A 576,716-nucleotide genomic window follows, 5' to 3' on the forward strand; every position below is an offset into this window, starting at 1 on the left:
TATCCTGAAGTCTTTACTGATGGAGATGAATTTCCGGGATCGTTCTTCTTCGTTCCACTTGGCGTGATGTTTACAATGACGTGCCTGAACCACTGCGCCGTCTTCTGGAAGGGAAACTTAACTAACGTTTGTATCACTAAAAATGTTTATGCTTCATCAAAATAATGTGACATGTCCTATTTGTTACAGACTGAAAGAAAGACTTTATATTGAATTGTTCGACAGAACATGTGATTTAATCATATTTACAGATTCGTGGCTTCATTTGAACTTCATTTATATTAAGAGCTACACTGAGGACCAAAGCCCTCGTTTTCAGGTGACATAATCAAACAGGTAAGCTTTTCGTTTTCGTACTCCTCACTGATTGCAAATAAGTAGTTACTCTTGTTTGATAATACTAACTGTTCCTGATTTGACTTCCTCAGTAATGTTTTTTGGGACATGCTAGCATGCTAGGTGGCTCAGAAAACCAGGTGGTCATCCAAGGTGCTACCACAAGGTTGTAACACTGTTACAGTATGTGGTCCCATGTGTAACGGCACTTATTATAGGACAAAAATGTACCACCTGTGAAACTGATTAGAACATAAAGTCACAAAACTACAGAACTGCCATTAAAACATTTGACAACTTTTAAGGGTATAAATTGTGTCAGTAGCCTATATGTGACCATACAGGTCATACAGGTAAATTTTTCATTGCTTTCCATTGATGTATTGGTTGGTTAGGATATGACAATATTTGGCCGAGATAAAACTGTTTGAAAATCTGGAATCTGAGGTTGCAAAAAAAAAAAAAAAAAAAAAAAAAAAAACTGAGAAAATCTCCTTTAAAGTTGTCCAAATAAAGTTCTTAGAAATGCATATTTCTAATCAAAAAATAATTTTTCCTATATTTATGGTAGGATATCTTCATGGAACATGATCTTTACTTAATGAACTAGTGAATTTTGGCGTAAAAGAAAAAAAAATAATGTTGACCCATACAGTGTATTGTTAGCTATTGCTACAAATATACCTGTGCTACTTATGACTGGTTTATTGTTCCAGGGTCACATATTTTACTTAAATGTAAGCCTAATGTTTAATTTAGCGTGTAAAAATTAGTGATTTTAAAACTGTACATGGCATGCTTTTTCAAACATATTGAAAAATGCAATTATATATGTACGTTTTGATTGTTTTAATTTATTTTAACAGCAGTTTGTATACAGCATTACACAATTAAAAAAAAAAAAATCCATATCAGTGTTTTTTTATTTATTTATTTATTTATTTTTTCAAAAGTAAAAATAACAAAAACAAAACATTTTTTTCATAGCCTATTTCTAAAACTATTCAGGTCATTAGAACATGTGATTTGCTTGCAGAAGACACCACATCATTTATATGGGCCCCATGCATAATCTTCATTTTGACTTTGAATGGGACACTTTGGTTTAAATTTTAAGTTATCTCATGCAATTAGATTTCTACAACAGTAGAGGGAGCCACACTGTTACAAAAACGTTCCTATTCCTATCAATATTGTAGACCATGTTATTCAAGAGCATCCACTGAATTCATTCAGGTGTTTTTTTTCTGGAAACAGATCTTTACAATACATTAGTATTTTGTAGAAGTGCCATATAGTCAGCAATATCAAGGATAAAACATCTCCATTTTTAAGTAGAGTAGTTTTTATTCATTCTGAAAGATGAACACATGCTGCTGGTAATATTTTATTTAAGAATGAAACTCTTCTATTTGATAAGCTGATAAGGCATCTAAGAAAACCATTCAACCACATTTAGCATATAGTGATTGTATTTTAAAAGTATTTAACAATTGTAGAATGTCCTCTTTCAAAATAATAATAAAAAATACATATAAAATATATGCTTTTACAGTGCATTCTAGATTTGGCTAGTAAATACTGTATTAACTATAAAGTTTTAAACAATAATTACAAAGCAAGGTCATCACAAACACATTGAAAAATAAATAAAATAGGAGTGATATTGTTTTTTGTTTCCAGTCTATAACACTACTTTTGTCTAGTGACTGTGTCTAGCGTGCAGTTTGCTTTCACTGGACCTTCTAACATTTTCTGTTTCTGAAAATCTGGCCCTGTGCTCTGGTTCAAGGCGGGACTGATTTTATACAGTCTTCTGTTTCTCGACCTCTGGGTCGACTCCTTAGAACATCCACAGGTGATTGTTTAGTCCTCATCTTTTGTTGAAACTGGGACTCTGGATCACAATTTGAGAGATCTTTCCAAAAGGGTCCATGCTGTCTATTTCAAGGCCCAACTGTTGGTCCTTTTCAGGGTCAACCGGAGAGCTTTGCTGCCCTGAAAGGTGGTTGGTAGGTTCCTGAGAAAGTGTGTTGACCATGGGCAGAAACTGGGATGCAGCCGTCCCGTCATTACTGTGCAACTTGCTTTTTCCACCACCTAAATTCACAAGTGCTCCATGTTTGCTTGAGATGTAGATGTTGTAGCCATCTGGCAAGATGCGTTCCAAAAAAGAGCAGTCCTCCTTAGTGTAAGAGAGCTGCAAAACAAAAGAAACGGCATGAAAACACACAAATTTATGTAAAGAATCACAATATGGATGTCTCACTGACGTGCCTGCTCTGCATGTGTTTTAAGTTTTTCAATAGCTGTTTGCACCTCACATGGAGAGGCCAAGGTTGTTATTGCTGTTTCTTTTCAATGAGGTTTTAGCTATGCAAACATACCCCGCCATGGGCAAAGGTTGCTGCCGTGACACCACTCAAATCAGCGTATTTGGACATTTTTGTGGAAATCATTTTTCTATGTTGTTATGGTCAATCAAGTAAATTGAGTAGTCATGCACTCTCAAGTCATATTTGCACTGCTCATAATTTGTGATCGCTTGTTTTAATTGGCTTGGCAGCTATTCAATTTTAATTCAGTATGTTATAGGGAAGTACAGTTTACTCAAAGGACATTTACTCAAACTTTTATTAATTTTTAGAGTTATATGTATTATGGCTGTTGTTCATCCTGTGCTAAAATAATGTTCTTGGTTATAACGTCAGATGGGAGTAATGAACCCATGACCAGAACATAATGTCAATAAAGCTAGATGTCTGTGGCGAAATCGGCTTGTCTACACTTCCACAGTCATTAAGGACATTGTGAGGTGACCTTAGCAAAACAAGGTTATCTCTGACCTCTGTGTGTAGTTTTATTATGATTGGTGGCTGAGTGCCAAAGTTCCACTCTCTAAGAATAAAATTATTGTGATACGTATGTGGTTCTAAAAAGAGTTTTAGAAAATGTTGTAGTCTACAATAACCTTGTAGTCTTAGTTGACCTCTGTCAGTAGCCTAAGACAATATAGGGTACCTGAACTCTAGTGTTAATTTACATTATCCTGTGGTCAGGAATCTAAATCGTGCACTCTGGAGCATATCAGATCATATGAATCAGTATCTTTTAGGTTCCAAGAACGTTCTGAAAGCGCGTCTTCAAATAACCTTAAACCCTCAACACAAATGTTTCAGCAAATAGGGTTCGTATGGATGCTTCTCAGTAACTATGCAGAGTATTTGATAACAGTGCACATTTTATTACATCTACCTTCCTACCTACCTATTACATTTACCTGAAAATTGAGTGTTTACTGTTGCCTTTTGCATTGTTGATGTACTATTTCCTATTTAATACTGTAGAGCCGCCTTGTCACAATTCTGTATTGTTAAAGGCGGTATATAAATAAAGGTGATTTGATTTGATTTGATTTGACATCTGATTGTCAAACCTACCGATCCATACAGTTTTCCCATTCTATCCATGCAGAGAAATCGGGAGCTTGCAACCCCTTTGATAGCGACACAGCCCGTATCCACCGGTCGTATCTCAATCAGACCTTTAGAAAAAAAAAAAAAAAAAAAAAAAAAAAAAAAACATTTTTTATAGAATACAATAAAGATAAATTAAGAAAATGCTGATTTAAAAGCTCTAAAATATGCATTTGGTCGGAAAATGGCTCATAATATAATAGAAATAAAATAATATGAATCGAAGATGCTCGTCAGCTTCATTTAACTTACAGTCGCAATTTGCATCAAATTGCGGAGTACCGAAAATGCATAGTGCATGTTGCAGAATAACATAATGATGCATGACATCCAGCAATAATGTAGTGGGTCAAATAATAACAATAATAATAATAATAATAATAATAAGAATAGTAGTAGTAGTAGTAGTAGTAGTAGTAATGCAATTCATAGAAAAGAAATGATTTGACACCCTTTCTATGACTAAAACTTATTTCAAGTCAAACATGTCTAGGTGGTGTAACTGTGCAGATTGTAATAAAGAAAAAGAAGTCTAGTTGAAAAGCTTAAAATCAGTTTAAAAACATAGTTTTTATTAATCATGTTTTATTATATCTTTAAAAAATTCAACATTATTAATATTTTTTAAACGTAAAACATAAATCACAGTGGTTACACCACTTGACATTTTTGTGGTATGGCCTATGTTAAAAAAAAATGAAATCAACATAAATAAAAAATACACTTATAAGAAATCTACACGTGTGTTTTAAATTGTATTTTAAAAGATTTCCTCTCTTTATCATCTCGGACATCCTTATTTCTCATTGACCCATATACGCGAAGCGCTCGCTAATGTAAGCGTAGTAACTACACGACAGTGATTTGAGCTGCTGTCACTTACTGTCAGAACTTTGCATGTACGATCCACTTATTTTCCCGTCTGTGTGTATTTGCAGATGTAAACCGTGTCTGGCTGCATACAGATGTCGGAGCCGGACGGCTTCTCCCCAGTCATTTGCCAAATGTGGACCCGAGTCGGGCAACGGGAGGCTCTCTACGCCGATGCTACTTCCACAAACAGTGACAAACAGTAAGAAGAGCATTATTAAATTCTATCTGTAATAATTATAGGCTATGTTGTTCTGATATGAAACCTGCACACTCTAACGCCTTTGTATTGCTCTGTTTTGGCGCAAGCACTGCAACTGGCCTTTAAATTGTCCTCTTATCAGATCAATCGATAAGCATTTCCCTTCTTTGGCAATTCTGAGAACAGAGTAACACACCCCGCTGGACATCCAACAGACGACAGAATAAATGATCGAACTTTATTCTGTTATTATTTTATTATAACGCATATCTCATGCATATACTCGATTACACTCACCAGCTGTATATCAAAATAATCTTGCTTATATTTCAGACAGACATTATTTCAGACAGGAGCGTCAGTCGAAGTGCATTTCAAACTACGTTTGATGGAAAGAAAAAAATAATACTTTTATATTAGCGTGCTAAATTATTCCATGTTCATGTAAGAAAGTTCAGAACATTTGAGAAGTGTCAAAATACAATTTAATTTACTGTTATTTTAAAAGCGGTAAAAATTGATAATGAACTGGATCAAATATTAAAGGGTATATTGAAATAAAATTGATTCACTGCTTATTTTTAAGACAAGCCTGTTACAAAACAGCATGCCAAATTACTTATGCTAGCCAGCGTTTTTGTTTTTGTTTTTGTTTTGTTTTGTTTTTCACTCACCAGAATTCAATTTAATAATTTAGTAAGCGTTTTTTTATATATATATAATCATTGGACAATTGCAAAGCATTTTTGACATTAAGCCCGGGATGGGGAAAATTAATATTTTTTGCATTTTCAACTTATTCTTGAATAATTATAAATATAAAAAAAGACTTACTATAACACATTTGCTCTGTATTTTGTGAATGACTGAGCCCGCTGAATTTACAGAGAAGTTAAAGAGTAATTTTGAGTAAATATTCCCATTCATGAAAATGCTGAAAATGACCTGTGTGCTTTTTTTATTGTAGGCAAGCTGTTGATCTCGCAGAAAGTATGTGAATTAGTTATTTTTTTTTTTTTTTTTTATCAACGGTCTTAGCCTATGAGTCTTTAGAGATATGTTGTAATACCCCTCTAAAAGGTGTTATAAAATTCCCCAGACATCCGTGGCGGAGTTCTTGCAATTCCACTTCGTTGCAGTGATCGCTAGATGGCGCTGTGTAATCGCTTCACTTTGCCAATTTTGTTGCTCCATAAGATTTTTGGACTTGAATGACTCAGGAGAGTCAAATAATGGACATACTGAATGAATAGGCATTCTTAATAATAATTAAAAAAAATGTACTTTTAATTCAAACTTTTACTTCATTTTACTTCATAGCTTAGGAAATGACATGATGCATTTGTCCTGCTGAGTCACAAAGTTACCCTTGGAATTTCCGTCATTATCTCATAATTTGTGAGACATTTATGTATTCATTATCATAAGTATCCAGTGATGTCACATCATTCTGAAAGCTTGGCTTTGTGCTGTGTGTTAGAACTGTGCAGAGGAAGTGATGTAAGTCTGAATGCTGACCTATGCTGTCATTCCACTTGCTCCAGAAAATTCTGGTGTCTCTGCACCCCAAACAAAAACACCATAGTGATTACAGAAGAAATCTGTAATTCACACACCAGGTCATTCATTGGTCAGTCTTTATTGTCTAAAAATCACATTTATTCATGAAAGATGCCAGTTCGAACCAAACCCACTAGGCTGTGCAAGAAAATGATGTAGAATTGATTATGTAATGCAGACCCAGTTGATCAAAGGTCCTTGTCTGGATGTATTTTGTAATACTTCCACATTGCCTCTTAATCAACTCTATTCTGAACAAGCAAACAAGGGATGTTAAATCGTGACTGAAGTATTGTATAGAATATGATTACCCTTAAAGAGAGGCTGTGAATGTGTTATTTTTGTGCCGAGTTGTGCATTGGAGTATTTTGAGCTACGTGGGGAGATCCCCTGTTAAGTAAACAAGGATAATCACATGGAGTGTTTACTTTTGGGTCGATGCAGCTTTATGACGCACATAAGAGTAAAATACATATTGCCGGTGATTTGCACAGTTTGACCTCCTTTATTTCAGATGCTCTATTTATTGAAGTGAAGGCTCACCTAGAATGTGATAGTTTTAACAACTATGTCATAAACTCCCACAATATATACTGATTGTGTAATCTGGATTACATAAACAGAATCTTATTTCTTATTCGATTATATTAATACTCTTAATAATTTTAATTATATAATTACTTAATATTCACAAAATAGCTGTTAATTATTCATAATTAATTATTTTCTTGTTTGAGAAGTTCAGTTCAGATGCTATATTGAAAACTGAAGTCAAACTGCATAAACAAATAAAATATTAAATCTTGTTTTTTATTTTATTTTATTTTTATATTCAGATTTATTTATTCTTTCACAAACCCCAGCTTGATAAACCCTGCCGTAATGTAATGTTTAATGCACTTCATATTGTTTTTTTTTCTGTCTTTATATTTTTATATCATTATGGTTCAAGATTGCCTTAAATCAAAGTGATAAAAGAGTCAGTTCAAAAATAATCTAAAAGTAATCAAAAAATAGTCTGATAATGTTATAATGTAATTTGAATCAGTATTAAACTACAATTTGTAAGTAATCTAACACTGTAGTAACTAATGAATATACACTACAAGTCAAATGTTTTTAAACAGTAAGATTTTTAATGTTTTTTTGTTAAGTCTCTTGAAGTCTCTTTGATTTTGGATCAAATAAATGCAGGTTTGGTGAGTTTAAATGTCTTTAACACTACTACAATACAGACTATGTAGTTGTAAAATTGTGGTAAAGTGCTCTTAAACATAAATAAATGCAATATGTTTACTAACTTTGTACACAGGTTGACCTTGTCTAATACTTTTTTTTAAACTAGTGTGAAAAAAGGTATGTTATGTATGACTAGTATGTAACAGTTATAAAGGCAACATTGTGAGATCATCACTATTTATAATCATAATTTTTAATGATCATAGATTAAATTATTTTGTTTTACTTTATAGTATCATAGCAAGTTAAACTCCTTCTAATGATTACAATGTATACGTAAAATACACACAGTTTTACTTTTTTAAGTTGTTCATTTAAATACTTCAAATGTTATGGACTGATGTGATGAATACCCTTGTGTCTAGACAACACAAAAACATGAAGGATTGTGATCTGTCAGTTTTCAGCTCAATAGACTCAACAAATTTCTAAATACCAGGTAAAATTTAGTATCTGAAATGTATTGATATCTGTTAGTTGAACAGTGCATATTTGTTTCATGTACGTCCCATGACAGTCTCAATATTGTAAGAAGCAGCTGTATTTTTGAGGCCACACATTTTCTACTTATGTGTTGCCCTCTTGTGGAAACCGCAACGCTTTGCTTCAAGTACAACATTGCAGAACAGACTTACAAAGTCATATCAACAATACTGGTTCATGCAGCCTTTTATATGTCTATTCTCAGTTTCCTTAATAACCCAAAGGATGTTTAGCAATTAATTCCAGTGTTAGATTACACGCTTGAGCTCTTTATGGCCATAGGGTTGGTTGAGGTGGTTTTGTTTATGTTGGGGGAAACACAGGCTTGATTAAACCTTAGAAGTATTTGTATTTTGGTGCTGCATGCAGGTAGTCACTACTCTCTTTGAAGCCCTCAAAGTATGTTTTGACTAGGTGTCTCTTGTTCCATGTTGTGCCAACATGACCCACTTTGTTGGTGTTACTTTAATTAAAGCCATGTGGAATCCTCCGCTCTTGTTCTGTACAAAGGTCTGGGCCTTTAAAGCTATAAAGATCAGGGTGCTTTACTGTGTGTGTGTGTGTTTTTGTTTTGTTTTTTTTTCTTCAGTTCATCTTTGCTGCAAATAATTGTTCATACACTGCAAAAAAAGTCTTACTGGAGTATGCTTTATAAGAAAATACTATTTTAGTCTTTCTGCTTAATTTTCACATTTGATAATTCATCCAAAAATGAAAATTCTGTCATCATTTACTCTTCTGTAAGTTGTTTGAAACTTGTATTTCTTCTTCTGTAGAACATAAAGGAAGATATTTTGAAGAATGCTGGTAGCCAAACAGTTACTGATCCGCATTGACTTCCATAGTATGAAAAAAATACTATGGGAGTTAATGGGGACCAGAAACTGTTGGTATCTTTAAAATGTCTTCTTGTGTGCTCTACAGTGGAAATAAACTCGTACAGGTTTAGAACAACTTGAGGGTGTGTAAATAATGACAGAATTTTAATTTATGCATGAACTGTCCCTTTAATTCAATGTGTTATTTGCTATTTCTTTGTAATTACCTAGTAATTAACTAGCCGTTTCTGAGTGGCACGGTACATTTATAGCAATAGCCAACAATACATTGTCAAAATCAAAAATTGTACTTAATTTATTAGTATGCAAAAAAAAAAAAAAAAAAAACTATGGGAGTCAGTGGGGACCAGAAACTGTTTGGTTACCTACAATCTTAAAAATATTTTTGTGCTCTACAGAGGAAGTAAACTTGTACACTATAAAAAACAAAAAACACAATTTGTTGAGTCAGGTTAAAATAATTTGTTACCCTGCTGCCTTAAAATTTTACGTTCAGTCAACTCAAATAAGTCTACTCAACTTGAAATGTTAAGTTGTACTAAGTGACAACTTAGATATTTGTGTTTGTTAAACTTAAAAGCAAGATAAATAACCCAGCTGCCTTAAAATTTTAAGTTGAATCAACTCAAGTATCTAAGTTGTCACTTAGTACAACTTAACATTTTAAGCTGAATAAATGTTTTTTGAGCCAGGTAACAAATTATTTTAAGTTGACTCAACAAATTGTTTTTTAAAGTGTACAGGTTTAGAACAACTTTGAGGGAGAGTAAATGATGACAGAATTTTAATTTCTGCATGAACTGTCCCTTTAATTCAATGTGTTATTTGATATTTCTTTGTAATTACCTAGAAATTTTGCTAGCTGTTTCTGACAAAACATATCCAACAAATACTTGAAAAAAACCTACACTGTAAAAAACAATTTGTTGAGTCAACTTAATATAATTTGTTACCTGGCTGCCTTAAAATTTTAAGTTCAGTCAACTCAAATAAGTTTAGTCAACTTGAAATGTTAAGTTGTACTAAGTAACAGCTTAGATATTTGAGTTCATTCAACTTAAAAATTAAAGGCAGCTTGGTAGCAAGCCCAGCTTTTAAGTTTAACAAACCAAGTTTTCACTTAGTACAACTTATCATTTCAAGTTGATTGAACTTATTTGAGTTGACTGAACTTAAAATTTTAAGGCTGCAGGGTAACAAATTATTTTAAGTTGACTCAACAAATTGTGTAACGCACCTAAGGCTTCGATCCAATGAAGAACCTTAATTTCTGAGCTGTCATATGAAGCACTTGTATATTCTCAGACAGGAGCAACTTGTTTCAAGTTCAAGTTCCCTTGGGAAAGGTGAGAAACTTGAGGTTTCATGGAGTTTGAGGGCTTCCCCTCAGTGCTAGAAGATGCGGAATAGAAAGTGACTGGCAGGTTCCCTCCTCCCCCCTCGACATGCTGGCCAGCCGGCCCCATGATTACAGGGTAAGAGTCGGAGTCATTTCCCCTCTGCTAAAGCCCCAGCATACACCTCTAAACATGGTGGAAGTACAAGGGGGTTAGGATGTTGTTCGCAGCTGTTTGAAGTGCCTTGTCTTTATGGGCAAACATCTGGAGTATCCCAAACAGACAACTTACAGCTGGCCCTACAAAGAGGGCACAAGGCACAAACACCCTATCTAAATACAACTCTCAGGCAGACTGCCTCAGGCATCCGAGTCCCTGTACTCTCCCTCTGCAGCAACATGCAAAAACAAACCGCAAGTGCTGATATTTACATGTACAGAAAAATGCACCGATACCGATTACAAATTATTTCTGTTTATAATTAAAAATTGTCAATGGAAAGATATATTTTCTTTTATTAAGTGCTGTATCCCTGTGGGTTCTCTTTTGAAAAGCTTCTGTTTATGTATGTTTGATAGCAGGTGTGTGTTGGTATAACAGTGATTGTGGAGTCTACGGATTCACTGTCAGTGGAGGTTGGAGCAGATGCATTCATGTGGTTGCTTGTGGCTCAGACCAGGTGTGGGAATTTGAATTTGTCTTATTTGCTTCATGACTTATTTGCTTCTCCCAGCCCATCCTCCAGTTGCTTGTTTCACTGTAGCCGTTTTGTATGTGTTGTTTATGCATTTGGCAGATGACCTTATTGAAAGTGACTTTACAGTGCAATGAAATTCATCATTTATCTATCTACCTTTTTGAAGGAAATTAATGCTTTTGTTCAGCAAGAGCACATTAAATTATTAAAAGTGACTGTAAAGACATTTATAATATGTGACCCTGGACCACAAAACCAGTCATAAGTAGCACAGGTATATTTGTAGCAATAGCCAACAATACATTGTCAAAATCAAAATTCTGCATAATTAAAATAAAAGTAAATAAATCAAAATTTAAAAAAAATCAAAATTGTTGATTTTTTTATGCCAAAAATCAATAGGATATTAAGTGAAGATCATGTTCCATGAAGATATTTTGCACATTTCCTACCGTAAATATATCAAAACCTATTTTTTATTTTGTAATATGCATTGCTAAGGACTTCATATGGACAACTTTAAAAGCGATTTTCTCAAAATTTTGATTTTTGTGCACCCTCAGATTCCAGATTTTCCAAATATTGTCCAATCCTATCATTGATGTATGATTATACATCAATGGAAAGCTAATTTATTCAGCTTTCAGATGATCTATAAATCGCTATTTTAAAAAATTGACCTTTATGAGTGGTTTTGTGGTCCATGGTCATATATAACAAAAGATTTCTGTGAATGTTGTTATTTTGAAGTTGTGTTCATCAAATAATCCCAAGGAAATGTGTTGCTAGCAAAATAAGGTGGGAAAATAGAGAAAAATGTATTTGTTATTGATTATCTGCTGTCCGTCTGTTTGTCCATCTGTCCTTCTGTTCTGTCTGTCCATCTGTCCATACCATTCAAAAGTTGGAAGTCAAAGATTTTTTTAAAGAAACTTAATACTTTTTTTCAGCAAGGATCCATTAAATTTATAAAAAAGTAAACATAAGTAAATAAATAAATGGCATAAATAAACAAACAAACAAATATGTCAAACAAAATTAAAAAGACTTTCAGCATTAGGGAAATGTCAACATGTATCTGTCTATCTATCTATCTATCTATCTATCTATCTGTCTGTCTGTCTATCGGTCTGTCTGTGTCTGTCTGTCTGTCTGTCTATCTGATACTTTTAAAAGACACATTAAACTGATCAAAAGTGACAGTAAAGACTTTTATAATATTTCTATTCATCAAATAAGAATTATTATTATTCAGAAAAAGATGCCACAGTTTCCAATAAATATTAAGCAGCACAACTGTTTTCAACATTGATAATAATAAGAAATGTTTCTTGAGCACTAAATCAGTGTGTCAGAATGATAGAAGGATCATGTGAAGTAATGGCTGCTAAAAATGAGGAGTAAATTAGATAAACTGGAATAAACCGTTATTATAAAGTGTAATAATAATAATTCACAATATTACTCTTCTTACTAAATATTTAATCAGAAGCTAAGATCTTATGTTCAATGTATTTTTTTAAAAAGAAACTTCTAAAAAAAGAAAATCTTACCAACCCCAAATTTTGGAATGGGAGTGTATTTGTCTGTGATTGACTGTATTGTTTGACATGTATTGCCTGAGGTCATGTAATGTGTTATTTGTAACATAAGTGGTTTTGACTTGCCCTTGAAGAGCTGTACATGTGTCACAGCCTCTCTGTTCTTACACAAGGATGGGCCATATGCATGACCACAGACAATGGCAAAGTAGCCAAAGCGTCTCGTTCCACCTTCCTCCTCTGCTTCCTTCTCCTCCCTTCAGCTTAAAGCCACCACCTGGCTGCCAGAGCATCAGCAAGTGAATTACTCTCAATATACTTTCTGTTAGCGAACACATTGTTGTGAGCTGTTAGGCCGTTGGCCTGTCTTGTGAAGTCTTTGTGCTCTGGAGAACTTGAAAGGCCTGTTATGAAATAAAGACAGTTTTGGGCCAAACAGCTTAATGGAGAAGAAGCACTTGAGAGGTGGATGGATGTTTATTTGGTTGACAGACAATGAAACTGACGTAGATAGGCGGTGAAGAGAAACTATTTTTAGGAGGGCCTTTACAACCCTCATACATGGCAGACTAAGTTTATTGGAGCAAAAAGTTGTCATTCTTCTGGGCAATGATAGGGCTCCATTTAGCCCCAGCTCATGGCCAGGAATACATGTGTATTAAGTGACCACACCTGTCTCACTTCGCCTGTCCTGCTTTAAAGTGATAGGTTTATTTGAATAGACTGAGTGCAGACTGTGTATTGTAAAGTGAGGATCAATGGCATGACGTCACATTTATTCAAAAGTACATTACAGATGTAATTCATACATACAATGACTTGAATAAACTTCTATGAACTTGCTTTTAGTTAGATTCGTTTTGATTTCTTGGACGGGCGTAAAGTCAAAAAGATGAACTGTTCTTATATCATAATTACGACAAAAAAGCTTCATTAAATAATTGATAATTAATCATTTTGTCCACAAAATCAAAGTCATGTAATGTAGCCAACATTCAGGAAAACATAAGATTGCATTTTAGATAATCTAGCCTTTTTATGACAAGGGAAGTTGATTCAGTCACGTGTCATATGTATTCACATGTATTCAAGGTGTAAGTAAGGTGTGGTTATACCACATGACATTTTTTTATGTCATTTAGGGCTGTCAAACGATTAATCGTGATTAATCACATCCAAAATAAAAGTCTGTGTTTACATAATATATGTGTGAATACTGTGTATATTTATTATGTATATATAAATACACACACTTGCATGTGTACATATTTAAGAAAAATGCTATATTTATAGATAAAATATTGATATGTATATATCATTTAAATTAGACCTAAATATAAAAATATATATACATAAATATTTTTTATAATATATACACATGTATGTGTATGTGTTTATATATACATTATAAATATACACAGTATACAGACTTTTATTTTGGATGCGATTATTTGCGATTAATCGTTTGACAGCCCTAATCTAAACCTGTCTTAAACATGTTATGAATGTTTTTTCAAAACTATAAGAAACCAACAATATATCAAAGTTTATTGCTCAGAATAAAACAAAACTTACTGTTTAAATAAATAAATAGGATAGATCAAAGTTTATTGTTACAGATAAAGACAAGTGAGTGGATGTTGGGGTGGATGCGGATTGTCCTTTGTCATTCAAGTCTCGTTTTGCTATCCTACACTTATGCGCCAGTACAACATGGAAATGCAATAACTCTCTTTGCATAAAATGTCAGTTTGTGGATTGTAAAGAAAGACAATAGCATTGGCCGTTGATCTAGAGTTAAAGCCAATCGTGGCGTCACAAAGGCCAGTCTGACATATCTGCTCATTAGTCAGCACACAGAAAAAGGAAGGGCCAATACCACTTTAAACGGGGTCCCCTTTCATGGAATCGCATGCCTGGAAGGGCTGCGGTGGAGTCCTCCTCTGAACCTTTTGGAAACGTTTAGACAAGTGAAAGAGAGGTTTCCACTCCCAGGAGTGACCGCTTGGCTTTGTGGATGGCAAAACCACCCAATCTGTAAACTAGGCCTTGGCAAGTTAAATAACAGCAGTCGAGTGTCTTGGCAGTGCTGTCCTTGTAGAAATATCAGGCACAGCACTCCAGGCGGGCCCGCATAGTCTAGTGACACAAGTCTGTGAGCGTATTTTTAGCGTCGCCAGGGAAAGGCCCCTTTCTATAGTTATGCTGGGAGATATTCTAGTTTTACGTGTTTTGTGCCATTACAGCTGTCGGTTTCATCGAACCCTCGTGTGCTTTTGTAGGCAGAATTAAAAACACTCAGACCAGTATGATTTACATATTTATTAACTTCCATTTAAGTTAGGGTATCATCATGTGCACAGCACATACATCACAATATTTAACAAGACCTGTATAAAACTACAGACAATATTTGGTAAAACAGGATTCAGAGCGCACTACTACAGGACTCAGACGTCGGCCCATTTACTAGAGCTCTGCCATGGATGCAAACACAACTGGCGGTTCATGGATAAGCCGTATGGGAATTGACAGAGAAATAAGATATAGTTTATTTCAATACACCGCATGTATCCCTGTTCATAAACACATCAAAAAACATTGTATTGGAGTGACGGTTTGTGCGATGTTCAGTTCTCGCTAATCGCAGGCTACTAGGTCATGCCTGCTCATTATGGCATTTTTTTTGGTTAAACAAATCAAGACCAATGCTTTGTGTCAGTTCTACATTGCAATGACGGTCAAAGGAACAATTTGCCTTCAGTGGCCATTCGGTCTATTGTAAACAACATCCACACTGATGCAAATCATGTCCATTTGGAAAGAGGTTTGGCACAGCTGTGTAAAAGAGAAACACGGACAACCCCTCCCTCCTCCAGCATTAGCTCAGGTAGCTCAGAGTCATCGACTGAAACTAATTGATGTGCACATCCAGGCAGGGCTTTGTAAGAAAAAAAATAGAACGAATTTGGACACGTAACAGTTTGAAATACCACGGCTTTGAGATTACACTAAATAAAACAATGCGAATGTGTTCGTGCTTTTGAGGTCAATCGGTCAGTTTAGCTTCAAAATTGTCATTTTTAACCACGTTCTTAAAAGGACTATTCGTCCATTTTCAGTTAAGGTACATTTTTAGTTCCTTTCAGTTAAGTGTACCTGCAGGCCTGCAGCCGTAAGGAATGCTTTTTTAAAGATAATATCTCTCGAATATATGCTTTTGAAGGTCCAAGATGGAAAGCTTGTTTATCCCTGCATGAATGCATCATATCTTAATATTTATTTTACTAACATCATATACCAGGTTTAAAGCAGCTTCTCAGTTTTGCACCATATTACATTTACAAAATATATAAAGAAAAATATAGGGTTACTGCTTGAGCATATAGTATAGTCTAACAGCTGTCTGCAAATATTTCCAACATGATTATCCTTTCTAAAAGTAAATCACAGGGTAAAGATAGCTCAAACGTGACAAGGCGCAACTAGGACGCAATGGCCGCCAGAACTTCACAGAGTAGCAGTAGCCTCAGAAGACTCAGAAGAGCAACTTAGAACTAAACATTCTATGTCAGCTGATTTTCAAAGTAGGAAACTGTCAGTTGGAAACTGCATGAGGTAGAAAACGACAAAAAAAAGTGGGCAATATGCCTCCTCGTAACTCACTGTGGACGTTGTTTTTACATTAACTCTTCGTTCACTTACACACAACACTGTCATTTCTGTTTCTGATCATTTCTTCGAATACTTTAAAGATCTTTAACATGACTGATTTCCCCACAGACGCCCTGCAAAGACTGACTTGAACTTGGCATTGTACAGTATGTCTTTTTAAAGGGGCTCCGGGTACAGTATCTGCATTGCAATGCCTTTGAGTTTTTAAATTCATGTCTGTATGTTAAAGAAGCTATCTCTCCCCTATCCAGAGCCTTAGAGATGTGACAAAGATTGACTGCGGATAAGTTCAAAGTTCAACCCCCCCGGCAGAGCTAAAAACAGATTTGAAGGGGTAGAACTTCAGTAAGCTAGAGTAAGCCGATACTGCTTCAGTTAGATCCGAGCTCCGCACAAAGGAGCTCAGACATTGGACAATTGCTCCAGTGCTAATACTATGGGGGCTGATACACCTTAACGATTGGAGGCTTGATCTAAGACTTTCATATTCTTTCCAACGAAGGACAAATGAACCTTAGTCAGCGTAGACGCCATCTTTAATTTTTCGCGATGGAGAACGAGGCCGCGAGGGATAGGGTTTCCCAGTGTTGATCTTCAGCAGACGCAAAATTGAAATGTATCTTTCCACAAACCGACTGGAAAACATGTGTTTTGAAAATTAGAGACCTTGTTTTCATTCGCGAGAAAATATATATGGCGTCTACACTGACTACCTCTCCAAAACCGTTGCTTTAGAACAACACAAACAGTGCAAAAAAATGTACATTGTAGGAATTTCACTTGTATATGAACACGTGGTAGCAGCAATGAGGATAAATTAACAAATAACAAATAAATTAATTGTTGTCTTCCACCTCGGAAAGAGGACGTTGTGATGAATATAAAATCAACAGATATAAATAGACTAATATATACATACATGACACGATACACTTAACCTCACATGTAACTTCTTGTAGAAAGTGCATCGTCGTTCCTCCCCTTCAGATGAGCTCAAATTCTAGGCAAGAAATGTGTCACCGTCATGGAGGTCGATACTCGATTTCCTTTTTTTGTTTTGCCAGTCTTACTTAGTCCGATGTACATCCCGGGATGTGCCAGCGATTCGTACGCGTTGTAATTATTTGCAAGGAGCTTTTCTTTGAATTTGCATTCATCTGTGAACTGCACCTGCAATGAAAATGAAATAACAATTGTTATTTTCAATAACGTTTCAATAGGCCGTGTCATAACATATATCATCAGCGACGTTCTTTAACGGTGCAACACCTGGACAGGTATTTTATGGAACAAACAGGCCAAACTTTTTTTTTTTTTTTTTTTCATACTCTTCTTAGCCTTGGTCTGTCTTCTAAATGTTTTGAGAGGGACAACCGAGTTAATTTGTCCATGGCCCTGACTATGTTAAAATGACATCCACAGTCAAACGCGATTTCTGGGTCATAGAGAAGTTAAGGTGAGGTGTTTTTTGAGGGTCTTGATGATCTGTGCGTCAAGAAGAAATCGGAGAGGGTAGCAGTATGGTGTTTGGGTGGTCCTCTTTGGCCAGTTCATCTTTACTCTTGGAAGGACAGTAGGTGCATGTGTTGGCTGGCAATGCTAAGAATGGAATGCGTAGTCCGAATGATCTACTGCGCTACCGTTCCTGGGTTTGTCCGTCCTACAATGAAAACACCACTAGGCACTGGAAGCACGCCACAACCGAGTTCAACAATGTAACGCTGTCGGAGACTGTGGGACGGGGAGGGGGGAGGTCGGTGGTGAGGGGATACATCTCAAGTACAGGGTGATATGTCATCGAGCTCCGATAAGAACATTCACAGGCGGAAACCCGCTGTAAATCATTTCATACTCACAGATCCGAAAAGCTTCCCTTTGCTGTTCATGGCCACGAATAGCCCGCTCCGGACGCCAAACAGTGTCACAACTCCCCTCTCCACCGGAGATATCTCAAGAAGACCTGAAACACACAACAAAGAAAATAAATGACCTTGTTTGGCTTATATCTTTAGCCCTGTCTGGCAACTCCCAACCATGACTGCCTTTCTAAAAATTGTACGTGTTTACGTTTAAGTTGCCAGAGCATCCTTTTTGAAGGAAATGACACTTTCCGCCTCTTCAAACTTCCCAAATGTAGTATTGCGTCTATTCTTTCTCTGTAAAACCACAAAGATTTATCTGAAATGACTTCTGCTTTATTTTATGCCACGCCTTTCAAAATGATTCACCATAAATATTTTGTTTCACTGAAGCTTTGACCGACAAGTGTCAAAAAAATAAGATTTGTTTTATGATCAGATCATTGACCCCTTTATAAGGGTCTAAGGAAAGCTGAGTAATAAACTTTGTAATAATGCTTCTCATTTAACAGTTAAAGTAACCACCGTTTGTTTAGCCTGTGATGAATGTTGACAAACATAAGGAGTACTTCTTGAGTTTGTTTTTAGAAACATATAAAGTGCGTCAACACAGATGTTTAGAACGCCTGTCATATATTGCACTTGCCTTGTACAGACATTAGTTTGTAATTTGTTAAACCCTTTCTAAATTGCAAAAAATAAAAATAAAAAAATGTATATATGTATTGTATACATGTAGTTCTGTTGTAAAAAATGATAAATGATAACCTTTTAATCTCTAAAGAAGCATACAGCAACTCAAGAACCTATACAGCCAAAATGGTTCTTCGCGATAAGAAGAACCAAAGAATCACTGAAGAACCTTTATTTTTTTTTTAAAGAGTGAAGGGTTAATCTACCGTAAAGGATGAGTTTATCTCGCTCCTAACTTTAGGCTTGGGATTTTGGCCCAGTTCCTGTGCTGCTCTGGTTACAGAGACCTGTTGCGTGCGTAATGCAGGATGCCAGATGCTGGTGCACTACCACACCTGACTTGATTCGCGAAATGAAAGCAACAGGCTTTGTTGATGTTATCAAATATGGCATGATGTAGAATTCGTATAACTTAAAGTTTTATTATAACTATTATTATTATTATTGTTATTATTTATTATTATTTGTTACTAAATAACAGCCACTGCGCGTAGTTTGTGTTCATACAGGGTTTTTTTTAGTCTTTGTAATTCTGATTCTGTCATTCAGATGTTCATTTGGTTGACAATTTTAAAAATCAATCCAACAGCAGATCCAGCATGCATAAGTTCAAATAACAGATGAAACTTACTGTAACGGTTTTCGTTGTGCACGCCGGTAATTCTACCGTCCGGTAATACTTGGAGATGAAACCCAATGCCAACATTGCAGTAGAGACGTCTCAGTCTTTTAATGCCCGTGAGATAATCACTGTCCCGGCTGATATCTCTTTTTTCCCCGGGGATTCGGGCTAGAGAACGCGAGTAGAGGGTCTCCCAGCGTCGCTCCACGGGTCCGTTTTGCCCACCGGGCAGCGGAGTGCAGCGCACTGAGCTTGTCATAAGTCCTAAGACCAATATTGGTAATAGGGCCGAATGGACACTCATCCTTCTGAGCGGTACGTGAGCGTCTGAAAGAGTTGAAGACACCAAACTACTGTCTTTCTCTATTTTTGAGCCAAAAAGACGCACAAAACAGCTTACTCACGGACAGAGCTACGGTCAACCCTAATGAGCGGCATGAAGTCGCGCTCAGTGGGTTTCCTCTCAAGACACTACACTTCAGACTGGTGTTCAAGCTGTTTTGTTTTCACACAAAAAGTTGGAAAAATGTGGACCGTCAATTCCAGCCCCGCTCAGCCATGCTACTTTTCCCTTGTCGACGATATTTATATCTGCAGCGAAATTACATCACACACTACCTAGTGCATGACGGAGCAGCCTTCTGCGCCACTCCGAGCACACTGATTCCTTATAATGTGCGCACGTCCATGCCGTGGGCAGTGAGACTACAGCGCGCGTGTGTGCGCGCGTGCGGGTGAGAGAGGCAAACGTCATAACCGATCCCTTACAATAAAACAACATTCGTTAACTTTGACAGTGTACTGCCGTTGTCTGTGGGAATAATGTCTTTATCACTCTCAAATCTGTGTCCGAATTACTCTCAGGGCAAGTGATTTTTAAAGGCTTTATCTCTTACAATAAATAACTTAATATGTAAGTGTGTTATAAAGTGACAAATAATGGTTCTACATTTTGTGCAGAGGTACCCAGCGATACTGATCCGTTGCTATGGTTACCTTCGGCAACCATATTTCTTTTCGCAACAGTCTTTTTGGCGGCAGGTGGAAAGTGCGACAGCTTTTTGAAAATTAAACTTGTCATATAAAATGCGTGAAATTAAGGTTAGTGTATGCTATTCACTTTGCAAAACCCTTCAACAATTCGCTTTATATATAGTTGTTCTGTCTTTGTGTAGGCTTCCTTTATAATCAGACAGAAATAAAATAATTTATGTAGGGGAGGATGTATCGGAAATCACAACGTTAACACACTGCAGTGTCAGGCAGGAGACAGTTCTGTAACTGAACAATAACAGGAAAAAAACAAGTCGAATTCGAACGAATTGCAAATACGAATTCAAGAAAACGTAGCCCTGTTCTGCGAAAGAACAATGCTGTGCAAAAAGAAAATAGGGAAATTGTATGCGCAATGACACAGAAATTGTTACATGTGCAAACATAATTTAGTCTGTAAAGGAGCTTTTGCACATCCCTCTGACAGCGTAAAGACTGCTAGATAATTCAGCCTGACAATTCTGTAGCTGACCTCTTACGAGTGTCTAGTTGTGAATGTTGTGCGTCATAGCGTTGTGGGGGAGAAAGTGTAAACCGCTGGACACCTCACACTGTGAGTCAAGCTTTCTCCGCGGCCCCGGGTAATGCGCGCTCCCTGCTGCTAGTGTAGAGGATGCGACGTAAAACGGAAAGACCATGGGGGATGGTGAAAACACATCAACATAAAAGTAAGACACCTACTTAAAACCTCAAAAGATTGTAATTTACGTTGCTATTGATAGAGGCTTTCGTAAGGATAGTTCGTGAAAAAAATTATTCCGCCCAGAATGAACTCCTTTTTAACACACCGACTGGTCAGGCACAGTTTAACTGTTGAATGAATACTTGAGGGTGTATTTACTATATTGGAGCAAATTACGCCGAGGGTTTAATTACACATCCGTTTATAGGACAAGGACTCTTTATATTCTGTTGTTTACAAACAAACAAGTTCCTCTTCGAGGAAAGTTTGTCTGTTCACGAGACAGTGGCACACAGAAGTATTTGGACACCTTTACCACACTTGGTAAAAGTGAATGTCTTCGCTTTACATGAAATAGCAAACATTTCGTCCGAAGAAAACACAACCACACTTTTCGAACAAAACAAAAATAAGTTCACAATTCAAATAATGAAACAATAGATTTAATGTTCAAAATTAACACAGGTGTATGTTAATTTGATAAACTACATGTGGTTACTCTGTTAGGACTCCCGTGCATCCCTCAAAAATCCCATTTGAAGGAGCTGTTTCAGAGTATTTCCCCCGCTTTTTTCAATTAAAAATGAAAGTTAATCAGAGAGCAAAGTAAGCTCTAAAATCATTTATTTGCAGATGTTTTGTTAAAGTGTGTCAAAAAAAACTTCTTGATACATTTACTTAATACATTTTTACTTTTAGTTTATTAATTTTTTTTTTTTTTCATTTACATTTATTTCTGCATAACATTAACCATTTTAGGAAAACACCACAATAAAATAGAATTATTTTCATACAAAAAAAAGGATCATTTGTTACAGTGGAGTGGCAAAACGTCTAAAACTACATTAATTAAATAAGCATATTGATGTAAAAGTATTTAGGCTTATTTATAAACTTCTCTGGGACGGATTTGTTTATACAAATCATTATGCCAAACAAACAAAAAGTTCCCTTGCCATAACTCTTGCTTGCCCCGCCTTTGTTTCGCATGACAACGTTTTCTCCAGACAGAACACTCTCATCTCTTAACTTCAAAAAGGAGAGTTGAATACCTTCTAGACACAGAGCCTGTTACCCAAATTGCTTAACATGTAGCTAGGCGATCCCACCCATCCGCGTTCTGACGGTTCACTAAATGTTGCTTGCTCATGGGGGTCTTCTGCACACAGGAATGGGTCGTTTGTCAAGCGGTTCATTTGATCTAAGAATGTGCGGCTAGTTTTATATAGGCTACATGTTGGCGGCACAGACACTGATCAAACAGACTGTTGTTTTTTAACTCATTTGGATACTCAAATCGAAAAGGCGTGTAATGCTTTATAGCCACTGCTGAATTACCATGACAAAAACTCAAACGGTCTTTAAGTTATATTTAGACCCACACACCATGCTTGTCATAATTTAGCCTGCAGTTGACCCATAATGAAAGCTTTATATAAATGAAAGTCATTGTGTTACGTTTTAAACCGAGTGCTTGTTTTACATACTTTTGGAAGATCATAATGCCATGGATATAGAACTAGCTGCAACTAACACATGGTACACATGTTAACAAATCTAGTCTCTAAAAGCTGCATCAACTTTCTGAATACAAGCTGCAGAATGAAGTGAATTTAATAATAACAGGGCGCTCAGCCGCTCTCCATGGTGCTGCAGTCGCGCTCAACCGCCTCAGTTTCGCCTCTCAAATGTGTATGGAAATTAGACGATTTTGTTTAGTTAAACGCTTTGAAAGGTTTGGTGTTAAAACAGAGATCGTTTTTAGATATTTTGTTAAATAACAGTGGTGTGAATATGTAATGACAGGCGTGAGAAACTGACTTAATGCTGTTTGCAATATGTGAGGTGAATTAGTTGCTGTGCTAAAGGATTTGAAAACCAGACACGATTCTTTTAACTCTGAGTTCTCGTAGTAGTACAGTAAGATTATTAAAGTGTGTTGGATTAACTGAGCAAGTGTTTAAAGGGCCCGTAGCTCCTCTGATATCTCTTCACAAGTCAATCACTTATACTGCTCTTTAATTGTTTTAAACCTTTAAAAAAACGCAGTGGCAAGCCTATCAAAGATAGAGGTGACAACCCGCCCTTTTTGAAATTATAGATTTATTGCGAGGACAACACTATTAAACTTGTGATAAGATTCTGTGATTTCACAGCAACTGGACAAAAATCAGTGCTTCCCTCTATAGGACACTTTTGGAAATACAGTGAGAGAAGAATTTCCAAATTCTAACTGAGACTGCTGAGATGCTGGTGTGCATTAACCTTACTGGCATCGTGTTAGTGTGACGAATTCAAACAGGATATTTTTTTTTCCAGACAATGTAAAGTTTACTAATTGCTTTATTGAATAAAGACAGAAAGTTTACTGTGTGCTAGTGGAAATATTTTACTGCTTTTATAAAGCTTGTGCTTGTAAATCAATCATTGCTTTACTCAGAGCATTTTCTTCGTCTTATATGATTGCATTTGTAGCAATATCCCAGAAAATATGAAGCATTTTACAGCTTAACGCTCAGTCGAATCTGTCATTTTATCAGATAAGCTATCAGCATTAATAAATGTATCACTTAAAAAATAGTCAAGCTGGAAGCAATATGGTGTGATGTTAGTGCAGAGGTCAGCAACTCTACAAGGTCCACAAAGATGGCCAGTAGAAGGCCTGTCTGTACGAACAAAGACCCCTCAGGCTCCGCTGGGTCAATACTTGAGGAATTCCTGACGATACCAATTAGATGGGCACGAGGAGCAGCCCTTTGAGGCCCTCGGGCCGGAGAAGAATGAGACTGAATTGCAGTGATTTTAATTGGAGCGGTTTTCACCATAGTGCACGGCTTTAAGCAATTTCTGAGAAAGCACTCGTTGGGTAATTGAATTATCAATAGATTTAAAAACATTATAATTATTTTGGGAAATTTATTTATTTATTTATAAATTATATACGTGAGGTGTAATCTCAAGATGACCCCACAGCCTGATCTTATGGCCTTATGGTTTTTTTGGCAGCAGGGTTAATGAGCGCTTATATGCCCTCGACATGGCGGCAGACGCATCATTGTTGAAGGCAGGTCATCAGAAGTCGCTCGATCGGGACGCTGAACCTTAACCCCTGGGTCTCTGTTTACTTGTTATATATCACTGAACTAATAGGGGCGTCGTGTGCCTGAATAGGTAGTTAGAAGTAGGACCAAAGAGCGTAAAAAAACTTTGCACACGGGTTCAACGAATTTTTGTAATTTCAGTGGCTTCAAATATTTTTTTAAGATTAGAAACTGAAATAATAGAAACTGAAATTCCAAAAAAGAGTGTAGAACAGTGTAAAAAGTTATTAATGGAAAGTTGTTTTATATGACATCAGACTTTATGCAACGCAGCCTTTTTTTTTTTTCAGAAAAATATATTAGAAATCTTCTGTTGAATCATCTGTTGCCCATAATTTTGAGAGCAAAGTTCTTAACTGTATTATTTGTGATACGTATTATAATGCTGGTGGTATCATTTATTTTCATCTCTCAAGTAAGGAAAGAAAGCACTCTTCGGTTTCTGATTAATATTGCGATTATAGAATATAATATTTGACGTCGCGGGAAGCTTTGATCTCGCCTCCGATGTATTTATGTATATAAGAATGGGTATGTGAAAAATAAGCTATCAGGAGGGCAAGACAAAGGTTCATTCAAACAGTTCCATTTATCTAGAGTCCAGCATTCCTGTTAAGTAATATTAGAGTTGGGCATTCATAACAAACTATACAACGCGTTACACTTTCTAAGACATATTTTTTTCATCGGGGATTGCCTTGTTTCTCAGATCACAGGCTCTCGTCGTTTAGAAAAAGGAAGAAGAATGTCTCAAGCGACACGGCTTCCCAGGTTCCCCCAGAGATATGCCATTGTGACCGCCAGGAAGCTCTCGAACCTGCGAAGTATAGAATAACACGTCTTTTTTTCTCCTATAGATTTCAAAAGCACAGATCTCTGTTCTTGCAAGTAGCCGCTCTTCATGCAAAACGTCAACGCACGTTGTTAAAGCAAGTGCGTATTAAAACAATAAAACAAGATTCGTATTTTATATCAGGGTATCTCATAAAGTGGTCGTGTTTTGCTTTTTTCTCTTCCATTTTTTATTTTCTTTTCTTCTAGATGATGTCACTTGAGGCATTTAAGGAGAATGGGGGGATGGTCCCAAGAGGGAGTCTCTTTTTGCTGGACCGCTGAGAGACTTCAATACTTATGCGATCACTATCACAGTGGCGGTGCATATATCTACAGCTATTGCCATTAATTTAGCTGTCAAATTTATGATTAAGCTCCACATAGAAACAAAGAATAGGCTACATAAGGTGGGAGTGAAATAAAATATCCCTCACTTTAGTCTTTGTCCAAAATGCCACTGTATGATGCATGCTGAACAACACACCAAAAAACATATTTTCATATAATTTATTGGTGACATTCCTCCAGATGTTTAGCTTTCAGTGTCAAACAATGCCGTTTTAATGCATTACTCAGCTTACAGTGTTCAATACATATGACATTTATCAAAACTATGCTTCAGAGTTGATGTCATTACATATATTTAGACTCCAATTTGTATTAAGAAATAGAAAACTGAAGAGTCTACTCTTACGGGATTGTTCGATTGTTCAAAGATAACAGTGTTATTCTAACAGCGGTAACTATTAATCTCTTCTGAAGTAAATCTTTGATATTTGGAAGTGTAGAAACTATGTCATCAATAACTTAAAAACATATAAACAAAATAAATATGTATTACATTAGTAATATACAAAGTACTCCTGATTGCAGTTTAAGAACAGTAGCCTATCACATGTAAGTTAAAAAGCATCTGTTTTATGTGTATGGATCTTTGTTTGTCTACTTTATACTTCAATAAGGAAAAAGTGCTTGTCTGTACACCACCTATAAAGCCGTAGTCCAATACATAACACATTGTCGGCATTGTCAAGCACTTGTACAACATCCTAATTTATGATTACAAACATTTACTCTATGTTATCTTTCTCACATAAAAACGTAAATGACTGTACATCTATGTACAATAATTACATGTCTTTAGCAGGAAAGACTTTAGTGTGAACAACAACAAAAAAAAATGCAAAAGAAAACTTTCAGTAGTGTTAAATTTGGTCACATGAACCTATTTGGACTGTCTTCGTGTTTCAGATACTGGGCTTTAAATGGATGTTTTCTCTTCATTCTCTGCCCTTCTTGTCACATAATTCCCCAAAAGGTTTTTTTGAAAATCATCCTCTCCCGAGAAAATTGTTCCATGTGACTCCTTTGGTCTGTTGGACTCTCAGTGGATCTTTTCTCCATCTGTGTCAAGAGAGTGTTAAATGTCAGCCCTTCTGCTGTGGCCCTTGGAGCCCCTGTGTCGTCGTCTTCTGCGTTCTGCTCTACCAACTCTGTGAGAGCCCGCCTGGTGCCGCTGGCTCTCTCTGAGCTTGCGCACCATCTCATGGTCCTTGTTGCCCAGAACACGGGGCAGGAAGAGGGAAGCTTTGTCCGTGCTCCGTGTCTTAAAGCCCCTCCTGGGCCGGCCCTTCCCGTTGATGGACACGTACCACTGCCTTTTAGAACTGGCACGACGCTTGCCGCCCCCTGCCCCGGACCCTGTTGGTGGAGGCTGGGTTGTAGCATGGTGCCTTGATGCGTAGGTGTTGTAGCCTAGCTCATGAATGCGCTCCAGAAACTCACACTCTCGGTTGAAGACTTCCTGAAAGGGTCAAAAAAATGTTACGACTTTATTTTTTATCATTCTGGAACAAGGCGAACAGAAACTTTAGATATGTCTTTAACTAGAAGACTTGGTCCAAAATCTGCACATTTGAATTCTCAGCATCTCAAACACTAACTGTAACCTGGCTAAAGTTTGAACCTTGTATGTGGTCATCACTCTATGCTAAACAGAAATTTCAGTGACAAGGTCCCCAGTGAGGGAAACAAAACTCAGTAATCAAACTCTCAGTAATCTAGCAGCATGTGGGCATACTCGTTCCGCATGAAAAACACCACCATGTGGCGATAGCCTCAAATAGCCTTTCTTGTTATCTGATCCCACAGCTAGCCGAATTTCTGCTACTTGATTTTCCGACGTGACATAACACTTACTGAAGCATACAGACGTCCTTTCTCATTCATAGCCAGGTATCTTCCCGAAAACAGGCCCTTGATCGCCACGACACCGACATCCACAGCTGTGATCTCGAGTATACCTAGAAAAAAAGAGTGGAGCACTAGTTAGTGGGCATGCTAGAAATTGGGAAAGTCATTTACAATTGCTATGTAAATTGCATAAAACGTGTAGTATTCAGTACAAGGTCAGTTGAGTTCATGTCATGATTTAGCTAATGTTTGAAAGCGTGATTTTGATCACTTATATATTTACTTTAATCGATTAGTTGTATTATTAATTAATGATATAAAAAGGACATAACTGCTATACATTCAATAATTACGTTTATTTACAACAATATCGATTAATATAAAATTATTTTCTATAAACAAAATAATCGATTTAAACCAAACCAACTGACATATTAAACCCACGTTTAATATTAAATAATTTGGCATAGGAATATAGGTTTTTCACTAATATTAATTGTAAATATTGTAGCATTTGCTGTTTTAAATTTTATTTTATTTCTACGTAAGTTTTTCGTTGATTAGGTCCCAATGTACACAACATACGCTGTCAGGTTAGATATACAACACTAAACGCCTCTTAAAGAGGATGTTTATTCATCCCCTTTTTCCACTGATTAATGGCTCTCCTCATTCTTCTGTTTCGAATAATCATCCTTTTACGTTGGATAAACACATCCGTTGTCTAAGTCATTATGTTAAACTGTCTGTTGAATCCTGTTTTCTTATGGTAATTGTCCATGGGCACTCGGATTTGACTAATTGGAAAACTAAGACAGATAAACGAATGCTGTAATTTAAAGAACGATAATTTAAAACTGTAATGTAGGCTCTCTGACAGCGAACTGTCTTTACGATGTAAGTTATACAATAAAAGTAATTTGGAATGTCTCTTGTCACAATATAATGGAATACAGATTAATTTTTTTCCTACCTAATTTCTTCATTTTTAAGAACAAATTTTTAGCTTTTAGAAACAAGTTGTTCAGTCCACCAAAGTGCCTCCGTTGTTAGCGTAATCTTCATTTTATAAGAATGCTGATTAAAATGTTTTGTATTCGTCTATTTAATATATAACGGGAAGGATGAAATATTGTTCGATGCTAATTATTTAATGCGCAAGGCGCATTAAATAATGTCTCCCGACTATTGTCAGCGCACCATATTTTCCAGTGTACATTTGCACAGTTACGCAAGTCTTACAAGTTCTGATCATACTGCACAGAAATTGACATTCACAAATACGAAACGCGAGAACGGTTTACTCACTGAAAGGATTGTTTTCATCAAGAGATCCGTCTATTTTTCCGTTCGGGTGAATTTGCAAATGATATTTTGTGGCGCAGTAAAGTTTCCTGCGTCTTGGCGCTCCTCCGAGGTGCTCGTAAACCCCGCCGCGTCCACCAGCATCTCGCCGCTGCCTTGGGTCACACGCCTGGCCCCTGGCACAAGGCGCCCTTGGGGTCCTGGTCAGCCTCGGAGCCAGAGATTCCTGTAAACTCGGATCCAAGGAGCTCAGTAACAACAAGAGCAGAATTATAACCATTGTGGCATGGCGGGATGTCGGCAAAATCTCGCTGGAATAGAAAGAGCTGACACTCGGGGTCCCATCAAAGAAGTATCATTTGTCAGTGATCCAGTCAACTGAGCATTAAAAAAAACTTGCTGTATCCCTCTGTGCTCTCGTTAATATGTCGCGGTCATCTGTTAGAGCCGGCTCAGTGGCAACAACATGGGTTCGCCTCGTTGGTGCTCATGGGTTCCACTCTGCTCTTCAGGCAGACTGTATCTGACCGAGGAGGAGAAAACAGCCAGTCGGTTTCACAGGGAGCCTATCGTGAGATTTCGCTGATCGACAGTGTGCACAGAAATAAAAGAGCCCTCCTGCAACAATAGCCCGAACCCCGACCAATTGATACAAAGGAAAAGGGGAGGCAAGGTATCAGTCTTGTGTGAACCAAGAGGTTGCAGCGTGGATAAAATTACACAGCACTACACACGGTGGCTTACAGCGGAAAACCGCATCACAAAGAGAGAGACATCCAAGGGCAGAGTTTGCTTCTTTTGAAAGATCCGAAAATTATATTTAAGCATGAACACTGGCCTCTGGGAGAGCCGCTATTGATTCTATTTTCATGCCTGTTGGCACATTACGACAGTGATGTTAACATTCATAGACATACGCACGTGGCTTTCAGTGATCCACATTTATGTATGGAATGTTTCTGACTCATAAAACAGTGACTGACAACACAAAACAGTCTCGACAGTCGGCTAGATAAATCAGTAACTTTTTTGCAACGGAAAATGTTCCTGATAAAACATGGGCTATGCATTTATTAGAAAAATATATAGATTCTTACGCGGTTCATTTGCTTATTAGGTGCATGGTAATTAAAAGCGATTTTATGCTTTTAAATATGACCCAAATCATGATGCAGGCACGTCCATACCAGCTTTAATGCGATATTACATTGATGCTTAATGCTTCCTTTTGACACTCCTATTTCGTTCCGAAGTATAATTCAAGCTATTTTACAGGCTATAAAGCACATGTTGTGAGGATGCTCGGAGTAAACGGATCAAAACCTGTTTTCCAATTCATTGCAATCCATAGAAAACATGCAGCTACTTTTCCCTGTCATTTGAGAAGAAGAAATCCAGGTGCCGTCTCCCGAAATTCTTGATTTTAAAATTTAAAAAAAGAAAAAGAAGCATATTCCATTCCCTCTCAAACACATTTAACGGCCATTTCTTTTTCTCTTTATCAATCTATCAGGTCATGGAAACTAAAACTGCGGTAGTTGACATGCATCTTCTCTCAGGAACCAGACTGCAAGTGCGACTCTACAGCCCTACAGCAACTTACACTCAAGCTCCTGGTGTGTGCTGCTAGTGGGTGGAAGAGTAACACGCAAATGACTTCTGCCTAAATTGCTTCCATCTTGGTCGCATTATGGTTACCATTCTCGTAATTAGCACCATCATCTACAAATCTCCCTGCCCTTTGGCGTAACACCAGCGCATGCTATAGAAAACCTCGTGGGAAGGCACCCTTCATTCATCTTCTCTTTCCATACATCACTTGGCGTCCCCGACTGTTTGTCACACTGTTTTAAAACAGGTAGCCGCTCCTAATAACTTATTAGTCGCTGCAGACCCGGTGTGTGTCAAACTAGACGGAGAGTATATGAGCCTACTGATGTACATCACGAGCCGCTCTGGTGACCATCTCTGAGAGAGACGCTCTTGATGTGGTTTGATCCTGACAGAGGGTTGCATTTCTGATGTGGTCGGCTGTTTCTTTCTGGAAGTATTTTAATTACGGCCCACAGCCGCCCACAAAGCCCAGCAGTAATAATCAGTATGAGAGAGAGAGAGAGAGAGCGAGAGAGAGAGAGAAAGAGAGGAGGGGGAGTTCACTCAGGATGTTGCCGATTATTTTGAAGCTGAACGGTTAAATCGTACCATGTTAAAGTCGTTTTCTTTATCACGCCCTCATTTATCACTTTAACTTCTTCGCGACCCTTTGCTTTTTAAATTAAACTAAGGGAAATTGGGGACTGCTGGAAAATTGGATGAGATGTAGCGCCAACAGTTTAACCAATTAGAAACGAGCTACGGGGTGAATTTTGTGGGTATACAAGTAGATGTTAAATGACAAAACTGGCATCATCAGAATAAGTCGTTTCTCTTGTTTGATATGATAACATATAATATTTACACAATCATCTAAATGTTCAAAACACTTATATCTGGCTGAGCAGAAATACCCATAAAGACAGCAATTTAAGACAGTGTCAGTCTATCTTAAAATTATTGTCTGTTTTTTGTTTACCATTTTGAATTCAATTGTTTGAAATGAAATGAGGGTGTGTCATAATAATGGTTTTGAAAAAGTAAATTCTATTACCACAGTGAATTCATGCATAACGTCTGTGTTTTCTATTAGTGTTACAGCCCACCCTGGAAGTGTAGCCGGCACCCTTTGTACTCAACATTAATTTATTGTATAAGTACAATTTATGGCATAAATTTGCTGCAGACAGACATGGGAATATTACATAAACGTGCATGGCACACAACTACACAAGTCACTGCTAAATGGAAATGTATAAGACCCCAGTCTCCTGTATACAATAAAATATGAGAATATACACATTCTGGATATAAAAATCCTTCCCGCTTCAGATTTTTGAAGATGACACGGTAATATGTTGTAATAACTAACCTGTTTTATCTGCAAAAATACTCAGACAAGTGTCGATCTTGACTGTCAGTTGTTTAAATATTTAAAAAGACAAAGCACAGTTCAAATGGATGAAGCAAGTATTTATTCTTAACATTACTCTACTCTACTCTAAATCATATTAAAAATGACATGCAGTGATTTGAATTTGAAAAATAATAATTTGAATTTAATTTGCATGTTATAACTAAAGATTTTTGCAGTGACAAAAATGGCTTTTTTTAAAGAACATAACAGCTATTTGTTTAATCTTAAAAAAAGAACACACTACAGTTTAAAATGTTTTTTGAACAGTTGGCGCGCTGCACAGAATCAGTGAATAACTGATTTATTTTTAGGAGTGTATAAGCTCCCCACCCCCCAGACATTTAGCAAAGCTTAATAGTCACTAGTCTTTTTCTTTCTGGCTCCTTTGCAGAAAAGGAGGTACCACAATCCAAACCAAATCGAGCTGACCTCTGAACCTTTTCTGCTGTACTTTTTCTCATGGCATGCTTTTTTTTTGCGCTAGTGATCTGAGGGCCTGGCTAGAGCCAGACGGGAATGCCTCTCGTCCCCTGACAAATCACTGTTGAGCCCCTTTTGTCCGGGTTTACTTTGATCTCACCTGCTTGTCAGGGGCTCAGAAAGAACTCCCGTACAGTCCCAACGCACTGCAAACAAATTGGCAACCACTTTATTCTCATACCTCATTACCTCAGGTTGGTTTGGAAAAAATGTTAACCCCTTTAAATACCCTATTAATACAAAGCATTTTCACGAGTACGTTAACCGTTTCTGCTCGCCAATGTGAATTTGTCTTCTTCTCTTGCCAGAGATCCCTTAACAGAACCCCACATCACATCCTCGGCCATCGGCTTTTCAGCAGATCGTTGGAAGGGGAGATTTACGAGATGATTTTATAAATGCCGGCCGTACTGCCTCATTGCAGCTTTTCCATTTCATAGCCTGCGAGTTGTCAGATGTGCTGGATTGATTTCTGTGGTCAAGACACGCCCAATTTATCTGTCAGGGTTGAACATGCCAAAGGACACTTTTATTTGCTTTGAACTGATTTTAATGCAACACCCTTAATACTGATTCCAGTTCCCAAGGGACAGATCATCTACCTCGTGACACACACTTTTCATAAATCTCAATGACGGCTCAAAGTGATTTGCCAGCAGCACTTCTCTCTCCTGCTCTCCCTCTCCCTCTCCCTCCGTTTTAATTTCTCTCTCACACTCTCTCTCTCCCACACTTCGTCTTGAAACCAGATAGGTCTTCCTTATACCTCTGCAGCCCTTTGATTCTTAGCTGCAGGTCTCAAATACCTTTTGGGAGGACAGTGGATTTCTCTGCACCTTCCAACAGTAAAATGATTGTGGTGGCCTGTAACTGTATAAGGCATCAATGGTTGTCACACTGAGTGCTCAGGGTGCGAGGGGGAGAGCGCGTTGAGCGATGAAAACAATCGACACATTTTACATTCGCCAAACACATGCGAAGCAAATTTTGTGGTTTACGGCAAAACCGATCGATTTCGTGCACCGCTATTGTCTGAATCCTCTCCGGTACAGTACCGTCCCTTCCTGCTCTTTCTGTTCCGCTCTCCAGTGGAGCAGGAAAACAATGTCACGCCACCGCTGAACAGCACACTGCTCAGACCGACAGTGACGAAGCAGCTGTCGATGACTCATTTGAAACTCAATGTCACCTAATTTCCCTTAAATATAAGGCCATTGACAGAGGGGATGGGGTCCCCAGCAGGGGCCAGTGCATGTGAAAGGGCCATGTTGATTGTGTAAAAGATGGATGGCAGAGGAGTGTTTGCTGCAAACTGCATTGTTCCTATTTCTCCTTTTCAAAACTTCATAGCAACATTTATATGGACCCTCTCTGAGCTTTTACTTTCACACACCTTTTGTTCCTCTCTATACCTCCTTAAATATACTTGCGCGCGCACACACACATACAACTGTTATCACAATATATGTTAAAGGCATAGCTCAACCAAACATGAACATTCGGTCAGCATTTACTCAAACCTGTTCCAAACCTGTATGGCTTTCTTTTTTCTGTGGAACACAAAAAAAGATAGTTTGGAAAATCCATGTGTGGGTTTTTTTGTTCATACAATAGGCGTGTTTACATGCACTCATTTTTGTCTGAATCTCAATGAATCCAGTTTGATTTAAGATTCTGAAATGTTCTGTTTATATGAACTCTCAAATTGGCAATGCAATTCACATTTTTGTTTATATGTGTATTTATGTATTACAAACAAATCGTCAGAACTGAGCAAGGAAAGCTGACAAATATTTTAGAATAGGATTTTGGTAGCAAATATTTAGGTAAAAATTAAGTCTCTTACCAGTTCATAAGACTTAAAGAAATACAGTTGAAGTCAAAAGTTTGCATACAACTTGCAGAGGTGATCTACAAAATATTAATTATTTTACCAAAAAAAGAGGGATCATACAAAATGCATGTTTTTTTTTGTTTTTTTTTTATTTAGTACTGACCTGAATGAGATATTTCACATAAAATATGTTTACATATAATCCACAAGAGAAAACAATAGTTGAATTATTATTATTTTTTTAAATGATCCTGTTTTTTTTGTTTGTTTGTTTGTTTTTTTGTCTAGTGATAGTTGTTCATGAGTTCTTTGTTTGTCCTGAACAGTTAAACTGCCCGTTGTTCTTCAAAAAAATCCTTCAGGTCCCATAAATTCTTTGTTTTTTTTAAGCATTTTTGTGTATTTGAACTCTTTTCAACAATTACTGTATGATTTTGAGGTTCGTCTTTTCACACTAAGGACTGAGGGACTCATATGCAACTATTACAGAAGGTTCAAACACTCACTGATGCTTCAGAAGGAAAAATGATGCATTAAGATAAAAATTTTTTTTTTTTTTTTTTTGCCTATGTATAATAATTTTTTTCATTTAGTACTGCCCTTCAGAATCTACAGAAGATACTTACAAGTTTCCCAAAAGACAAACTTTTTATTTTAAATTTAAAATAAGTTAAACCCCCGACTCTTAATGCGTCATGTTTCCTTTTGAAGCAACAGTAAACGTTTGAACCTTTTGTAATAGTTGCATATGAGTCCCTCACTTGTACTCAGTGTGAAAAGATGGATATCAAAATCATACGATCATTGTTGGAAAGGGTTCAAATACAAAAAAACACAGCTGTGGATCATTCAGGCAACAACACAGTATTAATCAAGTGTATGTAAACTTTTGAACCGGGTCATTTTTATAAATTCAACTTTTATTTTCTATTATGGATGAAATATAAACGTCTTTTATGTGAAATATCTTATTCAGGTCAGTACTAAATAAAAAATAACATGCATTTTGTATGATTCTGTTTATTTTGTCATGTGAAACCCTGATGTGATGAGACCAAAATAAATGAATGTGCTCCAGTCCCTAGACTTACAATTCTACATAAGTGAGCAGTCTCACAAGAGTGATGACGGAACCCACGGTGACCCAAAGAGGGCCACGTGCAGCCACCACACGCCTGTCACCCCCAGGATCAACCCATGTTTTCATAATGGTTGCCAGTCCCATTAGATCATCTAGGGAGTAACAGCCACTAAGTATATTAAATGGATTTCTCTTTACTTAATCTAATTTCTTGTGGTTTTCCAGCTTAATCAGAAAGCTTGAGCGTGCTCCCTGTGCGAAATTGGAGTGCTGACAAAATCCTGTCTTGAAAGCACTTAACACCATGGTATTGTTTGCTGATGTCTTTCAGTGGTCTGAAAGACACCAAGACCCCGTAATGTTTATGCTCCTTGTTAGTTGTGGCTTAACATGCACAACACTTCACAGAGCATTTTTGGCATGCCTGACATTAACGTTCAGTGACACACAGACATGGTAAGATGTTGTTATGGAATCAGAGAACCTCCCCTCAGTGAAGCCCAATCACAAGTGGTCACAGGAGACGCATTTAAGATTCTTGTTAATACCAGGTGTAAATGACAGTCTGTCTTGGCTGACCACTTGTAATTGGATTACCCGAAACAGATGTTAATCTGCTTTTCCCACAGTTATAAATTAAAATGTTCTACTTGAACATACAGATGTATTATTTAATACACGAAAGGGCCAATGATATAACAGTGATGAAGATTTTTTTGTGCCACATTCTTAGAAACATATCATGTTATATGGCTTTCAAAAACTTTTATACCACTTTTCAGAAAGATTTCAATATAATGTAACTCTACATTATGTCATGTGGTGTAACCATATGTCACAAGTAAAAAGTAAAACCACATGTTCCTTACATCTTGTAAGCACATTTTTATCATTATTTTAAAATATATTTAGGTTTGATATAAATTGTTACAACTCATTTTTAGGAGTTGCACCACATGACATTTTATTTACTGACCTTGGAACATTAGATAAATTAAAAAACAAAAAAATCTAAAATAATTTCAAGTTTTCAGGGATTTTTATATGGTGTAATTTCCTTTTTTTCCCCCCATGCATGTCGGTTGCCCTACATGACTTTTGTTTAGCAGAAAGTTTTTTTTGTTGTTGTTGTTTTGTTTTTTTTAAATATTAATGAGCAGTGAAGCCTTTTTTGAAGAAAGTTAGAAGTAATAATAAACTATTATACCACACTACTTAATAAAGTTTACTTTTTTATTTGTTTATGATATCAGGCAGTTCACCCTGACATTTTTTAATTTCTGTCAATTTAATTCAAAAAATAAATACATGTTCTTCACTGAATAGATGTATGCAAGTATAAATGGCTATTTTAAATTAATTAATAATTAATTTATATCAAAAATAAGTGTCAAATCAAGGATCAGTGTCTATGTTTACTTGAAGAGTCACATATTTTTGTAACCTGATGCTATTGTGTTCTGAATTTCCATAGAAAGGTGCTTATGCAATGTAAAGCTGAATACTATATGCCTACAGTGTGTGATGATGTTAAAGGCAAACTTTGGTTCACTCAGAGGGCAAAGTGAATCTGGGCCACTGTAACATGTTGTCAAGGGTCAAATTCAGATGAATGTGTTTGTTGGGGATTGAGGTGGTAAGAATGATTGACTGGTGGTTGAATTTTTCACATCTGTTTCCAGGATCTGTCCACACATGAGTGACAAATCACGGTTTTACACAACCTCTAAACCTCAACAAGAAATGAGACTGTTCACTCTTCCTCCATCCATTGTGGCATCATGAAACACTGCAGTGCAAACCAGACTGAATGTGGCTCTCAGTAATGACCATGAAACTGGATATACTGCTTTACGTTCAGCAGATGTGGGGGGTGTAAACTCTCTCCCCGCCTCTTACTCAATGTACTCCTATTTGCAAATAATAATAATAATATTAAAATCTTTAATTGTGAGTAGTTGTAGAATGTTGTATATTTCAACTCACAGTAAGCTATCTGAGTTAGTTAATTAAAGCTACCTTGTTCTCTAATCATATAGTGTCATTACATGTCTTGACTGGAAGAGTCTGGCAGGTCTGACTGTAGTGGAGCAATGACTTGTGACCTTGCACTGGCCCATTCCTTGGCCTCTTCCGGGCACAGCATTCAAACTCCAGTGTGTGACACTGGTAAATAGTTGTAGCAGCCTTTGATCCATAAGGCCTAAATGCATTTCACAAATAGACTGTGGGAAGCATTGCCAAATCACATGCGACCCAAACATGGGTCTTTTCAGATAAGGTTATGAAGAAATTGTGGATAAACAGTGCTTAATGCAAAACCATGATCATATATAACTAGAGAAGCCAAATAAATAGACTTAGCATGCTAAATAGACCTGCCTCTATGGTATTTTGGCACCCATTCATTCATCAGCATTAGTGTTTCGCATTAGGCCCTCATCCTTGGAAACCAATAACAACCCAGGCTACATTAAATATAGTTTAAGTTTTGGTGCTGTTTGTTTCCAACTTGGCATCCAATGTAGGATTTGGATCCTGAAGAACACCCACTGAGTTAAATAAATACACATTTATTCAAAACTCTTAAAGGTTCCAAAAGAGGGGTTTTGCTGTGATGCCATAAAAGAACCATTTTGAGTTCCCAACTTAAAAAAAAAAAAAAAAATTGAAAAACATTTTTAAGATTTAAAGAACAGTTTTCCATTATAAAGGTCCTTTTGTGTTATGAAAAGATTCCATAGATGATAAAGGTTCTTTAAGGAGCTATAGATGCCAGTATTTCAAGAGTTGGTGTATTTTTCCTAGACAATATCCACTGTGTGCTTAATTAGACAGTACATATTTATATAACTATTGAATTTGATTTGTGAGTTTTTGTTGCATCAGCTATTAAAGGGCACGTATTAGGGCACCCCTTTTTACAACATGTAATATAAGTCTCAGGTGTCCCCAGAATGTGTCTGTGGAGTTTCAGCTCAAAATACCCCACAGATCATTAATTATATAATTGTGAAAATGCCTATTTTGAGTAGAAGCAGAAACTGTTTTTGTGCTTAAATGCAAATTAGCTGCTGCTCCCCGCCCCCTTTTCCAGAACAGGGCTGTGCCTTTACAGCATGTAGCTCAGATACTCTGCCAAAAAAACATCTGTTTGGTTTTAATTATCATGTCTATCATGCTGAAATCATGCATTTTAAGCCATATCAGTTTAAACTTTTGATATACGCTTTTCTGAGCACATGTGTTGGAAGCATGAGCACAGAGAGCGGCTGTCACATGGCATGTAAGTACTAAACTAAGTTCTCTTTCATGTCTTATTGCGCTTAAACTGTCAAATACACACAAGTTTATGTTAAAAACACACAAGTTACAAACACAGTTGATTATGTCTGTGAAGGTAAACAGCTAGGAAAGAAATCACAAAAACAAAATGGCGGCCATGTGGGTGGAGACGTGCAGGTTATAAGATCCCCCTCCTACACTGTAAAAAATAAAAAAACACAATTTGTTGAGTCAGCTTAAAATAATTTGTTACCCTGCTGCCTTAAAATGTGAAGTTTAGTCAACTAAAATAAGTTTAGCCAACTTGAAATGTTAAATTGTACTAAGTAACAACTTAGATATTTGTGTTTGCTAAACTTAACAGATGGGTAAGTAACCCAGCTGCCTTAAAATTTTAAGTTGATTCAACTCAAATATCTAAGTTGTCACTTAGTATAACTGAACATTTCAAGTTGAATAAACTTCTTTTGAGTTGACTGAACTTAAAAATTTAAGGCAGCCAGGTTACAAATTATTTTATGTTGACTCAACAAATAGTTTTTTTACATTGTAGTCACTAGGGAAGCGAAATCTGCAAATTTTTTCACATGTTTGCAGAGAAAGCCAAAACAAAGCTACTAGGTTGTCCTTTTTCACATTGGTAGTTTCTGGTAGATGCACCGGGCACCCCAGAAAAAGTCCGATTTTTATGATATGTCTCCCTTAAAGGAGAACTCCACTTCCAGAACAACAATTCACAAATAATTTACTCACCCCCTGGTCATCCAAGATGTTCATGTCTTTCTGTCTTCAGTCGTGAAGAAATTATGGTTTTTGAGGAAAGCGTTTCAGGAATTTTCTCCATATAATGGATTTCACTGATGCCCCGATTTTGACGCAGTTTACAAACAAAAAGGTACAAGGATGTCCTCCTCTCAAGTTGTAGGAGAAAATAAGATGGAGTTTTCCGCCATGCTCAGTACACAGACGATGAACTTGCACGTGATTCGTAGTAGTGATGGGAAGTTCGGATCATTTTACCAACTCAGACCTTTGAGTCTCGTTCAGCAAACTGAACAAATCTTTTTTCGAGTCATTTCGTTCATTTTAGCAAAATGTAATTAAAATGTTACGTGTTACTTCCCTAACACATCTACTGCTTACACAAATGTTGATCACACTACAAACAAGACAAAACTATAATGCTATAAGAAACAGAAAAGATTAATTCATTGTTTACCTGGGTCTTTAGTCTATGATTAGTTCACCTCACCTCTAATCTTACAAGTTTTCGGGTTTGAATCGTTTGTTCATCATGTGACAGCCCCATAAGATGAACGAACGACTCGAAAAACCCGAAGAGTCGAAACAGGTGAACTAATTCCAGTACAGAACCTAATAGAATGTTGCGTATGCGCGACTGAACGAATTGAAAAATCCTGAAATGCTTTCCACAAAAACCATAATATCTTTACGACTGCAGACAGAAAGACATAAACATCTTGGATAACAAGGGGGTGAGTTAATTATTTGTAAATTGTTGTTCTGGAAGTGGACTTCTCCTGAATCTTAAAGTACAGTATAAGAAAGCGATTTTTACTTCAACTTTCTGCATACATGAATGCATTTTATATAAAACCCCCTAGTCCCTGTGAACCATTAATCACTTGTTGCAATGCTAAATACACTCTGTGCAGACACATAGCAAGGGGCAAGAGGAGAGCAGAGGTTTTGTCTCCGTACGGGCCTGAATGCTGGCTTTGAAGAGGGGGATTAGGATTAACATTGAATTCACTTTTTAACAAAGACTTGACCTAGAACTCTTGTAGGAGACATAGCCACTTGTCAAAACTATAAGAATGGCTAATGCTGCTGCGATCCCTCGCTAATTTATTGGCAAAATAGTATCCTGTGCTTAATTACAGAAAAGAAGTTACTGTATAATGTGATAGTGGCATAATAGTGAAGAAACTATTCAGGTAGGAGGCAGGGACAACCTATGATGTACCCCTTACCCCTCCTGCCCAATCACCATTATGGCCTTGGACACGGCACTTAACCCCTGGTTGCTCCAGGGCATTGTCGTTTCAATAAGTTATTTCAGAAAAAGTGTCTCCTGAAATAGTCTACAGTTTATAAATATTTTTTTTATTTATAGACTACCAGAGTTCCAGTGATCTTGTATGACAGTGTTTTAGTGCCACGTTAAAAAATCTAAAATTGCAAGATTAAAATCTGAATATTTTGAGTATAAAGTCGTAATATTTTGAGAATAAAGTCAAAAAAGTCTAAATAAAGTCAAACTGTTTCTAGAATAAAGTCAGAAATTACAAGAATTAAATTGTAGCAATTAAAGTTATAATATTTTGAGTGTCAAGCCTGTGCATGCAAATGGCTCGGATTGGGAGCACTGCGAGAAGTTGCCAGGCCACCGGAATTTATTTGAATATATGTGTGATTATTAGCAGAAATCATACCGTGTGTTATACTCGGAGGGACAGTATGCTTGGAAATAATATTTCATGTCTTCGATTGCATTTATTAGGCCTAATTATAGTTCGCCAGACACCCAATAATAGCAATATGCTTTGTGCTTTTGGTACTTTTAATATAAACAAAGTCTAAGCTTTCAAAATGTGTCAGTTTTAAAGTGATATACAAACAATGTGTCCTGCAATAATGTGCTTTTCACACTCTTTAATGTGGACAGATCACTGTATTCATGGGAATCAATCGTCTTTTCGATTACAATGAGACATTCGTTTCATTCAGTTATACTGTATTCTTTGTGAAAATTCCACCACCTACTCAACAACAATGCTTGTTAACTGTCTTTTCTGAGGTATATAACTGACTGTTCACAAGCTGTTTTATTCACGGTATAATACAGTAAATGATTGGACATAACATTTAACGTATTCCATTCATTATTTGTAGCGTGCCAGCCACCGTGTAATCACAATAATTTTGCTTTGTTGCTTTTAATATAACACAGCTCAGCTTTCAAATTCTGTCAGTTTTATCACAAAATACAAATTATAAATGTGTTTTTCCTCTTTATTTCAAGTTTATAGCATGATATAAACGTGAAAGAACATCAAAAGAAATAAAAAAAATAATAGTATAACCTAATTTAATGAAACGAATGTCTCATTGTAATCGGAAAGATTAATGATTCACATGCCGCTTACACTGAGGCAAATTTCGCTATAAAACTGACAGATTTTGAAAGCTAAGACTTTGGAATTTCTCCCGGTGCTCCCAATCTGGGGCATTCGCACGAGCAATTGGCTAAAATAGCTTTCAAAATATTATAATTCTCTAAACATTTCGACCTTATTCTCATAATTTTGACTTTATTGATTAAATATTTAGAGTTTATTCTCATAATTTCTTCTGTATTCTCAAAATATGTAGACTTTATTCTCATAATTTTGACTGTATTCTCGAAATATTTTGACTTTATTCTCATAATTTTGACTTTACTGACAAAATATTCTGCTTTATTCTCGGAATTTTGACTTTATTCTCCAAATATTTCAACTTTATTCTCTGAATTTTTCGACTTTATGCCCGTAATTTCAACTGTATTCTCTAAATATTTCAATTTTATTCTCAAAATGTCAACTTTATACTCAAAACATTTAGACTTTATTCTCATAATTTTGATTCTATTGACAAAATATTTCATCTTTATTTTCAGAATTTCAACATTATTCTTGAAATATTATGGCTTTAATCTCATAATCTTAGAATTTTTTTACAAAATTTAACGTGGCACTAAAATGCCATCGTAAATCTTGAGTGAAAGGGTTGAGAAAAATAATATATCTGGCTGACTTTTGATTACACTACATAATTATAAATTGGCAAAATGTGAATGCACAAATGTATCTAAATGTGTGAACCTAAATGTAATTTGTTATAAGTACCTGATACTATTTAGATTCAATATTCTACAACTCTTGCAAAACTACACACGTTAGAGCCAACTAAATAAACAAACAGAGCTGGTAAACTCAGCCGGTTTCACCTCGCTGTGGCCTAAATGGTGCTGAGGGCATGGGAGCTGGCTGTGGCGGGGATGCAGTCAAGCTGTCTTTTTGGGCAGTGAATAATGACACAATTGTTTGTCAGTTGGACTAAGAACAGGTGTTATGGAGCTGCAGACTGTAAAGCTAGAGGCCAGTGGCCTTGCTCTCTGGTTTCGAGGCAAGGAGGGGGGGCTTAAAATCCTCTGATACCTTTGACATGCTGGGTGGTAACCCTAGAGTATGTGTTTGTGTGTGCTAACGTACAATCCACCCATTTGGAATTAGGCTGCAAAAGCTAGTTGTTCTTGAGCTACTTTTATGATTGCAGTTAAATCAGGTTTAAATGACATCATTTAAAATCTCACACGAAGGGCCAAAAACGGCACGCAAAGAGTTAAAGTGATCAGCATTTACGATGGCTTTGGAAATGGTATTGAACTCTGTGCAGTGCTAGCCACAGGAATGCTAATGTTTTCCAACACCAGATCTCATTAATTATTTGTCACCAAACGCTGGGTAATTCCCCCATATGCCTCGTGGAGTGGTGTCTGGATGTTTGAGTAATTAAATGTGACAGTGCAGCCATGGCAGAGTTTGACACAAGAGAGAGAGACATAGAGCCGGACATGTTGGAGGAGGCGTTACTTATTGCTCTTTTCCGCTTTGCGTGACACTAAGACTGAGAGGAGGCAGGGAACCGTTGTCGACATCAGCAAAGGTGAAGGGTTAAGTGTTGTTGGTTCACCCCAAAAATAGAGTCTGGGACGCAGCCTTTGTATGGTATGAGACTGCCTCTTACTTTCAGCACAATGCTCTATTTTTCTTTCTTTGCCACAACCACAACAACTTGTTAGCCTTGTAGCTTATCCTGCTAGCCCTACACAAATGTGTGCTTTTGTATATTCTTCTGGGTATTGCTTTCGGGTACATCTTTGAGTGTGTCCTTTATACAAACAGTGTCAGTTTTCCTCAACCTTAGACATCAAAAGACTCGTCTGTGCCATATTTGTTGAAATGTTTTCACATTCTTTGTCCTCTGTGAGAAAAAAAACACTTGTTTTCCACAAGACATTTTGCATTACAATGGTGTTAGTGTTTAAAGTGCCCCAAAGAAAATCTTGTATTGTATGTAATATTCCCATACATCAACGATGAGACCTTCTGGGCGTCAAAATCACACATTTGCTTTTTGGAAAAAGAATGAATATATAAACTAAAACCAGATTTCCCTCCTATGACTCGACCCCCACCTCACCAAAACAGACCCTCTCTCACACACACACACACACACACATATGTGGAATGCTTTTTTTTTTTTTCACAGACAGAAATGAGTTGAGTTGCTGGGTTGGATGATGCTGGGTGGTGGGGTTAGCTAATGAAAAGCAGAGCTCTTGTTCAATGAGCCATATGCTACTAATCCCTTTTTCAAACTCCCAGTGAGGAAGTGTGATGCTGTAATGCTTAGCATACCCCAATAAAGTCCAGGACATCCTGTTTGAAGACTCTATTCCCATATCAAACTGAGCTTGGAGCAGCGTCTACACCTCCATGAAGGGGTGCATGCCGGCAGGAGCCATCATCTATGTTTGTCTTGTGTTGATTAGTGTCTCTGGGAACTGGTGGCATTTAGCTAGTAACTATTATAATGAGGTTACAATGAGATCAGTAGGAGCTGCAGAAAATCCAGACATAGCCCTTGAAGGTCCAACGTGGCGCACTACGTTTGGTGCAAGAAACAAAATGCCAACTTTGCTAAACAGAGCAGCATAGTAGAATCCAGTGTATGTTTCAGCTAGTATGTCAGTATCCCATAACTACCTCAATCAACCAGCACCTTCTTGAAGACCATGCGGGTCAACCAGCTACCTGTGCACTCCACAAATAAAGTGGTATGGACCAATATGTCATTCTTCAGTGATAATGTTTCATAAACTGTTGGCCATTGGACAAGCTTCCATGTTTATCATATGTGATTTACTGTATGCATGTTTATATGTGAATAAAAGCCTAAATCAACCTCTAGATTCATATGGTTTTGTTTTATGACACATTTATAACCAATTGGATATTTAAGTTTTGGTTTCCTGGACTTGAGGAACAGAAACCTGTCAGGCTTCAGTAAATAATATCTTAATTTGTGTTTAGAAGATTAACCAAAGTCTTATGGGTTTGAAACAACATGAAGACAGAATTATCATTTTGGGGTGAACTACTTAAAGGAGAACTCCACTTCCAGAACAGCAATTTACAAATAATTTACTCACCCCCTTGTCATTCGAGATGTTCATGTCTTTCTGTCTTCAGTCATAAAGAAATTATGCTTTTCTGAGGAAAGCATTTCAGGACTTTTCTCCATATAATGGACTAAATTGGTGCCCCGATTTTGAACTTCCAAAATGCAGTTTAAATGCAGCTTCAAAGGGCTCTAAACAATCCCGGCCGAGGAAGAAGGGTCTTATCTAGCGAAACGATCTGTCATTTTTTTTTTTTTTGAAAAATAAAAATTTGTATACTTTTTAAGCACAAAAGCTTGTGTAGCACCCGCTCTGGGATGCACGTCCACGATGCTACGAATTAGTAATGGGTTGTTCTTGAACGATTCGTTCATTTTGAACAAATCTTTAATATGACTCAGAAACAACAAGTCGTCTTGGGGAGTGATTCGTTCAGTCGCGCATGTGCAACATTCTATTAGGTTCTGTACTGGAATTAGTTCACCTGTTTTAAGTCTTCGGGTTTTTCGAGTTGTTCGTTCATCTTATGGGGCTGTCACGTGTTGAACAAACGACTCAAACCTGAAAACTTGTCGGATAAGAGGTGAGGTGAACTAATAATGGACTAAAGACCCAGGTAAACAATGAATTAACCTTTTCTGTTTCTTATAGCATTATGGTTTTGTCTTGTTTGTAGTGTGATCAACATTTGTGTAAGCAGTAGATGTGTTAGGGAAGAAACACGTGACATTTTAATTATATTTTGCTAAAATGAACAAAATGACTCAAAAAGAATCGTTCATTTTGGTGAACGAGACTCAAAGATCCGAGTCGGTAAAATGATCCGAGCTTCCCATCACTACTACAAATCACGTGTAAGTTCATCGTCTGTGTACTGAGTATGGCGGAAAAACTCCATCTTATTTTCTCCTCCAACTTGAGAGGAGGACATCCTTGTACCTTTTTGTTTGTAAACAGCGTTTACAAACTTACTTGCACTTTCTTAGTCTTTGCGTGTTCACTTTGTAAACACTGGGTCTGTAGTTCTGCCTACGTTCCACGTGACCTTTCGACGTGATTCAGTAGTACATAGCACCGTGCACACGCATCCTAGAGCCTGTGCTACACAAGCTTTTGTGCTTAAAAAGTATAAAGAAATTTATTTCACGGAAAAAATGACTGATCGTTTAGATAAGACCCTTCTTCCTCAGTTGGGATCATTTAGAGCCCTTTGAAGCTGCATTTAAACTACATTTTGGAAGTTCAAAATCGGGGCACCAATGAAGTCCATTATATGGAGAAAAATCCTGAAATGTTTTCCTCAAAAACCATAATTCCTTCACGACTGAAGACAGAAAGACATGAACATCTTGGATGACAAGGGGGTTTTAACAAACTCCAAAACCCTAAAGGTATTTAAAGGGAATATTTCACCAAAAAATGAAAATTCTGTCATTAATTACCCTCGTGTTTTTCCAAACCCACAAGACCTTTGTTCATCTTCAGAACACAAATAAAGATATTTTTGATGAAATCCAAGAACTTTCTGACCCTGCATAGACAGCAACGCAACTACCACATTCAAGACCAAGAAAGGTAGTAAGGACATTGTTAAAATATTCCATGTGACATCAGTGGTTCAACCTTAATTTTTAAGAAGCTACACAACGCACATTCACAAGAGTACCACGACACATGCGTATGGTGCTGCTGTCGCAGGAGCCGACGTTCTGACGTAGAATGTCCGTCTCTCTAAGTTCAAATCATATTTTTTTGCTCACATGTAGCTCAGATTTGTTTTTCTCATGACAAGCAAAACATAAGGGCGCATATCATAAATGTTTTAAAACTCTGCACTCTTCTATCACATTCTTGTCTTTATTTTTTATTGCCTGTGCATAATTTCGCTGCCTTCTGTGGCAGATCACATAATGAATGAACTCATAATCACTTGTAAACCACTTATGTCCTCCGTGTTTACTTCTGTATGACAACACGCTGTGTAAGTTTTACCAAGTCCACAGTTTTTCTGTGGAATTGGGATACTTCTTCATTGTTGAAGCAACCCCACTAACATGATATTTACCCCCTGGAATGACTAGTTTTGAGAAGCAATTGGATGAATTTTGTTGTGAAAACCTGGCAACCCTTTTCATATTGTTCTTTTGCACATACAGGTCAGTTAAGAACCATGATCTGTTCACACTAGAAATCTGATATTGGCCACATTTCAAACAAAAATGTGAACAGCTATACAAAAAATCAGATCTGAGCAAAAATTGGAACTGAGCAGTAAGCCTCGCAGTGTGAACGTAGCCATTGACTATTTTAACAGTGTCCTTAATAGGGCTGCCCCCTAACAGTCATTGTCAAATATGGCTTATCATCTAAAATATGTAAGTAGTAGCAACTTTACATGGTCACTCAATCTAATGTTACCCAAAAAATGTGCACTATTCAAGTGTCTGTGCGTGCTTACTGCATGACAGATGGAGGCGCCAGTGCAGTCACTTGCTCTTAAAATACAGTACATTGGGAAGTACATCAAAACTCTCACCTATCATTCATCGCCCTCAGATATGGCTTTTCGTCTGAAAGATGTTATGTAGTAGCAACTTTACATGGGCGCTCAATCTAATGTTAACCTTGAAAAATGTGCACTATTGAAGTGCTTTTTGTGCAGTGTGGAAGCTAAACAGTAGCACGCTTACCACATGACAGATGGAAATGCTGTTGCGCTCACTTGCTCTTAAAATACTCTGTCATTTTTGCTCATACTGATAAGAGTAATACGTCTTTTGAATCTGTAAAGACTCTACGTCTGTTTGTGTGTACTTACAATAACAACAAAACATTGTGCTTTTGTAAAATAATAAAAGCAAACAGGATGGGCTTTCTGCCATCTTGGTCTCTGTGAACTTGAATGTGAAACTCTGTGTATACTTGCCTTACAGACATGAAAAATATATAGAGAGAGAGCGAAATGTCTACTTTTAAATGAAACCAATTCAAATGAAAAACAAATATTTTCAGACTATGTAATCCGTATGAAACATGCATACAGGCGCATCACTACTGCGGAGATGACAGGTCAGTGTCGCCGACATCATCTCTTAAGCTAAAAACAAAAAAAGCACTAGTTTATCAATAATTTATTATTAGGTTAATTCAACCTCCTTACACATTCATAATCATTGCTTCTGCCAGTGTGCTCTGAAAAGCTTTATGTGCGCGCTTGCGCTTATTAGGATATGTAGGCAATTAAAGGCTCATTATTATGATTTAAATGGTTTATTAATAAACATGCAGGTAGTCAACTAATGCTTAAAATGAATGACTACTAATCGACCAGAAAAATCTTTATTTGAGGGCAGCCCTAGTCCTTACTACCTTTCTAGGGTAATGTGGTAGTTGCATTGCTGTCTATGGGTCAGAAAGCTCTCGGATTTCATCAAAAATATCTTAATTTGTGTTCTGAAGATGAACGAAGGTCTTACGGGTTTGGAACGACATGAAGGTGAGTTATTAATGACATAATTTTCATTTTTGGGTGAACTATCTCTTTAGATTTGGCATGGCAGACAATAAAATGGACAAACAGCAACACCCTTTCAACCACCCAAAATACTTTTATACTTAATGGAGACTTTTAGATGGAGAAAAATCTACAGCTTGTTAAAAAGTTGACCAAAGTTTGTTTGCTTTACATAACTCTGGCAAAATCCAGTTATATCTCCTGAGATATCAGTAATCTCCACTTAGTACAGAATGTAATTTGATAACCTGAATTAAATCAAACCTGTTCCTACAACTGAATACATAAGGGGCACATTTCAAATAAAAGACTGTCATCACTGGAGAGACAACCCATATCGAGAGTATGTCAGGCTCAGAAAAGTACAACACAGTCTGTATTGGTGTAATTCGTTGTCTTGTGGTCCTACGGTAAACGGACCAGAATGTCCAAATGATTGTCATGCAGAGGGCAGTGGCAGAGAGCAGCCAGGCAGGTGGGTCCGCCCCTCGGAAACCGAATAGGACTCGTGGGACAGGGCTTTCCTTTTGGGCCAGCTCTGCTCCAGAGGGCCAGGGCCATTAGCTGCCTTAATATTCTGCATTACCTTTCCAGCCATTTGTTGCCCCTTTGTTGTGATACCTACTTAAAATATCAAAGCCTGTGAGAGCCTCAATGAGACATTTGAAAACTGAGAAATGCGGGTTTTATGTGTCAGCGCTGTGTCCCCTCCCTCTGTCCCTTCTCTTTACACAGCTCCATGCAGGTAGTGCTGGATGAAAAAGGAATCAAAAGGGGAAAGAGAAAAAAAAGTTTGGGTGGGACATCAATGGCTGACATGGTTGAAACAGAACAAAAACTGAAAGCTATGCAGGAGAGAACAGAATGAGACAGAGAAAGAATCAAAGCACACTAACCGAATGGGAGAAGTGAGAATTTGAAAACTCATAACCAAAATGTAAACCATTCTTGGGTGTTCAGCCCAACAACAGCTCCTGTGGTGCCTAAATTGCTTGCAGTTGGTTGACCGGTTGAGGAAAGTGGGTGAGTTTAGCAACCAGTAAATACCTAGTAAATGGCCGTTGGCTAGTTACAATGCCAGCCTGACTCCAGTTTCAAAGTGTGAGTGTTCAGCTAAACGAATTTCCCTCCCCAAAGGCAAGCAGAACTCCTCCAGAAACCACAAGGAGATCCCAGTGTCATCTGCTTCAGTTAATTACTGCATGTGACCATCAGAATATTACACACTGGAGCTCACAGAGTCCAGATAACTCAACAGGTCCAGCACATCAGCATTTGAAGGTGTGTTGTCTAACAGTCCTTTGTAGTGGTGACATGCCGAAATGTGTTGTACATCTGGTCTCACGTCATTTAGTGACAAAGGAGCTGAGTGGTTTCCATAGTATCGCATTCCTGGGAGACTTATGAACTTTGTGTGAGCCGCAAGAGTTTGTCCTATAATCGCTAGTATCTGATCTGCCGCCGGCCTTAATTTTTGTTAGCATTTGACCCACTTCCAATTCAGGAAGAGGTCGAAGTATCTCACCTGCTTTTCCTTCTCAAAATTCTGGATTTTTTTTAACCAGGAAAAATGTTTCAATACCATTTTACCTGGAATCATCTGAAAGATGCATTAACCTTTTTCCCCCCTTTGACATGTGGCTCAAGCTTTTGATTGTTATGTAAAGTGTCTCACCTGTGTCTCTCCGTTTGAGTCTGTAGCGGTTAATCAGCCTCTTGTTGTTTGATGATGTCTGCCTCCATTGTGCGTCTGTTGACTGTTGAAATGAGCTGCGCTTGATGTGGTCAAAACACGGCCGTAGCACGCGTTCCTTATGTCTACAGAACAGAAAACATCATAACGCACCGGCAAGTGCAAGGCTATGACTTCTATCTTTGATTTTGAACATCGACATCTAAGAATGTCTCCATCAAAACATTTTTTGTCACTGCTTTGAGTGAGGCTGCTGTGGCTTTGTGGCTTTCATTGGACAGATCTGTGTGTGTATGTGTGTCTGTGTATCCAAGTGAATAGGTCCCTTTGTTAGCTGTAGCCAGTGAAGGGACATAGCAGAGGGGACAAGGACACTGAAGGCTAAATATACCTCTTGGTATGGTATGGCAGGTAGCTGGCCCTTAACCCCGTGCCCACATGGTTACCTCTATAGTAATCCCATTTACATACTGCAGCTCATATGGAACGCAGAGCGTTCATTGTCAGTCGTTTTTTTTTGTATTTATCAAAAAAATAATGTGACATTTCTAAATGCAGACATACCCAAATTAAAACTTATATGTACTTAAATCATTTAGCAGCTTCATCTGGGTGTCCATGCTCTTAAAAAAGGAAAAATGTACCTAAAACACAAGCATCATAATGTTACGCCATTTTTTTGTCCTAAGTGATAATATTTAAAGGAACGGTTCACTCAAAAATTAAAATTGGGGTTGAAATATTTCATTTTTCTTAGGGCTACCCCCTAATAGTCGACTAACTGTTAGTCAATGAGAAGAGGCTTGGTTGACCAAAATTTTATTAGTCACTTAGTTGAAGAAAAAAAAATTCCACAGGAAGTGGCAAAGTCACACAGTTCATTAACGGCTGGTCTATGTGGTAATATAGTTCATTGGGCAGGACATCAAAACTCTCTCCTATCATTCATCGCCCTCAGATATGGCTTTTCATCTGAAAGATGTATGTAGTAGCAACTTTACATGGCCGCTCAATCTAATGTTAACCTTGAAAAATGTGCACTACTGAAGTGTCTTGTGCGGAGTGTGGAAGCTAAACAGTAGCGCGCTTACCGCATGACAGATGGAGACGCTGGTGTGCTCACTTGCTCTTAAAATACTTAAAATACTTTTTGGCCATACAGATAAGAATAATATATCTCTCGAATCTCTAAAGATTCTATGTTTATTTGTGTGCACTCATAATAACAACAAAACGTTGCACTTTTGTAAAATAATGAAAGCAAACAGGATGTGTTTTCTGTCTACTCAGTCTTTGTGAATTTGAAAGTGAAACTTTAAAACTATGTTTAAATTACCTTACAGACATGAAAAATATATCTATAGAGAGTAAAATGTCTATTTTTAAGTGAACCAACTGACGTAAAACAAATATTCTCAAATTATGTAATCCATATGAAACATACAGGTGCATGACTTCTGCGGAGATGACGAGTCAATGTCGTCGACTTCATCTCTTCAGACGAAAACAAAGAAAGCACTAGTTTATGAATAAATTAATATAACGTTAATGCAGTCTTCTTGCTGTTTTTTATTAGGCTATGTAGGCAGGTCTCATTATTATGATTTATAGGCCTATAGTTTATTAATAAACAAGCGAGTAATAGTGCTCTAATGCTTAAAATGATCGACTACTAGTCGACCTGAAAAACCTTTAGTTATAACTTTTTTTTTTTTTGAAAAACAAAATTAATTTATTTTTCAGACATTATTTTTCTTCTTTATCACTTACTTTTATAAATAGACTGTGTTTTTAATGATTCAGGGTTTAAATTCAAATCTGTTCCTCAAACAAAGATATCATACTATTTTAACCAGACATTAAATATAGTGCACGTTCACTTCTATGATACTTCCATGACATCCCTAGTCCACATTCAGTGTCATTAAATGAAAACAATAGCCAGGATGTTCTTCAAATATTCCATGTTTTCCATGGAATAAAGAAAGTTATACAGGGTCTGTGCAACATGAAAAAATTAAAATAAATCCACATCTTCACTTATGCTTATTCTGCTTGGGTTTATTTGGGTTAACTGAGTTCATCAGTGACCATAAATGTCATTCAGGTGTCCTAATGAGGCCAGTAATCAGACTATTGGAGCCTGTAAATTAATATATTAATTTGGCATTGATATTTGCTGAAATACACTTGTAATCTAAAGAGAGCAGCACCAACATATTCATAAACAGATGTGAAAGTGATCATTGTATCACATTAGCACATTACAAAGAAGAATTTTACATCAGTGAGTCCAATTGAATGCATTTAATAAACACCAATAAATACTATTTCATTAGCAGTGTCATCTTCAGGTTAAATAAGGCTTTGGGGTTCAGTGATAACCTGTCTTTACTTGTAACAGCGCTACATATATAGGCATCAAAAACAGTGTTTTTTTAAGCCGGGTGTGGCGGCATGAGCAGAAACCAGCCGACTGTTTGAAGTCCTGAACTTTTTTCCGGCAGCGTTGTTTCGTCTCTGTGCAGCGGGAGTGGAGAGACAGCCACTGCAAACAGCAGGTGTGGCTTTTGAACGAAGCCATGACATGGCAGGCTCTTTAGTCTCCATTGCATGATTCTTGTTTTCATCAAAAGAAGAAAGGCCCTCCTTGCTGTTGTCTTTCATCTCCAGGAGACGGCCTCTCCTTCATTTTGTCCCTTTTGTTTGTGTGTTGTCCCTGGGCTGCAGCTTTGTGGCTTTCAGCAGGTGTTACTATTTAGAAGTATGGCTGAACAGAAGAGGTGGTTCAGGACTGCCACACGGCTGGGATGAAGCACTTAATATTAAGTACTGAGACCAGGAGTGTTAAAGACATTGATCTCCCTGAGTTCATACTCATGTAGCACCATGGGAAGGGGGCGTTAGAGATGGGCAGACATGGCTATAAAGATATTGCCTATAGGAGACATTAGAGCTCTTTATCCCCTATTGTAAGAGTCTTTTGGAAACCCTAAAGAAGACCAGTTGGCCCTCTAGAGGAAGATTCGGAGATGAAAGAGTATCTGTCATGTTTTAAAGACTGCAAGCAGATTTTATAAATGCTTTACCCAGCAGTGCATCTTAGAGGAGGGCTTTACACAAAACGTTCTCTGGAGCGACAACATGCATGCCTCTGTCGTGACAATACCAGTTCTACCAGTGGTCCTAATACTATGCAAACAAGCTGTTGCGAGAGCTACTGACAGATCTATATGCCTAAACATCAGCTGTACATAGCTTTTGCACGCTTATATTGGTTCCAAATAAAGCAGTTGCAAATGGAAACCAAAACTACGTCAGTTGCATAGTTTTGGTTTCCATATAGCAACCCTATTTGATGCAAACATTTTCATATCCTCTTCTTGATCACAAGAAAGGTATAAAGGATGAAGCCAGCTTCATGAGAAGGCTCTCAACACAATGTTTGCAATCTGTTTAGATACCGTAAGCCTTAGGTCAAGGGTTCAAACATACTGTGCCACCTAGCTTCAGTTCGGTAGACTACTCATAGGTTTTTAGGGGCCAGACTTTGTTCAGTAGCTCAATCAACAAGTCCCCTTTAAGCTTTCTTGCTTAAACAGTTCAGCACAAAAACTTCTCCCGACCACACTCAATAGAAACATTTACCAGTGCTATTTATGCCAAATGGGTGCTTTTACAAGGAAACCACAGTTCACAACAACCCTTTCCAAAACAGAGATACTCTTCAATGTTTGCCTTCATGATGCCGTGGATTCCACAGATGGTTCACACCAGGCACAACTACACGACATGTAGAAAGCTAAAGCAGCGATGCTGCGTGTATTTCCAGTGTGTCAGCAAGACATTCATTTGGGTGACTCTTTATTTTAGTGTCCTTGTTTTAATTTGGTTGTTTTACTGCAGCTTAAACAAGCTATTACTCCAAAGGGCACCCACCGAGAATAAAAGGTGTGTAGAAGCCCTGAATAGCTCAGACATGTAAATGGATGGATACGTCATAGTCTCGCTGGGAATCTTGTGAGTCACTGGCAAAGAGCCTCAATAGATCTGGACCTGCATCTGGATCTCAATGTCCAGTTGTAGATGATAAGTGGTTACCTGTATTTTGGTTACATTATACTTTCCCGACATCTACAACTGGCTTTCCTTTGTGAGCTTTCAGTAGATGAGGTGGGGCTGCCCTGCCTTGCATAGAGGGCTTGTCCTCGATATGTCTCATACCATGTCTAACAACTCTGTAATACAGAAGAAATCAACCCACATCTTCAGACTTGGCCAGCCTATAAGGCTGTTTCTCAGACATTTAAATCACATCCTATTTCCATCCCCCTGCTGGGACTCCAAGTGAGGTAGCTGGGTGGGGATTCCATCGGTTGCACTGTTTGATTCCAGAGACAGTCAACACACTACGGCCCACATTTCTCGAAGGCCCCAGCAGCAATACATTCCTGTCTGGTACCCTCCATCCCACCCACTCTCAGAATCCCATCAGTGTGGTTAGGGTATGCTGTTTACTGTCTGCATACTGTTTCCCTGCTTCTGTGCCATTATTTTCATTCCTCTCAGTTGAAGTAGTGACACAGACATGAGCTGCCTCAGGGGCAAAGGCGTCATGCACCTTTTTTGGTTTGCTAAGGTAAGATAAGACATGACCAAAGAAAAAATAAACACTTTTAGCTACTTAGCAGTTCTCTATACATGTGTAAGATTGGATACACTTTTTGGATTAACATGAAATGGGATTAGGCTTCAAATCCTGACCTTAGAGCATTTTTAATAAACTAAGCAATTACTGAACTTAACAGCCAGTAGGAGGGTTTTTATCCAAAGTTGTGAATTTAACTTGGAATATTACATAAAACATTTGACAATAAGTACCGTTTCCATCCAACAGGTCAACAAGAACAAAATCGTCACTTCCTGACAAATTGGCACTAAATATCACCCAGAAGCCACTGAAGAAGCCACTGAATATAATAATTTTCATATGTAATAAATGACTTGTGCCTCAGAGAGAGCAGACGAAAACACAATAAAAGCAGTCATTGCTTTCGGAGGCGGATGCCAGCTGTTTGGGAATGCAATCATGTAAGACAGTTCTGGAAGGCAATTATACGGAAATATTTTATATTGACTTTGCTCAGGCATTTCAGGCATTTCAGATGCTGTGCAATGAGATCGTTCCACTGTTCTGTGTTCCGGGGGGATAAAATACACGTTTTTTTTTTGTTGTATTTCATGGGCTAAACGTGACGTTACTGGGGTCGCGCAACAGTGTTAAAGTAGCTCAATTCCACAGGAAAACACTTTAGTAGCCCTAATGAAGATTATATTGAAAAGGAGACCATGTTTCTTTACGAGAAGTGGTTTCATTTACTTTTAATATGAAGGCATGTTGCGTGTCACAGCAGTTAAATTAGTGTCTATCATGATAAAACCTTAATATCAAACCTACCCAATGAGTTTGGTAAAACTGAGAAATGCTTAATAAATGCATTATACTATAACTAAACCCATTAGATTTTAGCCGACTAAATCTACTGTAGATTTAGTCGACTAAAATCTTATGATATTTAGTCAACCAAAACTAGACTAAAACAATTCAGATGACTACAGTATGACTAACACTTTTAGTCATTAGAATTTTAGTCAAAAGACTATGACTAAGACCAAATCAAAATTTGCTGTCAAAAGTAACACTGCACCTCAAGTGAGCGTAAAAACTTTTTTAAAAAATTTTTTTGCCGTTTCCATCACTCGTTTCTGATGCGAGGGTGATGATGGAAACATAGCTAGTGATTGCCATGCATTTCTTTTACATGGAAAAGAGTAGCTTTTACATGCTGTTACATGGGTAAAACATCATGTGGGTGGGTAGATGATGACAGACGTTTTAGTTGAAAGTCAGTGATCTATGAAAAGCTCAATTCACTTGGACTAATCAAATTTAGATTTGTGATCTTTTTAACTTTACATCAGTGTTCCCCAATGACTCCCCTTACCAAAAATAAGTATTCTTTAAGTTTATTTTATTAAGTATACTTAAGCAAAGTTTAAGTATACTTTATGTAGTAAGTATACAAATATCAGCGTACTAGTAGTATACTTTTAAGTGTACTATTTTAATACTCCTTGGGACTAAATTGGCCCACTTTCTCGTACATAAAAGTATACTTTTAAGTATACTCTAAGTATAACAGTAGTAAACTTTGAGTACACAACTAGTTTACATCTATGTTTTCAGTTTGTACTGCAAGTATACTAAAAGTGAACTTATAGGTATACTGATTTTACTAAGTATACTAAGTTTACTAATTAAATACTTTTTAAATGCATTTTTAGTACACTTTGAAGTATAGTCTCAGTAAACTACTAGTTTAGTAGTTTTTTTTTTTTTTTTTTTTAAGTGAACTTTAAATCATACTTTAAGTATACTACTGTGTCCCTTTTTAGGTATTAATTTGTATATATTTTGTTATATGAATATCTGAACATACAAAACATTATGAATAATTTAGTCTAATATGTAGACAACGGTGTCTTTGTTTGTAAAGCATTTTACAAGATTAAGATATCCGGGGAATAGATATAAGTGATCGAAAGTATCTAGGCCTCAAAAGTAGATACACAACCCCCAAGAACAGTGACAATCAGCAAATATTAAAAAGATGAGATCTTTACGTTACAGTACAACAAATAACTAACAATAATGACTAAACAACAACAAAAAAGTTTAAATGAAATCAGCAAACAGCAAAACAATAATCTTATAACAGTAACTGGATAATTTATTCCTGGGAACTTACAAAGCCTTACAATTTCAACAGTATGAAATTCTTTGTTCAGACAACTGTGTTTGACTAGTTAGGACAACATTTGCAGTAATTTTGTTGGTCTGACAAGGGTTTTATATAGTTTCAAGAAAATAGCATTTTTTAGTATTTGAGACTCAAAATGTTTCGTAAAATGGAAAATATGTATTTGCATTTTTTTAAGTGTGGAAGCATCTGAAGATGTGTAATAGCATCTCTCATGTATAACAGTGAAAACAGATTCTCAGAGCACAAGTACAGCTCAAATATATTTAGACATTTTCTAAGTATAAGTCAAATATACTTAAATGTCATTTTAAGGATATTTCTGATAAGTATATAAACCACATTTCTGAGAAGTACATAAAAAGTAGACTGAAAGTATACTTTCCTATTTTTAGTTTAAAAGAAGTATACTAATAGCACACTTGAATTAACTTCTTTTTCGTAAGGGTCACTATCCGACCATTGCATAAAAGTTACACTTATTTATTCAATCTTGAGTTAAAATGGTTTTGTTTTGTTTTTTAGAAAATAAACAGAAAATGTCGTGTCGCTGTCAAAATGATATGCTTATAGTTCGTGACCTTTCAGAAAGCTGAGTCACATTTAGCCAAAGTTGGATGTGGGATTATCCCATTTCATATTTTCACCCATCAAACATTCTGTTTTTCAATTCTCAGAAGGTTTTGGATCAAGAAACCAAATTGTTAGCAGCTGTTTTGCAGCTGTGTGATTATCAAATGTGAACATTATTCACCATGTTTCACACACTTGTGTCTGCAAACATTTGCTAAACAGGTTTTACTGTTGGATTCACTGATTCATTTTATTTGCTCAGAAGTAAATGTAAATCAATAACTGTATTGATCAATCTTGGTGCTGGCATTTCCATAGATATACCAGTATTCCAAGTAAGAAGCTGGACATTCCCACTCTCTGAGTTGAACGGATGTTTTCTCTAACTGGACATCACACGTCAAGACGACACAAGGGCATTGTGGGGATGTGTTAGACCATAAAAACAATCTTTCTTGAAACCATTTTGCCTCGGTCGGAAACTCCTCTGAAGGTGCACTTATTTGTTTACCCTGCTAAAATAAAAGACTCACGGGTCTTTAAAAGCTCAGGGGAAGCGGGGGAGGGATCAAGGATCTTTAGAGCATCTATGGATAAATGTCTCAAGATAAGTGGACACAAAGACACAAAAGGACAAAAGCAGCCGAGGTCGGGAACGTTCCATCACCGAGAGGCAGCGTTATCTTAGCCGGTAGAAAGAGGAGAAAGACACCTCTGCGTGTCACGCTCTTAACCCCTCTGTCACTGCTCGCCCCCCTTCTCTTTATTTAGGTGAGGATAAGACCGCCGACAGAAGCCTCTAGATAAGACAGCCATTCCGTCCCTAGTGGAAAGTGTGGCCTGTTAGCAGGTATTCAGATCACTTGACCTCAGTCCACAAGGCTACGGGATCTTTCAGTGGGATAATTCAGACATAAGCCCTTAATAATGTTGTGATTTGTTGAACACATTGTTAATCAGGGTGAAAGAGTTTGGTTTACGGTGTCAGATCTGGGGGCTGCACATCACTCGCTTGATTCAAGGTCTAAGAAATGACATGAGGAGACAAGACAAGCCTCTTGTGTTCTCTAGGGCCCCAGTGGATTGAATGATCCTTTGGTATCCTCTTTCATTCCGTTTTCTTTAAGCTTGAGGTCTGTATTCATAGGTCTTAATGGGTCCCGTCTCTTCACAAGTCTGTAGTTAAACATAGCAGGGCGGCACTGAGCGACACACATGTACAAGACTGGTCACTGGGAAACATGAAGGAAAAAATTACAAACAAATAGCTTTGAAGTCTCTGTTGTTACTCCTAATGAGATGAAATGGAGAGCAAAACTAGGCAGGCAATTACTAAAGTCTCCTTCTTTCCCTCTTCTTCTTCAGGAATTTTAGGAGAAACAAAGTTGGTCAGTTGCTGATAACTCCCTTCAAGTCTCTTGCACTGTACAAGTGTAAAAAGCTTTGAGGAACACATTTTCAGTCTGGGCAACGCAGATTTGTAAAGTATTTTCTGGGCTTATTTCATTCCTTGTCTTGTCATTTTTTGCATTTTCTGTCTCAGAGCTCCGAAAACAATGTATTATGTTGCCAGAGGCAAGTGGATTTAGTGCTGGCTTCTTAGATCTGCGCTACGCCACATTTGAGCTGGGACTCTGCCAAAACCAGAGAAACTACTCGACAATTTGAAAACAGCCAAGTTCTTTTGGCCACTCACCGCAATCTAGAAATGTGCCTGGCAACTTCACATGCAATTAAATCAAGGGGGAAAAGTCCCAAATATAACAGGCGCTTAATGGGAGGACAGTTGCAAGGTTCTCTTACTTGGAGTGCAATTATTGCTTAGTCATTTTTCCCATGTATGCAATGTGTGTTTCTGCAGGCCATAGGTTCACATTCTTGTTGTCAATATGTTCCATCGGAGGGTGTAATTTTGCAGGGAGCTCGACCCATGGTTATCTACAGAAATGCTGCTGGAAATGTTGCACGCAAACAAGTCTGATGGCTAAACCATTGACATCTGTTAGACCAGTGGGCTGGGCTTTGTTTTGGAAAACATGTTTTCTCACAACAGCAGCCAGATAGACTCTCTCACTGCCATGCAAACAGTAAAAAAAGAGACAAATATCATGTTGGGAATAGCATGACCTTACTACTCATACGGGTTTTGGAGTATCTGTGCACAATATGCACATTTTCTGAATTTTATTTTTCAAATAAATACTAGTTTTGCCCAAATTATGTAATATACCAGAGGTCTCCAATGAGGTTCACAGACCTGCATAGTTTAGCTCCAAAATTAATTAAGTACGCGCTCAAGGCCTTCCGGAATACTTGAATTCCAGGCAGGTATGCTGCAGTAGGTTGGAGCCAAATTATTAAGGTCTATGAACCTCCAGGAAAATGGATAAGAGATCCCAGTACTATACACTGTGCACAGAGGCCACATTTACATTACATGGTTCAAGTGACTCAATTCTGATTTTTTCCTCTCATGTGGCAGAGACTGGATATGACCCACAAACGTGTAAGCAGGAAAAAGCATATGGATTTCAGTATTCTCAGATCAGTTTCAGGCTTTATTCATATGTGGAAATAAATCAGATTTGAATCGTATACTTGCATTTGAACCTATCATGTAAGCAGGCAGACTGGATATTCCTCTGTCAGTGCAAGTCGTACAACATTGGAAAAAACAACAGTGTCGACTGACGTTGACTCGGGTGAATGCTTTTCCAGGCAGTGTTGCCAAGTCCACGTTTTTTAATGGAACTGAGCTATTATTACGATATCAATAGATTTTCGTCATAGTTTTTGTCATTTAAAACAAGTGTTTTTTTCGTTATTGTTTAGTTTTCAGCAATGAAAAAATGTTTTTGACGAAAATTATTTGTAAACAAAATTAACATTGTTGAGGTGGTTTTTTGACTGGCGCAAAAAAGGGTGAATGCAAATAATGGGAGATGGAAACGCATTTTGTGAATAAAATCCTCCACGCACACCTAATATCACACTCCCGCAGGTTGTTTTTAGTGCGCAGGTTAAAGCGAAAGAAAGCGCTAATGGGCTAGCTTTGGGCTAGTTTTGTTTTGCAGATCTGGCAACCCTGTTTCCAGCTAAGTACGTCTACCTTGGGTTGTTTCACCCAGTGTAGTGTAAATGCAGATATCGGATATGGATACTTGGTAAAGAAGATGTAAACTGGTCATAAAAAAAATTGGATATATTCAACAAATCGGAATATGGCATCAAGACCAAGAGTGTAAATATGGCTTTATACAATACCTCAGGGGTTCTCAAGGGTTCCTAGAGATGTGCCCAAATAGTACATCTGTATTCGGAAAGGCAAGTAAAACGAATAACACGTTCTACGGAGCCACTAGTCTCAGCCTCAGACATCACGCCGATGGAATGTTAGCCAAACGTCTGATACATAACACTGGAAACACTTCAGGAGTTTTGAAGTCGTCATCGGATTGGTTAGATTATACAGGATTTCTGGAAGACGCGTGTGTCATGTTCTTTAACGTTCCGCCTGGAAATTAAAATGCTGTGGCGCCAAGCCCCATCACGAAAGAACAAAACCATCGTGTTTACAACTGCGACAACGAGCACCTATTAGGATCAACTAAATTCTGGATTTTCAAAAGTATGTGAAAATTTTAAAGTTCGCGGCCTAGAATCTTTAAAATATGTACGAGAGTTTTACACACCGGTCTGTTATTGTGGCAACATTTCCACGCCCCTAAACATGATGCGGCACAAAATGAAACGTGATTGGCTGCTTTACCTGTCAGTCATATATCCTCTTGGGCGGGCCAAATCTGAAGGTCTGGCTACACGAGACAAACGGAGTCACTAAAGGGACATAGTTAGCCGCTTCCTAGCAATAGCCTGTTACATTACAGTGCATAAAATTTAACTTACCACATAACAGAGTAAGAAAAGATGACTGACAGGAAGATGGTGAATGATTTGCAGATCCTGAGCACTGACAGTCAAAATGCAAGCACGCATTCAAAAACAATTTTAGTGCCCCGCAAATCAATAGCGGCTCCCTCATGTCCACAATTTATATACAGTATAATTGCGGGAGGAAACTTTGAAATATTTTTTTTTCCCTTTTATCTTGTATTTATTCTTTTTAGGCATTGTTTATGTCATTTCCTTTCCGAACATGGTATTTGGATTCAGTCACATCCCAACCCTAATTAAACAAACCTGAACAAGCTATTCAAGGTCTTCAAGATTGCTATGTCATTACTAGCTAAATAATGCCACCTTCTGAGGATGCATTCTAAGGTAGGAAGGCATCAAGGCATGTTTAAATCCAATGTTAGCTTCACTTCCTGTCTCCTGAGATGCATCTGAGATGCCTACATTTTTGAAGGCAGCATAGATGTATGCTCTATCTAATCTAGTGTAGATCAGTGGTTCCCAACCACATTCCCAGAGGCCCCCCAACACTGCATGTTTTCCATGTCTCCTTAATCATACACACCTGATTCAGATCATCAGCTCATTAGTACAGACTCCAAGACCTGAAATGGGTGTGTCAGACAAAGGAAAGATACAAAATATGCAATGTTGGGGGGGGGGTTCCAGGATCGTGTTTGGGAACCACTGGTGTAGATAATTAAACCATTGCCTCAGAAAGCTGTCCAAAATCAGCATTGTGACGTACCTTTGTGTACAAACACTGCCTGCAAAGTCACTGCTTGATAAAGCACCTCTTTTTTCAATGTAAACACATTTTTCACATAATTTACCTTTATTCTACACCACTCTGTCACTTCTCTGATAAACCATCTGATGATTTCCAGGTTTTATGAAGCCTCTCCCTCTCCCCCATATGTAATGGGCTCAGATTGGTTAGATGGCCCAGTGTGTTACCACCTATAGCGCGCGTGCAGAAACGCCCCTCACCTCGCTCCAGTGTTGTATTGTAAACAATGGTGTCGTCAGTATTGCTTATCAGTTTGAGCCCGAATGAGACCCAGAGAATATTAGTGAAGAGGATCTAGCAGAACCTGTGCACGGTTCTTACAGGACGTTTCAAAACGGTATGTTTCTTTGATTGTTGTTGTCTCATACTTTTAGACACACTGTTATTTGTAAATGCTACTGCTTATGTTATCTTCTAATATATGTTTTATCCTGATTAAAGCTTTAATATAGGGACATTAAATAGGGCTGTGCAAATAATGGGATGCGATTATCATGCGCATCTCGTCAGTAATGCTGGTTCTGTGATTAGTCGTAAGTCTCCATCACGTGCTGTCAGATGGAGCAGCATTTACTACACAGAGCCCTACTACACTGACAAGCTACACAATATCGTGTTCATCATTGGGTATGTATTGCCTCTGATACTGAATGTGATATTGCATAGCTTATCAGTGAACTACAGCTCTGTGTAGTAAATGCCGCTCCATCTGACAGCGTGTGATGGAGATTTACGACTAATCACAGGTCCAGCATTACTGACGAGATGTGCATGATAATCCCAGCCGATTATTTGCACAACCCTACACTGAACTTTCAGCAATGTAACTTTGCAGACATTGTTTATGCTGAAACAGCAACATTACACACTAAGTTAAAAAAGTGAAATCACAATCAACCACCCCTTTAATACCTCCTTCTTGACTCTTTATCTGACTGAATTTACAAAATGTTTTTTTAAAATGTTGAAAAAAAAAGTTTAAAAATATAACCATATATGTTTCTGTATACCTTGTACACTTTCTGGGTTAAACATGCAACATAAAGTCATGAGAGACCAATGTAGCACAGTATAAGTTTGAAATGCTTACTGTTGCATACTGTTTAACATCTTGTTTAAATAAATAAGAGGCATTACAGTGCGCAGACATGGGATTGGGTCTGCAGCTCTTCTCTCTGCAGCAGCGGGAGGCCATTTGCAGGGCTGCTGCACTATATCGTGTTGCAGCTTGTGTTCGATGTCACACAGTTACAGTTTTAGCCATGAGTGAGTACAAAGCAATGCTAACCAGCTAAACTTAAAACGAAAACTGTGTTCAGAATGGAATAATAGCTTACTACTTGCTTATACTGTACATACTTTTTTAAATAGTGAGTCAAACAGCAGGCTGTATGTAACAAAAAAACATTAGTAGCTGTGCTACATTGTTGTTAAATGACCTCATCATGATTGTTTTGCATTTTCAATGTAATTTTCTTAACCTGTTGCAGCCTGATCGTGTGTTATGTTTAAAATTGTGGCTGTGAATAGGCTACTTGTCGTTCATTCATCACACTGGAAATGGAAAAGTAAGTTTGAGTGCATTGCATTGTGGGATATGGTAGAAGTGCAGAATGATATTGCACCTTTTGTCAAACAAATTACCTGGTCATAGATACATAAAATGAGCGTACTTTGCACACTGTATGTAGTACACACTATATATATACTGGGATATTAGTAAGAGTAGTATGATATTCTAAAAATAGTCTAAATCTGAAGAGAACTCCTAAGTTTAAAAAACCCCAGACATAAAACGAGAGTGGAAAATATGACCCTGTTTCTCTTGATTAAAGCATTTGAAGTTAATATCTGATCACATTAAGAGCAGATGGCATGAGCTCTGCTCCACAGGCTTTAGGAATAATACAGGGAAAGTCATCAGCTTTCCCAGACTCCCTAAAACGCTGGTGGTCTTTTAACTTTATTTAGGTCATCTCATACCTGAATATTGCACACATTCTCTTCCAACCCAGCGGACTTACAATGCCACCAATATCTCTTGCATTCCACTGCGTACAATGCGAGCAACAGCCGCTGCCCCCTCGAGCAGTAATTGCCCATTTTCTTCTGAGTCAAGCTTTATAAAGCAGGAAACCTGCTCTGGTAATTGAGTCCAGCTTTAGATCTGGTGTTCATGATTTGAGAGGGTTGACCTCATGTGGGTGAGGTGTGTGTGCGCATCAGTGTATCTGTGCGAGAGAGAAAGAGAGTGGGTGGCTGGCTGAATGGCCTTTGCCAGCGGAGCCAGTGTGTTCCTCCTCTTGTTCCACTAATCGATCAGCAGATCGCATTAACAAGGGCTCTGAAGTGAATGGACACGGTGCTGCCCCACCTCCCAACCCCTCACCCCTGCCGCCCCTCCCTGTGTCATCAGTCTTGTCCTACAAGATGCCTCACACCCGGCAATGGCATGGGAGAGTGACTGTGTCAGCCCGTGGAAAGAAAGCCCTCGCTCCCTCTCTCATTCCGCCAATGGAAGAGAGAGGAAGACAACAAAGTGGGGGATTCTTCACATAGCTTCCCATTTTCATGCACTGCTGCCAGTGGAGAATCAAGTGTGTCCCCCTCCTCTGGCACCTTGCCAGATATCTCTTGGCTCCCCCAACCTTTTATCTGCATTCAAAGGTAGCCCTATACCTTCCATTCATCAAAGGAGTTCAAATGTGACCACCTTGCAACCCAATGCCATTTTTTTCAACTTTCTCATTGGCTGGGGGCAAAAAGAAAAGACCAACGTGCCCTTTGGAGAGCCGTCAGTCCCAGACGCTCTTTGAAGCGGTGAAAAGGTCTAAAAGCTGCTGAAACAATTGCATATTAAATGAAATTTCGGAAGTTATCTATGCTGAACGCGATTGTGCATGTAAACGTTTGTTCCCAAAATAAAGATCTGTGGATATGAGGCTACATTAAACATGCAAGATTTTACTGAAACTATAAAAATACGAACTTTACTTAATATATAGTAGATTTCCAATGACACTGCATCTTAAGTTTGGATACAAATACCAGTTAGAACACAGATTCATTCTGAGACTAAATTTATTAAGGGTTTATACATTTATTTATTAAGTTATAAAGCCCTGTCAGGGTTTCAAATGGGTTACAACTGATATTTTGAAAGGAGTTTGCTGTCTTCAATATGCACTTTAACAAGACCAAACTGTGACCCTGGACCACAATAGCCAAAAATACATTGTATTGGTCAAAATGATCGATTTTTCTTTTATGCCAAAAATCATTAGGATATTAGGTAATGATCATGTTCCATGAAGATATTTTGTAAATTTCCTACCATTAATTTATCAAAAAGTTAATTTTTAATTAGTGATGTGCATTACTAAGAACTTCATTTGGACAGCTTTAAAGGGGATTTTCTCAATATTTTTATTTTATTTTATTTTTTTTTTGTGCACCCTCAGATTCCAGATTTTGAAATAGTTGTATCTCGGCCAAATATTGTCCTATCATAACAAACCATAAATCAATGGAAAGCTTATTTATGCAGCTTTCAGATGGTGTATAAATCTGAATTCAAAAAACTGACCCTTATGATTGGTTTTGTTGTCCAGGGTCACTATTGTGAAATTGTTCCCAATAGGCTTTTATTCATTGTTGTGAGCACAGATGCTTTACCGACTGTACTGAATGAGTAAAGCATGCCAATATTGTCACCATGGTGGTCCACCAAATTTTATAGTTCAGCTGGTTCATATGTAACCTTAATGTTCTTCTGAGACTGGCTTTACTTTCTGCTTGGGTTTCAGAGACCCCAAGGCTGTATGTGTTAAAATAAAATCAGTTATTAGCTATAATTTTACCACCTTTCTTCTGTTCTAATCAAAACCCAATGGATAAATATTATTTAGGCTTCAACACTCCATTTAGCCTGTTTAAAATAATGTACTTCAACAGTGTGTAGAGTATACCAATCAGAACTTAACAACTACCCTACTAACTGTTAATAAGCAGCAAATTAGGAGTTTATTGAGGCAAAAGCCATAGTTATTGGTTTGTTAATAGAAAGAGCTGGATCCAAAATGTTTTATTTCTAGGTGTTATATATAATGCACATTTGTTTAGAATCAACCTGCTTCTTCCATGTTAAGTATTTCTTTTGAGCTACAAAAAATAGTTTAGGGTCAGACCCCAAAGACAACATGAGGGTTAAGAGGAGTAATGAAGCAAAAGAAAGCGATGGAGGAAGAGAGGAAGAATGAGCGAGTGATGTAGCAGCTGATCAGACAGCTGATAATGTATATTGTGTGCTCTTTGATGGCAGTGGCCACCAGTTCACCCGCTGCACGTGTGAAGTGGGCCGTTTCATTCTGAGTGCACTTGTTCCTCACGGGTGCATCAGTATATTGTTTTAGGAAGTTGACACATAGATCTTTGGTGGTACCCGTTGGATTGAGAGCTTCTTGTTTCCGGAAACTCTTTGAGGGTGCTTTACACACACAATAAGGGGTAATTAATAAAAACCTGATGTTTTCACAACAATTGCATGCTGGTGGTTTGTTCTCCACTCACCCTTTAACCACAGTGATATCAGTGGAGTCTTCTTCCTGTCCTACATGTTAAAGCAGCTAACAAAGAGCAGCTTGACTGATGTGGATGCGTTCATAATTACTACACTCTTTACTAATTACAATAATTACGATGCTGGATTATGCATTATGAGGATTTGACAATTCAAAATTGAAACTTCAAAGCAAAATTCTATTATAAACATGCTAAAAAATAGTAAATCGACAATGAATCAGCAAGGTGTAGTAATTGAAGATTTCGTAGGACAACCTCAATTCCAGAAAAGTTGGGACGTTTCGTGAAATGCCATAAAACCAAGAATATGTTATCTGTTCATTCTCTTTAACCTTTAATTAGCTGACTAAAGTAGAAAGAAGAAAATTCCAATGTTTTCACCAGCCAAATTTTGATTTTCATGGCTGCAATATACTCCAAAAAAGTTGGGACAGAGACATGTTTAACACTGTGCCACATCAACTTTCCTTTTAATTACAATGTTTAATTGTTTGAAAATTGAGTTCAGTCTGCGTCTACGAAACCACACTGTTGTAGCACATGTAGAATGAGACCTGGCATTGTCTTGATCTAATAATCATGGACTTGCCATGAAAGATGTCATCTTGATGGCAGTATAGTATCTGTACAATCCCAATACATGCCTCCATTTCAGTGGTACCTTCGCACATATTCCAGTCACCAATGCTGTTTGCTCTGCTGCAACCCCAGTACAATGACAGTTGTTTGCATCTGTCTCTGATGAAAGTGTAGATGGTCCTTTTGGTCTTTGGTACTGAGAACTCGACGTCCATTTTTCCTAGAAACAAGCTGAAAAGTGGACTCATCTGACCACAACACACATTTCCATCGTCTTTTTGACTATCTGAGATGAGCTCTGGCCCAGAGAACCCCATGGCATCACTGCATAAAATTCATGTATAACTTTATGCTAGAGTAACAGAAATTCAAGTTGCATTTATAAATGCAGCTGCAGAATGTGTTAAGTGACAGTGTTTTTTCTGAAGTACTCCTGAGGCCATGTGGCTGTATTTAACATTGCAGCATGACGGTTTCTTACACAATGCCATCTGAGTGATCAAAGGTCATCCACATTTACCTGAGGTGCCTTGCTTTGCCCTACACAGACATTTCTCTGGATTCCCTGAATCTTTTCGCAATATTATGTGAGGTAGTTGGTGAAAGACAAATTTGTTGTGATTTTCCATTGAGAAATGTGATTTTTGATTTGTTTGACACTTTTGTCATGAAGTTTGCCACAAAGTAATGAGACATCATCCAGCTTCGCTTGCAAAGACTGAAATGCTCCTTTTATACCCAAACATGATATCCTCACCTATTTCCATTTCACCTGCTTACCGTGAGCTGTTTCAAAAGAGTTTCATTTGGATATTCTATAACCTATTCACTTTTACTTTGCCTCTGTCCTAACCTTTTTGGAGTGAGTAGCCATCAAAATCAAAATTTGTTTATATTTACAAAATAAAAAAAAGTTGGCCAGTGAAAACACTGGATTTTTTTCTTTGTACTTTAGTCAATTAAATAAAGATTAAAGAGAATGAACAGATAACATATTCTTGATTTTATGGCATTTAATGAAACATCACAACTTTTCTGGAATTGGTGTTGTAAATCAGTGTGTATGTGGGACAGGTTTTAGCATCTTTTTAGGAACATCCACAAAAGGACAGTAAAACCTGAAATATCCTACACTGGGTGATATCCCACTGGCCCCCAAAATGAAAACATCATTAAACATGTGTGTGTGTTCTTGTTTATGCTACATTGTGGGGACCAAATATCCCCACAAGGATAGTAAAACCTGAAATATTTTGATATTGTGGGGCCCAGTCTGTGGTTCCCATGAGGGAAAAATGATGAAACGTACAAAATGATCTTTATCTGAAGGTGTAGCAATGCAAACAGGTTTTTTTGTAAGGGGTAGGTTTAGGGTTAGGGAATAGAAACTATTGTTTGGTCAGTATAAAAACAATAGAAGTCTATGGAAAGTCCCCACAATTCACAGAAGCCTAACATGTGTGTGTGTGTGTGTGTGTGTGTGTGTGTGTGTGTGTGTGCGCGCAGCTGTGAGGAGTCATACTGTAGTAAATAAGAGCTCCAAGGTGGCACATCAGATGGCCTTTAAAACACCTGCTCTTCAAAGTGAACTTATCTTCTTCACCTCCTTTTAATCTGAACTTGACTGTTGCTGCCAAGTACAAAAGACAGCCACTTGAAATAGTATACACTGTTATGTGCTAGCATATGAATGTATCAGGATGTAAGGATTTGATTTGGTGTGACAAGAAAGAGATCATGTTTGGAGAACAGTCTGTTTGAGAGTTTAAAATATTTTCTTGTATTAAATACTATCTGTATCTTGGCTTATGCATAATTATGCATAGAGTGCATGATTTATGCTTCTTGTAATCTTTGGGGGAAAAAACAGTCACTGTACAATATATGCTTTGGGTTCCAAACTGGTTCATTTTTACAATATACTGCACACTAATTGTACGGGTCATTTTTAAGAAATGCTTCGCTTTGTGCTAGGACTTGGCACAAATGGCACCATCAGGCCCAAAGGACTAGAGTTATAACCACCATAGACATTAAAGTACACTTCACCTAAAATGAATATTTTGTGATCATTTACTTACCCTCACATTGTTCCAAAATATTTAGAAGAATATCGGGTAACCAAACAGTTAATGTAAACTATTGACCATAGTATTTTTTTCCATACTATGGAAGTCAGTGAGACCACAGTCCATGCTTTTTCAATGGCTGATTCTTAACCTGTCTCCATTCTAAATATATGTTTAGAACCTTGCAATTGACCAGTAGTTATATATCATTACTAGCCCTAACACTAAAATTCAAAATAACTTAACCCAATTACAGAACATTTAAATTTTTTTGGGCTCCTATAATTTGAATAGACAACTGAGTAAAGTTTCTTTCAGTGTGTCTTATAATAAAGCACGCTTTATGTTATCAGTAGTAAGCACAGTGCTATAACAAACAAATTGCACAAATTGTACTGTAACTTCTTGTGCTGTAGGCCAAGCTATGGAGCAGCATTTGCCTTAAACTTTCTCATGTCAGTCAAGAGCAGCTTTAAATGTATTTACTGCAGAAACAGCAGGAATAAGCCTGGGTCTTTTGTCATGCACGCTGCGCATCTCCCCCTGCCAGTCACCCAAATGGAGAGACAGAAAGACAGAAAGAGAGAAGATGAGGCAGGCCTGCGGTGCCAGACAGTATACAGGTCCAGCGGTGGCAATGTGGATCCAGCTGGTAATGAGGTGGTAAATTGCTGCGTTAAACCCTGACGAGAGAGAGAGAGACCCTGAAGACTGAAGACTTCAGTCAAGTCAATCAAAGAAAGGAGAAGCCCCTGAGGGCCTGACCTGGGAAGGTTCCCAATACTTCCCCTTCTGTCCAGAGTGGGCAACAATGCTGAACACTTTTTATTGATCACCCTGGAAGACTTTTCACTGACTTGTCATTTCCTTGCAGCATTTGAAGAATTGTTGCCGTCTCTTTATGGGACAGATGTGTGGACAACACGGTCAACTCTACAGAGTAAGCACTAAATTCCTCACCTTGTCTCTACAAAGAGGATTTGAGGTTATTAAATCATTCGCACCCTATTAAAAAGCTGTTGATCTTTTTTATATACTAATATCGAAATGTATTAACTTTCTTGATTAGATAGAGTTGTACATAAAATAGGCTGCACTTTGCTACTTTGCCGTGGACTCAGTTAGAGGAATCCTTCCATTTAAAACAAATTCATTAAAATGTTTTAATATATGTGACCCTGGACCTCGACCAGTCTTAAGGAGCACGGGTATATTTGTAGCACTAGCCAAAAATACATTGTATGGGTCAGAATGATTGATTTTTCTTTTATGCTAAGGATGCATTAGAATATATTAAATAAAGATCATGTTCCATGAAGATATTTTGTAAATTTTTCTACCGTAAATATATCAAAACTTCATTTTTTAATTAGTAATATGCATTGCTAAGAACTCAATCTGGACAACTTTCAAGAAGATTTTCGCAATATTTGGATTTTTTGCACCCTTAGATTCCAAACTTGGCCAAATATTATGATATCCTAACAAACCATACATCAATGGAAAGCTTATTTATTCAGATGATGTATAAATCTCAATATCAAACAATTGGCCCTTATGACTGGTTTTGTGGTCCTGGGTCACACATAAAGAATAGCAATGGGAATAAAGCCAAACATTAGATTTAAGCCGACACAACCTGGCAAACTACTATAAAGTGATGCCTAAGGCATGTAAGAGACCATTCTCAGCCAGCAATTATTTTAGAAGCGTTAACATTTGAATGAAAGCCACAGACGTTTGAGCTAGATCCCGCTTAATCATAAAAATGCTTTATGATGCCCAAACCGTATTATTATCGCATTACTCTCGCCACCCCTCAAATGCTCAATCAACGGCAATTGCATTGTGCATGCACAATAAACAAGTCAGCCTTGCAATTAGCGCAACACAGCGTGGTTAAGGAATACACACATTTAACAGCTAAAACAAAGCCAGAGCTATGTGTTTTGTGTATTGTGAGCTCACCAAAGGCACTTGAATCTTTCATTATGTGATTAAGGGGCCTGCCTTGATCCCTCTCCAATTGAGTTGTCTCTTTCATTCTGGAGGCCTAATTGGAGTCAGAGTGATTTAAGCAGGTTTAACAAGGTCACAATTTAACGTTGTAGATTTGTGTTCATATATATAAGAACATAAGGGCGCAAGCTGTGCTTGTATGAATTTCTGGTAAAGCATTTGCCTCTATATGAGACAAAATAACCCCTCCCCCCCCAATCATTAATCTGGTTTCTTGTAAATGAAATAATGTTGCTTTAACTGCATTTTCCTAATTGTAAGCAGACATTTTATGAGAGCAGTGTCAGACGCAGTGACATGAGTTGCTTTTCAACTATGTGTGTTGCATTGTTGCAGGGAGAACGATGGCGAATCATAATTACGGTTAGAGTACAGTCATCACCACGACAGTGAAATATTTATGGGAACGACTTTGAAACAGAAAGAAACTTTTTACAGTTGCAAAATGGTGTGAAAAATACTTTTTAGTTTCAACACGCTGGAATAAACAAACCCTTAATAGAGGCTTTGCAGACTAATCTAATCCCAGTCGCCCCCTTTATTTGGGGCGAGAGTGACAAATCTGTGTGGGCGTCTGTGGGCTGGAGCAGAGGTGGCCAACTCCTGCCTCTTCTGATTAAAAAATGTTGTCATTAAGAATAAACAGGCCATCTCAGAAAGGACTCTCTAATTGTTATTATCTTTCAATGGGGCCATTAAAGCAGGAGCAATCAAAGGGGTCAGGCGCCAACGGAATGCAAGGTGCTTACATCAATGGGAGCGCGCTCAGCGCCTGTAGAGGTGGGTGCAAAAGGGGCACCCTATGATGTCACTCAGCCCCCAGCGAGCTTTCTCATGGGAAAAGTAACACTTCGCTCGGCTCGCCATAAAAGAGGAGAACGAGCCATAACAGTAACAAGTGCAACCGGTGTGGCCGTTTGATGTGAACATGTTATCTGTCCCCTTGGCTTTTTTGTTTTCTATTCAGAGCATAAACCTGATCATTGAAGTGGTCTGCTCCATCTTCTCCAGGCACAAAAGTCTTTCACTAATTGCTGCCACATCAAATAAGTAGGAACAAGAACGAATGGGAGCCTCGCAACTGGCGGAAAGAAAAAAAAAAGCGGAGTGTTCCTTAAAGCTGGTTGGACTTTTTTGTGTGATCTGCCATCAAAGATTGCGCTGCTGGTTCGAGGAGGTGGTGGAGGGCAGCCGAAGGGTAGGGGGTGGTTATCACACAGGAAAGACCTCTTCACAGATTAGTTCTGCATCGGCAGCCATTTGCTATTCGATTCGGGAGCGACCAATCCAGTGGCTGCCCTCTCATTGTCTTCTTGCGACGAGCAGGAACAGTGGCCTGCGAGCCGGGGAACAAAAGCTAGGACCAATGGAACCCCGTGTGTTTTCAAAGTGTAACTCCTCTCCTTGCCGTCACGGCCCAGTGATATGAGTGTCTTGGGGCCCTGGCCCGCACCACACAGAGCAAGAAAAAGCTGTCAATTCAGGGGCCCTTTCAAAGGCGCATCACTTTTGTGCAAACAGGCCCTGAAAGTCACAGTCCATATACTTCCCAAAGCATGCTCCCAGTTAAAGAGCCATTGACTATCTTTGGATCAAATGTGATTTGTCTCGACCCCCCCTCCCCACCCTCCACCTCCTTCTCCTTCTCTTTTTGACCCTCGGCATTCTTGTTTCCCAATTGTGTCGTCTTTGTTGAGGTTCTGTTGGAAGTGGAGATTGATGGGGGAAGGGTCGCGATCGTCACTCTGGATCTCTCATTGGATCTTGTCATGCGCTGGCGGCCGCCGAGCGAACGGTGCCACCTTTATCCGTGCCGGCGGGTCAGGGAGCCTGTCGCTTTGAAAGCGGGAAGATAACTGTATCTGATGAACGCAATCCAATCCTTCACCACAGCTCAAATTATATCAGAGTGCTGTGCATTGTTGTCACTCACAGATAAGTAAGCTGTTGGGTTGCAGGCACAGAGTTGCATGTGCGTGGAAGGGTGTGCGGAAGTGTGCTCAAATCGTAAATTACTTCTTGGGAACTTTACCCCGTCCGCTTCAGCGCTCAAAACAAGTCACTACTGATAAAAATGGTCTCAAATGTCCACATCAGATCAGCACATGTTCTTAGAAAGATGGAAAGTGCACGTCCACTGGTTGTTACAATGATCAGAGGGCCACCGGCAGCCACTCAGACACGATGATACACTGTTAGCTTGAGCAAGAGCCGGCTGTGCTTTTTTCCCCCTATTGAACTTCAGTCTCTAAATATAAACACTGTGAATATTCCACTGATGTGGCCCAGCGTTGAAATATCTGACTGCTGTAACGACCAACATTTCAATGAGCAAAGGAATATCATATTAGAGCCTGAGTGCTTGTGAAATTCCCTGTGATTTTTTATGCTTCTGATTATTGAACCTTTTACGGTTGGCGGCTTCTACTGTTTCACCTCATCTAGAGACTGTGAAACTTATGCTTGTGTCACTACAGCCTATGTAGCGTCTAGATGGCATATCTGCTGCTTTAAGATTCATCTTAATCTTGCAAATCCATCTGCTGTGCATGAGACCGATCATGAGCATGCAGACAGGCCCCTTACTGCTAAAAATATTTGTCGGAGGCCTCGTAGGTCCTGTCAGAAGGCTGTGGTGTTTGTGCATCGATGATGGCAGGTCTAAAAATACTTATTATACCCCTGGGGATCTTATCCTTAGCTTGCAGTGGCAAGTTCGAAAGGCTGGACTCTTAAGAGGAAATGATCCAGGTGTATACCAAGAAATGTCACTTAACTCTGCTTCTGGCTAGGGCATTGCTACATGGTTGAACCCTGGAGTACACATGCACACTATGACTGATTTGTGATCAGATTTGTGATCACCTGACCTGCTGCTGTTTCCACATTTGTTTCATTTAATTTTCTATCTGCTCCCTAAGTTCTTAGAAGCAGCGGCCCAACTGTACTTTACCACGTAGTGCAAGGGTGTCTAATCCAGCTCCTGGAGGGCCACTGCCCTGGGATGCATTTCCCGTACAACGACATAACTCGCAGATTAACCTGCATAGTACAATGCACTGTTGTGGAAAGAACTAGCTAGTCAGGACTGTTTCCCGAACATGGTTGCATCTCCATTGTTTGAACCACAGTAGTTCAAAATTAGAGGACCATTTTGTTAATGACATCACACGCATGTGGTGGAGTAATAACTATTTAACTGATTAGAGATCTCTAAGATCCTGCTGTATTGAACATGGCACTAATTTATTGAACATGATGACTAATTTACTATTTTTTGTTCCCTGTCATTTTGCTTTATTTGATGTTTGATTCATCCTCTTACATCATATTCCTGGGGTTCCCTTTTCAAAAACAGCGCTTATAGAGGACGTGCAAAAATGTATAGATTAAAATGCATTTATATTTAGATAGAATGGAAGATATAGATTGTACTGCATGTTAGCTTGCTTACTGAGCCCAAGAGCATAATTTATTGAACTCATGTCTTACTAACAAGAAACTATGCTTCTAACCACAGGTCGAGAGCTGTAGTGCCAACCTCGTAAGTTTGCGATGCCATTTGGTTTCGGGAAACACTGAATCATTGAACTAAGCAGTTGGTAACAACAGAACTATGCTTTTGGGAAACGCACCTGCCTGGAAGTTTCTAGTATGCCTAGTAAGACCATGATTAGCTGGTTCAGTCATGATTAATTGGGGTTGGAGCTAAACTCTGGAGGACAGTGACCCTCCAGGAGCAGGATTGGACACCCTGACATAGTGCAAAGGCAAGGGTGTCCAAACTCAGTCCTGGAGGGACAGTGTCCTGCAAAGTTTAGTTCCAGCTAGTACAGGGGTTGGACAATGAAACTGAAACACTGGCCAATATAGTGTTGGAGGTTTCATGGCTATATTTATGCAGCCTGGTGGCCAGTCTTTACTGATCGCACATTCCACCAATAAGAGCAGAGTGTGAAGGTTGACTTTGTGCACCCAATAGCTCAAACATTGTACCCTGAAGGTGGTGCTGTGTATTAGGATGATAATGCACCAATACACACAGCAAGACTGGTGACAAGAGTGATTTGATGAACATGAAAGTAAAGTTAAACATCTCCCATGGCCTGCACAGTCACCAGATCTGAATATTATTGAGCCACTTTGGGGTGTTTTGGAGGAGCGAGTCAGGAAATGTTTTCATACACCAACATCACATAGTGACCTGGCCACTGTTCTGCGAAAGGAATGGCTCAAAATTCTACTGTGCAGGACTTGTATTTGTCATTCCCAAGATGAAATAATGCTGTATTGGCTACAAAAGGAGGCCAAACGGCATACTAATTGTGGTCTAAACCCAGGTGTTTCAGTTTCACTGTCCAACCCCTGTATGCCTAGTAAGACCTTGATTAGCTGGTTCAAGTGTGTCTAATTGGGGTTGGATCTAAACTCTGTAGAACACCAGCCCTCCAGGATTTAGTTTGGGCACCGCTGTGCAAAGGTGTCCAGTCTTGCTCCTGGAGGGCCACTGTCCTGTATAGTTTAGCTGCAACCCCAATTAAACACATCTGAATGAATTAAGGTCTTCAAGATTACTAGAAAATTCCAGGCCGGTGTGTTGGGTTAAGTTGGAGCTAAAATCAGCAGGATGTTGGCCCTCTAATAGCAGGATTGGACATCCCTGACCTAGTGGATTATTTACTATATAGTGCAGTCAATTCCAAATGCATACCCAAACGGAAATTTGGCTATGCACACAGTTTGTGCGTACTCTGCTGAGGACAAAATTGACATACCATGTATTATGCATGAGACAAAGCTACAAACAGACATAAATTTGAACTTTCTACTGATATTCCGGTCACTAGACACGACTCGGGTCCGTACTTCAATGTAAATCTACAGGATTTTTTCCAGTTATGTTGCCTGCCAGGTGAATATAGTAAGTATAATCACCTTTAAAAGTAACAGCACTCAAGTGTGGGCTCAAGTGTGAGTATGAGCAACAGTGATGCTTGCCTTAGAAAAAATAATAACTAATGACTAGATCACAGCTAATATCTTATTTCTGGCTTATTTTATGCTAAAATGAATAAAATGAAACAAGCCAACACCTTCTGGAAACCTCATAATCACCCACCAGAGATTTTAATCTGGACTAGCTGCTTTTGGACCAATTCCTTTAAATTGTCTACTGATCCCCTAAAATCTGTCATTCTTTTGTAGCTCATGAGAACATGGACATGGGCTTCTTTACTGTGTCATGGCCTCAACGAGGCATGGTCTATGTCTGCCGGGTCTGCAGTCGGGATTAGGTGTGTGATAATCTCTTTGTTTAGAACAGGCTTTGTCATTTGATTTGGGATTTTCTGGGACAAAAAGCAACAAGGACGAGGGGATGAGGTGAGTGGCCTTTTGTCAAAATAATGGGAAAATCCAGATTTGCTTAGTGTTGTAAAAATGTTTACTCAGCGGAATTAAGAGTATATCCCTGTGTTTGCGCTTGTCAAGTGAAAAGCATACAGAGATTGTCATTAGAAGGTTGAGACGACAACAAATAGCCTCCAGCTGTGAATTATGAACGGAATCATTATTATTAGTTATTCGCCAGGGTTTACCAGTCTATTTAAGTCTGCCTGTTTGAAGATCTTATTCTTCCCATCTGAAAATATAAGAAACATTGTAGTTCCCCTACAGAGCATAAGCATTGCTTCTATTTGAGAAAGAGGGCCTGAACTCAATTTAAGGACCTTTTGTTGGTATTACCTGAGAAAGCAGTGGAGGGTCTGTTGGGCAAGACCACCATGCAGCATATCGCCTCCCAGCAGTCGGCTGGGGGACTATTGGTGGGAGGCAGGGGGTCATATTCTCTTTTAGTCTGGGAGTTAGCGCTCTGCCACCAGGAGGGAGGCCTGGCCACAGTGGGGAAAAAATATCCCAAATCCCCGAACACTAACTTGCACAGCTGGGTAGAGGCAGAGAGACAGTGGCTGAAAAGCAGATTCAGTCAGCCTACAGCAACTCCCCCAATCACTCAGCCCACCTCCCAAGGCCCATTCAGAGCAGGGAGAGAGAGAGAGAGAGACAGGCAGACAGACATGGAGAGCACAGGATAACGGGTCACACAAGATCATTCACTTTGAATCTAACCACACCAAACATTATCAAACAAAGCATGCACCACATCATTAATGCTGCTGCTATATAATACTCCAAAGCGGAGTTGTCTGTACCTGTTTGCGCTCCAAAATATATGTATAATCTGGTCGGACGTCCCATTGTGGCTGTTTATTGAGGGTGGGACGGGGTGGCGGTGTAGACTCACAAAGGGTTAAAAGTTCCCCTTCAGAGGACATCTGAGTTGAAGGGTTTCTCAGTGTCGATAATTTGTCTAGAATAACTGCTGTGAACCGCTTGCCTTTAAAAAGAGAAAAAGAAAGCAAAAGAAAACCTTTTGCCCAAACCCACATTGCTGTAGGTCTATGCTGAATGAGCACTTCAGAGTTCTTAAAGAGCTCTTGCTGTCAGAATGGAATTTGGAGTGACCACAGAACAGTCGTCCACCCCATGAATGTCTCTCTCATATTCTGTTTCATCTGTTTATACACTTTTTCAGAGAAATTCAAACAGTTGTCAATTAAAATCACATGAATAACTACATGTTAAAAGGCTCCACGGTAATAACGATTTTCAGTTGCTGTAAATACTTATTTATAGAGTTGACCACATGTCAACTCACTTATAAACAGTACATTTACACTTAAATTTTACAATGGTTTAATATAATAATATTTATCTGAAGTAAGTGTATTTTAATTCTTGTCTACTTAGCGTGTGTCACTGACAATGTCCAAGTATGCATCATTAACTGTCAATGAGCCTTGATGTAGACAATAAGCACGCTTTGATGTTAAGATGTATTCTCTATTGGACAGAGGTCCACTATTTTTGGAATAAGTTCTGACATATTGGTGATTAAAGTGTTTGTCCTTAGTAAGTTGTTAAGATGAGTTCATAATGTAATGAATGGTGTAAAACCTCACTCTATGCTTGCACTATGCTATATTTTATGTTTAACTCTTGGTCTGATCTTTAGGAAAGTATTTGATCTCTGAACCTGTGTTTCATCTATAACAGGTTGTCCAGTAATCATTGTGCTGTGAATTTGGCAGATAGTGACATCTAGTGGTTCAAGGCTTTCATTTGGAAGAAATGTGAGTGAACCATTTGATGTAAAGCTTTCTTTTTTTGTACTGATGTGTTGTGTATTGTTTACTTCTTCAAATAAAATAAAATAAAATAAAAAAACTAAATCTAAACAAATGTACACTGCCCTCCAAAAGTTTGGAAACACCCCTGGCAAAGTGTGGTTTTGGACGATATCAGCATAAATCCTTATCATTTTTTGGTGCAAATCCATTAAAGTAACTTGACATTATCATTGAAGACCAGCAATAATAATTTTCATTTTGATTGCATAATAATAGCAATATATACATGTCAAAGTCAGACATGCCCATTTGCCAGCTGTGATGCCTGGTTACTGGTTTAAACTTGGCCCAGGTTTTCAAAAGATTTTTGGGTCAGCACACCTAGAATACAATGAATTTAGGCCCAGATTATGCAGAGCTGTAATAGCTGCTAATGGTGGATATTTTGATGAATCGAAAATTTACGTTTTTTCTATGTATAAACTGTATTTCTGTGCATAAAATATCACAGCCTGAACAGATGTGACAGTTAATTTCAGTTGAGAAATGAAATTGTTTGGAAATGTATTTGTTATTTTTTGATTGGGGACAATATTTTATTGATAGAGCTTATACATTTTTAAAATAGTATGGAAATTTTGATAGATTCAATTCATGATACCAGTCTACCAGCAGTGTAATACCTGGGAGTAGTGGGATTGTTCTAAGAAACCCAGCTCCAGTAAATATAGAAAGTTTTGATTCTATTTTAATTAAATTTTCAGCATCTCTAAATATTAAAAATGAAAGATAGATGGGGTTTTAAAGGCTGCTGATAAAGTTAGACAGATTGTCAGTAAAATATGTGGCCAACAACAGCTAAAAAGTCTTCGGTGAGGCACGAGAAGTTGGATACAATCCATTTTTTAGCTGAAAATGAACTATCAGCAGCATAACATTTTAAACTGTTAAATAGCAACATGTTGTTGTCTTTGTTAAATTGTTTACAATTAAATCTGAATGTGGACTCAGTTTTTCACTTTCAAATTAGTCTACTCTAACTAATTTTACAGTCATTGCTTTAAATCATTTCAGCCTTTTGTATAAACTGATAATAATGTGATTCCAACAAAGCATGTTCATCCAGAAGTATGTGCTACTTGGGTAAATCGCATTATGCTGGCGTAAATCCTACAATAGGCATCTGTCTGCTGTATTGTGGCAAAATGTATCTGGAGGGGTTTTCAGCAGCGCTCGGCTGTCAGCAGTGACGTCACTCCAATTGTTTAAGTGCGTCATGGCTCCTTTAGCGCAACGTATGAACTCAAGTGAATTAAATATAAGAGTCTTATATAAGAGAACGTTTCCCTTTGCCACCCTGTGTGACATTAGATGTTGTTGCCAAAGGGTCGATTCAGTTTTTTTCCTGTTTGTTTTCAGACCGCATGCTGGTTTTTCAGGTCATTCTGATGTCATAAAAACTACAGCGCCCCTTCACTGAAGTTCACACATGACCCTGTGCTGAGGTCAGCACTCGAGGTTTGTACATTGGCCTCTGCCCTGCACTATCTACACCTGTGTGGCTGCAGATCCACATGTGGATGATTCAAAAGTTATGATACGACTTCATATATAATTGCCACAAATATATATTTATGGAGAAAAGCATTTATAGTCATCTTTAAAACACATTTTAAAACCCTAAAGAAATTAATAGTATTTCGACAAATGTTTAAAATGATGTAGACTCACATGAGATGAAGATTCCAGTCATTCTACTCATTTTATCTCAGTAATCTTTCTTTATGCAGGATTGTATTTGGTTGTAACCAAAAAGCATGATGCTGCTTTCAGGCCAATAGGTGTCAGTGTAAAGTCCAAGGCCACTGTTATATCCACCAGTGAAATATACACAAAAAGTTATTATAAAGTCAGTAAAAGTTGTCATAAAACACTTTGAAGTTGCTCTACTCACTAGCACTGACTAATTTGTTTATTGCTGGTTTTGAAATAATCCACAATAGCAGTAAGGTTAACTTAAGCAAAGCTGACCTGTTGCTAAATAAGTGTAAAAGATGATGCACTGCACAGCATGCCATCCGTAGCACTACAAATGAGGTCGGCCCGGCCCCCAACGGCAATGTGTACCTGCGCAGCTCTGTGTGGGTGGCGAGAAAGTCGCACACCGTTCCATTTCCAACAACCGGAGACAAAAGAACCTGCTACGTCCAAGCCATGTTGTTTGTCTAGATGGGTTCCCTGCACTGCGGAGATCCACAGCTGGGGTTCCACACTCTCCCCTTTGCTTTTCTCAGTGGGCTCTCCTTTGCGTCAGAGATGGTGGCATGCTGGTCCATGGGGGTCCAGCTCCATAAGGACAGTGACAACTACAGAGGTCGCTCTCAACGGGGGCCTTACACTGAGTCATTGCTAAGTATAACCTTTGACCAACGACTAGAGTTTCACCCAAACAATAGAAAGGTTACTGCACAAAGTAGTTGCCTCCACTGAGACCTGACCATAACAAATCATGACAGTTTCCTCAAGGAAATAACTCCATTATTAACTCAAATGACTCCAACCCTTAGACTAATGATTATGCTTGAATGTCAAGAGACGCAGGGTCTTATGGTGGCTTATTTATTTCTGATATATAATAAATCTGGCTACAACAATGTTTGTAAAAAGTCGCTCCATAAATGTAAATGTAAATATGAACGTTGATAAGGGATGTACATATATTTGACTCTGACACTGATTCTGTTCAAATACGAGTTTTTACCAAATGGTAGGCTATATGATTTTTGTTTGGTTTCATTATTTTCATATCAATTATTTTGTGTTTATGTCACGTCTGAATTACTATAATTAGAAAATGACAGAGCTCTCAAAGCAAATAAAATGAAAAAAAAAAAAAAACATAGTTTAACCGTGTAGTAAGACTATGGTTATACAAATGGTAATTAATGTGCCAATAAAACATGGTTACTACACTTTTACTATAATAAAATCATAGTTAGTTTTAGTAACCCTGTTGAAAAAACAGCATATTGGGAAGGGGATGACGCAGAGCTCTCAGATTTATTAGGTAGGCTACGAATTTGTGAATGAGAAGGTGAATGCTTTTTACAAGTTAAAAACGTATAATTATGTTAAGTCTATGCAGTGACAATAAGCAGGAAGCAATGTTTGCCGCATGGATGACGGAATGGACAAAAAGTTCTTAGAGTTTACAAGTACCACTTACCATTATTCAATACATTTTCATGGGAATATGACCAAAGGAAATCTACATGGTTTAAAAGTGACTGCGCTATGAGTTTTGCTGGCGCTATTCTTCAACGCGGAAATAAGCCAAGGGGCGAGACTTCCGTTCATTAGTCGCTATAGGAAAATAACTAGAAATATAATCACTGCAAACAGCGATTACCAGGGTTCAAGTGCTTTAAGGCATTTAAGCACATATGAAAAAAGACATTAATTAGCAAGCCTGTAACCACTACAATCAATTATTTAAAAAAGCATTTTTGGCAAATCAAGGTCATTTAGAAATAATGGCTCTTATAACAGCAACTGTTGTCCGATTTCCAAAAAAAAACTTGCATGCTTGTTTAGAATCACCTTTCAGCAGGTTTCGTGAAGTTTTGAGTTTTCCTTTAGGCTTTGTAGGATAAATGGGTTTGGGTAAATTTGGACAGGTCCATTTCCTAAACAACCCCGTTATAGCTTCCCAAATGGTAGATTTCAACATTTTTTTGATAATTATTGACCTAGAGAGTCCTGAGAATTGTACTGCATTGCGAAAAACCCAGGACTAGTTCGCAAAAGTGGGGTTTTGACATCTTCTCAATCATTTAACAAACAATTTGATTGACAGCAGTGGTTCTAGAGGCAAAGTTGTCCGGAATTTTTTGTTCAGAACAACCGAGTTTTGTTCCGATCGGCCTCCATTAACCTTGTCTAATGGGTGCTCAAAATTCATCTGCCAATGGTGGCCATGTTTTTTTATTAAGATATGCAAATGTCCTTATAGACACTTGTGGCACTTTGGACCAAGACTGTGCATGGTGATTTTCATGTTGATAGGACAAATATTGCGTAGGTATAGCCATTTTTATGTTTTCTCCCTCTTATTGCAGCAATAAGTGACGGTGTAGGTGTCATGAACAATTTCGTACTTTTGACCACTGTAGCACCCCCGTCAGGCCAATTGGGGCGGGACTTGGTGACGTGGTTGGCAGTACGAGTACTACCATCCCTCCAAGTTTCAAGTCTCTACAACTTACTGTTTGGTCTGCATGATCAGTTTTACGTGGAGATTTTACGTGATTCTTGGCCATTCTAATAGGGTTTCAGTGCTACATACCTGAACCCCTAAAAATAACAGTGCAGTAAATGGTAAAATCGTTTGCACTACAAACCAGTGTGTTCATAATTAAGATAATACATTAAAATAATATGGTAAAACACACCAATTTGCAATAACAAGCAGCAAAACTAGCTATTTTGTAAAGCTAAAAATAGCTGGACTTGGATGAGACCAGAAGCCAGACCCGTAAATTTTACAAATGGTAGTGCCCACTCTTAAGGGAAAAATAAGGTGGATTGACAATAGACTAGGCTATTGATGAATGATTAAAGACATTAACAGCCATCCTGATTTAAAGATAATTTGCATTTAAAGCAGCAGATTATATAACTGCAGCATGTGGTTAATATAATTACCATTATATTTATCTGTGTATTTATAGTTATTAATATTAACGAGTAGACCAAGTACAGAGATTAGAATATCATAAGGGAGGGACAAGGAGTAAACAACCACCTAGCAACCACACAGTACCATAGATATATATATAGGTAGATGCCACATTGGACCACATGGTGCATCCATCATCATGGAACAGTCTATATGTTGTCACTCACAATTAAATAAATGATTTTGAAGATGGAGCAACATTGTGCAACATCTGGTTGTACAAACAATCTAAATTGAAATTCCTAAACATACTGGATAAACTCTATATGCTTTAACTCAATATTACAGATTTTTAAACTAAAGTACATGCACTGTGTTAGTTCAGAAAAAGCATCTGCTGAAGTCTACTGCAGATATATATTTATGCATGCAACTACAGTTGCAGACACACACTTGCTCTCGAGTGTTCACGGACTGGCTTTGACTATTCCAATATGGCGGCCGGCTTACGTATGGTTTATCAAAAATCACATCTACATAAAGTAATTCTCATAAAGGTCATGATAAACCGGATACGTTCAAGAGGGACACTTTCAGCACGTGCGCTGACACCGGACAAGTAAACCCACACAAGTACATTGCATAATTGGATACACAATATTTCCAGATGTGTGTTGATGCATGATAGGAGCCACCTGTTCATTTATCTGAAGCAAGAGCTCAGGTGCAAGTTTCATTTGTACAGCTGTGTGTGCTGGAGATAGGCCAGTGATCTGAAGCCACATCAATACACACATCGCACGTGAGTCTTACGCTGACCTCTATGGCAGATTATTCAATCGTGACCTGTTATGTCAGCACAGAGATGACACAATATAACATTTTAAATCAGATTTTCTTCAATGATAATTGTAAAAATAACAATGTGTTTTGATTAAACTACAAACTACTTTTCCCCATAAATAATATAATCCTATAATCATTTTAACCTTGAAGTAGGGAAGCTGTTTTTGGTTTATTGTGAGTTTAATAGAAGAAATAAAACCAATTTTAGGTGTAAAGTCACATTTATGAGAAATAAATATCCAGTGTGTTGCAGACATTTCTGTTAACCCTAAAATGCAACAAAAATTTGTTTATATTAATACAGTACATTGTGCCTTTTTTTTTTTTTTTTTTTTTTTTTTTTTTTGTTTACTTTGTTCTAAATAAATGAACATTTAAAAATAAGTAAATAATTAAGTAAATAAGTGCACACTCATGTAAGTAGCATAATAAAAGCTGATGTATTTGATTTGGACCCTAATGGAGTAACCATGCTGTGTTATATCCTGAATTAATAACATCTAATGAAATCTACAGCCAGAATGTGGTCTAATGACATTCCATCAAATTAAAACTATAGTCTATTTACCCAGCGCCACCAAGCTGTTTACTGCGTCTAGCTTCTGAAGCACTCCAGCTGATCATACATGGTTTATAGTAGGCAAAGGTTCATAACGACATGTGAAATCTGAGTTCTGAAAACTTTGGTCATTGTCCTGCTGGAGATCCAGTCTGTAGTCTTCAAACAGCTGAGCTAACACAGACACAGGCCGGCTGCTGCTAGCGCCCTTGAAATGCCTATATAGCGTCAGTGGGTTCAAAGCCACTATAGTGGATTCTAGGAAGTATTGACGTAAATCCTAAAAAGCTATAGGAACATATACTGTATTAGCATGATAATGAGCAATAAGCAGCCAAATAAACAGTATAATAAAGAAAATGATTCTGTATACATATATATTCTGGCACAACTGCCACTATAACATTGACATCAAAGCATAAAGATGAGTTTTGATGATTTTGACTGATGGATTTCCATGAAATGGCACAAAAAATTGGCAATACAGTACTAAATAAAAAGGGATGAAAATAAAAATAAATTTTATGTCAAAACATTTTTTTGTCAAGCATTTTGTTAATGATGATAAATTAGTTATTAAAACTTGAGGACATTTTCTTTTTAACTTTCTGCTTAAAGAGGTTATTATTATTAGGAAAAATAATCATCAAATTAATTATTAATCTGAAAAATTATACATATATATATTATAATTATTATTAAATTAAACTAACAGCAATATAGCCATATTAAAAAAAAATGCAAAAACAACAATAAAATTAAAAATCGAATTCAAAATTATTAACAAAAACTATAATAGTACATCAATAATACTCAAATAGCAGTACTTTAATATAATTCATCCATGTGGCTGTGCAGTGAACAAAATACTGGTTTAACAGTGAGTTTAACATGACATCTTGTGGTAACACATCTAATTTCATCCTTTTAGCATTAAACATAAAAGCTATGATTTAGATGTGTTGAGCAAATATTTCACAAAATACGAGAATCTGAAATGTGCATAATTTGTTTGCAGATGCCACTTGATTTAATATTTTATTTATGCAATGAAATCCACACATTAGTCAGTGTGGTTCAAGTGTCTTTTTTTGGTGGCAGGGAGGGGACGTTGTATATTTACAATATTATTTATGTCACCCGTCAGCATCCCATATGCTTTAGGTTATGAGTAAAACAGCTCTGGTTGGAGGAGAACTAGAGTCTGGAGGAAACCGTAAACTGCTTCCCTCAGTCTGACACATGGATCCGCTTTCTAGTGGTTTGAAAGACAACGGACCTGTGGATCCCATTGCAGAGATGTTTCAGAATGAATATGAATGCTTTCAATTACAATAGGAAGTAATGAAACAATAAGGGCCCTCTACCCATCACCGACTGTTACTCATTCATACACTCTCTTGTTTAGTGAGCTGTCATGTTGAGAACATTGTGACCGGGTCAAGCAAGACATAAAGACCACTGCAAAACTTAAGTGGTCAAGTAAAAATACGGTGGCAGAACTATGATTCAGTATCATGAATCTTGGTACTTGGTATGTTCTTAAAAATAAACATTCAGGAACATACAAATCAAAATATACAACTTATGAATAGAAAGAATATACACAGACATCTCTCAGCAATTCCTTGTCATATTTATTTCAAGGTGTGCAAGAATTATTGTCCACATTCACTATTTCACCAATAACATGCTGACCCTTTCAGTCATTTACACCACTTTAACTGCATTTTAAACTTTTGTTGAGGTTTAACTTTGCTTTAAAAAAAAGGTTTAATATATGTATTTTTATTTTACCTCTTTTCAGCCCTGTCCCTGTGTTCCTAATGTAATAATTTAAAAAACATTTGGTAAACAGTCTGAAAAATTCTGCTGATTCGAGGTAGGGCTGGTGTTATGTGGCACATTAAAAAATGGATACCTGAGCCAGAAAAAAAAAAAAACAGAATAAAAGGCACTGGTGGAGAAAAAGTGCAGCGTCTTAAAATCTTTGAGTATAGCAGTACATCCCTAAAATAAATAAACCAAGGCAAAGATGTTCTTAACTGAAATAGAAACAATGGACAGAAAAACAGCCAAAAGGAAATGTTAAAAAAAATAAACACATTAAAATAAAAGGCTACAGTGTTTTTGGAGTGGCTGTTTCCATTTAAGTCTTTAACCAAAGCAAGGCATGAAGCATGATTGGTCTGTATGACTCATGATTGGTCCACTTGATTGCACCACTTATACACAGTATTGCTTTTGATACAAGTTTCCACATTTTTGAGAATTATGAATCTGGCGTGTCCTTCACTTTTATCTTAACGTGTTCTTCTCCAGTAAACAACAGCTACAATGAATGCCATCGCAGCGATGACAGACACAGTACGCCATCTTGACACGCTGCGGAAAATGCCCTCCTGCAACACAAGGAAGAGAAAGTATTAGATACACTCTGCACATAAACATATTTTTAAGATTTTAAATGACATCCATCCAATAATTTATAATCAATAATCATAATCTGTACGACTTTCTTCTATGGTACTCTCGTGAATGCGCGGCACAAACTGACGCAGAGCAGAAGAAATTGTTGAATAAAGTCTTTTTTTTTGTTTTCTTTGTGCACAAAAAGTATTCTCGCAGCTTCATAACATTACCGTTGAACCAATGACTATTTTATCAATGTCCTTGCTACCTTTCTAGGCCTATGCAGGGTCGGAAAGCTCTCGGATTTCATCAAAAATATGTTAGTTTGTGTTCTGAAGACGAACGAGGGTCTTGCGGGTTTGGAACGACATGAGAGTGAGTAATTAATGACATAATTTTTATTTTTGGGTGAACTATCCCTTTAATATTTGTGCATCAATGCCACAGGTAAATCATGCATATACGGTGCCTTTGCGAAAGTATTCATACCCCTTCACTTTTTTTTAACATTTTATGTTGCTGCCTTATGTTAAACTGTTTTAAATTACTATTTTTTCCCACATCAATTTACACTCCATGCACCATAATAACAAAGCAAAAACAGAACTGTCACAACTTAATCAATTTAAAATATAAAAACTGAAATAAGTACATTGCATAAGTATTCATACCCTTAACTCAGTACTTAGTTGAAGCACTTTTACAGCCTCAAGTCTTTTTGGGTATGATGCGACATGCTTTGCACATCTGCATTTGGCAATTATCTGCCATTCTTCACCTCACCTCTTCACCTCTCAAGCTCTGTCAGCTTTGATGGGGGCTGGCAGACATTTTCAGGTTTCTCCAGAAATATTTGACTGCGTCAAGCCCAAGCTGTGGCTGGGCCACTCAAGAACATTGACAGAGTTGTCTATAAGCCACTGTCCTGATGAGAGTTGAACTTTCTGCCCAGTCTGAGGTTCTGAATGCTCTGGACTAGGTTTTCATTAAGGCTTAGTTAACTGTGTTGAGCTTTCCTTCTACTCTGGCGAGTCCCTCAGTCCCTGCCACTGACAAACAGCCCCACAGCATGAGGCTGCTACCAGCGGAAGGTTCACAGAAGCATGTAGCCTACATTATCCATAATGGAAGATGCTTGGAACAACCAGGACTCTTCCTAGAGCTGGCCACCTGGCCAAACTGAGCAAATGATAGAGAAGAGCCTTGGCTAGACTTGTGACCAAAAGTTGGTGGTCTCTCTAGTTGAGCTCTACCAGCGCACTTTACTGTTTGGATAGTACTCTGCAGGTGATGAGCAGTGATGAACATGATGCTTGAAATTGAGGTTCATCAGAACAGAGAATCTTGTTTCTCACAGTCTGAGGGTCAAATTCCAAGTGGGTATCATGTGTCATCACTGAGGAGAGGATTGAGTTTGGCCACAGTGTTGCAGTGATGTTTGTCAATCTGTAAGTTTCTTCCATCTGCATATTTGATCATGGAGCTCAACTAGAGAGACCACCAACTTTTGGTCACAAGTCTAGCCAAGGCTCTTCTCCATCATTTGCTCAGTTTGGCCAGGTGGCCAGCTCTAGGAAGAGTCCTAGTTGTTCCAAGCATCTACCATTATGGATAATGGAGGCTACATGCTTCTGTGAACCTTCAATGCAGCAGAATTTTTTTCTGAACTCTTTCACCGGATCTGTGCCTTGACACAAGCCTGTTTCTAAGTAACAGGCAGTTATTTTGACCTCAGGGCTTGTTTTTTGCTCTGGTATGCATTTTCAGCTGTTAGACATTTTATTGAGAGCTGTGTGCCTTTCCAAATCATAATCATTCAAATGAATTTACCTCCACTCGAAGTGTAGTAACATCTACAAGTAAAATGAATAATCCTGAGCTTAATTTCAGGTGTCCCAGAACAGGGTATGAATACTTGTGCAATGGAATCATTTCAATTTTTCTTTTTTTTTCTAATAACTTTGCAAAGTTGTTACAAACCTGTTTTGTGCTTTGTCATTATGGTCTATGGAGTGTAGACTGATGTGGAAAAAGAGTAATTGAAAGCAATTTATCATAAGATTGCAACATAAAACTTGAATTGAAAACCTGAATACTTTTGCAAGACACTGTATTTGTTAATATGCATCAATGCCACAGGTAAATCATGCATATAGTTGACAGAGTCACAGCATAAAAATCTAAATAAAATGTCAATAATTAAGTAAATATGGTACTACACTGATTGAACCATAAGAGTGAGACTCAAACCCACGAACTTCGGTCACAAGTCTGACTCTCTAACTATTAGGCCACAACTGCCTAATGGTTATACATGACTGGTGGCACATCCCCTGCAGTACAATACTGTAAACAGCAGGTGCCTGATCTTCCTCAAATCCCCAAAAACACGGGTCACGCATACAAGCGTCCCTTCTCCTCCCTGGATGGGTTTACATTCTTTAGGCTTATCCTGCTTAGCACACTGTAAATATTGTCACATGTTCACTTTATTCCAGTTCTCAGGGCCACAGTATGCTCCATGACGCCTGAGTGTTTGAAGTCTAAACCCAGCACCCCACATTCTGCTTCCTTTATGATCATATGTGTGCTATTAAACTTGAGTGGCCCCAGGAATTGCAGCCAGCCCGGTGGAGGCTCTGCCGCACACATGCAAACCGCATCTTACTGAAGTATGACAACATCAACTCTTACATGAGATGTGAAAAGCATAAATTGGCATTCTTGATAATGCAATTTAAAAAGACAGATCAGATAACTGGTATCAAGCTGCATGCCTTGCTGGGTCAGTGGGTTTGTGTGTCTGGATATTCCTAGACGGGATGTGTCTGGCTTTGTGCTTATGTACTTCCTGGCTCGAGTGGGTGCGTCTCTCTGTGTGTGGTGGCCCGTGTCTGGCTCGACCTGTGTGGCTCCACATGGGTGGCCAGACAGCATACACAAAAACAGCAACTTACCCATCCTCCTTGCTGTCTGATCCAGGCAGAAATGTTTTCCCTGATAAACTGTAAAACCCAGCTAATGATCCTCTTGATAACTTCAAAGTGGTTCTGAGTCAGAGCCTAAAGGAACGAAAGGTAATCATGTTTTAATACATCTACATTATTCATAAGAATTAGCATTGCTTAATAAATTTGATCCTATCAAAATTCAGGAAGACTTTGCATGGATGGAGCTTTTAATTTCATGCAGTACCACGACACTTTGACTGAAGAACAAGTGGTGAGGCAATATGTTCACACTGAATAATGAATACTACAATTCTGTTTTTAATATCAAAATTAGAGTTTCACCTGGTAAATGAGCCTATACGCGAGATGGAACAGAGCCACCACACGTCCCCAGTTAATGCCATCCTCAAAGATGCTCCTGGCCACAGTCATAAAGACATCCTGAGCGCAGTTTGCTTGCACAGTGCTGATGAGACTGTGAGGGAAAAAAAATTGTCTGTTATGGGCTTCCCAAACTCTTTAACCATATAATTTTAAACAAAACACCACCCATATGGACCACTACCTGTTTTTCAATGCACTGCAAATGATCAATTGACAATCATTTGGTTGTGACAAAGGCTGGTTACAGTTTAAGTCAGAAGTTTACATACACCTTGCAGAATCTGCAAAATGTTAATTATTTTACCAAAATAAGAGGGATCATACAAAATGCATGTTGTTTTTATTTAGTACTATATCCATTTACATATAGTCCACAAGAGAAAATAATAGTTGAATTTATAAAAATGACCACGTTCAAAAGTTTACATACACTTGATTCTTAATACTGTGTTGTTAACTGAATGATCCACAGCTGTTTTTTTTGTTTTTTTTGTGATAGTTGTTTAATGATACCCTTGTTTGTCCTGAACAGTTAAACTGACCGCTGTTCTTCAGAAAAATCCTTCAGGTCCCACAAATTTGGTGGTTTTTCAGCATTTTTGTGAATTTGAACCCTTTCCAGTAATGACTGTATGATTTTGAGATCCATCTTTTCACACTGAGGACAACTGAGGGACTCATATGCAACTATTGCAGAAGGTTCAAACGTTCACTGATGTTTCAGAAGGAAACACAATGCACTGAGAGCCAGGGGTGTAAACTTTTGAACAGAATGGCGATGTGTACATTTTTCTTATTTTGCCTGAATAACATATTTTTTTCATTTAGTACTGCCCTTCAAAAGCTACAGAAGATATTTCCCAGAGGACAAAATAAATGAAATTTACCCTGATCTTCAAATTCAAAAGGTTTTCACCCCCTGGTTTTTAATGCATTGTGTTTCCTTCTGGAGCATCAGTGAGCATTTGAAACTTGCATATGAGTCCCTCAGTTGTCCTCACTGTGAAAAGACAGATCTCTAAATAATACAGTCATTGTTGAAAAGGGTTTAAATACACAAAAATGCTGAAAAACTGTTTTCTCTTGTGGATATGTAAATACCTTGTATGTGAAATAATTTATTTAGGTCAGTACTAAATAAAAAAATAAAATGCCTTTTTTATGATCCCTCTTATTTTGGTAACATAATTAACATTTTGCAGAATCTGCAAGTTGTATGTTAATTTTTGACTTCAACTGTATATTGTTTTATATTGAATATTGTTCATACTACATCTTGGTTTAGTAATATACTGGGTACTCAGGTTTTGAGATTTCACACTGTAGCTTTGTAAACCTTATCTTAATGTTCTTATTTGTTCATTTTTGAGGTTTATAACAATTATAGGACAAATACTGTACACAGTGAGCATGAGGCCCTTAAATAACAGCTAACCTTTCTGCACAATACAGCTAAAAAATGTGCTTCTTTTCTGCCCGTCAGTTAACGTGTTTATCGTCACTGTTCAACTTTTACCTCACACTGAAACTAAATCCTTGTAATTTCTACGCACATGCATATTTAATAAGGTAAGGATAGAGGGAGTTTATAATTGGTTGTCTTTTGCTAAATAACCCACAACACAGCACTGTTGTTGCTGATTAAAGAAAAAGAATGCTTCTTTTGAAACATGTTACTCACAAGAGATGGAGACACTTAATAAAAGCTGTTTCCATTTTTTTTAGATCACATGATCAGTCAAATACTACTTCCTTTATCTTGGTAACCTCTTTTTAACAGACACTTTTATTTCTTAGAAAAACTTAATCATGGCTAGCTATAAATAGAGAATTTCTACAATAGCGTCTGTAACTGAAAACCTTTGCTTTTGCATCCATGCCATCAGGTGTCAGCTTAAGTCACAGTAAAATGTACAATATACAAAAATAACTAAATGCATTTTTAAATAAAATCTTATGTAAACTATTGGTTTTGAAAACACTACTAAAAACTCTTTTAGTTTCTATTTCACAAAAAAAATCCTTTGTCAAATTAAAACTGTAGCATTCTCAGATGGATCTATTTCACAAGAAAATGCTGTGTGTGTAAAATTTCTAATTATACTATAGGTAGTCATTATAATCAGACCATATAATCAGACAAATCATATAATCAGACAAATGATTCTCAACCAGAGGGTCAGCACCCACTAGGGGCTCTCAGCAAACCTATAAGGGGAGCCATATAATGAATTAAAATTATCCAAATTATAGTTAAAAGATAAAACAAATTAAATTGTAATTTTCTTTTTAAAATAAAATATTACAAAATGCTAATCAAACACACAAAAAATTTGGTAAATGTGTTAACTAAATATTTTTTAAGAGATATAAGAGATATATTATATATATATATATATATATATATATATATATATATATATATATATATACACTGCCCTCCAAAAGTCTGGAAACGCCCTAGAAAAGTGGGGTTTTGGACAATATTGGCATGAATCCTTTTTAATTTGTGATAATTTTGCACTGATATGGGACAACACAAACTACGAAAACATATTTTATTACATAAACAGTTACATTTTATTACATATACATACAAAAAGCATAACTTTTCGATTAATCAAAATATCTACTATGAGCAGCTATTACAGCTCTGCATAATCTGGGCTTAAATTCATTGTATTCTAAACTTAATTGGCAATCAATTGGTGAAGCTATTAAGGTGTGCTGACCCAAAAATCTTTTAGAAACCTGGGACAAGTTTAAACCAGTAACCAGGCATCACAGCTGGCAAAGGGGCATGTCTGACTTTGACATGTATATATTGCCATTATTATGTAATCAAAATGAAAATTATTATTGCTGGTTTTCAATGATAATGTCAAGTTACTTTAATGGATTTGCATCAAAAAAAAATGATAAGGATTTATGCTGATATCCAACACCACACTTTACCAGGGGTGTTTCCAAACTTTTGGAGAGCAGTGTGTGTATATATATATATATATATATATATATATATATATATATATATATATATATTATATATATATACTTTCTTTTTAATTAACAGAAGCTAATTTTGTATATATATATATATATATATATATATATATATATATATATAGGGGTTGGACAGTGAAACTGAAACACCTGGGTTTAGACCACAATTAGTATGCCGTTTGGCCTCCTTTTGCAGCCAATACAGCATTATTTCATCTTGGGAATGACAAATACAAGTCCTGCACAGTAGCCAGAAGGATTTTGAGCCATTCCTTTCGCAGAACAGTGGCCAGGTCACTATGTGATGTTGGTGTATGAAAACATTTCCTGACTCGCTCCTCCAAAACACCCCCAAGTGGCTCAATAATATTCAGATCTGGTGACTGTGCAGGCCATGGGAGATGTTTAACTTTACTTTCATGTTCATCAAATCACTCTTGTCACCAGTCTTGCTGTGTGTATTGGTGCATTATTATCCTAATACACGGCACCACCTTCAGGGTACAATGTTTGAGCTATTGGGTGCACAAAGTCAACCTTCACACTCTGCTCTTATTGGTGGAATGTGCGATCAGTAAAGACTGGCCACCAGGCTGCATAAATATAGCCATGAAACCTCCAACACTATATTGGCCAGTGTTTCAGTTTCATTGTCCAACCCCTGTATATATATATATGTATATATATACAGTGTATATATATATATATATATATATATATATATATATATCAACAAAATTAGCTTCTGTTAATTAAAAAAAGTTTGAAAATTAACAGCTTTGTCATAATTACAGGAGAACATACTAGAAAAGCAGAATAGCTTATACGAGGGGGTTTTGAATATTTTGTGTAAATGGGAGGCCTTCGTGTCAAAAAAGGTTGAGAATCACTAGATTAGACACTTTAGTTGTGTCCTTTCTCATCACAAAACCTCATATTCATAAAAGACAAGTAAGCTGGAAAAAAAATGAAAAACATACTGTTGAAGTTCAGCATTCTTGTTAAGGTCATCGGCTATCTTCAAAAGCTGATCTACAACCTCTTTGATTTGAGGATCTTCTGCATCCTGAGGTCTTCCTCCGAGATCCTCGTGGCTCACATGCATGGAAGGATCCTCAACAGTAACTCGTTCAATAACATACCTTAATGTGAAACCAAAGCACAGTGGAGAGATGCATTCATTCACACAAATCCATGCTTATAAAATATAACATAGAATTTGAGGAATTTAAATTTTCATGAATTTACCCTCTTAGTAAAACGGCACCCTGTTCGATGATCGCATCATCCATGACATCTGAAAATATGTGAAAAAAATATTGTGAGTTAATGTGATTAATACGCATTACTTTTTACAGGGTCGAAGTGCAGGAAGCAATCTTTGTATTCCTGGGTGTGACAGTGGGGTCACTGGGTATTATACATGTGGTGAACAACTTCCTGTTTTGATACTGGCTGGTTTATAAGTCAGGTCATGACATAGGTTTATGAGAGAGTTTGCGGTGTACCCAGAGTATCCTACTGTTATTGAATTTTTTATTCTCACTTCTGTTTTGCTGTCTTCTTGTCAATACCTTAAATAAAGATTGTTTGATCTTAATTCAGAAAAAAATAGCTTTAAAGTGTATGTTTTCATTTTGAACAAGAGCCTTGTTTTTTGCAGGATGTTTCTAAATACTATAAAAGTGTCTAAATGTGAATATCTTCTAGTGGGTGTTGTGAAGGAATTCGTTTTGAATGAATCTTTTAAGTAAACCAGCGCATATTGTAAATGAGACAATAGGATTCAAGCACGGAATGTGAAGGAGAATTTGATTGGTTGGGCCTCTTCACATTTTTTGACAGATTTGGGTAAAATTCTTATGATGTCTTTTCAATAGCAAGGCAACCACCATTGACACCGAAAGGGGACAAGATCACTTCAAAATTCCTGTTGTTAGGACAACAAAACATTATGAAAATTACATTTTTAGGGTGGTCTGCCTCATTGAGTATGTCAATGTCAAAATTAATGGGACAATCAAATAAAAGTAGGCGGCTGCACTGTTATATATATAAATGTACAATTGCAAATAGTTATTATGATTACAGTGAATGTTGTTTCTTTTACTTTTTTAAATTACCTTTATAATTCTCTTTACTTTCAATCAATTAAAAAGATGAGACAAAACATACTCGCTTTTCGCCATCTACTGGCAGAATTGTGAGGTCACTAAACACATTTTTAGTGAAGAGACAGAAAACATCTCAAAATTCCCATTTGATGGGCCTCACACGCCCTGACACACGTCAGACACGCTCACTATGACATCACAGGAAGTTCCATAACAACTAAAAACGAACATGATTATTAAAAAAAAAAACGAAAATGATTATAAAGTTAAATACCAGACAGTTAAGAGTTAACAGTCGGTCACTGTAATGGTATGTCCTACGGAGACATTTACGAGAAAGAATAGTCTTCAGTACTAGTTAGTCAAGTCACAGTCGAAGAACGGTGTGACGTCACGCCGAGTGCAAAGAGCTCGAAATGGATGGCTAGTTCACATAAGTCACTCTAATTCGTTTAAAAGTTGAACCTCGTCTTACCTTCACCACCTGTCGCCCCCTTCAACTCTTTATCGTCTGTCCTCTGTCCATCGTTCGCATCTGCCATGGTTTAAGTTAGTACAAACACCGGCGGCCCAACTGATAGCTTGCTAACTAGCCGGACCAGCCTAACAAATTCTGAATCCGCTAAATTCACAGTTTCCAACAAAACAGAACATAATCTAGTCAAGTTATCGACGCTTGTGGTTATATGTCCTCCCCTGGAGCACCATTAGTATGATAAAAACATGATATGCAAGTAAAAAAGTTGTCGATACGCTTTAAGAAGAGCTCCACCAATCCATAGGAACGCTTTAAACCTGGAAATAACGCGGAAATGGAGAAGGCGACAGCCGCCAAATGCATTGAATTGAAAGTGCAGATTCGCAGTGCCAAGAATGAACCAAAAGCATGCAGCGTTACATTAATTATTTTACAAAACAATCCAGTATTGTTTTTTTTTTTTTTTTTTTTTTTTTTTTTTACAGGAATTTTTTTTTTAATACAGGACACTACTACATGAGTCTTAGTACTAAAACCGACAGAAAATAAAGTGTACTTTTATTAGAATCACAATAAGATGCATTGCCCACAATAGACGAGACAGACAAAATATGTATCCACAAAAATCTATACACAGATAAAATTATGAATGTGAATAAGAAAGCATTTAAAATTAATGTGCTGTTTTTTTTAATGCACAGGTTCATATATCTGAAGTGTATTTATTTATTTAATCTATGTATTTATTAGTTTCATGTTAATGTTTACTAAGAGCTTGTGGGAAATAACTAAATATTTTGTTTATTTATTTGGTTTTATGTAGAGGCTGCAGGACATAAATCCTATATGATAATACTAGACATTCCTAAATCACTTTATTAGACATACTAGACGTATTTTTCCTCTGCACGTTTTGCACAAGCAGCCTACCCTTGACGCCCAACAGGTTTTCTCTTCTGAAACGCACTGATTGTTTTTGATATGCGAACTACGAGAATTTATAGACGTAACTTACACTATTCGCCACTAGATGTCGCCATCAGACTGAGAACCATAACAACGATAACGCTTCCGTTTACTAAGACATGGCAAACATCAACAATAGTTTCCTGATTCTTGCACTTGTGAAGGCCAGTCCCAGTTTCCCTTAACATTACAGAAAGTGAAACAGCAGCTGTCAGGCAATACTACCCCAAACAATAAAATAAAATAAATCAACCTTGGCATAATTTAAAGACAGTTCATAACTCACCTCAAAAGCACTAGCACTTTCTTAATAACCAGCCAGGTTCTTTTTGAACAAAACCAACCTAGCCCACTGGACTATAGGCTACAGAGATTCATTAGCAGGTAGGCTTAGCCTAACCAATGTACTCTGCTTAGAGTAGAGGCCTGGATAGGTGTGTCTGACTGCTAGATTACCACCAACAAAAGAAAGATGATACTGGTGAAGGAAAAGAATCTAGAGTACCCTCAACTTGTACACGCTGTTTCTCAGTGTATATACAAACACATCATCTATAATTTAGTCAGATCACATGCAATTATATATCTCATAGCCAGCATTTGTTTTTGTTTGTAACATATAATAAGTGTCCTTATTCTAGTCATTTTAGTTATATGGCAATCATGTAAAAGATAAGTTTGATACCTCTGCAGAGACTGTAGTGACCTGTAAATGTCAGATTTCTGCTGTTTCTGAGATGAATGTTATTGAAAGTGGTGATTTCATGGAGTGATATCACAAATTAAAAAAAAAAAAAAAAACATTTTTGACTCCCAGACCTGAGGGGTGACCTCACTGAACTTCACAGTGAAGATGGGCTGGCTCTGTCTGGTACACAACAGACAGCTTTTGATTTAAGAAAGAAACTAGACGATTTTTTAAAATGCTTTCTAAAATGTTATCATACTCAGCTATACCATGTGTGTAAAAAGTACACCCCAATATGTAGCCTACAGTATGAATAATAATAAACATTAATTTATTAATATTTAGACTTGCAAAAATACAGCTTTTACATTTATTTTATTTTAACTTACTCAAAATAATAAGCCGCGATAGTAAAAATCCATTTCCAATAGCGCACACAGTAACATTTGGGAAGTTAAAAAACAAAACAAAAAAACTTGTGATTTACTATAGAAACAGTATATTCACAGTCAGATTGTGAAAAGATTTAAAATACAATTAAAAAGTGGTAATAATTTTTGTTAAATACAGTGTATTGTACAGACAATATTTTGATATAATACTGTTTTGATCTGTTTGCTATTTGCAAAGGTTACTTTTTACTATTTTTAATAGTGCCGTTAGATTAAGATTTAAGATTTGATTTTGTATTAAAACCAATAATCAAACCAGACAAATCATAATAAACCAAATCATAATAAATATTAGTTATAATAATAGTATAAGTCTTATAATGTTATGAAGAATTTTACATAACAAAACAATAATTTAGAAGCAATAGGCTATTTTCTGTCCTGTGTTTAACTAATAGTAATAACATTTAAAAAAAAAAAAAAAAATGTATAATAGATCATAAAAAGTAAGATTTAAGTGGTATTTTAGCCACTCAACTAGGAAATGTCCCCAGTTTCAATTTCAGATGTATTTTTGGCAAATTCATGTACTTGTGAGGGCCAATCCCACTTTCCCTTAAAGGAGAAGTTCACTTCCAGAATAAAAATGTACAGATTATGTACTCACCCTGTTGTCATCCGAGATGTTCATGCCTTTCCTTCTTCAGAATTTTTTTTGTTTTTTTTTTTTTGAGGAAAACATTTCAGGAATTATCTCCATACAGGGGCGGCGTTTCTGTATGGCAGAGTACGGCAGTCGCCATACCCTAGGCCCAGCCAGGTGTGCCGTGGAAAATTATCCACACTTTATATCTGTATTATATTTCATTATTAATATTTTTTAAATCAGTGCTATTGGTCTTTCTTATGTCTGTTTGAGGGTTGTACAAAAATGTAATCACTAAAAAGCATTCAAAAGAGCTTGTCACTAAACTTCATAACGCCATATTGGATCCTCAAACTGTCAGTGAAACCTTGTAACTTCACCCTGCGTTGATTCAGAAAGAAGTGCCGTGCACAGCCTGGAGACAGATCTCTGCTTTTTGCAATGCAAGGGTAAATAAATAACTGATGTTTAAATAAGTACAGCGTTTTCTTTACTCAAACACAATGGGCCTCATTTATGAAACGAACGTACGACAGAAAATTGGGCGTACGGTCGTTTCTACATAAAACTTTTTTTATCAATATGGACATAAGCGGTAGTTACGAACAAATCTCAGTCAGGTCTGAGCTCGTGTACGCAAGTTTTTGAGTTAGCCTGAATTTGCGAGCAGCATAGAGAATTTCTGAGAATTGTATAATGACAGTATTTTGTTAATTTAGATTATTTTCCTGGTCAAACGAAGCTTGCAGCATAAACAAACCACGCATCGTCGCATCACCCACCTGCTGCACTTTGGGGAACAGAGAAAAACTACAAAATTACAAAAGGAATAAAATAGGGCTAGCATACACGAAATATACTTCTAAATAATTAACAGATTAACAAAAGAAAAAAAAAAACTTTGTGACTAGTATAGGCCACTTTCATTTTTTATAACACTCTTGATGCATTTTATTTGTTATATCTTTACTTTATTAAATGTAACTGATCAAGTCATTTGCTGGTCAAAAACATTCTATTTGAGCTTGATTTTCATGTTAAATCCAAGTTCTGATAAAGCCACAGTACCATCTCTGAATACGCAGTGTTTAATTCTTGAAAGAAAAAAAACCTTTTTCCCTTTCTATCCCTTTACGCCACTGCCAGACCCTGTGATTTTTTTGAAACACCGCCATCATCTCCATATAGTGGGCTTCAATGGTCCCCGCGAGTTTGAACGTCCAAAATGCAGTTTAAATGCAGCTTCAAATGGCTCTAAATAATCCCAGCTGAGGAATAAGGGTCTTATCTAGCAAAACAATCAGTCTTGAAAAAAAAAATAAACAAATAAAATAAAATAAAATTATATATATACTTTTTAACCTCAAATGTTTGTCTTGTCCAGCTCTGCCATGCGCATGCATACTCCGTGTAATCCGGGTCAATACAGTTAGGGTATGTTGAAAAATCCCATTTCATTTTCTCTTCCAACTTTAAAATCATCCTACATCGCTACAGAAGTACCGACCCAGTGTTTACAAAGTGAACATGCAAAGGTGGTCAAATGCCCTTTACAAAAAAAGGTAAGGACTATTTCGAAGTTGGAGGAGAAAATGAGATGCAAGTTTTTTGACTTACCCTAACTGTATTGACCTGGATTACACAGAGTACACGTGCATCGCAGAGCTAGAAAAGACGAGCATTTGAGGTTAAAAAGTATATAATTTTTTTTACATTTATTTATTATTATTATTATTATTATTTTTAGAAAACAGCGTTTCGCTAGATAAGACCTTGGGGTGAGTACATTATCTGTAAATTTTTGTTATGGAAGTGAACTACTCCTTTAACATTACAGAAAGTGAGACTAGCTATCAAGCAAAACTACCTAAAAATAAATAAATTAATATAAAATGCTTCTTAAACACTATAGTGTGTAAGTGGCCTATAGAGTAACTATAGCAATTTTCTAAAATGTCTAAAATAATTCTAAAATAAACTATATTCAGTATTAACTTCTTGGTTTAAACCCTTTTACTGGTCAATTAATTGCTATTTTTTTCTAGACTTGTTACGTAAATTCTTGGTTTATAATTCTAAAATCACCTTTAGCCTGGTTAAATTTCAGAAAGTAATTAAGAAACTTAAAGGGATAGTTCAGCCAAAAATGAAAATTCTGTTATTAATTACTCACCCTCATATCTTTCCAAACCCGCAAGACCTTTGTTCATTAATAAATAATAACTTCGTTCGAGTTATTATTTATTGGCTGCGAAAAAGAAATTCTACAGGATAAAAACTTGAAAAGAAAAGAAAATTAGTTGAAAATGAGTGCAGTACGATCACTGATGCCCATTATTGTAATTTTTTTTCCGTGACCCGACTAAGAGAATAACATCCTCCCCAGCACACAGGATGTACAGGCTCTCCCTCCAAAAATTCCAAACTTAGCAGTCCCACGACGGCCAGTCCTCAGCATTGTCATAACCATAACTGTAACCACCACACACACACACACACACACACACTTACACATTGCCTTGAGCCAAACCAAGTTAGAAATCATGCCTCTGGTCATCACGGTCCTTGAGATTTGTGGGAGGGGAAGTTGTGGACAGTTAATGAAAAGGATGTTTCTCTTTGTTCTGGTGTAGACCCTTCATCTTCAAATGATCTGCAGTCTCCAAATGACCCTCAGTTTACTTTACTTGACTGAGCCTGTGAGAAAATATTCAGACCATCCTAAGAACAACTAGGCTGCGTGACAAGCCTTCACTTTGACTGTTTGGGATGGATTGCAAGCTGATCCACCAGCCTGTTTCAATTTAAGCTGAAAATTATGACAGGAAATATGGGGGATAAGAGGAAGTGGTGAGTGTATGGGAACTTGTTAATGGGACTGTTTTAGACTGGGGTGAGGACAGTAATGGACATATTTCCCATGGAGAGAGTGCATTACCACTCACAAAGTTTATAGTCCATAATTATTTGGTGGTCATCAGTTTCTGAGATCTCATTTTCAGTACACTATATCAGATCTTATATGTATAATGGTCAGAAGATTTGATACTTTTTACGTAAATACCAACATCTTTGTTTTTAATCTTTCTTTAAGGAGACGAATGAAGCTTTTACGGGTTTGGAACGACATGGGGGTAAGTGATTCGTTTTGCGGTTGAATAACCCTTTAAAGGAGAAGTCCACTTCCAGAACAAAGATTTACAGATAATGTACTCACCCCATTGTCATCCAAAATGTTCATGTCTTTCTTTCTTCAGTCATAAAGAAATTTTTTAGGAAAAAATTTCAGCATTTTTCAGAGTTTAAACTTTCAAAATGCAGTTTAAATGCAGCTTTAAACGATCCCAAATGCGGTTGTAAATGATCCCAGCCAAGGAAGAAGGGTCTTATTTTTCATAAAAATAATATCATTTATATACTTTTTAATGTCAAACGCTCGTCTTGTCTTACTCTGCCTGAACTGTTTTTTATTCCGGTTCTTGACAGTTAGGGTATGTCAAAAAACTCCCATCTCATGTTCTCCCTCAACTTCAAAATCGTCCTATATCACTGTTTTACCTTTTTTCTTAAGGGTGTTTAATCTTCTTTGCATGTTCACTTTGCAAAGACTGGGTCTGTACTTCTGCAGCAATGTAGAATGATTTTGAAATGATTTTTGAAATGATTTTTGAAGTTGAGGGAGAAAATAAAATCAGAGTTTTGCGACATACCCTAACTGTCTTGAGCCAGAATATACAGAGTTCAGGCAGAGCAAGACAAGACAAGCGTTTGAGATAAAAAAGTATTTACATAGTATTTTTTATTTTTTTTTAATCGTTTCGCTAGATAACACCCTTCTTCCTCGGCTGGGATCGTTTACAACCACATTTGGAATCGTCTGAAGCCGCATTTAAACTGCATTTTGGAAGTTCAAACTCAGGGCACCATAGCAATCCATTATATGAAGAAAAATCTTGAAATGTTTTCCTCAAAAAAACATAATTTCTTTATGACTGAAGAAAGACTTGAACATCTTGGATGACAAGGGGGTGGGTACATTATATGCAAATAATCTGTTCTGGAAGTGGACTTTTCCTTTAACCATATGTGGCACTAGGACCTGAAGAAATATTACTATTTCTAAACAAAGTAAACAAGTAAAACAGAGAATATTGAAGAACATTTTTTTTTCTTTAAAATTTCACTTTTAATGTGTTACTTGCCCCTTTTGTGACTATACAGTGCTGTTTGAAAGTTTGTGAACCCTTTAGAATTTTCTGTATTTCTGCATTAATATGACCCAAAACAACATCAGATTTTCGCACAAGCCCTGAAAGTAGACAAAAGAGAACCCAATCAAACAAATAAGACCAAAATGTTTTCTTTGTCATTTATTTATTGAGAAAAATCCAGTGTTGCATATCTGTGCGTTGCAAAAGTATGTGAATCTTTGCTTTCAGTATCTGGTATGACCCTGTTTCGCAGCAATAACTGCATGTAACGTTTTTTGTACTTCTGATCAGTCCTGCACAACGACTTACAGGGATTTTAGCCCATTCCTCAGTAGAGAACCACTTTGACTGTGTGATATTGGTGGGTTTTCTCCTATGAACTGCTTGTTTCAGCTCCTTCCACAAAATTTCAATTGGATTAAGGCCTGGATTTTGATTCGGCCATTTCAAAACATTACCTTTACTCTTCTTTAACCATTCTTAGGTAGGACAACTTGCATGCTTGAGTTCATTGTCTTGCTGCATGGCCTACTTTCTCGGACAGATGTCCTGACATTTCCCTTTAGAATTTGCTGGTATAATTCAGAATTCGTTGTTCCATCTATGATGGCAAGCTGTCCTGGCCCAGATGCAGCAAAACAAGCGCAAACCATGATACTACCACCATCATGTTTCACAGATGGGATAAGTTTATGCTGGAATGCAGTGTGTTCTTTTCTCCAAACAAAATGCTTCTCTTTTAAACTGGAAAGTTCTATTCTTTGGTCTCATCTGTCCACAAAACATTTCTCCAATAGTCCTCCAGCTTGTCCACTTGATCTTTAGGAAACTGCAGATGGGCACCAATGTTCATTTTGGAGAGCAGTTGCTTTCTCCTTGCTACTCTGTCATGCACACCATGGTTGTTCAGTGTTCTACTGATGATGGACTCATGAACATTAACATTAGCCTATGTGAGAAAGGCCTTTAGTTGCGTAGAAGTTACTCTGGGGTCCTTTGTAATCTTGTGGACTATTACATAAGTCTTGCTTTTGGAGTGGTCTTTGTTGGTTAACTACTCCAGGGGTAAAAGTGGTCTTGGATTTTGTCCATTTGTACACAGTCTGTCTGACTGTGGATTTGTCCAAACTGTTTAGAGATGGTTTTGTAACTTTTTCTAGCCTGATGAGCAACAACAACTCTTTTTTGAGGTCCTTAGAGGTCTTTGTTTATGCCATGATTCACTTCCACAAACATGATCTGACTGAAAGATCCCTGTAATTTAAATAAAACAGGGCAGACACTGACTGAAACACCTATGAACAGATGGACTCTAATTTCAATTAACTGTTAATCATACTTTTGCAACACAATATTTTTACCTCATTTGTTTTATTTGGTTCTCTTTGTCTACTTTTAGGACTTGTGCGAAAATCAGATTATGTTTTGAGTCATATTTATGCAGGAACATAGAAAATTCGAAAGGCTTCACAAACTTTAAAGCAGCACTGTTTGCGAAATTTACATGCAATTTCATAGTGAAAATTGACAATATCTTCAATAAATATGATTTTAAACCACTTTATAACTCATAAAAAATATAATAAATAATATAATAAAAATATAATCCATTACAATGTACAAAACAATCAACATGGCAACACGACTGCAACACTGCAACAAAGGTAGGCCGACAGTAAGTCACAATTTTCAGTTGATACCTAAAACACAAGTTGTGGTAATTGTTTCAGCAGTGTGATAGGAAACATGACAGTATATCATAATGAACCTTTATTTATCTGTATTAAATATTTTAGTCACTATTCTGTGATATATTCTGTCATCATTTCAATGTATGTAGTCTAATGCCAAAATATGAGTATTCAATAGTTGCACTGTCAGTGTATTACTGTAAAAAAATATTTAAATGTTTAACAGTGTTAAATAAGGCAGTTACCTCACAAATTATTCAGCCATTTTAAACAATGGAATAAAGCAGTAGGGGCTCAGGAATAAGAGCACCAATGCACACAAACAAATTAGCCATTGTTTTACCATAAATAAAACCAAAATATTGCAACTGAAGTTAAACCATATAATCACAAATTAACTTGGGTTTTACTACACAGTCTATAGTTTTACTATGGTAGGCTATTTGTAGTAAAATTGTTATACAAATGCAAAAAATGGGAAAAACATGACACTTTTACTATAGTAAAACCATGGTTAATTTTCGTAAGGTTGTTTATCAGTCAAACTCATTTAAAACTGTTACATTAATCAGGTATGAAATATGATCAGTAAAAGAAAAATACTGTTCATGAGAATGCAGCAGGTTAGTGGGGAAATATATTTATTTATTATTCAGAATGCACATATTTATAGTAACCTTTCAGTAGGTTGAATATGATTTATGTTAACGTGAATATGAGAGAATATGATTACTTGTTTTTTTTTAAAGAAATGTCAGCCCTAAAATGTAGTACAAATCTGCGTTCTCATGAGAAACTCTCTGTATGTAGGTACGCCGAACGCTAACCGGAAACTCCCGAGCCGTAACAGGTAGAACAGGGAAGTAGTTGTGCAAGTAGTCCATTGGTGTAAAAATAGTAAACAAACGCAGTCCTTGGTTTCCCTTTTTGAATGACAAATACAGACGAATGCACCTGTTGGTTTGGAGAGTTATTTCCTCACCCAGGTGCAGAACATAGCTGGTTGTTGGCTCTTTGCTGTGTGTTCAAGCACAACATTTTAACTGAGATGCAGGTGACATAAGCGCCACCATAGTAAGCTTTTAAGGTGGAATCGATTTGCAGGGCATTCATGATTAAACAATGAGTCTGTTGACCAAACCCAACTGTGTGATCTAACTCACTTCCCTAAGTGGGGCCATTATTAGGCAAATATTATTCCTTTTATTAGTCACCGGAGAACTAGAAACAAGATATTTGTGTGCTTTTGTCCACACTCATGGCCATTGTTTGCATATCCAAGCCATACAATGTAAAGTTAAATTAAAACATTTTATCGTCACCAGGAGACTTTCCACTGAAATCTCATCTGATACTATAAAGAAACATTTTCAGTGCTTGCTAAGGCAGGCATCACTATTATTGTAACTCATTCTATCAAATATTTTTTTAGATTACTTTTCTAGTGAACAAGACTCATGATTTACACCTGCTGGAAAATAAAGCAAGTGGAAAAAAATCCCATAAGGGTAATTGATTTAACGTCATTATTTATTGTATATATTCATTTATGCAAAGTAATGCAATCACAAGTAGTCAGCCAAGACGAATTACTGATTACACCTGGGGCCAGTTGCATAAACTTAGCCTCTGTGTTAAGACAGTGTCTTAAGATCTAGTCTGACAACCTAGCAGTTAGCCGAGCGGTGATCAGTCTTATTTTCTTGGATTCAGTGTAGAACAATTTACGTTTTTATGTGACAGAATTAAATTTTGTGGCTGTTTTGAAAACAAACCTGAGATTGTGTTTCTGACCACCTCTGGATGTGGTTGAAAGTGGACAAGCTTGAAACTTTTTAGACCCCGTTTATAGCTGCATTTAGAATCATGCAGTAAATTCTAATTATAAATTGAAACTTTGGTTAAAAATGTGCACAAAAGATATATTTAGTTGTCTAGTTATTCTGGGCTCACAGAAGCGAAGCCAAATGTTTAAGTCTGTGTTGTAAAGGGCGGAAATAAACATGGGGTTAGATTGTCGAGGGGTATGTCAGCACTACCACGGAGGGCTTGGGTTCAAAGGTCAGGACAAAGTTTCTGACAAACGGGAAATGGTGGTGGAGCTTAGTGATCCTTTTGCTGCTGAATTCCCAGTGGAAAGATTTTTTTCCTAAAACATACTTCAGCCATCAGCTTCCCGGCTTTATCTAATACTGCATCATGCAGCAGAGATTCTGGCCACAAATGTTTGTCATTTACTGTGAGAACAGGATTAGAAGTTTAAATATAGTATCACTTGTGGACACAAAAACAAAATCATGTTTTCCTTGGCTTGGTCATAGTGCAGATCCAGTAGCATCAAGCTGTCAATGAGAGTGACATATAAATGGACTGTTGTTGATAAATAGAATGACAAACATTTATCATTTAAGCTCCTTATTGTTTCTCACCATTTAAAAATTAAAAAAACACAACATTTCCTAGGAACAGAATGGAATATTTAGGAATGGAAAGGAACACTTAGATTTTAAATCTCAGTTAGCATGTTGTATTTTGTAAGAAGACATATGTGAACTGATGACTTCACTGACGTCTAGACCTAGACTGGCGGGAAGTTTGACGGCTTGAACATTTAAGAGCTTTATAGTAAGAGAAAATTATGACATTTCATGTTCCACTTTCTCATGCCACTTTCATGTTCCACAGTCATAAAAACACAGTCATACAGGTTTGCAACAACATGAGGTTGAGTTAGGTCAGCTCTATTCTTCTTTGCACCTCTTTTCTTCCTTCCTAATTCCTTCCTAATGTAGTTGGCATTGTATATTATAAACACGGTCTTCCTTTTTATAAAGTTGCTTTTGATAAAAGTCTTTGCTAAGTGTGCTGGAGGGTCAGAAAACTCTCGGATCACATCAAAAAAATCTCTTAATTTGTGTTCCAAAGATGAACAAAGGTCTTACGGCTTTGGAACGACATGAGGGCGAGTAATTAAAGGGGTCATTGGATGCCTATTTTCCACAAGTTGATATGATTCTGTAGGGTCTTAATGAAAAGTCTATAACATACTTTGGTTAAAATTTCTCAATGGTAGTGTAAAACAACACCCTTTTTACCTTGTCAAAAACAGCCCCATTCACAGCGAGCTGTTTTGGGAAAGGTGATTTGCAAAGATTGGAGACATTCTTGTCTCCAAAGTCCATTATATGGAGAAAAATCCTGAAACTTAAAAACCATTTCTTCACGACTGAAGACAAAACGACATGAACATCTTGGATGACAAGGGGGTGAGTAAATTATTTGTAAATTGTTGTTCTGGAAGTGGACTTCTCCTTTAAGAAAACAATTTTGTGATCTTTTGGCTTGGGGTGGTGGGGGTTGTTCTAACAGATAGTTTTTCATAGACCTGTAAAGACCAAGCCTTGGTACAAACAACTTACTAATTCTTTATGATTTTTTTTTTTTTTTTTTTTTTGGTGGGGTAGTTCCAATTCAGTGAAAATTAGTCTCTCCCATCATGGCCTGAGACGGCCCACTCAAGCTACATAGCACTTGGGCCACTCATTTACATAGTTACAGTATATCTTTTTGTATGCTGACTTGAGGAAGTTTCAAACAGACAGGGAGGACAGAAGAGAAACACTGACAGAGAGAGCCAACTCTGGGATAATGCAACCAGCAGGTAAAATACATTTTTTTTGTGTGTGTTTTTCTTAAAAAAAAAAAAAAAAAAAAAAAAAAAAAAAAGAGAAAAAATTAAGCACTTAAGCTGCAGCATGTATATGAATGCCACTTTATTATAAAGAATAGCACAAACATACTTTTCAAACAAAATATTTTAGAAGTTTGTTAGGTTTAAACAAGTAAAGAATTTATATCCTTGTTAAAACCAAGAGAAAAGGTACTTGGAAACATGTCAAACTTGTTGAACTAGTCCACAGTCAATGTGGTTTGTCTGCTAGGAAAATGAGGGAAACCGGCTCATTGACTAAAGGTGTCCTTGGGATCAGTCTGACTGACAAGTAATTGCAAATATGACTCAGACAAATGGTGAATATATTCAGTAATAATGTCATCATTTTCATTGTGTGCACATGAATAACCAAGCAAAGTCTGAATTTGCAAAAACTATATTCTCAGCACCACCCAAACGCACCAGTGACACATGCTTTTGCAAGTAATGAGCTGACATTAGATATGGTGGACAGTAACTCCTAATCTGGCAGTTAGTTAGTAGTAACCATAACCTTACTATTATCATATTTGATATGCAAAATCACACTAAAGCCTTTAAATGATCAACATTTGAATATTATTTTACTTGATCAGAACTGAGAAAAAACTGTGTACTGCTGTCCTCTGATCAATAGTTCATACTTTATAAACTTATTGTACATGCATTTATTTATAGCATAAATTCCTTTTAGCATCATTCTAAAAACACTCCCCTCTCAGGTTGAGATACACATGAAATTGTTGCTGTGAAATGTGTGCCTGTGATTTTTATGTGCTAGACCTAAGAATAACTTTTATAACATTTCAAGATGAACACTTACTGAACTGAAGCAACTTTTTTGGTTTATGGTTATGGTTTATGATTAACCATACTGCTCCATTTTCTCCTATATCATTCTATATGAGCAACAAAAGCCTGATGTATGACTATGTATGTAGCCTTAAAAAAAAAAACACACTTATTTGCCATGTCAGATTTTATGTTTAAACACATTTTGTACTAAGTCATTAACTGTACTACAAGTCAGTTAATGTTAATCTGAAAACCACTCTTTGCAGTTTCCTTTATGCAAATTAATATTTTTGGTAGGTACCATGTATAAATCATGCGAGATGCACATTTATACAGTTCTCTTATCTACTGTTACAGAAACAGGTTTTGGATACTTTCTGTATTTTGTTTCCAACTTCCCTCAGTATTAGTTCTGAGAAAAAGTCAAGCATCATTTGTTGCAGGTGCCACTTTGCTTGATATTTTGTTATCTAGTGCAATGGCATTAAAAGATTCTAGTGTGGCTTTGGTGTCTAAGTATGTTTTGGGGCCTCTCTTGTAGCATGTTTTAACGATATGGAATGTGCAGAAAGACAGACTGAAAGAGACAGTATGTTTGAGTGAGATAAGAGAGGAGGAGGAGGAGGAGGAGGAGGAGAAGGAGACTACTGGTAGTATATATTCCCAACTCTAAGAGGTTACAATAAACACTATATGAAGAGTTCAGATGCAAAAGCCTCTGAGTGCCATCTGAAATTTTCTTCTAAAATTAGCATTTATATCAGGCATTATTCACTTTGATTTGAGAACAGGACTTATACATTGCCATTAGAGTAAAATTACTTAACCTACACATAGGAGCCTGATAAAAATGCTCATGCTCAAGAAAATGTCAAATGGCACTTGGAGGGTTTTGCATCTGAACTCTTCATACATTAACAGTGTTAAAATCTCCTCAGTTAAGCATATTGCATTCTTTTATATGAACTACTCTTGTTCATTTAGACAGCTTCACACTGAGGCCAACAATTAGCACTGTTGTCTTTAAAAACTTGTGACAAAAGAAGCAGCAAGTCCTTTCCCACACTGTCTGAAGCCATCTGAAACCAAGCCACAACATAATAGAGAGAATAGGTGGAGAGGGATAATAAAAACCTTTTGCACCAGGGAAGTTTGATAACTAATTCTTTAGAATGACTATAAGTGCATTTAAATAGTGCAATGTTTAGAAAACTTCACTGTATATCATCCACAGGAAGGTTCATCTGTAATGTAGAGTGCAGTGCTTCACTGTGCAGCGTTGCACAATGAATATGGAAGAGTCATTGGAGAGAAACCCTACCTCCAGTCTCATCAATGTCATGGGACACAAACCTCAGACAAGCCTGGAGCATTTTGAAACAAACTGCAGTGGTCTGATTGGCCACAATCTGCCAATAAACAAAGAACAAGCAGTTAAAGATCAACACCTTGCCAACTGTTAAACAAAAGGGTGGATCAGTTATGCTATGTCAAACAGAACATAGTGTACCAATAAATGGAACAAAACAATCCATATACTCACCTCTGGAAATTATCGCAAGCACTTTAGTAGTGTCCGTCTGCATATGACAATCATTAATAAGAAAATTATTGAATTATATTGATAAAGCAACAATAGACAAGAGGCAAGCTGGGTTAAGAGTGACATTCCAAGACATAGATTTACTGTACAAAATGAAGACAAAATGTACCTGGACAATTTGATGCTGCCAAGCACAGTAAACCACAGGCATGGTTGCAGGGCATCCCACACCCTCAATTAACTTTCATTACTTTCATTTTCATTTAAAATGACTGTATAGAGGCTTTATAGAGATTTTAAACACCCACAAAGAGCAATTTGTCACTAGAAAAATTCATAATGTCAGCTACTTAACCCTCTACGGTACACGGGTCCTGCTTAAAATTGGACACTATAACAATATAAGTAAACATTTTAATTTTTTTTATTATTTTTTTTTAAACATTTGTTGCCTTAAGGCAACATTGTACCACAACGGACTAAATGAAACATTTGATATTTTCATGCAGAAAAAATTAATACATTTATTTAAAACATCAATTTCTTTAATCAAACATTTGAACAAACATATTTATCACACTTTTGATGTTTTGCACATCTCATATTTAACAAAAAGTAAGATTTCATACCCACATGTTGCTTTCAGGCAACACTGTACCATCGTGGATCACAAGTATAACCAAACTATCATATCTGTTATCATACCAAAACATTATAATTAGTGTTGTTTCAAAGTAAAAAAAATTAAAATGATCATAACCTTATGCTAACTTATCCTTTGAAGCATGCACATACACACACAAGCACATGCATGTAAAATCTCCTTCCTCACTAATGACTCCTCACTGCTTGTGAAAGCTGAGGAAGCACTTCCACTCCACAGAATATGTGCAGATATTGTATAAGAATTGCAATTCTTATAAATGAATTACAATATCACGCAAAAATGCAAATACATTTAGATAATTCTAACTTTTTTCTTACAAATATCATATACATGTATGCTATGCTATATGCCTGGTATGGCCACATGTGATTCCATTACGGTACAATGTTTTTTTGTAATTTCCTATGATATATTTGATGATATATTATTAAGTATAAGTATTAAGTTTTTGAAAATACTTCTTTACTAAGCAGTGAAGGTGATTCAGATTTTTTGTTGGCAATTATATGAATGAAAATTGATGAAAAATGCACCTTTCTCTGGACAAAATATGGAGTGAAGTGAAACGGGAAACAAAATAGACCCCTATGGGTCATGTGACCACTTTTTTGCAATTTCATTTGTTAGTATTTGATTTCTTTACTAAAATAGCATTGATCCATTAAATGGGTGGCTCTTTTTTTTTTTTAAAGGAGGCAACAGGGTACCATAGATGGTTAAGATTGTACCCATTCTCAGTCTCGGAAATCGCAGTCTTAAAAGCACATTATATTTCCAAGTGACAGTGGAAGACCTGCAGTTATTGTGATGAGCCTAACCTACATAACTTCGTGACATGCAAAGACATGAGATTTGGTCAGATATGTTCAAACAGTGTATGTTCCGTGTGTTTACCGTTTCACAATGTGTTTTATCCTCAGAGAAAACATTTACCCAGCAATTTAAACTGTAAATATTATTTTTTTTGTCAGTATCCTGCCTGCCCACATTCCTGTGACCTGGTTTGATAGTGAGGGAACACCTATGAATACGTCATATCAGTGCTGTGCACACGTTGTCTGCACATCGCGCACATACGTTGCGTTACGGCGATTTTGTACGAAAAGTATGGTACTTTAATTGTTAAGACTTAGTTCTTTCTAAGCTGTACGGCGGAAAGATATTTACATGTTCCTGAGCGGCTGAAAGGTAAACAAAGTGTCTGAGCAGGTGAGCAAGAGTCAGGAGCTGGAGCGCTGGAGTGATTTCCTCTGTGAGCACAAGTAAGATTTTCATTCTTCTTCTCAAATTCCTAACAGACACTGACCAGTTCCAGCATTTAATTAAGTGAGACTTGAAAACGCTAGGACATTACTCACGTACGGCGAAGTGCTGACCAGTCTGCTTAGGATTCGGCTGTGAGTTGCCGGTGTGAGCTGCTGAAGTGTATGCGCTCAGCTGATCTCTATAAAGTCTAATCAGTTTCCCGTACGCTAGTTTCCATACAGCTGGGAAACTGTCTAGGAAAAAAAAATCACGTCGTATTATCATAAATGGTGGTTTATGTAGCTTAAAATATATTAAAACAGCACTTAAAGATTTAAAACGAACAAACCCTTGTTAAAATCTTTTAGCAGCTATAGCCTTCAGGGAAAAGCACAGTAGTTCCTGCTTCAAAATCCTAATACAAAAAACATATATTTTTATATTTAATATAAATTGTGCATTTTGAGTGGGTGTACTGCAGTAGGCTATATGAGCATTATTAGGCTAGCAGTTGTGCAATAAAGAGCCAGATACAACGGCTGAGCTTGGGCTATTTCGGAGTAAGAAAATAGAAATGTGTGTGTGTGTGTGTGTGTGTGTGTGTGTGTGTGTGTGTGTGTGTGAGAAAAAGTGTGTACTTACCTATTCTTCTGGTAAAAATATATATTCACAGGAAAAAAAAAAAAAATATATATATATATATATACACACACACATACATAATAACTTATCTGTACTTACAGTGGTTGAGGAGCTTTCAGGTCACTTGCTGGACAGTGATCAATATGGAGTGAAGTGTCAGTTGAGTTGGCTTGACTGAGCACTGAAATCTGGCTTTCAAAGATCAAATAGTTTCAGCAACTTTCCTACTCAAATGAATCACTATTTTGAACAAATCAATTGAGTAAATGATTCAATGACTCACTCGTAAAACAATCATTTGTTGTTCTTCAATGAATCATTATAATCGGTTCAATTAATGGTTAAATAATCGGTTCAAATAATGATTCAATGACTCACTCAAAAACACAGTTGCTTGTCGCCACCTACAGGTGTAATGATGTAACACAGAAGTGATACATACAATGCTGTCCAATCAGATTGGAGATCCACTCCAGATTTACTGGAGGACAGCCATTTTGATTTGATAGACTTTATTAAAGTTATTAAATTTTAGGTGATCATAGGTGATGCTCTGTAACATTACACTCTAAATGCTGTCAAATTCATAGTAGCAAAAACTGCCACTTGTAAACCTGGACCACAAATTCAGTCATACGTAGCACGGTACACAGTACTTGTAGCAATAGCTAACAATTACATTGTATGGGTCAAAATTATGGATTTTTCTTTTTTGCCAAAAATCATTAGGATATTAAGTATGTTCCATGAAGATATTTTGTAAATTTCCTACCATAAATATATCAAAACTTAATTTTTGGTTAGTAATATGCATTGCTAATAACTTAATCTGGACAACTTTAAAGGCGATTTTCTCAATATTTAGATTTTTTTGTTTTTGTTTTTGTTTTGTTTGTTTTTTTTTTGTACCCCCAGATTCAAGATTTTCAAATATTGTGCTGTCCTAACAAATCATACATCAGTAGAAAGCTTATTTATTCGGCCTTTGGTGTATAAATCTCAATTTCAAAAACTTGACCCTTATGACTGGTTTTGTGGTCCAAGGTCACATTACTACGCTATAGGCTACATGGAGATACAGAATTTGTTTGTGAAGACAGTGGTTTGTTTTTGTGCTTCCACGTTTGTTTGTTTGTTTTTGTTTTTTTGCAGTTCACACATTTTTCTGTTTTGTAAACGTTTTTTTTTTTTTCATTAAATATGGTTAACACGGAAATTTCTCTATAGAGTAGCCTAAAAAGTGTGACAACTAGCCCCGTCTCTAGTCTATAGCCCATTTAACCGATATGCGTCCCTGTGTAAATCATTAATGTATAGCCTATAATATAAACTGTACGTTCTGTGATTTCAAAACAGAATTTAACAAAATGAGATGGAGAAGCCCGCATTCAACTGGTGTTGCTTCATGAACTGCCCTAATAAGCGCGTCTGATGCGAGGGAAGCTCGTGCGTTTGGTAGTGATGTAGATGTGTGTGGTTGGTGGATGAGATAAAAACGCATTCGCACGGATCCAGTCCTCTGCTCCAGACTTCATGTAAATACTCCACAAAAGATCGCGGAGGGACGGCACTTTCACAAACACCTCGTACACGACACACAACTTCCACTAAATCCACCTGGAAACTAGATACAACGCAAATTTGCGCCAATGAAGGGTGAAGATGATGCAAATACTGCGAGGAAAGATGAGGAGGCTGATGGCTCGGGTGAGTTTCTCGTGTTTTATATTCAGAATCCTGATTGCGCGTTTATTTTTGTAACAATGAATATTAAAGATGGACAGATAATGAATCGCTGCGTTGCCAAACAGAATCCACTCAGACAACATATTCATTTCTAACGCGTGTTTATAATGCTCAGATTGCTTTGCAAAACAGTATTTATAACATCAAGCTATGTTGTAAATAATGCATTTGAGCAATAACCTGTTGACTGGTGTTTTTAGTAATAAAATAATACTAATATTGAAGTCAGATATGATGAATGGATAAAAAGGCTTGCGTTATTAGGTGAGCAACGTCGTTCTGGGGGTTTAGTGCAGTCACGTATTGCCTTCAGGCACACACACATACACACACACACTGAGCACAGGAGGAAAATCCATCGCAGCATCATCTTCACCTGAGGAGAGAGATGCTGGTCTGAGGGGGCGGTGCATGTCAACCTGAGCTGTCAGAGGGGATTTTCCCATTTGGGGTTATATAGAGGAATGGCTTTTCAAAAAGAAATTGTTTAAGGGAGAATGTTGTTATATTATCTACAGGGATTTTTGTAGTAGAATGATGCATAAAACCTGTAATATTTTCCATAGTTGTTAAAAAATTATTGCTGTCATTTGACTTCATTATAGTGAATGTAATCATTTATTAGCTATTCATTAGCTAATCTCAACAAGCAAATGAAAAATCCACTGGCAAATGAGTTTGTTCTAATAAGTATAAGCCACTCTAAAGAAACAGGTAATGTTCTGGCAGAAAATGACCAGAAATCATGTCGTACATCAATTAGCTATTCAATAGCCTTTGTGTTCCTCTTCTGACGGCAACTGATTTTATATGGTTTCTTGGTGGAACATGCTGTTCGGTTTTGTTTATTAGCTTGTCTGTCTCCGTTGATCTAGGTGATGGATCAGATGGACTAGCAGTTAATAGGGCTGAGATTGATCTGTCAGACGTTGACCGGTAACAAACCAGATATCATGTTCCAAAAAGTAGCTTGACCATCTTGGTACTGGTGATATGACAGGGATTTTCCAGCATTAACAGAAAGCAGTGAAATCTTTCTCAAACTCACTTTTTAATATAAGAAAATTGCTCTAAAGGTTGTTTACTTATTACAGTAAATATTATATAATAATATAACATTAATGTGTCTCGGATCATGTGAATGAATCATTTTGACATTTAATATGTTATTTTAATATTAAAAGATGTTCGTATTAATACTCAAAGTATCCATTAAATATATATATATATATATATATATATATATGTATAATTAACCGAATAAAAGAAAAAAAAAAAATATATATATATATATATATATATATATATTTTTTTTTTTTTTTTTTTTATTCAGTTATTTATTTCTTGTGTTATTTATCATGTTCAAATTTATACTGAGTACAAAAGAAAAAAGGCAAGCTGACATTATTGCAGTGACAATCTCCCTGGAGCAATCCGAGGGTTAAGCACGCACACACACACACACAGACACATACAGACACACTTGTATCGTACAATGACCTACATATGCATTCTAGGGAAGAAAATTTAGGCATGTGTTCCATAGGACATTGTTTTTGTTTTCTTTTTTATTTGATATTTTGTGTTTCACAATACAATAACATTGTCATATTACCACCCCATTTTTAAAAACATTATTTTGTTTATTATGCTTTAATCAAAGTCTAAAGATGATGAGTTTTCAATGTGTCTTAAATTAATTGCATTTGCTCTCAGCTGCTCTGTAATTACGTTGGAAGACATTATTGTTATCAGGCCTCTGTGGTTCTTACATTCATTTTGAAGAATATATTGATCCTTTGCTGCCCTCTCTGTTTTTTCTCCAGAGCTGTGATCTATAAAAAGCAACAGAAGTTGTTATGGCATTAAATATAGCATGTTCCTACACTCTGCCATCTTACTGAAAATCAAATGTAAACATTTTCAAATTTAAAAAAAAATTGTAATCATGAAAATAAGAAGATATATTTAAGATTCTGCACAATTTATTGGGCACTAAAAATAAATAAATTAAAAAAATATAATAATGATCATGTGACCACTTAAAATGTTGGGCTGTCTGTTGCTCTTGATTAGGCATTATTTTTCTAGATTATTTTTAATTTGCAAACTTGATTTTTATCTTTAAAGGGAACCCTGGGTATTAAGACTTGTATGGCTTAATATAACTGAAATATGTAGAAAACCCATGAAAGATTTATGTCTTTTTAAAAAATCCATGTCGTTATAAACATATTTTGGGGGGCATTGTTATTTTGATATTGTGAAATGATTGCACTCGGTGAGCTACTGACGCAACCTGTTGCTGTTTTTACCACAACACAACTCAGAATATAAAATACTGAAACGATGCCACATTGTGCTGCTTTTGGTTCTAATTTTCAGTCACAGGGTAACAAGAGAAGTGATGTAAGTCTTCACTGCTTTTCCTAGTGATAAGAAGAGAAGAAAAGAATGGGAAGATGCCTGTGGATGAATAAAACTTCCTAAAGACCCGTGTTTTTGTTCTCGCCAGTTCAGCCCTGATGCCTTTGAGGCTTTTGTAGACCACAGCTACTGAAAGAACTTACAAACACTAGAGACAAGAAATGCTAGATGCTATCCTAGCAGGATGTAAGCATGCCGAGGCTTGTCATGAAGCTGCGTGTGGATTTCACTTGATATCCAGAGTGTTTAGACTCCTTGTGGGGATAAGTTGATGGTACAGCATTTGGTTTAAGCCTATGCTTATATCCATTGCCACCTGTATGTTCTTTCAGTAGGTGTGGTCATTGTATCTGTATTTTATTTTATTTTATTTTACTTTATTTCAAGCTGTAATAAAGCTGTAATATTTTGAGTTGTGTTGCTGGTCAGTAGGGCCAGTAGCTCACTGAGTGCAACCATTTCACATCATCGAAATAATGGCGCCCCCATAGTCCAAAATATGCATAAAACGATATGGATTTTTTTATTAACGTAAATCTTTGATTGGTTTTCTACTACATATTTCAGTAAGAGACATCATTTATGTTATTACAAGTCATACAAGTCTTCATACCTGAGGTTTCCTTTAAATATAAGTCAAACTAAACTTTAAACCAGCTGGTTATGTGCAATTCTGTGTCACAAATAGTTTCTGAGATTAATTTAGCATTGCACTTTAGATTTGCATTGACAAATTTGTGTTTGCTCTTCAACAGGTGAGAAGCTCTTGGGTTTCAACAGCACAGAGGAGCAGCCACCAGGCCCGGGTGGACAAGACAGCATGTGGCGAAATGAGAAGTATGAAACTGTTCCGTTGGATGTGAAGGGGATTGATGAAGACAGTTCTAAAGGCACTAGAGATTCTCTATACCCCAAGACTGCAGTAAGTCACAAAAAAAACCCCCCAAAAAAAAACTATTCCTCCTCATTCAATTTGTCCATTTTATTTCAGGCATAAAGATGTATTTCCAGTTCCTTACCTGGTTTTCCTGTCTTTCTAGTACAGCGTAATTTGCAAGGCAAACTATGGACAAATATTTGGACATCTGAATGCTTCAGTTGACACCTTGGTCGGGAACATGTCATATGTGATATTAAAGCTAGGGAGGTTAAATGACATAAAAAGTCACATTTGCATTGTAGTTCTGTTGTTTATGCAAGATAAATAGTCTTGTTAGCTCTTATCATGACTGATAATATATATTTCATTGAAAGCTAAAGCCTGCCAAACACATCTCGGCTAGAACCCATACTCCAGATGGTGCAATAAACTTTAAGCTCTGCTGATTTTGCGTACTCTTTGGGTGCGTAAAACTACTTTGCATGCTGAGGGCGTATTTGAACTTCTTTGCAAATCTGCAGGACAGGCTGGTCACTTTGAAACCTTCTACTAATCCTAAATGACTTTATACAAATATGTTTGACCATGTATTGGGTGCCTTTGGTACTTTTTGAGTGGTGTGCTACTCATCCTTATAAGGATGTAACCACATATTCAGGATTAAGATGACAAATCGTCTGCTGAAAAGAACACTTGTCAAGCAGTAAACTTAAATTTGCATCTTAATAAGCTTTTGACAGCTTCCTTCACTATATCTCATTATTTATAATTCTTTGAGTCAAACATGCAATAGATTGTTTGTTTTTCCTATTAATATCTTGTTCAGAAATCTTCCATGAGAAATATTTACAGGACTGAAAAGTGTGACCCCTAGTCCTGGTCCAAAGATTAACTACAATAGGAGGAAAAAAAAGTTTAATTTGACCTTTTTACGCTTTTTTATAATCATGTATAATATAACATAATAAATAATGTTATTTAAAAATCAAAATATATTAAGGCATGGGAATGCCTTTTTTACTTATTGCGCTGAGCTAATGTTTGTTTGTTTGTTTGTACCGTCCCTATAGATATTTGGTGTTCATGTAAATCCCAGCATTGTTCTGACTTCCTCATTACGCAGAACTGGTTTAAGTGGTTTAATATATGGGCTGGAAACCCTAAGGTCTTGGAATCAAACCTCACAAGGGATGACGCATGAATACCAGCCTGTTCTTAAGCAAAGTGCACTGAATGTTCTGAAAACACTGTGCCTGCAGTAAACTATAGGTCTATCATTTTTTTGTTTTTTTTTTTTTTTTGGTTGGAAGCATCTGCTAAATAACAAAAAAGACTTATGTGTCCTGTGTTTAAGCAGAGGGAACAAACTATGAATCCGTGTTGCTCAATGCCAGGGTGGAAATTGAATACCTTTGAGTGATTGCCTCTTTGTCCTGATAAATGGATTATTGCACTGCTCATTTGTTGGAAAAAAGAAGTAGACTTTAAGTCAGTATCACCTTGTTATTGGTTTCAAAGAAAATCTGTTTCTTTGTAAGACAAACCCACTTGTAAATACTTGCGTGTGTCAGTAAATGTATTTATAGTTACTGTAATCTGTAAAGTGGAACACAAATATTAACTACTGTTACAAAACTTTATAACAGTAAAAAATATAAAATATTTTTTATAAAATAAATCTCTCATGCTCAGCAAGGCTGATCAAAAATAGTAATAAAATAAAATAAAATAGTAATAAAACTGTAAAACAATAATATTGTGAAATATTATTACAATTTTAAATAATTGTTTTCTGTTTTAATAGTATTTTAGAATGTAATTTATTCTTGTGATGCAAAGCTGAATTTTCAGCAGCCATTTCTCCAGTCTTCAGTGTCACAATCTTTCATTCAGACGTGCTGAAAGGTGCAGTAGGAGATCTTGGAAAATGCTAGCTTTAGCCTGATAGCACTTAAAGCGAACATCCCACCCTCCCTGCAAATCGCCATCCAAAGTCGCTCCCCCTGAATGCATGAACGTGAACAGACCAGACGACCAGAGACAGCATTACTACAATACATTGTAACACCGAGTTGAAAAGTGCAAATGGCCCAGACAGGAAAACTGTGTGGTGCTGATAATGCACGAGAGATGAGAAGATGGCGTACTTTCCCAGAGTTTAATAAAATACCTCACGCGTCGACACGCTCGTCCACATACATGGGGATCGAGCTGGGAAAAATTTACACAACCATGCATCTCAGGTCACAAATAGAAAGGAAATAAATAAAGAGAGACAGATGCCGGTAGAGCGAGTCATCTCTTCACCTTTCCAGAACGTACAGACACGTTATGCGCATGCGCAGTTGTCAGTCTGCCACAAAACTACCGTAAATGCTCTAGTGGCCGTTACAACATCATATGTCATTAACCGTGAGAACACTTTATAGTACAGTTAGTTAAAGTATTACAATACCAGGACGGAAGATCAGGTTGTTGATGTTTGCCTGCCATTCTCACCCTGTCTGCACAGCGCACATGAATGTGCTATTGACGTATGTTGTCTGTGCGAACAGGGTGTGCAGAGGTATGCAAATACCTATGCTGACAGGCAGGTAGGGCAGCCTATCATAATGTTTGGACCAAACATTTTGATGGGACGTACATTGGTTCTACACCTTCCACAGAATATGTAAATGCATATAAATACATTTAGTCCATTTAACTTAATGATTGCTATCGGGATGTGAAGAGACTTTCAACCAGCATAACAAAAATTGTTTCTAAAGACACTCACCTATTGCACCTTGAAGTAACATTTCCTCTTATTATAAATGTTGACCTCAGTTATGCTGCTTACAGTGTAAAAATGCTGTGTATTTTCATTTTTTCTTATTCATTTTATTCTTTTATGTCAAGAAAGTTCAAAAGAGCAGCGTTTACTAATTTGATTTTTGACGTTTTTTTTTTTTCGTGAAAATGTAAAAGTCTTTACTATCACCTTTGATCAATTTAATGTAACCTTGCTGAATAAAACAATTAATTTCTTAAAAAAATGCTTTAAAATACAAAATGCTGCCCCCAAAATTAAACAGGAGTGTAGATGCACCAGTAGGTTTCAACATAGGTAATTATGCTGTTAAAAACAGCAAATTTAACATCTCATAGATTGAGCTGTAATTTTGTTTGGTGGGTACCTCTCTTGCCCCATGTTTCTGTGTGTCCTTGTCCAAACTAACAACGCCCCAAACTCACAGCACTCAAGCCAACAGAGCAACATTGAAAGCACCACAGAGCCACAGTGTTTACCATATACTGGAAAATCAGCCGATGAATGGTTTACTTATAGTTGTCTCAGTTAAGTAAACTGGAGTAGAATAGCATTTAACATAAATACACCTTTAAAGGGCCAAAAATCTGCCACACCCGTCATAAAATGTAAGAATTTGCTTGTGAAGTCTGCTGAAAGTCCACAGTTCACAGGCAGGTTTATGTCTATGTCTGTAATAGATGTAGTGATTACTTAATATTACTAAATGCATTTTTTTTTTGGTTGATAAGTTTTAAGGTTGACGATCATGGTTAGCATCATGATTCAGATCCCATCATTGCTTCTGTTCATCATTCATCATTGCTTCATATCATTTTTTTACATCTTCACTTATTTTAAATAAAATGTCAAAAGATATTTACTTAAAGAGACAGTTCACCTAAAAATGAAAATTCTGCCATTAATTACATACACTTATGTTGTTCCAAACCTGTAAGACCTTTGTTCATCTTCAGAACACAAATTAAAATATTTTCATTAAAAAAAAAAATTAAATTTGTGTTCCGGACGAAGGTCTTACGGTTTGAAATGACATGAGGGTGAGTTATTAATGACAGAATTTCAGTTTTTGTGTGTATATCCCTTTGAAATCATGTAATAATCTACTGATGCAAATTTAGTCTTTTAAATTCAAACTGTACAGATGCATCTAATACTTTTTTATAAACTCTTTGTTTTTCTCAGCTCCGGAAAGCTCAGCAGGGAAGTGAGAGACCAAAGGACGCAAAACTGTGGCCGTACTTCCAGGATGGCCTAAGGCGGATAGATTATGTTCTCACCTATCATGTTCAGAAGCCCCAGAGCACTCGCAAACAGTCGTCCAAGTCCTGCTTGTGCTGCAAACGTAACCGGAACAACCCACCTGCTCACGTGGACCCTGAACTCGCAGCCCAGGAGCAGAGGCTGGACTACCATGAGGACGACCAACGCCTGCGCAGGGAGGAGTTTGAGGAAAACCTACGTGAAATGGGTCTAGAGATGGAGAGAGAGGAAGGGGTGAGTCCCACTTTGTGTTCATTTATAGTGGGGATTCATAATCTAATTTGACATAAAATTAATAAGACATTTAAGAGTTTGCACTACTCATAGGTGACTAACATAAGCAAATTTGTGACATGAACCATCTGAACTCCTTAAGATGGTTATCTGTCAGTTGTTCGTGCTCCCATAAAGCTTAAAATGCTCTTTGGCTTATTATCAAATCATACTGGAAAACCATACAATATTGTTGTATGATATATGGATAGATAGACAGATAGATAGATAGATAGATAGATAGATATAGATAGATAGATAGATAGATAGACAGATAAAGAAATTTCATTTTGTTTTATTTTATTGCAATTAATTTCACTTTTTTATTTTTTAATTTAATTTAATGTTATTTTATTGCAGTTCATTTAATTGAACTTCATTTTTTTATTATTTCATTTTATTTTATTTAATTTTTTTTATTTAATTTTTTTTTAACTTCACTTTATTTTATTTTATTGCATTTTATTTAATTTTTAATTTTATTTTATTGAATTTCATTTAATTTCACTTCACTCATTTTATTTACTTATTTATTTATTTATGTAAGGCCTCCGGTCATTTATTTAGCGCATCCAAACTTACTTCAGTGGGTATATGCTAAGCAAAAACACACTTTGCCGCATTTGCATTTAAATTACATAAACTGACATAAAATCTGACATTAACTATACAATAAATGTTGTTTCTACTCCTTAAATAGTTAAAAATAGCACTGAACCAGCCAGTGTGTATGTGCTGTCCTATGTGCACATCCTAAATGCACGTCCTATGATTCTTTTATTTAAAAGATGGGAATTATTCCGCTATACTGCATGTTGGACTTTTTCCCATTCATAAATAATGAGTACACCATCTTTCTACACGCAAATGATCCATTGAAACCAAGAACTATAACTATAAAATTAACTGTAATAATGACTAACGATACTGTACACACCAACCCATGCATTTCTGTCATCTTCTGCTTTAAATGCTCGATCTTTTTAAAACCAGAAAGATTCTGATTGGCTGTAAGCGTTTTTGTCGTCCATTAGCTGAAGCTGATTCCAATTATATTGTTTCTCTTTGTCCTTATCAGTGTAGTTGTCGTGTCATGTGAATATTCTTTTGCTCTGCAAACTTTTTTGTAATTATATGTTTATTGTTATCATCCTTGGTGTGTCTTTGATTAAATTATAAAACAAAATAGAAGGACTTTTTTGAACCATGGGGTTAATTTCAAAAACTAGGAGACATTAGCTGATTTCACACATTAAACCTGGTAAATTACTATTAAAATGGCTGAATTTGCATTTACATTCATGCATTTAGCATATGCTTGTTTCCTAATCTAGCTTTCAATCTCCTATTGTATTCAATGTGTATTGCTGGTTCTGTGATGAATTGTTTATGTTCTTCTATTGTAAGTCACTTTGGATAAAAGCACCAGCTAAATTCATAAATGTAATAGTAATTTTACACCTTCTAATTATGGTATTTCTCAATAGACCCTGTACTCATACATGAACTCTAACAGTAATTTACCAGTAATCTTCCAGAAAATACTATGTGGGAAAGTGCCTACTGTGATGTGCCTTTTTGTAAATTTCAGTCACCAAGGCTATAATCTCAGCTGGAATTAAGCCACTGTGAATGATAACATCCACCCACTGAGAAATGCAACCGTGCTCATCAACTCTAGCAAACTGATGAATTGGCTTGTAAGCAGCTCTTTGCTAACATTAGCTGTAATGTGAAATAGACATGCAGATCTTCAACAGTCTGGACACTTGAAATGGTCGTCCTCATGAAAATGAAATTCGAGGACCAGTCAGTTCAGCTTTGAGGCTGATACATTCCTTTGATCTTAAATATTGTGTATTATGACCAGTTATTTTTATTAATCTCTCCAGTTTGTTTAAATTAATTCAGGTATAACTGATTCACTTATACAGCAGGATAATCATTCTCTTTTGTTGACCCAGTTTTGAAACACTTCAGTGGTGAGGACTACACGAATAGTTTTATTTGTCAGGTATTTTCTCAGTGACGTTTCCCAGTGATATCATGAAGAGGTATTTTTCTTTTTTATTTTATTCTAAGTTTATTTTGGCAGAAGATTATGGAAAAACTAGTCAGCTTGTAGAAATGGTAAAGCGTGCTATATTACTGATGTTAAAGAGTTGTCACCCTTAGGATACATGCAATTATTTGAATTCTGAATTGTTCCCAAGTTCCGCCAACACTATAATTGCTGATTGTAAAAATGAATTCATTTGATTGTTGGCAATCATAAAACAACTTCACACTTACTTTTTATATGTAATGCTACTAATTTGCAGTTTTATTATGATTAGCAACTTGTCTTTCAAGCTTAACTTCTATAAACCCATGTCATTTGCTTTAATGTTCGCAGATTACAGGGATTTAACTTTTTCCACTACGCTGGATGTTCTCATAGACAGCTCAGTCAGAATTAGGTGAAGAGGTCTTAGAGGACTAATCATCAACAAAGTGAAGTGTTTATCGTGCAGAGGATAATAAACTGAAGTATTAGTCTAAAGGACTAAGATAAAGTACGGATAATTGCTTCCTGAATCCAGATAATTTGGGTTTACTTTAGATTATTCAGATTATTGTTTCTTATTTGTGACCCTGGACCACAAAACCAGTTTTTTCATCATCTTAAAGCTGAATAAATAAGCTTTCCATTGTATGGTTTGTAAGGACCTATCCTTACAATATTTGGTCGAGATACAACTATTTGAAAATCTGGAATCTGAGGGTGCAAAAAAATCTAAATATTGAGAAGATCGCCTTTAAAGCTGTTTTAGCAATGCATATTACTAATCCAAAATTAAGTTTTGATATATTTACAGTAGGAAATTTACAAAATATCTTAATGGAACATGATCTTAATATCCCAGTGATTTTTGGCATAAAAGAAAAATCGATCATTTTGGCCCATACAATGTATTTTTGGCTATTGCTACACACATTTTTAGGTTTTGTGGTCCAGGGTCACATTTCATGCCAAACAATGTCTTATATTATGACATTTTTAGCTTCCTCTCCTTCTGAGTTGAATTCTAATACATTTAATACTGTTACTGAACCTTCAAGAATCATATTAGTCTATCTCAGACCCAGCTTTGTGCCAAAAACAATATTTTTCTCTGTATTAAATGGATCACTATGTTTTTGCCCATAACTCTTGAGCGTGACGAGGCCAATATGAATGTAAACATAAAGAAATACTGATAAGACTGTAAGAAGAACTTGCTCTGTTTGAACCATATTGTCAAAAACAGTGTCACTCCCCTAAACCTGATGTCAAACAGATCAAACCAATGGGTTGAGAGAGGAAGAAATAAAATAGAAATTTTATTTTGTTTTATAGACAAAAGTAACACTAACATGTATAAACACATTCACAACTAAAATGGTACCAAGATGTCATTGTTAATTTAATTGGGGTTGAATTGGGCTTGTAAATACTTGTATATAATGTTGTTTAAGAGTAGAAATACCTGTTTGTGTTGTTCTTCGCTGAAAGCAGTGGCTGGGATTGAACAGACTGGGTCAGACCTTGTGTGTGGGATGTGAGTTATAACAAGAGTGGGTCATTTGAAGCAAATCTTACATAACCCTCTTTTCAGCTTCAGAAAACCAAGAGAGAAGTCCTGCTCTTCATGGCTGAGATTTTTTCTTCATTTCTGTGAATTTATTTTCTCTCGAAAGGTCCTTCGTGAAGAAGGAAACCTAGTGCGTTAAACCCTTGAAAAGAGATCTTGTCCATTTCTTGAGTAGTTTATGAATGGTGTGCATGTTTTTCTTTCAGAATACTCTGTATGAACTATATGTATATAGTAATGTTTTTCAATTATAAGCATTGCTATTAAAGGCTTAGTCCACCCAAAATCATTAATTACTCACCCTCATGTCGTTCCAAACTTGTAAGACCTTTGTTCATATTCAGAACTCAAATTAAGATATTTTGATGAAACCTGAGAGCTTTGTGACCCTGCACAGACAGCACGTTCAAGGCCAAGAAAGGTAGTAAGAACATCATTAAAGGGGTCACCGGATGCAAAATTCACTTTTACATGTTGTTTGAACATTAATGTGTGTTGGCAGTGTATGTACACATCCATCCTATAATGATAAATATCCACCCAGTGTTTTTTTTTTAAATCCCTATAAATCATAACCCCTTTTTCAAATCAAGCCATTCTCAGATTCTTGACTGAGTGACGTCACACAGACCAAAGTCGCGCCCACGATTGCTGATTGACATGGCCGTCTTAACTTAGATCTGCCCTGAGTGAGCTGTAAACAATCCACCATTGTTTCGTTATGAATCTTTGCAAATCACCTTCCTAATAATATCCTAGTTAGCAAATTCCGTGGTTAAAGTTTACAGTCTCTCAGAGAACCGCTCGACACCCCATGGAAGAGAGAAGCAGGGTGAGCAGAGCTCATTAGCATTTAAAGGCACATGCACCGAAACCACTCACTGTGAATAGAGCTGTTTTTGCCAAGGTAAAAAGGGTGGTGTTTTACACTACCACTGAGAAATTAACCAAAGTATGTAATGGACTTTTCACTAAGACCCTAAAGAATCATATCAACTTGTGGAAAATGGGCATTTGATAACCCCTTTAAAATAGTCCATGTGACATTAGTGTTTCAACCTTAGTTTTATGAAGCTACGAGAATACTTTTTGTGTGCAAAAAAACAAACAAAAATAATGACTTCTTTCAACAATTTCTTCACTTTCCTGTCAGTCTTCACCACATTTTCAGGAGAGTAACCACTGATGTGACAAGGACTATTTTATCGATGTCCCTACTACCTTTCTGGGTCTTAAAGGGGTCATCGGATGCCCATTTTCCACAAGTTGATATGATTCTTTAGGGTCTTAATGAAAAGTCTATAATATACTTCAGTTAAAAATTCTCACTGGTAGTGTAAAACAACACCCTTTTTACCTTGCCAAAATCAGCTCTGCAAAAATCATCCCATTCTGGTCAAGGCTGCTTTAAATGCAAATGAGCTCTGCTCACCCCGCCCCTCTCTTCTCTCTGTGTATAGACGAGCCTGTTTACGTTAGCCGCATTTAGCCACTAAACTTGCTAACTAGCACAGTATTAGAAAAGGCGATCGCAAAGATTCATAAAAAAACCCTTATACTCACTTCTGCTGTAAGTGAAGCTGGATCACGAATGATTTGCGTGAACATACACTCATTTATGTAGATCGGGAGGCGCATTCCCTTCATAAAAAAAAATAAATAAATAATCCACTGCATCTTCAGCAGCTCAGATGTCGGGAGTAAATGACGACCACTACATTCATTATTACATCCAGCAATACAATATCTCAATCGCTCAATTCTTGTCTAACTTACATCCCTGCTTCGGCATCAAAACATAGAGGTTGGACTGTTACAGCTGATCTGAGGTAAGAAACTAATGTCAATCAACTATCGTGGGAGCAGCCTCTGTGTGTGACGCAACAATGGCAGGCATCTGAGAAAAAGGGGATATTATTTTTACAGATTAATTAAAAACCACTGCATGGATTTTTACCATTACAGGGTAGATTTGTACATACACTGCCAACACACATTGATGTTCAAACAGCATGTAAGAGTAAACTTAGCATCCGATGACCCCTTTAAACATGTCAGTTGTGTTTCTGGCTATGCAGGGTCATAAAGCTCTTAGATTTCATCAAAAATATAATGTTTCCAGGGATCAAGGTTATATATGAAGAGTTCAGATGCAAAACCAGCTAAAAGCCATCTCGGTCAAAAATGAGATAATGATACTGAGTGAATGCTCTTGACACATATTATACGCCCATCAAATACTTTTACTTCAAACTCACTAAAATACCAGCCTCAATAGCTGAATTTATAAAAATGATGCCCGTTCAAAAGTTTACATACACTTGATTTTTAATACTGTGTTGTTACCGGAATTATCCACAGTTGTTTTTCAGTGATAGTTGTTCATGAGTCTCTTGTTTGTTCTGAACAGTTAATTCTTCGGGTCCCACAAATTCTTTGGTTTTTCAGCATTTTTGTGTATTTGAACCCTTTCGAACAATGACTGTATGATTTTGAGATCCATCTTTTCAAACTGTGGACAACCGAGGGACTCATATGCAACTATTACAGAAGGTTCAAATGCTCACTGATGCGTCAGAAGGAAAAAAAACGATGTATTAAGAGCCGGGGGATGAAAACTTTTGAACAGGTTAATTTTTCTTATTTTGCCTAAATATCTTTTTTTTTCATTTCCCTTCAGAAGCTACAAAAGATACTTGCATGTTTCCCAGAAGACAAAATAAGTTCAGTTTAACCTGATCTTCAAATTCAAAAAGGTTTCACCACCCGGCTCTTAATGCACTGTGTTTGCTTTTGAAGCATCAGTGAGTGTTTTAACACACACACATACACACACATCTGTGGGTTATTCAGGTAACAACACAGTATTAAGAATCAAGCATATGTAAACTTTTGAACGGGGTCGTTTTTATAAATTCAACTATTATTTTCTCTTGTGGACTGTATGTAAATGTTCTGAATGTCAGGTCAGTACTAAATAAAAAGTAACATGTATTTTGTATGATCCCTCTTATTTTGGTAAAAGTTTGTATAGAAACTTTTGACCTCAGCTATATATACTGAGGCCATGTTTTTTCATCTTTGTTTTTCAGACTAAAATACCAGGTGTGGGATTCTTGAAGATCCATGCGCCTTGGGAAGTTCTTTGTCGAGAGGCAGAGTTTATGAAGTTAAAAATGCCAACAATAAAGGTATTTTTGTGTCTTATCACAAGATGAAGAGAATCTCTACATCTCTTATCTCTACATGAGCATGAGCTACTCACTGTGCTATTATGCCCTTTTCAGAAATATGTAGTCGGTCAAGGAAGCAACATTGTAGAGAAGGTCAACATGTTTATGCAGAAAGTCACTGCACCCTTGCAGCCTAAAGTTGGGGAAAACCGAATGGAAAATGAGAAACACCTCTCATACCCGTTCTCACGAGAAAAGCAGCATCTGTAAGTCTATGGTCATTTGTGGCCACACTAAGCTTATGTTTAAGATGATTGCTGACGTCATAGGCAAGTTTTCCCAGCTGTTGTAGACTTAAATGAATGAAACTTATCCAGTTGATTTTGCAAAATGCTGTGTCTACATGATTGTTTTAAATGCTTACATTTATGTTCAAGTTAAAGAAATGAAATATGAAGGATGGTCAGTTATAATCCTCTGAAAAGCATTGTACTGTAAATGCGCCTTTGGTTTTTACAGCCCCGTGGTTTGTTATTGCCTGTAAAATTGAATAGGGAGGCACAAAACAGTCAATGAAATGACCCTTGGTTTCTTTTCACAGCTTTGATTTATCAGACAGAAATTCCTTCTTCGACAGCAAAACCAGGAGCTCAATAGTAAGTACCAATCCCTTTAGAAAAGTGTTTTGCCTACCTAGTCAGGGACGATTTAAGACCCAGTGTCATTTATCCCCTGATTTGATTACCAAACGGCCTGTGTGGCTCCACACCAAAATGTCAGTGACGTCAAAGTTGTTCTTTTTGTAGACAATAATTTCAGTCACTTGATCTGTCAGCTGCCTCTTACAATGCTGTGCACTCTCAGATTGATTTTCTCAGCAGGCTTTATTTATTTTTGCTCTTTTAGGTGTCTTAAAGGTATCCTGTGGAATTTAGAACTTTCGTTGTCTACTGTTTAATGTCATTTTAGTTACATTTTGAGTATAGTATCACCAATTAGGAATAATCATTTTTATTTATAATCATCTAAATCAATCTATTTATTATCATCAACAGGTGTATGAGATTTTAAAACGAACAAAATGCACACGGGCCAAGTATATCATGGGTAAGTCTCATTTTCTTATGCAAATCTATATTAATCCAATCCAACAATGTTGTTGAATTGAAACATTATCAAAAATCAATGGTAACATTTTATTTCAAAGTGTCTTTGAAGGACACGTTACATGTCTTAACAGTAAATAATGCATAATTACAAGCAACTAACAGTAAACCAAGCCCTAATTCTAACGCTGTAGTAAGCACATATTACTCATTACTTAATTGCTTAATTACATTGGACACAAAATAAAGTGCAACCAAATCATCCTATAACTAAGGTATTGCTGTCTTGGCGTTAAAGCAAATGTTGTGTAACGTGTGAACCATAACGTCACCAACACAACTTTAAATGTGCACAAATAATGAGCAAACAATGCACACATAACCCTGCCCCTAATTACAAAGAACAGTGATTGGTTGAATAGATTGGTGATTCATGAGTATACTTCAGGACTTTAAACACTGCACCTAACCCTGGGTTATCATTGTTTTAAATCCCAATTTTAACCCTGGATACATTTCACACTTGTAATTTAGTAGCAGGGTTAGCACTGCTTTTACCTAGGGCACGATTTGTGCAGTGTGAAATGATGCAGCGATACAATGTTATGCATGGATACTTAGCAACTCGCAGCCAATTGTGTACATATGCACATGTTTAGGACAGTCATTGAACATCACACATTGTATGAACAGTCACTGGTGATGGAAATGGTGACAGAAAACTGAATTGGAGTAAAGAAAAATCAAAAAGTCTATTCAGGAAAAACTTGATAGTACAGTCTAAAATGTATAATGCAAGGATGCTATAGAGCCATTATGTAAACTGGTTCCAGCTGGTATTGATCGTCCAATCAATGACACTGACATTTCAAATAAAAGCGTTAGATTTAGGAATGCACTGTGTGAAATGTCAGCTTATGAATACCCAGCATTAATTGTTAACCGCCGGGTAAATTATGAGCATTGTAAAATGTGAAGCAAAAAAAAAAAACAGAATTCCATTTAAGTGAGGTTTAGAATGACCCAGATTTAACTAATTCAAGTGTGAAAAGCCTTTTTGTGTTTAACAGCACAACGTTAAGCGCTGAACTCGACTCACTTTGAACATTTCATGTTCACAGGAATCAGCAGTCTGCTCGGCAGTGGTGTCTACACAGAGGCCTACCCCGTACATGATGTGAGTGGCGTTATATTTAGTTCTCTTGTATGTGCATAAACATCCTTTCAATTCTCTCCGGTTGATTGTTCTATTTCTTATGTAAGTTAATTTGATTATTTTAATTACAGGGCGATATTGATGGCGTAAATACTGAAACAAATGACAGAAAGGTAACAGACTTACTCATATATTGGATACATACTCATAACTGATATTTTCAGATATTTTAATCTGGCATTTATTTTTGTGACAAAATATGTTCAGAATCTTAGCTGCATTAAGCTGAGTTCACGCTGCAAGCCTTAGTGCTCAATTCATTTATAAGGTGATATGCTGTGACAGCCAGTGAAGTTGTGGACACAAGGATAAGGAGATGATATTTAAATGTTTACAATATGACCCCTCAAGTTTTGCTTGTATAGAAAAAGCTGTCACCATAATACTTACTATGAGTTGTAATACCTTACTGTCTCCTCACTGTGTAACTGAGTGACTAAATCGCTAGCATTATGCAAAATTTTGAAGTGACCCCCATCAGCCCTCGAGTTTAAGGACTACATATTTGTTAGGATTTAGGAACACATATGGAAGTGTCCCAAATCAAAATAGAAAACATCAGACTCCCTGTGCTTTGTGCTGTACACACTGTTATGACAAATTATATGAGTCATGCAAAAACTGGTTTTGGGACCCTTTTTCCTGTAGTCTACATGTAGAATTGAGTAAAATGAATCAATAAATATATACAGATATATATAGAAGTAAATTACACACACCCATATGTATATATACATACACATACAGTGCCTTGCAAAAGTATTCATTCCCCTTAATTTTTCATCTTTTTTAATGTTACAGACTTGTTAAACTGCTGTAAATAACTTTTTTTTTCAGCATCAATCTACACTCTATACACCATAATGACAAAGCAAAAAAACAGATGTGTGAGAATGTATGTATTAAAAAAAAAAAGAACTGAAATAAGTATAGTGCATAAGTATTTATACCCTTAACTCAGTACTTAGCACCTTTACAGTCTCAAGTCTTTTTGGGTATGATGCGACAAACTTTTCACATCTGCCATTGTTCTCCTCACCTCTTCACCTCTCAAGCTCTACCGCTCTGAGCTTTCCTCCTACTCTGATGAGTCCCTCAGTCACTGCCGCCGAAAAACAGCCCCACAGCATGAGGCTCCTACCAGCACACTATACTTTTGGCATGGTACAGTGCAGGTGATGGGCAGTGCCTGGTTTACTCCATACATGATGCTTGGAATTGAGGTTCATCAAACCAGTGATCTTGTTTCTTACAATCTGAGAGTTCTTTAGGTGCTTTTTGCAAATTCCAAGTGGGTTTTCATGTTACTGAGGAGAGGATTGAGTTTGGCCACACTGCCATGAATACCAGAATTGATGGAGTATTCCAGTGATGTTTGACCTTCTATAAGTTTCTCCTATCTGCATATATGATCATGGAGCTCAACTAGAGTGACCATCAGCTTCTTAGTCACCAGTCTAATCAAGGCCCTTCTCCATCAATTGCTCAGTTTGGCCAGGAGGCCAGCTCGTTCCAAACTTCTTCCATTATGGATAATGAAGGCTACATGCTTCTGTGAACCTTCAATGCAACACTTTTTTTTTATCTAAACTCTTCTCAGATCTGTGCCTTGATGCAATCCCGTCTCTGAACTCTGTAGGTAGTTATTTTAACCTCAGGGCCTGGTTTTTGCTCTAATATGCATATTCAGCTTTTATTGAGAGGCGTGTGCCTTTCCAAATCATACTCATTCAAACGAATTTGCCACAGGTTAACTCCGCTCAAAGTGTAGTAACATTTTCAAGCGATATGAATGCTCCTGAGCTAAATTTCAAGTGTGCCAGAAAAGGGTATCAATACTTATGCAATGGAATCATTTCAGTTTTTTATTTCTAATAAATTTGCAAATTTGTTACAAACTTGTTTTTTGCTTTGTCATTATGGTGTTTGGAGTGCAGATTGATGTGGGAAAAAAACATTTTTAAAGCAGTGTATCTAATGGTATTGATACATTGAGTTGTTGCATGAAGATTACAGTGACTGCAATTTTTAAAGTGTTGGATGATACACAAAAACAGCTGCCTTTGTACCTTGGGCGATAGGAGATAATGAAAGCATAATTCAGATATTTGCATGCCCCAAATGGTGCCTGTAGTAAGTTTTCCAGCATTCAGCTGAGAACAATTAATAGGCTATATATATAATGATAAATTCTTCCATTCCAGTCTATGTTCTTCACATTACCATCTGTAGAGAAAATAGTTGTTGTCACTGAATCCTCTCTCTACGTCTGTTCTCTAAAACAGTTTAAAACGGTCATTTATTTTCCTCTGAATATTTCTTTAACCCTGTTTCACCTGTTTAGATGCTTTAATGGCATTCTGTAAGAATCTGGTAATTGAATCTCATATTGACCATTTAATTAAACCCTATAAATGGGCTGCTGAATCTCAAGACCTAGCTTGTGTAGAGGAGACCTGGTGAGATGCTGGACTTGCCTGCAGCAAGCTCAGAATAATTGTCAGGTCACCAAGGCAACAGGATCATTTCCCACTTCAGCCATCTGTGAGCAGCACTCCTGCAGGCTTACTGTTGAGTGTTAGTGGGTAGTGGAGCCCTTCTCAAAATAATTTATCAGGGTTATTTTCAAGAACTGAAAAAGAATAGATGTTTCTTTCTTTCTTTTTTTCACAACAAACCTCAAGGGACCTTGGAGAGAGTTGGCGTTTTGGTGTTTAGTGTGTTTACTAAATCATAGCTTAGTAGGTATATAAATGTCAAGTGGTTTTGTTGCACTGTTTTTATGCTGTTCTTTTTAACTTTTATTCATCAAAGAATCCTAAAAAAAAAATAAAAATAGCATAACAGTTTCCAAAAAAAAAAAAAAAAAAATTAAATTAGCATATTAGAATGGTTTCTGAAGGATCATGTGACACTAAAGGCTGAAGTAATGGCAGATGAAAATTCCACGTTGCATTACACAAGTAATTATATTTTAAAGATTTATTTTGGATTGTAATAATATTTCACAATTTTTGATTAAATAAATGCAGCCTTAATGGTTAATTTTACAATATACAATAAACAATTGGACCAAATGTTGATATCAAGTGTGGTTTTGCTAAGCTTATGCTCACACATTAAAAAAATCTCTTGCTTATTAAATTGCATACTATTCCAAATGCATAAACCAGAGTCTTACACAATGTCTTTGAAGTTCACTTCTCTCACAAGTTTGCCTATAGCAAGTAAAGATTACAAGAATACATTTATTTTGTTTATTGAGTAATCCAAGTAAAGACACAATCAATGCTTTATACGACTAATTTTATTTAAATATTAAATATTAATGCTTGCTCGATGCATTAGAACTAATGATGTTTGTTCTCAGTTGACAGACAAGCACATTTGAGCTTCGTCAATAACTAGTGAGGTTGTTTTCTCATGTATCATGCAAGTATGATTGAGCTACCATAAAAATAGCTGTCTGGGGGCCTGTGAAAATGGCAGGTAGCTCAGGTTTATTAATCCATCCATCAATAAATATATACACCTTCTCAAAAGGTACACCTTTGCACCTAAAGGGTCCATACTGGTACATTATGATACATATATTAGTACCTAAAACATACAAAAGTGTACAGTTTGAAAAGGTGACAGCTTTTGTACCTTTATTTCTGAGAGTGTAATATTAAAATAAAATTCATGTCAAGTTTATGCATTTTCTGCAGTGCTTCAGAAAATATGTAACAAACATATTTTATTTGTTGCTGTTGTTCAGCTGTTATTTATAGTCTACTGTTAGAACCATTAGGCAAATCCTCTGTAAAATCAATCAGCAAATATGCTGATGGTTGCTGGTATGGAGGTGTACCATTTATTTAATTGAGCTGAGTGATCACTGCTTGCTTGTTTGTTAATTAAAGAATCCATTTTCACTAGTTTGTCTCATTTAAGGCAATCTGTGGATATGTTGAAAACATAGGTTCATGGTGTTCTTTATAATTTTAATGTGAACACAATTCGCTTAAGGGAAACAAAACAGACCGCTGGTTTCACTGTTGAATGTTTTTTGTTTTTAGAAGGTTGTGTATTATTCAGTGTCATAATTCATAATGTTTTGGCCTTCCCTTCCTTATTTTCTTGGACAAAACACTCCAACTACAGTAGCTTCTTTTTTTTTTTTTTTTGACTCCAGTGTGCACTGTTCTGCAGACTGGAGGAGATCTCTGTGCAGCTATGTTGTAAATCTACCTTCACTCACTCATATAAATGTACATTACATCCCCAGGCGCAATGAACCAAAGTCATTATATTCAAAATTACTAACATCATGGTAGACAGGCTTCATTTGTCCTTTTCATCAGTGTTCACTGGAATAATCATTTATTTTGCCATTTCCATTAAACCTACTAGTGCACTCACTTTGTATTTTAGCCATACTGTGGCTGGAATGAATGGATGTTCAACCGTTGTTCCAGGATGTGTTTAATTTTATTTCTTTCTGTGCAGATCTTGTATGAAGAGTGGGCGAGTTACAGCATATTCTACAAGTACCAGCCCATCGGATTGATCAGGTATTATACTGACAAAAAATGCACTGCCAGAGACCGAGACAAATGTTTGCCCTGGAATTATGAGCTAGCAAGATGATATATTTCAAAAATACTCCACTGACACGCATTATTCAGGACTCAGATTGTCAAAAGCCCTATTCAGATAGGATTTGTTTAAAGGACACAGTGTAGCTGTGGATGTCTGTAGTGTTTATCATCAGTCTAAAGTAAATTTCTCATGTCTACACAAATAACTGTGTTTACTGCAGAGTTATAGTTAACTAAAACTAAAATGAAAAACATTTTTGTTACTTAAAATAAACTGTAATATACAAAAATTAAACATTAAAAAATATAATAATAATCTAGGTTTCTAAAGCAACATTTATTGTTTAGTTACTTAAAGTACCCCTAGTGAAAAAAATCCTAAAATATATTTGAAATACATTTATTTCATGCTAAGTATACAACAAATACATTTACATGTTTATGTACTTAATTAAAATACCCTGCAATTGTGCTAAACTATAAACTGGCATATTTAAAGTCCGCTTGGAGCATGCTAATTTTGTGCTTTAATTGTGCGGAAGTAGTGCTGAAGTCCAACTAAAGATAAACTGAAGTAGATTTGATCGTGCTAAAGTGGAATTATTGCTTGAAGTATACTTATTTATTTAAATATACTTAAGGTATACTTGAAATGTCTTGCATTTAAAGACTAATAGTATCAAAGATCATACAAATTCTCATCAGTAGTGACATTAAAACACATTTTTGGCTTAATATTAAGAAATGTGCATTGTGCACAAATTGTGTTCCAAATAAAGTTTAATTATAATTTTTTTATATCTGAAAGTCATAAGCAATATGTCAGTAAATATGTTAATAGATCTGAACAATAGATTGAAAAATAAAAATAAATAAAAATTCTAAAACTATATAGACATATTTAAAAAACATATAAAGATGACAAAAACACAACAAAATTATTCAAACATTAAACTAAAATTAAAGTGCAAACATAAAAATAGAATGTAATTCTAAATATTAGCAGAAACTATAAGAGTATATAAATAATGATACTAAAATAACATTGGTTTACTGAATTAATGTACTTCCATTTTCATGATTGACCTAAAAGATGTCAAAAATGCAAATCATACATATAGAACTCTTCTATGATTAGCAAAAGCCATATAAAAATGTCAAGATAATACAACCATCTCCCAAAATTCTTATTTTTTAATTCACTGATTTTTAGGGAAAAACAAAACTGCTACACTGATGACTAATAATATTTAAATTCATGTGGTGCAACCAACATGCAGGAAAAAACAAAACAAAACCTGTGGGAAGATAATTAAAATGACTTTTGACTTTTAAAACATGACTTTTTTTTTTTTTACATTTTAGAATTTTAGTTCACATAATCTTTCATTGCACATTGAAAAGGCTGACAATCCATTAACATTCAGGTTACTGAAGGGGATGTATTCTTGATGTTTACTAGATAGTAATTTTCTCTTTCTTTGCTTGACTTAATCGCCTTTATTGCTCTATTTGAAACTGCTTTATCTCTCTTAGGAAATACTTTGGTGAGAAAGTGGGCCTGTATTTTGCCTGGCTGGGTGTGTATACTCAGATGCTAATCCCAGCAGCAATTGTGGGAGTTATCGTGTTCCTGTACGGCTGTGCCACTGTGGACGACAACATCCCCAGGTCACCTTATAAAATTTATGTAATTAGTTTACATGCATTGTTTTTGTACAAAGTGTACTAACTAGCATATGACTCCTCCCTAAACCGTTGACAGTTATGTACATAAATTATCAGCCTATTACGGTGTTTAATTATGTAGAATTAGGTTGTCACGTACATTTGATTGACACATTCTTGTCTGTGCCATCGAAACACATTCTCACACGAAACATTGAGTCTCTCACCCCTAAGAAGCAAGTTTCAGCAGCGTTTCCTGTCAGCAATACATACTTGCAATGACTTTGAACTTTGTGGGAAGATTTTTAGCGAGGAATATGCCTAGCCTTTATGAAAGTAATCAGTGCTGCACTTTGCAAGAAAAACGAATGGACGTCAAAGCGCGTGGTAATTAGGGAGTTCGGAGTGGGTTTGAAATGGTGCGACTGTAATGGACTGTAATGTAGTGTATAATGAGAGTGACTCAGTGTTCGCTGACCGTCTCACAACAACATTCATTAATTCCACAGATGCCATTGCTGAAAACAAGCTGTTCCAAAACCTAGTGCGTTGCCTACCTAGAAAACAAACTGAAGCACAGGGATACTGCTGATGTGAGGCATGTTTCACAGAGAATTATGCTGCCTTTACACTGCAAGCTTTCATTTTTTGCAGAATACCAGCAACGTCTGTCCAAAGGAATTGAAATTGTGCAAAAAAAAAAAAAAGGAAACACATCAAACTCCGTGCACATACATTGCCCTCCAAAAAGTTTTGAAACGCCCTAGAAAAGTGGGGTTTTGGACTATATTGGCATGAATCCTTTTTAATTTGTGATAATTTTGCACTGATAAGGGACAGCACAAACTACGAAAACATATTTTATTACATAAACAGTTTATACATAGAAAAAACAATTCATCAAAATATCCACCATTAGCAGCTATTACAGCTCTGCATAATCTGGGCCTAAATTCACTGTATTCTAAACTTAATTGGCAATCAATTGTTGAAGGTATTAAGGTGTGCTGACCCAAAAATCTTTTAAAAACCTGGGCCAAGTTTAAACCAGTAACCAGGCATCACAGTTGACAAAGGGGCATGTCTGACTTTGACATGTGTATATATTGCTATTATTATGTAATCAAAATTAAAATTATTATTGCTGGTCTTCGATGATAATGTCAAGTTATTTTAATGTATTTGCACCAAAAAATGATAAGGATTTATGCTGATATCGTCCAAAACCACACTTTGCCAGGGGTGTTTCCAAACTTTTGGAGGGCAGTGTACAGAGGTGGAGTTTGTGAGAGGCAGCATTTACTGTTAAACGAGTTGTTTTGATGCTGTAAAACAAAAACTGTAATCTGTAACACAATGCTGCTTTTCACTCTAAAACAGGCAGTGCAACAGACTATTTAATTATTCAATTAAATTGTAGCCTTTAATTTGATTATAACAGCCTTTTTTTTTTGTTTTAAATTTTAATCATACTTTTGATTTAATTTTTAGTTTTTAATTGAACTCCCTGCAATTCCCTCACAAACCCTCAGGGGTTATATAAGCAATATCACACCAGTAGACAGGAGATATGGCTGTATATCGGCACGGCTGTGATTCATCACAACATGCCGATATAGAGCCATATCTCACGTCTACAAGTATGATATTGCGTTTATACAACAGTTCGACGGCACAAGTGTTTAAATACATAATCAAAATAACAATTGAGTGTCTTTAAAAGCCCTCTTTTGTGCAAACTACTGCCTTCCATCACAAATTCAAATCAAAGTTTGACAGTTGAACAGCTGAGCCCAAGCCTCCGTTACTAATTCCAAATTGTCAGAAACTTTAGAACTAGTAACGAAGAAATGTTGAGTTGCTTTATTGACAGCTTACTGTATTACTGCAGTAAAAGCTCACTGTATTATGTAGAGTATAATGAGAGAGAAAGATGGACTGTGCTGCCTCAAGCTGCTGTTGAAACTAAAAATAACTTCCACTTATGGCCTTTATAACTTTTCAGTGTACAAGTCTTTACTGCTGACTCACTCATAAAAACAGTCTCTTGTCGCCATCTAATGGCGGAACAATTTAACTAAAATCAACATCATGAACATGCATCAGTTCTCAGTACTAAAGGCTATTATTAAATATATTATTTATATAAAATATTGTTTATATAATAATATTTATAGAATAATAATATTTATTAAACAGCAACAACAACAAAAAATTGGCAATTCAGTCAAAAGTACGAAGTTAGTGCTCTGATATACAGCACTGAATTTATATATACATGAGATTTTGCCAAAACTATCTTCTTTGGAACAAATAATAGATTAATGAGACCAAAGACTGCCCGTTAGATTTATCCAAAATGAATTACATCTCATGTTTAACCACTACAGAGACATCAGAGTCAGCTGTAAATTCCAGAATATCTGGCTGAGGTGAGGCGCTCTCAGGCGGATTCATGAGCACTGAACAGCCACTGAACATATGGAGCTCACATGTCTGAAAACGTCAAAGCAAATTTTTAAAAAGACGTTGTCTTTATTAACAGACTTCATATTTGAACAATAAACAAGTACATGCTTTGCCCTGAAAACCTCTTAAAATTACATTCTGTGACACAAGAACTGTAATATTTATAAAATGATACTGGATTTGGCCGTCCGCCATGACACACACTGTAAAAAATACCGCAAGTGGAGTGATGTAATTACAAACTGTAAAACGGCTGTTGGAGTTCTGATATCACTTTAATATCACACTCTTATTAGCCAATCAGGTTTGAGGACCAGAAAGAACTGTTGTAAAAAAATAAACAATGCTGTGAAATTGTAATCAAATACAATATTGAACTGCTAAAATGAATTTTTAAATGATTGACTTGTTTCATTTGCAGTTTATTTTGACATTTTCGATTTGATTCGATTCTGATTTACAATCTTGCTATTTGATTTGATTTAATATTGATTATTTTGGATATATATCACATACAGTACATGCCAAATTTTCTCAAGGAAAAAAATCTGTCAACTAATGCTGTAAAATATACATTAGAGTCAGTTGGTGCTACATTACATAATATTGAAGTTTAAAATTTACTTATTTGTAGCCTAAACAAACACTTAAATTACACTCAATTAAGTTTTTATAATAATAATAAAGTTACAATTAATTAATTATATTGTTACTCCAACTATTCAAACATAAATTAAAAATTTAAGAACAATACAAATTATAATGAATATGAATATACATTTGAATATGAATATGAATGTAATATGAATATGTTATATGGTGCATAGATTTAGCAAAATGCTCCTCTCTAGAGTTAATTTTTCTAGCTGACCAATAAGGTTTTTGGTCATCAAATATGTTTTTTTCTAAGGTAAATGTGACGTTACGTGACATTGTTTACAAGTTGTCATACTGACGTCTTTCTGCGGTTGAAACACTGATTGAGTGATTACATGGGGACAGGATACGGATTTCAAAGTTGTACTGTCACTCCACATTAAACTGTGCCAGAACAGTATTTATTGTTTGAATATTAAACTTAAATAGACAGAATTTTAAATCTGAGACTTTGTTTCATATCAGAAGTAACAAAGCACAAAGCTTATTGCGTTTTGGATGGTAGGCGCGCTACAATGTTCCGTTTATTGAGTGAAAACAGGGTAGATTAACTGATTCTTTGGATTTAAGAATCAATATTTTTGCGTAAAAATGAGAATTTCAAGAAATCAGTATTTTTTTTTTTTTTTTTTTACCCAGCCCTAGATAGTTAGCATAGCAACATGAGTGCACAGTTTCCTATGTATTTCATGTGAAGATCACGATTTGTGCAGTGCACACAAGTGCTGCCTTTGTAGAAAACTTCATATTAGCCATCACATCAAAGCAACTCACTATGTTTTGGAACAAGAGCTGAATATAAAATAAATACAATAAATAAAATTTTCTTTCAGAGCTAAAAAGATAAAAGCTAAAAAATGTGAGGAAAAAAATACAGTGCAGCCTTAATTAACATCTTTAAAGAGGATCATTATGGTGTCTAGGGAAACATGGAGACGTGATGTATTTCTAAAATCAGGTTTTGTTCTCTGTATACTCAGTATGGAGGTCTGCGACGAGAGAAACAATATCACCATGTGCCCAATGTGTGACCGAGCCTGCAGCTACTGGAAACTGGTCACCGCTTGCGGCACGGCTAGGGCCAGCCACCTGTTCGACAATGCGGCCACCGTCTTCTTCGCCATCTTTATGGCACTATGGGGTCAGCAGCTCTGTTCTCCTTTCATGTTCACCCGCATGCTTTGTTGCTGCTGTACACCAGCTGTTGTGTCTGTACATATTGAGGGTAGACTTACTCTGACAAATGTTGAAGAGATTTGTGCCCTGGTTTTACACTTCTCTTTAATTCCCCCGTACTCATCCCCGCTCAAATGCTGAGCTTCTTAAAAAGCTGATTATTTTAGCCAAAGCCTTAAATTTGCCTTTCCTGTTGTGATCCCCTACAGTTACAGGCTTTGAAATGAAAAATGACACCATATGACAAAGCTACTTGCTAACTTCAGTACTCTTTAAAAGAATCAAAGTGAGCCTTTTTCAGTGAACCAGAAAGTCGAGTTCATCCAGCACTTTTTGCATGCATTTGCTGAGCTCGAAAGTGGGCTCAGGTCTCTTTTTGGTTCACTTTGGATATGACAGTTCTCAGTCCACTTTCCATTCACACTGACCTAAAGTGAACTATATTCAAAACACTTCCTCAGTTGGTTTCAGTTTAGTTTTTTTTTAAAAGGTTCTTGTGAGCGTTCACACATAAGCTAAAATTGAGAACCAGACTCAAACCGTTTATATATATTAAGTATGAAAACAATGTAAAAATCCAGGTTCCTAAAGAGGTTTTACAGCCCAATGCTATAGGAGAACTGGCATGTTTTTTTAGAAAAACATCTATGTTAGTGATTTCCAAAGTTACCAGGTATAGAAATGAATGAAAGAATACTGAAAAATAATTATTTTTGCATTCATACTGCTGACCTTGAAGCTGGACTCAGATCTCTTTCTGGTTCACATTAGTTGTGATTGGTTGTCAGTCTACTTTCCATTCACACTGACCGATAGTGAACTGTGTTCAGAATGCTTCCTTAGATGATTTCAGTTTAGTTCTTTTAAAAGGGATTCACACATAAGCTAAAATTGTGAATTGGACTCAAACGCTTAAAACAAAATACATTAAAATATAGGTTCCTAAAAAGATTTTACAGCCTGATGCTATAGGAGAACCTTCCATGGTTCTTTACATTTATGTATTAGTGATTTCCGAATTCACCAACGATGAAAATGAATGAAAGAATATCAAAAAAATAGTTATTTTTGCAGTCATACTGCTGACCTTGAAACTGGACTCAGATCTCTTTCTGGTTCTCTTTGGTTGTAATTCGGTTGTCAATTCACTTTCCATACACACTGACCCAAAGGAAAGTGTATTCAGAACACTTCCTTAGATGGTTTCAGTTCTCTTTTAAATGGATCTAAGGTTGTTGTGAGCGTTCTCACAGAAGCCATATGATCCAGACTCAAACACAAAACATACTGTGTGAAAACACCTTTTAAAATACAAGTTCCCAAAAAGTTTTACAGCCTGATGCCGTAGGAGAACTTTCCATGGTTCTTTAGAAAAACATGTATGCATTAGTGATTTCCAAATTGACCAACTATGGAAATTAATGAAAGAATATTGAAAAATAGTTATTTTTGCAGTCATACTGCTGACCTTGAAATTGGACTCAGATCTCTTTCTGGTTCACTTAGTTTGTTATTCGGTAGTCAATCTACTTTCCATTCACACTGACCTTTTTTTTTTTTTTTTTTTTTTTTTTTTTTTTTTTTTTGATGTATTAGGTTTTTCAGTAATAATAATGAAAAATATTCTTGATAAGAAGAGGGCGTCCTTGGGTTAATTTGTAGCTATATTAACTGAGAAACCACCCTGATCAGTTCTGGGCCGATCAGTATCTGTAAATGTGGGTTTGTTAGTGAAGGTTACTGCTCTGTGTCACACAGCCACCATGTTCATGGAGCACTGGAAGAGAAGACAAATGAGGCTCAATTACATCTGGGACCTGACCAGCTTTGAAGACGCAGAGGTTAGTCACGCACATTCACGTTCACCAAGGAAAGTGTCAATATAAGACGTTTGATGTACATGTTGACACGATAATTATGTGGGTTTATGTATGTTTTGTAGGCGTGCTCCATTATTTTTTTGTATAGACTTGTATTATCCTGAGGCTTGGGTGTAAAGAATTGAAGTTGACTGTTTTTTATTGATTCAGTGCCATGAAATCAAACTGTTTTTTCACTTTTTGTTTTTTTGTCCTGTTTTGTATAGGGGAAACAAAAGGTTTGGAATCGGTTCATTCACAGTATTAACTGAATTTATTTCCTTCCTAACCTTACAGTTGCATTTTAGTACTAACATATTATTCATATTATCTTAAAAGTCGTCTTTAAGCATCGTCGTCACATTCTTGCTTGTGTAAAGTATTTCACCAGCACTTATCTATCTATCGGTCTGTTGCTGTGGAGGTCTGGGAGATTCCTGTTCTCTCTTCCTCCGGCCTTACAGGTCAAAAGCTGCTCACTTTCCTTTCGGCAGTCACAGTCTTTCCAGCCTTGCCACTGTTTATGTGGATAAAATAAGCAGGAGGAACTAATAAAACCTAAAGCTGCTGAATGTGGAAAGGAATATGTATTTGTGGTGCTGAGAGCTTTTGGTTTTAAGGATTATACTTTCACTGAATGTCACTGTGTTGCTCTTACCAGAATTTCTGTTCTGTTCACTGATCATGCACATGGCTGCTTTTGGCTCCATAACCAGTTATCTCTTTCGGCTGTTCTTCACTTTTAAACTGGTTTAAGTCCTGTATATGTTGGGAATTGCTTTCTCTGTTTTTCCCAGAGTCAACCGAGAGCAGAGTACGAGTTCCATGTCATGAAGAAGTCCTTAAAGAAAGAGCAATCCCCGAAGGTAGGTCTTTATGAATCCAAGCTTCAGATAAAAAACTCATAAACTCGCCATTCGCTGACCATCTGCTGCATATTGCAAACAAACTGCCAATTGGATTTACGCAATTTCTGGAAGTCAGGGTGATTAATATCTCAAAAACAAATACACGTTTACAGCTAGCACAATTATGTACTAAAAAAATGTTTAAGATGTGAAGACGTTTTTACCCTACATTATGACAGTTATATCAGGACTTAAAGTAATATGTTTCGGTGAGGTTTGATTTTGTAGTTAAATTATATTATATTGTGTAATGAATTTTCATCAACCATTAATCCAGTCTTTATAGTGTTACATGATCTTTCGTAAATCAATGTAATGCGCTCATTTCGTGCTCGATTATTGTTCATTTTTATTAATGGTTCTTATTATCAGTGTTAAAAATGTTTTTTGCTGCTTAATATTTTTGTGGAAACCATGATACTTTTTTAGGATTCAGGTAAAACAACATTTATTTGAAATAGATTTTTTTGTAACATTATAAACATCTTTACTAAAATATACATTAAAACGCCACTAAATAAACAATGAAAAAGGTAATTGCGACTTTTTATCTCACAATTCAGACTTTTTTTCTCGCAATTGCATGATACAAACTTGCAATTCTGACCTTTTTCTTAGAATTGCGTGGTATAACTGTAAGAAAAAATCAGAATTGTGAGATACAAACTAGTATAAACTACTTCTTGCAAAAAATTAATTTATATCTCGCAGTTCAAGATTTGACTTAATATCTCGCAATTGCATGTTATAAAGTCAGAAGTCAGAAATTGCGAGATTTAATTGCAATTCTAATTGCACTTCTGATTCTGTTTTTTTTTTTTCTTGCAATTGTGAGTTTATATCATGCAATTCTGAGAAAAAAGTCAGAATTGCAAGAAAAAAAAGGCACAGTTATCTTTTTTAATTTTTTATTCAGTGGCGTAAATGGGCTTCCATATTTGCGATCACTTTTGATGAAATTAATGCATCATTGATGAATAAAGTATGAATTTATTTTAATCTCTCTTTTTTTAAATCTTACTTACCTTACTTACCTACTTTTTAAATAATACTATATCAACGTTTCTACAAAAATATTAAATGGCAACAACTGTTTTCGACATTGATAATATTATGAAAAGCACCAAATCAGCATATTAGGATGATTTCTGAAGGATCATGTGACACTAATAACTGGAGTATTGACTGCTAAAAATCAGTTGTCCCATCACGGGAATAAATTATATTTTAAAATGTACTGAAATTGAAAAAAAAAAACGTAATTGTAATAATGTTTCACAATGTTACTGTTTGTACTGTCTTTTCCATCAAATAAATGCAGCCTTCTGAGCATATGAGGCTTCTTTCAAAAACATTAAAAAAAAACCTTAATAACTTTTGACTGCCAGTACTCCCACATGACAAAGCGAACTGCAATTTGTGATTTTTACATGTTGATTAGTAGGCCCCTTCATATCCAAGTGGGTTGTTCTTGGCTTGAATAATCCACAATGTGGACCAGACCATATGCTGATAAATAATTTTGGCTTAATTTGTAGTGTCTGGCACAACACAGGCAATGCTGATTCTAGCAGTATTTTTGTCTGTTGACTTCTGCATGCCATTCTTGCTGTCATAAGGATGGCTGGATTATTGGGTATTACGTATTGCGCTCAGTAGATGTTGACCCAGTTGCAGTATACTGAACGTTATGTGACAGCTGTGAAGCATGTCTAGGGGCTTGTTTTTGCTCTGTTTTGCTTGACCCTCTCTGTCCCTTCTGAGGCCAAAGCATGCTGGAGGCCTGAGACTGATTTTCCAACAAGTTGCCGTTGCAAGATGTATGTATTAGGGCGTGCCTGGATTATAATTAATGTTCTAATCTGACATTTGACAATTGATGTCTTTCTCTAGGCAGGAAATGTGAAGCTGACATGTACAGACAGAATGCCAGCTTACATGACTATTATCGTCACAATGGTTTTTTTGGTAAGATCTGGCTTATTCATTTATTTGTTTTAATTTATTTCATTTATTTATTTGTCTTTGTGGTATAATACATAGGTTTTTAATACAGAGTTGATTTAGTAGTCAACAACCAGTCAATTTATTTTTTATAATGATGCCATCATGTTCAAATCACATTAGCAGACAAATACCGCTCACTTTATTTTATTAAGCCCCCTATTATCAGACATTTAGAGCTGCATAATAAAGTAGTCATGGTGACTTACATTTCAGGGTATTTCTATAATTACACTAGCAACCAAAAATTACTTTTGTGCGATGCATTCAATTTCTGTCAGTAAATTAGTAGATTACTCACTTTTCTTATTGTGTGTATGTGTACCCAACGCAGATCTGTGTGACCTTGGCCGTTGTGTTTGGTGTGGTGCTATACAGAGTCTCCATCATGACCGCCCTGCACATGAGTTCCATTCCCACGATCCGCACTAATATCCGAGCCACCGTTAAAACCACTGCCGCTATCATCAACCTTATTATCATCATCATCATGGATGAGGTTTATGGAGCGGTTGCACGTTGGCTCACTATTATGGGTATGTCTGGTAATTGTTCTCAAAACCTTTAGTTTGCCAGCTGTGTTGCAAAACATTGTGTTTACAGAACCTGCTGTTGTTTTCAACCCATCAGAGGTGCCAAAAACTGACAAGAGTTTTGAGGAGCGGCTGATCTTCAAGACGTTCATACTGAAGTTCGCAAATGCATTTACCCCTATTGTGTACCTGGCTTTCTTCAGAGGCAGGTGAGACTATTGGTAGCAAGCATTCAATCTGAAACTGAATGCAGATACTCGGTTATTAACAAGTCTGCAATAAGACAAGCTCTGTTTCCAAACCTAGTGAGCTGCCCTGTTGTCTAAATCTTTTTAAGAAAACAAGCAGTAAGTAAATGAATAGAGTATAAGTCTAAAAGGGCAAGTATTATTTACTTTTTTATATAAAGAATAGAATTAGAATAGAGAGTGCTAGAGTTGGAGGGTCAAATAAAGATGGAAGAGATGTGTTTTAGCCGATTCTTAAAGATGGCTAAAGACTCGGCTGTTCAGATTAAGTTGGGAAGGTCATCCCACCAGGATGGTCCATTTAATGTGAAAGTCTGTTAAAAGTGATTTTGTGCGTCTTTGGGATGGCACAATAATGCACTGTTCACTTGCAGAACGCAAGCTTCTAGAGGGCACATAAGTCTGAAGTAATGCATTTAGGTAAAAGCCAGTGGTGGTTTTGTAGGCAAACATTAATGCCTTGAGCTTAATGCGAGCAGCTATTGGTAGCCATTGCACATTGAGGTGTGACTTGCATTCTTTACTGCTCATTAAAAATTAATCTTGCAGCCGCATTCTGGATTAAAATTATAATGTTACCACACTCTGTTTAACTGTGCACGTAGGAAGATTGAAATGTTGCAGTAGTGTGGAGATTACAACAGCCTTGAAAAGGAGCCAGCATGTTTTATTCTTAAATTCATGTATCTGGATGATAGTTTCCAGTGATTATTGTGTAAACTGAAAAGAGGAAGGGTCCAAGCACCGAGCCCTGGGGTACCCCCATGGATAGTTGATGTGATTTAAATGCTGCTCATTCTCAGATGCTTTATAAATAGTAGGATCTGGTGATTTACACTTGCAGAGAGATCCAGCAAAATGAGAACGACTAATCTAGAGGTAGTTTTTGCCAGCCGCAGGGCTTCAGTGACAGAATAAGCTTCTGATTAATTTGCGCTTTTGAGTGTCTGCTTTTGAACTAATGTATGCTACTCATTTCACCAAGGAACCTCCGATTGGTGCCGTTTTCCCTCTTAAGTTTGGTTTCAGGAAGAACATCAGATGTTCAGGGGTTAGTGGGCGTTTTTCACAAAACAGGCCTGGAGGAGAGAGGACAGATGCTGTCTAGACAAGATGTTCAAGTGGATTTAAATGCATCATTTACATAAGAGAGGAGGAGCTTTTAGCTGGGTGAACACAGGTGGGCGAGCATAGAAACAAGTGTGAGGGAGTGGAGGTTATGTTGGAAGAAAACCAGCGAAGAGTGTTCAGCAGGCAAAGTGGAAATCACGAATGTGCAATCGAGTAACAAGGACGTTTTCTGTCATACAGTTACTGGTGTAAATGAGGCCCAGTAGGTTTCCTGATTTGTAAGTTGGTAATTGAGGTAAAACAAGCAGAGGAAAGCTTAGAAGTACACAGTTTATCTAGGTGAATGTTTAAATAACCAAGTACCACAATTAGACTGCCATATTCACAGAAGGCGGTTAATCTGTAGCAAATCCAGCATTTTTAAAAAGTTTTTCAGATGACTTAGAGGACGATACATAATGTCACAGGAATTCAAAGGGATTATTAAGAGCTGTCTCTGATTTGTTTACTCCTGACTTCAATGAGTCAATGAGAAAGTACCAAAGAGCTTATAGATTTGTTGTACTGCAGTGTATTTTGCATCTAAAGAGGGGTTGTATGTGCGGTGAACAAAAAGCAACACATCTAAGAGAAATGAAGGGAGAAATAAGTGCTTTGCTGGAATCCTTGTTCATTGCACACGTACAGATCATTACATAAGTTTGGTCTTTAAACAAGGAGGACTTACCAGTAATTAACTGAAAACAGCTAACGCCTTTTGTATTAACAATACAATATAATGTATGCATATAACGTCAAAGGATGGCAAAAATACTGCAGGACTGCTGCCACCCTACAGTACCAGCACAATTAATACAGATTAATACAAACAGCTACTGTAATTTCTAGCAACACGTAATACTAAAACAATAGAAACAATGTATTGAGCTACTGCAGACTTCCACTGACAAATCACATTGATGCCCTTTTATGGTGTATTCACAATGAGTCACTGCATTCTTGGTTTCTAGTTGGCATTCCTACTTTTCAGCGGTATCCAATTGTATGAAGCAGTGATTCCATCTTCCCTTTGGTAGTGTCTTTGCTCCGTTCAACTTTGTTTCACCAACAAATGTCGCCTGAACTTCTCATTGCTAGCTAAAAGTGAATGATGTCTTGTGGCTTTGTCAGTGCATATAGCTGCCAGTGTGAACATGCCTTTAGAATTTGGGCAAAATTAGCTATCGTCATAGTATAAATTAGGTATCGTCCTTGCTGGAATACATATGGAAACTTTCTTCTGCCACAGATTTAAAAAAAAAAATAATAATAATAATTTGTGTGTGTGTGTGTACTTGTTTTTTCTACATTGTGGGGAACAAATGTCCCCACAAGGATAGTATAACCTGAAATTTTTGACAGGCCGGTCCCCACAATGTTAAAAAAATTATTAAAAATAGTAAATGATGTTTTTCTGAAAGCGTAACGATGCAAACATGTTTTCTGTAAGGGGTAGGTTTAGGGTTGGGTTAGGGGATAGACAATATCGTTTGGTCAGTATAAAAACTATAGAAGTCTATGGAAAGTCCCCACAATTCACAAAAACAAATGTGTGTGTGTGTGTGTGTGTGTGTTTTAGATTTTTTTTTTTTTTTCTTGCAATTGCAAGTTTACATTTTGGAATTGTTTCTTTTTTCCCCTTCTTAATTCTGAATTTACATCTTGCAGTTCTGACTTTTTTTCTCTGAATTCTGAATTTACGTCTAGCAATTCTGTTTTTGTTGTTGATGTTTGTTTTCACAATGTAATTAAAAAGTAACAAAGGTAATTGCAACTTTTTATCTTACAATTCTGACTTTTTTTAGTCTGACTTTTTTTTTATGTCTTGCAATTCTGAATTTACAGCTTGTAATTCTAAGAAAAAAATGTAAAAACTGCAGGATATAAACTCAGAACTACAAGAAAAATTCAGAATTTTGAGATAAAAAGTCATGGTCCCACTTATTAGGTGGCCTTAACTACTGTCTACTTACATCTAAATTAATAATTTGATACAGTGCAAATGCACTTATTGTGTACATACGTGTTTTTACATTGAACATATACTTTAAAAAAATACCTGCATATAATTACATTTCTAATTAATTTCTGTAATTACACTGTTGAACCATCCCTTACACCTTAACCCACCCTTAAACCTACCTATACCACCAAACCTGTCCCTAACCTAACCCGTAACCCACCTCAGTAACAGCAGAAGTGTTTTGCAATACAATATGAATAAAGTAAGGGCATTGTAATTATTTTTAATGTAAGTACATAGTAGTTAAAGCCACCTAATATAAATTTCTTTTTTTTATCCCGTGGCTTTAACAAGCTTATATAAATACCATCTCAGACCAGCATGAATTTCTGTGCCCCTCCATGCTGGTTCATGCAAAATAGTGCTGGCTTGGATCCACACCTGTTCATTATCCAAAAATGCTGGTCTACCTGACCGATCAAGGAATTTTTCCTGAGGAGGCTGTGAAGAAGCTGGGTGGAGACACTGAAACATCAGCATTAAAAAGCACAACATACATGTGACATACAGTAAGCGTCTAACCAATATAATATCCCTCACTAGATTGTGGAACAGAGCTACCCCTCATCCCCCAACTCCCCTTTAGGGTACGTTTTGTACTGTAATGTCTGCATTTGTGCACAGCTCTTGACTTTCTTCTATGCCTCCAGAATCATAGGTCGCCCTGGCAAATATATCTACGTTATGGGGTCTTACCGGATGGAAGAGGTACATATCTAGTATTCAGCTTCCTCCTTTTATGTGTGTGTCATTGGTGGCTTGTGCTGTTCAAGAGCGGGAAGGCATTCAACATATAATTTATTTTATAAAAATAAATGACCAATGTCATTGACCAACTGCTGTGCATGTGTATGTATAAGCAATATCCATTCTTAACCATACTCTATTCTTGGAGTCTTGTAACCGCATCATCATATGAAAAATAACTTGACAGATTGTCCTAGTTACCTCAGTCCTGATGACTAACACTTTCGGAGGTGTGTAGCCAGTCAACTCCATAGTAACTGACTGAAATCTCTCTCTGTTTCCCCCTGCAGTGCGCACATGCCGGCTGTCTGATGGAATTGTGCATTCAGCTCTGCATCACCATGCTTGGCAAACAGCTCATCCAGAATAACCTGTTTGAGATAGGCATTCCGTGAGTACATGCAGCATAGCGAACACATTAGTAGATGAACGAAATCTGATAAATTCCCACTGCGCATTATAGGTGTGGTTCACATTTTTAGACCTGATCGCTTTAGGGAATAATTGTACTTTGACGAGAGCATTGTAAATACCTGCCATGATCTGACCTTCTTGTGTCTTTTGGACAAATGCAAAACACAGGATTATGAGCACAGCTCAGGCAAATGCCTTTGAAAGTAATACAAGGTAAAAGAAATACAGAAGCAGGTCCAAACAGAATTTGCAAACTTTTTATACATTTTCTGACCAGAGTTTTGGGGAAAGATGTGCAGAATCCAGTTAAAGTAGAATTTACTTCCAGAACAAAAATTTACATATAATTTACTCATCCCCCTTGTCATCCAAGATGTTCATGTCTTTTCTTCTTCAGTCGTAAAGATATTATGTTTTTAGAGGAAAACATTTCAGGACTTCTCTGCATATAGTGGACTTCTATGGTGCCTGCGATTTTGAGCTTCCAAAATGCAGTTTAAATGCAGCTTCAAAGGGCTCTAAATCCTAGCAGAGGAAGAAGGGTTTTATCTAATGAAACGATCTGTCATTTTCTAAAAAAATAAGTACAATTTATATACTTTTTAACCTTAAATGCTCATCTTGTCTAGCTCTGCATGAACTCTGTGTATTCCGGTTCAAGACAGTTAGGGTATTTTCTCATTTTCTTTTCCAACTTCAAAACCATCCTACATCGCTTTTTTACCATTTTTTGTAAAGGGCGTTTGATTCATTTGCATGTTCAAAAAATGTGTTCATGTGTTTGTAAACACTGGGTCGGTACTTCTGCAGCGATGTAGGATGATTTTGAAGTTGGAGGAGAAAATGAGAGTTTTTCGACATACCTTAACTTAGAGCTGTAATCGGGCCTTAAAACTTAGGTCCGACAGAATTCGGCCCCAGCCCGACAAGTACATTTTGATTGACAGCTTTATAAAAGCCTGAACCCATTTAGAGCCTGACATTATTCAAATGTCCTCAAGCACACAGCTCTTTTTGCCTTTTGTCAAGAATGAGTCATTTATACATGTTTTAACATAATTTATTCATGACTAATGTAGGCTATAGGCCACTTGGAAGTTTAAAAAACGAAGAAATAAAATAAGTCCTCTGTAACATCGTAACATCTTAGCACTCTAAAGCACCCGCTTTGGATGTTATAGTGGGTGTCTAAATAGGCCTAGGCATACACTTAGCCTATAAACAGGCCAACGCGCCAATAAAAATTAGTCTTTCTTAACAAATTAAATTAAGATACATTCTAAATTAAGATGGGTATTTGGCAATAACGAAATTAAGATAAAGGCTCCGCGGGATTTGCTTCGCCACTTCTCCACAATCCGGCCTCAACACGACGGTGAATAGCAGCTGAAATTTAATAAAAGAATAATGCCAACATTAGCCTATATACTGTCTACATAATGGATTTAAGACTCAATTAATATTTAGTTATAATTTGAAAAACCTTTACTCACCAAGATTAGGCTACATGTTTTTGTGGAGGAAAATTATTGAATCCACTGTAGATGGCTTCACTGTGCTCACTGATGGTGCATCCAGCAGCATTACTGGCTCATTATTCTCAATATGCACATGGTCAAAACTTTTCCACACCTCAGACTTTGCTTTAGTTGCTGGTGCAACCAAAACGTAACCACCAGAGGCAAGCCTCCGTTTCACCTCCTCAGCATCCATTTTCGCATCTTTCTCACGCTAATCGAAACGCATCACATGACCGCTCATTTACCGCGTAAGCCGGAACGCAAGCCCGAGCCCCGCCCGAGCCCGTGTAAAATGATATAAATTAAGCGCGAACCCGACGGGTCCCATCGGGTTCGGGCAAAGATCTTCAGCTCTACCCTAACTGTCTTGTTGTCAATTTTTTTAGAAAATAACCAATCGTTTCGCTAGATAAGACACTTCTTCCTCGCCTGGGATCATTTCGAGCCCTTTAAAGCTGCATTTAAACTGCGTTTTGGACATTCAAACTTGCGGGCACCATAGAAGTCCATTATATGGAGTGAAATCCTGAAATGTTTTCTTTAGGACTGAAGAAAGAAAGACATGTAAATTACAAGTAAATTATTTGTACATTTTTGTTCTGGACGTGAACTTCTCCTTTAAGTCTAACGTCACATAGCAGTTTCTGGGTCCAAATGCTCCTTCAGATCCCAAAAGCAGCTCAAGGTGTGCTGTCCTACCTAAAAATCATGATCTTAACCTTTATTTCTGTAGCAAAATCTTAGCTGGCCAAGCAATGATTTAATTTAATTTAATGATTTACATTTTTACAAAAATTTAAAAATAGGTAAAAAACAAAAAAAGTAAATCCAATTACCCAAATATTGAATAAACAAACATGGATAAGACAGCTCACAACCTCATTGTGAATGATGGCCCTTCTAATGTAAATTTAATTAAAGCACATCATGTAATAGATATCCCTGAGTTCACCGAGTTGGTTATATGCAAAATCCACAGTGATTATTAATGTATCTGTGTCACAGGAAACTAAAGAAAATGCTCAGACAGCGCAAGATGGACAAAAAGCATCAGGAAGAGCTGAACAAAACGCTTCATCGTCACGAGAAGGACCACTTCCTTGGGCCCTTTGTCGGACTCAACCCAGAGTACATGGAAATGAGTGAGTCACTACACACTACGCGCCCACACACACATACAGACGTATAAACATTTGTTTGTATTCTCTCCTGGCTCTGTTTTCTGCACTTATGTAGGAACACGGCATCATTAAAAATGTATTGTCAAATGCAAATTCCGATTATGATGAAATATTCAATTCATGCTGTCAACAGCCACTAATTGAAATGTCTAAACACAGCTAAACAGATTTATAAACCTCATCTGTTCGAAGTACTCTTATATGAGAGTAATTCAAGCACCTAGACGGCGTGCATGGTAAACAGGGTAAACGCACGTCCGTTCAGTGAAGGATCTGCAGTATTATTTGTGGAGTTGGTGTGTTACCGGCCCCTCCTCTCATCTCGCCTCATCTCTGCTACAGCGTGGGCTGGACTTCTGCTAAGAGAGAGGCATTATGGGTCCAAAGGGGGGCTGGCAGAGCAGCGTGAGATTATGAGCTTTAGTTCTGGCTTGAATTCATTAATAACATCCCACCCCCTCATCTACCATCCTCCATCCATACTTCTATCTCTCTCTGTCCCATTCCTTCATTTCCGAGTGTGGCACAACCCATTCTCCTCCTGAGAACCTAAACTTGTAACATTCAGGAGCAAAGACAATCCAGGAAGGCCCAAGCAGCATTTCGATTCTTGTGAATTTCTCTGTGGGGGATTTTGTTTTTCTTTTTGATCTTAATTTAATATCAAAAGCTTCCCAGCATAGCAATGTCTGATTTATTTCATTACGTGTGATAAGATTCTCAGTAATTCTGTGTGTTGTGCTTCAGTGGAACTTTCTATGGAAGTTTTTATTGGTGCTTTTCTTTCTTTTTCTTATCTAGTCATTCAGTTTGGGATGGTGACCTTATTTGTGGCCTCCTTTCCGCTGGCTCCCCTCTTTGCTCTACTGAACAACGTCATTGAGATCCGTCTTGATGCCAAAAAGTTTGTCACAGAGCTGAGAAGGCCAATTGCTGTAAGAGCAAAGGACATTGGTCAGTATCTAATGTACACACTGATTTTCCCCTGTATTTTTTTGTTTGTGGTCTTTATTGAGAAGCACTAAGTGGCAACGGTAATGTTTATACATGTTTATAATTCTAACATTCCTGTAGCTCACACAATAGAGCATGGCGCTAGCAATGGCAAGGTCATGGGTTCAATTCATCATGGGAACTGATAAATGTTGAAAACTTTAAATCTGAAAGTAATTCACTTTGGATTAAGGCTTCTGCCAAATGTACAAATGTAAATGTACATAATAAGACACTATAGCAATTAAGGGGCCAAGCACAACAGAGGCAAATGAGGAGCTAAACATGGCATGGTGCTGAAAATGGCTGAAAAATCATATATATATATATATATATATATACAATAAAATACTATATGATCTTTTTTATATGATCTGACTCAGTTTTGGTGAAAATTGGACAAACAGTCTAGGACAGTGGTTCTCAACTCCAGTCCTTGAGGCCCACCGCTTTGCACATTTTGCATGTCTCCCTCATTTAACGCACCTGATTCAGATCATCAGCTCGTTAGGAGAAAGATCCATGAACCGAGTGTGTCAGATTAAGAAACATACCAAATGTGCAGAGCAGTGGGCCACCACTGATCTAGACAGTCTCACTACAGTAGGCTAATTTAAGCAAAAGTTATCCGCATTTTTAGAAATTTCATTATAACTTTTGATCACAAGGTGGCACTGCCCACAAAACTTTTTCAGTACAATCTGGGCATGGTACCAAAGACACATACCGAGTTTTGTAACAATATGCCAGTGTGTTCGTAAAATATACTATTTTATGACAAAATCCAAAATGGCAGATGGCCAAAATGGCTGACATGGGAAAATTGGGTATGGTTCAACTCGGTCTAAAGAGACCAGTTTTTGCTTTTTGGCCAAAGCATTCAGAAGTTATAAGCAAAAATAGCAATTTTTCATATCTCCTGACCACTAGGTGGCACTGTGCCAAAACTGCATGTAGTCTCAGGTCATGGTTGTTATAACATACTGTAAGTTTGGTCTCAATACGCCAAACGGTTGTAGAAATGTAGCCTCACATCCACTTTTGCGTGGTCTTCGTCAAATTCATTGGGGCATTTTTCAAGAACAGTTTGGCTAATCAACTTGAATTCTAGAACTTTTTGCCAACATGCTCTGAGGATGATCTGAGCCAATTTTGCTGAAAACTAGACAAACTGTCTAGGACAAGTTTGAAAAAGTATGTATTAAAAATAGCAAGAAAACTGGACCTTATGAATTTTACATTTTGTTGCATGAGCCAAGAATTCAGAGGAAAAACTAATTTTTCTTCTAGATCTTATAGTACAAAACTTTTTAGCATAAACATGAGTGAAACTTTGGACGAGTAGTGGTACTAGAGAGTTTGAGTTAGAGACTCCAAACTTGCTATGGTTAATGTTGAGACTGGCCTCTATCTGTGTGCCACACACAGATTACACCGTTTTCCTGCAAGTGGTTCTATGGGCTTCTTGAGCGGAAGAAAAGGAATAAGAATAATAAGTACAACAATGGATACAATAGGTCCTTAGCCCTTAAAAATGCCCCTGTGCAATATCACACAAAGTCAGTGATGTTTTTCCAAATACTAGCACAATTACAAAAAAAAGGGATGTTGATTTTATACAGCAGCTGAATAAACATTACTTGTTTTTAATTAATATTAAGTGACATTTCATCAACAAAAATAGTTTCCACAGCAGAAACATGGCACATCTCCATAAGCCACTAAATTTTGCAAGCAACTGAATGAATCAGTATTTTTGAATTTAGCTGAGTGCTTTGTACCCGAATGAATCAGTCATTTTGAATGGATTGTTTGAACGAATGATTTAATGATTTACTCATTAGGATGCTTTTTAATAGCAGTTTTACAGAAGTTTTTAATATAAAATTATTGTTTCATTTTATTTACAATTTTGCTTTTAAAACATTAATCTCATAACATTACTGTATGTATGCAGTTACCACTTCAGGCATGTTATGTGGATGTTTTTTTAGATGGATTTTGTTGATTCCGATTCATTTGATTGGTAACAGCCCTATAGTGCCGTCTTGTCAAAAGTTGACTAATACGTTTAATAAGGATAGAAAACAAGTTGCCCTTATAAAGGTAAAAATGCCTCTGGAAATCAAATTAAGGAGTAAAATATCACCCCTTAATGAAAAAGGTCATTTCTATTAGTGATTTGGTCTTTTAAATGCGAAGGCTTGATGTCACTTTAAGGTGATCTTTGCATTTTCATCATGCTGTCTTTTTTTCTTTTCTTTTTTTTTTTTTTTTTTTTTTTTTTTTTAGCAGTGGTGTTTTTGGTTTAAAACTGTTTTTACAGTTGTGTTAAAACAGTTAGTTTAAAATAGTTGTGTGAATTTTGTTCTCCAAACTGAAATTCAACATTTTATTTCTTTTTGTTTTTTATTATTTAAAAAATAGCTGTGGTTTAATAATAGTTGTTGGATAAAGCAACACTATAAATTAGCACTGGCAGTCGTTCAGGCAAAAATCATCTGTATGATAAAGGTGGATTTTCATGTCAGGTCAGTGCATATTGATCAGGGCAAGCTGTCACATGTAACAATTTGGCCCATAACTTGGCCACTGTTAGTAAATTATTGACGTCTATGTGTGACCCTGGACCACAAAACCAGTCTTAAGTAGCACTAGTATATTTGTAGCAATAGCCAAAAATGCATTGTGTGGGTTCTTTCCTTTTATGCCAAAAATCATTAGGATATTAAGTAAAGATCATGTTCCATGAAGGTATTTTGTAAATTTCTTACCGTAAATATATAAAAACTTAATTATTGATTAGTAATATGCATTGCTAAGAACTTCTGGACAACTTTAAAGGCAATTTTCTCAATATTTGGATTTTTTTATTATTTTTTTGCACCTTCAGATATTCAAATAGTTGTATCTCTGCCAAATATTTGCTATTCTAACAAGCCGTACATCTTGTTTATTCACCTTTCAGATGAATCTCAATTAAAAAAACATTACCCTTATGACAGGTTTTGTGGTCCAGGGTCACAAATATGCATTTATTGTGCAAACTTGACTTGCGTTATAACAATATGCCCCAATTTTTCTGGACAATAATGGAAATGTTTATTTGCTTGTGGCCAAGTCAAAAGGTATTTGACTTGATTCTATAGACAATCTAATGTCTTAGTTTTCAGAAAAGGGCAGATGCACATTTTCATTGCAATAAACTGAATTTAAAATCTACAACTTTAAGCAAGATTGAGCTGCACATGATTATACACAACTTTTTTAAAGGTATAGATGTAAACTACTGAACGTATGTTTTTGTGACAAGACTTTATCACCACCTAGTGGTATTGTGCGGTAATGTGTTTTTATTTTGTGACTCACAAACCATGTCAGGAATGGGGTTATATCAAAAGAAAGAAATCAGATTTTGCTTAAACATTTTTTTCTTATATTTTGTTTTAATTGCTAATATTATTTTTCAAGATTATATTTTGCTTAAAGACAATAAAGTGTTGTTTTTTTTTTTACTTTCATGACAATTAAAAAAATACCATTCAGCTCAGCACTATTTAGTATTAAAATACAAATATGTGTAATCTAATGTCTTAATTTCTAAATTTCTGTTTCTTTGTCTTCAGGAATCTGGTACACCCTTCTCAGAGGACTCAGTAAAGTGGCTGTTATCGTTAATGTAGGTTTTCCATTCCATGTGTTTGTTCTGAAACAAATAAATGCTGTACCTGTTGTACTGTAACATACCTGTAATGTAAACTACCAAGCACTGAAAGTAATCATTAGTGGCAAGCATCAGATTTACTGTACGATTTTCAAAAGCAAGCAGTAATCCTTGGAGAATAACTCACTCCTTAAAATTTGTGTGCTGAACATGAGTGATACCTTTAGTCGTCCCACCTATTGAGCAGAGGTGTGCTGTTATATTTTTGAACAATCTGACTAATGATGTTCAGATGGTGGATGATAAAACTGGTGAAAGAAATCTCGTAGGCACTTAATGCAAGATGCAAGCACTTACTAGAGATCAGAATACAGACACAGGGCCAGTTAGCAAACACCCAGAACACCCTAATGAATGCACAGAAACTCATTAACAAGGTTTGGCGAAGGCTAATCCTCCTGTATCACTCTTCAGGCGTTTGTGATCTCATTCACCTCTGACTTCATCCCACGCCTGGTCTATCAGTACATGTACAGTCCAGACGGGACTCTTCATGGCTTTGTCAATCACACCCTTTCATACTTCAATGTTAGTCACTTCCAGCCTGGCACAGAGCCTTTGCAGCCTATGCACCTGGGATACAAAGTGGAGGTTTGCAGGTACTTGGTTTGTTTTGAAGTAAAGTGTCTTTCTATTGTGCGACTGATTTTTCTAATTAAACGTGGTGACTGTGTATTATATTCATAATGTTTACACTATTCACAGATATAAAGATTACAGGGATCCTCCGTGGTCTAACACGCCATACGAGTTCTCAAGAGAATTCTGGGCCATTTTGGCGGCCCGATTAGCTTTTGTCATTGTCTTTCAGGTCAGTCAAAACCAAATTCACAAAATGCCAACTTGTTTGATTGCTGATCACTAGATGAAATTTAAAAGAAAGGTCCAGGTAATAATTTCACCTCAGAATAATCTTCTTTTGTGCCTACAGCAATGTAGATTGCCAATCTCTACTATATATATATATATACACACACACAATATAAACACTACCAGTCAAAAGTTTTTGAACAGTAAGATATTTTAATGTTTTTTAAAGACGTCTTTTCTGCTCACAGGTACAGCAAAAACAGTAAAAATCTGAAATATTTTTACTATTTAAAATAACTGTTTTCTATTTGAATATATTTTAAAATGTAATTTATTCCTGTGATTTCAAAGCTCAGTTTTTGGCATCATTACTCCAGTCACATGATTCTTCAGAAATTATACAAATAATCTGATTTACTGCTCAAAAAACATTTATTATTATTATTATTATTATGCTGAAAGAGTAGAATTTTTGTTTAGGTTTCTTTGATAAATAGTAAGTTCGGAAGAACAGCATTTAACTGAAACAAAAATCTTTTGTAACATTATAAATGTCTTTATCACTTTTGATTAATTTAAAGCATCCTTGCTAAATAAAAGTATTACTTTCTATCATTTCCCCCCCAAAAAAACTATTTCTTTCCCCCAAACTTTTGAATGGTATAGTGTATAATGTTATAGCTTTTTATTTTTGATAAATGCTGTTCTTTGAATCTTTCTGTTTGTCAGAGAATCCTAAAAAAATGTACTCAGCTGTTTTAAATAATAATAAAAACAAATGTTTCTTGAACAGCAAATCAGTTTATTAAAATGATTTCTGAAGGATCATGTGACTCTGAAGACTGGAGTAATGATGCTGAAAATTCAGCTTTGATCAAAAAAATAAATTACATTATAAAATATATTAAAACAGAAAGCAGTTATTTTCAAGAGTAAACATATTTCACAATATTACTGCATTGCTATATTTTAGGCCAAATAAATGCAGGCTTGGTGGGCAAAAGAGACTAAAAACATTAAAACACTTACTGTTCAAAAACTTTTGTCTGGTAGTATATATTGAATGAATTTGATGTGCTTTTGTTCATTTTTATATTTTTAGTAGGGCTGTCAGTCAATTCAATTTTGTAATCTAAATACTTACATGATGTTTTGATTAATTAATCTAATAATTAATCTAATAATTAATTAATCTAACTCTTTTTGTGTTAAATGAGAAAGTATCAAGTAGACATTACAAATTGTAGCTTTAGAAAGAAATATTTTATTTAATTCAGCATAGAATTTATTACACATAAACATTTAGGCTGCAGCAGCCCAACGTAAACTATGGAACACAAAAGAAGATAATTTAAGAAACATCTCAGTATTTTTTTTATCATATAATGAAAGTCACTGGTAAACAAAACAACTTTGTCTTCAAAATACCTACTTTTACGTTCCAAAAAAAAAAAAAAAAACTGTGTTAAATTTGAATCACGTTATTTTTTATTAAAGGAGAAGTCCACTTCCAAAAAGAGTTGCATATAATGTACTCACCATTTTTCATGAAATAACCAAATCGTTTGAAGCCACATTTAAACTGCATTTTGGAAGTTCAAAATTGGGGCACCATATCAGTCCATTATATGAAGAAAAATGCGGAAATGTTTTCCTCAAAAAAACATAATTTCTTTACAACTGAAGAAAGAAAAACATAAACGTTTTGGATGACAAGAGGGGTGAGTAAATTATATTTAAATCTTTGTTTTGAAAGTGGACTTCTCCTTTAACTAATTAAAATAAATTAAACTGACGGCCCTAATTTTTAGTTAAAGTTTAAATTTTAATTTTAGTACTTCAACTTTTGTAAGTTAGTTGCCAAAGCTACATTTAAGTTTCAGTTTGACAAAGTTTCAGTGATAGTCCCTCTAATACGAATGTCACTTCTATCTGGTTTCTCTGTACAGAATGTGGTGATGCTGATGAGTGACTTTGTGGATTGGCTAATCCCAGATATTCCCAAGGACATTAGCGTTCAGATACACAAGGAGAGGAACCTCGTTGTGGAATTGTTCATGAAAGCGGAACGGGGCAAGAAGTACAGGAACACCATCAGTGACCCAAGCCCCCAGCAGCTCCGCTCGCGTCCCAGCTCACAAGCTTAGTCCAGCGCTCGCTCTGATCCCAGTGCTGCGAGAGAACCGGTAATACGGCCCATTCCCGGGGCCTGTTTATCACCCAGTCCAGCTCTGTGACCTGCTCAAACAGAACGGAAAGGCTGTAGTGGACTGGCCTGGCCTGGAGGACCACTGCTGTAAGGATCAATGTTGCTACAAAGAATGTTACATGACTGCCGCCTCATTGGTATACCAGAAAAAAGTTACAACAAGAAAAAGATTCTTCTTTTTTTTTATTATTATTATTATTATTATTATTTCTTTTGTCTGTTACTGAATTAAACACTCTCTTGGATCTTTCTCTATCAGCTATATGCAACTTCTGCTGGTAGGCTTGTTTGGAAAGAGGGCTGTAGGGTTTGTATCGTTTTATCTGTTGACTGATGAATATTGTACGTAGTTTTGTGAAGCATCGCCGCTTTAGCATTTACAGACAGCTAACGAGCATTTTATTTGAAAATACACTGCTTTTATATGAATTTTAACATGAAAATGTACCGTTTATGTTTTCGATATTGATAGAATAGGATTGAATTCTGAACCAACTCGTTTAAAGTGCTTTTTAAATTATTTAATAGACATTTCATTCAGAATATTTACAGTCAAGTGAATTAGCAACTATCAATATCATGCACTAAGTAGTTCTGTTCTGTCATTGTAATCATTGTGTCTGTTTAGCCTTTAGCTGTCTATATATAAAATATAGACATAAGACACTACAAATTAATCAAAGAAACTACAATCCTCTCTCTTGGTCTTTTTTTTTTTTTTTTTTTTTAGCATTCTAGAATTTCTATTATAGGCGGTAGAGACATTTTGACAGGATGTCGATTGATCTTAGGGATTTTTGGCAGCATGCAAGTGCTTGGTTTTTGGGTAGTGCATATGAAAATGCCTTTGTGCTGAGAAAGGTATGCTGTATATAAACCCATGACGTTTAAGAGGCCTTAATATTCATTAACAAAATGCGCTGCATTTATTAATAATGAGTCATATGGACAGTTTTGTGTCTGCTTATATGAATGTTTTCATTCTTGTCTTGATTCGTGACGTTCCAATCTTGATGAATGGCAATGATGATGAAAATGATATATAATGGTATGTTGCATGTGTCTTCCATTTATAGAAACTGTGTCTAGCTTGATAAATAAAAGAGTGGTTTTAATTGAAATGAATATAATAATCATATAAAATACAAAGACGTGCTCCATTTGGACATTTTTTTTGAAAACTGAATTACACAAAACTCGATTTCAGCACTTTTCTTAAATATTCATGTACTGCTCAAAAGGCCTTGGTTCTACTTTTATTATAAATTTACAATGTAAACCCATTTTTAGACTGTTACATCATCCACATACTGTTTACCTCTGAAAGAAAGAAACCTTTAAATGTCTGTTATGTCATTGTGGAGTTTGAGTGTCTTAAACTGCTAATGGGAGGTTATGACTGTACTTTTGCTTTTGAATTGTTTCTAAAATAAACATGTCCTATATATTTGGTATGTGTGCCTTTATTGACTCTTTTGCTGACCGGAGAGCTAGCCGTGTGTTGTTTGGAGAAAAAACTCACTGAATTCATATGTACTGCTTCTTGTAGCATGATGAGTGCTCTCTTTGGGGTTTGATAAAGAAGGAGGAGCAATATAATAGGAAGTAGGTAACTTCATTTCCCTCTTTCAGTGTTGCGAAATTCGATTCGTTTGGCGAATCGATTCTTTTGGTTCAGAGAAATGAGTCATCAGTTGAATCATTTAGTTCTCTTGAAAAAATATGGGCGTGTGTTTTAAAGCTAAAGCGAAAAAACGCATGTGTTCTTCTGTAGGCTAGTTACGTTATTTTTTTCCGATTCAGTCCAACTTGTTCAACAGCTCGAATTAGTAGTTACGAATAAAAAGGCGATTTAGTTCTGAATTCTTATAATCATTTTGGCATTACTGTTAGACGTTTGAAGCTCTAATGAATCAGAGAGTTATTTTAACTCAAGAACAGTTTAGACCTTCCGGTCTGGTTCGTGAATGAATCGCACCTGATTCGTGAACCGGGAACAGTCGACTCAAAAGAACAATTCGCCCACGAATCGAACACCGCTATACGTCCAAACGATTCATTATTTCAAAAAACTGGTTTCAGAAGAACTAAAGTTCGGGTGAGGGTGTCATATTTGGTTTCTAGCTGACACACCAAAGCAGTGGAGTTGTGTGACTTCCAGGACACAAGCGAGGGGATTTCATGATGGTTTGCTAAATTTGAGAGTCAGACCTGAAAGCGAAAGTGGGAAACGAGCCGCCGGGGTGTAGCGCGGTAGTGCTCAAGTGTTGTACTTGTACTTGTGTTCGCATTCAAAAACATCATGGATAACCGGGAATTTAGAGCGATGTTGCTAGACATCTCTGGTAAACTTTCTGAGGAGAATTTGAAAGATTTAAAGTTTTTGTGCTCAGACATCGGGAAAAAAAGGCTTGAGAAAATGAGTAAGGGGATTGATCTTTTCGAGTGCTTGATCGAAAAAACTGAAATTGGGCCTGACAACACGGAACGTTTGCGATTCCTTCTCAACAAGATCGATCAGCAAGTTCTTCTGGAAATAATAGATGACTATGAAAGAGGAGTGACAGCAAGCACTGCTGATGCACTGGACCCCAACGAGCGAGGTTTGTATACTTTTACTGAACACTTGCGTTTCATGTTACTTTGAGGCTGTTCACTGACAGCAAAGAGCGGATCGCAAGGCAGGTAGACAGCTGCAGAGTTACATTTTTTTCTTAACACTCTAAATGCCTCTGATTTTTAAGTGAATCGCTGGTTTAAGGCAGGTTGAGGTAGTTTCTGGGGTTTTAAAAATGTATTCTATCGTTTTGTACCGCTCTTTCACTGAGGTGATGTTTTACTCTGTTGCTTCCGTCTTATCACTAGTATGCGAAATGCAAGCACAATATGGCAAGCCGATTTAACATTTATTGCTTTAAACGCTCTAACATCTGTTACATTTTAGTAGTACCTTTTTAATTACTTTTGTAGAATCCAATGGTAACTTGTGTATTTTTCACTAATATTTATTAGATACTCTTTAGACACTGTCCCAGTAATGACTGCTATTCACTATTCCAGCCTATGGCTGAAATACATAAACTTCTAAGGCCTTTAAACTATCAACCTGGTCAGAATTTTGTTGAAAAACCTGTTGTGCATAGTATGCAACATGTCTCTTGTCGTCTGAGTGATAATATATGCTTGTTTAGTATGTAAAATGCCTTTTAGTAGCCTGTAACTTAAGGTCATGGTACACGTCTTTTTGCTGTAAAATCTTCACTGATTTTTTTTTGTAAGTAAAATTCAGAATTATATTGTTATATATTGTTATATTGTTGTTTTGTACATCTCTTAATCATTATCATATTGCATTTCATTATATATTTTGCTCCCACAATAAAAACTAAAGAGCTTTGATAATAAAACTAAGCATTTTATTTTAAAATCTTACTAAGACATATGACTGGGCGATATAGAGAGACAGCTGATATTTATTTACATTTTATGTAAATAGTCTGCTATACCTTTATAGAAACCTTATAGATGTATACTCTATCTTACTTACTGGCCATGTAAATAACATCATCCACACCAAATAGCATATTTTTGTTTAGCGTGGGAATGATTTTTTTCAGCCTCAAGTGTTCTCATATCAAACTTTATGGGCCATAAAAGCCTGATGTATCATATGTGATACAAGACATACAACACATATGCCAGTTGTGTTAACGAAAAATGAGATATTTTGGTCTTATGTCATATGTCAGACTTTACAGGGTTAAAGTTGTACACAAAATTGGTGAAATTAAGTAATTTTATCCACTAATCACTAAATTATTTTAAAATTTAAAAAACTGTATTGTGAAAATTTAACAAAAGTAGGAGGGAACACACTGTTATTTGGGAGACGTACACAGTAACTGGCATTTGATGTTATACTGGTCAAATACTTCTGATTATGTGGATCAATATTTCCCAAAAAAGTATCTAGAAACCAGAAAACACAAACTTTTGAAAAAAAGTTAAGCTACTAAATACACTACAGGAGTTCAGTCTATATGTGTGCAGGCGCACACAGTGTTTCTTTACAAAGTGACATTTGCCAACAACTGGCCTGGTTAATTGTGTTTTTGGTCATTTTTGTGGATCCACGTTAATGGGGATCATTTTGACAGTTTTGTGAAACTTCAAAAATGGATGGATTAATGTAACTAACTACAGTGAGGCTAGTTCTGTGAAAAGGTCTTGTATCATTTGTTTGCAATGCTGATTGTTTAGTTTCATACATTTCGACTTCAGTGTCCAATACAGTATTTTACTACAGAGTTTTATTCAGATTCTAATTCAAATGGTTTCTGTGTCTCTCTCTTTTTTTTCTTTAGAAAATATAAACATTGCAACTGATGTAATTGTTGCACATTTGGGTAGAAAGTGGCTTCAAGTTGGAAGGAAACTTGGACTTCAGCCCACTCAGCTGGAAAGCATACAGGAGAAGCACAGCCGTGACCTGGAGGAGCAGGTGAGGGAGCTCATCAAACAGTGGATGAAGATGAAGAAAGAAAACGCCAGAGTGCAGGATCTCATTACAGCTCTGCGGGACTGCAAACAGAACCTCACCGCTGATCTGGTGGTGAAACAACTCAGAGAGCTTGGTGCACATTGAAAATCATCTCTGTGATGACAAAACTTTGGGGTTAATAATGTGAATTTCATTTAGAAGTGCAAATGAACTGAAATTGTTTACACAGATCTTTATGAATTAATTGTACGCGATTTAGGTAATATATTTTACATTTGTAATGACATTGCAGAGCATGAAAATGAACATATTGTTCTCATTCACCCTTGCAAAGTATAAGGATTTGTCAGTTTTGACAGAACATACTCATAACAACACTGTTCTTATATTTGCTGATTTTGTCAAAGGATGTATGGACACTTTCAAAGGAATAAAGGGACTATGACATGATTATGAACTCTTTACCTCATAACGCTGTTTGGTAAAGAAAATTTTGAGCCATAACCTTTCTTATTCTATATGGTATAGAAATGTTCAGTCTTTTATATATACCCAGTTTGTTCTATCTAATCCTTTGATTTAAATATTGTATAAAAACTGTCAAAGCAAAGTTCATTACTTAGAGTAGTTCAATACTCACCCTCAAACTGCCTCTCAGAGGCATGTATTCAACATGTTTCTGCAAGGAGTCACCTGACATGTCTTCTCAGCTCCGCCAGAAAGATTTCTGGAGATTGCATTATTTAGGAGCAGTTTAGCTTGAGTCATCTCATCTGTCTGGTTGTATAAGGTGAGCTTTCCAAAAGCAGTCTAAAAGGCTCGTATAGAGACCACTGGTGCCAGTGGTTTCTACTGTCTACTTAAATGCTGGATTACATCTAAATCTGAACAAACATTAAAACTCTTATCATGCATTTGCCGAATTTCATTACTTTGTTACAAGAAAAGTTGGGCATCTTACATTAAATGACTAAACACAACAAACTCACACAGAAGCAAAAGTTGTTCCTGGGAGACACAACAAAAGAAAACAGGTGTTCTAAAATAGGCTTGAAAATTCCTGTTTAATATTTTTCGTCTGGACATATTCACAATCTATAGCATTAAAAAACAAAACAAAAAAAAAACACTGAGACTACATGATTTTCAATGTCAACTCAGACTGTCCAAAATCTGCAGACTAGTTTTGACTCCTCCAGACTGCAAATGGGGTCGATAATTCAGTCAGCCTTTAGGTTTATGATGCTTTTGGGAAACGCAACCCAGGTCAGTTAAAAGTTCATTCATGAACCATAACCCAGTTATCAGTGTGTGCTTATATACATGTTGTTTGAACATTAATGTGTGTTGGCTGTGTATGAACAAATCTACCCAATAATGATAAAAATCCATGCAGTGGTTTTTAATCAGTCTGTAAAAATAATATCCCCTTTTTTAAATCGAGCCATTCTCAGATGTTGCTCCCACAATAGTTGATTAGCGTCTTACCTAAAATCAGCTGTAACAGTCCGACCTCCATTGTTTCCATGACAGAGCAGGGATGTTACAGTTTTTCTCAGTCACTTTGGTGCATTTCTCAGATCAGAAATGAAATTCTCAAAACTACTTGTTTGACCTCCACATCATCTAGTGCACATCATAATAGCAGTTTCTCATTTATTTGAACAAGTTGCGATTGCTTTGGTACATTCATGCAAAGGATTTTGTACATTTGTCTGCGTTTTCCTACATTATCAGTTGCTAGTGTCATGTTGCTCAAAATGTATTATATAGTTCTCTGTGCAGTAGTCTTACCCCTCAAAACAACTAGTCATTAGTTCATCGTATAAGTCATTAAATGCAAAATGGTTGATATAGTTGTCATAAACTGTCAAGTATAGTTTCTACACATTCCTGTTAGTCTATTTATAAATTTGCCATGTATTGTGCAGGTGAATCTTGACTTTCACTAATAAGGGAATGTAGATTAAACAATAACAAACCAGTTCTCTGAAATTCCTCATAGAGTGCTGCATGCAAAAGCAAAGTTCTGCCTAAAGGGTGATTCCTAAGTTTGCCTTTCTAATTTTGTATTTTCGCTTTTGTGCATCGGTCATGTACAAACATTTGACAGACATCTGTAAGATGTCAGTTTTACATACACTCTAAATCATAAACATCTTACAGTAAAGACATCTAATAAAAGTCTATTTGACACCTGGAAGGAAACGTGCAGATGAGCGAACAAAATAAATCTTGCATATGTAAATGTAGACGTAAAATAGACGTCTTAGTGATGTACGTGTACTATCAGGGATATTTCTTTTTCTTTTCTATCACAATGACTCTGTAATGTGTTTTTTCTTTTCTTTTTCCTTTTTTTTTGTCCTATCCAGTCTCTTTCAATCAATATCTCACATACAGTAATGTGTACATTTGTACTTTTGAAATGGATATATGACACACATAAGAACTGCTGCATTTCAATACAGTAACTGTCATGCAAACGATTGCTATAGTTTACATCAGGTAATGCTAATAATATACACTGTTTGTTTGACAACATGACTAAGCATTTTGACTATCTTGTTTGTGAACAATGACACAAAGACTTTTCATCCTGATGGCACTGATATGTTCATTGACATGCATACTTTTGAAAGATGAACTAAAGATTTTGAGTAAGTTACAGACTTTTGCAGGTAATCCATTGTGTTGTGCTGTTTGTACGAATTGTTTTGAGAAATGCACATACTTCTTTGCAAATGTTAAGGATGATTTGAGAAATGCACCAAAGTGAATGAGAAAAACTGTAATTAGACAAGAATATCTCCGATTGAGCAACTGAGGTGTCGTGTTACTCCCGACATCTGAGCCGCTAAAGATGCAATGGATTACGTTTGTTTGTGAAGGGAATGCGCCTCCCGATCTACATAAATGCGTCTATGTTTGTGCAAATCATTCGTGATCCAGCTTCACCTACAGCAGTAGTGAGTATAAGGATTTTTTTTTTTATGAATCTCTGCAATCACCTTTCCTAATAACATGCTAGTTAGCAAGTTTCCCGGCTAAAGTAAACAATCTCTCAGAGCACAGCTCATCTCTCCACAGTGAGAAGAGTGGGGTGGGGCGAGCAGAGCACATTTGCATTTAAAGGAACAATCCCTCAGAATGGGTTGATTTTTGCAGAGCTCATTTTGACAAGTTAGAAAGGGTGTTGTTTTGCACAACCATTGAGAATTTTTAATCAAAGTATATTATAGACTTTTCATTAAGATCCTAAAGAATCATATCAAATCCGATGACACCTTTAATAATAAATACGCTCACATCCTACATTCTAAAACACCACAACATTTTAAGTTCTGTTTGAGCTGAAATATTTTTGTTAAAATTTATATTAAATATATATTTGTATTACATTTATTATTTGATATTTTTGTAACATCAAGTTTTTCACCATGCTAAATCACTTTTCAGTTTTTTTTTTTTTTTTTTTTTTTGCAGTACAAATACTTTAAGTGTTCATAAACACTGCATAATATAGACTGCTATTCAAAAGTTTGGGATCAGTAACACTTGCAATGTTTTTAAAGAAGTTAAAAGGCATTTATTTGATCAAAAATACAGAAATAAAAACTAATAATATTGTAATATTGTGAAATGTTATTACAATATAAAGTAATGGTTTCTATTTTAATATACTTTAAAAATTTACTTTATTTATATATAATAACAATTGATGTAAAGCTGAATTTTCCATCAGCCTTTACTCCAGTCTTCAGTGTCACATGATCCTTCAGAAATCATTCTAATATGCTGATTTATTATTAGAATTATCTATGTTGGCAACAGTTGTGCTAACAAATATTATTTTTGGAACCCATAATACTTTTTCCAGGATTCTTTGATGAATAAAAAGTTAAAAAGGACACCATTTATTCAAAGTGTAAATCTTTTTTAACAATACAAGTCTTTGCTATCACTTTGTATCAATTTAACCACTCCGTGCTGAATAAATGTATTAATTTCTTAAAAAAAAAAAAGAAAAAGAAAAATGTACTGACCCCTAACTTTTGAACAGTAGTGTCTTTTAGAAAAGATTTCTATTTTAAATAAATGCTTTTCTTTTTAACTTTTTATTCATGAAAAAAATATATGTATCACAGGTTCCAAAAAAATATTAAGCAGCACAATTGTTTCAAACATTAATAATAAATCAGCATATTAAAGGATCATGTGACACTGAATACTGGAGTAATGATGCTGAAAATTCAGTTTTGATCACAGGAATAAATTAGATTTTAATGTATAATAAAATAGAAAAAGTGTTATTTTACATTGTAACAATATTTCACAATATATTTTCTTCTGTATTTTTAATCAAATAAACACAGCCTTAAGGAGCATAAGAAACTTCTTTTAAAAAAAAAACGAAAAAACGAAAACATAAAAAAAAAATAAAATCTTACTTATCCCAAACTATCCCAAACTTCTGAACGGCAGTGTAATAACTGTAAAAAAAAAAAAAAAAAAAAAAAGTTTAGAAAATAAAATGTTTTTGATGCAGCAATAATAATGTCACATCATAATGTCACATCAGCTACCCAGGAACGGCCTGATGATATTTGCAAAATAACAGGGAAAACATTTTGTGCCTTTCAAAATTATAAGAAAACAAAAATGTATGCAATATCTCATAAACCTGAGAAAAACCAAAATAACAGAATGGCCCAGTATGTGGCAGAATGCAACTCATTTGTTGTAAATTGTCCTGGCTACACAAAAAACTCCTAGAAACAACTTTAATGTAACAAAACTGTTAATTTTTAAACAAAAATGTAAAACTTCATGCCTAAGTAGCATCACCTACATCCACTGTGCGACACTAAGAATCTCATTCACGTTTATTTGGTATTTTTACATTGATCAGTATTGGCTGTTACAGTAGTTTCATGTAAAACCATGTTCACAGTGGGGCACACTGGAGGCAGAGCATGTGGAAACAGAAATATTTCCCATGAGCACTCTCACATGCACCCTTACAAGACCACAAGAAGCCCAGAGGTTTTGCCCATTCTCTCATACTTTATATCAACTGACAACAAGAAACTTTCCTGCACTCCAAATAAAAACAAAGAGATAAATTAAAAAAAGTAAAATAATCCCACCAAAAAGACTTTAGAATCTCCTCCCGGATCCCTTGACAAGAATCCAAGAATCACGAATTAAACTAAGAGCATCTGCCCAGTGATAGTTTGTATATTATAAATCCATATATCTTAGTGAAAACATAAAGGTAATTATATGCAATGAAAAATCCTTCGATTTTGAACTACAGCCAAAGAAATATTCAGTTTAACTCGAACAATCTAACACATTACACAAAATATATCAACACACTAACACGCTTCTCATGAAAGATTCGCAAAACCTGAATATATAAAGTCAGCGTAGATTTGATCAAATACTTGAAATGATTCAGATACAGAACTGAAATGTGACATACTAAAACAAGAGGACTGCGGTGATTATCTATCGAAACAGTGGCGTCTCGTGGCGCGCGTTTTCCTGTGAACAAAATCATTTAAATGATGCGTCCGTTCAGCTGTGCTGCATTAATAGCCGTGTTGTGAATGTCTGTGGCATTTTACAATAAAGGCACTGATCTTTCAATAAGCTCAAGGACAAAGGGGGACTAACTATTCTTAAAGTCCTCTAGCGTGTCAGCGTAAATAAAAAATAAAACACTGAACTGCGCACTCCTCTCTGATCTCCTCACGCGTCGTGGCATTCAATCATCATGCAGTTGCGGGGCTGTGTTTTCGACAACTGCCGTAGTTCAGTGTGACGTCACCTTACGGCCGCCACCGAAAAGTTGTGGGTCTCATCCAGGGTAAAGCGGGTGATCAAGATGTGATGACTTGGACGTAGTTAGCAGGGTAGAGGCCTATTTCTCCGCTGACCAGTTGTCCTTTACACCAGCCCTGCTCGTCCTCCTCACCCAGCTTCATTAACTCTTCACCTGTATGACACAAACATATATTTCATAATACCAGGCCTTACTTTTCAATGAGACATAATATAAAACCAGTTATGACCACAAAATAAATCCAGCAGCCCAGCTATATATACTATCACCAGTTCTTTTTGTGATTTTAATAAACCACCTAGATTTTTCCAAGGGAAGCACTTCCCAAGGGCTGTCCAGAAATAATCCAGCTATGTAATATGAAAAAAGAGAAACATTTATTGAAGACACAAGAGAAACATTGTACATAGGACAATGATGCCTCAGTCCCCTTTAAAAGTGATTTTTGTTTTAGGAAAAGCCAGAAGTCGCAGGGCACCAAATTTGGGCTGTAGGGGGTCTGAGACACCTGGGTGATTTGAAGTTGTGCTAAAAAAATAAAAACCTCTGCACAAGATGTGATGCATGGGTTGCCAGTTGCCTATAGCTGTGGCTGTTTTCATAATACTGCATTTCTCTTCTCATATTTTTTTTTTCATATTACATTGCTGGAAACTTTCCGGACAGCCCTCATATCTTTGTACTATACTGTCCGATATTGGAGACTTTTTTTATTTACTTTTTTTTAACTGCTAAGTCAATATTTAATTGTATGCTCACTAATTTCGACTAGGTTTACATGCATATTTTGTACATTTACAATTTATATTAGACTTGCAATCATCTAATACTTATTTAAAAATCACTAATACTTTATTAGTACAATTTTATCTTTAACAAATCTCAAAATTAACATGCATACACTGCCGTTCAAAAGTTTGGGATCAGTAGATTTTCAATTTTATTTATTTATTTTTTAAGACGTCTCTTATGCTCAAAGATCCATTTATTTGATCAAAAACACAGAAAAAAATAATATAAAGTAATACTGTTATTTAAAAAAAACAGTTTTCTATTTTAAAATACTTTAAAATATGATTTATTTCTGTGATGCAAGTCTTCAGTTTCACACAATCCTTCAGAAATCATTCTAATTTGCTTATTTATTACCAATATTGGAAACAGCTGTGCTGCTTAATATTTTTTGGGAACCTGTGATATTTTTTCAGGATTATTTGATGGAAACAACATTTATACAAAATACTTTTTTTTTTTCCCTAACAATGCAAGTCTTTGCCAGCAATTTAACATGACCTTGCTGAATAAAAGTATTAATTTCTTTCAAACAAAGAAAGGAAGGAAAAATGTACTGACCCCAAACTTTTTAACAGTGGTGTATATTGTTACAACACATTACGATTTTAAATAAGTGTTCTTTTTCATTTTATTCAAAGAATCCTGAAAAAAAAAAAAAAAAAAAAAAAACATCACAGGCTCCAAAAAAGTATTAAGCAGCACAACTGTTTCCAAAATTGATAAATCAGCATATTAGAATGATTTCTGAAGAATCATTTGACACCAAAGACAGGAGTAATAATGCTGAAAATTCAGCTTTGCATCACAGGAATAAATTCTATTTTAAATTGTAATAAAATAGAAAACCACTATTTTAAATTGCAATAGTTTTTCACAATATTGCCGTTTTTGCTGTACTTTCAATCAAATAAACAGCCTTGATGAGAAAAAAACAAAACAAAAAACAACAACAACAACAACAACAACAAAAAAAAAAAAAAAAAAAAAAAAAAAAAAAAGTGCAGTGTTTCAGGTTTGGGGTCATCCGATTTTATTTATTTGTTTGTTTCTTTGTTTACTTAACACTTTTTGGGTCATCAGATTTATTTTTTTAAGTTAATACTTTTATTCAGCAAGGACACAATAAATGATCAAGCGTTTAACAGTGAAGACATTTATAATTTTACAAAAGATTTCCATTTCAAATAAATGTTGCTGCTTGCTATTCATCAAACAAAAAAGTATCACTGTTTACACAAAATATTAAGCAACACAACTTTCAACACCAATAATAAGAAATAATGTTTCTTGAGCAGCAAATTAGAGCATATTTGAATGATTTCTGAAGGATCATGTGACACCGAAGACCACAGTAATGATACCAAAAAATTCTGCTTTTCTATCACAGAAATGAATTACATTTTAAGATACACTTTTATTTATTATTTTGAATTGTAATATCATTTAATAATATAATTTTTACTGTATTTTTGATTAGTCTTCATTGGTTAGCATAAGAGACTTCTAAAACATTTTGTACAAAATCTTACCAACCCTAAACTTTTAAACAGTGGGGAACATTATAATGCGTTTTAGCCAGGGCTTAAAAAAAGCAGAATTAGTATTTTAACATTTCTGTTCATGGACTTCTTCTGTATTATTACCATTTCGAAATCGGTTTGAGTAAATAGATACCAGTTTATAGCATTATTTTTTTTTACTTTTTATACTTTTTACACTAGTTAGAGGCATACATTTATAAAAAAAAAAATATATATATATATATATATATATATATATATATATATATACACACACACACACACATACACACACTGCATCAACGTTACATTCTTTTTGAATTTGTTATAAAATTATGTTCATTTTGTTGTTGCCTTCACTCTTTGGACTGGTTCAGAACCCTAGTTTTAGCATTCATTTTTCTTTTTTTTTTTTTTTGGAAACAAGATTTTAAATTCTAAAATTAAATTAGACATTTATGTGTTTACAGTCATGAAAATAATTACAGGCTTACTTGGATTGAACAGAATTCTAACATCACTGAATGAATCAGTTCAGCCCTAATTATCAGTTCAGCCAAATGGCTCCAAAACTGGGAAGTGGATGACTGTGTGAAGTCAAGCCTTGCAAAGTCAACATGCAGTTTCGCAAGTGCTGCAATGAGGTCACCACTTTGTTTCACACACCCTCATGCCTGTACAGACACATTGAGCGAAAACCAGGCTTCAGGCTTAGTCTGTCTCTATGCACCTATTGTATACTCTTAAAAAAAAAAAAAAAAAAAAAAACTAACTATATTGAAACTGAAAAGAAATACAAAGCAAGACAAGTAACATTGAATTAAATGTTATTAACTTCCATCATTAAAGGAAGTTTATATGCTGCCATTAGATTCCACAATGGCATTGGTAACCAAAAACATTAGCTTTAACATTGTTACATCCACACCACTAGGTGTCAGTATAAATCTAAGATGACTCATATCAGGCAGTGCAACAAACACAAATACTGAGTACACCTTTAAATCTACTTCACTTGAGTGTGAAAAAACCCTTCAGTAACCACCAGGTGTCACTCTTGGCATGTCTGTCTATGCCACATTTTGTTAGAGCTGATGCCTGGCATGATTAATTTTGGCAGTTTCTTAGGTAGCAGGGCTCATAAATAGCCTGTATGAATCCTTTATACTTTATATAACATTTAAGGCATACATGCTGATTCAGAAACCTTGCAGATGGATCCTGGGACTTTCTTGTCTATCCAGTTAAGGTCTACAAGACCAAATGAGATTGATTCATTAACCCTGCCCTGGTCATTTAGTGCTGACCTTAAGATTTGATTGACCCTTATTCTACATTACTCCAATGTGCCCGTTTCACAGCTTCCAGCAGCGCAGACACTAATCTAGCCAGCAGACCAAAGATATTTAGCATTAGAGTCAGTCGTGTCACCTAAACTCAGACTAAGCTGGATCCAAACGGCCTCCAGCCAATCAGAGTGGAGAACTCTGCTAACACTGCCCTAACTGATGCCAAATATACTTTTGGGAAGCCTTTGAATTCGCATAATCATTACATGCAGGGATCAGCTGATCACCCATAGAACCTACTCTGAAGTGGGAAAACTGGGAAATGATAAAAACAAGGTCAAAGGTTAACCTTTTGGTGAATTCGAATCCTTTTTCCACTGGACGAAATCATTTCCTTTGTTTTGTTACCAGCTTCACATGTAATAGAAATGAGTAAATGTGTGTTGATTTTGATGTTAAATTTGAGTTAACTAGTTCCAAAGCAGTTTCATGGGTTTGGTCTGAATGTGAGAAAGCAGTCTCAAATAAACCCATGTAACATGTTGTTTATGGTTTAAATCACACACGCACACATGCTTAGATAGACAAACCCCATTTCACATCATCCTTTGTACAATGCCTTTTGAAATAACTGCACTACCATGCACAGCAAGGCACTGAAAGAGCAAAGGATGAGCAAAGAAAAGGGGTTTGATGAATCCACAAGCTGCAGCCATGTGTATGTTCATGTGTGGCATTAATAAGCATTAGTAGGGATTAATACCTGCTTTAAAGCTCAGCTCATCAGCCTCCTGCCCTGTGTAATCATACAGCGCTTTAACGCGAACCCCGACTACCTTCTCCTCCTCATCCATCCCATTAGCTGCGATGTATTTTTTGGGGCTCTCTTCATCAGACCAGTCCGAGGAGTAGTCTTTACCCGCCCTGTGTGAACAGAAAAGCAATTAGAAAAATTCATGGATGAACTGTTTTAATAGAAGGTGGATGATTTTAAAAATCAACTTTGTAATCAGGTGATCTGTGGTAGTTCAGCTAAAAACATTTGAAATGTTTCACATCTATTGAAGGATTTAAAGTTGATTATCACAGAAACTAATTTCAACGTCCCTCAGTCCCCCAAAAATCACTTTTAATGCACAAATAGCTGAATTCTTAAGCCCAAAGTATATTTTGGTTAACCTATGCACACAATGCGCATGATGTAAATTTGATCCTGCTCTGAATGGAATTGGAAGTGGAAGGGTTGCCACTTCTGCGTAACAAAACCAGTCTCACTGCTACTCAAAAGTAGCCCAACCGACCCTTCGCAAAGACCCGCCCCTCTTTGTTACTGTTGCCAAGTCTGACGAACCATGGCATTCTCATGCCACACATTCTCACGCAAAGAGCAAAGAGGAAACTGACAATGTGCCGACAGACAAGACAGAGCAGGTTACTTTTGGTATGAAACAGTCTCGGCTTTCAGATTGTGTCATTTAAGAAATTAAAAATAATAAATATTGCTTCGTGGCTGATTAATGTGTCATGACAGATCACTGTAATGCCTCAGTTCAAATGGCATGTGAGCCAATCATCTCTTCTTCTTACAGGCACAATATGCAAGTTTTTGCCGCTAGAGGGCGCATGTTCAAAACAAACAAGGAAACAAAGGTGTAGTTTGATGATGCCGTGACTGAGTGTGGAATCATGGGAGTTGTTTTCATCCCCACAGCCGATGCAATCCGTCGGGACTCGGCCAGAAATCATGTCCATGGATGAGCTAATGTATTAAAGACTTAAGATCAGTGTAGTATGAAGCAGGGTAGGGCTGAAAGTCGTGGATGCAAAACGAGGACGCTGGTGCGAGCATGATACATGGTTCAAAAGCACACAGTCTTTTGCTTCTTCCGGTCATGTGCACGTAGGAAAAAGTAGCACTGTTTTAATCATACTAGATACATTTGAGGGTGTTGAAAGTTCTGTTGTAATGCTACTCTGTGTGTTTGTCACCCGTCTAATAAAATGCATAACATATTAAAGTGTCTTTGATGTTTTCTACAAAATTAAACCAGAAAATCTAGGGCAGGGCTGGGGAATGTTGATCATGAAGGGCTGGTGTCTCTGCAGAGTTTAGCTCCAACTAAAGATGGGCGATATGGGCTTAAAAATGTATAACGATAATTTCTGGTATTTATTGCAATAATATCAATGCTGATAATTCAAAGAAATCCTGTTTCTTTAGAGAAAAGTATTATCGTTCCTATTTTTACCCAAAATAGGGTGTTGTGAGCATTACTGAATACACACGTAACGTGATGACTGTTTAATTCACTGGAATGTAAATTAAATTGTTTGTACTTTCTGTACTGGAAGCTTCTAGCACCAAGACAAATTCCTTGTGGGTGAAACACACTTACATAAAGCTCTTTCTGATTCGGAAACCGGAGGGCGCCCTTACGCAGAAACTCCACATATGCTTTATAGCAGAAGTAATAGTACCGACAATGCTCCAAGAATCTTTAATCCAGTCATCACTGTAGCTGAATAAAATGAGAAATATTAACTGAGGAAACTTGAAGACAATAAACATATGATTGTGACAATATATGGTTTGTCTGTGTTCTTCAAGCAGTCTTGGGTAGTTTTGTAAGGATAAATTATATTTCGAATGCACGGCTAATCGACATTTATAATAATAGCATGATTTCAGCCTCATTCTGTGATATAAAACCAGGGCTGATCACAAAAGGTTATTTCAAACACTCGACTATGTTATAAAGTTAATTTGGAGAAAAAGCGTTAATAAATGATATCTTTGTTGGACAACAGGTTTGTAAACAGGCTTAACACATGCAAAACTGCATCGCAGTAATTTAACGTTATTCAAGGCTTGGACTGTTTTTTGTCGCACTGCACAGTTTTGACCAAACCAGTTCCAGACTGGAGCTCCTCATTTAGCGATATACTAGTTTCACATCCACCTTCAGCACGTCACTCCGCACTGTAGCACACAGAAATATGTCAACAACTAGACTTTATCGTTATTATCGCAGGAAGACTAATTCTTATCGTGGGGAAAATTTTTACCGGTATATCGCAAACGGTAAGATATCACCCATCCCTAGCTCCAACCCTATTCAAACACACCTGAACAAGCTAATCAAGGTCTTCGGGATACAGGTTGTTTTTTTTGTTTTTTTTAGGGTTGGAGCTTAACTCTGCAGGGACACCGGCCCTCCAGGATCAAGGTTCCCCACCCCTGATCTAGGGTGTATGACGTCATTGGAAGGCGACGCAATAACCCAGTCTGTTACACTAGTTAAAAGTGCTTATTTCTCTCTGGATTTAAACATTCTTCAAAACATTTAGGATAATGTAAGTACACAAGTCAGCAAAACACATAACACTCAATGGTTATTGAATATTTGAATAAAAATTGACTAAAAAAAAAAAAATCCTACATATTGTGCCTTTAACATGAAATAAACAAGCGCACATCAGATGGTATCTTGTTTCAGCCGCCGAAAGACATCAATACAAGTTTTTCAAGATATTAATCTCTTCTCCTGTCTGGTTTGTTTGTCAGACAAAATAGCAAATTCTGCATTATGATTGGTCAGATCGCCGGTCACTCAAACTCCAAAATCATGTTCGGGGGGTGCCACCTGAGTCAAAAATCACGTTCTGGGGGGGACGTGTGTTCCACTTCATCCCACAGACTTGGGGAAAAAAAATAAAATAAAAATCCCACAGCGGTATACAGTAAATGTAGCCCAATTCCACGAGAAAACTGTGGATTTGGAATATACTGATGTGAATTTATTTTATGTTTAAGGTAGTCCATTGCACAACACTGTTTTTTGGTTCTAGCTGACAGCAAGAGCAAGCACTTTTCTTTTGCCTGCTGCAACCAGGTGAGGTCGGAAGAGTCATGCATGTGGAAATTGGAACCGGAACAAGACCAGAGTGGGACAAAACATAAAAAGTTGCGGGAAGGACGAAACAAATTATTTTTAACCCGGAAGGGGACAGAATACTGTGGGAGTGGGCCTGAAAAATCAATCCTGCACATACCTCAAGATGGAAAAACAAACTACTGAAGATGCAACAAAAATAGACACCTACGCTAATGAGTTTGTGTGAGGGTTATGAGATGGCTGCAACCCTAGTTTAAAACAGTCAAAGACGTTCTGTCAGTGATAACATCTGCAGAAATAGCACAGACACTGGATAAGGATAAAACTTTCTAAATGTCAACAGCATGTGTTAACTCCCTGTGTTTGTGCATGCTATCAAGTGGAACACATTTTGAAAGGTTATGCATTCAGCTGCACACGTCAAGCGTTTGGGTTGTAACTGAAATTTACTTTGGGCTTAAGGAACATTCCAGAGGGCATTAAAAGCAGACATTTGCATCTAATAATTTTGTTAAAGCACTTACGAACTCCATACTAAAGTGTGTTATTATTAAATAACGGTGTCTAAATTGTCCTTTTAGTGATGGAACTACTTTTCCAAGTGGATGAACTTCTGGTTATGCATCTCCAACATATTTCCAGTGGTTGGATATTATCCACATGTCCGGTATACACATGTAACAATGTTTAAGCTTTGTGACAATAATTTCAGAACTGTGTGTAAAGTTTATCTGAGTGTAATGTCTTGGTCCACAGATGCTGTCAATAGAGCTCAACTTGTACTGAACCTTGAACATTCCTTCAATATTTACTCAAAGAAAAATAGTGTACAAGAAATGAGGATACCCATTGATTTTAGAAGAGGAAACTGCAAAGAGCAAATAAAAAATTTAACTGTTAAGAACTTGATTTAAACATACTGCTCTGAATAATTTGTAACAAATGACTGGCTTTTACAAGGGACTGGGATCAGTTGGGTTCATCTGATTAATCTTAACATCAACAAAACTGTATAAACTACAAAATGCTAATAGATTTCAAAATTATCTTGAAGATCTGGTTAGCTCTGTTCCACAACCTAGTGAGCAACCTTGCTATCTACTGCCTACATTGGCAGCTACAGTAAAAAGAACCTCAAAAATGCCTAAGTAATTGATGTTTACACATCAGCTGAAATCAGCACAGACTAAAAGGTCTCAGTTGAACAAAAAAAAGTTTAACAGTCCAAGCATCCACATAGCTGAACCATTTATTTGTTGTTACCTATCCATATTGTGTTCGCAAAATAGCCAGAAGTCAAAGGGTGCCGTCTGAGAAGCACTGTTTTGGCCAAGAACCATTTTGACCAAAACCAAAAATTAATTTCAGTGTATCACTACTGCATAATGGCTACTTTTGTAGCAACCTTTGTATCAGGAGTGTATCCTTAAAATACTGTCTAGGTAGGCTGCTAACTAGGTTTTAGAACAGAGCTGTTATCTGTACTTCGAGAGAGGAGGTCAATTAAAAAAAAATAGTTGCACTGACACTCCCGGTGCATAGCCACTTAGGTTCTCATAATAGCCATCCGCCTCAAGCCACCTGTGGGTTTAAGAGTCAACAGAGACCAGACTAATAAGCAGGAAGCTGCAGAAGGCCACACTTAATACTGCAATTTAACAGGCATTCTCCTGTGTGCCTGTTTCCCTGTGTGAGAGAGATTCAGATTCACCACACAAGCATGAGCCATCTATAGTATCTGTAGCAGACCTTCTCAGTTCTTTCCAGGCACTTCATTTAGCTAATACCTTTGACCTCCCTTGATCCTGTGTTAACATGCTACCCTAACACACACACACACACACACACAGAGTCTGAATGTGCAGACTCAATGCTAATTGGTGTAGCTGGTACTAAAAGGCAGTGAGTGAAGGCCTCAGGGAAGAACTGTTGCCAGGATAATTAAAACAACAACACACAAAACAATAACAATCCTCCATTTCTAAACACAACACTGTAATTAGAAGTTGGATTATAATTGTAGCAGAATATGAAACCCAAGAATCTGTGCATCAATATTTGGGTGGCTGACAAATGTAAATATTTGCAATATTTGATGTGACCCTCGATCACAAAACCAGTCATAAGGGTAAATTTTGTCAAATTGGAGACAATATTTAGACAATATTTGGCCGAGACACAACTATTTGAAAATCTGAAATCTGAAGGTGCCAAAGAAAATCTAAATATTGAGAAAATTGCCTTTAAAGTTGTCCAAATAAAGTTCTTCTTAGCAATGCATATTACGAATCAAAAATTAAGTTTTGATATATTTACGGTAGGAAATTTACAAAATATCTTCATGGATCATGATCTTTACTTAATATCTTAATGATTTTTGGCATAAAAGACAAATTGATCATTTCGACCCATACAAGGTATTTTTGGCTATTGCTACAAATATACATATGCTACTTAAGACTGGTTTTGTGGTCCAGGGTCACATATAATATTACATATAATATAATATATATAATACATATAATATGTTATATTATTTATAATAACAATTTATTATAATATAATTTATAATAATTTCTATTATGAATAATTTATATGTAATATAAATATTTTGATAATATTAAAATATTTTTGTGTGAAATTTGAGGAAATATGGTTTTCATGTTGCACCAATTTTGTGCACCTTATTTGATATCAAATAACAATGATATCAAAAATTATATTGTATACACTAATATCACTGTGAACTGTATAGTCATTATATTGGCCATCAAACATTCTGAAGAAAAAAAAAAAAAAAAAAGCTTTTGTTATACCAATTTTTAACATTTCCCCACCCACAACTGAACTGTAAAAAAGGGCTAAAATGTAAAATTTAAAGGTCCAAAAGAAAGCTGAAAGTATTAATTGAATGTATCAATTAAAAATATATATTAAATAATATTTACATTTTTTGTAATTATTTTAATGTTATTTTTTTTAAATCAAATTAACTTTTTACTAACTGTTTCAGTGCAAAAATAATTATGAAATATATAAATGTTTTTTGTGCACGAACATATGTGTATGCAGTAGTCAGATGTACCTTGTAGTTTCCTGTGGAGTCTTCGGGGGTTCGTCTCCCGCTGAGACAATATTAGTCAGAGTGACCACGTCATCAGAATGACTTCTGTCTCTTCGACTGATGGATCGGTTTGCTTCTGGTGACCACTCCTGTTAAAACATGCGAAAATACATATTACAACTTATCTGTATTATACTCGCTATTAACAAAAATGAATAAGGAAATAAATAATGTTATATATTACTACTAATACTACTTTTCTAAAAATATAGAAAAAAAACCAGTAATATTGCAAAATGTTTTTACAATATAAAATAATGTTTTTTATTTTAACATACTTTAAAATAGAATTTATTCCTGTGATGAAAAACTGAATTTTTATCAGCTGTTACTCCAGTCTTAAGTGTCACATGATCCTTCAGAAATCATTCTAATATGCGGATTTATTATTAGAATGATCAATGTTGGATAATATCAACAGTTGTGCTGCCAAATATTTTTTGGAACCTGTGATTTTTTTTTTTTTTTTTTTTTTTTTTTTTTTCAGGATTCTTTCATGAATAACAAGTTTAAAAAAGTACAGTGTTTATTCAAAATATAAATATTTTATAACAATGTAAATTATTTATTATTAACTTTTAATTATTAACTTAATACATCCTTGGTGAATAAAAGTATTAATTTCTTAAAAAAAAAAAAATGTACTGACCCCAAACTTTTGAACGGTAGTGTATATATAGCATGTACTGTCAATACATTATTTCACACCCAGTTTTCCCTTCTAAGTTTTTCCTTCTAACCTACAAGTTCCAAAATTAAATTAGGTTCAGTCCATACCAGCAAATAACTGTGCCTTAAAGCAGAACAAGAATACAGATCAGTCACACAATGTGACTATGACATAACAGCACTTATATTCACAGTCACATGTGAGACCATCATCGAGTCAGTCTTCTATCAGTGTGCAGAAAGAAAAAGAGAGAGCCTGTGCCTATTTACAGTCATACAAAGGCCTCCAGTGTGCTGGCAAAACAGGGAGGATGCCAGAAGATTCCTCTGGAGGTGTCACTTACCTGGGTAAACTTGTCTAAAAGCTTCATTTGAGCTCTGTGACTGCTATTCCTTCTACTGCTCGATTAAACATTCCCACCATGGGGGATTTCTAAATTTCGAACACACTAAGATTCCACGACACATCCGTACACACACACACAGTTGTGTATGTACAAACCTCATTTGCACAAACGGAGATGCTGACACTGCCACTGTGTGTCTGTGTGTGTTTGTGTTGTGGGGAGGGCTGGGAAGGAAGGAGGGGAAAGGATTGCCATTAGGGAGAGGGATCCGACATTCCAGAACCCACTCATGGGCCGTACAAAGACAACAGCTCATTCACGCTCAGCCCATTAGAAATTCACCACCACTGGAGCCCGGGGCCCAAAACAGCTCTATGGTTGACGACTCCACAGCAGCGTTCGGGTTCATAAATGTCATATCTTTTCTAAGCAAATGTTGGCATTCAATTTTATAGTCTGGTAAACGTCTTTCCTGGCATTCTGTGATATAGCAAATATTGTAAACAAAACATCATTATGCAGAGCGGAGAATTTACTATACCTCAAACTGGGGCCAGTTCATGCTCATGCCAGGTCCATTAGTGTTCCTCCACCACCTGAGGTCCTCCGCGTCATTGGCTGCGTTAATGGTCTGGCCGAGGTCTCGGTACAGGGCTCGGAATCTGCATGGGGATTTTCCACATACTCTGTTAGGACAGGTTTTATTTGTACACAAGGAAGTGTATGTTTAAAAAAATACAGCCAGCATCAACTACAGCTGATGCTAAGACAAACATGGCTATTACTATTGATCATACCTTTAAAACACCTAACACAGACATATTCTGCATATTGTGCTCAAAAAAAAGTTTGTCACTGGATCAGTGCCCTTTAAGGAACAACTTTTTGTAGTAGTAATATATTCACTTAAATTCACCACTGGCTAGATAAGCTGTTAATAAAACTTCACTATTTATACAGCAGAAATGTGTTACTGTCCACCACTGCTACCAACATTGTAAAAAACTAAACACAAAGCTGGTTGAAAATCGCCCCAGTAGGGCCCTATGAAATCAGTTTTATTTTTTCTTAATTAGTTTTATTTTGTTATTTTATTTTTTTCTGGATTCCTTTTTTTTTTTTTTTTTTTTTAGTTGTAATTTTTCTGAATTTCATTTTTTCCCCTAGACCCTGTTTTAATGTAAAAAATAAAAAATAAATAAAAAAAATAATGCTAATCAAAACATGGGTAATTAATTGAAATCAAGAAACTTACAAAATTTAACAGCAATTTATTAAAAGTTTAACAAAAATTACATTTTAAAGGCTCTATGAAATCCTTTTTCCCCCTCTAATTTAGTTTTATTTCTACCAAATTATGTATTTTCCATTTTCCATTAATTTTCTGAATTCCACTTTAATGGTTTCATTACATTTCAATAATCAAAAGCATGTTTAATTTACTTTATAAAAATGAATTTTTATTTCTTTACTTTTTCCAGAAATACTGTGTTGTGTATTTATAAATTAAATAATTTCTGGGAATTTTTTCTGGTAAATATTCCTTAAGAAATAATGTTTTAATAATAATTTTATTAGTAGTACTACTATATCATTACATCAAGTAATATATTTCTGTCACAATTTCTTCAAGTTAAACTAAACTTTTATTATGACAGGTTGCTGTGAAGACCTTTAAGCTCTGTTTGTATACATAGAAGACGATAGTTTTTCTCAAAAGATACGGCAAAATGCTCATGAGGTGACTCTCAGAGCAGTTCTAGAGATCATTTATGTGTTTATGTTCTTGTATATTGAGGTGGCAAAGGCTGAAAACACCCGCTTTAGAATGTGTGTAGTAAACAAAAAAGCTGTGCTATTCATTCATACAGCGACACACAGAACATGCAGGATTCATACTTAAATAGTCTTTTTGCGGCACTAATCCATACTACATTTTGATTTAAGTGTACTGACCTACTTGTGATTTATTCATCCATAATTTTGCAAATTCCATGACATTCAGTGTTCTACAGTAAATTCCATTTTTATGACTGGATTCCGCAATTCCATTCGCGTATTCTGAGTCACGGAAATCATAAGGCCCTAGTATAGGTACTACTGTGAACTTCTGAGGTGTAAAAGTACAAAATGATGCCCTTTTGAGTATACAAGCTGTTGTACGCCTACAGGTACAATTTTTGCACATTATTTTTCCTGAAAGTGCACCAAATTAGCAAAATGAGCAATAGTGATGGCAATGACTTGGGATGGGCTTTTTGAACACCCTAATGACTACATAGTAATACAGCGTTTCCCCTAGGTTTACCCAATTGTACTTTTTATTCTGTACTGTACTCTCTGTAATAACGAAAACATTTATTTCAGTGAAAAAAGTCGTCCCAAATTCTCAATTTCAACATTTTAAACAATAGGGCCCTACAATCTTTTTCTTTTTCCCCAGAAATTCTTGTATGTTTTAATTTTTCTGATAATCAAATGAAGGCATTCAACTTTTTTTTTAAATCAAATGAAAATTAAACCCTTTTATTTTTTTTTTTGGCCAAACAAACAGAGGTTTACTGTTAAAACATGGAAGAAGAACTGTGTGAATATTCAGTTCAAAAAGTTTTATTTTTCTACAATTATTTTAATTATTTTAATTATTTTAGATTGTTTCATTTAAATTTGTCAGAAACAGGAATAAAGACCTACATTTTACTGACAAAAGTAATACAAGACATATTTCTGTTACATGTTAAACTGTACTTTCATTTTGATGGATTGCCATTTAGTTTCTGTTTGTATACAGTAAGATATGATCCTAGTTTTCTCAAATGAAACGGTAAAGTTCACATGAATGACTCACAGCAAGATTAAGTTTATGTGTTCATGTCGTCATATAGTGAGACGCAGAGGCTAAAAAATCACCGCGAGCGTCACGCGTGTTATAGTATTTAAGTAGTAAATAAAATTCATATGTATACCATTTAAACATACAGAGGCAAATGTAACATGCAGGATTCATATTTAAACTGTCTTTTTGAGTATCAATATTCACACACTAGTGCATATAATCCAAATTAAGTGACAGACCAACTTTTGATTTATTAATCCAAAAATCGACGAATTCCGTGGCATTCCGTGCTACAGAATAAATTCCCTTTTTATGAACGGACTCGCAATCCCGTCCATGTTTTTACAGAGGAGATATTATAGACACACGTTCATGTAGAGTCAGACATGACATGCCATCATGTAAATAAGAAAAATACCATAAGGTTATTTAGTTTGTTTAATAGAAGATTATAGACCTGTATAGACCTGTTCTATATGAAAGATAACCTTAATTTACTTCTGTTGTAATCTGGCGCTATATTGAAAATAAAAGGAACTTGACCTTCAAGGGGGGCAGGGGTTGCCCCCCTAATATAATGGTAGGGTAAACACTGGTAATATGCTAAAACCACCCACTACAGTAACCTGTTGACAAGGGAAAAAAAATCTAGTTTTAGTTTCATAACCACTGCTACCAGAACAAAAGAGCCAGGAACATTAAGTACCATGGAAATCCAAAGAATGAGGGAGGGATATAGTAAACACAAAGATTCCTGTACATGAAGTTAAACTATATATGATTACCACACAGCTCAGCACCAGCCCTGTAATTACACCTCAACAAAAGCAAACAACTGCAGAGGCAGGTTTAAAGGGTGTTGTTTTTGTTGCTATTCTGAACATGTATCTCCACGCTGCTTAAGCGAACACCGAAACACAAAACGAAAGGAGGTATATGTTCACTGATTAAAAAACAAATGGATACATGAAGTTACCCTAGCTTTCAGCTCTTTTGAAACGACCCTGGTTAATAGTCAACGACATGCTCAGAATTCCTCATTATGTAAACATAATGATAGCAGAGAGCCTGGAAAAACAAATAAGCACTTATTAATGGTTAACAATTCTTCATTTATTTCAGTTTTTAGCTATGGGACATAAATGATCAGAAATCATTTCAAGGATACTGAAATGGCTGATTTAAAATCAGGATTTGACATTGAGTAAAGTTTGAGACAGAGCTTCCCTTTTCTTTCATTCATTTTTATTGAACAACTCACAACTGTGTCGAAATTTGTCCCTGTCAATCTCTCATTGGCTCAGTTTCAAACTTTAGCGAACCACCCAACTAGACAGCATTTGTAGATAGCACCAAGGCTGCTCAAAACAATCGGAAGCCAAATTCTGCTGCCCTCTGAAATACCAAAATCTTCATTTTATCCATAAGATGGATTTTACTGGCTTCTACTCTAAATGTGTGTATGTGATTTGTTGCCGACATGGATAAATCAAATATTTTTGATTAGGATGCTGTTCTAGAAGACATGCGTCTATGTAGAGAGTGAAGCAGTGGCATTGCAGAGAGACTAACCCATCATTGCTGGAGAGATCCATGTGCTGGTGTATGTCCTGCAGCACTTCTTTAAAAAAGCACAGCCTCTTCTTTTCTGCCTCCTGTGTGATTTCAAACACTTGCTCCATGTCTTCCATGTAACGCGGGTTACAGCGGTTCAGCTCATCCAAGGCTCTCTCATAACGCTCCTTAGCCTGAGGGAAAAGGTCCAAACACAAGCACCAGTTCATGGGACAGAGTCATGGGACATAGTTTACAAGGTCATTTCCAAAGATCATAACTTCCTGTTCAGAATACTCAGAATACATCCAGTGGACCAGTGCATATTCACAATGTTTGGATTGAGAGTTGTTGAATCTTAAAGAGCAAGCTGTACCACTTTCTTCATTTATGAGTCACTTTGGATCAAAGCATGTGCTGAACAAAATGCAAATGTACTAATATGAATTTCATGACTGTCTATAAATTATAGAAAAATGAAAGCAAAAACCTTTTAAATATATACAACTGGGTGATGTTTCTCTTTACACCTTTGAGAAGACAAAAACTGCAGGACTATATTTTTGTGAATGAAACTACACATTCAACATTATTCACACCCATAATTTTGCATTGTCACAACAGGTCCGAAGGTATCATCACAGAGGCCTTACTAATGGCATAAGCAAAAAAAAAAAACAAGCCTCGTCTTGTCTAAGTTCATGGAAATTCATTTCAGTCCCCACCCATCTATTTCCACCTAGAACTGTAGGCAAGCTAATATAGTAATTGCCAACATAATGATAAGATTTAAAAACTAAAATTACTATAATCCTTCATTAAACTGAAAAGCTATTGTGTCCATGCTTTTTCTCATGCTACCTTCTCTGCCTCTTGAGTACACTTCTCCAGGCGGTCTGTGAACTTGCGGACCTCATCTTGGGATTTGGTGGGGTCAGCCTTGGCATGAGTTTCACGGGTCAATGCAGTGCGCTCTTCTTTCCGGGCTTGGTGATAACTTTTTTTGGTAGACTCCACCTACCACAGAGAAGATATTTACACAGCCATACTATTTACTCATTACTAAATACACTGTTAGAACAAATACACACATTGGTCTCCTTAAACACCCTTTTAAAGGAATAGCTCACCTAAAAATAAGATTCTGCCATCATTTATTATTCAATGTTACTCCAAACCAGTATGGTGGTCAAGCTATTTTACTAAGCTATCTGGTTTTAGAAGGCTAGGAATATAATATACAAATCATATGGGCCAGCTAAATTATGTTTTTGGTCACTGGTCATTTTGGTCAGCTTGACAACCACTGGTCACTGATCACCATCTACTAGTTGTATGGAAAAATGCAGATTTCTGACATTTGTCAGCAAATTTATATTGTATAAAAAACAATTGTCATTATGATTATTTGATAACATCAAATAATTTTGGTTGAGCTGCTCAATAAAAAAAAAAAAAAAAAAAAAAAAAAAAAAAAAAACTAAATAAATAAATAAATAAATAAATAAATAGAAACAAATGAAACCAAAGCACAAATGCACAAAACACACTCACAAAAACAAACAAAACAAAACAAAAAACAATTGTTTTCTTCAGCCATCGTTTAACGGATTAGTTCACTTCCAGAATAAAAATTTACTGATAATTTGTAAGATGTTCATGTCTTTCTTTCTTCAGGTGAAAAGAAATTAAGGTTTTGGAGGAAAAGATTCTAGGATTTTTCTCCATATAGTGGACTTCAATGGTGCCCAGTGGCTTGAAGGTCCAAATTGCAAATATAGCAAAATTATCATATATATATATATATATATATATATATATATATATATATATATAGGGGTTGGACAATGAAACTGAAACACTGGCCAATATAGTGTTGGAGGTTTCATGGATATGTTTGCACAGCCTGGTGGCCTATCTTCACTGATTGCACACTGCACCAGTAAGAGCAGAGAGTGAAGGTTGACTATGTGCACCCAATGGATCAAACATTGTACCCTGAAAGTAGTGCCTTGTATCAGGATGATAATGCACCAATACACACAACAAGGCTGGTGACAGAGTGGTTTGATGAACATGAAAGTGAAGATGAACATCTCCCATGGCCTGCACAGTCACCAGATCTGAATATTATTGAGGGATGTTTTGGAAGAGCGAGTTAGGAAAAGTTTTCCTACGCCAGCATCACGTAGTGACCTGGCCACTTTTTTTTTTTTTTGCAAGAGGAGAATAGCTTAAAATCCTTCTGGCTACTGTGCAGGACTTATATTTGTCATTCCCAGGATGAAATGTTGCTGCATTGGGCACAAAAAGGCTCAACAACGTACTAATTGTTTTTAAAAAAACAGGTGTTTCAGTTTTATTGTCCAACCCCTGTATATGTATATATGTATATATATATATATATATATATATATATATATATATATATATATATATATATATATATATATATATATATATATACACAAAAATATATATAAAGTATGTATACTTCTAACCACAAATGCTTGTGTTGCATTAACTTCAAAATTGTCCGACATCATTGTTTTTACCTTTTAAATTAGGGCATTTGACTTTCTTTGCACTTTCACTTTGTAAACGTAGGGATGGTACGTAGGGTTGCTGCCTATGTCACACGTGTGGTAAAAACTTGTGGTAAAAAAAGTATTGAAATTTGAACTTTTTTTAGAAAATGGCAGATCGTTTAGCTAGATAAGACCCTTATCTGGAATCATGTAGAGACTTTTGAAGTCGCACTAAAAATGCAATTTGGACCTTCAACCCACTGGGCACCACTGAAGTCCACTATTTGGGGAAAAATCCTAGAATGTTTACCTCAAAAATTAAATTATCAAGAATTTTTTATTCTGGTGGTGAACTAATATAATGGATGAAATCCTTTCTAATGGCTTTGTACTCTGCACAGAAGATGACTTACATCCTTCAGTTTTCGGACCCAGGGTTTCTGAGCCTTGCGGAAGCCTTCGTCGGCATCTTTGGTCTCCCTGAACCCACCAATCATTTGCTTGTGGAAGGCGTCCTTCTGCCAGTTTCTAATCTTTTCGCTGTCCTCAACAACCAGTTTCTCTTTTAGCTCCATGTGGATCTCACTCAGTCTGTCTGCCGCATTCATGAAAGCATGCCAGGCCTTTTCCATAGTCCCATACTGTGGGCCTGCAGGACAGAAATCAGAATTTAGCTTCATCTGTCAGCTCATAACACTAAACATTTGCTTAAAAGCCCTAGTCAAAAATAAATAAATAAAAATAAATATAAAAAAAAGTCTGCCCCATCTATACTAACTGTAGGTCAGCGTGTCTGGCCCTTTAAGGTCACATAGTCTGGTTAGTGAATATGTGGCTGGCCTGAGGCTCTCTTTGGGAGGTAACCCATTCATATCCTTGACTTTTCTTAAAGGGGACATATCATGACAATCTGACTTTTTCCATGTTTCAGTGCTCTAAACAGGTCCCCAGTGCATCTACCAACCCAGAAAACGTGAAAAAGGACAAAACTTTGTTTTGGTAAGTCTTTCTCTGCAAGCATGTGAAAAAATGAGCCGCTCCCCCTGTGGCGTAGGAAGGGGATCTTCTTATAATATTACCACCCCTTAATCTGCACGTTTCCACCCACGGCACGGCTATTCTGTTTCCGCAATCAGTGGACAGCAGTCTACCAGTTCTAACGGCATGGCAAAAGTTCCAGCAAAGCATGCTAAAGGTTCTGTCATTTGCTGCACAGACAAGCACAGAACAATATTTAGAGTCCTAGCCTCAGAGGAGACAATTGATTTATTGATTTACTGTGGAGCTGCCCTCTAATACTCAACTAACCATTAGAAAAATGTGTGCTAACCTAGAAAAATGTGTGCTAACCTAGAAAAATGTGTGCTATTCAAGTGTCTGTGCAGAGCGTGGATGCTGAATAGTAGCGCGCTCACTGCATGACAGGTGGAGGCACCAGAGCGGTTACTTGCTCTTAAAATACTCTGTTATTTTTGGTCATTCAGATAAGAGTAACGCATCTTTCGAATCTGTAAAGACTCTACATTTATTTGTGTATATTTGCAAAAACAAAACATTGCGCTTTTGTGAAATAATGAAAGCAAACAGGATGCGCTTTCTGCTATCTCAGTATCTGAACTTAGGCATGTCAAAAAAAAAAAAAAAAAAAAAAAAAAAAAATTACTGAAACTGTGTATACTTGCCTTACAGACATGAAAAATATATCTATAGGTTGAAATGCCAACTTACAAATGAACCAATTCAAATGGGAAACAAATATTCTCAGATTATGTAATTATTATGTAATAAACATGTGATTAGTCGACTAATCCCTTAAAATGAACAACTACTTGTTGATCAAAAATCTTTAGTCGAGGACAGCCCTAATTTACTGTACATTATGCTGCCATCATACAGAATATATACATGTAATTTCTTTCCCAGCTGTTTACCTTCACAGACATAACTGACTGTTTTTGTAACTCATATGTTTTTGACATACACTTGTGTGTATTTTACACTTTAAGCACAAGAAGACATGAAAGAGAACTTAGTTTAGTACTCGCACGCCATGAGACAGCCGCTTTCTGTGTGTTAAGGGTGCTTTTAATTGAAGTCAGAGTTCGATTAGTGTGGATGATGTGAATGCTGTCTTCCAAACTCGAGTGTGCACCCACGAAGGGGTGGTCCGGGGTACGGTTCAAGTGAACTCCAGTACGGTTCGCTGCTGATGTGAACGCAATGATACCGCAAAAGTGAACCGCTATTAACGACGCATTATTTGATAAAAATGTGTGTTTGTGTGTTTCACTCACTTTCCTTTCTATAGTGAGCTATATCTCATTTTCATTGTTCACCTTTAGCATTCTTTAGAGCATTTGCAGTATATTTGTAAGACAGACGTAGGTGCCAACAACAAACAAAACCTTTGGTTCAAAAACAACGATAAACAAAAGTGAAGAGAGCAATGCTATGCATTTTGCTGCCTTTCTTGCACTATCGTTACTAAGCAATGGGGTAAACAGCTGCTGGCTTGATGACACAAACAAACCGCAGTTTGGACCCAAATAAAATAATATGCGCACAGTCCAGCAGAGGCAGAGGGAGGGGGGAGCTATCAAAACTTGGGTTCGGAGCAAGTGTAAAGCACCCTTAGAAAACCCTATATCAGAATGTGGCTTTAAAATGTATGACTTTAGCATGATAGACATGATAATCAAAACCAAATAGATGTCTTTTGGCAGAATATCTGAAGTACGAACTGTAAAGGCACAGCCCTAGCATTTTCAAAATGATATAATAATTTATCTGTGGGGTATTTTAAGCTTAAACTTCAGACACATTTTGGGGACACCTGAGGCTTATGTTACATATTATAAAAAAAAGGGGCATAATAGGTCACCTTTAAGGTCAATACAAGATGCTGTGGCTTTGTTTACACTCTGTACATTTACAGTTTATTTTTCTAATCTAATTTTTAAGATTTACTGTTCTTGCTGTTATTTTTGCAAGTGCTCAAAACATATCCATGCATGCAGGTGGTTTAGTCAAAATCCAGTACGCCCAACATAAACTGGTTGCTAAAGGAATTATGCACAATATAAAGTGATAGATCACTGACAAGCCACAATACAAGTGACAGAGGCGGCTTTACTCCATATCACACTTTTATACCTTCTTTTCCCCAAACTACTGTGCAGCTATTAAGGGTTTGACAGAAGCACTTGTCAACTCATCAGAACAGAATGTGTTGATGTAACTGTAGATGGACACGTCTACTTTAGAAAGATGAACTGTCTCAAAGTCACACTCACCTTTCTCCACAACACCCCTCCATCTCCTGGCCCAGTCACTCAGCTGCTGGGAATAGCCCTTCTCAATCTTGGCACGCTCCTGGAAGCAGCTGACCAGCTCATTGCATAGTTTGTAGCCATCGTCAATGCGCTTAACCGTCCTCTTGTAGTTCCCAGGCTGAACAGCAAAAGTCACGTTAGAGAGTCATACTAAAATGTTGCACAAAGAGTTGGGAATATTTTATTTATGAATCTGACTGATCCGGTTCTCTTTAACTCAATGACTCAGTGATCTTATCATTTGAAGGCAAAGCTCACAATTAGTTGAGCCACTGACACAGCTTACCCTGAAGTATTTGGCAAACTTTACCTTAGCTACCATTTAAAAATATATAAATAAAAAATTTGTCATGGCTAATCTTTGTAATTTCTATACAATGTCAAGTGACTATTACATTTGATACAGCTTTTTACACCTGGTTGTGACATAAAATTATATTATATTATATCATAAACTTATAACAAACTTTATGTGTATCTTTCAATTGCAGGCAGGTGTATATGAAGGACCCTTACTAAACACATGATAATGCAAGAAAATAAGCAGTTTGTTAGATTAAGGGAGAAGCACATTTTGCATAGTGACACAAACTCCCCCATTCTGCCACAAATTACCTTCTGTACTACACTGACAATAAAACTGACGGAAAAATAAACGTTTCACTTTACTATCTAAATGCACTTCATAACTGTCTTCTCCAAGGCAAGTACGGACCTGACCAAGTATGCTTGACGAAACAGTGGAGAAGGGGTAGTACTACTATAAATCTCGCAAAGGGTGGAAATCTCATGAAAAAGTCGGATCTGCAGGGATCCGCTCCTGTAGTCTCTAACTCCCTGGCTGGACGCCACAGTACACAGCCAACTCTGCCAAGAAGATCTTTGTGCATGTGTGCATTTGCGGTCGAGGATGCTCACCTCCCAGAAGCTGTCCCAGGTCCCAACGTCTTGCAGATCGCCGTTGGAAGACATTTTGGGGTCACCCTTGCAGCACGGAATGATGGCGGCTGTCTGTCAAACTGTGAAGAACAAGGCATGAAATAAATCAAAAGAAAGAAAGGTATCATATAGAGCAAACAATTGTGGTTAGTAATAGCCAAAGTCTGATGTAACAAAATAAGACAACCAAATACAGCAGTCTTGCCAGGAAAGAAACTAGTTCATCCAGTCTCTACTCTACATGGCACAGGCCCTCAAGTACAATTCAAATAACTAAGCACAGGCAAAAAATTAAAAATATATTCCATAGACATTTCACTACGGTGTTGCCAGCAACCTGTTGTGAGCCGATGCTCCTTGGCCTCTACAGTTAAGACATCTGCCCAGGCACAGTAATCCTGTATTCCAATTCAGAAAGCAAGCCAGCGTAGGCCAGTCTCACTTCTGAGCAGCTTTGTGTTTGCCTAAGGCAACCTAGGTGAGGCAGAAGCTTCTTTGCACCAATCTGGGTGGAGTCACCAAAAAAAAAAAAAAAAAAAAAAAAAAAAAAATAGAAAAAAAAAGATGATGCCACCGTCACCCGGGTCCTCCCACTAATTTGCTTCTGGTTAAAATGTTGAGTGTTCTACTAAAAACAAATGTTCTCTAACTGGCACTGATAATTCTATAAAGAACCTTTAATGGAACTTTTCCATCACACAAAATCATTAGATCATTAAAATGTTCTACACTAAGACACTAAGAACAAAAATGGTACTTTTAAGAACTGTTTACTGAAAGGTTTTCTGGAGAACCCAAAATGGTTCTTCTATGGCACTGTTGCACACTCTTATAAAAAAAGGTTCCAAAAATGGGTATGAGTATGTGAAAAAGTAAACAATCTACAACTGCTCTGAGAGTCACTTCATGAGCATTTTACCATTTCTTTTGAGAAAAAAAACTATTGTCATATCATATACAAACAGAAACTTTTCAAAGCAACCAGTTCATACAAAAGTTTGGCTTAACCTGAAGAAACTGTGACAGAAATATATTCCTTATTGTAATTATAGTACTCCTACTAATAATAAAAATATATTATTATTAGATTATATTATAAGGAATATTTACTAGAAATATTTATCTGAATTTATTTACAAAAAAAAAAAAATCCATGCAGTATTTCTGAAAGGAAAAGAAATAAATAAAATAATACATGAATTCTTTATAAAATCAATTACTTAGACACACTTTTGATTATTGCAATTTAATGAATCCATTAAAATGGAATCTAGAAAATTTATGGAACACGCATAACTTGGTTAAAAAAAAAACAAAAAAAAAAAAAACAACAACAACAACAACAACAACTGAATTTTAGGGGAAAAAAAAACGTATTTCATAGGGCCTTAAAAAAGCAGTTTTAGTTAAACTTTTAATAAACTGCTGTTAAACTGTGTTTCTGTGTTTAAGCCAGTTTCATGGTTTTGACTAATTAGACATGCGGTTTAATTTTTAATTTTTTCACTTTAACCATTAAAACAGAGTCTTGCTGCATTTGCACTGCCAGTAGGAACCCAGAAGTGACATAAGCTGGCTGACAGTGACATTATTTAAGCGTGACATTCAACAATGTCAATAACTGGATAATGGAGGACCGAGAAGTGCCTGGACTTTGCTGTCGGTCCATCTATTGCTGTTTTCCATGTTCATGGTTAAAGTTAGTTCTGTGTTAAAAATGGTGGGTGCTATTGCTTTGTATTGCATGCATTGTACAGTTGCATCACTGGGAGATTCTATTGTGCAGAGTTAGACCCTACTCTGAAATAGGAGCTAATTTAGTTATTGTAGGTGTAATTTAGTAAAAGGTGTTCTTATAAATGAAATCATTACCAGTTCCTGGGTTGCAAACACACCAAAAATTGGGTATTTTCACCATTAGTTTCAGGAACTATGAAAACATCCTACTGGTGCAAAAGCCTCTAAATAAAGGATTGGTTCACTCCAGAATTTAAATTTCCAGTTAATTTACTCACCCCTATATCATCCAGGTAAAAATGTATATACTTTTTAACAACAAATGCTTGTCTTGACTTGCCTTGAAGCTACACTAAATCTGCAGTTTGGACCTTCAACCCATCGGCCACCACTGAAGTCCACTATATGTAGAAAAATCCTGGAAAGTTTTCCTCAAAAACCTTAATTTCTTTTCGACTGAAGAAACAAAGAACATCTTGGATGAGTAAATTATCAGGAAATTTGAATTCTGGAGCTAACTAATCCTTTAATGCCATAGAAGAATCATTTTGGGTTCCCCAAAGAACCATTCATTTAACAGTTCTTAAAAGAACTATTTTTTCTTAGTGTGAAGAATATCTGAAACTTTTTCTACCATATAGAATCTTCTGTGCAATGGAAAGGTTCCATGGATTTCACAGGTTATTCATGAAACCATAAATGCCAATAAAGAACCTTTTTTTAAATTGTGGAAAATCCCCTTACATGGAACCTTTATTTTTAAAAGTACAGCAAGATGGTAATGATGATAAAAATATGTCCAATGTCATGGAAGTGTCCATTCGCCATTGCTCACAGGGACACTATGCCTCTCAGGCGCTTAATCATCACCTAAAAATAACCTGTTTATTAACACACAAACTGCTTTGGCTATTACATAAACTATGTTTAGCCTAAACAGAACGAGTTGGTGTACACCTAATGAACCTTGTACATGCTCTTCCCGTGCTTGTATACATTTAGCATCGCGTCTGGCCTTGGGTTCTCTTCGTATTGTCTTAGCCAAGGTTTTATAGCTTCCTCAAACAGACACAACAAGCGGGAGGAAAGAGTGGGATCGGCCTCACAGAAGCATCTGCTTTCAATTCAGGCCAAAATGGCTATGCTAATGGAAAATTAGCATCCTCAAGGGGGATTTGGGAACTAACAGAGTGTTAAAGAGCATTTGGTGTGAATGTACTAGTTTCACAATTTATTGAATGGTTAAATCCTGGTTTCCAAAATCTTTTTAAATTTGACACAAAGGTGGGGCTGGACAGTATATAAACTATACAGCAAGTTATATTTATACATTTTCAAAAACAACATGGTACAAGACAGTCTTAGTCAAATTTCACAGAATTTACTAAAGACAATTTACTTGTCAAACAGATGGAGTGCCAATAAGTAAGAACATCATAATCATTCAATAATTACTGTTACAAGACATGATTTTTGGTCCTTATTGCATTAGCGTTAGCATTTTAGAAACACAACCACTTTTAGCATGCTAAGAGTCCAGCAGTTACTGTTAGCATGCTAAAAAACGGTTGCCTTTCTACAATTAGCCACTTTTAAAGCAAAAAATTAATAAATTGCTCAAGCTCATTTCAGCCGGGGCAGCCGTGGCCTATTGGCTAGAGAGTTGAGCTTGTAACCGAAAGGTTGCGGGTTCAAGTCCCAGGTCCATACTTGGCCACACGTCACGTCCTTTCCTTTCCCTTTCCTTAACACAGCTATTTGTTGCAGTTCAACACAAATCATCTACATCTGACATCACTTCCTTGAAGATCAGTAGGGCAAATAAGGAGAAGTCTTTGTTTTTTCCAGCAAATAAAGAGAGCTTGGATTACTTCCCCTGAACTTCCTCCCAGTGAGGTGAAGGCAGGGGCGGGAGTGGAAAGTCAGCTCCTTATGATGGTATTTCCCACAAACATGCCAGGAGGAGCACTGATATGAAAGCTTCACTTGAACCCCAGTTACTAATTTAAAATCCAAGTCTGGAATACACGCATTAGTACAGAATACTAGCATATCGTTGTTTATGGTGTAGCATGCACTGAATACTGTCTACTATTATAAAAAAAAAAAAAAAAATGCAACATTATGTAACTATAAACATTTGAAATATTGTGAAGTGACACACGAGGTAATACACTGCATGTGTGTATTTTAGATTCAGATATTACCACACATCCCTAGATCCCAGCAATCAGTACATTAAGACAGTTGTTTTGTATTACTAGTTTTTTAAAATGTCATCTTTAAAAATGTAAACAGTGCATTATCAATTGACCCTTCGCAAAAAGCTTGACTGACAGGTGATCTGACCAATCATAACACCGAATCCATAATTTTGCCCAACAAAAAAAGACAGGAGAGTTGAAATTCAAGAGTTGAGATTTTGGATCTCTTATTTTTATTAATAAATCATAAAATACTGTCAGGGATAGAACATTGCATAAATCAGGTGAGTGGTATATGAACCCCTCTCTAAAAACCTACAGTAACTTTCAAACTGATGGGAATTCTCAGGGCCCTCTAGGCCCTCAGAAAGGGCCTAACCTATCCTAAGAACAGTATTTACAATTTTTAAATAAATGTTTTAAAATGACAAACTTTTAAATGTTTTTTTTTTTTTTTTTAAAGTAACTAATTACAAATATATTTTTTTAACAATGCAATTTCAGTGAATGGGCTAATGAACGATGCCCACTCTTCCCATATTTGAATGCTTCTGCCTAGCGTTTGCAGATCTGTGATTGGTGGTCCAGCTACGAAATTACAGCGAGCCAAGCAATAGTAAATCAATGGGAGAGTGATTTCAAATTACAGAAAAATTGACCAATCTTATCTTCCCTCTAAATGGGGCTCAATAGGCATCATGGTTGTCAGGTTTTCAAACAAAACCTGTTTAATTGCTACTCAAACTAACTCAAAAGTAGCCCAACCATGTTTTGAGGCGGATCCCAGATAAAAATTGCGTTCTGGGGGCTAAATATCACATCACATCAGGCCTCATTTATGAAACAAACGTACGACAGAAAACAATGTTTGTATTCTGTATTCATTAGCCTAATTTGTGTTTTACTTTATAGTTTAATATAAAATTTTAAAGCTACTCATTTTTAATTCTTGTTTAGTTTAGAGATTTAGAGATTAGTTCGCGCTGCACTATTAGTTCGGCTGCGCTAGCAAACACTTTCCCCCTGCGCTGTGGAGTCGGTCGCGTGGCTCAACGACAAGTCAGGTTTCGTCCCACTTTCAATGTGTTTGGCCTCCCATATGTACAGCTGAACACAGGTTCTCTCATTCATATCATGTCTCTCAGTAATGTTGCTTCTACCTGTTTATTGCTGTAGGCATGCAAAGCAGAGATTTATACACCCTCTTCTGAAGACAGGGTGGGAATATGCAGCTCATCTGCATTTGATACACACCAAAACAGCATTTTTTTTTTTAAAAGATATTCCAGATGTTATAATAAATGATCTGTGTGGTACTTCAAGCTGAAATTTCACAGACAGTCTGAGGGCACCCAAGACCAATATTAAATCTTGTAAAAAGGGGCATAATAGATGCCCTTTAAAACATTAAAGCATTTAATCAAGCTCCGAAAACAGCTTGTTTTTGATGGGAGCTCTGAGAAGGAGGGGGAGATTACATTTCAAATTTGGACTGCAGTACCCATTTCATCTGCTAGCCTTCATTATTACATACTGCACCTTTAAAGGAGTCACCTCTTTAAAAATGGTTCATTTAGACAGAGGGTCAGAATTAGAGTTGAATAATCCATTTTTCTGCATAAAAAAAAATTAATTAATTAATTAATTAAAAAACAACAACTGGCCAGTTATACCAAAAACATACTGAACCATGACTTCAAATCCAAGGTGCATACCAAACCGTGATTTTGTGTACTATTAAACAAAACAAAACAAAAAGTATTTAGTCTATATATCACTCTGTACCACATATTAGGAAAGGAAGGTGTTGCTATTTCTGAATATAAAAGAAACTATGTGAAAACTACAAGGAAATGCAAGAGAGAAAAAAAGCACAAAGCATTCCCAATAATACAGTCTGCGCACAAGGCATTGAAGAAGCCAGACACACCCATTCCCATGGAGCATGTCACACTGCAAGTACAGCAGCAAGCAGCTGTGTCATGTTGAACTCCAGAAATAATCAAAGCCCTAGAGATCATGCTGAGCTGGAGCAAGAACACAGCAGATCCTAATAACCATCTTCCATTAGCAAGCAACAATTTCAAACAGCTGAGAGCAGATGGAAGAGAGGACCTTTAGGCACAGACTCGACGTGTCAAATACCCACTGTCAGAGTCATGCCCCGAAAAGCCTAGCAACAGGTAAATCAACACAATGGACATGTTCAGAGATCCTAGAGCTGTAAAACTGAAATACAAGCAGGGAGGAGTGCGGCCCCCTTTTCCATTGTGCAGGGCTCTATTGTGTCATACAGCAGTGCTTCTGGTTTGGTCCATCACGTCGAGGTAAAAGAGCTCAGCACTCCCACGGAGATCCGAGCTAAAAACGAGCATGTCTGGGGAGAGGCGTGACCACGACGGCTGTAATTACACGGCTGTGTCAGTAAAACGCTGGGGGAAGAGCAGCCGGCTCTCAGATCTACTGTGCAAAAGATGTGTAGGACAGCCTGGATGACAAACAGCAAACTACAGTGCATGTCGACAGCAAAATTCAACAGCACCATTTAGATTACATCATCCAGGGTAATAAATGTGCTGTTTACCCTTGCAAAACCTCGATCTAAGATGTTGCTAAATGATTGTTAAGCATTTTTAAAGTGTTCTATCCACTATGATGCTAGGCTGTTACAATACAGTTGCTGGTTGTTAGTATGTTGCTATGATTATTCACAATGATACCGACAAATAACCTTAGTTAACCTTAGGTATTATGACTTGTATGGCTTAAATGTAACATTAATGATGTGTTTTGCTAAAAATGTAATAGAAAGCCCATAAAAGATTTACGTATTTTACCCATGTTGTGGTAAAAATAGCCACAGGTAATGCCAGTAGTTCACAGAGTGCAGCCATTTCACGTCATCAAAAATAATGGCACCCCCATAGTCCAAAATATGATACAATGTAGATTTTTTTTAAATAATGTCACTGGTTAATGCTAGAGGTTAAAATTAACTACCAAACTATTATATCCAATGCGATTTATTTTCAAACATAATAATCACTCTCAAAAATGTTTGTATACTCAATTGCACATTAGGTAGTTTGCATAAAACTTGTCTTCTGTCTAGTATTTTTTACAGCTTACCAACTGTGAACACTGGATAACTTTCCTAAGGTAAATGCAATGTTAAGTGATATTGTTTATAAGCCGTTTTATTTGACCGCTTTCTTTCACTTGAAACGCTGACTGAGTGATTACATGAAACGAGACATGACATTTTGGTAAGTTGTACTGTTTTTTTAAAACATACCTTCTGATGTTCATGCATGTTTATTTTGTGCTGTAACTTGTAATAAAGTGAAGGAGACTCAAACTCACGCTTGAACTGAGGTGCTACAGTGACACCGGTGATTGGTCACATCACATAAGGCATTTATGGCATTTATGATTTTTCGTATAATGGCATTTATGATTTTAATTCTGCAACAAAATGGACATTATTTAAGAGATAAGACCTTATTTCTTATCAGCAGTAACACAGCTCTTTGCGACCATTGCACTGGAGACACATTACAAATAATGTTTGTGAAGAGAAAAGCATAAACCTGGCAACTCTGGCTTAAACTACAAATAATTTAATACAGTTAAACTGAAGCGGTGTTAACTGTGCTGTGTGAATGCATTATCGGTTTGTGCTGCAGGCACATCACCATTTCAGGTGTGCATTATTTTCTAATAATTCAACAGCCTGTTGTCAACCACTCCTTACTTAAAAGAGAAGTTAAGAAGTTAAAATTTACAGAATTTACTCACCCTCTTGTCATCCAAGATGTTCATGTCTTTCTTTCTTCAATCAATGAGAAATTATGTTTTTGGAGGAAAACATTTCAGGATTTCTCTCCATATAGTGGACTTCTATGGTGCCCGTGAGTTTAAACATCCAAAATGCAGTTTAAATGCAGCTTCAAAGGGCTCTAAACAATCCAATCGAAGAAGGAGGGTCTAATCTAGTGAAACAATCGGACAATTTTTATACTTTTTAATCTCAAATGCTGGTCTTGTCTAGCTCTGTGTATTCCAGTTCAAGACAGTTAGGGTAGGTTGAACAAACTCCCATCTTATTTTCTCCACCAACTTTAAAATCATCCTACATCACTGCAGAAGTACCGATCCAGTGTGAACATGCAAAGATCAAACACCCCTTTACAAAAAAGGTAAAACAGCGATGTAGGGCGATTTTGAAGTTAGAGAAGAAAATGACATGGGAGTTTTTCAACCTACCCTAACTGTCTTGAACCGGAATACAAAGAGTTTACGCAAAGAAATTGAATTGTAATTTTTTTTAGAAAATGACAGATCATTACACTAGATGAGACTCTGGGATAGTTTAGAGCCCTCTGAAGCTGCACTGAAACTGCATTTTGGAAGTTCAAACTCACAGGAACCATTGAAGTCCACTATATGGAAATTCCTGAAATGTTTTCCTCATAAAACTTAATTTCTTTATGACTGACGAAAGAAAGACATGAACATCTTGGATGACAAGGGGCTGAGTAAATTATCTGTAAATTTTTGTTCTGGAAGCGAACTTCTGCTTTAAATCATATATGTGATATATACACTGAATAATATTTCATAAAAGCATAAATGTAATGTATTTGCTTAAAGTTCCCAGTCAAAGTATTCTCAAATTTATTACATACGGTTTAGATTCCTACTTCATTGTTAATCTGTTAGATTTTTTTTTTTTTTCACCTGGTTTAATGACCCACACCATTTAAGTCTTTCAAGTTCATAAGTGGTGCACAATGAGTTATGTAGAAAAGTTTAATATTTAAAGTTAGGGATTTGAACGTTCTTTCATACCCAAGTATGAGCAAAATTAATAGCGATGCTTGCCTGCTGACCTTTGAAACACTGTACAGAACAACGTGGCACAAATGTATTAACAGATTCCTGCTGTTGACAAAGAAACCTTGAGAACTAGGATACCAAACCAGCTTTTGGAGCGCAAAAGGACAAAAACTTTCTGAAATTCAAAACCTGATTAAATTAACATTACCCATGACTAACCACATGAAAATCTTCCTAGTGTTGCTTGGACTTACTTAATTTCCTTGTCCTAGAACATGTCCACATCCTTAAAGAGGCTTTGGTTTAAAAGGCACAATCCAATGCATGTCCACAACAATTTAAATTCTTACAGTATAGAAAACTGTACCAATCAGCCCATATGAAAACTAGAAAGCAGCAGATGGGCGATCATGCATGGTACTTGTAATCTAGTGTTCCGCTTAAACTGGGCAACCCCCTTCCCCAAGAGGAGACAGATGTGCTGAACTCCCATTTGTATAAACGCCTTTCACAATTTGTTGCCCAAGTTGCTCAGAGACTAACAGGGTGTCAGGGGCCCTGCTTTTGGGGAAGTTTACATTTCATAGGTCATTGACACTGTTTAGCTGTTTTCGCTAGATAGGTGCTAAGGTCTGTTAGGTTAGATGACTACAAAACAGACCATTTTCTTAGACAAACAACTAAGAACCAAAATTTAATAGGCAAAAAGACAGGACTATAAGATGACAGAAATAATGCTGTTGGTTGTAAAGAAGAAAAAAAATTGTGAGTTTTAACGTTCAATAATTTAAAATTTAATTTAACTTAATAGTTAAAATGTTTGGAACAGCATGAGCGTGAGTAAATGATGACAAAATTTTCATTTCAGGGTGGAGTAACTCATTTAACCAAAAAAAAAAAAAAAAAAAAAAAAAAAAAAAAAAAAAGTTTAATGAGAATTCTCATACTGTTCCAAACCCATGACATTTACTTTTATGGAACACAAATATAGACACGTTAAAAATGTTCATGCTGCTCTTTTCCATTTAACACAAGCACCACAAAGGCTGATAAGCTATTAAAAAAGACAAAAAAAGCACCATAAAAGTAACATAATAGTAGTTAATATGATTTGGCATTTAAGGAGAAGTCCACTTCCAGAACAACATGGGGTAAAAAGCGCCCCTGCTGTTGGGGCTAAAAGGCACAATAATTAATATGATAACTAATAGAAGGCTGACTCTTTCATTCGTTGACATGACATTGTTAGATTCAGATGGTAAATATCATATATTGTGTTGGGTGTCCATCTTAATCACCACGATTAATTATGCTAATCACCATGTCTAAAATGAAACCAATTATATTTAAAACATGCTACTAATCATATTGTATAATAATAGTAAAAAAAAAAAAAAAAAAGTTATACTGTAAATCCATATTAAATTATGGGATCTTCTTCAATGCGTTCAGAATCTTTACATTTTAAAATGATTTTTTTTCTGTATTTTAAAATAAACGTTGTATATTAACAGTTTAATGACAGTATATTTATTGAACAAAAAATAATTATTTTATTTATCAAAATAAGCAGAAAAATAGTACAAACTTTGCTAAAGCGATTGTTTTGAACAAGTATTAACATTATTATTAACATTCTTAACAGCATTATACATTTAAAAAAACTAAACAAAAAAATAAAATAAAATAAAACACACACATTATTTTAGCTAAAACATTTGTATCAATACTGTGTGGCTTTTACCCCATGCTGGTGAGCCTTTTACCCTACACACCCCCTGCCACCTCATACATTTATGAGATTTTTAATTAAAATAAATGACTTATATGATTTATTTTCACACAAAATCTGTTGCTCCATAAATGTTCAAGACAAACGCATGTATTTTTCTGCAACCATACACTTTGGGCACAGTGAAAAGCACATTTTTTTAGGGGGTGCCTTTAGCCTGATTTATGGCTGGTTGACCAGTGCAACTCTAGCCAGGTCACACACTGCGCTCATCAAATCAATTACAGGATGCAGCACAAATACACACAAAAAATGTTAACCCTGAGTTTCAGGAATGTACAGTGCGAAACATCAGCGGATGAATATCCAGGATTAATTGTTAACCCAGTGTAAATTATGAACAATGTGAAACGTGAAACAAGTAACTCAGGATTCCATTTATCTGGGGTTTAAAATTTGTTAATAGGGGTGCTCTGATTTTTAAGGCCGATCAGCGATTGCCGATCACAGGAAGCAATATCTACCAATCCGATCACCGATACCGATGTTTTTAAAGCCTTCTTTTTATCATGTATAGTTATTTATAGTGATACTCCAATCAGCATTTTTAAACACTTATTCCTGATCCTTTTTTTTTTTGTTTTGTTTTTTTTGTTTTTTTAAATGGAGGAATTCGCCTCTTAGTTGGTTCTTGTTAGAGGGGAGCATTTTTTAGACATTTTTCAAAAATATATATTTATCTCTAAATGTTTGATCATGCAGTGAATTTTGTTTTTATAATTGTGCAATTATTACACTATAGCTTACACACAGCACAAGCCTGATTTCCACAAACACATTTATCCATTTTGATTTCAAATCCAAACATTGTTATTGAAAATGCTTTTACAGCATTGTGATTCTTTTTTTTTTTTTTTTTTACAGTACATACAGTACAAAAATCTTTCATAGATGTGTTTAAACGCAATAAATACAAGCAACACATTATTTAACGCTTTTTATTTTTGCATTTACTTCTAGATTTATATATTAAGTTGCTCAAGCAAGTGGCAAAACATTTAAACTACCTTTCTAACATTATCATGAACGCTCTAAATGAAAAACTTTCCACTGACAGAAACAGTCAGTTCTACTGCCTTTTCTTTTGCATTTAAATCTTTATTACAAGCAGTCTTGCCGTTAATAAAGAAACTTTGTTTTCCTTCCTGCCATCTATTATTGCCTTGTTTATCTAAAAGTGCTTTTTTTTCTTTAAACATAGCCAAAAACCCATATGTGTTGACTGTGAAACACGGTACACTTATGCATTTATGGTGTAATTATGACATTTTCGTTCATATTTGCGCGGTCACTTTAATTCTGCGCATGAGGCACAGACTCCGTGCGGAAACGTTCTCTGCACTGCTGCAGATGCACCGCTCCTGGAACGCACTACTAGACGGCAACTCTGTGCAGCTTGAACGCTTTAATCCGTTAACTTAAGCGCAGAAAAAATACGCACTGCAAACGGAGTTATGTAAATGTGACGTTATGTGTGTACACTTCGAGTGTGCATGAGCGCCCAGTCTCCAGGAGAGTGCGCAAGTGCTGAATGGTTAAACAGTGGAAAGAATTTAAAAGAAATGCAATTTATAAACTTGAGCGATGATGCGACACTGATTCTATTGTGCAAGTAACACTTCATGTGTCAACTGTGCAGCTCGCTTATAGTCAGACACGATGTGGTGATTGGAAGCCATTTGCGCACTTTTGTGCAAGAAAAAGAGAGAGTGTGCAATCATTTACTTGTGCTGTTTGGGGTTTTTATGCTTGACAGTATCCTTCTCTATTCACTTTCATTGTGTGGGAAAAGAGCAACATGTACATTCTGCACAACATCTCTGTTTTACATACATTAAAAAAAAAAAAAAAAAAAAAAAAAAAAAAAAACACAACAAACAGATATGAAATACAATCACGCCAAGTAAAAATGTTAATTTGGGGGTAAACTACACCTACGAGGTGACAGTGGAAATAAATCCAACCATGCCAACATCAAAAGTCGGTTAGTGCATGGCAGCACATTTGGAACCAATTAGATGGGCATTTACTCTAGTTGTTAGATGTTAAAAACACAACTTGCAGCATGTGGTATTTGTTTGTATGACTCTCACACACAGATCTGAAACACACCTTTGCAAACAACATAAACGCATGAGAGCCTCAGTGGTACACAAGAAGAAAACCTTTGACTTGTGGTCCCAATCAGCAAATAAATGAAAAATAGTGGATAACCTGCTACCACAGACCCATGAAAACAAAGGCTTCTGTCTGAGCAGAATGAGGCCATAGGAAGGAGGGGTTGAAGCTCTCATAAGCCTTGCTGGAAACTCGCAGTCATTAATCTGATTAATGTATACAGAGCGTCCACAATATTTCAACTTCAAAAATGCCCATTAATCCAAGCATACTTTTTCCCTCAAGGGCATTCTTTTCAATACGATCTGACTCCTTTGCAACCGGCAAACAACATGCTTAGGGGAAACTAAACTCCACATAAACAATACAAACAGCAAGAACAGATTATTCTCATGAGGGAAATCATGCAATCCAAATGATCTCAAATTGTAAACAGATTAGTGACCTATATATTGCCGCAACGATTAATCAGACAATATTTAGCCATTCCGAGATTACAGTAACACTGCCCACTCTGGTCAATAAAGTGAGATTTCACTTTATATATGCTTTCAGTAATTTTTCCTTCTTTGGCACTGTATTATTCAGGCATCTAGACAAAAACATTAGCTATTTAAAACCCCATACAGCTCTACCACTAAAAGAGATGCACAGTAATTCACACATGGCATAGATATATGGAAATGCAGAGTAACATTTGCAAACCGAGAGAAAAACAAGCTTAAAATGAGGAACTTACCACAAGCAAAGAAGAATGTTAGAAATTAGTGGTGCTTTGCCCAAGAAAACGGCCTCTTCGGTGGCCCTGTGAGAGGAAGAAGATGTTAGGCTTTTGTTCAGGTTTTAGTAAGCCAGAGAAGATGTAAGAAGCAGAAAGAGTCTCCTGGTTCACTTTAGGTGGCAGTACGGTAAAGACAGCAGCAGGTTAATATAAACCCAGGCACTCAAAGGTGGCACATTCTGAGATGAAGAGTGAAATGCCACACATAGTAGACCTGAAGAGGCAATCATGAGGACACTGGAAAACACCTCGGCTATGCGCTACTGGCCTCAAACCTGACCTAGCCTTAAACCAACACCTTACTCAAGGAATGTCCTGGGTTCATTATGAGTTAAGCTCTATGGGCCGCATCTATGGCATGATTACAACAGAAAATATTTCATCTCGTCCCTCAACAAAAAAAAAAAAAAAGTAGAATAAACAAGTTGAACAATACGTCATTACCTATAAGACACTGTTTATAGAGAAAAATCCACACACATATAACCAGATGATTATACATCTAGAAGTTCAATCCCACCACTTCAGAGATCAATTTTCACAACTTTATAGCTTAAAATAACATTTTTATACTGAAAGATTAATGGAAGTGCTTTACCAATAATACTGAAGGATAAGTAAATACTACATGTACACACTGCCATTCAAAAGTTTGGGATCAGTAAGATTTTTTTTTATTATTTTCTGCTCATCAAGGCTGTGTTTATTAAAAACACAGAAAAAAAGTAATACTGTGAAACATTACTGCAACTCAAAATAGTGGTTTTCTGTTTAAATATATTTTAAAATATAATTTATTTCTGTGATGCAAAGCTGATTTTTCAGCATCACTGCTCCAGACTTCAGTGCCACATGATCCTTCAGAAATCATTTTATGCATAATACGCTTGATTTATTATCAATGTTGGAAACAGTTATGCTGCTTAATATTTTTTTGAAACCTGAGATACTTTTTTCAGGATGAATAAAACATAAAAAAAAAACAACATTTATTTTAAAATAGAAATCTTCTGACACAACATACACTACCATTCAAAGGTCAGTTCATTTTTTTCATTTTTTGTTTCTTTAAGAAGAAAGTTATGCTTTTATTCAGCAAGGGTGTGTTAAATTGATAAAAAGTGATTTTCTTATCAAATAAATGGTACTTTTAACATAAGAGACTTATTTAAAAAACACAAAAAAAAAATCTTACTGATCCCAAACTTTTGAATAACAGTGCAGATAAACAAAAAAACAAACAAACAAAAACACACACACACACATACACATTTAGAAACATTGACAATGTGCAATTATTTTGAAATAGTACCACATGTTGCAGTTTTTGAAAACAATTATATTATTGATATATTTATTTGATGAATTTGATGAATGCAAAGATGGTATACTATCTATCAAAGGTTCAGAATAATTAAGATTTCTTTCAAGTTTATGCAAGAATTCTCTCGTAAAAATAAGTCTTTTGTATTTAAGTAATATTGTAAAACACTATTACAATTTCAAAGAACCATCTTTTAATTTTAAAATAATTTAAAATGTAATTTATTCATGTGATTAATTTTTACTTTAGTCTTCAGTGTCATACAATCCTTCAGAAAACATTTTAATATGCTGGTACTCTATTAATAATAGGTGTTATAAAACAAGTTTTTGGTGCTTAATATTTTGTGCAATTTTTTTAGGATTCTCTAATGAAGAAGATATTAAAAAACTGCATTTATTTGATTTATTTTAGAACATTTCAAAATGTCTTAACTCTCACTTTTGATCAATTTTATGCATCCTTGTCAAATAGAACTTTTTTGGCTTCTATGTCAATTTTTATTATTATTATTGTTATTGTTATTATCATCATCATCATCATCATCATCATCATATCCCAAACTTTTGAATGGTAGTGTATCACGTAATGTGTATTAAGCAGCAGTTTGCTAAAAATTAAGGAACACATTTACATATTTAACTACAATGCACAACGTGCTGAAAATATCACACTTCTACTAATTATGACTGTGAACATCTGTAGATTTCACGTGCCCTTTCCAAAAAGAAGTCCACTATGGAATGTGACATCACCTATGACATATAGCACATTCCTTCTGTCAGGTTCAGGCATGCTGCTCTAATTAGACATGGAGCACACAAGTGTTCACATCATCAGGCCCTCCCATGCTAAACACTCCTACACAACTAAACAAGGCTCCACTCGCCAAGACACTTTGTTTAGTTCTAGTATATTCCAGAGCAGCAGGACTGAACTGACAGCAGCAGCGGATTATTTTACTGGGAACCATGACCTAATTTCATAAATGGATGACTGACAATAGCAGACTGGCGGAAGTCAATGTTGTGCCTTAATCTCACTTCAGAAAGTATGTGAGAAGACTTACTGCTTATGACAAAGATCAACAGATGTAAGGGGAAAAAAGTGGCTAATACGGATGGCAATGTCTCAACAGCAGAGGAGCTGATCGGCCATATAGTATCCATATATACAATATTTGGCACAATTAGGGATGTAACGGTATGATTTTCGGACTTTCCTATCACGATTATAGTGACCAAAATTATGACCAGTATTTTATCTGCGCATAAATCTAGATAACTTATCTGAATCGTTCAAATGTGTTAAATCCACTTAAGCTTGTTTTTCATCAACTGGTCAAAATTTATGGTACAGTAGCCCAAGGCATGCAAATTCGGTCTGTTTATTGGCCAGACAAAAACTGCACACAAGCTGAATGTAAATGTAAGTTTCTGTAAATCCACTGTATGACACTAGATGGTGCTTATGGAAAAGCTGAATTACAGCTGTTTCTGTGAACTCTGTGGATAAAGCAGTATTGCGATCAAGAACACTACTTTAGATATTACATGGAGTGAAGATGAAAAAACGCCATTGAATCTTTTCTGAAGACAGTAAGAACCTTCAGATGTACATTCATATGGTTAATTCATTTTTATATTTTCAATTTTAATTTGTATAATTCCTGATTTATGTTTCTGCCGGTGAGTGCCCAACCCCCAATTGCGAAGTGAAACGCACGGACTGCAAATACATTAGTTACCAAACATTCTTTCTATGAGGGTTGCACTTCACTAAATAACATGATTTAATAAATACCTGTATATAATAAGCACTTCTTCGCGTGTACACAGGACAAAGTTTGGGGGCGCATACGTAATTTCTGAGGGAGGGCAGAGCCATGATCGCTATATATTTGGGAGAGCAAACCCACAATTTGAGAGACTCATGCTGGCACCCTCTCATACTATAATGACTTTTGACATTTACCATTAAAATAATGCCAAAAACGGCTTCAAATGTAGCATGCAAATGAGAATTAAGTCATAAAAGCTGCAATCCATTTCTTATTGGTTAAAATGAACAGAGACTATCTCGTGTTTTTCTGTGGGAACTCAATCATTTCCGTGAGGATTGGAGCCTTTGCCATTAACACCCTTTTAAAACATCCCAGCTTTTCCGCCGTCTTTCCACACAAAACGAAACTACTGCGCGTGCTGTGTGCAAATGAGACTGTTACTTAAAACTGTGCTTTATGCTGTACAGTATTTATTTATCATCAGTTGTTCAAATCGCGGTAATCGAATACGGTTATAATAACAATTCAAATACGAAACGGTAATACTTACCGTGGGGAAATTTAGTGATTTATCGTCAAACCGTTAATCGTTACATCCCTAGGCACAATACACTAACAGTTAAAATTTTTTTGAACATTCAGATTTTTAATGTTTTTTTAAAGAATTCTCTTCTGCGCACCAAGCCTGTTTTTTATTTGATCCAAAGTACAGCAAAAGCAGTAATTTTGTTAAATATTTCTACTATTTAAAATAACTGCTTTCTATTTGAATATAATTTAAAACGTAATTTATTCCTGTGGTGTGATCAAAGCTAAATTTTCAGCATCATTACTCCTGTCTTCAGTGTCAGACACATGATCCTTCAGAAATCATCCTAATATGCTGATTTGCTGTTCAAGAAACATTATTATTATTATAATTATTATTAATATTATTATCAATATTTAAAACAGTTATTTTTCCAAAGATAAAAAAAAAAAAATAAAATAAAATAAAATAAAATAAAATTTTACATTTTAAAATATATTCAAATAGAAAACAGTTATTTAGTAAAAAGATTTCACAATTTTACTGTTTTTGCTGTACTTTGGATCAAATAAATGCAAGCTTGGTGAGCAGAAGAGACTTCTTTTAAAATCATTTAAAAATTTGAACTGGTAGTGTATATATTAAAAATAATATTTTAATAAATATAAATATTTATAATAAAATATTACATTTATATTAAAATGCTTATTATATATTGGCAACACAGTGTTGGAAAATAAGAGTTACTAAACTTTAGCTATAAAAATGACCTAATTCGACATTCAGAAACTACTGTTAATATAGTTTTCAATGTAAAGTATAGTTTTAGTTATCAATCACTAATTCATACAGATCACATTTTAAAGGACTTGCATCAGATGACGTTTTACAACCAAACTAACCATAAAAAGATCAAGTTATCTTACTGACCCTGTCACAATCATTAAGGGTTCTCGCCATGTTATTATTTTAATTTGTTTCTGCATGTTTCAACATCAAATCCATTGAACCCATAAAATTTTTTTTTAAAAGCATAATGCAAATTTTCAGAAAGACTATTTAGAACAATAAGACACCACCAGTCTGAAAGATCAGACACACGTGACTATTTTCCCCTTAAAACCGCAAATTTTCCTTCCTTCCACACATCTTCCTGGGAACACCGATCTGTCAAAGAATCCTGAATTTGGCATCGGGACAGCTCAATATAGCCCTGCTCTCAAAGGCTCAGTGCACTCTGGGTCCTTGTGTAGGCATGAAGAAAAACAAAGGCAGTTTTGTTCTCCACCCAGCGTCCTCCAGCACCACGCACAACAACAGAGATAGTTTCCTACGTTTGCCCCAGTGAGTTTAGTCTAAGTTCAGTCAGCATCTATGAAAGGTCTTCATGATTAAATATAGCAATACAAAAAGCATCTAGGCATAAGGCTTCATGGGAGCACAACAAAGACAGCTGAATGGGATCACCTGAGCTCACGCATCTGCAATTTAACTCTCTTCTCTTGAAAGTGCAGAACCCTAATTACTAAAGAGCATGAAGCCCTTGGCCCGCATTCAAAACAACGCACAGTCTAATCTCTGATTTAACTTTTACTGCACTTTGACATTTTGCAGATACGTTTTATCCAAAGTAACTTACAGAGTGATTTTAGAGGCCGTTGTACAATGATTATTTTTCACTGAACTTGCAATATTTGCTTTGGCAGTCTAATCAATTGGCATCAATTTCCATTCATTTGCATTCTGGAGTAAGAAAACAAAACAAATGATTTCTCCTGAACCTTGATCCTGTTTGATACTGTCAGTACAAACAGTGGTACAAATCCCTATTTGTATATAAATAAAAGATTATATATTCAGAATACAATTGTATTTGAGTGTTTCTTCAACTTTTGAAGTCCCGTGGGAATCTTTTAACCATACTTTAATTTATTTTGCAACTTTTCAATGTATCCTTTTATCCTTCACCCAGATTTTCAATCATATCAATATAAATTAGTAACATAACCTATTTCAATATTTGTGTAAATGATTTATATCAACTGAATTTTGCCCCACTGTAACATAAATCCACCAAATTTGCCCCTAAGAACATTTTTTAGTACTAACCGTACTATCAAAAATACAAGTACTGGTACTAACACTTGTGCTTTAGTACTAATTTACTAACAGAGTACTTTCTACCGAGAGACACTGATGCCAAAGAACACGCCTGAGATGAAATATGACAGATGTGATGCGTTCTTAACAATTTTTAATGTTTTTTAAAGGTCTCTTCTGCTCACCAAGCCTACATTTATTTGATTGTAAGGACAGCAAAAACAGTACAATTTTTAAATATTTTTACTATTTAAAACAACTTTTTTTATTTGAATATATTTTAAATTTAAGTTATCATCATCATTACTCCAGTCACATCATCCTTAAGAAATCGTTCTAACATTCTAACTTCCTGCTTAAAAAACATTCATTATTATTATTATTATTATTATTTTGAAAACAGCCAAGCATAATTTTTTCAGGTTTGTTTGATGAATAAAAAGTTCAGAAGAACAGCATTTATCTAAAATAGAAAACTTTTGTGACATTATAAATGTCTGTATCATTACGTTTAATCAATTTAAAGCATCCTTGCTAAATAAAAGTATTAATTTCTATAATTTCTTTCTAAAAAAAAAAAAAAAAAAAAAAAAAATCATACTGACTCCAAGCTTTTGAGTAGTACAGTGTAAAATGTTACAAAAGCTTTTTATATCAGATAAATGCTGATCTTTGGCTGATATCATCTTAAATACTGATAATGATAATAAAAAGTTTCTTGAATAGCAAATCAGCATATTACAATGATTTCTGAAGGATCCTGTGACACTGACGACTGAAGTAATGATGCTGAAAATAGCTTTGATCACAGGAAAATTACATTTTAAAATATATTCAAATAGAAAGCAGTTGGTCAAGTTTAAAAGTAAAAATATTTCACAATATTACTGAATTTGCTTTTTTTTTTTTTTTTTTTTTTCAAATAAATGCAGGCTTGGTGAGTAGAAGAGAATTCTTTAAAAAAAACATTAAAAATCTTACTGTTCAAGAACTTTTGACCGGTAGTGTATTTAGGATACATTAAATGTTAGCAATATTATTGGACAATACTTTAAATAAGGTGAGTGGGGGGTGTTTTAAAATTTATTTAGCAAAAACCAACAGGCCCAAGGTGCCCATATGTAAAGAAACACCCAGGTATATTTTGTTTTAATCACAATACAGGTAATATCAGTAGCCTGCAGACATTAGCCCCTTTCTTCAAATAGCAAAGGGTGAAGCCTCATCAAATTTCAAGGGATTTGTATGACTGCAGTGTCAAAGGAAACGGATGTTCGACGAACTTTGGGTAGCACAAAACAGGCTTACACATATTCTGTTAGATAAATACGTTACAAAACTTGTCGCGGACTTGTTTATTCTCTTTATCGTGTTTTGGCTTTATATTCTACAATGCCCTGGACAAAATAAACCCTTCACACACATACCTGAGGCAAAAATGTGTCCACTTAATCACCACAGAGACACTACATAACCGATTCAAATACTGAAATCCACTTACTCGTCGTTTCGCTCTTATCCAGGCGAAAACAGTTATGCGCTCGATGTCCCAAGTCGTCAAACTCTCCCGGAGCTCCTCAATGCGATGTGAAGCGGTTTATCTCCAGTACATTAACATGCAGACTGCGTTCAGAGCGAGAAAAGCGCCATGTGAATAAAAGTTGACACCGCTCAGACACCTTCCCTTTCTGCCATGGCAACCAAGCGGCGAAATAATATCTCCCATACACATTTACCAGGAGGCAGGATCAAGGAGAAACACTTTCAACAGGTTGTTTTTAGAAAACAGGCCCATCGTCAACAGTAACTCATAGCGTATATTCCACAGCAGCAGGCGCGTATGAGGAGTCTTCACGGATGAAATTAGATGCTGGGGCTCCGCATTATGCCCATTGATCCAATTACACGGGTTAACCCTTTCAGGTTCAAACAACTAACGGCGCAATATCTTAGCACTTGTACTTGTAGGGTTTTATATACTTGCTTTTTCTCACCTTAGTAAATACTGCTCTCATTACAATGTGAAAATTAAACTTTAAAGGTAAATAATATTTGAGGCTTTGGCAAGTCACTTAGTAATAATAAGAGCAACAGCGCCCTCTGTAGGCTGAGAAGACGATATTCACTCGTTTTAAAATCACTTGTCTTTTTGACAGAAGCTCATTGCGCAATGCAAACAAAAATACGTAAAAATCATTCAATTTAAAAAGCTACATTGATATTTATTGCCGCTGTCTACACAGCATATTAACAGCATATTAATTTTCAGATCAGATTAAGTATTAAATCTAATATAGAACAAGAAACAGGTAAAAGGTACAAAAGCTGTCATTAAAAAAATTGTTTATTATCAATAATTAAACATGTATATGTAATTAATACATCTGTAATATTTTAAACACATGACGACCTGTCCTTATCTGGCATTTATGAAGAAAAAAAAAGCCATCGCTCATTCAGTAATATGCTAAAAATTCTGTTTTATGAATGACACACTTGACAGCTAAATAATTTCAATAGGCTATTTCATAAATCACATACAGCAACAACTGTAAAACATAACAATAAATACATATAAAATTTTAAAATAGGTACACTACCAGTCAAACATTTTTGGATAGTAAGATTTTTAATGTTTTTAAAGAATTCTCATCTGCATTTATTTGATCCAAAATACAGCAAAAGCAGCAATATTGTGAAATATTCTTAATATTTAAAATAACTGCTTTCTATTTGAATATATTTCACAATGCAGTTTATTCCTGTGATCAAAGCTAAATTTTCAGTATTATTACTCCAGTCTTCAGTGTCACATAATTCTTCAGAAATCATGCCAATATGCTGATTTGCTGTTCAAGATACATTTTATATTATTATTATTATTATTATTATTATTATCAATATTTAAAACATTTGAGTAACATTTGAGCTTTTGTAACATTATACACTATACCTAAAGATTTTTATACTGTTCTTCTGAACTTTCTATTCATCAAAGAAACTTGAAAAAAAAAAAATCTACTCACCTGTTTTCAACATAATAATAATAATATTAAATGTTTTTGAGCAGCAAATCAGAATATTAGAATGATTTCTGAAGGATCATGTGACTGGAGTAATGATGCTAAAAATTCAGCTTTGACATCAGATTAGATTTTTTTAAAATATATTAACATAGAAAACTGTTATTTCAAAATTGTACTGTTTTTTTTGTTGTACTTTGGATCAAATAAATACAGGCATGGTGAGCAGAAGAGACTTTTAAAATATTTTATATATGTTTATAATGTTTATATGTTTTAAATATGTTATCAATCAATATGTTTAAATGTCTATGACTCCGTCATTTCTTAACATTTACAATAAATCCACCAGGAGGTGCTACACACAACATTATACCTTGTGGAGTAGCCTGTTCAATCACCAATAAAAGTCTGTAACGTTTGGGCATCTTCATGTATTGTCTCCAGTTATTTATAGCGGTATAACACAAATATAGCAGTGCTGCTGCAAACGAGAGAAATGAATATGAGATTAACTGGAGGTGATAATGTATGAATTAATCACTCAGTGTCGTTTATCACAGTGTCACGGCGAGAATTATTTGTTTGTAAGTTCATATGCATGCCTAAATGTTTAATTAGATGTCAATTCTTTATTAATTATTTCAGGAATGATACATATACTATGAATTAATTGCAATGTTGAGTGTAAACAGAGCATGTATTTTTGTTACTTTATTATTATTGTGTATGATGATAATGATGATCATTATTTTAATCGTTTTAAATTTGAATGCCTTATAAACACTTCAGGAATGTGATTTTTTGCTTAGTGGGTCATTTCTATTATATAGTCCCTTTTAATGTTACCACCATAAAAGTCTTAATGTATGGGCAACAAACAAATAACAAACAAACAATTAAATAATAATAATAATAATAAATTAAACAATTTGTAAAACCAGAAATCATGTCGTATAATTATTTACACAATTTTAATTTGATGAAACTATTAACATTTATTTGAACACAGATGAGTTTTACATATTTCACTACTTTGTTGGTTTGAGCATACTTGAGCTGCACTAACTTCTAACATGGAAAAGTTACAAAATATTTAAGATTATTTAATTGTTTGTTCTTTGATTTCTTTATTTAAAAAAAAATAATAATAAAGAATAAAAATAATAAATTTGATAATCAGTATATATTTCCCCGTGCACTCAAGTATTGGCATTTTCATCTTTGTAGTCTTTTGTAATATCCCTTTAATTAGCAAATGACAGGTAATAAATAAGATGCATTTTTTTGCAGGAAAGCAACATATTTCGTGAATTATTTGTTGCTGTGTCACATTGGTTTGTCTTATAATTTTATCCAATCCGTTTACACAAAATTGCATGTGCAGAAATGATTTTATAAAAGTGTCATAAGATGGACGTTTTTTTGTTAACATGTTATCTCTGTAATCAGAAATGGCTAGCTTTAGATCTTTATTTTCATCCTGTTAGGTTCCATCCTGTTAAGCATCCTGTTCATTTTCTCGCCACTGTGATCAAGCTGTGTTTAATAAAGCTTAAATACTTGAGCTTGAACAGAGCATATTTATGAAAGGCTATTTTATAGAAACGACAACACAGACATATTGTTGTGGAAGAATGACAGAATTCAAAAATGTATTGCGTAGCAGAAATGACCCTAGTGAGCGCAGGGACTTTTGTTTTGAAATCTCCTTAGAGTCCGAGAGCGGAAGTCATTTGGCGACAGCGAAAGGTTCACGTTACTTGCAGGAACACTAAAGAAAGGAGGAAAAGCGGGTAGCGGATATCAACAGTGATTTTATTCAGAAAAGGTGTCACGTAATCTACAGACGCTGGTATCTCAGTATTCATCTCCCCCTTGAAGCCTCTGGCGAAGTTCATCGTGGAAGTGAGTGAAAGAAATAAAGCTGCTATAGCTAACGAGCTAAAGGTGTTTGTCAAGCTGTTAGCTCCATTAGTTCATATTGGTTAGCTGACTGGTAATCCTGCCTATAATTCACGGTAATCTTGATTGATCGATTGAGGTTGTAATCTGTATTCAGTGTTTGAACAATAACTGCGCATCACGACTCGCCCTGTGTCTCATATTAGCGACAGAAATGAATAACTTCATGTTTCTGTTCGCTGTTTAGATGAGATAAGCATCGATATCTCGCCAGCTCGATTGATTATCAACAAAGCAGTTAAATATATTGGTGTTGTGGACAGCTGGCAGGTGATTTGTGAAATATCGTGTTCCTTCTTCCTGTTAAGGGCTGAAAACATTGAACACTGAGGCTTCTGGCCCGCAGCAGGAGGAAAGCTCATTCAATGTCGTGAGAAGGCTTTATTTATTTATTTATTTATTTATTTACTGGGCATTTTATTTACGTTTATTTTGTTGAATCAATTATATGGATATAGGTGTTGTTTAATATTTAAATCTCTTTTTTTATTTCATTTATATTTTTTATTTGTGTTTTTATTTATTATTTGTTAGAAGGCTTTTGTCCTCACTGGGGGACCATTAGAGAATCCATTACAGAGGTCTGAGACTCTGGTCTTCGTAGAAAGATGTGTGTTTAGAAGGCTAGTTCACCTTAAAATGAAAATACTATCAGTATTGCTTTTTTTGTGTCCAAAATCAGACTGCCTTAGTTGCCATTCATTTTCTTTGCGTTTTTTATCCATACAATTGTGGCTGTCAGTCACACATAAGTACCTAACACCTTTTTGTTTCTCACTGAAGAAAGAAGGAAAGACGTACACGTTTGGATCAGCATGAGACTAACTGAGAGGTTATTCTGAATTATGGCAGAATTTTCATTTTTGGGTGAGCTGTCTCTTCAATAATTTCATTTAATAATTACATGTCAGTGGCTGTGTAATCGTTCATTGATTGTTGATTTCGTAGGCCTTGCCCAGAAATGTTAAATGTGTTTAATAAAATTCATATTGTTCTATATTATCAGATTATATATATTGTTTGGTTTGTAACAGGTGGTGCTTGTAGTTTGACCAACAGTCATGAACTGTATGCGAATATTCCACTTTTAGGAAAACAACGCTTATGGCTAATATATGTTAGAAAATTAATGCTAAAAATGCATCAAAGATGCCTATAAAGTTTAATAATCATTCAAATTCTATAACTATAATGGCACAGAGGAATGTGTTTTTTTTGTTTGTTTTTTTTTTAAGCTGATAAAAACATTGACTGCCGATCAGAATCCACCCAACTTTAAAGCCGTGTTTACATTTAATAAAGATAACTAAATAGGTGTTCACACCAAGGATAACTATAATTACAAAGTTTTAATAAATCAGCACCACGACTATAATGATAATAACGCAACATTGACCGCCAATCCAAATCCACACGATTTTAAAGGCCTGCTCACATCAAGAACGACTTGTAAAATAATTGTAATTATAACTACATTAGTATCCACGCTAAAGGAAGATAGCGTTCTGTTATCGTCCATTTATGTTGTGTGCTTCTTTAAATACTTGAGCACTTGGGTGGATTTTAATTGGCTGTCAATGTTTTTATTGTTCTTTCACTGGAAAAAAAGTGATTTCAACAGTATAGATGTGTTGTGGAGACCTATCTAATTTTCAAAGAATTAGAATGATTATTAAAACTTAATAGTTGCATTGTTAGTTGTCATAAACAACGTCTTATCATCTGTTGGTGTGGGCGCTAATAAAGTTGTCATTATAGTCATCGTTCTTGATTTAAATAGACCTTGCGTCAATGTATATGTTTCTGTATTGTATTGAGATTAACAGATTTTTGAGTCAACCGATTGATTCTGAATGTCAATATTGAAGGTTTTTCGCCTCGGTGATCACCCCCTAAGCACAGAGCGTGCTGTCTTACTCAGGGATTCAGGGAAGCATTTCCTCACTGGTTGTGTCACAATAGGAATCCCTCCCTGATGCCCGGCTTCCTCCTGAGCTAATCTCTTTTCAAAAGGTTAATGATTTGAGATGAGACATCTAATGGATACAGCATATTGCATTAGTGCTGCATCACCGATAATCACAAATAATGATGCCATGGGCATTAGAAATACGTCAAAACGTATGCACATTTGTGCGTTTATATTTAGTATAATTCCAACCGCTATTGTTTAGCATGGCTGTGATGCGGATGACATGAGGAACAATAGATCTTTATGTCATATAGGTCAGTTGAAAGCACTTCAGTCTTTTTGTTTAGGTTTCATTCATCAAAATCAACTTCTCTTATTCTTCTAATAGAAGCTTATGGCTCTTCAGTAGATCTTGTGGTTTTGTTGTCATGTTTTATGTGGCCACAGCTGCCCTTGATTGTGCCTTATTGCTTGTATAAGCGGTAATTTGCTGTCACGCTCTCATTAGTGACTTATGATTTTTGTTGTGCTGAGATCTTTTTTGCTTTTCAACTTTGTAAGTGACCCATATCTGTCATCTGTGAACAGACCTGCATGCGCACATTTATCAAAACAACATCATGTGCTCTGCCTGCATGCACACATGATGACAAAAAGCACTGTATTTGCTGGTTAGTCCCTCATGTATTGTGAATTATAACCCTAATGTTGATGCACCAGATCTTTTTTTTTTTTTTTTTTTGACCAAAACACTGTTAGTTTAGGTAATTAAAATTAAAATGGTTAAAATTAGAGTAGTTCACTTCCAGAACAAAAAATTACAGATAATGTACTCACTGCCTTGTCATCCAACATGTTCATGTCTTTCATTCTTCAGTTGTAAAGAAATTGTTTTTTGAGAAAAACATTTCAGGATTTTTCTCCATATAGTGGACCTCTATGGTGGCCGCGAGTTCAATGCAGTTTCAAAGTAGGGCTGCACGATTAATCGAATGCGTTTATAAGGCGCGCTTAGTCAGTAAAGCCGGTACTTTGATTAGTAGTAAAGCTCCATCACGTGCGTTCAGCTGGAGCGGCAATTAATACACAGAGCCGTAAATCACTGACAAGCTACGCCAAATCGTGCTCATAATCGAATGCGATTCATCTGCGATTATGAGCGTGATTTGGCGTAGCTTGTCAGTGATTTATTCAATTTCAAAGGCCCTATTTCAAAGGGCTCTACACGATCACAGCTGAGGAATAAGGGTCTTATCTAGCAAAATGATAGTCATTTTTAAAAAATTAAAAATAAAAATACTTTTTAACCTCAAATGCTCGTCTTGTCTAGCTCTGCCACGTGCATGTGTGCTCTATGTACTCGAAGCTGTATTTAAACTGCATTTTGGAAGTTCAAACTCGCAGGCACCGTAGAAGTCCACTATATGGAGATAATTCCTAAAATGTTTTCCTAAAAAAAAACATAATTTCTTTCCGACTGAAGAAAGACATGAACATATTGTATGACAAGGGAGTAAGTACATTATCTGTAATTTTTTGTTCTGGAAGTGAACTACTCCTTTAAGTTAATGGGTTTTAGTGTACATTTTTAGTAATTTTTACTCTGTATGAAGTTGTGTTCTTGTGATAAATTATATGCAGTCTTTGTTATGTGGCAAAATGGCAATAAGTTGACTCTCAATATTTCATCTGAACAAATTCCTGCTTTAGCATCTTTTTTGTTCACAGCGATGATATGCTAACACAGTCAGAATGCTTCATTGGAGGAGCATTTGGAATTAAACGTTGTTGTTTCCGTCAGTTTAGGCCGAAAATTATTTTTTGCTGTTTTGGCCTAATACATTGGCTGATGAGCTAATACGGTTAGATTGACTTATTTTGTGTTGTTTTTCGTAAAACACATTCAACATATTTTTAAAGTCAACAATGAAAACTATATCAATCATACACTCAAAAATAAAGGTTCTTTATTGGCATTGATGGTTCCATGAAGAACCTTTTGCATCCATGGAACCTTTTCATTGCACAAAAGGTTCATTATAGTGGAAGAGTGTTCTTTAGATTACTCGCATGTTTTTACACTAAAAATATATTGGTTCTTTCAAAAACTGGACACTGAAAGGTTCTCTGGAGAACCTAAAATGGTTCCTCTATAGCATTGTTGCAAAAAAAAAAAAAAGGTTTAGGTTATACTATTTACGTTCTTAATACATATTTCTGGTCTTATTGTGGTCAATTCATCTGTACAAAAATGTTTTTCCTAATTTTTTATGTGAAATGTAATGCCTTCAAAAAGTTTGACTTATGTCATGATAAAAATTAGAAGATGATTACAGTCTAAGTTAATTACAAATATTGCAATTGTTATTGGCACAATATAGATCAGATTTGCCGTTCTAAGAAAAGGTTAAATATTGGCCCATATATTTAGCATCATACATTTGCTCTCACTGTCTGCCAAATGTGATGTGGCTGATTGTATAATTAGAAAGGAAATTGGCTGATTTTTATCTGTGGCTGACCAATTATTCCACCCCTGGATGAAGCCTGTTTCCGACAAAATACCTACTGGTAAAATGTAATTTCTTTAGCTGTGTTGCTGCAGATTTTCCAGAGGTGAACCATTGAACTGAATGTTCATTTGAATTCAATTTTGGCATTGCCATTTAGAGTGATATATTTTAGTTTTGTGAGCTTGTTTTAGTGAAAAAAAACAAAACAAAACATTGGTTAATTCACGACTTGATGTAATGAAGAAGTAATGTACTTTTTGCACTCTGTTATCATGTTCAAAACATACTCAGATCAGATGTTTCCTTTCCTCAGTGTGCTGGCAGCAGTGACTGGTTCAGCGGCAGCGGTGCCAACAGCAGTCGTCCCATGAGTTTTCTTTTGGCCTGAGCTGTCTGCTTTAGGCTCCGGCCTGGTTCGTCTGGATCTCTGTGCCTCCGGCGCCGCAGTCATGGATCACCCCAGAGAGAAGGAGGGCGAGAGGCCGGTCAGGAGCAGTAAAGTGGCCCAGGGGCGCAGCGGGCACTCGCGGCCCTCCAGCTCCTCCACTTCTGGGGTCCTTATGGTTGGACCAAACTTCAGAGTTGGCAAGAAGATCGGCTGTGGCAACTTTGGAGAGCTGAAGCTCGGTAAGAGAAGCCATTAGTGTATTAATCGTTCACAAAAGTCTCCATGGAGCAACTAGGGGTGAAGTTCTTTGCTCAGAGGTGCCAAGCAGGAGTGGATCTCAGGAGCTCAGGAGTTCCTCGGTCACCATCATTAGTCAGTCCATTGGGGAACAATGACTTGAGTCATGTGAAAGGTCCTTAAAGCTGAAGTGTTTAATTTGTGCACTGCTAGTGGCAACAAATTGTATTGCAAAAATAAAGTGTTCACAGAGGTTTACTTAGAACATGCCTCCCTGATCTATTAGTTGAACAAACAGATTGGTTGAGTAGATCTGTTTGGGTTGTGATGCTAAAACAAAGAGAGAAAATAAATGCACACTTGCCTTTCAAGATAGACTTTTAAGTTCTGCATAGCTTAGCATGAACATAACAGTATGAAGAAATATTTTTTTTAATTCTGTCATAATGATATTGGAAGCAGATAATACAATGGCTTTTTTCAAATGTTATACACTATGCTGGGTTTTTTTAATCTGTTCTGACGGTTTTCTTCTGTAATAATAATACCATATCACTTTTCTTGAGACTTTTACCTGGAAACAATATTTTTGTAATATTTCAGTCATATATGTCAGCCCGGACGAGGTTGTAAAAATTCTGTCATAATCTATTACCCGTCATTTTAATTTTTATATTTTAATTATAATAACACATTTAATTTCTTTTATTTTTGTTCACATTTTCAGTTTTAATCCTGAACCTACAGGACCATAGCACAGTGGTTAAAAACAACAAAATACACTAGGGCTGGGTAAAAAACAAACAAACAAAAAAAACAAACGATTTCTCGATTTTAATAGATTCTCATTTTAATGAACCAATATCGATTCTTAAATCCCAATCAATCTTTTGGTCTATGCTGTTTTCAGTTGATGAATAAACAGTACATAGTTCGCCTCCCATCCAATAAATCGCAATAGTCTGAGCTCTTGTTAGTCTTGATATAAAACAAAGTCTCAGACTTTCATTAGGAAATTCAAGCAATAAATACAGTTTTGCCGCTATTTAATGTGGCGTGATAGATCACTGTAGATAAAGTGGGTAAGCTACTCTCCTGTGTGCATAATCAAACACATAGCAAAAGATTCGTGACAGTTTCGTTTTTGTTCTGGATCACATGCTCTGCTGCCACACTGGAGCACCAACTGGACAGGGGTAGGAATTGCAGCTACAATTTACAATGGCTCACCCTCAGTGTAATCTGTCAAAGTGACGGACGGCCGTTAGATTTTTCCGTCACTGATTTAAAAAAAAAAAATAAATTCCATCAATGATGGACAATTTTCAGTTAATGCAAACTCTGATGTCAGCCACCATATTGGTTATCAGCTAATGGTTGCTGGCCGATGGCAATTATGTAAACAAGAATTGCTGAATTTCAGAGAATTGTAAACTCGCTTGAAATTCACATGTTCAATTTCACAAGACCTGTCACTCGTATAGTTTTGAATGGGGAAAAATGCAACGCTTATTATGGCCGGAAAAGCCCCGCCTTCAGAATAAATGAGCCAGTTGCTAATGGTAAAGTCAGCACGTCACTGCATCTGGCGTTAGTCCCAGTTGCTATAGAAACAGTCAGCATTCTGAGACGTGCGCTCAGTACTGCGCATGTGCGCTGGCTGATCTCGCCTGAAAAAAAAAAAAGCTTTTTTTTTTTTTTTTTTTTTAACGCTACTGGAGCATAAGGAACAGAATTTATGAGGCAGTTCTTGTCAGATTTCAAATATGAAATTTAATTGTAAGCTTGGTAAACAGTTTTGGAAAATCTGATGTTTCCCCATTCAAAGATATAGGAGCTGCACTGCCCGAGAGGCATTTCACAGATGGCTGCCAAGTGAAATTTTCAATTTAATTCAATTTCTTGCCTTAAAGGGACTTTAGTCCCGCCCTGTCTTCCTGTTTCAGTTGAAATTATGGAAACACATAGCTGCGTGTTTCAAAGCACTTCAGTGGACCTTTAAAGAAGTCCACTTCCAAAACAAAGATTCACATATAATGTACTCACCCCCATGTCATCCAAGATGTCCATGTCTTTTTTCTTCAGTCGTAAAGAAATTGTTTTTTGAGGAAAAAAAATTCAGCATTTTTCTCCATATAATGGACTGGTATGGTGCCCCGATTTTGAACTTCCAAAAGGCAGTTTAAATGCGTCTTCAAACGATCCCAGCCGAGGAAGAATGGTCTTATCTAGTGAAACTTTCTTTTATTTTCATTAAAAAAAATACAACTTAAATACTTTTTAATCTCAAATGCTCATCTTGCCTTTCTTTCCCTGAACTCTGTGTATTCTGACTCAACACAGTTTGGTATGTCGAAAAACTCCAATCGAATTTTCTCCCTCAACTTCAAAAATCATTTCAAAATCATCCTACATCGCTGCAGAAGTTCTGACACAGTCTTTGCAAAATGAACATGCAAAGAAGATCAAACAGCCTTAACAAAAAAGGTAAAAAGAGATATAATATGATTTCAAAGTTGAGGGAGAACATGAGATTTTCGACATACCCTAACTGTCATGAACCAGTATTAATTAAAATAACAGATCGTCATGCTAGATAAAACCCTTCTTTCTTGGCTGGGATTATTTACAATCGCATTTGGGATTTGAAGCTGCATTTAAACTGCCTTTTGGAAGTTTAAAATCGGGGCACCATATCAGTCCATTATATGAAGAAAAATGCTGAAATGTTTTCCTCAAAAAACAATTTCTTTACGACTGAAGAAAGAAAGACATGAACATCTTGGATGACAAGGGGGTGAGTACATTATTTGTAAATTTTTGTTCTGGAAGTGGACGTCTCCTTTAACTCAGCTCTTTTAAAGACTTAATATAGGCAGAAATATAAAAGTTGATAATGTTAAGTATAGGTGAAAATGTCCATATTGTTGCATCCATGTTCAAACTGTATAATTTTAGTTGTAGTTGATCACGCTTTGTCTTTGTTTTACTTTTTTAGGAAAGAATCTCTATACAAACGAGTATGTTGCAATAAAGTTGGTAAGTACATTTGTTTATCATTTGCTACCTAGTGATTATAACAGCAGAAGCTGGTATTTAGTTGTAACATGTAGTTGTTACGTCTAAGCATGTCTGTAGATCTGGAATCTAGCTCTGAAGGTTGGTTTTGTTCAAAGAAAGCAACTTCAACAGATGTATTTTAGACAGACATTCTAGGAAACTGAAACTACAAGAATATTAGACCTAGGGGTGTAACGATACATGTATTCGTACCGAACCGTCACGGTACAGACATCTCAGTTCAGTGCATGAGGCCTTACAACGAATACAGGCAATTCACCCTCAATCCAGTAATGCAACACTGTGTTATAACCGTCAGCAGAAGAACAGCAAATGCTGTGAGTTGCGCATTTGAAAACAAAGCCCACTACACAGTGATCATGTGCTGATTCTGAACACGTCTCTCACTGACAAAGGAGTATAACGTTACTTTAAAGGCTTGCGTATTCAACTGTTTGCGAAATGAAGCTTTGTGCTCGTGTGTCCTACCTATTTTTATTTGGCACAAATCCAAATATTCCATAATTTTTCCATACTTGCCATGTATCCAAATGCTAAACTATTATTTAGTATGTAAATTATAGGCTTTGTACCTCAGTTGCTTTCCAACATTGAAACAATGAGGCGGGCGCGTTTGGTTCACTATTTTATTTTGATAAAGTACCATGTACACGTCGGTGCGATTACTTAAACCGTTTCCATATACCAGCAAAATCAACTTAAAACACTGTAACTTATTGTCTTATTAATAATTCATCACCGTAAAAGGTCTTTTGTAAATTAAAGAAAACAAATAGGATGTCACTTTCTGCCATTTGAGTTTCCTTTGTCACAAAAATGAACTGCAACTCAGCATATGTAGGTTGAGTTATATATACACACACACACACACACATATATATATATATATATATATATATATATATATAAAATATTTAGTGTCTGTTCAAAATTAATGAAAAGAAACTTAGCATAGCAAGCATAGTGGATTTGTTGTTGTTGTGTTTCTTGTTGTACCAAAATCGTATTGAACCATGAGGTACGTACCGAACCATGACATCTCTGTACCGTTACACCCCTAATTAGAACTGATAAGTTGAAGATGATGTGTGAAAATAAATACATTGTGTTGCTGGCTGGAACTTAATGTGAACAAGTAAAAGTTAATAAAATGTTTATTTTATTCCTGCCACTCTTAAAGGAACCTGTGAAATCGAGGGCCCCACAGCTACATTTGGAGTACCGGTTCTACAAAACGTTAGGCAGTGCAGGTAAGATTAGAGTTGGCACCCGCACTGCTGTAACCTGCATTTACCTCCTTTGTTTACTTAAATGATATTCATTTCATGTGTTTTCATGTGCTGTGTTTTATATTTTTGCTTTCATATCAGTGTATTTGCTCATTGTATCTCATCTGCCTTTAGCCTTAATCTTCATATCCAGGTGTCTGACTTTGTTTATACTGCGCGTAGGCTTTGTGACGGGGATTTACGGTTATTTTTCTTGCTTTGAAGCCTGCAGTTTCTGAGCAGGTTTTTTTTAAGAAAGTTTCCTTTGTATTGGATTGAGGATTTTTTTCCCCTCTGGAGTATCTGACATGTTGAGTCATAGCTTCAGTTTTGATCTTGCAGAATGGTTTGTTTTACTACAGAGCCTAAGCTTAGAAAAAAAAAAAGGAGATTAAAATGTACTCGCTTGCTACAAACTTCATGTTTTGCCTCACCAACCAGTGGTTGATGAATAGAGAAAACTTGTCAGCAATGATCAGATCATGTTAAATATATATTTAGTTAATCTGACAAAGAAATTCTTCAGGGTTTTTCTTCATAGTATATTTGTCTCAGTGAAAGGCCGCCGCCTCACAAAAATGTCAAACCCATTGTGATGTTGTTCCTTATAATTTTCATGTCTTTTGTACTTCATTGTTTTGATTCCTTTTTTCCCCAACAATTTTTAAGTAGGTGTAAGGCACAAATGGAGAAGATATAATGTGGTCCAACGTTAGAGTTTCCATCCATGTCATTTTATGCAAATTTTAAAATGTTGCATCAAGATGGCAATACATTTTCCTATGATGGAAACCCATTTATCAAAAAGCTCATAAGTCATATATACGAAATGTTACTGTAAGTGTTTTATCTACTGTAATGACTGTTAAATAAGTAGTTTATTTAAATTATTTTAAATAAAAATGACAAACAAGAACAGTAGATACAATTTCTATGTACACTACTGCTCAAAAGTTTGGGATCAGTGCTCATCAAGACTACATTTATTTGATCAAAAATACAAAAAATAATAATAATAATAAAATAATAGTAATAATAATACTGCAAAAGTAATTTATTCCTGTGATGCAAAGTTGTTAGTCCAGTCTTAAATGTCACATGATCCTTCAGAAATCATTCTAATATGCTGATTTATTAGAATTATCAGTGTTGGGAACAGTTGTGCTGCCAAATATTTTCTTTTTTTAATATAAGTTAAAAAAAATACAGCATTTATTCAAAATATAAATCTTATCTAACAATGTAAATCTATGCTATCACTTTTTTATTAATTTAACACGGCCTTGGTGAATAAAATTACTAATTTCTTAAAAAAAAAAAAAAAAAACATGTACAGACAAACTTTTGAACAGTAGTGTATATTGTTAGAAAAGATTAATTTTTTGTAAATAAATGCAGATTTTTTTAAAAACTTTGTATTCATCAAAGAATCCTGATTAAAAAGTATCACAGGTTCCTAAAAAATATTAAGCAACACAACTACTTCCAGCAGTGATAATAAATCGGTATATTAGAATGATTTCTGAAGGATAATGTGACATTGAATACTGGAGCAATGATGCTGAAAAATTCAGCTTTAATCGCAGAAATAAATTAGATTTTTAATGTATATTAAAATATAAGAACGTTGTTTTACATCGTAATAATATTTCACAATATAACATTTTTTTTCTGTATTTTTGATCAAATAAACACAGCCTTGATGAGCATAAGAGTCTTCCTTAAAAAAAAAACATTACAAGTCTTACTGATCCCAAGGTTTTGAGCGGTAGTGTATATTTTTCACCATCTTCCCTAAAATTGATTTTGTTATGTTGCGTTTGTGGGATGTGGGATGAAATACTACAAATTTCTCCAGTATTCAAATTTTCTGAATGTCTTAAATCTGTAGCTTGAATGGAAACGTTGTTTCCATTGGGCATTACAGCGTATTTGTCCAAGTGCTTGTCCGGTGTTGAATTATTAATTCTCTGCATCTGTATGTAAATACATGCCATTTTAACCTCAAAGCTGCTAGACTGCTCTGCTATAGTTCAGAGATCACTCAGTGACTTTGGTTTGGTTTGGCAGTGGTTCCACTCTCTGTCTTTTAGCTTTTTTAGATGCATACCATATTGAAGGAAGACTCAAACTAGTGGTAAAACATTCGTCTGCTAGGTAGGTTTGATCTCTTCACACTGCACTTTGATTCAGTAAGTGGCAGCTTGGGAGTCACAGACCAGCGCAGTGATGGTGTTACCCTGGTGACATAACGTAAATGCTCTGTTCAAATGTCTGGATGATAACAGGCCAGGGGGTGTGGCCTCAGACTCAACTCTTCTTGAGATTCACACAGAGTCATTCCTCAGTCAACACATCATATGAGTGTATTAGCATAAGAAATATACTCCGCAGCAGCTGCGTCAGCAAGACGGTTCCTTGTCATGCATAGCCAGTTTAGTGTGTTTGCGTTTAATAGATAGCTAGAAATTTCATTATCATCTGAGAGGGAGTTCAGAATTCGGTGCTTAGTAGATCTGGGTGTCAGTTATTTCACAGAGGTTATACTAACATAAGCATAGATTTTGGGACGTGGTGCGTACTGTTCTCATATTGGTTTCTAAGGTCTGGACAAGCTTTACAGGAGATCCCACTGGAATGAAGTGAAAATTTCAGTGAACAGATTTATATTAGGATGTTTCGTAAAAAGGTGCCCATAAAATACTAAATACTCATTGAATATTATTCTAATGCTGGCTGGACTGAATTTTGATGTGATGCATTTTTATCAGCTCCTTTTTTCTTTATAGAAATGTAATTATGCAGTGACATGATACTGATTTGCAGTGTCTGCAGTTTTTAATCAAGGCAAATGCTTCTGCTTCTCACAGTCAACCAAACTGAGAAAAGCCTGAATTGACAGCCATTACAACAGATTATATTAGTGAATGTGAACAGAACTGTTACTCATGTACATTTCTGCGAACTCTATAATTGCATCTGCAATGTCCTTAAATTAAATGTTAAGTTAGTGGCATTAATTCACCTAACGTAGGTGTTTTTTTATGGCTGGTTTAATAAATGTGAGACAGACCATGGAATGGATAAAAAAACAAAGGTCTTAAAACACATTTTTTTTTAAAGAGTACCCCAGGTATTAAGATTGTATGGCTTAATATAACATAAATGATGTCTCTTACTGAAATATGTTGCACGAAACCAATGAAAGAGTTAGGTTATTTAAAAAAATCCACATAGTTTTATACATATTTTGGACTATGGGGTGCACCATTATTTCAATGACGTGAAATGGTTGCGTTCAGTGAGCTACTGCCGCTACCTATTGCTGTTTTTAACCGCAACACACCTCAGAAAATAAAATACGGATACAATGCCACATTGTGCTGCTTTTGGTTGTAATTTTAAGCCGAAGGACAACAAGAGAAGTGATGTAAGTCTTAACTGCTTTTCCTAACGATATGGGAAGATGACTGTGGACGAATAAAACTTCCTAAAGACCTGCATCTTTGTTCTCTCCGCTTTATCCCTGATGCCTTTGAGGCTTTTAGTAGACTACAGCTAGAGCTTACAAAAGAGCTTACAAAAGGCAGAGACAAGAAATGCTAGATGCCATCCTGGCAGGATGTAAACATGCCCAAGCTTGTCATGACGATTGTCAAGAGTTTCTCAACATGGATTTCACTCGATATCTGGAGCTTGTGGGGAAAACTGATGGTACGACATTTGGTTTAAGCCTACACATACATCCGTTGTTACCTGTAAGCTCTTTTAGTAGCTGTGGTCATTGTATCAGTATTGTATTTTGAGTTGTGTATTCTGAATTCTGTTAAATTGTGGTAAAAGCGGCAAAAAGGTAGCGACAGTAGCTCATTGAGCACACCATTTCACATCTAAATGGCGCCCACGTAGTCCAAAATATGTATAAAATGATGTGGATTTTTTTTTTTAAATAATGTAAATATTAAATGGGTTTTTTACTACATATTTCAGTAAGAGAGGGGTCATCAGATGCGAAAACTCACTTATAAAAGTTGTTTGAATATAAATGTGTGTTGGCAGTCATGGTACACAACCACCCTATAATGATAAAAATACACCCAGTTGTTTTTTTTTTAAAAATCTTTATAAGTAATATCCCCTTTTTCAAATCAAGCCATTCTCAGCATCTTGTCGATTTGATGTCACACAGACCAAGGCCACTCCCACGATAGTAGACCGTCCTGAGTGAGCTGTAAACACTCTGACCGCCATTGTGTCAACTCCGGTGCAGGGGAAGACAAGCATGTCTCAGGTTGAGCGATTGAGGTGTTTTGTTGTTGGATGTTATGAACATAGCAGTCGTCATTCACTCCCGACATCTGATCCGCTGAAAACGCAGAGGATTATTGCTACTTTCATTTTTGAAGGAAATTCGCAGATCCCTGAACTACCTAAATGCGTCTATGTTCGCTTAAACCATTCATGATCCATGATTCACCTGCAGCAGAAGTGACTTGTAAGGGGTTTTTTATGCATTTTTGCAAATCGCCTTTCCTAATAATGTGCTGGTTAGCAAGTTTCGTGGCTAAATGTGGCTAAAGTAAACGGAATGGCTCAGAGAGGGGTGAACAGAAGAGAGGGGTGGGTTGAGCAGAGTTCATTAGCATTTAAAGGCAAATGCAACAAAACAGCTTGCTCTGAAAAGGGATAATTTTGACAAGGTAAAAAAGGGTTTTTTATTTTATTTTATTTTTTTTGTTGTTGTTGTTTTTTTTTTTTTTTTACACTACCACTGAGAAATTTTGGAATTTTGAAAATTTGGGTTTGGAAGAGGGGAGAGAGTCAACTTTTGCTCTCATTGAGTTAACAACACAAATAAATGCACAGCCATTTGCACTCTGCATCGAAAAACATATATATGAACGTGCTGTTGCACCTCTGTTAACTTTTTAAGGCTTATTTTGCCGCATTTATATTCCTTTTGATGAGTTGCGTCAAGGAGTTGTAAAAAACGCTATTACACTTACTTTATGAATGAATCGCGTTTGTGCTGAACTCTTACAAAGCAAACAAAAATAAACACTCTCCTTCGATCCATTAACGTTTCTCTCAGTTAATGTAAGCAATCTCACAGTCTGAAGCATCTGTCATAGCAAAGCAACACATGCTGTCGTGAATAATTAGGCGAAGCATCTTCTCATAGGATAAGAACACGCGGCCTCATGAATAATTACGAGACACCGACGCGTCATTGATGTACTATAGTCTGTTGCCACGTCACAAACTCTGACGTCAGTATAATGTAGATTTTAAACCCGGAAGATGAAAATAGCACAGAAAAATTAACCAGTTTTCTCCAACAATTAAAATCAACAGATGCTAACATTGTCATCTATGATGTGCAACACAAACACCTCTGCTAAAATCTCAGAAAAAGTAGTCTGGGGTTTCATGAACCTTTAAGACATTAACAAATCATATCAACTTGTGGAAAATAGGCATCCGATGACACCTATAAGTTATATTAAGCCATACATGTCATAATACCCAGGGTTCCCTTTAAAAGCTAAACTGATTTTAAAGGGATGTTTCAACCCCATGATTTACTCACCCTTAAGCCATCCTGGGTGTATATGACTTTCTTCTTCCAGACGAATACAGTCAAAGTTATATTAATAAATACCTTAGCTCTTCCAAGCTTTGTAATGGCAGTGAATGGGTGTTGAGATTTTGAAGTCCAAAAAAAGTGCATCCACCCATCATAAAAAATGCTCCACACGTCTCCGGGTGTTAATACAGGCCTTCTGAAGCAAATTGATGCATTTGTATAAAAAAAAAAAAAAAAAAAATCCCTATTTAAAACTTTATGAATCGTAACCTCTAGCTTCTGCTAACTGTTGTACGGACTTTGCACCATGTGGAGTACTTTTTATGATGGATGGACGCACTTTTTTTGTGTTGTACGCGTGTTTACACGAGAGTCGCAGATGGTGAAGTGTAAGCTCCGGTGAGACTCGAAGAATGCAGAAGTGCATTGAAGAGAGCAAAACAAAACAACGGTCATGAATTAGAAGTATAAAATGAGGATTTGTAAACAAAAATGTTGGAAGATTTTGATATAAGCCAAGAAGAGACTGATTTTCCTTCCAAGTTGCTGTAAATAACTTGGTTCTTGTGAGATTAGCATATTCTCACCAGAGCTTACTGTTCAAGTTTTAGATATGGATATTTTTCTTGCACACACACATTGATTCGCTTCAGAAGACCTTTATTAACCTGTCTTGTTCTGTGGAGTACTTATGATGAATGGATGCACTTTATTGGACTTCAAAATCTCAGCGCCCTTTTACTGCCATTATAAAGCTTGAAAGGGCCAGGACATTTATTAATATATCTCTGATTGTATTCGTCAGAGATAAGAAAGTCATATACATCTAGGATGATTTGAGGATGAGTAAATCATGGGGTAATTTTTATTTTTGGATGAATTTTCCCTTTAACTTGAGTGTAGTGTTGTGCTCAAGATGCAAGCTCAGCAGTCAAACACATCCATCTAGTGCATTTACATAGCAAAACAATGGAAAAGCAGTTCAGCAGATTGAAAAAACAGTTTCTGTGCAAATGGCCCCTAATGGCTGTTAAAAACTCCGCTTTGCCTCACAGGAATAAATTACTTTAAAATATATTCAAATAGAAAGTAGATCATTGTAATCATTTTACGCTTACACTGTTGTACTGTATTTTGATCAAATAAATGCAAGCTTGGTCAGCATAAGAAACTTTTCAAAAAATGTTAACAATCCCAAACATTTGAACAGATGCATGCATGCCTACCAGAATACACTATGTCTATTGAAAATTGAAAGTATAGTAAACATTTGCCCTTCTTACATTTGAAATAGAACTCAAGCAGATATGTTTGCAATGATATATGTAGTTCAGGGGTGTGTTGGACCGGAGGAGACAGGAGAAGGGTGGCAGCAGCAGCTAATCAATAATTCAGCACAGAACAGCGAGCATCTATATGAGCATCTCAGTAAAGCTGTGTGTAAGCCTACTTGTCTGCCGCTCTGCTGGTTTAAGCAGGGATGTCTGTGCAAGCGGTTTGAGTCTTTCTGCTGTGTGCAGGTCTTCTTCCTGTGCCGTATCTGGGACAATATGCGGGCCGTACAGCTCTGTACATGTCCCACAGCAGGGTTTGTGTCTCGGTGATGAATCAGCACTTCAGGAAAGGTGGCACTCTGACCACAAGCGTTTCCAGGATGTTCACTTAGCGCTGTTATCGTATGACGTCTGAAAAGCAGTCCGCTGATTAAACTGCCTGGCAGCCAAGCTTGTGTAACTCTACACCGGTGCCTTGCTCAGCTCCTTGAGCACCACACTGGAGTAATACCATATCAGCAGGGTCCCACATAAACTCAGAAGTCCTGAACCCTCACAGAGGCTGCTGGGATACAATATGCAGACTTGGTTTCTTAGAGCTAGTTATTAAAGTAATCTGCATTCAGCTCTAACACTGCATCGTAATGAATAACATTGTAATCAATGTTATGATTACAAGGAAATTTAATAGGAGTGTATTGATGAAAGAAAGAATTAGTTTCCTCAAATATTACACAGCAAAAACATCTTCAGCATTAATGATAATAAGAACCATTATTAATAATTCAGCACCAATAATAGAGTACCAAATCAGCATAATAGAATGATTTCAGAGGGGTCATGTGACACTTAAGACTGGAATAATGGCTGCTGAAAGTGTAGTGTTGTCATCACAGGGGAAAAAAAATAAAATATATATATATATATATATTTAACAATAGCAGACTCCTGTCAAAAACATTAAAAACTCTTAATTATTAATGTGGCACCCAAGCACATTTATTCTAGAATCAGGCTATTGTGTCTATTTCTTGGGGAGTGTGTTTGTTTGCTAGACCTCACAAAGAAAGGACCAAAGGAAGTGAGGCACTGGGGTGGTCAGGTGAAGGAGATGCTATTGTGACCGTAGCATGAAATCCTGAGGATGTGCTTCCCCTTACGTCCACTTCTGTGCAACCCGACCCCTGAGGTCTACCCTCCCCCAACGTGACTTCAATCTCTTACATGCTGTCTGTCCCCTTCGTTCTGCCCATCATGGCTTGAAACGGCATGTAGTTGATTGGGCTTTTGTACATCCTTTGTTTTTGTTTGCCTTAAAATTTGATTTCGGTTAAAAGAAACACGGTGTAATTACACACCTGATTCCTAATGCGTCATGATTTTTCAACAATGGCACAGAAGCACCAATCTTTTGACCTTCGCCCTTTTTAAATAATGTGAATTAGAACTGCAATGACTAATTGCTAAAAATCAATAATGAAAATAGTCTTGAAGTTTTGTTATCGAATAGCCCAGTCTTTGTGCATGTGTCGTGCACACTAAACATCACTGAGAACAAATTTATTTATTTATTTTTTGCATTACTGCCTTAAAGTCATAGAAATGAATCAAATCTTTAAGTCATGGACATTTCCATTTTGAGTTATGCTCATTTCAAAGTGGATTTGAGTTTTTAGCCGTTATTATAGTTAGGTTATATGATTAATTTAAAATAAATTATTCAACCCCTTTGACCTGTAAGAGATTCTGCTGGCAAGAACACAATTTTATGAAAACCATTCAACCAGAGCATTAGTAAACTATTACAGATGATTTATTAAAGGAAACCTATAATGCCTGTTTTTACAATATTAATGCAAGTCTCAGGTGTCCCCAGAATGTGTCTGTAAAGTTTCAACTTAAAATGCCTTAAAAAATGCCTATTTTGAGTAAAAGCAGAAAGTTTTTTTTTGTGCATGTCTTTTTAAATGCAAATGAGCTTCTGCTCTCTGCCCTTTTTTCTAGAATAGGGCAGTACCTTTGCATCTCGTACACCAGATGCACTGCCAAAAAACATCTGTTTGTCTTGTCTTGCTGAAATCATGTTTTAAATATTAGTTTTAACTTCTGATATACAGTTTTCTGAGTGCACTTCTGAAGCATGTGCACAGAAAGCGGCTATCACATGGCATGTCAGTACTAAACTAAGTTCTCTTTTATGTCTTTTTGCGCTTAAACTGTAAAATACACACACGTTTATGTTAAAAACACACATGAGTTACAAAAACAGTTGGTTATGTCTGTGAAGGTAATATACATTAAATCAGTAAATCCACTGCTCCTCTGAGGCTGGGACTCTAAATGGTGTTCTTTGGTCTGTGCAGCCAACGACAGAACAGTTAGCATGCTTTGCTTGATCTTTTGTCATGTTAGAACTGGTACACTGTTGTCGCTTGCGAAGACAAAATGACGGTTCAGTGGGTAGAAACAAGCAGATTAAGTGGCGGTAATATTATAATAATATCCCCTTCCTACATCATGGGGGAGCGAAATCTGACACACTCATTTTTTCACATGCTTGCAGAAAAGGCATACCTAAACGAACATACCTAAACTGTCCTTTTTCACATTTTCTGGGTTGGTAGATGCACTGGGGACCCGAATATAGCACTTAAAAAAAACTGAAAAAAGTCAGGTTTTCAAGATATGTCACCTTTAATACACATTTAAGTAGATATGCACCGAATGTTCGGCAAGCAAAATTATTTGGCCGAAAATAAGCGAAAAGACTGAATAAAATATACCGAACAATGATGTGACGTGGTCAAATAGAGGCACGCACTAAGGCAGCCAACATGTCGCCAGTTTGGACGCATTTAAAACTGTCCGAAAAAGATGCGAAAAATAATTACAAGAACCGACATCGAGATACTGTTTAGTACTGCATCGCATATTTTCGACGAAAAGGGGTGGTTGTTGCTGGTTACTGTATGATGAGTGAAATCATGAAAAGGCCTTAAATCATAAGTCAATAAATTACACAAGGTTGTTTTCTAATACACATAGCCAGGGTTTAAAGTACGCTGAAACAGCGTAATGAGAACCATTCATAAATCTGCTGTCAACAAAAGCAAGTACTGAGGTCTTTTTGTGGGTTTCCGCCAAAATAAAACTCAACATTCAAGTATTATAATTTTGTTGTTCTGTAAAATAAAATAAAAAAGTAAGACAAAAATGCTCACAATAATTACAACAGCTATATTAATACATTTATTATAACATTCACACATAGTGTTCAAATTGGGATCTGTAATATTTTCTAATGTTTTAAAAGAAGGCTCTTCTGCTGAGCAAGGCTGCATTTATTAGTACATTAAAAAACACATGCCTGATTGAAGAAGGGGGTCTTAAAAATATTATTTTACTAACTTATTAATTTCAAGTTAAATTGTGCTTTGTTGGGAGGCTATAATGTCTACTAGAATGTTAAAAAATGTTCAGCGTTAAGGAACTATTTTTAAATTGTTGTTTTGTAATTTTTTTTTTTTTTAATTTTCTTTGAAAAGCAAGACAAAACTGTAAAAAGCACATTTTGGCTATTAAATTTAAGCTATGGTGAAAAACATGAAAAACCATGTTTGGTTATCGGCCTTCGGCCCAGTGTTTCATTTTGTTTGGCCGAGAATTTATTTCAGTGCATCCCTACATTTTGGTGATTTTGAGGATGTAGAGTTGATAAAATCCATTTGGCTACTCAACCACCCAAAATTTTGTACAGAATCTTCCATTTTCTTATAATAAATTAAAATCTTGAATTGTAACTTGATCTTAACACAACCAAAATATATTAAATGTTTGCTGAAAACTATAAATATTTGTTTCAGACAGATAATCACAAAATCTGTTGGTGGTATGGCCAGTTCAAATATGGGAAGTGCAAATATAAAACTGATGTGCTATGCTGGTACCAATAGAACAACAACAAAATTATTTTTGCAAATCTATAAAATGATTAACAGTCCAAAGTCATGCACTTTTTGCTTAAGGTGTGCGAAACCTGAATTTAGTGTGAGTGATTGGCATTTGTCTATGATCTTGTCATCCTGTTATTCTAAGTTAATGATTGAAACTCAATTAAAAAAATGCATTTTTGTCTGTCAGTGCAGAATGATTTGAGAAGGCAATCATGATGTCCCGGTAAATCGAATTCCCCCCTAGCCATAGTACAAAGAGCATCTCAGAGGCGTGGCCTCAGTGGAGGCGGTGCTGTATGTGTCTGCAGGGTGGGCTGCCTCCACTGGGCCCACCCGCTGAGCCCAGCTCATGCTTTATGGATGGGGGGGATGGGGTGATGAGGGCTGGAGAGTCGCGGCCTCATCTTTGTGATTCTCACCTTCCTCTTTCTGCACAGCATGTTTGGATGGTTTATAATGCGTGGTTCATTATGGCGTGTTACGAGACAGTATGAGTGCATTATTTAAAGCGGATTGATTCAGTCTGTATTTATTCTTGGCTGTTGAGGTTTTTCTGTTGTTAGGAATCCAGTAGAACCCATAATGCACAAACACAGCCTTGTATATGCAATAATGAAATCTATTTACATAACAGACTTTGTCAGTTGGCTTGATATCTTCCCTAGAGATTCTGATCTTCCTTTGAGCTTAAGCTCAGGTATATCCGTTTGTGACCTTATGTTGCCATCCAGAAGCAAAAATTCTTTATCAGTCATAATTCTTGAAACCTTTTGTGAAGTGCAGTGTTTCCACAGGTTATTTTCCCACCAGACAGTGTTCTGGAGATTGTTTTAGTAATGTCTGATCAAGAACCAAATGTTCTTTTGAGTTCTTGAATTAGCAGCTTTTTGATTGAATTGTTCTAGATTGTGTTTTCCAAAAGCAGTGACACCAACGATTTGATGTTTCCTGAAAGCATACTTCTAAGCATTTGCAAACAGCATCATAAAGTTGTTTGCTTGAACCTGTGGTTAGAAGCTTAGGGTACTTTCACACTTGTAGTTCGGTTCTCTAGGTTTGTTTGGTCAGGGCCAAAAAAAAGAAAAACATGCATTTGGTCCTGGTCCACTTAGTGTTCACACTGGCATTTTTGATAGAGAATATAAAGATACTGAACCTAAAGGCAAAGTGATGAGTTCACAACCTGACTGGTTTTGGATGTGCCACTTGTTCCGTGTCATCAAATTATGTTGCAAAGCTTTGCATCTTGTCATTACATCCTGTTTTGGTTCGGTTAGAAGTATTTGGTTCGTGTGGCTTTCATATATCATTTGAACCGCACCAGAGTATGTTCGGAAGCAGACTGAGACGCATTTTTTAGTACTCTCGGTCCGCTTGTTTGGTGTGCACTAGGGTTCAGGTGGCAGTGTTCACACTTACTCAAATGAACCGCACTAACAGAGCAGTCACACCAGAATTTGTTTTAATCAAACCAAACATGACAAGTGTGAACACAGCCTTCGTTTCTTGCATTACATATGGAGTTCACTTGATCATGCACTTGGGCAAAATAAGCAATCTAACATGCAGTAAAATCATTCCATTTGTATACAAATTTAATTTCCGTCTTTTAGGTTGATTAGATTAGGATGTACACATGCGTAAGAGCTCCAGAACACCATAGGATGTAAGAGGGAACCTACAAGTAAACATGAAAAGGAAGCAATATGAAGGAGAACAAATTCCATAGTAGTCCTCAAATTCCATGTGCATTTACAGCAATAATTTTAATTAGTTCTTCCGTTCACTATAGCGTCTTATAATATATGAATATAATTTTTTTATATGAGCAATTTAAAAAAATTAAAGTTAAAAATTAAATGCTGTTAAAAAAAAAAAAAAAAAAAAAAACTTTTATATTAAAAAATGCTGGAACTAATTAAAAATATATATTATTTAGGGCTGTCAGTTGATTAAAATTTTTAATCTAATTAATTACATGATGTTTTGATTAATCTAATTAATCGCAAAATAAATTTGACTGTGGGAAAACCCACAAAAGATAATTTAAAGATATTTTTGTGTTAAATGAAAAAGTAAGTAGACATTACAAATTGTAGCTTTAGAAAGAAATTTTTATTTTATTTAACAGAGAATTTATTACAAAAAATTTTTTAAGCTGCAACGGCCTAACATAAACTTGTACATAAAAGATCATTTGAGAAATACTATATAGTATTTTTTGTTCATACGATAAAAGTCATTGTTAACCAAAACTGCTTTGTTACCAACAGACTTCAAAATGCCGCCTTTTATGTTCCACAAAAGAAAGGTTTGAAACGACATGGGGGTGAGTTAATGAGTAAATGATGACAGAATTTATTTTTTGTTTTTGTTTTTTTGGTGTCTAGCCCTTTACATTAAATTAATGAAATAATACTCTAAATAAACTAAATCTGCCAGCAGGTGGCGGTAAATGTCTTTGAGTCATTCATTCATTCGATTCATTCAAACGCTGATTCATTCAGGAATAAAGTAAATGGCTCTCTCAATGAATAGGCCTTTGAATCATTAATTCACACGATTCGTTCCAAACACAGATTCATTCAGAAATTAAACACCGCTGTGTTGCTCAGAGGCACGCAACAATTCTGCTATGGGTTCAAAGGTAATATGTTCTCTGCAAAATTGAGCAAAAAACACATAATATTATGTTTAAAATATAACCCAATATCAACTACTTATTTACTGTACTGTTGTAAGTCACATTTAAGCTTGTGATAGATCTCATTCATTTATTTATTTATTTATTTATTGGCGTTATTTTTCATAACTAATTAACACGTTAAACTGAGAGCGCTAATATTAATGATAAATAGAAACAAAAACTAATAAAGGTAAAACAAACGAACAAGCAACCAAAAATCTAAAACAAAAAATAAAATGACAAAAACACAAAAACCCTAAAGTTTAAACTAATTAAAAATAAAATAAAATAAATAAATTAGTAAATATTACAATACTATATAAATAATACTAAAATAACACCCCTGTCATGACAACGCATAATTAATGTAAGATGCTTGCTAGTTATTTATTTATTTATTTTTATTTTTATTTATTTATTTTTTTTTTTCTTTCTTTGAATTATTGTGATTTGTTAGATTTAGGTTTTGATTAATGGGTTGGCTTTTGTTTAAGTTTAGGTCATACAATTTTGTACAGGTTCTTACAATTCCACAACCTCAAAACAAAATATTATGACTTCTCATGAAATTGAGTCAAAAATTTCACAGAAACGTACTGAAAGAACTGCCAGCGGAAATGAGTCGGACACCGCAACACTAGTCTGTCTGTGGCTGAGCATGGAGTCTGCTGCTAAAGGACGGCACACAGACATGCCCAGACATGATTCTCTTAGAGGTCTGCTTTCAGCAGCATCGCTCAGCTCAATATCGTGCAGTGATGTCACGGCCCTTCCAGCTGATTCTTATCCGTTCAGAGGACGCGCCACGCAGGATTCTGAGCAGTCCTGCTTCTGCCAGATGAAACAACCTTTCAGGAGTTCTGTGATATTAAAGGAGCAGTACTGGAACGTCAGACTGACAATAGACATTAAATGTAGACATGGTGGTCTATTGGGGCCCTCAGAAAACATTTCTTTCCCGTAAAGGTAAATGGAATATTCTCTGATGTAAGTTCGAAGCACAGGCGGTGACGAGGGTGTTAGTGATGATTACTCATCTTCTGCTGCGCCACTCCAAAGTGATGGTGTGATCAGTGCACTCTCTCTCGCTTTCTCCCCCCGCATGCCTGGGCAGGCAGCTCTTATCAATGAGGAGAGAAGTGACATCACTGGTCCAGAGATCACGGCCCATCCCATCTGTTCTGGTTAATGTGTTATGATTACACAGACAAGCATTAATATTCAAACACACTTGTAATGCTCTTATGGAGATCTGTTGAACGTCAGGGCTTAGGTTGGGCTCTATGACGGTATATACTGTGTGACCAGTGTCAGCCGGTAGTGATTATGCTGAACTGTGGTATATCTGCAATTTGATTTAAAATTAATAATAAAATTAATGTGAATTGTCACACACAGCTTGGATGATTTCAAAGAAAACAAATTAGTTTTATGTCCAGTGTAAGCACAGTGTGGCTATGTTGTTTACAATTACCAAGCAAAGTTTAAACTTGCCACAATAAAGTGGAATTCAACTGACATGTAGTCTCAGTGTAACAGGTTTATATATATATATATATATATATATATAAAATAAATAAATAATAAAAAGCCATCTCGGTCAAAAAAGAGATAATGATACTGAGTGAATGCTCCTGACACAGTATACGTCCGTCAAATACTTTTACTTCAAACTCGCTAAATTCCGGCCTCAGCCCAATCAGAAGTACCAGAACTTGCATAGAAACCTATACAAAGTAGCCAGAAAGAAATGCTTATTTTAAAGAAATCTGTCAGATCGATTTAGAGGCTTTTGCATCTGAACTCTTAGGCAAATAAAACATCAAAATACACCATATAAAAACACAAAATAATCAAAAGAAAAAGAAAACGCATTCAACACACTTAAAAATAAAATAATATAGAATTAACATAAAAATTCAAGTAAATGGTACCCTAAAGAAATGAGTTTTAAGGCTAGGTTGAAGTAATATTACAAAAAAAGCCCCCTATTGATTCAACACATTTAAAGTTATTTAGTATAATTTTGCCAGAAAAAGTTTTAGAATTTTTGTCATGTTGTTATTATTATGTTAATGTTAAAAATCTTGCATAATAAAACTTGTTTGTTTCTTTGCTGGTTTTTATTGTATTTGATATACTTGTATTTTTTTAATTGTTTTGCCATGAAATAAGCCTAAGATGCTGACATGGCATTAAATAAAAATATACTACTGCTACCCCCCTATTGATTCCAGGCAGTTCATCAAAAAATATTTTATATTAATGTATTATATATATATATATATACAATACTTAATACATAAGTACATATATAATACATATATATACAATACATAAGTTTATTTATATAACATTTTTATATTGTTTTAGTTTTGTAGTAGGCCAGTTCCACCCTATTTTTGATCTGGTTACTTTGATCTAGTTGACTTGTGGATGATTGAACTAAGAGGGAAATAATGTTTAATAATAGCATATTTCTTCCTCCTTTAGCAAAAATGCAAATGGAATTGAAAAGCTGAATTTGTTTGTCAGATCAAAACATTTCAGTCTGTCAGTTCAGAATACGGTCTTAAATTTTTAAAGTTCAATCCCCATGTTTCAATTCAATCCCCATGTTACATCAGTTTAAAATGCGTTCAAATCACCTCATTTTTGCTGTTAGAGCGGCCGTGACCATTTGTAAATTTTATGGGTTCTCATCCAGCTATTTTTAGCTGTACAAAACAGCTCATTTTGCTGTTTGCAATTTGGTGTCTTACCATATTTTTTTAATGTATCTTAATTATGAACACACTGGTTTGTAGTGTAAACAGCTTTACCGCAGCTTTTTGTTCTTCACATTAATTCCATATAACGGAATAGTCTTACCTTTATGCTTACTTCCATGTTGAAGAATAAGGTGGATGGGTATAGTGTACTACTTTCACTTTGTGTTGTCACATTGGTGCATACAAATCAAAATAACAACTCATTTTTGGAAATGAGTTTGTATGAGCATGCCTTGTATCTGTAACTACATTTGTACTTGATTATCCTGCTTGGTTTAAGCAGATTCATAAATATCAAGATGCTAAATACAGTCTAATATCTAAAGCGTTTTAACATTTTATCTGTATTACCCAGCCCTAATGTTGAGTAAATAGTTTGTAGGTTGATTGGCACAGCCCTTTCAGCACAGTTTCTCTGAATGGTTTTTATTTGCTGCGTATGATGTCAACAGATTACACAAACTGATTCAGCTGTAATGATTTCTTCTGTTTGCACTAGAGATCATCCCTTTTAATCCGATCCTCTCAGGTATAAAAGAGAGCGAGGGAAATCTTTCATGTGGGTACACATTCATGGACATCACAGCATTTCAGGTCATGTTACAGCGACTGGGCTGAACAAATATCACAGCAAAATTCCTGTCTCACAATGTTGGTTTGCTATAGGAGCATTTCAGACAAAAGGCTTGTGGTAACTCTGATTTAGATTGCAATGGAGGGTTTGCGTTTGTCTGATGGCGCCACTTTGTTTTTGACACCGCCCCCTGTCTTCTCAGCACATCGGGGTTGGCCAAAGGGAGCTGACAGGAAGTCTGAGCTGTGGCCAGGCGTATCCCACGCACACAGGCAGATAAAACGAGCAGATAATACCACCTGCCCGTAATCGCATACTGCCCCCGTCTGCAAACGTGAATGACCGCACTCTTCTCTCCGGCCTGATCACCGGTCGTACCTTGTCCTCCAGTCTCTTGTTTTGCTGCTGTTCCAGTAGTGCTTGCTGTGAATGTTTGTGCATGAGCACTTCCAGCAAAGTGGGCAATTTGTTAATCACGCTGTCCTGACCGCTACGTGTGTTGCGGAGGAGTGGTGCTGTTGAGGGCAGAATGTTCTGGTGGGAGGTAGAGTTCCTCTGTCTCTCCATCCTCAAGCGCAGCTTTGTGAATGACATAACACCGCCCATGGCGCTTATGTAATCCACGTCCATCCTATTTGTCTCCTCTCCATTTCTCTCTGTTCTTCAGGCTAGATGGAAGCTCATGTAATGCCAAGGGATTTGTAAACGCTTTTCTTGTATAATGAGTGAGCTCAGTCCACTTAAATGCAAAGTGAAGTTTTAATAGTGACCATACTTTCAATCATGGCTTTACTGATGGTACAGTGATGTTATCCGGGAAAGGATTAGTCACAATAGTTAACTAACAAGAAACTATCTTCTCATGTAGTGATGGAAACTGAAATTATTCAGCTAAAACAGAAAAGGAAAATAATTTTCCACCAAAAGGGCTTTGGAAGGCTGAAATTGTTGACCAAAACGGTTACGTACACTGCCAGTCTCAAGTTTTTGAACAGTAAGATTTTTAACTTGCCTGTCTTAACCTTGCCTGTCGTTGTGGCGTCACACCGACAGAGGCCGCTTCCACGATAGTTGATTGACATGAGCGTTTTACCTCAGATCAGCTGTCACAGTCTGCCCTCTTTGTTTCGATGCCAGAGCAGGGATGCAAGTTAGACAAGAATATCTCAGATTGAGCGACTGAGGTGTTGTGTTGCTGGATATAATAATGACCGCAGTGGTCGTCATTTACTTCCGACATCTGAGCCGCTGAAGATGCAGTAGATTACGTTTGTTTGTGAAGGGAATGCACCTCCCGATCTACATATATCCGTCTATGTTCGCGTGAATCATTCGTGATCCAGCTTCACTTACAGCAGAAGTGAGTATAAGGGATTTTTTTTTTATGAATCTTTGCGATCGCCTTTCCTAATAATGTGCTAGTTAGCATGTTTAGCAGCTAAACACGGCTAGATGCGGCGAAAGTAAACAGGCTCATCACTCCACTGAGAGAAGAGAGGGGTGGGGCGAGCAGAGCTCATTTGCATTTAAAGCAGCCTTGACCAGAATGAGATGATTTTTGCAGAGCTGATTTTGGCAAGGTAAAAAGGGTGTTGTTTTACACAACCATTGAGAATTTTTAACCAAAGTATATTATAGACTTTTCATTAAGACCCTGAAAGAATCATATTTTTCTTAAATCTATACATGCATCTGTGTGCATTTTATATATATATATATATATATATATATATATATATATATATATATTAGGGGTGTGCAAAGCAGCCGGTATTTGTATCTGTATTTGTATTTGTTGAGGGGAGAAAAGTATTTGTATTTGTATTTGTATTCGAGTAAAATTCAAAATAGGCGTAAAAATCCAGTTTTTTTGCGTTACACTTCTACACACTTTTTTTGGCTGGTGGAGGACCAAGAGATCTCAGCAGCAGCCACACTCTTTTCTATTTGGTTGCCCAAATCCATGTGAGGAGTTCCAACTAAGTTAATGAGTGACGGGAAGCTATGCTAAGGTGAACTGGGGAGTCGCTCTCTAAACGTGGGGTATTAAAATTGCTTTTGAATGCGCGCGCGCGTTTTACTTTCGGTTTAGTTTTAACGATGGCGCGAAACTCTCTGCGGTGCTGAGCGTGCATTCCACAATACAAGACATTAATTTAACAAAACTATTCAAGTGGTGGGACACAAACGGGATTTTGAAAAGTGTGTCCCCAGTGGAAATTACGCCCCTGCGTGAGTGGAGTTATCATTTGATGTGAATGTATGCCAGAATGTGCGCTGTAGCACAAAATATAGTATATTTCTTCAAAAGCAGATTGTGGAGACATTTTAATTGTCCACAATCAAAAATCGTCATATCACACACCCCTAATTGCAATGTAGTTTGTACAAATCTGGAACAGAGGTTGGTTAAGAGAGAGAGAAAAAAAACGGCCGGTTCCGAGTTTCAGCGGAGCGCAGTGTCAGTGACAGGGAGTGATTGACGGCTAATATCTAAAATCTGTTAAGAATGTAAAGATCAAGTTTAGTTAGTTATGTAATGTTGGAGAAAACGGCGAAACTGTCACTGTATCAGCTCACAGCAGTCTGGGCAGTAGTTAGGCTAGCGAAAGTTTTGTAAAGAAATAAAAACAAGTCGCACCGCAACGATTTCTCGCACTCGCACAAATGCTTCCAAATATATTTTGCGGTCGCGCAGATTAAATTTTGGGAGCATATGCCCTGCCCCCAACCCCTCCGACTCCTGAATGTCACCCACTCACTCGCTCATGCGGGCATGCACTGCGGTCTCATGAGGAAACGCAGCTTTTTGATATAAAGTTTTTCTTGTTCCCGAATACAAATATTTTTTTAAGTATTTGTTCGAAATAAGTATTTGTAAAAAACACGCTATTTGTGCCTTTCCGAATACCGTATTTGGGTTCGGCTCCACCCCTAATATATATATATATATATATATATATATATACACACACACACATTTTGCATGCAAAATTTTGTATGCGATTAATCGTTTGACAGTCCTAAATGAAACCTTCAATTTCGGTTTTGGTCTTTCTGTAAAAAGATAATTTCGGCATCAATATCCGCTTGAACTGTTTAATATGGGATCAATTTTGTGACTAAAGCATGAAACCAAATTTTACAAACGCAAGTAAAAATATATTGCACAAAATTTCACGGATCGAAAAGTAAAAACGTAAATATAACGTAAATAAAACATGTTTTTGCATGCAAGTTAGTTAATGTTTCAGTTTTGTGCAATATGGTTTTAAATGTGCTCAAAGTTTTGATTCGTGCTTATTTTTAAATGCATTATCAATTTTTTTATGTACGCTTATTATTTTTCGATTCATTACCATTTGTTTGCTATTCTGAAAACTTTGCTTTCATTTTTAGATTTTGGCAATATATCTTTACTTACGTTTTAAAATTTTGGTTTCATGCTTATTGTTTTAGCTATGACTGCAGTACTTCTGGTGGAAAATTCATTCCATAGTTTAAATGTAGATTTGTGAAACTTTCCTCTTTATATGACATAAGAGTAAAAAAATTGGAATCTTTGGAGAATTCATTATTGTAGTTCATTTTTAGATGAACAATCTGACAAGGAAATATTTAAAAATATTGAATTCCTTGTTTTTTATCCGAACACATGAGGTGATGTGTTTGTATAGTTCAAAGCATGCCGACTATAACCTAAAAATATATACTTTTTCTTCACAGAAAAGTACTTACTTTTAGGGAATAGTATAAGTAGGTGAACTGGGATAGTAGGCAGTAGTTTGAGATATATCATGGTACTGAATGATTTACCAAACCTACACACAGAGGTTTTTGCAAGATCTTTGGTGCTTCAAATAATGGTATTATCATAGTGCATCTTCAGAAACAATTGAAATGCCATAGTACGTTGTGTTAAGAGATGACTTATCTATATTCCCCTAGCATTATCATTAATAAAGATGACTCTTACTCTAACGTCCTTTTGAAAATACTTCCTTATGAACCATTAATATTTAACAACTTCTTGTACACGGCATAATTTCCCATCACGCTGGCAGAACCCAGCCAAACGAAGGTCACACTTTTGTCTCTTCCTCTAGAAAGTCCAGTACAGTTCTCTTTTGTCAGTGGTTAATATGTAGCTGTATCGTGTTGAACTCTGATACACCTCCGGGCAGCCTTGGCATCGGTACGTGAATCTCTGAGTTTGGCTGGGAATGGCTTGGCTACTGATCAACCAGCTCAGGCATGATAAATCCAGCTCACTGGACTCTCCCAGTCTTTGTCTTTGATTCTCCGGCTGAACTGGGGTTTGTTTAAGTGTGCAGTGTGGCAGAAGTGAGCTGCGTCACTGCAGGCTGCTGTATGTGAACTGGAGGCTGTAGAGTCACATGGTTTCTCCTCTCCAGTCAGACATCCGTGTTTGAGCGGGCGTAGGTGGCCCCACTCTCAAACGGGCTGCTGGCAGATGGCGTTTTGTTGGAGTGCTGAGGACTCCAAAGTGGGACTGACTGGGAAGAACTACACTACACTAGGTTTAGTCAGACCTAGGCCTCCTTGGATTTTTTTCTTTTTTTTTTTTTTCTTGCAGTGACTGCAGTACACCATTAAAATACATGGATTATGATGTTTTGGTGTGATACCAAGCCCTGTTATCATGGCATTAATTCTAAATTGCCACAAGCAACAAATAAACTTATTTTCCCTAAAATTACATTTCCAAAATCAAAATTTAACTTTATTCATTTATTTTTATTATTTATGTATTTAAATATGATTATTCCAAGTGTTTTTTTTTTTTTTTTTAAGCAGTTATAGAAGCAAGAAAATCCATTACATCAGGATAAAAAATGTTGTAAAATCTAGATGAGTTTTTTTTTATTTATTTATTTATTTTATGAGAAACAGGACGATGTCACCAAATTTGCACAGTGCTGGTGTCATACCTTTTTAAAGTGGAAATCCTGTTTTTTCCCCCAGTATATATTTTATACTGTCATCTCATAGTACAAAGTATAAAGCAGTATAAAATAATGCTGAAAGCATTATTAAATATGCCAAAAAGTATAAAAAATGGGCAAGAGAAATGCCTTTTTGTGAATGACAGCTTTTCAAATTCTCAGGTTGTTTTTCTTAAATAGCTGTTTATGACTGATGACCTGAAGCTTACAATATTTTCAATAGTTTTTCCATATATGCCACTTTTTGAGCGATTACATGTCTGTGTATTACTACATGAATTTCCTCCCACTCTTTAAATTCCCACTCACGTGTTCCAGTAGCATCTAGCGGTGGAGTGCTGATAGAAAGCTTGTGAAAGTGTTAATCAGCAGCGATAGATAGAAACCAGCAACTGAATGTGTGTTATGTGCAGTCTGAATACAAGATGAGTCATCGACAGGCCAACAGTGCGCTCTATTCTCAGGGGTGTTACAACACCACCACACAATGAGCAGTGTAGGCTTTGCCTAAAACTACCCACATCACCCTCAGAATATGCAGTTTAGAGACACATGTATATGCTTTAGCTATTAAATATATAATCTGCAGATGTCTTTTCTTTTTCAACCCCTCACAGCCAAAATTAAAGGGTTAGTTCACACAAAAATTAAAATCAGCCCATTATTTACTCACCCTCCATGCATCCTAGGTGTATATGACTTCCTCCTTTCAGACAAATCCAAACGGAATTATATTAAAAATTATCCTGGCATTTCGAAGCTTTAGATTGGCATAGATGGATGTTTCTGTTCATCAGTCCAAAACAAGTCCAATAAAGCTCATCCATCCATAAAAGAAAATTATCCATATTTAAAACTTAAAAAAATCACTTTAATCTAGCTTGCACCAACTGATCGTACACAGAATCTGGGCATAATGTCAGTGTAGCGCTTGCACAGCTCAGAAGTGATGAACGCGGACGCGCAGTCCAAAACAATACAGTGGTTGCGAATTAGAAGCACAAAACAAGGATTTGTAAAAAAATATATATATATATATATATGTTAGAGGATTTTGATATAAACCAAAAAGAGAATGGTTTTCTTTTGCTAAAGTAAGGAAACTTTGCTTTCTGCTCCTGTAAACAAACGTTGGTTTGTGCGAGACTCACAGGCGCATGTGCAACGGCAACACTTTATGTCATCCGCCCGGAGCTGCCTCCGTGCACAACGGTGAGCGCAGGCAGATTAAAGTGATTCTTCAGTTTTAAATACGGAAATATTCATTACAACAACGCGTAGATTCGCTACAGGAGGCCTTTATTCACTTTCCAGAGCCGTGTGAGGCCTTTTTTTATTATGGAAGGATACACTTTATTGGACTTATTTTGGACTGATGAAGAGAAACACCCGTCTATGCCGTTCTAAAGCTTGGGAGTGCCAGGTTAATTTTTAATAAAACTTCAGATTAATTCATCTGAAAGAAGGACGTCATAAACACTTAGGATGCCTGGAGGGTGAATAAATAATGGGCTAATTTTCATTTTTGGGTGAACTATCCTTTTAAATATGGCACTACCCCAGTGATGTACATTGGTGTTCTGAAATGAGGTGTTTTTTGTTGTTGTTGTTGTTTTTTAAAGTGTAAATTCATAGTCCAGTCACATTTTCTTGGTTAAATAAACAATTCTTAGTGTCATAAAAAAAATCTATTTTATATTTTTAAATTATCAGTGTGATCAATGTTCTAGTTATTAAAGCCAAATATGAATTTCATCAGGTTGGTGTTTTTAAGCATTTTACAATTAATACCAAAATAATAACTCAAGGCAGTAACAATTTAAAAAATATTTTATTTTTTGAACTTATGTTCAGCTGTTATTTTGTGTAGTTAACTTTTAACTATTTTTTAATTTTTTAGATCAGTCATTCATTAAAGTCATTAAAGCTCAGTAAATATTGGTCACAGACGCAGAGATTTAAATACTTTCATCAAGCTGATTACTCACTAAAAACTCCCACAGATCATGTTTTCAATCCATTTAAAGTCTTATTTTGACAAAGTGGTTATATCTAAGTGTGAATTATTTAGTTACTTATTTAGTTAGTTTTTGTTCATTCAGACTGAGTGTGAATGAACACGCACAAACACAAGCAACAAGATTTATTCAAATAAGGTCGCATTTCAGGCATTTAACCAAAAAGCCCATTAAAAAAACCCCCATCAATTTTGGCCAATGGAACTAACAGTGTTGAAAAGCTAATTTTGGGGGGTCTGGCCTACAAAAATACATTATCCCTGCAGTACTCTATTGATTTGCATGGCAAACTTGTGAATCAGCCACCTTACTTACCAAATGTGCTGGTTTCTTGGCATAATTCATGTATGATTGCAAGCATTCAAAGTGACTTGCGGCAAAGCCAGCTTTATTTACATATTCATCCATTTGCATAGTTCTCACAGTGCTGCCATCTAGTGGTTGGAGGAATAGGTTGCTTTAATCCATAATCAGCTCAGGCCAGCTTTGTATTGTCAAAGTTTCATTAAAAATGCACACTTAACCATTAAAGGGAGAGTGTTATGACTAGTATAGGTAATGCTCTTGTATTTTTCTTTTAAAGTAGAGGGTCTGCCTCAGGTCTACTATTTTGGGCCCTGTGGGAAATACAATGCCATGGTTCTGGAGCTGCTCGGCCCTAGTCTTGAGGACCTCTTTGACCTGTGTGACCGAACATTCTCCCTCAAGACCGTCCTGATGATCGCCATTCAGCTGGTGAGTGCACAGGGCCTCTGTGAAGCTGCTGTGTTTTAAGAGTAGTGTGTCACCTGGGTGAGAAGTGCTTGAATATCATTGGTCTGATGCGTTGCATTGTAAGCGAGTAATGTAAATCCTGTGTTCAATTTCCCCAGATTTCCCGCATGGAGTATGTGCATTCTAAAAACCTCATCTATAGGGACGTGAAGCCAGAGAACTTCCTCATCGGTCGACAAGGAAACAAGAAGGAGCACATCATTCACATCATAGACTTTGGCCTTGCGAAAGAATACATTGACCCAGAAACCAAAAAACACATTCCTTACCGGGAGCACAAGAGCCTTACCGGCACAGCTCGATACATGTCTATTAATACACACTTAGGGAAAGGTAAGTGTTAGATACCTCCCTAGTCTGATCTTAAAATGGACTTAACATTAAATTTAGCATGTCACTATCCTCACGCTTTATGTGGCTTCTTGACTGACTGCTTAATAGGGTTGGGAATCATGAACCAGTTCGTTTAAGGAACTTCATATTCATGTTTGGTTCTTTTATTGTTGCATTGAATCTATAGCACCTCAGTTGAGCGTTTTTGTTGCATGCACTTTAAGTGGATGGACAAACATGATTGTTCTGATTTATGGGTTTGAAACGTGGATATTGTTTTGACCAGTTATTCGGTCGAATAATTGAATAATGATTTATATTAATATGCTCAATGATCAATATATTAATAGCTAAGTAATTTAATCAGAACCAGATTTGTTCAATTCCGTATGATTCCCATCCCTACTGTCCAGCCAACTTCATGTTATTGTGTACATGATGTTACTATTTTATTTATTTATTTATTTTTGCAGAGCAAAGTCGGAGGGATGACCTTGAGGCCTTGGGTCACATGTTCATGTATTTCCTTCGGGGTAGTCTCCCTTGGCAGGGACTAAAAGTATGTTGAACTAGCATGTTAAAGTCATTAAAACAGTTACTAATTTAGTTCTTGAAAATGAGATGTTGTTGTTTTGTGCTTTGCAGGCCGACACACTGAAAGAACGCTACCAGAAGATTGGGGACACAAAGCGAAACACTCCCATTGAGGTTCTCTGTGAGAACTTTCCTGGTGAGACCCATAATGCGCTTCTCTTGTATCAGCCAGTCTTGTAGTCAACATAAAATCAAAATTGTCCCCATTCATGTCCTTCATACACATTTCTGGTTTTGTGCACAATTTAGAAGTGCACATTATTCCCAAGTAAATGTAATGTTTTTTTTTTTTTTTTTTTTTTAAGAGTTGCACAAGACCGCTGCTTCAAATTAGTCATGTTAATGATACTTAAAAATTAAAAAAATGTTTATATCTGGATTTTCTTGGAGCTGGAATGCATTCATTTTCTCAGTGTAACTCATGGCAGGTTCGGAGAAACATTGGCAGATGAGCAACTTGAGATAGCATTTTGTCTTCGAACAGAACGGAAAAATTTGTTACAGGCTGTGTAAAAATGGCGTATAATGATTAAGCTTGTTTATAAGGTTGTTATGAGGGACAATTTTATATTAAAAAAAAAAAAGTTATACTTGTGCAAAAGGGGAAATATGAATAAAAACAACAGATCGTATGTCAGTGACCTAATGAAAAAAAAAAAACGGTTGGTCACTGCCTATTGAATTGAGTTGATTTTAATAAATGTACTCCCTGACCACTTTATTAGGTACATCTGTTCAACTGCTTGTTAACACAAATATCTAATCGGCTGATCACATGGCAGCACCTCATGCATGCATTTAGGCATGTAGACGTGGTCAAGACAATCTATGCCTCAAAATGAGCATCAGAATGAAGTTGAAAGGTGACATGGTTATTGGTGCCAGATGGGGTTTTCATGGATGACCATCTTTAGGCTTTCCAGAGAATGCCAGTCTTGTAATGGGCTACAGTAGAGTAGTATAGACCACACTGGGTGCCACTTCTGTCAGCTAAGAAAAACTGAGGCTGCAGATTGCATGGGCTCACCAAAATTGGACAGTAGACAATTGCACGGCCTGAAGAGTCTCTATTTCTGCTGCGGATGGTAGGGTCAGAATTTGGAATAAACAACATAAAAGCATGGATCCATCCTGCCTTGTATTAACGGCTCGGGCGGGTGGTGGTTTAACGGTGTGGCGAACATTTTCTTAGCATGCTTTAAACCCTTAGTACCAATAAGCATTATTTAAATGCCGCCATCTGCCTGAGTATTGTTACTGACCATATCCATCACTTTGACCACAGTGTACCCATCTTGTGATGGCTACTTCCAACCAGATAAGGTCTCAGATCATATGTCTATATGTCTATATTGGCTGTCATTGTGATGTTTTTTGATGTAGCCTACAATGAGCTTAATGCAAGGCAAGCCCATCATACAGTTAAGGTCAAAAGTTTACATACACCTTGCAGAATCTGCAAAATGTTAGTTATTTTACCAAAATAAGAGAGCTCATACAAAATGCATGTAATTTTTTATTTAGTACTGACCTAAATAAGATATTTCACATAAAAGAAGTTTACATATAATCTAAGACAAAATAATAGTTGAATTTATAAAAATGGCCCTGTTCAAAGGTTTACATACACTTGATTCTTAATACTGTGTTGATGCCTAAATGATCCACAGCTGGTTTTTTTTTTGTTTTTTAGTGATACTTGTTCATGAGTCGCTTGTTTGTCTTGAACAGTTAAACTGCCTGCTGTTTTTCAGAAAAAGTCCTTCAGGTCCCACAAATTCTTTGTTTTTTCAGCATTTTTGAGTATTTAAACCCTTTCCAGCAATGACTGTATGATTTTGAGATCCATCTTTTCACAATGAGGGACTCGTATGCAACTATTACAGAAGGTTCAAATGCTTACTGATGCTCCAGAAGGAAAAACGATGCATTAAGAACCAGGGGTGTAAACTTTTGAAAAAAAAAAATGCAGATGTGTACATTTTTCTTATTTTGCCTAAATATCATATTTTTTCATTTAGTACTGCCCTTCAGAAGCTACGGAAGATACTTTCATGTTTCCCTGAAGATAAAATAAGTTACATTTACCCTGATCTTCAAATTCAACTTTTTTCACTCCCCGACTCTTAATGCATTGCGTTTTCTTCTGAAGCATCAGTGAGGGTTTGAACCTTCTGTAATTGGATTCCCTTAGTTGTCCTCAGTGTGAAAAAGATGGATCTTAAAATCATACAGTCATTATTGGAAAGAGTTCAAATACACAAAAATGCTGAAAAACCAAAGAATTTGTGTGACCTTAAGGATTTTTTCCGAAGAACAGCGGGCAGTTTAACTGTTCAGGACAAACAAGAAACTCATGAACAAGCATATTTAAACATTCAAACAGGGCTATTTTTGGAAATTCAACTTTCTTTTTGTTGTCTTGTGGACTATATGTAAATGTAAAAGAAGATATTCCACATAAAGGACTTCCCTTTGCTCTTATTTGTTTATTGTCATTATAACTTTTTCCTCATTTGTGTTTTCAGAGGAGATGGCGACCTATCTACGCTATGTCCGGCGGTTGGATTTCTTTGAGAAGCCAGATTACGAATACTTGCGGACCTTGTTTACGGAGTTGTTTGAACGAAAAGGATATACCTTTGATTACTCTTATGACTGGGTTGGCAGACAGATTGTGAGTCAACATGTCTTCATAACGAATTTCTGCATTCTTCTCACACTAGCTCTCTTTTAGCACCTTCCTACATAGCTCTGAAAGAAGTCCACTTCCATAACAAAGATTCACATGTAATGTACTCACCCCCTCATCATCCAGGATGTTTGTGTCTTTCTTTCTTCAGTCGTAAAGAAATTGTTTTTTTTGTTTTTTTTGAGGGAAAAAAAATACTGCGTTTTTCTCCATATAATGGACTGGTATGGTGCCCCAATTTTGAACTTCCAAAAGGCAGTTTAAATGCGGCTTCAAATGATCCCGAATGCGGTTGTACATGAGTCCAGCTGAGGAAGAAGGGTCTTATCTAGCGAAACGATCGGTTATTTTCATTTAAAAAAAATACAATTTAAATACTTTTTAATCTCAAACGCTCATCTTGTCTTGCTCTGCCTGAACTCTTGTGTATTGTGGTTCAAGACTGTTAGGGTATGTCAAAAAACTCCAATCGTATTTTCTCCCCCAACTTCAAAAATCATTTCAAAATCATCCTACATCGCTGCAGAAGTACCGACCCAGTCTATGCAAAGTAAACATGCAAAGAAGATCAAACTCCCTTTTAAAAAAAAAAAAAAAAAAGTACAACAGCGATATATGACGATTTTGAAGTTGGGGGAGAACATGAGATGGGAGTTTTTCGAAATACCCTAACTGTCCAGGCAGAGTAAGACAAAATGAGTTTTGCTAGATAAGACCCTTCTTTCTTGGCTGGGATCATTTACAACTGCATTTGTGATCATTTGAAGTTCAAAATCGGGGCATCATATCATATCAGAAAAATGCTGAAATGTTTTCCTCAAAAAAACATACTTTCTTTACGACTGAAGAAAGAAAGACATGAACATCTTGGATGACAAGAGGGTGAGTACATTATATCCTTTAACTAATTTAACTTGCCTTGAAACGATTTACATGGGTAGCAGCTCTGCTTACCACATAGTAATTGAGCTCGTAGTTGACTGCAGTAAAGTGTGATGTTAGCATATTGCTAAGCTAATAATGCAATGCTGTTAGCATAAAAATACGTGACCATTTTTAGTCAATATTTTTCTTTATTGAATATACAGTATAATGTACATTGCAATGCCTAGAGTATAAACAAAAAGTTGCACAGTTTGCCCATCTCTGCATGGCAGTGTTATATTGCTGCCTATATTTGCTCAGACGCAGAGCTAGCTCTTCTTGCACTGATGTTCTCTGTGTTTTGTGTATTTGTCAGCCCACACCGGTGGGTTCGGTCCACGTGGACTCAGGGGCATCTGCCATCACGCGTGAGAGCCACGCACACAGAGACAGACCCTCCCAGCACCAGCCCTTAAGGAATCAGGTAATCTTCCGTTGCTCATTAAGGAAGCTTAAAATTAGTGAACCTTGTCTTTATTACGGGAACGTCGACACACCTATTTATTAAAAGCACATAATATTTCCTCTGAACCAAAAGGGTGAATCTCATAAAACAAGTCTGGGTCATATTTCACCTCAAGATCACAAGAAAGAAATAAGAAATTAAGGTTGATGTAGAAGTCTGGTTTTTGTTTAAGGAAATAAATACTTTTGTTCATCCAGGGAACATTAAATTGTTCAAAATTACAGTTAAAAAAAGGTCCTTGTTTGAGTTTTGACTTCTGATTTAATTTTGGAGTGAAATAATGGCCTAGACATGTTGTCATGAAATCTGCTCAAGAACACTGAACAGAGCTGGTGGAGCTGATTTTAGAGGGTTTCTGCAGCACTACATGAAGCTTTAAACAAAATCATTAGACTCGCCCACTCAGCAGCTGGCTGTTACAGCATGCACTGCTTTAGCATATCATGGCTCAGAGTGCATGCTGGGAATAGAAGTTCCTAAAACTATATATTTATGCGTATGTCACTGGAGACTATTTTTATATTGATTCATTTGCCAGTTTCTGTAAAGTGCTTTTTCTGCCTCTCTCTTACGTTTGCAAGAGCAAATCCGCTTTGCACATTTTCACAAACTTGCCCTCTGTCAAACTCATCTGCTGAAGCGAAAGTTTAATTTTGGCTCATTAAAGATTTTCGCCAAAGTTTTTAATTTTGGGATGCACTCAAATTAGTGCTTGTAGTTCAAGGTTTTAAGTCACCCAAAAATGGTATTTTTCCTTTTTGTTCCATGTTCCATGGTTTTAAAGACCGAATGAGATTATGAAGTAATGACTGCTTTCATTTATAGCTAAATTGTTCTTTTAAGATGTCTTGACATCATATATTTATGGTCTTTCCAGTGATTTGAATTCATAGTGTAGATTCATACTGTATTCTTATGGTTCTTGTGAGGGAGGAGAAGTAAAGATATATTTAGAAATCCTTGGCTGAAAGACACAAGGGCCCTGTAAACTGCCTCATCATCAGTTTAGTAGAGGTTCTGGTGTTTAGTGAGTGTGTTCAGAGGGCACATCAAGACTATTCACAGGAGCACAAATTTTCATCACAAAAGTCTTGAAATTAAAACAATGCATTTCTGTAGACTTGCCGCTAAGTTATGATGTACGGCAGATCTAAAGGTGCACAGGGTAAAAGACGTTTAAAGGAGAAGTCCACTTCCAAAACAAAGATTCACATATAACGTACTCACCCCCTTGTCATCCAAGATGTTCATGTCTTTCTTTCTTCAGTCGTAAAGAAATTGTTTTTTGAGGAAAGCATCTCTGCATTTTTCTCCATATAATGGACTGGTGTGGTGCCCCAATTTTGAACGTCTTTAAAAACGATCCCAAATGCGGTTGTAAATTATCCCAGCCGAGAAAGAAGGGTCTTATCTAGCAAAACGATTGGTTATTTTCATTTTTAAAAAATACAATTTAAATACTTTTTAATCTCAAATCTTGCCTTTCTCTCCCTGAACTCTGTGTATTCTGACTCAAGACAGTTAGGGTATGTCGTATGGGTATAAATTGTATTATTTTTATTATGTTTTTATTTTAAATGTTTTCCTCAAAAAACATAATTTCTTTACCACCGAAGAAAGACATGAACGTCTTTGTGAATCTTTGTTTTGGAAATGGACTTCTCCTTTAATGCGGAAATTTGGCTGAGCATTGATGCAATCGTAGGCAGCAATGCAAAGTTGATTCTGTTCTAATTTGATCTAATATTTAATTTGTTTTAAAAAATGTTGTAAAATCAATACAATTACCAAATATTTTTTGAGACAAAGGTCTTAATGATTTTCAGTTTTCAAGGTAATTCAGGGTTATTCAATAACTGAACAAGTATAGTATTTAAAAGGATAGTTCATCCAAAAATGAAAATTGTCATTTACTCAACCTCATGTTGTTCCAAACCTGTATGAATTTCCTGAAGATTTTGTAGAATGCGGGTAACCAAATGGTTGTGGGAACCATAGACTTCCACAGTGTTTTTTTAGCTATAACAAACTTGTACAGGTTTGAAACACCATGCGGGTGAGTAAATGATGATTTTCTTTTCAAATGAACTATCCGTTTAAGGTAAAAAGCGCTAGAACTAAAGACACAATTATTAAGATGATAATAGATTTAAATGTTTTTTGTTTTTTTTTAAATGAACATGTTTTAATTACATTTTGTCATTTATATTTGATCAAAATAACGGGCTTACTGTAGTGATTTTTAAAAAAGCATTAACTTAAATATTATAAATTATAGATTTTCAATTTCTTATTTTTTTTAAACAACAAAAAAGACTGATTTGTTTTAGCACAAAATGTGTTGCTTCATTAATGTTCAGTAAAAACATACAGTGGACAAAAGTATTGGGACACCTCTTAATTATTGAATTCAGATGTGTGAAATCAAAACCTGAAGCCAGCATTTACAAATGTTTGTGGGGGGAAAAAAAGGGCTGTCCTCACATCACCAAGTACGGCAGTGTAAAGCACGCCACCACTGGACTCTGGAGCAGTGGAAGCATTTCCTACGTAGTGTTGAATCGTGCTCTGTTTGGCAGTCTGATGGGCAAGTCCTGGTTTGGTGGATGCCAGGAGAACATTGCATGCCTGACTGACCATTATGCCAACTGTAACATTTGGTGGAGACGGGATAAACATTTTTCTCTTAAGTCACACCTGCGGCCTGACTGTTAACCGGAAAGATGCTCTGCATTTCCGGTCTCCAGTGTTTCTAGTCAAATTATCGTATATTCCGAGATGATAATCTATTATAACCTATTAAAATGTTTTTAAAAAGCACGTGGCTCCATAGCACCATCACTTTGCAATGTCGCAATGACCGTCATTTGTCAGTGCCTCACTCCTCAAAGTTTAATAAGTGTTTAGATCACACAAAGCTGTCGGCGTTAGCTACATTAAAAACAGATGGCGCTATTTGTATGGGTTTCTATGGAGACCGGAACAGAAGAATATATAATCGGAAGTTAGAATTCGTAATGGCGGCGAATTCTAATGCTCAGTAATGGTCAGTTCTTCCACACCAAACTTGGAAAAAGGTTTATAGAGCTGTTTTTCAGGAAATGAGCTTGAACACTTAATTTTTAGTAATAAGAAAATCTTAATGCTTCCACGTACCTGGACATTTTAGACAATGCTGTTTACTTTGTGGGAACAGTTTGGTGAAAGCCTATTGCTATTTCAGCATGACTGTGCCCAATGCACAAAGCAAGGTCCACCCAGAAAAACTTTTTTACAATTTCTTTCAAAAGTAAATTTAAAGAATCTTTTATAGAATTTTCTGTGCACTTTGTTTTATAATTGCTTTATTTTAATTTTTGGACTGTAGACTAATTGGAGTAGACGTCACAGTTATGTCACAATCTTAAATTGTTTATTTCAATCCTACCACTAAATGCAAAAGTAATGAAGTGAATTTGGATATTTTCACCTAGATTTTTCACACTACCCCACTATCGTGTCCACCACAAAACGTATTCACAATCACACAAGTAATCCACCAGGGGTTGTACTAAAGCTGTATACTACACACTGCAATTTCAGATATTTGAATTTGATTTTAATGTTTGTCTTTGTTCTTGTCTGACTCAGAGTTTGTTGAGTTCTCTGTTAATAGCATCCTGTCCACTTATAAATGTCAGAATATGAGCCATCAGGTTGAATATAATGTAATACATAGCTGTAGATAGCTCTTTAGATCTCTTAATTATTGAAATTATGCTGTCAGATATTCCAATCCGATCTCAGAGTTGGATGCCTGATTTGCTACATGTAGTGCCCACTTGGCATTCAACAGCTTTCAGAAAGTTTTCTCTTCAGTTTCCTCTGTTTTAATGTCTCCTTGTTTATTTTGTGGTTTGCTTCTTGGTTTGATTGGACGACTGGTCCACAGTCACTAATGCCGTTTCCTGGCTTTGACTGGCTCTTTTTGTTTCTTGTTGATTTCCATTCCTGCATTGTGCTGCATGCCACCTGGCCTCACTCCGCCCGCTCTCGCTCACTCACCACACCTCCCCCCCTCCTGCGCCTCCTCCCGCACCTCCTTCATCCGCGCAGACGGCCATCTCCGACCGCAGAGGAGCTTGGGAGGTGCAGCCCAACCGCCAGACAAACTCCTCCTACCTGACCTCGCACCTGGCAGCGGACAGGCACGGAGGCTCAGTGCAGGTACTGCTTCACCCCTCGCTCGACTCCTCCACCTGTGTGTGCTCATGTCTACAGCCATCTGCAGCAGCACGCCCCACCTGCTCTCAGACCTGACTAGAACACTTCCTCTATGGGTTTCCCTTTTTGGCAATTCTAGTTCTTATTAAAAAAAATTGTAGTAATGCTGTGTTTCATTCAAAGTTGAATGTGGGATATTCCAACTTGATATTTCTAAATCCCAACCATATAGCATTCCATTGTCCAAGTTGGAAGAGCGTTGTCAAGTGGCATTCTGTTGGAATTTTTCAAGTAGGAGGTTGGAAATGTGACATTTTCATATTCTATCACTTTTCCAAATATGAGGGTGTAAATTCCAACGTTCTGAGTTGAATAAAACACAGCATAAGATGTCATGCAGAGGCTGAGATGATCAGGAAAATATGATGTAGCCTCTGTTGTGGTAATTTGGTAGAGCTGACTTTAGGACCTAGTATCGCCAACTCTCTGTATTTATAATGGCGACAAACGTGCAGATTCACCACCTTGCGCTGCTTGCTTCACTTTTATCCAGTAGGTGCCTCAGAAGTGACTCAGCAGTGCTGCTGACGGTCTTAGAGCTTATTTAGATGGCCTCTTTGAACTGTAGGAAATTAAATATGTAATCCTGGACCATAAAACCATTCATAAGGATCAGTTAATTGTTTGAAATTAATTTCTACATTATCTTTCCATTGATGTATGATTTGTTAGGATAAGACGATATTTGGCTGAGATGCAACTATTTGAAAATCTGGAATCTGAGGGTGCAAAAAAATAAAAAAATTTAGAAAATCGCCTTTAAACTTGTCCAAATGAAGATCTTAGCAATACGTATTACTAATTTAGAAGTAAGTTTTGGTATGTTTATTGTTGGAAATTTACAAAATATCTTCATGAAACATGATCTTTACTTAATATCCTAATGATTTTTGACATAAAAGAAAAATCTATAATTTTGACCCATACAATGTATTTTTGGCTATTGCTACAAATATGTCCGTTCTACTTATGACTGATTTTGTGGTCAAGGGTCACATATGTAGAGATATATTAGATGACAAAATAATAAACCAAATGGCAGTACATTAAGTGTGACTTAAGTGTACAAATACTTTGGGGCCACTGTACACCAGTGTTATTTTAGTATCAGTGATAAATTATTATAGCTTTTGTTAATATTTTAAATTAGGTTTTATTTTTAAATTTTTCTGTTTCTCTCTCTCTCTCTCTCTCTCTCTCTCTCTCTCTCTCTCTCTCTCTCTCTCTCTATATATATATATATATATATATTATATTATATATATATATATATATAAATATATATATATATATATATATATATATATATTATATATTATATATCACTATAATTTTATTAATTATTTTGGTTATTTGGATGTTGGGTTTTTTTTTTTTTTTTTTTTTCATTTTTATTATTTGTTCTTTTTTCAAAATTTTATTTATATTTAATTTAGTGTTTACTTCAAGTTAAACTAAATATAAATAAGAAATGTTGCCTTGGCAGCTACTGAAATGAAATAATTTAGTTAACTTTAATATTTTATTACAGTAAATGTTTATCAATGTCTTTTGAGTAATTAAAATGTTTTGGGTTTTTTTTAGTTATTTTACTTTTAGTTAATGATGATAGCCCTGCTGTAGACCAAAGTCGACATTATGGTTAATGATAAAATATTTTCAGATGTGGTGTAGATGGGCAGTATTAGTAGACTTTTAATCAATTCTGTACATTACCGGATCTGGTGAGACTCGGCTCTAATAATAGGTCATTAGCTTTTAAATGATAGCATGAATAAAATATTATGGTTACATTGGTAAATGTTGAACTCATGAAAAGCTTGATTTCTTTTTTTTAAATTGACTGGAGATTGCAAAGTAATTCTTAATGAAGCATCTAAATATTCCAGGTTAAACTAAATTTGAATAATTTACATGCAGAAAAGAAATGAAGAAATTTATCTTTTCATAAACATTAAAAAAAACTTATTTTCAGTGGTAATACAGTTTAAGTTGTATTTAATCAGGAATATTTGACCAGCCACTGAATCCTCTGGAAGTATGACAGTAAATGAGGAAAATCATTTACTGCTTTCCAGTAGTTACTTGCACAGATACACACATTCAAGTTCTTTCAGGGCCTTTTTGTATATAGCAACTGACTGTATTATCTAATTAACCCAATAATTAGATTTTATTTTAATTGATTCTTTTCTGCCACAGGTGGTGAGCTCAACTAATGGTGAACTGAATGCAGACGACCCGCTGGCGGCCCACTCAAATGCACCAATCACAGCGCAGGCAGAGGTGGAAGTGGTGGATGAGGCCAAGTATGTGCACATGGCTTCTCACAGGTTTCTGTTGTCTTTGCCTTGTGTCTAATTGACACAAGCTGTCCTTTGCACTCTGGGTCTTTACATGATTTCACCCCTGCCCCCTCTGGTCCATTCCCATCTGCTCCCCTGTAGTGCTCTGTGTGCCCAAAGTGTTTAATGGAACGTTATATTGGGTAAAATCAGCTTCTTTTTTTTTCTTTTCCTTTATTGGCACTTTTCAGTTTTGAATGAAATATTTACACTACCATTTAAAGGTCTGGAATATATATTTTTTAATGTTTTGGAAAGAAATCTCTTATGCTCAACAAGGCTGCATTTTTTTTTTTTTTAATCAACAATACACTAAAAACAACATTTGTGCAATATTTAGCTTTGCCATCACTAGAATAAATTATATTTTAATATATATTCAAAAAAATATATATATTTTTTAATTGTAATATTTCTCAGTACTATTGTATTTACTGTATCTTTAATCAAAAATGCAGCTTTGGTGAGCATTCAGTGACTTCTTCCAAAAACATTAAAAATCTTAGTTCCAAACTTTTGACTGGTAATATATTTTTAAAAATTGGAGCCTGTATAAAATAATGCCATAAAGATTTGCATGTGAAGAGTAAAATAATGCCATAAAGATGCATTGTGCAAGTGTACATAAGACTGTAAGCGTAAATTAAATTTGCATGCGCAAGAGAAGCTTTGTAAAAGTGTAAATCGCGTTTCAAGCGTAAGAAAAAAAGATTTGCAGCATTTTACTGTTACTCGTAAGTGTAATTCATGTATTGTGAAACTGCAGCTTCATGCTTTCGCAAAATAAATACGATCTGCATTCTTCCGACTTCCATTTCTCCACGCTTACACTTTTGGCACGTTCTTTTCGCTAAAATATGGTCAAAAGCACTGCAAGCCTGTGAACAGTGATTTGCACACGAAAACAACAGTTTAAAGATCTGCAAAACAGATTGACTGCGCAGGACCAATCTGTATGTGTAAAAAACAAACTGTTGCAAATGTCTAAATGACTTATGTATGTAGGGCACAAAGTTGCCGAAATAATCCGATATGTGCAGCTCCGTCTTTCTTTTATCTGCGCTTACACTTTTGGCACGATTCTCTCACTCACTGAGTTTTGCAAGCGTGAGGGGGAGGGCGGGGCCACCACCTTTTTGTAGCCAATCAAATGAGACTCTCGCGGACTCTATTTACTCTTATCTGATTGGTTCAATAAACACATCACACGCCAAAACATTTATCTTCATTTAGTTCTCGCTGCCGCTCACTTCCGGTGGAATGGTACTTTTAATGTACACATGCATTAACAATAAAATAAAATAAAATAAAAACACGATATAAGTTGTGTACCAGGCTATGTGTTCATACTGAATTTCGAGCTGTGTCCTTTTCCTCCTCAACAGGCAATATATGATAGTTTACTGTAATATTGTAATTTTGATGATACTTAATACTAAAACTGCCACGGGGTATATTTTACCCGTGGCTGTTTTTTAAATGTAGCCTACATAACAGACTTTGAATAAAACATTCAAGTCTCCCAGTCACTGACTTTTACTAAAATGGTGTAATTTACAATCCTCTAAAAATGGTTTAGATAAAAAAAGATAAAAAAATGTGGCATTTATATTATGCCTATATTTTCGTGCTGTCATTATCTTGCTACTTATGTTTTAATTGTAACTACATTGCTAGGCAGCGCCTTTTACTCACTGAATTAGCAGTTGAGATTCAAAAATAAAGTCAAAATTAGTAAAAGAAGGTGATTTATGGATGCTGAAGAGCATAGAAGCACTAAATGCCATTAGTCTGAGTCAGCATCTGACTCATCTGACTGTGATCTCATATTTAGATGTTTCTTTATGAAAACAGTGGCATAATACACTGAAATAAAATGTTCTTTAGGCGTATAAAAACGGTAGTCGTGCTTGGGTAAAATTTACCCGCTGGAGGTTTTTAGGTGTACAGCGACCCCTGGCGGTGCTAGTGTTAAACATGGCCTAGTATCTGCACTAGCAGCATAATTTGTAATTTATAATAACATGCATAATTTCACCTGTCTACTGATCAGGGACGACTCAAATTTTTTAACTAAAATTTGGTTCAATATAGTGAATATAATATTTATTTATTTTTTTCACTTTAACATGTTATAATTTAAGGGGATTTTACAATTTTTTTTCAAAAATCTTCAAAAATTTCAAAGTATACAATTGAGTGTTAAATACAATAAACATTTATTTTTTTTTTACTTTAACATGTTAGAATTTAAGGGGATTTTACAATTTTCTTTTTTTCAAAATCTTCAAAAATTTCCAAGTATACAACTGAGTGTTAAATACAATAAACAGAGATCGTCAAATTCAGATTTATGTAGCTTTATTGTTATAGTAAAAAGGTTTTATAAAAAGTATAGCACTCTGATACTATTGTTGAGCATTGTCACATATCATTTTGTAATGTTTAACATCAGCTATATATTAGGCTATATTATATGATATATGCATTTCAATGTAAAGCCAAACCAATCCAATAATGTTAACACCAGCTAACAATTCAGGATGAACACATGAGAGTCTAGCCTAATGGTACACAACTTATAAAGTATCATGTTTTAATTAAATTGTTTATTTATTTATTTTACTGTATATGTACATTAAAAGTACTACTCCACCGGAAGCGAGCGGCAGCGAGAACTAAATGAAGATAAATGTTTTGGCGTGTGATGTGTTTATTGAACCAATCAGATAAGAGTAAATGGAGTCCGCGAGAGTCTCATTTGATTGGCTACAAAAAGGTGGTGCCCCCGCCCTCCCCCCCCAAGCTTGCAAACTGATCCTGCCAAAAGTGTAAGCGCAGATAAAAGAAAGACGGAGCTGCACCTATCGGATTATTTCGGCAACTTTGTGTCCTACATACACAACCAGTCATTTAGACATTTGCAACAGTTTGTTTTTTACACATACAGATTGGTCCTGCGCAGTCAATCTGTTTTGCAGATCTTTAAACTGTTGTTTTCGTGTGCAAATCACTGTTCACAGGCTTGCTGTGCTTTTGACCGTATTTTAGCGAAAAGAACGTGCCAAAAGTGTAAGCGCGGAGAAATGGAAGTCGGAAGAATGCAGATCGTATTTATTTTGCGAAAGCATGAAGCTGCAGTTTCACAATACATGAATTACACTTACGAGTAACAGTAAAATACTGCAAATCTTTTTTTCTTACGCTTGAAACGCGATTTACACTTTTACAAAGCTTCTCTTGCGCATGCAAATTTAATTTACGCTTACAGTCTTATGTACACTTGCACAACACGTACTCTTCACATGCAAATCTTTAAGGCATTATTTTATCTCCATATAGAACGGGCTCATTGTTTTGCTTTGCATAGAGGTTGAGGAGCAAATGAGACAGTACAGTCATTTTTTATGTTTTATACATATTTAATGCTTTTTAGAATCTTACATCACATAGTAAACATTTTCAGTGAGCATAGTTACAGCAATTCTTATTCAGTTTTCTGAGAAAGAACACAAGCATTAAAGTTACTTTGAGATGGAAAAATGTAGGTTTTGCTTTTCCAGTAAGATGCATTCAGCTGGCTATGTAGTAAAACTGCAAAATGATGTTAAAATTCATGTCTCATAATTAACTAAATTCTGTGAGCTTCAAAATAGTAAAAGTTTGTAGTTGGGATTGAATAACCCAGAAAGTAAGAACACTTCATCTAATTTCTATATTTTGCATACATATGTGACCATGGACCACAAAATGAAATTGAATACATGATCACAAATTTATACATTATCTAAAAGCTGAATAAATAAGCTTTCCACTAGGGATGTTAACCGATGACCGTTTGACCGGTGGTTGACCGTATCAACGTTAACCGGTCAAAGTTGTCGGTAGTCGGTTAAAAAAAAAGTGATATCTAAATTAGGCTATTATAGACAGTGGACTATACGCTACTACAGTTAGCCATCTCATTCCTCATCTTTTTGTGTTAAGTGAACAAATTATCCCTCACACTCAATTTTTCATAACTCGCCTGTTTGTACTTAATAAACCAATAAAAACATTTGGCGCGAGGTCACAGCGTTTGGGTTCGCGCGCTCACAAGGTTTGCGAAAAGTAAAGGCAACAGGCTAAAACACTCGAGGTTAGAGCGGCGTCTCTTCGGAGCTGTCATTTTCTTAAATGAGCCGTGGCAATGTTTCAAATGAGCTTCTAACCTAGACAAACGCCTTTATTTTCAAAGCGATCACCTTGTACCCAAACCATTTGAAACTAAGGAGCCATTTGTCCTACGATTACATACAACAAGCTCTTCGGCGCCGCGTTTGCGGGACTCATGTTTCGCGCTGTAGGGGATTTTAAAAAAGTGACGTGAGTGGCAGTGTGTGTGTGTGTGTGTGTGCGGGAGGCAGAGCGGCAGAGAGATGCGACAGAGTTGCGAAATTGCAGGCGCGGCTCGAAATGGCTGTTATTTCAAATAGCGTAACATATTTTAAACTAATCGGTTAACCGGTTTCAACCGGCTAATGAGGCTCGGTGGTCGGTCAAGAAATTTTTTAGTTTTCGCCATCCCTACTTTCCACTGATGTGTGGTTTGTTAGGGTGGGACAATATTTGGCCGAGATACAACCTTTTGGAAATCTGAGAATGCAAAAAAATCTAAATCTTGAGAAAATCGCCTTTAAAGTTGTCCAATTGAAGTTCTTAGCAATGCATATTACTAATCCAAAATTAAGTTTATATACATTTACAGTAGGAAATTTACAAAATATCTTAATGGAACATGATCTTTACTTAATATCCTAATGATTTTTGGCATAAAAGAAAAATCGATAATTTTGACCCATTCAGTGTATTGTTGGCTATTGCTACAAATATACTTGTGCTACTTATGGCTGGTTTTGTGGTCCAGGGTCACATATATTATCATAACTGAGTGGCAAATTTGAAATGGCGTTATAAACATAGCTTTGGTTTAAAATTCTGATTGGAGGAGCTGCACTTGAAGCTGGAAAACAGTCAAAACCTATTAAATGCTGCATTAATGGGTGAATGTCCAGGAATGTCCACAAAAGCAGATATTATATTTTCCTATTTAACTACATTTAGACATATCACTTAAGTCGTATATTAAATATATTAAAAATATGTATTTATGTATGTGTATATACCTGAAAATATTAAAGCTTTCTGGTCCTAAAATAGGCATGTATGAAATATAACCATATCTTAGGACTAGAAAGTTTGCATTGCAATTATGTTGTTTTTATGAAAATGAATCTTATTTTTCCAAACAGTAATCCTTACTCTAAAGCACTCTAGAATAATATTTAAATTATAGTGTTTTGCATCATCATGGTAGTATAAAACATTTTTAACTGCCAAACATCATCTTTTTTTTTTTTTTATTATATAAAAAAAGAGATTTATTTAAAGAGATAGTTCACCCAAAGTGAAAATTCTGTAATTACTCACTCATGTTGTTCCAAACCCGTAAGACCTCCATTCTTCTTCAGAACGCAAATTAAGGTATTTTTTATGAAATCCAAGAGCTTTTTGATCCTGCATAGACAGCAACGCAACTACCACATTCAAGGCCCAGAAATCTATTAAGGACCTTGCTGAAATAGTCCATGTGTCATCAGTGGTTCAACTGTAATTTGAGGAAGTTACAAGAACTTTTGTGCACTAAGAAAACAAAAATAACGACTTTATTTAACAATTTATTTAAAAAATATCTTAGTTTGTGTTCAGAAGATGAATGAAGGTCTTATGGGTTAGTAATTAATGTCAGTTTGCATTTTTGGGTGAACTGTCTCTTCAAATGTGTTTTTGTTGGATTTATCCCTGTTACAAGATGATTTTTGGCAACTCTTAACCCTTTAACTGTCACTCCCATTTTTAAACAGACGTGAAAGTGCACTTTCCAAAATTAAACCGTTATAATTCGAACAAATACATTTTCTAATATGATTTTGAAGTATTGAAGTCAGATTTTAAAATGAGTTTGAAAGGGTGAATTTTAAGGTTTTGACTTTCAATTGATATATAATTTATGATCATTTCTAAAACATTGTAGGGAAAAAAGGGAACAGAAAAAAAAACTTTATGGTGACAAAGGTCAGAACTCCTGTTATGGTGTAGATTTTTGAATAAATCTATTACTGTTCCTACACAATTTGTAACAAAAAACCAAATGTTTCATAGTGGCAGAGACCCATTGATCAAAGTGATGCATGTGTATGTTGTATTATATTCACTAGTAGAGTGGTGGGCTGGTGAGCTGAGGACGACACTACACTTCTCCAACCCCTTTCTGTTCCTGTGTTTCCCTACACCTTTTTCTCACATTCTTTTTTTCTGTTGCCCATCTGTTTAAGAATTTTACAAACAAGGATACTGACAATACCTATCATGGTAGTACTTAAGCAAAGGCGACCATGAATTGAGCAGATGTTTTAGATCTACACTACCCCCTGAGTCTGTCTCTCTCTCTTTCTTTCTGTTTGTGTCTTCCTGTTGGTCTTTTGTCGCCGACATTAGGTTTGTCTCATCGTCTCACCTCTGTGTAATAATCTCTGTCTTTTCTCTTTTCACACTCTTCTGTAGCTGCGTGAAAATGCTCAACCTGTGGTGAGTCCCTCTCTCCAGTCCACATCAAACCCAAGGGGAGTGGACCAGCCTAGACTGTGGCCATATAGATCGCGCTTACACCAAGATCTACTAACATAGTTGTAGGCTAATGTAGCTGTAACATGTTTCTGAAACAGAAAGAGGGAGGTCTGTTTGCTCAAAGTCTGATTTGAGAGGCTGAAATACCCTAAAGTTAATTGGAGGTACACTGAGATGTCTTTAATAGCGTAAATAACTTATTTAAAGAAACCGAATGATAGAATGAGGATTTAGAGGTTAAATGCATGTACGCAGTTCCTTACAGAAATATGCAGACTCCTAACTGAATCTCTGATTTTATACCACAGTTTATTTAATGTGATTGATTGACAATTAAAATGAATTCTGATTCGTTTTTTGCAATTTTCACAGTAATTAAGTTGTTCGAGGTTTATTGACAGTATGTTGCTTCAGGGTTTTTTTTCCCCCCCAAATTATTACATATTAATTTCATATTAACAGATATTGATTATTTTAAATTATTTTATTTTATATGGTATTTGCCCAGCCATAAATACCTACAGGGTTCCTACAAGGTGCTTAAAGTGCTTGCAGTACTTGAATTTGACTTTTTTGTGAAATGTAAGGCCTGGAAAACCCTTGAAAATGGCAATATTCCTGAAGAGGTACTTGAAAAGTGCTTGAATTTTGAAAGACAATGCATCTATAAAATAAGTGTTTAATTTTGTCAGTCATCTTTACACATAAAATTTACGCAATTCAAAAAACATCATGCCTTTTTTGCTTATCTCAGTCAATGTCAGAAAACAATCAAGCGAAGCAAGTAGTAGTACTGACAGTGTCTTGTAAACAGATGAAGACACGAAAACAGGAACAGATGAACCAAATCGTTTGGGTAATTTACGCAGCAACCACTCTGATTGATTCAATTATTCGTTATTATCATTCATTTTAAGTGATTCACTAGCAAAAAGCAGATCAAATTAAAAGAGCCATTTTTGAATTTCAACATCATTTGTAATGATTTTAAAAAACACACAGTGATGGGTGAAAGAGCTTTTCAAAACTCTCAATCAGTTAAAACATTGCGTCACAAATGATTTAAAGATTCAAAGCGCTCCAATCAGATCACGTATCGTGAATCATTTGATTCAGGTCGGGACTTCACTGCGGATTCGCAAATCATTTGATTTAGATCGGAACGGGTTTGTGAATCATTTTGCGAATTGAATGATCCAAATCAAATGATTCGGATATGCAATGTTCCGATCAAAGTCAAATGATTAGCAATCCACACTCCTGATCTAAAATGATGGTTCGTGAATCATTATTCAGATCAGAATTTCAGAGCGTAGATTGCACGTCATTTGATTTAAATTGGAACTTCAGATCAGGACTTCATTGCGGGTTTGTGAATCATTTGTTTCAGATCAGGATTTTTTTTTTTTTTTTTTTTTTTTTTCCCCTTAAACAGTAGAAAACATCAAACCATTAAGGCAGTACAGTTATAAAAACAAAACAAAGAAAAAAGAAGGAAAGTATGCATGAATGCAAATCGCTTAAGAAACTTAACTGTGGTTTTACTATGTGTAGTATACTTTGTAATACTTTAGTAGTAATACTTTGTATGTGCTTCACTTTATTTTTGCCATTTTTTTTATTAGTATATTTTTATCTATTTCTTTTTAGAATTTAAAATAGAAGACACTGTTCAATAATTGAGCTCTCTGATTGAAGTCCTTGAAAATCAAAAAAAATAATGCTTAAAGTCTTTGAAAGTCCTGGAATTTCATTTTACAGTATCTGTACGAACCCTGTACCTAAATTTTTAATTTTACAAGATTACCAATCTTACAATGACATCTTTTAAAATATTTTAAGGATATTAAACGGCATTAAACAGTGTCATATTTTATACCATGACATTATTATATTTCTTTGACGTGATTGGTTGACACAGGCAGAATTGATTCAGATTCACTTAGTTCTAATTCACTTTGTGCAATTGCACAACCATAAAGTTGTTTGAAGGTTACTGACAGAATATTGCTTTATTTTTTTCTTCTTTTTGTTTTCCCCCTCACAATTGCTATATTTTTATTTTTTTATTTTATTTTTTTTATTTTTGGACATCCTGAAATTATCTGAACAGTGTTTCAGATAATTTAATTATTTATTAAATTAAATTTATTTTATATATATATATATATATATATTTACTTTACTATTGCTTACACAGGTTTTTTTTTTTTTTTTTTTTTTTTTTTTTTAATGTATTAAATTTAGGAACTCATTTCTCACTGTTTGGCTATTATTAATAGTTCATGATGTGATGAATTTTGATGAACTAAAAATAGTACAGAGAATATAATTTCAGTGTACCATTTAGTAAAAAGGCAGACTTGGTTAAGGATCTGCATGTTTTTGCAGGACACTGTATAATCAGTATGACTTTTCATCAACAACCACAGTGAACCCAAACGATACAGCCAGTGTCCACCTGTGACCGACCGTCAGATTTACTGGCTGTTTAGCAGCATCCTTTAGAAACCTGTTTAGTGAAGTCTATCACTTTTCAATGTGTCAGTCTGGAGCTGTTCTCTTCCACTGCATGTGCCTTGTTTTTCCTGACCCATTCTGTCGTGTTGTTGCTGTTTAACATTCTGTTGTTGATGCTTTTAACGAAATGTCTTTAAGTTTCCTTTTTGATTACCTTTGACCAGTTATTGTCCATTTATATGTAGCACTTAGGTTGGTACGAATACACTAATGCATTAATGACAGCGCTGACACTATGTAGCGTAACCCACGTACCTGCTTTGTTTAAGCTACATACTGACGGCGCATGTGTAGCTAGAGGGCAGATGCTTCATTATTAGGTTGGAAGAATCTGCTAATCGGCCGCCTTCGTTAACATCTCTAACCTTAACCTGTGTGTTCGTCCTCAGGTGCTGCTGTTTCTTCAAGAGGAAGAGGAAGAAGAACACTCAACGGCACAAATGAACCTCCGGCCTCTCCGTGCAGTCCGTTCCTTCGGTTGTTTTTAGAGCGTTCAAATAAAGAAATTTTACAAGACGACAACAGCAAGCCCTCCAAACGAGTGTATGAAAACGAAGAGGCATGCACACGTTGTCTCTGTGGGGATTGTCTTTTTGTTTTTCGTTTCTTCCACATCTTAATTTAGGCAGCGACGGGCCCTCATCCTCGGACTGTCTCTAGGATCTTCACGCAAAACCTAAGGATCTCAAAGCACTGGAACAGCACTGCACTTCATTCGCTGTTTTGCTTCTTTTTCGTTTCTCCTCATCCTCAGCGGTGGACGTGCTGGGGAGGAAGTCTCTGAATGTGCCCCCTCATCCTCTTCCTCCACAGTTCCAGCCCTTTGTGTGTCATGGAGGGAGGGAGAGCGACAAAGTCGCCCATGCTGGAGCTCGAACCGCAGACCTTTTCCTCCTCCCTGGCACCCGCTTCCACTCCACACGAGACGAGACGGTGGCTTTTTTTTTTTTTTTTTTTTTTTTTTTTATTTCACTTAACCCTTTCGAAATGTTTGTTTGTGTATTTGTTGGCTGATTGTTGGTTCTCACGCTGCCAGGAAGTGGTCGAAGCCTTAGAATATGACTAGCAGATTTCTTCGTCGTATCTATCGGAGTGATTTAACGTACACGGGCAAAGCGCAAAACAAATAACTGTCGTAACGATGCTAGCTGGCCTTTACACGTGAACTTTGTGAAAGTGTGACATAAGCAGCTGTTTCCAGTGGTGCTCGCCCCACTGACTAGTATTTAAGCTGCTTGTTCTAAAGCACTCCTCCCACTTCAACCCACCAGCCAGTCATGCTGCTTTCTCCTCTTACGATATCGTATCGCTTTGACGTACAGCTGGCTGCTTTTCTATTGGCTGAGGTGGCCAGTAAGACTTTCCTTGCGCTTTTGTATCTTTCTGTCCATATAGTCACTTATTATTCCCACGACCAGTTCCTAATAGATGTTGTTTTTTATGCCTGAAAACTGCTAATTATTCAGGATGAGAATGACAGTTTCATGTGCCAGAGTGGCTTGGAAAACACCTTAAGCGGAAGATGTAAGGCGGGCGTTTCCTTGCTTGAGTAGTAGTCGTGAGGTGGAACCTGGGAGGACGCAGACTGACGGTAGTGACTGCCACTGCGAAACATCTCGATTTAATGCCTTAACATTACTCAGCAGATACGAAACTCCTCCCATGCCTTCATACTGACCTGAAATATGTCTCATTCCCTTTAGGAAGCTTGCTTGAGAGGGTTCGACAGAATCGAACACGAATCTGTGGCAGAAAACGGCAGGTTGTATAGTGGCCATACGTGTATTCTGAGACGGGGCAGCCCTTGACCTCTTGCATGGATGAGGCAGTCCTTTCCTGAACGCAAACGTAAAATGGGGATATACGCGAAACGATTACTGTAGTTCTGTCGTCGCTTTATTTTTTCTTTTTTTCTTTCTAATCTCAGTCGTGATGTTGCCTTGCTCACGTTTTGGTTTCGCCGTTCACCTATTCACAGCATTAAATCCATGCTTTTATTTTGTGATGTATAGTAAATGTGAATTAATGTAAGATAAATTATATAACTATTATTTTATTTTATTTTGATCACCGTACAAAAGTTGAGAGAGAAGCCATAGGAGTGTGTGACTGCACTAAAGTTTTCTTAGGCCCTTGTTTACTTCAGCCTGTGCGTTGCTGTATTCTACTGACCTCTAAACTCGTCTTTCATAGAGGTAAACGGCTGTTTGAGGAATCTACCGTGCCCGTTCTGTTTTTTGGAGTTCTTTGAATGTTCTCGCAAAAGCAGTGGCTAAATGAGCGTGTTGGACCAAATGGGCACAGATTCTTTATTAGCACGTTTCCACCTGTTAACTCGTCAGTTGAGTAATCCAGCCATCCGTTTTCACTCGTTTATATATGTAAATAGCAACTCTCACTGACCCATCACCTTGTGGAACGATTTCCACCATCTAGGAACGGGTGTTGCGTTCAAATGCGAAGTCAACCAACCGTTTTCGCAAACGCGTGTAAAGCTTTCCATGTATTTCTGACGTGACGGTTATTTAATAGATGTGCTTGTCCACTGTGATGCAAGTCACTTTGGGTCTAAATTATTCTGTGAAAAGTACTTGAATAATACTCTTGGAAATCTGTCTCGCACAAGCGTCGAGGCTGCATTTTATTTAACGTTCTTCTCTTAACGATATGTATTACGTGCCTCGCTAGCGTTGGAAGAAGTTTAGTATTTCTGGATGTGCACTGCTTGCTGTTGCCAGGAGTGTGATTTTTGCAGGATTTAACCCCTTGATTCTTATCGACTCTTCCGAAGTCAAAGTTGGAGGCCTTGGCTTGTTCGGAGCCATTTGGAATTGTTTTTTGGATTGAAGCAGAATGTGAAATTGCTTTGGATTAATGGACGAGGAAGCGGATGGCGATTAAAGCGCCATCTGCTGGTTCAAAATGACTCGTCCGTGCAAAACACTACACTGAAATCACACTCTATATATGCTATTTGAAGTAGTTTGATGAGGGATGACTAGAACAGACGTTATTACTGGAATTTTGGTTAATGCGATCATTATGACTACTGGCTCTCTTGTCAACTGCAAGGTGATGACTATTTCAGACCATCTTTTATCTTTAATTTTCCTTTTTTTAAAAAAAATCGTACCATATGTTTTTGTACCTTTTTTGTAGCGTTTGTTGTTTTAATAAAGATGGTGTTACGGCCTTCCGAGTCCATTTGAGGAATATAAATATACAATTATTCCACTAAATAGATTGATTCCCCCCCAAGTCATTCAGGAAGCATTTTGGTTCTTTTGGAGAGGCGTTTGTGTACCATTCCATTTCCTTTGAATTGCCTTTGCTTTTGTATCACGGTTCTGTGCTGCAGATTTCCATCCAGAGAGGTAAATAGAGTTATTCTCCTAAAGTTGAAGTTAGTGACATTAATGCAGATTTTATGTGCATGGCTTTTGATTCCGAAAGCAATGGAAACTACTTGTAAATGGGGCACTGAAGAACATTGTGGGCATGAAGTTGATACACTGTTATTCTGTGGCTGCATAATGCCTTAAACATGCTACTGCAAGTCTGACCCCTCTGTACGCTTGAGTTCAGCAGGTAAATGTCCACTGCGTACTATTTTGCCGCTGTATACTGTATTGCCCTTCCATTGTGTCTGCTACAGTCATGGCTTTTTTTTTTTTTTTTTTTCTCTCTCTCTTTCTCTCTCTCTCTCTCTCTCTCTCTGAAAAGTGTAATCATTCCTGTCTCAAGGTTTTAGTTAATGTGGAAACTTGTTGAACTTTTTTTTTTTTTTTTTTTTTTTTTTTTTTTTTTTAATGAACAGATCTGGTTAACTGCTCATTTTTAATGACCTCGGAATGATTATATTACAAGAGTCTGGTAGGAAAGCACTGCAATATTTGAATTCTCTTTTTCACGTTTTTTGTAGTGTTTCTTTCAGTAAGGATGTTTCTGTACTTCGAACATATTAAAAACTAAATTGTACAGTACTGCAAGAGTCATTCTCTTGTTCTGGTCATACTTACAAAGATACTTTAAATTTCATTGTGTTATGAATTTATTGTGTTGAAATATGAATGTTGCTTAAATGTATTTCAATGATTTTACTTTGTCAAGGGCTTCAACTGTGATGGACCCGTTTCGTTTTCTCCTCCTCTCTCTCTCTAAATATATTTTGTTTTTAAGTTGCAGAAAGATTAAGGCCTTAATCTTAATCTTATTTAAAATGCCTATTTTCCTGAGGAGTCATATAAAATTCCATACATAACCTTTCAAATTAAATTTTTATTCCCTCCACTCTTAAAGGGAAACTCAAGTTTGCACCCTTTTTTATGTAAAATAAAAGAAAATGTCTCTTAACCTCTGAGTGAGAGTGTGTCTGTCTTTTTTAGTGGTTATTTGTGTCCTGAAACATTGTGGCCTGAAAAAATATTTTATTTTATTGATTCATTTTATTTTTAAAATAATTACATGCAAAAAATCAGTTCTGGGAATTTTTTTCAGAATACAAATATAATACATAATATATTTAAATATGTTTTGTTTTAAATATATTTACTTATCTATTTTGCTCATATTTATAATGGATAAAATCTATTTTAAAAAGAATAAAATATTTACTTCAGCATTATATATCAAATATTGCAGCCTACTTCTAACAAAATCATGAAAGTTTATTTAATTAATAAAACTTGGAAGGCATACTGGCTTGTAAGATCTCATAAATTCATATTTTTGGTTGTTTCCAATAAGCCTGTTCAATATATAAATATCTAATTCATGTATACACTACCAGTCAAACGTTTTTGGATAGTGAGATTTTTAATGTTTTTTTAAAGAAGTCTCTTCTGCTCACCAAGCCTGCACTTATTTGATCCAAAATACAGCAAAAACAGTAAAATTATGAAATATTTTTACTATTTAAAATAATGGTTTTCTATTTGAATATATTTTAAAATGTAACTTATTTCTGTGATTTCAAAGCTGAATTTTTAGCATCATTATTCCAGTCTTCATTGTCTCATGACAATTCAGAAATCATTCTTATATGCTGATTTGCTGCTCAAATAATTATTATTGTTTTTATTATTATTATTATTATTATTATTATTCTGTTGAAAACAGCTGAATACATTTTTTCAGGTTTCTTTGATGAAAGTTCAGAAGAACAGCATTTATCTGAAATATAATTTTTTTTGTAACATTATAAATGTCTTTTGATCAATTTAAAAAATCCTTGCTAAATAAAGGTATTAATTTAATAAATTAATAAATAAAAAAGAAATTATACTGACTTCAAGCTTTTGAATGCTGTAGTGTATAATGTTACAAAAGATGCTGATCTTTGAATCATTCTAATCATCAAAAAAAAAAAAATTACTCAACTGTTTTAAATATTAATAATAATAATCATCATCATCATCATATTTATTTGTTAAGCAGCAAATCAGAATATTACAATAATTTCTGAGAGATCATGTGACACTAAAGACTGGAGAAAATGATGCAGAAAATTTAGCTTTGATCACAGGAATAAATTACATTTGAAAATATATTCAAATAGAAAGCAGTTATTTTAAATAGTAAAAAAAAAAAAAAATCTGCATTTGACCATTTTGCTGTATTTTTAATCAAATAAATGCAGGTTTAGTGAGCAGAAGAGACCAATAAAACAAACAAAAAAAAAAACATCTAAATGTTCATCAAAATCTTAATGTTCAAACACTTTTGACTGGTAGTTTAACTTATTCCTGTAGCCGTTTTTGTTTTTTTTTTTTTTTTTTTTTTTTTTACTTTATTTTGTTGTGTAATTTGTGCAAATTATTAATAAAACTGCGCTTTTTTATATTTTACCCGTTGATTTGAAGCAGATGATAGCGCTCGTTCAGAGACTTTTATATCATTTCCGGGAGAGCTTTATAAACTTCCGCTCCGGTCGAATTTTAACCCTTTTCCTCTAGACCGGCTCAATATGGTGTGTATGACCCACAGTGAATCCCTGTCAATCCGTATCAATCCTGTGTTTTATCTCCTCGTCACGTTTTTAAAAGCACCAAAATGTTTTGTTAATATTCTCAGAATTAATTTATACTGAGTATTTTGACATTTGGCATCTGCGGTAAATTAGGATGTTGAAAAAACAACTCCGCGTCATCTCCCGGTTCACAATTTTTGAATCTCAACGGAAGCCGGTTCAGATATTCAGAGGCAATACCATGTTGAATTTACAGGACTATTTTGGTACTTTTAACGTATTTAAATAGCCCGAAACAATGACGCTTTTAACCTTCCATGTCCATGTGTTGATTTAAAAAAAATTAAAAGTCATAGTTGTTATAAACTAGTGTAAGTTATAGTAGTTTCTGTTCTTAACGTGATTTTGTTCACTCAGTGTGACATAACATCTCTGATCTCAGTCGAAAGTGCAAAAATGCCTCATATTATGTGACTGAAGTTTAGTTTGTGTGCTGACAGGGAGGTGTGAGAACCAAGACCGTGAAGAAAGCCGCTCGGGTGGTCATCGAGAAGTACTACACCCGGCTGGGCAATGACTTCCACATCAACAAGAGGGTGTGTGAGGAGATCGCCATCATCCCCAGCAAAGCTCTGCGCAATAAGATTGCAGGGTGAGTAAAGTGCCATGGTAAACCCCATAGTAAATGAATATGGTAATCAGGGCTCTACAAAAACATGCTCTTGTGGGCAGTTATTATGTGGGTATTACTAATGACTTTCTTTAAAACAAAAATGTTGTTTCTCTGCAGTTATGTGACCCATCTGATGAAGCGCATTCAGAGGGGTCCTGTCAGAGGTATCTCCATCAAACTGCAGGAGGAGGAGAGAGAGAGAAGGGATAACTATGTCCCAGAGGTCAGTTGACACTTCATACTCATCAGTAGGTTCATAGAGAACGTGCAGCGAGGACAGCTGACTCCTGAAACCTTTCACATTCTTAATATTCTGCGTGGCGGTCAGTTCACAGCAGTGACAAATTAACCCTATCATTAAAGGAATAGTTCACCCAAAAATCTAAATTCTGTCATTTACTTAATCGTTTCAAACCTGTAAGACCTTTTTTCATTCTTGGAGCACAAATTAAGATTATTTTGATCAAGTCTGAGAGCTTTCTGACCCTGCATAAACAGCAACGCAGCTGACGTGTTCAATGTTGACTCGTGTGTCAGCAGCACCACACGCATGCATCATGGATGAATTTTTGAAGACTGACACGGAAGAGAAGAAATTTATATTTGTTTTCTTTGCACACAGAAAGTGTTCTCATAGCTACATAAAATTAAGGTTGAACCACTGATGTCACATAGACTTGAATGTGATGGTTGCATTGTTGTCTATGCAGTGTCAGAAAGCTCTCGGGTTACATAAAAAATATCATATTTGTGTTCAGATTTTTCCTGGTCACTTCAATAATTTATTTTTATTTTTTTGAGCAATTTATAGCATTTGAAGGAGAACTCCACTTCCAGAGCAACAATTTACAAATAATTTACTCACCCCCTTGTCATCCAAGATGTTCATGTCTTTCTTTCTTGAGTTGTAAAGAAATTGTGTTTTGAGAAAAACATTTCAGCATTTTTCTTCATATAATGGACTGATATGGTGCCCCGATTTTGTACTTCCAAAATGCACTTTAAATGCGCCTTCAAACGATCCCAGCTGGGGAAGAAGGGTCCTATCTAGCGAAACGGTCGATCGGTTATTTTAATAAAAATACTATTTATATACTTTCTAATGCCAAACTCTCGTCTTGTCTCACTCTGCTTGGACTGTTTTTGTTCCAGTTCATGACAGTCGGTTATGTCGAAAAAATCCCATCTCATGTTCTCCCTCAACTTCAAAATCGTCCTATATCGCTGTTTTACCTTTTTTGTTAAGGGTGTTTGATCTTCTTTGCATGTGCACTTTGCAAAGATTGGGTCGGAACTTCTGTAGCAATGTAGGATGACTTTGAAATCATTTTAGACAATCAGAGTTTTTCAGTTCATGGAGAGAAAGACGAGCGTTTAAGATTAAAAAAATATTTTTTTTTAAATGAAAATTACCGATCGTTTCACTAGATAAGACCCTTCTTCCTCGGCTGGAATCATTTACAACCGCATGTGGGATCGTTTGAAGCCGCATTTAAACTGCATTTTGGAAGTTCAAAATCAGGGCACCATATCAGTCCATTATATGGAGAAAAATGCTGAAATATTTTCCTCAAAAAACATAATTTCTTTATGACTGAAGAAATACATGAACATCTTGGATGACAAGGGGTGAGTGCATTCTATGTGAATCTTTGTTTTGGAAGTGGACTTCTCCTTTAATCAGATTCAAAAAGTCACTTTAGGCTGTTACCAGTCAAATAATATCCAGTAAATTCCATTTTTGCACTGCAGAAGTGGAGCAGAAGGTGTGTCTGAAGCACTATGTAGATGCAGTTGCTTAAATAATGCTATGAGATTGTGGCAGCTCACTGTTTTAATGAGAGAGGCATAGAAGCATTCCTTCAGCAGATTTGTTCAAATGGCTAATTCGTTCACAATCTAAGCAGATGACTGTCTTTATGAAATGGTTTTTGCTTTGTTCAAAAATTACTGCATTCAGGAGTGAAACAGCTGTGTATTGCTCTGAAACGCACAGTGGTTGGTGCAGCTTTGTTTAGAACCATTTGTCTTGATGGCGATATTGTCAAATGTAAATTACTCTTTTTACTTTTTATACAACAGTTAAATAAACATTGCATTTGCAGTCATGCTGAATGCTGATAATAAGAAAAAAAATTTGACTCTTGCTCGTGTGATTATGCTTCTATCATATAGAAATATGAGAGACAAATACATACGGGGTGTTTTTGACCTCGTGTATTGAATTTGGGGTCATTTGGATCTGCGCTCTCAACTTTTAAGTGACGTTTGATAATGTCACCTTCCACATTGTTAAAACAAAACTATTATCCAGGGTTTTTTTGTCTTTACATTTAAGGCCTGGAAACCTTAGAAAATAGCAATATTCATGAAGAGGTACTTGAAAAGTTTTGATCCTAGTCAAATGATTCGGAATTTGTGATCCGAGACCTGATCTGAAATGATGGTTTGCAAATCATTATTCAGATCCGGACGTCAGAGCATGGATCGCAGAACGTTTGATTTAGATCGGAACGTTGGAGTGTGGATTGTGAATCACTTGTTTCATATAGGGGCTCATGAATCACCCCCCTTTAAACAGTACAAAACATCAAACCATTAAAGCAGTACAGTTATAAAAAGAAAAAAGTATATACAATTACAATACCCTTAAGAAAATTAACCATGGTTTTACTATAGTAAAAGTGTAGTATACTTTGTAATAAGTTGGTAGTAATACTTCATGTGCTTTGTTTTTGCCTTTTTATTATATTATATTTTTTATTATTATTATTATTATTATTTTTTTTTTTTTTATTCTATTTTTTTTTTTTTTTTTTGAAAGATAAGACATTGTTTGATAAGTGAGATCTGTGATTGAAGTCCTTGAAAGTAGTGCTTGAAAAGTCCTTAAGTCCTGTAATTTCATTGGACTGTATCTGTACGAACCCTGATTGTTGTCAACAGTACAAATCCCTACTCTCTGTCATCATTTTTTGTGGCATACTTTTATGTTACCATTTCTGATTAATTGGCTTTGAACTGTTAGTATGAGTTTTGGACAATTAGTTCAAGACTTTTTATATATAATTCCACTGAATTCCCTAGATTATTCCTAAAGAGCTAAAAAATAAAATGACTTCTGTAGTAGTAGTATTAATATTAATGATGCTAGATCTTTCAGTACCAGAAATTTCCATTATTACCTTTGATACTTGTGTGTGAGACATCACTAGTACTGTATTTAGTCCCTTATTTCTTGTGCCTGTTCACTCTGTTCTCAGGTCTCTGCTTTGGATCAGGAGATTATTGAGGTTGATCCAGATACAAAGGAAATGCTGAAGGCTTTCGTAAGTCAAACTTAAAATTTAATCCTGTGGGTTTTCAGTGCTGTAACGACTATTTTACAGCAGTGTTGCAATTCAACAGTTCTTGAGTAAATTTAGAAAGCTGCTGTCGAATGTTCTGGAAATAATGTGAGATATTAATGTGAAATGTCAAAACAGAAGGTTATCATTCCAGTGGTCATATTCAGACTTGAATTGTAGTACTTTCTCTCACTGCAGGACTTAGGCAACATCTCCAACTTGCAGGTCACCCAGCCAAGTGTTGGAATGAACTTCAAGACACCCAGAGGAGTCTAGATGTTTAATTTATCAGATGTCAATAAAGACTGCAAAAAAGAACATCCTTGTGTTTGGAGTCATTTCTGACAATCTGGATGATCACTCACTTCACAACACTTATATCTGGCTTGTTCATGTTGTAATGCAATGCAGTTATTCTTGTTTTTAACTAGATTGTACAAAAGTTTCTCAGTCTAAAAACAGCAATACAGCTGAATCGGAATTAAATGTGAAAGACATGCTACCCATGTTAACAAATACTTAACCTATGCCAGGTATCTATTATATAAAAAATAGCTTTTCCCATGGTAATGGAAAAATAAAGTAATGGAAACATTTCCATGCTCAATTTTAGTGGTTTCTAACCAGTGTTTGGCGAATGATGGTTAATGGACCTTATTCAGTAATTACGAATGACCAGAAAAGGGGGTATTTTAAATGGCGAGGGGGTTCAGGAAAACAAAAGCACATTTCAAAATTAAGTGCATGCGAGTAAATAAAAAAAACAAAGGCAGTGTTTTTAGTAATTTTTTTAAAAAGCCACAGAGTATTTCTAGAGACAGCAAGAAGATCTTTGTACAGAAATAAGCAACAACAGAATTCTGCATATGCAACACAGTAAAACCTGCCGCTCAAATATTATTTCAGAGGCAAAAGAACAAATAAGACCAGCTGCCTATGCTAAACTATGACACTACATTACACAAATAGAGCTTTATATTCAAAACACAGGATATGTAAAAATGTTTTTTTTTTCTTTTCTTGAAATAGTTGAAAAAGTGCAATAAAGGTTTGACTGTTTACAACTTGATAGGTTATCCCAAATAGTTTTTAACCAAGCTTGTTCCTAGTTACCCAGAATGATTTCTTACAGTCAGAATGACATTCAAGAAAATGAGACATTAAATTCATAAAACAAAATTATGATTGCTGTTACATATTTTCTTTGGGTAAAAGTACAGATCAAAACCATATCCAGCAGGGGAGGAACAGTTGCGTTTTTTTGCCTCACACATTGAAATTCTATACAAGTTCTTCATATGAAACAAATACAAGAAATATAATGGAAAATAAAAGATGAACATGGGGAGTCCTGTATAAAAGTTGCATTTGCACTTTGTTGCATTAAGTGCCGAGAACACGGTCTGTAAAATCTCACAGTGAATGTTGTCATTCATTCATTGAGCTATGATACAAGAATTCAGACCAATGCAGCAATAAACCATATAAAGCACTTTTTCCAATCTACCAAATTTGTTCATTTAGCAGTCGTGAATATGTAGAACCTGACGTTTTGAGTTTCAGCACCAAGTCTGACAGCATGTGTGATGGAGGTCTACGCTCTCGTACCAACGGACTGTGACCAGTACCAGTTCAGCATTACTACAGAATAAATATCACAGTGTTGTGTGATAAACATTTCAAAAACATTCCCAGTTGTAATGATTTCTGCCATTCCACACGAATTTAATAAGGCATATCTGAAGGGAACTCCCATTTAAAACAGGCATGATGTAGAAGGGGGAAATCCATTCGAATAGCAAATGAAAAAGCAGCATGTCTCTGACTAAACGGAAACTGTCGTGAGAGGTCAAAAACATTGCTGTGGTGGCGAAATGAGTCCGTTTTAAACATATATACAAACTGATAAGTGTATATGCATATAAAACAATACAAAACATGTTTAAGAAAATAAGACATGGCACGTTATATGAAAGAGACACCAATCAAAATGCTTAATACAAAATGAGTCGCAGAAATAAAAAGGACGACGTCCAACGTTCAGCTCACTGGAACGGGGGCAATATATATAGATACAAAAACATACAAAGAAAAGACACAAATGAAACACTGTAAATTGTGCCTTACAAGCACCAACACGTACACCAGCATAATGTAGTTTTCCTTTTTTCGTAGGATAATAAAATGGTGTCTTTTCAAACGGTCTCCGCTGAAACATAAGGAAACGTTTTAGGATGCTGAGAGAATAATCGCAATCGTCTGGTTGAAGCAACCACGTCCTTTCTCAGAATGTCCACTGTCCTCAGTTGATGGGTTTCTCCTTCCTGAGAGCAAGCAAGGTATGCCAAACGTTAGTGTTTTGATTTTTCCCGTCTCACTCTCTTCTCTCTCCATTTAGCGAATGATTGAGAACTCCTCCATGCTGTACGTCCTCCCCGTGGCAGGTGAGGTCTAGTGTTATTGTGAGGATTGTGCTCAGGCTGTCGTGATGGCGTTTAGGTCCTTCATTAAGCCCTCCAGATGGGCCATTTCCTCCGTCAACTCGTCCGTCTCGTAATTCTGAGGGAGATGAAGAAGGTTACTGCGGGGGGTGGGGTTGGGATGAGCTGGGGTTTGGGGAACGGGGTTTATGAGGGGATGGTCAATGGTACTGCAGAAGAAAAGCAGAAAATCAAATAACGCAGCCACATGCGTGGTAATGGATGAAGGGGTACGGTAGTATTGCGCATTATGCGGGACAAACGAATACCGATCAGCAGTTTTAATTCAGTTAAAAAAAATTGCAAAATTGCAATAATTAATTGTAATAAGGGGGCGCAGCCGTTAAAAGGGGGAAGCGGGTAAAGGTTTGAGAGAGAAGGAAAAAGATATAAAACATTTTATTATTAGCTTTCTGTAAATATATCTGATATGAAACAGTATACTAGATATATAACAGTATCCATAGAACAAAGTATGTAACATAGTACAGTAGAGCACAGCACCAGCAACACCAAGGTCATAAGCTTGATGTATAATAATAAAATGTACACCTTAAGTGCAATGCCGAACGTCATAAATAGGTAACTTCTACTATGCAGTACATAATAAAAATAAAACACATTTTTGGAGAAGACAGTTGACTTTGGTTCCTTACCGATAATCCTGTCAGATGTTATAGATACATTTTATTGTCAATGTATAAATAATCAAACTACATTTAATATGTGACCCCGGATCGTAAAACCCACTGTGTGGGTCAAAATTATTGATTTTTCTTTTAAACCAAAAATGATTAGGATATTAAATAAAGATCATGTTCCATCAAAATATTTTGTACATTTCCTACCATAAATATATCAAAACTTAATTTTTAAGTAGTAATATGCACTGCTAAGAACCTTATTTAGACAACTCTAAAGGTGATTTTCCTCATATTTTGATTATTTTGCAACCTCAGATTCCAAATTTTCAAATAGTTGTATCTCAGCCAAATATTGTCCTATCCTCACAAATGACCAAAGAAATGACCCTTATGACTGGTTTTGTGGTCCAGGGTCACATATACTTAAAGCTCCTACACTTGACCAAAAATACATCCAGAACAAAGCCGTTTTTTGTTTCGAACGTTACAGAGTTCAAGTTACTAGTTCAAGTTCGTAACAGAAATGCCTCAAGTGTATATGGTTTTGTTGTAAAAGTCCTTGCACACCAAGTCTGAAATTCTCATCTGAAATGTTCGCAAGTTAAAAAATAAATATGACCTGACGTTGTGTCAATAGCTGGGTTATCCAATGTTGTGAATTTAACATATGCGCAAAAATTGGAATATCGCATAAACCATTCGCGAATAAGCCCCTTTCCATCCAAGTCAAAGAGAACAAAATCGTCACTTCGTGATAAACTGACACTATATGTTACTAAGAAAAGCCACTGAATATAGTAATTTTCATAGAAAATAAATTACTTGGACCTCAGAGTGAGCAGACATGAGATGTGATCATTTCTTTCAGAGGTGGATGCCTGCTGTTTGGGAACACAGTCGTGTAAGACAGTTCTGGGAGGCAATTATACAGAAATACTTTGACGACAGACTTTGCTCAGGTATTTCAGAATGACCATAACATTTCAGATGCTGTGGAATGAGAACTGGTTAGACGAGTTTTGCTGTCCCATAGCGCAAAGTCACATGACTTTTTTATGCGTATGGAGGAATTTATTCTGTAAATGTGTTTCCATCTACCATTATTCGCATTAACCCTTTTTGCACAAGTCAAAAACCACCTCAAGCGAGCATAACAACTTTTTTGCGAAGTAAGGGGTTTTATTCGAAATGTGGGGTTTCAATCACTCATTTCAAAATTGACATAAAAAAAGGGTGATGGAAACAGCTAATCATTTACGCACAGCCTCAGAAACGCTCGTCCGTCATAAAAAATGCGGATCAGGTTCAATTTTAATTTTTCGCATCTGTAGCAAGCATTTTGTGAGGTGTTTTGACCATTCAGAGTCACCAGCTTTGTGTGTGTGTGCGTGTCTGTGGGCCCGTCTACACAAAACCAGAGCTTTTTTCTTTTTTTCCCTAGTTCTAAAAAAAAATTCTGTAAACACGCCGTTGTCTCAACAGATATCTGCGTAGACACAAACGACCGAAGTATGTAATATACATGCCAGACCATGTGTTCAAATAGTTGTGGCGCTATAATTCTGCCACAGAGCTACACTGAAAATGGCTTAGAGACTTAGAGCATGTGCATAAACCTTGCCCACTGCATACAAACCCAACACAACAAGAAGAAGACAAACATGGAACAATACTACTCTGACTATTAATCTGCGTTAATGTTAGTTAGTAAAAATACAGTTGTTCATTGTTCGTTCATGTTGTTGATGCTGTTAGGTGACGTAGCGGTGTCTGACTTGGGTCGAGACATGGGGTGACATTATCATTTCACAAAATATACGGATTGGCTGTACACACGAAAATGCAAGGCTGTCATTTTCAGATTTATCCACTCTGGGACCTGGTTAAAAAAAAAATTAGCAGTTTCAGGCTCCCAAAACGCCAGATCTGTCTGGATGAAACGCTGTTTGTGATATATGTATACGTGTGTTCATATCTTAGTCCGGTGGTCTCAAACTCAATTCCTGGAGGGCCACAGCTCTGCAGAGTTTAGCTCCAACCAGCTCCAACTCACACCTGCTTAACAGTTTCTAGTAATTCTGAAAACCTTGATAATTTGCATCAGGTGTGTTTAATTAGGTTTGGAGCAAATCTGCAGAGCTGTGGCCCTCCAGGAATTGAGATTGAGACAACCGGTACACAGATACAAAGACATACTGCCAGTTTCTGTTCAGAATCAATTGGTGGTGGTACTTTTAATATGTGGCTCCAGTATCGCTAGCAAAGCATTAAATTGAGCCACTGACATCCTGAAGTAAACTTTGAATCGCTTAAGATAATCCCGCAGCTTCTTGATAAGGAGGTGGATCTCTTCTTCCTCTCTACACAATCGCAGGTTTGGATGGACCCAATATTTCCTCTTTCTTTTTCTCTTTTTAACAACAACATTGTCCTCTCTGTATTTTGTATTGGTTTGCCAATTTTTTCAGATTGCGGATTAACATGCATCAGACTCAGTGTGCAAGGTTTCTGTGTTAGACGAATACGAAAAAAACTCATATGAAAACGTAGACTCTGTGTGCAAGTACCTTAAGAGTGTGTTCACACCTGTAGTTTGGTTAATTTGGTCCAGACCAAAAAGGAAAATTATGCATTTTGTCCTGGTCTGCTTAGTGTACACACTGGCACTTTTGACAGCGAACCTAAAGATACCGAGCCTAAAAACATAGTGATACGTTCACAATCTGATTGGTCGGCTTGAATGACAACTCGGAACTCAACAAACACCCTAAACAAAAATAAAAGGTGCGTTCGACTTTTCGGCACTGCGGGTGTATCATCAAAGTACCCATTCACTGATCGGTCGCTTTCAGTCAAATACACCTAATGCCGTCTGCTGGACTAAGCGCACGTTGCATGTATATGATTTTATTTTTACCACCTGCGAACTCACAGAGAGCTCATAGAAGGCACGTTACCTCCTTGTTGCTCAATGTTTGCCCTCTGCTCATTTTGTTTTGGATACACCGCTTGTTCCCTTCATGAAATTATGTTGCATAGCATCGCATCTTGTTATTACTTCCTGTTTTTGTTTCGTTTAAAAGTATTTGGTCAGTGTTGCATTCATATTTTGTTCGAACCGCACCAGAGTTCATTTGGAAGCGGGCCGAGACCCATCTTTTCAGGGGTCTCGGTCCGCATGTTTGGTGCGCACCAGGGTTCGGATGGCAGCATTCACACTTAAATGAACCAAACTAACAGAGCAATCACACCAGAGTTTGTTTTAATCAAACCAAACATGACCAAGTGTGAACACACCCTAAGAGTCATAATGTACAAAAAAAGTAGTAGAGAGCATTATAGGAACAAAAGTACTCACGCTCCCTGCATCTTCATGCAGTCTGATGCTTTCTGAGACATCTGGCGCACTTGGAACTATGACAGGCATAGGAGTTCTCGTCCTTCCCAACGTACCAATAGAGGCTGTTTTAACTGAGTGAGGCCCTAAAACAAATCGCATAAGTCAGTGTCTGCCTTTCTCCTTTTTAACCATGAAACTTTGTAATATTGTGCAAACCATTAAGTTATTTTTAGAACATTTTGAGTGTGACAACTATATCCAGGGTACTGGAATAAATCAGTTTTCTATTTAAAAACAGAATCTTTTCCATCAGTCCATTTGTCTTCCTTTTCAGCCACTATAAACTGTGGTGTCCCACAAGGCTCTGGTCTAGTCCTATTATAATCTCATTGTACATGTTCCAATTAGGCTCAATATTCCACAAACGTTTCTTATGGAATATCGTGGAATATATATGTGAACCTGGACCACAAAACCAGTCATAAGTGTCAGTTTTTTTTTGTTTTTTTTTAAATTGAGATTTATACATCATCTGAAAGCTGAATAAATAAGCTTTCCATTCATTCATAGGACAATATTGTGCCTTAAAGTTGTCCAAATTAAGTTCTTAGCAATGCATATTACTAATCAAAAATTATATTTTGATATACAGTAGGAAATTTACAATCTTTACTTAATATCCTAATGATTAATGATGAAAGAAAAATCTATAATTTTGACCCATACAATGTATTGTTGACTATTTCTATAAATATAACTGTGCTACCTATGACTGGTTTTGTGGTCCAGGGTCACATATTAACTTTTATAAACATTTTAAAAGCCAAAAGTCATTATTTTAGGCACTGCAATTTGGATCACCCAATATAGATGTGAATATCTTGTGTGAAGAGGAACTTACCGGTCTGAGACAGCAGTGGAGTGCTGGGTAATGCTGCTGAGTCATACATGGGGTGAGCTGGGATGGCAGGCACTGCAAAACTCTTTAGTGGGTGCGTGGGACGAACGTGTGCGGTGGGTGTGCTGAACGCTGGCTCCTCTTCAGCAGCTGAGCTGTGGTAGCTAACATCTGTCTCTGAAAGGTCAGTGGTGCAGGAGGGCTGTCCAGATGGAGGGTGCAGGTCAACACTAGGGGTGTTCCTTACTGACTCTGTAATTACAACAGTGCATGGGTCAGCACATGGTCCATACTGCATACTATCAGACATGTGGGTGTTGCATATAAGCAACCTTAAAGACCATAAGAAGCCTGCTGGGAAAAAACAGGTAATATCATGTTAAAGAGGCCAGACCTAAATGTGAGTAGGTGGAAACTGGTGGAGTAGACTCTGAAACAACCACTTTTGAACTATCTTTTTTTGACCAGGGTTTGGAGACTGAAGGAGAAAGTCCAGACCATCTTGATGTATCCCAATCTTAATGTTTCTTTATTAAATGTATTGTTGTTTGGTATTATTGCCATAAGATTTATTACATTAAAGGAGAAGTTCACCTCCAGAATGAAAATTTCATGATAATTTACTCCAAGATGTTCATATCTTTCTTTCTTGAGTATTTTTAAAGAAATTATTATTATTATTAATTATGGTTTTTGATAAAAACATACCAGGAGTTTTCTTCATATAGTAGACTTTAATGGTGACCAACGGGTGGAAGGTCCAAACTGCAGTTTCAATGCAACTTCAAAGGCTCTAAACAATCCCAGCCAAAGAATAAGGGTCTTATCTAATAAAACGAACAGTCATTTTCTAAAAAAAAAATTACAATTTATATACCTTTTCACCACAAATTCTCATCTTGCACTATCTCTGCGATGCAAATGAATGCCTTTGCCCATTAAGTAATCACATTTAGTTAGTGATTTAGTAATCACGTGGTTAGTTCTTCATCTGTGTATATTGGTTAAAAAAGGTAGGGTAGGGTGAAAAACTCCATCACATTTTCTCTAACTTCAAAATTGTCCAAAATGTCAACATTTGCTTTATAAACACTGGATCGGTACTTCCACCTACATCACGCGTTATGTTACTTATGTTACCTTTTATGAAAAGTAATCCGTTACATTAATTTTGCGTTACTTTTTAAATCTTTTTTTTTTAAATATAAAACAATTCTAATGTAAAAGCCCTTTTACACCAAAAGTGAAATGAATTTACCTCAGGCTGAAAAGTACATTAATGCAGGAGATCACTCTTCAGCTATAAAAAAAATAAATAAAGCACAAATTTTAGTTTATCTAAAACAAATTTTGCCTATTAGTATGGTTGATTTGCATCATCGAAGGTCGGCAGCAAAGACACCGGATAATAAAATGGGATTAAATACAAAGTATATATTTTTATTTACCATATTTAATTATTGCAGGGTTGTGTCATATTCTGAGTTTGCATTTCACTGTTTTATTCATTTGAAGGAATACTGATTCTGTTTTTTGTGAGTGAGGTGAATTACCGCATATTTACATTTAGTCTAGAATACAGTAACATCATGTTTACTCCTAGTTTCCTGACAGGAGAATTGTCAAACGTTAAATGGGCAAAAAAGTAATTGCCGTTACTTATTTGAAAAAGTAACTCAGATACTTTCTTAAAAATTCAAAAGTAATGCGTTACTTTACTGGTTACTTGAAAAAAGTAATATTATTATGTAACTCGCGCTACTTGTAATGCGTTACCCCCAACACAGTTGGCCACCACTGAAGTCCACAATATAGAGAAAAGTCCTGGAATGTTTTCCTCAAAAACCTTAATTTCTTTTCGACTGCAAAAAGAAAGACATGAACATCTTGCATGACATGGGGGTGGGTAAACTATCAGAAAACTTTCATTCTGGAAGTAAACTTCTCCTTTAACGTTAACTTTGTAAGGAGTGACTCAATGGGGGTTAACTCATTTGTATCCAGGCACGATGAGGGTCTTCACGAAGTCCCACTAATGCACTCTCACCTGTTGACTCTGCCCTGTCTAGATGAGAGATGGGGGTGGCGATGGACCGCGTGCTGCTCTGGTGGTGGAGATAGCTGCGTGTTGGCGAGGCCAGGCTGCCCAAGTGATAATGATGGTGATGGTTATCGAGGGAATGGATGGGGTGAGCACTAATCACAGCTGCGAATGGACACAAATAATAGACCGCCATGGTTTAGACCTTGCACACAAAGCTATGAGATTATGGAAAGCATGGTGCATCTGTAACATCTGCTCATGCAAACAAACAACACAGATCGAAAGACACGCTATGTTGCTAGGTTAAAGAAGTTATGTAGGGCTAGAAACATACTCCAGACAAGTATGCAAATGCAGATGCAAATTCTTGGCCAACCTGTTCTTTCACTGCTGTGGTGCTAACTTAACTCTTAAGTAATGTGCTGAGCAAATAATTTGACTATTGCGCTGCCATGGCAGCAGTTGGCAGCAATTCTAAGTCATTTGTACCCGTGTACTTGAGCAGAGTATGTTTTTTGGCCTACAACTATAATAATGAACTCAGGGAACCTGAGCACTATTCCAAAGAGCATAAATTGTTAAATATCCCAACTGAAAGAAAATGGGCCAAATTATGGGTGTCCGGTCCCTGGTTCAGGATCGCACACTTACGCTGAGGGGGTTGTGCATCAAAGGGCATCATCATTTTAGGTCTCATTCCCCGACGGCCTGCCAGTGTAGACATGCTGTCCTCTGATTCGTGGCCTGTAAATCAGACATTGACCAGCCAATCAGATTGAGACAGGCTTACCCACCCAACAGGCTCCCAATACAAGAGCCATATGAAGACAACCAGCTGACTTCCTAGAGTCAGTTGCCAAGATCATGTGATGTTTTCACTATTGCAGTGGGATTCTATTGTTTGTCCATTAGAGGGCAGTGTAAACACACATATCAGGAGAGCTGTAGGAGTAGGCAGCAGCAGATGGGTATCACCATTCATGCCACGAAAACAAAAGGCTGCAAGTTGTTCCATTTTAAGCAAGTAACATGCCAATCACAAGCAATAATGACAAATAGTAGACATGACTTTGAAGCATTCTTCAGAAGCAGCAGTTGAAATGATGTCATGGATTATGCAGAAGGCAAAGACAGTTTAAAGACCCCATGAAATGGTAACAAATCTTTTTTCTTGTGTTGATGGTTGTTTCCCTACTGAAACAAGAAGCTGGGGGTGGACATATCAAAGGGACTTTTTATGCAGCCTTAGGTTTACATCATATCTTCTTGCTACTTTTGAGGGAGGGTTCTAGTCCATTTTCCAAAGAGAAATACTATATGTCAAAAATCTCTTGAAGATTGTGGGTTCATTAGTACATAGATGGCCTTAACAGACAAAACTCTTTGTGTTTTGATTTCATGGGGTCTCTAAATTAAAGTTCTTACCACGGTAGGAGTTACGTCTCTGGAGCATTGGATCCATAGACCCATCCACCGGGGTAATGTCTTGGGAGGTTCGGGGGATTGGTGTGTCGGTCATGACTGGATTGGGTTCAGGCGATTTGTCAATAGGTTTTAACTCCAAACGTTCGTGGTGGATCCAGAGGTCTGGTGGTTTCAGATCTTTGGAGTTGCCCTTATACTTGTGGGATCCATTGGCAGACTTGCAGGCTGCACGTTTCCTGGAGATCATATCAAAGAGTTTGAGGGAAGGTTGTGGCAAACACATTTAGCCTCAACCAGGACCGAATATTAGGGCTGTTCGTCAGCAGGAGAACTGAACTTACTTTTTCTGCTGTGTTGTGGTACGGCGTGTACACAGGAAGGCGCCAACCACCACCAGAATGATGGTAAATGCACCCACAGACACAATTATGACGATAACCAGGATGTGGTTATCACCAGTGCTAGACATATCTGTTTTCCCTGAAACATGAAAATTTTATGGTTATTTGTCAAGGCAAACTTTGAATGTTGGTTTGTCAAATTATTGCCTGAAAGTTTTCAAAGCCCTAACATTTATGACAGAATGGCCTGACAGACATAAATATTGAGGAAATTGGTTGAGTTTTGCTATGGGGTTACTAAGTCACAATATGTTGTTCACAAGGTGTTTTTATGTGGTTGTAAGACACTACTAGGGTGTTGCTAAGTGGTGGCTAGGTTGTTGGTGTGGTTCCAAGGGACTACTAGGGCATTGCAAATCTTTTGCTAGGTTTTTTCTAGCATGTTGCAAAACAAATTACTAAGGTGTAGGTTGCTAGCCTGATACGAAGGTGTTGCTAGGCTTTCTAGGTGGCTGGTACTGGGTGATTGAAAAAAACAGCTGGTTGGCTGGTCTCCCATCCTGGCTAGGCTGGTAAAGCTGATTTCCCAGCCTGGCCAAGCTGGTTTTAGCTGGTTGTTCCAGCTGGTCTCCCAGCTTGACCAGCTAAGACCAGCCTGACCAGCTAAAGAAATGGCCACAACCCTTCTAAAACCAGTCTGCTGACCAATTATGACCAGCTATGACGAGGCTAAATGACCAGCTAAAACCATCCAACAGGCTTTCATCACCTAGGTGATTGGTAAGGCACTGCTAAGCTGGAGTTGGGGTGTTTTCTGAGCATTGCTAGGTGTTGATTTGTTGTTGATAAGATCTTGCTAAATGATTGCAAAATTGCAAGATAGTTTCTAGGTTATTACAGTGTTGCTAGTTTGTTGTGGGTGGTTACTAGGAACTAATAGGTGGCTGCTATAGCATTGCCAAGCTGCTTTAAGGTGTTTGAAACATGTTCTTCACAGGGCATCGCCAGGTGGTTGCAAGGCAATGCTAAGAAGTTGTTAGGGTGTTACTAAGGGGTTACTAGGCTGTTATTAAGCTGTTGCTGTGTTATTGTGGGTGTTTGCTAGGGCTCCTGGGTAGTTGTTATGACATTGGTAGGTATTTGCTACGGTATCAATATGGTGTTGAAGTAATTATAAGGCTCTGCAAGGGCGTTGCTAAGTTCCTAGGATGTTATTAAGGTATTACTAGGTTGCTGGGGTGGTTCCTGGGGATTACTTGATTGGTTGCTACTACGGTATTGCAAAGCTTTTGATAGTTTTTTTCTAGAGATATGTTGGTAATAGGGTGGAGAACATTACTAAGGTGTTGTTAAAAGATTGCTAGCTTTTTATGAAGGTGTTTGCTAGGTGATTGGTCGTGCTAAGCTGAAGTTGGGTGTTTTCTGAGCATTGCTAGGTTGTTAATTTGCTGTTGATAAGGTATTGTTAAATGAATGCAAGATGCCACAAGAGTGTTGTTTCGTGGTCTCTAGGTTGTTGTTAAGGTGTTGCTAGTTTGTTGTGGGTTGTTACTAGCAGTGTTGGGTAAAGTTACTTTTAAAAGTAATGCATTACAATATTGAGTTACTCCCTAAAAAAAGTAACTAATTACGTTAGTTACTTTTTATGGAAAGTAATGTTACACATTACTTTTGCGTTACTTTTTAAATCTGGGCAGGGCTTGCTTGTTTGCTTTTAAGATAAAAAGTTCTATTTTTGGCAAATGTAAAAGCCTTTTCCCACCAAAAGCCTCAGGCTTTGAGAAAAGTGAATTCACGTCTGTACAGTAGACTGCAGAAGAAAAAATATCAACTCTTCAGCAATATAAAAAAAGGAAAACTAATGTTAGATTATCTTGAGTCATTTTTGCTTATTAGTATGGTTGAATTGGATCATCGAAGGTCGGCAGCAAAGACATTGGTTAAAAAAATGGTATTAAATGCTTAAAAGATATTTGTATTATTTAACATATTTAATTACTGTAGGTTTACGTCATATTCTGAGTTGAATTTCACAGTTTTTATTCATTTTGAGGAATACTGAATCAGTTTTTTGTGAGTGAGATGAATTAATGCATGTTTACATTTATTCTAGAACTAACATCTTACTCCCGATTTCTCTCAACATGGGGAAAGGAGAGCTTTTAATCAATAAATGGGGAGAAAGTAACTGGCGTTACTTATTTGAAAAAAGTAACTCAGATACTTTCTTGTCAATTAAAAAGTAATGCGTTACTTTACTAGTTACTTGGAAAAAGTAATAATATTACGCAACTTGCGTTACTTGTAATGCGTTACCCCCAACACCGGTTACTAGGAAATAATAGGTGGCTGCTATAGCATTGCCAAGCTGTTTCAAGGTGTTTGCTAGGGTGTTACTGTATATGTTCTTCGAAGGGCATTGCTAGGTGGTTGCAAGGTGATGCTAAGAAGTTGTTAGGGTGCTACTAAGGGGTTGCTATGCTGTTATGTAAGTGTTTCTAAGTTATCATGGATGTTTGCTACGGCTTCTGGGCAGGTGTTATGGCATTGCTTTGTGGATGCTAGGTGTTTGCTAAGGTATTAATATGGTGCTTAAGTGACTACACTGACTACTGGGTGGTTATTATGATATTGCTAGGTGGTACTAGTGTGAGTACTATGTACTTTTCTTTGATTGTTGCTTTGGTACATCATTAATTAAGCCATTTTTAGCAGCTTTCTACAGTGTATTTTGTGGAAACCAAAAAAAAAAAAACAGCAATTACCAACTGGTCCAAAACCTTGTTCTGGTGCAGAGGGTCTTCCTGGTTTCACCGACATACCTGGAGCTACAAGAGGTCAGATAAGAAGAATTGGCAGGTGGCACATTGAAATCTACAGCTCTTATGTAAAGTTCACATTAAGACACATTCCACCCATAACATGCAGTTTAAACGATAAACCATAAGCTTCAGAGAAGTGGATGACCAAAATGTGCTTGTTGAAAGACTGTTAGTAGTATGAAGTTTTAGCCACATGTGCATTTTGCTGATAAACTCTTAGTAAATGGCAGTCAGGCAAGCAAATAAGATGTTTTTCCCTGCTATACACCAGCTGGATCTTTTCGTGACTGCTGATGAATTTCAGTGTTCAGGGAACAAGCTCCTCACTTCAATTTGAGAACATTAGTGGAATAAAAGAAGAGAGAGCAATTACCTTGGTCATTAGCCATTTTGTCAGAGGATTCGGCTAGCAGGACAAAGCAGAAGGAGAGGAGACAGGTTAGAGGGAGAGAGGCGTGCAGTCAGAGCTAAGCAGGACCCTACAGGCGGATTGTGCATGAACCAGTATGAAAGATTGGTGAGGTCAGGGTAAATGCAAAGGGTTAAGCTTTAGATTAGGTTAAAATAGCGTATGTGTATATGGTAACAGAATATAGTCCCAATATCAAATCCTACTAATAATTTAGCAACCAAACCCTGCTGAAAAGAACAGCATCAATTTCCATAGTGGTCTTCTTTGGTTTAGGCTTGTTCATTATAGTTTGCTACTGGTCTAGTTGGTCTCTTCTGGTTGATCACCTGGTTAAGCCATATCCTATTGTATTGTCAAATTCATAACCCAAGATATGCTGGTCTTTTCAGCAGGTAGCAAAGATTGTTATCATTCATCAGCTGAGAAGTGTCGCCATGAATGAGCTGGTTTACCTTTAGGAGTGCGGAACTGAACAGCATCAGACATAGGACCCATCCCCTTCGAGTTGCGGGCCTGAATCTTGAAGTAGTAGGTGGTATCAAGGGTCAGCTCTTGAATCTGATGGGTTAGCCTGTTCCCCACTACTGGCTCAATGACCCAGTCATGAACCTCTGCATTCACATCAGTGCTGTAGTAAATGATGTAACCTGGGTAGGAAGAAAAAAGTGATACGGAGGCACATTGTAATGATAAATCAGGCAAGTTAAAGGGATCGATCACTCAAAAATGAAAATTACCCTATAATTTACCTACCCTCAAGCCATCCTTTTTTCTTTCAGACAAAAACAATCAGAGTTATATTAAAAAAATGTCCTGGCTCTTCCAAGCTTTATAATGGCAGTGAACACGGGTCAAGATTTTGAAGCACAAAAAAGTGCATCCATCCATTATAAAAAGGACTCCAAATGGCTCTGGGGGGATAATAAAGGCCTTCTAAAGTGAACTGATGCATTTGTGTAAGCAAAATATCCATATTTAAAACATTCAACCATGCGGAGTACTTTTTATGATGGATGGACGCACTTTTTTGGGCTTCAAAATTCAAGAACATTTTTATAACTCCCATAGTATTTGTCTGAAAGAAGAAAGTCATATAAACCTTGGATGGTGGATTGAGGGTGAGTAAATCAAATATTACCAGCTTCTCCAGCTGGTAATATATTTTTAATATAACTTTGTCACCTGTGATCTTGCCATTGGCTTCTGAAGGTGGCTGCCAGTTAACGATGATGGTTCGTGGTCGTCCCTCTTTGCTCACTACAGTCACATCTTTAGGTGCAGAACTTGGGACTGGGGAGAAAGACAAAATGAATCAAGACTACAAACACAGAAATACTCCCACACTTTATGTTAATGCAAAGCTTATTGTTCATTAAGTGTGTTTACATGTACAACAAAGCTGTTTAACTACTTGAATCATTAACCTGAAACCATAAGGCCGCAAGCTGTTCCATCTAGAGTACGTACTTATTTCAAAAGTTGTTCCATGTGCAGTCATACTCCAGGTGCTGGTCCTCCGGCTCTTGGTCACCATGACAGAGAACTCGTACAAGGTGTTGGGCTTAAGACCCGTCACCGTGTGAATTAATGTGGTGGTGTTAGCCATCTAAAATTAATAAATCAACATCAGTCACCTTATTCTGTAGACAGACTTTGTGACTAGCCTAGATTCTGTTAACCATACCTTAAACTTGGTGTTTGCGGGTATGTTGGTTTTCCAGCGCACTGTGTAGTAGCGTGAATCTGTGATCTTCTGGTTCTTAGGCAGCGAGTTGTCCGCCCAGGTGACTTTAATGGTGTCGTGGTTTAGGACGGATGCCTGAACGCCCACAGGAGGCAGCATGGGTAAAGGGTCTGGTACTGGAGTGTATGGAGCATGGAAAAGTTCGTACAAATCAACATCAGGGTCTATGGGGTCTGCAAGCAAATTACACAATGTCCCATGGCAAAAAAATAAAAAGGTGAAAGGTGAAAAAGGGTGAGCCCGATTACACGAACAAGGGTAGGGTTGAAGGAGGGGAGAGACGTAATGAAGGGCGAGAACGGATTAATGGGTTAAAATGGGAGGTGAGGAGGGGAGGATTGTGGAGGCGGGATTGGGAAAGGAGAAAGAGAGAAATCTTGGATTAGAACAGAATATCAAGAGACAGTCACAAATCCATTCAGAGCTACAGAGAACTACGTCTACAATGAGTCAAGGAACTACATCAGCTCGGTTCACTACTAGCTACATTACAAATAAAGGAGGGAAAATATCAAACAGACAGTGAGAGCTCATATACAGAAAGTCTGGAATACAGAGCACAGCTGTTGAATTCTAAGCAAAACGGTTAGGACTTTGGCTAGACCTCAGACTAGAAGGTCTATCAGCATCTAGAATTTTACATGGATAAAATCAATGCTGTTAGGGATACACTATAGTCTTTACAGTACAATCAAGTGCACCAGATAATAGTCTTAGATGACAATTACAGTTGAGATCAAAAGTTTACAAGCAAAAAAAGGTTTTTTTTTTTCATACCAAATGCATGGTATTTTTTATTTAGTACTGACCTGAATAAGATATTTCACATAAAAGACGTTTACATATAGTCCACAAGAGAAAATAATAGAATAAATTGAACTGATAAAAATGACCCTGTCCAACAGTTTACATACGCTTGATTCTTAATACAGTGTTGTTACCTGAAAAATCCACAGCTGTTTTTTTTAATGATAGCTGTTCATGAGTTTTTCAGCATTTGTGTGTATTTGAACCCTTTCCAACGACTGTAGAATTTTGAGATCCATCTTTTAACACTGAGGACAACTGAGGGACTCATATGCAACTATTACAGAAGGTTCCATCGCTCACTGATGCTCCAGAAGGAAACACAATGCATTAAGAACCGGGGAGTAAAACATTTTTGAATTTGAAGATCAGGGTAAATTTAGCTTATTTTGTCTTCTGTGAAACATGTAAGTATCTTCTGTATTTTCTAAAGGGCAGTACTAAATAAAAAAAAAACAATATTTAGGCAAAATAAGAAAAATGTACACATCTTCATTCTGTTCAAAAGTTTACACCCCTGGCTCTTAATGCATTGTTTTTCCTTCTGGAGCATCAGTGAACATTTGAACCTTCTGTAATAGTTGCATATGAGTCCCTCAGTTGTCCTCAGACTGAAAAGATGAATCTCAAAATCATACAGTCATTGTTGGAATGGGTTCAAATACACAAAAATGCTGAAAAAACAAAGAATTTGTGGAACCTGAAATATTTTTCTGAAGAACAGCAGGCAGTTTAACTGTTCAAGACAAACAAGGGAACACCTTTCACTAAAAAAAAAAAAACACAGCTGTGGATCATTCAGATAACAACACTATTAAGAATCAACCACATGTAAACTATTGAATTGAACTACTGAATTTTTATAAATTCAACTATTATTTCCTCTTGTGGACTATATGTAAACGTCTTTTATGCGAAATATCTTCAGGTCAGTACTAAATAAAAAATAACATGCATTTTGTATTATCCCTCTTATTTTGGTAAAATAATTAACGTTTTGCAGATTCTGAAATTTTTTACCTCAACTGTATATACTTTTTTAATACTCCTTCCTAAATGTCAACATCAAATGTTAAAACTGTCATTAAATTTATCATACCTTGTATTTATTGTAAAGTTTGAACATCTCAAATTATTATGTACGTCAATGTCATACGTTTTCAGCTAATGAAAAATGATCTCAACGAGATCGGTTGCTCTAATGAATAACACTGCAATTTAACCCAGTTAACACAGAAGGAAGCAGATGAAAAGGTTTTTATTTTTCTTTCCTGTCTATTAATTTTTTTTTAGGTGTGGAATCAACGACCTTGTCTGGGCCAAGGTTTTGGAAATGTGCATTTTTGATAATGATAATTCACCAAAGCATTCAGATATGTTCAATGTACAATGCAGCTCTGGTTTTACTGATATGATAGTGTCAAATACCAGCACAACAAATGGAAGTGTGATCCTTTTATAGATTTAAAGCTGTTTATGCCTGCCTTAAATCACCTGTTTTCCTAAGCGCTCCCTCCAAGAATAACAATTTGGAGGGGAAAACTATGCTCACTGGCTTTTATATGTGTGAAACTGAGAACACATTCTTTCTAAACTGAACATTTAACTGTTTTCAAATGGCAAAGTGGGGAAAAAAACAGATTATTTTCCATAGTGCTGCTGAAGCAGCCCCATAGTGAGCACTACGTGAGGCTGAGCTCTGCTTGTTCTCTGGAATTCAGTTAAAGAGTGGAATGTAAACGCACTCACTGTCCTACTAGCATGCAATGCCTAACAAAACAATGCATAAAAAAGCAAAGTAACACACTCTTTAGCATACAGTAATTCACTCACTGAGTTCCAGGAAAAAACAATGTGTATGTATATTCTGGTATTCTCAGAAGAGGCAAAACTGTTACCCTTACCTGATAGAATAGAATACAACATTTTCTCTAATGGTGGAAAAGACACTTATGTATGAAAGAATGGGTGAGCGAGCAGATATAAACTCTGCAGGAGATTTTCAAAGCCCCTGCAGCAGGTTTCCTTGAGTTCAGTTAAAGGTAAACCAGGAGAAATGAGAAATTCCATGTACCACATTGCATGCTGGGAGGTATTAAGAATGTAACATTGATCAAAACGGGAGGTTAGAATTATCCGGAGTTCAGAAAGTAGTCAGCTACAGTTTTTCATCTTTCATTCCCTACGCAATGTGAATCAAGTTCTTGGCACTCTTAATGTAATATTTGTCATATTACGATCATTAGTGAGCACAGACACCACATTTAATCTGATGCTAATAAAAACTAGCCAGTAATGGATACAGTAGTATACAGAAAAACAGCTGTAATGTAAAATAAATTATTAATATTTGTAGTAGTAGTACTAGTAATACTAACAGCAGCAGCAGTAGTAGAAGCGGTAGTATATTTTTTTAATAAATGCTATTTGATTTTATTTTATAGTGAAATATTACAATATTTGCAATTCTTCTTGTAATGCAAAACTTCTTGTTTTTATTTCTTTATTTTTAATAATAATATACTATTAATTAATAATTTATTTATTCTTATTCTTATTTTATTATTTTTATTTATTTTGCAATCTTAATTATACTTTTCCCCAAATCATGCACTGACATCTTGTTGTCAACCATTCAGTACTCAAAAATTTGAGGGGAAAAAATTATGTCAAGCTTTCAAATTAATTACAAAACCAAAGCATGTTGAGAAATTACTTGTTAAGCTGGCACTTAACCTAATTTTAGCGCTGCAGATGATAAAAATGGCTATTTCACCATGAACAGTGTTTTAAAATGTTAATTATAATCTTTGACCAGTGCTACTCAGCCATGTCATGTCAACATTCACTTGAACGCTGAAGTGACTCATTTCCTGGATTTCTCTGTCATGTTAAGATGTTTCTGTATGTCGGATAAGAGCATTGCTTAATCAAACCTCTGCATCTCCATCATGCGCAGTGCTATTAAGCAGCGCTTCAGTCGTGAAGTGCATATGGCTTCATCTTTATCTTATAATCATGAGAATTCATCTGGTTGCTAGGAAGCAGAAGCATTAGAGACCACAAGTCTACTAGAGAACTCTTAAAATGAGAAGAACAAACACTCAACCACTATGCATATCCATAATGTCAATATGATACCCAGAAATGACAGAAATGCAGTTTTAGAAGATATTTGGACACATCAAGCTTCTTGAGGTCTAATCAAATACATCTGTTCAACAGACAGGTACATGCAATGTTATTTTATAGTAAATGAGGCAATGTTTTTCATATTAAGAACAAAGCAGTACCAAATGAGGACGAGTACGTAAAAGCTGTAGGTGTGGCGTGTTACAAGGCTGAGAGGTACCGGCCGTGACCTACCTGATTGGGGTCGTGTGACGGCGCTCTCATACACAGGGATTCCCTCCCCCACATTGTTGAAGGCCTTCAGTGTGATAACGTAGTGCGAGCTGGGATCTGGCAGGGAGAAAGCCAATCATTTAGCTAATCAAGCCCGCAGCTCCACTGAGAGCTCAACCATATTCATCATCCTAGCAGGGGTGCATATTTAAACACCATTATTGATTCTCGCTCTCGTGTAATTAGATGAATTACGAAAACTTAAATTATGCTGTTTCTTCTGATGATTATTTTTCTCCTTCCTTCAAATGTAATTACAACGGGGTGGAGAGCGGGCTAAATCTCCAACTCTCAAGTACCTGCAATCTATTTACCCAGTTCTGTTTACTTTAATTCACTTTTAGAGGCAACGGAGCAATTTCTTTGCTGCTACTTCATGTTTGACTGATGAAGGTGTGAATGAATGTTTAGAAACATAAATTAAAATGACTAACTCAGTTTCTGAGCTTCAGTGGATAATATAGTTCCATGGTATTTTAGGATATAGTAATATGGTAAAACTGGGTATGTATCATCACAATAACCATAATAACTTTTTTTTAACTTTATCATAGTAACACCATAGTATTCTTTAAATTAAGTACCAAGTATCAAGTACCATATTTTATGCATATGACAATAATTGGATATCATGGTAGACAGCAAAATAGTACAGTATTAAAAATCATAAATCGTTACTATACCATTGTACCGTCAAAGTAATTAATTAATTAAACCTGACTTAGGATTCTTTGATGAATAAAAAGTTAAAAAGAACAGCATTTACTATCTTTACTATTACTTTTGATCAAATCCTTGATGAATAAAAGTATAAAAGAAAAAGAAAGAAAAAAAATTACTGAAAAAGTAGAAAAGATTTCTACTTTAAATAAATGCTCTTCTTTTTAACGTTTTATTCAAAGAATGAATATATTAAAAATAAATAAATAAATTAGCACAACTGTTTCCAACACTGATAATAAATCAGCATATTTGAATGATTTCTAAAGGATCGTGTGACACTGAAGACTGGAGTAATGATGCTAAAAAATGTCAGCTTTGCATCACAGGAATAAATTACATTTTAAAGTATATTAAAATAGGAAACCACTTTTTTAAATTGCAATATTTTACAGTTTTTTCTGCATTTTTAACCAAATAAACAGCCTTGATAAGCAAAAAAAACAAAAAACAAAAAAACACTAAAAATATTACTGATCCCAAACGTCTGAATGACAGTGCATTATATATAATTTGTTTTAATTACTATATTCACTTTTTTTAAACATTTTTATACTTTTCTATTTAAATTTTAGATTTTCACATTAAAAAATATTTTATATTTTGAAATATATATACATAAATATATTTTGATTAGTTTTACTTACATTTACCTTATTTTTTAACTTTGTTATTCATTTGTAATTGAATTTAAATGCCGCAACACTCAATTAAAATATTCATTTACAAAAAAAGCATCTTAAAAATTACTTTCACCCAAAATGCATTTGAAGACTGAAAATGTACATTTTTGTCTCTCAAATCAGATCTGTGTAAAATATATTTTATATGAACAATGTATTTTTTCAAAGCCTTTATTATTAAAATGAAGGATCTTACTCAAGTTCTCAATGGTGTAGTATCTCTGCTTGTAGTCCACTTTAATGGTCTGGGCGTGAGGGCTGCCGATCCCATAGCTGATAGTGTAACCCCTCACCACAATGTCCTGGTTCTCCGGGGGCGTCCAACTCACTACTATGCTGTTTACAAGTGGCCGAACGTGCAAGGAGCTTGGGGCGTCTGGCACAGTTGTCTCTGAAACCAAAGAACAAGCAACATTACACTTTGTCATTCTAATCAAGCACTGGTGCTCACGAGATCTTGTCTGTTTTTACCGTCCAGATCGCTCTCAAACGTCTCAGCGGTGGTCCAGTCTGTGGCTGGACCCGTGCCGTTGACAGTAATGGCTGACACTCGCAACATATATTCAGTGCCTCGTTGAAGACCTGGAATAGACAAGACAAACATCAGTAAAGGCTTTTGATTCACAATGGTTCTACAAATACTGTACATATTCACAAGCTTTCCCTCTTGAAAAAAAAACAGCTGCCCTGTTTCAAAAAATACCTAACCAGCATTTACCCTTTTTTTCAACAGGATTGTGAAATAAAGAATCACTTTTCAGCTAAAAGTGCACAAATATCACTCAATGTTTACTAGGATGTTCTGGGCGGTTCCTAAAGCAGCGCTAGTTCAAATCATTAAGCATGAGCAATAGTAAAAGTGAAGAACCAGGTCTCAATCATCCAGGCAGCTCATTTTTTTGAAAACAAATAGAAAGATGTTTCACATCGCTCTACGTTTCTCAATCCATTTACGGAGACAAAATCGATAACCACCCCTGCATCATCATCATTGGCTCTGCTGTACGACATACTGACCTACACGTTACAGCATTGCCTAGAGTGCTGATTTATAAAGGTCTGCTTCTACAAATTTGTATCACACTGGACTGACAAAAACAACAATATGAGAGCTGACTGATTCCAGAGGGGAAAAGCAAAAAACGTTCATAATTTCACATGTCTGATGCCAGGGGCATGTTCTGGTTTTCATAGATGAGGGAATGCCTGCTGTCTTTAAATAAGCCAGAGGTAGTAATTGCTTTAAAATGTTAATAAGCATCTGCTTAGTTAGATTGTTGAATGCAAAAGTCAGAGCTGTTCCTACGGCCTTGTGGGAGATAGCAACACTCCAATTCAAGCCTTTGAACTAACAAACATCTCATCTCAACTCAACTGGAACAGAAAACAACCATTATGCTCTTTGATGCCAACCACAGCATGACACCCATGATGCTGTTGCAATCTATTTGGAATATAATTCTCACTTTTGTTTCATTAATGGGAGTTTGTCACTTGAGGCTTTTTTTTTTTGCAGGCTCATCTATTTTGTAATGTCTGAGAAATATATTTTTCCAGAGCTGTTCGTGTACATGGGTAAGGACAAAATTTACTGATGCCTTCAAAAAAAATTCTCAACCAATTTTAGCAATGCTGGTATCAAGAGTAGGATGGCCAAGGACAGACACACTGGGGCTGTTAATAGATTACATTTTTTTTTTAATCAAATTAATTACATGACACACTAATTAATTATTCAAATAGGATCATGGCAGATGAATAAATGTGTCAGGTTTGTTCATTATTTTTTGTAATTAATTGTGCTAAATTAACTTGAAGTTACTAAATTGACAGGCCTATAATGATATCTTATAATGTATGCATATATGGGCCATTCTACAGAATTGGTTCAAAGTCAGAGTTGGAAATGTCTTTAACGTCTTTTTCCACAAATTTTGTATGTAACAGCGCTGTCACCGTTACTGACGATAATATACGGCGTTACTATAATCTTCTTCGAGGTAAATTCTGTCTTATTCCTCTCAGCGCGTCTTCTTCCAAAATCGAAAAGTAGCCGAGATGAACTTGATGAATGTTCATGTTTGTTTACAGAGGCAATGTGGGCGTTTACCTACATGTCCACGCATCTCACATGGATGTTTAAAATTTAAAACGCAGAGCCACTTGGGGGTCTGATTACATTTGAGATAAAGAGTTTCGACAGCAAAAACTGGAGCTTACATTGGTATGATTCGGATTACTTTATCAGAGAATATTTGTTTTCGACGTGGCTTACTTCACTTAAAAGCAGAAATTCCATTCAGCTTTCTATACATATGTTTCTCATGTCTGTGAGGAATGTATTGGCGGAGATTCAGGTTGTTTTATTCACGTGTCTGTGAGGAGAGGTGACAGAGACCGACACGGCAGAGAACGCACCCTGTTTATTTTTTTATTTTACAAAAGCACATTGTTTTCTTGTTATTGTACACAAATAAAAATAGACCCTTTGCAGTTTCAAAATGACAGACCGCACCGGTGTGCCCAGAGGGTTAACAGTGTTCCCACGGGCTGTTTTTCATGTCCGCGGGTTGAAGCAACCCCAATAACATGATATTTAGCCCCTGAATGGTGTCTCTCACATTGTCCCACAGCAACATTAAAAAAGTTATTTGAAACATTTATATTAAATTATTATATTAAAAGGTAACACAATAGTTACTTTCCCTGGTAATTGGTTAGTTTTATAATGATTTAACTCACTTACTATTTGTGAGAAGTAACTAGTAACTATATATAAATAATATGCAAAAATATATATGTAAATATTTTCAAAAATGTATTTATTTATTTATTTAATAATCAAATAAATTTTATGACACACTTATAATTATCTATATATCTATCTGCTGTATCTATCTATGAATTAAATGATCTGGAAATTAATTTAACACCTAAAAGAACATTTACTACTTTTAATTTTTTTTTTTTTAATATTTAAACACATTTTTAAATATAATACATTTTTAAATATAATTACATTCATTTGGAAAAACTGTCAAGTCTGTCAGCAGATTTTAGAACTGAGCTCAGCCAAATGACACAGTTACTGACAAAACTGACAGTTTGAAAACCAAATATGCGTCTGTCCTTTGAGTTTGAGATGTCGTTTAGCTTACCATCTATGAGCTGATAGAGCTGCGATCCTGAAGTAATCTCGGCTGCCTCGCTCTTCCTTGTACCCTTCCTGTAGCGAATCTTATAGCCGGTGATCTCACCATTCTGAGCATCTGCTGGTGGAGGCTGCCATCTGACCATGATGCTCTACAAAGTTAACACATTTGAGAAAACCAAAAAAAAAAAAAAAAAAAAAAAAAAAAAAATCACACATTTAGATTTTATTCCAAGGCAATAACCACAGTTTATCAAAGGGGAGAATTAGCACTGCACCTCCTCCGGGCACCTACAGTACATGCAAAGTCACCATAGTAACAAGCCTGAGTGCAGGCATCTAACCTAAGTCATCGACTCCCCGAGGCATCCATTAGAGAATGTGATCGTCTCGCACATAAAGCATGCGCAAGTATATCAGTCCTGCAGCAGAGGGCATTGGGCGAGCAGCAGAGACCGGCCCGCGCCGAACCCATGAATAATAGATAAAGCTGTGAAGTGTAGAGGAGCCTGCGGGAATGCGGCTCAGGATGGATGGAGGAGGCTAGCTGCAGGGCCCACGGTGCCTGCTGGGATAATGAAGGCAGGGAGAGGGGCCGCCCAGCGTGGGTGGGGAATTAATTAATAGTATCCACAGTTGCCGTGTTCGCGGACCATGAGGGAATAAACCGAATTAAATCTGCACCATGTATGCAATTACTATATTTCAATTTTCTTACCAATTCCAGTTTACCTCGCTAACTACTGCTTGTGTTTTCAGCCAAACAAACTTGTTTTAATTGACTTATGGGTCACAGGGGTGCACGGTGCCACCAGTGGGGGCCTCACATCCTGTAAGTCATTGTGTTCATTATCCAACTCCCCCTGTCTTTAGCGTAGCACCCCAGGACCACAGGAGGGGGTCCTGATACAGTCCGTAGAAGCACGCTAATTAACCATCTTCTCATGCAATATACAAAACTGAAACTTAAAAAAAAGCTTCTGTCTGGGACTTAAAGCCTTTTTATTATTCAGTGCTAATTACTGAGCCATAAAACCCATTACAGGCTTCAAAGTGGGGTGGTCTGTGTATACCCACAATGCAAAGAGACCGCAATTAAACTGGATTGTTTTTGAAGAATATACGAGTTGTGCATGTGCAAAATTTGCTGTCACTAGGGTGCACTGGGTGTTTGCTAGGACATTGTTAGGTGGTTTTGCTGAATGGTTTATATGCTGTTGCTAAGGTGTTTTACCTTTAAGTCTTGAGTTACAGACCTTACGTGGCAAAGAAACAAGCAAGCATCTTGTTTTACTAGCTCTGTAGCATTGCTGTTGAAGAGCAATTAGCTGGTGAAGTGTATATTGTATATATATATATATATAATTTGATTTTATTATTTGACATTTTAAGAACATTCATGTCTGTAGCACTAATGGTTTTGTGCTGAAGTTAAAAGTCAACATAAAACACATTTTCCACCCTATTGTGACGTATATCCAAGTGTAAAAAAACTTATAGAATGAGAAAAAATGTAGGGTGGGACCTAATTTTGTTCATCAGGATTTGATTAGATTGATGAATCATTGTTTGCTAATTGCTGCGATTTTAATGTGAGTGACAGGTTGTTGGAGAAGAGGGACTTTTGTCCCAAATCGCAGGGTTATTATAGTTAACTAAAACTAAAACCATTATAAAATAAATAAATAAAATAAGTGAAATTAAATAAAATGTTAAAAATTTTCATTTAGTTTAACTTAATGTACTAAAATAACTTCCTACACTAAAATTGAAAGAAAAATGAATAAAAACTATACATATCTAAAAAAGAAAACTTGACAAAAACACTTTACAAAATCACAAAAACTTTAACTAAAATTAAACTGAAATAGGAATATATATATATATATACAGCTGCAAGCAGTGATGGGGTTCAACCGCTTTAATGCACATATGAAAAAAGAGATTATATATTATTTATTAAGCCTGTAATGACCTAAAACAATGATTCAAAAATAAAACCCTTTTTGGCAAATCCAGGTAATTTACCATAGAAATGTGTTAATGTTTTTAACGTTTATGACTGTTATAGCGCCATCTATGGTCTGAAACTTTGCATGCTTGTTAGGATCAGATTGACCGAAAAAACCTAGGACTAGTTCGCAAGATTAGGTGTTCCCAAAAATGCAAAATACCCTAAAATTAGCAATTTTTTTAGCAACAAATTTTGGGTGATGGACGAATTTGAGGAGTTTTGTCTGATGTGAGCCAAGGGTTCAGATGACATAAGACACTTGAGCCTGCGACGAATGGTTTAGGTGTTATGGGCAATTTCGTACGCTGTAATGCTCCCGTCAAGCCCATTGGGGCGAGCCTTGGTCACATTGTAGACGGTGTGAGTACTACCATCCCTCCAAGTTTCAAGTCTCCACGACTTATGGTTTGGCCTGCCCGATCAGGTTTACGTGGAGATTGCTGATCCTCGGCAATTCTAACAAATGCAACACATTTAAAACCCTAAAAATAAAAATACTATAGTATCTTAATGCTATTAAAACAAGACTGCAGTCTTACATGTTGTGAGAGGGAGGGGAAGTTATTTTGAAATTAATTTCATAAAATATATTCCATGAAAAAGAAGAATTGTTAGTTTTGATTTCATGGCGAGCTTGATACTTAGGCTCAGGGGTTTGTTGAAATTCCCAGGATGTGCAAAAGCAAAAGTCTTGCTTGCCTTACCAAACACCATGAAATAAAAGTGCTAAATGCATTATTTCAGCCCAAGACACTTGTCTACATATGACTAGAAATATAAACAGATTCATGAATAAAAACAACAGGAGGAAGACTTATTCCCAGGCAGCTAGACAAATATAAATTGTATCTCGAAAAAAGAGGAGGAGGTAAACACAGAGGAAGAATGAATGAGGACGTAAAGCTTTGTGACAGCATTCTAGCCAAGCACAGATGTGCTGCTCATCACAGTTAAATCACAACAACAGATGAGCGCCTTCTTCAGAGCTACTGTACACTTCACCCAGCAGCAGCTGGTGGCACATGGCCGGAGCCCAAACAACCTGACAGTCATTCACACTTACCTTAGAGTTCAGCACTTCAACCGTCATGTTCTGTGGCGGAGCACTGGGGACTGAACAGAGGGAGAAGAGTATTGGTTCACATATGCTCAGCTTTTATAAAGGCAAGACACTACAGCTGAACAGGGTCAAATTTTTACCTAACAGATACTTAACTAATAGAATACTTTCCCCAGTTTATTATTCACAATACATTAAACGGATAGATCACCCAAAAATGAAAATTTGAATATATTTGGAAGAATGTTGGTAACCAAAATGATGAGTCTGACAGTCAATGACTACTGTCGATTGTTTGGTTACCTACACTCTTCAAATGATCTTTTGTGCTCAACAGAAGAAAGAAACTCATACAGGTCTGGAACGACTTGAGGTAAGGAAATTATGACACAATTTAAATTTTTTGGTGAATGAGGCCTTTAAGACATTGTGTTCTCTGTAACGTATGGAAGCCCGTTTCCATCACTGAATAAAAAAAGAAAAAGGTTTTTTGCATCTTTTTCTCTTACAATTCTCTTTTTATCAGAATTGGGTGATACAAACGCGCAAGTCTGACTTTTTACAACTGCAAGTTATAAAGTCAAAATTGCGAGATATAAACTCACAATTTCTTGTTATATCCAGAATTGCGTGATATAAACTCACAATTGCTAGTTATAAAGTCAAAACTGCACAATATTAACTCACAATTGTGAATTATAGTTAGAATTGCGAGATAAAAACTCACAATTGCAAGTTACAAAGTCCAATTTTGAGGGGAAAAAAGACTGACGTTCCCATAATTACTTCTCAGAATTGTAAGTTTGTGTCTCACAAGTCTGACTTTGGAACTTCTAATTCAGAAATAAAGTCAGAATTGTGAGATGTGAACTCGCAAATGCGAGAAAAAAGAATTAGACTAGACTGAACTAGACTGAAAGAAGAAAAAAGCTCAAAACTGACCAGCCCTTACGAAACTTAACCATGGTTTTATTATAGTAAAATTGTAGTAACCATGGTTTTGTCTGTAGCGTTTTGCTTAAATGGCTCTCTGGTGTACTGGATTCTGATTCTAGTCAATACCAGCACTGAGTGGCCAAATATTTTTATATAATGACCACTAAACTGTATATTTCATCACGGTCTATGGCTTCTCTCATATCTCTTGTAGCACTACATCATGGCATTTTCATGCCATTTTCACCAACACGATTTAGAAAAGGTAACTGACACCATCTTGCAGAAACTGTAAGAAAAATGGCCTAGGAAGACTAATTTTACAGTGGGCATAAAACTTTTAACAGGTGGCTAGAAGCTCATGAGTCCCCAGTTGAAGTATCCTGTAATAACTGCAAAATAAAGTTTCATGGGTGGTAACAAATCTTTATGCCCAGCATTTTTTTTTCAATTTACTCACCACTGACAGGTGTGGCATAAAGTTAATTTTGGGCCTTGGTGATATTGCTCTGTTGATGTAACAACAACAGGGATATAGATGATAGTTGGTTTATTGCTGGCTTTGTTTATAGCCTAGTAGAGTTCTTGTATGAGACCCCTTATTACGAATATTTTGAGAAGTAAAAGACTACAGGGGTTTGGGGTAGAATGGAGAAAACTGACTATCAACACAAATGCAAAAAGCAAGATATATTATAATTACCATCAGAGTATGTGCGCACAGATATGTCCTCAGTGGACACTCCAGATCCATGTTTGTTATAGGCCACCACTCTGAAATTGTACTCTGTGAACTTCTTTAGTCCAGTCATAGTGTGTGACAATGTGTTCACATCCAGATCCTGACAGAATAGAGAGATTAGAGATACAGGCTGAATTATGACATCAGTAATAAAAAAATAGACTGAGGACATGCAGAAAAATAAATATAATTATCAGTATCAGTCAAAATATTTATATATATATATATATATATATATACATTTTTTTTTCACATATTTATAATTTCTTCATTAGGAAGCTTTGGATAAAAAAATATCTAATGTCAATATTATTAAAAAAAACAACAACAACACATTTCTATACAACTTCTACATAAATATTTATATTTGGGATTGGGCTAGAAGCATTTACTAGTATTAAAAAATACGAAATATGACATCTACTGTATTAAAAATTGTTAAAAATAATAAAACCGGTCCTCAGCTTGTGTTCGGGATAGACTGCAGAGCTCCATCTGTTCTCCACCATGATTATTTCACCCATATTATAAAATATCACAACACTTCTATACATGATATTACAGAGGCTGGGTGAAAGTGGTTTTACCTGCTCACTGTCCATGCCCTTCTCCATGTAGTAGATTTTATAGTTTTGGATCTCGCCATTGCCTATGAGAGGCATGTCCCAGCTGAGACTCACTGTGGTGGGGGAAGTGACCACTGCATGTAGGTTTGGAGCAGGACCAGGAACCTGGACTATTAAACAGCAAGAATGGAGAAAAATGAGAAAAACTGAATTATTATGAATTATATTTTATTTTTTATTTTATTACTGACACCTATTGCCTGTCACTGTTTGTCTTTGATAACTCCATTGATGCTTTGGCAATATCGTCTGTAAAACAGTCACGCCAATAAAGCACTTTGAAATTGACTTGAATAGAGGGAGTGATATCTCTTCTCAGCTGAGCATATGACAGTGGCATGTGTCGACAGACACCTCTGGCAGAATGCAGACTAACACACGCCAGCTCAAACTGCAGGATTGACGTGATTTAATTTGCTTAGCAGAGCGGAGAGAATGGAAATGAGATTCTATGTTGCTTAACTTTTGTTTACTTGCTAGGGTCATGAATCATTACATTCAATTATAGGCTCCGATGAGTGTCCGTTAAATCTGTTGTTTTTCCAACACGCTCACAACTGACATGCCTTCAGGGAGTCTTCATGTAGGGCCAATCTAAACTGAGCTCTACATTAACTGAAATATAATATAATTTAAATATCATGGACATACAACTGGCCAAGTAAGCTAGCAAGTAGTCATTTAGCAGACACCTTTATCCAAAGCAACCCACAATACACTTATTACATAGACAATCCCACTGGAGAAACATGGTGTTGAAGAATAGTTGACCAGAAATTGATTTTTTCATAATTTATTATCCGTGTGACTATTTCTTCCATGCGACCCCAAAGAAGAAATTATGAATAATGTTCACGCTGCTCTTTTTCATTAAAAAAAGCAAAAACAATGATTATGTATTACAAAAATAATATACTTAGAATAGAAAATTAAGTATGAACTGAACGTTTTCAGAAGTTTAATTGCACGTTAATTGCAGTTACATGAAAATGTATTACAGTTTAAGCTTACATTAAATGCAATTAGCTGAATTTTAGAGTGCTTTCTGACCCACTTAAGTAGGACTTACGCACATCATCTTTAGTAATTTCATAATTACATAATTCATAATTATTGTTTTCATAATATGGACAGTAACGTGTACTGCCAAAATTACTGACAAGCATTTACGATAAATTAAAATATAATTTAATGTCATTTCTAGTAAAACTTGTATCTGATGTAATGATTTGTAATTAAACTGTTATAATTTAGTACATTAAACCATATTACCTTTAAATAGTAATATTGAATAATATTGAAATGATATCAAATACTTTACATGTGCTTTCATATATTAAGTATAAAACACCACAAAAGATTATTAAAAGGTAACAGTTTAAAATAATACATTTTTAATTTTGACATTATTTCAAAGTTCACTTTTTAAAAGTGATATATATCATGAAAGTTTACTCTTTTTAAGTATGTTAAAGTGGCCTTTTATTTTATTTATATTATATTATCAATATATTTTCAAAATTTGAAGCACACTACAAGTGCACCTTTAATACAATTAAGCAGACTTCTTTTTCACAAAGGCAGGGGTCATTATAAAACAGCGTCATAGCATCATAAAAGTGGTTTATACGTTTCATTGACTATATTCCCAGTTCTCTGAAGTCATACAATGGCTTCATGCCAGGAACAGACTAAAATATATTCATTGCTTGCTGAAAATCACCACAAAGTGCCCATATGGCTTGAAATATAGCCTACAAATAGTATGGACTGCCTTTATGGTGCTTTTATGTCCTTTCTGGAACATGACAGTCTCTACATACAGTTGAGGTCATAAGTTTGCATGCACCTTGCAGAATCTGCAAAATGTGAATTATTTTACCAAAATAAAAGGGATCATACAAAATGCATGTTTTTTTTTTTATTTAGTACTGACCTGAAAAAGATATTTAACATAAAAGATATAGTCCACAAGAGAAAATAATAGCTGAAATTATAAAAATGACCCCACTGAAAAGTTTACATACACTTGATTCTTAATACTGTGTTGTTTTTATTTATTTATTTTTTGTTTAGTGATAGTTGTTCATGATAGTTGTCCCTTGTTTGTCCTGAACAGTTAAACTGCTCACTTTTCTTCAGAAAAATCCTTCAGGTCCCACAAATTCTTTGGTTTTTCAGCATTTTGTGTATTTGAACCCTTTTCAAACAACGACTATGATTATAAGATCCATCTTTTTACACTGAGGACAACTGAGGGACTCATATGCAACTACTACAGAAGGTCCAAACACTCACTGACGCTCAAGAAGGAAACACAATGCATTAAGAGCCAGGGGTGTAAACTTTTGAACAGAATGAAGATGAGTACATTTTTCTTATTTTGCCTAAATATCTTTTGTTTTTATTTATTTATTTATTTTTATTAAGTACTGCCCTTTGGAAGCTACACAAGATACTTGCATGTTCCCCCAAGTTAAATTTGCAAGTTAAATTTACTCTGATCTTCAAATTTAAAAAGTTTTCACCCCTCCCCCCCAGCTCTTAATGCATCTCATTTTGTGTCCCACAGAGACTTGAACCAGCAACCAGCCAATTAGCAACTTCTAGCCATTTTGCCACAAGTCTGCAACGACCATTTGATTACATTCATCCAGTAATAGTTACACTGAACCATCTTTCACGCTCGAGCTCTAATAAAAACTGGATTTGATGTCTTACATGAATCGATTTACAAACTTTTGATCACGCGTTTCTGGCATTTCAAACGACTGAGAGAAATCGCTTTATCTCAGCTCCACAGACATCCATTCTGTCCAACATCAACGCTTGCTTTTGATACCGATGTCTTACAGGATGGGATGGGGCGCCTACACCGGATTAAGTGCGCTCTACGAGCGTGTATGTGTGCTTAGATGACTTGTGTTCAGATTCATTCATAATGTTCGCAGCAATATGTGTGTCAGCCTCAGAGGCTGATCTCCACGCAGCGGGACTCCCGGTAGTGCCAGAATCCCGCTAACACACATTATAAAGTGCTTATAGCAGTCAGAGCCAAGGACGCACAGAGGAGCAAGTCTGACCCAGAAACAGCTTCTCCTCTGCTGTGTTTGGGCTGATAATGTTTCATGTTGATGGAGTCAGGCCATACACCTTCAGCGATGTACAAGAGGTGTGTCTGCTTAAAAGCCAGCAGGTGTTTACTTGTGCTTACCTATATAATGAGATTTTAAACTGACTTTGAGGCATCGGGGAAAGAAACCTCCAGAGAAAATGTTCAGCATAATCTTGCAGGCCCAAAACATATTCTAGACAAGCATAAACGCAAGTTGATTTCACGCATTGTTGCCTTCTGAAATTTGTCAAGAGCATAATTTGTAACGCAGCTGTGTTAAGTCAGTAAACATCACATTTTAATTAGTCCATAAATCTCATTTGAACACATTCTGACTGGATAAGTATGCAAACAGGAAGCGGAGATCTTACCTTCAGGCTGGGTGGCCACCCTCAGAGGCGCTGAGCTCTCTCCAGGGCCGTTTCTGTTGTGGGCCACCACGCGGAAGGAGTACTTGGTGTCTGGCATGAGGTTCTGAATGGTGACTTGCATTTCTCCTGGACGACTCGTGTTCACTATCCTCTCCCTGTACAACATCAGAAGAACACACGTGATATGAGACTGAAACAGGAGCTGACTGCAGATTCATTGGTTCAAAGCTTCTCTTATTCTTCAGTAGGCAATAACAGTTCATACAGAATAGCATTATAAATATTAATAAGAACAACGTGTGACTTAAAATAACGGCAACAAAAACAACAGAATACATGCATCAATAGCATTCATAATTAAAGACTTCTTGCAGGGTGAATGTCATGAAAACATGCCTGGTTGACATTTCACTACACAGTCAAATTTAAATTTATTTTATTTTTATTACATAATTACAGAAATACTATATATATTTTTATATATGTTATTTTATATACTTTTATATATAATATTGATTTATTTGCATTACAAATAAAGCCAATTTTGTGATTTTTGTGCATTAATGATATTATTTTACTGACAAGGACAAAAATGTTATTACCATAATACATCTGTATTTTTTACTTCACATTTTCTTGTAACTATCATTATTCTCCATGCTGTAATGCAGTATTATTTATTTAGTTAGTTAGTTAGTAAAAATACTAACAAATTTATGTATGCATTAAAAAATACAACAAATAATTTACAATCTAACTGTCAAATACTACATTCCAGTAACAAGTTACATTATTAGATTTTTATTTATTTATTTTAATGATAATGAGAATGGGGATTGTGCTATAATGAAATATAATTTCTTCAAAAAATACAACAAATAATTTACAATCTAAATGTTAAATACTACATTCAAGTGTTGGCATTATTACTTTACATTATTATTTTTATTTATGTTATTTTATTTTATGATAATAAGAATGAAGATTGAGATATATTGAAAACAGGCTTAATTTTTCTTAAAATATAATTTCCTGATTTCATTCATTTTATATTAGGAATAAACTTGACCGAGAAATATTCTTCACAGTTTCTGTTCTTTTTTTCTCCTATGCTCACCTGCATTTATTTGATCAAAAATATGGTAAAAACAGTAAATTTGTAAAATATCATTACAATTTAAAATAGCGGTTTCTATGTTATATACCAACAATAATAATAATAATAAACATATACATTTTATGTATAATATTTGTGTGTGTGTGTGTGTGCGTGTGTACTTGTTTTTGCTACATAGTGGGGACCAAATGTCCCCACAAGGATAGTAAAACCTGAAATTTTTGACATTGTGGAGACCGGCCTGTGGTCCCCACAATGTTAAAAAATTATTAAAAATAGTAAATGGTGTTTATCTGAAAGTGTAACGATGCAAACGTTTTCTGTGAGGGCTAGGTTTAGGGTTAGGGTTGGGTTAGGGGATAGACAATATCCGTTGGTCAGTATAAAATCTATAGAAGTCTATGGAAAGTCCCCACAATTCACAAAAACAAACATGTGTGTATGTGTGTGTGTGTGTGTGTATATATATATATATATATATGTATATATATATATATATATATATATATAGGGCTGCAAAACGATTAGCCGCAATTAATCAATTTAAAATAAAAGTATGTTTACATACTATATGGGTTTGTACTGTGTATATTTATTATGTATACATAAATACACACACATATATGTATATATTAAGGAAAAATATGTTAGTTAAATTATATACAAGTTTTTGTTTTTGTTTACATACAAATACATACAATACATACAAATCTTTGTTAAAAAATATGTGTGTGTATTTATATATACATGATAAATTTATTTTGAATCACTTAATCACGGCTAATTGTTTTGCAGCTCTAATATATATATATATATACATATATATATATATATATATATATATATATATATTCCTGTCCTGTCAAAGCAGATATAACTCCTTCAATGTCAAATAATCCTTCATAAATTATTGTAATATGCTGATTTGGGGCATAAGAATATTTTCTATTATTATATATTAAAAATAATGGCGCTGCCCAAAATTTTTTAATGTTCTTTGATTAACAGAAAGTTCAAAAGAACAGCATTTATTTAAAATATAAGTCTTTTGTAACATTAGAAATGTTTACTATCATTTTTTTAAATGTTATGATTTATTAATAAAGTACAATTTCTTTAAAAAAATCTTACTGACCCCAAACTTTGGGAACTGTAGTGTATATATAAATGATACATAAATGCCCTGCCTGTTATTGCCCTCCACGCTGTAGTAGACCGAGTAGGTGACATCATCTCCATGCGGTTCAGCAGGAAGGCGCCAGGTCAGCTTGATGAAACGGGTGGAGACCAGGGAGGCCACAACATCACGTGGGGCGGAGGGTGTGGGACCAGCGCCGCCTCTGGAGCCTGGCATTAGACGGTCAGTAGTGGCACGGGTCAGTGAGGTGGGAGGGGGTGAGGGGATAGCTACATCTTTGAGTGCAGACAGTAGGGTGGCGGAGGTGAAGCGGGTGAGTGAAAGCAGAAATAAAGGGTGGAGACGGGTGTACAGTGAAGTCACACAGAAATTCAGGGAGGGAGGGAGTGCAAAACAAAGGAGAACAGAACAGAGGGAACACATAAAAAGAAAAAACAAAACAAAAACCATAACACAATGGCTTCCATGACAGGAAATCAACAAAACAATGAAATAATCTCAAAGAAACATGAAAAATGCAATCATAATGGAAGAATGCCAAGCATGTAGCTGCAGAAAAAACATCTGAAGTGGAAAAAATGATGGAAAACTGAATCGCAGAAGGCATACTTTTTGTATTTTTGTATTACAGTATTGCTATCAAATGGCATTTGTGCCTTATATTGCTTTTGTACTTCAAACAATGTGCCATGGTTTCATAATTATAAACCGTACATATAAACAAATGAGATTTCAGGACTAATGACATCAAAAACCTGAGACGATCATTCTTCTTGCAGCATACAGTTGAGGTCAGAATCTGCAAAATGTTAATTATTTTACCAAAATAAGAGGGATCATACAAAGAGCATGTTATTGCTTATCTAGTACTGACCTGAATAAGATATTTCACATAAAAAATGTTTACATATAGTTCACGAGACAAAATAGTAGTTGAATTTATAATAATGGCCCGGTTCAAAAGTTTACATCCCCTTGATTCTTCCTACTGTGTTCTTACATGAATGATCCACAGCTGGGTTTTTTTTTAGTGATAGTTGTTCATGAGTCCCTTGTTTGTCCTGAACTGCCCGCTGTTCTTCAGAAAAATGAGGGACTCATATGCAACTGTTACAGAAGGTTCAAACGCTCACTGATGCTTCAAAAGAAAGAAACACAATGTTAAGAGCTGGGGGGTGAAAACTTTTGGAATTTGAAGATCAGGGTAAATTTAACCTATTGTAAGTATCTTTTGTAGCCTCTGAAGGGCAGCACTAAATGAAAAAATATGATATATAGGCAAAATAAGAAAAATGTACACATTCCCATTCTGTTCAAAAGTTTTCACCCCCTGCTCTTAATGCATCGTTTTTCCTTTCTGTGAGCATTTGAACCTTCTGTAATAGTTGCACTGAGCCCCTCAGTTGTCCTCAGTGTGAAAAGATGGATCTCAAAATCATACAGTCATTGTTGGAAAAGGTTCAAATACACAAAAATGCTGGAAAACCAACAAATTTACGGGACCAAAACGATTTTTTGAAAAAAAAAAAAAAAAAAAAAAAAAACGCAGGCAGTTCAACTGTTCAGGACAAACAAGGGACTCATGAACAACTATCACTAAACAAAAAACACTTGTGGATCATTCAGGTAACAATACTGTATTGACAATCAAGTTTATGTAAACTTTTGAACCGGGTCATTTTTTATTTTAAATGTCATTATGAAATATCATATTCAGGTCAGTATTAAATAAACAATAACACTTTGTATGGTCTCTCTTATTTTGGTAAAATAACTAACATTTTGCAGATTCTGAAAGGGGCATGTAAACTTTTGACATCAACTGTATTTTGATTGTTGAGAAAAGAAAGATTTTTTTGTGAATGTCATGTGGGTTTATATGTAGATGAGTAAATAATAAAAAGATTTCTTTTTGTGTGAATTACACAACTACTCTTTTAAGCATAGCTGGGAAAAATCCAAGCTGATCTAAAGAATGCTGAAGCACGGAGGGCTATCCATTTTAATCACTAGCATACGTCTAGAGGTCCAAGGCTTTACGAGCTTCACACAGATATGCAAAATATTTCATGCTGAGGCCTCTGTGGTTAAATCTAAGGACGTCGGACTGTTGTTTTCTACCAGTCGAGTGAAACTCAAGACACAAAGAAGCCCTAAAAACGTGTCAAGATTATTTGCTTTTGTGGACTGCAATAAAGTTGCGCTTTTGGCAACAGCAGCTCTTTGAATTAAACAAACTGTGTTTCATTTGCATCTGCCAAAAGAAGCAGCTGTGAAAGAACTGAACATCAAGGAAATATAATGTGTATATGTTTAATGTTCCATGTCATTCATAATGTGAGTAGAATAAAATGTCTAAAACAAGTAACACTATTGTCATTTTTTTCTCTGTGCTAACCAGACTGAAACAATCAGCACACAGCACCAGAGAAAATATCTCATCTCATTTACATTTAAAAAATCGTGTCAAAAAGATCAATAACACTTATGAGCTTTATACCTCAAATGGCAGGAAAATTCTGAAAATATCTCTCAAAAAAACAGAAAGAGAGAAAAATGGACAAGATTGTGGACTTCTACAAAGAAAACTCACAAATGAGAACAATAAAACCAAAAATAAGTATCTAAAACAGAGAATAAAAAAATCAATATGAACTCAAAGAAAGATCAGTAAGTATCCTGAGGTATGAAAGAGTAACTCTGAACAATACAGTTTCCCTCTGCTAGTTAACTGAGGGTATAAAAGTACCACATAATACTGAAAAAAAGAACAGCAAGATGCATTATGTTCAGATCTGCTCTTTGAATTACTTTATTCTGAAGACAGTGAGTGGGAGAAGAGACTGATAATGCAGACCTGTATAATATACACTAATAGCAGCACTCATTAGCTTATAGTTTCCCCTAAATGACAAGATCCATTAGATCGAGAGCAAATTAAACATTAGTTGTAGCAATTACAGTTTTCCATAAAGACGAGCCATCAATGTTCATCTGTCTAGCCGCAGGGAGAAAAAAAATTATATCATTCAGCATTTATCTCTGGTTTAGCTTTGTGTGGTGCGTGACTTTCTCTCTGTAGTTTTTCTTTTCCCTCTGGCTCAGTTCACTTGGCAGCCATTTTGCTAACATAAGGAGGCAGCTGTTTTCTAGTCATGTATAGTCAAGTACAGCTTTTATGAACTTGATTAGTGACAGAACGCCAAAACTTACATTCAAAAACGTCAAATCATCAATAAAATCAATTGTGTCATTACAACAGCTTAAATCAGGCTCCAGCTTATCTGGATTTGTATTCTAGACTAGGCAATGGCTGTTTTGAGAGAATGCCGTCACTCAGAATTCAACAGCCTAGCGTAATGCTTACTGCATATTGTGGAACAAACACTAAATTCTTTAAATGAAAGTTCCCACAATGCTGAGGCCTGGTCACACCACCAACACTAACTGCATTTCCATTACTCTTCAAATCGAGCAAACTGAAATGTCCAATGGAAACACAGCAATTTCGCAAAAGCTCTCATATATCGTTTTTTTAGGCAATTCAAAAAAGGAATATATCAAGAAACTACAATGGAAAAAATGGCAATGTTTTTTTTTTTCACATTTACAGCTCACTTGGCATACATAAAAGTCACACGATAGGTTTTTAATGTACTATAACCTCCAAGAAACATCTCCAATGTGGCTGCTCACAAGTATAAGGGGCTTTCCTTGCCAATAATGCTTGAATAACCCCTTACTTACACTGCACACTCCTGCAGTACACTATGGCTAGTGCAGTGGCTGCGATATACATAAACCTACCAACATCAGTCAGCATGACCTATCGCGAGAGGACATATTTACGTTTTAGTTGCATAATGTTGGTTAATGGGAATGAAGTTTTATATGTGAATTTTTAAAGTATCACACCAGAAACAAGTGACGGAAATGTGAAATTTAGAATAAAAATCCCTTAATTTGCAAAAAAAGTCTTTATACTTGCATGCAGTGGTTTTTCAGGCAATTTCAAAAAAGGCATATATCACAAAAGTGCAATGGAAACAGTTTTTCTCTTTTTTTGCATTTACAGCTCACTTGTTAAGAATTAACACTTAATTAAAAATTACGTTTTAGTTGCACAGCATCGGGTAATGGAAACAGTCATTTCGCAATCTTTTTTTAAATCAACAAATATAAATGTTTTGCGCAAATCTGTAATGAAAACGCACTTAGTGTTTAATCTAATTTTTGCAAACCAATGCGTAAAAAACGACAGGTTGAATGAAACCCTGTTTTTATGTGAATTTTGAAGTATCGCATCGGAAACGAGTTATGGAAACAGCAAATTTCAAATAAAAATCCCTTAATTCGCAAAGAAGTTTTTACGCTCGCTTGAGGTGGTTTTTGACTTGTGTGAATAATGTGATATGGAAACACATTTGCCCAATAAACTCCTCCATGTTGCATCAAAAAAATCATGTGACTTTGCACGACTGGACAGCAACTTGACTAACTTGTTGTACAGCATCTGAAATGCTGTCATGGTCATTCTGAAAAGCCAGAGCCAAGTCTGTCATCAAAGTTTTTCTGTATAATTGCTACCCAGAACTGTCTTACACAACTGCATTCCCAAACAGCAGGCATCCGCCTCCAAAAGCAACGACCACAGACAAAGTCTGCTCTCTCTGAAGTGCAAGTAATTATATATGAAAATTATTATATTCAGTGGCTTCTCTCACTTTTCTTTAGTGATATTTAGTGTCATTTTATTCTTTTTGACTAGGACGCAAAATATAAACATTTTATGCAATATTTCAATTTTTTCACAACTTTGGATGCAAACTCAGAGACTGTCATATCTTATTTGTCAGCCAGTTTTCTTCACATTGCGATGAAACAGAAATGAGAAAAAATTATGTCGCATTGACACCATGTCAATGTCTGTACACATTAACAGCCTTTCATTTAAAATACAGCAAAATACAGTTTATCAGCAAATTTTCAAACTGAATATTCATTTTGGTGTGAACAGGCTTTTAGGAAGAAATATTCTTAGGGGCCTTTTACTCACAACATGTTCAAAAACAGCATAAGATGCTAAACTAACAAGGATATGTGGTATGAAGGTCAAAAATCTAGTTTACAAAGAAAAACTTTTTTAAAAAGTACACCAAGCTGAAGTTTTAATGTCCTCATAGACAAAAAGGAATAATGAATAGAAAACGTTTTTCAAGCATACATTTGTCAACTAGGATGCTATCAGGATGATCACAACCATCAGATTCAACCGTCTCCTAAGTGTCTGTCTGATGGTGAATGCAGTCATGTGATGAACGGTTGAGAGCAGCAGAAGATTAATACCGATTCTATTCATAGCAGAGAGCAATAGCTGGTGCCATTGGAACAGATGGTGACTTCTCCTTATTAATGATACACACTGTAGCTAAGCAAAAAAGGTCACAAGGCCTTTGGTGTTAAAATGTAAATGTAAAATGATTATTGTTAACTCTATGTTTGCTGTAAATCGTTGTAATTATGATTTTAATACTAAGCAAATAGTATTTTGGGAATATGCTAATTAGTTTCTCAATGGCTGCACAGAGCAATAATGGTTGTGTACTATGTAGGTCACCAAGAATCCAAAATAGGTAATTGTACATGAGGATATGGGAAAAACATAAATGTAGGAAAGATTGCCTCATTCACCTCTATGTACTTATGATGTCGCTGTCTGAGAGTGAGCGGAGTGCGCTGCTAATGACCACTTAAAAGCTCCTACTTTCATCTTACACAGAAGAATATGGACTGAAATGGTCACGAGTACAGGAGATGTGACACAGTCTCTGCTGCACACATAAAGACTTCATCCATTGGCACTAAATCTTACACCCTCTCACTATTGATCTAAGGGAACATGCTATTAGCGTGAGGGGTCTGGAAGGGGTTGAAGACTTCCTCATATTGTGCAGAGACATGAAAACTGGGTTATTTCATTCATTCTCACTGTTCATGTCATAACATGACAGAATTGACTGCTGCTGAAATGCGGAGCAGCTCTTGACCTATAGACAGTAGCTAAAAGCCACACATGAGTGTTTTGAAGAGGAGAAATGGCCAGCTCAATCACACACATATCTATAGGTTTTGCTCCCCTGGTATATATTTTGTAAAGCTGTTCGGTGCTAATGGTCACATCCATGATAGACCAATTACAGTATAGTTTTGCACAACTGAACCTTTTTAGTAATTGATTATTATGATGCAACAGGTTTCTAGTGACCAGATTTATCTGGGCTAGGGTTTTCATTAACTAAAACAAAAACCTAAAAGAAAAACATTTTTATTGGCTTAAATTAAATTATGTTATCTATGCACACCGACCCTATATACTCTGTGTGACTCAACGCAACGACAACCAATGAGATATTTGATGTTTAATGCAAAGTTTTCGGGCTAATGAGAATTGATGGTGGGTGAGAAGTTTCTACATAGTTTCAACATTTATTTACATATTTAAGACTCCTGTTTTCCATAGTATGTCTAATTTAAAGAGTTACTCCACCCCAAAATGAAAATGTTGTCATTAATTAATCAGTTACCCCCATGTCAGTCCAAACCCATAAAAGCTTAGTTCGTATTCAGAACACAATTTAAGATATTCTGGATGAAAACCGGGAGATTTGTGACTGTCCCATTGAATGCCAAGTCACTGTCAAGGCCCAGAAAAGTATGAAAGATGTCGTCAAAATAGTCCATCCGCCATCAGTGGTTCAACCATAATTTTACGAAGCTATGAGAATAGTTTTTGTACAGAAAGAAAACAAAAATAACAACTTTATTCAACAATTCGTCTTCTCTACGTCACCGTAGAGCCAATTTGGAGACTATCCGCTGAGCGCTATTTTTGTTTTCTTTCCGTACAAAAACTATTATGGTTGAAACACTGATGGCAGATTGACTATTTTGATGACGTATTTCATACTTTTCTGGACCTTGACAGTGGTATTTACTTGGCATTCATTGTCACAGTCACAAACCTCCCGGTTTTCATCCAAAATCTTAAATTGTGTTCTGAAGACGAACGAAGCTTTTACGGGTTTGGAACGACATGGAGGTAAGTGATTAATGACAAAATTTTCATTTTGGGGTGGAGTAACCCTTTAAAGCACTCATCATCTTTGGACAACATCTTTTTCCAAGGAAATTAGTCATAAGATCATGTCCTGTTTGAGCCTGAGTTGAAAGGAATTAGATTTTTGGAAAACAACTTTGAAAAAACTAAATGGCATACCAGCTTTTAATAAGCACCAGTCTATACTCTGGTGCTTATGTTTCTCTAACTCATACAGCACAGACAGTTTGCCATACATTACAGACAAAATGAATCATAAAACATACAGTTAGGTACGTTGTTAACTTCAGTCACATAAAGAAAAGAACATTCTGAATAGAGCAAAAAAAAAAAATAGAGAATAAAAAGAAAAGAGGACTATTTGCATTACAATGTGTCAGGATTACAATACAGTTTCCACTGCAATTTGCTGGATAAACTATTTGGGTCACACTGAAATGATCAGAGACACTCTTTCCAACCATTATGCATAGCCATCATGTGTTAATGTATTTGTATTTTTGACATCAAAACAGAAGTGATTACTGAACCATTTTTCAGCTTGAAATTGCTAAATGGAAAGGGCAGAATGTTTTGAGTTAAAGCTACAGTATCTTTTCATTGTGCATAAAATTCAAAAAGTTAGATATTTCATATCTTCAGGTTTTTCTTGACAATATTATCTATTGTTTTGTTTTAGTAATAAAGAGCAAGAGAAGAAAGCAAAAAGAATAATTTTTAATAAGCGGAGTTACTATGATATTCAAGAAGCCAAGTACACGCTAGTCTTTGTCATTTTTCATTGGAGATATGGCTGGCCCGCAGCGATTTTGCATTGGATCTGAAGCGGGCACCATTGCAGCGGTGACAGCAGTCTATCTCTTCAAAGTAAACATCATGAATACGAGAGGATGATGGATTAAAGGCCATCAACACCCCTGTTGAGATTAAACAGGTCTCTCACGTGATGGAAAGCAGCACACCATCTCCTGAGACGCCTTGCTTCCATAGTCTGAGAGATGAAAGCCGGAGCAGCAGGGCAGATCTAGGGGGAGGCACGGGCACCTCGGCGGGACGTACCGCCCAGCACGAAAGCACAGGATTATGGGTCGCAGCGTGATGCTGGCAGGGGACTTCCTCTGTGTTTGCTGGGAAGGCAGACGCCCATCTGGCATGTCATTACTGTATGTCTATACCCAAGCCTCTCCGCCCAGCTACATCGGCCCTCTGGGTCAGCAAGCAGAGCCCCCATTCCCTCCTGCACCTGCTAAACCTCCGCCTGCTTCATCAAAGAGCTCCAGTCCTCATGCTCAAGTCCGTCAGCTAAATAATTTATTTTCTGACATGCACTTTAGTCCCATTTGTCATGCTCAGTCCCAATACCAAAAATATCACTGTGCTCCTTTGAGAAGCTTTGGCTCGGGGTATTTGTACATAGAAAAGTATCTGCAACAGCACTTTGTTTGAACAGCAAACTAACATCAAACATGAGATTATTATATCACATCAAATCACAGTTAAGATGAGATCATGAGAATTCACAAATTCAAATGTTTTTATGCCTTTAAAAGGGTCATGACACGAGAAATTAAATTTGCAGTGATCTTTTGGCATATAAGAGGTCTTTGTACCATTAAAACACCTGAAAGTTTCATAGCTTAAATGAGAAGTTCACTTCCAGAACAAAAATTTATAGATAATTTACCCACCCTTCATCATCCCAGATGTTCATGTCTTTTTTTCTAAAGTCATAAAGAAATTATGTTTTTTGAGGAAAACATTTTAGGATTTCTCTCCATATAGTGGACTTCTATGGTGCCTCCGAGTTTAAACTTCCAAAATTCAGTTTAAATGCAGCTTCAAAGGGCTCTAAACGATCCCAGCCAAGGCAGAAGTGTCTTATCTAGCTAAACTATTGGTTATTTTCTAAAAAAAATGTAACATTTACTTTTTAACCTCAAATGCTTGTCTTGTCTAGCTCTGCGTGAACTCTGTGTATTCCAGTTCATGACAGTTAGGGTATTTCGAAAAACTCCCATCTCATTTTCAAAATCATCATTCATCGCTGTTTTACTTTTTTTGTAAAGGGCGTTTGATCTTTTTTGCATGTTCACTTTGTAAACAATGGGACGGTACTTCTGCTGTGATGTAGGACGATTTTGAAGTTGGAGTTTTTTGACCTACCCTAACTGTCTTAAACCGGAATAAACAGAGTTCATGTAGAGCTAAACAAGACGAGCATTTGAGGTTTAAAAAGTATTTAAATTGTCAATTTTTTTTTTAAATAACCAACCGCTTCACTATATAAAACCCTTCTTCCTCGGCTGGTTTAGAGCCCTTTGAAGCTGCATTTAAACTGCATTTTGGAAGTTCAAACTCATGGGCACCACAGAAGTCCACTATATGGAGAGAAATCCTGAAATGTTTTCCTCATAATTTCTTTACGACTGAAGACAGAAAGACATGAACATCTTGGATTACCAAGGGGGGAGTAAATTATCTGTAAATTTTTGTTCTGGAAGTGAACTTCTCCTTTAAAACGTCCTCCTCATTATAAACAAAGCATTTATTTAACCAAGCTCCAAAAATAGCTATTTTGGATAAAGTGCATGATGAAATGCATGATGAAATCACCCGGGCACAAACATTTGCATAAACACTGCCTCCAGATCAAGGCATTGACAAATAGTCATCGTCTCACCATAGGCCCCGCCCACTGGCATTCAGTCATTTAACGGCTTACACCTTGAAATTACAATCACTGCCGCTATCTTGTCTAAATTGTAATTGAAAAAAATAGGGATAGTAATCTCATGATTTCTCATAGTTGTGAATTTTGTGACCAGGAAGCTGCTGTGCAGTCAGCAATATAATCGATAACAACCACTGAGTTCTCTAGGATGAGACGGTGAGCTGGAATAACAGAACTCACACCCTATTAAAATGGCATCCTATGAGAGGCAGACCGGAGCTGAACTGTGGCTCTATAGCCTCAGGGCTGTGGAGGCTCCCAGCAAAACAGGTCAGGTCAGACAGCATGCAGATTGTCAGCATGCATGGAAGACATACCGATTTGAAATAGTTTTTTATGTATGCATGCACTAGACTGACATCTTTGACTCTTGTGCCACTTCTTGATGCTTCAGTGTCTTAAAAACATTAAAAAGCACACATTCAGCTCACTGCCGCATCAAAAAAATTCTACTCACAGCTGATATTTAACTTCATTTTTCTTAATTTTCTTCATACCTCAAGTCTTATACACTATTTCATCTTAAAAGGATAGTTCACCCAAAAAAGAAAAATTCTGTCAGAATAAAAATTCAGATATTTTTGATGAAATCCAAGAGCTTTCTGACCTTGCATAGACAGCATTGCAAGTACCGTTAAAGGCCCAGAAAGGTAGTAAGGAGATCATTAAAATAGTCCATGTGACCATCAGTGGTTTAACTGTAAAGTTATGAAGCTACGAGAATACTTTTCGACGCACGTTCAAAAGAGCACCACATGTATGCGCCATGGTACTCTCGTGAGCGTGTGTTGAAGACTGAACATACTAGAAAGTCTGTACATAAAAGAGCATTCAAAACAAGCAAAAATGAATGATGAAGGCATGGCCAACAAATCCAAATCAGCGTGATCTATAACAAATTTTTATGTCTGAAGCTGAAGAAACACCTGTAATAAGCTTGAAGCAGTAATCTAGTATTGGATTCTGACAATGTTTTTTTGGCACATCGTAAGACTAGCTTATTTTTTTATTTTGGTGAAATTAAATTTCTTGATTCTCCAACAGAATAATTCCTTTGAGTTTAGTTACAGCTACAGGCTTTATAATGTCAACTAAATCACATCAATATTCCAGCCAGTGAGTGATGAATCTTGTAAACAAAGCAGAGATGTTGGAAAGCAGCTTGAGGGCTCTTTCTGTGGCCATAAATAAGTGAAGCATATTTGCTCTGCTGTTAGCCGTGTCTGGCACACAGGCCTAGTTAAAGTGTCATATGAACACAGTGAGAGGCCTCAGCGGAGACATACTATTTATGTTTTATGGCTCCACAGGCTCTACAGCCAAGATATAAACACAAATATAGCCCAAATCAGCATTGTATGCTCTCAGATCAATCACCCTGTCTGCCATTGTACTCAGACACACATCAAAGCTTCATCTATCATTTTTTTACAAACATACCTGGGACTGAAGCCCACAGTAATAACTGTAGCCAGTGGTGGACAGTAACAAAGTGTGTTTTACTTAGTTACTTTACTTAAGTACATTTTTCAAGTATTTAAGAGTATTTTTATTTTGAGACAGTTGTTATTCACTTCATTCTAAAGCATAATATCATACGTTTTACTACATATCATGTTTTGAAAACAAAAATATTGACTTTATTCAACAATTTCTTCTCTTCCACAGGTTCACAAGAGTACCACAAAGCATCGAGTGACACAGAAGATTGTCTGAAAATTCATTATTTTTGTTTTCACTGCGCACAAATAAAATATTCTTGTAGCTTAATAAAATTGCAATTGAACCACAGATGTCACATGTACTATTTTATGTGTCCTTACTACCTTTATTGCTCTTGAACGTGATTTTTTTCATCAAAAATATCTTATTTTGTGCTCTGAAAATGAACAAAGGTCTTACGGGTTTGGAACAACATGAGGGTGAGTAATTAATGACATAATTTTCATTTCTGGGTGAACTATCCCTTTAAGCACTTGAATGCAACCATCACCCTTCACTGTGTCCAAGCTCTTGTATGGCTTTCCTCCACTCCATCACCCTTCACACTGCTGGAGTGGCTGCTGCAAACACAACCTTCAGAAAAATAACCCGCAGAAAAATGCAGTTCTGTCTAGAAACAGATGCTGGGAAATGGGTTTTGTGGGGTGTTTTTGCCATACAAGGTTTTTGGAATTGAGCGATAAAAGAGCCTAGGAATGAAAAATTGAGGAAAAAAGATAAATGTTTTTTTCCAGTTGCCATGAGTCTTTAATAATAATAAGTCACTGCCAGGAAAACAAGCATTCAAATGCAAATATGGAATTAGAATTAATCTGGGGAAAATAAACAAGCTCAAAGAGTGAGACAACATCAAATTGTCAGGTCACGTCCTGATCTCATACCAGCTATATGACTAACACTTTTTTCAGTGCTTGTCTTGACCCAAATTTTTCATAGTGCTGCTTTGCTGCTCCACAAAAACTACAAAAATTCAACACAGCTTGTTGATTACAATGTAGTTTCCATGGTTAAAAAATGTCATGTTTTGCTTGTTGCAAAAATCACCACCGTATGTAAAGGAGAAGTTCACTATTTACAGATCATTTACTCACCCCCTTGTCATCCAAGATGTTCATGTCTTTCTTTCTTCGGTCGTAAAGAAATTATATTTTTTGAGGAAAACATTTCAGGTTTTTTCTGCATATAGCAGACTTCTATGGTGCTCGCGAGTTTGAACTTCCAAAATGCTGTTTAAAATACAGATTCAACGGGCTATAAACAATCCCAGCTGAGGAAGAAGGGTCTTATCTAGCGAAACGATTGGTTATTTTCTAAAAAAAAAATGACTATTTATATACTTTTTAACCTCAAATGCTCATCTTGTCGTAACTTTTTTAGAAAATAACCAATCGTTTCGCTAGATAAGACCCTTCTTCCTCACCTGGGATCATTTAGAGCCCTTTGAAGGTTATTTAAACTGCATTTTGGAAGTTCAAACTCACGGGCACCACAGAAGTCCATTATATGGAGAGAAATCCTGAAATGCTTTTCTCAAAAAAACAATTTCTTTATGACTGAAAAAAGAAAGACATGAACATCTTGGATGACAAGGGGTGAGTAAATTATCTGTACATTTTTGTTCTGGAAGTGAACTCCTTAGGGTGTTGTGAGCATTTGCCAGGGTGTTGATATTCAATAGCTAAGGTGTTTGCTTGGGTTGTTATGACTCTTTTAGTTGCCCCTCACAAATTCTGCTCTTTTTAATTTACAAATCATGAGCAAATCTGCATAAAAATCTCTACTTAAGGTAATCACAGCATGTCAAATCTAAAGCATTGTGACTATGGGGAAAATACAATGCTGCATTACACTAATGAGAATGGGAGCATATATTCCCTTACAGAAAAATATAATGAGCACGTTTCACAGACTGCGCAACAAACTCCCAGTCTTTAACTTAATAAACTCAGCAATCAGCTCTAACAATAAGTGAAGATAGGCAACTGTGTTTCTCCATTCACCATGTGCTTGTCCAGATGGCAGCGAGAACTGAGGCTTCAAAAAGCCTCCAATCAGACCTGTCTAGCAGCTTCTACTAGAACAAGCTGAGAAGCCTGCCAAAATAAAGTGTTTACAACCATTTCATACGAGAGGAGCAAAGAGTACAGCAAAGCCCCAAAGAGAATTCAGAGAGACTCTGGCTTCATCTCAGAAAGATAAAAATTTCACAGAAACAGAGTGACAATCTGACAACTACTACTTTCTTCATTCTGTACTGCTCGTATATGGTGGATTTAAATTTTAAAACTGCTAAGGCAAAAATCACTAACTCAATATTATTAGCTTTGGTGTGCTTGTCCTTCAGAGTCATAAATGGACAGTAATACATTTTGCCTGGCAAACCTACAGACCAGAACATCATAGAGACATTAGAGGTGGGCTCATATGGGTGCATTTCCCAAAAGCACTGTTAGCCAATTATGGTCACAAGTTACACATCACATATGGTGAAATAGTTCAATGATTCATTGTTTCCCGAAACGAACATAGCAAACTTACGTGGTTGGAACTACAGCTTTCAAACTGTGGTTAGAAGCATATGTTCTTGTTAGTAAGACATGTGGAATTCAAGAAATCGTGCTCTTGGGCACAGTATGCAAGCTAACATGCATACTATCTATATCTTCAATTTCATGGTAATAAATATACATTTCAATCTATTTTTGTTAGCTTGTCCTCAATAATTGCCTTTTTTAAGAGTGTGCATGTGTGGAAATGCGTAAGGGAGCCTCAAATAAAGCAAAAAAACAAGGATCAAAAAATAGTGAATTGGTCATCAGCTGGCATGTTTGTTACAGTGGCATCTCTGAGATCTTGATTTGATGAATTAGTAGAATTTATGACATTAACAACCATATTGTGAGACCAATGTGGTTCAAACCACAGAGATGCGACTGTGTTTGGGAAACAGACGTGACTAGCTAGTTTGTTTCTACAATGATGCATCATACTAGGGAGGTTAAGCAGCGGGTTGCATCGGTGTTTGGGAAACTCACCCATGTTCAGTAAGTAATTTCCCAGCAATCTCCCAGAACACCATTTCAACCGCATATTTAACATTAAACTCTAGTCCTGGCGCACACATGCCCGTGAGCGCATACACACACTGAACAGGTGGCACTGCCAGAGAGGAAGCTGCAGCAGATGGCATCATGCACCTGACTTACACCAACACTACTATACCTTCAATTAGATCTGAATTAAAAAAAGATCATCTACATGGATACATCCTCCAGTTTCTGGAGATGATTAAGGCTGTTTAATGAAATACTAAAATAGTTGTGATTTAGTTCTAAAACTAAATGAACTGGTATTATTATTAGAAGACTGTAATGAGATGTTACGAACACTTTAATTTGAGATTTAAATGATATTTAAAGGGACAGTTCACCTGAAAATCAAAATTCTGTCATTAGTTTCTCACCCTCATGCTGTTCCAAACCCACAAGACCTGTGCTGATTTTCGAAACACAAATGAAGATATTTTTTATGAAATCCAAGAGTTTCCTGATTCTGTAAAGACAGCAATACAACTACCACGTTCAAGGCCCGGAAAGGCAGTAAGGACATCGTTAAAATAGTCCATGTGACGTTAATTTTATGAAGCTACGAGAATTCTTTTTGTGCACAAAGAAAACAAAAGAAGACTTTATTCAACGGGTCAATATTTTTGTTTTGTTGTGCACAAAATGTATTCTTGTAGCTTCATAAAATTAAGGCTGAACCACTGCTGTCACATGGACTATTTTAACAATGTCTTTACTACCTTTCTGGGCCTCAAATGTGGCAGTTGCGTTGCTGTCTATGCAGGGTCAGAAAGCACTCAGATTTCATTAGAAATATTTTAACTAATGACGGAATTTTCATTTATGGGTAAACTATTCCTTTAAAAGTGTACTAAAACTAATACAAGAGCCTCCCAGGAGGAACTAGGTGATACCAAGGGTCTCTGTAACCCTAAGTTCCAGGACCAGGTCTAACTGCTCTAACTAGCTTAATTAATAAGGTCTACCAGGTCAGCCTTGGCCCCAGCGGTTGTATTCCTGCTGATTAACCATCTAGACCATCTACTGATCATAAATTACCAATATGGAACAGCTGGAAACAATTTAAACCAGCTACCACCTTTTTAGCTAGATTTTCCAGCAAAGTTTACAAAGGGAAAACATTTCCACAAAGTTGAATGTGAGCAAATATGATGTTAAGATTTTAAGAAAATATTAATGCTTAAACATACCTTGATCCAGTATGATGAGCTGAGCACTCGACTGCACGTTTCCAGCGTCATTCTCAGCTAAACACTGATAGAAACCTTCATCTGACTTGACCAGGCCCAACACCTGCAAGTTCTGCTCCTTCTGTAAAGAGGCACACAAGAGCATTGCTGTTGTCTTGAAAAAGTACTAAATCGATTTGCAGTCACTGTTAAAATGTTGTGAAAGGTCAACAGCATTTCCTAACTCATGTAGGGCAAGCTGACAACTTACAATGATCTTGAAATAGTCGCTGGGAATGACGGCATCTCCGTTCTTCACCCATTTGATAGTGGGAGCGGGTGAGCCGGTAACCTCGCACTCGAAGATGATGTCTGTGGCTTCATGAGCATATATGCTAGCTGGTTTCTTCAGGAACTGTGGGGAAGCTGAGAAGAAAAGCAATAAAACAAAACAAATCATGTGAGCATGAGAAACCAAACATTTATTTCTTCAAAGAAATGACACTTCAAATGTCTGTATAACATAATGCCAGTAATGATTTCAGGAAAACGATTTGATTTGATTAGGAAAAGAAAATGCTGCTTTTGACTTTTATCAACCTCTAAAAATACCATGAACACCAGGATGTGGCTAAAACATGTACTTCCTAATAGCCAGAGGAAAATGCAAAACCTCCAAAGGCTTCCCATTAGCAAATGAGGTTATTTGATCTTGGAGAAGATAAACAGGACATAGATCATCTCAATAACAAGGTACTGTGCACCAGAATGATTCAGGCCTGTCTGCTGGGATGTAATTGGATTGTTGCTCACTGCTGTGCCTGATTCTCTGCCACACAACCACAACGCTCAGTTGCTGTATATTTTATATGAATTGCACATTTGGAAAACATCACATATAATTTGCATAATATTACTATTCAAGGCTTTACCACTGCACAAATCAGTATGATTCTAAAATAGATATTTGTTGCTCAGACCATATACAGTATATATAAATATGTATGTAATATGTAAATATGTATGTAATTCATTTTCCTCTTAAAAGAAAAATGAGTATAATTACAAATAAACTATACAACAAGCACAGGAATGTAATGGTACATTATATAAATCAAATGTACATAGTACACATTAATATATATAATAAAATACATTGTTTATATAGGGTTAATTGAAAGAAAATATGCATTATTAAAAAAACAAGAAAAGATTTTGAATGAGACTTTAATAAAACAATGTATGTAATTCTTATATATATTATATATGTATATCAGTGTTGCCAAGGTTTTCCCGCGGAACTGGGCAACTTTATCACTGTTGCTGTGGTTGTTTTTCATGTCCGTAGGTTGAAGCAACCCCAATAATGTAATATTTAACCCCTGGAATGCTAATTTTACCAAGGGAATCCCACCAAAAAAATGTGTATTTAACCCCCGGAACACAATTTTTACCTGGGACTCCCCTTGAAACGCGATCAGGCTACTTTTGGGCTAGTTTTGAGTAGCAATTGAGCAGGTTTTGTTGTGAAAACCTGGCAATCATGATGTGTATATATGCATGTATGTGTGGATAGATAGATAAATAGATAGATATATAGATTATATATAAATTTCATATTAATTTGAAAACAAGCAAAAGTGTTTAGAATAATTTAATGTCAGAAAACAATGTATGGAAGTGAATGAAAAAATCTAAATTTATAAATGTGAGCAAAATGAGGAAAGGGTAAAAGTAGCAAATAAAGACTGTAGATTGTCATTTACATAAATATTTATAAAACTGTCAATTCTCAGTAAAAAAAAAACCAATACCAGAATAGCTACATAAAGCTATGACTGGATGTAAACTGAGCTAAACTGAATCTTATTGGATGTTTTCCAGATGAGCTGGGTTCTACAGTATCTGGAACTAGTATATCTAACATAAGTTGCAGCATCAGGGCCAAACTGACAGAGGTAAGGTGATGAATGGCTGTTAGTATGTGCTCCTGCAGTTTGCTGAGGCCTGCACACACAACCTGCTGAAAAACACTTGTCACACACTGCTGGGTTCCTGCTCACGCCAGCTCCACACGGGACAGATGGTTCATGTTTCAATCACTCACTATATCTCACACATAAACCCAGTTGCACATACCCAGAGCAGCACTTATATCGGTGGCCACAGACTGTAAAAATGTTGCATCAGCTGCAAATATACTGATAAAAACTGCACGCAGTTTTACTTTTTCATTGCACAACTACACAACCTCCCTATAAGCCTTTTTTTTTTGTATTAAAGTCAACATGAAATACAATTCACAACCTATTTTACTTCCAGAGTCTTATGTACTTCCAAGTATGAAATATGTTACAGCAGGACATGGCTTTATGATCAGGAACTGGCTGGATTATGAAAAGTGGGTGTTGCAAACCAAAAATGAAGTCAGACCTGAATGCTTGTTTGAAGTGGATTGTGAAGGATTGCATTACATTACAATCACATTCACCAGTTTTGATTTACTGCTTTAGCTATTGTCAATATTTTACAAAGGCTGTATTGTCTACAAATGTGGCCTAAATCCGTGATTAAATATCTATTTAGCTATCGGTTAACATTATTTTCCACGTTTACATATCCTAGATGGCATCAGTCAGTCATGTTAGAGATTTACTGTAGCAGTTGATGAATGAAAATATTCTTTGAGAATAATGTACTTTAATGAATAACACAAGACCAGGAATGTGAGTTGAGAAAGTAAACAGTTTCAATTGTGATTTCATGTTGACTTTAAGGATAAACTGTACGGAAAGGTTGCTAAGACAGCACAAGAGAAGCTTAAGAAAGCCAGAAAATTTATTTCATAGTGAAAGACTGCTTACTATGGAAGCTTTTTTCCACCACAGGATTAAAAAAAAAGAAGGAAAAAAAAAGTAAAAAAGTTGAAACTCTTTATTTTACAATTCTGACTTTTCCCCCTCAGAACTGCGAGAATTATGAGACATAAGCTACCCAGATTCAGTGGAAATGTGGCATTTCTGCAAAACTCAAAATATGTACCTTACAATTACTTACAAATTGTGATCCGTTACTAATTTGAAATTAAATGACAAAAATTGTAGTCAGTAACGTAATCTATTACATTACACATTTTAGGTAATGTAATCAAAACTACTTTTTCATTACTTTTGGATTATTTTTGACCTATCTTGTTTATCATATTGATTTAAATAGGATAATACTGCACCATATTGACAGAAAAATACAAAGAGTAAGAAAATATGTTCTATTTGTTGTTATTAACAACATGAAGTGCATTAAACATTATGTTACGTCAAGGTTTTCCAAACTGGCATTTCAGAAGGAACTGCAGGGGGGGTTTTGAGTTAAATCAAAAGCTAATAATTAATTAAATAATAAAAAAAAGTAAAATTAAAATAAATCGTTTTAAAATCAAAATGAAAAAAAAAAAAACAAAACAAAAAAAAAAACAGAAAAAAAAACAACCTGAAACTGAAAAATTTTTTTTTTTAATATTTTTATTTGTTTACCTGCATGTCATATGACCATTAACCAACACTCTTGGAGTGAAATGAAGGTGCTTCACGATGCCATAGATGCCATTTTGTCTAAATAGTTCCATAAAGAATCTTTAACATCTGAAATACCTTTCTGTTTCACAAAAGGTTCTTTGTAGCGAAAGAAGGTTCTTCAGATTATAAAAAAGGTGAGATGGTTCTTTAAAGAACTTGAGGGTTTTCAGAATGTATATAAGCAGTAGGCTATTTAAGAAAGCAAAATTTAAAAGATGAAAAGGGTAATTAGGGAGAATCAATAAATTACAAATGATTTATTGCTATTGTGGAAATAATATGTAATCATGTAATCTATAAAAAAGTAACTAGCCTGATTATGAGTATTTTAACATGTAATTTAATCTAATTACAAGTACTTAATTTTTGGAATCTGATTACCTAATCCAAATTACATGTAATCAGTTACTATCCAGCTCTGCCTGAACGTACATCTCCAGTTGAAATAAATGCTAGAGGAAGTAAACCTCAGACAACATTTACAGGGTTCCCACATCTTGGTTAACTTCAAATTCAAGGACCTTTCAAGGACTTTCCATGTCCAATACCCTCAAATTCAAGGACTTAATGTGGGGACACATTTCAAGTGAGAGCATGGTTACATCGTGTTACCTTATAAGATACAAGGCCATATGACAGAGATCTGATTATCTATTTGTCGTATTTGTTTTGCATAAAACTGAAGAATATTCGGCTCTACACCTGGCCAAGTGATGGTCTTTTGGATGTCTGGCAAGCCATTCTCTGTAATCTTTGGTGAGCCAAATATCTTGAAACTTGCATTTTCCAGGCATCATGTTTCAGCGGTTTCAGCCTATTTTTGCAATGTTTCCCAGTGTGTCTGAAACACTGAGGTACCATCGTAGTAGTTTTGTGCACACGTGAACGTCATGGCAACGTACAACACAAACTACCTCACACGGGAAACACGTAACGCGCAAATGTGTGTAACTACCATAAATCAAGCAAGCTAGTATGCATAGGACACGAAGTGTTGCGGAAATAACACATTAGCGGACCGGAGCGAATAATAACTTCTTGCACAAAATAAACTGAAGCACTTTTAAGGACATGCATCTATGTATATTTATTTTCAAAAACTTTCCAGGGCCTTTCAAGGATTTCAAGGACCTGTGGGAACCCTGCTTTTATTCCTTTTCATACAGAGTATGATTTACAGGGCCAGAGTTTTGAATGAGAAAGCATAAATTTATGCACAATTCCAAAATAAAAGTAAAAAAACTGATTTGTAAATGATATGTGTCTGCTTCTGGTCTCATCCACATCCAGCTTTTTTTTGCTGAACAAAACAGCTAGTTTTGCTGCTTGATATTGCCAATAAAGTGTGTCTTACCATATTATTTTAATGTATTATCTTAAAGGGGTCATCAGATGCCCATTTTCCACAAGTTGATATGATTCTTTAGGGTCTTAAGGAAAAGTCTATAATATACTTTGGTTAAAAATTCTCGAAGGTAGTGTAAAACAACACCCTTTTTACCTTGCCAAAATCAGCTCTGCAAAAATCATCCTGTTCTGGTCGAGGCTGCTTTAAATGTTAATGAGCTCTGCTCACCCCGCCCCTCTGTACTCTGTGTGGAGTGACGAGCCTGTTTACTTTAAACGCATTTAGCCGCTATACTTGCTAATTAGCACGTTATTAGGAAAGGTGATTGCAAAGACTATTGTTGGAGCGGCCTCTGTCAGTGTGACGCCATAACGACAGGCATCTGAGAATGGCTCAATTTGAAAAGGTGATATTATTTTTACAGATAATTAAAAACCACTGCATGGATTTTTATCATTATAGGTTAGATGTGTACATACACTGCCAACACACATTAATGTTCAACTTGTAAAAGTGAACTTTGCATCCAATGACCCCTTTAATTATGAACACACTGGTTTATAGTGTGAACAGTTTTACTGTTTACAGCATGTTGTTATTCTTCCCGTTATTTCTCTATAGCAGCTAATGAACCGGAAGCCTTGCTCATAAGCTTACTTCTGTGTTGAAGAATAAGGTGGATAGAGCATTACATTTTTAGCAACACTCCCTGGACATCTGAATTCTGAACTGCTGCAACACGTACCTGAAGCAACATAATAAAACACAGCAATATGTGAAAAGCAGAAAAAAACAAACAAACAAATTTGCGAGATGTAAACTTTGAATTCAGTGCAATTCTGTGAAAGATAAGTCTGAATGCTGAGACATAAACTTGCAATTGCAAGAAAAAGGCAGAACTGTGAGATAAGAATAACCTTTTATTTTTTTTTTATTCTGAGGCGGAAACAAGCTTCCATAGGTTACACTCCCTATACATTCTAGAGGAGATTATAGTGATGATAAAACCATCTCAAATGACCACACAGCTCTTATCACCGCCTCGCTTGCATTCAGGAGCACGTCTCAGGTTTCTCGCTATATTACAGACAATGTCAAAGCTCAACACACACTGTTGTTTCCATTCACCCACCCTGCATTTCAGAGCAGGCTAAGAAACAGCAACCTACAAGCTACTCCCTCATGTTCTTTGTACACAGAAAAAAACAGTCTATCAAAGTTTAATAGGATTCTGGGTTTCTCACCTACAGTATAACAAAACATGGCGAGTGCAGAAATTCCCAGATCAATCTGACCCACTCACACTAGCACACATCTCTGCATGTTGACTAGCAATGTACGCAACACAATGTATTCATAACTGTTCTCCACGCGCAGGTTGACATTTAAAATCAGGGCAAACAAGACACGAAAGTCATTGTTTTATTTCACGCTTGAAACAGGAATACATGTTTGTTCTGGAAGCAGTACAACCTGCTCTATCAATAGCATTATGTTGATCACAACAAAACAATTTTGATTTGTTAAAAAAAATAATAGTAATAAACTGCAACAGGAGTAAACAAGAGGGTCCAGTAGGTTTACAGAAATATGAATCTCATATTTTTTGTTAAAGGATGAATTATTCAACATGCATTATTCAGCACAACCTATTACTGTTTGAGCTGTAAAGCATTTTTAGAGGTGGAACTACTGTTCTGGGCAAATTAACTTCTGGTTGTGTGCTACCAATGTAATTCCTGAGAGTGTAGTTATAAATATTACATAGGTTATTCTGCAATGTTATCACACTAGTCTCATGCCAACACGCATAATGTTGAAGTCTTGTAGCTATTACATTTAAAACTATGCATATTTTTTTCTTTTACGACCTGTCTTTATGTATGTCCTGTCCTCTTGTGAAAAAGAAGCTCACTTCATCATACTGTACTTTTTATGTACTTATTATGTAAAAAAATATACTTTAGAAGAATACACTTAAGTGAGAGTTGAATTTAATGTTTTTGGATGCAATAAACAAATTATAATCACTACAATTTTACACATTAGCAACACATTAATGTGATTGAGTTTCTTTAAAGCATGATATAATATAATGACTTAAAATATACTTAATTTGACATTGTAATTAATTACTCACACTCAAGTCGTTCCAGACACGTAAGACCTTCATTCATCTTCATGTTCAAGGCCCAAAATGTAGTAAGGACATCGTTAAAATCGTTAAAACTTGAACGCGGTAGTACCGTTGCTGTCAGGGTCAGAAAGCTCTCGGATTTCATAACAAAATATCTTGATTTGTTTTCCGAAGATGAACAAAGGTCTTACAGGTTTGGAATGACATGAGGGTGAGTAATAAATGACAGAATTTTAATTTTTAAGTGAACTAACCCTTTAAGCACACTTAAGTGGCATTTTATTTGACTGATATTATGTGCAAGTATAATTTTTTTGTAATATATATGGTACAACGGGGCTAAAGGCGCCCTGGGGTCTTTCCTCTAAACCACTAAATGGCACAAAAACGTGGCATAGTACTTTCCAAAACTTTCGCTTTTCAAGATGCACGTGCAAAATTGTTTGATCCTTGAAGCAATCGCAGACAGCAGCTAGAAGTTGATTTTGTGCTTACTCTATCTCATATTTGACGTTTTTTAAATTTTGTAGATTTAAGTAGCAAATGAGAATCGCTAAAATCGCATATATTCTGAGATGTCTTCTTGATTGATTTCAAGTCTTGTTTAAGATAATTAAAGCAACAGTTTTTAAATAACAAATATGTACAAGTATGGTATTTGGGGTAACAATTGGGGCACAATAATTAACATGATCATTAATAAATGGCTGACTTTTTCATTTGTTGTCATGACATGATTATATTCAGATGGTAATATCATATACTATTTTGGGTGTCCATTTTAGAGATAACCACCATGTTTAGAATGTTATTCCATCATATTTAAAATGACAATTTTAAACATCATATAATAAAATATCATTTCTTGTTACTACTGTAAATCTATATTAAATTATTACTTCCTTCAATGCTTTTAGAATCTTTAATTTTTAAAATGATTTTGTTTCTGTACTTTAAAATATATTTTTATATTTACATTTTAATGACACTATATTTATTAAAAAAAAAAATAGTTATTTTAATTTTAAAAATAAGCAGAAAATAGTACAAACTTTGCAAAAGTGATTGTTTTGAACAAGTATTTACTTAGACATTATTTTAAAAAACATTATTATAGCTAAAGTATTTATATCAATACTGTGTGCCCCATGCTGGTGAGCCTTTTACTCCATGTGTGGGGTAAAAGGCCCCTTTGCCACCTCATACATTTATAAAATTTTAAAATAAAATAAACAACATGATTTATTGTCACACAAAATCTGTTGCTCCATAAATGTTCAATACAAACGTGTATATTTTTTCTGCAGTTATACATTTTAGGTGCAGTGAACAGCACATTTTTTCTTGTGCCTTTAGCCCTGTTGTACCTATACCTTATACTACAAGTGCATGTTCAGTGCAATTTTCACAGCACTGAAATGGGCACACCAATCAATAAAATGATTTTCTGTGCCAATCTACATTATATACCATAAATTCTGTTGACAAAATGAACTTCTAATCCCAGAACACTGAAGTGGAACCAAATTTGTACCTATTTTTGTCATTCTATTCAAGAACAAACCCAAAACTATGAGATCCAAATTGTGTTGCTACAGTGCACAATGATTAGCAAAAAAAAAAAAAAAAAATCCTAGAGAGTGTTTGACACTCGCTTGGATTCTGGGAGCTTCTCGGTTTAAGTTTGGCATTGCACCTCTTTTGTGAGCTGCTGGATGTACTATCGCTCCAACACAATACTTCTCCCACCCACAAAGGCAAACTAAAGAGCCTGAAAGTAGGGGCTGGTTGCCCTCCAGTATTTTTTTATCTTTTCATCTTGTCACAGTGTAGGATCAATTCTCAGCAGATGGACAGATGGCCAAAGCTCATTACACACCACATATCTGCATGAAATCTACAGCCCAGATTCTGTTCTATTCTCTGTAATTTCACACCTGTCTGAACCATCTCACATCCCTTTCATCATCCCACAATCACATCTCATGCACTACTATCAGTCCCGCCCAAAACTACAGCTTGAGCAATTACAGAGAACCCCATACCTGTTTCTGTAAACGTGTCTGAAGTGCGATCAGAGCGTGCAATCGAATTACAGAACTTAATGTTACCGAGAAAATGCAACACTTCCTCTGAACAGCACTAGAGGAAAGAACATTACAGTGTGACGTGACAATCACTTGACTAGTCCTTTAACAGTGAGGTTTAATCTTACCTTTCAGCGTGAGCTCAGTCTGGGCCTCAACAGATCCGTTGCCATTGTCTGCCATGCAGCTGTACACACCAGCGTCTTCCTCAGTGAGATTGAAGATCCGCAGACTGCCTCCACCAAGCACTTCAAAGCGGCTCTTGCTGTGCGGAGAAGAGAAAAAGGCGATGTCAATACGTTCCCCGCAGAAAGTTAAATGCATACTTAGCCCAACACTAATTCGATAACTGCAGTACACATGTTCCTTCTTCCATGCACAAAATGGAATCTATATTGAAAAGGGCGCATCCTAACAGAAAAGGACAGCCTCAACATTGTGGTGTTGTGGTTGAGTCGTTAAAGGTCAGGCTTGGTAATCAGAAGGTCTCTGGTTTGATCCCCACCAGGGGCAAATGATGAATGGGTCACCGTTGTGCCCTTGTGGTCACCAAGGCACTTACTCCCAGGATGGCCAGGTAATAATTGTACTGTATGTTACTTTGGATAAAAGGAACTCGTCCCTAAGAGGGTAGTGATAGGAGTAAAATATTGTTAGCTCGCCTCAGAATGTCAAGGTAACTATTATATTAGCTCTTTTTATTTATCCATACATTTTTTCATCCCTGTTACCAAAAATGCTGGCTGAATACAAAAGACATCTCTGAGTTTATTTACGTATTAACCATTTTTCATCTCTGTTACTAAAAGTTATGAGTACAAAAGAAATGTCTGAATTTACTTATGTGTTTTCATCCCTGTAACAGTTTTCATCCCTGTTACAAACATGTCTAACTTTATTTACTATTTTTTCATCCATTATCAAAAGTTGTCTGAATACAAAATAAATGTATGAATTTACTTATTTATTTCCTATTTTTCATTCCTTTTACAAAAAGTTCTCTGAATACAAAAGACGTGGCTGAATGTATTTACTATTATTTATTCCTGTTACCAAAAGTCGACTGAAAACAAAATAAATGTCTCAGTCAGTTTATATATTTGCTATTTTTCATCCCTGTCTGAATACAAAAGAAATGACTGAATTAATTTACAGTATTTATTTGCTAAAAGATGTCTTAATACAAAAGACGTCTAAATTTATTTAGTTTTTTTTTTTATAAAAAAATAAATGTCTGAATTAATTAATTTATTTGCTATTTTCATCCCTGTTACCAAAAATTGTCTGAATACAAAATACATATATGAATTTACTTATTTATTTTCTATTGTTCTTCCCTGTTACCAAAAGTTGTCTTGATACAAAAGACATGTCAGAATTTGTTTATAGTATTTATTTGCTGTATTTTTTTATCATGTTTTATTCAGTTAGCAAAAGTTGTCTAAATACAAAAGAAATGTCTGAATTTGCTTATTTATTTGTTCTTTTCCATCCCTGTTACCCAAGGTTGGCTGAATATGAAATAAATATCTGAATTAGTTTTTTATTTATTTGCTTTTGTTACCAAAAGTTGTTTGGATACAAAATACATGGCTGAATGTATTTACTTTTTTCATTCCTGTTACCAAAAGTTGCCTGAATATAAAAGACATGTCTGAATACAATTTAAAAGCCAGTTTGCTTTATAGTAATAAACATTAAATCAAGCAATATAAATATATATATATTTTACAAAATGAAACAAAAACAGGTAACAGGGTTGCAAGCGACAGGGTTGCAGGTTTAGAATAAATTACACTATTGTTCAAAACCAAATGCCCGTTTGTAGTAATTACTAAACTTTACAATAAAGAAAAACATTTGTTCTTACAATAACCCTGCTAATAGGGTTGAATGGCTGTGCTTTATGAATGCAGTTAGAGCCACAATTTGGGTAGAAATTGAGAAAGTGATTTCTGCAGCAATTCATTTTTTCCTTTGCCCTATTGACAATCGAATGGGTGAATTTTCCACATAGGGAACATGCTGTGATGCTGGGCAAGGAATCAATAGCTTTAAAGAAGAAGAGAGTGGCCACAGTAAGAGGTAGAGGAGCAGGATGGTCTCCTGCACAGAGAACACAGGGATGCAGAGATTGCAGAATCTCCGCTCAACCTGATCTGTCAGCCATTGATTGGCATCAAACACCAGCACATTAATACCAGCAATTCTTACACTGACACATTACCTATTTTTATTTCTCTGCCTGTCTCTTAGTCTCAGCTGTGCAGTAACCTGAACCTGCTGCATTCAAAATTGTGGGTTTTCTAAGACACAACAAGCATGTGCTCTCAGAGGGTCTTCATTATTTTATTTTTGTCTTTTTGTCACTTTTTTCTCCTATGCTTTTAAAAAAAACTTGATTTCTAAGCAACTGATTTAAACAGTGAAATCAACAGAGATGAGCAAACAACTGAGTACTATATAAGCACTATAAACTTAGCCAACAAATATCTAAATAAGAGCAAGACATTCCTACACCACTGCCAATACCAAAATCTGTAATCTGTAAAGTTGTTCAGCAAATGAAACAGTGCTCTGAAGTCCTGACAGGGCAGCCTGACAGTGTCCATTACACATGCCAGACCACAGGACTTGCATAAGAGCCAATAACTCAAAAGTCTTGTGCTCAAAGAAACTCCACCCTACCTCAGCCATCACACATACCTCATCCCAAAGGAAAACCAGCAGATCTCATAAAGGAAGTCTTTGTCCTTTTGGGCTAAAGAACACGCAATGAAACACGTAGGCCCACTGCGGAGCTTTTCCACCTAAGACACGTTTCAGTCTTATGTTTTTCTTTCATGGACTATGACATTATTACTCATATGCTCTTTTAGGGGTATGATTGCTGAAGTTCCACACATCAGTGCCTCTCAGCTGCAACTGTCTAATGATCTCTGCATGCGCCTCTAGTCAAGTGCCTTCAAAACTGTGAGAGAGGAACAGGGTTGGTGACTTACTGACAAAATCACATTTGTCTGTGTGTAATTTCACTTGGTTAATTCTGAACGATTCACCTAGACTCATTGGAACTGCAGCAGACTAATGATTAATAAATAAATGGTAAAATATACATAGTAGTTTTTTTTGTATAAAATGTTCATTCATTCACTATTTTTCAACAAAAAAGGCATAAACAGAAACAATTTTCCCTCCCACTCATTATTCAACAAGTGGTCATTTCCTCCCCCTTACAGGGTTATTTAAAATTCCTCAACTTGTGTAAGCTGGACACATCATATTCTTCATTCAGGACCGTCAGCGCATTAGGAGTGTTGAGGGAGCAGTAATGCTTTCGTTCTGTGATTGAAGTCACATCAAATAACCCAGAACTAATGTGCAAAAGCCTCATGACTGCAGGCAGGTTAGGGCTAACAGCTAGCGCTGCATATGCCGTGATGTATATCCAGTGTGCAGCTCTGAGGCCAAACTACTGGCATCCGTCAACAGAAATCCAACACCAAACTACCGGTGGCTCTGACCCAACCTGCCTCAGAGCAGCCAGCCTGTGATTGATGCCGTCATAAGATACAAGTGAGCGAGATGAAAGGCTGCCTTGTCAACAGCTCAGAAGGTTCTGGCTTGGTCTCCACCCTTAACTGTTCAGCTCCATGGTTGTGACTCCAAACAGAGCATCTACTAATGCTGTGCCAAGAGTTGAATGAGGGTAGTGACATTATTCCATCTGATGCCACCAGCAAAAGTCGTGTGTTACCCCACTGGAAATTCTGATGTTTCTACCCTCATAAAGTCAAACAACGTCACTGATATAATCTATATTTCATAACACGGGGAAAAAATGAAAATCCTGAAAAGAAAACCTTATTAAATAGACTGCCGTTTTTATCAGACACACACACAACGGTTGAATACATATATGTGACCCTGGACTACAAAACCAGTCTTAATTCGCTGGGGTTTATTAGTAGCAATAGCCAAAAATACATTGTATGGGTCAAAATTATTGATTTTTCTTTTATGCCAAAAATCATTAGGATATTAAGTAAAGATCATGTTCCATGAAGACATTTTGTAAAATTCCTACTGTAAATATATCAAAACTTAGTTTTTGATTAGTAATATGCATTATTAAGAATTTCATTTGGACAACTTTAAAGGTGATTTTCTCAATATTTAGATTTTTTTAGATTCCATATATTCAAATAGCTCAATATCTAGGTCAATACTGTCCTATTCTAACAAACCATACATCAATGGAAAGCTTATTTATTCAGCTTTCAGATGATGTATAAATCACAATTTTGAAAAATTTACCCTTATCACTGGTTTTGTGGTCCAGGGTCACATATATATTTATTAGGGGTCAATATTATATATATTATATATATTAGGGGTACTAAAATGTATTTAAAATACATTTATTTTATACTAAGCATACTACAAATACATTTACATATTATGTATTTAATAAAAATAGCCTGCAATTGTACTTTTAGTATACTAAACTGGTATACTTAAAGTCTGCTAAACTGGAACAACTAATTTTGTACTTAATGCACTTTAATTAAGTGGAAGTAGTGTTGAAGTCCAACTAAAGACATACTTAAGTATATTTAATTGTGCTAATGTAAAACTATTGCAAGTGTACTTCAGGGTCACTTTAAATATCTTGAATTTAAAGATACTATTAAAAGATCATACAGTCCTCATCAATAGTGACATTAAAACACACACTAGGCTTAATATTAAGAAATGTGCATTGTGCACAAGTAGTACTCCAAATAAAATTTAATTACAATTTTTATATCAGTAAGTCTCGAGCAATATGAGTAAATATGTTAATAGACTTTAACTGTACTTAGTATGAAATATGTATTTTAAATATATAACTTTTTTTACTAGGGTATACACACACACATTTATTCTATAAAATATTTACATATTTATTATTATTTACATAATATTATTTATTTTATATTTATTATTTATTCCTGGTAGTGTGGCACGCCAGTATTACAAACAAAATAGATGCAGTTTATTTTTACCAAAGTAAGGTAAACTCTGCTTCATTGCATTATTTGGGGAAAAAAAACAAAAAAAACTAAAAAAACTTTTATCACAATACCAGTCATATGGTGTGATCAATAAAGTCATGTGGTGAAAAAAAGAAAATAAAAAAAAGCTCATGAATGTCAGTGCATTTTTAAAAAATACCAGATAATTTTACCTTTTTATTACCAATCAAAGCTGTACTGTGATACTGTCAAAAATGTGAATGATTATTTACTGATTAACAATTACACACATCCTGAATAGAGCATTCAATCACAAACATCATTGTTTTTTGTTTGTTTGTTTGTTTTTATTGTTTGTTTTAGAAAATATGTTTTACATGATGGTTAATGGCATATGATATTTTTTTTTGTTGTTGTTGTTGTTTTTTTTAAATTGTAAACCGTCATGAATACAAAGAGAACATTTTAGGAACTCAGCACATTTAAAAAAATATTTATATAGATTTTTAAGTTTAATTCTTCTTTGTCATTGACTCTTTATCTGGTAAACTTCTCAAAATACCCAAAAGATACTCAGTCCTATCTACAACCATCAAACTAGACGAGTTTAAAGAGCAGCTAAGACCAGTAAACCAACTTCAGACAGTTCAAACTGTTGTTTAACAGCAGGGTAACTGATCCAGACTGGTCTAGATGGGTGATCACCTGCATAACCAACCAAGGTCAACCTAGCAGATCATCTAGGTCAAGCTGTAACCCCGGAATAATCAGATTTTCATGCTGAACAATACTTACTTTTTAACTGAAAATTATGAAATTAACTGTTTTTAAAAGAAGAACTCAGGCAATTAGATTCATATTTATTAATTTACCAACACTGCTGAATAATGAACATTTCGCAGAGCAGATGAATAAATATAGAGCAAAGTAATGTGCAGGTGGTTCTGAAATAGACTGAATATCCTCTCTGGACAGACCTGCATCCTGACAACACCACATGTTTATTGAGTTCAAAGAAGAAAAACATTCCAAGTCAAGAACCCTTATGAGCTAATGTCATATTATTTTCTAAATCCTGAATATTACGTTCTCGCAGCTGCGGTTTCTCCAGTGTCATGTATGCTGCTCTTTTATAGAACAAGGACTGAGCTTCAAATGAAATACCTCAGACGAGGGAAAAACTGAGCATGAAATCAATACGAAGCTCCATCTTTACAATGAGTCAGAGCGTTTGTTTTTCCCGGCTGGGATGAGATGGACTGTCATCATACCTTCTTTATTTGTTTTGCAGGTGCCTCCACTGGTTAACCAATATTTTGATTAGCACATTACTACACATATGCCCAAAGCCACAGCCTGCGTAATATGTGCACATTAGAGGTCTGAATGAACTGGAGGCTGGATTTAGTCCTGGATGTATCATTAGCTTCTGAGTGCACAGAGAGGCCATTCCTAAAGGGACGGGACACAGAGGACCTCATAGAGGGAAATACAGTAGGAGAGGAAAAAATGGACAGAGAGGCAGAAATGGAGAGGCAGCCACAAAATTCATATGTTCCAGTGACAAAAACAGCTGGCACACATTTGGCTGAATGAATCCTGCTATAGTGCTGCGTGCTCTATTCAACAACAGCGATGTCCTGCCAACCAATAAAACAGACATCCAGTACAATGCATTCCAACCCTTCACTTTTCATTCCAGCAGTGTGCCCAGGTCATAAATGACGTAGTTTTAGCCTCTGAGGGCCCACCCACGGACCAATCATGGAACCTCTGATGCATGCTTCATGCAAAATGGCAAGGGCTTTTGCAAAATGCCGAGCTCTGATCTTTGAGTCCGACATGTCCTCATTCAAATGCTCCCTTGCAAAATCCCCTGGGAGTTTGCAAGTTGATGAAAAGCCAATGATCAAATCATAAAAATGTAAAAATAAATAAATTCAAAATAAAAACAATAAAAAAGACTTCCTAAAATCAATAACTATATATATATATATATATATATATATATATATATATTATTATTATTATTATTATTATTATTATTTTACAGTGAATGTGAATGTACACGTCCTCATAATTTTGAAAAAACGTTTTTAAATATATTTGTAAAGGTTTCTGTTTTCTTACTCCTCAAATATCATGAATTAATTCAGAAATATCATGCTAGAAAAAATCTTCATAAGCCCTCAGTAATTGCACAATATTACTTTAATTTGGTGGAAAAAAGTTTTGCCAATATTTATAAAGAAATAATAAAAAAAAAACTTAAATGTAAATGCATATATCCTCATAATTTTGAAAAAATGTTTTTAAATATATTTTTAAAGGTTTCTTTTTTCTTTCTCCTCAAAAATCATGAATTAATTCAGAAATATCAAACTAGGAAAAACCTTAAGTAATCGCACAATATTACTTTGATTTGGTGGAAGAAAGTTTTGCCAATATTTAAAATATTTTTATTTTTTTTAATTGCTTCCCTGCTTATTTTATTTCTAAAATAAATAATACATATAAATAAATTAAATATTTTTTTAACCTTAAATGTGAATGTACATAACCTCAAAAATTCTCCTCAAAATTCTTGAATTAATTCAGAAATGTCAAGCTAAAAAAAAACCTTCAGAAGCCCTCAGTAATTGCACAATATTACCTGGAAAATAATAAAAAGTTTATAGCAAATATTTATAGCAATTTTTTAATTGCTTCCCTGCTTAATTTATTTCTAAAATAAATTATATATAATACAAATATATATATATATATATATATATATATATATATATATATATATATTTTTTATTATTTTTTTTTTTACCTTGAATGTAAATGTACACATACTCATAATCATTTTCATTATTTTTTTCCTTTCTCCTCATAAAATCATGAATAAATTCAGAAATATCAAGCTAGAAAAAACCTTTAGAAGCCCTCAGTAACTGCTTATCAATATTACTTTGATTTGGTGGAACTTTTGCAAATATTTCTAACAAATATATATTTTTAAATGGCTTCCCTGCTTATTATATTTCTAAAATAAATAATAAATATAAATAAATAAATAAATAAATAAATAAATCAATCAATCAATCAATCAATCAATCAATCAATTTATTTATTTATTCATTCATTCATTCAATCAATTATTAAAATAAATTTCATGAGTCATGGTGCGTTGTTTGTTATCAGTACACCAAAAAAACAGAAGTATACTCAGAAGTTTTCACACCGTTACAAAGAACTCTGCAAATTAGATAAAGTAAAATAAAGAAAATAAAGAGATTTGCTTAAGATACAACAAAGAAGTAAACAGCAAAGTGGTTGTTCACTTTATATCAATCAGACAACCATTTCCTTTTTCAGTTCATGGCCAAATTCAGCTGTAATGTGGACTAGATTTTATGCTGAAGGGTTAAGGTCTGGCAAAACAAGACTATAAATTCTATTGCTTGTGATCCAAACAGTAATATCTTATTTTCGTTCTCAATTTCTCTTTTACGCACTGACCGGCTTTCCTCTCCTCCCACCCACCAGCTCTTTGTGCCAGTCTTCAGTATTTATCTGTCAGTGAATCCAGCCTGTTGTTACACTCCCACTAAGAAGCCCGAGCATCTCCAAACCTGCTATTATATCTCTCAGCTCTCTGCCCACTGACTCATCATCGGCCTATCTGAAGAGGATCCCAGCCTGAGAGAGGGGCACGCAGCTGCTGCCAGCGACTGAGAGCAGTTGGTGCAACTCCACGGTTAATAGAGCACTGTTTGGTTTTCAACATGAGAAAAACACTTTTCCCCCCATACACACATAAGGAAGCTCGAGAGACTCCTTCTGTGTGGACTGATGGACTGGACTGGTGTTGTTTCTCTATTCAGTAGGGAAAGAAACCCTGCATCTCTAAACAGTAAAAGATCAGGGTTTGAGAATAAACAGTCCTGCTAATCACCAGGCCACATCTTATGTAAATGAAGCTTGCCCTTGTGAAAAACAGTTGTGCTTAATTGCACTGAATTAGGCTTACCACAGTAGTCTGTGTTACACAGTACTCGGACATACTCCGATTACATTACTTACCCACCATCCCCACTGTTGTTTTGCTTTTATTAAAGAAATAAAAAGTATTTCGTTCAGGTGGACAGATTGTAAACTGAAAGCGTCTGCTCTATACTTTTATTAAAGAAATAATACACAGCTACTAGGAGTCGGACTTCACTTCTCAAGTGAATAGAGATTAGAGGGACATTTTAGTTTCAAAGCAAAACGCCTATTCAGCAATGTTTTTTGTAAAATGTGCTGTCCAATGTTGTTGTAATGTTGTAATCGCTAATGTTGTTGTGGCATGTATATATATATATATATATATGCTAAAATATGTTTTAAAATATATTGACATAAATATCTTTTCTGCCAAATGTCATTTTTTGTATATGGTTGAAAATTCATTTTGCCCTCCATATATTTTAAATCCAAGAAAGTATATTCACATTTCACATTTGTACTATAACATGAGTGAATGTATAACACATTTGAAAAAAAAAAAAAAAAAAAAAAAATGAAACATTAATCAATCATTAGAAATCAAGTGTTGATCTCTGGCAAGTTATTCGATCTACATTTACATTTAGATTTAATACAGGCCTGGAATAATATAATATAGCTTATTTAACTTCATTGATTACGACATATGTTAAAAAATAAAATAAAATGATTTTTTTTTTTTGTCATATGGGTTTGTTTTGTTTTTGTGTGTGTGTGTGTGTTTCTTTGAAATTAATAAAGAAATACAAACTAAGCATTCATTTTAAAGTAAGGGGAATTATTTATTTATTCCATTTATTTATGTTACTATACATATATGTTATATATATATATCTACCACAAACTAAGAATTCCACCCCACAAGTTATACATTTTTTCCCTTGTTTGAATTAAATTGTGGCCATGAATTAAAAATTAGTTCACTTGTTTTATTAAATTGTGGCCAAGCTGTACTAATTTGTTCCCTCTTTCTAATTAAGTCAGTACAACATGGCCACAATTTAATCAAGCATGGGAACAAATTATGCTGTAGGAATGAATTATTAATTTATGACTACAATAAATATATATATTTTTGTGCGTATGTTCGGGTTTTCGTGTGTCACCAGTCTTGCTTTTGTTAATGAAAGTTCTGTTTAATATGAGTTTGTCATTATTTTATTGGTAATGGATTTTTCATTAAGAATATTAATGAACCCACTATTTTCAAGCATTCGTTTTGTTCAAAGATGTAAAGATCTAACATTAAAAATAAAGGGGTACAGATTCTGAGTGCCACTGACAATTATCTTATCAAATCGCTAATGTTGTTGTGACAAGTTTATTTAAATGTATTTATATTTATTAAAAAACTGCACTTTGTAATAATGTCCAGTTTAAAGTTTTAAAGTATATTTTAAATCATTATGTTTTAACAACCTGTTGTTGTGCTTTGAAATACACTTTCTTTGATGTGTTAATTAACAAAAGCATGCTTCTAAAAATACTTAGTAAGTACAAATATTTTTAAATACATGAGATACAAGTTTTAACAGAAATGACAATGTATATTTTGGCTAACTATAAATTACATATATTACCTATATTATTACTTTTTGCTAGAAGTGTATTTCTTTTTCACAAAGGCAGTTTGTGCTGGGTCATCAGCGCCCTCCCTCTAGCCGAACATTACATGGCCAGACTCTATTAGCAACGGCATAAATTTGATATCAGGAGAGTGTGAGCTGAAAACAGCATTTAATCTTGTTAATACATATCCTGAACAAAAGGCTGCAGAAATTATAGGCCATTAAGATTGATAAGCAACTCTGCCAATGGCCAACTCGCAATAATTTCCCCCGACCTTTATAGATCGGGAGAGCGGCAGACAATGATCAGTCCCAAATTGGATTCTAAATGGGGTTCCACAGAGCCGAGCAAAGGAGAACAAGGGGACAGGATGAATAGCTAGTCAGCTGATCAGTATTTCAGTAAGTTTTACTGAGCTGGCGTGGATGACAGACCCTCAGGGATAGTTGGACCAACTACACTATTCCAAAAGCCACCATAATGACCGTGTTTTTTTTGTTTTTTTTTTGAGCTTTTGTTCAGTACTAAGGTTGTTATTTGTGGTCTTTGTGTTACATTCAGTTTATTTTATGTATACAAAGCCCAAATAGAAACACACCTTACATTATAAAATGTTCATACATACAATATGAAGCGAATCCTTCTGTACTATAGAAATATTTGGAGATAGATACAGCACAGTATGATCAAAGGAACCGTGAACATGCTTTGTTCATATTTAAATTGTGTCTTAAGGTTTGGGGGATTGAAGTCACACTTCTTACAGACCCCAATATGAGGCAATCAACAGTCACTCTTACTGTACCCTTTCATCTGTCTTTTCTCTCTTGTTCTGCCTCTCTGACTCGTCCGTTTACCATGGTTAATCCCCACTCTCAGAGGCGGTGAGGCTGCTGCACGCAAAGCGTGATTTCATAAATTCGGATGCTGTATGTCAAGCAGGGGCTTGAATGCCTCGTTCTATCGCTGTCAGATAATACAAATATTCCCTATTGCTCTTTCATTTAACATTCCCAATTACTGACTGACAGTCCAAACCCCGTCTTCAGGAAATCTCACAGGAACTTTTTTAATTGTCTAGAACAAAACATCTTTTTTAGTTTGAGAGTGCATTCAGTGTTGAAATTACCTCAACCCTTGTTCCACAAGCAGGTCCTTTGATTAATGAAGTAATCTTGTGAAGATGACAACTCTGGGGATGCTTACATTCAAGCCAGTGAATAGGGTAATTACTGTTATGACAAACTTACACTAAGGAAATTATTAGTGATGTTTACTAAGGCAAGCAATGCTATTACAATTCCTCATGCTAACGGTTAGGGATTTGAGCAAACCACTAAACAAAGTACATAACTTTGAGATGTAACTTGTTCTGCAGTGATACCTCAAAATGAGCTTGTTCAGAAGAGGTGCGCTATTACTTTTCCAAGCAATCTGGTCAATAAAACGGGTGAAAAAAAATTGCACTGAAGGAGGAACAACTTATATCTAGGGATATTAATATCAGAATCAGAATATCAGAAATGTTCTTTCCTTTTTTGTTTTGAAAAGTAATATATATGTATGTACATATATATAAAGGGTGGGCCATTTATATGGATACATCACACATCAAACTTATTGGGAATTTCACAAGAAAAACAATGGTGTGCTTGGTTTTAACGTAACTTTATTCTTTCATGAGTTATTTACAAGTTTCTGACCACTTATAATGTGCCACAAACAGGACGTTAATATCACCAACCATTCCCATTTTATTAAGGTGTATCCATATAAATGGCCCACCCTGTATATATATATATATATATATATATATATATATATATATATATATATACACACACACACACACACACACACAAAGAGAGAGAGAGAAAGAAAGAGAGAATTATTATTATGATTATTATTATTATTATTATTATTATCATCATTATCAACATCATCATCATCAATATTTAAAACAATTTGTTACATTTTTTCAGGATTTTTTGGTGAATAGAAAGATCCAAAGATCAGCATTTATCTCAAATAAAAAGGTTTTGTAACATTATACACACATATAAACTACTGTTACCATGGCACCATTAAAATAATAATTATTATGTACATTAATATAATTTGTTTATCATTATACTTAATTATTATATTAATTATTAAAACAGTACAATTACTTATATTAAGCATACATTTTGTTTAGAGATGGACAGCATAATGGTACCAAATCTTTTAGTAGTCAATGTAAGAAATTACTTGTTTTTAATCTATACATTTATAATTTTCCCTTTTTTTACATGATTACATGCAGATTGTCATTATCAACTGATCACTTTATTTTAATCTTAAACATTTTTAATAATTTAATAGTTCACCCAAAAATTAAAACTCCTAATTCCCAATATTGTTCCAAACCCTTTTTTTATCTTTGAGACACAAATAAATATGATTTACATGAGAAACCTGAGATTCTGTCGCTTCACCAAAACAGTTTAATAACTCTCATTTGTCAAGCACGAAGATTTAGTGTGCGTTGATCAGTGTTTTTACCAATAAGTGAATAAAACCGTAAATGAAACCTGTTTTTCAAATAAAGCCATTATGAATCCCGTTACACTTACGACGTTTGTAAGAACTTGAACTTTGAACAGTCAAATATCTGGTGTAGGGATCAAAATGTCTCAGGTTTCAAAGTGTCTTAAGTTTGAAAATATCTTCACTGAAGATAAAAGAAATTATTATGGGTTTGGAATGACATGAGGATGAATAAATGATGACAGAATTTTCATTTTTGGGTCAGCTAACTCTTTAAAAACACTTAAATGTAATTTTAGAAAGTCTCATAAAAATGTATTAAAAATGTCTAAATTCACCTGCAGCATTTAAAACAAGCTAAGTGGTATATTTTTCATTTATTTAGACAAAAAAAGAAAATAATTTATTGTACATCCCTATTTTGTATTATTTTTCCAGACTTTTCCAGGCCTGAATATCACAACATTTTCAGGTTTTCCATGGCTGCACTTTTTGTTAGTATGCAGTGTTGAGAACATCAGCTGATCACAATCTCAGGGTCACACATGCCCTTTAGACATCCAGCAGCTAATGAGAATGAAGCATGAAAAAGTGGCTTCCCAGGTCTAATCTGTGAACAGCCTGGCAGTGTTTCTCATGAGAGAGGTGTGAGAGAGATTGCGTGTGAGTGTGTGTGGTGTAGACGCTTGCAGTCTTGACTGGCATTTACACCTCTCAGGCAGGCGCCGTCACTCTAATTATTTACTCGGGCAGCTGGGACGGGGCTGTATGCCAGCAGAACAGCGGACGTACACAGAGAGTGATCCCTAAAAGTGGACACTGCTGCCACAGCGGGACTCTAAGCTCATGTTCGTCACATTGGCATCACGCAGAGGAATCAATGACCTGTTAGTGGAAATCACTGTCTGATTTAGGATGCAGAGCTTTGGATCTATTAATAGCAGAGTATCCAACCACCCCGGTGATCTGAGAGGACAAAAATGCTGTTTGATGATGCATTCCCTACCTGTACTCGATGAGCTGGTCTTTGTGCATCCATGTGACGTAGGCTGTGGGATATCCCGTCACCACACAGGGAAGCAGCACACTCTCCCCAACAACTTTAGACACAGGCTGAGGCTCCAGGAGAAACTCCAGGGTCCTTTCTTCCTCTGATTCTGCACAAAACAAAGAAGTGAATTCACAGTCAGTGTCCGTCCATGTCCTAATTATGTTAATTCTTTTTTACGTAATATATTTTTTAAAAAGTTTATAATATAATTAAATATAAATATAAAGATAATATCTAAACATCCTTAAAACAAGGTAAACATACAGTTGAAGTCAAAAGTTTACATACACCTTGCAGAATCTGCAAAATGTTAACTATTTTACCAAAATAAGAAAGATCATCCAAAATGCATGTTGTTTTTTATTTAGTACTGACCTGAATAAGATATTTCACATAAAAGACATATAGTCCACAAGAGAAAATAATAGTTGAATTTATAAAAATGACCCTGTTCAAAAATTTACATACGCATGATTCTTTATACTGTTTTTTTTTTTCTGACCTGAATGATCCACAGCTGTGTGTACAATGACTGTATGGTTTTGAGATCCACCTTTTCACACTGAGGACAACTGATGGACTCTTATACAACTACTACAGAATGTTCAAATGCTCATTGATGCTTCAAAAGGAAAAATAATGCATTAAGAGCCAGGGGGGTGAAAACTTCTTGAATTTAAAGATCAGGGTAAATTTTACTTATTTTGTCCTCTAGGAAACATTTAAGTGTCTTCTGTGGCTTCCAAAGGGCAGTACTAAATTTAAAAAATAAGAAAAATGTACACATCTTTATTCTGTTCAAAAGTTTACACCCCCTGGCTCTTAATGCACCGTGTTTCCTTCTGAAGCATCAGTGAGTGTTTGAACCTTCTGTAATAGTTGCATATGAGTCCCTCAGTTGTCCTCAGTGTCAAAAAATGAATCTCAAAATCATACAATCATTGTTGGAAAGGCTTCAAATACACAAAATTCTGTGGGATCTGAAGAATTTTTCTGAATAACAGCAGGCAGTTTAACTGTTCAGGACAAACAAGGGATTCATGAACAACTACCACTGAACAAAAAAACAAGCTGTGAATCATTCAGGTAAAAAAAAACAGTATTAAGAATCAAGTGTATGTAAACTTTTGAACAGGGTCATTCAGCTCTTGTGGACTATATGCAAATGTCTTTTATATCTCAGTACTAAATAAAATTTAACATGCATTTTGTGTGATCCCTCTTATTTTAGTAAAATAATTTACATTTTGCAGATTCTGCAAGGTGTATGTAAACTTTTGACTTCAACTGTACATGAAAAGCAACTGCATACAATATAATGAGTTTTTTTAGAGAATATATTTTGCTATTAAGTCTATTATTGCTATTTTTGTCCACTCAGAAATGAAAATTCTGTCATTTTCACTCATCCTCATGTCACTCTCAACCTGTATGACTTTCTTTCTTCCGCAAAACACAAAACAGACAACACAGTAGAAGTCAATGATGTCCAAGGTTGTTTGGTTCACAGTGTTTGGTTATGCAGAGAAAAGAAACTCATACACGTTTGGAACCACATGAGTAAATTATGATAGAATTGTTATTATTGAGTGGACTGTCTCTTTAAATACAAATTTAACACAATTTAGTCTTGTGTTTTTCATGAAAAGTCGAGTAAGAAAGACAAATTTTTTAAACCTAAATTTACTCAAACTCATCTTGTTTTTAAAGAATGTTTTAATATTTTCACTTGAAAGCAAGGCCAAATGCATAAATAATATTTATACATTTTTGTTTGGATGGATCATCTCAAATATGAATTTGTACATATATTTTTTTTTTGTTTTGCTTCAAAAATGGGGTAAGAAACCATCAGGATATATTCACTTAACAGAAATGTTATTATACAGTTTACAGAATTTTACTTCCCAAGTTAAAATATTAGAAATTATACTGGAAAACAAGAAAAATACTGAATCTGTACAACAAGAAAATTTAAATTCTCCATCAGTTACAGATTAAAAGTGAAGTGCATCATTTTTGTGCCACTAGTTGCAACAAACTCAATTAAAAATGTACTGAAACAGGTTTCCTAACACTTCCATGGGTCAGACAAACAGTTTGTTCCGCCCCAAACTGCTGCTATCAGTTGAGCCATGCTTACACAAAAAGCAATGTTTGGAAAAAAATCTACAAATGGTTTACTTGCATTATTTATGGAATTTATTGTAACATTTACAGTATACACCTTTTAGGTTTATGCTTTTGAAAAGCTTTCTCTTTAATACTCATTATTTATTTATCTATCTCAGCAAGGGGGAAATAAATTCAAAATGTATTTTTTTCTCTCTTTACATACTCCTGCATCATGTTGCTTCCTGCTCCATGTTTAGTGTGATAACCTCAGCAGGTGATGGTGCTTCAGGCCTGATTTATGTTCTTTAATATCTCACTTTGTGCTCATGACTGCCTGGAAAAATAAATCTGCATGCTGAATATCTGCCACAAAGGAGCTCAGTCCTCTTTAACTTTAGCATACATTACACTGTTCTTTTTGATAACACCACAAGTGGCCGTCCTGCTGCAGGAGACCTCCTTTATAACTCTCTCTCCCCTCAATTGTGCGAGTTTCAGGAAGGCGTGAAAAATTACATCAGAATCAATCTCCTGCATTTTTGTTGTCAGGAATCCAGGGGAATTGGCTTTTTCCTTATAAAACCTTTTTAGAGGAAAAATAATGCTTTTTTGGACACACCTGTCTGAATTTATGTTTTTTTCTTTTAAAGGTCATTCAGTCTAATCAGTCTAAATAAATTGCAGATAAACCTTTTTACATTGGTAAAAGTTAAAAAAGAAAAAACCAACATTATGGTTTGAAGATATGAATTTAGGTATGGAATTTTAATATATATGGAAGTATAGAATATTTACCAGGTAGTATCTGTATTTCCGCCTCTTCACTGGTTTTGGTGGGCCCAGCGTTCTCGATCACACAGCGGTACAGGCCTGCATCTGCCTCTGTTGCATTACTGATGACGAGAGCACCGCTGGGCAGCGTGAAGACTCTCTGGTCCAGCTCAACCGGCTCTTTGTTTTGTTCCCAGCGGATGAAAGACACCAGGTCTGGATTCACTTCACAGTTCAGCACGTGACTGTCACCCACCCGCACTGAAGCTGATTCTGGCTGACTGAGGTACCGCGGTATACCTTTAAACAGAGAGAAGGAGAGGAAGAAATTACAATAGAATAATTACAATAAATTCATTATTACATACTGGTTCGCAATGAAGTTTGATCTTCTTACCTAGAAAGTGTTAAGTACTTATTGTGCAAATGGATGGATAAAGTGAGTACATGAAATGGCATTCACTTCAGGCTAGGCTTTTGAAATGTTGATATATCAACAACGCCTAAAGCTATTTACCTGTAGGCTACATTTAATTTGTCTGTGTGATCTACGTGCTTTAGAGGCGGATGAAGTTATTGCATTTTGATTAATTGAAGACAACTGTAATTATGTGCTCTGAAAAAACATTAAGATCATGTGTATTAAAAAACAAAATATGGTTGACTTTAAATAGTTAATTATTTTCTTTCCATGCTCAGAGATTCAATTCTGAGTTCAATAAGCAGCTCTTTAGAGGTAAAAATAAAACAAACATCTGGAACCCAAGGGCATGATTTACCTTCAAACCTCCGTAAGTGAAACTGATGGTGCTGAAAAACAGACATGGCATACAAGTGTTTACACTTCCTGGAGTTCCCCTGGTGTCCCTCAAGCGGAGAACCTGCCAGGAACCTCGTCTGTAAGCAGGAAGTGGTGCTGACAGGCTACTAAGTCACAGATTTCTCTGCTCCTCAGCTCTGGCAAAGTGATAAAGTCCAGAGAAATGGCTCGACATTAAAGAAGTCCACTTCCAGAACAAAAATTTACAAATAATGTACTCACCCCTTGTCATCCAAGATGTTCATGTCTTTTTTTCTTCAGTCGTAAAGAAATTGTGTTTTTTGAGTTAAATGGACTGTTTGAAGCCACATTTAAACTGCATTTTGGAAGTTCAAAATCGGGGCACCATATCAGTCCATTATATGGAGAAAAGTCCTGAAATGTTTCCCTCAAAAAACAATTTTTTTATGTCTGAAGAAAGAAAGACATGAACATCTTGGATAACAAGGGGGTGAGTACATTATCTGTCAATTTTTGTTCTGGAAGTGCACTTCTCCTTTAAGTCTGGGTGTATTTTAACTATTTATGACTCAATTATTATCTTGCTGGTAAACTGATAAACTCAGTTCAGTCTGAGTCATAACCCTGATTCAACAATTAATTTACGTTGTCGCTCAATATTTTCAACGAACCCCCTGCATGGAATTTTAATGTAATAAAATTATTTTTCTTATATATATATATATATATATATATATATTTTTTTTTAATAAAATAAAATAAAATAAAATAAAATAAAATAAAATAAAATAAAGTTCTACCTATTGCAACAAACGTTTTAAACTACTTTGTTACAATGTTGGTTTAAATGGTGGATTGATTTGATGTATAAAAAGTTTGCCGTCAGTAGGATTTTTTTTTTTTAATTTTTAACCAAGTCTCTTAAAACTGTATTCATTTAATTAAAATGCAGTAAAAACAGTAATACATAAACTGTTATTGTACAATGTTCTATTTTAATATATTTAAAAATGTAATTTAATCCTGTGATTCAAAGCTGAATTTTCAGCATCATTACTTGAGTCTTTCAGAGTCACATGATCCTTCAGAAATGATTATAATACGCTGATTTGCACATTTTTTATCAATGTTGAGAACAGTTGTGCTTCTTTTGTGGAAACAAGTCTTTTTTTCAAGATACTTTATAGTAATATTTTCAATTATTTTAACTTTTGATTAATTTAAAGGAATCTTTGCTAAGCAGAAAAAATTAATGACCCCAAACATCTGAATGATAGTGTAAAGATAAATGGGTGAAATACCTGTAATAACTGTAAATCTGTGTACAAAAAGAGATGTATTTCATGTTTCAGATATCTAATGTCAGTTTGCTCCCTTTTCCACAGCCGTCATCCCATGCTGGGCAAACTCAATGAAACATCACTATGAGATTTTAAAAAAAACGCCTGAAAGTGATTGGCTTGCAGAGGCAGATGAAAAACATCATGCAAAGTCATGGACTGAATAAGACACTTCTGATAAAAACACTCCAGGAGGTGCTGATTTTATTTTTTAAGATGAAGAGGGTCCTGTATTTAAATCAAGTTCCTCGAGCCTTCCAAGTGATTTTAGCACTGAAGAAATGTAGTTCGGCTCATTGGAGCAGTAAGTTCATCACTTCCCATTATGATGAGCGAAGCGTTGAGCACTTTGCCTAATACAATTGACTCCACTTAATCACAGTTCCCTCTCATTCGATAGGGCGGCTGCTCATGTTTCTCTGCAGTATCTGCATTCTGCTTCATATGGAAAAGAAAATCACAAATGAGATCTCTTTAATATCTACCTTGTAGAAAAAGCACACTTTAGCACAGAGTACTATTACGGAAATAATATACTTTAAAACACCGAATGTTTTTAAAAAGTAAATTGCTTTTTAAATTAAATGGAAATGTATTATACTTCAAATTTATTTAATGCGATTAGCTGAACTATAGAAGTTTTTTCTGAACCACTGAAGTATGACTTTTCCTATTTCTATTGAAACTTTTAAATCATACATTTGAATAGACTTGAAATTACATACTTATAGTGTAAATCAGAGGGAAAGAGCTGCTTTAGCATTTGGCACTGCTGCCAAAGCTCAAAACAGGGTTCTGTGGATCCCATGCAGGTGAACATAAAGACTCATACATGAAAATGTCTTTGTGAGAGACTATAGGAGAGAGGAGTGATGGGGTTTCCTTTGTCTGGCATTAGTCCGTTACACACATGCCATGCTCTCACTCTCTCTTAATGTGAAAGAGCATGCAGTGAGAGATGCTATCAGCCGCTGGCTCTGAGTGAACAGAGAACAGCATTCATTCATCTCCACAGGCTCTGCTTTATAACAGCAGACCGAAAGGTTTCACAGAGCATGCTGTGGGCATTTAATCCCCTTATAAACTATATACAAAATCAGGTTTTTACAACTGAACAGCTTTTATACTCTTAAAGGAAACATTCTGTATGTGCATTTCTGTCCACTAAGTACCAGTACTTCTCAATCTTTAGAGATGAACAAAAAATAGACATAGTTTGTTAGACCTCTGTATGGCTAGAGGACATACAGTATAAAATATTTACAATATATACATAACGAACAATACAAGCTTTCAAGCATGTTCTTTTTTTATTTTTTTTTTATATTTTTTTGCAAAATAAACCCTTAGAAATTAACACCATAATGCAAAGTGGCTGACAGTATCAGACTTACAGGCGCATCTCAATAAATTAGAATGTTGTGGAAAAGTTAATTTATTTCAGTAATTCAACTTAAATTGTGAAACTTGTGTATTAAATAAATTCAGTGCACACAGACTGAAGTAGTTTAAGTCTTTGGTTCTTTTAATTGTGATAATTTTGGCTCACAACAAAAACCCACCAATTCACTGTCTCAACAAATTAGAATAGTTCATAAGACCAATAAAAAACTTGGCCTTCTGGAAAGTATGTTCATTTACTGTATATGTACTCAATACTTTGTAGGGGCTCCTTTTGTTTTAATTACTGCCTCAATTCGGCGTGGCATGGAGGTGATCAGTCTGTGGCACTGCTGAGGTGGTATGGAAGCCCAAGTTTCTTTGACAGTGGCCTTCAGCTCATCTGCATTTTTTGGTCTCTTGTTACTTATTTTTCTCTTGAAAATACCCCATAGATTCACTATGGGGTTCAGGTCTGGTGAGTTTGCTGGCCAGTCAAGCACACCAACACCATGGTCATTTAACCAACTTTTGGTGCTTTTGGCAGTGTGGGCAGGTGCCAAATCCTGCTGGAAAATGAAATCAGCATCTTTAAAAAGCTGGTCAGCAGAAGGAAGCATGAAGTGCTCTAAAATTTCTTGGTAAACAGGTCCAGTGACTTTGGTTTTCAAAAAACACAGTGGACCAACACCAGCAGATGACATTGCACCCCAAATCATCACAGACTGTGGAAACTTAACACTGGACTTCAAGCAACTTGGGCTATGAGCTTCTCTACCCTTCCTCCAGACTCTAGGACCTTGGTTTCCAAATGAAATACAAAACTTGCTCTCATCTGAAAAGAGGACTTTGGACCACTGGGCAACAGTCCATTTCTTCTTCTCCTTAGCCCAGGTAAGACGCCTCTGATGTTGTCTGTGGTTCAGAAGTGGCTTAACAAGAGGAACACGACAACTGTAGTCAAATTCCTTGACACGTCTGTGTGTGGTGGCTCTTGATGCCTTGACCCCAGCCTCAGTCCATTCCTTGTGAAGTTCACCCAAATTCTTGAATTGATTCTTGACAAGCCTCTCAAGGCTGCAGTTCTCTCGGTTGGTTGTGCATCTTTTTTCTTCCACACTTTTCCTTCCACTCATATTTCTGTTAACATGCTTGGATACAGCACTCTGTGAACAGCCAGCTTCTTTGGCAATGAATGTTTGTGGCTTACCCTCCTTGTGAAGGGTGTCAATGATTGTCTTCTGGACAACTGTCAGATCAGCAGTCTTCCCCATGATTGTGTAGCCTAGTGAACCAAACTGAGAGACAATTTTGAAGGCTCAGGAAATCTTTGCAGGTGTTTTGAGCTGATTAAATGTATTAAATGTGAGCCAAAATCATCACAATTAAAAGAAGCAAAGACTTAAACTACTTCACTCTGTGTGCACTGAATTTATTTAATACACAAGTTTCACAATTTGAGTTGAATCACTGAAATAAATGAACTTTTCCACAACATTCTAATTTATTGAGATGCACCTGTAGTTTAGCAAATTAATAAATACATAAATGCATTATTGTAAATTTAATATTGATTTAAGTTTAAATTATTTTATTATGTGAAAAAGCAGGCAGACTTATAATGCATGAAATTATGTAAATATTGGTGTTAAAATACATATTACTTCTGTTGTGTATTGATGCATATAACAATTATTAAATAAAAAAAAAATAAAAAATTGTAAATAAATGTATATTAGTAAATGACAAAAATGACAGCAAAGACTTTTAGATTGTTACAAAATATTTCTATTCCGAATAAATGCATTTATTTTGAAATGTCTACTTGTTAAACAATCCTTGAAAAATTCTGAAGGAATCTGAAAGATCATGTGACACTAAAGACTGGGGCAATGGCTGTAAACTGCATTTTAAAATATATTAAAATAGAAAACTATTATTTTGCATTTTTATATTTTACAATATCACTGTTTTACGGTATTTCTGATCAAATAAATGCATGTATTTACCAGATGGTGTGGCATCAAACCAGCTCTAACCAGCATAAACCAACCTGGTCATGAAACATGAGAATTCATGCTGGTTTAAATTGGTCTTTTCAGCAGGGTCCGGTAATGTAAATAATCATAGTCTTGAGTACAGTTCAGGCAATGTGTTTTGGTGGCAGTGTGAGCCCTCCCTGCTGTTATATTCTTCCTCTGTTACATCCTTTCCAACCAGTTAGTCCAAGAGCAACATTTGTTGAGTGATTCATTACACTGGTGTAAATGCTACATGGGAACCAGTGAGTGCCATAAGCTTGGACCTCACAAAAACTACTCACAGACACACACTGAGGGTCTACCACACATGCACACACATCCCCTTCTGGTGGCCTGATCCAGGCATCAATCTCAGTACACAAGAACATGCAACAAACTGGAGATTTGGATCAACAGAGCCATTAGAGTTTACTGGCCAGACTTCTGTGTGATTTAATTGGGGTGGACAGTGTGTTCAATGGTCAGATTGTCAACTCTGCCACTGTTTGTCTACTGTTGTCCACGTCATCAAATTATGGAAGCTTCTTTCTACCAAAGAATAAAAATATAAAAAAGGTTAAAAAAGGTTTGTCAGTTTGTCAGAATTCTCATTTTTTACAATTGAGAATTTATATTGTGCTATTACAAACGCACGATTCTGACTTTTTTCTTCGAATTGTGAGTTTATACTTTGCAACTGCAAGACATTAATTGTGAGATGTAAACTCAGAATTCTGAGGAAAAAACTTAGAATTGTGAAATGCTAATTTGCAATTGTGAATTATAACTTTGTGATTCTGACTTTCGTATCTAATTGAGAGTTATTATTTGCTAGATGTAAATAAAATTTGGGGGGAAATAAGTCAGAATTGCTAGATGCAAAGTTATACTTTCACGATTTTGACTTCTCAGAATTGCAGGTTTATGTCTTGCAATTGCAAATTATTAATTGTCATTGTCAATTGTCAAAAGTCAGAATTGCAAATGCAAACTTGCAAATCTGAGTTATGAACTCACAATTCAGATTTGTGAGAAGAACTGCGAGATGTAAACTTAAGATTCTGGGAAAAAAGTAAGAATCGCAAGATGAAAACTTAGAATTCTGAAGAAAAAAGTAAGAATTGAGAGTTGTAAATTTAGGATTCTGAGAAAAAAGTAAGAATTGAGAGATGTAAATTTAGGATTCTGAGAAATAAGTAAAAAATGAGAAATGTAAACTTAGAATTCTGAGAAAAAAAGAGTAAGAATTGCAAGATGTAAACTTAGAATTCTGAGGGAAAAAGTTAGACTTGAGAGATGTAAATTTAGGATTAAGAGAAAAAAAGTAAGAATTGCAAGATGTAAACTTAGAATTCTGAAGAAAAAAGTAAGAATTGAACGAAGTAAATTTAAGATTCCGAGAAAAAAGTAAGAATTGAGAGATGTAAATTTAGGATTACGAGAAAGAAAAGTAAGAATTGTAAGATGTAAACAGAATTTTGAGGAAAAAAGTAAGACCTGAGAGATGTAAACTCAGGATTACGAGAAAAAAGTAAGAATTGAAAGACATAAACAGATTTCTGAGGAAAAAAGTAAGAATTGTGAGATGTAAACAGAATTACGAGAAAAAAAGTAAGAATTGCAAGATGTAAACTTAGAATTCTGAGACAAAAGTAAGAATTGTGAGTTTTATAACCAACAATTGTGAAATATTGTGCAATTCTGAGAAAAAGTCAGAATTGTGATATAAATTTCCAATTGTGAGAAAAAAATCTTAACTGCGAGATAAGAAGTTCATTCTGTGGTGGAAATAAGCTTCAATACCAAACTGTAACTCTAACATGACCATTCCAGGTTAGCATTAAGACACAGAAGAAAACACAAACAAGAAAACAGACAATCAACTGGCTGACAAGAATTTCCAACTAAAGCAGATTCCACACACTGGGAGTCATAGCGAGGGCAAAAACCCTGCAGAGAATAGTAGCAACCTCAAATCATGGGCCCCTAAGGCCCCAGTGTACCATGAAGTGGGCCCCAACTTCCATTTACTTCCGTCAAACCGAGAAAAGAATTTGAGTGGGTATAAGATCTCTTCTACCCTGCTGGGCTGAAGCTCATTCACTGTTCATTCGACTCTGGATACTCTTTTTTTATTGGGTCTTAGAGGCGGCAGGCAGCTCTTTAAAAAGCTCCAGAAATTTACAGGCTCACAGACAAACAGCTCCCTCCATTTTGCGACAGGGTTTTTAGGCCTGCAGAGAGCGAGTAGAGCTGGGCATGATTTACCGATGCTGTTAAAGCTGGATATGAGGAGATAAATCTGAGGGTTGGGAAGGTCTGGGATGAAAACAAAGAGACCAACCTCACAGCAGCATGCGCTCGAGCAGCAGTAAACAGAAAGGTTGTAGCTCAAACTCAAGCAAAGGCCCCACCCCAGCGAGGGGAAATAAATAGCCTTACCTACCATAAACATATATGTACGTATTATTATCGGGAAATGCTGCCAACTGTGTGATATGATTGTCTCTCTGACTTACTACTGATATCATCGACAAGATTAAGTTTAAAAATTAACTGTATTAAATTCAGAATGAGAATGAATAAATGAAGGAACAATCAAATTTCTGTTTTCCAATTGTTTTATTTTTCCAATTTTTAAAGTCAGACTCATTAATCATCATTACATTTTATCTCTTTCCCCATCACTGAGACCATCAATCAATTACTCATAATTTAAAAAATCTTGATATTTTTCAGCACAAATGCCAATGTTTACTGAGATTGGCCTACCACCTTTCCATCATCTTTCACTAAAAGATGAGATTTAAGTTGACCACCCTTCTTTTCCTCTCATGAAATATTCATCTCAAGGTTCGTGCAGTCTTAACATGGCTTCTGTCCAAATTAGAAAGCTGTTTGAGCTCCAGTCATCTGTCCGGGAGTTCTATAAATATGCTGTCTAAGAAGGACCTAAAGGAGGAAACTGCCAGCCATAACATGACCCAGTTCAGGGAGGAGTCACACTGAGAATTGCATGTCACCTTTCCCAGCCTGTGAATTTTGCATGAGTCTTACAAGCAAAGATAAATATTTGATAGCGACCTGCAAGATCTTCTATTATGAGTTTAAATGGACTCCACACAGCTGGTTCCAAAACTAACCAGACCTCCTCTGTGTTTGGTTAAATACTCAGAAATACGGAATGAAGGTCAGAGTATAGATTCTTTAGTCAGTGGAAGTTAGAGTTAAATTCAGTCAACCTTCGTGGTAAAACATTGTGTAAATAGCACTGAGCACTGATAATAATGACTAAAAGGTTTAGACTAACCTTAAAAGTTAGTCATCTAATTTTTGTAATTTAATTTTTAAAATTAGGTTCCATAAAAACATAGAAAGTTGAAGTTGAATCCAGAAAACGTATTACCCCTTCGCAAACTGCTAGTTGGTCAGACTAGTTCTTAATATGCTGTCTTAACATATAGGCATGTATCATACAGTTGAAGTCAAAAGTTAACATACACCTTGCGGAATCTGTAAAAAGGTTTATTTTACCAAAATAAGAAGATCATACAGTGCATGTTATTTTTTTTTTTATTTAGTACTGACCTGAATAAGATATTTCACATAAAAATGTTTACATATAGTCCACAAGAGAAAATATTGTAGTTGAATTTTATAAAATTGACCCTGTTCAAAAGTTTACATATGCTTGATTCTTAATACTGTGTTGTTGCCTGAACGATCTACTGCTGTGTTTTTCTTGTTGTTGTTTAATTAGCGATAGTTGTTCATGAGTCCCTTGTTTGTCCTGAGCAGTTAAACTGTCCGCTGTTCTTCAGAAAAACCCTTCAGGTCCTACATATTTTTGGATTTACCGACGTTTTTGTGTATTCGACCCTTTCCAACAATGACTATGATTTTTATTACAGAAGGTTCAAAAACACAGTGAATTAAGAGCTGGGGAGTGAAAACTTTTGAAGATCAGGGTAAATTTAATGTATTTTGTCTTCTGGGAAACATGTAAGTATCGTCTGTAGCTTCCGAAGGGCAGTACTAAATGAAGAAAATATGATATTTTGGCAAAATAAGAAAAATGTACACATTTTCATTCTGTTCAAAAGTTTACACCCCCTGGCTCTTAACGCATTGTGTTTCCTTCTGAAGCATCAGTGAGTGTTTGAACTATCTGTAATAGTTGCATATGAGTCCCTCTGTTGTCCTCAATGTAAAAAGATGGATCTCAAAATCATACTGTCATTGTTGGAAAGGGTTCAAATACACAAAAATAATTTGTGGGAAGGATTTTCCTGTAGAATAGCAGGCAGTTTAACTGCTCAATATTAAGAAAGTCATGTAAACTTTTAAACAGGGTCATTTTTGTGAATTCAACTATAATTTATCTTATTCAGGTCAGTATTAAATGAAAAATAACATGCATTTTGTATGCTCCCTCTTTAGTTGGTAAAATAATTAACATTTTGCAGATTCTGCAAGGTGTATGTAAACTTTTGACCTCAACTGTATATTTTGATATGTGACACAATCATTCACTATATGTTTATGAAAAAACAGATCATATTAGTTTAAAGTGGTTAAGCTGATTTTGACCATCATAGCTGGTTTGTTGTAGGTCCACGATAGTGTATAAGTTTCAAACCAGGATCACCAGCTAGTAACCACAGCTGCTTGTTTAATCAAAATAGTGTGATGTCAAAGTTGGACAAAATTGGTTCGTGATTTAATTACATAATATGTGTGCTGCGTGTTTTAGAGTGAAGCATGGCAACGTGTTTATTTACACGTGTGCAGCTCATGAGCCAGTGCTTTCAGCATCTCAGAGCGGCTCGGTTCACAGTAAATGCTGCTCCATACAAACTCCATCTCTCCATCTACTCTGAGCTTGGGACACTTTAACACGCATTTGGGAACACAACATCTTCCCATACTTGCAATAAGAAGTGCTTATCAACAAAAAAGAAGCAAAAGAACCACAAAGGGCTTCCTGCGGTTTAAAATAGTATAACATTTGTGACCCTAGATCACCAAACCATTCTTAAATAGCATGGATATATTTGTAGCAATAGCCAAAAACATAATGTATGGGTCAAACCATGGTGAAAAAAACAGCATATGCTGGTAGGCTGGTAGGTATGTTTTGATGCTGGTTTAAGCTGGTCCATAGCTGGTTTATGCTGGCCCTTTGCTGGTTTATGCTGGTCCTTAGCTGGTCATGTTGCTGGTCAAGGACCAGCTTAAACCAGCATCAAAACCTACCTACCAGCATATGCTTGTTTTTTCAACAGGGAAATTATAAATTTTCTTTTATGCCAAAAATGATTAGGATATTAGGTAAAGATCTGGTCAGGTTCCATGAAGATATCTGTAAATTTTCTATCATAGATATATCAAAACTTAATTTTTGATTAGTAATATGCATTGCTAAGGACTTCATTTAGGCAACTTTAAAGGCAATTTTCTCAGTATTTTGATTCCAGCTCAGATTCCAGGTTTTCAGATAGTTGTATCTCGGCAAAATATTGCTCTATACTAACAAACCATACATCAATGGAAAGCATATTTATTTAGCTTTCATATGATGCATAAATCTCAAAACCCTTATGACTGGTTTTGTGGTCCAGGGTCACACAGAGTATATTGCTCATTATTTGATGTAGGTTTGCCACATGTTCATCTATTTCCTTTTAACTACTGAGCTCTTCTTCTCTTCCAACTGTAGAGATAAATGTCAGCGTGCCCACAGGTTATATTTTGAGCCGGTTTCCCAGAAGCATCGAGCTGCTGACGGGCACACACATTAGTGAACGAACGGCGCTTTCCCATGAGGCTGCCTCATCAGAAGTCTAACACAATTAAACTTCTCTTCCCACTCTAATACATTAGCACTGCATCAGTGTGAGATATCGCAAGCATACATTCACATCTGCTTCCACTGACTGAAACCAAACCCTCTATGAGACAGCAGGTTCATAGAGAGGTCAAACTGCAAACTGTAAACAGCCTTCATTTATATACTAAGAAAAAGAAAATGCAGCAAATGTATTTGTAAGTGTAAAGCCCAGCAGCTTACAACATAAAAAAGCTGAAACAGAAAGACTGTAAAGATCACCAGTGTCATGAAGCGTTTTGGTCAGCTGATCTCGCTCAGAAAGCTGAGATGAAAAGAAACTTCAGTGGCAGGTTTGCATTAAATCCTCTGGTATCTTGTCAAATGTTCTGTTGATTTTGACTGTGATCAGAAAGCCCAATACCACCAAACAGGATGAGATTTCATTTCACAGTGCTGTGGATGTAATTGGAAAAAGAAATGATTTTCAGTCATGGAGACTAGATGGCAGGAGAGCAGTGAGATGGCCAGTGTAATACAGCTCCTGTCCACAGCGGACACTGACAGAGAGACACAGAGCCAGCGGGGATTCACAGCTCAGTTGTAAACCAATCATAATGAAAACTCGGAAATATGGACTTGATAATGTTTAACATTCTGCAAAGTGCTATATAAGATACATAAAGTATGTTTTAGGAATTAATTATCTTCTAATAACTAAAAGTTTAAACAAATACAAAGGAAACAAGACTTTTACCGTTTTTAAAAAAGCTGTAGATTTAAGCTGTTCTTGCTTTCATGACTATCCTCTTTTTACACAATTTTAATGTATCTAAAATGTATCAGTGAGAGGTATCGTAGTGAATTTGACCCGTTCGGGTAAAGGGGAGGGGCCTCTGTTTGATCTTGAATTTGCATACAGATGAGCTAATGAAAATGCACACCAGTCCTTTATGCCCTGAAGACATGTCTTGAATACCAAGCACAGACAGGAAAACAGACTAATAATTATTGGTGCTGGAACCTTTTATTATTTATTGTGTACTGCAGCCGTATGAAGTACTACACTATGTGTGCTCTCAGAGGGGTTTAATTGCTCAGTGGTTGCTCTTTCAGAAGATTTAAAGATGTTTGCCTCAGATGTTTCTTGGAAATTTTTATGAGAAATAAAAATACACACAAATTGTTTACACACGGTTAGAGATATAAAGCTGATGTAGAAAGCAGTTCACATAATTTGGGCTTTGAAAAATGTGATGATGTTTGAGTTCACACTGAAATTACTTTTGTTTGCTGTTTGAGACATTGAAAACTTGAGAGAATCTTAATGCTGAATCTTCTTCTTTGGAGAAAAGTTTCATTTTCATTTCATTGCTGTCTTGAAAACGCATTTTTGCAGTCATGAACCCCATGTATTTTAAATTGAGTTGTATTTTTTAAATATATTATTATTATATATATAAAATCATTAAAAAAGCAGAATTTGATTTGTGGATTTTTGCACCTGCATAAATCTATATATTGAATAATTTATGTTATATTTATATATTTTTTTAATTTAGTTTCATTTTATTTTATAGTTTTTTTTAAATATTTTATATAATTTTTATTTTATATATTTAATTTAAACATTGCTGTTAAAATAATTGAGATATAAAATAGTTTTTGTTGAAGTCTTGAAAAAGCAGAACTTGATTCATGAATTTTTGCAGTCATATATTTTACATTTAGATGTTTTTTATATATTTTTTTAAATATATTATTATTCAATATGTAAAATTATATTAAAAAGGCAGACTTTGATTCATGGATTTTTGCACCTGCATGAGCCCCCATTTATTTTGAATCATTTGAGGTTTTTTTTTTTTTTTTTTAATGTTATTTTATTTTATTTTATTAAAAAAAATATTTAATATATTTAATTTAAACTTTGCTGTCCTGGTAAAATAACTGAGATATAAAAGAGTTTTTATTGCAGTCTTTTATTTTATTGTATTTTTTTATTTTATTTTGTTATTTAATTTAAGTTAATTTTATAAAAAATATTTTATATATTTAATTAAAAGACTGATATCTTGGTGAAATAATTGTCAAAAAGAGATTTTATTTCTGCCTTGAAAAAGCAGAATTTGATTCATGAATTTGATTTCATGAATTCATGAATTGTGAGTCATGAACCCATATGTATTTTACATTTTATTTTATATATATATATATACAAATGTATTGTTAATGTATATCTACAATTATATTAAATAAAGTGTTTGTTATATTTATTTTATTTTAGAAAAATATTTTATATATTTAATTTAAACAGCTGTCTTAATAAAATTACAGATTATAAACCAGATTTCATTGTTGCCTTGAATAAGCATAATCTTTGCATATATTGTTTAAGAATTTCTTGTATATTATATTATATTGTTTAAAAAAAGATATTTTATACATTATACATGCAGTTTTGGTGAAACAACTGAGAATTTTTTTTCTTCTTTTTGATTAAATTCCCTCATGTCACATCGTGTTGCTTCAAAAAAGCAGTGAGAGCCAAATTATCAACCTTTTTTTTTTACATAAGAGCCAGAAACTCAACACTGACTGCATTAGGTTGAACACTATTAAGGTGACATTCTATTCAGAGCAACTTGTTCCCTTATTCTCACATATATTGACCTTCACAAGAGGTCGTTGCCAGGGGATACGGCACCACCGCAGAGAGAGGCCGATCACGTTACAAAGCACAGATAAATGTGTTGTCAGGACCTTGTGTCTCTCCTCTTATCAGAGACGGAGAGAAGCGTACCTCCACAGGGCTGGACTGAGCACGCTCTGTAGCGCCAGCAGACCAAGACTGTGAAAAGACCTGCCAATCAAAGCCTCTCAGGGCCCAGCTTCCACACAAAGTCTGCCTGCACACATTAACCAATGAGGACAGAGCCGGGCCCTCATCACCTGCCTGATGCAGTCAGACCCCTGCAGACGTCCCACCAGCTAACCTGATTAATGCACTCAGCACTGACAGCTGCTGATAGATGCCACGATAAACAAAAGAAACACTGACCCACTGCTTTTTCTGTCTGTGTGGATCTCTGACTCTCTGAGGCCTCCAGAGCATCTGCAGATCTGCTCTTTGTCAGTCTGTCTGTACTCAGCTTTTGACAGGAAGCTCACAGTGAACAGGAAGTTGGAATGTGAGCAGAGATGAGAGTGGTTTTGATTCAGAGCCCACACTCAGAGGGGTACCAAAATTGAGTTTGCCATACTAGACAATGGATTGAATGAAGAAAATTAAACGGCTGTAAATACTGCAATTTTTACAGCCATGAACACCCATGATTTTTGCGGTATTTGCATTATTTTTGTAAAATAAAATAAAATAAAATAAAATAAAAAGATTTTATTTCTGATTTCTTTTCTTTATGTGAATGCATAAAATAAAATTTATGTATTATGTAATTTTTTTCAAACTCACACATAGTTTTTTTTAAATAAAATAAAAGTAATATAATATAAAATAAAATAAAGAATTTATTTCAGATTTTACCTTTTGCTATGTGAATGCGTGCAATCATAAAACCAAAATTCAATTTACCCCATGTATTTTTTTAAATAAAATAAATAAAATAAAATAAATGTAATATGTGTCCTAGAAAAACAATTATAATTTTTATAAATAATAGTACATATTAAAAAAAAAAAAATAAATTAAAGTAAAATAAACTAATAAATAATTTTATTTTAAAAAATCATTAAAAATAAATAAATGCACACATTTATCTATTTAATCTCATTAGTGTATGGTGTATTGAAAAACAAAATAATATAAAGATTTTATTTTTTAATCATAAAAGCAAAATCCAATTTATCCCATGTAATTTAAAAAAAAATAAATAAAATACATTTAAAATCAAATCAAATAAAATTAATGTAATATGTGTCCTAGAAAAACAATTATAATTTTTATAAATAATTGTGCAAATTTAAAAAATAATTAAATTAAATGAAAGTAAATTAAACTAATAAATAGCTTTATTTAAAAATGATAAAAAATAAATAAATAAATGCACACGTTTACCTATTTAATCTCACTGGTATGGAAGCCCATTCCTTGTGTGTTGATAAAATAAAATACAATACAATACATAATAATTAATCTCATTGATGTCATGAGTAAAATTAATATATAATTAATATATTAAGAAAAAATTAAGCAATAATATATAAGTTGTGTTTTTTTTTTGTTAAATCATTAAATCAAAAAGCAGAATATGATTTATGTTTTTTGTCAAATTATTTTTTAAATAAAATTAATTTTATTATAACATAAAATAAATAAACAATTTATTTAGACTTTTTTATGTGAATGCATGAAAACATAAAATCAAATACCAATTTATGTATATTTTTTAGTCATTAACTCCCATGTCATTTGTTAATAAAATTAAATTAAATGAATGTGTCCTAGAAAAACAATTATATTAAAAAATATATGTAAAATTTATTTTTAAAAAGTTATAAAAATAATAAATGCATACATTTAACTATTTAATCTCATCTGTGTCTTGATAAATAAAAAATTAAATAAAATAAAATATTTAATCTCATTGATGTCTTAAGTAAAATTAAGATATAATTAATATATTTAAAATAATTTAGACATAAGATATAATTTGTGATGTTTGTGTAAAATCATGAAATCATTAAATAATTTTTTGGTCATGAACCTCGATGTATTCTGAAATGGGTGCTTTACAAAAACAAACGAACAAATATATTTACACATTAAATCTGAGAACAACATTTAAGGCTATGTGGATCTTCTTAATATGTCTCCTATAGGAGTGCTGAGATCAGGAAGCAGATGGAACTGCTTTTATTATGCACATTTTCCCCCAAACACACACATATAGACACAGATATGAGAACATCCCTGCGCTGCACACATAATCTATCACACTTGAACATACAAACACATTGTGCAGTCTGCTTGCAACAGCTTTGTGTTAATATCACTACAGTCTCACATCTGGAAGTGAGTCAAACAGGATTTCTACTTTGAAGCTTTCCTGACGTTCTTGATGATGCCCTGAATTACACGTCACATCTGCTCTGTGTTTCAACCACACCAGAGATGTAGGAGGAACCATGTGTCTTGGTTGCTAAGAGTCAGGCCAAATTACAAGTTGGAGACACAGATTTCTTTTTCTTCAGTCCTGAGTTTTTAATTGCTATCCAATTACTAAAATTAGCACACTGAGTGCAGGTGTCTTTCTCTGATTGTGACTTGTTGGATGCATCTTTCTTAACGGCCTTCAACAAACTGGCACACAGAACTACAATCTGTCAGTTGTAATTGTGAGCTGCGGTCAATCGCGCTTATACGAGGTGACTACGCAGTGTGAATGGGCAAAGGCTGAGAAACAAGTCAGCAGGAGGAAGAAAAAAAAAAGAAAAAAAGCTGGGCGTCAGTGTGTGGTGGGCTGCTCTGCCCGTCCTCCAGACAGATCCACCCAGGCAGCGGAGAGAAAGGAGGGCAGGACGTGCAGCCAGAGGTGACAGACGCAGTGGTGTGATCGCCGGCAGCTGAGCCTCCCTCCAGCTCGCCTTTCTGTTCTTCACTTCGAGTAAGAATAATAAGCCTCTTTAGTCCGGACACCTGCAAAACTGAGGGTGCGAGACGAGTATGAAAGCCAAGAGCTGTGTGAAAGCTGCTCTTTCCTTTTCCCTTTGGGCAAATCACACAGTGCCACAGACAGCTTCATTCTGAATGCTATTATCACACGCATAATGATATATCTACTTTTAATTCATGAGTCAAAAAAGAAACGTTTGACACTGAGAATACCCTTAGGAAAGAAAAATCACAAATGAGACCTTTTTAATATCTCAGGCTTTTTTTTTCTAAATAGCATTGAGAACAATAGCAGACGTCTGCTGCTTAGAATAATAAAAAAAAGTTATCATGTTTTCTTAAAGGGTTACTCCACCCCAAAATGAAAATGTAGTGATTAATCACTTACCCTCATGTCGTTCCAAACCCATAAAAGCTTCGTTCGTCTTCGGAACACAATTTAAGATATTTTGAATAAAAACCGGGAGGATTTTGACTGTCCCATTGCCAGGTAAATACCACTGTCAAGACCCAGAAAAGTATGAAAGGCATCGTCAAAATAGTCCATCTGCCATCAGTGGTTCAATCTGAATTTTGTGAAGCGACAAGAATACTCTTTGTATGCAAAGAAAATAAAAATAACGACTTTATTCAACAATTTGTCTCCTCTGCGTCACCGTAGCTACATTTCGGAGAGTATTCCCTGTACGCAAACAGCGTACGCTGTTTTCTGTCAGGGGATACTATTCATTGAGAACTCTACGGAGACGAATTGTTGAATAAAGTCGCTATTTTTGTTTTCTTTGCGTACAAAATGTATTCTCGTAGCTTCGTAAAATTATGGTTGAACCACTGATGGCAGATGGACTATTTTGACGACGTCTTTCATACTTTTCTGGGTCTTGACAGTGGTATTTACCTGGCAGTCAATGGGACAGTTTCAAACCTCCCGGTTTTCATCCGAAATATCTTAAATTGTGTTCCGAAGACGAACGAAGCTTTCACGGGTTTGGAACGACATGGGGGTAAGTGATTAATGACCAAATTTTTATTTTGGGGTAGAGTAACCCTTTAAGAGTTTTAAAATAGCAATGTTTGCAAATATAAAGTGAGAGATTTCAATATGAACTCAAAAATGTAAAAAAAAAACATTCAAATGTTCTTTAGTTCTATTAAGCATGTGACAGGATTGAGTAACCATTATAACATGATTATTTGGAGAATTAATCATTATATTCAGGAGTTTCTGATACCATGTGAAGAAAAAATTGTAGCCAGCCACATAAATATTTTATGGCTAGGGTTCATAACCTAATAAATATTCATGAGCCAAGATGATAAGGTTTATACAGATATGCATTTATTAAAATATGCTTATTTACATATTATGTGTGCTTAATGTATTATTTTATTCATATTTAACATATTTATATTAATATTTTAACTTATTTGATCAAGAATATTTTGTCAAAAAATCTAAATAGCATTTACATATTAATTAATTACTATAATTATATTTATAACGTAAATAATGGCACATGTATGATTAAATAATATATAATTCATGCAAATAGTTCTTTCACAAATGAATCAATGCTGCATATTTGCAGATTTTACACAGATGAAAAAAAGTCTATCCTGAAACACTGATCCTACTGTATATGTCAAAAATGTTCTCAGTTGTTTCTATTTTTATTTGTCCTAAAGAATTTTAGGGAGAAAAACAACTGAGACACAACTAATAATTAATTGTTAAATATCTGAGAACTCTATTAACAGGATATTTTATGACTTTCTTTCATCAATGGTACATAAAAAAAGATATTTTGAGAAATGTCAAAAGCTTTTTTTTCTCTCTCAGTAATGGAAGTCAACTGTAGCCAAAACTGTTTGGTTAACAGTATTCTTCGAAATATATTGTCTTGTGTTTCTACAGAACAAACTACATTTATTTTGTTTTATTTTATTTAATTTTATTGTATTTTATGACAATACATAAATAAATAAATACGATATCGGATTCTGCTTTAATGATTTTACACAAAAATATAGAAAAAAACCACTAACTATATATATAACATTAGGGCTGCCCTCTTTCTTTATTTTACAAAAGCGCAATGTTTTGTTGTTATTGTGAGTGCACACAAATAAACGTAGAGTCTTTACAGATTCAAAAGATGTATTACTTTTATCTGTATGACCAAAAATGACAGAGTATTTTAAGAGCAAGTGACTGCACCGACGCCACCATCTGTCATGCAGTGAGCACACTACTATTCAGCTTCCACACTCCGCACAGGCAGTTCAATAGCGCACTTTTTTCTAGGTTAACATTAGATTGAGTGCACATGTAAAGTTGCTACTGCTTAGATATTTCAGATAAAAAGCCATATTTGAGCTTGATGAATGATAGTTGAGCGTTTGGATATCCTACCCGATGTACTATATTACCACATAGACCAGCTGTTTACGATCTGTCCGTCATGGACCGTGTGACTTTGCCACTTCCTGTGGATTTTGTGTGACTAAGCGACTAAAAAAAAATTCTTCTCGTCGACTAACAGTTAGTTTTTTATTTATTTTTTTTATTTTATTTTATTGTGAACTATCCCTTTAAGAAAGGACAAAAACAATTTTTAATTAAAAATATTCATCCGGTGTTACAGAGAGCCCACATACATAAGACGACCAGCATGCTTCATTTCAGAGTGTCAGACAGCCTGTGACTGACACTAGCTAGTGATAAAGCCCCTCTCTAGCTCCAATGGTGTTGGCTCGGCTGACACGTCTGAAACATGCCCCTCTAGTGTTGTTGTTTCATATCTGACCAGTCTGAACAGGTTTTTGCTGTGAGGTGTGAAGCTGCATGGCACAAACAGAGCTGCAGCTGCAGGGGCCCCTCAGACCACAGCACTTCATGACCGTAAAAAAAACAAACCAGCAGAGAAAACCCAGGAATGTCATCTCACACCTCTCCTATACAGTCTCAGCCTGCATACTGTATAAACAACAGTGCTGGGAAGTAAATGGCTAAAAGCAGTCGAACCATTGCTTCTGACTCAACAACACCTTCATTAGTGTGAGAATAATTAGTGTTTTAAAATATCATCGCTTTTTTAGTAACAAGCAACCATTCACTGACATTATAAAGCTTAGAAGAGCCAGGACATTTTTTTAATATAACTCTAATTGAAAGAAGAAAGACATATACACCTAGGATGGCTTGAGGGTGAGAAAATCATGGGGTAAGTTTGTAATTTTTGGGAGAAATATCCCTTTAAGTGGCCTTTTAAATGCCTGCAAGTACAGGTTTTGTAAAAAAATATATACGTTTTAAGATTTAAAGATTTAAGATTAAGCTTCTTTTTCACAAGGCATAGCAACACTAGCGCAACCAATGGCATGAATTTGGGGCGGGGCTATCTGTGCAACCAATAGAAAATGTGCATTGTGTTTAGGAAACCTGTTTGAAAACAGTCATTACTTTAGCAGTTCAGTTTTGTGGCACTGAAATTACTCACTTTACCTTTAAGTAACTTACAGCTTGGCTGCTTTGAAACAGCACTGCTACACACACTCTGCTCTTGACCTGGGTTCACTGTCTAATCCCGGACACACTTCACTCGCTACATACTGACAGAAGTTAGTTAGCGGGCAGAGAAATTCCTCAAGGCTACCCAGAGCCCTTGTGCACAGGGTTCAGGGCAGCCTGGTGAAACAATGACCTTAAACTTATACACTTTAAACCCCTCATTCCCATCATTCTGCTGTAGTCGTTCAAAGAGCTGTTCCAAGCGGGCCCCGGCAAGCACGTCCGACTCGGAAACCGGATTTATTTCATTCAGAGAGTGAGAACTGGCTGTCTGCTTTACTTCTACAAGCATTCACTCCCCTGCTGCTCTCGAGAGAAAGACGAGAATCCTGTAACGTGGCAACAGCGACTGCCTCCCCATCTTTTATTAGTTTTGAGTGACACTTTGAAAATGCGGCCAGGATCGAGACAAAGCGGTGACACAAATACAAATGAGCCTCCTGCTAAAGGCTACTAAACAGAATAAACAACCCCGGGTTCAAATTGTTTTGACTTCACTGATGGCAGAGACAAATCAATAACGCTACAGTGAGAATTTGGAAACTGAAAAACACAGATATAAGCCAAATACTCTAATAATGAGGGGTTTAAAATGGAAGCGCATTCAGTCAGAAGGAAAAATGCTATGCATGGAAGCGAACTGAGAATCTGCTGGTTGCAGACAGATGGCATTCTGGGGCTGAAGGGTTGACCATGGTGCCTCGATCTGCTCTGACAAGAGTGCTAAGCAAGAGCTTACCACCTACAGACTCAAGTCTTACAGAAACTGACTGACATGGCTGAAGTTTAGACGGCGCTAAGCATTAAATAAAGAATGTAACTAACTGTCTGTCTATCTATAACATGATCCAACTACAAAAGAGTGATATTGAGTCTGTGAAAAAGCATATTAAATAATAAATAGTGTAAAAATGCTAAAATATATATAAAAAATCTGTGCAATCATAAGATTAATAGCTAATTGTTATACAGTGTCACTGTCAACATAGTAGAAGCTAATTTTTCCTACATACTCGGTGTCCATGGCATAAATAAGTGAAAGACCCTGACCTAGACCTTGCTAACATCTTAGCAACCACCAGAATAGAGTGCAACAGTCGGGTTCCGTAAGTAAAACCACCATTCATTTTCTCCATAGGAGAAATTGATTTTTAACAATAACTTAGAAACCTCATAAGACCTACTGTGAATTCCAAGGTTGTTAATCGATGGTATATGCTTTAGCTGAAGCCTTCACACCATTTCAACTTATTTTTAAAATAATCATGTTTAAAGGCTGAATTTGTGGTGAAAAACATAATAACCTATGATGTTGTACAGAAAATTCCACCAATCAGAGAGTTGTATCAACAAATTGTACAAAAAGAGCTTGCAAGCGTAATCGGTCTTACTAAACTGCGAAATACTTACATATTTAGAAATGTATATAAATCTTGAAATGAACTTTAATTATATTGTTTCTATACAGTTGATGTCAAAAGTTTACATACACCTAGCAGAATCTGCAAAATGTTAATTATTTTACTTAAGAGGGATCATACAAAATGCATGTTATTTTTTTATTTTGTACTGACCTGAATACGATATTTCACATAAAAGACGTTTATAGATCTTCTGAATTTAAAGATCAGGGTAAATTTAACTTATTTTGTCTTCTGAGAAACATGTAAGTATCTTCTGTAGCTTCTGAGGGGCAGTACTAAATAATTAAATAAATAAAAAAAAAAAGATATTTAGGCAAAATAAAGAAAATGTACACATGCTTATTCCATTCAAAATTTTATACCCCTGGCTCTTAATGCATGGTTTTTCCTTCTGGAGCATCAGTGAGCATTTGGACCTTCTTTGTAATAGTTACATATGAGTCCCTCAGTTTTCCCTCAGTGTCAAAAGATGTCAGAATCTTACAGTCATTGTTGGAAAGGGTTCAAATACACAGAAATGCCGAAAAGCCAAAGAATTTGTGGGACCTGAAGGATTTTTCTGAAGAACAGCAGGAAGTTTAACTGTTCAGGACAAACAAAGGACTCATGAACAACTATCACTAAACAAAAAAAACTGCTGTGGATCATTCAGGTAACAACACAGTATTAAGAATGAAGTGTATTTAAACTTCTGAACAGGATCATTTTTCTAAATTCAACTATTATTTTCTCTTGTGGACTTTATGGACTTTATGGGACTGAAATCTTTCCCCTTACTAAAATCATGAAGTGCACAGTTTCGTACCCTCAAAAAAGTTTGAAATGTCTTGATTCACTTTACACAGCTTAAATGAAGGCTTTTTTAAATGTTCCTATGGGTGAAATTAATGGTAAAAAAAAAATTTCGAACACCAACATGGCTGAAAAAATGGGTGCTAAGTGGGCACTAATGCACTCTATAATCTAGCACCAACCTAGAAACTCTATTAACACCCTAGCAATGACCCAGAATGCCCTCACAACCACTTAGAAATGCTTTTTCAGTGATTTACAGTGCATCCTATTGCCATGTCAGACAGACCCCCAGGGTCCAAAGAGCATAAGCATGCTTCATTTAGCACCTTACTTGAATATTTATTCTAGCCAAGACCACAAAAAAAGAAAGAAAAAAAAACATTATTTTACGCTGATGACAAAATAAATCACTGTTTGCTTCATGAGGACTGTCACTGCTATTTAACGTTCTTAACAAAATGCATCGATTCTTACGAAAATCCAAACGGATACAGTTCAAAGGTCTGTCAATCTGATGAAGGACAGCCATGCATGATGTTGCTTGTGTCCGTCTCAATCAGAGTTGTATTGAAGAGCAGATTTCCCCTGGGGTTGAAGCTTGAGAGGAGCGATCAGGATTTGTAAGCGCCAATTTTTAGATGAGAGGCTTTTGGCATAATGACACTTCAGTGCAGAGTTGAAAGAGCCAAAGAGTCCTGCTCTAGTAAAGACGTGCTGTCTACCATCCAATCTCACTCTCCGCAGCGCTGCACAATGAATCTCAATGTGTTGTGGGAGTACAAACAATGAACCATGAGCATCTAGATTTGCTTTGTTATGCAGATTCACTCAGCTTATTGTTGAATACTTATCTATTAGAAGCCTTGACTAAGTAGTAAGTGATGAAGAGCGATAAACGGATCCCACAGGTAAACTGGGGAGAGCGCGATAAAGTTTACCTGCAAATGCTACATACAGGATTTGGATTCTCTGAGGATTTTCACAGTGAACTAATCTAAAATCATGAATAATGCGAAGCACTGGGTCTCTAAATGAGTCTGTTAAATCAGCGCAACTTGGAAAAAACATATAAGCATTAAGGATATAAAAGAGGGCAACAGTTTGTCAGGGATGATAAATGATTCATAGGGAGATTTCCTGCTGTCTGTCCTCTCAATCTGAGGTAAATACCACTACCTGGCAATCTGTTCCATGAACGCACCACACGCATACATCATGATACTCTTGTGAACATGTGACGAAGACTGACACGAAAGAGCAGAATTAGTTAAATAAAGTTGATATTTTTGTTTTCTTTGTGCACAAAAAAGTATTCTTATAGCTTCTTAAAATTAAAGCTGAACCACTGATGTCAAATGGACTATTTTAATGTTGTCCTTACTACCTTTCTGGGCCTTGAATGTGTTAGTTGCATTGCTGTCTATGCAAGGTTGGAAAGCTTTCGGATTTCATCAAAATTTGTTAATTTGTGTTCTGAAGATGAACGAAGGTCTTGCGTGTTTGGAATGTCATGACAGTGAGTAATTAATGACAGAATTTTCATTTTTCAGTGAACTATTCCTTTAAGGAAATCCAGATTAATCAGATTGCCTTTGGCTTTAACTGATTCCGATTAGACATTTCTTCAAGGGGTTTTCCAACCCTGTTCCTTGAGGAAAACCCAAAGTACACATTTTGGATGTCTCCCTTATGTGACACTTGATTGATAATTTTCTGTTAAATAACAAAAATTCATTGCAAGCTTTTATAAACATCACAGCAGGGCTTTACGCTTACTTTCCTGTTTGGGAGCACTTGTATTAGATTAAAAAAATCTGATAAAAAAACTAGCCTTTCCATTACGAGGTGATATTTGACTCCTTAAAGTGATTTACAGGGGAATTTTGTTTTTGTGGCATTTTTCTAACTTTATGAAAAGTATGACATCTTTTATGTCAACATTTTTTTAAGCTCTTTAAAATTTCTAATTAAACAACAGAATAAGAACAAGTACATTAAGTTACCAATCACAAGAAGTCAGTATTAACAAAATGAATTTGTACCACAGAGGTGGCAGAGAAGAACACAAAAGTGGCTTGTAGGTGTATTTTCAGATGTATAATGAGGCTCAGAGGTGGCATGAATGCAATCAAATGTATAAATTGAGATTAATGTTTTAAATATAACATTTTGAATACAGAAATATTAAATGATTTAAACAACTGAAAAGATAATTTAAAAATTAAACTAAATCTGCCAGTAGGTGGCAGCAAGTCACTGATTTAATTACTGAATCATGTCATCTATTTGATTCGTTCCAACAGCTGATTCATTCAGGAATACAGCATGTGACTGACTTTATGAATGGGAAATTGAATCATTGACTCACTAGATTCCTTTAAAAATGCACATGCATTCATAAATGAAACACCGCTATGTTTGAATGGAGATGCCCAGCGGCTCAGTTGTGACTATTTTTAATGACAAAATAGAGCAAAATCAGGCAATAGTGTTATAGTCAGACAATGTAAGTCACTTAATATTAACTTCTTGTTTGTTAACTGTTGTATTAAATCAGTGCTGTCATTCATCTTTGCGATCTAATAAAGTTCCATTATAATCAACAAAGCTCTCTACACTGCACAAAGATTCTCTTATTTACACTCTCTACACTTTGTTTATGAAAGGATTCATGAGATATGTCTGTGATACATTACTCAACGTTGCAAAAACACATAGAAACCTTTGAAGCTCCCCTCAGCATAAACACAAATATGCTGATCGGTTCAGTCGCACATGGTGCTCCTAAATATTTCTTTATAGCCGCACGCAGTAGTTTTTTTCACCAATGCGACTGAAATGCTCGCCCTGTAGAGTCCTGCAAAGTCACAACAAGCAAAGGGTTTGCAGGCAAATTCATCTCGACTCTATTTGAAATTAAATTGTCATTCAGCTTCTCTAAGTAGATATTTTATACTTTATATTCTTCCTACAATCTTACATTTAGAGTGCCTTTGGTAACTACTAGCTATCTTGCTGCACTGACGTTTCCATCCTCTCACATTACCGCTCACTATACATCTAACTGTCAGCACATTGACACTGAAATCGGTTTTTAGATGATAACACAAATAGACTTTAAAATAGAGCAAATTTATTCACGCACAAATCCCACCTCTCAATATGCCCGGGCTCCTGCGCTAAATATTATTGATCTATTCCAAGATCAACACATTAACAAACGGGAAATGTACAGCAGAAGCAACAGACAAGGCCAAACATGCCAAAGTCCCTTCAAGGCAAGTCAGTTCATTTTAGGGGTATTTTGAAAATGTCCCCAGGCAGCTATGGTCTTGCCAGGCAAGTACAGTGCCTATAAAAGACTGGTAAACTACTGGCTAAGATTACGTTCCAATAGCACGTCAAACCTGACAACAATAGCATTGTTAATTTTTCCTTCTTTGTGCAGAGAAAGTCTTCTCATAGCTGCTGTCTATGCAAGGTAAGAAAGCTCTTGGATTTCATCAAAACTATCTTCATTTGTGTCCTTAAGACGAACAATGGTCTTATAGGTTTGGAACGACATAAGAGTGAGTAAATAATGACAGAATTTTCATTTTTGGGTGAGCTATCCCTTTAAGGAAATCCAGTATAATCAGGTTGCCTTTGGCTTCAACTGATCCCAATTAGACATTTGAAGAAAACCCAAAGTACACATTTTGGATGTCTCCCTTACATAACTCTTGATTGATCATTTTCTTTGAAATGACAAGAATTCATTGCGCTTTCATAAAAATCAAAGTCACTCCAAGCAATGCATTTGCAGACAAATTCATCTTGACTCTATTTGAAATTAAACTGTCATTCTTCTCAAAATGTAGATATTTTATACTTTATATTCTTCCTACAATCTTACATTACACTGTCTTTAGTAGCTACTAGCCTTCTTACTGCACTGATGTTTCCATCCTCTCACATTACAGCACAGTAGACATCTAACTGTCAGCACATTGACAATGAAATCAGTTTTTAGATGATAACAAAACATACCTTAAAGGTGTAGTTCACTTCCAGAACAAAAATTTACAGATAATGTACTCACCTGCTTGTCATCCAAGATGTTCATGTCTTTCTTTCTTCAGTCGTAACGAAATCATGTTTTTTGAGGAAAACATTTCAGGATTTCTCTCCATATAATGGACTTCTATGGTGCCCCCGAGGTTGAACTTCCAAGATGAAGTATCAGTACAGCTTTAAAGGGCTATAAACGATCCCAGCCTAGGCAGAAGGGTCTTATCTGGCGAAACGATTGGTTATTTTCTAAATAAAATTACAATTTATATACTTTTTAACCTCAAATGCTCGTCTTGTCTAGCTCTGCGTGAACTCTGTGTATTCCGGTTCATGACAGTTAGGGTATGTCGAAAAATTGGCTGGGATCGTTTAGAGCCCTTTGAAGATGCATTTAAACTGCATTTTGGTAATTCAAACTTGAGGGCACCATAGAAGTCCATTACAGTATATGGAGAGAAATCCTGAAATGTTTTCCTCAAAAAACAATTTCTTTACAGCTGAAGAAAGAAAGACATGAACATCTTGGATGACAAGGGGGTGAGTACATTATCTGTGAATTTTTGTTCTGGAACTGAGCTACTTCTTTAAAATAGAGTAAATTCCTCCACGCACAAACCCCACCTCTCAATATGCTCTGGCTCCTGCGCTAAATATTATTGATCTATTACTAGATCAACACATTAACAAATGGGAATTGTACAGCAGAAGACAAGGCCAAACATGCCAAAGTCCCTTCAAGGCAAGTCAGACCTGAAAATGCCCCCAGGCAGCAATGGTGTTGCCAAGGAAGTACCGCGCCCATGAAAGACTGCTTAACTACTAGCTAAGATTATGTTCCAATAACATGTCAAACCTGACTACAACAGCATCATTAATTTTTCCTTCTTTGTGCACAGAAAGTATTCTCGTAGCTGCTGTCTGTGCATGGTCAGAAAGCTCTTGGATCAGAGAGCTCGAAGGTCTTATGGGTTTGGAAACGACATGAGGATGAGTAATTAATGACAGAATTTTCATTTCTGAGTGAACTATCCCTTTAAGCTGATTGGTTCTTTAAACCTAAAGGCTTTTTTCCCTACAGCCACCATATTGAGTGCTGTGGTTTTCTCATTCATATCTCTACAAGTGATCCATCTTCTCCCTCTTATACTCTCTCTGCATGATCATTTTTGTATACGTATGGGAGGAGGAATACAGCAACACGGACAAATGTTGTTGGCCTGTACACAAGCTAAAAATGCCCCGCACAGACTGCACAGCTGAAAGCCACAAGCGCAGGCAGTGGAGCCGATCCAAAGACAGACCTGAGTGCTCACAGTGAATGACAATTCAGGTCACTGGAATCATGTGCCAAACTTTACCACGAAACAACGGTTCTGTGTTCTCTTCCTGAGTGTGGATGTTGTGTAAATATTACCCTCTGGGAGGTTTCTGTGTCCCTGCTTAAGTATAGGAATGAAACCTAAGCCCCTAAACTTGATCCATACTTATTGTCTACGCCCATTCATTTAACCAAAATACCCTCCAAATGACATATATATATAAATACACAAGCACACACAAGTACTAATACAGACGTCAGTGGAACAGTAGAGGCATGTTCTCAGAAAGGCGCCTATCTGGTGAGCAGCGATATACTTCACAACAGGACTGATAAAGCATTTCAAACTCAAATGAGCACACAATGAATTTCAGACAGCATTCATTGTCTGAGATATTATCTCAGGCGGCAATTCATTTCAGTTTTCAAACTGAAAGCTGACACAGGAGCAAACAACCAATGCCTCTTCATAGCCTAACATTTTAGCAGATTGTACCATGGTGTGCATACAGGGATTGCAAGTTTGATAGGATGTTCTGATTTTCTGAGCTTAAGCAACAATAAAGCTTGTCCAAAACAGCACAACTGCTAGAACCAGCACAAAATAAAACAACCGAAATACGAATGTTTCCAGTGTCACTGGTGTTTGAAATTCATGGCTGTTTGTGTCTTGTTTGAATTTCATTGCTGGGCGGCAGCCAGCAGAGCCGGGTGAGTGTAGAGGGCTGAAGTGTGAAATGAAACACTGATTGATTGAGAGACCAGCAGACAGCCCGGGGAACAGGACAACTCCACTCGAGCAGAGGTCACAGAAAGACGGGGATGCAGAAGGGTGAATGAGGACTATGGAGGCGGGGTCAGGAAAGATCCTGGATTAATGACACTTTCTGACCCCAGATCAGTTTGTATGTCATAAAACATGTCCCGATTATTCAGCACAAGAACTCTACAAACGAAATGTCATTTAAACTACTTCAGGTATATTCATGGCAGAGGTCGAGTAAACCGAAAATTGTCCGTCAGTGACGGAAAAATCTGAAGGCCGTCCGTCATTTTGACAGATTACACTGAGGGTGATCTATTGTAAATTGTAACTGTAATTCCCACCCCTGTCCAGTTGGTGGCGAGTGTGCTCCAGTGTGGCAGCAGAGCACGGGATCCAGAACAAAAAACAAAACTGTCACGATTCTATTGCTATGCGTTTGACTATCACTTTAGCTACAGTGATCTATTACACCACATTAAAAAGCGCCAAAACGCTATTTATTTCTTGAATTTCCTAATTCAATGGACAGAATTTTAAATCTGAGACCATTTCATATCAAAAATAACAAAGCATAGGTCTCTGCATATTGTGATTTATTGGATGAGAGGCATACTATGTACTGTTCATTCATCAACTGAAAACAGCATAGACCAAAAGATCGACTGGGATTTAAGAACCGATATTGGTTCGTTAAAATGAGAATCGACCAAAATTGAAAAGTCTTTTTTTTGTTGTTTTTTTTTTACCCAGCCCTAGCATATTTTAAAAAAAAAACACAGTGTTGTTGTCCTGTAGGTTCATGATTAAAAATGAAAATGTGAACAAAATAAAATCAATTAAATGTGTTATTATAATTAAAATACGAAAATTAAAATGATGGGTAATAATAGATTATGACGGAATTTTACGACCCCATCCGTCAAAATGACAGACAATGTTAAAGTCTAGTGCAACTTCTGATTCATGGGAAAACAGTCACTGAGGCCATTTTTTAAAAGATAGTTCACCCAAAAATGAAAATTCTGTCATTAATTACTCACCCTCATGTCATTCCAAACCCGTAAGATTTTAGTCCATCTTCGAAACACAAATTAAGATATTTGTAATGAAATCTGAGAGCTCGAGGTTCAAGGTCCAAAAAAGTAGAAAGGACATTGTTAAAATAGTCCATGACATCAGTGGTTTAACCTTAAAGTTATAAAGCTATGAGAATACTTTTTGTGAGCAAAGAAAACCACTGTTTTAATGATGTCCTTACTACTTCTCTGGGCCCTGAACGTGATAGTTGCGTTGCTGTCTATGCAGGGTCAGAAAGCTCTCAGATTTCATCAAAAATATCTTAATTTGTTATCTGAACAAAGGTCTTACAGGTTTGGAACAACATGAGTATGAGTAATTAATGACAGAATTTTCATTTTTGGTTGAACCATCCCTTTAAATCAGCAGGTAGCCATTTTTTTTTATTTTACTGACCAGTTTCCAGTGAGTCTCAAATTTTCAACCACTGTGCATTTCCACTTCATAAAAAGAAAAAAAAAAAAGTCTGGAACCAGGAAACGGTGCACAGAAATGTCTTTTTGAGAAATGTCAAATGTGATAAACTGTGCAAGAGAGAGAAATTATGTCAAGAAAATCTCTCTCAAAAGAGCATACCGGTAGTTTATGTGTGTCTACTTTCCACCTCTCTCAAACAATGACAGAAGGGAGTACCGGCAGATACTGGCATGGATCATGAGCAAAGATGGCAGATTTCCATGCATGTTTCAGAGGGGTATGTGCCAGCCAAGCAACTGCCATTGAAAAGTATCAGAATGCCAACAGATAGCTTTCTTCAGGTACTACAGACCTGCTTTCCCTAAGCCAGGCCCAACAAGAAAGGTGATCCAGGAACATGACCTACTTGGCAAAATCACTTCGACAAAAGAGTGCCAAAAGGTGATTCTACAAGGCAACGTTTTGCTTCATTTTAGGAGACTGGAAGAAATGCTGAGAATTATTGCAGCTCCTCCAGAGTATGGGCGGAGCATACAAACAAGGTCTTTCATTTCAGGTGTTCTCTTTGGCAGCCTGAACGACCCCGCTTCTAGTCTGCCTCGAGGAGTTGGGTTCAAAGTGTGGAGCGTGCTGTGAGGCGGCACGAGCTAGACAATTCCCATTACCCACGTCTTGCTCCCTGCCCTGCCATCTCGAGCCGACGCTCCACGAATACAAATAGCCAAGGCCGTGGCTAATCCCCTCTTCTGAATGAATGCGGACGTGACGGCCACTGTCTCACTGCTGCAAAGAGATAGAAAAGGCTTTTGTTTTTATGTTTGGTTAAGCAGAAAAAGAAGAGGTAAGCGAAAGAAAACACAACTGATGGAAGGAGGGACACGGTTTTCTTCCATCCATCATGTTGATTACTCTCGCATTTGTCTGAGAGCCTGTCGCTCTGACGTCTCACAGGTTGTGGCGGCGGCAGAGCTGTTCCCAACGCAATGGCATTGTAATAGCCCACAGCAAAGACGCAACAATTAACCTTTTTATTACACGCCTGTCAGCTACAGCAGACGGTTCACGGTCTCAAAGAGAATAAAATGTGGGAGTGCAAGCGAAGAAAGGCGACTTTTTATAAGCTCACCTGAAAACAGGACAAAACACCACAGGCATTGTTTGTGCTAGTAATACAAATAAATCTGCTCTTTTTCAGGATATCAAAGTGAAAATCATTTTTTACAAAGAAAAGAAAAGTGTATATATATCATATATACATACACAAGTGAATGCCTGTGCAAGCAGCCAACAGTTGCTTCTTAAATATCGATTGTCAGTGCATGCACGTATACATTTGTGGAGGATGATGGTACTGCTATATATGATTTATTGATGATCTTCCCCTCTTTGACTCGCAGACAGAAAAGGTCGAGGGCCATACAGTGTAGCAAACCAGCACATACAGAGAAATTTAATGGCTCAGAGTTTTCTATTTCAAGCTTAGGAGACTCTGTTATTTTTTATTTAAATGTCAGCTTTGTCACTGACATTTCTCTTAAAGTTTCTTAAGATAGAAAAACCCATCCTTATGTGGCATTACAATGAACGTACATACTGTATGCTAAAAATTATGTAGTTAGATACATGTCCACAGTGTGAAAAGATGGATCTCAAAATCATACAGTCATCGTTGGGAATGGCTCAAATACACAAAAATGCTGAAAACCAAAGAATTTGTGGGACCCAAAGGATTTTTCTGAAGAACAGCAGGCAGTTTAACTGTTCAGGACAACAAGGGACTCATGAACAACTATCGCTAAAAAATAACAGCTGTGGATCATTCAGGTAACAACACAGTATTTAAAATCAACTGCATGTAAACTTTTCAACGGGGTCATTTTTATACATTTCTTTTGTGGACTATATGTAAATGTCTTCTATGTGAAATATCTTATTCAGGTCAGTACTAAATAAAAAATAACATGCATTTTGTATGATCCATCTTATTTTGGTAAAATATTTAACATTTTGCAGATTCTTCAAGGTATATGTAAACTTTTGACCTTAACTGTATATATAAATTACCACAATTAGAATTTGGAAGACATGAATTTATTGTACTGAAAAAATAGGGTTTCTTTTTTAATACAAAATAAAATATTATATTTTGTATTGATTTTTGGATGAAAATTGACCTAGTCATATATTACATAAATTTCAACCAGTAATATTGTTGAACATTCTGCAAGGTGTATGTAAACTTTTGACTTCAGCAGCAATTAAAAAAGGCTGAAGACCCCTGCTTTAGACTAGACATATGCAAGACTACTACAGTCTGTTTCTCCAAGGAAAACTGTCTAAGAGAAACAGTTAAGATGTTATATAAGTTGTAATTTTCCATCCCTATGTGGGATTTTCAATGAAACACCATTTAAGCTGTGTGGACTGTCAGAAAATCACACACTTTGGTTAAATCTGTTGCACAGCTGAGAATACCTCCCTAAAAAGCTCACACTTTTTCAGTTTTCAAGAAATAGTGAGCTTGTTCACTCAAAGCAGGCTTCCAGGGAGGAAAGCCTCTTGTGCCCCTTCAAAAAAAGCATTTGTCTCTGGCTTTTCAGAGCGAAACTCCTTCAGAGAGATTTTAGTGAGGTTACACAGTCAACTCTGTGAGACTGTAAGGGCTTGATGTAACTTAATTGCATTCCTCTTTCCCTCCAACAGCAAATTGAATTTCAGGGTAAGACCCAACTCAAACACCTCATAATCCCTGCTGTTTGCCTCCTGCAAATGAAACAAGGTCACTTTCATTTCGACTCAAAGGGCCCAATATAGCAGCAGCTGTACTGCCAAACCTACCTGCTCTCACACATTTACAACAATGGTGCTGCATCAGCAGACGCCCTGACTGACTTATTAAACTCCACTGCAGGCAATAACGCTGAAGGATGAAGACAGGACAGACAAACAAAGCTCTCTCGCTGTCATCCTGTCCTTGCATTTATAACAGCATGGGTCAATATATGATGCAGTTTGAGTAAGAAAACCCAACGTGGCTTACCTGCGACACTGAGCCTAGCTGTACGGCTTATGATGGTGCCCAGGTTGTCTATAGTGGCCACGCATTGGTAAACCCCCTCGTCGGGTTTATTGTGTTTAGAGTGGACCACTGAGCTGATAAGCAGAGAGCCGTCGGCCAGGACCTGCCTGCGATCGTCTGAGGCCAGGCTGAGGAAAGAGCCATCTTTCTTCCATTCGATCTTGGCAGGAGACTCGCTGTGGACTGAGCAGTTGAGCAGCGTCGGCGCTCCTCGCACTGCCAGCGTATCTGACGGCTCCGTGGAGAACCAGAATGGGCTGAAGTTCCTCACTGCTGATCCTACGAAGAAAGAGGATAAAATCAGCACCGGATTTCTCATCATAACACATTATAATGAACTGAAATTAGGTTGAACTTTGGGTTGAGGGATTTAATAACAGAAGGTATTTGCATCATTGCAATAAAATTCAAATTACGTTTGTGTGAATGAACATGAGCCATGGCTTTAGGTTCCAAACATTTAATATATTTCAACATTTGTTCATCTCAATATTTCTTTCTCATCCATTCAAATGTCAAAACTTTATTACTAGTGTCTGAAAATGACCAAACATTGAGGTCAAGAGAGGATAACACTGAGCGAATGCATTGTAAATCATTTTAATTACAAACATAAAATTACAAACAGAGCCCGTGGACATAAGGACGTTCATTTGAATATCTTGTAATGCTGCTCTCTGAAGAAACAGGGCTTAGAAATGACAAGTCTAATGCAAAAAGTCAAACTAAGCACAATTACTTTGCATTTGTCCTCATAAATTATTCAAATCTCGGCCTCGAGAGTCATCATGACTTTGTGTGGATAAATAACTTGAATCATCTGTACTTTCTGGATAGGAAATGAATAATGAGCTTTTTAAGGCTTTTTTAAATACAGCACCAAGTGATGAGTCGAATGCTAAATATAGCTGGAAGCAGTTGAGACTGGTTTATGCCGAGTCTACAAAGAAACGGCGTGACTGGGGCCAGGACAAGAACCAAAAGTCATCATTCTGACATTTTAAGTCATGGGTTAATGTCTGGGATCACTGCTAATGAGGATGCCCTTCTCCTCTCTTAAATTCAAAACTGAAGCTGTGTTGGAATCACAGATCTTGATACTACAAGTAAACACTACAACTAGTGCATTGATTTCGGGGTATTTTCAGGGCAGTCACCCTTTTTTCAAGGATGCAAAAAATAAAATAAAAAAACACACACGCACACACGTTGATTTGTGACACTCCACCACTATAACCAAAGTTTAGACTTTGCAACTAGTTCACATTGACATATATATGAATTGCCCAGTGAGAATCTTAGAGAGGCAGGTCCAGTGATGCCATCCAAAGTTTTCCGGCTTGATTTAAGACCAACTCAGCTACTTGAAAATTACAAGCAGGTGTTTCGGAGCAGGGCTGTGACTACAGTCTGCAGGAATAGCTAGTGTGTTGATGCTTTCCAAGATGTGTCATAATGCAAGTCTTAATGCAACCCATTTATGAGTTGCATTCTCAGCATTGCCACAAAGGCACTATAGCATCCATTAGCATAAACTGCCTTCTCTATGGTAAGGGCGAATTCCAGTTGGAAGCAAGCATCCCTATTCCCTTCTCACTCCGAAGGTCAGAGGCCTTGAAGTGGGTACTTTCAAGGGAGCAAGGCAATTGTGTCTCATAATATGACCATTTGGAATGACCTTCGGTAACGACCATGAGGGAGGGAAGGCTGTGAGGTAGTTATGTTGCTTGCTTTCACTTGGAATGACCCTTCGTGTGGCGTCCCCTTCAGTGCCCTTCAAGGGTGCAAAAATGTTTGTAATTTGTCCTACAGTGTCTCTTTAAAGGTGTAGTTCTGTCGTTAATTACTTATGTCGTTCCAAACATGTAAGACCTTCATTCATCTTTTATTTTTGACAAAATTCGAGAGCTTTCTGACCATACATAGACAGCCATGGAACTACCACGATCAAGGCCCAGAAAGGTAGTAAGGACATTGTTAAAATAGTCTATGTGTTGAGTTTCCATGTATAAGCCTGTAATCACTTTCAAGTGAGAATACTTTGACAACAGCCGTTTATGAACACTAATAATTTATAGTGGGCCTTTAAGTACACTGCAGTCCCAAGGACACCAATATTTTAACGACTCAGAAAAGATGAATCACTGTCTGGCAAACTGATATTTCTGTATGGAGATAAAAGTCTGGCTCATGATTTTTGGCAGTATTACAGCACAATGTAAGTGTATGCTGGCTTTTGTAAACTGATAGAGCATTCAAACCCCGGAAACAGCGACAAATGATGTTCGACTTAACAACTAGTTCAATGCACATACATTTGAATGTAACATCAATGTGGAACATTCATAAGCATTAATGCTGCATTTGTGTATACAGTACGTAGATTAGCCATTAGCTACCACAAGCTTTACTATTGCCCGTTCACATAGTGGAAGCATATTTCCTATCCCAAATGATTTTAAAGTCTCTTGTAATGGAGTTAGGGGGTGTTGGTCAGATAGGAAGTATCGGGGTCTGTGGGTAGTAATTGTGGCCAACCCTTTGTCCACTAAGAGAGGTCTCTGAAACCAAACACTTATATTTATGTGCTAACTCGCACTTGGACTTCTATAGAAACTGCACAGAGAGCTTTACAACAGCTGCTTTTGTTGGCTGAACTGTTCTCCTGCTATATAAGATAATTGCGCTCTGGCAAATGTTAAGCTTTCCTCGAATAGTTTCCTTAAGACTGATGCGAGGCAACAGTTGTTCCAGAATAAACACATCTGGATTACATTAATTTCTGTAAGATAGATGCACTTTCTGTTCACAAACATCATTTGCACTCCGTAGTCCAGAGATAACTGTTATATAGCTTTCAACAAAGAATTTCAATAAAGAAACTGTTTATAACAGACACCAATAAACTCTGGTATACACTGGGGTCTGAATGTCTGAGACCACTAGGTCTCACACTAGATCGAAAGCCACATTCCATATTTTATTATCATCATAAAAACTTGAGTGAGAAGTTTAATTTAAATATTTACATGAATTTCAGGAACAACATGTTCCCCTGCTAATGATATCAGCACTTAAGCTGATATAAACTGTAGAAATTTCTGGTGTGCTTCAGTGGACGATTTTACACATTTGTTTTTGATTATAGTAACCTAGAAATTGTGTTTTTCAAAATCCTAAAACTTGGGATTTTTGTAATCTTTATAAGAAATATCCCCTTCTTCAAATTAAGCCTTTCTCAGCCTCTTGTTGGTGTGACGTCATTGACACAACCGTCTTAACTTAGACCTGCCCTGAGTGAGCTGTGAACAATCCGACTCCGACCGCCATTGGTTAAACGCGGCTAAATGTGGCTAACGTAAACAGATCTGCTCATCACCCCACGAAGAGAGGGGCGGGGTGAGCAAAGCTCATTAGCATTTAAAGGAACATGCAACATAATGGCTCGCTCTGAACAGGGCTGATTTTGACGAGGTAAAAAGGGTGTTTTTTACACTACCACTGAGAAATTTTAACCAAAGTTTGTTATAGACTTCTCATTAAGACGCTAAAGAATCATATCAGCTTGTGGAAAATGGGCATCTGATGACCCCTTTAAAAATTTTACAAATGAGAAGAAAAAGCCCAGATTTTCAATGCAGTCCAGGGTGCTCCACTCAGGTTTAAATGAGAGTCTCATATGTTTGGTCTCCACTGTATAATAAAGTACCATGGTACTACTATCTAATGTAATCCCTATACCATGTTACCACCATAATATTTTTTAATAAGAAACAGGAACACATAGGTAGATATGAAGTAAACAAGGGAGATTCCAGAGTGCTTTCCACAGATGGAGAGGCCTGTATTCCACTGGTGAGAAGGGAATTCAACACTGCAGCAGAGCATCAGAAGATCAGCATACTTCATGATTAGCATGTTAGTGGCTGTTTGGATCATGCACAGAGGTGTGCAATACGGCTCATCCAGCTACCACTCCACCATCAGCTACAACTGATGACCATCTGCTGCTGCTCAGACCTTGCATCCCAGAGTCCCACAGTAAAGCTAATACTGACACCACATTCATGGTCTTCTCCTTTTAAGCAACATTCAAAGCTCATTAGGTTTTTAGAGCTCTGCTACACATCTACGAGCCATAGCAGGGACAGAACAACTACTTCAGCATACAAACAAACCAGAGAAAATGATCTGTGCTGCTACCTCAGGATATATAAATATAAGAATACTCAGTGGCTGAACCCTTATGTAAATTAGCCATGAACAAAACCAAAAAAAGTATGGTTACTATAGTTAAATCATGGTAACCACAAATTAACCATGGTCTTGCTACCCTAACCATAGTTTAACCATGGTATTTATAGTAAAACTATGGTTATACAAATGGTCAGTGCACCAAAAAACCATGGTGACTACACTTTTACTATAACCAAACTGAATAAGCTTAAGGTTAATTTTAAAGCTGAATAAGCCAGTTTGAATGGTATGTTGTTCTGGACTTTTTGTGTCGTCTTAAATGGAATTTGGATAAAGTTGTTTTTTATTATCTATTTGTGACCCTGGACCACAAAACCATTTATACATAATCTAAAAGCCGAATAAATAAGCTTTCCATTGATGTAAAAAAATGTAAAAGCCTTTAAAGTTGTCCAAATGAAGTTCTTAACAATGCATATTACTAATCAAACATTAAGTTTTGATATATTTACGGTAGTAAATTTACTAAATATCTTCATGGAACATGATCTTTACTTAATATTCGAATGATTTTTTGGCATTAAAATAAAAAACGATAATTTGACCCATACAATGTATTGGTGGCAATTGCTACAAATTTACCCGTGCTACTTATGACTAGTTTTGTGGTCCGGGGTGACATTTGGTATCTAAAGCCCTCAGCAGTTTACAGGTGTCCATAGTCCAATGATGCACATTATATTTTGTTTTAAATTAGGACAGATCCAGTATTTACAAAATTTACAATGTATACTCTGGTTGTTCAGGTATGATTTTCTTTGCTCTGTAGATTATGTTTTAATTTCACTACCAGCCTGTGATTTCACTGTTGAAAGACAATAACACTGGCAATAACATTGGATATTGGTCATAAATTATCTGTATAAACCAACAAATTGTCTACAAAGTGCACCCCAGCCTAGTCAAGTTTATTAGAATTTGTTACTACAAGGAATTTCTATATCAGTGGCTCTTGTAATGAGTTTCCCATTCGGTTTGCAAATATGTATGCTCAAGATTTAAAGCTGGCACCATATTTATCATTTAATGGGCTCAAAACACAGAGGAAAAAGTGCAGCATAGACCAATTACACAATCTCTTTAGAGTCACTTGAAATTCAGATTAGATACAAGGACTCTGCGGCCGTGAATGATTTTAAATACTAAGCAGGTCAGAAGAATATTGGATTTTCACAGGAATAGTGTCACATAAATGATGAATAATGAAAAAGGGAACAACCTTGACCATCCCTGCTGAAGGATTAGAAATATTCCAAAAATAGGTCCACTCATTTAACCACCTCAATGATTTTTGAACTTGTCAAACCCAGACAGTATATGAAATGGATATTAAAAATGGAATGGATATGCAAATAAATGCAGCTGTACTAAAGAATAAAACATTGCTACCAAGGTATTTGTCCAAAATACATATTTGTACAATCATATGTTTTTGTTATTGACTGAATGGAGTGATCTTCGGTGTCAGGAAGCAGGCAGTAGCCTAATCTATTCTACTTTTCACTGCTCAGGAATTGACTTGAAAACGTGTTCTGCAGTCCACGGTGCAGGGAACCAAGAGAAAATGAGGTTGTCTGTTTGATAAGTATGAGCTGTTACTCCTGTCCCTAGTCCTGTGAAATCCATTTTATTCCGCATCCAAAGAGCACTTCAGAGCCACAGCTCCAGTCATCAGAAAATTCTGAAGCCAGGCAGATATGGAAGAAAAAAAGGTTTGTCTTGTGCCTCATCCAAAGACTTTCACCTCTATAAAGTGTCTGTCAGACTGCAGAGGACAGATGGGTAAGATAGCTACAGAGAGTTCTTTACGATCAGCAAGTGTGCAGCTATCATTTTTTTATTAGAAATCTCAGTTCAGGAAGGCTAACATGTATTTTCCTGGGGTGTTAAACTAAAAATACATACGTGACCCTGGACCACAAAACTAATCGTAAGTAGCAATAGCCAACAATACATTGTATGGGACAAAATGATCGATTTTTCTTTGATGCCAAAAATCATTGAGATATTGAGTAAAGAAGATATTTTGTAGATTTCCAACTGTAAATATATAAAAATGTAATTTTTGATTAGTAATATACATTGCTAAAACCTTCAAGGTGAATTTCTCAATATTTTTATTGTTTTGCACCCTCAGATTCCAGATTTTCAAAGACTTGTATCTCGGACAAATATTGTCCTATCCTAACAAACCATACATCAATGGAAAACCTTCGTGGTCCAGGGTCACATATATTTTAGGGAAAATTTATTGCATATCACCAATGACTAGGCGATTTTATATTACACAATATGGCTAAACATCTTAAAATGTGACTCGCAAATGCGACTCTATTTCTACTTAATATTTAATTCAGAACTTATTAGTATTCTCTTTTATCTTATATTATGAGAAATGTATGCACTGCCAGTTTTCTATGAGTGAAATATCCACACAGAGACACATAGAGCTCTTCTGAAACAAAGACCTCCTATACCTGGTTTCTTCACAACAGGAAACCACATGGTCTCTGTTGGCTCGCACACAAAGACCGGGCTGTGGCAATCAGGTACTGTACACAACCTTCATTTTCAACAGCAGAGCGATGAAAGACCACTTTCTCTCCAGATCACCTCTTAATGAGGCTCAAGTCATTTCCAGAAAAAAATATGGGAATTCCACATAAACATATAATCAAAACAAAACCCTAGAATAAAAGAGCTCACACTGAAATAATACAAAGCAGTCTTTGAGACTAAACTAAAATAGCTAATTTTATTGCAGCACATAGAAAGAAGAGTAATAAGTTAAAATATCACTTTCATTATTAATCAATGGGATCACATGTGGAAATTACATTTGAGCAAGCCTTTTGCCAGAATTTCTGTTTCTAGTTTCTCCACAATAGGGAAAATGCCCTGCGGCTTTGCATTATTGAGTAGAAGGGGCTTCTGAGCTGTTTGACATTCAGTTAAATAAATATATACTTAGAGCAAAAACCGTTTGCGCTTTGGAAAATAGCCAGTCACAGGTACGGATTTTATTTTCAAGATATCAAGCAGCTTTCTCTGCTCTCCTAGACTCAATCCCAGTTCTTTGTTATTCCTTTCCAGGCTCATTAGTCCGACTGGAAGGCCTCTTTCCTTTCATGTCTGTCCACCTCCAGTTTGTCTGCTTCTCTCTCGGCTAGCCTTTATCTTCCAGTATCATTTCTTCCCCATCTGTCACTGCTGAGCAATGAGGAATCAGCGGTGATCTGCTTACGAGAGCCGAGGCTCTGAGCGTCGGAGAACTGACTCAAGGATGTGTAACTTTGGTTTGGACTTCCCTGTGGAGATTTCGCATTTTAAACCCATCAAATAAACCATTCTCTCAGCGTATACTTTATGATCTCATGCTGAAAGCTAAAACTGAACATCATTTTCATGCACAAATTTACAAAGGAAAAAAAAAACAGATTGAGCACTGTTCCTCATGAGCACCTCAGAACTGCTGAAAGTAGTAAGATAGTTTAAGCTTATTAAACTGGATAAAAGATCACATTTCACTTTCATTATATACAGTTGAGGTCAAAAGTTTACATACACCCTGCTGACCTGAATAAGATATTTCACATAAAAGGCATTTACATATAGTCCACAAGAGAAAATAATAGTTGAATTCATAAAAATGACCCTGTTCAAAAGTTTTCATACATTTGATTCTTAATACTGTTTTATCTGAATGATCCACAGCTGTGTTTATTTTTGTTGTTGTTGTTTAGTGATCATTCTTCATTTGTCCCGTGTTTGTCTTGAACAGATAAACAACCCCACAATTTTTTTTGTTTGTTTTTTCAGCAGTATTGTGTATTTAAACCCTTTCCAACAATGACTGCATGAATTTGAGATCCATCTTTTCAGACTGAGGACACCCGAGGGATTCATATGCAACTATTACAGAGGGTTAAAATGCTCACTGATGCTTCAGAAGGAAAAACGATGCATTAAGAGCTGGGGGGTGTAAACTTTTGAGCATCAGAATCAGTGAGTGTTTGAACCTTCTAATAGTTGCATATGAGTCCCTCAGTTGTCCTCAGTGTAAAAAGATGGATCTCAAAATCATACAGTCATTGTTGGAAAGTGTTCAAATACACAAAAATGCTGAAAAACTAAAGAATTTGTGGCACCTGAAGGATTTTTCTGAAGGCAGTTTAACTGTTCAGGACAAACAAGGGACTCATGAATACCTACCCCTAAAAAAACAGCTGTAAATCATTCAGGTAACAACAAAGAATTAAGAATCAAGTGTATGTATACTTCTGAACAGGGTCATTTTTCTTTTGGACTATATGTAAACATCTTTTATGTGAAATATCTTATTCAAGTCAGTCCTAAATAAAAAATAACATGCATTTTGTATGATCCCTCTTATTTTGGTAAAATAATTAAAATTTTTCAGATTCTTCAAGGTGTTTTGACCTCAACTGTATATATAAATTACCATAATTTGGAAGACATGAATTTATTGTACTGAAAATTGGGTTTCTTTCTTTATATAAAATAAAATATAACATTTTATACAGATTTTTAGATGAAAAGTGACCTGGGCATATATTACATAAATTTCAACTAGTAATGTTGAATATTGAGTGAAGTTTACTCTCTGGTACAGAGTTGCCTTGTATCAAGTATCCTTTTGGGTTTATTGACCCATTTAAATGAGTCATGTTGTATTGTTTGGCTTCAGAGGTCTATTTAAAAGCTGACCTCCTCTTAAAATCTTGGACGGATAGACTACAGTGATAATAGTGGGGTGGGAAGATGAGCCATTTTTAAAGGTCACTTTCACCACAGAATAAAGGAATGAACAGAGAATGACAGTCTCCTGTATTGTCTTCAGCACTCACTTCCTTTTCTGTGTTTCACAGATGCCCACTTCATCTTTCACAGCAGCTACTAGGAACAAAGACTATTCTCCCACTCAGGACCCCTGGCCAGCGACAGCCCCTCACCCCACGGCCTGGATGTTGCGATAGTGCCTTTGCCCTCTCAACAAGGGTCCAAGGTGTAACGGCTGTACAAAATGATTGGTAGGCCTCCATGCTGGCTTTATTAGTTTGGCACACGCTCAGCTGGCAGAACAGAGGCGAAAGGATACAATTTTCGCAACTCAGAACACCTCAAGCTACCCTTCATTCTCCTGCCAGAAAGCATTTCCAAGGCTTAAAAAATCCTAAGCACAAGCTTAAGCCAATTCTGTCCCCCCGCTACCGTATTTAGCAGAATTATAGGATATTTAGCTGAATTAATTTTGACTCTAATAGACCTGCGAAAAAACAACACCTTTCTTTTGCTGCTGTGGTTCCCTTTACTGCACAATTAAAGGGACAGTTCACCCAAATTTTTTTTTTTTTTTTTTTAAATCACCCTCGAGCCTAGGTGTATGACTTTCTTTTTTTAGACAAATACAAATGGAGTTATATTGAAAATGTCCAGACTCTTTCAGGCTTTATAATGGCAGTGAATGGGGGCTGAGATTTTGAAGCCCAAAAAGTGCATCCATCCATCACAAAAAAGTACTCTACATGGCTCCGAGGGGTTAACAAAGGCCCTCTAAAGCGAAGTGATGCATTTGTCTAAGAAATATATATCTCTAAATGAATTACATTCATTATATATTATATATAAATATAAGGGATAGTATAGCGAAAAATGAAAATTCTGCCATCGATTACAATTACCCCATTTTTTCTATGCTCAACAGAAGAAATATCCTGCAGGTTTGAAATGAAATGACATTAGGTAAATGATGGCTGTTTTTTTTATTTTGCAGCTTTAAGGTAAAAGCATTTACCCAAAAATGGAAATTCTGTCATCATTTACTCACCCAAAAAACCCTTGTGATTTTCTTTCTTCTGTGGAACACAAAAGGAGGTATAAAGCTTTTCCTACGCCGTCTGAAGACTTGAGGCGTGAGCTCTGTGAGCTTTTAAGGTGCTTGGGTATAAACCACTGTCTACTCTCATTGTATAGAAATAAGCAGCTTGGATAGTCAGCAAAATATCTCCTTTTATGCTCCACGAAAGAAAGTCTTCTGGGATAATGACATCATTTACATTTTCAGTTTAGCAAACCAAGGGTTAGCTATCATGATGACTTTGCATCCGATATTTAAGCCCTTGAGAAAAAAAATGTCCATTCCATTTGGAAATGCCTGGGATGCATTTTAGTATTACAATTTTCTATAAAATATTTAAAACACTCTACAAAGACAACAACTTTAGTGCTTTTCAAAAACAGTGCTCTTCACATAAAATGCTCAGGAGACTTAATTTAGGCCCCGTCCCAAATGGCACCCCCTCCGACTCTACACTTTGCCACATAGACTGTTGGGTAATAGTCCACTGTGGAGTTCGCACTAGTGGATCATAAATCATAACATGACAATTGGAATACCCTACAGTCCTATGGACTTACAGAAGTGCCACAAAACCACAATTTTATATGAGGTGCACAAAACAGAGCCTTACAGTGGATTCCAACAGTCTGATGTTAACACTCTCTAATAAGCACAAAAATCTATAGCACACAAAAATAATGAATATAACACTCAATTTTTATATTAATATTAATATCAATTAATATCAATAATTATATTAACTATATTAATTCAATTAACTACCAGAACAAAAACGTACAGATTATTTACTCACCCCCTTGTCATTCAAGATGTTCATGTCTTTCTTTCTTCAGTCGTAAAGAAATTATGTTTTTTGGGGAAAATATTTCACGATTTCATTTAATATAGTGGACTTCTATGGTGCCCCCGAATTTGAACTTCCAAAATGCCGTTTCAATGCAGCTTCAAAGGGCTCTAAACGATCCCAGCTGAGGAAGAAGGGTCTTATCTATTAAAATGATTGGTTGTTTTCTAAATAAATTGACAATTTATATACTTTTTAACTTCAAATGCTCGTCTTGTTTAGCTCTACGTGAACTCTGTGTATTTTGGTTCAAAACAGTTAGGGCACGTCAAAAAAACTCTCATCTCATGTTCTTCTCCAACTTCAAAATCATTCTACATCGCGGTAGAAGTACTGACCCAGTGTTTACAAAGTGAACGTGCAAAGAAGATTAAACACCCTTTACAAAAAAGGTAAAACAATGTAGGACAATTTTGAAGTTGGAGAAGTAAATCACATGGGAGTTTCTCGACATTTCTTCCTCGTCTGGGAAAGTTTAGAGCCCTTTGCATTTAAACTGCATTTTGGAAGTTCAAACTCTGGGGCACCATAGAAGTCCACTGGGAAAGTTTTTCCTCAGAAAACATAATTTCTTTAGCATGAACAAAGTGAATTATCTATAATTTTTTGTTCTGGATTTAAACTATTTATGCATTTTTTACTCAAAGGTCTTCTGTCCAACACAAAGGTTCCTATAAATCAGAGCTAACAAAAATATGTTCTATGTTGCTAAGGTTCCTACTATGAAAATGTTATTCCTAAACATTCTGAAGATCAAAAACACCTTTTTTTTGGTTATGCAAACTTTAAGGGAACATTCTTTTGAATGTTCTAATTTTGGATGTTCCCTGAACATTCTAAAAACATTGTAACATTTAAAAAAATGTTAGAGGAAAGTCTAACTAAAAGTTTTAGAAATATATAATATATTATATATGAAGAGTTCAGATGTAAACGCCTCTTCTTTAAAATAAGCATTTCTTTCTGGCTACTTTGTACAGGTTTCTATGTACGCACTGCTACTTCTGATTGGGCTGAGGCTGGAATTTAACGAGTTTGGAGTAAAAGTATTTGATGGCTGTGTCAGGAGCATTCACTCAGTATTATCTCATTTTTGACCGAATGGCTTTTAGCTGGTTTTGTATCTGAACTCTTCATATAGCATTTTTGTGCTAATGTTTTTAAAGACCAGAAAACTGCTGTAACTATGACAGTGCTTCTTGTTTTCAAACTTTTTTTTAATTAACAGATACCAGGAATGTTCAAATATGCATTAAACAATTCAACCTTTGTTCATTTTTGTGATTCAAAGGACTCAGTATTATTTAATATGCTCTTTAATTAAAAAAAAAAATAGATATAGAGAAGAAACAAAACTTAACTAATGCTTTTTTCAGCATTTTAATTAAAGTTCAAATCATTTTAAGTCCCGCTGTAGCTACCTCAAATGTTTTCTGAGGACTCCCAGTGGGTCCTGGCCCTCTGTTTGAGAACAACTGCTTTAGAGACTGCGTTTCTCTGCGTATCTTCCACCATATTGGAGTTTGTTTTTCTTTTTTTCACTCATGGATTTACTGGTGAGAATTATTGGAATTTGACCAAAATACTTGCCAGAAAGCAACATAATGTTGCTGCCAAAGCAGCATGTTGAGAGAGTATCTATGATGCCTTAAAATGCTACCCAGGTAAGCAGCTCACTAGGTTTGATAGATGATACATTTTCAAGTTTCACATCGGTGATGGATTCTTCATACTGGTTTCCTGCTGCAGTTAGCGATCTATAATAGATCTGAAAGTAGGACCGTATGCCACTCACATGCAGATGGAAGCCCCACAAAGGTGCAGCTAAACAGTTTAGCTCAGATGGGGGAAGGGCAGGGAAGTCCATGTGAGGCAGAAAAGCCTTCCAGCAGCAAATGAATGAAAATAAGATGATACGAATCTGATATTGGGAGTCGGCGAGCTGTCTCTAACAGATAGCGAATCCCCTGAGCACACAGGTAATTTCCCGGCTGCAGAAAAGCCTCGCTGCATGCGCACCTCTCACCTCAGTTGGACATAGTAATTAACCATGCTGATTGGAACTCGATCTCCTTCAATCATCAAAGTCGGCCAGCTCGCTCTTGACTCAAGCGGTACAGAGACAAGGACACAGTCATACAGGAGAGAAAAAGAAAGCCACAAAAGCTTCACCTTTTATTCTCTGCCAGGTGCTACAGCGAGTGAGACAAAGCCGATTGTGACAAAGGCACAACTATGTCTTGAACATACTGTCAAAAAACAGTTTCCGAAGGCAAGAAAGCAATGCTGTGACAAGACAAATCGAATGTGCTCATTGTAGCTAATGTAAATGCTCACTTTTTGAGACGTTGAGCGAATGTGTTAAATACTGAGGCTCCCGTGTAATTATATCAGTTTAAATACACAGGGGTCCATTATGTGACACTTCACTACATTATGACTGCACACCATGACTATGGCACACCAGGATAGACAAACTCTATCAATAAATGATGGGACTGCTTGAGGCAGGACCACCAGACACTGGAAGGGGGGGTTAATCGGGAGTGCAGTGACCTGATGATGGGCTGTCTGAGTTCTCATTCGGACCACTCCCACAGCTGCCTTTGAGGATTCTTACTCTCTCACTACAGGGATCATATGGCATTAAGCCGAAAGTACACTTCCCTTGTGTCGCAAATGGTCCACAGGATCTTTTTTTTTTTTCCATCAAAACAGTCTGCACACATTGTCTGCTTTAAATGCTTTTCTGATTAAAATGCTTGAAAACAATGGTCCTCTAGTGCATTAGCACCCAAATCATACCTCCATTGTGTGCACTTTGAATTGGATGTCTCAAATGATTTTGTGAAGTAGTTTCCATAAAAATATTAAGCAGTACAACTGTTTTCAACATTAATAATTGGAAGAATTCCTGCTTTTTGCACCCACACAGCATATTAGAGTAAATCTTATTTCCGAAAATAACTTTTTAAAAGTAGTGAATGTTTAACTATAAGTTTACCACCAAGGTTTAATACAAACATTTTTATTTATCTATTTATTGATTTATTTAACTAAACAATCCTTCTGTGCCAGGCTAGTTAGGCTGCTGTTCTGTTTGTTTTGTGTTTAGTTTTTTTGTTTGTTTCGTGTTTTTGTTTTGTTTCAGTCATAACAAGGCCATGACAAAACGTATCTGTGGGAACTTTTTCGCAAGACTCGAAACACGTACCATTAATTACATACACATTCACCATAATTACATATCACTGCCCTGTTAAAAAAACCTGCATTTGCTGGTTAGGTATGTTTTGAAGCATTACTGCTGGTTTGAGCTGGTATAAGATGGTCCTTAGCTGGTCATGAGCTGGTTTAAGATGGTTCATGTGCTGCACATATATGTGTGTGCTGGACCAGCTTAAACCAGCAGCCATGTTTCAAAACATACCTAACCAGCATATGCTGGTTTTTTCAACAGGGTGCAGTTTCCAACAAAAATGAATACTAGACCCCTTAAAACAGCAGGCACTTGTAATCGGTTTCGTAAACAGGATTAGGTAATCATGAAGCGATTTCAATGAGAGGAGGTAATAATTTGGCAGGGGGCAGAGTATGTGAGAGTAGCGCAGAGTGGAGCGGTGTGATTTTTAACGGAGCGAGGAGCGGATTTTTTAAAAGGCGGAGCAGCGTGGTTTTCACTCGCTCCAAGAGCGCTCCACTACCGCTCCATCACGTGTACAATTCATGCCAACGGCCCGTAATATAACTGAATATTTAGCAAGAACTCACGTTAAACATAGTCCAACCCCCAATTGGGATGTGAAATGCAAGAACTGCAAATACATTAGTTACCAAATAATACACATGTTCTTTCTATGAGGGTTGCGCTTCACTAAATAAAATGATTTAATAAATACCTGTTTACAATAAGCACTTATTCGCTCGTACACAGGACAATGTTTGAGGTAGCACACATAATATCTGAGGGAGCGCAGAGCCATGATCACTATACGTGAGAGGAAGCCTGCTGCAAGCCGAGAGGATTCGTGCTGGCACTCTCGTACAATAATGCACCCTTGACATTTACCATTAAAATAAACCAAAAACAGCTTCAAATGAACGAAAAGTCATAAAAGTTGAAATGCATTTCTTATTGCTTAATGTGAACGGAGACTATCTTGTGTTTTTCTGTGGGTGCTCGATTATATTCGTGGGGATTGGCGCCTTAGCATTTTTTTAAAACATCCGCCATCTTTTCACACAAAAGGAAACTACTCTGCTTGCCGCGCGAAGGCGGAGCAGTGTTTCTGATCAGCTGAGCGAGGAGTGGAGCAGGGAGTGAAAAACGGTGAACCTGGAGCGGAGCTGGAGCGGAGTGATTACTGAATGCTTGGAGCACGGAGGGAGAAATTGAAATAGTACACTTACGAGTATACTACCAGTACATTAATATTTGTATGCTTACTATATAAAGTATACTTAAAAATATACTTAAACTTTATTGAGTATACTTAATAAAGTACTTGAAGTATACTACTTTTTGGTAAGGGTAGAGACTGAGCACATATGTATGCGCACAACGTCACCGATTTCACAAATTTGTGTTTTTGTAGTTTACACTAAGATGACAGCAGTATCATTTTCAAAAGCGTGCACTTTGAAACCTATTTTCAAAAGTTTGCATTTTCAGGCCCCCAAAAGACTGTTGTTTAAATACAGCCAAAACGCATTAAAAAGTGTTCTGTTTTTAGTTGGAAATGGTGTAGTGCCAAACACGTCCATCTGCGCTCAATGTCAATGGAGCACACTTTATACGGTTTGCACACTCAACTGTGCATACGAAGGGGTGGAATGCAGAATATGAAGCATGCTTAGGTCTTTCAGGTACACTGCTGGTTTGGGGTGAACTCTCCACCTTAAAACAGGTATATTTTTCTTAATGATGCTGTGTGCAATTTCAGTGGTCCCACTTTAAACTCCCACAACTGGCCTGGAAAGAATGTTGTTTTGTTGGACCCCTACAACCACAAATGGACCACAAAGAAAGCAATTTTGTGGGAAGCGCTATTTTGAAAGCACCACAAGAGACATTTCGGGGAAATCAACCTAGTTATTTTTTTCCACAGTAATTTTAATGTTAAAAACAAAATTTAAAAACACTGCTCATTCCAACATGTCTACTTCCAACCCAACCAAATAGTGTACATTTGGATGGTCGTTTTGAAATAAAATGTTTAGAATTAAACCAGTCATCTGTTATCTACTACACTAAATACTAGGTCCAAAATCAGAAGGCTTTCCAAAATTCTGATACTTTAAAATGAACTGTTAGGACTCTTTACAGATGGCAAGACTACACCGTTCCTGACAGATAAGCCTGGCTAAGCCACCAGCTTTGGTAATCACTTTTTAGCTAAATGTTACTGTTTGGAGCAGTGGTTCTTAACGAGCTTGAACAAACTCACAAAGAGCCAACGGGATGGCTCAAAATTATTTAATTATATTAAAAATATATCACTTCTTAGGATACATGCCACTTGATGTATGTCTTGCAGTGTCAGGTTCTCTGTTAGCAGAAGTCTGTGCTCATTTGTTGTGAAAGTTCATTGTTCTGTTTGTCACTGGGATGATAGAATGGCCGTGTCTGTACAAGCATATCACAGGGAAAGGGATGTGCAGCACTTTGCTAACCAGAAAGCTTGTGTTGTGCTCTTCATCTCCAGTGGCCTGAGGCAGATGAGCGAATAATACAGGAGGGACAGAAACATTTATCTTTCTGTCCTAATAGTAAAGAAAATGAAGTGGTCGTAATTAGATATACTATGGATTTTTTTAATGCAATACAATACAGTGTTTTTTTCCTTTTTCCTCCCTTACATGCACAGCAGAAAAATCAATATACTCCAGCAGAGCTTTGCAAAGTCAACCACTGTGCAGCATCGGATTTCAAAAACCAGGAAATCAACTCGTATTGCTTTCAGAGTTCTTTCTTCTTTTCTGTGGGGGCACACAGAGCTATCGGCCAGCTATAAGACATTGTTACGATGGTCTTTGTGCTGTAGTTAGGGGTCATCTGCAATGCCTAATTTGATGTCTGAAATGTGGCTCTAATATGACTAGACATGTATGTCTGATTTAACTACCTTAAAGCACAAAACTGCATAACAAATGATCTTGCATATCACAATATGTACACTAAAGTTAGAAAATATGGGGTCATTTTTATATTTTTAAAGAAATTAATACTTTTATTAAGCAAGGATGCATCAAATTGATTAAAAGTGGCAGCAAAGACATTTATAATGTTACAAAAGATATGTATTTCAAATAAAGGTTGGTTGTTGTTTGAACATTCTGTTAATCAAAGTATCCTTAAAAAAAGTTTCCGCAATGCACATATGAGAATATTTGATTCCTGAAAGATTTTGTGATACTGAAGACTGGAGTAATGGCTACTTAAAACTCTGCTTCGCCATTCCAAGACGAAATCACATTTTAATATATTATAATAGTATAATAGTATTTTGAGAATAAAGTAAAAATTCTGAGATTAAAGTCAATATTTTGAGAAAAATAAAAATATTTTAACTTTATTCTCGTAATAACGACTTTATTCTCAAAGTATTTTGACTTTATTCTTGGAATTTTTACTTCTCAAATTTCGACATTATTCTCAGAATATTTAAACTTTACTGTTGTATTTTTGTCTTTATTCTCAAAATATTTAAACTTTATTCCTGTATTGCTGTGACTTTATTCTCATAATTTTGACTTCTTTTCTCAAAATATTTTAGACCTTATTCCCGCGATTTTGACTTTTTTTCTTAAAATACTACGGCTTTAATCTTGTAATCCTAGATTTTTTTTTAAACATGGCACTAGAACGCCATTGTAAAACATTTTTTTTTTACAATTGTAATAATATTTCACAATATTACCATTTTTACAGTATTTTTAAATGCAACTTTGATGAAGAATAAAACACAACTTTGAAAAATCTGGCCATCTTTTAATAGTAGTGTATGTTTGTGTTTTAAGTTAACACACACTGGTTTAATACCAACTCAAAACAATTTTTTTTTCTTTTTTGCCACTAATCAGCCACTTTCACTCATACACACACGCACAAAGCTGACACAATCTCAGTACAGGTTAATTTTGTATTTGGCACCATGTACTCCTTCATTACCAGAGCCAGTGAGCAATAGATCCTGTTAAACCTTTTTAATTAGAGAGCGATTCTAAAACTAACAAGTCTAAACTCCTGAGACAAGCTCCTGATCTAATCTCTCATGGTGAAGTCATTCAGGAAAGTCAACGCCAGAACTACGGCTCATAAACATGGAGGGTAACTCAATGAAATACAAAGGCGGGTTCTCTCACTAAAAGAGAAAAGTCAATTCTGAGTTGGGCTAAAAATAAATCAATGACTGTGTTGGCTTGTATTAGCCTTTACCAAGCAATAAGGTCTGATAGATCTTGGCTAAAGGCCTTGATAGACTTAACACATATACTACAATTAAAAAATATTATGAACAAAAAAAAAAAATTGTTAGAACAGTGCAAATCATTAAGTGGCATTCTTCCGAAGATTTTGAGTTGGAACGCTGCACTGACCAATCAGCATACTGGAATTGTGCAGTTTAACAGAAAATGCAATGAGCCGTGGGAAACAAATAAACACTGTGCATGAATTCTTATATGGTCATTTCGTAAACACTCTTTGATGGCAGCATTATCCTACGCTCCTGCAGCTCCCTTCTTCCTGGAAGTTGCGAAATAAGGGGGATAAGTGTCCGAAAGTCAAGCACGACTGCAAAGATAAGGTAAACTGAATCCAAGTAGAGCAGCCATAATTAGTTAGAGCTATTTGCGCTGATGCTATCTTCCCGGTTGCACTGGTTAAAAGCCCGGTCTGCCGTTCCACTGAGATTCCAAGGAATGGAATTTTTTCCTAAAGGTCCGGCATTCGATTCTCTTCTGTTCCCTATTACAGGCCTTTGTTTACCTTTGTTCTGCATGAACGTGGTTTTGTTTGATCATAGTGCTACAGCCCTGCTGGAAAAACCAAGTAATGCCAATTTATGGTGGTTAAGATGTTTTTGAAACAAGGTTTCTGGTTTGTTGCTCATCCAGTGTGGACAAACAATCCTAACCAGCTTGACCATGATGGTCTACCTGGCCGAAAAACCATCTAGAACATCTTAGACCAATACAGTGACTCTAGATTTAACAATGTTATGACCATGCCATGACCAACCTCATGAGAACTTCTCTTTCTACAGATGATAATGTTCATCACAAGACAGACTTGCAAACATGACTATCTTTTGACTACTGTTTCAGCATAAACTCTAGTGTACTTTACACTTAAGTTACACTCTCTAACCACAGGTGGCGCTTACAGAAAAGCAGAAATACTCCGGTACACAAAGAACATTTTACAGCTGTCCATTCTTTCCATTCCACATAGGTGTAAATGGGCCTTTAGACAGGATAAAGCCATCTGACAGACACATAAAGTGTCTGATAAAAGGTTTGTTTTGCGTAAATGACTGGTAAATCTGTAATTGGATGTAGGCCATTTGACTGTAGACAAATACATGGTAGATCTACATAGTTTGAATGATTTTAAAAAGCCTGTACCAATGTGAAACCTGAATCTAGAGAGAATTACAGATCTGTATTTGTTTTTGGCATCAAGATACAGTTGGTATAACAGAGCTGTCAAATCTTACTAGACAGAAACATGGCTGCAGCTCTGTGTGTTTGCACGCTGGAGGGGGATTTACTTGAAGTGACTGAGATGAGGGATTCTATCTCTCTGTCCTCTATCTACTCGTTGTCATCTCAGTGCTTCTCTCATAAACACAGGAAGGAACACGCTGAAGCTCTTGACACAGATGCCATCAAAAAGCAGTCTTATCTTCAGACCATGACATGCACAAAAGCTCACAGCCTAGCCAAGAATATGACCTTCATATCTACACAAGACACACAGAGATGCCTGTGGAATTGTACACTGTAAGTGTGATGAGTCTTTTTTGAGCTTTTTGACACTTTTATTGACAGGCACAGCGAGTGACGGGATAGAAAACAATGGGGAGAAATGTAAACGGGAAAATGTTGCAAGCCAGATTTAAACTCAAATTGCCCACATGAGCACCAAGGCTCAATGTGTAGCAGCACTAACCTTTTTTTTAACATTTACTTCCTTCCTTCACAATATTTATGACCTGGAAAATGCAATACTAATGACAGCATAAAAATCTATATAAATAGAGGGCGAGATGTGCTTAATATTCTCCATACATCATATATAGGGTGGATATGATGAATAATTAATAATATTCTATTGGAAAGGACTACATGTGCTGCGCAAGGACTTTCAGGTGCCTTCAGCAACATTTAATATTAAACCAATATATGCAAAGACAGAGCTGAAATGCAACACACTGCATTTCTGTTCCCAGTTCCACTTATTTTCCCATTCAAAAGGCAGATGTAGTGATGGCAGAACACGTGTGAGTAGGAGGGAGTCATTTGATAGACACCATAAAGCCTGCCATTTCCTCATATTCATTAAACGCTGCCTTGATGGTCGCATTTCTTCTGCACGTGCAGAGCAATCCAGCTGCAGAGCGAAACTGTCCATCAATACATAGGTGCATCAAGCCTTGTTCAATAAATCCATTTCCTGCTAAGATCTAAAGCCGCCTTATCAAAGTGAGCAAGGCCAATTCATCCCACCTTGAAGGACACGGTCCACAAATGCAGCGGCAGGCATCCAGGAGAATGATCCCGAACTAACACTGCATTGTCAAAAAAAAAAAAAAGGCAAATTTTCTGATTAATGAGACACTGACCTTCATACATTCCTAAGGGTCTGCTGGGCGCCCTCTCTGTGAAATAATTTCCCTTTTTTCCACTGAATGTTGCTTACAAAAAGATTTGAAAAAATGAATAATATTTTATAATGTTATATTATTAAATAATATTTTCTTAGCAATATTTTTTCTAAGAAATAATAACATAAATGAAAATGTAATTTTTCCTATTTTTCGTCATTACAATATCATTGCAGCTCATCATATTTTTGACTTTATGCCCTTTATTTTAAAAATGTTAATTGTGGAAAAGGTATTAAAACAATTCAAACTTTTTATTGTACTGTACATTTGAATTCATTAAGAAAATCATAAAATGAATCTATCATTCTTCCATCATGACTTTTATTGAATATTGAATAGTCATTACAAAAATGCATCTTTGGAAGTCTATATTAATGTTATTAAAACTACACTACCACTCAAAAGTTTAGGATCATTTTTTTTAAAGAAGTTTCTTATGCTCATCAACACTGCATTTATTTGATCAAAAATACAGAAAAAAATAATACTGCAAAATGTTATTACAATATAAAATAATGATTCTTATTTTAATATACTTCAAAATATAATTTAATCATGTGATGCAAAGCTGAACTTTCATCAGCTGTTACTCCAGTCTTAAGTGTCACACGATCCTTCAGAAATCATTCTAATATGCTGATTTATTATTAGAATTATCAATGTTGGAAACAGTTGTGCAGCCAAATATTTCTTTTAAAACCTGTAATCCTTTTTCAGGATTCTTTGATGAATAACAAATTAAAAAGTACATAATTTATTCAAAATATAAATCTATTCTAACCATGTAAATCTATGCTATCACTTTTTATTAATTCAACTCATCCTTGGTGAACAAAAGTATTAATTTCTTTCAAAAAAAGAAACAATTTTTTTACTGACCCCGAACTTTTGCACATAGTGTATGTTGTTAGAAAAGATTTCTATTTTAAATAAATGCTGTTCTTTTTAACTTTTTAACTTTTTAATCGTCAAAGAATTCTGAATAAACTGTCTCAGGTTCCAAAAAAAAATATTAAGCAACACAACTGTTTCCAGCACTTATAATAAATCTGTATATTAGAATGATTTCTGAAGGATCATGTGACACTGAATATTGGCGTACTGATGCTAAAAAATTCAGCTTTAATCACAGAAATAAATTCAATTTTTAATATATATTAAAATAGAAGAACGCTGTTTAACATCGTAATAATATTTTTACATTATAACATTTTTTTCTGTATTTTTGACCAAATAAACACAGCCTTGAAGAGCATTATAAACTTATTTAAAATACATAAAGAAAATATATATATATATGTATATATAAAAACTAGAAAACTAGTTTAGAAATTTAAAAATGACAAAGCCAAATTACAAATTAAAATCTAATTGAAAACTGAAATTCTAAAAATAAAAGCTGTAAACATTAATAAAAACTATATAAATAATTCTAAAATAATGCTAGTCAGTACTTTTTTTTTCCTCCATAACACTAAACCTAAGTCTAGCATTGGCCTAGACTATATCTAAAACTCTAAAAAAATCTAAAAGCATGACTTTCCAAGGTATATATGGTAATCCTATGTACTTTCTTCTACGCATTTTTTAAATCAAACAAGACAGGCTGCAATGCAACAAGAGCAGATCTTGAGTAGCATGAAGTAAACATGCAGTAGTGAAGGAAAGATACAGATGAAAATGGTTTGGACAGGCAAAGAGAGAGTCACCCCAGCATGGCTGCCAGTTTGGGCTGTGCCAGCCTCTTCAGAGCTGAAAAAAGAGGGGAAGGTCACGCAGACAGTTCCCCCGCAGCTGTGTTTGCGTGTTAGTTTGCGTGTGTGTCTGGAAAAGAGACACTCTGGCTGAAGCTGGGTAATTATTTGTGTTTTCACAGAGCCCTTCCCTTTAAACACAAGGGTTCTCTGGCCGTGAACCCTTCATACCCTTCGCAAGCCTATTTTTATGTTGTGTGCATCTGCTTTCATGGCTCTCCACTCTCATGAATGTATAAATACACAAGGAGTCGCTGTTTCTGATTGGTGGGGAGGAGAGCTATTTAAAATGCCTGCAACTACAAGCCCTCTAACACAGAGCGAGAGCAACTTATGCTGTGTTTGTCTTGTGCCAATTACTCACTCTATCCCAACTTACATACGAGGAGAGGCTATTCAAGTTTATAGAGACAGCTAGCAGGAAAATTGACATCTGTTCTCTGTAATTCGGGAGGAAATGACAAAAGAACAAACGGCGTGTCAGTAACCGCGAAGCTGCGAAGAAAAAGCAAACACGTCCAAAAAAAACAAAAGACAAGCTGACGAGCTAGGAAACACAGAGTGGAAAAAACAACAATACTATTAACACCAACAAACAATTTTTATGTTTAATCAAGAAAGCCTCTTTTCACAGCTGGAGAGATTTTCCCCCAGGCCTTGACATCTCCTCCATCACGCTAAGAGGGTGTGTTTAATTATTCATGCGGTCCTGCAGCAGGTTAGAGATAGATGCGGCATCTGCGTGCCGACTACACTCGTCCCCTGCTTGTTTACATGCACAGACCCTGGTGATGGAGTAAAACCTTTGCGCCTGCTTCACTCCAGCGCCACATAAACATGCAGCAGAGCCTATGAATCACACTTATTCAATTTACATGCACTAAGGGCCCGGCATTTCAAAGAGACAAACAGCAGAAGCAGCGACAGCTTCTCCTGTGGCCTTTTTGTGATGATCTGATGAGGTCAGAGTCAGAGATCATGGTCCTGATTCCGCACAGAGTAGTGCGGCAAGCTATTAGAAGCTACAGCCTTGCTGCTATTTTTCGGGGAAAAAATTACAGATAATTTTGGAGATGATGTGAATCTTTTTGACTGATCAAAGATTGGACTGATATCGATCTTTTAAAAATGAATTCCCTTGGTCTTCTTCATCTCTAGACTGCCCATAGGAAAGAAATATCATAAATATTTCATTTAAAAATGAAAATTCTGTGCTTGTTTACGCTAATCCTGTTCCTAGAGGCACACCAATGGCAAACATGATGGATGTTTCACTTACGCTGCCCATACACTAGATGATTTTTAAAGTCGTTGCATTACACAATATTTCAGTAGGAAGAATCCCTGACAACTCTCGTTTATTAAACGCAGTGATACAGGGGATCACATAAGACTACAACTTCTTCCTATAAAATTTACCTTGACCTGTAACTTGCTTTCTTATTGGCTGTAGGTTGCCGTCTTCACATCCAAGAGTCCAAATATTTAGCCTGCTAAATATCACATCAGTGCATTCAGGGGCGGACTGGGACAAAATTTCAGGCCGGGACCCATACACCCACAACAAATTTTGAAATCACGAACAACAATATTTTTTGTATGGCATCGTTATCACATCAAAAAGTTTAAATCCCTAGGCTGGGGCCATGCAAGTGTGTTATTGTTTTATCTTCCCTAAATGTCAAAATAAGTACAATAATAGCTCCATCTTGACTATATACACTGCCCTCCAAAAGTCTAGAAACACCCCTGGCAAAGTGTGGTTTTGGACGATATCAGCATAAATCCTTATCATTTTTTGGTGCAAATCCATTAAAGTAACTTGACATTATCATTGAAGACCAGCAATAATAATTTTCATTTTGATTACATAATAATGGCAATATATACATGTCAAAGTCAGACATGCCCATTTGCCAGCTGTGGTGCCTGGTTACTGGTTTAAACTTGGCCCTGGTTTTTAAAAGATTTTTTGGGTCAGCACACCTTAATAGCTGCAACAATTGATTGCCAATTAAGTTTAGAACACAATGAATTTAGGCCCAGATTATGCAGAGCTGTAATAATTATTGCAGTTTGTGTTGTCCCTTATCAGTGCAAAATGATCACAAATTAAAAAGGATTCATGCCAATATTGTCCAAAACCCCACTTTTCTAGGGCATTTCCAAACTTTTGGAGGGCAGTGTATATTTATAGAAAAATCTTAAAACTGAACATGTTTTGTCCTAAGGAAAATTAACCATTGTATTACTAGGCCTATGGTAAAAGTATAGTAACCGTGTCTTTTGGCTGACTGATTTCTATTTGTATAACTAGAGTTTTACTACAAATACCATGGTGAAACTATATAGTGTAGCAAAACCATTGTTAATTTGTAGTTACCATGGTTTAACTATAGTAACCATATGTTTTTATTTTTAGTAAAACCACAGTTAATTTACGTAAGGGTTGTGTTGATGTCTGCCTTAGCTCTCTCTAAACCTGTTTTAAAACGATGTGAAAATTTGTCTGCTAAATTCCTACTCTTTACAATAGTAATTATGTTCTTTTGTTAATTTCACAGTAAATTACTGCTACTGCTAACATTTGCATTTTTAATTTAATGCTTAACTAAGTAAACAAAGACAGAAGTACAACAGTCAGTTTACAGATGTAACTGACCGACCTGAACTTGAAGTCCTGAACAGGACAGTTTTGTCTCTCTGCTACATCTGGGCAGTTCCACTTCATTCTTAAGTCTTGCATCCTTTTGGTGGACTCGCGGATGCACAAGGCGTGCGCGAGGCGAATCGCGTTGCCAGTCAAGACTAACCGAATCATGATTTATTAGAGTTTTATCATTAAATTGCGAATTTGAAAATAATCACTTTAGTACATTCGTCAGGTAACAAAAACAACTATATATATAAAAAAAATAAATAAATTGTAGGGCAGCGGGCCAACTGACTGCCAGGCCACTGGGAATGACACACGTTTTTCCATGGTTTAGACAGCATAAGTTAGCAGGACAACGTATTCACTAGCACATTACCTGTGTAATCCATGCTGTTGTTTACATCTAAGTATCTCCAATATGGCCACACATCCGGGTAACTGACCAAAACGTGATGTAAGTGCAAACCCTCATTTTCAGAATTCTCCTTGTCCAAACTAGTGTTTTCCAAAAGTTGCTCGTCCAAACTGACAACAAATACATAAATCACCTTGCTGTTCAAGTAAAAAGCATCATAAACATTTACTGAGATCCCTCAAAATTAACACTGCATGTATGGTCTGAAACAACCCGCCATCATGTTTCACCTCAGGACAAGAATTACGAGTAAATATTCTGTAATTTTTGCAGGAATGTAATATGAAAAAGTAACATTTAACTTCGGCGACATTTAGCTGGCACAACGATGCTGATACAACCAAAGATGCTGTATATATGGGTACACATACACACAGTTAAACATGATTAAACATGCATTATGGTTTTCAAATGCCCAGGTTTTCACAGTCCACACCACAATGCAAATGTATTCATTTGGGAGAAAAAAGACATAATTTATATTACATTTTGCTGAACAAAAATGCTGTCTCAGTGTGGGCGAATGGCCAAAATGTAGAGAAAAATATGTGTTTTTAAAATGAATCCAGATTAATGTGGACATAGGTATAACCTGATTTATTCACACTTTGTTCCAGACTAGGACTGATGCCATATACTGCAGTATTTATGATAATCGTAAATCTGAAAAATCAAAAACTGATATCTTGTTAACACTATACGTATAATATTTGTAAATAATTCCACATGTTGCACTACTGCTGCATAAAATCGTGTCAGAGCAGATGACATATGAAAGGAAGACACTCTACCTGCTCCCAAAAATAGTTATCTTGCTAGTGTGGGAGTATTTTGGGTTCTGTAAAAAGAGTGTTTGCAGGAAATGTCAATCAACAGTAAGTGCCAAAGGGGCAATACCACCAACTTGTGCACCCACTTTCTCCTCCTGCAGATTTTGCCATGGTAGAAAGAGTAGTGAAAAACATCCCATCCTGACAGCCCTAAAACAAACCCGCGAGGCAAAATTTACGCGTTGGCCGAAATTATGACGCCACGTAAAAACGACCTCGCCTAAACAAACCATCTCCAGGGTCACGGCCCGATCCCTGCTGTGCCCAGGAACGAGGAGCTGTGCCCGGTATACCTCGGCGCCTCGTGGAGGGTGGATGTTTGGCGCAACCCCCCTTTCGCACTTAGTCATTTTTTTCGAGCCCAAATTCCTCCAGGGTCTCTGCCCTGCCCAGGCAGTTTGAAAATGGTGAGGGCGCCCAGTTACGACTCTTTCCGATGAGGCCCTGGAGCCTCAAACCCCCGCCGCTGATCACCTCTTGAACCTAGCCCTACTAGGGGTCTGGGGGGGACTTTGACTTGTTGAAAAAAATAGTATATCCTGGTTAGGTATGTTTTGAAGCATGGCAGCTGGTTTGAGCTGGTCCTTAGCTGGTCATGTGCTGGTCCTAAGCAACTAGCTCCTGCTCAGGACCAGCTTAGGACCAGCAGATGATCAGCTTAAACCAGCTCAAACCAGCAGCCATGCTTCAAAACATACCTAACCAGCACATGTTGGTTTTCTTCAACAGGGTCACCCCAGCCAGAGTGAAGGTACGCAGGTATCCAGCCCCTGCTTGCCTGGTCCGTGTTTTACTTATGAAATATGAATGTGAAATATCTCTCTTTTTTGTTTTTTTTTAACCAAGCAGCTATTTTGTCTGTACTAGTGAGTGACTACAGCTGTCAAGCTTTTAAAAAAGCTTTTTAGAGCTTTAGAAATAAGAAAAATTATCAATAAATAATATCTGAATTTTGAGCTACTCCCTGTACATCTCAAATCTCAACTGTTGCTTCTAAACAGAAGTGAGATGGTTTAGCGACTTTTCCTTGATTCTCTAGCTTCTTGGAATTGTCTTTTAAATAAAAAGCCAGTCACACTTTATTTTAAGCTCCACTTCTCGCTGTTAACAAACCATTAACTATGGATTTGCCACAATAAACTCCTAATTTGCTGCTTATTACTAGTTATTAAGTTAGTTGTTAAGTTCAGGTATTGGGTAGGATTAGGGATGTAGAATATGGTCATGCAGAATAGGTACTTTATAAATACTAATAAACAGCCAAAGTAACCAGATAATAGTAAGAATTGTTCCCTATACTAAAGATTGTGTCTCCTATAGTTTTAGAAGAGATCTAAACAATACTCAAGCTCAGATTTGACAAGATACCAAAGTCCAAAACTTATAATAAAACTTTTTACAGTTCTCATAATGAATTGCCTTATAATGAATGAATGTTAACTCACAATGAATGTAAACCATTGTCTCATTTCCACTTATTTTTGGCTCTCCAACTGAATTTTAGGAGAAACATCTGATAAAAAGTTTATACTTAAATCATAACCAAGAATAGCAATGTCTCCTATGAAAGAGTAAAACAATTTCCTTTTTCCTCTCATATCTGTTTCGAAAGAACACAGGCCTGCTTGTTTGAATCAACGACTTTAACAGCAATAACAGAATCACAGCTAGGGCCACAGGGTTCCTAGAGCGTCCTTTGAGTGGCCTGCTCCTTACACTGACTGAACAAAGGCCAGTGCAGTTTGGCTGCCGCTTTCTGAGAAGTGAATAAATCAGGGAAAGCTCGAGAGGGTGACGGGAGGATTTGAATGTCTTAATTCAGTCCTGACAGCATGCTGGGCCGACTCCACAACACCTTTTCATGTCAATTCAGGGGGCACCTTTGTTGAAGCACCCAGTCACTGCACACTAGACGATTATGACAGCCAATTTTTCAGGACTGTTTTTCTTATCCCTTCTCATTTGAAGACAACACAAACCAAATGAAAGGAAAAAACATTCAGAGCGAGAGATTATGGCTGCTGGAAAGAGTTCCTTGAATCGTCTTTGTGTATCAAATAAAATGCGCCCATCTTGGCTTTCCCGGCTATATTCTGACTTGGTCGTCGGCAGTGTTAAAGGTGGGGGTGCTAATTGGTTCGGCTCCTTTGATCTGCAGATGAACACTGTAATCCGCTTTAATCATATTAACATAACCCCTTCTCAGGCAAGATCGGGCCGTCTATCCACATCCTACATACACACAATTGTAGAGTCTCAAATCTTGGATGCATTTAAAACACATGGCGAGATTTTCACTTTCCCAAAAGTCTCTTTCTCTTCATTCATGATTGAATTTAGAGGAACTGCATTAACAATATGTGGCTGCAAAAGTGAGATACAAATGAGCAAAGCCCATTGTATCGCAACAGAGGATAATACCGTCAGATCAGGGTGAGGCAGAGCCTCATTTTCTTGGAAATCTCCAGAGAATTGCTGGAAGTGTGTGAGCAAGCAGGTGTCAGCTCACCAGGGGACTAGTCAACAGCAGCATGGGACTGGTGGGCCAACATGTCACTTCCTGTACATCCTCTGCAAATGCAGCATTATGGCCCCTCGGGAGCATATGGTATCGTTACATGTCTCTGACCTCAGACAGCGCTGCGACCCTGCAGCGCAATCCAGACTGGCTGTTTTAGTGCATAAATCATCAGATGCTCTTGCTCACGAAGGGAAGATTTACTCATTTATTTTCAGTAATACTCAGAACGCTTATATTTGGGTTGGCTTCCCAGTTTCTTGAGCTTTAGCGGTGCTGGGTAAATTGCATCATCAGCTGCGTTCCCCAGCAGTGATGTGTATGTAATGGTAAAGGGAATAATTAATGTGAAGTCATTTATACAGTTTTAGCAGTATAATCTGGATGAATGGCGGGTCTGTTTAATTGGTAATTACTAACTGCATTGATTTAGGGGGGAAATCTGTGGAAAATTGTACAGAGTGGAATTTAAATGTGCATATAATAATTCTTTCCACATTAAAAAGCTGTACACAAATTAATAGTACATCTGAAAAAATATATTTAAAATCACATAAGTTGAAGCATTTTTAAAAGAATCGTGTTACGTCATAAGGGCTGCGGTGTTGAAATCACATGACAAAACACTAAGCACTTTTATTCAAATACCCCTTTATTATTTAAAATGTTAGCTTAATGAATAAATTAATAATGGATAACTGCCAGCAGACTTTGCAATGGCATCAGTAACTGAAATCTTTGGGACACTTTTTTTTTTTTTTTAAATAAATTAATGCTTTCATCATTTTATGAAAGTCATTTTAACCTAGAAGCAAGAAACTCTTATAAAACCAGGCAGTTCGTTGGTTATGTAAATATTTTGGTTTTGTTTTTGGGGGGAAACGTCCTAAATATGAATCCATATTTATGTTGCATAAATGGGTCTTTCTACAAAGTGGGTGCCATTTGTAGCCCTTAAATACATCTGTGTTAATAAAACATCTAATTATAAATAATAACATAATTAGAAATCCAAATATTATTGTAAATATATATATTGTCAAATGATTAATCGTGAATAATCGCATACAAAATAGAAGTTTGAGTTTGCCTAATATATGTGTGTGTACTGTGTGTAATTATTAGGTATATATAAATACACACAAATTAATGTATATATTTAAGGGAAATGTGTTATGTAAAAATATTTTATTTAGATATAAATTACATAAAAAGTATTATAAATACATATACTTTGTAAATATTTTTAAATATATACAATTATTATTTATATATATAAATAATAATTGCACAGTGCACATACATATATTACGCAAACTTAAACTTTTATTTTGTATGTGATTAATCGCGATTAATCGTTTGCCTGCCCTAATATATATACATATATAAAAACTAAAAAAATATTTAAGCAGGAAAACTGTTTTCAACTTTGATAGTAATAAGCATCTTTATTAATAATTAAGTGCCAATAATAACTAAAAAAATAACTGAGCACCAAATCAGCGTATTAAAATGATTTTTGAGGGATCATATGACACTGAAGACTAAAGTAAATACATAACATTTTAAAATCATTGCAAAACTTCGTGAAAATTGTGTTATTTCATGAAAATACTGTTTTTACTGCATCTTTGATTAAGTAAATACAGCCTTGGTAAGCATACACTTCTTTCAGAAATATTTTTTAAATATTATAATATTCCAAACATTTAAGTAGTGTACATAATCTTTTTTTAATAGATCCTCATCAAATGTGGACCTACTAGAAAGTATGTTATTTCGGAAGCAGCTATTGTCATGGTATTAAATGGTAATACTATGGTATTTTGATATATACCATCATACTATCTGATTAACGTGCATACCATATTTTGTATATTCGAATATCATGGTATTTGATCCATGCTGCATGTACTAATGCAAAGAATATCCAAAAATCATTGTGCCTTTGCATAAATGCTTTTGAAATGAGCAGGAAACTGCACAAGATGGAGATGCTGGTCAAGAGCAGCAGGCCAACCAGTGATCACCCTGTTGCAGATCAAACCCATACCTTCTTTCTCCAGCCCCCAACGCACACACACACACACATATACAATCTCTCTTCATCTTCAAACATAGAGTCTCCAGAGCGCACCCTTATGAGGGCAGGCGTGGCTTCAATCCAAAACAGCACCATCCATCATTGCGCAATTATACCGGAACAATCTAGTGCACACAATTACTGCCCTGTAAATCTGCACCGAACACTTCCATGCAATGCACACATGCAAATGCATGCACTCATACCACACCGCCACTCTACGAGCTGTCAAAAACACCCTCACTCTGTCCTTGGCCAACAATAATGTAGCATAGTAAGACAGCAAGAGGCGAGAAACGGACAGAGCGAACGAGAGAGAGAGAGAATTCCGTGTGCTGATTGGGGAAAACGGTGAGGGAGGTTGGGGGAAGGTTTGGCATTGTTGTGGGAATCACATACCAACCGTTACCATGGTGACCTGCTGTCAGTGATGGACTCCTCGCAGTAATGAGCGTGCTGGGTCCCAGAGAGACCCCTCTGCCTAACCCCTTAACACTACATCCCCCACCGCCCTTTTGCCTCCGGCAGAGTCAAGGCTTCGCTCCAAATGGACACAAATCAGTACCTCGTCCAGTATTTTCCAAATTTAGAGCACATAGTTTTGATGGTTTGAAAACCTCAAGGCATGAATGAACAAAGACGCACGGCGTGACTGACAGGCAGCACCCCCCCGTCGCTCGCACAGGTGGGTAACGTCTGGTGGGCGGGGCTTGGCGGTCTGCCAGATACGCTCTCACTAAGGTGGGCTGTAGCGGTAATGCGGGCAGCCCCCGCAGACAAACAAAGACGTTTACAGAAAAGCTCTCGCACAGCTAATAATCAGACTGTTTTAGTACACGTCGCATTCAAAATCAAACAAAAGAGCCCAGAAAGCTTTTGAGGACACTTGCAGGCCAACTTTTCACAGAGAAACAAATGTACAGGTGAGGTTGAATTCTGTTAAAGGAACAGAGCCAAAAAAGTACCAAAGTACCATGTTTTTTGGTAGGGCTGGACAATAATATATATATATATATATATATATATAGTTTAACAGGAGGACTTGGCAAATTCATTTTTCAGAAGTTTGTAGGTACAGACATCTGTTGTGGGCATTCTTGGCAGTCTCTCTGAGGCTTTTTTAAATATTGTTCATATCGATATCTGAATTATATCGAGTCGACCGAAATTAAGAAATATATTATCGTCCAGTCCTAGTGTTTGGTAATGATTCCCCTGTTGGAAAATCCATCTCAACATGGTTGTTGTGCTTGGGTAGCTGGTTTCTAGGTGGTCCATGCTGGTAGTCCATTTTACACCACCAACAACCAGCTAGTCATAGTCAGACTGATTTTGTGGAAGGTTGTGGCTGGTTGACAAACTAATTACAAAACTTAACAACTTAAGCTCTATTTTACATCAGAGGGTCAATACCAAAGTTTCATGGTGCTACCATACCATATTTATATACACCATTGAAAAGTTTGGGGTCAATATCCACCTTATTCTTTAACGCGGAAATAAGCCTATGGTGAAACCTACGGTGCTTTAGCCGCTGTAGGAAAATAACAAGAAGAATAACAACATGCAGTAAACTGTAAAAATGTTTGCACTACAAACCAGTGTGTTTAAACTGTTCATTTTAATTAAGTAAGATAATACATTAAAAGAATATGGGAAGATACACCTATTTGCAGTATCAAGCAGCAAAACGAGCCGTTTTGTACAGCTAAAAATAGCTGGACTCGGACGAGATCGGAAGTCAGACCCATAAAATTTACAAATGGCCATTTTTTATGGAAAAAAATAAGATAAGATTTTTTTTAAAGATTTTTTTTTTTTTTTTGTAATTTAGCAAGAATGCATCAAATGGATACAAACACACTAAAGTAAATGCTGTTCTTTTTATTAAACATTATCATGTTTTCCACAAAAATTGATAATAAAAGGCATGTTTCTGGATCACCAAATCAGCATATTAGAAAATTTCTTTATATATATTAAAATAGAAAACATTTAAATAAATTCAAATTAATACTTAATAAACCGTAGTAGATATCATTTAATATGAATTATGAATTCTTATTTAATGTAATTCTATATAAAGACATGAACTGGATGGTTTAATTGGAGGACACTTCTAGGTCAAGGTTATTCTGCCACATATGAAAGCACTTTCAGTAATGTGAACTTACAAAGTCACCTAAGCCTTAGATATGACTTGCTAATAGTAAGAAGGGACATAAAACCACATATTCCTCACATTAATTTCCTTCTATGATCCTCTGCTGCAAAGAAACAAACGACAAGAAGAATTCATTATTAACTGAAGGCAGAATATCACGCAACCTCGTAAGAAAGCTCTCTCTGCCTAAATTTGAGATCATGGCGAGTATTTTTAACCTCGTAATCCAAGAAGAGTGTATTGCTGTGATATAGATCGGCCATATCGAGACTATAAGAGAGCGTCTTCCTGCGTTCTTCGATAACAAAGGGTGTTTAGCACCTGAGAGCAGCTCTAATAACAGTGTTACGCTCTAGTGAGCTGTGACTATTTGCACATTTTGTCTATTGTGCAGGTATGAAGCTGTCCTCCCACAGACACGTGTTACAAAAAGAGCGAGAGAAAATGAGGGGAGAATGCTGCTCTGACAGGCACACAAACACTCGTCTCGCACACGCAACTACAGTCTAGTATTTTGTTCTCGTTGAAAGCGTTCGAGGCATGTTTCCTGAGACAAATAGAGAGAGAAACACTACGACTTGAGCAACTTACTCACTCCCCCGCTGAAAAGACTTTCCAGGGAGAGTCGCATTTCAGTTTAATTACAGGTCTCATGTAGGCCAGATCTTTCTCCAAAAGCTCTAAATTGGAGGGAGGAGGTTTTGAACGGTCATATCGGCAGCTCTATTCCCAGTGGTTTTTAGAAGATTATAGTTACGAGAAAATACGAGAAGAAAAATTAATTTCGGTGCAATTCAAAACCGGTTTAAAAGAAATGCTTGCTAACCAAATAAACCCCTAACTCTGCGTATTAAACATTACATCCTGTTTGTGTTGATACATTAAAAAGATGACAACTCTATCATGTCCTTCCAAAATTGTAAGACTTTCTTCTGTGGAACATATTTTGAATAATGTTGGTTACCAAACCACAAGTTTCCAAAGTTGGTAACAAAACTAACAAGTTTCGGATCACATTTCTGACCATACAATGAAAGTCAATGGAAACTGTGTGGTTAATATCACATTTTAGGCTCTGCAGAATAAAGAAATGCATACAGGTTCGGAACAACATGCTATCCCTTTAAATCATATATCTTGTTCTTTGTACCCCGTAGTTAACAGAGCTATGCATCAAAGCTAGTGAAAAGTGTCCTGCTTTCCAAACAATGGCGACGGAGACGGATAACAGCCTTGTCCTGAAGCTCCTCTGAGAATCTGAGTTCACAACCGAGCAAAATAAACATGTCTGCACAGAGCAAACCTCCGCTAGATGTCTTCATTTCTGTCAGCGGGAGCCAAGCAGCCTGTCCTAGTTCCGGATCTGACCACTTTAGCTCTGCTCCGATCAGCCAGTTAATACATCATACCACGTGTCATTGAGTGCACGCTGTCCCACTTGAAAACACTTCGAAACAAATGTTCGAAAAACAGGTTTCCAACCCATTTGGAATCTGTAATGTTATGTATTTCAAATAGAAACATTCAATGGCCGAAACTGCAGGTCAGGACTTGATTCTGTTAAAAATAAGAGATGAAGTCAGCCAAAAAGGTAAGCTTGTTTTTGAGGCTGAACAATAATCTGATAAATTATTCTGAAAACAAACAATTTTTCTTTGGAACAGCACACCGATGAATCATGCACAGTAAGGAACATGTATTAAGAGAGTAAATAAGGTCAATTATGACTTCATGTTGACTTATGTCAGATGGGTACAGGTACATCCACCCATATCTGTGAGAAATGAGAGCAATGGACTGGTTTTGCCGGCTTAGGAGGACACATTTTGAAATATGTACACAGTATATGGGAAAAGATTTTCTTTAAGTTTTTAAGTTTGATTTTGGAAGAGTTTGACCTACTATAGTCAATCATAACAGAGGTCTTAAATGTACAACTACAAAAACTCTTTACAAGTCCACAAAAAAAAAGAAAAAAAGAGGGATATTATAATGTGATTAAAATAATTTTTCTTGTGTTTGCTGAGAAAAACACTTTACTAACATGACAAAAAAATTATATTAATAATTAAATAGTACAAACAAGTTTGTTTGGATATACCTACTCATTAGTTATTATAAATTATGCACATTTTAGAATAATAGTGAAGCTAATAAAACTATAAAATAACACAAACTTTAATATGAATATTTCAAAGCTTCCTATTATTTCCTACATTAAAGCCCTGTACACCACTCCTCCTGTCAACCAACATCATGAAGTGCCAGAGATGCTTTTTGGCACTTGTTGACTACTTTTCCTTGACTATTCAATCTTATCCATTTAAAAAAATAAGGCATCTTTACACAGAGTTAAAGGGGTCATTGGATGCTAAGTTCACTTTTACATGTTTGAACATTAATGTGTGTTGGCAGTGTATGTACAAATCTACCCTATAATGATAAAAATCCATGCAGTGGTTTTTAATTAATCTGTAAAAATAATATTCCCTTTTTCAAATCGTGCCATTCTCAGATGCCTGTCATTGTGGCGTCACACTGACAAAGGCCGCTCCCACGATAGTTAATTGACATGAGCGTTTTACCTCAGATCAGCTGTAACAGTCCAACCTCTTTGTTTCGATGCCGGAGCACGGATGTAAGTTAGACAAGAATATCTCCGATTGAGGTGTTGTGTTGCTGGATGTAATAATGAACATAGTGGTCATCATTTACTCCCGACATCTGAGCTGCTGAAGATGCAGAAGATTACATTTGTTTGTGAAGGGAATGCACCTCCCTGATCTACATATATCTGTCTATGTTCGCGTGAATCATTCATGATCCAGCTTCACTTACAGCAGAAGTGAGTATAAGGTTTTTTTTTTTTATGAATCTTTACGATCGCCTTTCCTGATAACGCGCTAGTTAACAAGCGGCTAAACGTGGCTAAATGCGGCTAAAGTAAACAGGCTCGTCTCTCCACATAAAGAAGAGAGGGGCGGGGCGAGCAGAGCTAATTTGCATTTAAAGCAGCCTCGACCAGAATGAGATGATTTTTGCAGAGCTCATTTTGACAAGGTAAAAAGGGTGCTGTTTTACACTACCGCTACCATCGGCATCCGATGACCCTTTTTAAGGCTGCTCTGTGACTGCTCAGAATTTTGAGACGTAATGCAGCATAAAAGGAAGACTAAATTAAACCAGCTCTGATCAGGGTTGCCAGGTCTTTGTAACAAAACCATCCCAATTGGTACTCAAATTGAAGTCAGGTTCACTTCAACCTGCTGACTTAAACAACAACCCACAGCAACAGTATATATGTAGGTCAAATCGACAGGAAAAACTTGAACTTGGCAACTCTGAACCACCTCAAGCCTAAAATAAAAGCATAGAATTGTATTTGCTGTGTAAATGCATTCAGGCCACCTCCAAGCTGCATTAAAGGAGTAGTTCACTTCCTGAACAAAAATTTACAGATAATGGGCTCACCCCATTGACATCCAAGATGTTCATGACTGTCTTTCTTCAGTCGTAAAGAAATAATTTTTTTTTTTTGAAGAAAACATTTTTAAAATTATCTCCATATAGTGGACTTCTATGGTGCCTGCGAGTTTGTACTTCCAAAATGCATTTTCTTATTTAGTCTTTTAGTCTTATTTAGTCATTTAGTCTTATTTAGGTCTTATTTAGCAAAACAATTGGACATTTTTTTTTAAATACTTTTTAACTGCAAATGCTCGTCTTGTCTATCTCTGCGTTCAAGACAGTTAGGGTATGTCGAAAAACTCCCATCTCATTGTCTCCTCCAACTTCAAAATCGTCCTACATATAGTATATAATTTTTTTTTTTTTTTTTTTTTTTTAGAAAATGACCAATTGTTTTACTAGATAAGACACTTATTTCTTGGCTGGGATCGTGCATTGAAACTGCATTTTGGAAGCTCAAACTCACTCTAGAAGTTCACTATATAGAGATAATTCCTGAAATGTTTTCCTCAAAAAATATAATTTCTTTACAACCGAAGAAAAAAAGACATAAACATCTTGGATGAAAACGGGGTACGTACATTATCTGTAAATTTCTGTTCTGGAAGTGAACTACTCCTTTAATCAGTCTGTGTAAAGACACCTAAACGCCCCTTCAGATGCACTTTCGTGCACTTTGCAGTGTAAATTTGGTAATATTTTTCAATTACAATTTTAGTCTTGTAAAAAAATTCATACATAGGCAACTCACTTAGATCAAAATGTTTTTAAGATCACGTGAAACATCAGAATACTTGTAATCAAACAGCTTAATCTAACTCTGACCGATTATCATGTTAGTAAGAGGACAAGCACAAAAACCAACAGTGAGAAATGAGCTGTCCCAAGCTGACTGAACCCCACTGTAAATCTTAAGTATCTCCAGCCCACAGTGCACCACAGGGCCTCACAAAACTCTACTGGCAGTGATGTGTCAATGGAATGAGTCTATGTGTGGCACCTCCAACTGAGCTTGTTGCTCCCAGCAGAGAGATCTGTTAGTCTGTAGGGCATCCTTCTCGGTCCGTTGCCTTTTGTGACTCCTGGTCCTGAATTCTCAAAGCACACTTATTTGCATCTCATTTTCGAATGACAAAGCGGCAGGGGTTAAAATTTCTGGTGTGGAACTGATTGCTTCCTGTCGAGGTCTTGGGCATGTATGCTGATCATAGATGCTCTTCCCAAAGAACTGGTTCACTTGCACATCTATGACAAAATAAATGCACGCTTTCCTTTTCAATGAAGGAACACAAATGCAAATTGCCATGAGCAGAAGAATGCCAGTAAAGCTAACAATGTAAAACATGTCAACAACTAAAAACAAAATTTGCATATCCTCTAAGAAATACCAGTGTTTGAAAGCAGAAAAAAATTCTACTGGCCATGAATTAGAATGAAATACTCTCTGAGTAAGTACTTCTTTTGAATAAGTAATTACTTCGCCACCATTATGCTCTATGTAGTATGACTCTGTGTGGTATGAAAGTAATCCTGACATACTATATTCACCAACATCAATCATTTACTTTCACTGCCATGGCCTGATGGAATAGTTAAAAATCCACCAGAGGGGTGTAACGATACAATAATTCACAATTTGATAAAATTCACAATACTGAACTCACAATACAACACTATTGTGATATTTAAGCCAGAAGAACATTTGGTGAGCATTTAAACATTTTGAACATTTAAAAGCAGTGTAATTCAATAAGAGATTTAATCTTTAGGTTTGTAAAAAAATGTAGAGTCTAATCCAAAACAAAAGACCAAAAGACCATGTTTTCACTCAGCTTATCTGTTTTTTTTTTTTCTTCAATGGTATGAACAGACAATTTGCATATGAAAATCAGACTAAACATTTGTGTTGGTGTGAACAGGCCTTAAAACTGCAACTTAGCATAATTCAATTTGCATAGCACTTTTTAGCAACAAATTCTGAACCGCAATTTTGAATTATTTGCACAGAATTTTGTAGAACAAGAATAAAAAGGTAAAACACTGTAACTATCCGCTGTGAAGTGTGACTGCGAGTGCGAGAGTAGGACACCGAGGCCGTGTGGGACAAGTATTAATTGAGACATTATCAGAATCGCCAGAGGGGCCAAAATACAGATCTGGTGGCCACTGGAACAAAGAACATTCGCAGTGGATTTGACATTGTCCAGACACGGCGTGCTGGTGGCAGGGGAGGAGTTACAGGCTGAGTGAACGCATACGAGCTCTGTCCAAACACTCTAACATCATGTGCACATTCATGCATGCCTGACACCCCCCTTCAAACCACACACACACACACATTCACACAAATCTTCTCAAAGTGCACAAAGAGTATGGATAGAAACAACACACTTTCTTTTTCCAAAGGTTCAAGGTACATTGTTATTCTACATTCATACTGACAACCAGGCAAAATCCCTTCAACAAAGACACTTCCTGAAGAGGCTGTGCATTGTGTACCAATGAAAAGAAACAGCTATAGAGAAAAGCAGAGAGAATGCCAAAAAAAAAACAAAAAAAAACACGGCACCCAAGCACAAAAACCACAGTAATAGTTTGTTAGGCTGAACCTGGAGACTATTGCTGAAAGACCTCAATCTAAGATCTAGAATGGCAAGCACAGATTCACTTCATTCACTGAATCGTAATTTGGAAAATTAAACAATTGAACAATTCCGTCGACCTGAACATGTCTTAAAACCACAATATTCTTTTACTGCAACATGCTTTGGAAAATTGGAATGGATTTTCATGCTGAAGAATTATGTTGGCATGAACATGTCTTAAAACCACAATATTTTTTGTTTTTTGCAATTAATTATGAAATTCTGAACTGAAAAGCTGAATTAATTGCAGAAAATTCACTCTGAAATCTAGAATATCGAGAATCACTTTATTCACTGCATGGTGCTTTGGAAATTGGACTGAATTTTCATGTTGAACAATTATTTTGGCGTGGACATGTCTTAAAACCAATTCTGAACTGAAAAAGTTTATTTTAAGAAAGTTAAATCTAAAATCTAGAATCACTTTATTCACTGCATCGTGCTTTGGAAAATTGGACTGAATTTTCATGTCAAACAATTATTTTGGCATGAACATCTTAAACCAAAATATTTTTCGTTTTTCACAATTGTGAAATTCTGAACTGAAAAGCTGAATTAATTGCAGAAAATACAATCTGAGATCTAGAATATATAGAGTCACTTCATTCACTGCATCGTGCTTTGGAAAATTGGACTGAATTTTCATGTTGAACAGTTATTTTGGTGTAGACATGTCTTAAAACCACAATATTTTTCATTTTTCGCAATTAATTGTGAAATTCTAAACTGAAAAGCTGAATTAATTGCAGAAAATTCAATCTAAGATCTAGAATCATAGTAATATGCATGCAAATAAACAACTAGTCAATTGTGTGAATTGGTCCTTAAACTAAAATGTTACCAAATAATTTGATTTAAAAAATATATATATATATTTGCAATACCAAATGAAAAAAAGATTTTTTTAAATGAAAAATGGACAAACACTCTGTTAATTTAAAATGAGGGTAGTTAGACTTAAGTGGACATTATTCAAAAATACTTAAATACAGAATGCTGTAACTGACCAGTCAGAATCCTATCCAGAGAGCCGTGTAATAAATTATGATAAGTAATGAGATTTGACGTTAGTCAGGCCCGTGAGGAGGTATTGGAGGGTAGATATCTCTGTCACAGTTCCAGGAGCTCATAAAAGACCAGTCTGATCCCCATCCACAGCAGCATTTATCTTCATTCTCCATACATGGGTGGGATAGTCACTGACGGGGGGGAGTGGAGGCTCTGACTGATTACACCCGTCTCTCCACCCTCTACGACTGCACAGCGGGGTGGGATGGGGGACATTCAGCGATTGAGGGGTGCCTTCGTTCGCCAACATCCTCCCCTGTGTAAATCACAGGCTGGAAGGTGCGCGTTGAGGCTATAAGTAGAGCGGATACAGGCTAATTGTTTATTGCGGCCTTGGACAACTGTTATGGGGCAAAGGGTGCGAGAAACAATCAATAAAAACATGACTGTGTGGGGCCGTCAGTTCCTGAGGCAGCATCTGTACAGCGCCGAGCCAAACAGCATGATGGTTGCCTCACACAGTCAATTAGCCGTATTAATTAACTGTCCAATACATATCATTTAAAATCAATTTAGCCCTCTTTATGGACTCTCTCAGGCACAATTTCAGGCCAAATAAAGCTGAAATAAACACAGCCATTATTCATGCACAAAGAGGTCTGATATCGCAGACTTTATATCCGAACTACAAGAGGAAACAAATTATCATAAAATACACATTGATCCATGGAAAAAAAGAGCCAAGTCACAAAATTCTACAAACATTTTACTTTAAAATTATATAAAGGAAGTTCTTGTCAAAACTATTAGCATACATGATAAAATAAGCTTTGGAGCACATATGGTTAATTGCTTGCAATATTTGCTTTTATAATACACGAAGAACATGACAAACTTAAATTTCATTATATTCCAAAACAGCTATTCCTGCAGAACTGCAATTTTATGTAAATAATGACTTACGTTTTGGTCTGTTTCATATAGAAGCCTGTTTCCACCACTGAATAAAAAATAAAAAAAGTAATTGCAACTTTTTAATCACACAATTCTGACTTTTTTCCTCACAATTATGAGTTGACATCTCGACTTTTCTTAGAATTACATGATGCAGACTCACAATTCAGACTTTTTTTCTCAAAATTGTGAAATGTGAACTCGCAATTCTGAGAAAAGAAGTTGCAATTCTAAGACAAAATCAAAACTGTGAGATATAAACTTGCAATTGTGACTTTTTTCTCAGAATTGTGAGTTTATGTCGCAATTGTGACTTTATAAACTGTGAGATAAAAAGTAGCAATTACCTTTTTTAAATTTTCATTCAGTGGCAGAAACAGGGTTCCATAGTTTCACGCACAAATCTGTAGTAAAGTTTCAGAAAACTATAATAACCCTGCCTATATTTCAAGTTAACTAAACTAAAACAGCAACAATAAAATAAAATGTTGCATTTAAAATAAAAAAAAATAACTATGACTTGTTATTTCAGCTAAAATAACTAAAAATTAAACCTGAAATAAATTTTTTTACAAAAAATAAAATAAATAAATAACACTGAATATATAGCGCATGAGTAGCATGATTCGCTTTATGGGACTCTTATGCCATTTAACTTGATATCATTCGTCCCCATTCACTTTCAGTGTAAGCATTCTGCATAGGATCTCCTTTGTGGCCAACAGAAGACAAAAAGTCATATGGATTTAGAGTGACATGAGGGTGAGTAAATGATGACAGAATTATCGTTTTTGGTGGAACTATCCCTTTAACTCAGAGCACTCCTCTGGTAGTGGATTAAGACAGTATGTCTGTGAAACAAAGCCGCTGTAAATCAGCGAAGCCTGGAAGAAAACAGCAGTGCCGTCCACACAGGGCAGTCAGCACCACTAATGCTCTTCACGGAGAGACTCTGTCTACCGGCCAAACTAAACTGCTAAGACTGACACCAATTTGTACAAAGACAACCGACAGTGCCTCAGGAGCAAAGCCTTGCTGTCAGATCTCATGGAGCTCTGTACCAGCATTGTGTGGAAATGTCAGCCATGGTCTCTGCTGAGAAAACATTCACGCTAAGACACTATTCAAATAGCATTTACTTGCATTATGCAATGCCGAGAGAAGGAGAAACAACCATTCATCTATAAGCCAATTCAAAATGCTTTCAGGCTTTCTGTGTTTCGCAAAGAGAGACAACAACTTCAAACAAATCTCTTATGGGATCATGCAAATCATGATTGAATTATCTTTTATGTTAAAAATAGACTGCTGTTCAGAAGTGCTGTTTTGTCTTATTTTGTCTCTCTGCAGACCTAACTCATGCCTCTGCTTCACTAAGCTCTGTGTTATCCTACCCAGAATTCCTCTCAGCATTCCACTGAGCTTCAGCACAGTTGATTCTTCCGGTTTCACGGCTAAATGGCACCTACAACTAGCACATGAAAACAACATTGATAATTAACAATAATGCCATAGTAATACACTCAGAAATGGTCTGAACATATGATTGAAATGGAATACTTGTGCAACAAGGTATAATAATGTGGAACAGAATGCAGCAGTATGATACATTTTCGCCACATGGCTTCAGTCAATGCATGTTTAATTCACTGTATGACTTCTAGTTAAATAAATGCAATTATTTTACATGTTTAATCCAATTTTGTGTCAAAATAGCAGTATTCAGTGAGAAATGTCGTCACACTCCTTACAAAATGAATTATCAAGTTGAGTGCATTGCGTTGTGGGTTCAATATTACACATTCTGGTTATATACTGTACATGTTAGCAAATGTAGTAGGTTATCTGTGCATTCAATGTGTATTAATATAGCTCTGAAATTTCATACTATGATAATATTTAAATGAACAAATCACACAGAAATGAAGTTTCCTCCAGATAGAAATAAGGCCACTTCAATAGCACAGAAAACCTTCTCCTATTCATGAAAAGGTGCCAGTAAATGTGTTTCTGTGAAAAAAAAAAAAAAAAAAAGGTACAAATAAAAGAGATTAATGTTGAAGATATTCTAAAAGCCTTTCAAGACTAATAGTATAAAACTTTCTAGGGGAATATTTGAGTCTTAAGGACTTAAGAGATTGTGAATAAATAATGAAAGAAAATCTTTGAAACAACCCTTTTGAGGCAGCGAGAGATTTCAAATCAAATCTATTTTACATTTTTGCCTTAGACAAAATATTGCCACGAAAAAAATAATCAGTACCAAGCAAAGTAAAAAGAAATAAGCACAGCAGGCGGAAAAAAAAGACTTTTCTACACAAAGACCAAAGGTGTACATAAAATACTGGAAAGGACCTGAGGACGAGATACACACACAGAGAGACTTTCACAGAACTACTATTAAACACACACACACTTTCAGAGTAAGAGAGAGAGGTCTTTGGATCATGAACTGCTCCAAACCTGCATAGTAAAGATCCTGTGGTGTGAATTCCTAAACAGGGAGCCAGGACTAAGGATGAATTATTTATGGCGGCCCTTTGCTCCATGTCAGCGGCTCCACTGGATGAAATGATATTTATGAAGTCCCATGGGCAGGGGAAGTTAAAGTGAAGGGGGAGGAGACGTCCTGCTCTGATGGGAGAAAACCAGCCACTGATTGAGGGATGCAGCATGAGAAGATGCTAATAAAAGTCCACGGGAGGTGGAGGAACATGTTTTCATCACCACAGAGAAAAAAAGATGGATTGAGAAAAATGAACATATGGGTTGTGCATAGTATGGACAAATAATTGGGCCTGCACAAAAAAAATAAATAAATAAAAATCGAAGGAGATGACTGACTTGGACAGCATTGCACAACAGCATCTCATCTTGTTTTTTTTCACAGTTTATTTAATCAGTGATGTATCAGCCTAATAGAGCAGACTGGCAGCAAAGACTGTCTTCCTACAACTAGCACTGTAGCAAAAATCACCATTCATGTCTAAATTTGTCACACTTTTGCAGAACTAATTTTTGTTGAATTAATTTTTGTTATCATTTACTCACTCTCGTGTTTTAAACTAGTATGACATACTGTATGTCTTGACATATGTGTGTCTTAAAAATTATATTGTGAAATATTACAGTTTAAAAGAACTGTTTCTATTTGTGACCCTGGACCACAAAACTAGTCATTAAATGTCAGTTCAACTGAAAACTGAATAAAAAAGCAATTTGAAAATCTGGAATCTGAGCCTGGCTAAAATCTAAATATTGAGAAAATCGCCTTTAAATTTGTCCAAATGAAGTTTTAAGCATATTACTAATCAAAAATTACATTTTGATATATTTATGGTAGGAAATTTACAAAATATCTTCATGGAACATGATCTTAATATTCTGATGATTTTTGGCATAAAAGAAAAATGTATGATTTTGACCCATAAAATGTATACCCAAAAATGTAATTTATTGCTGTGATGGCACAGCCGAATTTTCAACAGTCTTCCGTGTCACATGATCCTTCAGAAATCATTCCAATATGCTGATCTGAACTTAAGAAAAAATTCTTAAACATGATCAGTGTTGACAACAGTTTTTGCTGCTTAAAGGAGAACTCCACTTCCAAATCAGCAATTTACAAATAATTTACTCACCCCCTTGTCATCCAAGATGTTCATGTCTTTCTATCTTCAGTCGTAAAGAAATTATGGTTTTTGAGGAAAACATTTCAGGTTTTTTCTCCATATGATGGACTTCATTGGTGCCCCGTCTGTGTACTCTGGCTCAAAAAGGTAGAGTATGGTGAAAAACTCCATCTCATTTTCTCCAACAACTTCAGAATCGTTCGACATTATACCTTTTTGTTTGTAAACAGTGTTTGACTTGCACTTCCTTAGTCTTTGCACGTTTGCTTTGTAAACACTGGGTCTATAGTAGTGTTGTGGACATGCATCCCAGAGCTAGTGCTACGTGAGCTTTTGTGCTTAAAAAGAAAAAAATAATGACTGACCGTTTCGCTAGATAAGATCTTCCTCAGCTGGGATCGTTTAGAGCCCTTTGAAGCTGCATTTAAATTACATTTCAGAAGTTCAAAATCGGGGCACCAGTGAAGTTCATTATATGGAGAAAAATCCTGAAATGCTTTCCTCAAAAACCATAATTTCTTCACGACTGAAGACAGAAAGGCATGAACATCTTGGATGACAAGGGGGTGTGTAAATTATTCGTAAATTGTTGTTCTGGAAGTAAAGTTCTGTATTTTTGATTAAATAGCACAAGAGACTCCTTCAAAAACATAAAAAAGGTCATTATAGTGTGTGTGTGTGTGTGTATATATATATATATATATATATATATAAAAACTTACATTAAATTATTTATTTTTAAAAAGTACATTTTAACACATGTAATACCAGTGGACACCTTGTATCAAGTTCCACACAGTCATCGTTTGAAATGAATTCTTGGATTGTGCACTTGCCACAGTTATAAATCTTGTGGTTTCTTTCCATGGTCTTTTTTTTTCCATAGCTGAGCATAACATCCACATTATCCCCACGTTTCCAAACTCTCAGTGTGGGAGGTGTCAGTCTAAATTAAACAGATTGAGAATGTTCAAACTCAACATATAAAAATATCCAAGACCACACAGGGTACGTTTAATTAAAGAGCATAAAGATTATAATTTACCCTTGCAATCCCTTTAAAAACCATCCATGCTTGCTAAAAGTCTGCTGGAAAAGGAAAAACGATGCCAAGCCACTGACCAACACCAACACACAATGAGAAATAGAAATCATCTCAAAATAAGGCTCATTTGATTCTCCTTTGAACATTTATGTGCTGTGTGAATGCGAGCTTACATGACTGAATTCCCTCTTTAAACAACTTGAACATTTTGGCTGTTTTCTTGATCACTAGGCAGTAACCGGAGAAAATGGGTCTCAGTACAACTAAATTTAGGCAGAAATTTATTCAGCACACAGCAGTGGCTGAAATATGTCACTTTCCATTTCGTTCTCAAGTCATTTGTGATCAGAATCAGATTTTTGTTCCAGGCGTGATGCATCAAAACAAAAACCTCAAAACACACTTTTACCCCTGGGTGAAGAAACGCTCATATCTGAGAAATAATATAATAATGTGTGCCTTGTCTTTTATGACACCATCTCATAACATGATCATTTTTTTCCAGCAGACACAGATTTAGACATCTGATATCCAGCATACAATCATTATTCATGCACTATTCATGCACATCGCTCATAATAACTTATAACCCCGCTTACGCCAGCCACTCATGAAAAACATTCACGTCTGTGGTGCAGCTGAAATATTTGCTTTTACAGCAGTTGTACAGAAGCAATTAGCATATTTCATGGCAATTGGCAAATAACACTGCTATGAATGGTGCTCCACACACATACTTCTCTAAACGTGATTGGTGTGATTTCTTTGAGTAGCTTTTGAGGCTTACCAGTGTTAACGGTAAGTGCAATCATAATTAAGAAAAAATTATAGTTCTTAGTTTTGTTGCTGCAGGCCTGGTCTCAATGTATCAGAAGTTTTCACTTGCCTTCACCCTCTGCTTTCACATCTGCTTTACAGATGAAGTGTGTTTACTATTGTACTATAGTTATTGCTTATGGTTAGGAATTAGAACACAAACTTTTGATTAGGTATAAAATCTTTCTATCACTAAAAAATACAGGTTAGAAATCCCATCCTAGAGTAGAGAGTAGAGTTTTTTTTGTTTGTTTTTTTGATGACAAACTTTTTTTCAAATATTTGTTCTTTTTTTGGTGAGAATATAAGAATACATCATCCTTAATTTTTTTTTTTACTTCAGACAATAAATATATTTTTTACCTTTTTAAACTTTTTTTCAAATCAATTATTAAAGATGCCCATTTTCCACAAGTTGATATGATTCTTTAGGGTCTTAATGAAAAGTCTACAATATACTTTGGTTAAAAATTCTCAATGGTAGTGTAAAACAACACACTTTTTACCTTGCCAAAATCAGCACTGCAAAAATCATCCTGTTCTGGTCAAGGCTGCTTTAAATGTTAATGAGCTCTGCTCGCCCCGCCCCTCTCTTCTCTCTGTGGAGTGACGAGCCTGTTTACTTTAGCTGCATTTAGCCGATAAACTTGCTAACTAGCACGTTATTAGGACAGGTGATCGCAAAGATTCATAAAAAAACCCTTATAATCACTTCTGCTGTAAGTGAAGCTGGATCACGAATGATTCGCACAAACATAGACAGATATATGTAGATCGGGAGGCGCATTCCATTCACAAACAAACGTAATCCACTGCATCTTCAGCGGCTCAGATGTTGGGAGTAAATGACGACCACTATGTTAATTTGTATCACATCCAGCAAAACAACACTTCAATCTGAGATATTCTTGTCTAACTTACATCCCTGCTCCAGCATCGAAACAATGGAGGTCGGACTGTTACAGCTGATTTAAGGCAGGTCTGAGGTAAGACACTCGTGTCAATCAGACACACAGACACACTGAGAATGGCTTGATTTGAAAAAGGGGATATTACTTTTACATATTAATTAAAAACAACTGCATGCTACTAAAACTAAACTAAAACTCAACACTTTAACAAATACTAAAATAGCATATAATTAATACTAAAATAACACTAAGGTAAAGTGAGTTCACAGACACAACCACAACCCTAAAACCATACAATGTCAAAAGGACAGAAAGACCTTCTACAGTACATTCCCAATAGTAATAATGAATTAAGCAAGCGAACAAAATGGAGGTGAAATCTCTAGAGTATTCATAATCTCTGTAGAGAGAAAATGATTCCAGTCCTATTTTAGCACATTTTCAATGTCAAACATCAATAACTCCTCCCATCTCCTTTTCAGCAGCCTCTTTTACATATTCATGACTTGCAGGATCAATGAGATGACAGAAAGACTGATGGACAGAAGCAATCGCCTTTAGGACGACAAACACCCTGGAAGCCCTGGAAGTAATTTTGACTGAAAAGTAATGGAGAGATTTAAAATGAAAGAAAATGAAAGAAAATGAGATTCACAAAGCTTGGATAAGTGCTTCACCGCATATTGAAAAACCAAAAGTTCAATTAGTGGCACACAATGAGCAGCTGAATCATCAATTGAATAAACTGTTTTGTAGACTGAGCGTTCAGATCATTTTTATGATTTACATCTGCAAAGTTCAAGCAGGTGGTGTTTACACACATTACCAAACAACACTGTCAGCATTCACTAACAACAACTTCTAAAATCAAGTTAATAAGCTCCTAAAAGAATGAAACTCAGGCAGGAAAACACCTGTTTGGGCGAAGATTTTTAAAGCGTTTGGGGAGACTGGAGGGATTGGAGACACAAGAGCTCTTTCTCTAACAATTCCAGTTAATGGTGGTGGTGTGATGGACATCTGAACACTGGTCTAACGTAATGATTCAGGTTCTGCTACTGCCTAAAATGGAAAAAAGTGGAAATATGTTCTCTAGAAACCCATTCAACTATGCCAGATCAATCCAGACACCTCTGTACAGTGTTATATTACTGACTAGCTCCTCAACGGATCAGTAATCCGCTCAGCATATCCTCACACACATCTCACAGCTCTCATTTCAGTGGCAGCAGAGCTTCTGAGGTTTATGGGTAATGCTAGTATGTGATAAAGTGAGACGGATGTGTTATTAGATTGAGAAGGTGGTTCCTCACTACTGAACAATCTAGCTGAAGTCAGAGGTTTTCATTTATAGCCATTAGCTGGTCCAAACCGGTCTAGATGGTTGATCAGCAGAACTATCACCTGAAAGTCCTAGTTTCAACTAGTCGTTTATTTATACAGAACTTCATTGCGTAGTGTTTCAAAGCAGCTTCACATTAATAAACAGGAAACGGTGTTAATGGCATGAAATGAATCAATTAGCAAACAAATTCAACTGTAAAACAGCTCTTCAGAAGATAATAGTTTTATTATTTAGCTTAATTTAGACAAATTCAATAAAGAATGGAGCTGTAAATGGTAAAATACTCACAATTCCAGCTGAACAGATGCAAGAAATTATTTTAATGTGTAAAAAAAAAAAAAAATCATCTTACTACTTTGTGTAAAGATACAGGGATTGGACAATGAAACTGAAACACTGGCCAATACAGTGTTGGAGGTTTCATGGCTATATCTGCACAGCAAGACTGCACAGTCACCAGATCTGAATATTACTGAGCCACTTTGGGGTGGTTTGGAGGAGCGAGTCAGGAAACGTTTTCTTACACCAGCATCATATAGTGACCTGGCCACTGTTTTGCAAGAGGAGAATCCCTATGGCTACTGTGCTGGATTTTTGTGTCATTCCCAAAATGAAATTATGCTGTATTGGCCGCAAAAGGAGGCCCAATACTAATTGTGGTCTAAAACCAGGTGTTTCAGTTTCTTCGTCCAACCTCTGCAAATTAAATTTTTTCTTTACTGCCATGAAAAGCAACATCATAAACCATACAAGGCTGTACAATTGTACAACAGTTTAATTTGATAACATTTGTTCCTTATATTTGTTAAAGTTTATTAAAAAGGAAATTAATGATTTATTAATCTCATGCACTTTTGTGTTGATAAAGATTGGATGCGGGCAGCGGAATAGGACAAAAGGCCAGAAGATTGGAGGTGAAGTTCTTTTAACTTGAGCGCAGCATTTTTAGAATTCCGTTTCATGCATGAGACGAGTGCAACAGTCAAATGCGTCCATGTTTACATAGAAAAACAATGAAAATGCAGCGCAATCGAATAAAAAGCCTGTGAAGAACTACTACTGTATGTCTGATATTTCATGTTTGCATAATGGCGACAGGCTGAAAGCTGCTGTTCATTGTCTTTAATAATAAGAGTCGACTGGTGTTATACCTTCGGTCATTCTGAATGTGAATTACCTTGACTTTTGAGGGTTTTTTAAAGCATTTTCTTCGTATTATTTCTGAACATATAATATGTATAACACAAGTCTGTACAATATTTAGTTGTTGTTCATGCATCTTTTCGGCAAACATATTTAACAAGTTATTTGTTTAACATTTACATCATGCCACTTCATGTGTGGTACACTTGGAATAGAATTTTCTTTAACTAGAGGGTTAATAAAGAACAAGTTACTTGAATCATGTTGTAGTTACATTTTCAAGTTGACTAGTTAAAAGGTGTAAAAAAAAAATCGAGATTTTACATTTTTTGCCGTATCGCCCAGCCCTACTTTACCGCAACCTTGATTTTTTTGCTTTTTTCAAAGAAAACATTGAACAAACCAAAATATTTTGTGTTAATCAGCATTAAGCCACAAATACTATTGTATAAACTTGTCTTGTACTGAATCCAGAACATTCCTTTAAGCTGGTTAGGTCTGACAGACCATCTCAGACATGCAACAAACCAGCGATCATATTCCAAATACCAGCCTGATCCTCTTCAACTTGTATGACCTAGTTTCCCCCCCCCGGATTTAGAGTTCTGAATCAGATCACCATGAGGCATGCTTTAATTTCCCTCATTGATTCATCACTTTCTTCATTCGCTGTGGCAGTGGGAGTAAGCCTGGCCAGTTTCTTACATCATACACTTGGCATGTCTCGCAGCTCTCCTCTTCAACTCTAAACTAGCCATAAATCTCCAGCGCTCATGCGGCCCCTGACCCCTCCGCATTGTGCCACTGCTAAAAGAGAAGGATAAAAAAAACCCACATGGCTCCTTGAGCACAGCATGAAAGTATCTGAAGCATTGTCCGATGTGACCTCAACAAAAGAGAGCAGCATTTCTATTAAAACGTCATCTCGTGGCAGTTGGCTTTGTAACACAACAAAGCAGACACCTCCTGATGCACTTGGCTAAACCAACAATAGGAGTAAGTCAGAGTGCGATATGATGTATAAGCTCAGCCCTGAACCTAACCGGGATAGTCAATGATGGGAACCACAGCGGAGCAATGTGGGGGGCTGGGAGGGGGAATTTGTGCCCTGCAGGACTCAGATGGGGGAGAAACTAGCATCCATTATTAATGCAAGTCGGCTGCAAGGGGAAATGGATCAAATGTGGCTTTCGGTGAAGCTACTACCTGAATAACATGAATTATTTGTTGTTCATCGTACAAGCTTTGTCCTTTTCGTCCTCCATAAATGTCTTTTTCACACTGTCGGCTACAATCTCATTTCAAAAACTGCTCATTTGGTATCACCTCAGAGACCGAAGAGATTCAGCGCCATATGGAAAGGTAGAGAAACTGCAGAATTAGCATTTCCCAGTATGCGATGCATTTGTAAGAAACACACGGTGTCACGAGCGGAATAATTCAATCACACATTATGGTAAATACCCATAAACATATGGCTGGTTAATGGAGTCCAGGAGACAATTATGCTCTTGAACCCCGCGGAGTGAATGACATGGGCTAAAGGAGCAATGCTGCTACCACAGCACATTTAATTCAATATAGCAAACTAAGGTGTGGTAGATGTGACAGCACATGATGAAGTGACACACAACAGAGAAGGAGAAGGAGGTAGGAAGGGGGTTGATATTGATTGCACTACCTCCAGTCTGAGATCAGCATGAGCTAGCTGGAGATCTCCAGCCCAGCGGCTAGCAGTTTACGGCATGTGCCCCCTGGGACGCGAGCGGACACAAATGAGCCTCAAATGAGTCTCCGTCGGTCACGCCACATATTCCACCTCACCTCCATCCCCCATGCCTTCACATAACAACACATCAAGCGCTGATTGAAATTCAAATAGGAGCAGCGCACGACGGGATAGACATAGCGAGGCATCGCCAAGGTTCTCAGGGGCCCAATACAGCACAGCTCCATAACCACTTAACTACTAGTCAATTTTCCACTGAGATTTTGGAGTGATGTTTGGCGATATGTGATTTCATGGGTGATCAATGCTCTGTATAACATTTCTGGTGAAGAAATCCAAAGCGCAAGTAGGCAACATTCATTTTTTTGTGTTTGCCATTTAGCAGAAACGCACAACCTTAATGGTCACATTTACTTGTTCATTAGCCGAAAGAACTCGCCGGATGAAAATGGACGGCAAAGCTTGAAATTATATTAGGAAAGGTTTACCTTGAGTAATTCAGTTACAAGGGTTCAATAACAACAACCTGAATGAGTTCCAGAGCTCGTCAAGGACCCTAAATCAATTTGTGCACAACAAAGCATTAGAAATGAACGAAGGCTTATATTAGGTAAATCTCATTCTTTAGATCATCACTCCTGGTACACTTAAATGATCCAGACTCTTGGTTCTCTAAAACATTGAAAGAATAAAGAATAAACTGAACATCAGTCCAAAAAAAGAGATATGATTGCTATGAAAGGCTGGTGAATGATAGCAACAAATTTCAAATAACCACTGATTATTTGAAACCATGATAAAATGTAAAGAAAATGTCAGAAAATATGATGAGATTCCAAGTAGTTCCAAAATTCCAGAATCAGATACTTAAGTTCAGGAATCGGATACTTTTTGTAAAATCAAAATTCAGTTCCACCTATCAGGTTCTGTGTGCGCATGAATAATTTATTCAAGAGATTCGTTCACAAACACAGATTCATCCAGTAATGAAACAAGCAAATCTTGATTCATCCATTCATAAATTCCATGAGATTTTGTTTAGTTGTCTAATATTTTTTCTTCAGAATTGTGAGAGAACTACAACCTCCATTAAAAAAAAAAGTCTTAATTTATTCATAATCATGTGGATCTTTTTTGCACACAAAAAGCTCTTAATCAAGTCTAGTTTTTATGTAGCCGCCTGATTTTTATTCATGGTATTCAACAGCAATGAATATTTTTGCAAAAAGAGACACAGAATAAATGTGTTTGATATCTAAATGTTTGAATTAACCACATTAGAATCGAAAACTGGGAATCGATAAGTATTGGAATCGATAAGCAGAATCGGAATCAGAATTGGAATTGGTCAAATTCAAACGGTACCCAATCCTAAGGATTACTATTGCTTAAAATTTGACATTTATGTCACAACAATTTTGCTACATACATGAAAGATACCGAATATCTTGAAACAAGAACAACTGACCTTATAATTTACGTTTTTTGGGCAAAAAAAAAAAACAGGAGAAAACATTCGACCAATAGGAAACCAATTAGTAACACCAAAATATTGAATTTGGCTGACAACCAACAAACCTATGTACTTCGAACCAATTGTAGTAAAGTTTTTCAGCAACTTTCGAACTATGTTTTAGGCCCTCCAAAACTATTTCGAACATAACAGCTTTTTTTCTTTGCTGTTTTCATTTTTGGTTGTCGCATCACTACCAGCAACCATCCAAAACAACCAGAAAAAACACAATAACCCAAGAACAACTATTTAGAGCACATTAGCAACTACATATTAATATGGTTTCTTCAGATAAATAACCAAGCCTCAAAAACAAAACATCAACAGTTTTGCCTGAGAGAACACTTCAATTATTGCAGCGTTGGATCCCTGAGATCAGAATGTTGTTTTTCTGTTAGTTTTGTTGTTCATTTCACAACAAAATTATATTCATGAGCACTAAAGCTCATCCATAGTTCTTACACCAGGGGCTGGACACTGTTTACTGGCTGCAGATAGATGTGTGGCCCAGACTTCCTAATGGCTTCCTGTATTTCACAGAACAGTTTCCTCTCAGGAAATTTTATCAATACAAGCCGCTTCAGCACTGACCCAAAACCACAATACACAAGTCACCTACTTTAATTAAAAGCGATTGAATGCGCTGAAGGCGCGCTTCCACTAAGAGCAATCAAATGAGAAAGAAAGAAACTATATAAAAAATGAATTGAACTGGGATGGGGTTTATTGAACTAGAACCAGAAGTGCGAAAAACTTCATTTAATCTCACATAAGACTGAAAAGACAAATCTTTTTCATATCGCCATATCGCGATCTAATCAAAATAAAAGTGCTGAAAAGCTACTAGGAGAAATTACACGAGGAGAGTCGGCATCATAAAGCCGAATGGAACTTTTGACCTACTGGAGAATATTACACACTCTTTAAATAAATGGGGCATAGAAGAATACGTCTGGAGCCCGTGGGCTCAATGCAGGCTGGCACAAGCGAGTGGTTCTACCCTCATTAGAAATTAATTACCACTGTAGTCAGCGTGGGGCAGCTGTACAGTCACTATGTATCTAAGGCTTTACCCAGGGGGAGCAATTGAACCCCTGACCCCCCTCTTTTCGGCAAGCAATGTGCAACACCACCCTGACCGTGAATTACTGGCCCAGCCATGCTGGGAATGTAGGCAGCAGCAGTAAGATTATGAAGTGGGTTGGGTCGGTTCAGTCCACAGCTCAGTGAAGAGGTTTATTATCTTTTAGGAATTCCTCAGTGAAACTATCTTCTAGCTCAACATGGGCCCCCAAAAACATGCAAAGGGTAATGACTGCGATATCATCTGATTGCAACTGCTAATTATCCAATCATCAAGTTATTGTACACATGATTCTGCTTAATTCAAATGAAGTGGGGCAATTGTGTAAATGTCTAGAGGTGAGAAATGGAAGATAAAAGTAGCATTTTGTCTAATTACCGTAGGTAAAAAAAGATCCCGAAATAGTGGCTTCCTGTAATTGCATTTGATGAACATAATGGGTCTGATACCACTGCTGCAAAATCATGGGTGAATACTATGTCTTCCAAAATTCTCCAATTACTGATAGGTGAGGAACAACAGAAACAGAAAAATATGATTTGTGAATCTCTGATAAAAAGAATCGGAGGACGGTTTTCCCTCTGCTTTGGAAAAAAAGGCTCCTTTAGTCAAGTCAAATATTAAATGTCGATCGTCTCCCAACTAGTTTGTTTCATTTTCGTGTACCTAAATGAAAAGAGGCACATTTGCATAGATCTGTATTAGCGATTACTTATTTCGAGGCCCAAGTGCAATCTGCATAAAGAATTCAGCAGAATGATTTTCAAAGGTAAAACGTGTTAAACTGCTCAGAAACTCTTAATAGTAGCTGTGCGCTTAGTGCTTTAGAATTTTCAAACTTCTGAATCACTAATAAAAAGTTGGATAAAGGGAAAAAATTACATTATTTCAGGGAAATCATTTGACAGAACGATTGTGTAATTCAAAGAGACAGAACATTTAACATCGGATGAAACTGTTGTGAAATAACCGTTTTCTGGAAAACTGTGAAGCTTTCTGTGACTCCACATAGGCATACTTATTCCACAGGTAGTCTGTCAAATATGCCTTTTCATCAGGTTTTTATTTCCATAAAACAGCTCATTAGGCATATATGGTAACAGCTGGCCTCCCTCTAATGATGCCTCCTCCCACACGAACACACTCAGTGGGATCATGTGACACGTGTCCATGGGTCCAGTGCTGGAATGTCAGGCCCACTCTGCAGGTGCTTTTCTGGCTTTATCTTCTTCTCCTGGCTGTTTTTTCTCTAGCTGCATTTATCCATCATAGGGTCAGAGGCCAATTCTTGAGGTCAGGGACCCAGAGCAGCTGGTTTCCATCATTCCCGCTGCTCCTAAACATTGGGAGGAAATTCTTCATATCTCATCTTGCAAGCACTGCAGCTGCAAGACCATCTACAAGTTATAAATGCAACCCTAGAAATCACCCAAACTGTCTTACACCATAACAATGCCCAGAAAATGTACAAATCTACATTACTTTGGGCAGGATGTGAAACACCATAAAAAGGTCAGTAATGCACAGCTCTGCCAGGCTCTCTGACATCTGTTATCTCGTAAGTTTCAGGATTTATAAAGAGCAGATCTTACAATCACAAAAGCAGACCTTTCAGAGACTCATTTCAGTCAAGATACGGTATTCACAGCATATGATGTAACCTAGGCTAATGTAAACAGAGATTCTGTAATCATTTCCATTATGAAATACAAAATTAACATGCAATATAACACATATGTTCAGAAAAGCATCTTAAGAAGCCATTTCTTATTTATTTGTCAAATAAATATTCTGAGAATATTCCACCATTTATGTCCTCTCATGTTGTTCATGAATGTATGATATATTTTCCATAGAACAAGAAAGGAGAAAATATGAAGCTTGTTTTATTTGCTCTTCTCATTTTAATTACAACAAATGGAGACAGAAGCTTGCAAGCTTCAAAATGAACACAAAAGAAACTGCCATAAAAGTGGTCCATACAACTTTTTCTCTATATTCCAAGTCTTCTGAAGACAAATAATAGCTTTGAGTGAGAAACCAATTGAACTTTAGTCAACATTCACTAAAAATCTTGTTCTTTTTTTAAAGCTTAAAAGTTCCAGTTCACATTCATTGTAATATTAAATGTGACCCTGGACCATAAAACAAGTCATTTTATGAAATCTATACATTGTCTGAAAGTAAATAAATAGAAAAAAATAAATAATCCATTGATGTATGGTTTGTTAGGATAGGATAACAATATTTGGCCAAGATACAACTATTTGAAAATCTGGAATCCAAGGGTGCAAAAAAAAAAAAATTCAAAATATTGAGAAAATCGCCTTTAAAGCTGTCCAAATGAAGTTTTTAGCATTGCATATTACTGATCAGAAATTAAGTTTTGATATATTTACAGTAGGACATTTACTAAATGTCTTCATGGAACATGATCTTCACTTAATATCCTAATAATTTTTGGCATAAAAGAAAAATCGATAACTTTGACCCATATTGTATTGACCCGTATTGCTACAAATATACCTGTGCTAATTAAGACTGGTTTTGTGGGGGTCACAAATAAAGAAACCAACAATAAACCAACTTCGTATCTTGCAGAACCAAAAAAGATATATGGATTTTCAACCACCGTCATAATTTTAAGTAACTTATATTAAAACTGTGATTTTCAGTTGAACTATACCTTTAATGATTATTGACACCTGGAAAATACAGGTTACTAATTTACATAAGAAAAAAAATGAGCAAATACTGCACTGTTTAAACTGCGAGTCCCCAGCGTTCCGTTTTTCACACTTCCTTGGTTAAGTAAAGGAAGGAGTGTTTGCTTTTGGAGCAGGCAGGTATGACAAGCCCTTTCCGGACCTTTGCGATAAACCAAAAGCCAACCTCAGGATGGCGCGGCGAGAAGATCTTAAGCATGTCTTGTGCTGCCAAGAGCAACAAGCTGAGTTCAGGCAGACTGGCACTGATACTGAGCCCATTCACAATCCATCTTAAGCGATGCATCTACAGACTACAGCTCTCTGCCACACTGAGGCCTTTTTACAGAGCCGTGAGGGAAGGGCCCCCGCAGTGCCCGTCATCAGCGTTCAAGCAATGTGCAACTACAACAGGGTGCTTCAATCACCTTCAGTGATTTCACAGCTTAGTCCGCCGGAACGCTTGGCACAGATATCAGTTCATGCTGTCGTTACTCACATATAACATTTACCGCTGAGAACCGAGAACCGGGAACCGAATGAAGGGAAATACAGCACAAGTTCGCATGTCAGCAAATTCAGCAGGTGTGTGGAGACTGTAATGACTGGTCCTTTCAGATTTTCGTGATTAAGTGAAATACTACAAAACAGGCCATAAAGAAAACAGACCCCATTTCATGACAGCTCAACTACCAGCACAGGAAGACGGAGAGAGAACAATACTAATTAATATGGTAGTGACTGTGAGCAGCCAAGCTGCCCAGGCACTGTCGGAAAGAAGAACAAAATCTAAACATTCCAAACTAACTGGGTCAGCAATAAATGGGTTTTATTTGGACTGAGCAATGAACAGATCGGTCTTGCACATGGAAAAATGGTTTCCCGCAACTGAGTGCTGATATTTGTTCTAGTTCAGCGTTTGGGATCATTGGTATGGTGCCGACTGTGAAATATGCAGAACAGAACTGTGCAGAACAGAACTCCGGAAGTTGTGGAGAAATCCCACATACAATACAGAATCATCTTTCATATTTTCTAAAGAAAACTGAGCTGTATTTGCTTATGCAAAATTTGCCACCAGAGTGATGCTTAATGGTTACTTGAGTGTTCTGGGTCGCTTAATGGTTCACTATAAAGTCTCTATAAGGGGGCGTTTATGTAACACTGTTTTCAACTAAAAACAAAAAGTATTTTATGTGTTTTGGCTGTTTGACTCATTCTCAGGTTTAAGTTAAAGGGCTAGTCAATTGAAAAATGAATTACTCACCGTCATGATGTTCCAAGACCTTTGTTCATCTTCAGAACACAGATTAAGATATTTTTGATGAAATCCAAAAGCTTTCTAACCCTACAATTACCACGTTCAAGGCCCAGAAAGGTAGTAAGAACATTGTTAGAAATAGTGCAGGTGACATCAGTGTTTCAACATTAGTTTTATGAATTTACAAGAATACATTTTGTGCGTAAAGAAAACCAAAATAGCAGCTTTAATTTAATTTTCCTCTTCCGTGTTAGTCTCCGACATGCATTCACGAGAATACCACTACGCATGTGGTGCTGCTGACGCAGGAGCCGCTGTTTTTTGGGTGATCTAACCCTTTAAGTGATGTACTTGTGTAATGTAAAATTCTAGACGACGCAAATAATTATTGTAAAAACAGGGGGAATGAGTTCTACAGTTAAATATTTAATGTAAGCCAATATATCCAAAACCAAGACTAGATTATTGCATTGGATATGGATTGCATCTGCAAAACAACTAATGCAGAACAAGCTATATTCTGAGAGGTTTGTTCAAATCTGTAATTCTGTGTAAGAGCGATAGATACTGTAAAGCTACTCATAATCTGAGCTATTCAAATAGAGTTTAATATTAGCCTAATTCTGGATTCGCAAGGGTGAACACAATCATACCAAGTGGAAGACACTGCAAAAGGCTTATCAGAACCACTAGCTGGATTTTGCTTCACTTCACCAAGTACAAGCATTTATATCACACATGCATCATAATCTTCTCCAGCTGCTGAGGCTGGCAAGAGACACGGCGGCAAGAATTCACCCGCAAAGAGAGATCCACTGGGAACTGCAACCACTCAGATCCCAAATGAGGGTGTTGACCACCAAACATTCCGTAAGCATGACCATTCCATCGGAATTCCTTCAACAACAACAAAAAGCCATACACTACCTCGTGTGTATTTGCGTAGACTGGTCATTTTCTCAAACGCTACACTAAAATAGTGCACTCAGTAACATAATGATACACTACTGATGGTAATGGCACAGAATTGAGCTGGGCTGGCTTGGATCGTCAGAAATCTTTCCAATAATCTTATACAGCGGAAGCTCACCATCTCAATAATTGGACTCAAATTTTCACAAGTAGCTTTAACCATTCATACCTCAATTTGGAGACCACTAAAAAAGAAATGCTGGTGAACAGTCTATGTGATGTTAAGGCTTCCTGACACAGCCTAGTAAAGGCAAGCTTGGAATGGAATATTTGAGCCTATGTACCACTTACTATATACTGTGCAGAATATACTGTACCATTTTTTTTAAATAATAATTCAAACAGCATGTAGCACTGAACATTTAAAACTGTAGTATGCTAAATCATTGCCATATGATCTCACTACGTGGCATGTATAAACCACTCAGTCATCGAAACAAAAAATGTGCCAGTTCACACAATTTTGAGTCATTTTCGCTGTCTGATCTAATGACAAATCAAGGAGAGATGATATTGACCATCCTTGTAGATAGCAGGAGAAGGCAGACAAGTCAAAAGCACAGCATTCTAGGACACAGTATCCTATGCAGTGTGCTCTGGTTATAACCTCTTCGTTTTGGTAAATGTAATAGGTCATCCTTTCTATTCCTTGCAAATCCATTCTGTATAACATGTTTGAAATAGTACGTACACTGTCCTAAACATACTTTAAACACACTTAGTACAAGGCCAATGAAAGGGTTTGATTTTCTCACAAAGAAACGCAAATTATATGTTGACAAACATCAGGTCAAATTATTTGCCAGCACTTTTGCCGCTAGTGCAATAAACACATAACTCCATCAATCATAATCCATTTACATGCTACTATCAAGCCTTCATTTGCACATTATGCAATTAGCCAAGGGCTCATTGTCCATCTAAATTAATAAAGAACATTGAAGGCTAGATCTCTCAGCTGGAGCTTATTGTGACGCCCTATTTCCAGCGAGATTCAATTGCTGACAATACTTAATTTGTTACAGTGATATTGATCCTCTTTGTTCCCTGACATCTGAAAACATGCAGCTGCAACAGTAATGATGACTTTGGATAATGATTATAATGCACAACGGACAGGCTATTGCACTGACGGGATATTGCCAGAAAAGGCATCCATTTATCTATGATAAAAATGTATTTTTCCACATTCTGAAAACAAGCAAAAAACAACACAGCTTTTACTAAAAGCACTCTGCTGGTACCATGGTCCAGAGATGCCATTAGATATATGCCATGGTACTGAATAATTAAGTAACTCTAGTAAAGAGCAAAAAAAACACAGTGTTACAATTGTTCCTTTTTCGTTAAAAATATATATTTCTAAAATACCAATATATGTAGTGATAACTGTGAGGCACAAAGCTTTCTAATGATCCACTCAAAATGTTCTAGTATGTAGAAGAGGAAAAACTTTGCTAGAATAACACTGTCCTTTTGTTGAGGTCTTGCTTAGGTCTGTGCATTGAATCGCAATGAAGGCCTTTGCGATTGAAGCAGATCTCTTACAGCGCTGAGTGGTTGCAGACAAGGTTGTGAGGGTGTTTATACAGTTTAGCATGATGTTTACATTGTCCGTAGGGAAGCCATCAGCACACAATTCTCTCCCAGCAGGATTATGCAGATAAGATGGGATGTAAAAGGATGCAATGACAACTTTCCAAAAAAAAAAAAAAAACTCTCACATGAAGACATGCCCATTTCCTTTCCAGCACAATGAAAAGTTGGAATGCAGTTATTGGTGAGATGTAGGTCACCTGAACTTTAAAAAACACTTTTGGTTTACATGTGTGTGCTTCAGGACCTCAGAAAACGTGTTTCAAATAAACACATATTTTCGGAAGGGGACCCCACAATTAGTAACTTGAAACTCGCTCTCCGCATGTAGGTCCAATTCTCTGGAATCAATCAAAACTCCCAAAGGAACTCCCTGTTCCCCCCTTAATCTCCTGGTTTTATTACTTTCCAGACAGAGTCTGCCCATTCCACCCAGCCCCCCATTCCTCCCTTTTGTACTGATCTCCAGCAAAGCCTGTGATTTTTTACCACAGCACATTGCTTTTCATGCAGCAGAGCAGCTTTCATCAGCCTCCGCACGCAAGACAGCCCAGCCGCAAACTCCACTAGGGCCTGCTCTCACCGTACGTGATCCCAATAAACAAGCTCACGGATCCAAACTAGTGAAAACACGTTGGCAATACTAATGAAAGAATTAAGTGATTCATCACACAAATTAAATGTGAGCCTTTTCATATTCAATTTGAACATAGATTATGAATGAACTAACAAAAGACTGATTGATTCAATTTCTTAGCTCTGAAGCAAAAATCACAACCACCTTATCTAAAGGCATATTTGCACAGCTGAGCTAAGGCTGCTCTGTGCCGGCTCCATGTTCTGTGCCAGAATGCGATGCAATTGCACATAAAACAGTGCTAAAATAAAACATGGTAGCTCTGACCCAGCTCAGTCCCTGTATTAAAGACACCTCTGATGCCGCATTGGCTCTGAGTAAACAAAATGCAATCTTTAACTTTGCTATTGTGATACTTAATTATTCATATCAGCCCTATTTACCAAATATATTTCAAAGAAATATTTAAAAATTATGAACAGTGTAAATGCAGCATAAACCAGTGTGTATAAATGCACCTTTTTTCAGGTATATGCAGCATCTGTGCTGTCTTTTCAGTGTAAAGACGCCATTATATATCCAAGGAATTGCTTTTGCCCCAGATATGTATTCTTTTTGGTTTCAAGCAGAGGAAAGTAATTCACTTTCACTCTTGAACCCAGAATTGTACAGCCACCAAAATAAACAGGGTAGACGTTCTTCTCAAAATACCATTTTCCTCTTTTCTTTCAAGTGCGCAGTCAAAACAAATACCATGTGTAACTTACGGCTTCTTTAGAAAAAAATAACCACTTTTTGCATGATATGATGCAGATCTATAATTTCTTACAGAGACCATGTCTAAGGGGTATGTGACACTCCAACAGTGCGTGAAAAGCAGTCTTTAAGCTCTGATTTTAAGCCCAGACATGAGGTTATTAGCCTGTAATTACAGAGATTTAATTTACTTCTTTTCCATGAGGCCGGTTTGGTGACTCATTATTTAATAAAGGAATGAGGTTTTTTCTTCAGGTGAAAAATGTTAAGGTGTTAATGCAGATCACACCTTTGCAATTAATGAGCCTTTCCAGAGCAAATATAAAGATTACAAAGCGACATTACACATATGTTTTGATTTATGAGGCAGTCTGAACAGACCGTGTTCGATGAGCTGGACAAAATCCTCGATTCTGTGTTAGTTGCACAAGTTATTAAATGTTAGTCACACATACTCCTTCCTGCACTTACATAAATTTGCACACATTTCACACGTTTGTCACTTTCACGCTAACAGACGGCGGGTCACAACACAGAAAGTTCTAATGCTCTTTAATCTCTGTCTTACCTTTTTCAGCATGGGAAACTGTGATCGTGAGGCAGAAAAGAGAGAGGAGCAGCCGGGCTCCCCGCTCCGCCATCACTTTAAACACAAATAAAAGAAGTGTGAAAAGCCTCGAACACAATCCGTATTTAAAATCCTTCTGATCGCGCGCACGGATCAGTTCAACAGTGTGAACACATCCGGAACGAGTTACTTCCGAAAGTTGCCGAAGGAAACATGAAGCTCGTTGAGCAGAGAGGCACGACCAGCCGGAGAAATGCGCTTTAAAACTTCAACAGGCGACCGAGTATAGTCAAAGTCAATCCATATTTCCGAGATTACACCAACGCCGAGCTGGAGAGGAGCGAAATGCGAGGCGTCAGTGCAGACATAATGTGTAAAGGTGAAGAGAGAGAGAGAGAGACACAGAGAGAGAGAGAGAGAGAGAGCCAGTCCGGACGGTTGGAGATATTTTTCACTGATCTCACAGAGAGAGAAAGAGAACAGCAGGAATTCAGATCGGAACCTGGGAAGACCGGAACTGGATCACAAAGAGATCAGGAGTCATCTCACGTGGCCATCCCAAAAGCCTGGAATGGCTTTAAACGATTTTGCCATCTTGAACAAGTCATTTTTATAGGCTCCTTTGAACAATCTAAGCCTTTAAAGTTTTAAAATTCAAATCCGTATAATGATTTTTGGCATAAAAGAAAAATCTATTATTTTGATCCATATAATGTATTTTTGGCTATTGCTACAAATATACCAGTGCTGCTTAAAACTGGTTTTGTGGTCCAGGGTCACAATTTTTAAAAACGTAAAACCTTATTTAAAAATAGTTAACTAACTAAACTTGTTTTTTTGAACAAATATTTAATAAACTGAACAAATGTTTAATTATTTGATCAATATCTCTGGTGAAACAAACATTAAAGCATCCAGCTAGTTTTTGGGGAAAAACAAACACATTCAATGTCAAAAATTAGTATTTCTAAGTTTGTTAATTATAAACCAAAGTTATGTTGTGCCGTTGTGCCAAACATTCCCATGGGGATGTTATGTTGTTGCCAACCGTCTCTACTCACACTCTTTTCCTATATGATGTTTGCCAAGTAGCATAATTTATCACAGGCTTCCAAATACTATATCAACATGTAACTAACATTCATATTTAAATCTTTTTATAATATCTTTTATGGCAGCGCTTTTTTTAGGATATAAAAATGGAAAAGTCTTCAACACTTCTAACAACTTGACAGAAGCAATGTGGCAAAAATCTGTTCATTCAGCTGCCACTGAAAAATGTAACACACTGTCAGATCTGCTCTGGAAGCACTCATTAGGAAGAGCTCCATCTACTGGCAGATTTACTCAATGAACTGTGGTCCAGAAATGTTATGAAATGGTAATACCGTGGTAGTAAATGATTACCATGTTCATGTGCCACTCTGTTTATGTGCTATTTCAAGGTACTTGAAATGGTACATGTCTGTAAAACATATTATTGCATTGTCGTTTTTTGTTGGTGTAGAATTTTCTTCAGACTGATTTCAGTTTTCTGTTTTGTAAAGGAATGTGAGCAAATTCTTCACTGAAGTTGTTGTGTATATATGGTATATATTTTCATCCTTTGGGTGTGAACAGGATATTAGGGGCATTTCTCACATTAACAATGCACTGTTCACCTCAGTAATATTACATCGCTTTTAATCTGCATCAGTAATTATTATTCAACATTTACCTCTAGTGTATTACACATTATTTTCTGTGGTGAAATTTGCAGCAATGTACAGGATGTACGCATGAGGTGCTGGGTGTTATTTTATGCTAATAGTGATATGGGGTCTCTTACCACTCGCAGCTGAACACGCTACTCTTGATTGTCTTGAACCTTTGGGATCGCCTGAGTGTGTTTCTTATCCCCAAAACAGAGATCCCTTGCTTTCAGCAGGATTTCAACGAGGGCCTCTGTTTGTTCCTGTTTGGACAGACGTGAAAGATGAAAGTTGGAATGATGGACAGAACCGAATTGTAAGTCTGCATGGCTACTTTAGTATTTTTCTCACTTGGTGGCTGAAGGATTAAAGCACTTGGCAGTGAAACTGCTGAGGATTACAGGGATTAATACAGGTTTAGAAAACGCTAGCGGAATTAATCTGATCACTGTAAGCACTGAACCCTATTAATTTAAGGCAGATTATTTGGTTGTGGATGGGAACAGCATATGTCATGCAGACACCAGTGTTTGCTGAATTGTCAGTGTTGCAGCCCACAGACTCATCCTGACTGATGCAGGTTAATATATCTTCACCTTCTACGCCTTTTGTGTTGACATTTCATCTACTCACACAAGTGTTTTCTATGTCACTCTTCTTCTTTCCAAAAAGTTTCCAAGTTCTCCCAAAAATAAAAAGTCTGTCACCATATACTCCAGCATGTCTTTCCAACACTCTATCACATCCAAGATAAAGTCTGAAGAAAAATCATGTTCATGACATTATGTTCCAAGTTTTCTGTATGAGAAACTAATACCATTACTTACATATAATCGCCCTCCCTAGTAAGCTATTCGTTGGATCATTAAGTTTGATGAGCACATTTTACAAAATGTCACGTGAAAAATCATTTCATATGAAAGTTTATTCCATTTCATAATATTTACAACATATAGACACAGACACAGTGGAGACCAAAATTAGAGAACAACCTACAATTTCCTAAATTTCAAGGTCACTGCTTAGTCCTGTTTGTAGTTATATTAACAGAAGTACACTCCTAAAAACAAAGGTGGTTTAAAAGGTCCATTCAGTCAAAGGTTCTTTAAAGAACCATCTCTTTCTTATCTTTTTATAATCTGAAGAAAGATCGCCACAAAGAACCTTTTGTGAAACAAAAAGGTTCTTTGGATGTTGAAGGTTCTTTATGGAACCATTTAGACAAAAAAGGTTCTTCTATGGCATCATGAAGCACCTTTAATTTTAAGAGTGTAGAAGCACGGTTTTTCCTAAAGCAAGCACAATATAAAAACTTTAATCAGATATTTGAAAAAGAACTTACAGATACCTCCAAGTTATTGGGGTTAATCTGGCACATGGTGCTAATTTCCTTAATTACTTGACAAACTCTATTTAACTGGTAGCATTCTTCCAGTTTTCACTGAGATTGCAAGATGGCAGGCTGCTCTGAGGTCACTGAAAGTCTATGACAGGAGGTTGTCCAGGTGAAGGCCAAAGGGATGACCCTTTCAGCCACTGCAAGAGAAGCTGGTCATTTCAAATCTGTGATTTCTCAAATATTGCAAGTTTCCAATGACACTAATTCATTCAAGTCCCCCAAAAAGGCTGGACGTCCACTCAGACAAATGCACAAGAATATGGAGACTTTCAGTGGGGAATTGGTTCAACACTGCAGCTGGAATTGCTCGCCAGTTCAGTGCTGAACCAGGGTAAGGATCTGTCTCAGCATGTTTAAAAGAAGTCGGACTCAGCAGTGACCAAGCCTCTCATCAGCAGAAACCATCAAAAGACTAAGTTCACCTTTGCTGAGGAGCATGTTGTGTGAAGAGAGGACAACTGGTCCAAAGTTCACTTTAGTGATGAAAGCAAGTTTAATTTATTTGTGTCTGATGGGAAATATTTTGTTTGGCGTCAAACTGGGGAAAGCCTGAAGCCCAAGTGCGTAATGTTAGGTTTGGAAGATGTTTTCTGCAGTAGGAGTTGAGTCTTATACAGATACATGGCAGGGTGAATGCAAATGTTTATCAGAATGTCCTTAAGCAGCATGCGGTTCCTTTCCTGCAAGCATCTCGCAATCAGGCTGCAATTTTCATGCAAGACATTGCTCCCGGCACACTGAAAATCCTTGGCGTCAAAGTTATGGTTAAGAAACCCACCACAGTTTCCGAACTATGAAAAGTGGACCAAGATCACAACAGCGCAGTGTGAGAAACTAGTGATGTCCTGCAGCCACAAATGTGCTGAAGTTATTCAAAGCAAGGGCTTTGAATAACAAAACTTCCCATTGATTTCTGACAGCTGTAACCCTCCAAAATTTTAGTTGTAATCTTCTTTCGTGCTACTGTGGTTCTTGATCACTGTGTTTTCCACAAAATAAAGGTTTTTGCTGAAATGCCTATTTTCTTGAACATGTTAGTAGAATTTACAGCTAATATTCCTTCAAATTTTGGGCAATGAAGATTCACAATATTTTAGGAAAAATCAAGTATTTCTAGAATGTTCTCTAATTTTGAATGTTTTTTATTGAAGCAAAAAAGTTAACTAATACCAGCTGGGTCTGTGTGAAAATGAACTTCTCCCTGTACTTACTATTTCACAAATCAATGGCACAAATCATCAATCAATATACAAAAACAATCACTGTACTAAAACTGAAAAGTTTTCATTTGCTTTTTTTTTTAAGCTTTTGCATAAAGCCGACAACACTGTAAAAACGATCCTATTCATATGGATCTGCGAAAGCGATTAAAACGCTGTAATATGCATACCAGGCCAGTAGTTGGTGATGTCACTTTGTAAAGAAACATTACACGCCTGCACACATACCTAGAAAAGAGTTTTTACAATTCCACATTTTTATAGTTTACACAGATGATTATGGTATTGTTTTCAAAAACGTGCATTTTGAAACTTATTTTTAAAGTTTGTGTTTTCAGGTCCGTAAAGTGCTGTTGTTGTGTAAATAAATGGCCAAAATGCATAAAACGTTTTCCATTTTTAGCTAAGACATGACGTCATGTAAACTCTCCTAATGGGTTTTAGCTGGATCAAATGCAATCAGGCCTGATTACTACCAGCCCTGTTCAATTAAATCAACACTTAAATACTAACTTTTTGCATGAAGTTTGTTAAAAAGTTTTACCCAGTAACACTATACCAAAGGTGAACGAAATTCCAGAAATGATGAGAAAGGTGAATGACATAAATTAGTCTGGGAAGAGCTACAAAGCTATCTCAATGGATTTTGGACTCCAAAGAACCACAATGAAAGCTATTACTTCCAAATGGAAAAAAAAACTCTGCACAGTAGCAAACCTTCCCAGAACTGGCCGACCTTTCAATATTCCACAGTGACAACTCATCCAGAAAGTCACAAAAGCCCCAAGGACAACATCGAAGGAGCTGCAGGCCTTTCTTGCATCAGAAAAAAATCTCTGTTCATGACTCTACTATCTGAAAGACACTGGGGAAAAAATGGAAAAGCAGCAAGGTAAAAACAATGGCTAACCCAGAAAAACATTAAGGCTTATCTAAATCGCCAAAACACACCTTGATAATCCTCAAACTTTTTTAGGAGAATGTTTTGTGAACTGATGAGCCTAATGTGGAATGTTTTGAAGACTGGTGTCCCATTACATCTAATGTAAATCCAAACACAGAATTCTGCATATTTACAAACATACATACATATATACATACATATGCATAGGGTAGACCGGGTACAGTTGGTACACTTTTTGCTTTTTCTGTTACCACACCAAAACTAGCGACCGAAAAGAAGTGATTTTTCATAGGACATTTCTTGTCTACTAAAACTTGTCTATGAATAATTATTAACATCCATAAGTAGGTCATATTTTCCACAATTAGCTCATAAACACAAGAAGCTTTTTTTGACATGGGTACAGTTGGAACAGTACCCGGGTACAGTTGACACACCCATCCGTAATGCTGTAAAGCTGCCTAACCAACTCATTGCAAATGCAAAATACCTTTAAAAACGAGAATTCAACAGTTTTTATTTTCATCCAGCATTTTATTTGGTTATTTGTTTAGTTAAAAGTAGTTTATTTGTAAAATATTGTACAGTAATGCCTAATAGCGATACAATATTTCATTTCAGTTCATCATTTTAGTAACAGTTGAAAGGTTGAGTACAGTAAAACAGTACAAAAAACACTCAACAACTGCAAACAGCAATAACATGCAAACAATAACCTAATAAATATAATAACAATAAACAAAATAAATGATACATTGTGTCACATTTCTCCAGATTTTACAATGACCTTGCATGACAAAGTCATGCAATATGTCAGTTTTTAGAGCACAGAATAAGGTTTACAAAAATGTAAGTGAACCTTAACAGTCATGTAAGGATGAGAAGTTGTTCAGTGTGGAATGTACATGGTGAAATGAAAAATTTACCTTAGAAAAAAAACCGTTCACCTATATCTTCGAACTGAAGAAGTGCATGTACTTCAAAATTTCTATGTTCGAAGAGGACGTTAAGGTGTTTCAAATGTACCCCTGTACCAACTGCACCCGGTCTACCCTACATTCATTCATACATACATACATAAACCTACCTATAACCTATAGTCAAGAATGGCAGTGGTAGTGTGCTGGTGTAGAGATGCTTTGCTGCTTCAGGGTCTGGACAACTTGAAATAATTGAGGGAAACATGAATTCTGCTTTCTACCAGAAAATCCTAAAGAAAAATGTCTGGCCTTCAATCTGTAAGGTGAAGTTCAAGTGTAACTAGATTATGCAGTTCATGCTTGAAATGTGCTCTAATGTAGCTGAACTAAAGCAGTTCTGCAAATAAGAGTGGGCCAAAATCTCCAGCTATAAGAAGCATTTAGAAATTATTGCTGCTAAAAGTGCCACAACAAGATTTTAAGTTTAGGGGGCAATTAATTTTGCACATGCATAATAGGTGTTGGACAACATTTATTGTTTGCACATTAAAAATGTACTAATTAAAATGCACATTAAAAATGCTGTAATATGAATGCCACACTAATAGTTGGCTATGTCACTTCAATTCTGTACATAATATGCATGTGCTTACACTTGTTTTTTGTAGTTTACACAAAGTAGTTTAGATGTATATTTGCATTTCTATTATGGTTTTGGGTCCCACTTTGTATTAGGCAGCCTTAACTACAATGTGGGCCAAAAAAAAAATAAACACAATGTACTTACAGTGTTCATATTGTATTGCAAAACATTTTTGCTGCTATTGAGGTGGGATACGGGTAAGGTTAGGGATAGGTTTGGTGGTATACCCATTACCGGTAGGTTTAAGGTGTAAGGGATGGGCAACAGTGCAACTATAAATGTACACTGTAAAAAAATAATTTGTTGATTCAGCTTAAAATAATTTGTTACCTGGCTGAACTTAAAATTTTAAGGCAGCAGGGTAACAAATTATTTTAAGCTGACTCAACAAATTGTGTTTTTTGTTTTTTTACAGTGTACTTACAGACATTAGTTAATGATGTCATTACATGTAGATATTTTTAAATATAAGTACAATGTAAAAACATGCGTGTACACAATAAGTGCATTGTATAAAATGATTAATTTAAATGTAAGTACATAGTAGTTAAGGCCACCTAATACAAAGTGGGACCAGTCTGTGTTTGTATCTAATATTCCCAATCTAATACACCAAAGATTCCTCTCAGGAGGTTGCAGGTGGTAAATTCCCTTTGGAGTGGCACTCAAAAGCATGCTGCAACATGGCAGTGGTTTTGACACAAATCCCTTTGCTTCTCAGGGTGGCTTATGAATATGATCTCAGAAGAACAGAACTTTCCAAACAGTAAATCCTTAAATTTGTCTTAACTTGAAAGCATTTCAAAGCAGAGAACAGTTAATTTGGGTAGAAGATTAAAAAATCAGAAATGCAGAGAGCAGAGACTAATGATCTGAAGTGGGTCGGCCATCTTTCACCCCACCGGGGGGGCTTAGTATGTGGAGGCTGACTTGTCCCACAGCACAGCGGGGGAGCCATACCAAGATGGAATGCCCTAAAATTGCCTGCCACAAATTCAGAACAAATTCTAGATGTCTTGTACATCACATGGACAAACCCTCTTAGAGTTTGTAAGGGGAAAACAGCTATAGCACGCTTGAAACGATTGTGGTTAATTTCACAGAAGTTAGTGTTATTGATAGACAACATAATAACAAAGTAGAAAGAAACAATGCTGCACTTTATTTCAAATATATACAATAGAAATGATTGATTAGCTTTTCAACATAATTGAATAATGATGTAAAAGACTTTAATATAAGAGTTCTATGCACATAAAGTAAGCACAATGAAACAGCACTTCAACACACAGCTCTTTAATTTCGAAAGACTAAAATGGCCACATTTCCACATTCTCCCCGCCTGAGCTTGTGTGGTTAAGAGCTTTCTTCCCGCCAGAGGAGGTGGGCTGTTGTTGTTGGAATGAGTGTGATCACTTATAGGGGTTCTTTCAATCGCAGTGACCGCCTGAACTTGCAGGACTTACAACAGAGAGGGAATATGAAAAACCCAAATGTTTATCTCACACTTGTTTTAAAACCAATTTGAATCATGAATCTTTCTGCCTGACAAGCACGCAATCAATATCTTGAGCATTTGATAAGAAAATCCAACTCCACATCTTATTTATTCCACATCTTGCACAGAGGATTCCCTTCTGTGATAGAAAATTGGATCGTATGTTGAGTATTGGATCTATCTGTCTGTCTATCTATCTATCTATCTATCTATCTATCTATCTATCTATCTATCTATCTATGTTTGCATGTACTGTAAAATAAAAAAACATCCATTAAAAGGGTCTTAATGGAAAGATAAAAGCTGTGAGAAAAACTGAGAGGAAATGTGGGGGTGATTATGTTTTTTAAATTATTATGTGCAATCATACATTGTAACAATCAGTTTAGCAAAGTCATATGCATATTCATGTACTCTGTTTTTCTGTTTTTCTTGAAGAAGTCATTGACCTTGGACTCTCTGAAACTGTGTCTTTCACTTCACTGGCCATTATTTATGTTTATTTATACATGTTCTTGGCAAAAGCTTGCTTGCCAAAGTAAATTATCAGCAAACGCAGATACTGTGTTGTGTGTAAGTATCCAAGTCAAGTATATGGATGAAAAAATGCTAGTGGGGCTGGAGTTGGGAAATTAGAAAGACATAAAGTGAAGGAAAGATGTGAAAGACATGAACTACCAAGAATTACACAAGATGTTGGAAAAGTTAAGAGATGGGGAAATAATGAAAATGAGTCGATTTTAGTCCCTTGGTAGAGAAGGAGATGAAAGAGTCTTGGTAATACTTGGGTTCCAGATGTTTATGCAATAGGAAACCAAACTAAATCGAATTGTCAGAACCCACATTATGCTTGATAATAAATCTACTGTCACCGTGTAAACATTCATATTCCCAGTGTGATGGATCTCCCAGATGCGCGTTCTGCTTGCCATCAATACTGTAAACACTGTGAATGATTCACTGTAAACAACCTGACTAACAAATCCAAATATTCTGCAAGAGAAATGTTGATCAGTCTCAACAGATTGTGAATTTCAAAACATAAGAATGAGTGTGATAATCTGTTCTACTAAGAGGAATTTGTACTGAAGTAAGTCAGGAGAAAGGAATTGCCCTTTAGTGTTTTAAAATAATATCATGAACGGAGAATACATTTACCTCATCTATACAATTTCGTATAGATCACTTTAAAAGGGTTTCAGAGTTTTGCTGTGGAAAAGGAACCTACTGAGGATTTAGATTTGAGCAAACTTCCTTGAACAATGGAATGCTGTTATCAGGTTAGATTACTTGAGCACACACTGAGTGTTTTAGACCCACCTGCTCTAGTGATAAACTGAGTTAATGCATGTTGACAAATGTCAGCTTTATCAGACTCATTTCCTTGAAATCCATTTCAGGATATCTGATCCTTTATTTTCTCCTAGGCACTTGACTTGAAATTTCAAGGATGCATTTAGATTTTTGAGTTCTCTTAATGATTCTCTTAATTGTTGTCTAGTTACACTGCTTTGTCAGTTTAAATTTGTTTGTTCACTATCCACCTTATTTTTCAGCAGAAGTAAGCTGTTTCTGGTAATGTGTGAGACTTCCAGTTCATAAGCCGGCGAAATAACGAAAAGAATTACGAATTGCAGTAAACGGTAAAACTGTTTGCACTACAAACCAGTGTGTTCATAATTAAGGTAATACATTAAAATAATACAGTAAGACACACCAGTTTGCAATATCAGGCAGCAAAAGGAGTTGTATTGTACAGCTAAAAACAGCTGGAAGTGGATGACACCGAAAGCCAGACACATTAAATTTACACACAGCCGTGCCCACTCTTATGGGGAAAATAAGGTGAATAGTTTACACCTGGTCACTTTATGCATGTTCTCTAAGATTCTCTAAGATTAATTTAAATCTGATTGCTCAAACCACATCAGGAGGTGGTCTGGGATGCATTCCAGATGAAACTGGACAAGTGTAAATGGATCTGGTTGTTCAAGCCACATATATAAAGTTTACTCCTCCCAAAATGTAAAGAAAAAAAGAAAATGAATGTGTGAGAACGTGTTATAGGCTAAAACTACAGCCAGAAATTTACTTTTACTGCACTAAAATAAATATTTAGCAATGTCTTCAAAAGATTTTTGAATTTTGGCACACTTTTTTCTCTATATAGTGTTGATGTGGCAACTAGTAATTAGTGTAAATTTGGTTATGCTAACATGTGTGGAAATATTTAAACCACGTGTGTTATAACTAACCCCGCGCCCCCTTTTATGTCATGTTAGCGTAGTCAGATATGGCAGTGCTAATACAACAGGCATCGCTGCGGATGAGTAGCTGAGTAACTGACGTGCAAACTGCTGCAAATTAAACTGAAAGTAAGTCGCAGATGCTCACCACACAATCATCTTCATTAAAAGTAGTAAGACTGAATTATTTTACGAGTGCAAGGCCGCTCTTTGTCCTGTAGCGGTTGATCTTGAAATTAGCTGATGGTGCATAAAATGCAGCGCATATCCGTTGATTTTGTTGATGCGAACTTTAACGTTAAATTTGTAGGTCTATATAGCACAGGAATTCAGGATTGGATTTATATCTGTTTTGCGGAGACACATTTACGTGGCCAAGTGTAAATGGAACTGTTTTAACAAATCACATAGTTACCCCATCAGAGAAAATGCATTTAGTGACCAGGTGTAAACAGGCCCTATAAATGTAAAATGCCTCAAAATTCACAAGACAACTGCAGTTAGCTTGTTAAAAATATGAGCTTTTAACATCACAACACAACAAATATTGAAAAGAATAATGAAACAATAAAGTCAGCAAACAGCAAAAGTATAATCAACAGTAACCCTTCTAATTAATTCATGCTGCAATGCGTGTTGAGAGCTTAACATTTCAGCAATGTTGCTTAAATTCCTTGTTCAGATAACTGTGGTGCACAAGTTGCGACAACACATTCTCACTCACATGGCGTCATATGGTTAGGACCCTTTGGCATCAGCTTTGACCACTGGGTACCCCTTTAGCGTCATTTTTCAACATGCAGGGTCCAACGCAAAAGGCACTGGGAATTATATATTGGGTAATAATATTGCTATTATTGCATATATGTTGGGGTGTGATTTTTCAAAATAAACAGTCACAACAGTTTTATTTATATTACACCATTTACACATTTATAAGCAAGTAACCCAACTCCTGCCCCTAAACCTACCATTTGTCAATAAAACACAAGATATAACAGGTAGATATAACTATAGTCATAATTTATTTAAAAAATATTCCAAGTCTTCCGAGGCAAAATGACTGATTTTTAAGAGGAATCAACGTGATCACCATCTCCGTCTGCCGTAAAGCTCATCCTGTGTGCCGCAGTCTGTGCGCAAATTCAAAAAATGCTGCCAGAAGAAGCTTTTCATCAACCTTGGTTGTGAAATGCTATTGGCTCTTGTGTGTCTCCTGATCAATCGCGTCATGCTATGGGTGTGTCGTTTTGAATGAGATGTGAGCATGTCAGTGGAGTGGGATTATTTTCAGCGATTAAGGCCTTATGTTTTATCAGAGACTATAGAAATACGGTTCACTCCTATATTTACGAATGGGAGAAACTGCATCGCGCAATATGGTGGAATAGTCCCACCTTCTAAATGAAAGAGCCAGTCGCTGATTGGTAAAGCCATTATGTCCATTAGAAGGTCTGGTTCCCATAGAAACCTGAGGCTAGACCAACCAATGCACATGTGCAGTCATAAGCACGTTATGACTGTGCATGCACATTGGCTGGTCTAGCTTGAAATAGAAGCATTTTAAACACTATTTGAGCATAAGAAACAACATTAAAGGGGCAGTTTATTTCAGATTTTGTTGCCAATTTAAATTATTTAGTTTAATTGCGCGTTCAGCAAGCCATTTTTGAGATTTCAGACTTCCCTCTGTAACACTTTATTTTGCTAGTCCACTTTAGACGTTCTACTAACAGTAAGTAACTTTGCAACTGCATGTCAACTAGTCGTTAGAGTATTAGTAGACTGTCTGCTTAATATCTTCTAACATTCTTCTAAACTTTGCAAGTAAATGTCAACTTATTCTACTAAACCTAAACCTAACCTAACAGTCTGCTTTGAGAGTTAGTAGCCATGTAGTTGCAAATTAATGAGAATTAGTTGACATGTAGTTGCAAAGTTACTTATAGTTAGTAGAATGTCTAAAGTGGACTATCAAAATAAAGTGTTACCCTTTGGTTTTGCTCTCTTCTTCGCATAAAGATATCGTATGTCTTCAGAAGTCTTGAAATGCAACAGGACTTGTTTGTAATGCTATACTGCTTGTTTATGGTCAGTTTTTGTAATAAATACCTGTGACTGTACTTATATTTGCCTGTTATGTGTTTTATATGGTTCAGAAGTACGTTTAGGGTAGGAGTGGGGTTAGGTGCTCCAATGAAAGTATAAATTTATATACAGAGTTCTGGCATGAAACTCTAGATGGCGCAATCCCGATAGGTCTAACTCAATCTGACCTAATGAGATCATTATCACATGGCACAGCTGATTGGTTCTTTCCTGTATCAGTAGCCAATGAGCTCAACATTCAAATACATGACTAGTGCTAGCTGTAAGCAGTTTTGCAGCATGCTTTAGAAACCCTCCACCTTCTCCAGCTCCACCTGTATAGATCTGCTATGAGGTGATTCATGTATGCTATAGGGGTTATTCATATATGTTATATGTGCAGCAGCAATATTTCTTACAAGCTCACAGCAACATGTTGTGGATGTATTGGCAGTAGCAAGTCTCTGTACTTGCTCTGCCACAGCAGCAGTGTAGCAGATCTATTACATTTACATTGTCATGTACATCACCATGCCAATCCCTCTGAGAGTTGTCATGACAGAAATACAATTCTTGCTATTTTTGTGCATGCAAACCATTAAATTAACACAAACAACTGAAAGCAAATGAAGGACCCTGCACATCGAAAGGTGACACTAAAAGGATATTACCCCAGTGCGTCAAAAAATGACGCTAAAGGGGTTCCTAGAGCATTAAAAAGCGACCAAAGGGGTCCTGACCAAGCGTCAATATGTGACGAGTTGGGAGTGAGAACTTGTTGGATAATTCTGTTGGTCTAACATGGGATTTTGTGTAATGACAAATAATTAACTTTAGTAATACTCTAAGTCAGTGTTTCTCAAACTTTTTATACCAAGTACCACCTCAGAAAATATTTGGCTCTCCAAGTACCACCATGATGACCAACATTAAAATACAGTAACGTAGTAGGTCTAACTCTTCAGCTACAGCTCTGCACAGTTCAAAAACTAGGCAGATTTATTCCTAATAAGAAAATAAGAATATTTATTGTTGTCAGCTACTTTAACATTGCAAATACACAGTTTGAATATTAACACTGCACTGTGCTTACATACAGGTAAATAAAAAACTTAAATAATGAGTCCATTAAAATGTGTTGTACCTAAAAGTTAAACAAAAACTGTACTGTATTTAAATCTAAAAAAAAAAAAACTTTACTCAAAGATTAAATTAAAATCGACTGTGTTTTAACGTTAATTTATATTTAATTGAGTAATTCCTCTGCGTACCACACTTTGAGAATCACTGCTTGAAGTATTTGTAATTCAAAAGATCTGATAAATGGGAAAATTCATGTATTTTGGCAAATATGGAAGATTTGTTAGAATGTTATGAATGTGTGTAGCCTACATCCAGTGAGATCCAGCCTATAGATTTCATAGTCATTTGCGTAAATGCATTTTTTCATATATATAGTATAACAATTGTCTAATCAGAAAAAATATAGGCAGGGCATTATCTTGAGAGAAGACAATTTGTTGCCAGCTGCCTCAAGCTTAACAGTTCAGAAATAGCACATCTGTTTGCAGCTGTGACTGATGGTCAGGGGGAAAAACACTTTATTCAATCACTATATAATTACAGATCCACCTGAATGCATTGATGCATTTATGCACTTGTGTTCATGTTGTATCACTGAAGGCGTCTGACACTTCGATCCCTGTCAAGATTTCTGAAAATAGATCAATGTTTAACCAAGCTTTAACCAACACAATTCAATATTTATTAATATGTAAAGATTTCAGTATAGCAGAATAGTAACATACTTTATGTTTTAGTGTTTTAGTTATTTTAGTACGTCAAAATACACCAAATGAAAATATGAAATGTTGCCATTGCAACTAACTGAAATAAAATAAATATATGTATGTTTGATTATATAAAATTGTTAATCCATTGCTAATTTCACAGACACCTCTTTATAAGAATGAGTTTTGACAAGAGAGCAATTTATGCAGAAAGCATAAAATTAGCTCATACATGTAAGTTAAACTAAATAATATTATGTGCATTGAACTCTCCTTGTCCTTCTCCATAGGCACCAGTAACTGTTTTCATTCTTTCTCATTTTTACATTGTTATTTTTTTTTTTAACATATTGGAATAATGTGTTTTATTGGCTGTTGTGAATGTAAGACAGGGTATGGATGGGAGGCGCAGTAGGGATTGGTGTTGGCATGACATATGGGCTTCCTCTGCTAGAGCTCCTCCAGTTCTACTGAACAGGTGTAACAGCAATTTACTGGCGGGGACAGCTCAACAATAATTTGATGAGCACCAACTGGCAGCGGTCCCTCATCGCTGGGTCTCAGAGCCAGAATATACATCGCTCTGCCAGCCGAGGCACGATGCCACAGTACCAAAGGCAATGCCAACATCCTCATAAATGTTGTGTTATGAGTTCATGCATTCTCATGCTGTAATGAGGGTCTAAAACAAAGTTTCTTGGATGCTGATATGTACATAATGATGTAATTGTTTGATTCTAGACTACAGTTGTCATTTTCCTCTTGTTAAGCCACTCCTGAACTACAGACAATGTCAGAGGCATCTTACCTGGGCCAAGGAGAAGTGGCCCAGGGGTCCAAAGTCCTCTTTTCATATGAGAGCAAGTTTTGTATTTCTTTTGGAAACCAAGGTCCTAGAGTCTGGAGGAAGGGTGGAGAAGCTCATAGCCCAAGTTGCTTGAAGTCCAGTGTTAAGTTTTATCAGTCTGTGATGATTTGGGGTGCAGTGTCATCTGCTGTGTTTTTTTAAAAACCAAAGTCACTGCACCCATTTACCAAGACATTTTAGAGCACTTCATGCTTCCTTCTGCTGACAAGCTTTTTAAAGATGCTAATTTCATTTTCCAGCAGGATTTGGCACCTGCCCACACTGCCAAAAGCACCAAAAGTTGGTTAAATGACCATGGTGTTGGTGTGCTTCACTTGCCAGCAAACTCACCAGACCTGAACCCCATAGAGAATCTATGGGGTACTGTCAAAAGGAAAATGAGAAACAAGAGACCAAAAAATGCAGATGAGCTGAAGGTCACTGTCAAAGAAACCTGGGCTTCCATACCACCTCAGCAGTGCCACAGACTGCTCACCTCCATGTCACGCCGAATTGAGGCAGTAATTAAAGCAAAAGGAGCCCCTACCAAATATTAAGTACATATACAGTAAATGAACATACTTTCCAGAAGGCCAACAATTCACTAAAATGTTTTTTTTATTGGTCTTATGAAGTATTCTAATTTGTTGAGATTGAATTTATTTAATACACGAGTTGAATTAGTGAAATAAATGAACTTTTCCATGACATTCTAATTTACTGAGATGCACCTGCAGTAAGAAATTAAATTAAATGAAATGTGGAGGATGTTAACTGTGACTAGATGATTGACAGGGCACTTTAAACAGTGACAGAAGTACAGTATAATAGTTGTAGTAGAGCCTTCTAGACTAACCGCAGCACTGATACTTTTTTTAGTAGTAGTATTTCAAAGCTCTTCTTCCACACACTCTAATGTACTTTCTTCACTAATAGAGTAGCCTACATACTATTCAACAACCATTTGCCCATAAATGGTAAGCCAAATTATCTTCCTACATGTAAAAAAATCTGCATTCTTATTGGTGGAATCAGTTATTCAATCTTTTAAATAACGAGCCCCTCTCCCAAAGTGCTCCTCTTCCATTTTCTCTGTCCAATTTATTCTGCCCATCATTTGTACTGTGTAAGTCAGAGAGAGAGGCTGTAATAAAGCAGGCTGTTCGTATTCCACAGGCAGAGCGATTGCAGGTAGCAGACAAAACCAATCACCATAATGTGTTATTCATCACCTCAGAGCTGTTCAGCGCAAGGCCACAGCGTGATAGAGACACACACCTGATACACACGCATGCATGCATAGACACGTACAGACGCATGCATGGCCTTCTAGCCTAACTGCAGCACTGATACTTTTTTTTCTAAATCCAGCACATTTTTTAGTTTTCACAGCGGTTGTCCAATTTGGCACAGTGCTCACATTTTTTCCTCAACAGAATGGTGAGTGATTTTATAACAAGCTTTGTAGAAAGAATAATTAGGCACCCAAGGTATAACATAGCTAATTATGTATGCACTGCAACAATGTGACTTGGAAAAGTGAACATACAGGCTTCAATCTAGTAAACACATGAATAAAGTAATTATTCACAATCACGATGCTCCTTTTACTTTCTGTCTGTGGTAATTTCATGGAAAATTTACAGAGCAATTTGGAAAACTTTTGAACTAGAAATGAAAAGCTTTTATTTTATTTAAAAATATATATTTTTTATTTTTAGTTCTGTTCTGCAACACATAGGTCAAGTCTGTCACCCTCAGTATAAATAAAAGCAATTTCACTCTTGTCATAAATCTGTTTGGAAAGTTCTATCTGCTGGTTCCATCTAATTAAGTTCGCGACCTTGGATTTTCAGCAGAGGGAGCTCTTCCTCCCGAGGGTTTAATAAAGCACATCGAGGATGTTTACATCTGATACTTCCCAAGTTGATAGTGGGAATAAAGTATTAGCATAATGAGAAAGATGTAATCTTTGAAAAGTCATCTTAAGGACAGATAATGCTGGTGTAACTCTTTCCTTGTGTGAATGTTTATTTATACTTTTGAGGCCTAAACTTAGACCATAAAATAGAAATGAGATCCTATTAATACTGCAAGCTAATCGGCTGTACTTTCTCTCCACTCCACCATCCCATGTACTGATCTGGGCTGTGTTTCCCAAAAGCATTGTTAGCTAACTATGGTCACAAGTTCCACTGAACTCTGTTTGTAACAATGGAATATGTGAGCATGGTTGCTTTTGAGAAGCGCACTTCTGGATTGTGTTTCCCAAAACCATTGTTAGTCTATTAAGGTTGCAAGGTTGCTCTATTGTTATTAACAGTTCTAATGAACATTCACAAAGAGCATCACGAACTTACATGGTTGGAACTACAGCTCTCAACCTTTGTTATATATTTTAGTGTATAAACAAACAGCACCCCTAAGACCAGAAGCATTGTTAACCAACTATGGTCGCTAGTTCTGTCATTATCAACACAGTTCAAGCGTTTCCCGAAATCCACAGTCCCAACAAACATTCATAAACAACAGCACAAAGTTGTGGTGAGAATGCAATCGCTTCAGTTCAAGGGGCACGTGAACAGATTATCTCTTCCTATTTACTACTAGTTATAGCATGAAATAAACATAAATGAACATTAGAGTTAGGTTGGTTACACTTTACTTTAAAGTGTCCTTGTTGTAGTGTAATTATACATTTAAGTACTGAGTAATATTAATTAACTATATGTACTTACTGTATGGCTAGGGTTAGGATTAGAGTTTGTCTCAAGGTTGCTTGCATGTTATTACACATAATTTATTGTTATTATAGTACACTCTAAAAAGAGCTGGGTTAAAAACAACCTAACTTGGGTTATTTGGCAACCCAGTGCTGGGTAAATATTGGACAAAACACATGCTGGGTTATTTTGACCCAGCTGGTTGGGTTAAATGTTTTTACTAAACATGCTGGGATATTTTATTTAAGTCAACTATTGTTTCAAAATTATTTTATTGCTGCCTTAAAATGGGCTGGAACTTATAAAAAACACATGCAGAATTACTAGAGGCAACAGCAAAAATCAAAAGATGAACATTTATTATTAAGCAAGAGCACATGGACAAAACACAAGACAAACTGAATTTATTTGGCTAAATACAGCATAGTTTAACAAGCATTTTAGACATACAAAAATGTAAAATTTAAAAGTAGCATTTTAATTTTAGTGTATTCAACCATTCTCTGTAATCGCTTTTTACAGAAATAGCACCAATTCTCGTGCCAGTGTGTCGCTGGTGAAGGGCTGCTGTTCGCCGGGGTAACTGTGAAGTTCAGACTGTGGCCTCGCATTTCACTCGTAGCTGAAAGATGCCATGACTGACTCCAAAACATGCACATAAACGAACAGTACTGACATTAGAAAACATATTTAACAGCAAATTAAATTAAAATCCATGTATTTTATGCAAGGCAAAAGGCATTTCCATCATGCGAAGCGACTGCTGCTGATGCAGCTGACTGACATCTCGTCCTTATGTTGCGCTGCATAAAATAATACAATTTACAGCAAAGCAAAGATGTTATAAATAAAATAAAATGTATACAAACCTTGTAGAAATGCACCAAATCGGCGGCGCTGAGAACCGCTCTCTCCCGTAGAGGACTCAAAAAGCCCATGCTCTGACTGTAACTCAGCAGCTGGGTTCTTTCATCAGAGACAGGCTTAACCCAATTCAGTAGAAAAAAATAACCCAGCGTTAAAAATGACCCAGCAGCTTAGTTACAGAAAAACTACCCAGCACCTGAGTAAAAAAAATATTAAAAATAACCCAATAAAATGATCCAACAAGAACCCAGCATAATGTGTTTTTCGAATCACCAAGCATGAAAGCATGTTCTAGTACATCCCAAAACAAAATCAAGACTTTGTAAAAGAGCATAATAGGATCCCTTTAAAAAAATAACCCAGCATTTTTTTATAGTGTAGTAAGTACATGTAACATGAGTAACAAGAACACCTCAAAATAAAGTGCTGTCTCTGCCACGGAAAGACAATACACCATATATTCCACTGACGTTAATCTAACTCTCCTGTTTAGGTTGTTTGTCGGACAAAATGGCAGATTTGGCATTACGATTGCTTAGATTTGCCATACAAATTTTATTGTATTTCTTTTAGTTTGCTAAAAAAAAATTAAAGCACCGTTTTTTGAAGAGCACACTTATGCGTCCATGCTCTTGTACAATGGTAAACCCCAGAGTGATGTAAGGAAGCACAAAATAACAGAGAACAAAAACAGCAAAGCAGATGTAAGATTATTTACAGCAATAATCTAACATTATTTTGATCTCAAACTGATTAACAGTTATCTCCACCACCTGCTTGATGTCACTAATGACAGTTGTAACCAAGTTGGTTCAAGTGACAAATGTGCAACGAACTTGCTATGTTTTCTGGAGACGTGACTAGCTACTAGTTTCTCCAAGAAAGCAGTAAATGGTAGTTAAGCAGCCTGCGAAATGCACCCCTGACTTCTTTTGTCATTTTCAGATCAGCAGATCAACCAGACAGTGGTGGGTGGAGTTATTGTAAATAGCCTTTGCCAGCAGAACTTAGTTGCACTCATTATGATGAATTATTCTTTTCTATACCTTGTAACAACAATTGTCTGATTTGTTTACATTTTTAGGGAATGTTAGGAGAAAAAAACTAAATATCTAAATAATTTTTTGTATCATTTGAAATTCTAGTTGAGTTTTGTCAACTCTTCACATTTGAAAACGAAAAGAATAGGCAATTTGTTGAAGCATGCTTAACGTACAATACCTCTGCTTGACCCTGTGGAGAAATTAAACAATGCATTCATTACATTCAGCTGCAGCAGGGCTGGAGAGACAGCATGGAAACTGTAAACATCTATCATTAGAGCTCTGCAAACAAACTCTGAACTCCGAAAGCAGATTCCACAGGCTTTTCAGGGAACATCTAATGAAACTAAATCCAGGGCTCTGCTTCTATCCCACAACACCCCCGCCCTCGCCCAGGTCATTATGACTGATGAGGTGCTACTCTACGGTCCTGACCCACTCAGCTCTCTGCTTTCTACAATGGAACGCACACACTCGTGTAGTCTAACACGGAGGCCATTATCTGCTGAACAATATTCTCTGCACACAACCAGCTCCATTATACAGCCTCATTTCTCTAAAGACACGGGTGGACGGGAGCGAGCTCATTTCACACTGAAACACTACACCTGAGAGGCAGTCTTTTAAGGGAGAGGTAACACAATAGATTTGAATTGAGACCAGCAGGATGACGGGAATCGAAGGTGTGGGACTTGTCAAATTAATCTCGTTATTGAACATTTAAAGCAGAGCAGTGCTATCTGATGTGACTTTCTTCCCACAACTGCTAATATTCCGTTCTCTTTTGTTTAATATGACATTTGATGGGAACCCCCACCACACAGACACACGGAGTTATCTGGGATAACTGGACCCCTCCCTTCCACCAACAAGAACCAACACCAAAGAGCTTTGAAGCTCAAGCTTGACAAATGAAAGAACTTACAACAGATAAATGTTGGGCCATCCGTTTCATTACGTGCATGATGAGACATGATGAAACCATATGTAACAGCAGGGTATATTTTAGTTTCTGTGTGAATTCATTTCTAGTACACACATGTTAATTTTCTGTCATGGTGGGTGCTTCCCATTCATTTCTGTTGTTTAATACTTAGCACATAATATTTTCTACCCGTTAAACATCAAAATCTCATAATGAATTTTCATTATTTCGTTTTTTCATTATTAAACTGTTTTCTAGTTTCCCAGGCTGGGCCACAAATGTATGTGATTCTAAGTTTTACTACTACTATACTACAAGAAAAAAAACAAAAAAACAAAAACTTTATTTGCTTTGAATTAAACAATTCTGTGCATATTAAATCAAACTTTTGGTTATCCATCCAAACAATGAAAACTCACTTGAAGATGCAAAAATGGCATTTTTGAAACTGTTAAGGAGGGATCTAAATGGAAAACGGTAAAAACCAGTCACTATTTCCATTTTTGAATAAACCAAAAATTTAAAGTTGGAGTTCTGTGGAGGAACACACCACAGAAATCTAAAGATGGCTCATTTTTTCATTTTGTCCTACAAACGGAAAAGGACATTTTGCCTCAACATCTCTTATTTTCTTTGTGATTTACAAATCGGTTTATGGTGTTAGAAGTTGGACAAAACAGCGAAAGCGCACAAACAGCGCACAAGCGAATGACAGTAGGCCTACTGTACGCACAGTGACAAAGCTTGTGCTTAAAACATAAACCTGAAGAAATGGCAAATTCCAAACTTGAGCACAAAAAAATATGATTGTGTACACACATCAATACGCTACAAGGATAAGCACTTGTGCTGTTTTGCCCAACTTTTAACATCATATATGGCTTAAATATTCCATTTGTGCGTATTCCATTTGTGCATGTTGTTGGTCAAACAGCCCCTGTGAGTGTTTCATAATGGATGCTGGATAAAGAAATGTGTTTTACAGTATGTGAGGGTCGTGGTTTAGTGTTTCTGAAAGGGTCCATATAGCAGCAAAGGCATATGGCTTTGGAAGAGAAAAATAACAGAAAAATACAGGTCCTTATTTAATGATTTGGTGAGATTACAAATATTTTTGTTCCTTTTGTACCTATTCGCCAGTGTTCTAACAATGCTACCTATAAGATTATGCTACCAACACTATATTTTTCATACTGTAAGGTTAGGTTTAGGGTTGAGGTAGGTGTACACGTTAATAAACCCTCACACCACATTAATATCATGCTGGAAGCAAAATCTGATAGGTAGCATTTTTTGCTGTCAAATTATACTACCATCCAGACGAAGTACTGCTCCGGTCCATCCCTGCTCAGTACAGTACAGTAACACCCAAACATTTCACTTTTAACCAGTAATGTAGCATTTATCATTGGCACACAGAAAACAGGAAGGGCCTACTTCAGAATAATGATTGTCATTATTACATATTAAAGTAAAACAACAACATAGGCTCATTGGAAATACGTGCCTCTATGTACAAATGACTGCAGTTTCCAGCTGAAATGAACACTAGAGGCAGTAAAACTCATTGTCGTCACATATACAGCTTCATATGCATGAGTTTTCTAATTCAGTACGTCTGCTTGGTAGCTCACGTGCTACGACGTCGCACTTGAGGAGAGAATGATGAAGAGTTCTGCCGATTTATGCTACCCTGTCAGATTTTGCTAGCTCCCATTAAAAGAGAATCAGATTTTGCTTCCAGTATATTAATGTGGTATGAGGCTTAATTAACGTGTACACTTACCCCAAACCTAAACCTAACCTTACAGTATGAAAAATATAGTGTTGGTAGCATAATCTGATAGGTAGCATTATTTGTTAAAATACCTGAACAAACCCTGTGAAACTACGGTTTGACAAAACAGTTCAAATGATCATAAGAAAGTTAAAACAGCACGGCTGCATCAACAAATGAGTTTTTACATCACTTTTGCATTTGTTAACACTATCGGTTAGGTTTAGGGTTGGGTTTGGTGTAGGGGATATTTCCAACACGATACAGCATTAACCTTTAGATTACAGTTACTTTCGTTTTAGAAGGAAATACGGCCAGCGATCTACATAAATGGGTCTATGTTTGCAAAAATCATTTGTGATGCAGCTTCACTTACAGCAGAATTGAGTACAAGGGGTTTTATGCATCTTTGCAAATAGTCTTTCTTAATAATGTGCTAGTTAGCAACTTTCGTGGCTAAAGTAAACAGACCATCTTTTCACCCCCCAGAAGAGAGGAGCGGGGTGAGCAGAGCTCATTAGCATTTAAAGGAACATGCAATAGAATGGCTCGCTCTAAACAGCGTTGATTTTGACAAGGTAAAAAGGGTGTTTTTTACACTACCACTGAGAAATTTTAACCAAAGTATGTTATAGACTTCTCATTAAGACATTAAAGAATCATATCAGCTTGTGGAAAATGGGTATCCAATGACCCCTTTAAAGATTTTTGAATCTTCCTGAAATGCAAATTTTACCAGGGGGACCCCTCCAAAATGTATTTTACCCCCCGGAATGCGATTTTTACCCCCGGGGGACCCCCTCCGAAACATGACTGGGCTAGTTTTGGGCTAGTTTTGAGTAGGAATCTTCTTTTCTATTTGTTAAACAAAACAAAACAAAAAAGAGCCATTTTTCCCTTTTTTGAGTGCATTTCTCCACGGAACACTACACAGTAAATGTGCCCGAGTAAAATTTACTCAAATTGAAGAAAATTTTACTCTGTGCCAGATAACATTTGGTCCCTCTCTGAAAAGAGTAAAAGTTACTCTTTTGATAGAGTTGTTTTTCCAGAGTTAATTTTGCTCAATTTGGTGTTAATATTTTACTCTCTCCTGTTACATTTGACTCTATTTAGTGTTTTTTGAAATTAACTCTTGTACTATTTTACTCAGTTCAGAGGTACAAGAAATTTACTCTGCTACCTTTTAACTCTGTTCAGAAGAAAGTCAAATTTACTCTGCCAAAATTTACATCTCTTCCAGAGTTGTTTTTTATCAATTATGAGTGAACTTTAAAGACTAAATAACTCTATCCAGAGTTAATCTTTTAAATTACATCATTCATATTCTATCCTCAAAAACCCCTAAAAATAGAAATGAAAAACTTGCTTTTCAATCTGAAAAAAAAAAAGAGTCTACAACAAACTGTATACTCATGTCTCACAATTTTATTTTTTCAATCTCCTATTTAAATAATACACTTACATTTACAATATTACACTTGTGATCATGATCATTTGGTGGTTTCTGCATCTATATCATAGACAGTGTTTTGCAGAAAGCTATACACAATGGACAGGTCTTACAGAGTAGAGCATATTGGACAATTACAATAAAACAAGACTGGACCCTACTTCTCATCAGCCCAACAACAAGTAGATACAGCTGGAGACTCTCTCGAATGCCATCCAACTGCCCTTGGATACTGGTAACAGTCTGTAAAAGAATGAAAACACATTATTGCCAATGTGACTTAAAAGTTAGTCAATATACAGCATGAATAAAGAAACAAATGAATAAAGATGTCTGTCTTCCACCAAAGTTTATGTTTTACATAATTCCAACAGATTGTTACTAAATATGTGAAGTAGAAAATAGCAGCACAAGAACAATAATTTAGAGGACAGGTGATTAAAAAGATTTCTCCCAAAAATGAAAATTCTGTTATTAATTAATTACTCTCATGTTGTTCCAAACCTGTAAGACCTTTGTTCATCTTTGCAACACAAATTAAGATATTTTTCAAGAAATCTAAGAGCTTTCTGACCCTGCATATACAGCAAGGGTACTGCCACATTCAAGGCCCAGAAATGTAGTAAGAACATTGTTAAAATAGTCCATGTGACACTGATTCTACCATAATTTTATAAAGCTACAAGAATACTTTTTGTGCACAATAAAACCAAAATAACTACTTTATTCAACAGTTCTTCTCCCCCAAGTCACTGTCCTCCACCATTAAAGACAGTATCATGATGCATGCGCATGCTTTGTAAACAAACGCAGCGCATGCGTGTTCCTGTGTCAGCAGCATCACACGTATGCATCAGGGTACTCTCGATTATGGCGGAGGATGGTGACTTGAAAGAGAAGAATTGTTGAATAATTATATTATTTTTCTTTGCGCACAAAAAGTATTCTCGTAGCATTGTAAATTATTGTAGAAACACTGATGTCACATGGATTATTTTAACAATGTCCTTGCTAAGTTTCTGGCCTTGATCGTGGTAGGACTCTTGCTGTCTATGAAGCTCAAAGATCTCTCAAATTTTTTCAAAATTATCTTCATTTGTGTTCAAGATGAAAACAAAGGTTTTACAGGTTTGAAACAACATGAGGGTGAGTAATAAATGACAGAATTTTCATTTTGGGGTGAAATATCCCTTTAAGAGCCTTTCTGAGAAATAAGCACGTTCAAGATCATACAGTATTACAATATTATCAACTAGTGTCATTTGATATGCTTCATTAGTAGCTTCACCTTGATGAATTTCACAAGACGATCACGCTTGCCTAGCTGAGATCTTTCCCGGTCTTACGTGGCGGTGACTTGAGAGGGTGGCAAAAGGTGAACCAGCATCAAAATGGAAGACAATTTGCTGTTCCAACCTGGAGATACAGAAACAAAATAAAAATTTATTTTAGGTTTTTAGTTTTTCATCACAACCAAGTCTTGATGACTACAGATGTGTGGATGAACTGAGCTGAAACCTCTACAAGTATTGAAATGAAGTCATAAACTTATACATTATTTTTTTTTTTTATTCAGAGTCCTAAATGAAGACAATTTCTAACTGTAAATCTGCAAGTCCTGTACTAGGCCCTTGCGAAAATATCAGGGTAGAAGTGTTGGAAAATAAATTGAAAATATTTGCAACAGCTACTTACATAACGAAACTTGCTCCTGGGGTCAACCAAGCATAGGAATAGGGAGATGATTCTCTTCGCAGATTCTTCCTTTAAACTACAGGAAGGGCTTTTTCTACACACACACAAACATAAACCAATAACATCATAAACATCAATTAACAAAGTACAGTATAAACAGCCTACCCATGTTCATTTGTCAAATGTGCTACCACGATTTTCACCATTTCACCATTATTAATGAAAAGTAATAAAGATATTAAAAATGTTAAAGTTTCTCTTACCACGTTCCCAAAACATTTGAAATGTAAAAGGTTTTGAAGAAAAAAATATATTTCTTTGAACTTCATTCTGACAATGTTGTTGGTTTACATCCTGAAGAAACCAAAAAGACAAAGTTACAAAGTTAAACACAAGGCAATAACACTCAGTCAGATGATGAAAAAAACATTCATTAGTGCACTACACAACATGAGTTATCTTTGTTCACTAATATGTTTTTAATTTGTAATAATTGCTTGGTTTATATCTTTAATGTATATGGCCTAATTGTAGGCTAGTATTAACATTGCACTGCACTGTATGTCCCATTTCCAACGTTTTTCCCCTCTTTCTCCGTCACTGAAGTGGAGCGTTTATGAAATATTGTTCTTATAAATTCTTCCCATTATTTCCGTAATTAAAGTTTACATATTAAAATGCTTGCAAACTACAATGAAGTGCAAAAGTTATTGTACGTGTTCCGCAGTGGTCAAAAAGGATTCAATCGAATTGTATTTTGAATTGAAACACTGACATTCTGCAATAAAATCACCGACTAGCCCTCGTAAATGTTAAAAATACCTTTCGTTCTCATGAGAAACAGTTAACTTACTGTCTAAATAGGACTAATCCACATCAAAATGGCCTTCAACAATCCAGTTAAGGCTAACGTTAATTTAACTCTTTTCCGAGTCAAGTACATGTGGTGAACTCGAGTCTATCGTCACAATAGTTTAGTGGAGAAACATTGATAGGCAGCTAACGTTGGTTAATTTCAATTAACGTTCAAAATAAATGTTCAAAATATATATGTTAGCTATTTGATTTCAAACTTTGCCTAACATTAACTAGTTTTCAAGCTGACAGGAGAAGGCAAGCGATCTCTTAAACATTCAAAACACATGGCAAAACGATCCGAGCTCAAAGCAAAGGCGAATATAATTAAAATAAACAGTAAGACTTTGATACTTTACTTACTTTACCATCCAGCAGAAGCGTGCCGTCTTCTAAACCCAAAGCAGCAGCAGTCGATGGCCGTGATTAACAGTAATGGCGGATCAACGAAGGGATGAGAGTAAATTGGGGAGGAGTCACAGTTACTCTGTAATTTTGCTCCCACTCTACGGATAAATTTTTTTACTCTGTACACTCAAAATAGAGCAAAAACAACTATTTTTGAGGAAAAAAAATTTAACTCTGGAAAAACTACTCCGCCATTTTTCCTGTGTACTTTACATTTTTGGTTCATACAGAAAAACAGAAAAACGAAATATTTCACGTTTTTTACTGTTTTTCGGTTACCAGATTGAACAGAATAACTGAATAACTGGATAATACACAGACTATTAAGAAATCACTGCTATAAAATTCACGTCAATAGAATATCAGACTATTTGTTTGTGGAAAAGTTCATACTAAAAAAGTTCAATTTGAACACAATTTGAGACATTGTGGAAATGGCATTACTGAAACTTTACTGCTGGAGAGCTACCATCCTGCAGACTTCAGTTCCAACCTTGCTCCAACACACCTTCCTGTAATTATCAAGTAACCTTGAACACCTTGAATAGCTGGTTCAGGTGTGTTTGATTGGAGTTGAAGCTGAAATCTGCAGGACAGCAGCTCTTCAGGAGAAGGTTTGGAGAGCCCTGCTCTGAAGTTTCAGTAATGCCATTTCAGCAGTGTCTTAAATTGTGCTCAGATTTGAAAATGTATGAAAGTATGAAAGTTTTACTCAATCAAATAATCTGATATGCTATTTCCATAGATTTTGTAGCTTTATATTCTTAACATACATTCTGTATGTTAGTTCACTCATTTTATATCTCTTTTTATAAGGGTTCAAGCACGTAGCTGTAATTGTAATTGATAGAATGGTCACGGATCAGCGATCTTCACGTGAAACTGATTTTGCAGACCAAACCGTACGTCATAGAGACTTGAAATTTGGAGGGATGGTAGTACTCACACCGCCTACAATGAGACCAAGGTTTGTCCCAATCAGCCTGACGGGGGGCGCTACAGTGATCAAAAGTATGAAATTGCTCATAACTCCTACACCTTCAGTCATAGGCTCTAGTGTCTTATGTTGTTGTAATTTTTGGCTCACGCCGGACAAAACACGCACCTCAGATTTGATCTTGATCCTGGCAAAATTTTCAGGTGTTTCGCATTTTTTGAAAAGCAAACTAGTCCTAGGTTTTTCACCTAAATATAACCAAACCAGTGCGTGAACTTTACTTTAGCAATAATTAAAAAAAAAAGTTGAACTTTCGACTCAACGTCACAACGGGATGTCAAAACTTTTGAAAGTACTTTTATAGCCACTTTTAGTAAAATGGCTATAACTCCTGAATGGAATGCGATATCTCCACCAAACTCAGAACACCTGTGTAAGGGGTCAATCTGAGGTCACAGGAAAAAAATCGCAGAGCCTGGCCACTTGGTGGCGCTATAAGAGGGAACAAACATATAAATGGCTATAACTGCACAACCATTTGTCCTATCAACATAGAAATTTGTGTGCACGGTCTTGGTCTGAAGTGCCACAAGTGTCTACAAGGATATTTGCATATCTCAAAAAACATGGCTGCCATTGGCTGACAGATTTTGAGCTCTGTGGGCCTATTCGATTCAAGGCCCTAAAGGTCTGAGAGAAATTTGAAAGAAATTGGCCACTGGGGGAGGCGATATTGCATTTTTCAAGGGTGTGAACGATTGTACGTTGCACATTTTTTTCGCTCATACACGCGATACACGCCACTGCTGTCAATCAAATCATTTGTTAAAGGTTTATGAAACCCCAGACTACTTTTTCTGAGATTTGAGCAGAGATGTTTGTGTTGCACATCATAGATGACAATGTTAGCATCCATTAATTTTAATTGTTGGAGAAAACTGGTTAATTTTTAGCTTTTTTGCTCTATCTTCCGTGTTTAAAATCTACATTGTGCTGACGTCACACTTTGTGACGTGGCAATGGACTAATAACGCAACCTATCAAAAGGATTATAAATGCCAACAACACTGCCTTTGGGAAACTATAACAGAGTCGTTTAGAAAAGGAGCCTGTCCAACTGTGAACATAATCCTATAAAGCTATCCTATAAAACTTCACAAAACCTGCTGAGCACATGCGACAGGTGATTCTAAACAAGCATGCAAAGTTTTAAGGACATCGGACCACAGCTGGTGCTATAACAGTCATAAACGTTAAAAAACATCATATTTTGGTAAATTACCCGGATTTGCCAAAAATGTATACATATATGTATATATATATATATATATATATATATATATATATATAGTCATGTGAAAAAGTTAGGACACCTTTTTGAATTCCACGTTTTTCCGTATCAGGACATCATTAAAAAAAAAAAAAGGTCTTTGGCTGGTCTTAAAATTTTGAAAATAAAACCTCAGATGAACAACAAAACGTGACAAATTGCAATGTGTCATTATTTACTGAACAAAAATAAAGCCAAAATGGAAAAGCCATGTGTGACAAGGTTAGGACACCCTAACTGTTTTCATTGGAATTAAGAGGGTAAATAACAGTCAAGCACTGCTAATCAAATACCTTTGATTAACTGATCATCAGCAAGTCTGAGCACCTCTATAAAACCATAAGCTTTGGCAGTTTGCTGGTCTGGAGCCTTCAGGTGTGTGTTAACACAATGCCAAGGAGGTAAGACATCAGCAATCATCTTAGAGAAGCAATTGTTGCTGCCATCAATCTGAGAAGAGTAATAGGGCCATTTCCAAACAATCTGAAGTTTATTCACAAGTGGAAGACATTGAAAACAGACACCTCTCCTTCCAGGAGTGGACATCCCAAAAAATTCACCCCAAGATCAGACCGTGCAACACTCAGAGAAATGGCAGACAACCCAAGAACTACACCTCAGACTCTACAGGCCTCAGTTAACACGTTAAATGATAAAGTTCATGACAATACCATTATAAAAATATGGGACGAAAATGGCATGTTTGGAAGGCTTGGCAAAAGAAAGCCTCTTCTATCTAAAAAAAAGACTGCAGCACAGTTTAGGTCTGCAAAGTTGCATCTGAACAAAACACAAGTTTTCTAGAATAATGTCCTTTGAACAGACGAGACCGAAGTGGAGATGTTTGGCCATAAAGCACAGCACCAAGTTTGGTGAAAACCTAAAAAGCATATCAGCACAAACACCTAATACCAAAAGACAAGCATGCTGGAGGAGGGCTGATCATTTTGGGCTTGTTTTGTGGCCACAGGACCTGGGCACCACACAGTCATTGAGTTGGCCATAAACTCCTCTGTATATCGAAGTATTCTAGAGTCAAATGCGAGGGCATCTGTCCGACATCTAAAGTTGGGCCAAAACTGGGTCATGCAACAGGACAATGATCCCAAGCAAACCAGCAAATCTACAACAGAATGGCTGAAAAGAAAAGAATCAAGGTGTTGTAGTAGCCCAGTCCAAGTCCAGAGCTAATCCTGACTCAAATGCTGTGGTGAGAGCTGTGCATAAGCAAATGCCCTCAAACCTCAATAAACTGGAGCAATGTTGAAAAGAAGAGTGGTCCAAATTCCTCCAGAACGATGTGAGAGGCTGATAAAGTCACACAGAAAATAAATGTTGCAAGTTATTGCTTCTAAAAGTGGATCTACAGGCAATTGACTCATAGGGTGTCCTAACTTTGTCACACATGGCCTTTCCCTCTTGGCTGTATTTTTCTTAAATAAATAATGACACTGTGTGATATGTCATGTGGTGATGTTTATCTGAGGATTTATTTATTAATTTAAGACCTGCCAAGGACCAGACAATTTTTTATTATGTCCTGATACAGAAAACCATGAAATTCAATAGGGTGTCCTAACTTTTCACATGACTGTATATACATACATATATATAAATTGATACTCAGCATACTAAATTTAACTTTTAATTAAGCTACCAAAGTAAATCCATTGAGTTTAATAGTGAAATATAAAGTGTTGAGAAGCTCAGAACTTTCCTCTGAGCACCTTTCTCATCTCATGAAAGGTGCAAGATTTTAATATGTACATGACCAAAAATGAGGGCTCTGACATACTTTTACTTCATTTCAAATCTGTCACTATAAGCCTTTAACCAGAACAAATTTGTTTCCACTCTTGCAGCTTTTACAATTTGTACTAGTGTATTCCAGCGGTTAAAGGGAAAATTCACTCTCTGGTGAATGTTTGGTCATTATTTACCCACACACATGTTGTTCCAAGCACTGTTCCATTACTTCATTTTTTTAATGAAACGTTAAAAGACAAAAAAGCACCACAAAAATACTTGAAAGGGCATAAATGCAATAGCTGTCAGGAACAAACAAAAATTTTAAATAATTGTTCCTCCTACTAAAGCTCTGAAATCTTATTTATATCACCAGATTCAGAAATGGTGTTGCTGTGCCACACCCGGTGTTGACATCAGTTACGCCAAATGTCATTTGTTCTTTAATGTCGTAACTGAACTCAGCCTGCCAATTTGCATATGTATGTGTAATGGAGAATCAGATTTAAGAGCTGAGGGAGGGCACAATTTTTATTGAGTAATGAATTTCAGACTGGTCTTTTTGCAAAATTTGGTATATATCACATAAGATAAATGCTTTTATTATGCCATATTTATAAGTTGGCTTTTTTTTTTTTTTTTTTTGAGCTTCACAGAGTTTTGCATTTCTGGGCAAACTTTTTTTAACGACTGTCAGGCAGTTAATCTGTATTATGCTGTTTTTAGATGTTGGTTCAGCGTGACTGACTAGCATTGGAGGTAACGTGAGAGATCTGGCTCGACGCTCGCAGCCACAGGGATTTGGCAGCCATTCTGAATGATGGACAGAAGATGATTTATGAGAACACTGCATGCAGTCGAGGTGGAGCTCCACAAACCCCCTCCATTTTTATGTGGATTGTTGGGGCATCAGCAATCCCAGAATCCTTTCCTCCCTCCCTCTAGCTTTCTGATTGGTAACAGGTGGCTGAGATGGATATTCAGGCAGGAGGGAGAGAGGAATGGTTGCCTCACAAGCAAATGAGTAACTCAGTTATGATGAATGCCCAAGTGAATGACTTAAAGTGCTGAATGAACCGTCCTCATGACATCATCATCACTCACAGCTAACGACTGTTAATGACTGAAATTACACGGCCTGGGACAAACCTTCATGTTTAGGCCCCCTTTTAATTTATCTGTCAACGTAAGGTCCACCTCTTTTCTGTTGAGTGGTACATCGTTTCTGCTTGCCATCCATACAAAGAAAGAGAAGCTGTGGTCATCCAAGGATCTTAAAGACAACACAACAAACAATACAGACGCCTACAGACATGCATGAAAAAATACGTCATGGTCACAATTTAAACAAACTAAAACTAAATTTTATAGGAATAAATTCTTAGTTTGTGGCCACTGTGAATATATTTTTGTTCACATGTCATGTGTGGGGCTCAATAGACCCCAGTAGATCAGGCTAATGTTCAACCTTATTCCTGTATTGAGCAAGTGGGCTACATAAAGTAATGAATGAAAAGTGTTTTTGTTGACACTGTGTATTTGACAAATAATGCATCTAATTCACTTCAGAATAACGTATGCCAACACCATGCAAACGATACTGCACGAAGCAGAAAGTGTCCGAACAGCCTCCTCTCCCTGATCGGATAAAACCAGCCGCAGCTTAATTCAGACACACCTAGTAGTAGCTTGTCCAAACTGGTCAAGCAGTTTGTTCAGATTACCAGCTTTATCTGGTTTAAACCTGATCAGCCATCTTGCTCAGCCAGTCTGGACCATCGCCTGTATGTTCCAAAAGGAACTTGACAGTCTGAATCTATGACATTTTTACTATCAGTGCTTCACTAATTTGATTCACTAAATAAGTGGGTGTTTTTCAATGCATGTTTTGTGCCAGACTGCTCTCATAACAGCTCTCTATGTGGTGGTACAGCTGTAGACCCTCTGAAAAATTATGCTTCTTTCTTGACCATTTCCAGCAGGCTGCCGCCTATAGTAATCGCTGCTCAAGTACACAAAGGAAGTCTCTATTACCTATTGTTCAGAGTGACTGATGAAGGCTAAATTAGAGATTATGAGTAGATGAAAGGTACATGACCCAGCCAGCAGAGGAGAAGGAGGGAGACGAAATCAGATGAAATAGACACAGAAATGGTCTGACCACTTTCAGCAAACCATTACAAACTATACAATATACACTAATGTTCAAAAGTTTGGCTGAGTTAAGGTTGTTTTTTTTTTTAAGAAATGAATAGGCCTATTTTTATTCAGCATTTATGCATTACATTTTTTAAAAGTGATAGTTTTAAGCTATTTCAAATACGGTTAAGGTCAAAAGTTTGCATACACCTTGCAGAATCTGCAAAATGTTGGCCTAATTATTTTACCAAAATAAGAGGGATCATTGAAAATGCATGTTATTTTTTATTTAGTACTGACCTGAATAAAATATTTTACAAAACAAAAGTTTACATTCTCTTGATTCTTAATACTGTGCTGTTACCTGAATGATCCACAGATGGTTTGTTGTTGTTTTGTTTTTTGTTTAGTGATAGTTGAAGAGTTCAGATGCAAAACCAGCTAAAAGCCATTTCGGTCAAAAATGAAATAATGATAATGAGAAAATGAGTGAATGCTCTCGACACATATTATACGTCCATCAAATACTTTTTCTTCAAACTCGCTAAAATACCAGCCTCAGCCCAATCAGAAGTACCGGTACTTACATAGAAACCTATACATCTGAGCCTGATAAAAATGCATTTTTTAAAGAAAGACAGATGGATTTAGCTGGTTTTGCATCTGAACTCTTCAGTTGTTCATGAGTCCTTTGTTTGTCCTGAACAGTTAAACTGCCCACTGTTCTTCAGAAAAATCCTTTAGGTCCCACAATTTTTTTTTCTTTTTTTTTCTTTTTCAGAACATTTGAATCCGAGAATGACTGTTGATTTTGAGATCCATCTTTTCACTCTGAGGACAACTGAGGGACTTATATGCAACTATTACAGAAGGGTTAAACACTCACTGATGCTTCAGAAGGAAACACAACGCATTAAGAGTCAGGAGGTAAAAGCTTTTTGAATTTGAAGATCAGGGTAAATTATTTTCTCTTCTTTTTGTAACATGTAAGTATCTTCTGTAGCTTCTGAAGAGCAGTGCTAAAGAACAGCAGGCAGTTTTACTGTTCATTGCAAACAAGGAACTCACATACAACTAACACTAAACACTAAAAACACAGCTGTGGATCATTTAGTCTAGTGCAAGTTTATGCATTTTAAAAAACACTTGCGTTGCAAGTGAACCTATCTACACTGTATGATGAATAAATCTCTTACCACACACTGCGCTATGGCGTGGCTCTGACATGGCTACCGGAGCTGGTCATGGCCACTCTAGTCAATGCTTGTGTTTATACCCGCCATACCGCGGGCTCTTCACACTGCATCGCTAAAGTCTAAACCACCACCTTGTCCCCATCCACCCCCCAACCATTCGAATTTCCGTATAGGCAGGATTTGTTTTAATGATATTCTAATGGGCAGCGTTGTGACCTCATAACATCCGGAAATCAAACGCTGTAGTCCAAAGGAACCGTTTGTTGTAGTTCTTGAAAAGGGATTTTTTTAAAAACAAAATATCCCCCTTTGGAGTGGACTTTGAAATTTGTAACTTTGTAGATCTTTTTTATGCCCAAACATACACACCACACACTGAATAAAATTCATAAAGTGAAAAAGCTTAAAGGAGAAGTCCACATCCAAAACAAAGATTCACATATAATATGCTCATCCTTGTCATCCAAGATGTTCATGTCTTTCTGTCTTCAGTCGTAAAGAAATTATGTGTTTTGAGGAAAACATTTCTGCATTTTTCTCCATATAAAAGACTGATATGGTGCCCCGATTTTGAACTTCCAAAAGGCAGTTTAAATGCGGCTTCAAACGATCCCAAATGCGTAAATGATCACGAACAGCCGAGGAAGAAGGGTCCTTCTCCTTCTCTTTTAATAGGACCCTTTAAGAATGAAGCATATGTAAACTTTTGAACAGGATCGTTTTTACAAATTCAATTATTATTTTCTCTTGTGGACTATATGCAAACATCTTTCATTTAAAACACCTTAACCAAGTCAGTACTAAATAAAAATAACATGCATTTCGTATGATCCCTTTTATTTTGGTAAAATAATTTACATTTTTCAAATTCTGCAAGGTGTATGTAAACTATTGACCTCAACTGTAAATATTTTTTTTTTTCTTCAAAATTTCTATTTTAAATAATCCTAAAAAAATAGTTTCTAAAAAAATAATTAAATAATTTAAAAAAAAAAACTATTAATGTACATAATATTCATTTAGCTTTGCTATTACATGAAATTACATTTTCTGAAAGCAGAAAACAGCTATTTTAAATTGTAATAATATTTCACACTATTACTGTTTTTACTTCATTTTTGATCAGACAAATGCAGCCTTGGTCTGTAATCTTTAATTGTTGAAATGCAATTTGATAATTAATATCGTTGGATGCTAAATATTATTGTCCTTATCTTTATAGTTGTCGATCATGATGTGAACAGGTCTTAAACCCTCTCTTTACATAGAAGATTTAAAACTAAACAGATTCTGCCTGTCATGATGTTGCATGGCCTCTTTCTCTCTGGAGCAGTGTTTACATTGCACAGTCACTTCATTACCAACCCATTTTTGAGTATTTTCACATTCAGTCATCACATAAAAAGCTGTTACACTTGGAAGGCAACAGTGTCCATTTCAGTTTCCTGACAACCTGTTCTCAGAATGGAGACAGATGATCACTATGAGAAGGGTGTAGAAGAGCACTGGGAAATCTGAGGTTCGTTTAACGCTCCCTTAGCCACTTTATGAACTCTGAAATCTTGTTTGCTCTGGCATTTGTTAGTGCTGTTTGTGTTCTTAATCATCTGTTTTTCTGTGAAGCCCATCTCCAGTCTCAGTGATTAAAGACATCCACATCCAGACATTGTATATGCACACAGCTGGTAACAAAAGATGCTAACTAATCTCATTTATTTCTTTTTCTCTCCTGTTACATATAATAAATGACATCCATTTTTGACTGTAGAGGGTTTGAACTTACATCACGGTTTGGTCACCCAAATGTGCGGCCATATTGGCGATACTTGGATGTAAACAACAGCATGGATTGCATGTTTAATGTACTAATGTATGTTGTTCTGCTAATTTATGCTGTCTAAACCAAGGACATAATGTGTGGAAGCTGCTAAATCATATAGAGAAGGACTTAATAAGCAGGAAAGGGTGCAATACTTTGACAAACTAAAGTTAATAGGTGGTAAAGATACATACGAGCAGTAATATTTAAGATATTAGCCTGACATTTCACCTACCTGACTGGAAATGATAAGAACAAACACAAATGTTGTCAAGATTCTTGCCCGGGAAATCCTAGTTCAGTTTGGACAATCACAAGCGCCTATTGTTCCTCAGACCATTTTTTGCACTCTTCTCCTTGATTTGTTATAACTTTTGGCAGTCTATTGTACTCCAAATGTTTTTCCCACCGATTGCCTCTTGCCTCCTTGGAGGAAACACCCCTGCATACTCTGTGTTAAATGGCATGCTCATATTCACTGTATTGTACACACATATGAATGCAAAATTGTAGGCAATCAATGTCAAGAGTCCACACAATGGCTGTTTATTAACAGTTTTATTCCAGCAATATTCTATGCCCTGGTTATTCACGGTGTGCTTCAGTAATGCTCGGGCCTGTGTTAAGGTGGGCCTTAGGGCAAGTGTGATGCATTGAACATAATAAATAACAGGTGTGTGGGCTAGAGGGGGTGTGAGGCTTCCAGCTGTCCCAGCAGTCTCAGGTCATGTCCTCCCCATCTGCCGCTTCAGCTCCCTGTGTTTCCCAACACCTGAAGTGCGTCTGTTAGGTGGTGCCCTCGTTCTTACAGCCAGGGGTCAGAACCCCTCTCTGCTAATGCTGCCAATCCTCAAGAGGGAGGCCGGAACCCTGCTGCTCATCCAATGTGTCTCTCTGAAATACATTTATGAAGGAAAACACAGCCTATTCATAAAGGGATGATATGAAACGTATATGGAATTCTGTCATGACAGCTATCTGAATAGTTTAGCATGATAATGGATATACCAATGTTAATGAATTTGGTCTTGGTGGAATAGATCTGCTACGCTCCTGCTCCCATTACTGCTGAGCAAGTACACATAGACTCGCTACTACCAATACATTTCACAGACGTGCTGCTGGGAGCATGTAAGACATATTGCTGTTGCAGAAATAGCATGCATAAACTCACCTGTAACAGATCTATAAAGGTGGAGCTAGGGGAGGTGGAAGGTTTCTGAACCAATATATTCTTATTGTGTTATGTGTCAATTTGGCCCACACTCAGTGCTTGAAATGGGTCGTCTTTTTGTCTTTCATGGTTTTTGTTGTTGCACCATATGCATAAATTGTGAATTATTAAAGGGGTCCCATTATGCTCTTTTACAAAGTCTTCATTTTGTTTTGGGGGTGTACTAGAACATGCTTTTTAACATGCTTGGTGGTTTAAAAAACGCATTATTTTTTAACATAATTTACATTATTACAATACATTTCTCGCAGCCTGGCACAAATGCTCGACTAGTTCTGGGTTTAATATAGGCCCGCCTTCCGAAAAACAAAATGTGTTGTGATTGGTTAGCTGTCTCACTGCGTTGCAATTGGCCAACAGCTTAGACGGTGGTTCAGTACTGCCACGCCCCTTGTCAAAGAAGTATGTTCCGTGTACAACTGTTAGGGCAAGCTAGATTAAAGTGATTTTTACGTTTTAAATATGGATGTTTTTCTTACAAAAGCGCATCGATTCGCTACAGGATGCCTTTGTTGACCCCCTGGAGCCGTGTGAGGCAATTTTTATTATGGATGGATGCACATTATTGGACTTGTTTTGGACTGATGAAGAGAAACACCCGTCTATGCTGTTCTAAAGCTTGGGATGTAACTCCAATTGCATTCGTCTGAAAGAGGGAAGTCATATACACCTAGGATGCATGGAGGGTGAGTAAGTAATACGTTAGTGTTGGGTCCTATCGTGAGCCTGCGAGATCGCCAACACATGATATTATCGTGCTAATTTATTTTATTATTTACATACTTAGTTTCATGGCCCGCAACCAGCTCCAGCAGAAAGCTAAAAGCAGCCTAACATTATCAAAGAACATCATCACTGATCAGCCTAGCCTATTCTAGTGTAATATAGATACACACCACACACTGACTAAAATTCAAAAAGTGAAAAAGCATAATAGCACCCCTTTAAAATTAAAGCGTTTTCACTGGTTACACAGTTTATTTCTTCTCAAAATTACATAAGATCATCAATGTGAATGCAAAGTACTGACGTATAGGTGTGTTTTGGAAAACTCCACGTGCAAGACTGTGTCTTGACTGCATGAGAACTTCAAGTCAAAAGTTCACTTAAACTCATCTTCTGAATCATCCATTTTAGACTGGTTGCTGAGTAAATATTCACTAAATGAGCACTATGATCTGTATTGCACACCCTACATCACACCCTACATTAAAAAAATGTTTATAATTAGTTTTTCTCAAAATATACATATGGTTTGTTGCAAACCTTAAATTTAGATTTAATGTTAATCAAAAACGTTCTTCCAAAGACAAAAATATTTATATGAAATAAAAAGATTGTTGAGGGGAGACGCCGCAAGAAAAAATATTTTTTTTTCATGCACCTGTCAAGTTTGAGATTTTGGGCTTTTTGGTTTTTCATAAAGTGTTTTTCATAAGTGCTAAATGTTTATTTTATAGCACTTTATCTGTTTGTGTCAATAGATTTCAATCACAGTACTACTTTTAAAGGCAGTTTTCTCAAAATTAGTTTTTTCTCTTACAGTGGGCCATATATCTACACTTCAGTAGCACTTACACACACCAGACTTTACATTTTTATTCCTGTCTGTATCCTGAAGTGTAAATAAAATAAAATAAAAAAATAAAAATCCAGTGTTTAGATTTTTGTAATAGAAATGGATGCAAATGAGAACATATTTTGTTAAATAATGCATATTTAAACTTAACATGTTAGAAAACTTGCAATACAAAAAATCAACTGGGAAAAGCTATAACTATTAGTTAATTTGTTTTACCCTATTAACCTGCAGTGTCTCCCCATATTAAATTTTAAAAACAATACTTAATTAATATATTTTCTTCAGACATATGCTAAAATGTAAAGTAATGTAGATCAGTATAATAATACTTTTCACAAATAAATATTATCATAAACAAAAGCTTAATCAGCTATAACATTTAAGTATATAATAATAATAATAATAATAATAATAATAATAATAATAAAACACACAATAATTTCTCCACTCAATAAAGCTAGTAAGTATGTCTTTGCATGTCAACACTCTGGTGTCAAAGTACAATATTATTAATTCAAAATGGTTTCTGTCTTTCTTTTTTTCTTTCATGAGGAATGTTATTTGCTTCCACACAAACTGAACAAAACAGGTTTAAACCGGAAACCATGATTTCTGATTAGACTAGTAAACATGCACTTTAAACAAATGACGTTGTTTCACGTTTTCAGTGTAGCAGCAGTCTAGTAAAGATATTGCACATGATATACAGTCTAAAGGTTAGCAATAGTAACAATAGATGCTGAAGTGGTTTGTTTATGACCTGTTGTTAAAACTCATTGCTGCCAGTTACAACAACACTCAGACTAGATTAAATGAATGAATCTTTCATCTGTTTTTATCTGCAACCGTCTCCTTGTCTCACAACCTCAATTCAAATTATGCCTGTTTGAATGAAATCGATCCAAAGAAGCATAATTTCAGACCTGACCAGAAAGCAACCCCTAGCAATGCAATTATGTTCTAAGGGCATTTGTTACTTGTCCATAGGCTCTCTTAAACACAGTAATTGCATTGCCTGGCCACTCTGGCCAAGTATTTATAACAATGCAATGACTGCTTAGGGAGCTATTATAGTTTGGGGCTGGGCTATGCTTGATGGGATATCAAAGTGACCCCACCAATAGCATTTTGCAAAAAATGCAGCTTATGTTCATGTGACACTTTCATCTGCAGCGCTGTGTCACAAAACACAGGATTCTCAAACCGGCGTTGTTGCATAGATAAGTGTCCTATAAGTACAATTGCACAGCTTGCTCGTGTAATGTAATACACAGTTGAATGACTATGTGGTTTGCATAGCACATTTGTCTCCAAAGTTTATAAACCTTTATAAACCTGTTGCAGAATTTATACAAATATAACAGATTTTAAATTTTATTTAGTACTGCCTTTTCTGAACCTACATAAAATATTTACATATTTCCAACAAGACAAAAAAACAATTTACACTGGTCATCCTGTTTATAAATGTTAACATCCTCTTTGCCTTCTTGAACATGTTTGCACCGTTTGTATACATACTGTAGTCTGTAAATATATGGACCATTTTAATATGAAGGAATTTTGCATATTGTTTTTTCACACCCATATTATTAATAACACATTGCCCTTTGTTATAGGGTTAAGGAAAATGTCCTTAAACTTAATGTACTACTATAAAAGCACTGCATGAGTCCCTTGCACCCGGGCTCACCACCGACCGGTGGCTTCAGGAAAACAGCAAATGGTGGGTTGTATGCTTTTTTTAAATATAGTAAATATAGGACGAATATGTCAAAGTCATTTAGCAACTGGATGCCAGCAACTGTAACTGAATATTGGCATGTAGATGTGTTCAGGCCAGCACTTTCATCAAATGTATGAAGTTTGGTGCAGATTGAACATGGCATGTTTAAGTTAGTGTAAAGCTAGTCATTTCCTGTTGCCAGCTGGTAGCGCTATGATTGCTACAGAATTTTGGCCTTTAGATGTGTTCAGGCCAGGACTCTTACTGAACATGTGAAGTTTGGGGCAGATCTTCTATTCTCAACTTCTATTCCCATTGCAAAACATCAAACTTTTTCAGACTGCCACGGACACGCCCTTCCACGAAAACTCAAGATCTTCACAATTTAACATGGCAAAGGCCTTTAGATTAGACTAAACGAATTAAATGTTGATTTCATGAAATCTCTAGGAGGAGTCTAGGACGTAAAATATGTCACTTCCTGTTGCCAGCAGGTGGCGCTATGACTATAACTGTTACAACAGTTACAACAGCTACCTTTTTCACGCCCTCCAGCGAAAACTCTAGATCTACGCAATTTAACGTCACAAATCTGAAACAAAGGAGTTCGTTCAAGTACGACGCCTGGAAATGGAAAAAATGACACAAAATTTGCTGAGAAAATGAAAAACTTCCTATTGGGTTTCAGATTTTGCTCCAAGAGACTTTTTTGTAGGTATTAGTGTGTTACATGTGTGTACCGATTTTCGTACACGTACGTAAAACGTAGCTCAAGGCGCACTCTGCTGAAAGTGTATAGGTGGTGCTATTGAGCCATTTTACCACACCCACTTTTGAAACCCATATCAGATGTAAATTTTCACCAGTTCTGATGTGTGTGCAAAGTTTCGTGAGTTTTTGGGCATGTTTAGGCCCTCAAAAATGCAATTCATTTTGGAGAATAATAATAATTATAATAATAATAATAATAATAATAATAAACGGAGCAATTCCAATAGGGTCCTCGCACCACTTTATAAAAGTATATGTTAATAGATTTGTAGCTATATTCAAACATTTTTAAATAAAACTGGATTCATAATATTTTAAATACAAAAATGTTTAAAATCTTTTAGATCACCTATATCGTTGTTATGTATCATGATAAATAAAACTGACTGTCTCTCAGTGGTGTCATATCACATATAAATGTCTGAGCCTTGATAACATGATCATATTGATCCGCAGGACCAGCTTGATTAGAGTTTTCAATTATTCACCAGCCCTTGCGGAGGTCATGAGACACACTCTCTCATTCTCCAATTCAATTTTTCATCTTTTCCATATTCAGGGACATAAGTAAGTCAAGTCTCCTCTTCTCCCCTGCTATTTGTCTGTTTTTAAAAAGAACCCCATGCACATTTGTACTCAGATGCCCTCAATTGCATTATGAAGAAGAAGAAGAAACACTGAATGTTTAATGTGTATCAAAGGAATCCTAAGCATAGCAGCATATAAGATATTAAAGTGTGTCTGTGCATGATAAATAACTGATTCATTTGATTTGAGACTTGACTGGGATCTGCAGGTAACAGTGGCAGATGTGCAGTTGATACAGGACACGCAGAAGGGATACGGGGTTTGGGACTGTCTGCTATCAGAGAGACTTGTGCTTTCAGTCTCATTTCTCATTTCCAGCAAATAAACCCAGTTTGCTTTGTGGAAATGTGTTATGACTAAAAAGCCAGGCTGAGTGACTGAGATAAATACATCAGGAAGCTGTTAATGACTAACATTTTTATTGTATTTGTCCATAGAACAAAAGCTGTCACACATCAAAGGGATCAGTCTATTGCATGGATGGACAGAGATAAATATATTTATTTTGTCCCTGTTTATTTGTTTCATTTTTGATGGTTTATCTAGAAAAATTAGATTTTTAAATTTGGCTTTAGAATCTTTTATGTGCTTTATTGCCAAGATTGTCTAGGTTACAGGAGCGTATTATGCACAGAGAAATACTAAGGTGAGACACAATACAATACAATAAGTAGAATTAAAATGTGTACAAAATACACAACAGGACACGTGTAGCTACATCTATATTAAGGGGAATGTAATGTGCCACAGAGCTAAGAGTGTGTACCTGTAAGTGAATAAACCTGAGTTTTTTTAACATAATGAATACAAACTATGTTCACAATAAAAATATTACACTATGGGGAGACTTGTTTTAACCGTACATAAGGTACATGACCTGAGGGCAAAAACACTGCACGCGTTCCGGGATGTTCTCTGTCATGTTCAACATCACATGACAGAATTTGAGATTAACCTACAAGGTTACATTCACACCACATAGACTGTTTAATTGTAACATGGTAACATAATATCAATATTTGAGGTAAAGTTACATTTTACGTTTTAATTTCATTTTTATATATTAATGAGTGACATTACATAGCCTATTTTACATGACAGAACGCTAGATTCGATTGTTTAATTTAGAACATCCTCGCACGCTTTTCATCTGAACATTTTTTTTTTTAAAAGAGAAAACAGAAGCATCATGCCTTCCCAATTTTAGACCAAAAGAAATGCACTTCTACTTGAAAATTGTTCTTACTGATTGCCATTGTATGTCGGCTACTTTTATAGAAAAGAGTGTAATCAGAGATTTATCAGTCTGACACTGCCCTCTGCTGCTTAGTGTTAGTATTGTTTGCTTTATTTCAACAGAAATGATTGTATCCTATATCAAGCTAATAGGCGTTCGTATCTCAGAGGAAGAAATTTGATCAAATCAACAATCTAACCACCTTTTTGAACATATAAGAGCAACAATGAACAACACAAGTCAGATGTGCTGCCCATTTAAATTAACCACAGTAAAATATTCTTAATATTTCGTTATTTGAGAACAACTGTTCGAGAATGTTAGACTAACAACGTGTACCAGATGAGCAAATTTTCCGGTTATTTGAATTAAAAGATTAGTTCACTTCCAGAATAAACATTTTCTGATAATTTACTCACCCCCATGTCATCCAAGATATTCATGTCTTTCTTTTTTTTATTCCAGGATTTTTCTATATAGTGGACTTCAGTGGTGGCCAACGGGTTGACCCTGGTGAAAAAACCAGCATATGCTGGTTAGGTAGGTTTTGATGCTGGTTTAAGCTGGTCCTTTGCTGGTTTATGCTGGTCCTTAGCTGTTTTAAGCTGGTCCTTTGCTGGTTTTTGCTGGTCATGTTGCTGGTCAAGGACCAGCATGAACCAGCAAAGGACCAGCATAAACCAGCTAAGGAGCAGCATAAACCAGCAAAGGACCAGCTTAAACCAGCATCAAAACCTACCTAACCAGCATTCCAGCATCAAAACATACCTACCAGCATATGCTGTTTTTTTCACCAGGGGGAAGGTCCAAATTGTAGTTTCAATTCAGCTTCAAAGGGCTCTGCACAATCCCAGCCAAGAAAAAAGGGTCTTATTTAGCTACATTTCCAAAAAACAAAAACAAAACAAAAAGAACAACAATAACAAAAGAAAAAAAAATTACATGCTTATTAACTACAAATGCATGCGTGGCATATAGGCTCAAGTACCAACCCAGTGTTTACAAAGCGAACATACAAAGAAAGTCAAGCGCCCTTTACAAAAAGGCAAAACGATGTCGGACGATTTGAAGTTGGAGGAGAATGTTTTTCGCCCTACCCTACCTTATTGAACGGAAGTAGGCTATTTATTACATTATTACATTTGGATTATGGAATGGTGGAATGACAAATATTTAGATGATAGATTGCACCTTCAAATATGTAAATAACTAGCCTGTAAGTAAGTACCTTGTAACTTACTGAACAATTAGCACACATAGTACGTATTTTATTATTGTATGTATTTATGGTTGTATTTCTTATAACAGCTGAAGAGAAGTGGAAGCAAAAAAAAAAAAGTTAATCCTTTTAAATGCAATTTTAAAACGTGTTAAAAAATAAAGTGTCAACATGTTTGAACATGCAATAAATATATTTATCTGTAAATTTAAATAGTGATTTATTCATATATGTGACCCTGGACCACAAAAAAAATCATAAGGGTAATTTTTTTTTTTTTTTTTTTTAATTTGAGATCTGAAACCTTAATAAATACATTTTCAATTGATGTATGGTTTGTTAGGTTATGACAATGTTTGGCCAAGATATAACTATTTGAAAATCTGTTTTGATATATTTACGGTAGGAAATTTACAATATATCTTCATGGAACATGATCTTTACTTAATATCCTAATGATTTTTGGCATAAATGAAACTGCGTTGTGTTGTTGGCTATTGCTACAAATATACCCATGCTACTTATGACTGGTTTTGTGGTCCAGGGTCACATATATCTTTATATTTGAATTAATAAACTGATAATTGATTGCTTTATTTTTTATGAAGTGACACTGCCAATATTACTTACTTCCTAGTGCCTTCCTAGTGCCAAATTTACACTGCAGAGGTGGCACAGAAGTGCTTCTGAAGTGGCATTTATGTGTCTTTATGCAGACTGTTTAATGTTGCTCAGAGGTGGCATATATACATTTACACAGCAATGACCATATACTTTGATACTAGGAGCTGAGTTGGGTCAGAGTTGACATTATTTAATGAGGCTTTCGTGTGGCATTGTGTCTACACACAGAATTTTGAGCAGGCATAGAGCAGCCTTAACTTAGCTGTATAAAATGCCTTAACAATTGAAATGTTAAAGAAATCTAATGTGTGATTTTATTTTCTAAGGGTAGTCTTAGAAAATCTCAGATGTCTTATTTATTTTTTGACTGATTAATTACACTGACCAATATAAACGCAACACTTTTGTTTTTGCCCCCATTTTTCATGAGCTGAACTCAAAAGACTTTTTCTGTGTACACAAAAGGCATATTTCTTTCAAATATTGTTCACAAATCTGTCTAAATCTGTGTTAGTGAGCACTTCTGCTTTGCCGAGATAATCCATCCACCTCACAGGTGTGGCATATCAAGATGCTGATTAGACAGAATGATTATTGCACAGGTGTGCCTTAGGCTGGCCACCATAAAAGGCCACTCTAAAATGTGCAGTTTTTCTGAATTGGTGGGTTCCGGGGGGGTCTGAAAACCAGTCAGTATCTGGTATGACCACCATTTGCCTCATGCAGTGATAGACACATCTCCTTCGCATAGAGTTGATCAGGTTGTTGATTGTGGCCTGTGGAATGTTGGTCCACTCCTCTTCAATGGCTGTGTGAAGTTGCTGGATATTGGCAGGAACTGGAACACGCTGTCGTATACGCCGATCCAGAACATCCCAAACATGCTCAATGGGTGACATGTCCAGTGAGTGTGCTGGCCATGCTAGAACTGGGATGTTTTCAGTTTCCAGGAATTGTGTACAGATCCTTGCAACATGGGGCCGTGCATTATCATGCTGCAACATGAGGTGATGGTCGTGGATGAATGACACAACAATGGGCCTCAGGATCTCGTCACGGTATCTCTGTGCATTCAAAATGGCATCAATAAACTGCACCTGTGTTCACTGTCCATAACATATGCCTGCCCATACCATAACCCCACCGCCACCATGGGCCACTCGATTCACAACGTTGACATCAGCAAACCGCTCACCCACACAACGCCATACACTCTGTCTGCCATCTGCCCTGTACAGTGAAAACCGGGATTTATGCATGAAGAGAGCACCTCTCCAAAGTGCCAGACACTATTGAATGTGAGCATTTGCCCACTCAAGTCGGTTACGACGACGAACTGCAGTCAGGTAGAGACCCTGATGAGGACGACGAGCATGCAGATGAGCTTCCCTGGGATGGTTTTTGAAAGTTTGTGCAGAAATTCTTTGGTTATGCAAAAGCAGCTGTCCAGGTGGCTGGTCTCAGATGATCTTGGAGGTGAAGATGCTGGATGTGGAGGTCCTGGGCTGGTGTGGTTACACGTGGTCTGCGGTTGTGAGTCCAGTTGGATGTATTGCCAAATTCTCTGAAACGCCTTTGGAGACGCTTATGGTAGAGAAATGAACATTGAATACATGGGCAACAACTCTGGTGGACATTCCTGCAGTCAGCATGTCAACTGCACGCTCCCTCAAAATTTGCGACATCTGTGGCATTGTGCTGTGTGATAAAACTGCACATTTTAGAGTGGCCTTTTATTGTGGCCAGCCTTATCTTGGCAAAGGAGAAGTGCTCACTAACACAGATTTAGACAGGAACAATATTTGAGAAAAATATGCCTTTTGTGTACATAGAAAAAGTCTCAGATCTTTGAGTTCAGCTCATGAAAAATGGGGGCAAAAACAAAAGTGTTGCGTTTATAATTTTGGTCAGTGTAAATGTAGACACTGCATATCATTATGCGTGTGATAATAGCATTCAGAATGAAGCTGTCTTTGGCACTATGATTTCCCCAAAGGGAAAAGGAAAGAGCAGCTTTCGCACAGCTTTCATACTCGTCTCGCATCCTCAGTTGTGCAGGTGTCCGGACTAAAGAGGCATATTATTTTTGCTCCAAGTGAAGAACAGAAAGGCAAGCTGGAGGGAAGCTTAGCTGGCGGCGATCACACCACTGCGTCTGTCACCTCTGGCTGTACGTCCTGCCCTCCTTTCTCTACACTGCCTGAGTGGATCTGTCTGAAAGAAGGGCAGAGCAGCCAACCGCACACTGCCCGTCGCTGACCCTGCAGTCATCTCTTAACTGAAATGCTACATCTGTTTACATTGACAAAAATATGCATTCAATAAGTCAGTCTAGTAATTTGGGAAATGGATGGAGATGGATGTAGTAAAAAAAAAAAAAAAAAAAAAAAAAAAGTCAGTCTCATGTTAAAAGGATAGTTCACCCAAAAATAAAAATTCTTTTATCATTTACTAACTCTCAAGTTGTTCCAAACGCATGAGTTTTTGAGGGTTTTTTTCTTCTGTTGAGCACAAAATTGTAAAGAATTTTACAGAATGCTGGTAACCAAACAGTTGACAGTAGCCATTGACTTCCACAGTATAGAGGAAAAAAAATCATTGAAGTCAATGGGTTTGGCTAAACATATATCACCAAAGGATTCACATATTCTCAGTGACTGAGAAATATGTTGTTGCAACTGTTCATGAACACATTACTTGGATTAAACCACTAAAGCATAAATATGGGGGGAAATAAATTTATGCTGTGAAGAAAAACAGCCTAAACCTCCCTGCTTTTTTTTAGACATGCATGATGTGAACAAATCAAATGTAAAGATAATACCAGCAAAAATGTCAGTAGAATAAATACTGGCAAAAATGAAATCAAGCCTCAATGTTTTGGTGAATTTTGGTGATAACTGAGTCTTTTTTCACACAGTACCTGAAACAGGCATTAAAAACCATCACTGCATTTTGATTAATCTGTATGCAAATTCAAGATCAAACAGGGGGCTCTCCCCATATACATGACATTATAAAATCTTGTTTATTTTAATAATATGAGCCCTGTACAAACTTTAACTTTGCAGTTACATGTATATACATGTTATAAATACTGTATATATATACAGTGCCTTGCAATTTTTTTCACATTTTGTTATGTTGTTATGTTGCTGAAATATGTACATTGCATAAGTATTAATTCAGTACCCTTAACTCAGTAGTTTTGTTAAAGCACCTTTACAGCCTGCATTTGGCAATTTGCTGCCATTCTCCTCCTCACCTCTTTACCTCTTAAGCTCTGTCAGCTTTGATGGGGGCTGGCAGACATTTTTAGGTTTCTCTAGAAATGTTTGATTGGGTTCAAGTCCAGGCTGTGGCTGGGCCACTCAAGGACATTCACAGAGTTGTCTATAAGCCACTCTTGCTGTGTGCTTAGGGTCATTGTCCTGTTGAGTCAGCCTGAGGTTCTGAATGCTCTGGACTGGGTTTTTATTAAGACTATCTCTATATTTTGCTGTGCTGAGCTTTCCTTCTACTTTTCCTTCTGAAAAGTCTCTCAGTCCCTGCTGCTGAAAAACAGCCCCACAGCATGACGCTGCTACCACCACACTTTACTGTTGGGATGCTACTGTGCTGGTGATGAGCAGTGCCTCCATACATGATGCTTGGTATTGAGGTTTATCAGACCTGAGAATCGTGTTTCTCACAGTCTGAGAGTTCTTTAGGTGTTTTGTTGCAAATTCCAGGTGGGTTTTCATGTGTCTTCACTGAGGACAGCATTGAGTTTGGCCACACTGCCATAAAGACTGGACTGGTGGAGTGTTGCAGTGATGCTTGTCCTTCGTTAAGTTTCTCCCATCTGCATATATGAAAATGTAGCTCAACTAGCGTGACCATCAGCTTGTTGGTCACCAGTCTAATCAAGACCCTTCTCCATTAATGGCTCAGTTTGGCCAGGAGGCCAGCTCTAGGAAGAGTCCTAGTTGTTCCAAAGTTCTTCCATTAAGGGTAATGGAGGCTACATGCTTCTGTCAACATTCAATGCAGCAGAATTTTTTCTGAACTCTTCCTTAGATCTGTGCCATGATGCAATCCAATCTCTCAGCTCTGTAGACAGTTCTTTTGACATCAGGGCTTGGTTTTTGCTCTGATATGCATTTTCAGCCATTACAGCTTTTATTGAGAGGTGTGTGCCTTTCCAAATTATACTCATTCAAATGAATTTGCCACAGGTTAACTCCACTCGAAGTTTAGTAACATCAACAAGCAATATGAATGCTTCTGAACTAAATTTCAAGTGCCCCATAAAAGGGTATGAATACTTCTGCAATGGAATAATTTCAGTTCTTTATGCTTTTTCATTATGGTTTATGGAGTGTAGATTGATGTGGGGGAAAATAAGTAAAAGAAAGTGAAAAAGTGAAAGTGATGATGTATTGTCAAGTACGGTGACCCATACTCGAAATTGGTCCTCTGCATTTAACCCATCACGAGCACAGCAGTGAGAAGTGAAGACACATGCTCACACACACTTCGAACACACACCCGGAGCAGTGGGCAGCCATTGCTCCAGCGCCTGGGGAGCAATTAGGGGTTCGATGCCTTGCTCAAGGGCACTTCAGTCGTGTTATTAAAGGTGGAAAGAGTGCAATTCATTCACAATCCCCACCTTCAATTCTTGCTGGTGCGGGAATCGAACCAGCGACCTTTGAGTTACATGCTCTAACCATCAGGCCATGACTGCCCCAGAATTTAATATAAGGCAGTTTAACACACAGCAGCAACAAAACAAAACTTGAAATAAAAAAAAAAAAGGGGTATGAATACTTTCGCAAGGCACTGTATATATTTACATAAACGACTAATTCTCAAAAGCTGAATGTTAAATAATATAATTCTTCCACACTGTTGACTCATGCCTGTCCTTCTTTCCCAGATTTCATCATGAGCTGTGAATCCCTGCTGGCTCTGTGTCTCACTGTCTGTGTCCGCTGTGGACAGCAACTGTTTTACACTGGCCATCTCAGTGCTGCTCTCGTGCCATCTAGTCTCCATGACTGAATATTATTTCTTTTCCAATTATATCCACAGCACTGTGAAATGAAATGTCATCCTGTTTGGTGGTACTGGGATTACTGAAAACTCTCATGTGGTGACCATGTTGCAGCTGTATTGCACAGTAAAAATTTTTGACAAGATACCAGAGGCTTTAATGCAAACCTGCCACTGAAATTTTCTTTTAATACATTTCATGTCAGCTGTTTGAGGGCCGTCACCTGATCATCTCTGTCACAGCAGTTTGACCTCGCTATGAACCTGCTGTCTCACAGGGGGTTTGGTTTCAGTCAGTGGAAGCAGATGTGAATGTATGCTTGTGATATCTCACGCTGATACAGTGCTAATGTATCAGAGTGCGAAGAGAAGTTTAATTGTGTTAGACTTCTGATGAGGCAGCCTCATGGGAAAGAGCCGCTCAAACACTAATGTGTGTTTGTCAGCAGCTTGACGCTTCTGGGAAACCGGCTAAGAATTACCTGTGTAATTATATATGTAACCAGAATAACTTAATTATAATAGTAATTAAAAAAAAAAAATCTCATCTCTTCTGTACAGCACATTGGTCAACAATTTGTGTTTATTTGTGTTTTATAAATGAATGAATGAATGTAAAGGTAAGATATGAACCTCAATTTTTGTCAAATTAAGGCTGTTCTGAGGAAGTGTTTTTCTAGGTAACATTATCATGTTTTAGACATTTGATTAATAACAAGTATAAGATTCTCTGTAATTGCTCAAGCTGTAGCTTTTGGATGGGACCGATGGGATGGGACCGACACTAAAGTGCATGAGATTGTGTGATTGTCTGCTGATGAAGGGGATATGAGAGGGCTCAGGTGTGAAATCACTATTGAATCCAGACTGCAGATTTCATTCAGATATTGGGGTGTAATGAGCACTGGCCATCTGTCGATCTGCTGAGAATAGATCCAGCATGACGAAATAAAAAAACAGTCTTTCTGGGTTTAAAGGGTACTGGTTTTTGGAGTGCTAGTAAAGAAGTACACCATCATTCTCAGCTCATAGAAGTAATGGAAGGCCACAGTTCATGGTTTTGGTCTAATTTTATTTCTTTCTGTATGGTGAGCACCTTACAAAACTGTTCAATATTCTCTCAGCTCTTTCTTTGATGTTCTTTTCTGTTCTTCCGTCTACTTTCTAACCTCCAAATTTTCCTATCTCAGCCTCCACATGTGGCAACGGCCCAATTCCTTTTCCTTTATACTGTACTTTGCTGCAGAACTGCTCTTCTTTAAATAGAAGTGCTATATTCACAGCCAGCCATGATTTAGTTATTCCACTAGCAAAAGTGCCTGTTAATATATGAGTTTCTAAAATGGACATGTGATCACTAACAAAAAGCAAATAAATCAAAAACATTTGTTTTGTAAACGAGGCACGTGTCATGGACAGTTTTGAAACATTTGTTGAAAGATGAAGCAGAACTAGATCTGACTGCAGCTGCATCTCAAACCGTAAGTAAATTATTTCATAATGCTTTGTCTGGAAATGGCTGTTTTATTTTGATTATGTTGTCAAAACACTGACATACAGTAGCAAGGGGACAGGGCATCGATACTGCTTTCTATGCAATGATGTTAGCCAGTCATAACAGTGGTGGATTACTGACTGATGTCTTAAGGCCAGGACACACCAAGGCGACTCTAGCAGAGATCTAGCAGCAATGAAAGCCGTCGGCTTCGGCTGCATGAGACTTGAACTGGATGTCACTGACTAGGCATTAAATCAGAATTCTCACTTTCTCTGATGGCCCTGATGCTGATTCAACATTTTGAACGTGAGCCCGGTGAGAGTCGACGTGTGGAACACACCAAACAAACTAGCCCGACAGACGCTGCCCAATGGTCTGACGGGTGTGTCCCGGCCTTCAAAGGACCCACCCCTTAAAACAGGTTGTTTTTAGAGAGAGGGTCAGAATGAGGGTTGAAAATAATAATTTTTCCACAGATCGATTGATTGATTGATTGATTGATTGATTGATTTTTGTGCAAAAAACTTTATTACCATTATAAGTAAACATCAAGAGTACACCTTTAAGATTCTTAATGTGCTGAGCAGCAAGTTGCAGAGCTGAATCTGTCTGGCTGGTTGTTCAGTGCAGTAGGGCATTTGCCAAGTCTCTGCTTCTACATCTCCCACCCAAATCATGCAGCACTGGGAACTGTAGGAGGTAAAAGCAAAATCCCTGTATAGGTAACTCCATGTATAGCATTTCAGTAGCCTGTATGAATTATAGAACCATGATCAAAGTCCTTGTGTAAAATTAAAGTTGGCACAGGTAATATCTGAGGGTGCATTCACAGATTCACTGAGGCTAAAAATACTATTTTTCAGGATTGATTGAATTTCAGTTTATCCAATACAATTTTCTATGATTCTAGCAGGATTTACAGTATATTGAAGCCCTTCACGACTAGTTACAAATCATATTAGAAAACCCATTATCATTCCTTTTAGACTTAATGTTGTAATTAGGTTAATTTAAAAACAATATGTCAATGGAAGACCACAGGATAAAACATAAAGCTGAGAGAGAGATAGAGAGAGGGAGAGAGAGAGAGAGACTGTAATACATGGAGGAGGCGGGGCATTGTGCCTTTTGTTGATGCTGCTGCATGAGACTGTATTCACTTCTGCCTGTGGGATGCTGAGAGAGAGTCTTTTCAACACCGAAACCTACATGACCTAGAGCATTTCTATTCATTACTGCAATTTAACTTTCATAAGAACATGGGAATTTGGGAATATACTCTTTATTTTACCACCACAACCTGCCTATGGAGTGGTAAGAAACCTCATGGGTATCTGATTATGAAATAACCCATGAGCTTTGTTGAATTATTGGCTTTTTTCTCTTTTGCTCAGTCAGACTGTTCAATAATAGTTTCTGCTTACTTGAAAGATTAGTGTTGCATGTCTGCTGTATTTGGATTGCAATATTTCAACTGCTACTGTGAATCAATTAAAATTGATGTTTTGGTTTGGCAATTTGGGTTAATAGGTAAGGACAAAATTGTCCTGAGTCTGATCAAATGTAAGGTCACGGCTTTATGGTGGCCGTTTATATTTGCAAATGTATGTATACTGTATATAATGTTGCTTGAATCTGCTTTGCTCCGAGACAGTTTATCTTAATTTTTCTAATTGCTGTGGTTTTTATAATTTGGGTCTTTTACTGAGTCTGTAACTGCACTTTGAACATGTGGTTACAGTGGATGCATTGTATTTGTGTACAGTAAAATGTCTCTGGTACTGGCAAGGGAGTCCAGCTCTCTGGTTTCTTTGTTAGACACTCATGAATCAAAGGTGGTTTTTTGAATAAAGAAAAGGCCTGACGTAATCTAGAATATGTCCATGGTGGAATTAGATTATGAAAGGATGTCATCTTAAGGGAATTACACTGGGAGAAAGATCTCTTTTATCATCCAGCTAGATTAGACAGGGCGCTGAGTGAACTTTGGGAAAGAAGCTAGAGTTGCCTATGATTTGCTTTGTACTTAAAAAAAAGTACTATACCGCAATATCCTCACAAGGTATATTAAAATTCTCGACGCTTGCTGTCCAACTCTGGCGAATGTTAAAAACAGTTAGATGCATACTTAGGGAAAGTGGTTGAGTTCAGTCAGTCAGACTTCCTGGTGGAGATTTAATCACTGAAACCCAGCAGAAAAGCTTTGATGAGAGTTACAGATCAATACGTGTACATCCAAATGAGCTGGAACAGCTGCCTCTGTTGATTTGCAAGCGTTCTCCTGAATATCTCATTCGCTTCATGCTGCAAACCTCTTCTGGAAGCAGTTTGCAGTGCAGAATGACTCGAGGTGAAACTCTGCAACCGTGTCACATTGTTCATTCTTTGACAGTGTCACTTCAGGGAGAGCATCAGAGAAGACTCTACAGAGACTTGATGAAAGACTATAACCCACTGGAGAGACCTGTGTTTAATGACACACACTCGCTCACTGTGTATTTCAGCTTCAGTCTCATGCAGATTATGGATGTGGTAAGTTAATCATTTAAATATTAAAAGATGAAACACTAAATATATACCCTAAAAACTATGACCATGAACAATGCTTAGGATAATCCAAGTAAATTTACTCCACCAGCAGGTTATATCATATGCAAAAAAAAAAAAAAAAAAAAAAAAAAAAATCTGTCCACAGATTGTCACCAAAATAATTTCTTCCAAATAATTTTCTGTTCACTCTGAAAACATAATTACATTTTGCATTGAACTAGGATGAGGAAAAGCACTTGTCGGAGAGAGGCGAGATGTAGAGATGTCAGATCAACTATTACAGGCTTTTGAAGATGCAACATAAACATTTTGGAAAGCCACTACAGATTATTTGTCACAGTTCACGCAGCAATAGACCTTGAAGGGTAAATGCCATATTGAATTTTACACAGATGAAAATGAGGCTGTGAGGGAGAGACTAACAGTTCTTCCATGCTGGATAAAAGTCTAAGATGAGTTTTTGGGATGATTTTTCATCAGCTGAACAACTGACATGCTCTTCAACAACAGCAGGCTATTGAATGCACATACATGTACTACTGTCCCTCATTTTTTTTTCCATTTCTTTCAAAAATTAAATATGGCACTTACTGAGGTGTATAATTTCAGCTCAGTTAAATGTCTTTCTGTATTAACAGTAAGGTTTCATTAGACAGTTAAATAAAAGCATCTCACAGTTTTCTGATAAATCTGAAGAACATCACAAAACTGCCTCGAATTGTAAATTATGTTCCTTTGTGACAAAATAGTGCACGTCATTGTATTGAATGCACACATGCACTGTATTTCAAATTTAACTACACTCTAAAAACAAAAAACTTTCAGATTATATAATATTAATAAAATAAAAAGCTACGTAAGTGTACTTAAAGAGAGTTGACTGTTTCTTAACAAGTGAAAAGCCGACCTTGTAATAATGTTTTTTCTTTAATCACGATTAATTGCATAAAAAATAAAAGTTTGAGTGTGTATGTGAGTTATGTGTGCGTACTGTGTGCAATTATTATGTATTTATAAATACACACAAATAATGTATATATTTAAGAGAAATATGTTATGTACAAAATATTTTAATTTATATAGAATATATTATAATAAATACATATACTTGTAAATATTTCTTAAATATATATATGAATGTGTTTGTATTTATATATACATAATAATTACACACAGTACACACACATATATTAGGCAAACTCAAACATTTATTTTACATGTGATTAATCGTTTGACAGCACTAATTTGATTATCATTTTAATTGTAGCGTGGCATTCAGAATTGCATTTGATATAAATATTGTTTAAATACACTAAACTACAACTTCATCATGACAAATGTGTAATTACAAATATATTTTAAGTACATGACATACAAGTTTTAACAGAATTGCATGGTCTGAATGAATGTCAGTACATTCAGAAGTACACTTTAACCATATTTCAAAGGCAATAGGTATAATAATAAAATTACATACACATAAAGACGTCCTTAAGTCATACTTAAGAGAGCGAAAAAGCACTCTAAAGTTTAGTAATACATTTTCATTCAGTTGCCGTTAACATGCTGTTAGGCGTCCTCTTTTTAAAGGGACAGTTCACTCAATGCAAGGTCTTATGACTTTGGAGTGACGTGAGGGTGAGTAATTAATGACAGAATTTTCATTTTTGGGTGAACTATCCCTTTAAAAGATTTTTTAAAGTATTTCTAAAGTGCACTCTTAACCCTTGTGTCTTAATGTAAAATATGTTTTAAACCATGTTTTGAAAGTAGTTCTTTAATCAGATTTTTATAAAAGTGTATCTTTGTCCATCTACAGGATGAGAAGAATCAAGTACTTACAACCAACATTTGGTTACAGCTGGTAAGACACCCACACTTACCACTGTCTGACAGACTGCTCATCAGCAATGCAGTGAAACAACATGTTCCTTTAATGTGAATGGTTGAAGACCTCTCTGTGGGTCTGTTATTAATAGCTGAATGTTAATGACTGTGAAGGTAATGCATTGGATTTGACTCTGCTTCCATGACAGTCCTTCAAATGTTGTCCTTGGTCAATGCTGTACACCACTAACTGTGCCTATGAATTTGAAAACCTTATTAACTGCATTTAAAAATCTCAGCAGTCTACCAGTGGATATAAATTGCATCTAATTTACATTTATTTGGCTTTGCTCCAAAAAAGAGCAGTGTAGCAGTGTTCTTCATGTTCATGTGCAGAAAACCTCTTTATATTCTGATGAGTACTGACATATCTAATGCTTAATATAGAGATTCAGATACAAGTTCATATCATGCATAATTCAGTTTGCATCAAGTGTACATTTCCATCTTGTTCCTGATTGATGATGATGAAGTTAACTTCTCTTTATTTTAGTATTGGTATGACTACTATCTTCAGTGGAACGCTTCTGAATATCCTGGAGTGACGAATGTACGATTCCCTGACAGTCAGATCTGGAAACCTGACATCTTACTGTATAACAGGTTTGTTACCTTCACACATAATTATTGTTAAACTCATATGTATAGTTGGCTTTTCAAAAAAGGAGTTCCATAAAACCACACATAGCTTTAGAAGCTTAAACTGTGTTTGTGAACGATTTCTTGAGAGTTGCTAAATTGCCTAGAAAAAGTGCTGGTACAGTTAATGGACACTGAGTTTGCACTACAGCATTGAAAACAAAGGGTTGGCCTCATTTGTCCCTGTCTACTGGAAAAGCAGCAGTAGTAGATGGTAAAGAACTAGCTCCAAGTGAATCCGCCACAGAAGATGAAGAGTTGCCACTATATAGAGGTCAAATGAATAAAGTCAGCGAATCGCTAAATGGAATCAAATGAGATGTTAAACATCCACTGGTATAAAATTTCATTTTATTTATTGAAAAATCATTAATTTTGTTAGTGAACATATTGGTTATGTTGGTCTAGCAGCCTGGAGCACTGTGGTCTTTTCCTTAGGGATTTCTGAGACTGAATTCTTTATTCTCAAACATGCCTCCATTATTTGAATGAGAATTAATTTAGACAAACACATTTGCATAACTGGAACACAAAACTGATATTGGCATGAGGCAGCTTTGATTTGTCATTTCCCTGAAATTCCCCTACTTACTGCACAGCCATTAGTGGTGCAAAATAATTCAGTGTAGATGAAATGCATTTACTTTGTATAGGATTAATCGGAAATGTTTCTAAGTGTTTCTCAGAGATGTTCATAAATCACCGTTGTGTTCTTTTTAGTTAAAATGATTCTTGTGTTCTCCACAGTGCAGATGAAAGGTTTGACGCCACATTTCATACTAATGTGCTGGTGAATTCCTCTGGTGCCTGCCAATACCTACCGCCAGGTACTTTTCAGATGTTCATGATTCCACAAGTAATTTTTCCCATTTGATCTGGAAAGAAGAGGATTATTATGGATGCCTTTTGAAGCTCAGAGTGAAAAATAAAATATGTATTTGTGAGATAAAAAATGTAAAATAAGAAATAAATGACTGAACTACCCTGTTGAAAAAAAACAGCATATGCTGGTTAGGTAGGTTTTGATGCTGGAATGCTGGTTTTAGCTGGTCATGTGCTGGTTCAGGACCAGCTTAAACCAGCTGAGGACCAGCAAAGAGCCAGCATAAAAAAGCAAAGGACCAACATAAACCAGCTAAGAAACAGCTAAAACCAGCATCCCAACATCAAAACCTACCTAACCAGCATATGTTGTTTTTTTCAACAGGGTAGGTCATAAAAAAATATTATGAGAATAGTTTTATAATAGAATAAAAAATAGAATTATGAGAAATTTAGTTATAGATTATATAAAGATCATCTAGTGAAAGCATCCAAGCTGAGATGTATCATCACTCGCTTTATCCGATGACTGTCCGATTATAGGACAATTTTGGTTGTGGACGTATAAAATGTATATTGCTGACAAATGGGTATTTATGTAATGGTGTCACAAACTAAGAAACTTTCCTCTGGCAAGATGCTGCATCAGCATCAATAAGTATCAGTACGATCCAAAATCACTTTCGTATTGGCCTGCAACATAAAAAAAATTGCATAGTGCACCTTTTAAATAACGTCTATTATGCAAAATCAGCATGTATGATTTTATGCTAAGGTGGAAAGAAAAATATACCTTTTACTTATTGATAAACTATTTGATGTGAATGGAGTTTTGCATGTGCTGCATTCACCTCTACTAGATCATTTACTTGTCTCCTCTTGTTTCTTGCCGCGAAAGCTGAAGCAGGCTCTATCCCGAGATAAACATTTGATTCATGAGTGGATGTAGTCCTGGCAGTGAATTTGCACTAAATTCTTTTTGTGGTGACATTGAAGAGATTGCCTTCTCTTGAACCTCTATAAAGCTTCATCAGAGGCCTAGTTATGCTTTATGGCAAAAGAAAGCAATGAAACATAGAGGGAAGATGATGTATTAAACAATCAACGGCCCGAGCTAAATTACATGCGTATGTCTTTACTGGCACCTTCAATTTATGGTTGTCTTATTGAACGATTCCCCTGATGTTAATTTTCATCACCATTACGGTTTACAGAAATCGAATTTTCAAACTTCTCTAATCTGACCAAGTAATAATACTGATAATTCTGATGATTAATCTTAAGTATTTTAATTATAGTTGTTACTATTATGACTTTAAGGACTCAGATGTGCTGCTGGAAAATGTGTTTTATTGCTCTCCACAGAAAATGTTCCACATCAGTCAGTTCACGTTTCTGTTCACAGGGATATTCAAAAGCACCTGCTACATCGATGTTCGCTGGTTCCCCTTTGATCTTCAGAGGTGTGATTTGAAGTTTGGCTCCTGGACGTATGGGGGATGGTCTCTGGACCTGCAGATGATTGATGCTGACATCACAGGATATATCGCTAATGGAGAGTGGGACCTTGTGGGTAGGGTGATATACATTATACATTGTAATGCACATTGTTAACCTTTATGATATACTGAAAATCCTTTATCTAATTTGGTGCTCCTGGTCAAAAGTAACCTGCCTTTTTGAAAACTTAAATCTCTCTTAATGCTATTTTTTCACTAAATCTTGTATTCAATCTTCTTGTCAGCTTGTTTTCTTTGAATTATAACAGGTTCTGTATTGCTTCGTGAATATGACTGGTCATAGGCCTCATTGAATTGATGAAAAAAGCATTATTTGTGGATAAATTTGACAATGTTCACTCAGAAGCTGAGGCACAGAGGTTCAAATCAATGAGCCCTAGGACCAGCCATTTCCTAAAAGAAATACAAAACCTGTGCTAACTGAAAGAAAACAAGTCAATTAAAACTTGTGGCAAAAATGCCACCAAAATGAATATAAATTCCCCATAAACAACACAGTGCAGATTCAATATAGCCTAAATAAAATATTAATTGTGATTTTAAGCGGAGTTTTTGCATAATTTGTGCTAGACTTTGCTAACGTCATGGACCAACATTTGTCTATGAGCCCAGAATGTGATGTGCCCAGAATGAAACAAAAACATTTTATATTGTTTTGTATATCGATATTAACACTCATTATTACAATATAAAGAGCAATAATCTACAATAATAATTTTTGTCATAATATTGCTGCCCTATAAGCTCCTGTTTTATACATGTATAATTTCGATGCAATTTTAAACAGTCTATTGCTATTGACAACAGTTTAAAATATTGATTAAAGTAATTGGGTAAATCTAAGTATTTCACATTAAAGACAACATACGGTTTTTAAGATCTTAAAAAGGTGATTATAAAAATTGCCCTCAAAAATGTAAAAAGTGCCCCTGGAAATCAAATATTGCCCCTTAATGGAAAAGTTCATTTCTGACCCTGGGCCAGTCATTTCTGAATGGGAACACCACAAGTGTAACAAGGTGGGGGAAAATTTGTAAAAACTGAAAAAATGATCCGCATTTTTTGGAAAGTTGTTATACCTTGTGTGAGCAAATTCAGTAATTTTTAATCAATAAAATTAACTAGCATTTGTTAGGAAAAAGAAAATCCTCTTAAGGTCAAAATGACCGGAACGTAACATGAGTGTTAAAAACAAGTAAGAAGTTTTTTTTATAGTCTATCAGTATTTTATTGTATTTATCGCATACTGTATTTTAGCCTTCTTAAGTCATCTTTAAGTGGGTCCAAAAAGTTTTAAGAAAGTTCAGCTGCATTAATATAAATAATCAATTTAATTTTAGTTTAATTTAAATTAACATCCAATTATGTGTCAGAAAACATTATGTACAACTTGCATTTAAAGGAGAAGTTCACTTCCAGAACAAATATTTACAGATAATTTATTCACCCCCTTTTCATCCAAGATGTTCATGTCTTTCTTTCTTCAGTCGTAAAGAAATTATGTATGTATGAGGAAAACATTCCAGAATTTTTCTCCATATAGTGGACTTCTATGGTGCCCGTGAGTTTAAACTTCCAAAATACAGTTTCAATGCAGCTTCAAATGGTTATTTTCCAAAAAAAATGTGCAACTGATATACTTTTTAACCTCAAGCAGACGTCTTGTTTATTCTCTGCGACCGCATGCGAACTCTGTGTAATCCGGGTCAATACAGTTAGGGTATGTCGAAAAACTCCCATCTCATTTTCTCTTCCAACTTCAAAATCACCCTACATCGCTGTTTTACCTTTTTTTGTAAAGGGTGTTTAATCTTCTTTGCATGTTCACTTTGTAAACACTGGGTCAGTACTTGTGCAGCGATGTAGGACAATTTTGAAGTTGGAGGAGAAAATGAGATGGGAGTTTTTCGACATACCCTAACTGTATTGACCCGGATTACACAGAGTTTGCATGCGCATTGCAGAGAATAGACAAGCGTTTGAGGTTAAAAAGTATATAAATTGTACATTTTTTTAGAAAATAACTAATCATTTCACTAGAACCTTCTTTTTCGGCTGGGATCATTTTGAGCCCTTTGAAGCTGCATTTAAACTGCATTTTGGAAGTTCAAACTCGTGGGCATCATAGAAGTCCACTATATGGAAAAAAATTCTGGAATGTTTTCCTCAAAAAAAATAATTTCTTTACGACTGAAGAAAAAAAAAGTCATGAACATCTTGGATGACAAGGGGGTGAGTACATTATCTGTAAATTTTTGTTCTGGAAGTGAACTTCTTTTAAGTATAGGCCTATTATTATTTCAGTAAATAATTTAGCATTAAAGGTATGCTTAAATTTATTTATTTTTCACAAGGGTTATCAGTCTCAGTAGTTTAAAAATCAGTTTTTTTTAGGATTTTTATTTTACAAAAGGTATATGCTAGTTAAGGCAATATTATGCATGATATGTCTTTTTTGCACTCACCTTCAACAATGTTAATGTACAGTAACAGTGTTGAATGGTCATTGCACAAAACATTAATTTTCTAACGTTGCCAGTTATATGTAACAGAGGTTCCAGGTCGAAGGAATGAGAGATTCTATGACTGCTGCAAGGAGCCGTACCCAGATGTGACTTTCACGGTGGTGATGCGGAGACGGACGCTATACTACGGTCTAAATCTGCTTATCCCCTGTGTGCTCATCTCTACTCTGGCTCTGCTGGTCTTCCTGCTGCCTGCTGACTCAGGCGAGAAGATCTCTCTTGGTAAGCCAGACACTTAATGCCTTTGTCATAATTTTAAAATGTTGATTGATGATTATAAAGTGATGTCATTGTTTTATTGTAATAGTGAATTGTATTCATTTAAGTGTCCATTTACATACCTGCATTCAGTTTGAAATGTCATGTTTTCTTCAACTTCCTTGCTTAGAATTGTCTCCTTCTGAGAAACCAACAACATGTTGAAAGAAATTATACGCTTCACCTTTAAAAGGGTTTATTACGGGAGCTAACCATAAACGGCCTCTGTCATAACCAGAAGTGCATAAATGTCACATTTGCCATTTTAAAAATCATTAATTTTATTTCTCACATCGGCAAACCTCACCGTTCTTTTTTGCTGACTTAGTGAAATATTCACATTTAAACCGACATCATATGAAATTCACTTTGGCACAGGCACACAATTTATGCCGACATCCCTGTAAGCTACTGTAAGTGGCGTGTAGTGAGATTGATGGCTTGCCAAAGATTGCTTCAGTGATTAATGCAGTTGGAGAGCTCTGAAGGCCAAATGCATCTATTTATCTGGCCTGCTGGATTTAAAGGATGCTGCCACAGTGAGCGAGGGAGTGTTCTGGAAAAGACTAAACCTGAAATCACAGCAGAGCACAATTTATTCTATTTTTTCATTTTGTCATTCCTAAATGGTATTAGTGTGACGAGGCTTGCCAACATTACTTTCCACAGAGTGAGATCAATACTCTAAATACCAGCAATTAGCCGACTATGTATGATACGGTACATTTAAGTTTCATTTTATATAGCTCTGCTCAATTTCTTATCTAAGTAGGGCACTAAATGAAGCTATTTTATAGTAACCTAATTAAGATTCAAGCCTGATTACTTTTTTGCTTTCTCTTGTATCATCTTATGCAGCGTCGACTGGGGTTAGTTGTCACAGTAAATATTTCTCATAGTGGGTCTATTTTTTGACAGTAACCATATGTTAGATGGATAGGAATCATAAAAATATATATTGATTTAGTTTGCATTGATTGTTTAAAACTGACATACTACATCTAGTTCAGTCATGAAACTCGATGGCACAGGCTGATACTGTAGGTCCTTTACATGCAATCTGCTAACAATCACATAATTTACTGCGAGGCACAAACAGATTGGCCTCTGCTGATTCTGTAGCCAATAAGCTTTAAATAACTTGGTTCAGTGTTCGCTAGGGTTGGGTATCGTTTGGGGTTTCCCACTGAGCAAACGACCTCCAAACGACGTCATTTCAACGTCTTTGTCGTAATATAGACATGATCTGCACGTCGGGTAGACGTCTCATGTTTGTTGGGTTTTTCGATACCGGTGCCAAATCGATACTTTTAAAACGGTACCGGTGCCAAAACGGTGCCTGAACCGATACTTTTAAAAAAAGCCACAAAGTGGTGGATGACACAAGAATATATTTTTATTGGACAAAAAAGTTCTTTAAATTGAACAATGTATTAAAAGTAAAAAAAAAAAAAAAAAGTAGTACTATACATTATTAAGTCAATGCAAAACACAACAACAATAAAACCTAAACCACCTAACCCAACTACAATAATTTAACAGCTTAAAATTTCAGCAATTCTTTTGCAGAAATGTGACTATATGTGATGAGATCTGGGAAAACCCGTCGGATGTCACGGTGGGACGTTTTCAGGAAATTCGTTTTTCATTAAATTATTATTCTATAACATCTTGTCTATCATTTCTGAAAATATCTCTTCGAAATTCACTTGTTTAGTGCAGAAAAATAGACATTTATTGCAGCAAGCAGAAATGACTGTCTTTCTCCTATGTTAAGAACGCGCTGCGGAGCTGCTTTCCCTTCCCTGGTGAAAAAAACAGCATATGCTGGTAGGTATGTTTTGATGCTGGAAAGCTGGTTAGGTAGGTTTTGATGCTGGTTTAAGCTGGTCCTTTGCTGGTTCATGCTGGTCCTTGGCCAGCAACATGACCAGCAAAAACCAGCAAAGGACCAGCATAAACCAGCTAAGGACCAGCTTTTAACACCACAAAACCAGTAAACCTATCAAAATAAACCACGTAACATATTTAGTAAAGGCGTATCAGTTCACATTCTCCACCAGTCGTGTGTAAAGTACAGCAAGCAAAGTTATTTATTTATTTATTTATTTATTTATTTATTTAAATATGGTGAGATGGCGGAGCACAACAACGCCGTCTCAAGTACTGCAGCTGCTCACTTAACCGATCTTACTCGTCTCAATCTGCTCAGTTTTGGTGATGTCAGTGCCCTAAATGATGTTACGGGCTATTTCACATCCAGAGATGAAGGATCGGATGATGAAGTTACTAAAGAGGAGTCCGATGACAGTCTGTTTTATCACAGTGCGCGAACAGTTGCGCTGTGCTCGCTTTTACTACAAGGTGCTGCATTTTTTACTAAACATAAAATGGGTGATCAGCGGAAAACAAACGTTAGTCTGTTTGTCTAATGATGCAGTAGCGCTGCTAACTTGACAGACAGCCCTCGTTAAACCCGTAAAGTGAAAGTGAAAGCCGTCTCACTTTAAAGCCGTTTTTCTCAAAATCCCAATCCTGAAAATCATCGCTATCAGCCAACCTAAGATAGCCATAACGTAGGTTATGTAAAAAATAAAAGTTTTGGAAAGGGGCCTGAACTCAGCTTTCATATGGTGTCAAAACCTAAAAAGGTAAAATTTCACCATGTGTTGGGTTTTCCTAGATCGCATCACATATTTGCCGTCTCTAGCAGTCTCTCTGCAGTCAGAGCAAGTGTAACGATAGCTGCAGCATTCACGCGCTTCTCGGATGGTCTCATTTCCAGACGATTTGTGCTTTTAATTCGAAATGTGAAAATGGATAGTAACTACAAAGATGTCTTGGATTTCTATCATCAAATCTTTCCGATGTTCACGTGAGTTTTCTCATTCAGTAAATACATTTTCTGATCATTCTGACACCCCATGTATTTAAATTTAACTAGCGATCATGCATGTTGATGAATCAATGATTCTACATCCGTGTCATAGCACCAGAAGACAAATATTTTAATCAACAGTTCAGACATTTAAGTGGCACCGAAATTCTCATTCTGATTCGGTCCGGTACATACCGGTCACATGGGTACCGGTGCCGTATTGGCACCGGGTTTCGGTACCCAACCCTAGTGTTCGCTGTCTAAGCCTTCAGTATTCCTCTGAATCCCTCCACCTCCTCCAGCTCCACCTGTCTAGATCCGCTACGGCAGGGGTTCCCAACCTTTTTCACTCCGGGGCTCCCCTCCTTCTCTGGTCAATTTTCCAAGGCCCCCCTATGCATGACATTTCCTCTTATACTATTCTTCCACAGCAAAGAGAACATTCATTCGGACAACTATGCAAATATATTGAAATTTCACACAAAAATACTAGGGTTCAAAGCCCCGAGAGTGTGCGTAGTTCGAGAATCAATAGCGGACATGTACATGCCTAATATACGACTCACGTCATACATTAGGCACCTGCAAGTTCGTTATAACTCTGATCGTCTTTACCTTTACATTAGCGCCGCGGTTTGATTCATGCAGCCGAGAGATGTGGTTTGCGTGAAGCGGCTGGAAGTTCTGAGCCGCCGTTCAGAACACGAGAGAGGCCGTGCTTTAATCATTTTAATTCAACACATTAATAATGAAATTAAACAATTCTAGGATAATATTTAAAATAATTTTAAGCTATCTCGCGGCCCCCCCTGGAGGATCACTGAGGCCCCCTAGTGGGCTGTGACCCCCCCTGTTGAGAACCTCTGTGCTACGGCATTTATGTGTATGTGCCTATATCAGGGCTGGGAAAAGAAACAGATTCATCACGAATGGAGAAATCGATGCTGCATGGATTCTGAGATTTCCTGAATGCTTCGCAATTCTGAGTTTAGTTTTTAACAGCAGATGGGTCATAAAAGCATTCTGAACCGAGGTGCAAATACGCGACTCAGTCGAACACACAAGTGCACTTCAGCACTCTTGCATGAGCATTTGAGTGTGTGGGTAAAAACTAGATTAGATCGCCATCTGCTGTTAAAAACTGTGTGCAGAGAAAATCGCAATGTATTCGGAAAATCTCAGAATTGCTCCACGAATCGCGATGCATCGATTTATTAGCACAGACCTAGCCTATTGTCATGTAACGTGTGAGGAAGGGGCAAACAAAGACGAAAGTCAAAGACAAAGTCTTTATAGTAATCCACGGGTAATTCCGAAACAGGCAGATCCACAACAGGAGGGTAGAAACACTCACGTACACATTGACGAGACTGGACACAAAGCAATGAACTCAATGGGGAAGTAATATATATGTTTTGATTGTCAGGGATCACAGTCCTGCTCTCACTGACAGTTTTCATGCTTCTGGTAGCTGAGATAATGCCGGCAACATCAGACTCTGTGCCTTTAATAGGTAATCCAACTTATGATGTACATTTTGATGTCAGATGTGTGATTGACTGTACTCAATAAACTTAAGTGTACTTTCCATGAATGTTTCTTAAAATACTTTTTAAAAGCACTTTGTATTAAAGAAGTTCACTTTCAGAATGAAAATTTCCTGATAATTTACTTACCCCATGTCTTCCTATATGTTCATGTCTTTCTTCAGTTGCAAAGTAATTAAGTTGAAAACATTCCAGGAATTTTCTCCATATAATGGACTTCGATGGTGGCCAACATGTTGAAGATCCAAATTGCAGTTTCAATGCAGCTTCAAAGAGCTTTACAGAATCCCAGACGAGGAATAAGTTCCAACCAAATCTCATGGCAAATTTGTACATATTTTATGAGGTGGCTAATGTGTAGAAATTCGTACAAATGACCTACCCCTAAACTTAACCATTACTGGGGTCCAGACAAATCGTACAAAATGTGTACGAATTGAGCCCCGTTCACACTACTACAAGGGACAGGCAGCGACAAAACAACACAATCCCATTCATTTCAATGGAGAGCTGGCGATTTCCGGCGACAAAAGCGACACCGAGCTACAGCGATCATTGGTGACGGATGGGTCGTGTCCAGCGATGCGACAAAGTTCAGAATCCCTCAACTTTATGCAAAAGAAGAGCGACTTTCGGGAGCGACAGCCAATAGGAAAGAAGACGGTAGAGCTCATGTGATCATTCTCCTCTCAGCCATAGATAAACATACTCAGTGGAAAAAAGTAGCCTCTGCTTCTCATTCGTTTTTGTTTGTATGTACAAATTTAATTTATATTTATATTATATTTAGTCTTTTGCCTCCAAAATGTTTGTATTTAGCGGCAAGAAACCTGATTCGCTGTCAAGGCAACCAGTAGTGAGAATGCCCACTAGCAACCTCCTCGTCAGCCACTGGCGACATGCAGCTACAGAAGTCGCTGCTAGTATGAACGCAGCTTTGGTCATGAGATAGTGTTGCAAATGCTTGTCTTGCACTAGCTCAGCGATGCGCATGCATCGGTTAGTTCTTTGTCTGTGCACTCCCATTCAAAAAGGTAGGGTAGGGAGAAAAACTCCATCTCATTTTCTCCTCCAACTTCAAAATTGTCCGTCATTGTTATTTTACCTTTTTTGCAAAGGGCGTTTGACTTTCTTTGCATGTTCACTTTGTAAACACTGGGTCGGTACTTCTGCCTATGTCACGCGTGCAGTCGAGCTAGTGCAAGACAAGCATTTGTGGTTAAAATGTATATATATATATATATATATATATTTTTTTTTTTTTAAAGAAAATTACTGATAATTTCACTAGATGAGATACTTATTTCTTGGCTGGAATTGTGTCGAGCCCTTTGAAGCTGCGTTGAAACTGCAGTTTGGACCTTCAGCCCATTGGCCACCATTGAAGTCCACTATATGGAGAAAAACCTTCATTTCTTTTCAGCTAAAGAAAGAAAGACATGAACATCTTGACTGATATGGGAGTGAGTAAATTATCAGGAAATTTTCATTCTGGAAATAAACTTCTCTTTTAATGTCAAATTAAAAGATTTAAAGTACATTTAAAATAGTTTTAATAATTGTGTTTTAAATCACTGGTTCTCAACTCCAGTCCTCGGAGCCCACTGCACATTTTGTATGTTTCTGAATTTAACACACTTAGTTCAGTTCATGGATCTTTCTCCTAATGAGCTGATGATCTGAATCAGGTGCGTTAAATGAGGGAGACATACAAAATGTGCAGAACAGTGGGCCCTGAGGACTGGAGTTGAGAACCACTGTTTTATAGTACAGTTTTTAATGTGCTGACTAACATACTAAGCACATGTAAAATACTTGATTATCATTTCAACTGTAGCTTGTTATTCAGGTTGTTAATATAATTCTCTCTATCCTTTGATTAGCTCAGTATTTCGCCACCACCATGGTTATTGTTGGTCTGTCTGTGATAGCCACAGTCTGGGTATTACAATACCATTACCATGATCCAGAAGGAGGAAAAATGCCAAAATGGGTGAGGCTCTCAAGGCTGCTTTTATTTCTGCTTACTATATAAACACATCTAACTTAAAGGGATAGTTCACCCATAAATTCTGTCATTATTACTCACCCTCATGTCATTCCAAACCTCTAAGACCTTCATTAATCTGCGGAACACAAATTAAGATATTTTTGGTGAAATCCAAGAGCTTTTTGACCCTCCATAGGCAGCAAGGGTCCTACCATGTTCAAGGTCCAGAAAGGTACCAAGAACATCGACAATATAGTCCATGTGACATCAGTGGTTTAACCATAATTTTGAAAACATGATTTTGTCAAAAATATCTTAATTTGTGTTTGGAAGATGAACGAAGGTCTTATGGGTTTGGAACGACATGAGGGTGAGTAATTAATGACAGAATTTTTGGGTGAACTATTCCTTTAATTTAGACATATTATGATTACTTCTATGTTTGTGTTTGGAAAACTATGTTATTTAATAGCTCATTTTTCTGTAAGACCCGTGTGGTGCTGTTGAACTGGTGTGCGTGGTTCTTGCGGATGAAGAGGCCTGGTGAGGACAGAGTTCGCTCAGCTTGTCACAACAAGCAGCCGCGCAGTAGCCTCACCAGCGTGGATCTGAACATCAGTACTGGAGCCACACAGTCCACAAATGGGAACCTGCTGTACATCGGTTTCCGTGGAATGGACGCTATTCACTATGCCACTTCACCCGATTCAGGGGTGATCTGCAGCCGGCTCGTCGCCACAGGTGAGGATGATGTGCTGCTCCCTGGGGCTCAGGCGTCTTCTGTTAGTAGCGGCCCTGGAGAAAGTGAACTGTCCAAAATTTTGGATGAGGTTCGGTACATTGCCAAACGCTTCCGGGACCAAGACGAGGAGGAGACTTTGTGTAATGAGTGGAAGTTTGCAGCATCTGTCATTGACCGTCTTTGTCTCATGGCCTTTTCTCTGTTCACCATCCTCTGCACCATTGGTATCTTAATGTCTGCTCCGAATTTTGTAGAAGCCATTTCCAAAGATTTCTTCACTTGAGGCCTTTGTATACCCCTATTGTAGTTATTTTTACTTCTCAGAGCCTCTCAAGTGTAACAATACATTTCTTTTACACAGTAGATTAACTAAAAATTGACTTGAAGGAATAGTCCATTTAAAAAGAAAAAAATCACTTTGATTGTTTGGAAAAGAGCAGCGTGAACATTCTGCTAAGGCTCTTCAGTATTTCATACAAGAAGAAATTATACAGGTTTGAAATGGCATGAGGGTGAGTAAATGAATCATGAAATTGGGCAAGTTACTTCTAAAATGTAATACATTATATGTTACTAGTTACTGTCTTTTGAAAGTAATTAGTTACATTACAATCTTACTGTCTCTGAATTGTAATGCGTTACTTTCACTGAAATATTTACAGCATTTTAAAATGCTAAATTGTAGTTTATTGCTGCTCATTATACATAAAGTGAAGGGCAATGTATTATAGCAAAGTGACTGTGAAGGCCTCCAAGCCTGCTAACAGCATAATGTAATATACAGAGTAAAGGCTCATGGCGGAATACGTTCCTTCATGACTGGTCTCAACATATCTGTTTTTGAGTGTTTTTGTATTAGTGGCTGCGTAAACTATTGTATCAAACTGTGCATCTGAGACAGGACTGTAGCCTTAAATGAACTTTATAAAAGTTTATAATTTATTATTTGTTTGTTTTTCACAAATTTAAGCATTTGCCGCACACACACACACACACACACACACACACACACACACAATGAATTTCTCTAGTGTTGTATCTGCCATCATGCTTCATCTATGGTTATCACTGCTGTTGTACGTCTTTGTGCTCATGTCTTTTTTCCAGTATTGTAACTGCTGGAGAATAAGTCACTGTACGTGATGATATGAAGGTGGAGATTTCTAACCACTTTTTTTCTTTCAAAATATTGTACAGTATAATGACAAATAAACATATTTTTGTAGGTCGACCCTGATTTTCAGACTTTTTAAATGTCTTTAAACCAGCAAAAATCACTACAGTAACCACTCAGATAGCGTTAGGAAAACAATGCTTTAAGTATAGGCTGCAACTGACTGAAAATATTTGACTGTTTGTAAAACATGGAAACCAGTGTGTGTGTCACTGTGTTGACATTATCTGTTTTGTTTTGTTTTGTTTTGTTTTGCTTTTTGTTTAGTGATAGTTGTTCATGAGTCCCATGTTTGTCCTGAACAGTTCAACTAACCACTGTTCTTCTGAAAAATCTTTCAGGTCCCACCAATATTTTGTTTTTTCAGCATTTTTGTGTATTTGAAGCCTTTCCAAAAATGACTGTATGATTTTGAGATCCATCTTTTCACATTATTTCAGAAGGTTTAAACACTCACTGATGCTTCAGAAGGAAAAATTATGCATTAAGAGCTGGGGGGTGAAAACTTTTTGACTTTGAAGATCAGGGTAAATTTCAATTTTGTCTTCCGGGAAAATTTAAGTATCTTCTGTAGTTTCTGAAGGGCAGTACCAAATGAAAAAAATATGATATTTAGGCAAAATAATAAAAACGAACACATTTATTCTGTTTTAACCCCTGGCTCTTAATGCATTTTTCCATCTGAAGCATCAGTTCGCTTCTGTAATAGTTGCATATGAAAAAGATGGATCTCAAAATCATACAGTGCATAACATGCATTTTGTATGATCCCTCATATTTTGGTAAAATTAACATTTTGCAGATTCTACAAGGTGTATGTAACCTTCAACTGTAGATGGCATGTAATGTCTCCATCTGGTGGCTGTTAATGAAATTGTGTAATATGAGACAAAAAAGAACAAATGTAGAGATACACTATACTATATTACTATATGCCTTTATGAATTTTTTAGATGTTATTTTTGTGGCTGTGTACATTTTTTCCTCTATTTGTCTGGTTCTCTCAGCATATCAGCTCAAACTAATTATAATCTACAGAAATAGTTCTCTTTTTATGTCTCATTTAAATGTATATGCAGAATGAATAGGTACTTTGACTCTAAATGATGAATTAGCAACACAGTTGACATTAACTGGTAAATCTGACAAAGGAAAAAACATGACGTTGGATATACATTGAACTGGCATTCAACTGGCAGACATATTTACTCAATCCAACTTGTAATTTATCAAAAACGACAGTTTGTCATGATTTTAAAGCTAGAGCTGAAAGGAAATACAGAAAAAAGTAAGTGCTTATCTTTATGGTTATGGGTTAGTTAAATATTTATGAAAGCTGTTTTTTGAAAATTGTTATGGTCTCAATAGATTGAGTAAAGAAATGTAAACATTAAGGTTAATAAATGTTTATAGTTTAGCCAACATGAAAGTGAAAAGAATACTAAAACCCAATTTAACTTCATTAACAATGTCACAGCTGCAGTCATCATAATGTAATTAGTATGATAGAGTTACCCTTGAATTTTCATTGCGCTATTACATACAGTAGTATAGTACTATGGACATCAGACTATTAGAGTTACATCTGTGAAGCAGTTATACACACATCATTATATGTGTATACAGCATCATTTGTAGTGGTGGAACGGTTCAACTTCTCAGTTTTACTCTGTTTGTATCACAGTTTTAGAGTCATTGTTTCAGTACGGTTCGATATGTGCTGTTAAGGGAAAAACTATACAGTCAAATAAAAACAAATAAAATAAGAATAATCAAACCACAAGCAACAGCACAAATAAATACAATAGAGTAAAGATACAAATAAAATTAAAGCTGCAAGCAGCGTTGAAAGGGCCCTCGCACCCGGGCTCACCACCACCCGGTGGCTTTAGGAAAACAGCGAACGGTGAATGTGCATTTAAAGTGGTAAATATAGAAGGAATATGTCAAAGTCATTTATATGTGCCAAACTTCCTGCTACCATCTGGTGGTACTATAACTGAATATTGGCATGTAGATGTCTTCAAGCCAGGACTTTGATTAAATATATGAAGTTTGGCGCAGATTGAACATGGTATGTTTGAGTTAGTGTAAAACATGACATATTCTGTTGCCAACATGTATTATATGGCGCTATGATTATAACAGTATTGGCCTTTAGATGTGTTCAGGTCAGGTCAAACTTATTAAACGTGTGAAGTTTGAGGCAGATCGGACATTGTATGAGTTATAACAACTTCCTTTCACATGGTGAAACAGGCTGCCACCGACACGCCCTTCAATGAACACTCAAGATCTTCACAATTTAACATTGCAAAGTCCTTTAGAGTAGACTGATTAAATATAATGTTGATATCATTAAATCTCTAGGAGGAGTTTGTTAGAGCATAAAACATGCCACTTCCTGTTGCCAGCAGGTGGCACTATGACTATAACCGAATATGGTCATGTGCATGTGTTAAGAACAGGACTATGTCAAACATGTGAATTTTAGTGCAGATCGGGCATTGTATGCCTAAATTATAACAACTTCCTGTTTAACGGCGAAACATCGAAGTTTGTCAGGCCATCACGGACACACCCTTCAATGAAAACTCAAGATGTTCACAATTTAACATCAGAAATTACACTGACTAAATTTAGTGTTGATCTGTTTAAATGTCAAGAAGGTATTTGTTTACATACAATGCCTGAAAATGGCACAAAACTTGCAGAGAAGATTCAAAATAACAGACTTACTGTTGGGTTTCGTACTTTGTACCGACTGACATTTTTGTAGGTATTGGTGTGTTACATGTGTTTCATTTCAATTTCGTACATATATGTGAAACATTACTTTGTTGAAATTTTATAGGTGGTGCTACTGAGCCATTTTGTCACACCCACTTCTGAAACCTGTGTAAATTTTGTAAATTTTCACCACTTTTATAACGTGTGCAGTTTCAAGTATTCGAGCATGTTTAGGCCCTCAAAAATGTGATTCATTTTGGAGAAGAAGAAGAAAGCGCAAAGTATTGGAATTAAAAATTAAAAAAAAAAAAGTATTTATTGTTAATAATAAATAAATAAATAAATAAATATTGTGGCAGGAGGAGGACAGACACAGTGGGCGTGACGTCAGGCCTCAGGGAGGCTTTTATTAAACAATAATAGAACCAAAAATTGTCCAAAAAGGGGGAATAAAGTGTCCAAAATAAACAGGGGATTTGGTGTCCTCGTGCTGGGGGTTCCGTGAAGGAGGGGCAGTATTCGAGAAGGAAGGGTCCAGGTAAGGGGCGGGGTCCGGCAGCTCATCACTATGACGGCGCTCGTTCCCTCAATACTCCCTTCCTGGACCCAGGAGGACACCAGCGTGCATGCACAGGGAAGAGACTGATCTCCCGAGGAGAGGTGTGCTCGGCATTTCAACAACGGCAGAGATGAGGCTCATTCAATAGTCAGACCTGGCTGTTTCGGCGCCCCTCCTCTCTCGCACGCCCACTCCCGTCAGGAGCCTGGTGAAGGGCGGCGATTAAGGGATGGGGAGATGCGGATAAGTAGGGGGGAGGCAGCCGACTCGTCACAATATATATATATTTTTTTAAATCTACTGCAAAACTAGTCTTTATTATTGAAAATACTGATAAAACTTTTTTCAGTGGAAACGTGCTCTATGCAAGTCAGAAAACAAACAAACACATGATTTAAGTTTTTTATTATTTATTTTCTTATTTTATTATACACACACACACACACACACACCCAGACATATGCGAGCTGATATCCTTGATTTATTTAAAAATATTTTAAAGATTCGATTAGCCTAACCCAAATACATATTATGGGTGTTCAAAGGATCCCCTGAAGCACACTATTACAGACTGCTTTGTTATTTAAAACTCTCCTAGTATTATACGTACTTCTATCTATCTATCTATCTATCTATCTATCTATCTATCTATCTATTTATTTTAGGGCTGTCAAACGACTATTCATGATTAATCGCATACGAAATAAATGTTTGGGTTTGCCTAATATATGTGTGTGTACTGTGTGTAATTATTATGTATATATAAATACAAGCACATTAATGTATATATTTAAGAAATATTTACAAGTATATGTATTTATTATATATTTAATATAACATATTATATATAAATATTTTTTTTTTTTTTACATAAATAACATATTTCTCTTAAATATATATATTAATTTGTATGTATTTAGATATACCTAATAATTACATACCTAATTTATTTATTTATTTATTTTTTTGCAGACTTGATTAGCTTGGTTAACTAATTTTTAATACTCTTGTGCAAATTGTTTCACTATGTCATCTACAATTATCATAGTGTTATATATTGGGTATTTGATTCATTTGGTTGATTCATTTCCAGTTTTTTAGCAATTTGTAGCAATTTGGGGGAACCGTTACTTCATTTAAAACTTTCTTAGTGTTTTTAAATTTATTTTTATTTTATTTATTTATTTATTTTAAGAATTTGATTCCCTTAGTTGATTTCTTCTTAATTTGTCAGCATTTTCCGTGAGGAAAATGTATTGTTTTGTCATTTTAATCTTTAAACCTTCTTGGTGTTATTTATTTGTTTGTTTGTTTATGGATGAATGAATGATTCCCTTGCCCAATTAATGCCTAATTTGTTAGCATTTTACTTTGATTGATTCACTTGGTTGATTACTTCCTAATTTCTTAATTCTTTATATGGGGGAATTTATTTATTTAGTATTATATTAGTAATATTTATATATATTTATTCATTTTTATTTTTTGGCTATTGATTTGCTTGGTTAATTGCTAATTTATTAGCTATTCACTTGGGGGAATTGTTTCGTTCTGTCATTTAAAAATTCCTTAGTGTTATTTGTTTGTTTGTTTATCCATACATTCATATAGAATATGATTTGCTTGGTTATTTTATATCTGACTTCTTAGTGATTTGGTTGAGATTTGGTGTTAAAAAATAATTACTGGCAATCTAGGGTGTGCCCTGAGTCCCACCCAACTTACTTAAAACTTAGTGTTAATTTTTTTTATATTAATAAATAAATAAATAGTTAATTAAATTATTTATCATTTTACTGATTTATTTTTCTTTTTGTCATTTAAAACTTAGTGTTTATTTTTACAAAAAAATAAATATTATTTGGTTTATATCATTTAATACTTGGTATTTTTATGTATTATTTATTAATGTTTTTCATTTATTTATTTATTTTTTAATCTTTGTCATTTAAAACATAGCATTTTATTTATTTATTTTATCCATACATTCATGTACTTATTTATTCAGTATTTATTTATTTATTATAGTATAGTGTTATTTATTTATTTGCTTGTTTGTTTATATTTAAAAATCATTTTAAATTTATTAGTGATTCACTTAGGGGAACTGTTTCTGTCATTTACAACTTTCTTAGTGCTTTTTATTTGTTTGTTTATCCATATATTCATGTACGTATTTATTTAAATATTTTTCAAGAATTTGGTTCGCTTTGGTGATTAAAATCTGACTTCTTAGCGATCTGCTTGGGAGTGGGTGTTAAAAAATAATTTTTGGCAAGGGTGTGCCCTGTGTCCCACCCACCACGACCTTACAGGGCCTATTTTATTATTTATTTTACTATTTATTTTTAAAATGAATATTTATTTATTTATTGTCATATAAAACTTAGTGTTTCTTGTTCATTTATTAATCTAAAAAATAGTTTATTTTTAATTTATTTTTAAAATGAATAAATTCTTATTTATTTATTTATTGTCATGTAAAAATTAGTGTTTCTTTTTTGTTTATTTATTCATTTACTTAAAAATATTTATTTATCCACACATTCATGTACCTATTTATTTAAATACTTTTCAAGATTTTGCACAAAACAAGCTGTAGGATCATTGCTCATCATCCTGCCAAGGGTTGTTACACCCTATATCCAAGTCCTAACAGCCTTCACTGTGGGCTCATAGCTGATTGTCCCGCCCAAAGTACTACACCGGAGTTAGGAACCAATTCGACCTAAACTGCAATTTGTCAATGACTATGCTTTGAAAATGAATATGTTTGATATTTTTTATTTATTTTTTATTTTTTTGGTTCTGCCATTTAAAATAATGTTTGTAGGTGAATCATTATGAAAATATTTTCATCATTTAAAGCCAAGATTTTTTTTTAAATATTTATTTATTCATTGTCATGTAAAACTTTTGTTTTATTTATTAATCCAAAAATATGTATTTATTTTCTTAGTTATTTTTAAAATTAATAAACAAAACTTTACTTATTTATTTATGTTCTTATTTATTTTTAAAATTGATCAATAAATATTTTATTATTTATTTATTTATTGTCATGTAAAACATAGTATTTCTTGTTTATTTATTTATTAATATTTATGTACTTATTCATTGAAATATTTTTCATGATTTTGATTCAATGGTTAATTAACATCTGACTTGTTGGCAATTTACTTGGGATTTGGTTGATTAGATTTTTTGGCAATCTAGTGTGTGCCCTGTGTCCCACCCACCACGACCTTACAGGGCACACACTAGTCCTAACTCCAAGTGATTCCCCTGGGGTGAACTGGTAGCATTGCCCACAGTTTTCAGAAGGCCATTGTTTCTATGCACAAACCAAGCCATTGCTCATCATCCTGCCAAGGGTTGTTACACCCTATATCCAATTCCTAACAGCCTTTGCTGTGGGCTCATAGCTGATTGTCCCGCCCAGAGTACTACACTGGAGTTAGGAACCAATCCGACCTAAAGGGCAATTCACCAATGATTATACATTGAAAATTATTAATATTATTATTATTATTATTTTTTTGCCATTTAAAACTTTTAATTTTTTGGCAGTCTAGTGTGTGCTCTGTGTCCCACCCACCACGACCTTACAGGACACACACTAGTCCCAACTCCAAGTGATTCCCCTGGGGTGAACTGGTAGCGTTGCCCACAGTTTTCAGAAGGCCATTGTTTCTATGCACAAACCAAGCTGTAGGATCATTGCTCATCATCCTGCCAAGGGTTGTTACACCCTATATCCAATGCCTAACAGCCTTCGCTGTGGGCTCATAGCTGATTGTGCCGCCCAGAGTACTACACTGGAGTTAGGAACCAATCCGACCTAAAGGGCAATTCGTCAATGATTATGCTTTAAAAATGAATTTGTTTGATTTTTTTTTGGTTCTGCCATTTAGAATAATGTTTGTAGGTGAATCATTATGAAAATATTTTTGTCATTTAAAACTTAGATTATTTTTTTAATTAATATTTATTTATTTATTGGCATGTAAAACTTAGTGTTTCTTGATTATTTATTTACTTTAAATATTTTTATTTATTTATTCAGACATTTATGTACTTATTTATTAATATGTTTTACATGATTTTGATTCGATGGTCAATTAACATCTGACTTGTTAGCGATTTACTTGGCACACACTAGTCCTAACTCCAAGTGATTCCCCTGGGGTGAACTGGTAGCACTGCCCACAGTTTTCAGAAGGCCATTGTTTCTATGCACAAATCTGTCAAAACCTGGCTGTAAATCACAAGCACGAGGAGGAAGATCACAGTTCAAACAATCTTTATTAAATCAATAAGTAAATCCACATACTAACTAACAAAGAACCACAACCATACATTGACAATACCAGACAAAACTCAGATGAAACACAAGGACTTAAATACATGGAACAAACAAAGGAAACTAATACAACACAGCTGAATAAAATGACTAATCAAATCAACAACCAAGGTAACAAATAACAAAACTGACAAGCAGGGAGAAAGCAAAGACAGAAAACCAACTCAAACTTAACATAACTAAGACAAAATCATCGTTCATAATCCCGAAAAGATTTGTGACAACCTACATCCAACCTAGGGTGAACAGCCTCACCCAAATACAGCAGCACATGCAATCAAGCTTTCACTTCAGCAGACTATAACAGCCTTTGCTGTGGGCTCATAGCTGATTGTCCCGCCCAGAGTACTACACCGGAGTTAGGAACCAATCCGACTTAAAGGGCAATTTGCCCAAAATTTTGAGTATTCAATTTTTTTAAAGATATGATTTACTTGGTTAATTATAATCATATTTCTTAGAGATCTGTTTTGGGATTTGGTTTTAAAAAGTAATTTTTGGCATGTCTTGGCAGTCTAGTGTGTGCTCTGTGTCCCACCCACCACGACCTTACAGGGCACACACTAGTCCTAACTCCAAGTGATTCCCCTGGGGTGAACTGGTAGCGTTGCCCACAGTTTTCAGAAGGCCACTGTTTCTATGCACAAACTAAGCCGTAGGATCATTGCTCATCATCCTGCCAAGGGGTGTTACACCCTATATCCAATTCCTAACAGCCTTCGCTGTGGGCTCATAGCTGATTGTCCCGCCCAGAGTACTACACAGGAGTTAGGAACCAATTCGACCTAAAGGGCAATTAACCAATGATTATGCTTTGAAAATTAATAATATTTGTTTTTGTTTTTGTTTTTTTTTTGGGGGGTGTTTGGGTTGCCATTTAAAACTTTTAATTTTTTGGCAGTCTAGTGTGTGCTCTGTGTCCCACCCACCACGACCTTACAGGGCACACACTAGTCCTAACTCCAAGTGATTCCCCTGGGGTGAACTGGTAGCACTGCCCACAGTTTTCAGAAGGCCATTGTTTCTATGCACAAACCTGTCAAAACCTGGTTATAAATCACATGCACGATAAGGAAGATCACAGTTCAAAAGTCTTTACTAAATCAATAAGTAAATCCACACACTAATCAACAAAGAAACACAACCATACATTGACAATACCAGGCAAAACTCAGATGAAACGCAAGGACTTAAATACATGGAACAAACAAAGGAAACTAATACAACACAGCTGAATAAAATGACTAATCAAATCAACAACCAAGGTAACAAATAACAAAACTGACAAGCAGGGAGAAAGCAAAGACAGAAAACCAACTCAAACTTAACATAACTAAGACAAAATCATCGTTCATAATCCCGAAAAGATTTGTGACAACCTACATCCAACCTAGGGTGAACAGCCTCACCCAAATACAGCAGCACATGCAATCAAGCTTTCACTTCAGCAGACTATAACAGCCTTTGCTGTGGGCTCATAGCTGATTGTCCCGCCCAGAGTACTACACCGGAGTTAGGAACCAATCCGACTTAAAGGGCAATTTGCCCAAAATTTTGAGTATTCAATTTTTTTAAAGATATGATTTACTTGGTTAATTATAATCATATTTCTTAGAGATCTGTTTTGGGATTTGGTTTTAAAAAGTAATTTTTGGCATGTCTTGGCAGTCTAGTGTGTGCTCTGTGTCCCACCCACCACGACCTTACAGGGCACACACTAGTCCTAACTCCAAGTGATTCCCCTGGGGTGAACTGGTAGCGTTGCCCACAGTTTTCAGAAGGCCACTGTTTCTATGCACAAACTAAGCCGTAGGATCATTGCTCATCATCCTGCCAAGGGGTGTTACACCCTATATCCAATTCCTAACAGCCTTCGCTGTGGGCTCATAGCTGATTGTCCCGCCCAGAGTACTACACAGGAGTTAGGAACCAATTCGACCTAAAGGGCAATTAACCAATGATTATGCTTTGAAAATTAATAATATTTGTTTTTGTTTTTTTTTTTTTTTTGGGGGGTGTTTGGGTTGCCATTTAAAACTTTTAATTTTTTGGCAGTCTAGTGTGTGCTCTGTGTCCCACCCACCACGACCTTACAGGGCACACACTAGTCCTAACTCCAAGTGATTCCCCTGGGGTGAACTGGTAGCACTGCCCACAGTTTTCAGAAGGCCATTGTTTCTATGCACAAACCTGTCAAAACCTGGTTATAAATCACATGCACGATAAGGAAGATCACAGTTCAAAAGTCTTTACTAAATCAATAAGTAAATCCACACACTAATCAACAAAGAAACACAACCATACATTGACAATACCAGGCAAAACTCAGATGAAACGCAAGGACTTAAATACATGGAACAAACAAAGGAAACTAATATGACACAGCTAAATAAAATGACTAATCAAATCAACAAACAAAGTAACAAAGTAACAAATAACAAAACTGACAAGCAGGGAGAAAGCAAAGACAGAAAACCAACTCAAACTGAACATAACTAAGACAAAGTCATTGTTCATAATCCCGAAAAGATTTGTGACAACCTACATTCAACCTAGGGTGAACAGCCTCACCCAAATACAGCAGCACATGCAATCAAGCTTTCACTTCAGCAGACTATAACAGCCTTCGCTGTGGGCTCATAGCTGATTGTCCCGCCCAGAGTACTACACCGGAGTTAGGAACCAATCCGACTTCATTTTGAGTATTCAATTTTTTTGAAGATATGATTCACTTGGTTAATTATAATCATATTTCTTAGTGATCTGTTTTGGGATTTGGTTTTAAAAAGTAATTTTTGGCATGTCTTGGCAGTCTAGTGTGTGCTCTGTGTCCCACCCACCACGACCTTACAGGGCACACACTAGTCCTAACTCCAAGTGATTCCCCTGGGGTGAACTGGTAGCATTGCCCACAGTTTTCAGAAGGCCACTGTTTCTATGCACAAACCAAGCTGTAGGATCATTGCTCATCATCCTGCCAAGGGTTGTTACACCCTATATCCAATTCCTAACAGCCTTCGCTGTGGGCTCATAGCTGATTGTCCCGCCCAGAGTACTACACCGGAGTTGGGAACCAATCCGACCTAAAGGGCAATTCGCCAATGATTATGCTTTAAAAATGAATTTGTTTGATTTTTTTTTTTGGTTCTGCCGTTTAAAATAATGTTTGTAGGTGAATCCCTATGAAAATACTTTTTGTCATTTAAAACTTAGATTATTTTTTTAATTAATATTTATTTATTTATTGGCATGTAAAACTTGGTGTTTCCTGTTTATTTATTTCCTTTAAAAATTATTTATTTATTTATTTTTTCAGACATTTATGTACTTATTTATTTAAATATTTTTCATGATTTTGATTCGATGATCAATTAACATCTGACTTGTTAGCAATTTACTTGGGATTTGGTGTTAAAAAACAATTTTTGGCAATCTAGGATGTGCCCTGTGTCCCACCCACCACGACCTTACAGGGCACACACTAGTCCTAACTCCAAGTGATTCCCCTGGGGTGAACTGGTAGCATTGCCCACAGTTTTCAGAAGGCCATTGTTTCTATGCACAAACCAAGCTGTAGGATCATTGCTCATCATCCTGCCAAGGGTTATTACACCCTATATCCAAGTCCTAACAGCCTTCGCTGTGGGCTCATAGCTGATTGTCCCGCCCAGAGTACTACACCGGAGTTAGGAACCAATTCGACCTAAAGGGCAATTCACCAATGATTATGCTTTGAAAATTAAGAATATTTGTTTGGTTTTTTTGCCATTTAAAACTTTTAATTTTTTGGCAGTCTAGTGTGTGCTCTGTGTCCCACCCACCACAACCTTACAGGGCACACACTAGTCCTAACTCCAAGTGATTCCCCTGGGGTGAACTGGTAGCATTGCCCGCCATTTTCAGAAGGCCATTGTTTCTATGCACAAACCAAGCTGTAGGATCATTGCTCATCATCCTGCAAAGGTTTTCCACAAGCTAAAAGTCCTTACCTGAGGTAAACAGACAGCCTCAACTAAATACAGCAGTACAGGGATTCAATGATTTACTGGAGCAGACCATACCAGCCTTCACTGTGGACTCATAGTTGACCAATCCTCAAAGGAATCAATCTGTCCTAAAGGGAAATTCATCAAACATTCCACTTATAAAATTAATTGAAAAACTATTTGAAAAATAATTGACGGTATTTATTTTTATTGACATCTGTTTACACTGTACAGTTATGAAAAGGGTAAATCTAGTCTCTTGCAGCAGCAACATTCAATGGAAATATTGACGTTTACCATGTTGTACCTGTTTGTACCATGTTTGTGCATGTTCCTCAGTTTTTTTTTTTTTTATCTTGTTTAAAGACAAAGGATACATTTTAAAATTAATTATTACTACATATTTGCTTTGCTTTCATCTTACCTATTTTGTCTGGTCTCCGCTGTGGGATCCTCTTAGTAAAAATAGTGACATCTCTCAAGAGTATGTTATTCATGATTAAAACACCAACACAACTTCACCAGTGCGTCGAATCGACGAGTCACTATGGAAACGGACGCACTATGGAAACGAAAGAAAAAGCGCGCCATTCTTTCTTCTTCTACTGTTTAAAGGCCATTTGCATACGCAGTGCATATCGCCACCTAATTGGCGGTCGTGCAATAATTTTTTTTGATTATAATAATTATATTGTTTGATGCTAATTAATAAGTCATATCATATATATATATATATATATATATATATATATATATATATATATATATATATATATATTTCATTATAGACATACATTATAGAAAAAGCAGATTTATGATGTGAATTGATAATAAAATATAATTAAGAAAATAAACATTACCTTGCTATAATAGTGTTTTATAATTTATACAGATAACTATAAAATAAATATAATAACCATATTAGTATAATATAATATTACCTTATATATTACCTCTGAAGTAAACTAACCCTGAAACATAACTTACTCCGGAGCAGGTTACGTACAGAGAATAAGTCTGCTATGGCTTACTTAACGTACAATACCCTGAAAATTACCTCCGTTTTTGGAATTGAAAGCTGAGTTTATCCCCTTACTTGCCCTTAAACATACCCAGGTATGTCACATAACCTGCTTTCTGAAATTCCGGAAGGAGTCTCCAGTACGTTGCTCCTGACCCAGACCCAGAGCAGTTGAGAGACAGAGTCGCGTCAACTCCATTCACTCAAATTTTTTTTTTTTTTTTTTTTTTTTTTTGCAGCAATGGCGGATCTCGGAGGCGCTCAGTAGTTCCCGGAAGTTAGCGCTAACACTATCAGCGCCTTAGAGGTGCAGCAGAAGAAACCGCTGTGGTGAACTTTTAAAAGGTAAGACATTAATAGAACAAAACTGTATATTATCAGAACAGCTAATCAGATGATTGACGTGGATTAAAACATATTATTAAAACACATTCTTCATTCTCAAGGCTTTTAAAGGTGATTTTTGCATAATATTGATAAATGAAATTATTGCAAAGAATGCTGATAGACCTAAGTGAGAATAAAAAAAAAAGTTCAAAATAGGCAGGTAGATTTAATTTCAGAATCATACTGGGCTAAATTACCAGAAATGTATTATATACCACTACTGTATTATAAAGGTAATCACAGTTAACCTGTACTTTGTTGCTGCTTTATATTATTTACTGTACATCTGTGTTGTGGAGGAGCAGTGATGCCACAGGACTGATATGTGATGAATCATCTCTTAACCATTTCTCCTGTGTTTTTCTCCTTCTCTATCTTGCCCTCAGAACAAGAACCACCTGATGAGTCATCACCCCAACAATGAGTTTCAGCTCACTGGATGTATGAAAAAGTGCCAATCTCCAAGTATGATCACATCACATTTTGTTGTTGTAATCTATAGCTATAGACCATTTCGGTAGATGTAAACAACACTGGTCCAGAAGCGCTTCCTGTTTTTTTTTTTTTTTTTTTTTTTTAAATTCACATATACAAAAACATCTTAAAGGTGCTGATGTAACATTTTCATCCAGTCAAATGTTATGTTGGTTGTATTTTTTTGTGATGTTTGTGTAAAGTAAAAAAAAAAAGAAACAGGAAGTGTATCGGGACCAGTATGTTTAGATCTAGTGAAATGGTCTATAGACTAATTATAGGTTTGTAAACATTCGGGATGCTTGGGCATCATGGTTGCAGAAAACCCAGAGAGAAAGCCCTTACGGCTAGAGAATTACATGGATACTGAACAAAATAGTTAGATTTAAAAAGATTATAGATTATATTAATTAGATGTCATTTACAAAATCGTCTCTTCATATTACAAGAGCTTGTCACCCAGTGATAAGCACTGTTATTCAACGAAATTGACGTTAGTCTTACAGATTCAAAACAGGGAAGACATTTTTTTGTGGACAGAGCCTATGAAAATGACGGTTTTCAGGTGACAGTCTATAAAAAAAAGGTAAATTTGATTTTAGATTTCAAAATTCTTACTTTATTCTTGTAAATCCTGAGATTATATCTGAGTTCTATTGAGGAAAAACAACTCGTCATTCTTTCTTTTCCCCTCGGCTCAGAATAGAGGGTATGCATTGACGTCACTTTCTCGCTGGGACACGCCCCCTCAACCAGACTGAAGGTCAAAAGAGCCTTCAGCGTGAATGGATTTAATAGGGAAGATGCGAAAACACGAGTAAAACAAACGATGGTTGGTCTAAACCCCGGTGATCATTTATATCAATGTTATATATATCGTCATATCGTCCAGCTGAAAAATGTATATAGTTTTTGTCAGTGTTTATTTGAAAACATCCAGTTATGCAGAATTTAAGATGGTAAATATTTAGTTGATGAGTTGTCAGTACTATAATACAATATATAGGATATGATTTTACTGCACAATTCAACATACTAACATGAAATGATAACTGCAAATCTCTTCTTTCTTTAAATTGAAGTGATTAGTTTGCTTCTCTTTTCAGCAGCTTTCAGTGGTCTGTAAAAATATACCTTGGGTTTCTTGTCAAATCTCTTTGTACAGTCAATCGCAAAGCTCGTTCTGGTTTTAGAGGTGTTTTGTGGGTCCTGTCACAGCATTCACATTGAAACCAATGCTGCCACTCAGTCTTTTTGCCACTCAGTGGGCAGAGCTGCAGCCACTTCAGCTGATGGTGACATCACATGCATACCCTCTATATTAGTTTATATCCCACACTTCTGTTTTTTTCCCCTTCAGAATTGACAAATTCAATATTTTTTAGTTAAATCGAGTTATAAAGTCCGAATTAAGAGATATAAACTTGCATTTGCAAGAAAAAAGTCAGAATTGTGAGATAAAAGTGTTTTTCTGCAACCACTATGCGTGCACAGCTGCAAGTGAAGTAACTGTGACGTCTTCTCCAAATTGGTCTATACTGTATTTAGATTGCTCTTTCCGACTTTATCCAGCCTCTTATGAAGATTTCAGATGACCCATCACCTGTGAATAGATGACGCCAAGCCTTGAGAGAACTTCAGATGATGCCAACTCTGAATAAACATTCAAAACTGCCAAATTGTCTTTGCATTTGTTACAGTACTGTACACTGTTGATTATGCTTTATGTTTAGATTTATTTTGGGTGTTTACTTCTACTTTTCTAAGAAAACACAACTCATTTAGCTGGATGAAATTTAGCTGGATGAACTTTTGAATGAGCAGTCAGCTTTAAAAATGTAAAAATAAGACCTGAAATGATCTCCTCACAAAACCAAACTTCAGGAACTTGCATAAAACAGATGCCATGCAACAAAATAGTAAATGTGAAGAAAGCATTTGAAAAAAAAAAACATTTGCTCGACTGTCCCTTCACCCATTCTTAAGCCCCGCTCCTGAGCATATGGCTTGGGGCACTGAAAGTTGATTTAGAAGTGTCAAGAACTTAAGTTACAACTTACATACTTTTAGCTATTTTAAAAATTCATGATCCTACCCCCTTCATGTTTACTATCACTGTAAATTTCTCCCTGCGATTGGTAAAATGGTCTCAATTTCACAGCAGTCACTTATATTATGAGAAAGATTGAAAACGTTTGCAGAATTGTGTTCTGCTGCTGAAGGGATTGCCCCCCCTTAGCGTGTGGTGAGAATGTTTTCTTTTATGTTTATGTTTACATTTCTAACAATTTTGGTTAGATGCTTTTAGTAAAACGAAGTACCCATGATTTAACCTAACTTTTACACCTTTTTAGTGTTGTCACGGTACCAAAATTTTGACTTTGATACGATACCTGACTAAAATATCACGATACTGCTACTGAACCGATACTTCGAAACAAAACATAGAACAGGAAAAGTAATTGAATAATAGATTATCCAAATGGAGACCATAGTTATTTTATCTATTAAACAAAGCATTGCATCCCCCCTTTAAAAAAATTCAAAATAAATAAAATAATATTAATCACATGCCAGTGCCACTACACAGGATTATGGTGATCAACTAACAGAGCCTACAGGTATGTAGAGATCTTTGCTATATTGGTAAGTTAGCTTAAATGATAAAGCCAAATCTTATTTCATGATATAGTAATTTTATTTCACAACAACAATTTATATCATGACATAGTCATTTTTTATTTAATTTTTGTTATTAATAATAAGATCCCAGACGCAAGTGACAAACTAAAGGACAACTACAATAAAACAAAGAAACAATTAAAATAAAGAGGGCCCTATGAAATCTGTTTTATTTTTTTCCCAAATTCCATTTTAATTTTTCTAGACTCTATTTTAATGGTTACATAAAAAGTATTTATCAAAAAGCATGTCTAATTAATTGAAATCGTGAAACTTGCAGAATTTAACAGCAATTTCTTCTTCTGATTATTATTTTAAGTTACATGTTTTTAAGGCCCTATGAAATATGTTTTATTATTTTTCTCAGATTCAGTTTTTGTTTGTGAATCTCTGTTTTCCAAAACTTTTCTGGATTCTATTTTAATCGTTTCATTACATTTTAATAATCAAAAGCATGTCTAATGAATTTATAAAGGATAATTAGATTTGATAAAGAATTAATTTATTATAGGATTTTTATTTCTTTTTTTTTTTTTTCAGAAATACTGAGTTGTGTATTCACAATTTTCTGGTAAATAAATTCTGGTAAATATTTTTTTTCTGGTAAATATTCCTTAAACATCGTATTAATAGTATTTTTATTATTATTTATAGTATTATCCTTACATTAAGTAATATATGAATATATTTCTGACTGTCAAGTGAAACCGAACATTTATTTTGACGGGTTGCTGTGAAGACCTTTAGGGTCTTCATTATATGACGATAGATTTCCGCAAAAGAAACGGTAAAATGCTCATGAAGTGACTCTCAGAGCAGTTCTAGAGATTATGTTCATGTGTTCATGTAGTCATATATTGAGGCTGAAAACACAGCGAGCGTCACGCGTTTGTGTGTAGTAAACAAAACCATTCACTAACACAGACATGCAGAAATACGGCTCTTATTAAAATAGGTACACGATATACCGGTACTTTTTAAGTACCGGTATATCGTGCAACACTACACCTTTTATATTTATATATCACAAAGTTTCACTGATGATTCCTCAGTAACCCTGAAGCCAGGATAGAGAGGCTGAGTGAATTTGGTCTGTTCTCTGTGAATGAGGGTCATTGAATCAGAGACTTTATAGAATGACAGAATTCCTGCACTGTGATCCACATACACTCCTATACAGGAGCTGGACTCTAGAGGCAGTTTTTTCTCTCTGTTATTATGAAAGAATGAAGAACTAAAGGGATTACAGGACAGTTTCCAGGACTGACCATTACACCCAAACAAACATGCATTACCTGCTCCTTTCCTGGTTATGCTCTTATATGCAACTGATATACCCACACTCCTGTTCCACTCAACCTCCCAGTAACACCGTCCACAGACCTTCTCTCTACACAACACCTGCTCCCAATGGTCAAATCTGTCTGGATGATCAGGATACCACTGGAATATATTTGTGTGAGTAGCCATTCTGTTCCCCTCAGACAGACAGAGGTTTTTATTCACCGTGTTTGGATCCAGAGTAAAGTGACTGCGATCTGATGGAGGCAGAAAAAATGGATACTTTAGGGAAAAAAGGTTGTGTTTCACTGATACTGATGTCATAACAGTGTTGTCAAGATACCAACATTTTGACTTTGATACTATACCTCACTAAAATATCACAATACTACTACTGAACCAACACTACGAAGAAAAACAGAGAACAACAGGAAAAGTAATTGAATAATAAATGATCCAAATGGGGATCATAGTTATTTTATTTATTAAAAGAAAGCATTTCATCCCCACTTTAAAAAATAAATAAAATAATAATAATCACATGCCAGTGCCACTACACAGGATTATGGTGAACAACTACTGAGCCTACAGGTATGTAGAGTTCTTTGCTATATTGGTAAGTTAGCTAAAATGATAAAGCCAAATCTTATTTCATGACATAGTAATTTTATTTCACAACAACAATTTATATCATGACATAGTCATTTTTTGTTATCTTATCTTTGTTACTAATAATAAGAACCTAGATGCAAGTAACAACCCAAAGGATAATTACAATAAAACAGACACAAACGAAATAAAGAGGGCCCTATGAAATCTGTTTTATTTTTTCCTAAATTCCATTTTAATTTTTCTAGACTAAATAAAAAATATTTATCAAAAAGCAAGTCAAATTAATTGAAATCATGAAACTTGCAGAATTTAACAGCAATTTATTAAACGTTTAACATTACATGTTTTTAATGCCCAAAGAAATACGTTTTATTATTTTTCACAAATTCAGTTTTGTTTGTGAATATCTGTTTTCCATTATTTTCTGGATTCTATTTTAATCGTTTTATAACATTTCAATAATCAAAAGCATGTCTAAAGAATTCATAAAGCATAATTACATTTGATAAAGAATGAACTTATTATATGTTATTTATTATTATTATTATTTAGAAATACTGTGTTGTGTATTTACAATTTCCTGGTAAATATTTTTTTCTGGTAAACATTCCTTAAAAATTGTTTTAATAATATGCTTATTAGTAGTAGTACTATCTTTACATTAAGTAATATATTAATATATTTCTGACTGTCAAGTTAAACCGAACTTATATTTTGACGGGTTGCTGTGAAGACCTTTATGGTCTCAGAGCAGTTCTAGAGATTATGTTCATGTGTTACTCATATATTGAGGCGGCATTCACTAACACAGACACGCAGAAATACGGCTCTTTTTAAAATGCATTCTTAAAGTACTAGTAAAAATGCCTATAAGTCTTTAAAAGCAGGGTATCGCAATACTTTTTAAGTACCAGTAAATTGTGCAAGACTATGTCATAAGAATGAATGTGTGTCTATTATTTGCCACAGGTGCTGTTTTATAGTCATACACAAGTCATACCTTATAGTGGTATGCAGAGGAATCTCTAAGTTAAATATAAATTAATGTTAAAACACAATACATTTTAATTTTGAGTATTTTGTTTTATTATTTTATTGTTTATTATTATTTATATTATTATTATTATTTTTTTTACATTTAAGTACAGTACAGTTTTTGTTTAATTGTATTTACAACACATTTTTATTTTATTTTATTTTTTATTTACAACATATTTTAATTTAATCATTATTTAAGTTTTAAATTTAAAATTTAGTCTTTTATTTACCTGTTTGTAAGCACAGTGCAGTGTTAATGTTTAAACTGTGTATTTACAATGTTAAAGTGGCTGACAACAATAAATATTCTTATTAGGAATAAAAGCGCCTCATTTTGAACTGTGCAGAGCTGTAGCTGAATATTTAGGTCTACTATGCTACTGTATTTTAATTGGTCATTACGGTGGTACTTGGAGTGTAAAATATTATGTACTTGGTATAAAAAGTTTGAGAACCACTGGATTATATGATTAGCTGCATTTTATTTTTTGCATTCAGCACAGTTTTTTTTTCTTGTTCAAAAACTTGTTTCAGAACAGACCTGTCACCTGTGTAACCTGTTTGTGTTGTTATATTTTTATGTTAACTTACATTGGAGGAACTCTTCTCTGGTCTTGGGTTCAGTAAAGGGAATTATCTGGATGCAACTCACTAGGAAAATCAGCAAACATTACACATTGGTGTGAAAAAAGAATCAACATGCATTTTATATCAACACAGCATTGTGTTTTTAAATATAGAAAGTGTATTTTAGTTTTCACCACAACAGACAATCACAATCTTACACTGATTATTCTTAAGGTCCTGTAAACATATGAAACTGTGCTCTTATATCAAGTAAAGGTCAAAAACAGTAAAAGTTTTCGCTTATTGACCCAATTTGGTTCTGCACACAAATGTCTTTGTTGTTCTGGCAGCATGTCTTTGCACATATTTGTTAACATTTTGATGATAAAACTAAAGAAATACCCAACAATTCTAGAAAATTGTTTGAAAACAAGTAAATGTTTCAAAATTAAATAAGTATAATAAACTTTGTAATGTCAGCTTTGTACTTGCACACTGACCCATTTCTGAAAGTGAATACATCATCCAGTACATTACCTATAAAAGATATCGTTTCTGTCTCTTTACAGCAGAAATCCTCAAGCTTCTTTCTCAGATGAGAGACAGATTTCTGTATATTATCGTAAGAGAGAAGAGAGCTAATGTTGACGTTGGGTGAGTCCATTGGCAGGACAGAGAGAGACTGGAAACTCTATAAACACACAACAACAAAGGATTTTAACATGAACAATAGAAAATGTCAGTACAACACATTTAGAATTTATTTTGTTTGTTTAGGAAGATCATTTTGTTTGTGTAGTGTGATTCTGACTGCTGTGTCATGAAGCTATACCATCTCCTTTCATGTCATCTTCATCCAAATTGAACCACCAGACTCACACTTAAAGGAGAAGTCCACTTCCAAAACAAAGATTTACATATAATGTACTCACCCTATTGTCATCCAAGATGTTCATGTCTTTCTTTCTTCAGTTGTAAAGAAATTCTGTTTTTTGAGGAAAACATTTAAGCATTTTTTTCATATAATGGACTGATATGGTGCCCCCAATTTTGAACTTCTAAAATGCAGTTTAAATGTGGCTTCAAACGATCCCAAATGCGGTTGTAAATGATCCCAGCTGAGGAAGAAGGGTCTTATCTAGTGTAACGATCGGTTATTTTCATAAAAATAATACAATTTTTAATGTCAAACGTTCGTCTTGTCTCACTCTGCCTGAACTGTTTTTGTTCCGGTTCATGACAGTTAGGGTATGTCGAAAAACTCCCATCTCATGTTTTCCCTCAACTTCAAAATCATCCTATTTCGCTGTTTTATCTTTTTTGTTAAGGGTGTTTGGAGTTTTTCGACATACCCTTAACTGTCTTGAGCCAGAATACACAGAGTTCAACGAGAGCAAGGCAAGACAAGCGTTTGAGAATAATAAGTATTTAAATTGTATTTTGTTTATGAAAATAACCAACCGTTTCGCTAGATAAGACCCTTTTTCCTCGGCTGGGATCATTTACAACCTCATTGGGATCGTTTGAAGCCGCATTTAAACTGCATTTTAGAAGTTCAAAATCGGGGCACCATATCAGTCCATTATATGAAGAAAAATGCTAAAATGTTTCCTCAAAAAACATAATTTCTTTACGACTGAAGAAAGAAAGACATCAACATTTTGGATGACAGTGGGGTGATTATATGTGAATCTTTGTTTTGGAAGTGGACTTATCCTTTAAAGGGACAGTTACTTAAAAATGAAAATTTGTCATTATATAGGCCCTCACATGTTGTTTCAAAAAAGTACACATTTTTTTCTTCCACTAAAAACAAATGAAAATGTTCTGAAGATCATAACCCAATAGTTGCTGTTTCCCATTTACTTTTTGTTTTTTAAGAATACCTGAATTTGTTAAAGCTGACGGGCCATATCCCAATAAAGATGTTTTTTTGCGTAGCCTATTTAATACAGAAACTAATTTATAAAACACCTGATACCTGATGCCATGTGCTTACTTTGTCATAGTGATGTGCTATCACTTGACAGAATTTCTGACGTTACAATTTTGAAATTAGCAAAAGCTTTTTACAAGACATTACTAAAGATCACTGTCTCATTTATCATAGCTCTTGTTACCTGGAGGAAGCAGATGTCCTCAGCATGTGAATGCTGCTCTAGCTCAACTTCTTTCTTCCTCAGATCAGCAATCTTTTGCTCTAGTTGCTTCAAGAATTCTTCAGCTCGACTCACTGCAGCCTTTTCTTGATCTTTTATCAGTTGTGTCACCTCAGAGCGACTTTTCTCAATGGAGCAGATCAGCTCTGTAAAAATCCTCTCACTGTCCTTCACTGCGACCTGTGCAGAACACTGTTAAGAGACCCATTACCGTTAGTCTATTTAGTCAGCTCTTGCTGGGTTAATTGATACTCCACCCAAAAGCGAAAATTCTCTGATCATTTAGTCATTTAGTCATTAGATCATTTAGTCAATACTACTGCTGTCCAAAATGACTTTTAAAATAATTAATCTCTGTAAGTCCATATAATGTAAATGGATGCTTACGAAAACCATACAAAGCAAACAAGACAGTAATGATGGGAATACCGGCGTTATAAATAAATGGCGTTACTTACTTCATTTTCTTTTCTCACACCCACCTATGATTTCACTTCTGAACTTGTTGACTTGTTCGCTTCTGAACTTGTTCACTTTGTTCGTATGGATTACTGTTGAGTTTGTTTTGCATGTTTTTTTAAAATGTTAACTTTAAGCAAGCCATCCCACTTGCATTATATGGACTGACAAAGGTTAATTATTTCCCTAAAAATCTCTGCTTGTGTTCCACAGAAAAAAGAAAGTCATATAGGCCTACATCTGGGACAGCATGAGGGTGTACGTATGATGATAGACTTTCAATTTTTGGGTGGAGTATATCTTTAAGATCAGTTACTGCCAGTAGTTACTCTTCTCAAAACTCACCTTATGATACTTCACAGCCTCTCTCAGCTCCTGAATCTTTTTCTCTATCTCCTGGATTTGCTGCTTGAGTCTCTCCTTCAAGTGTTTCTGTAGGACAAAGAAATGAAAACCAATGAAAAAAATCATCATCATCATACATATTCACAAAATCATCATATAAATTGTCATGTTTTTATGTCTGGTTGCATCATTTTGTGTTGAAGTGCCTAGTACCAGTGATGGATATCTATTATATTACTTTTATTTTTAGGGCTTATTATTATTCTTAGTCTCTTGCCACCAAAATGTTAAGTTTAGAGCAGTAATTGGTTGCGTCTCGATTTTCCTGATGTCATTTCAATTGTCTGCTTCTCGAATGCACTACCATCTGTTGATTCAGATGATTTTAAAGGGGTCATCGGATGCCCATTTTCCACAAGTTGATATGATTCTTCAGGGTCTTAATGAACAGTCTATAATGTACTTTGGTTAAAAATTGTCATTGGTTGTGTAAAACAACACCCTTTTTACCTTGCCAAAATTAAGCTCTGCAAAAATCATCTCATTCTGGTCAAGGCTGCTTTAAATGCAAAAGAGCTCTACTCGCCCCGCCCTTCTCTTCTCTCTGTGGAGAGACGAGTCTGTTTATTTTAGCCGTTAAACTTACTAACGAGCACATTATTAGGAAAGGCGATCGCACAGATTCATAAAAAAAAACCCTTACACTCACTTCTGCTGTAAGTGAAGCTGGATCATGAATGATTCACGCCAACACAGACGAATATATGTAGATCGGGAGGCGCATTCCCTTCACAAACAAACGTAATCTACTGCATCTTCAGCGGCTCAGATGTCGGGAGTAAATGACGACCACTGCGTCCATTATTACATCCAGCAACACAACACCTCAATCGCTCAATCTGAGATATTCTTGTCTAACTTACATCCCTGCTCCAGCATCGAAACAAACAGGGCGGACTGTTACAGCTGATCTGAGGTAAAACGCTAATGTCAATCAACTATCGTGGGAGCGGCCTCTGTCGGAGTGACGCCACAAGGACAGGCATCTGAGAACGGCTCAATTTGAAAAAGGGAATGTTTTTTTTACAGATTAATTAAAAACCACTACATGGATTTTTATCATTATAGGGTAGATTTGTACATACATTGCCAACACACATTAATGTTCAAACAACATCTAAAAGTGAACTTAGCATCCGATGACCCCTTTAAGACAATGTCAGTCCATACCTCTTGTTCTGTTCTCTGTTCTGCAACTGTGACAGTGTCATGGGTTTTATGTTCATTCATCATACAGAGCACACAAATGCACTGCTGATCCGAACGACAATAAACCTCCAATAGCTTATGATGTTCACGACAAATCATGTCCTGGAGTCGTCCTATGGCATCAGTTATTTTGTGTCGCTTTCCTGAACCTGAATGAAATTCCTCATGATGTTTAAAATGAGTCTGACAGTAAGATTCCATACACACAACACAAGACTTTACAGCTTTGCACTTTCTTCCAGTGCAGACGTCACATTCTGTATCTCCAGGTCCAGCATAGTGCTCAGCAGGAACCACAGTTTGGAGTTTAGGCTTTATCAGTTTCTCCAACATTTTAGCAAGCATCACATTCTTGCCTAACACAGGTCTTGGCGTGAACGTCTGTCTGCACTGGGGGCAGCTGCTGTAAACTCCCTTGTGTTCATCCTGATCCCAGCAGCCTGTAATGCAGTTCATACAGAAACTGTGTCCACAGGTAAGGGTCACTGGATCCTTCAGGAGATCCAGACAGATTGGACAGCTGAATTGGTCCTGAGAGATAGTGGCCTCCGCCATATCACTTAATGTACACACAGATTAAGACAAACAATGCGGCTCAATAACACTTAAGTTTCGGTTTCTCTTAACTGATCATATTGGTTCTGTGTTGGAGAGACGTGTGCAAAACGGGGTTGTCTGTAAATCGTTTCCGGTTGAAGTGATTCTCCAGTTAATAACTGAAGTGGTATTTCAGGCAAGCTGACTCAAAATGAGCAAAGAAGGATTTAGAGTTCTTCGTGAGATTTTACTAAGGCGGGAAGGAAAGCGTACACAAAAGGGAATGTGGTGTTATTGAGTTAAAACATGACACGCATGCATTACCGTAAATAAAGTAATAAACCCTTTCTCTGCGTTTTACATGTGTGTGACCAGTAGATGTCCTCGGAATGCCCTGCACATTGTTTTTGGATCTGTTTGGTATTTGGAGAGTAATAATATAATTCTTAAAAGATCTGGACACTTACCTCTACATTCAGGCGTTATATAACTGGGCAGAATATGAAAATATGGATGGAATAGGCTTATAAACAATGTTAAAATGTAAAAGATTGGTGAAAGTTTTAAATTCATATCATAAAAATAGTATTAATCAAAATAGTTATATAAAGAAAATATGTGGTGTAAGTGGTGTTAGTTGGCTTTAGAAAGAAGTTAAAATGTGTTTTAATTTTTAAAATGAGTTAATCACACAGCTGCCTCCTTGCGGTCAAATACCAACAGCTCAATCTTGTGACGTGAGTGTGACATGACTGACAACGCAGCTCAGTGAAAATTATGTATTTATATCAAGATGCGAGCAAATATAGCTTCTAAATATACTAACAACTAACTAAATAAATATAATGTGAACGCTGTATACACTGTTACAGTGTACAGTAGGGTACAACAGTAAAATGCATTTTTATTTTTTTACTTGCCACTAAAGGCACAAAAACATACTGCACTACTTTTCCAAACACCCAAAAGATTTCACTATGCACCTGGAAATTTGGCTGATCTTCGACAGGCTTTATCTATCTATCTATATTAGGGTCATTCTGATCACCCATCCTTGTAAATTCATTCCCATTCCTATTCTCTCAATATTTCATGCCTATATGTTGAACTAGCAATGTTTTAATCAGAAAAATATTCATTTGTTCATTGTTCAAAAGTTCATTTTATAATAATGACTGACTGTATTACCCCCTACGTTAATTGTAATGTGTTAAACAGTCCTGTAGTTGGAATGTTGCATCTTGGGTGAAGAAAGTGAACAAGACAACTAAAACATTGTCATTTAAGAGCTGTTTTGACCTTACCATGTTCTGCTCTTCACTAGGGTTTGCTCTTGTATATGCTTTTTACCTTAGGGTCAAAAGTTACAAATCATCAGCACTCCTAGTGTCCTCACTTACTTTTCAGTTTGCAACAGTTTTCTGTCAATCAAGTTGCAAAAAATTATTAGGTCTAATTTGTTTGGGTTCCGACAACAACATAGCTATGACTATCATCTGCCTCATGTTTACAGCCAAATTATATTGAGAACATCACTTTGGCTTACTTGAGATTGCTTAACCCTCTGAAGTCTACTGTATCATATGTTACCTTGGACCACAAAACCAGTCATAAGTAGCACGGGTAAATTTGTAGCAATGGCCAAAAATACATTGTATGGGTCAAAATTATAGATTTTTCTTTTATGCCAAAAATCAGCATATTAAGTAAAGATTCTGTTTCATGAAGATATTTTGTAAATTTAAATGTTTGTAAATTTATTTAAACTTAATTTTTGATTAGTAATATGCATTGCTAAGAACTTCATTTGGACAACTTTAAAGGTGATTTTCTCAATATTTAGATTTTTTTGCATCCTCAGATTCCAGATTTTCAAATAGTTGTATCTTGGCCAAATATTGTCCTGCCTTAACAAACCATACATCAGTGGAAAGCTTATTTATCTAGATGATGTATAAATCTCAACTTAAAAAAACTGACACTTATAACTGGTTTTGTGGTCCAGGGTCACATATTTGAAATGCAAATGTCTAAAGTCTCTAAATTACAACATAACCAAAACTTTGCTTAAAAACCTATTGCTTAAATCTACCGCCTTCTGTCGTCAGATTGATATTGATTGATATATGTTTTTAGCAAGTAAAATCCCTTTTGGTATAATTATAATTTGGTATAATTAACAAAAATCCAACATCAGTTCATAATCTTTTTTGCTGTGGAATTTTTGTAAAATAAATATAAGAATAACTTCTATATTTTTAGTAAGATTTCAATTTGAACGCTTGCTGGACAGAAGCTACCTAGGTTTACCTGATTATCCATACATTATTTCATTTTTGCAATTCTTGTTCAAATGTGACTATCAAATATATTACATCAGGTTTTTGCCTTTTATTTTTGACATATTACTTGGAGATACAGTGTGACAACTAATATTTATATGTATTTTATGTAGGTAGACTGCAACACTGTTATAAATACCTCACTGATTTACATTTTATTTTTTAGACATATAAATATCAACTGCACTAAATTGCATATTTTCACTCAGATTGGCCCTCAGAGTGTGAGCTCTTCTGTATATACAGTATGAGCCATAAAAAGCCTAATGCATCAAAAACACGCATGTAAAAATTGTCTAGAATTCAATAAACAGTTCCATTTAAAAAATTCTGTTTCGTACTATTCTTAAGTCAGGCTTTACAAGGTAAACAAAAATCTGCACAATATGAAATACATGAAAATGCACTATTTTATTGTCCATGGATTCTACAGCTTCAAGATTTACTTGAGTAAACATTCAATATGCCATAAACATTCTGCCCAGGTCTCTGACTTGAGCCGATTAAGCTGTGAACACATAGTAAGACTGACGATGACCTGATATGTAGACATACTAAATATTTTCATGATGCTTTCAACTAAATCCTATTGGAAGAGCTAGGACATGGCAAGTGGCTTGCATATAAATAAATAAAATAATCTTATCTAAATGTACTGCATTAGATCCTGAGCTATACATAGTCAAGATATTTATAACCTATTGAAAGTCATTTGACTGGTTTGATGTAGATCAATTGATACATTTGCCCTTTAGGTGATAAGTGACCACAAGAAGAGTTTTTGTTGGTGAAGACAGATCCTTCCATAATATTCCACCATCACTGTAACAAACAGGGTTTGCAGTCTTCTGTATAGGCCCGTCAGGGCCTTTCTTTGATCCAGTAACACAGAAAAAACACTTCCAGTCTTCTGTTCCTAAGTCAGGCTCATTGTTAACACAATCCGAGACAGACTTTGCATAAATACATAAGAGAGTTTGTTTGCATAGTTGCAAGGTGGCCACAGAGACAGATAGAGCGCCAGCGCTGGACCGACTTTCCTGTGAAGTGCAGTGGTGACTCTCAGTAGCTACCTGTGTGGGCAGACAGACAGCGCTGGTAAGCGATCTGTAAGATCGGAGTGAATGATGTAAGACAGTGTGGAATTACATTTACCTCTCTCTGAGAGTCAGTGCAGGGTTGTTGCTGAGGAAAGAGAGCTGCTGCTCCAGGCTACAGACACGAAAGGCCAGGTAACACGACGACAGGATGAGCAGGATAATGCTATGGGACAGAAGTCAGACTTACATAAACAGCTTGCTTTTCAAATGGAAATAGAAGACCAGAACACTGTAACTATACGTGACCCGCATGAAACTAATTAGAGTGATGAGATCACAGAGAGCCTGTACGCATGTTCAGCTGGACAATAGATGGCAGTGTTGTGAGTTTCTTTGTGATTTAGGAAAATAAAAAATACATATAACCTTGGACTCATTGCTCAAAGAAAGAAAATAAAAACTGGCACTGGCACTGCATGATATGAATGGCCGGTTTACATGCATGGGAGTTTACTTGTCCAGTGAGTTTATCCCTGCTGCACCACATAATCTACACAAAACAGGATGCATGATGATGGGGACGGATTACTGGAACAGGTGGACTGGCAAGCAAATGCATGTTTGTGCATCCGAGTAATGAGAAAATCTCCCCTGCCTTGGGATTTGGTCTATTTATAAAGCTTAGAAAAAAGTTAAGCTTTACTGAAGTACGATTAAATGCACATACTTTTTCCACAAATGGTTTTTGGTCTTTGATTCTGAATTGAAGAATTTCAACAAAGTACCTGTACTTCAAATTAAAAGTGATACAAGTCATTTTTTGATCCACTGAATTTCTATAGGTGTCTTGAAACAACACACCAGTCTCTGTGACTACATATATGTGCAAGTAAGAAAGCAAGCATGGACACAGAGCAAGGATGTCCAGCCAAACTCACAGCAGGATGAAGAATTTCAGTAGTTGGTACTCCATCTGGCCCAGTTCTGGTATCGTCTCTGTTAGGAGGATCTTCTTGGTTTCCAAACTTTGATCTGAAATTGACAGAGCAATATCACAAGATGAGGAAATGCACAACACAATGATGTAAGTCATGTAGTGTGACTTAAAGGGGATCTATTATTATTATTATTATTATTATTATTTTATAAGGTGTTTGAACACAGTTGGGTGGCCGCAGTGTGTAAAAACAACCAGCCTATAAAGGAAAAAATCCACCCACTCATTTTTTTTTTTATAATTCCAATAAATCATAAAAACTCTCTCTAAACATGCCATTACAGATCCCGCCCATTTGTGACTATATATGTTTAGGGATCAATACCAATGCTTTGTGCGCGAATGTCAGCTCCAGACAAAATAAGTATCATATGTTTGTTTTCCAAATTGCCTTTCTGAAAGCTACCATTAGATGTGTTTCCTTTACCCTTCAAATTGTGCAAATTGCGAATTGAAAATACACCTAATGGAAACACGTGAATTTCACTAAAACTCCTATATATCGCAAAAAAAATTCACACTTGCATGAGGTGATTTTTTAGGCATTTTGCAAAAGGAACATTTTGCAAAACTGCAATGGAAATGGCTTTTTTGCATATACAGTTTACCTTGTTTACATAAAAGTCAAATGATCATTCTTCAATGTACTACAACCTCAAAAAAACACCTCATATGTGTTTTTTTTGTCACACCATAGGATGTTTCAGCCTTTTGTGTCAAAAAATGACCTTGCTATTCCAAGCTAACCTGTCATTAGTGGTTTGCAAGACACATTTGCAGAATTTTCCATGATTATGTAGTTTAACATACAGTTTTTATTTAAAAAATATAATTTAGGGGTGTCACACCAAAGGACAACAAAACGTTGTAACACTTTTGTAGTGGTTTTTCGTCACTAACACGACAATGAATGGGGTCCTTCAACTAATAAAAGCTTTTTCTGAGATTGGCCGATTTAAAATCAGGATATGGTGTCACACCAGAGGACATGGTTATCAGAGACAAAATGTGTCAAGTTCCTACACTTTCAGAAATATATGGTTGAAAAAAATCATTGCCATTTGCTAAAACAGACACTTGTACAATTATGCCGGAGGTATTTATTATCATTTTTATGCTTTTCTTTTTAATTTATAAAAGTTGTAATTTATTAAACCATGATTGAGACAGTCATACCACAGGACAATTTTGACATTTGGCTCAAAAGGAAACAATCGAATAACACTGCAGCTTTTATAACAACAGTTCCATGTAGGACAAAGAAATGTTTAATGATTTACAGCATTTTACATACAACAATATTAATTATATTCATTTTTATCTTGCAGGACAGTGAAAATGCCATGTCACGTCAACAAACCAAAGATAGATGCTTACATCTATCCATGCCTACATAGATGCTGCCGTCACGTGCTACCAGAATGATTGTAAATAGGAATGTGGTAGTTAAAAACTGCATATGAAAGCAGTGTGAAGTCGACCGCTTGAATTTTTTGAGCTTATAATCACAAGTGGGACTTATAAAGTTTGCGATAGCATGCAATGGCACCATGAGACCAGTTATGTTGTTATTTTTATCATACCGTGCTCCCAGTTTGTGTAATACATAAACGTGCATTTATTATGCACAGTACAATCAGACTGACTTTTAAACCGATTCCAGTTTGAACATATAAGGCTGAAAACTGCTACTGAGAGTTTCTGATCCTTTTAGTGTGTGAGATTGTCCTGTTTTGTTTTTGCCAGCTCTTGAAGCTCCACCCTCTTCAGAAAAGGGAGCTGGAAGCACCAGCTCATTTGCATTTAAAGGGCAAACACAAAAATCTTGTGTTTTGGCTCTTACCCTAAAAGTGACAATTTTAAACGAGGCTATAAAATTTTTCTAGAGCTAAAACTAGATAAAAATAGGCTGCCTTTAAATAAGTTTAAAATAAAAAACTATATTACTGTAATGTCAACAACTCAACCCCTCACTTAGAAATGGCTTTTAACATTCTAAAAACAAACATTCAAAAGTATTACATCTATTAATCTTAGCAGAGGCTGGTTTTTAATGTTTTATCTCTACTTTCTAAAATCTCCTTCCGGGCTTAATCTCGTATTGCATAATGGATCCGAGCAAACAAGACCGTTCCTGCGTCATATCCACACACACACACCGAGAGAACCAAGAGCTCACAACATGAGCAGACATATGACGTCAAAGTGAGGTGATCAGCTTGCTCCCGAACAGAATGAAATCATTTAATGGACATTTTTTCATTCCATCCCAGAAAAAAAATTGATGAAAAGGGGACATTACCTGACATTAATTTCTCTGGTCTGAAAAATTAATCCGCTCATGGCTAATGCATTTCCCTCTCCTGAAATTCACCTGACTTTACCTTCAGCAGCACAGAACAGCACAAAAATGACTTGATAATGTGCAAAGCTGGGGGGATTTTTTTCCCTCATCAGTTAGCAGTATATTATATTCTTGTCATAACTCATTACATTACATGTTTATTTCAGTAAGTTCCATATATAATTATTAGTAGTAGCATGTCAGTAAATGTCTATGACTTTTCCATGACCTTGCCAGTTGTTTATAATTATGTGAGTTTTAATGCTGAAGCCAAAACTGCCTGTGTTAGGTACCCTTTAAACCACTTCATAATCATTTCTGAGGTCAAAATTCATCTTTTGAACAAACAGATTTATACAACAGACCAAGACTAAATTTATTTCACTGCTTACTTTTTAATTGCAGTAAGATTATACTCATGTCCTCCAAATCACAGTTTTAAAATTCCTTTATTTATTTTCAATTACTGTGGGAACCCTGTATGGTGTAAACTCAGTAAGGAGTTATTTCCAAAAAATCTGATTACAGAACATGCAAAACTTTCAAAATACATTTTAAATATGCAATACTGAACATTTCAAAACTTCTAACCCCTCGTTACCCCTATCAAAAAGGCACCATGTGTGTGGTAGTACTATACTAGGATAGATTTTGATAACTTCTAGGTAAAAAACATAAAACCATGGTCCAAAATATAGTATTGCTATGGCACCATTTCCAAAAAATATCTAAATACCTTTTTTGGTCAATCACTCACCCTCCAGAGGCTTGTCTGTCTGGAAGGGGGCGTCTACAGCACTCAGGCTGCCGCTGGAGTTTCCCAGTAAGTCAGGTAGAGAAGAAGCTACAGATGCCACCGACGGCTTCCTCCTCCAGTTCAGCACTGGAGGAAATTCGTCTGGTACAGGGAAAACTTCAGGGACAGGGAACTCATCCTACACCAGCACATGGAAATACAGGTCACACTAGGATTCACTAAGCATGAATTGTACAGCTTGTTTAGATTGGATGGTAATATTGTGAATGAAAATTGACCAAATGGGAGAGTTCACAGTCTAGACTGCCAAACCTACCAGAGATAAAGCATTGGGCTCCTCCATGTACTGCTTGAGGCTTAGGATCTTCTTTCCATTGACCTGTATGACAGACAGCAGCATGATAATCACCCATTTGTCATTAGGCCAACACTGTTTACATGTTTTTGACATAATAGCTCACAGGCACTGACTAAACTCTCACCTGTAAATGTGTGCAGATGCGTCGCAACACATCATAGACGCTATCTCTGGACAGTAGAGACACAAACACGTACTGTGGGTGGAAAGGACAAAAACATAATTAATCATAATTAAAGCGTAGAAGTGTAAATAGAGACCATAATATATAGTGGATGTGGGATGTCCACTTACATTCCTGCTGGAAAACCCAGCTATAGATAGTAGCTGTGTTATTAAACATGTTGTTGGTTTCAAACTAGTCCAAGCTGGTCTTTAGATGTTTAAAGCCAGTTTAGGTTGTTCATGGTGGAACTAATGCTAGTAGAACCTTCAAAAAACAGCTATATGCTCCAAAAATACAGCTTCTTTATGATCTTAAGTTGGTTAAACCTGTTTTCTAAACTCTTTACCGTTTAGCTGGTTGGCCAACAACCTAAACCAGCTTGGACCACACTCTAAAAAAAAAATGTTTCCAAAAGGGGATTTTTGCAGTGACGTCACAGAAGAACCATTCTTTAACCGTTCTTTAAAAAAACCTTTTTTTTCTCAGCGTAAAGAATATTTTAATAATCTAAAGAACCTTTTTCTAATCTAAAAACACAGCTACCACCCAAACTGTTTTTAGCTGGATTTTGCAGCAGAGATAAGAGAATGTGTGCATGACCAGAGTACAAAGACAAACCACTTTGGTTTAATTTAACAATGTAGCCACATATAATCTCACTACCAGGAAAAGGATCATATTTTTAGGGAACACTGTGAGTGCATGAAAGCTGATCTCATGAGGGGTAGAGGCTTTATGGATTAGTACAAAAGAAATGCAACCTTCAAGTGGAGTCGGGAAAAATAATGAAATTATGTGCATATGAATGACTAAACAAATTCTCAAAGATACCCAAATTATACATGCATGTTCACATGAAAAATATTTGAAAGCATTTTTGCAAAGAGCAGTGGTAGGAGTGGAAGTTTTGCTTCCATTAAAAGCAGTTAGCTTCATGTAAATAAATTCATTATTTGGGAGATGCCATGTATAAATAAAGTTTATACAGTGCACAGCATAAATTAGTTCACCCCCTCTAAAACTTCAATTGAGCAGTTACTCTTTACTTGCAAGACATATTAGGGTTTTTTGAATATATAATGTTCCAACAAGACTGCTTGATCAATTACCAAACAAGAATGTCAAAATTATTTAGCAAAATAAGATTTTCTTATCAAAGTGATAAAATGTTGTGTTGCAAAAATGAGTATACCCTCCTGAAAGTTACCAAAATAAAACTGAAAAAAGAAAACAAAAGTGTAGGTTTAAGGCTATTTTTGATCAGTAGGTAAGTATATTGAACCAAAACAGAGCCGGCAAAAGCTATGAAATGAATGACTGTTTATCTCACAGAGTACGACGGAGCCGTACGGAGCCGGAACTGTAGCATTTAACCTCTTCCAAGGCCCATATTTACAAAATATAAACTTCTGGGAATCCATACTCTGGTCTTAAGAGACCAAGTCAATTATTTCGGATCCAAAAGCATCTAAAATGTTCTGGTGTTGCTAGAGGAAGAGTACAGTGAGAAGTGCTTGGTACCCACAGTGACGTTCAGTGGTAGTAAAGCTTTTATATTGGGATGTATGAGTGCTGAAGGTGTGAGGAAGTTGTGCTTTATCAATGCTGTTATTAATTCACACACCACTGTGTGATGTAATACAAAAAACTGAAAACTTTTTATTAAGAATATGTTTAATACATTTCAATTTTGCCGTCTTTCCATAAATTATTTTAGTAATCATTAAGAAAATACATCTTTTATATTTATTCAGAGGGGGTGTACTCATTTATGCTGTGCACTGTAGGTTTCGTAAAAGAGATGCAAGTCTGTTCAATTGTTTATATACCTGCATAAAAAATTGCCACCATTTAAACTTTATGATTTAGCTATTTCCGTATTTAGTATCCAACTTAAATGCATAGTAGTAGCGGCAATAACAACTGCCTAACTAGGATTTTCCCAGGTGCACTTCAAAGCAGCATTATTCATTATTCACAATGGGCGTTCTGTTCTGCTTTCACTGTACAGGAAGTAAATGACTGCCTTAAAGAAATATAGAATTACTAACAATTCACAGGCATTAATCCTCAAAGCAATGTCTAATAATACTGCTTTCAACTGCTGTTCAGTAATATGAGCCAACTGAAGCCCGAAAAGAATTCGATGCTAAGTCGACTGACCCACATCAAATGGCAATACATTTCCTGTAGAGATTAATGAGATTAAATGGAAAACAAATCAAGTCTGCAATAACAAGACAGACATTTCAATATGACCTTAAACATTTTTCATTAAATTCTTTCAAGACCAAATTCTCTGAGCTATGCTAGCCATATCTATAGTTGTATACTCTTGCTATAGCACATGTCTTATTTATGTCTACTTTTATTTATCTGAATTTTAGAAGAAACATCTGAGATAAACATTGCCCTCTGGAAATTGTACTTTTCCACTTTTTCTAGATACCAATCGGATGAAAATAAGAGCCACTGTGACTTTTACTTCTTCTGAGAAATAGACCCAAGTAATCTTACACTTGTCCTAGAGTTTCAGAAGAGATATCAAATACGTCACATGCTCAGATTTGCCAAGATCCCAGAGTCTGCAATCAAGCCTCAGAGATTTAAACAGGAACTCAAATGTTTCTCATCTAAATGATACAAAAGTCCATTTCTATTTATCTCCAAGACCTTTTAGAAGAAACGCCTTCAAGAGACATAAACAAAATTGAATCTCCAGTAAAGGATTAGTTCACTTCCAGAATAAAAATTTCCTTGTGATTTACTTACCCCCGTGTTGTCCAAAATGTTCATGTCTTTCTTTCTTTAGTGGAAAAGAAATTAAGGCTTTTGAAGAAAACATTCCAGGATTTTTCTCCATGTAGTGGACTTCAGTGGGAGCCAGTGTGTTAAAGGTCCAAACTGCAGTTTCAGTGCAGCTTCAAAGGGCTCTACACCGAAATGATCGGTCATTCGGTCAAAAATAAATAAATAAATACATATTTCTATACTTTTTAACCACAAATGCTCATCTTGCACTAGATTGACTTTATACATTACGTAGTCATGTTGGAAATGTCATGCATGGTGTAGGCGGAAATACCGACCCAGTGTTTACAAAGCAAGCGTGCACAGAAAGTCAAATGCCATTTTCAAAAAAAGGTAAAACAATAATATTAAGGCTGCAACGATTCCTCGATTCTATTCGAGTACTTGATTTTTTAAAAATCTTTGATTGCATTTTGCCGAGTGTCGAGTATTTCGGCAAAATACCGGAAGTGGCGCATTCAACATATTAAACCCATTCAAAAATCATAATAAAGCATAATGCTATTAAGAATTCACAAATGCTACGATTCAGTTAAATAGATATATGCCATGCAGGTTTAATATATGCACTTTAATTATATACATGCGTGTAGGTTACATACATGCATCTCAGAGCGGCTCCGTTCACAGTAAATGCTGCTACACAAACCGTTATCATTTATATGTGTGGAGCGTCTCAGACTCTATCTCTGCATATTGCTATGAATTTGGGTTTATTAAAACGTTCATCTGGGAACGCAACGTGCGTTATTTCATCAGATTTGTAAGGCAAATCATTTATAAACTTAGCAAACACAGGAGAATACATTATTATCTTTATAAATATGCTAACTGTTCATCGCTATTTCAAAATAAAAGTTTAAACTCTCACTCTGAGTTTACACGTTTTGATATCCACATTTCTATCATAAAGAAATGGCCAAATATTAAAGATTAAGTGGACATCTGAGATAAATGTTGAGTTAATATTAAACAATGACTAGATCACGCAGTAAAGTGTAAAAACAATCGTCAGGCCATTGGCGCCCTCTGCAGGCATTTGGTATAATGCGTAATGTACATTAGCTGTATTGTTTATAATACATGATGTATTTTAAGTTTTATTCAATAAAACCATATGGTTACTTGCTTTTGATACTTTATTTGAACTAATTATTATTGCCTCATTGCTATTATATATATATTTTAAGTAATTTTCAAGGCTATTGTTCACTTAGGTCTACACAGATGAAGAGGTAACCATGCGTGACCTTTTAAATGTGTTTACATAATGTGTGATGTTGTGGACACACATTGCAGAGCTAGTTTAAGACAAGCATATGTGATTAAAAAGTACAACAATAATTATTATTATTATTATTATTTATTTTTTTATTTTTTTTTAGAAAATGGCCAATTGTTCCTCTAGATATGACCTTTATTTCTCGGCTGGGATCATGTAGAGCCCTTTGAAGCTGCATTAAAACTGCCATTTGGACCTTCAAACAATTGGCACCCATTTAAATCTACTATAAGAAGAAAAATCCTACAATGTTTTCCTCAAAAACCTTAAATTCTTTTAGCTGAAGAAAGACATGAACATCTTGGATGACACAGGGGTGAGTAACTTATTAGGAAATTCTTATTCTGGAAGTGAAGTAACTCTTTCAGTTTCCTGAGCTGTGAAAGATCAACCTCATAATTCATAAAGACCATATTATCTGATAACAAATCAATTTTTTGTACTGGCCAATTGCCAGACTACTGAATAATAGTCTTCCTTTCTCAACCGGTTTTACTTCGCTGACAAGAATCAATTAAACAAAAAGGAATAAATGCTGACAGGTGTGAGATATGCTGACTGAAGACAGATTCATACTGTGACCTGCAGTCTCAGTGTTGCATCCATTTGCATTTTCACTGTTTTGCAGCAGTGCCACAGCATATGCTGACTAAGCTTTGTATTTCAATCTGCCGGTCGATGACCTGGAACCCAGTGGAAACGCACCTTCTGACTGCTGTCTGTGGTGATAGCCAAGCCATTAGGAACCAGACCTGCTGTCTTATGTTTCTTCACCAACCGCACGGACGCAACAGGAATGGCCACCTGAGAGGCAAGAGAAAGTGGTAGAAAAAAAAGGAAAAAGTTCCTTGTTTCAAAGTGCATCTTTGCTTACGAATTCTTGCACACAACATTTTCCCTCTCAAGTATGGAAACTGGACCAGCTAAATCTAATTACTAAATAACGTGGTGCACAAAAGAAACTATATAACATTACGTTTAATTCAGCACAACAAACCGCAACATGGCGTGCAGCCAAAAGTACACAAAACACCAGTCATTCTATGCCATCATTCCTTGCTAATTTGTTAATTCGTTCTATACGATCATTCCTTTCAAGTTTATGATGCTAAAATTGTACTACCTTATTAACCAGTGTGTTTTGTGTTGTTTTTTGGGTCGTTCAGACATTTTTGCACTAATCTAAAACCCTGTGACATTCAAATCCACATTATTTTGAATGTAACAGGCACAAAACTTTTAGATTTTTATATTTCTATTACAATATCTATATAATATTTGTATTAACAATATTAAACATTCAAAGGGTTTTGTAATCATTAGTGTAAATATATTGTATAATAATTATATACTGCAGTTATACAGTAACCTGATTTATTAGAAAGTACACTGAAATTGATACTTTCACAATGTACTCAGCTATTTATATGCAGGCCTTGATACTTTAAGTACTGTGGGAAAATATAATCTGACATGACGTTCAGTTTTCAAATCAAATGATAAAAACTGCACTACTTTCTAACACAAATGGCACTGATTTTTGAGAATGAACTTCCTGATCATGTCCATAGTTGAATATGTGATGCTCACCTTGATGTCTTTACCAAAGAGGTTGGCGTAGAAACACAGCCAGTTTCGAGAGATGTAGAGTCGGCCTTGCAGCAGGATATCTCGCAGAAGGGCGCAGGAGTAAACTAAAGGACGGGTCATAAGTGCACTTATACAAGAGATCTGCAAGTCATGCAAGCTGATACTCAACAACATCAAATTTTGATGGCTTTTTTTCACTTGAACTAGCTCAAAGCAGTTAATATGTTAATACCAGTGTCAGACAGATTGCAACATTATTATATTAACAAACAACAAGATGAAGAAATACACTGGGGTTCAAATGACTGAGAACAGGGATCCCACATGCAATTTAATCCTTGAAATAATACGTTTTTAGGATTTAAAAATATTTTAAACACAGGAAAGTTATGACATATACCTGAAAAATATTTCTAATATTTCAAGATTTTGCACTACTTTAGGTCACCATTTAAAAAAAAAACAGATCAGTTGAATCATGCTGGATATGATTAGGTTTGTTCACGCAGCTAAAGAGGAAATAAGAACAAAAAAAAAAAAAAAAAAAAGGAAATGAATGTGCACATTATCTACAGAAATATATGTATATATATTTGTGTGTGTAAATAAAAAAACTACATGCAAAATAAGAAGCATTCTCAGTAGGGGTCGTAAAATATTGTATATTATTAAATATAGTTATATATATATTATTTAAAATAATTACACATGTGTGTGTGTGTGTGTGTGTGTGTATACTTGTTCTTGCTACATTGTGGGGACCAAATGTCCCCACAAGGATAGTAAAACCTGAAATTTTTGACATTGTGGGGACCGCAAATGATGTTTATCTGAAAGTGTAACGATGCAAACATGTTTTCTGTAAGGGGTAGGTTTAGGGTTAGGGTTGGGTTACGGGATAGACAATATCGTTTTGTCACTATAAAAACTCTATGGAAGTCTATGGAAAGTCCCCACAATTCACAAAAACAAACATGCATGTGTGTGTGTGTATTAAAAATATATTACAACAATATTAAATATACTTCTTAATTGATTATTTAAACTAATTACACCTGTAAATAATTAAAATATTACATTATAAATGAGAAGCACAATAACAAGCATTTTAACTAATAGTTCACTAGCGTTAAATATATTATTAACTAGTGTTTTGAGACCTTTGTCCCCCTATATAATAGACAATTTTATTAACACAGCAAGTGCACCAGTTTGAATTTAAATAAACAAAACTACTTTAAAACAACTGCAAGATATTACTGAGGAAGCTGAGGTAGCACTATAAAAAAATAATTTCATCATTTCACAAGGTCACTTTACAAGGAGCAGCAAGATGCAGCAAAATGAAACGTAAGAGGCTGCAGTGAAATGAGAATGACAGCAAACTTACCTTTCATTAGGAGCTCTTCTTTGGGAACGCTCTGGAAAAGCTTGTGGTACTGCGCATTGTACTTGCTGACAGTCTGTGAGGAAGTAGAGGAAAGAGAAATCAGCTGCTTCGCACAGCTCTTCTGCAGCCTGGCTCTTTCTCGTAAGGGATGTGAGCTCTGCACCAAGCTGAGCATGCTGACACGACACAAACACTCCACACCAACCGAGAGGCAGCCTCGCACCGCGTGTGCGTACTGCAGATACCCCGTTCCTCTCCACTGTCCCGGGACCTAAGAGCCAACTTAGCTTCGTCCTCTTCCTGTAAGCTAACAAAGCGTTTCTTCTTACTTCAGAAGCGTCTCTCTCTCTCTTTCTCGCTCTCTCTCTCTTTTCACTGCCCCGTCACAGGCACACAGCAGAAACACCCACTGCACCTTGACGGAAAAACTTGTGGGCTTGTTTCTAGCACATTTATCTTCGCCAGCGCTCTCTCACTATTGCTTCCTGCAGCTCAGAGCATTTTAGAGCACACTGATGCATAACAGATCATTAGGATGATGGATGTTCATTATGTAGATGGGCTGATTCAGTTCAATGTTTAACCCTGCTTGTTCAACTACACTGTCTGTTTATAAGCTTTAATAAAAGCAATATGTCTTAATTCTATAACCAAGTCTGTGAAGTCTGTGCAGTTCAATCCTTGTGTGACAGTATCTTCTACTATGACCTTGATTCAAACTTCTTCTACCATGACCTTGCTTCAAAGCTGTGGTCACAGAATCTACTAAATTACTCAAAGACAGGCACCAAAAACATTTGTACAGTGACCCATAACGTATTTGGACACTTAAGTCACAACTAAAAATGTATGGAAATTTTTCATTCAAAATGACTTTCATCAAGTCTTTTTGTTAAATAACCAAAAAATCTGGAACATGTTCATACACTATACAAAATTGTGCAGAAACATTTTTTTCACTCAGCATTTTCTCTATTGCTATTAATATTACATAAATAATTACAAAGAAGTGACATAACATTGAATTAAACGTGAAATTTTTAAGAACAAAGACTGAAATCTTGTAAAACATACTTCAATACTTCAACTTGTTTTAAAGTGGTTAAATGTGTGAAATGTGTTGAGTGCTACTTTGCTAGGACACATGAGTGAATGTGAGGGAAATTTGACATCCACTAAAAATCACTACGACACAGGATGGCTAAAAATAATTACAAAAATGCTGGGTCATTCCTTGGACACGGTGACTTTTCAACCTCATGACAACTTAAGAAGGATATGTTTATTGCTCAGAAAACAGCACTGGCCATACAAAGAGGATTTGTTTAGCAGATCTTAGTTGTTGTTTATGACCAGAGGTCAAGGTTTAGCTCATTTGCAATATCCCATTAGCCCCTGCTGGTAGATGCGGTAACTATATTCTCTGGAGGCAAAAGACATCTTTCTCCAATTAAACGGAATATTTAATCCAAAAATGAAAATTCTGTCATTAATTACTCACCCTTATGTCGTTCCAAACCCATAAGACCTTCTTTCATCATCGGAACACAAATGAAGATATTTTTGATGAAATCCGAGAGCTTTCTGACCCTGCATAGACAGCAATGTAACTGACACGTTTAAGGCCAAGAAAGGTAGTAAAGACGTTGTTAAAATAGTCCATGTGACATGAGTTACATGTCAACCGTAATTTTATAAAGCTAAGAGAAAACTGACACAGGAGCTGGTGTTCTGACATAGAATGTGGAAGTGTTGCCGCTTGTTTACAAGCAGAAGATGCATGCTATACAGAAAATAGTCTTCATAAACTTGTCTGGAGATTTTGACAGAGAGAGGATGATTTGCAATTTGTTGCTCAGCCTTTCTTATTTGAACCAGAATGTTCAGACGATGAACTAAGAGAGATGGATGTTCTACATCAAAACACAGGCTAATACACAAGTTTCACAATTTGAGTAGAATTACTGAAATAAACAAAGTTTTCCACAACATTCTAATTTATTGAGATACACCTGTATATTCATAAAATTACAGTTGAACCACTGTTGTCACATGGACTATTTTAACAATGTCCTTACTACCTTTCTGGGCCTTGAATGTGGTAGTTGCGTTGTTGTCTATGCAGGGTCAAAAAGCTCTCAGGATTTCATTAAACATATCTTAATTTGTGTTCCGAAGACGAATGATGGTCTTATGAGTTTGGAACCACATAGGGGTGAGTAATTAATGTCAGAATTTTTATTTTTGGGTGAACTATCCTTTTAACATAAATATTAACAGAAAGCTGTACAGATCTCTTTTCTTGGTTTATAACATGAATAAATAAATTATACAAACAGGGAAAACATGGAAAAACGTTTCATCTAATACAAATGATATTAAAATGCTTACAAATATTGCATATATTTTCAAATATACTTTTAGATATTTTTATTTTGAATATGGTTAAGTGTCAAACTGTTTTTCAGCTCACTGTACATACAGGATGGACACTACAAGATGTGACTGAACTGTATGCCATTTGATACTTACAGATCCACGGTAGCATTTCTTGACGTCCTCATATGATAGATCATCTATTAGATGCAACCTGTGATACAGAAAGAATTATGTAAGAGAATCTGAAAAATATTAACCAGAATATCCAACGTGATTTAGTTTAAATGAGTTGCACAGAATGTTATGGTAAAAGCATATTTAAAGTGAACTAAATGGGATATTTTGCCCCACAATATGGAACTGATTCTGTTAAGCGCTAAAACAGAGCAAACACAGCCTTATTAACCTCAGGGTGAACTCATGACAGAAAATACGTACAAGCTGATGATCCCCAGCCCTCCCAATATGCTCATGCTCAGGCCTGAGGCAGAGAGCAATCCCATAATGTGAAGCTTATGACTCTAACACTAATGAGGGTTCCAGACAAGAGCTCAAGAAATGAAATCATTAGGGTATTAAGTACAGATCATGTTCCATGAAGATATTTTGTAAATGTCCTACCGTAAATATATCCAAACTTAATTTTTGATTAGTAATATGCATTGCTAAGAAGAATTTTAAAGGCAATTTTCTCACTATTTAGAATTTTTTTGCACCCCCAGATTCCAGATTTCGTATCTCAGCCAAATATCGCCCTATGCTAACAAACCATACCTTATTTATTCAGCTTTCAGACAACGTATAAATCTCAATTTCAAAAAATTGACCCTTATGACTCGTTTTGTGCTCCAGGGTCACAAATGTAGGTGAAAATGTAAAAAAGGTGAAAAATTTTAATGGAGTTTTGTGAAAAAACAGCTGATCACTTTAATAATCGATCCACTTACCGTTAAACATTCATTTTGGAGTGAGTTATATTTGGACATTACAACAAAATACATTTTATTGGATAAGTCACTGACAATAGTTTTCATTTTTATTGTGTCTGCAAACAATGATTGCAGTAAAACTGAATGCCATTCAAACATTCAGAATCAGAATCAGAACTCTAACTCTGGTACAAGTATTGAAAAGAAAAGCTGATGATGATGAGAGATGATGATTACACATTAAGCATTGCCCAATGTTTAAGAGTTGTGGTTGGTAACATGTGGGTTACAGGTTTGTACACTTCTGTTCTGGCTTAGCCAATGGTGTGATTTCAAGTGGGACCACCATTATATCTGTCCAATGGCTAACAGGGTGGGACACCTGACAAACTTCACCTTTAAAACAACTCTGCTGCAGTGGGAACGTCCTGTAAGTTACACTGGATAAAAACATCAACGTCAGTGACGGCCTAGACTGAAATAATGACATCTAATGACATCGGAGGTTATTAGAAATGAGATTACAAAATGATCAGTCATTCTGGATGCATTCTATATTGCACAGCCCCTAAGAAAAAGAGCTGTGGGAACACAGGCACGTGGCCAAGAGTGCAGCAGAGAGTCCTCTGGCACAAATGCACATCCTCTTCTGTCTCACTGTACTGCTGCTGACAGGACAAATGCATCTGTTATGTTTTTACCATCATTCAACATAACAGGGAACACCACTACACCCACACTCATGAACAGAAACATGTATCTTTCGACACATCATTGTTCCCGAGAAGATAATATTATGTCCCCTTAGGCCGCTACTGCTTCCGCTGCACTATGCCACTGTATCCAATAAAAATGAACATCTGAGTCTATTATAGATAATTATATATTCCTTTTGTCACCATTTCAACAGAGAAACAATGCCTTATGTAACTGAGTTGCAAACATCTGCAGGCTTTAATTAAATAGTTAAAAAAATGAGAAATCACTAGCAGTATCTCAGTAGTGTGTCTCAGTAGCACAAATATGCTGTGTGAAGTGTGTGTTTTTCAGAGCAACATGTGATGTGGCTTCCTGTGTGGTGAGTAAGTTGTTCAGAATGGCATAACCACTTCATGTGAAAGACTGTGGTATGCATTGGAATTTTTTTTTTTTGCATACAGTATGTAATACAAGTCATGGGCCTATTATATTTGTAGTTTTTTTTGTTGTTGTTGTTTTTAAATGTACTGTTTTTTGCCTTGGACAAAAAAATGTAAAAACATCAGTTACAAACCTAAAGTGCATTTTCCCCCTCTTCATTATGTTGCATTAGCATTAAAAAATATATATAATTACAGCCAAAATCACTTACTATGTATGCACATCAAAAATGAAAAATGTAAGAATTCAATAGTTTCACTTTGTTATTTAAGCAAAAATATACCTTAAAAACTACCTTAAAAATGACAGTATTATATAAATAGAGCGATATTACAATTACAATCATGCTACTTCGTTTTTTGTGCTATCCAGACATGAGTCACACGCTCTCATTATGCTGGGTTCTGGCGTATGGTGCCTGCAGCATGTCACAGTTGCAGGCTCATCTTGCCCTGTCTGCGGAGGTGGAGAGTTACCAGACTGGCAGGGTGTCTGTATGCCCTTGGCTGAGGTTCTGCATAGGCAGGCTGATTAACAGCCAAAATGCATCTAGAGCCAGAAAGGGAATATGTCTCAGCGGCAGTGTACGGTCAATAATTCATCTAGAAGCAAGTAAAAGGGGACAAAGATCGTCAAACTTGGATTTTTACAGAGGAAACACAATACAGCTTTTGTGATACTGAGCTCTTCAGTCATTGTGCCCTGTGGACGTCAGCTCTCTGAACAGAAAGGATGACTGTGTGAGCACATGATATAGTGCTCAGCTAAACCCCATCTGGATGCATTCCTACAATTACACTCAGCCACAGAACAGGCTTACGTAAGATGTGCACTACACATTGAATCTGCCATCATGTGAATTAGTGTTTGAATCTGTCCCAAAATAAAAATCTTAAAAATTCACTAAATTCCTTAAATGAGAGGATCTTAAAGGAACAGTTCACCCAAACATGCTCACCTTTAAGGCATCCAAGATGTAACTATGCTTGTTTCTTCATCTGAACAGATCTGGAGAAATCTATCATTACACTACTTGATCACCAATGTATCCTGAATGGGTGCCGTCAGAATGAAGGTCCAAACATCTGATAAAAACATTACAATAATCCACAAGTAATTCACACTACTGTAATCCATCAATTAGGGGTGGGCGATATGGCAAAAATTTATCACCAATTTTTTCAGAAATAACATGATTCATGATTTTATCACAATTCTTTTTCATACTGGTTTTAATGTTTTGCAAGTTTTCTGAGCAGCATAGTCAAACTAATTTCCCTATTTTAAAATCCAAAGCCTTACAAGGCAACAAAATATAAAATAAAAAGAAGAATGACAGATGATTAGACCAAGGTGAGCGAAGATTAAAATCTTTGTCATTATTTTATCTTTGCTATTAAAAAATAAGAATAAAGACGGCTACATGTTACAAATACACATAATGTACAAGTAAAACAAACAGTGTTTTAATTTTCAGGTACAGTAGGTATATTTAGCAGTAGCATTCACTAAATTAAATTAACAAAAAATAAAACATGATTTACACAATATGTGATGCGATCTGGGAAAACCTGTCGGATGTCACGCTGGGACGGTTTCAGGAAATTTAAAAAATAGGTTGAATCCCAGCCGAGAAAGAAAGGTCTTATCTAGCGATTGGTTATTTTAATGAAAATAATACAATTTATATAATTTTTAATGCCAAACACTCTCCCTCAACGTCGAAATTGTCCTATTTTGCTATTTTACCATTTTTTGATCTTCTTTGCATGTTCGCTTTGCAAAGACTGGGTCGGTACTTCTGCAGTGATGTAGGATGATTTTGAAATGATTTTAGAAGTTGAGGGAGAAAATACGGTCAAAGTTTTTCGACATACCCTAACTGTCTTGAGTCAGAATACACAGAGTTCAGGGAGAGAAAGACAAGACGAGCGTTTGAGATTAAAAAGTATTTAAATTGATTTTTTTAAATGAAAATAACCCATTGTTTTGCTAAGACCCTTCTTCACCGGCCGGGATCGTTTACAACCGCATTTGGGATCGTTTGAAGCCGCATTTAAACTGTATTTTGGAAGTTCAAAATCGGGGCACCATAGCAGTCCATTATATGGAGAAAAATGCTAAAACGTTTTTCTCAAAAAACATAATTTCTTTATGAATGAAGAAAGAAAGACATGAACATCTTGGATGACAAGGGGGTGAGTACATTATATGTGAATCTTTGTTTTGGAAGTGGACTTCTCCTTTAAGAACGCGCTGCGGAGGTGCTTTCTCTGAACACGACAAAGACAGTTAACCTATCCAAATAAATTATGTAACATATTTAATAAAGGTGTATCAATGCACATTCCCCGCCAGTCCTGTGTAAACTATGGCACGCAAAGTTTTTTTATTTATTTCCTTTTTAATATCGTGAGATGATGAAGCGCAACAACGCAGTCTGAAATACTGTAGCTGCTCACTTAAATGATCTTACTTGTCTCAGTCTGCTCAATCTTGGTGATGTCAGTGCCCTAAATGATTTAATAATGGACTATTTCACATCCAGTGATAAGGGATCGGATGATGAAGTTACTTGTCTGTTATTTGCACAGTGCGCGAACAGTTGCGCTGTGCTTTTCTAAATATAAACTACGAGGTACACTACTCGTTCTATCTAAACATACAAGGGGTGATCAAAAGTTCAGAGATTATGCCCATGATAAACAACGGAAAACCTGACTTGACAAACAGATACTTAAACCCGTTTTTCTCAAAATTCCATTCTTGAAAATCATAGCTCTCAGCCAATTTAAGGTAGCCATAACTTATGTTTCATTCAAAATAAAAACAGTTTTGGAAAGGGCTTGAACCCAGCTTTCATAGACTATCAAAACCTAAAAATGGTCAAATTTCACTATGTGTTGGGTTTTTCTAGATCGCATCACATAAACATAAATTATACATTGACTCTTATTTAAGCAAATGTACTAAAGTTCTTCAGTCAAGAGTCAGTATTTGTGTTTTGTTTTATTACCCTACCATCACCCAAAAAATGACAATTCTGTCATCACTTACTAACTTTCAAGTTTTTTTTTTTAACTCGTATGAGTTTCTTTCTTCTATTGAACATAAAACTTACCTTGAAGAATGTGGGTAATCAAACAGTTGCTGGTCTCCAGTTACTTCCATAGTATTTTGTTAATTTTTTTCCCACTATCAAAGTCTGTGGGGACCAGCTACTGCTTTCCACATTCTTCAAAATATCTTCTGTGTTCAGGCCAAGACAAAAATTATTAATAGAGGTTTAAAACAACATGTGAGTGAGTACATTTTTGGGTGAACTGTCATGTTTAGATCTGTCACTTTAAGAGCTGCACACATCTAATATACATGCCCGCATTTTTCTCTGAACTGTTTACTTTCACTTTAGACATAACCAACTGTGTTTATATGTAGTCCTTGTGTGTATGTTGTGTTGTACAGTATATTGAAACAGAGGTGCGCTGTTGCACGATACTACAATATTTTTTTCAAAAGCAGATTGTGGAGACATTTTAATCGTCCACGATCAAAAATCATCATATTGCACACCCCTACCATCAATATTTGTAAGAAGCATTATAATTTTCTGGCAAAAATAGGCCATTATCCATAATAACACTTCCTCCAGTGGAAAAAGCCCAATTCTTTTGTCCTCTTACTTAAAACCCATTCACGTATTTGTTTAGAATGGTCT

At 36.2% G+C, this 576,716-nt stretch overlaps 14 protein-coding genes and 1 long non-coding RNA gene across 40 annotated transcripts in view; 5 read left to right on the top strand and 10 right to left on the bottom strand.

The window, feature by feature from the left end:
* Positions 1–85, bottom strand: part of lto1 (LTO1 maturation factor of ABCE1) — a 3,183-nt gene extending 3,098 nt beyond the window's left edge. Inside the window, exon 1 of the mRNA XM_051113966.1 lies at positions 1–85. This exon is cut by the window's left edge and continues 85 nt beyond it. The gene's annotated coding sequence lies outside the window, so the exon portion shown is untranslated.
* Positions 86–1,482: 1,397 nt separating this feature from the next.
* On the bottom strand, positions 1,483–4,967 carry fgf19 (fibroblast growth factor 19). Its single transcript, XM_051114032.1, has 3 exons — positions 4,696–4,967; positions 3,777–3,880; positions 1,483–2,536 (listed from the first exon to the last, which is right to left on the bottom strand). Exons 1-3 carry the CDS (start codon positions 4,895–4,897, stop codon positions 2,210–2,212), a joined length of 633 nt encoding a protein of 210 aa, XP_050969989.1. The 5' UTR covers positions 4,898–4,967; the 3' UTR covers positions 1,483–2,209.
* Positions 4,968–14,929: 9,962 nt separating this feature from the next.
* On the bottom strand, positions 14,930–20,067 carry fgf4 (fibroblast growth factor 4). The gene is made up of 3 exons (XM_051115400.1): positions 19,439–20,067; positions 18,112–18,215; positions 14,930–17,425 (listed from the first exon to the last, which is right to left on the bottom strand). The coding sequence occupies exons 1-3, from the start codon at positions 19,731–19,733 to the stop codon at positions 17,249–17,251; spliced, it is 576 nt and encodes a 191-aa protein (XP_050971357.1). The 5' UTR covers positions 19,734–20,067; the 3' UTR covers positions 14,930–17,248.
* Positions 20,068–25,618: 5,551 nt separating this feature from the next.
* Positions 25,619–29,830, bottom strand: fgf3 (fibroblast growth factor 3). 2 transcript variants are annotated; one of them, XM_051115567.1, is made up of 4 exons: positions 29,695–29,830; positions 28,601–29,120; positions 27,299–27,402; positions 25,619–26,903 (listed from the first exon to the last, which is right to left on the bottom strand). In XM_051115567.1, the coding sequence occupies exons 2-4, from the start codon at positions 28,875–28,877 to the stop codon at positions 26,520–26,522; spliced, it is 765 nt and encodes a 254-aa protein (XP_050971524.1). In that variant the 5' UTR covers positions 28,878–29,120; positions 29,695–29,830; the 3' UTR covers positions 25,619–26,519. The 2 variants fall into 2 exon arrangements, with proteins under 2 accessions (XP_050971524.1, XP_050971523.1); XM_051115566.1 differs by lacking the exon at positions 29,695–29,830 and having other exon boundaries at positions 28,601–29,143.
* Positions 29,831–86,294: 56,464 nt separating this feature from the next.
* Positions 86,295–96,053, bottom strand: zgc:153993 (uncharacterized protein LOC767645 homolog). The gene is made up of 6 exons (XM_051115996.1): positions 95,704–96,053; positions 94,363–94,411; positions 94,095–94,256; positions 90,070–90,202; positions 89,734–89,838; positions 86,295–86,766 (listed from the first exon to the last, which is right to left on the bottom strand). Exons 1-6 carry the CDS (start codon positions 95,768–95,770, stop codon positions 86,668–86,670), a joined length of 615 nt encoding a protein of 204 aa, XP_050971953.1. The 5' UTR covers positions 95,771–96,053; the 3' UTR covers positions 86,295–86,667.
* Positions 96,054–107,893: 11,840 nt separating this feature from the next.
* ano1a (anoctamin 1, calcium activated chloride channel a) lies at positions 107,894–163,694 on the top strand. 4 transcript variants are annotated; one of them, XM_051114980.1, is made up of 26 exons: positions 114,335–114,611; positions 117,833–117,999; positions 121,952–122,263; positions 129,009–129,107; positions 129,204–129,355; positions 129,691–129,745; positions 130,145–130,196; positions 131,317–131,372; positions 131,483–131,524; positions 135,903–135,967; positions 137,531–137,665; positions 141,769–141,929; positions 143,723–143,805; positions 144,051–144,062; positions 144,621–144,689; positions 146,625–146,699; positions 147,070–147,271; positions 147,366–147,477; positions 151,300–151,357; positions 151,687–151,787; positions 154,336–154,472; positions 155,313–155,465; positions 159,131–159,183; positions 159,643–159,827; positions 159,934–160,039; positions 161,988–163,694. In XM_051114980.1, exons 1-26 carry the CDS (start codon positions 114,554–114,556, stop codon positions 162,183–162,185), a joined length of 2,898 nt encoding a protein of 965 aa, XP_050970937.1. In that variant the 5' UTR covers positions 114,335–114,553; the 3' UTR covers positions 162,186–163,694. The 4 variants fall into 4 exon arrangements, with proteins under 4 accessions (XP_050970939.1, XP_050970940.1, XP_050970937.1 ...); XM_051114982.1 differs by lacking the exons at positions 114,335–114,611; positions 144,051–144,062 and adding an exon at positions 107,894–107,961; XM_051114983.1 differs by lacking the exons at positions 114,335–114,611; positions 144,051–144,062 and adding an exon at positions 112,037–112,279.
* A 563-nt stretch (positions 163,695–164,257) lies between these two features.
* fadd (Fas (tnfrsf6)-associated via death domain) lies at positions 164,258–166,948 on the top strand. Its single transcript, XM_051116023.1, has 2 exons — positions 164,258–164,850; positions 166,612–166,948. The coding sequence occupies exons 1-2, from the start codon at positions 164,550–164,552 to the stop codon at positions 166,890–166,892; spliced, it is 582 nt and encodes a 193-aa protein (XP_050971980.1). The 5' UTR covers positions 164,258–164,549; the 3' UTR covers positions 166,893–166,948.
* Positions 166,949–171,611: 4,663 nt separating this feature from the next.
* Positions 171,612–216,514, bottom strand: pacsin3 (protein kinase C and casein kinase substrate in neurons 3). Of its 6 annotated transcripts, XM_051115020.1 has the most exons (12): positions 216,372–216,505; positions 216,137–216,258; positions 208,858–208,923; positions 195,408–195,508; positions 194,451–194,607; positions 191,571–191,806; positions 189,491–189,646; positions 188,648–188,823; positions 184,781–184,901; positions 183,185–183,312; positions 176,967–177,127; positions 171,612–172,752 (listed from the first exon to the last, which is right to left on the bottom strand). In XM_051115020.1, exons 4-12 carry the CDS (start codon positions 195,459–195,461, stop codon positions 172,637–172,639), a joined length of 1,305 nt encoding a protein of 434 aa, XP_050970977.1. In that variant the 5' UTR covers positions 195,462–195,508; positions 208,858–208,923; positions 216,137–216,258; positions 216,372–216,505; the 3' UTR covers positions 171,612–172,636. The 6 variants fall into 6 exon arrangements, with proteins under 6 accessions (XP_050970977.1, XP_050970980.1, XP_050970975.1 ...); XM_051115023.1 differs by having other exon boundaries at positions 177,040–177,127; positions 216,137–216,514; XM_051115018.1 differs by having other exon boundaries at positions 216,137–216,512.
* A 2,877-nt stretch (positions 216,515–219,391) lies between these two features.
* Positions 219,392–278,233, top strand: csnk1g1 (casein kinase 1, gamma 1). 6 transcript variants are annotated; one of them, XM_051114660.1, is made up of 16 exons: positions 219,392–219,566; positions 219,932–219,993; positions 220,407–220,490; positions 224,362–224,675; positions 227,672–227,712; positions 228,935–229,004; positions 253,436–253,587; positions 253,725–253,959; positions 254,433–254,518; positions 254,605–254,689; positions 257,082–257,230; positions 258,486–258,593; positions 262,731–262,841; positions 265,101–265,207; positions 271,847–271,870; positions 274,819–278,233. In XM_051114660.1, exons 4-16 carry the CDS (start codon positions 224,498–224,500, stop codon positions 274,871–274,873), a joined length of 1,401 nt encoding a protein of 466 aa, XP_050970617.1. In that variant the 5' UTR covers positions 219,392–219,566; positions 219,932–219,993; positions 220,407–220,490; positions 224,362–224,497; the 3' UTR covers positions 274,874–278,233. The 6 variants fall into 6 exon arrangements, with proteins under 6 accessions (XP_050970617.1, XP_050970616.1, XP_050970615.1 ...); XM_051114659.1 differs by lacking the exon at positions 219,932–219,993; XM_051114658.1 differs by lacking the exons at positions 219,932–219,993; positions 220,407–220,490.
* A 2,087-nt stretch (positions 278,234–280,320) lies between these two features.
* On the top strand, positions 280,321–284,735 carry rps17 (ribosomal protein S17). Its single transcript, XM_051114571.1, has 5 exons — positions 280,321–280,397; positions 280,898–281,049; positions 281,188–281,293; positions 284,334–284,399; positions 284,616–284,735. The coding sequence occupies exons 1-5, from the start codon at positions 280,395–280,397 to the stop codon at positions 284,691–284,693; spliced, it is 405 nt and encodes a 134-aa protein (XP_050970528.1). The 5' UTR covers positions 280,321–280,394; the 3' UTR covers positions 284,694–284,735.
* Positions 284,736–285,490: 755 nt separating this feature from the next.
* neo1a (neogenin 1a) lies at positions 285,491–459,250 on the bottom strand. Of its 8 annotated transcripts, none has more exons than XM_051114569.1 (29): positions 458,798–459,250; positions 395,736–396,053; positions 362,318–362,593; positions 359,363–359,513; positions 345,334–345,470; positions 336,330–336,484; positions 336,080–336,200; positions 320,502–320,661; positions 318,198–318,352; positions 314,673–314,821; positions 314,047–314,185; positions 312,411–312,460; positions 309,341–309,485; positions 306,654–306,764; positions 306,379–306,573; positions 304,741–304,836; positions 300,508–300,683; positions 300,291–300,429; positions 300,006–300,113; positions 299,276–299,470; positions 298,785–298,817; positions 298,355–298,417; positions 295,590–295,728; positions 295,249–295,484; positions 294,475–294,567; positions 293,827–293,985; positions 291,783–292,031; positions 290,900–291,024; positions 285,491–286,976 (listed from the first exon to the last, which is right to left on the bottom strand). In XM_051114569.1, the coding sequence occupies exons 1-29, from the start codon at positions 458,868–458,870 to the stop codon at positions 286,893–286,895; spliced, it is 4,230 nt and encodes a 1,409-aa protein (XP_050970526.1). In that variant the 5' UTR covers positions 458,871–459,250; the 3' UTR covers positions 285,491–286,892. The 8 variants fall into 8 exon arrangements, with proteins under 8 accessions (XP_050970526.1, XP_050970522.1, XP_050970521.1 ...); XM_051114565.1 differs by having other exon boundaries at positions 300,508–300,740; XM_051114564.1 differs by having other exon boundaries at positions 320,502–320,727.
* Positions 459,251–482,788: 23,538 nt separating this feature from the next.
* On the bottom strand, positions 482,789–485,883 carry LOC127168544 (uncharacterized). Its single transcript, XR_007828117.1, has 5 exons — positions 485,745–485,883; positions 484,790–484,880; positions 484,527–484,620; positions 484,120–484,247; positions 482,789–483,074 (listed from the first exon to the last, which is right to left on the bottom strand). It is a non-coding gene; the product is annotated as an uncharacterized LOC127168544 (long non-coding RNA).
* Positions 485,884–511,654: 25,771 nt separating this feature from the next.
* On the top strand, positions 511,655–529,154 carry chrna7a (cholinergic receptor, nicotinic, alpha 7a (neuronal)). Of its 2 annotated transcripts, XM_051113895.1 has the most exons (10): positions 511,655–511,786; positions 512,865–513,004; positions 514,842–514,886; positions 515,403–515,512; positions 516,296–516,375; positions 517,776–517,943; positions 520,443–520,637; positions 524,978–525,064; positions 526,982–527,091; positions 527,577–529,154. In XM_051113895.1, the coding sequence occupies exons 1-10, from the start codon at positions 511,732–511,734 to the stop codon at positions 528,111–528,113; spliced, it is 1,527 nt and encodes a 508-aa protein (XP_050969852.1). In that variant the 5' UTR covers positions 511,655–511,731; the 3' UTR covers positions 528,114–529,154. The 2 variants fall into 2 exon arrangements, with proteins under 2 accessions (XP_050969852.1, XP_050969853.1); XM_051113896.1 differs by lacking the exon at positions 511,655–511,786 and having other exon boundaries at positions 512,912–513,004; positions 516,301–516,375.
* A 13,616-nt stretch (positions 529,155–542,770) lies between these two features.
* On the bottom strand, positions 542,771–553,552 carry LOC127167704 (tripartite motif-containing protein 16-like protein). The gene is made up of 6 exons (XM_051113888.1): positions 552,898–553,552; positions 551,668–551,754; positions 550,825–551,055; positions 549,242–549,395; positions 548,729–548,788; positions 542,771–546,744 (listed from the first exon to the last, which is right to left on the bottom strand). The coding sequence occupies exons 1-6, from the start codon at positions 553,489–553,491 to the stop codon at positions 546,224–546,226; spliced, it is 1,647 nt and encodes a 548-aa protein (XP_050969845.1). The 5' UTR covers positions 553,492–553,552; the 3' UTR covers positions 542,771–546,223.
* A 2,655-nt stretch (positions 553,553–556,207) lies between these two features.
* gramd2aa (GRAM domain containing 2Aa) overlaps positions 556,208–576,716 on the bottom strand; it is a 28,686-nt gene continuing 8,177 nt past the window's right edge. For 2 of the 4 annotated variants that reach the window (XM_051113889.1, XM_051113891.1), the window contains exons 3-12: positions 571,083–571,140; positions 568,551–568,623; positions 567,161–567,264; positions 566,276–566,374; positions 561,436–561,507; positions 561,270–561,332; positions 560,954–561,131; positions 557,794–557,887; positions 556,971–557,078; positions 556,208–556,888 (exon numbers count right to left, since the gene is read on the bottom strand). In XM_051113889.1, the coding sequence (XP_050969846.1) occupies positions 556,885–556,888; positions 556,971–557,078; positions 557,794–557,887; positions 560,954–561,131; positions 561,270–561,332; positions 561,436–561,507; positions 566,276–566,374; positions 567,161–567,264; positions 568,551–568,623; positions 571,083–571,140 (853 nt within the window). In that variant the 3' untranslated portion in view covers positions 556,208–556,884. Of the gene's footprint in view, positions 556,889–556,966; positions 557,079–557,793; positions 557,888–560,932; positions 561,132–561,269; positions 561,333–561,435; positions 561,508–566,275; positions 566,375–567,160; positions 567,265–568,550; positions 568,624–571,082; positions 571,141–576,716 lie in introns of those variants that run through there. The other 2 variants (XM_051113890.1, XR_007828018.1) reach the window with 2 other exon arrangements.

Source organism: Labeo rohita, chromosome 7 (assembly GCF_022985175.1).
Source record: "Labeo rohita strain BAU-BD-2019 chromosome 7, IGBB_LRoh.1.0, whole genome shotgun sequence".
NCBI lineage: Eukaryota > Metazoa > Chordata > Actinopteri > Cypriniformes > Cyprinidae > Labeo > Labeo rohita.

What these genes read in the sequence shown, in the direction of transcription:
- pacsin3 (XM_051115019.1), bottom strand. Translation starts at nt 195,461, where the DNA reads ATGTCTTCCAACGGCGATCTGCAAGACGTTGGGACCTGGGACAGCTTC. An exon ending in CCTGGGACAGCTTCTGGGAG is followed by an intron (nt 194,608 to 195,407) that starts GTGAGCATCCTC and finishes TTTGCTGTTCAG; the next exon opens with CCTGGGAACTACAAGAGGAC. An exon ending in ACTCCACAGGAAACTACAAG is followed by an intron (nt 177,128 to 183,184) that starts GTACATCTGACT and finishes CTGTTCACACAG; the next exon opens with GGCGGGTAAAGACTACTCCT.
- fgf3 (XM_051115567.1), bottom strand. Translation starts at nt 28,877, where the DNA reads ATGGTTATAATTCTGCTCTTGTTGTTACTGAGCTCCTTGGATCCGAGT. An exon ending in TGATGAAAACAATCCTTTCA is followed by an intron (nt 27,403 to 28,600) that starts GTGAGTAAACCG and finishes CTTTTTTTCTAG; the next exon opens with GTATACTCGAGATCACAGCT. An exon ending in AAGGACGTCTGTATGCTTCA is followed by an intron (nt 26,904 to 27,298) that starts GTAAGTGTTATG and finishes TGACCCTTTCAG; the next exon opens with GAAGTCTTCAACCGAGAGTG.
- fgf19 (XM_051114032.1), bottom strand. Translation starts at nt 4,897, where the DNA reads ATGCTCTTCTTACTGTTTGTCACTGTTTGTGGAAGTAGCATCGGCGTA. An exon ending in GTACATGCAAAGTTCTGACA is followed by an intron (nt 3,881 to 4,695) that starts GTAAGTGACAGC and finishes TTTTTTCTAAAG; the next exon opens with GTCTGATTGAGATACGACCG. An exon ending in TGGGAAAACTGTATGGATCG is followed by an intron (nt 2,537 to 3,776) that starts GTAGGTTTGACA and finishes TTTGTTTTGCAG; the next exon opens with CTCTCTTACACTAAGGAGGA.
- csnk1g1 (XM_051114660.1), top strand. Translation starts at nt 224,498, where the DNA reads ATGGATCACCCCAGAGAGAAGGAGGGCGAGAGGCCGGTCAGGAGCAGT. An exon ending in CTTTGGAGAGCTGAAGCTCG is followed by an intron (nt 224,676 to 227,671) that starts GTAAGAGAAGCC and finishes TTACTTTTTTAG; the next exon opens with GAAAGAATCTCTATACAAAC. An exon ending in TCCCTTGGCAGGGACTAAAA is followed by an intron (nt 254,519 to 254,604) that starts GTATGTTGAACT and finishes TGTGCTTTGCAG; the next exon opens with GCCGACACACTGAAAGAACG.
- zgc:153993 (XM_051115996.1), bottom strand. Translation starts at nt 95,770, where the DNA reads ATGGCAGATGCGAACGATGGACAGAGGACAGACGATAAAGAGTTGAAG. An exon ending in GGGGGCGACAGGTGGTGAAG is followed by an intron (nt 94,412 to 95,703) that starts GTAAGACGAGGT and finishes ACATATTTTCAG; the next exon opens with ATGTCATGGATGATGCGATC. An exon ending in CGTATAGGCTCATTTACCAG is followed by an intron (nt 89,839 to 90,069) that starts GTGAAACTCTAA and finishes TCGTTCCTTTAG; the next exon opens with GCTCTGACTCAGAACCACTT.
- neo1a (XM_051114562.1), bottom strand. Translation starts at nt 458,870, where the DNA reads ATGGCGGAGCGGGGAGCCCGGCTGCTCCTCTCTCTTTTCTGCCTCACG. An exon ending in AGTTTCCCATGCTGAAAAAG is followed by an intron (nt 396,054 to 458,797) that starts GTAAGACAGAGA and finishes CTTTCTTCGTAG; the next exon opens with GATCAGCAGTGAGGAACTTC. An exon ending in ACAAGGTTTTGGACCAGTTG is followed by an intron (nt 295,729 to 298,354) that starts GTAATTGCTGTT and finishes TTCATGTTTCAG; the next exon opens with GGAAAACAGATATGTCTAGC.
- LOC127167704 (XM_051113888.1), bottom strand. Translation starts at nt 553,491, where the DNA reads ATGGCGGAGGCCACTATCTCTCAGGACCAATTCAGCTGTCCAATCTGT. An exon ending in AACAGAGAACAGAACAAGAG is followed by an intron (nt 551,755 to 552,897) that starts GTATGGACTGAC and finishes TTTGTCCTACAG; the next exon opens with AAACACTTGAAGGAGAGACT. An exon ending in AGGCTGTGAAGTATCATAAG is followed by an intron (nt 551,056 to 551,667) that starts GTGAGTTTTGAG and finishes GTCTCTTAACAG; the next exon opens with TGTTCTGCACAGGTCGCAGT.
- fgf4 (XM_051115400.1), bottom strand. Translation starts at nt 19,733, where the DNA reads ATGAGTGTCCATTCGGCCCTATTACCAATATTGGTCTTAGGACTTATG. An exon ending in GCACAACGAAAACCGTTACA is followed by an intron (nt 18,216 to 19,438) that starts GTAAGTTTCATC and finishes TGTGTGTTTCAG; the next exon opens with GTCTTCTTGAGATATCTCCG. An exon ending in AAGGGAAGCTTTTCGGATCT is followed by an intron (nt 17,426 to 18,111) that starts GTGAGTATGAAA and finishes TTTTCATTGCAG; the next exon opens with GTGCAGTTCACAGATGAATG.
- rps17 (XM_051114571.1), top strand. An exon ending in GGGATAACTATGTCCCAGAG is followed by an intron (nt 281,294 to 284,333) that starts GTCAGTTGACAC and finishes CTCTGTTCTCAG; the next exon opens with GTCTCTGCTTTGGATCAGGA. An exon ending in AGGAAATGCTGAAGGCTTTC is followed by an intron (nt 284,400 to 284,615) that starts GTAAGTCAAACT and finishes CTCTCACTGCAG; the next exon opens with GACTTAGGCAACATCTCCAA.
- ano1a (XM_051114980.1), top strand. Translation starts at nt 114,554, where the DNA reads ATGAAGGGTGAAGATGATGCAAATACTGCGAGGAAAGATGAGGAGGCT. An exon ending in AGATGGAGAGAGAGGAAGGG is followed by an intron (nt 122,264 to 129,008) that starts GTGAGTCCCACT and finishes TTTGTTTTTCAG; the next exon opens with ACTAAAATACCAGGTGTGGG. An exon ending in TAAAAATGCCAACAATAAAG is followed by an intron (nt 129,108 to 129,203) that starts GTATTTTTGTGT and finishes TGCCCTTTTCAG; the next exon opens with AAATATGTAGTCGGTCAAGG.
- fadd (XM_051116023.1), top strand. Translation starts at nt 164,550, where the DNA reads ATGGATAACCGGGAATTTAGAGCGATGTTGCTAGACATCTCTGGTAAA. An exon ending in ACTGGACCCCAACGAGCGAG is followed by an intron (nt 164,851 to 166,611) that starts GTTTGTATACTT and finishes TTTTTTCTTTAG; the next exon opens with AAAATATAAACATTGCAACT.
- chrna7a (XM_051113895.1), top strand. Translation starts at nt 511,732, where the DNA reads ATGGGAATTTGGGAATATACTCTTTATTTTACCACCACAACCTGCCTA. An exon ending in CCAACATTTGGTTACAGCTG is followed by an intron (nt 514,887 to 515,402) that starts GTAAGACACCCA and finishes TCTTTATTTTAG; the next exon opens with TATTGGTATGACTACTATCT. An exon ending in GAGGAAAAATGCCAAAATGG is followed by an intron (nt 527,092 to 527,576) that starts GTGAGGCTCTCA and finishes TTTTTCTGTAAG; the next exon opens with ACCCGTGTGGTGCTGTTGAA.